We start from the raw sequence: 487,587 nt of genomic DNA, 5'->3' as shown, positions 1-487,587 counted from the left end.
AATGTTATCCAAAGGAGTCCAATGTGGACGCTGACTAGCAAGATGAAGAACTTTCTAGCAGCATCCCACCACACATGCGCTTGTGCCTTCCCTCCCAATGCGTGAGCGCAGGTCAGTCAGTCATTGTAAAATGCTAAAGAATACAACTCCAAGGGGAGGTGGGCGGGTATATACGAATACTTGGCCTGTTGTCCTCAGGGAACACCAACTACAGGAAAGTAACTTTGCTTTCTCAGAGGACAAGCAGGCCACTGTACTCTTACAGCTGGAAATCCTTAGCTACCAAGCTCACCGAAAAAAAACACAGCTAGGACAATAGGGACTCGAAACATCAAAGACTGTTAGTCAATTAACCTAAAACAATTTGCTTACTAGTTGTGGAGGTGCAGCCTAGGACAGAACAAATTCTGCAGGACTGCTTGCCGATCACAGCCAAATTAAACTCCTCAATTATGTAACTGAAAAAGGGGCTCCAGCCCAAAAAGGGTCTAGCAAAATGTGAATAATAAACATTAAGAGCCAAAAAAACCCCTAAAAGAATAAAGTAAATAAGTACTATTAGAAAGCACTGTGAGGACAACACAATGACATGTCCTCCCTGCTCCACGGAAAAACAAAAACTGAGGGACCCGCGCTCACATCAGGTGGGTAGGCACCAATGCATGCATGGTGGGATGCTCCTAGAAAGTTCTTCATCTCACTAGTCAACGTCTGCACCGGGCTCTGATGATGTCAGCCAGCTGTGAGAATACAACGGCCTGCTTGTCCACTGAGAATACTGGTGGATGCCTGGAATACCCTTTCAGGAGGGATGGTGGAGTAAATAAAACAGAGAGAATTAAAAAAAAAAAAATGCGTGGGATAAACTCAAAGGTTGCCTAAACAGAAGGATGGAAACAAAACATGTTATTGCAATATTATGTTAGACAAGAGTAGTTGGAAGCTAAGGCCAGAGTTGGATGGACTTCTACAGTCTGTGTCCCGCAAATGGCAAAAGACAGATGAAGATCTAGTCTGCATATTCCATATCAGTATTATCTGCTATGAGTGCGGGTGCTGTGCATCTCAAAGGGGAGGAGAAAGCATCTTAAGGTTGAGATTAGCAAGTTAAATACTATTAGCAATACCTTTGGTTATAAAAAAAAAAATTGTCCCAAGACTGCACCGTATTTGACTACCTACACGTGGATGGCATGATTGCAAATTGCCAACCAATGTTTAAGCATGAATGACTATAACCTGCACAGAGTGGCGGGTGCAGCTTTACCTTGTTGGGCACACTGGATTGACTGTGCAGGTCTTTATCTGCTGTGTTATACTCTATAATAGACTCGCGTTTTACTGCATTTGGTACATATGGATTATCCCCCTCCCCCACCACCATTAAAGTCAAATTAAATAAAGATCTTCTTACCTTCTCGAACTTCCATTTAATTATTCAGAGTATTGTTATTCTATGCTTCGATTACTATAATGGCCTACTTCTGGCCTTGCGTGGGAACTTTTTAAGCTGCCTTGCAGATTGCTCAAAACGCTGCAGCCAGAGTCTTTTATGGCTATTTCTGGTATACACGTCACTTCTATTTTAAAAACGCTACTCGTATTAGAGGATTACTTTTAAAACTTTAATATTAGAAGTGCGAAATAATCTGTTTTCTCCTGTTCTATCCTTTGTGAGTATACCGACCTGCAAGACCTTTAAGATCCTCTAATGCTAACTTTTGGAAATGCCATCTTTTCAGGTTATCAAGCTAGATGAACATCATAAGTTTTCTTTTAAAGTTGAGGGACCAAAATTGTGGAATGAGTTGTCTATGTACATAAGGTCTTTGAAGACCCTAGCTCAATTTAGGAGGGAGCTTAAAACATTTTCTTAGAAGCATTTGGCGACCAACAAATCTCTGATTAGTTATGAGTTATATCTGCTTTGGTAAACTAGTGAGTAATGTGTAGTTGATGTTAGTTTGCTTACTGTGTTAGAGTCGTATAGTACGTATGTGATGGTTATTTATTTTTTTATGATTTTGGCGACCAACAAGTCTCTGTTTAGTTGTGTGTCATATCTGCTTTGGTAAACTGGTGAGTAATGTGTAGTTGATGTTAGTTTGCCTACTGTATGTACAGTCCTTGTGTAGTACATATGTGATGGTTATTCTTTTATGATTTGCCATTTCAGCACTATGAATGTACTTACTGTAAACAGCCCAGAGCTCTATGGATTGTACAGGTTATAAATATTTTAAATAAATGCATAAACCATATTAGCAGCTATTGGTTTATCCAGTCATTCATAAACGCATTCTATTCCTTCCTGGTGACATTAGCTTGTTCAAAAAGTCCTTTGCTGCTTGATACAAAAATTATCTATTCTTTCAAATGAAATCTTCAGCCTTGGTGGGAAATGCAGGATGCTGTGAATATTTTTCTTGAATCAATTTGAACATATTGGGCCAAACTCCTTATACTGAAAGGCAGTAGCAATGTGATCCTGAAAATTAAAATAGGATACTGATATTTCAATTCACAGTTCTAGTGCTAATTTCAATTAATATTTGCAGTCTGTCTTTATTTGTATACTTCACTCCATTCTGAGCCCTAGGAGTAGCAGCCTAGTGGTTAGAACAGGCTGAGAACCAGGGAACCTGCACATTCAAATCTAGCAGCCATTTCTTGCTCACAGTCCAAACAGAGAGGCAAGGTCTTACACAGTTATGATAAAAAAAAAAAAAAACACCCCCCACCCCCCCCCCCCCAAAAAAAAAAAAAAAAAACCCCTAACTAACCCCAAGTCCTAAATTGAATAATTTATTAAAAAGACATTAAACCCAACATGGCCATGTTTCAGAGGCACATGGCCAACTTCAGGGGTTATATACAATGATGGTAAATGTCTTTTTCAATGAAAACATATGCTGGGACCAACTTCAAAATGATATGGTCCTAACCTCCCTTCAATACACAGTCCACGATAGCAGTGGGCCAAACAGTGCTGGAACGTCACAAAGTCTTATGTCCAAACAAAGAAAAGCTTTATGCATTAAGTTCTAAGTTATGCTGTTGTGTTCTCTAGAGTAATATACTGTCTTGGTTAGATGGAGAGAAACAGTATTCAGTATTCTAAATGGTGCTAAGTATAAAAAAGGGAAACTAAGCTCTGTGTATCCTTCGTACATAAGTATAATTTGTACATTAATTGCTTACTAGACCATTCATGCAGAATTAATCCTGAAATCCAAGTCACCATGCAAACTTAGCAGGAATTTGAGAAATTCCTATAAAGTTCATAAATATCTCGGTACTAGCTCCAATAACATCACTCATATGTTCAGTCACATCTTGAAGAAATGACACAATGTTGAAGGCAGAATCATTATTTAATGAGCAACTAATTGAAACACTTACCTCTGATTGTTTCTGCTGAATGGAATACAAGAACGGAATTGTTTAAAATTCAAAATTACATAAATGAGAATTGAAAAAGAAATGTCCATGCCCACCGCATATATACACACACACACACACACACACACACACACACACAAAATCACAAGGGCTACAACCAGATCTGGCTTTCAGGGTAAACAAAATATACAAAGTATCCCAATTTTTACACTACATCTATGTAACCCTATGAATATATTCTCCAGTTCTGTTTTGTTTTCTGAAAAATCAGGCACCCACCAAAGAGGAGCAGGACTGCACAAACTCACCTACCTCTGCTGGGAGACTGAGAAATACTGAGGTCAGGGTTGCACAGTCCCTTATACAGGTGTCACTAGTCAGAAGTTCTCAGTCTCCCTCTGCTGGTAGGCTTGCACTTAACCCATTCGTCGGGAACGGTCTGGAGCAGATAATAAGTAAGAAAACTTTACCTACTTTTTCAAGTTTCAAGAACTTTATGTATTGACTTGCTATTTCTTGAAAGTTTTGTTGATTCTGATTTGCTATTTCTTGAAAGTATTGATTCTGACTAGTCCATTTGGGAAAATTTTATTCTTGTTAATAGAAGCTGCTGTTCAAGAAACCAAATTATGTACAATGTTAAAAATGTGTAGAAGCAAAAATCACTAAACATGAGATAATTTTGGTAACAGCAGATGCCAAGCAGCAAATGAATGGTAACAAGAAATAAGTGACTTATAAAACCTATAAGAAAAAAAAAAAGTCCATTCACCAGTAGTTTCCAGATCTGTCTGCGCCATCTACACAGTTTTAAGAAACAAGGAACAGTCTCGCTCATACACATACATAAATATACATACACACGTATAGATATCCAAAATCAAACATTTAAAAGCTCATATTCCAAATTTAAGGAGACATAAATCATACGAACAAGGGACTCAGTTCATGAAAACATAATTTGCAGGAAGCCTGCATAGTTCACAGGGAGTGTTCCAGTGAAAACTGCTTGAATCAACTCAACATGGATGTATTCACCAAAACCTCAAATAGAGGGATGAGCAGCTGGATTGTATCACAGGAGATTATAACTCTCAGTACCAACTCAGACTGTGCTCTTTATTTTACCATTAGAGACAGACCATCACAAAATCCAAGGTGTTCAAATTAACTCCATTATTTCCTTCAAGGAATTCAGTGTGCCATGGTCCTTAGACTCTCTTGTACAAAGTTTTATGATGAGTCTGTGGTCTCCACTGCCTTGATTAAATGATCAGGTTTGTTGCCAGTAGAATAGCATTCCCACATCTGATGATAAAGCTGCTCCAGATCCATGGTATACTGCTTGGTATTGAAGAGAGAGCTAGATATGCGTTGCTTCCAGACTTTTGCTCGAATCATCTTCAGGCTTTAAAAAAAAACAAACAAACCATGATCAGAATGGACAGACAAATTTTATTTAATGTCAGTACAGTGGTAAGAGTCCATGAAAAAGTGCTGTAAGGGACACTGGGAACATTAATACTTAATTCTGGACCCCATAATGCTTAAGATCTTTATAGAATGCTGGTAAATTGGGGGACTCAGTCCACAGACCCTTGCCCCAGGAGAAGGTCTTGGTCAATTAGGGGAATCAGTCTGCAGACACTGCCCTTGGAGCTTGACAGGGGATCCTTATTCAGCAGGGGAAGGTGACAGAGACCACAGTTCTGGGGCATAGTAATCCTGCTGCATCAGTTCACATGTCTACATCAGCTACTAGAGAAAATCTGAAGGGCAGAAGGCAGCACCAGCGCCTATTAGGCAAATGATGTCTGCTTTTCGCAATTTTTTCACCTGTCTCCATCTGCTGGCAGTGGAACATAACCCACTTGTTGGGACTTATCTGGCATAGACAATAAGGAATATTCATTACCATTCCTCCCTCGAACTAATCAAATCTCATTGCACATGGTTTTGATGCATGTCCTTCAGTTTGCTACATTTGATTACTTACTATTCCAAATCTGTTCCCAATTTCACAGCAACATCTTCATATTCCTGCCTAGTTTTAGCAATAAGTTCAGGACACCCAAGGCAGGTCAGCTGGGAGGCAGCAACTCGAGAAGCAAGTGTTTCTCCTAAAAGCATAAGATGAAAAGTATTAGCAGTAAAAACGTTTGTGACAGAACTAAAGAACAAAGCTAATTATCTCAAAAAAGGTAAATTACTATATAAAGCACAAATATGTAGATATGTGAACAATTAAATGACTTAAGTACCAATTATAGGCTAGTGGGCTAAAATTCCAGTAGGCACAAAATAGTTTATTACTCTTCAAAATGATTTTGAGGGATTCACCCCTTCCCGTGCACTCCGCTCCATGGATAAATCCTTCTTATCTGTTCCCTTCTCCACTACTGCCAACTCCAGACTTTGCGCCTTCTGTCTCGCTGCACCCTACGCCTGGAATAAACTTCCTGAGCCCCTACGTCTTGCCCCATCCTTGGCCACCTTTAAATCTAGACTGAAAGCCCACCTCTTTAACATTGCTTTTGACTCGTAACCACTTGTAAACACTCGCCTCCACCTACCCTCCTCTCTTCCTTCCCGTCCACATTAATTGATTTGATTACTTTATTTATTTTTTGTCTATTAGATTGTAAGCTCTTTGAGCAGGGACTGTCTTTCTTCTATGTTTGTGCAGCGCTGCGTACGCCTTGTAGCGCTATAGAAATGCTAAATAGTAGTAGTAGTAGGATGTGACCTGTTGCTCACCTGTAGTAAAGCTTCCCAAATGACAGGAGTCTATAGTTTAGGACTTAACTTGCAAGGTTCAGAAGCAACTGCCAACTGCTCATTGTCAGCATTTGTTAACTTATTTTGCAATTAAAGGGTAACTGGTAATTCTTGCTCAACAGCAGACAAATAAGACAGATACTGGATTTCAGACTTGATTCTTGGATAAAATCTCACATCTGCACGTGGCCCCTTGGCTACATAGTAAGATATTTACTTGTGTGGTAAGAACAGCAATAGCATATCTATGTTATTACAATGTGCTAATGTCTGCTTATTAGGTGTTCTACTGGTATTATGCAGACATCATACTGTATTATACGTTATTTCATGCTATTATCATTTATCATATTTCTGCTATGATTGTTCTGCAGTGCTGTTAAATGTATTTCTGATAATGTTTCATGTTACTCCTATACAGAAACAAAAAGAAAGCAACACTGGGCCTTCAGGACTGAGATAATCAAAGTCCTTCTTTATTATGCAATGGACCCGACATGGGCCGTGTTTTGGCGCACAAGCGCCTGCATCAGGGATCTGACATAAAAACACAGAAATCAGAAATTATTCATATAATCTGGCTAGCGATGCACTTGTAAAAACAAATAGAAAGTTACTAGACATAAATACATAAGATGATCATATTCCAAAAAAGCGATAAAAGAATAAGTACTTAAATAAAAACATTCAATATCAAAAAAATCATCAAGTCATACAAAAAGGACCAAAATTATTATACAAACAAAAGATACATTCATGAGACAACCTTACCAAAACGTTTTGTGTCCTACAGGTCTGCTTGTGGACATAAAGGGTATAGATAAACAATACGAGAAATATTTCCTAAGAATGGAGAAAAACAAGGGAGGTGGTGGAGATGAAAATGGTAATGGAATTCAAACATGCGTGGGATAAACACAAAGGAATCCTGTTTAGAAGGAATGGATCCATGGAATCTTAGCGGAGATTAGGTGGCGATGCCGGTAACTGAGAAGCAAAATCAGTTTGGGTACACTTCTACGGTCTATGCCCTCTGATCGTGACTGAATAGATATGGATAGGCTTGAGTGTAAATTTTAAGGGACTTCGACATCAGCACTCTTCTTGTACTAAATGTTCTGAAGCTAGGCAGACTACTACGGTTTGTGCCCTGAGAATGGCAAGGACAAATCAAACTCGGGTAGACATATAAAGTATCACATACCATGCAAAATGAGTTTATCTTGTTGGGCAGACTGGATGGACTGTACAGGTCTTTATCTGTCGTCATTTACTAAATCCTACCTGGGAAGATCAGGGAATATAGCTGCTCTGGTTATCAAATATAACTGTTCATAGGGCCTCAGCAAAGATATCTTTCTATCTCTTCTCCCAAACTGCAGAAAAAACCAGAACATTCTAGCTGAATTTTGAGCTCCTGGGCCAAATCAGAGACCAGAACAACAAGTTTTAAAAGTAACTGGCCACATCACTGCAGGTTACCTCTTATCTGTGTTAACTAAAGAAGGAACAATCAGTTCTCTGTAACAGCTTTAAACAAACATACACCACCTGCTGGCTAAACTAAACAAATACACTTCATAAAATTAATACAATTTTACAGGCTTAAAAACCCACTGTTTTGTTACATCCTATTAATAAGTTTCAATTTGCCATTTCCAAGTTTACCTCTGTTACTGTATTTATGCTTATATTTGGTCATTTTACTATTGTTATGCTGTTAACAAAATTGTTTGTTTTACTTTAAACTGCTGTACACTGCCTTGGGTGAATCTTCATAAATGCAGTTAACAGTATAAGAATATAAGAGTAACCATACTGGGTCAGACCAATGGTCCATCTAGCCCTGTATCCTGTTTCCAAACAGTGATCAAAGCCAGGTCAGAAGTACCTGGCAGAAGCCTACATCGTGGAAACATTTCATGTTACAAATCTCAGGGCAAGTAGTTGCTTCCCCATGTCTGTCTCAAAAGCAGACTATGAATTTTTCCTCTAAGAATTTGATCAAACCTTTCTAAAACCCAGATACGCTATCCACTGTTACCACATCCTCCAGTAAAGCGTTCCAGAGCTTAAATATTTGTGAAAAAATATTTCCTCCTATTTGTTTTTAAAGTATTTACATGTAACAATTTCTTGAGTGTCTCCAAGTCTTTGTACTTTTGAAACAAGTAAAAAAATCAATTCACTTCTACTCATTCTACATCAGTCAGGATTTTGTAGACCTCAATCATCTCTCTCCTCATCGTCTCTTTTCCAAGCTGAAGAGACCTAACTTGTTTAGCCTTTCCTCATACGAGAGGAGTTCCATCCCCTTTATCATTTTGGTCGCTCTTCTTTGAACCTTTTCTAATTCCTCTATGTCTTTTTTTAGATACGGCGACCAGAACTGAACGCAATACTCAAGGTGCGGACACACCATGGAGCAATACAAAGGCATTATAGTATTTTCGATCTTATTCACCAACCCTTTCCTAATAACTCCTAGCATCCTGTTTGCTTTTTTGGCCGCCACGGCACACTGAGAAATATATTTCAACGTACTATCTACAATGACAACTAGCTTGAGTGCTGACCCCTCAAGGTGGACTCTAGCATCAGGTAACTACAATTCGAATTATTCTTTCCAATGTGCATTACCTTGCATTTTCCACATTAAATTTCATCTGCCATTTCGATGCCCAGTCTTCCAATTTCCTAAGGTCTTCCTGTAATATTTCACAGTCCACAAGTGCTCTAACAACCTTGAATAGCTTTCTCTCATCTGCAAATTTAGTCATTTCACTCATCGTTCCGATTTCCATATCATTTATAAATTGTTAAATAGCACCGGTCCCAGTACTAATCCATGTGGCACGCCACTGTTTACCCTCCTCCATTGAGAGAAATGACCATTTAACCCTAGCTTCTGTTTTCTGTCTAATGACCAATTCCTAATTCACACCAGTACCTTGCTTCCTATCCCATGCCTTTTTAATTTCCTCGAGTCTCTCATGAGGAACTTTATCAAAATATTTCTGAAAATCATGATAAACTACATCAATAGCTCACTTTTATCCATATGTTTATTCACCCCTTCAAAGAAATGAAGCAAAATGGTGAGGCAAGACGTCCCTCGGTTGAACCCATGCTGACTCTGTCCCATTAAACCATGTTTGTCTATGTATTCGGTAATTTTATTCTTTACAACAGTTTCCACTATTTTGCCTGGCACTAACATCAGGCTTATTGGGCTGTAATTTCCCAGATCACCCCTGGAACCCCTTTTAAAAATCGGTGTCCAATCTTCAGGCAGTATGGTCAATTTTAAAAGACAGGCTACATATTACTAACAGCAGATCAGCAATTTCATGCTTGAGTTCTTTGAGTACCCTTGGATGTATACCATCTGGTTCAGGTGATTTACTACTCTTTAATTTATCAATTTGGCTCAGTACGTCTTCTAGATTCACCGAGATTTTGGCTCAGTACATCTTCCAGATTCACCGAGATTTTGGCTCAGTACATCTCCCAGATTCACCGAGATTTTTCAGTTCCTCCGCATCATTACCCTTGAAAACCATTTCCAGTACAGACAGATCTAGTATCTTTTCCCATATAGACTGAAGCAAAAAATTTATTCAGTTTTTCCACTATTTCCTTGTCCTCCCTGAGTACCCCTTTTGCTCCTTCATGACCTAAAGGTCCCAAGGATTCTCTCACACACTGCTTCTGATGTACCTGAAAAAGTTGCTACTGCGAGTTCTTTGATACCCTGGGCAGGCTGAAGTTATTACAGGCTGGGTTCTATAAGGGTTCCTGGTGCATAGCTCTCGGCATCAAGGCTCTTAGATTTGATTAACGCAAGTGGAAATGTGGGTCTATTATAAGAAGTTAAAAATCCCCAAATAATTTAACATGAAGGTTCATGGTACCAGAATCCTTGTACTTGTTTTGAATAAGGTAGGAGAGGAGAAGTCTGGGAAGTCATATTACAGGCCCCAAAATGTGCCCAGAGGCAGAAAAAAATCTTTATGGCTTCTGCCTTCTCAAACTGAGGTAAACCCACTCCAGTTCAGGAACCTTTACATGGCCCCAAATCAAGGAAACTTTTTTCACGTGATGAAAATGGATCTGAAATGGCAGAAATGAGAATTGTAAGACTTCCGCATAGAGGTGTGTGCCATAACAGACTCTCTTGCACATCAGGGAAGACGGGGATACCTATGTGGGAACTGAAGCAAAACATAAATCCAAATTCATATTCAGAAATTGTCAGGAGTCATACTGTCCCAAAATAAATATGAATGGATATGGGGCACAAAGTCATGGATAAGGTTAAGTCCTACAAAGCAGGATAAAGATTAGTTTGATCTCACAATTAGGTAAATGACAGTAAAGAAGATTCTGGTTTGGTTATGCATCCCATGTCAACAGTGACATGCCTTTTTGATATGCAGCTGAGGAATGCCCCCACCAGATTTAGTCCTCATAGTGTTAATGTACATCATAGTCATCATGGAATTACAGTGCCCTGTGACTGGACCCAGAGCTCACAGGAAGCCCTAGTACATGGCACCAAGCTGATAACTTTTGCTGCAATGACTATATTAAGTTGGCAGAGGAGTATATAATAGGAGAATTCCTGGCTAGCTCCAAATTAATGCTTATGGTGCCAGGTCCCAGCACTGGTTCCAATAACTTTGCTAATACATGAAATACAGTGGGGGAAATAAGTATTTGATCCCTTGCTGATTTTGTAAGTGTGCCCACTGACAAAGACATGAGCAGCCCATAATTGAAGGGTAGGTTATTGGTAACAGTGAGAGATAGCACATCACAAATTAAATCCGGAAAATCACATTGTGGAAAGTATATGAATTTATTTGCATTCTGCAGAGGGAAATAAGTATTTGATCCCTCTGGCAAACAAGACCTAATACTTGGTGGCAAAACCCTTGTTGGCAAGCACAGCGGTCAGACGTCTTCTGTAGTTGATGATGAGGTTTGCACACATGTCAGGAGGAATTTTGGTCCACTCCTCTTTGCAGATCATCTCTAAATCATTAAGAGTTCTGGGCTGTCGCTTGGCAACTCGCAGCTTCAGCTCCCTCCATAAGTTTTCAATGGGATTAAGGTCTGGTGACTGGCTAGGCCACTCCATGACCCTAATGTGCTTCTTCCTGAGCCACTCCTTTGTTGCCTTGGCTGTATGTTTTGGGTCATTGTCGTGCTGGAAGACCCAGCCACGACCCATTTTAAGGCCCTGGCGGAGGGAAGGAGGTTGTCACTCAGAATTGTACGGTACATGGCCCCATCCATTCTCCCATTGATGCGGTGAAGTAGTCCTGTGCCCTTAGCAGAGAAACACCCCCAAAACATAACATTTCCACCTCCATGCTTGACAGTGGGGACGGTGTTCTTTGGGTCATAGGCAGCATTTCTCTTCCTCCAAACACGGCGAGTTGAGTTCATGCCAAAGAGCTCAATTTTTGTCTCATCTGACCACAGCACCTTCTCCCAATCACTCTCGGCATCATCCAGGTGTTCACTGGCAAACTTCAGACGGGCCGTCACATGTGCCTTCCGGAGCAGGGGGACCTTGCGGGCACTGCAGGATTGCAATCCATTATGTCGTAATGTGTTACCAATGGTTTTCGTGGTGACAGTGGTCCCAGCTGCCTTGAGATCATTGACAAGTTCCCCCCTTGTAGTTGTAGGCTGATTTCTAACCTTCCTCATGATCAAGGATATCCCACGAGGTGAGATTTTGCGTGGAGCCCCAGATCTTTGTCGATTGACAGTCATTTTGTACTTCTTCCATTTTCTTACTATGGCACCAACAGTTGTCTCCTTCTCGCCCAGCGTCTTACTGATGGTTTTGTAGCCCATTCCAGCCTTGTGCAGGTGTATGATCTTGTCCCTGACATCCTTAGACAGCTCCTTGCTCTTGGCCATTTTGTAGAGGTTAGAGTCTGACTGATTCACTGAGTCTGTGGACAGGTGTCTTTCATACAGGTGACCATTGCCGACAGCTGTCTGTCATACAGGTAACGAGTTGATTTGGAGCATCTACCTGGTCTGTAGGGGCCAGATCTCTTACTGGTTGGTGGGGGATCAAATACTTATTTCCCTCTGCAGAATGCAAATAAATTCATATACTTTCCACAATGTGATTTTCCGGATTTAATTTGTGATGTGCTATCTCTCACTGTTACCAATAACCTACCCTTCAATTATGGGCTGCTCATGTCTTTGTCAGTGGGCACACTTACAAAATCAGCAAGGGATCAAATACTTATTTCCCCCACTGTACATCTAGTATGGGCTTCCACAATAGTATTTTTAAACAACACCCACGCCTGATTTAAAGTTCTAACCTTTGTGACCGACCCTTTCAGCTTCTTTTTAAACAGTGGAGGAGTGGCCTAGTGGTTAGAGCACCGGTCTTGCAATCCAGAGGTGGCTGATTCAAATCTTGTGCTACTTCTTGTGATCTTGGGCAAGTCACTTAACCCTCCATTACCTCACGTACAAACTTAGATTGTGAGCCCTCCTGGGACAGAGAAATATCCAGTGTACCTGAATGTAACTCACCTTGAGCTACTACTGAAAAAGGTGTGAGCAAAATCCAAATAAATAAATAATCTCTCTCATTTTGTCATGGCCACCCTTTGAAAATTGAACACTGCTACAGTAAACTTCACTTCAGATATCAGCTCAAATTTGATCATGTTATGATTACTGTCTCCCAGTGGATCCAACACAGTTACCTCTCATACCATGCCCTGCATTCCACTAAAAACTAGACCAAAAATAGCTCCAATTCTTGTTGGTTCTTGGACCAGTTACTCCAAGAAGCAGTCATTTATTACATCTAAGAATTTTACCTCCCTAGTGCTCCTTGGTATAGTATTTATCCAGTCAATATTGGGGTAACTGAAATCACCCATTATAATGTTGCCCAATTTGTCAGCTTTCCTAATTTCTGTAAACATTTGTTCATCTGTCTGTTCGCGTCCTGGCGGATGGTAGTGCAGCCCTACCAGTATACTCTTTCCCGTCACAAATGGAATTTCTATCCACAAAGATTCCACACTGCTGTTTCATGTAGGATAATTATTTTGTTTGACTCAATCCCCTCAAAAATATAACACAATCCTCCCCTCCAGTACGCTCCATTATCATTGCTATATAACTTATATAATAACACTGTGTCTCATTGATTGTCCTCCTTCCACCAGATCTCTGAGATGCCTAAAATGAGTTTATCTTGTTGGGCAGACTGGAAAGACCGTACAGGTGTTTACCTGCCGTCATTTATGTTACCTCTTCATTTAGTGCTATATACTCCAACTCTCCCATCTCAGTTTTTAAGCTTGTAGCATTTGTATATAGACACTTCCCAAATTGTGTTTTTCCCTAGACCTACAAGCTGCTTTGAAGACGGGGATAATTTGCATAATTTACTCTGTTCATTGGGGTTCCTTACATGCTCTGTTTCAATAGTATCCTTCGAGGATACTCCACACCGAACCATGCGCTCCTGGGCGACTGTCAGCTCCTCCCCCCCATTTTAGTTTAAAAGCTGCTCTCTCCTTTTTAAAAGTTAGCACCAGCAGCCCAATTCCATCCCGATTAAGGTGGCGTCCATCCTTTCAGGACAGGCTCTCCATTTCCCAGAATGTTGCTATGACCTCCTCAGCGGCATTTAATTTAGTGGACCATCAGCTTTTGTTAAACCACTTGTATGATATTGTTCTTTCTGCTAATATACTGCAATGGTTCTGATCCTATTTATCAGACCATTTCTATCAGGTTCTTTGGGGGTCTGAATATTCTCCAGTTTTTTACTGAAAGAAATCTGAAAAAGGTAAACTGGGTGGACAGCCACCTGGCTGGTGTTCCAGGAGGAAGAAATGATGGACCACGAGGTGTGGGAAAGAGACAGAACAACAATCATCAAGTGCAATTACATTTTTTAATCGCGATTAACGCTAGTCCCAACGTGTCCTTGGTGGTTAAGAAATGTCTTTTCAAATTTTGACAAATTTGATCAGTATAGCGGTTATTGGACAGGGGCACATTGTGAATTACTGTTCATGCCATAGTTCTCTCTCACAAACTATAACAATGCTTTGCTTAAGGGTCTCACTATCTTTCTACCCTCATCTCCCCTTACGTTCCCGCCCGTAACCTCCGTTCACAGGATAAATCCCTCCTCTCAGTACCCTTCTCCACCACCGCCAACTCCAGGCTCCACTCATTCTGCCTCGCCTCACCCTATGCTTGGAACAACCTTCCTGAGCCCTTACGCCAAGCCCCTCCCTGCCCGTCTTCCTTTGCTTAAAACCCACCTCTTCAATGCTGCGTTCGGCACCTAACCCTTACCGTTCAGTGAATCCAGACTGCCCCAATTTGACTGCCCCTATCGGACCGACCGTTCACTTGTCTATTAGATTGTAAGCTCTTTGAGCAGGGACTGTCTCTCTTTGTTAAATTGTATAGCGCTGCGTAACCCTAGTAGCGCTCTAGAAATGTTAAGTAGTAGTAGTAGTAGATGGTGTTCTGAGGGACTTGAAGGGAACCCAAAGAACAGGTCCTGGAAGAGCTGGAGTTTTGGGGTCCAGAAAAAAGGATAAGGGAGAAATGCAAAACCTGTGCCAGTTATAGAATGAAAACAGTTTTCCTGAGGCCAACAGTAACCTTGAAGGCTATGAACTGTGAATGCTTAGCCAATTAGTTTTTGAACCAAATGTTCTAGCAATAGGCCTTAAGACCTAGAAATGAAAGATGAGACAACTGTCAAGTAGAGTAGCCAAAGAAAAGATAGGGCAGAAAAGATATGATGTATCTATTGATGTATTAAGAAAGAGCCTGAGGAGGAAGAAAGTATTGTTGCCTGCCAATTATGTCACCATGCCAAAGAATGAACCTGTATCCAGAAAATTGCTAATAAAAAAACACAGCTTTGCTGGAAGGAAGAGCAGAGATTTGTTCAGATAATGCTACTGTAATTTGCAGCTGTAACAACCCTCTCCTAAAGAGGCTTTAACTAATTATTCACTTGCAATCTGTAATCTGTATTGTGTTTTATTTCCCAAACAGACCTTGGGCTCTGAAATCTAAGAGTCGAGGTAAGGGCAAGAAGTTCTCCAGGTTCTATAAGTCATCAATGGTTCATGAAGTTCTACAGATAGGTTGTGCATCATTTTTCAGGCAATTTTTAATACCTTACACCTTGACTCAGACTTTGATGTCTGCTCAATAATGTCAATTAGTTGTACCCTGGGTCTCCTTGAGTTCTCTGTGCAGCTCAAAGTTTAGCGTGGTGGGTCCCATGCTCTGGAACCAGCTACCTGGGTTTCTGCTGACAGAATTCAAGTGTTTGTTAAAGGCTCACTTCTTTTGTGAGGCTTTCAATATGGACATCTAGTTTTTTTTGTTTGTTTTTTTAATTGGGGCAAAATGGAGGTTTATTCAATAGGCTCTGGAAGAGTAGCACTCTCAGCAGTACTTTTACTTTTCTTTCTTTCCTTCCTTTTATTTACTAGTGTTCTTTTCAAACTTTCTGATCTTATGTATTTACTCCGCTTTAGTGGGTTCATCTTTTAAGTGGTTAATCAAAACCTGGTAACATAAAAAAAATTATTTTTGCCAATAAGAAGTCATGTATAGAAATGTTAGTGCTATCAGATTTTTTTTCACATTACTAATTCCTTTGTGCAAGGCATGCAGTGACTTCCATTCTTTTCAGTGAATGTCTCCCTGAGGAAACTAAGGAGAAACATGGACTGTGTTGAAATTGACTTTGAAGTTTGAGGAGTTCAGAGCTCATGAGAAACCTTTTTGGTTAACGTCTTTGGTGTGGAAAAACTCAAGAGTCTGGAATCTCTCGATAAATCATCCTGTCCTGATCCAATGAAAGAAAAATTGCCCTAAAGACAATAAAATGCACTAAATTAGTCTAATAAATCAAAACTTTGACCTTTATTTCTATGTATCCAAATACTCTAACTAGTAGCCACACTTTCATTCTATATACAAGACAGTAAGAATATGAGAAAAGGGATGTCAAATAACCTATAAAATTACTTGAAGCAAAACCCCTGTTGAACACAATTAAGTTTTCTATTGGTTGCTTACCTGGCATAGTGACCATAGGCGTTCCTGCCCAGAGCACATCCATGCCAGTGGTGTGTCCATTACAAAGGGGCGTATCCAGACATACATCTGCCAGTTGGCCTCTTCTAACATGCTCTTCTTTAGGAGCCACAGGAGAAAAGATGATGCGTGACTGTGCAAGTCCCATGTTCTGTGCATACTGCTGAATATTGGGCTCGCCCACTGCAGGAAACCTCAACAGCCATAGGACACTGTTTGGCACCCGCTTAAGAATCTGAAAGTAAACCAGTAAAACATAAGAAAAGCCATGCTGGATCAGACATAGTTCATCAGGCTCAGCATACTGTCTCCAACAGTGACTAATTCAAGTCAGGTGGAAGCACCTAGCAAATTCAAACAGGAAAGTATACATTTAGATTTAATTCATACCTTTTTATATTGGTAGCTTAAGATGACATTGCTCATGCCCACAGATGAAAGGTGGACACACAAAATCTAACTTGCCCATTTTTTTTACACTGATATACTAGATCTGACTCAATTTTCTGGAAACAAATTCTAAAGCAAAATTGTGCTTTGACTGAACAAAACATCTTTTTATTTTTTTTAATTTTCTACTAGATAGTACTAGGGGACAGTCAATAAAACTATTTGATTGTATTAAGTTAATGTTCCCTATTAAATTGAAAAAGAAGAAATTAGATCTTACCTGCTAATTTTCTTTCCTTTAGTCATACCAGACGAGTCCAGTCTGTAAGCTGCCTAGTTGGCATCGCTGACAGGTGAGATAGCAAGTACTCAAACTTGACTTGTGGGTTTATTTTTTTTATTACATTTGTATCCCACATTTTCTCACCTATTTGCAGGCTCAATGTGGCTTACATAGTACCGTAGAGGCGATCGCCAGTAAAGGTCTGAACAAATACAGACTGAGGTTGTGATAGAGTAAAGGTCAATGTGTGATAGACACATTGGGAATCGTAAGGAGGAAGAGTTAAATTATGTTCAGTTTTAGCTTTGGTTTCGACATGCTGCCAGGTTAATGCATTTAAGTTGGATCGTTAGGGTATGCCTTTTTGAACAAGTTAGTTTTTAGTAGTTTCCGGAAGTTTAGGTGGTCGTATGTTGTTTTCAAGGCGCTTGGTAGTGCGTTCCATAGTTGTGTGCTTATATAGGAGAAGCTGGACGCATAGGTTGATTTGTATTTGAGTCCTTTGCAGCTTGGGTGATGGAGATTTAGATATTATTATTATTAACATTTGTATAGCGCTACCAGACGCACGCAGCGCTGAACACCTGACACAGACAGTCCCTGCTCAATAGAGCTCACAATCTAAAGTAATACAGACAGACAAGACAATAAGAGCAAGTACTGGGTGAGAAGGAACAAGGGGAGGCAAATGAGTAGTGGCTAGGAGCCAAAAGCAGCAGTGAAAAGGTGGGTTTTCAGCACAGATTTGAAAATAGGTAGAGATGGAGCAAGACGTACAGGCTCAGGAAGTTTATTCCAGGCATAAGGTGCCGCGAGAGAAAAGGAACGAAGCCTGGAGTTAGCAGTGGAGGAGAAGGGGGACGACGAGAGAGACTTGTCCAGCGAGCGAAGATCACAGGGAGGAATGTAGGGAGAGATGAGAGTGGAGAGGTAGTGGGGGGCTGCAGAATGGATGCATTTAAAGGTCAGTAAGAGAAGTTTGAACTGTATACGGAAGCGGACAGGGAGCCAGTGAAGTGACTTGAGGAGTGGGCTAGTGTGGGTATAACGATTTTGGCGGAAAATAAGCCGTGCTGCAGAATTTTGGACAGATTGGAAAGGACAGAGATGACTGAGCGGAAGACCAGTAAGAAGTAAGATATGTTCTTGTTGATCTAAATGTGTTTCTGGTTGATAGGTCTATGAGGTTAGAAAGGTATCCGGGGGTTTCTACGTAGATGATTTTGTGAACCAGGGTGCAGATTTTGAACGCAATACGTTATTTGATTGGGAGCCAGTGTAGTTTTTCTCATAGTGGTTTGGCGCTTTCAAATCTCGCTTTTCCATATACAGTGGGGGAAATAAGTATTTGATCCCTTGCTGATTTTGTAAGTTTGCCCACTGACAAAGACATGAGCAGCCCATAATTGAAGGGTAGGTTATTGGTAACAGTGAGAGATAGCACATCACAAATTAAATCCGGAAAATCACATTGTGGAAAGTATATGAATTTATTTGCATTCTGCAGAGGGAAATAAGTATTTAATCCCTCTGGCAAACAAGACCTAATACTTGGTGGCAAAACCCTTGTTGGCAAGCACAGCGGTCAGACGTCTTCTGTAGTTGATGATGAGGTTTGCACACATGTCAGGAGGAATTTTGGTCCACTCCTCTTTGCAGATCATCTCTAAATCATTAAGAGTTCTGGGCTGTCGCTTGGCAACTCGCAGCTTCAGCTCCCTCCATAAGTTTTCAATGGGATTAAGGTCTGGTGACTGGCTAGGCCACTCCATGACCCTAATGTGCTTCTTCCTGAGCCACTCCTTTGTTGCCTTGGCTGTATGTTTTGGGTCATTGTCGTGCTGGAAGACCCAGCCACGACCCATTTTTAAGGCCCTGGCGGAGGGAAGGAGGTTGTCACTCAGAATTGTACGGTACATGGCCCCATCCATTCTCCCATTGATGCGGTGAAGTAGTCCTGTGCCCTTAGCAGAGAAACACCCCCAAAACATAACATTTCCACCTCCATGCTTGACAGTGGGGACGGTGTTCTTTGGGTCATAGGCAGCATTTCTCTTCCTCCAAACACGGCGAGTTGAGTTCATGCCAAAGAGCTCAATTTTTGTCTCATCTGACCACAGCACCTTCTCCCAATCACTCTCGGCATCATCCAGGTGTTCACTGGCAAACTTCAGACGGGCCGTCACATGTGCCTTCCGGAGCAGGGGGACCTTGCGGGCACTGCAGGATTGCAATCCGTTATGTCGTAATGTGTTACCAATGGTTTTCGTGGTGACAGTGGTCCCAGCTGCCTTGAGATCATTGACAAGTTCCCCCCTTGTAGTTGTAGGCTGATTTCTAACCTTCCTCATGATCAAGGATACCCCACGAGGTGAGATTTTGCGTGGAGCCCCAGATCTTTGTCGATTGACAGTCATTTTGTACTTCTTCCATTTTCTTACTATGGCACCAACAGTTGTCTCCTTCTCGCCCAGCGTCTTACTGATGGTTTTGTAGCCCATTCCAGCCTTGTGCAGGTGTATGATCTTGTCCCTGACATCCTTAGACAGCTCCTTGCTCTTGGCCATTTTGTAGAGGTTAGAGTCTGACTGATTCACTGAGTCTGTGGACAGGTGTCTTTCACACAGGTGACCATTGCCGACAGCTGTCTGTCATGCAGGTAACGAGTTGATTTGGAGCATCTACCTGGTCTGTAGGGGCCAGATCTCTTACTGGTTGGTGGGGGATCAAATACTTATTTCCCTCTGCAGAATGCAAATAAATTCATATACTTTCCACAATGTGATTTTCCGGATTTAATTTGTGATGTGCTATCTCTCACTGTTACCAATAACCTACCCTTCAATTATGGGCTGCTCATGTCTTTGTCAGTGGGCAAACTTACAAAATCAGCAAGGGATCAAATACTTATTTCCCCCACTGTATAAGCCTGGCTGCTGTGTTTTGTGCTGTCTGGAGTTTCTTTATGATTTATTCTTTGCATCCCGCATAGATTCCATTGCAGGTGATGACAGACCACCTTAATGTAGTCCTGTTTTACAGACCTACAGGAAATTGGCTGGATTGTCAAACACACTTTATGGACTTTATTTCAAACACATGTATTTCAACCTCCAACCTTATCATAGTAGGGGATATTAATCTCCACCTTGAAGACCCTAACTCTATCAATGTACGTGAATGCATGGATCTCTTCCTATTATGGGATCTTTACTGGCCAAATATGGAACTTAACCATATTAAAGGACACTCACTTGATACCATCACATATAAATTCTCATCAGACCTAAATCATTTATTAATATCTACAAAATGAACACCTGTACCATGGTCTGATCATTACAAATTAAATCTTCTCCTACAATGGAGAAAAATGACTTACAACATATTAAAGAATGCCTATCATATACCACAAGAGGTCAAAATAATCCGGTTATATTTTGGCAGGAATTTTATGATGATTGGTCAGCTCAAACGGATTCAATTAACTTTCTTCAAGAATGGGACAACAGGTGCAGAAGCATTTTAGACAACATAGCACCAGTACAAACTAGAACCTCCTGCAGAAAAAAACTCAATACCATGGTTTAATGAAGAACTGAAAAAACTAAAAACCCAAGTTAGGTGTGAACGAGCATGGAATAAAAAGAAAAAGATGACTCTACATTCAACGCTTGGAAATGTCTACAAAGGAAATAAATATACTAACAGACGAACCAAAAGAGCATATTACACAACTAAAATTGGGCCAGACTATAATGATACACATAAACTCTTCCAACTTGTGAGTAAACTACTAGATACCACGCCGATTACCTCTAATAGCACAGACATCCCTTCAGCAGATAGTCTTGCTAATTACTTCGAAGAGAAAATTATAAAGCTATGGCTCACGTTACCTATTAATTCCACAGACTACGTAAAATTTCTTGACTGTCTTGATCCACTACCCGGTGAACACCCAGCAGACAGAACCTGGACTAAGGTAAAATTATGTATCATACCTGATAATTTTCTTTCCCTTAATCATAGCCGATCAATCCATAGACTGGTGGGTTGTGTCCATCTACCAGCAGGTGGAGATAGAGAGCAATCTTTTGCCTCCATATATGTGGTCATGTGCTGCCGGAAACTCCTCAATATGTCGATATCAAAGCTCCATCCGCAAGACTCAGCACTTAGAGAATTACACCCACGAAGGGACACTCTGCCCAGCTCACCACCGCCGAAGCGGGGGAGGGGAAATATTCCAGCGCACCACCGCCGGGGCGGTGGGCAGGAAACCACACCTGCCGATTCAGGGGAACTGGCTTATCCTGGTACCGCAACCGCGGGAGGAGCTGGCTTACCCTAACACCGCCGAAGCGGGACGGATACAAAGCTACCCTACGGCCACACGAAGCGGGAGGGAGCGCCGGCATAATTTAGTTATCAATCCAGCCACCGCCGAAACGGGGGGAGAGGAAGCAGCAGCTTGCTATAACACAATGCTCCTATCTGCACTGGGCCATGGACCAGGTCCACGTCATTGGGTACGCGACCCTGGGGGGGGGGGGGGGGGGGCGGGGCGGGGGACGAACCTCCTGGACGGCGGTCCCTACGAAAGGAATGCTGCTTGGGGGAGAAGTTCCATTTGAAGGAAGTGGAGGCAGAGGAGGCCGACTTGCCTGGGCGATACTGACGGGCTTCCTGGAATCGGCCCTTAGAGGAACCAGGACGGGCACTGCTGGCCAGAGTCCTGACCTCCGGCAACCTCTTGCCCTTGGACGTGCCGAGCTCCGTCACGATCTTGTCCAGCTCGTCCCCAAAGAGCAGCTTGCCTTTAAAAGGCAGCTTGGCTAGGCAAGATTTAGAGGCATGGTCAGCAGACCAGTGCTTAAGCCAGAGCCACCGCCGTGCAGAGACTGTCTGAGCCATACCTTTGGCCGAGGCTCTCAAAACATCATACAGCAAGTCTGCCAAGTAGGCCAAACCCAACTCCAGGGTCGGCCACTCCGCCCTCCAGGAAGGGTCCGAGGGGGAAGCCCGCTGCAAAACAGTCAGACACGCCCTAGCCACATAGGAGCCGCAAACCGAGGCTTGCAAACTCAGAGCGGCCGCCCCAAAGGACAACTTTAAGGCCGCCTCCATTCTCCTGTCCTGGGCGTCCTTCAGGGCAGTGTCACCGTCCACCGGCAGCGCCGTTTTCTTAGTCACGGCAGTGATTAAGGAATCTACCGTGGGCTAGATAAAGGCTTCCCGTTCCCCCTAAGGTAAGGGGTACAGACGGGACATAGCCCTGGCTACTTTCAGGGTCGCCTCAGGGGCATCCCATTGCGCTAAAATTAAGGTCTGCATGGCTTCATGAACGTGGAAGGTGCTAGGCGGGGCGCTTTGTTCCCAGCATAATGGCGGAGCCAGTAGAGGCTGAGAGAGAGCCTTCCTCCAGACAGGCAATCTTCAAAATGCTCATGGCCTGCACAAGCAGGTTGGGCAAACCCTCTGAGCGAAAAAAGCCGCGCTGCAGAGGGGTCGTCCGCCTCCATCCGAGCGAGGATCAGTCTCTTCCATAGATTCCGCTAAGGATCTCTGGGAGAACTCAGACACGCTGCCGTCGTCCACATCAGAGGAGACCGAGTCCCCCGAGGGTGGAAGATCCACCTGAGGGCGCTTAAGCATAGAGGCCTCATCACCCCGATCAGAGAGGTGAGCAGGGGCAGTGTTCTGCATAAGAAAGGCCTGATGCAGCAGCAAAATGAACTCAGGGGAGAAACCCCCCAGTCTGTGCATTTCTGCAGCCTGTGCCGCGGCCCTAGAGGCGCCCTCCATCTGCGCTCCCAGTAGCGGGGGAGAGGCGTGTTGCGCATCCAAAATGGCGTCCGGCGCGAAACTCCGAGAAGGAGCCGCGCGGGAAGAAGGGCGTTTTAATTTCGCTGACTTCTTACTGTCACCCGATTCAAGGGCGACCAAGCTGTTAGCGTCTCCCATCTCGAGGGCGGCCCAAGAAGAAGTAGACCGAGCCGCGTGGCCAGTCACGACCGGGAGAGCGGCCAGCGGGGGATGGGCGCCTAAGGCGGGAAAGGCCGCCGCGCCGGAGGAAAAACCGGTGAACTCTACTGGCTCCAAAAGGGCGCCCAAAAAGGGCGACTCTACCTTCGAGCCCCCCGCTAGGCGCGCAAACGCGTTCCGGGGAGCGTCTTTTCACGCCCCTGCCATCCGAGGCCATAGCCATGTTGAGACCGTTCGTGGAACCCCCTGCCCGCTAGTAAAAGGTAAAAATTACCTGCTTCTTGTTCCGAGCAGCGACGACTTGTTCCAGTGAGCAGCTGCAAATGGACGTCCTTTTTGAACATTAAATTTTTTTTTTTTTTTTACGGAGCCAGCGGGAGGGGGGAGAAAAGGAGGGATCTGGCATCACCAGGTTTGCACTTGCTCACGAAGAGCCCTCAAGCCCAGGTACTCAACAAAACCTAAACAATTAGGCTTGGAGACCTAGCCAGAGCTGCTGCTGTGTGACCACACACCTGCTGAGATAGAGAACATACTGAGGAGTTTCCGGCAGCACATGACCACATATAGGGAGGCAAAAGATTGCTCTCTACCTCCACCTGCTGGTAGATGGACACAACCCACCAGTCTATGGATTGATCGGCTTGATGATAGGGAACTTTGATATACTCTTGGACGATTCTATCTTCCTAGCCCTTAATAAGTTTGCCAAGTCCCACTGTAAACTAGATATCTGCCTTAACTACCTTATCAAATCAGCTCCTCAACAATTTATATCTGACATCACCACACATTTGAATTACATGCTACAAAAAGGGACTATTCCCAAAGGGTAAAGGAAATATCTTACTCACCCCAATACTCAAGGATTCAAAGAAAGAAGCAAATGACAACCATTTATCGGCCAGTAGCGTCCATCCTCCTGATAACTAAATTAATGGAAGGTTTGGTGACCAAACAACTCACTAACTACTTAGATACATTTTCTATTCTTCATAACTCTCAATCAGGATTTAAATCTAACCATAGCACTGGAAACAGTATTAACTACTCTTCTTACTAAATTCAAACGAGCAACTGCAATTGGTAACAACATACTCCTCCTACAATTTGACATGTCCAGTGCATTTGATATGGTAAGCCATAAAATATTATTAAACATTCTGGAATACTTTGGAGTTGGAGGTAACGTTCTTAATTGGTTCAGAGGTTTTTTAAACTATAAGATCATACCAAGTGAAATCCAACTCGAATACGTCAGCTATATGGATACCGGAATGCGGAGTTCCCCAAGGATCTCCACTCTCCCCGACCCTCTTCAACCTAATGATGACACCCCTGGCCAAGATATTATCAATCAAGGCCTCAATCTGTATATATTTGCAGGATGATGTGACGATCTACATCCCGTTCAAATACAACCTAATGGAAATTATGGACGACATCAACCAAAGCTTCCAAATTATGCATTCATGGGCTAATACTTTTCAATTAAAACGTAACGTTTGAAAAAATGCAAAGCCTTATACTTACTTCTCAACATAACACAAGCAAATTCACTTCCATAACTACACCAAACTTTTTCCCTTCCTGTCTCGGACACCTTGAAGATCCTCGGAGTTACCATTGATCGAAATCTCACACTTGAAAACCATGAATACAACTAGGAAGATGTTTCAGTCTATGTGGAAACTCAGAAGACTAAAACCTTTCTTCCCAAGAGGCATTTTTCGCAACATGGTACAATCTATGGTGCTGAGTCATCTAGACTATTGCAAAGCGCTGTATGCCGGATGTAAAGAGCATATCATCAAGAAACTTCAGACAGCCCAGAATACCGCAGCTAGACATATTTGGAAAGACAAAATATGAAAGTGCAAAACCCCTTAGAGAGAAGCTTCATTGACTTCCAGTTAAGGAACGTACTATGTTCAAAGTTTGCACTTTGGTTCATAAAGTCATTCATGGAAATGCTCCGGCCTACATGTCAGACCTTATTGATTTGCCACCTAGGAACGCTATAAGATCAGCACACACATTCCTGGGACTTCATTTCCCTAGCTGTACATGCGTCCTGTTTTTCTTACATTGGCACTCAGCTGTGGAATGCATTACCACTTGATCTGAAAACTATTCACGACTTAATCAACTTTTGAAAAACACTAAAACCTCTCTCTTTAACAAGGCTTACCATAATAATCAATAATAGGAACTCCAATGTATCACTACTTACTTGATAATTTGACTGTTTTCTGATTTACTGAATTGATTATATCCATTATGTTACACATGTTTCTTTGTATGTAATGTGCTAGTTTGTATTTTATTCCTTTGCAGTTGGGGAAGTGTAGGTTAAGAAAGGTGCGGGAAGATCTCTTAGCATTTCTGGGTGGCAGGTCCACGAGGCCTAGCATGTAAGTCGGGGCCTCTCCGTAGATGATTTTATGAACCATCATACAGAGAGCGGAGGAGTGGCCTAGTGGTTAGGGTGGTGGACTTTGGTCCTGGGGAACTGAGGAACTGAGTTCGATTCCCAGCACAGGCAGCTCCTTGTGACTCTGGGCAAGTCACTTAACCTTCCATTGCTCCATGTAAGCCGCATTGAGCCTGCCATGAGTGGGAAAGTGCGGGGTACAAATGTAACAAAAAATAAAATAAAAAATTGTCTATCTACTCTTGATTGGTGTCTGCCATGATGTAATATTGTAAGCCACACTGAGTCTGCAAATAGGTGGGAAAATGTGGGATACAAATGCAGCAAATAAATAGAGAATACAGAATTGTGCTGTGCCTTAATAGAACCCTGTGCAGCTCAAACAAATCAGTATTAGATAAAGCAGCGGAAAACGATTGAACTAATGCAAAAACATTTGCTGAACAAGAGAAACAGCAAAAATAAAACTTTGGTTTAATGATATGGAGAAATAAATAACAGCAGATAGCTTGACTTGTCTGACGTGACAAAAGGAAAGATCTCAATTCTCCTTCCTTGTCATGCACACCTGACGAGTATAGGACTTTTGGATGTAAAAAAAAAAAAAGCAGTCCAAAATGGTAGCTGTCTCTGTTCTGAGAACTGAAGTTCCAAAGGCAGAATGCTCCTCAGTTGCCACATCCAAGTGATAGAGCTTTGTAAAAGCATGCAGAGAAAACTATTTTTCTGTTTTACAGATATCTGAAGACATTAATACACTGCTTCCAAGAAGCAGCTACCACTCTGAGTGTTCTCTCACGTTTGTAGCAATTTATTTATTTATTTAGTAGGATTTATTTACTGCCTTTTTGAAGGAATTCACTCAAGGCGGTGTACAGTAAGAATAGATCAAACATGAGCAATAGGCAATTACAGCAGTAAAATATTCAAAAACAATACAAAGTATGGCATGGTATACTACTTACAATACGTAATAGAACATTACAATTGATAATGAAGGGTAAAGCAAAGACGTAACATATAGATAGGTTAGAAAGTAGGAAACTTAGAAATAAGGTGATTGATTTGAAGAAAGTTGCACATGAGGTCAGAGAGATGGTTAAATATTATCTCAGTTAGGCTAGGAGTGGATAAACATGTCCTGCGGCAGTATATTTATTATGGCATTTATAGCCCACATTATTCCCACCCACGGGCAGGCTCAACGTGGCGTACAATAGTCTATTAAGCAGCAATAATACAAAATATAGTAATTAGGGTCGTAGGAGGGAAAGAGGAACAACAGGAGGGAGAGGGAGAGAGGAGAAGGTGACAATTAGTCACTATGGCAGCCATGGTTCAGAAGGATGCGACATCAGGAGGGCTCACGGCATATGCTCTACCGAAAGGAAGGTCTTGAGCCGCTTCTTAAAGGTCGGGTGATCTAAACATAGTAACATAGTAAATGACGGCAGAAAAAGACCTGCATGGTCCATCCAGTCTACCCAACAAGATAAACTCATATGTGCTACTTTTTGTGTATACCTTACTTGATTTGTACCTGTCCTTTTCAGGGCACAGACCGTGTAAGTCTGCCCAGCACTATCCCCGCCTCCCAACTACCAGCCCCGCCTCCCACCACCGGCTCTAGCACAGACCGTATAAGACTGCCCAGCACTATCCCTGCCTCCCGCCACCGGCTCTGCCACCCAATCTCGGCTAAGTTCCTTAGGATCCATTCCTTCTGAACAGGATTCCTTTATGTTTATCCCACGCGTGTTTGAATTCGGTTACCGTTTTCATTTCCACCACCTCCCGCGGGAGGGCATTCCAAGCATCCACTACTCTCTCCGTGAAAAAATACTTCCTGACATTTTTCTTGAATCTGCCCCCATTCAATCTCATTTCATGTCCTCTCGTTCTACCGCCTTCGCACCTCCGGAAAAGGTTCGTTTGCGGATTAATACTTTTCAAATATTTAAACGTCTGTATCATATCACCCGTTTCTCCTTTCTTCCAGAGTATACATGTTCAGGCCATCAAGTCTCTCCTCATACGTCTTGTAACGCAAATCCCTTACCATTCTCGTAGCTTTTCTTTGCACCGCTTCAGTTCTTTTTACATCCTTCGCAAGGTACGGCCTCCAAAACTGAACACAATACTCTAGGTGGGGCCTCACCAACGACTTATACAGGGGCATCAACACCTCCTTTCTTCTGCTGGTCACACCTCTCTCTATACAGCCTAACAACCTTCTAGCTATGGCCACTGCCTTGTCACACTGTTTCGTCGCCTTCAGATCCTCAGATACTATCACCCCAAGATCCCTCTTCTCCCCGTCCGTACCTATCAGAGTCTCCCTGCCTAACACATACGTCTCCCGAGGATTCTATTCCCTAAGTGTATCACTTTGCATTTCTTCGCATTGAATTTTAATTGCCAAACCATAGACCATTCTTCTAGCTTCCTCAGATCCTTTTTCATGTTTTCCACTCCCTCACGGGTGTCCACTCTTACAGATCTTAGTATCAACCGCAAATAGGCAAACTTTACCTTCTAACCCTTCGGTATTCCTCTCTGTGTTCCCCTTCTTGAGTTTTTCTGTATTTCATGAACGCCTACTCGTTAGACTTTATTTTCTCAGTCACTTGCTTGGAGAACCATATCAGTTTCCTTTTTCTCTTGCTTTTATTTACATAAAGTTTGTAGCCATATTTATTAGGATTTATTTACCGCCTTTTTGAAGGAATTCACTCAAGGCAGTGTACAGTAAGAATAGATCAAGCATGAGCAATAGACAATGACCACTTGGGGCAGCCCGTTCCAGAATTGGGTGCTAAGGTAAGAAAAAGAGGAAGCATAGGCCACTAAAAGCTGGATAGTAGGCAACGGACCGGAACGGACCGAAGTCGAAACCATAGACGTACCGAATCAGATCCGCAAAGCCCCCGGGGAACCGATTAGCGGACGCTTTCACCGGAGCATACACCTGGGCCCAGGTGTCCCTAAGAAACATCGGAGAAGCGGAAATCAACCGTTGCGAGGTACACCACCCGAATGGAGAGCAGCCCGGAAGGACCTGAATCGCCAACACGGCTGCTGGACGATCCTTCTAAACCGCCCAACATGCAATAATTTGTCCCTAACCAAAATCCATACATACCACCGTAAACGACACTGAACAAACCGCCTGACTGGCGAGCGAGACCAGCGCGCGAACCACGGAGACTGACTCCCGCCACCAACTGAAGCGGCGCTCAGATTGCTCCGACTGGCGAAACCAACAGAGATTATAGTGCGGAACTTGGGAAGACCAGCGGAGGCTGAATGCAGCAAGGAATCAGCTCATTTCAACGCTCCACCACACCAACCTCAGAAGAAGCGGCAGTAGACGAGCACCAATTGCAGAGGAGGCCGAATCGCGAGGAAATTGCCAGGCTTAACGCCTTGAAGGCCCAAGACCCAACTAAGGGAAGACCCACGTGGAAGCTCACGAACAATACGCACTACTTCCCAAAGAAGAACACAACAACCCAGCAAACAGAGGTTGCAGCACGGACTCTGAGCTGGTATTGTCTTTGCACAGCGCTGTGAATGCCATGCAGCGTTATTTTAATGATAAATAATAGTAGTCTTAAGCAGTCTTTGTACAGTGCTGTGTATGCCATGCAGCGCGATGAAACTGACAAATAGTAGCAGAACAGCTAGTATTGTTTTTGTATAGCACTGTGTATGCCATGCAGTGTTATAACGATAAGTAGTAGTAGTCCTAAATAGTCTTTGTACAGCGCTGTGTGCGCCATGCAGTGTGGTGGTACTGATAAATAGTAGTTGTCCTAAGTAGTCTATGTACAACATTGTATGTACCATGCAGCGTTGTGGTAATGATAAATAGTAGTTGTCCTAAGCTGTCTCTGTACAACGTTGTGTTTGCCATACAACGCTGTGGTAATGATAAATAGTAATAGTCTTAAGACCCGAATGTGGAATGCACAGAATCACCCACTGGACAAGGAACGGAAAAAGGAGGAGGAGGAATAGCTATAATATACAAATCCCAGTTCACTATCACAACCCACAGCCAAATCCATTCTTCCCCAACTTGAAATTGCCTCAGTTAGAATCAATCACCTAACTCTGCAGGAACACCTCAACGTAATCCTTTTATATAGACCACCAGGTAACTGGCAGGACTGCCAAACACACTTTATGGACTTTATAGCGAACACATGTGTATCCACCTCTAACCTTCTTATAATAGGGGATGTCAACTTACACCTTGAAGATCTCAACTCATCAAACACGCGTGAATGCAGACTTTTTTCAACTATGGGACCTCCACTGGCCAAACATGCAACCAACCCATATCAAAGGACACACATTACCACACACAAATTTTCCCGACTCAAATCTTATACGAACAGATACACAGTGGACAGCTACACCATGGTCCAACCACTATAAAGCAAACCTGTCCCTTCAATGGCGAATGAAAGTTCCACACCACAAACAAGAATGAACAAACTATACCACAAGAGGCAAAATAGATCCGTTAACATTCTGGGAACAATTCTACAATAATGGACAGCATTGACAGATTCAAGCCAATTTCTTCAAGATTGGGACAATAGATGCAGAAGCATACTAGACAACATAGCACCACTCCAAACCAGAACCTCACACAGAAAGAACTCAACACCATGGTTCAACGAGTAACTGAAAATACTAAAACACAAGTTAGAAGGCTAGAACGAACATGGAACAAAAAGAAAGACGACTCCGCACTCAATGCTTGGAAACAACTTCAAAGAAATACAAATACACCATTAAGCAAACTAAAAGATCATACTACAAAACTAAATTGGAACAGACTACAAGGACACCCACAAACTCTTCCAACTCGTGAACAAACTACTAGACACTACATCGGTGACTTCTAACAGCACAGACATACCAGCAGTCGACAACCTTGCGACATACTTCAAAGAGAAAATTATAAAGTTACGACTCATGAAACCTGCCAACACCACCGAATACGTTAAATCCCTCGACTGCCTAGACCCAAACCCTGGTGAACATCCAGCTGATAGAACCTGGACCAACTTCGACACATTATCGGACAACACTGTCTCCCAAACCCTTAAAAGGTTTGCAAAGTCATACTGCAAATTAGACATATGCCCCAACAACCTTATAAAACTCGCTCCTCAACAATTTATATCAAACCGTACGAAACACTTGAACTATGCTACAAATGGACTCTTCCCAAAGGACAAAGGAAACATTCTACTTACCCCTATACCCAAAGATGCTAAGGAAAGTACAAGTGACCTAACCAATTACCGGCCAGTAGCATCCATCCCTCTGATAACCAAACTAACAGAAGGGATGGTGACCAAACAACTCACCAACTACTTAAATAAATTTTCAATACTTCACGACTCCCAATCAGGTTTCCAATCTAACCACAGTACCTAAACAGTACTAGTCACTCTCCTGAATACATTTAAACAAGCTATAGCAACAGATAACATACTCCTCCTACAATTCGACATGTCCAGTGCCTTCGACATGGTTGATCATGGATTATTATTACACATCCTAGAATGTTTCGGAGTCGGAGGCAATGTTCTTCACTGGTTTAAAGGATTCCTCACCACAAGATCATACCAAGTAACATCAAACCTGACTACGTCAGCCCCATGGATACCTGAATGCGGAGTCCCTCAAGGATCTCCCCTCTCGTCAACCTTCTTAAACTTAATGACGACACCCTTGGCCAGGCTATTAGTGTGCTTTCCTATCTATTCGATGGAGTTCTTTTATGACTGTTTTTACCATGATTTTATACTACCATGTAAACCGTTTTTTTGTTTGCAACTACAATGTGAAATGGTATAGTAAGATGAATAAACGATAAACGATATTAGCCAACCAAAATCTTAACCCATACATATACGCAGATGATGTAACGATTTACATCCCATTCAAAAATGACTTAAAGGAAATTACAAATGACATCAACCAAAGCTTCCATATCATGAATACATGGGCGGACGCATTTCAGCTAAAACTCAACGCAGAAAAAACACAATGTCTCATACTCACCTTACAATACAACACTAACAAATTCACCACAATAAACACACCAGACCTGACCCTCCCTGTTTCTGATACCCTGAAAATCCTTGGAGTTACCATTGATCGAAACCTCACTCTTGAAAGTCATGTGAAAAATACAACCAAGAAGATGTTCCACTCAATGTGGAAACTTAAAAGAGTAAGACCTTTCTTCCCAAGGTCCATCTTTCGCGACCTAGTACAATGAATGGTGCTGAGCCACCTAGACTACTGCAACGCACTATACGCTGGCTGTAAAGAGCAAATCATCAAGAAACTTCAAACAACCCAGAATACTGCAGCCAGACTCATACTCGGTAAAACGAAATATGAAAGTGCTAAACCCTTAAGAGAAAAGCTACACTGGCTTCCACTCATAAGAACGTATTGCGTTCAAGGTATGCACTTTGACTCATAAAAATCATTCACGAAGATGCCCCAGCCTACATGCTAGACCTAGTAGACCTACCCCTCAGGAACGCTAAAAAATCATCCCGTACACTCCTGAACCTTCACTTCCCCAGCTGTAAAGGCCTAAAATACAGACTAACGCACGCGTCAAGTTTTTGCTACGTGAGTACGCAGCAATGGAACGCATTACCGCTTGAACTGAAAACTATTCACGAACTAACCAACTTTCGCAAATCTCTCAAGACCTACCTCTTTAACAAGGCATACCACAACAATCAATAATTGTAAATGTAACACTTCTCCACTTTACCTATATGTGGAACTACTTACCTCTTTTATTTGTTTGCTTAATCTTACCATGCCAGACATGCTTTCTTTGTAATACAATCTGATATCTAAACTGTTAAGGTGAATGCCATAACGATACACTGTAAGCCACATTGAGCCTGCAAATGTGTGGGAAAATGTGGGATACAAATGCAATAAATAAATTCATACATATCATGTAAAATGAGTATCTTGTTGGGAAGACTGGATGGACCGTTCACAGGTCTTTATCTGTCGTCATTTACTATGTTACTACTCAGGATTTTGTAGACCTCAATCATATCTATCCTCATCAAGCTGATGAGCCCTAAACTCCTCAGCCTTTCCTCATACGAGAGAAGTTCCATCCCCTTTATCATTTTGGTCGGTCTTCTTTGAACCTTTTTTTGAGATACTGTGACCAGAACTGAACACCATATTCAACGTGTGGTCGCACCATGGAGCAATACATAGTAACATAGTAGATGACGGCAGAAAAAGACCTGCACGGTCCATCCACTCTGCCCAACAAGATAACTCATATTTGCTGCTTTTTGTGTATACCCTACTTTGATTTGTACCTGTGCTCTTCAGGGCACAGACCGTATAAGTCTGCCCAGCACTATCCCCACCTCCCAACCACCAGCCCTTCCTCCCAACCACCGGCTCTGGCACAGACCGTACAAGTCTGTCCAGCACTATCCCTGCCTCCCAACCACCAGGCCCGCTTCCCACTACGGCTCTGGCACAGACCGTATAAGTCTGCCCAGCACTATCCCCGCCTCCCAACCACCAGCCCCGCCTCCCGATCTTGACTAAGCTCCTGAGGATCCATTCCTTCGGCACAGGATTCCTTTATGCTTATCCCACGCATGTTTGAATTCCGTTACCGTTTTCATTTCCACCACCTCCCGCGGGAGGGCATTCCAAGCATCCACTACACTCTCCGTGAAAAAATACTTCCTGACATTTTTCTTGAGTCTGCCCCCCTTCAATCTCATTTCATGTCCTCTCGTTCTACCATCTTCCCATCTCCGGAAAAGGTTCGTTTGCGGATTAATACCTTTCAAATATTTGAACGTCTGTATCATATCACTCCTGTTTCTCCTTTCCTCCAAAGTATACATGTTTAGTTCAGCAAGTCTCTCCTCATACGTCTTGTAACGCAAATCCCATACCATTCTCGTAGCTTTTCTTTGCACCGCTTCAATTCTTTTTACATCCTTAACAAGATACGGCCTCCAAAACTGAACAGGTGGGGCCTCACCAACGACTTATACAGGGGCATCAACACCCCCTTTCTTCTGCTGGTCACACCTCTCTCTATACAGCCTAGCAACCTTCTAGCTACGGCCACCGCCTTGTCACACTGTTTTGTCGCCTTCAAATCCTCAGATACTATCACCCCAAGATCCCTCTCTCCGCCCGTAACTATCAGACTCTCCACGCCTAACACATACGTCTACCGTGGATTTCTATTCCCTAAGGCATCACTTTGCATTTCTTCGCATTGAATTTTAATTGCCAAACCTTAGACCATTCTTCTAGCTTCCTCAGATCCTTTTTCATGTTTTCCACTCCCTCCCGGGTGTCCACTCTGTTACAGATCTTAGTATCATCCGCAAATAGGCAAACTTTACCTTCTAACCCTTCGGCAATGTCACTCACAAATATATTGAACAGAATCGGCCCCAGCACCGATCCCTGAGGCACTCCACTACTCACCTTTCCCTCCTCCGAGCGAATTCCATTCACCACCACCCTCTGGCGTCTGTCCGTCAACCAGTTCCTAATCCAGTTCACCACTTCAGGTCCTATCTTCAGCCCCTCCAGTTTATTTAAGAGCCTCATGTGGGGAACCGTGTCAAAAGCTTTGCTGAAATCTAAGTAGATTACGTCCATAGCTCGTCCCTGATTCAATTCTCCTGTCACCCAATCAAAGAACTCAATGAGATTCGTTTGGCACGATTTCCCTTTCGTAAAACCATGTTGTCTTGGATCTTGCAACTTATTGGCTTCCAGGAAATTCACTATCCTTTCCTTCAGCATCGCTTCCATTACTTTTCCAATAACCGAAGTGAGGCTTACCGGCCTGTAGTTTCCAGCTTCTTCCCTATCACCACTTTTGTGAAGAGGGACCACCTCTGCCGTTCTCCAATCCCTTGGAACCTTTCCCGTCTGCAAGGATATATTAAACAAATCTTTAAGAGGACCCGCCAAAACCTCTCTGAGCTCCCTCAATATCCTGGGGTGGATCCCGTCCGGTCCCATGGCTTTGTCCACCTTTAGCTTTTCAAGTTGTTGATACACACTTTCTTCCATGAATAATAGAGGCATTATAGTATTTTCTGTCTTATTCGCCATCCTTTTTCTAATAATTCCGAGGATTCTGTTTGGTTTTTTGGCCTCTGCCGCACACTGAGCAGATTTCAGCATCATATCTATAACGACACCTAGATCTTTTTCTTGAGTGCTGACCCCAAGGTGGACCCTAGCATCAGATAACTATGATTTGGATTATTCTTTCCAAAGTGCATCACCTTGCATGCACCAGAAATGTTGGGATCAGCTTATAAGATCTGCTGGAGTATTTCTGTAATGTTCGAGAAAGTTTAATTTTATGGTTCCAGACATCTAACTATTGCAATGTTTTGCCAATTACAAATCCCTCATATGAAGAAAAAAAAAAATCAAAAAGGGCCCATCTTTCTTTAGTTACTTACATTAGCCCACATCTTCAGGGTAGAGGGGTCAATCTTATACAGCTGGTTAAAATTACAGTACACAACAGCATCCTCCGGCAGTCCATACTGTGAGCGTGTGGTCACAATAATTGTTCGAGGCACTTCCTCTCCAGTTGCTGCTTTATTGTTGATCTATGGAAAATAAAAACAAGTGTTAGGAAATTTATTTTAATCCAGAAAAATTACCAACACTTGCTTTCTAAAAGTTCTCACAACTTAGTCACACCCAACATAATACATTTATGAAAAACTGATTATCCCCTTGATACTGTAGGAAGGTCATTTTTTTTTTAAACCTTCCAACTTACAATCTTCTCACAGATAAATTTAACACAAATTTGTTTGCTAGTCTGATGCACTCTCAGACTGACAGGATACAGAGAAATAGAACCAACTGGATTAATGAGAAATAAGAAACATAGCTAGAAAGTATTACGCTGCTTCGTATTTTTGATTTAATCTATTTATAAATTGCCCCTTTCTCAATGATGTAGACTAGTTGTAGACTAGTTGTAATCTATATTGTGACTTGCAAGATAAAGAAGACCAGTTGACATAAAGAAAAGATAGACTTGAAAGACTGCAAATCATCACTGTTAAGCAAGTTGTTAAAAGAAACAAAAGATTTGAAAACAGGTAGAGATGGAGCTAGACGTATAGGTTCAAGAAGTCTGATATGTCAAAGAGGGCCTTAAGTCAAACAGAATTAAAGTTTTGCAGGAAACAAAATAGACGTTGGAATCCTTATGGATAGAATGAAGAAGTGCTCCACATTTGCATTGATCCTGGACGCCATCAGGTCAAACCTTGGTGAGCCCCAGCGGTCTAGAATAAGTTGAAAGGCCTGATGCCCCAAGCTTCCACCCTCCTAGATTCAGAAGACAGCAACTGAGAAACTCACCTGTACATTTGTCCTTGCCCACAATGTGGACAGCTGAAGAGGCCTACAGAGGGTCTATACTTGCCAACAGAGACAAGCTGCTTCCACGACCACTACACAAACTCCTGGAGCCACCCTGCTTTATATGTACAAACCATGGCGTGACATTGTCTGACATCACCGACCGCTTTTCCCTTGAGGAGCAGCTGAAACCCCTACAGAGCTACTGCCTGGGTCTCCAGGTGACCGATGAAACCAGGACACCTTCTGGCTAGACCACGTGCGCCCTGTACCACTCAACCCCAGGAAGTGAGCTCCCTAATGGAGGCCACTTGCAATCTATGGTGACCATAACCCACTACAGAGGATTCAGAGAACTTCTTTCAGCAGGGGAATCGCACTGTCCCACCAGGCTTGATTGCTTTTGCCCTGGATGATAGAGGCAGAGGACAATGGAAGACCTGAAAGGCTGGAATCCAGCAGGACAACAGGACCCGATGCAGAGGCCTCATACAGCCTCATCCAAGGAACCACCTCCAATGTTATGGCTATGCAGCAAGTAGTCCAAATCCGTGGGCTCCGAGAGATTGCACAATCGGCACAGTTGGCCAGGGCTTCTCCACCCCGCTCTCCCAGAAGAAAAAAACACTCCACTAGACATGCTGAAGCATACCCTTAGGTACTCCAGGAACTGAGACACGACCAGTTCATTACCAGCTCAAGGATTCCAGGAGGGAAATGACCTGTTACCAGAATGGTCCCGAAACAGAGTTGGACCAAATCAGCCAGATGACCAAGGGGAAGAAGCCCGAATATCATGACAGCAGAGGTGCACAGCCATCACCAATCACCTCCAGATTCCACTGACCTGAGGTGAGACAGGCCCACTTGTTGCAGAAGAGATAGCCTGCCTCCCACTGGAAGCAACGAGAGACCATGTACGTCCTCAGTGGGCAGGATGAGGAAGAGTAATCTGCATCAGTCACCTAATGCTAGGGTTCACTTTGGGAGTCAGCACCCAAGAAAAAGATCTAGGTGTCAATGTAGACAATATGCTGAAATCTTCTATTCAGTGAGTAGTGGCAGCCAAAAAGCAAATAAGGTGCTAGGAATTATTAGGAACGGGATGGTAAATAAGACTGATAATACTATAATGCTTCTGTATCGCTCCATAGTGCGACCTCACCTCGAGTGTTATGTTCCAGTCTGGTTACCGTATCTAAAAAATATATATATATATATTTTTTTTGAGATATGGTAACCAGAATGGAACATAACACTCGAGGTGAGGTCGCACTATGGAGCGATACAGAAGCATATATGCATATATATATATATATACATATAGCGGAACTAGAAAAGGTTCAAAGAAGAGCGACCAAAATGATAAAGGGGATGGAACTCCTGAGGAAAGGCTGAGTTTAGGGCTCTTCAGCTTGGAAAAGAGACAGCTGAGGGCAGATATGATTGAGGTGTAAAACGAGTGGTTTAGAATAGTGCAACACTTCTCCACTTCCTCAGAGGTGACGAACCCTGGTACACCTCGGTGTTCCTCCGGGGACTTTCACTTTGCCATCATTATGTGTATGAAGGCCATATTGAGGGGTGGGGGTGGGGAAAGGGTTTTGGAGGACCTGCAAGCCCTCCATCAGCGAATCCCCTCAGGAGCATCCGATGCAGGAAATTTAAGCAAGGCTAGGACCCCTGAGACTTTCCCAAAAGGATGAGACAAGCTCCTCCTTCCAAAAAGACAGAACATGTGTGAGTGCTTTTCCTCATGTTCCCAAGGCGGGAATCAGATACCACGGGGGAACTGGGAACCCGAGGAAAGCCTCCAAGTCACTCCCATGCCTCTTCCGAGGTGACCAAAGGCTCTGGGACCCTGAAATCTGCTCTCTGCCACTTTGAACCAAGAATAGGGCCCCACCAACCAACTGAAGGACCTGCTTAACTGGCCTAAAGACCCAGGAGCACCATTAAGACCCCTGAGCCATTGGACCAAAAGTCTCCGACACATCCCCTTCTGAAGGGACCAGAGGCTCTGGGACCTTGTAAACCGGTCTAGTCGTGTACAACCTAGAACTCCTCCCCCCAACCCTGGAGAGAGGGGAACCCACCCCCCAACTGCAGAGCATGTTAATCTAACTGGGTAGGCCCCAAAGTCAAAGAGACCCAGAGGCCCCATTGAGATCTGGCTGGGTCTCTGCAATTCACCTTTGTTATTTCAAGCCACAGTGTTTTAAACTGGACCCAAAATAAGCTCACATGTTCAAGAAGAATTGGGGTAAATTTAATTTTGGAAAAGTACATCTGTGACGACCTGACATTAAATCCTTGAGCATACACATGCCTAAGGAAAGCAGCTCACAGTGACCCAGATAGGACAATGAGGTATGATGAGAGTTGGACAAATGGATCACCAGGGGGCTGTGTGATGGGGATACTAGCAAGGACCAATGGTGGAATGCCATGGTGCTTCCCAGCCCCTTAGTGCCCTGGGAGTTTTAGCTTCCTTGACTTATTTCAGATAAGAGTTTTTGGCTCTATATAAAGTGACTGTTGGGAAATTTATTTTTTGAATTTGGGCCACGCATTTATACATAACCTTTATTTATACGTAACCTGAAAACGATCTACGAATTAACCGACTTCCGCAAACGATTGAAGACTTATCTCTTCGAGAAAATCTACTGCAAGGATCAAAACACATGAAGCCCATACACACCAACAGAAATGAATCAATACACTCTCTTTGAATTCTCTCACCCCGCATTTCCACCACAATTAATACACCACCCACAAATAAAATTGTTATACCCTAAGGTTATTTGCTATTGTTCTATCGCCCCATCTTTTCCCCATTGTATCATTCCATTGTTCTACGCCCCAAAGATGTTCTGACTTGACTCTGTCTCTCATAACTCTTCACAATGTAACCATAATTGTATTCTAACATATTGTACTTCCATCACTCACAATGAATTGTAAGCCACACTGAGCCCGCAAATAGGTGGGAAAATGTGGGATACAAATGCAATAAATAAATAAATACATGCACACCTATGTTCATCATGAGGGTTTTACTGGTGAAGTTAAGTCCTGGGATGTGATAGTGCTTAGGGCACGGCAGTAATCTAATACAGCCTGGACAGAGGAGGCCATTTTAGGCTCCTCGCTGTTGGTAAGGATGGGCACTGGGAAATGTAGCTGCACTGATTACTGAGGACTGTACTCTCCATTTCACATTATTATAATAGTATATGGAGGCACAGGTTCCTTTTTTTAAATAACAGATATTTTTAGCTTGAAGAGTTTATTATGGAGAATTCAAAAGAAATGAAGGAAAATTGTTGAGGCAAGATTTTCCTTGGCTGAATCCATGTTAGATTTCCTCCATTAAAGCTTGTCTGATTATGTGTTAGTAATTTTATTCTTTATAATAGTTTCCATTATTGTGTCCACCACTTACACCAGGATTACCAGCCTAATTTCCTGGATCACTCCTGGAATCCTTTAAAAAATGGGCGCTAACATTAGCTACCCTTCAATCTTAGGTACTACAATTTTAATGACAGGTTATCTATAGAAATAAAATAAAACATAGAAAAGAAAATATGATACCTTTTTTATTGGACTAACCTAATATCTTTTTTGATTCGCTTTCGAAGGTAGCCCTCTCTCATCAGATCAGAAATAAGCAAATGTTGGTAAGTAACAGTATATATAAGTGAAACGTCAAAACATTTCAGTGACAGTCTCACAGGATGAGGGTGGGGTGGATTAGATGAGAGACAGGGGTAGCTGGGTGGATGAGGGATAGGGAGATATGCATGGTGATAAGAGGGTGACAAAGCAGAAGAATTGTATGATTTACAATGGGCTAGAAAACCCAGATCTTTGTTAAGTCCTGTCTGGTGGGTGTTAAAATATTTTAAACATTCTGACTTCAAAGGTCTTACGTTCCTGTATTGTCTAAAGTCTCCTTTTCGTAGTCTCACGATAAAATCATTGATACAGTGTTCTGGATTTCGTAAAAGTGCTTGTCCCACAGAGGTGACATCCTGGTTGGCATGGCATTTTTCATATGATTGTCTATGTAATTAATCTCTTCTTTAGCATCTAGCTTGTTTCTCCAATATAGCACCCTTCGTCACATTTTTTACATTGAATAATAATATACCAAATTGGAAGATAAGCATGTGAAGGATTCCTTCATGTTGAATATTTTTCCTTGTGAATGGCTGTGGGCTCCTGTGAAATGTTTTTGCATTCTTTGCAGCTGGATACATTGCAAAGATGTGTGCCACTCTCTTCTTTTTGAGTCTCTATTGGGAGCTTGCTTCTCAATAGCTTGTGTTTTAAGTTGGGTGGCTGTCGGAAGGCCAACACTGGTGGAGATGAGAATATCTCTTTCAGTAATTCATCCTCCTGGAGTAGTGGATGTAAATTTTTCATGATTTTTCTCTGTTTTTCTAGCTCTGGGTTGTATTTCATTACAAAGGGGATTCTGTCTGTGGCTTTCTTTTCCTTGTACTGAAACAGATTTTCCCTGGGTGTTCTGAGGGAGGAGGGCAACATTCTTGGAGATTATTTTAGGGTTGTATCCTTTTTGTTTGAAGGATTCAGTCAGGATTTTGAGGGGTCTATCTCTGTCCTGTGGGTCAGAGCAGATACGGTGGTATCTTGTGGCTTGGCTGTGAATAATGGATTTTTTTGTGTGTGTGAAGGGTGGAAGCTGGAGTTGTGAAGATAACTGCATTTGTCTGTGGGTTTCTTGTATATAGATGTTTGTATATAGCCATTGCTGATTGAAACTGTGGTGTCCAAAAAATTGACTTTTTCTGGGAAGTAGTCAATTTTGAATCTGATTGTAGGATGGTATGTATTGAAATAACTGTAAATTGTTTTAAGAGTTTCTTCCCCCTCAGAACAAATCATAAAAATGTCATCGATATACCTGTAGTATTTTAGAGGTGTGGTCTGATATGTATTCAAAAATATCTCTTCCAGTTCAGCCACAAAGAGATTAGCATACTGGGGTGCCGTCCTGGTGCCTATCACAGTGTCCATGATTTGTAGATACAGTGGTGGAAATAAGTATTTGATCCCTTGCTGATTTTGTAAGTTTGCCCACTGACAAAGACATGAGCAGCCCCTAATGAAGGGTAGGTTATTGGTAACAGTGAGAGATAGCACATCACAATTAAATCCGGAAAATCACATTGTGGAAAGTATATGAATTTATTTGCATTCTGCAGAGGGAAATAAGTATTTGATCCCCCACCAACCAGTAAGAGATCTGGCCCTACAGACCAGGTAGATTGCGTCAATCAACTCGTTACCTGCATGACAGACAGCTGTCGGCAATGGTCACCTGTATGAAAGACACCTGTCCACAGACTCAGTGAATCAGTCAGACTCTAACCTCTACAAAATGGCCAAGAGCAAGGAGCTGTCTAAGGATGTCAGGGACAAGATCCTACACCTGCACAAGGCTGGGAATGGGCTACAAAACATCAGTAAGACGCTGGGCGAGGAAGGAGACAACTGTTGGTGCCATAGTAAGAAAATGGAAGAAGTACAAAATGACTGTCAATCGACAAAGATCTGGGCTCCACGCAAAATCCTCACCTCGTGGGGTATCCTTGATCATGAGGAAGGTTAGAAATCAGCCTACAACTACAAAGGGGAACTTGTCAATGATCTCAAGGCAGCTGGGACCACTGTCACCACGAAAACATTGGTAACACATTACGACATAACGGATTGCCATCCTGCAGTGCCCGCAAGGTCCCCCTGCTCCGGAAGGAACATGTGACGGCCCGTCTGAAGTTTGCCACTGAACACTGGATGATGCCGAGAGTGATTGGGAGAAGGTGCTGTGGTCAGATGAGACAAAATTGAGCGCTTGGCATGAACTCAACTCGCCGTGTTGTGGAGGAAGAGAAATGCTTGCCTAGACCCAAAGCACACCGTCCCCACTGTCAAGCATGGAGGTGGAAATGTTATGTTTTGGGGTGTTCTCTGCTAAGGGCACAGGACTACTTCACCGCATCAATGGGAGAATGGCTGGGGCCATGTACCGTACAATTCTGAGTGACAACCTCCTTCCCTCCGCCAGGCCTTAAAATGGGTCGTGGCTGGGTCTTCCAGCACGACAATGACCCAAAACATACAGCCAAGGCAACAAAGGAGTGGCTCAGGACGAAGCACATTAGGGTCATGGAGTGGCCTAGCCAGCACCAGACCTTAATCCCATTGAAACTTATGGAGGGCGCTGAAGCTGCGAGTTGCCAAGCGACAGCCCAGAACTCTTAATGATTTTAGAGATGATCTGCAAAGAGGAGTGGACCAACATCCTCCTGACATGTGTGCTCAAACTCATCATCAATCCAGAAGACGTTCTGACCGCTGTGCTTGCCCACAAGGGTTTTGCCACCAAGTATTAGGTCTGTTTGCAGAGGGATTAAATACTTATTTCCCTATGCAGAATGCAAATAAATTCATATACTTTCCACAATGTGCTTTTCCGGATTTAATTTGTGATGTGCTATCTCTCACTGTTACCACTAACCTACCCTTCACTTATGGGCTGCTCATGTCTTTGTCAGTGGGCAAACTTACAAAATCAGCAAGGGATCAAATACTTATTTCCACCACTGTAGATATTAAACGTTTTGACACCAACCACACAAAGATCTGGGTTTTCTAGCCCATTATAAACCATAAATTCTATTGCTTTGTCACCCTCTTATCACCATGCATATCTCCCTGTCCCTCATTCCCCTGTCTCTCCCCGTCTCTCACCTAATCCACCCCACCCTCATCCTGCAAGGACTGTCACTGAAATGCCTTTGATGTTTCACTATATATTCTGTACTTATTAACATTTGCTTATTCTGATATGAGAAGGGCTACCTTCGCAAGCTAATCAACAAATGTATTGTTAGTCCAATAAAAAAAAGGTATCATCTTATTTTCTTTCTATGTTGTATTTTATTTTCTATTCATTACCTTTAAAAGTGGCCTAACACGGCTACCACAAATCTCCCTACTCAATGAAAGGTTACCAATCAGTAACAGATCAGCTATTTCAGGTTTGAGTTCTTTCGTATCCTTGGATGTATACATCCTGTCCAGATATTTACTAATCTTTACTTGTCAATTTGGCTCAGTATGACTCCCAGGTTCATTGAGATTTGTTTCAGTTCCTCCGTATCCTCACCCTTGAGAACCATTTCTGGCACAGTAAGATCTCTTATATCCTCTTTCAATTACAGACAAACAAAGAATGAGATAAATTTGCATGCAACACTTTCATTGAATGCAGATCTCTCTCATGCATATTTATTTGTGGATATCCTGAAAACCCGGCAGGCTGGGTGTGTCCTGAAGGCTGGGTTCAGAACTCCTGCTCTAGAAAAACATTACTGAAACTGAATGTTATATTCTCTATATTTGCAGTCAATATTCACTTACTAGTCCTTGCTATATCCAGCAAAAATGACATAACATCAGTCCAAGAAAGTGTCACAGCTGGGGAATACCGGGCCACTGAAAACCTGATGAAATTAAATATGGACAAAACTAAACTATTATTGTTAAGAAATCACAAGGTAGTCTCTAAACTTAGTTTTAGAGGACAAACTCTGAAAATCGACCTTCCAGAAATCAAGAGGCTAAAAAGGAGCTTTCATCAGCTGGGCAAGGACAACATTGAGGTCCCATGACGCAGGTGGAGGCTTGATAGGGGGCTTTGTCAAAAGCAAACCTTTCATGAAGCGAACAACTAGAGGCTATCCAGAGATGGTCTTACTTGCCACACGGTGATGGTTAAGCACTAACTGCACTGAGGTGAACCCTTACACAGTTGGGATTAAGACCAGACTCAGAAAGGTTTTCTTAGAAGGTATTCAAGCAGGGTCTGTGTAGAAGAAATAGGATCTAGAGCCTTGCCCTCACACCAGATGCAAACCACCTCTATTTGAAAGAATAACACTTCTTAGTGGAATCTTTCCTGGAAGCCAGGCAACACTTTGAAGCCAACCTCTGGTAGGTTCAATGAAATAAATTCTAAGCTCCTAAACATCCAGGCTCTGAGGGCCACAGACTGGTAGTTGGGAAGTAGAAGAGCCTCTCTTGTTCTGCATTATGAGGACCAATATGGGGCTATCAGAATCATGGTGGCTGAGCTTCAGCAAAGTCTTCCACACAAAGAGGAGGAGGGAGGATACGCTTACAGAAGGCCGTTACCCCAATGGAGTAAGGCATCCAACGCTAGTCTGTCGTGTGCCCTGAGCCTGGAATAGTAGCGAGGTATTTTCTGACTGTCAGGCATGGCAAAGAGGATTACCTAGGGGGTGGCTCACACTCAGAAACTTCTATGAGCAATGCCTTTGACACTATTCAGCTGAACAACCCTGCTCAGGTGATGCATGTGGGGAAAAAGAACCCGAATTATAGCTACGTCATGCAAGGTTCCACGTTAGGAGTTACGGACCAAGAAAGGGATCTGGGTGTCGTCGTCGATAATACACTGAAACCTTCTGCTCAGTGTGCTGCTGCGGCTCGGAAAGCGAATAGAATGTTGGGTATTATTAGGAAAGGTATGGGAAACAGGTGTGAGGATGTTATAATGCCGTTATATCGCTCCATGGTGCCTGCTTGTCCTTGGAAAAAAATTCTTATTCTTCAAATTTATAAGGTCCGATTGACTTTTATTAGATGTGGAAAACAAAGAAGTGTGACGTCTTCGACTGTTACACTCATACTGTGAATCTGCAATGAGCCAATAATTTGGTGTTTGCAATATATTAGTCTAAACAATACTGTGACATTAAAAAACCTCCAGCCTTTCAAAAAACAAACCAAACCAGATGATCTAATATGAATATAACCAGCAATTACATTATTTTCCTTTACCTGTGTAGTTGCCAAGCCATTGCTGATACTGAAGCCATTGATGGTTATTTGAATTTGTCCTCGATTTATCATTTCAATCACAGCTTCGGCTATGGTATTCATAGGAATGACAGGCATATTAAGTGCAGAGTTGCTGTCAGTACTGTCTCCGCTATCAGGGCATTTCATCTACGGAAATGTGATAAGAGATATCAGAAAAAATCCCTTTGTATTCCTCTCACAAGTCAGACACTGGTGCTATGGCATGACTGTTCTCACCTTGACCATCTTCACATCAGGTAAGCTGTCGAGGAAAGCTTTCAGATCAATGCCATTCAGAACAATACGGTTGTCATATATGTGTCCGTTAGATTTAAAATCTATCACAGCTTTTTTCTATAAAAGAAAACACACATAGATCACCTATTATCACTTGCTTTTATTTAAAGCTTTAACTGCTTCATGATGCATCTCCTTTATGCTCTGTACTCATACTCTATTCTCACTTCTTCATCCTTCTCTAAAACATACCTTCAGATGAGGAAACATGTTAGCATGGTCACCAATAAAGAATGTATTAGGCATATAGGCCAGTTTCTCAGAATACTGTTCAGTCCCTTTAATTGGAGAGGTTTCTTGATCTGAGATAATGTAATCCATAAATGGAGCACCACTGGTTCCTGGATATCCGAGCCACATAGCCTGTAGGTCAATCATGAGAAGAGAAAGCAGATGGTATAAGGAAATCAAATTACTAATGCATTCACCTACAAGGCTCATTCTATTGTCATACTCCCTTGTGTACATTATTTTATAGGCTTATGTGGTCTTTCCCACAAAACAGCAAAGAAACAGTTTAAAAATAAACAGCATGAAAAGCACATAAAATATCCTTTAAAAAGCACATAAAATATCCTATACCAAAGGCTTGCTCCATGGTGCGACCTCACCTTGAGTATTGTGTTCAATTCTGGTTGTCATATCTCAAAAAAGAATTTTGCAGAATTAGAAAAGGTTCAAAGAAGAGCGACCAAAATGATAAAGGGGATGGAACTCCTCTCGTACGAGGAAAGACTAAAGAGGTTAGGGCTCTTCAGCTTGGAAAAAGACAGCTGAGGGGGGATATGGTTGAGGTCTATAAAATGTGTAGAACAGGTAGAAGTGAATAGATTTTCCACTTTTTCAAAAAGTAAAAAAGACCAGAGGACGATCAATGAAATTACATTGAAATATTTTTTCCACTCCAAGAATAGTTAAAATCTAACTTGCTGCCAGAAGATATGGTAACCACGGTTAGCGTATCTGGAATTAAAAAGGTTTGGACAAGTTCGTGGAGGAAAAGTCTATAACTTGTTATTGAGATGGACATGGGGGACCCCACTGCTTGCCCTGGGAGCATGGAATGTTGCTACTAACTGGGTTTTGTAATGCTGCGTTTAGAGCTATTATCAGGAAGAATAAAGTCAGACAGAGACCAAAAGACAGGAAAAGGGAGGTTTTATTACTCACTACAACAGCTCGTAGAGTCAGTGAGCTCCAAGCCCTGGTAGTTCATGCACCTTATATCAAGTTTCATCATAATAGAGTAGTCCTCCGCACTCACCGTAAGTTCTTGCCGAAAGTGGTTTCGGAGTTCCATCTGAACCAGTCAATTGTCTTGCCAACATTTTTTCCCCGTCCATATGCCCGCCCTGGTGAAGACAAGTTGCACACCTTGGACTGTAAGAGAGCATTGGCCTTTTACATGGAGCAGACAAAAGCCCTACAGACAGTCCGCCCAATTATTTGTTTCTTTCGATCCAAACAGGCGGGGAGTCGCCATTGGAATACACACAATCACTAATTCCTCAGCAACCCTGCAGACCGGTCAAGACGCTTGGGTTATGTACGCCTACCAGCAGAGTACATAAGTAATGCCACACTGGGAAAAGACCAAGGGTCCATCGAGCCCAGCATCCTGTCCATGACAACGGCCAATCCAGAGGGAGACTGAGAACACTAACTTTTAACTGTGTACATATAACATAGTAACATAGTAGATGACGGCAAAAAAAGACCTGCACGGTCCATCCAGTCTGCCCAATAAGATAAACTCATATGTGCTACTTTTTGTGTATACCCTACTTTGATTTGTACCTGTCCTCTTCAGGGCACAGACCGTATAAGTCTGCCCAGCACTATCCCCGCCTCCCAACCACCACCAGCTCTGGCACAGACCGTATAAGTCTGCCCAGCACTATCCCTGCCTCCCAACACCGGCTCTGGCACAGACCGTATAAGTCTGCCCAGCACTATCCCCGCCTCCCAGCCACCAGCCCTGCCTCCCACCACCAGTTCTGGCACAGACCATATAAGTCTGACCAGCACTATCCCCGCCTCCCAGCCACCAGTCCCGCCTCCCACCACCGGCTCTGGCACAGACCGTATAAGTCTGCACAGCATCTATCCCCACCTCCCAACCACCAGCCCCGCCTCCCAACACTGGCTCTGCCACCCGATCTCGACTAAGCTCCTGAGGATCCATTCCATCTGCACAGGATTCCTTTATGTTTATCCCACGCATGTTTGTACATTTTGGGAAGCTTGCCAGGTGCCCTTGGCCTGGATTGGCCGCTGTCGTGGACAAGATGCTGGGCTCGATGGACCCTTGGTCTGTTCCCAGTGTGGCATTACTTATGGACTTATGACACCGAGGCAGACTGGCGAAGCAAGCCTTCCAGAAGCCCCGGAAGAAGGGCCCAGATGCGCTCGTCGAGAGCTGCCACTGGAAAAGGCTGTGGGCCTGGTGCAGGAGTCGGTGCCAGAATCTGAGGGGGCTCGAGAGCCAGTACCAGGCTGCCGGACGACCGACGCATTGGCACCTCCTGAATGGAGGGTGAGCAATCCTCCCAGCGCCGACGCTTCTCAGGTGCCTACTCCCTCGGCTCCCCGGAGCTCTCGGTACCGTGTCTGGCAGGAGATTGATGACAGTGCTTCTTCGCCTTTGCTCGACGCCCATCATCGAGACTCCTCTGTACCGAGGAGGATGTGGAATCCACACGCCTCCTCGGGGCCGGGTCTGACAAAGGTTGGTCCCGGGGGGCACAGACCAACTCGATGCCTCACTGCTCCCAGCTCAATGCAGTCTCTTGGCAGCCATTACCTTTGCTCCCGGTGTCGCTGCTTCCCTCGACGCCGATGCCCTCGGTGCCGATGTCGAAGGGACCGGACTGCTCAGAAAAAAGCTGTTCACACTGAGCCTCTCGAGCCACTTGGGTCCGCTTCTTCATCAACTTGCAGAGCTTACAAGAAGTTGGGAAGTGGTCGGGCACAAGTCACTGAAGACACCACGCGTGAGGGTCGGTGCTCGAGATGGTCCGGTTGCAGCGAGTACAATGCTTGAAGCGCTGGGAGTCTTCAATGACATGGGTGGGAAAATAGCGTCCGCGAAATTAAAGGGCTCAATTGTGCCACTTAAAAAAAGCACAAAAAGAGGGAAAAGACCCAGCCGGAGGGGCCTAAAGGACGGCCGCGACGTAAACTAAGGAAACTTAAAAAGATGAGAAAAAACTAAGAAAATCGATAGGAAACAAAAAAAATTGTTTTTTTTTTTAATTTACTGTAAGAGCAAAGAGAAAAATAAAGAAAAACAGCGGTAAACGCTGAAAATCCGTCTCTTGAACAGTAACTCTATACAGCTGTGAACAACCTGACTGTACAGACGCACGGAAAGAAAACTGATCTCTCCCAGTTTGTGTTGCGTCGGGAAGGTTTTGAGCTTTGAAGTTTCTTTTTTTTTTTTTCCCCTCTGAGAAACCCATAGGCTTAATGAGACCTACTGAAATGAAAGGGAGAGAGACTAGATAAAGGCCTGGCACAGTATTGGCAGGAGCTGCCCAGTTCCAGAGAAATTAGATTAATCTGTAATATAAAGAATGAGCACAGATGCTGAAACAGAGGAGAGCAAGCAAGCTTTAAAGACAACAGTATTCCATACCCCCCTAAATTTTTTTTTACCATTTATTTTATTATTTTTCATATATAAACATATCAAAACATAGAACAATTCTAATACAACCATATTGCTAGGCACATTGCTTGAAACTAATTCCCCATTTCTAGTTCCACTCATTTGGCTTCACAAAAACCCCTCCCACCCTTCCCCTCCCCCCCTCCTGCTTTATCCACTCATTAATGTCCTATATTTACTGTCCCGTATTGTCTCGGGAGGATAACCATTGTTCACAAAGCTTCCAAGTCTTTGATGTTGTACTAGATGACCATTCCGTAATGCTGTAAGTTTGGACATAAGGCAAATATAGTCTAATTTCTGCAGGACTTTCCGAAGGCCCGGCAGTGATGGTGTTTCCAAGCCGCTGCTAACACCAGCTTGCCTGCCACAAACAGCTGTCCAGCAAACTGATGTATTGGGTTTGGAACTCCTTAGGTTTAAAATGTAGCAGACAGTAATCCATCTTCATTGGGTAGGATATCCCCGTGACCTCAGACAGAAATTTCAAAAGCATGGTCCAGTATGTCTGGGCGTGTGTGCAGGCCCACCAGATGTGGGGACATGTCTCCTATACCATCGCACTGTCGCCAGCATGTGGCCTGAACTTCCTCTAAACATCTTTGCAATGCGATGTGGGGTGTAATACCAGCAATATAATATCTTATATCCATTCTCGATCATAGAGCTGGAAATCGAGACTTTAAGCAAAGATTTAATGTTAATTTCCATTGCTGAAAGGTATATGTTTCCCTCAAGGCTTCATTCCATATAGCTAAATAATGTTCTACTGGGTTAGAGTAGAAAAGCAACGCTTCATATAGTCTTGATATACTGCCCTTCTCCCCCTCTCATCATACTCATTTCTATCTTAGTTTCTGATAGACCAAGCTCATCCCTGCCCTTCGTTTTATAAAGTCCTGTACCTGATAATATTGGAAGCTTGCAAAGAGGATAGGACCATGTTCCCTGCAGAGCTCCTCAAACGTTATCGTCTTTACTCTCCTCCCACATTTGGCCTTAGCTGTACACAGACCCATATCTTCCCAGCTACAATAGGCTGTGGTATGCCTTCCTGGCGTAAAGTGCGGAGCAAATCTAAGGTAACATGTGCCGAAAGAACTTGCGCCCTGGGAAAAAACTGTTCTCGCACCCTACTCCAGGTGTGTAAGGGACCACTGCATCAGTGGCGGACATCCCTTGATGAGCTTCATCCAACTCCTGCTAGCCAGCCATGGAATAGCCCTACGTGGGAAGGGACCCACCCAACCCTGCTCCATCTTTATACTTAACTTCTCTGTGTCTGTGAACAAGCCGCTATTGTTCTAAGATGTGCCGCCTGGTAATACAAAGTGATAGAAGGGACCCCCCATCCCTCCCTGCTGTCTTGGCTGGTACATAACTTCTCTTCTAACTCGTGGTGGTCTTTTTTTCCAAATAAATGAGAAGATGTCCCTCTGGAGGCCTCGTAGGAAGCTGTCTGGGATGGAATCGGTAACGCCATAAAAAGATATAATATCCTTGGGAGTACTACCATTTTTACTGCACTTATCCTCCCAACCCAGGATAGCTGAAGACCCTCCCACCTCTGTAAATCTTGTAGCAACCGCTTCGCTATCTCGGGAAAATTAACCTGGAATAGCTCCTTAATATCTCTGGGAATATTAACCCCCAGATATCGGATGTATCGCGGTGCCCATCGGAACGGAGCTGCGTGCTGTAGACAAGATTTTTGTTCAGTAGGAATATTTATGTCAAGCGCTTCAGATTTGTCTAAATTAATCTTAAAACCCGAGACTTTCCCGTACGCATCTAACATCTCCAATATTCTCGGAAAGGAGGTCTCAGGGTCTTTCAGCATTAGCAAGACATCGTCTGCAAAGAGAAGAGTCCGCGTTTCGATTCTACCTAATCGTGGCCCCTTAACCTCTGGGTGTGTCCGAAGCCCAACCGCCAATGGCTCCATTACAATGGCAAAAAGCAGGGGGGATAATGCACATCCCTGCCTTGTTCCTCTATATAAATTAAAGGGCTCTGTCAGTCTGCCATTTATTCTAATGGAGGCCTGAGGAGTTCTATAAATTAGATGGAGCCAATGGAGGAAGCGCCCGGTGAATCCCATTTTATCTAGCACTCCAAACAGGAAGGACCAGCTCACTCTATCAAACGCCTTTTCGGCGTCTAGCGACAGAAGGCATAGTGGAGACTGTGTCCTGTGCATGGTATACCAAATGCAGGGCTCTACGTATGTTATCGAATGTTTGCCTCCCATGCACAAAGCCTGCCTGATCTTCATGGACCAGAAAGGGCAAATGTTTTTGTAGTCGTGTTGCCAGAATCTTTGTGAAGATCTTATAGTCTATCCCTAACAGTGAGATAGGTCTATAAGATCCACAGAGCTGTGGATCCTTCCCTGGTTTGTGGATGACCGTAATATTGGCCAGATTCCAGGTTGGCGGGAGCCCTGAGCTGGCCTCCAAGGAATTAAACACTTGCAATAATAATGGGGCTAGGAGCTTCCCAAATATTTTATAGAATTTGTTAGTGAAGCCATCGGGGCCTGGCGCCTTTCCTGCTGGGAGCTCCTTAATAATATGAATAACCTCTTCCAATTCAATGGGGTGTGATAGCATCTGAGTAGCACTAGTCGCCAGCCTTGGGAGCTCTAGCCCCTCTAGATAGTCTGTTATCTCTGTATGATCTGTCTCCTCGCCCCTAGTGTATAACTTCTCATAGAAGTCTTTAAATGCTAGCTCTATATAATCAGAGTCTGTATGGGTGCCCCCTCCCTCATCTCTTAGGCTCGCAATTATGTTGCAATTCGCTTGCTGTTTAAGCCTGTAAGCCAGAAGACGGCTGGCCTTATTGCCAAATTCGTAGTGGGTCTGTTGGGCCTTCTGAAGACCCTCTGAGATATCCGCCAGCTACAGATCACAAATTTGATTTCCGCAGCCGGCTAATACCATCCAAGCACGTCTGCATGTGTTCCGACCCACCACAATGAAGCTTGGCTTCTTCCTGTTCTAATTGTTTCCGGAGAGTCGCCTCCTTGGACATTCGCTGTTTCCTAATATGTGCCTTCAGCGCTATGAGGTGACCCCGCATGACTGCTTTAAATCCCTCCCAGACTATTATCGGTGAAACTGTCCCATTGTCGTTGAATTGGATATATTCTTTAATATTGTTTTCAATGCTAGCTAAATTAGCTGGATCCTGCAAAAGAGCATCATCTAGACGCCAGCTTTTCTGTCTCCCTCGCGTGCTAGGTAATGTCAACTGCAGCAGAACCGGGGAGTGGTCTGACCAGGTCTTAGGTAAGATCTGCTGTGTCCCCATCAACCCTGCTATCGCTGTTTCTCCTAGCCAGTAATCAATCCGGGAGGATGACTTGTGGACTGTAGAGTAGTATGTATAGCTACGCTCTGTTGGATGTACTTGTCGCCACAGATCTATTAGGTGCCAATGATTGACAAATTCGTGCAATCGTGCTCTATCTCTTCGGCCATACTGTATGCTGCTCGAGGAATTGTCTAAGTGGGACTGTAGGGTAAGGTTAAAGTCTCCCCCCACCATGAGGGAGCCCTCTACATGTTTCTGGAGTAGTAGGTCTATCTCAGAGAAAAAGCCCTCTTGCTGTGTATTCGGTCCATATACGTTTACTACAGTGAAGACCTGTCCCAGTAGTGAAAAAACCACCAGGAGATATCTTCCCCCTCTATCTCTAATCACTTTAAGAATGTTCCAGGGCTTATCCCCCACAAATGCCATCAGTACCCCCTTACTCTTCGTGTTGTCGCCATTGGACGCAAAATATACATTGGGATATTTCTTATGGTGACATAAGTATTCGTGTCTGGGTAATAAGTGGGTTTCCTGCACTAAAACCACATCTGCTCGCAAACGGAGCATTTCTCTACAGGAGTTGTCGCTTTCCTCGGGATATTCAACCCTCTGGCATTAATCAGTATAGGTTAATAGCTGCCATGCATTATCATAATAGGTTTCTCTATTGCCTGCTGGAGTCTGAGTTAGTGTGTTTCTTTGCCTTTTTTCCATTGGTTCCCTCTGATTGATCCTCCCCATAGCTTTCTGATAGGCCTCTTCCCTGTCCCTTTCCCCATGTTTCCCTCCCTTCCCCCCCCCCCCCCCCCTCATTTGAAAGCTGCCCCTGTATATCACTAAGGGCATCCTAGGAAAAAGTATAAGCTGTTCAGTCCATATTCCTGCGAATGCTCTTGTATATTTAAGCAAAGCCCTGTTTCTTTTCAAATTTAACCTTTCTATAAAACTGAGTGACAACTTGACAACATAACTGGTGTTTGCATAGTATTAACAGAACAAAATACATCACCCAATCACTTCTTAAGGTCCATCGTTTTGTATCATTGCCGCTGAGCGGATATATAGGTAGCTTCTGTCTTTTCGCTGATCAAGCAATTGCTCACAAACCGAGGTCTCCCCTTGAAGTGCTTCTCATTCAGGTCACTTTGGCTGCCGATTGTTGGCGTTTTAGACGTCTCTGACCATTGCCTGCTCGTTGCCACTTTGGTGGTATCACCCGGGATGGACCTCGCTTTGCCGCTGCCGTCGGAGTCGATGCCTCCATCTCGACTTCCTCTGGAAGGACTTCTTTCGCCTCTGAAAGTGTTCTTATTTGCTGCATTTTCCCTCTTTGTAAAAATTAATGCAAATGGGTGTCTCCATTTGTACAGGATCCCCAATTCTTGAAGTCGCCTAGTGACTGGTTTGAGTTCCGCTCTATGCTTTAACGTAGTGGCTGCCAAATCTTGATACACTTCAACTGTGTATGTATCCCATTTGAAATTTGGGGTCTGCCGTGCCGCTTTTGCCACCTGCTCCTTCATCTTGAAGTCCCTAAAGCACACTATTATGTCCTTAGGCAGATTGGCTCGTGGAGAGCTGAATGACCGATGGGCTCTCTCAATGAGGATCGAGGTTGGCTCTGTTGCAGTACCTCCAGCTGTTAGTAATTCACTCACTAGCCTTTGTATAGTATCCTCACAGTCTGTATAAGCAGGGGATTCTGGTAGTCCACGAAAACGCAAATTGCATCTGCGGCTACGGTTCTCCAGGTCTTCTATTTTATCAAGGACCTGTTGGTGGGCTAGCTGGCTTTCCGTGGTTTGCTGATCCAAGGCCTCGATTGCATCTGACTGGGCATCAAGCCGATTTTCTGCCTCCTCCAAGCGAGATCCCAGCTCTCTAATTTCACCTTTGAGGTCTGCTCCCATAGTCACCAGCTCGTTGCGCATCGCTTTCAAGTCTGCCCTTATCTCTTGTACCCATTTCTGCCACTCCGGGCCCATCTCTTCTTCAGGCCCCACCTGGTCTGCATTGGTGTTCGTCTCCGAAGGGGATGTTAATTCTGCAAGGTCCGCTGCCCGCGATCGCCCGTTCTGGGCGGTTCGATGGTGCGGCCGCCATTTTATTTTCTCCTCGTGCCAGCGATGTATATGCGAAGCGGGAGTTCACTCTCTCCGCCTCCGTCTGCATCGGGTGTTTATTCCCGCTATGTTGCACTTTCCTCCGCTCGCGGTGAGTAGTGATTTCGCCGCTTTAAACAGGCTTTTTAGCTAATTAATCTCCGCGGATTATACGGAGCTCAGCTAGCATGCAGCCATGCCGTGTCGTCACTTCCTCCCCGAGCTTTGAAGTTTCTTCCGTTTTCTGGGCCATCACGGACGACACTCACATGTAAGAATATTAGAGCCTGCTTGTCCTCGGAGAAACCGATGTTCCCAGAGAGTTGAGCCCCTGGGGTCGGGAAGCCAGCAGGACTTGGATGCACAGAGGGCGGCAGATAGTTCCATGTACAATCAGTGACGGGTCGAAAGACAGGCAAGGTAGTATCCGGGTCCAGGCAATGGTCACGTCAGGCGGCAGGCAAGGCAGTATCCGGGTCCAGGCAAAGGTCACGTCAGGCGGCAGGCAAGGCAGTATCCGGGTCCAGGCAAAGGTCACGTCAGGCGGCAGGCAAGGCAGTATCCGGGTCCAGGCAAAGGTCAGGTCAGGCAGCAGGCAAGGTCAGGCAGCAGGCAAGGCAGTCAGGAAACAAAGCACCAGCTAGGAGGAACAAGTCCAGGAACCTGTTGTTGAGGCAATGAGCATGAGAACAAGCTGACAATAAGTAATGCCTAGAAGACGGAGGGTTCCCCTGATTTTCCCTGGAAGTGCCAAGTGCAACCCCTTAAGGACTGCAAACATTCTTCCCCCATACCACCAGCAATGCAGCTGAAAACAAACGCTGCTCATCCCATGGTGAACGGAAACATCGCGGCTGCCTCAAATTACCCACAGTGCACTGGCAGACATGCCGCTGCCCCATGCCATCCCAACAGCACCCGCTCAAGTTGAGCCCTGGAGGTGAAGAGGAAGGTGAGGGAGGTGAGGCACAGCAGGAGCCATGACAATAGGTAATTGGCCTGTACCCTGATGCTGTGGCTGAAGATATTATTCTGGAGGCTTTCTCCAAAGTATGGCTCAAGGGAGATTGGGGTGACCCTGACCGAGGGCTCTTGTCATGGTTCCTACATTGTTGCATCATCTGAAGTAGGTCACAGGTATTTTCCTTCCAAAGTGCAAGCAGTAACAAAAATCAAGGTAAAGTTTATACGGTCTTGAAGCATTAGCATTGCAAATTTGTACTCTGGAGCACTGGAGACTGTTAGCCAAGTTCTGTAATGTATTAGTTATAGAGGCAGGAGACTCACCCCTACAAGATCACTTTATCTTTAATACACCAACTAATCAATGGTGTAAAAGGCATCTTACCTGAATAGGTGCTGCTCTCAAAGCAAAAAGCTCATTGCGGGCTCCTTTAGTGTAGCCATTCATGTTAACAAGGATGTGGACTCCATCCTGATGAATGCGATCCGCTGCTTTCCCATTACATGGAATCTGCAGTACAATATAGAAAATGGTTACACAATCTCATTGCCCCTTTAAAATTTAGCTTACAGCATACAACACCCAACTTTTGAATTATTCTCGCTTACAAACTTTTCAAATGTGGATGAGTTTCACTTTATCATTGGTTAACCACACTGAAATTAATAACTTTGTGCCACAGTGCATACCTAGGCACCACTGTAATGCAGGAATCTGATATTTCTTGCCAAGTGTATTCAAGCCACAAGTTTAAATTTAAACTAACCTGTTAATTCCCTTTCCTTTGGTCCTGCCAGTCCAGTCCAAACAACTGAGTTGTATACTAACTACCACCACATAAGACAAACAGAAAATAAAAACCTCAGAGCTGATTTTACTCCCCATATAGGGAGAGCTGGTGCTGCCTTCCTTATGTCAGTATTTTTTTTTCACTTTATTTTTAACCCTACATTAAACTCTCTTCAATATAAGTATTTCAAGGCTAAGAATCCAAGATTTAAAAAAAAAAAAAAAAACCCTCTCTCCTCACTAATGCAGAGATGAGATATGGACTCAAACCTAAAGTGAAAATCCCCAATAACTTCAGAATGGGTGGGTTCTGAACTGTACCAGTATGACTAAGGAAAGGAAATTATTTTAAATTTGCCTTACTTATCATTCATGCCAGACCAGTGAGAAATACCCACACCTCACCTAGAATAGGTGGACGGTAGGTCAGATAGCTCTCAGGATTCTTCTGTCCAAGGTAGACACCCTTCTGGTCTGAATACCCAGGCTTAGGTGCTTAGATTTGGATACTGTCATGCCAATTTTGTCTGAAAAGAGATTTTGGACTCTGCATCCTCAAGTGATTCACTGGAACAAATGGTCCATGGGCCGAGTCTACAGGTTATACTCTGCTCCAGATAGAAGCCTATGGCTTCCTTGCCGTCTAATGTATGAAGTACGCATTCACCAGGATGGGCATGTGGCTTCGAGAAAAATATTGGCAGAACAACTAACTGGTTAAGATGGAACTCTGACACTACCTTAGAACTTAAGGTGCATGCAGAGAGCTACTCTGCTGTGATGAAACAGTATAAGGTGGATTAGCTACCAGGTCTTGAAGCTCATCAACTCTGTGTAAGCTGAAGTGACTGCCACCAGAAACACCTCCTACACAGAAATGGTAAGCTCTAACTGCATTGAGATGAACCCTGACAGCTGGTTTTCAAACCAGACTGAGGGCCCGATGCACAAAAGCTTACCGTGCTGGCAAAGTTTGCTTTAAACTGCTTGAAGCCAGTCTAAAGCAAACATCATTTAGTGAGTTTGGAATAAAGTACCTTTTAAAGATATCACCAAAACAGGGAAGATAAGGTATCTGGACAGTACATAAGTACATAAGTAATGCCATACTGGGAAAAGACCAAGGGTCCATCGAGCCCAGCATCTTGTCCACGACAGCGGCCAATCCAGGCCAAGGGCACCTGGCAAGCTTCCCAAACGTACAAACATTCTATACATGTTATTCCTGGAATTTTGGATTTTTCCAAGTCCGTTTAGTAGCGGTTTATGGACTTGTCCTTTAGGAAACCGTCCAACCCCTTTTTAAACTCTGCTAAGCTAACCGCCTTCACCACATTTTCCGGCAATGAATTCCAGAGTTTAATTACACGTTGGGTGAAGAAAAATTTCTCCGATTTGTTTTAAACTTACTACACTGTAGTTTAATCGCATGCCCCCTAGTCCTAGTATTTTTGGAAAGCGTGAACAGACGCTTCACATCCACCTGTTCCACTCCACTCATTATTTTATATACCTCTATCATGTCTCCCCTCAGCCGTCTCTTCTCCAAGCTGAATAGCCCTAGCCTCCTTAGTCTTTCTTCATAGGGAAGTCGTCCATCCCCGCTATCATTTTAGTCGCCCTTCGCTGCATCTTTTCCAATTCTACTATATCTTTCTTGAGATGTGGCGACCAAAATTGAACACAATACTCAAGGTGCGGTCGCACCATGGAGCGATACAACGGCATTATAACATCCTCACACCTGTTTTCCATACCTTTCTTAATAATACCCAACATTCTATTCGCTTTCCTAGCCGCAGCAGCACACTGAGCAGAAGGTTTCAGTGTGTTATCGACGACGACACCCAGATCCCTTTCTTGGTCCGTAACTCCTAACGTGGAACCTTGCATGACGTAGCTATAATTCGGGTTCTTTTTTCCCACATGCATCACCTTGTACTTGCTCACATTAAACGTCACCTGCCATTTAGCCGCCCAGTCTCCCAGTCTCGTAAGGTCCTCTTGTAATTTTTCACAATCCTGTCGCGAGTTAACGACTTTGAATAACTTTGTGTCATCAGCAAATTTAATTACCTCGCTAGTTACTCCCGTCTCTAAATCATTTATAAATATATTAAAAAGCAGTGGTCCTAGCACAGACCCCTGAGGAACCCCACTAACTACCCTTCTCCATTGTGAATACTGCCCATTTAACCCCACTCTCTGTTTCCTATCCTTTAACCAGTTTTTAATCCACAATCGGACATTTCCTCCAGTGAGCATGCAAGAGACCGTAGTAGATCAGGCATCTCTGAGACCTGGTGGAAGGAGGATAAAAAGTGGGGCACTGTCATACCGGGGTGCAAATTATATCGTACTGATAGGGTGGATCAAATTGGTGGATGGGTACCACTGTATGTTAAGGAGGGCCTTGAATCAAATAGTTTGAAAATTCTGCAGGAAACAACACACTACCGTCCGCCTGGCTAGGATGAACAGACAGATGCAAAATGTTAAAGGAAATTAGGGACGCAAACAAACTGGGCAACACAACAACAATGGGTGATTTCAACTACCCCAGCACTGACTGGGTAAATGTAACATTGGGGCACGCTAGGGAGGTAAAATTCCTTGATGAAATCAAGGACTGCTTTATGGAACAGCTGGTACAGGAGCTGACGAGAGAAGGAAAAATTCTAGACCTAGTCCTTAATGGAGCGCATGATCTGGTGTGGGAGATAATGGTGCTGGGGCCGCTTGATAACAGTGATCATAATATGATCGGATTTGATATTAGCTTTGAAGTATACATAGGAAATCAAATACGTTAGCATTTAACTACCTTTTTGATGCAGCTTTTAACTCCTAACCCTTATCCACTTGTTCATATGCGCCCTGGCCCATGGTACAACCTCTATTGTCGCTGCCATGAGGCCCAGAACCCGAAGGTACATTCGAACCATCGGACTCAACGGACATTAACAGCTGAACCGGCTGCTGAAGAGAGACGATTCGAGAATCCGGCAGAAAAACACGACCCACTGCCGTGTCGAACCACACTCCCAAGTACTCCAGACTCTGCGATGGGATCAACTGACTTTTGACTACATTCACTACCCATCCGAGCGATTCCACAAACGCGACCACCTGAGCCGTCGCCGCCACACTGTGAGCCCGAGACTTCGCCCGGATCAACCAGTCGTCCAGATATGGATGCACCAGAATTCCCTGCCTCTGCAAAGCCGCTGCTACCACCACCATTATCTTGGAGAAGGTGCGTGGAGCCGTTGCCAGACCAAAAGGCAGGGCACAGAACTGAAAGTGCCTCCCTAAAACAGCAAAACGAAAGAAACGCTGATGAGCCTCTTGAATCGGCACGTGCAGATACGCTTCCGTGAGATCCAGTGATGTGAGAAATTCTCCCTGACGAACAGCCACTATGACCGAGCGCAGAGTCTCCATGCGGAAGGATGGCACCTTGAGCACCCCATTGACCCTCTTCAGATCTAAAATAGGTTGAAACTGGTCCTCCTTCGGCACCACAAAGTAAATGGAATAACAACCCATTCCCAGCTCGTGCCGAGGAACGGGTACCACAGCTCCCAATTGGATTAAGCGACCCAGAGTCTCTTGAATAGCCTTTAACTTGACTCGAGAGTGACCAGGAGAGGGAAGAAACAGATCCGGCAGCAGGTGCTCAAACTCAAGCGCATAACCGTCGCAAATGACCTCCAGCACCCACTGATCTGAAGTAATTTGGGTCCACCCCTGATAAAACAGACAAAGTCGCGCCCCGACCTTCACCAGAGGCTGGACCCGCACACCTTCATAAGGAGGACTTATTACCATTTCCGGCACCTTCGGAGGAGTCCCAACCTCCTCGACAACCCCCTCGAAAGGACTGCAACCGCTGGAAAAACCGGCTTTTAGAAGGAGACACAAATCTGCACGGCCTGTACCGCCTCGCGTCCTTAAACCAACCTCTAGCCGAACCACCTCGATTAGCCGCCTTAGGCCATAACTCCGGCAACCGTGAGACCTTGGTATCCCCAAGACCACTCATCAGCTTATCCAAGTCCTCTACAAACGACATAGAACCTTTGAAAGGTAGAGAACACAACTTTGCTTTAGAGGCCGCATCTGCCACCCAGCCCCTAAGCCAAAGAGCCCTGTGAGTCATCACCGCCAGAGCCATATTCTTAGTCGAAGGCCTTAGCAAATCATAAAGGGTGTCTGCCAAAAACGAAGACCCCATCTCAAATTTGGCCAGGTCCTGAACCAAACCAGTACCATCTAACGCAGGCTCATCCAAGAGCTTCTCCGCCCAACCGAAACAAGCTCTGGCTACCAAGCCCCCACACACAGAGGCTTGCAAGGCCAAAGCCGACAAATCAAAGCTGCGCTTCAGAAAGGACTCTAGCTTCCTATCCTGAGGATCCCGTAAGACTGTACCGCCATCCACCGGAATGGCCGTAGCCTTAGTAACCGCCGTAACCACCGCATCCACAGTATGTGGTTTCAGCAGGGCCAAATCTTCCGGAGGCAAGGGATACAGCCGCGCCATAGTCCTAGACACCTTACAAGCAGCCTCCACCACAGACCATTCCTGAAAAACCATGTCCCTAATGTCTGAATTCATGGGAAAGGAACGGGAGGCTCTCTGAATCCCCTTAACCAAGGGATCTACCTGGGGTCCCTCCGCAGAGGGATTGGCCGCCGGAGCAAACTTCAAAGTAGAGATCACCTGATCAATGAGCTGTAACAACTCCTCCTTATGAAAAATGCGAACCACTGAAGAATATTCCTCAGGCCTTAGCCCATCCTGATCCAGGGAAGGCTGGTTCCAGGGGTGGTTGTAGGCCACCTATATGGATCGTTGCCGTTGTCGGAGACCTCAAAGACAAGTAGGGTAAGATGGCCGACAAGTCAGGAGCTCCGGAACGAGCGAGCTCCGAGAGCCCGAGGAGGAGGGCCTGCCTGAGCCATCCAGGACCCCCCAGAATTGAACCGGAGCTAAAGGTGAGCCGAATGGAGAAACACCAATAGACCGGGAGGATCGCTGGGCTCGAGCCCGAGCGGGTGATCTAGGATGAGCCGTGGCCGTCGGCCTGCCTCGTGGTTGCGGCGAGTCTAAACCACGAGTGGCTTCTGCGGGTCAGGCCACCCTGGTCCAAGTCGAAGTGCTGAACCCGACGGGCAAGGAACCAGTGAACTGGGAGAATCTAGCTGAGACTCCAGCCCGAGAAATTTCGGAGAGCCGCAGCCGTCGGCCCATATGTGGATACGGCGGGCCCGATCGGGCGAGGCCTAGCCGTGCCGAGATTGACTGACCTTACCAAGCTAACGACCTCGCAGAAGTCCGCTGCGAGTCCGACCACTCGGATCCACGCCGGAGGGCTGGAAAGGGGCCCTTGGAGATTGCGCGCACCCGGAAGGAGCGCGACGTGAAGAGACGCCGAATTGAACCGAAGTGGAGGGAACGTTGCATGGTCGGCCACACAGGATCGCGGGCTCGAGACAGACGGGAACTGCCGGAGGACCACCCAGACGCGGCGCTCCAATACGGGAGAACTCGAGATAAGTGCTCTACCTAAACGGCTGCTGATGAGCGATAGACTGCTGCTGCCGCTGAAGATTGCTGCTGAAGAGACCCTACTCGGGCACTGCTTCAGAGACCTAGAGCACACTGCAGTCTGTCTGTTATATCTAGTTACCTGTTTGCATGCTCGCTCGGCCTGAATGCCATGTAGGATCACAATGATAGGTGAAGTCCACTTTCTTATTTATCTAATCTCTGACCAGTATCACAGCTCTGCTCTCTAATCGTAGGACACTGCTCTATTTTGTGGGGCACTACTGCAGTGACCCAGAGCACACTTGCAATTGATCTATCCATGTCTATATGACGTCTAGCATCCTTGCTCTGCCTGATCTAAACATCACTATATGTCCATTGCATGCCCATGCTGTACTAACTAGTGCTGCAGCAAAACAAGAACTAGCTTGATCTGCCTAAGGACATTGATCATAATACAAAAGACTGTTTGTTTAATCGCTAGATCTGCTTGCTACTCTGCCTGAGTGTAAAGTAAGCTCATATTGTTAGTCACTGTTCTATCTTTACATGTCTCAATTGCACTGCTTTAGCATCTACTTATAATTGTTTCTAAATGTATTGCCTTTATGCCTGATTATAACTGTCTCTAAGTGCATTGCATTATAAATATGAATACCAACAAACTACCTCATTACCATAATTTACCACGCATGGGCCACCCCCAACATCAACAACACCCAACCACAACTCACCAACTCTATGTACAACCCAACAATAACTCACCAGACCAAAAACACAATAACCAACCGAAAGGAAACCCCCCCCCCCCACATACGAACACCACCAACAGAAAGAGAAAAAAAGAAAAAAACAATAACGACAAATTCAACCGCCGAGAAAACAGACAATTATTAAAGATAAAAACATCTAACCTCCCTACAGAACCATACCACTCAATCCGAATAGGATACATCAACGCGAGATCAGCAGTAAGCAACTCCGTAGACATACTAGACTGGATCACCACAGATAATCTAGACCTTTTATTCATCACGGAAACATGGTTCCACAGCCCAACAGACCCCGCCATCATAGAGACATGCCCACCAGAATACAAAATCACCCACTGGACAAGAAATGGAAAAAGAGGTGGCGGAATAGCCATAATTTATAAATCCGAATTCACCATCACAACCACTGGCGAATCCACCTCACCACAACTCGAAATTGCATCGACAAAAATCAATCATCCAAACCTACAAGGACACCTCAGTGCAATCCTATTCTACAGACCACCAGGAAAATGGAAAGACTCCCAAACGCAACTCATGGACTTTATCTCGAGTACATGTGTCTCTGCATCAAACATCCTCATAATAGGAGATATCAACCTACACCTCGAAGACGACACCTCAACAGGCACACAAGAATGCAAAGAATTCTTAAAACTTTGGGATTTACACACACCCAATACTCAGCCAACGCACGCTAAGGGACACACACTAGATATCATCACACACAAATTCGACTCAGACTCAACTCTCCAACTTACAGACACAAGATGGACACCCGTACTATGGACAGACCACCACAAAGCACATGTCTCCCTCCACTGGCAAAAAATGCACAAAAACGCAATCAACAAACGAACAACATACACCACAAGAGAAAAAATAGACCCCACAACATTCTGGCAGCAGGTCTACCAAAATGAATGGTCAACAAATACAGACACCATCCAATTCCTCCAAGAATGGGACGACATATGCAAAACATTGGACACAATTGCCCCAATCCAAACTAGAACATCATGCAGGAAAAAATCAAATCCATGGTTCACCGAAGAGCTGAAAAAACTCAAAACACAAGTCAGACAGCTAGAACGCGCATGGAACATAAAGAAAGATGAACACACACTAAATGCCTGGAAATCACTTCGGAGGAAATACAAATATACCATAAAACAGACGAAAAGACTACACTACAAAACAATAATTGGATCAAACTATAAAGACACACACAAACTCTTCTACCTTGTAAATAAATTGCTAGACACCACACCAGTTACAAACAATAGTAAAGATACACCAGGGGACGACGACCTTGCGAAATACTTCAAGGAAAAAATTATACAATTACGACTCAAAATACCCACCAGCACTACTGAATACGCCACACTCGTAAACTGTCTAGACCCAAAAGACGGAATATACCCAGCAGACAGGATCTGGACTGAATTCGAACCACTGTCAGAGGACCTCATCTCTAAAACGCTCAAAAGATTCGCCAAATCCCATTGCAAACTAGATATCTGCCCAAACAACCTCATGAAATCAGCTCCTCAACAATTCATAATAGACCTAACGAACCATGTGAATTTCATGCTACAAAACGGACTTTTCCCAAAGGAAAAAGGAAAAATTTTACTCACCCCAATACCCAAAGACACAAAGAAAAACGCAAGCGAAATAACAAATTACAGACCAGTAGCATCTATTCCACTAATAACCAAAATAACCGAAGGGATGGTAACAAAACAACTCACAAATTATCTCAACAAGTTCTCAATATTGCATGATGCCCAATCAGGATTCCGGTCAAATCACAGCACAGAAACAGTACTAATCACCCTTATGAACAAATTCAAACAAATGATTGCTACAGGCACCAACATACTCCTCCTACAATTTGACATGTCAAGTGCCTTTGATATGGTTGACCACGGAATTCTATTACACATACTTGAATATTTTGGCATTGGAGGCAAGTCCTAAACTGGTTTAAGGGATTCCTAACCTTGCGCTCATACCAAGTCACATCAAATTCAACAACATCTACTGCATGGACACCGGAATGTGGAGTACCGCAGGGATCCCCCCCTCTCACCAACTATCTTCAACCTAATGATGATCCCCTTGGCAAAACTACTATCAAATCATAACCTTCACCCTTACATATACGCAGATGATGTAACGATATATATTCCTTTCAAACAAGACATTAACGAAATCTCCAACGAAACCAACCAAAGTCTACACATCATGAATACTTGGGCAGATGCATTCTGACTGAAACTGAATGCAGAAAAAACTCAATGCCTCATACTCGCCTCCCAATACAACACGAAAAAAAGTTACCGCTATCAGCACACCTAAACTACAACTGCCAATCTCCGAAACGTTAAAAATCCTTGGCGTCACTATCGACCACCACCTAACACTTGAGACTCATGCAAACAACACAACCAAAAAGATGTTCTACTCCATGTGGAAACTGAAAAGAATAAGACCATTCTTTCCAAGATCTGTCTTCTGCAACCTAGTGCAATCACTCGTACTCAGTCATCTAGACTACTGTAACTCACTATACGCAGGCTGCAAAGAACAAATACTGAGGAAACTTCAAACAGCTCAGAATACAGCAGCCAGACTCATCATCAGAAAACTAAAATACGAAAGTGCAAAACCCTTACGTGAGAAACTGCACTGGCTCCCACTCAAGGAACGTATCACCTTTAAAGTATGCACCTTAGTCCACAAAATCATCCACGGTGAAGCCCCTGCATACATGTCTGACTTAATAGACCTGCCACCCAGAAACGCTAAAAAATCATCCCGAACTTTCCTCAATCTCCACTTCCCTAACTGCAAAGGCATAAACTACAAAGTACTGCACTAGTCAACCTTCTCTTATATGAGAGCACGCAACTCTATAATACACTACCACGCAACCTGAAAACGATCTACGAACTAACGAACTTCCGCAAACGATTAAAGACTTATCTCTTCGAGAAAATTTACTGCAAGGATCAAAACATATGAAGTCCACACACACTAACAGAAATGCATCAACACACTCTCTTCTGAATTCTCCTACTCGTATCTTCACCACAATTAATACTCCACCCACTTATAAAATTGCTATACCTTAAGGTTGTCGTGCTATTGTTCTATCGCCCTATCCTTTCCCCATTGTAACATTCCACTGTTTATACGCTCTAAATGTTGTTTTGACTTGACTTTGTCTTCCCATAACTCCTCATAATGTAACCCATAATTGTACTGTAACACATTGTATTTCCATCATTCACAATGTATTGTAAGCCACACTGAGCCCGCAAATAGGTGGGAATATGTGGGATACAAATGCAATAAATAAATAAATAATCCTAAGACACATCTAAGAGATCCTCCTCTCCTGGGTCACTCCAAACGTCCGACCCAGGCAGAGAAAGTATCTCCATAGGCTCCAAAATATCCACCCGTGGGCGCTAACTCCCACTGAGCTAGCAGCCTCCAGGGAACAAACAGCCTGAGAGGGGCCAGTTCTCCAGGCATTATACAGAGACCAAACAAACTCAGGGGGGAAGCCAGACTCCCGACGCTGCTGAAGCACCAACAACACTTCCCGCAGTCTCCGCGATGGACCCCCCTCGCTCCCGAGGCGGCAGGTCCATCGCGTGATCCGTGGCTAAACTAGGCGCGCTTCCAGCCACACACGGGTCCCCCTGGCGCAAGTACGGAATGCTTCCCGCCAAAAACGTCTCCATCGAGGCCGACCCGGGACGCGCAGCACGGTGGCCCGGAATGTGCGGTCAAAACGCCGCCCAACACCTCCGCCAACTCAGGGGAAAGCACAGGGGGCAAGAGCGCTGACTAAGTAGGCTCCCCACAAAATTACATTGGCCACCTTTTACTTCAACGCCGTGCTTCGCGCAAAACCAACACCTCACCGGCTTAGACATAATGGCCGCGAACACAATAAAAACAAACAGTTGCTTTGTGCTCTGACAGACTACTAGGCAAAACTGCCTAAGGCAAGAACACCCTTGAAGACGTTTTATCTCTGGACTGTCACAAGAGAGCGGAGTGGCCTAGTGGTTAAGGTGGTGGACTTTGGGAACTGAGGAACTGAGTTTGATTCCCACTTCAGGCACAGGCAGCTCCTTGTGACTCTGGGCAAGTCACTTAACCCTCCATTGCCCCATGTAAGCCGCACTGAGCCTGCCATGAGTGAGAAAGCGCGGGGTACAAATGTAACAAAAATAAGAATGGCCAAAATAGCCGCCTTTTAAAAAAGTTTTTTTTAAACCTCGTTGCTGATGCCTACTACTACACGGCTCAAGGGTACAGAACGAGGTCTGTAGCCGAGGTCAAGCAGTCCTCCAGAGGAAGAGCACAGAGGGAGGGACCCGGCCACCCGGGTGTGACACCCCACAGGGAATAAGAAGCCCTTTAGGACTTACACCCTGTAATAGAGATCCAGTGTGGGTTCTCTAACATTTACAACCCAACCTAGAAACCCCAAACGGGCCTACCAGACTGAGTACACTGCACAGGCTGCACACATCTACCCTCTGCTGAGACTGAGAAAATACTGGGTTGTAGAAGGTCTGCACAGGCTACTTGTATAAGAAGTTTAGTGTTCTCAGTCTCCCTCTGCTGGTAGGAGTGCGTAACCCAAGTGTCTTGAATGGTATGCAGGATTGCTGAGGAACAAGAGTTTCAGCTGGCTGAGCCACAAAACGTTCTTTTCAATTAAAACAACAAAAAACAAAAAATCCCCACCTTACCTGAGACAAGTCAATGAAATGATTTGCTTCGCCCATAACCTTTACACGGAAGTTAGTTCCATCATCAGGACTGAGGGCATAACAGAAAACCTGGAACAAACAATAATGTATGAAAGGCTTCTAATTCTTCTGCAGTCACTTCAATATAACCAATACTTTCAAACAAGAAAAAAAATATATCTGTGTAACATGAAGTTAAAGCATTCTTCTGTCCCACCAAACAGATCTCTTTGGCTGGTGGGGTCTGGCGTCCCTGCCAGCCATTAAAGCATTGAGGGCCCGAGCTGAAGCTAAAAGAGCCCAGGCCCCTCAGTCCCCCCTTCCCAAGGCTACACCACTGCTGTAAAAAGCCCCCATTGATTGGGTTGAGGACTGGGGAGTGGGTTGAGAACCCCTGATAAGGAGTAAACATTTAGGGGTCAATATTCAAAGAAATTAACTGAGCAGGAGAGGTTCCTGCCTGGTTAAATCGTCTAGCAGGGCTATCCAGGGATGTACAAATAGGTACATAGAAAAGTGTGGCTGACCTAATCTTTACTTATTTCTGCAGAGGAGGAAACCAAAAGACTGGGGGGGGGGGGGGGGAGGGGGGGAGGGGGGGGACCCTCCGTGAAATCAAACTAGGTAAGACATATTTTCTATTAAACTGCTTCGTGATGAATATGAGCTGACAGAACTCCCAAAAGTATGAAGACTAGGGGACACCAAGGACGTTACATGGGAGTTACATGGGAATACTTTTTTTTTTTTAATGCTTGTGATTTTATTGAAATATAATGCAGTAGAATAATACAGCATCTGAACCAACCACAACTTAGGTTCACAATAATAAGCATAAAGATATCAACAGATAACTGACATTTCTTTTATCTCACATGCCCGTCCACCCCTCCCCCCCACCCACTCCTCCTCCTCCCCCCTCCCCTCTACATCTAGGATTTTTGCGGAGGCAGGGTCGGGGTGAGCATGACCAAGAGCATATGGGTCCCAAATGTGGTGATAGGCTAGTATACCTACCTGTACATAACGCTGTGAGTTTAGACATCAGCTGGATATACTCCAGCTTGCGTAATATCACAGATATGTCAGGTTAAGACTGTTGTTCCATGCTGCCGCCAATACTAATTTGCTAGCCACAAAACACCTGCGTAACCAATCGGTGTAGTGCTCAGGTCACACCCTGCGGTTTAACATGCAAAAGACAGTGTTCCATTTTCTTGGGATAACTGATCTCTGTCAAACTAAACAAAATTTCAACACTTTGGTCCAGAATTCCTGTGCAGTAGGGCAAGACCACCAAATGTGATACATATCTTCCTCCTCCCCACACTGGCGCCAACATAAGGATGATCCCACTTAAACATTTAACCAATCTTTTGGAAGTATAATACCAGCAATGAAGTATCTTATATCGCTCTCTACCATGGAGCGGACACCCGACACCTTAAGCCAGGATTTAAATATCCTTTCCACTCTGCGTATTCATAAGAGATCCCCAACGCCTCTTCCCACTTCTGTAAATAATAAATAAACAGGTTTAGTCTGTCAGAGCAGTGCCTTATAAATCCCTCGATATCCCCCCCTCTCCCCCCTCCACCGGCCATCGCCTGCTCCAGTTGATGTTTCCGTTAGACTTAACTCCCCCTTAGCTCGCCTAAGGATAAAAGTCTCGCAGTTGGTGATATTGAATGCATTGGATGAAGATACTCCCGAATTCTTCTGTACTGCCCCAAACGCTCAAGGGCCCCCGCCCCTCCCCACACTTGCCAAGCTCACATAGACCTAATGTTACCAATTGCCATAACAGGGATCGGATAACCCCAGGGAAAATCCTGGTGCCACAATCATATAGGCATATGAAGAAAGTGTGTGCACCCTGGAAAGAAGCGCCCTTTAATCGCATACCAGGTCTTAAGAGACAATTGAAGGAGTGGCGGGCTATTTTAACCACCCCTCTTAATAACCTCTCAGGTAATCAGGGGATAGCCCTCAGTGGGTAAAGATCAAACCAAGTTTGCTCCAGCACTGTCCAAATCTTTCTTTCCCCCTGAAGCCAATTAGCCAAATTCTAAGGTGAGCTGCCTGACAGTAAAGAAAGAACGAGGGGACTCCCATTCCCCCATGAGCTCGTGGTTGGCACATTACTGCTCGACGCACCAGTGGAGGTCCCCTTTTTTTCAAATGAAAGAGAACACTCTTCTATGCAAGCCTTGAAAGAATTTATCAGATAGAGAGATGGTAGTGCCATAAACAAGTATAGCAATTTAAGGAGCAAAATAATTTATACGTCCTATCCAAGAGATCGTCAATCCTTCCACCTTTCCAATTCTAAGAATAGCTCTCGCACTTTAGCAGGGAAGTCTGCCTCATAAAGATCCTCTAGGCGCTTAGTCAAGTTGACCCCCAAGTATCTAATGAATCGAGGCACCCTGCAAAAAGGAAAGCTGGATCTCAACCTTGTAAACTGATCATCATCTGGAACTGTGATGTTCAAGGCTTCAGACTTGTCCATATTTATCTTAAAGCCTGACAACCTGCCATAATCATAGTAACATAGTAGATGACGGCAGAAAAAAAAGCCTGCACAGTCCATCCAGTCTGCCCAACAAGATAAACTCATATGTGCAACCTTTTGTGTATACTTACCTTGATTTGTATCTGCCATTTTCAGGGCACAGACCGTAGAAGTCTGTCCAGCACTAGCCCCGCACCCAACCACCAGCCCCGCCTCCCACCACCAGCTCTGCCACCCAATCTCGGTTAAGCTTTAAAGACAAGACTGGAAAAGAGGTACCGGGATCAGTTAATGTAAGTAATATGTCATCTGCAAACAAAATGATTCTTGATTCAATCGTCCTCCGTCGCAAACCTTTGATATCTGGGTTGTGTGCGAATATAGATGGCTAGAGGCTCGATCACCATCGCGAAGAGGAGAGGAGACAAAGCGCAGCCCTGTCTTGCTCCCCGGAATAAGGAAACTGAGAGGTATGGCTACCATTTACCTCGCTCCGAAGCAGTGGGCCCCTATATAAAAGATGTAACCAATGAAAAAAAAAAAAAAAAAAAACAGCCCAATATTCCATTCTCTCCCCAACCGCAAACAAGAAGGGCCAGTGCACCCTATCGAACGCCTTCTCGGGTTAGAGTAGACACATGGGAACTTTCATGGAATGAGCACAGTAAATAAGGTGAAGCACACGGCGAATGTTATCAAAAGTTGGATGCACGTGAACAAACCCTGCCTGATCCTCCTGTACTAGAAGCAGAAGGTAATGTAAACGAGAGGCAATATCTTAGTGAAAATTTTATAGTCCACCCCTAGTAAAGAAATCGGCCTGTAGGAGCTACACAGTTGCGGATCTTTACCCGGTTTAGGTAAAACTGTAATAAGAGCCAAATTCCAAGTCTCCGGGAGTGTTTTGTACCTCCTGTAATGAGTTAACACCCTCAAAAGGAGAGAGGCCAAAAGCTTAACAAAAATCTTATAAAACTTACTTGTGAAGCCATCCAGCCCCGGGAGACTTGGTGGGGTCAAGGCCTGGATTGTTTCTAAAATCTCATCTAATTCAATAGCTCTAGATATCCTCTGCTGGGCCCCTTCCCCTAGAATCGGTAAGCAGATCTGGTCTAGAAAAGCAGACATATCCTCCTCCGAGGTATCAATATCAGAAGTGGTAAAGTTTCGCCAAAGAACTGTTGAAAACACAAGCTGTGACTCCACTAGATCTGAAGTCATCACCCCATTGCCATCCCTCAACTGTGAGATATTGGCTCGAATCGCCTGCTTTTTTTAACTTATGGGCCAAAAGTCTACTTGCCTTGTTCCCAAAATTCAAAATGCGTCTGTCGGACCCTTTGCCGGCTGCTCCGAAATATCAGCCAGTTGCAACTCATGTATCTCCTGACAAAGTTTATGTGTTTGATCTAATAAAGGTTTCCACCTCGGCCAAACGTTTCCACAAAGAATCCTCCGTCTGTCGACGCTCTTTTCGCACATGAGCCTTTAAGGCAATAAGGTGCCCTCACATGACCGCTTTGAACTCCTCCCATAACACCACAGACGAGACCTCCCCATTATCATATAGTTGAATATATTCTTTAATCAGACACTCCAGTTGAACATTAGTCACATCAGAAAGCAAGGCATCATCTAGGCACCAGTGTGGGGTAACTTACGGCGAATCCTGAGAACAAAAACACAGGACGGCGGCGACGGGCTATAGTCCGACCATGAACAGGGCACTATCCGGTGATCCTGAATACATGGAAGAATTGAAGCATTGCCTAACCAAAAATCAATACGAGAGTAAGATCGATGAACTGAGGAGGAACAACGTATATTCTCTCTGTACAGGGTTAGTGTGCCGCCAGAGATCCATCAATTGCCACCTATCAAGAAGTGCATGAAGCAATGAGTGGCTCTGCTGGGCGTATTGTATTGCCGGAGTCGAGTCAGCCTGGTGTTGAAGGTAATGTTACAGTCCCCCCCCCCCCCCCCCCAACTAACATACGTCAGTAATAACTGATCCAATTGGTGGAAATATTCCTTGTGGTCCGCATTAGGCCCATATACATTAACTATAGTGTATGTCTGAGTCCCCACTGAAAAGACTAACAGAAAACGCCCTCCCCCCCCCCCCCCCCCCCGCCCAAATAGTTTTTTCAATACACCGAGGGTGGGGAATCATTGAACGCTGTCAGAACCCCCCTTTGTCTTACCCTCCTCACGATTAGATGCAAAATACATAGGTGGGTAATTACGATGTCTACACAAATGTTCGTGTTGCGGCTTTAGATGCGTCTCCTGAATCAGGGCAATGTACACCTTTAAATGAACCAGCTCCCGAAACAGACGCTTCAGAGGCACATTCAGACCCCTGACATTCAGGAGCATTAACTTTACATCTGACATCCCAACAGTTTCATACCCCTACTCCGGCCATCAACAGCTCCTCCATTCACACCCCTCTCCCAACCATCACTCAACCTCCAAACCAATCCCCACCCCCACCCAGCCAGATCCCCTCCCCCCCTCCCATACCAAATTGAGATCCTCCCTCATACTAGAAGTATCTGTTAGAGAGAAGTGACCCACCCTACCGCTTATATACTTCCGCACCATTATAGATAAAGCATATCCTCCAATATTCCCCAGCACTCAAACAAGCTAACGATAAACTTTTAAACCTAACTTTTGTTTCTTCCTCCTCCCCACCTTACTATTCCGACCTGCATCCTCATGTCTCATAACCGATATCAATATTGCAGTTCAAGTATTATCCTGATGTATTCATCTATGCAATGACCACAGTCACGCGAGTCATCCCGATTGTTGGCGTTGCAGGCGCTTATGCCCCTTGCCACCCGCTGCCACTTAGTGTGTGCAGCTGATGAAGCAGGTGCTTTTGCTTTTCCAGGCGTCTCCAACGCCGCTAACTGATCCTCTGCAGGAAGGATCTCCCTGGCTTCCGATAGTGATCTAACCTGGTGCCGGCGACCATCTTTATAAAACACCAATGCAAGAGGATGTGCCCAGCGATAATGCAGGCCCCGCTCCCGAAGCCTTGCTGTAACCGGTTTTAAGTTACACACGCCACTTTAGGGTGGCTGCTGCCAAGTCTTGATAGATCTCTATATGGTATGAATCCCACTAAAAGTTGTTAAGCTACCAGCCTGCATGTAACACTCGCTCCTTGAGTTTGAAATCCTGAAAGCAGGCGATAATGTCCTTTGACAAGTTATTCCAGGCGGGGCCATATCCCTGTGGGATCAGGATATCAGTGGTATCCAAGGGGTTCCTGCTTCTGTCAGAACAGCGTTAGTCACCGTTTTACCACTAATTCACAGTCAATATATGCAGGTGTTTCTGGGAGTCCCCAAAATCTTAGATTATGTCTCCGGCTCCTATTCTCCAGATCTTCAATTTATCAGCTAATTGCTGGTAGCCCAAATGTACATCCGACACACCCTGCGATCCAGGGATTCCATCTCCTCCATTTGCTCCTCAACTCGGCTCTCCACGTCCTCCAGCCTATTACCCAGGTCCCGGATCTCACCTCTTAAGTCTGCCCCTAATGAGGCCAGCTCAGATCGAACGGCTTTCAGATCGGAGCGAATCTCCTGCAGCCAATCCTTTAGGTTGATCGAGGGAATCGTCCCTGCTAAGTCTTGGCCTTCCCCAGATGCAGATGGGTAAGAGTGAATAAACATGTCCCGTTGCAGTATGTGCAGCCTGAGTCACTCCTTGTGTGTGTGTGAGTGTGACTAACAAGTTAGTTACTTCTTCCGTTAAGGCTTGTTTGAAGAGCCAAGCTTTCACCTGCTTCCTGAAGTAGAGATAGTCTTGTGTTAAGCGTAGCCTTTCAGGCAGTGCATTCCAGAGTATGGTGTCTAATCCGGAGAAGACTCGCTTGCTGGTATCACATCATGTAATGTCTTTTGGAGAGGGTTGTGGTTAGTGAAAGTCCTTGGGAGGACCTTAGTGTCCTTGGCAGTGTGTGGAGGATCATCCTATTCTTCAGATACTCAGGGCCATTTCCTTTCAGGGCCTTGAAGATCAGACATAGAGTTTTAAATTTAGCCCTGTATTGTACTGGTAGCCAATGAAGCTTTTGCAAAAATGGTGTGATGTGGTCATGTTGCTTGCAACCTTCTGAGTCTTGCTGCTGTATTCTGAATCAACTGGAGCTAATGCAGGCCCTTTGTAGTCAGACCATTGTATAATGCATTGTAGTAATCCAGTCTTCTTGTTATCATGGCATGCACAACTGGGATAAGATTTACCTTCTCGATGTAAGGAGAGAGGCAGCGTAGCTGTTTGCAAATAGTAGAAGCAGCTCTTGAAGGTTGCTTGGATTAGAGAATCAGAGTAAGTGTTGAATCTAACTGTACTCCAAGGTTCCTGACTTGTGATCTGAGGGGGAGTTCATACTTCCCAAAAGGGATTTTGATGTCAGGTATGTATCCACTTGTGTTAGGGACCCAGAAAAGCTCGGTTTTACTTGGGTTCAGGCAAAGTTTGTTGTGTTTAGCCCATTCTTGAATTGATGTTAGACAAGTAATCAGTTTATTCAAGGCTGTAGGCAAGTCAGGTTCAATGGGTAGGAGTTGCTGCACATTGTCCGCATAGATATAGAACTGAGTGTCCATTGACCAAATCAGCTCAGTTAATAGCTTGAGCTAGATATTGAACAGAATAGCTGACAGTAACGCTCCTTATGGTACCCCACAGGTCAGTATCCATGGTAGTGATGGATTGTTTGCCTGTCTGATAGGATCTGAAACCAGGCAAGTACTGTTCCATTGATACCTGTTCTGTCAATCATTGCTAGCAAGGTATCATGATCCACAGAGTCAAAGTGCTGAGAAATCTAGCAGTACTAACATCGAGGCGAATCCCTTGTCTCGGTTTCTGTGAAGATTCATCTTAGAAGGGATACGAGGGCCATTTCTGTTCCATAACCGGGTCTGAATCCAGATTGACATGGATCTAGCCAGTTACTCTTTCTAGCCATTCATTAGGTTGAACACAGACTGTTTGTTCTAAGAGTTTCTCTAGAAACAAGATGTTGGATACTGGCCTGTAACTTTCAAGTTTGTCCTGGTCAAGGTTGTTTTTCTTCAGCAGAGGGTGAACCACTGCCCTTTTTTAATGCTGTTGGTAGTCGCCCATTAGAAAGAGAGTGTTTACAATTTTGTGGTGCCTTCTATGAGGCCCATACTTGCCTGCTGCACTATCTTTGATGGGCAGGGATCGAGGGAGCAGGTTAGTTGGTCGAAAGTCTCTTAGGATTTTGTCAAGGCTCTCCTCTGTCATTAGGTTAAAAGTGTTCATCTGTCCCTGTTAGGAGGGGGTGAGTTTGTGCACCCCTGGGTGACTGGTTGGAGACTGGGTGGGATTACCTGTAAATCCTGGTGGAGACTTTGTTGGCGGGGCAGAGGCATGGAGGGAAGGAGAGGTCTGCCCTGCTGCTGCTTGCTGCAAAGGTGAAAGGAGGCGTTTAAGGTTAGTTCCGGGAGCGACGGAGGGTGGGTGGCCCGGGGGCGGCCTTGTCTGGCTCTCGGCAGCCCTGCTTTCAAACAAAAATTTGCTAGGTCTTACTTTCGGGGGAGGCCTATATCTACCAATTCAGGAAAAACCTCTACTAGGTCTTATTTTCGGGGGATGTCTTACTTTCGGGGAAACAGGGTAGTATATTTCAGTGAGAGCAATTAACGCATCTGTTGCAATCAATATAAATCAAACATAATCAACAGTATATTGCAGTGGAGCTTAGTATAAGGCAGTAATAACTAATGGATTCAATGGTCGATGGTGGTATCAGGGGAGTTAGTGGAAGTCAATTATCAGTAAAACTGATCAGTAGTATAGATGAAAACTCAATCATCTGAGTATAGCAGTATGGCATTTAGAAGTCAACGACTATTCGGGTAATTTCCTCACATCAGATCACCAACTGGATCTCTGCTCCCATCAATTCTGGTCACACATCTAGTCGTTCAGCTTACACAGAACCGATATTGCAGTGGGTGGCATAGATTCACTGATCCCTCATGCACTGCCGCTCTCCCTTCTTCGCCTGTCCTTTTGTTGTCCCAATGGCTAAATTCTCTTTCAATTTTCAGCAACGATAGCTGACAACCCAGTAATGGAGTCCAAGGTGGACTCGGGGAGAAAACCAGTCACTCTTTCCTTCTTGCCTGTCACTTCGTATCTCAGCGGCTAGATCCTATTCAGTTTTCAGCGCCGACCAGCCGACAACCCGGGTAATGGAGTCCAAGGTAGACTCGGGGAGAAACCAGCAAGTCAGAAGATCACACCGGCTTTCATCCGTCGCATCACTTCCTCGCCACCAGTACCCCCTACGATCCTCAGCTCCGGCAACTGACAGCCGGCAACAAAACCCGGAGCGGGGGCCGAGAATGATCAGCTGTTCACGGTGGTTCCGGTGAACGGACGATGGTCAAACTAGGTGAAACTAGTCAATGTTTAGTGACTGTCGGCTTTAGAGGCACTTGAGATCCTCAGCTAAGTCGGGGGTAGGTGAAGTTAGGTAACCATGAGATGGACCGTTAGTGTGGTCGTGATCACGGGTACTCATGTGTAATAGGCCTGATGTAAGTCCGATAAGTTTTTCCGATGTTTCGGACAGTTGAACAGTCGACCAGGAGTAATACAGGTACTACAATTACAAACGGTGAGCTTCCCGATTAGATCAGGCTGAGTTATGCTCAATTGCGGTCAGATCTTACAATGGTTCACGGAGCCAATTAACTGACAGACATCATGCGGCGGCCATCATAGGTATATGTCCTCAATCTATAATGTCTCTAAATTATAGACTGGTGAGCCTGACATTGGTACTAGGAAAAACGGTTGAGACTTATAATAAAGAACAAAATGACAAAGAATATTCAAAAGCATGAATTAATGAGAACAAAGCCAACATGGATTTAGTGAAGGGAAATCTTGTCTCACCAATCTATTCCGTTTATTTGAAGGGCGTGAACAAACATGTGGATAAGGTGAGTCAGTCAATATTGTGTATCTGGATTTTCAAAAGGCATCTGATAAAAGTCCCTCATGAAAGACTCCAGAGGAAAATGAAGAGTCATGGATAGGAGATAGTGTTCTATTTTGGATTAAAAACTAGTTAAGATAGAAAACGGAAAGTAAGGTTAAATGATCAGTATTCTCAATGGAGGAAGGGTAGATAGTGGGGTTCCCTAGGGGTCTGTGATGGATTGCGCTTTTTAATATATTTATAAATGATCTACAGATGGAGTAACTAGTGAGGTAATTACATTTGCTGATGACACAAAGTTATTCAAAGCTGTTAAATCGCAAGAGGATTGTGAAAGTTACAAGAGGATCTGTCAAGACTGGGTATCCAAATGGCAGAAGATGTTTAATGTAAGCAAGTGCAAAGTGGGAAAGAAAACCCGAAATAGCTACATAATGCAATGTTCCACAATCGCCTTGTTTACAGCTACTAAGTAGTAAATTTAAAACAAATTAGAGAAAACATTTCTTCACTCAAAGTGTAATTAAACTCTGGAAACTCTTCGTCAGAGAATGTGGTAAAAGCAGTTAGCTAGTGGGGTTGGTTTGGATAATGTCCTAAAAGAAAAGTCCATAAGCCATTAATAAATGGACCAGGAAAATCCACTGCTTATTTCTAGGATAAGCAGCATAAAATGTACTGTTTTTGGGATCTTGCCAGGTACTTGTAACCTGGAGTGGCCCACTGTTGGAAACAGGCTGCTGGGCTTGATGGACCTCGGTGTGCCCCAGTATGGCAACGCTTATATTCTTATGGCAATTGGGCCTGGGGATGGGAATAGGTTCAAGTACTCCTGGACATATTGTCAGCCATAGAGGCTCATTTTCAAAGCACTAGACTTACAAAGTTCCATAGGTATTATGTAAACTTTGTAAGTCTAAGTAAGTCTAAGAACTCCACACCAAATACTAAAATCGGCAACCATCCGATCTAGAAGCCAGGAAGAAAAACGAGCGGACAGCGGACCGGAAAGGTCCGAAAGCGGTGCTGCAGTCGCCCCCCAAGTTGAGCCCGCAGAACCCTCAAGTTCAGACGCTCGAAGTCATGGTACACACTTGGGCCAGGACCCTAATGACCAGGGGTCAGGCCGACGGTCGCCAGGCTGAGAACAACCACCAGCGGTTGCGCACCGCCCGAGTGGAGAACGGCCTGGAAGAGGCCCAGGGTGATGCATGGTGGACTGGGGGGGAGGGGTGTCTATACATGCCTGGAGAATCCACGCTTGCCCAGACTCGCCGCCGATCAGAAGGACGTCCAGGTCAATCCCCACGTGAGGCCCGCGGGACGCTGTCCAGAAAAAGGCCAGACTGCGGCCCTAGCCGCCAGCAGCGCGACGAACCAGCGTGGACAAGGCTGCTGGAGGGGCTTCACCGGAGGGTGGAAACCGATCTTCCGGCCCGCCTCACTGACTCCGCCGCAGGCTCGACCTCCCCAACCTGCCGTTTGTGAAAACAAACATCCGGAGACCAGAGAGGCTTGGGAGCACAGAAGAGCGACCGGAGTATCCAGGGACGGGAGGCGATAGACGCGAGTCACAGCTGCGCTTCGCAATTTCGGGCGAAGCTTCAGCGACTACGCCAGCACTGGACAAGACACACTGACCAGGCCGGACCATGCGACAGCGGCGAGCCTGACTACACAACCGGCGGGAAAGCACCAACTGCATAACCGGAGGAACACAATCGTTCGCAACGCAAGCAGAAGACGACACTCACGCATACTTATGCCCTAGTGGACGAGAGATCTGCTGGCTAAGAAATCACGGGAGTGAATCACCCAGAGATTCAGGTTGGAGGTCGGCCAAAGGGCGAGGACTTTTAAATGTCTATAAATATCTGCTATGCATCTCACAGTTGCAACACTGTAGCAAGTAATTTGCTAAAAAGCTTTAAATGCTTACTCTCATCTAATAGCATTATACAGCATACAGTACTGTAATCTAAGTGCCTTTTTAAATGGTTGCTATATATTTCATAACATCATAGTGAAATAAGATCTGTAATATGCTAAATGCTTCTAACTGTATCTAGAACTGCAATTTAACTGCCTTGCAATGCTTGCTATACACTTCATAACACCATCCTGTAATATAATTGACTTTTAAATGGTTGCTATACTTTTCACAACATCTTAGTGAAATATGATCTGTAATCTGCGAAATGCCTTTTAACTGCTTCTAGTACTGTAAACTAATTGCCTTGCAATGCCTGCTATACACTTCATAACACCATACGGACACAAAACCTGCATCTGCTAATACCCTCCAAATCGCATACAATATCTCATAGCAGGACACCACTTCTAGCACTGCAACCTGTTAACCTGACACTAACCACCTCCTATGCTCCTCTATCTCTCTCACTGAACTATACAACTGAACTGCCTATAGTACGACCAACACGAACACTAACAAAGTACTCCTAATCATCTACTGTCTCTACCTAACTCACCAAGTACTAACTAAAACAAGCGCAGACAATACTCTTCCCACCACACACAATCCATGCCCACAACCCAAATACTACACACTAAACCAAAAGACTACGAAAGAGAATGGACAACATTCTACCCACGGAAATAACCAACAGAAAGGAAAGATGAGACAACTACACAATGACCAAGAAGACAGACAAACTAATAAAAATCGACCCACTACCGAACCCCATCGACTAATACAAATGGGTTATATAAATGCTAGATCTGCAGTTAATAAAACTACCACAATTACTGATTGGATCACAACAGACAATCTAGACCAGCGATGGCGAACAATGGCACGTGTGCCAGAGAGGGCACACAGAGGCACTCTGCTGGCACGCGCACCCAGTGCTCATCATCCTTCGTGAAGGAAAAAAAAAAAAAAAAAAACAATCGTGGCGGGCAGCCATCGCAGGGCTTCTATTTGTCCATTGTACTTTAGTTACCATGGTACTGCGTGAAACGGGACCAATCTGCGGCCACTGGAAAACAGACCAATTAGCAGTCCACATCCTTTTGAAATTTGCGCGCCAGCGGCTCTGGCCCATTTCACACAGTACCATGGTAACTAAAGTGCAATGGACAAATAGAAGCCCTGTGGAGGCGGGGCTCAGTTCTTTAAAATGCCTCGCCGCCCCCTCCCCCCAATCGGAGTCGCCGAGACGCCGTCACCGACCTCACCGGACTGGAGAGACCAGTACTTGGCCTTGTCCCTCACCGCCCGCCCGTCGAAACCGAGAAGGCAAAAAAAAAAAAAAACCTTGCAGCACTGGGTAAGGAACTTTAAACCCCCGCCGCCGCCCCGGACCCGGCTCCGAATCGCCTCGCCGTGGCTGGATCTTCCCAAATAAATTCCCCCGGCTCTCCTCCCTCCCTGTCCCTGCTGGCTCAGGCAGGCTAGAACGGGTCACAACCCTCGACCCCCCCCCCCCCCCCCCCATTGGCCGCGAACCAAGTAAACATCGCTGGACCCCCCCCCCCCTAGCCTCCCCTTCTCCCCCGGGCCCCCTTTAGTGAAGTCGCTGGACCCAAATGCCTGCAGTGCCAATAACTTTTTGTTTCTTGCCTCCTCCCCCCTCTCGCGTGAGTCTTGTACTTACTTTCTTCCGCCGCTACCTCCCATCCAAGGTCGGTCATTTTTAAAGTCCTGAGGCGTTCCGCTCTCCCTCCTCCGACACTGGCAATTCACATAGCCAGTCTTCTGCAAGCGTTGGGTCCTCTCCCTCAGATGCGTCCACTTCTGCCGAAGAAGGAAGTTGCAGAAGGCGGGGCGCGCCTGAGGATAGGCTCCGATGCTGGCAGGAAGGCTAGCTATGTGAATTGCCAGTGTCGGAGGAGGGAGAACAGAAGCCTCAGGACTTTAAAAATGACCGACCTGAGGATGGAAGGTAGCGGCGGAAGAAAGTACAAGACTCGCGCGAGAGGGGGGAGGAGGCAGCAGAGAGAGGGGGAAACAGAGGGTGCTGGAATTGGGGAGGGGGATTGATGGCAGGGGAAACAGAGGGTGCTGGACTTGGGGAGGGAGATTGATGGCAGTGGAGAGAGAAAGGGGAAACACAGAGGGTACTGGACTCGGAGAGGGGGATTGATGGCAGTGGAGAGAGAGAGGGGGGAACAGAGGGTGCTGGACTTGGGGAGGGGGATTGATGCAGGGGAAACAGAGTGTGCTGGACTTGGGGAGGGAGATTGATGGCAGTGGAGAAAGGGAAAAGAGGGTGCTGGATTTGGGGAGGGGGATTGATGGCAATGGAAGAGAGGGGAAACAGAGGGTGCTGGACTCGGAGAGGGGGATTGATGGCAGTGGAGAAAGAAAGGGGAAACAAAGGGTGCTGGACTTGGGGAGGGGGATGATGGCAGTGGTGAGAGAGAGGGGAACAGAGGGTGCTGGAATTGGGGAGGGGGATAGATGGCAGGGGAAACAGAGGGTGCTGGACTTGGGGAGGGGGGATTGATGGCACTGGAGAGAGAATCGCTAGTGTGGTTTAGTAAAAGAAGCATTAGTCAACTGCAAAAGTTAATAAAAGTAAAAAACAAAAAAACAACCACCTTTAAATGGAAACTTAGGTGATAATTTTTATTGAACCAACATAAAGCGAATGCTACATACCTGTAGAAGGTATTCTCCGAGGACAGCAGGCTGATTGTTCTCACTGATGGGTGACGTCCACGGCAGCCCCTCCAATCGGAATCTTCACTAGCAAAGTCCTTTGCTAGCCCTCGCGCGCCCGCGCGGCCGTCTTCCCGCCCGAAACCGGCTCGAGCCGGCCAGTCTCATATGTAGCCAAAAGAGATACAAGGGAAGACACAACTCCAAAGGGGAGGCGGGCGGGTTTGTGAGAACAATCAGCCTGCTGTCCTCGGAGAATACCTTCTACAGGTATGTAGCATTCGCTTTCTCCGAGGACAAGCAGGCTGCTTGTTCTCACTGATGGGGTATCCCTAGCCCCCAGGCTCACTCAAAACAACACCCACGGTCACTTGGGCCTCGCAACGGCGAGCACATAACTGAGATTGACCTAAAAAATTTACCAACTAACTGAGGAGTGCAGCCTGGAACAGAACAAACAGGGCCCTCGGGGGGTGGAGTGGATCCTAAAGCCCAAACAGGTTCTGAAGAACTGACTGCCCGAACCGACTGTCGGTCGGGTATCCTGCTGCAGGCAGTAATGAGATGTGAATGTGTGGACAGATGACCACGTCGCAGCTTTGCAAATTTCTTCAATGGAGGCTGACTTCAAGTGGGCTACCGACGCAGCCATGGCTCTAACATTATGAGCCGTGACATGACCCTCAAGAGCCAGCCCCGCCTGGGAGTAGTGAAGGAAATGCAATCTGCTAGCCAATGGATATGGTGCGTTTCCCCACAGCCACTCCCCTCCTGTTGGGATCAAAAGAAACAAACAATTGGGCGGACTGTCTGTTGGGCTGTGTCCGCTCCAGGTAGAAGGCAATGCTCTCTTGCAGTCCAATGTGTGCAGCTGACGTTCAGCAGGGCAGGAATGAGGACGGGGAAAGAATGTTGGCAAGACAATTGACTGGTTCAGATGGAACTCCGACACGACCTTTGGCAAGAACTTAGGGTGAGTGCGGAGGACTACTCTGTTATGATGAAATTTGGTGTAAGGGGCCTGGGCTACCAGGGCCTGAAGCTCACTGACTCTACGAGCTGAAGTAACTGCCACCAAGAAAATGACCTTCCAAGTCAAGTACTTCAGATGGCAGGAGTTCAGTGGCTCAAAAGGAGGTTTCATCAGCTGGGTGAGAACGACATTGAGATCCCATGACACTGTAGGAGGCTTGACAGGGGGCTTTGACAAAAGCAAACCTCTCATGAAGCGAACAACTAAAGGCTGTCCTGAGATCGGCTTACCTTCCACACGGTAATGGTATGCACTGATTGCGCTAAGGTGAACTCTTACAGAGTTGGTCTTGAGACCAGACTCAGACAAGTGCAGAAGGTATTCAAGCAGGGTCTGTGTAGGACAAGAGCGAGGATCTAGGGCCTTGCTGTCACACCAGACGGCAAACCTCCTCCATAGAAAGAAGTAACTCCTCTTAGTGGAATCTTTCCTGGAAGCAAGCAAGATGCGGGAGACACCCTCTGACAGACCCAAGAGGCAAAGTCTACGCTCTCAACATCCAGGCCGTGAGAGCCAGGGACCGGAGGCTGGGATGCAGAAGAGCCCCTTCGTCCTGCGTGATGAGGGTCGGAAAACACTCCAATCTCCACGGTTCTTCGGAGGATAACTCCAGAAGAAGAGGGAACCAGATCTGACGCGGCCAAAAAGGAGCAATCAGAATCATGGTGCCTCGGTCTTGCTTGAGTTTCAACAAAGTCTTCCCCACCAGAGGAATGGGAGGATAAGCATACAGCAGGCCCTCCCCCCAATCCAGGAGGAAGGCATCCGATGCCAGTCTGCCGGGGGCCTGAAGCCTGGAACAGAACTGAGGGACTTTGTGGTTCGCTCGAGATGCGAAGAGATCCACCAAGGGGGTGCCCCACGCTTGGAAGATCTGGCGCACCACTCGGGAGTTGAGCGACCACTCGTGAGGTTGCATGATCCTGCTCAGTCTGTCGGCCAGACTGTTTACGCCTGCCAGATATGTGGCTTGGAGCCCCATGCCGTGACGGCGAGCCCAGAGCCACATGCTGACGGCTTCCTGACACAGGGGGCAAGATCCGGTGCCCCCCTGCTTGTTGACATAGTACATGGCAACCTGGTTGTCTGTCTGAATTTGGATAATTTGGTGGGACAGCCGATCTCTGAAAGCCTTCAGAGCGTTCCAGATCGCTCGCAACTCCAGGAGATTGATCTGTAGACCGCGTTCCTGGAGGGACCAGCTTCCTTGGGTGTGAAGCCCATCGACATGAGCTCCCCATCCCAGGAGAGACGCATCCGTGGTCAGCACTTTTTGTGGCTGAGGAATTTGGAAAGGACGTCCCAGAGTCAAATTGGACCAAACCGTCCACCACTACAGGGATTCGAGAAACCTCGTGGACAGGTGGATCACGTCTTCTAGATCCCCAGCAGCCTGAAACCACTGAGAAGCTAGGGTCCATTGAGCAGATCTCATGTGAAGGCGGGCCATGGGAGTCACATGAACTGTGGAGGCCATGTGGCCCAGCAATCTCAACATCTGCCGAGCTGTGATCTGCTGGGACGCTCGCACCCGCGAGACGAGGGACAACAAGTTGTTGGCTCTCGTCTCTGGGAGATAGGCGCGAGCCGTCCGAGAATCCAGCAGAGCTCCTATGAATTCGAGTCTCTGTGCTGGGAGAAGAGGGGACTTTGGGTAATTTATCACAAACCCCAGTAGCTCCAGGAGGCGAATAGTCATCTGCATGGACTGCAGGGCTCCTGCCTCGGACGTGTTCTTCACCAGCCAATCGTCGAGAAATGGGAACACGTGCACCCCCAGCCTGCGAAGTGCTGCTGCTACTACAGCCAAGCACTTTGTGAACACCCTGGGCGCAGAGGCGAGCCCAAAGGGTAGCACACAGTACTGGAAGTGACGTGTGCCCAGCTGAAATCGCAGATACTGTCTGTGAGCTGGCAGTATCGGGATGTGTGTGTAGGCATCCTTCAAGTCCAGAGAGCATAGCTAATCGTTTTCCTGAATCATGGGAAGTAGGGTGCCCAGGGAAAGCATCCTGAACTTTTCTTTTACGAGATATTTGTTCAGGGCCCTTAGGTCTAGGATGGGACGCATCCCCCCTGTTTTCTTTTCCACAAGGAAGTACCTGTAATAGAATCCCAGCCCTTCTTGCCCGGATGGCACGGGCTCGACCGCATTGGCGCTGAGAAGGGCGGAGAGTTCCTCTGCAAGTACCTGCTTGTGCTGGAAGCTGTAAGACAGAGCTCCCGGTGGACAATTTGGAGGTTTTGAGGCCAAATTGAGGGTGTATCCTTGCCGGGACTATTTGCAGAACCCACTGGTCAGAGGTTATGAGAGGCCACCTTTGGTTGAAAAGCTTTCAACCTCCCCCCGACCGGCAGGTCGCCCGGCACTGACACTTGTATGTCGGCTATGCTCTGCTGGAGCCAGTCAAAAGCTCGCCCCTTGCTTTTGCTGGGGAGCCGCGGGGCCTTGCTGAGGCGCACGCTGCTGACGAGAGCGAGCGCGCTGGGGCTTAGCCTGGGCCGCAGTCTGTCGAGAAGGAGGATTATACCTACGCTTGCCAGAAGAGTAGGGAACAGTCCTTCTTCCCCCAAAAAATCTTCTACCTGTAGAGGTAGATGCTGAAGGCTGCCGGCGGGAGAACTTGTCGAATGCGGTATCCCGCTGGTGGAGATGCTCTACCACCTGTTCGACCTTCTCTCCAAAATATTGTCCGCACGGCAAGGCGAGTCCGCAATCCGCTGCTGGAGTCTATTCTCCAGGTCGGAGGCACGCAGCCATGAGAGCCTGCGCATCACCACACCTTGAGCAGCGGCCCTGGACGCAACATCAAAGGTGTCATCCACCCCTCTGGCCAGGAATTTTCTGCACGCCTTCAGCTGCCTGACCCCCTCCTGAAAGGCTTGGCTTGCTCAGGGGGGAGAGCATCAACCAAGCCCGCCAACTGCCGCACATTATTCCGCATGTGTATGCTCGTGTAGAGCTGGTAAGACTGGATTTTGGCCACGAGCATAGAGGAATGGTAGGCCTTCCTCCCAAAGGAGTCTAAGGTTCTAGAGTCTTTGCCCGGGGGCGCCGAAGCATGCTCCCTAGAACTCTTAGCCTTCTTTAGGGCCAGATCCACAACTCCAGAGTCGTGAGGCAACTGAGTGCGCATCAGCTCTGGGTCCCCATGGATCCGGTACTGGGACTCGATCTTCTTGGGGATGTGGGGATTAGTTAGTGGCTTGGTCCAGTTCGCAAGCAATGTCTTCTTCAGGACATGGTGCAAGGGAACAGTGGACGCTTCCTTAGGTGGAGAAGGATAGTCCAGGAGCTCAAACATTTCAGCCCTGGGCTCGTCCTCCACAACCACCGGGAAGGGGATGGCCGTAGACATCTCCCGGACAAAGGAAGCAAAAGACAGACTCTCGGGAGGAGAAAGCTGTCTCTCAGGAGAGGGAGTGGGATCAAAAGGAAGACCCTCAGACTCCTCGTCAGAGAAATATCTGGGGTCCTCCTCTTCCTCCCACGAGGCCTCACCCTCGGTGTCAGACACAAGTTCACGAACCTGTGTCTGCAACCTCGCCCTGCTCGACTCGGTGGAACCCCGTCCACGGTGGGGGCGTCGAGAGGTAGACTCCCTCGCCCGCATCAGCGAAGCTCCCTCCGCCGACGTAGTCGGGGAGCCTTCCTAGGAGGTGGCCGCTGTCGGCACCGCACGCGGTACCGACGTCGGGGACCTCAACCTGGGCGATGGGCAACAGCTCTCCCAGAATCTCTGGGAGAACGGCCCGGAGGCTCTCGTTCAGAGCGGCTGCAGAGAAAGGCATGGAGGCCGATGCAGGCGTCGACGTCAGAACCTGTTCCGGGCGTGGAGGCTGTTCCGGGCTGTCCAGAGTGGAGCGCATCGACACCTCCTGAACAGAGGGTGAGCGGTCCCGCTCGGTGCCGATGCCTGCTGGGTGCCGACTCCCTCGGCGACCCAGAGCTCTCGGTGCCGACGCGGGGAGGAGACCGGTGTCGATGCTTCTTCGACTTCTTCCGAAGCATGTCACCGGAGCTCCCCGGCACCGACGAGGAGGACGTAGAATCCATCCGTCGCTTCCTCGGGGCCGAGGTCGAAGCAGGTCGATCCCGGGGGGGCTGTACCGCAGGAGCCCTCAGGGTAGGGGGAGACCCACCCGAAGGCTCACCGCCACCAGCAGGGGAAAGGACAGCCCTCACCTGCACTCCTGACGATGCACCACCGTCCGACGACATCAGCAGACGAGGTCCCGGTACCACTGACGCCGATGCAGCTATCCGATGTCTCGGCGCCGATGCAGAGGGCCGATGCCTCGATGCACTGGCGGCAGAGAATGAAGGTCTGGACGCTGACGACGTCGATGCACTCGATGACCCCGGTGCAGATGCCGACGAAGAGCCCGAGAACAAAACGTTCCACTGGGCCAATCTCGCTACCTGAGTCCGCCTTTGTAACAGGGAACACAGGCTACAATTCTGAGGACGGTGCTCGGCCCCCAGACACTGAAGACACGAAGAGTGTCTATCAGTGAGCGAGATTACCCGGGCGCACTGGGTGCACTTCTTGAAGCCGCTGGAAGGCTTCGATGTCATGGGCGGAAAAATCACGCCGGCGAAATCAAAATCCGAAATGACAAATTTGAGCACCAAAACTTTGAGGGAGAAAAAATCTCGACCGAGGCCGAAAAGAGGCCTACCCCGACGACGAAAGAAAACTTACCGGGGCAAAGACTGGAAGTACGGGAAGGGGCAAACGAAACCCAAGGGGGTTTGCGGAGCACTTTCCGAACGAAGGTAAAACTTTTCCGAAGAAAAAACACGTCAATTTAAACAACGGACGCGTGAGGTCGACTCTCCGGGGCTCGACACGGCAAAAACACAGCCGTACCGAGTGCGGACGAAAGAAGACTGGCCGGCTCGAGCCGGTTTCAGGCGGGAAGACGGCCGCGCGGGCGCGCGAGGGCTAGCAAAGGACTTTGCTAGTGAAGATTCCAATTGGAGGGGCTGCCGTGGACGTCACCCATCAGTGAGAACAAGCAGCCTGCTTGTCCTCGGAGAATATATTTTTTGACCAGCTTCAGAGGCCAAAACCACCTTCTTCAGGTCAGGACAGTATACCACAAAAGCACTATACCACCCTGGCCTGAGGAAAGAAGTTTTGGTCTTTGAAAGCTAATCAAAAAAAATGTATTAAGTTAGTAGTGCAATGAAAATATCAACATTCTATTTTTTTGCTTTATTTGTGTTTGTTAATTTCTAATGTAGTGATCGGAATAGATCAGTTTTGAAATTTGCAGCTGCTATCTTTGTTTTGCACACATCACTGTTTCTTTTTTTCTGGTGTTGCTATGTATGCAATGTCTGGCTTCTTAGAGGTTCAGATTAATTTTTGTCTTATATATATTTTAGGTTATGGTTACTTGTTCTGTGTGTGTGGAGGAGGCTAGGTATTCTGTTAAGCACTGAATGTCTGTGTAGGATCAGTCTGTATTAATCTGGCTTGTTAATTTTTTTCAGTAGGTACACTGTACTGATATTCTAGTGCCCACTACAATATTGTTGCTGATTTTTCCTAGGTAGACCCTTGTTGTGAGATTCCTAGATGTTAGTGCTATTATAGTAGAGTTGCTCTACTGTTACCGAATGACTTTTGTAGGTTTTTATATTACTTCACAATATGCCTGGTATTGGATGTTTTGTTTGTATTTAGCTCATACCTCTCATAAGGTGAGATGCATTCATGTACAACAGGTATTTTCCTGTCCCTAGAGAGGTTTACAGTCGGTTTGTACAGGGGGCAATGCAGAGTTAAATAACTTGCCCAAGCTCTCAAGGAGCAGCAGTGGGATGTGATCCCTGGCTTCCCTGGTTCTCAGTCCACTTCTCTAACCCATTACATAACAGTTAATACAGATAATACTGGTGGATTTCTTTCTGGGTGAGCGGTGGGCTTAGTGCCCAGCTCAAAATATTTTTAAAAAATTGTTTTTAATGTTGGTGGGGATGATCTCTGCAATACCTGTGAGTTTCATATTATTTTTATTTTATTTTTTTGTAGACTCAGTCTTAAACACCCAAAAGAGTGCAAAAAAAGCAAAAACAGATAGTGGAAGATCATTCCAAGAGGTCTGGACAGAGTCATTTGGAGTTATTGAACGCAATGGAAAAGCGTTATGTATTCTGTGTAATGAAAGTGTTGTTTGTCGCACATCAAGTGTCAGACGTCACTTTGACACCAACCACAAAAATGTTACCAAACTAAGTGAAACTGAAAGAAAAGAGTTTATTGAAGGCAAATTGAGGAATTATAATTCCCACTCTTAGTTTTTCCAACTATCTTTCTAGAACAAATCATCTGACAAATGCCAGTTTTCAAATTTCACTGTGCATAGCAAAACATGGTAAACCCCTCTCTGATGGGGAGATTATCAAAGCGGCCATGTTGTCTGCCAGTAATTCTCTTTTTCATGATTTGCCAAACAAGGATAAAATTATTCAACGCATCTCTGAGATGCCACTTAGCAGAAATACTGTTAAAGATCGAGTCCAGCGCATGGCAAGTGATGTTAGTCAGCAGCTCACCACTGACTTACAAAAGGCAGCTTGTTATTCCATGTGCTTGGATGAAAGTACAGATGTAAATAATCACGCAAAACTAGCAGTAATTTTGCATTATGCTGTTGGTGACATCATGAAAGAAGAGCTGGTGAAACTGTTGTCTTTGCCTGAAAGAACACAAGGGATAGATATCTACAATGCTGTGATGGAGGCTTTTTTGTCACAAGACATAAAACAGAAAAAGTGGTTTCAATTACTAGCGATGGGGCACCTTCTATGGTGGGCACAACATCTGGTTTCATACGGTTCTTTGTTCAAGAAATAAAACATGAAGTCATTCAGTTCCATTGTATCATACATCAAGAAGCTCTCTGTGCCAGGGAAAGCAGCAAAAAATTTGAGGATGTCCTCAAAGATGGTTAATTATATCATAGCTCGTGCTCTGAATTTTTGACAATTTCAAGCACTTCTTGATGAGGTTCAGGCATAGTATAATTGTTTACTTATGTACAATAACGTCCGGTGGCTGAGCAGAGGACGAGTCCTGGAGAGATTTGTAGCTTGCTTGGATGAAATTAGGCTGTTTATGAATGAAAAAGGCAGGAATATCCACAGCTCACTGATATGGCATGGCTTACCAACCTCATGTTTTTTTTTTTTTACAGATTTTACACTACACTTCAATGTACTGAACAAACAACTACAAGGTGCAGCTGTAGGGAAAACAGCAGAAAGGATGTTTTGTGATATCAAAACATTTGAGAGAAAAACTTCAGGTTTTTGAAAGAGACCTTGAAAGTGGGCAGCTAAAATATTTTCCAAATCTAAAAATGCATTTAGAAAATTCTAAAACATTTGCAGACAGCCCTACAAGCCATCAGGAAATCTACAAGGAATTTTCTAGCGTTGTACTAGCTGCAAAGTTGAATGTTAGTAACAGATTTTTACAGTTCCGTAAAATGGAGACAACCCTGTGTTTTCTAACTTCTCCAGAGAGAGCCAAATTTGAAGAACTTGATCTTTCCTGCTTACAGTGGTTAGATTTAGGAAATCTGGAAATGGAGCTATTGGAATTTTAAGAAAGCTGTATCTGGAAAAATAAATTCTGTGACCTGCGTGTAACACTTGAGAAGATTGAATCGATGGCAAATGACAGCACAGTTAGTTCTGAAAATGAAATCCTTAAAGTGTGGAATTCTCTGCCAAATAATTTTAAGTCAATGAAAGCACCTGGGATTGCTTTACTTACTCTGTTTGGGTCATCATATTCTTGTGAGCAGCTGTTTTCAACTTTGAATTATATAAAATCTGACATCAGAAACAGACTAACAGATGACTTGAGTGCTGCATGTGTTGCTCTCAAATTTACAAAGTATGAGCCAAGATTAGACAAGTTATCAGCATGCATGCAACAGCAGAAATCACATTAATTATTCAAAAGCATGCCAAATGCTTTTAAAGTTCTGTTATTCAGGTTAAATTGCCCTGTTGGCACTTTGCGTTAAATAATTAGATTTTGGGTTGCTGTTTGGGAGGGGAGAGGAGGGTTGCTGCACATGGATGGAGAAAACAGCAAAAGCTGGATCCACATTATACCTCCTCCAGTCAATTCCAAAGAGGAGGACCCAGCTTTTACTTATGGAGGGCAAGAAAAGAAGAAGAAAGGAGAAAAGTAAAGAAATAAATGAAAAGGAAGCCCTGGAAATGGTGTTAAGAGAACAGACAGAGAGCAGCAGAATCAGAGACTGGGACCAATATCACCAGACAACAAACAACAAAGGTAGGAAAATCATTTTATTTTCATTTTACTGTTTGGAATATGTCCAATTTGAGAATTTACATCTGCTGTCTTAGTTTGCACTGGGTATACTGGAGCTGTAACAGCTAACAGAAATGATTTATAATGAAAACAAATCATGTTATTTTTTTTTCTCCTATACTAGTATAATGTTTTCAATGATGTCTGTTTATATGCACCATGGCTGGTGTAAGGGGTGTGGCTATCATAGGGGTGGAGTCATATGTGGTGACCCCACCCATAATGAGTACCAGCACTTTGCGATAAATAATTAGATTTTGGGTTGCTGTTTGGGCACTCGGTCTCTGAAAGGTTCGCCATCACTGATCTAGACTTTCTCTTTATAAACGAAACCTGGATCCACGATCTCAAAGACCCCATAATTCTAGAACTAAGCCCGCCAGGGTACAAAATCACCCACTGGACAAGGAACGGGAAAAGAGGAGGAGGATTAGCTATAATCTATAGATTCCAATTCACTGTCACAACAATAGCTGATTCCATAATTCCCAAACTAGAAACTGCCACAGTCAGAATCAATCATCCAACCCTACAGGACCACCTAAACCTTATCCTATTGTACAGACCACCAGGAAATTGGCAAGACTGCCAAACGCACTTTATGGACTTCATATCAAACACATGTATTTCAACCCATAATCTTCTCATAGTAGGCGATATCAACCTCCACCTAGAAGACACTAACCTAACAAATGTGAAGGAATGCAAAGACTTCCTTCAACTATGGGATCTCCGATGGCCAACCACACAACCCACCCATACTAAAGGACATACACTAGACTTAATCACATACAAATTCTCACATGAACTAAATCTCAAACTAAAAGATACAAAATGGACAGCCATACCATGATCGGATCACTACAAAGCGAACCTATCCATTCATTGGCGAACAAAACAATCACAACACAACAACAAACCTATACCACGAGAGGCAAAATAGACCCACTAATATTCTGGCAACAACTCTATGACGAAGAATGGATAACACCAACAGACTCACCACAATTCCTTCATGAATAGGACAACAGATGCAAAACCATATTAGACAACATAGCACCACTCCAAAACAGAACTTCACATAGGAAAAAATCAATACTGTGGTTTAAGAAGAGATAAAAAACCTAAAAACACAAGTCAGAAGACTAGAACGAGCATGGAATAAGAAAAAACGAAAACCTTGCACTCAATGAATGGAAACAACTACAAAATACAAATATACCATCAGACAGCCCAAAAGAGCATACTACAAAACCAAAATCGGACCAGGTTATAAGAATACACACAAACTTTTTCCAACTCGTAAATAATTTGCTAAACACTACACCGGTTACTTCTAAGAACAATAACACCCCATCAGCAAACAGCCTTGCAAATTACTTCAAAGAGAAAATCATAAAGCTACGAAATATGATACCCAACAATACAATTGAGTACGCAAACCTCCTTGACTGTCTAGACCCAATACATGGGGAATATCCAGCAGATCGATTATGGATCAACTTTGACCCATTATCGACCGAAAACATCTCTCAACTACTCAAAAGATACGCCAAATCGCAATGCAAACTTGACAGCTGTCCCAGTACTCTTATAACATGCGTCCCTCAACAATTCATAATGGACCTAACGGGATACCTAAACTACATGCTACAAAACGGTCTTTTCCCAAAAGATAAAGGAAATATACTACTCACTCCTATACCAAAAGACGCAAAGAAAAGTACAAATGACTTAACCAACTATCGCCCAGTAGCATCTATCCCGCTAATAACCAAACTTATGGAAGGCTTAGTGACGAAACAACTTATTAACCACCTAAATAAACATTCAATCTTACATGAAGCTCAATCAGGATTTCGATCGAATTACAGCACTGAAACAGTACTAATCACTTTAATGAACAAATTTAAACAAACAATTGCAACTGGGAATAACATACTTCTCCTACAATTTGATATGTCCAGTGCCTTCGACATGGAAACAATCTATGGCAAGAGCCAAAACACAGAGTCCACACTCACTGATCATCAATGCTCCATACATCCACTCCTAATCCTCATCCCCCGTAATTCCACATCACTCATACATTAACCCACAGGAATATGTACACCATATATCTCTGTGTCTTAACACTGCCCTTTAAGCTTCCCATTGTCTCTTTCCAACGTTTCAATGTTGATGTCCCATTGCTATATTCTTAATGATACTTCGATGGTTTCACAAAACTTGTACAATGTAACCTATAACCAAGTTGTAACAAATGTATTTCCATTATTCATATCTTATTGTAAGCCACAGAGCCCGCAAAGAGGTGGGAAAATGTGGGATACAAATGCAATAAATAAATAAATAAATAAATGGTCAACCACATCCTGGAATACTTCGGAGTTGGAGGTAATGTCATTAACTGGTTTAGAGGATTCCTAACAACAAGATCATACCAAGTAATAACTAACGCAGAGACATCGGCCCCATGGCTACCTGAATGCGGTGTTCCCCAAGGATCCCCTCTATCACCAACACTCTTTAACCTAATGACGACACCCCTAGCCAAGCTATTAGACAATCAAAAGCTCAACCCATACATATACGCAGACGATGTTACGATCTACATTCCATTCAAACATGAACTAAAGGAAATCACCAACGAAATCAACCAAAGCTTCCAAATCATGCACTCCTGGGCGGACACATTTCAACAAACAACGCTGAAAAAACAAAATGTCTCATAACCACCTCAACACAATACAAATAAATTCACCACCATAACCACCCCAAACATTGCCTCATAACCACCTCAACACAATACAAATAAATTCACCACCATAACCACCCCAAACATTTCTCTCCCTGTTTCAAACAACTTGAAAATTCTAGGAGTCACCATTGATCGAAACCTCACACTCGAAACTCACGTGAAAAACACAACTAAGAAAATGTTCCACTCCATGTGGAAGCTCAAAAGAGTAAAACCTTACTTCCCAAGGGCTATTTTTCGGAACCTGGTACAGTCAATGGTACTAAGCCACCTGGACTATTGCAACTCACTTTACACCGGCTGCAAAGAACAAACCTTCAAAAAACTTCAAACAGCCCAAAATACCGCAGCCAGACTCATATTTGGGAAAACAAAATATGAAAGTACAAAACCCCTAAAAGAATTTACACTGGCTACCACTTAAAAGAACGTACCACATTCAAGATTTGCATGATTGTTCATAAAATCATTTACGGAGATGCCCCGACCTACATGCTAGACCTCATTGACCTACCACCAAGAAATGCTAAGCAATCATCCCGCACCTATCTCAACCTACACTTCCCCAGCTGCACAGGTCTTAAATACAAATTAATTCACTCAACCCGCTTCTCCTATATGAGTACGCAGCTATGGAATTCACTCCAAATTCCCCTAAGATCAACGAATTAACTAACTTCCGCAAAGCCTTGAAGACTGCCCCTATCGGTCTGACTGTTCACGTGTCTTTTAGATTGTAAGCTCTTTGAGCAGGGATTGTCCTTCTATGTTAAATTGTACAGCGCTGCGTAACCCTAGTGGTGCTTTAGAAATGTTAAGTAGTAGTAGTAGTAAGACTTACCTCTTTAACAAAGCCTACCACCAGAACCCTTAACTAGCTATAATACAACACCTATCCAACTATAATACAACACCTTTACTCAGAATGTACTTTCCTACAAATGCTTGAACAAATCCTCTTGCCATCTTTAACTTCTTTGTAACACCAACTGTATGATGTAACCTGACATGGCTATGCCATGACAGTTCTCTGTAAGCCACATTGAGCCTGCAAATAGGTGGGAAAATGTGGGATACAAGTGCAATAAATAAATAAATAAAAGTGCTTTGAAAATACACTTCATGGTCTGATCCCTTACTGCCCCATAGGTCTACCACATTCTCAACTGAACCTCTTTCAGGATTGTGACCAGGCACTTCCACAATTTCCTTGGGTGGTTCAAAGAACAGAAGGATATCCAACATTTCTGCTTCATCTCTAACTTCAGTGAGACATTACACATCATCTCTATGACAAAAATCAATGAACAACAGTTCCTCGGGTAGGGATTTACATCTCTTGTGAAATGGCATCTGAAGTGACAGCTGAGAACCTCTCCTCTGAGAAGGCCTCTAGCACTTCTTCAGAGTCCCAGGAGTGTTGAGAGTCAGATTTATGTGGATTTAAGCTCAGACCTATTTTCAGCAGTAGCTCAAGGTGAATTACATTCAGGTACACTATGTTCATAAAAATATACTCTTAACATATATCAGGGTCGCTGCTTGTCTCACATTACTAACTACAGGGTCAGGCCTTGGTCAGGAGTATGGAGACATCAAGGACTTGATGCACTGGTGACGTTTCCTCCACAGATGAACTGAAAATTTACATTGGTGTGGCCAACATAGACTCTTAGCCCCTTTGAAGCCTTGGTGTTCTCTCCTGCAGGCAGTTCATGGGTCTCAAGGATCAGCTGGATCACTTCTGGTCTCAATACTTATGTCAAGGCCATAGCATCATGTTGCCTGAAGAATCATTCCATCCATTCCGTTAACTTTATTAGCTGTTCCTTGAAGGCTGCCATCCACAAAGGTGTGGGTATCACAACAGGAGTGGCCACATCCTCCTGAGTCATGGGGTATATCAAAACTGGTGTCTCAGATCTGTGGAAACTGTTGTACCCAATTCAATGCCATGGAGGATAAACTGTTCTCATGTTAAGGAAACTTAGAGAACACTGGTAACCTTGTTGCCATGTTTTGACAAGAGGCGATTTTGAGACATCCAAGTCTATGCAGAATGACAGGCATCGAGTCTCTCAGCAATGAGGTTGAGAACAAATTCTTCCTCCTCTTTGAGAAGGAACTGGACATAAACCTCTCTCTATGGATTCCTAGGATAACAGACATATTTGATGCCGATTTGTTTCCAGCTCCAGGACTCAGTAAGACCGATATTTCTGATCAAGATGTTAATGGACTTATCTGCACCAAAAAGCTAGATGCTGATGCATTTCCTAGCATTCAATGCAGCTTCTGGACCCATGGAAACTGATGTTTCCAATTCCAATGGACCAGTCACATCTCCAACAAGCTTTTCTCTACCAGGAATCCCTTTCTCTGACATCTGTTAACAGAGAATGCAGTGAGAAGGCTCATGGTTGGGGCCAAGTACTGCACGTACAATGCGGGTCTTCTTTAGGAACATGTCACGAAAAATAGGTACAGCAAAATCAAACATCTCAATGGTAACAAAGCCTCAGCTACAAGCTCAAGGCCTAACAGTAGTCCACACTGAGTAACATAGTAAACATAGTAGATGACAGCAGAAAAAGACCTGCACGGTCCATCCAGTCTGCCCAAGAAGATAAAAAAGTAGCACATATGAGTTTATTTGTACTGTCCTCTTCAGGGCACAGACCGTATAAGTCTGGCCAGCCCTATCCCCGCCTCCCAACCACCAACCCCGCCTCCCACCACCAGCTCTGGCATAGACTGTATAAGTCTGCCCAGCACTATCCTCGCCTCCCAACTACCAGTCCCGCCTCCCACCACCAGCTCTGGCACAGACCGTATAAGCCTGCCCAGCACTATCCCCGCCACCCAACCACCAGCCCCGGCTCAGACCGTATAAGTCTGCCCAGCACTAGTCCCGCCTCCCAACCACCAGCCCCGGCACAGACCATATAAGTCTGCCCAGCACTAGCCCCGCCTCCCAACCACCAGATCTGCCACCCATTCTAGGCTAAGCTCCTGAGGATCCCTTCCTTCTGCACAGGATTCCTTTATGTTTATTCCACGCATGTTTGAATTCCGTTACCGTTTTCATCTCCACCACCTCCCGCGGGAGGGCATTCCAAGCATCCACCACCCTCTCCGTGAAAAAATACTTCCTGACATTCTTCTTGAGTCTGCCCCCCTTCAATCTCATTTCATGCCCTCTTGTTCTACCGCCTTCCCATCTCCGGAAAAGGTTTGTTTGCGGATTAATACCTTTCAAATATTTGAACGTCTATCATATCACCCCTGTTCCTCCTTTCCTCCAGGGTATACATGTTCAGGTCCTCAAGTCTCTCCTCATACGTCTTGTAACGCAAATACCATACCATCCTCGTAGCTTTTCTTTGCACCGCTTCAATTCTTTTTACATCCTTAGCAAGATACGGCCTCCAAAACTGAACACAATACTCCAGGTGGGGCCTCACCAACGACTTGTACAGGGGCATCAACACCTCTTTTCTTCTGCTGGTCACACCTCTCTCTATACAGCCTAGTAACCTTCTAGCTACGGCCACCGCCTTGTCACACTGTTTCATCGCCTTCAGATCCTCAGAAACTATCACCCCAAGATCCCTCTCCCCATCTGTACCTAGCAGACTCTCACCACCTAACACATATGCCTCTCTTGGATTTCTACTCCCTAAGTGCATCACTTCGCATTTCTTCGCATTGAATTTTAATTGCCAAACCTTAGACCATTCTTCTAGCTTTTTCAGCTAGAAGACTGAGCTGACAAGAAAAAAAAAATAGCTTTACAATTTGCCGAAAAACCTGACTAAAGCTACCAAGTAATGGAAAAAAAAAAAAAAAAGACCACGTGACAACTACAGGACTTACTTTCAAGGAGAAATGAGTAATAAAACTTTTGGGTTGCTGAGATGGTTACAAAGGTAAACAGGTCTGAAAAGCTCTACAGAAAATGTCCTGAGGCGGTCTTTTAAGCGATAACAGGCATACATGTGTACCGAGACTACCCAAATGTTTCTGGAAAAAGTTGCTAGAGTACTGCTTCTCGTGCCAGGCTTCATAAGCGACATCACATATACATGAAGATTTTACAGTCCTGCTTGTTGATAGAGAAATAAAAGATAAAGAAAAAAAAAAAAAAAAGAAGCTATCCCACAGCAGAATCCAGTCCACTTCTGCCCAAATTATCTTAATTTTGCTTTGAAAGAACATATTTCTTCCCCAGGAAAACCATTCCAAGTGGCCTCTTGATGAAAAGATGCCTTTGAGAAACCTATGCTACAGCATTTTCTATAGTGGCATCCATTTTGTAGAACTCTCCCCCAGTCCGTCTTAGCTAAGAATTAAAACCTTTAAGGACAGGCTATTATTTTTATTTACAATATTTGTTAACCCGCACCATCCATCGAGTTCTTGGTGGCGTACAGTAAAAACCATACACAAAACTTTCAAAATATACAACAAAGGTAGCCAATGTAATCTCTAAACCAATGTAGGACTCCAATACATAGGACACGAAATCCACAACAAAGAAAATGTTCCATTCAATGTGGAAACTCAAACACATGAAACAATTCTTCCCGAGGGAAACATTTTGCAACCTGGTACAATCAATGGTAATGAGCCACGTCGACTACTGCAATGGAATCTATGCGGGATGCAAAGAACAAACCCTAAAGAAACTCCAGACCACTCAAAACACGGCAGCCAGACTTATATTTGGAAAAATGAGATTCGAAAGCGCAAAATCTCTCCATGAAAAACTACACTGGCTCCCAAAGATCACATTGCTTTCAAAATCTGTACCCTGGTTCACAAAATTATCTACGGTGAAGCCCCAGGATACAGTTATTTATTGCATTTGTACCCCACATTTTCCCACCTATTTGCAGGTTCAATGTGGCTTACATAGTACCGTCAAATGCGTTTGCCCAGTCGGTGGATAACAAATACAAAGCTGTATAGTGATCATATGAGGTATAAGTGGAGGGTCAGAATGGATGAAGATTGCGTGTTGTCCTGTTCGATCATAGTCATGCTGTGTTGGTAGGTGAAGAGGGTTACGTGGGGTCGTTGGGGTAGGCCTTTTTGGGGTAGGCAGAGCAGGTGGGGGGAAGAGGGGTTGGTGGTTGGGAGGCGAGGATAGGAGAGGGCAGACTTTTATACGGTCTGTGCCAGAGCCGGTGATGGAAGGCGGGACAGGTGGTTGGGAGGCAGGAAAAACTGCTGGGCAGACTTATACGGTCTGTGCCCTGAGAAAGACAGGTACAAATCAAGGTAAGGTATACACATGAGTTTATCTTGGGCAGACTGGATGGACCATGCAGGTCTTTTTCTGCCGTCATCTACTATGTTTCTATGTTTTGAAGAGGTTGGTTTTTAGTGATTTCCTGAAGTTCAAGTGGTCATGGATTTTTTTCACAGCTTTTGGGAGCCCATTCCATAGTTGTGTGCTTATGTAGGAGAAGCCGGCTGCGTAAGTTGTTTTGTATTTCAGTCCTTTGCAATTTGGGTAGTGTAGGTTTAGGTAGGATCTTGACGATCTGACTTTTGGTAAGTCTATAAGGTCTGTCATGTATCCTGGGACTACGCCGTATATGATTTTGTGGACTAAGGTGCAGATTTTGAAGATGATCCTTCTTTGATTGGGAGCCAATGCAACTTCTCGGAGGGGTTTGGCACTTCGCTGAATATATTTTGGGCGGTCTGGAGTTTTTTTATGAGTTCTTTGCAGCCCGCATAGATTTCGTTGCAATAATCTGAATGGCTTAGGGCCATTGATTGTATTAGGTATCGAAAAGTTGCTCTTGGGAAGAAATAGAACATTGAATAGAACATTTTCTTTGTTATAGAGTTTACTTGGCTCTCGAGGGTAAGGTTGCGATCGAGTGTGACACCGAGTATTTTCAAACTGTCCGAGGTAGGGAGGGTATGTCCTGGAGTATTTATGGTTGTGGGTTTGTATTTGTTATATGGAGAGGAGAGGATGAGGCAATGTGTTTTTTCAGTGTTCAGTTGGAATGAGTTTGCCCAGGAGTCCATGATGTTCAGAGTATCGTTGATTTTGTTGGTTATTTCTGTCAGATCATGTCTGAAGGGGATGTAAATTGTATCATCATCTGCGTAAATGAATGGGTTAAGGTCTCGGTTGGATAAGGACTGTGCCAGTGGAATCATCATCATGTTGAAGAGTATTGGTGATAATGGTGATCCTTGATGTACTCCGCAGACTGCTTTCCACGGTGGTGATGTGTTTGACTTTGGTTTTACTTAAGTTCTGGTGTTAGAAAGCCTTAAAACAACAAGGCAAACGATCTGCAAAATCCAATATGGAAAAAGAAGCCAGCAGATCAATATAACATCAGAAAGATTTTATTGAAGATACCGTATGTAAACAAATTGCCCGACACAGGCCGTGTTTCGCCCACCAAGGGCTGCGTCAGGGGCTACAATATTGTAGCCCGACGCAGCCCTTGGTGGGCGAAACACGGTTAGAAAGTCTTTACATAAGTACGTAAGTAATGCCAGACTGGGAAAAGACCAAGGGTCCATTGAGCCCAGCATCCTGTCCACAACAGCGGCCAATCCAGGCCAAGGGCACCTAGCAAGCTTCCCAAACGTACAAACATTCTATACATGTTATTCCCGGAATTGTGGATTTTTCCCAAGTCCATTCAGTAGTGATTTATGGACTTGTCCTTTAGGAAACCGTCTAACCCCCTTTTAAACTCGGCCAAACTAACTGCCTTCACCACGTTCTCCGGCAATGAATTCCAGAGTTTAATTACGCGTTGGGTGAAGAAAGGTTTTCTCCGAATTTACTAAACTGTAGTTTCATCGCATGCCCCCTAGTCCTAGTATTTTTGGAAAGCGTGAACAGACGCTTCACATCCACCTGTTCCACTCCACTCAATATTTTATATACCTCTATCATGTCTCCCCTCAGCCGTCTCTTCTCCAAGTTGAAAAGCCCTAGCCTCCTTAGTCTTTCTTCATAGGGAAGTTGTCCCATCCCCGCTATCATTTTAGTTGCTCTTTGCTGTACCTTTTCCAATTCCATTATATCTTTCTTGAGATGCGGCGACCAGAATTGAACACAATACTCAAGGTGCGGTCGCACCATGGAGCGATATAATGGCATTATAACATCCTCACACTTGTTTTCCATACCTTTCCTAATAATACCCAACATTCTATTTGCTTTCCGAGCCGCAGCAGCACACTGCACTTGCTCACATTACACGTCATCTGCCATTTAGCCGCCCAGTCTCCCAGTCTCGTAAGGTCCTTCTGTAATTTTTCACAATCCTGTCACGAGTTAACGACTTTGAATAACTGTGTCATCAGCAAATTTAAATTACCTCGCTAGTTACTCCCATCTCTAAATCATTTATAAATATATTAAAAAGCAGCAGTCCTAGCACAGACCCGTGATGAACCCCACTAACTACCCTTCTCCATTGTGAATACTGCCCACTTAAACCCCACTCTCTGTTTCCTATCCTTCAACCAGTTTTTAATCCACAATAGGACTTTTCCTCCTATCCCATGACCCTCCAATTTCCTCTGTAGCCTTTCATGCGGTACCTTGTCAAACGCCTTTTGAAAATCCAGATACACAATATCAACCGGCTCCCCTTTGTCCACATGTTTGTTTACTCCTTCAAAGAATTGAAGTAAATTGGACAGGCAACATTTCCCCACACAAAAGCCGTGCTGACTCGGTCTCAGTAATCCATGTCCTCGGATGTGCTCTGTAATTTTGTTTTTAATAATAGCCTCTACCATTTTCCCCGGCACCGACGTCAGACTCACCGGTCTATAAATTTCCTGGATCTCCCCTGGAACCTTTTTTAAAAATGGGCGTTACATTGGCTACCCTCCAATCTTCCGGTACCACGCTCGATTTTAAGGATAAATTGCATATCACTAGCAGTAGCTCCGCAAGCTCATTTTTCAGTTCTATCAGTACTCTAGGACGAATACCATCTGGTCCAGGAGATTTGCTACTCTTCAGTTTGCTGAACTGCCCCATTTGATCCAGTTAAGTACGTTTCCTTCAATCCTGAAGTGGCCTAGTATTCTTAGTAGTATGCTGTGGTTTACCATGTCGAATGCACTTGACATGTCGAACTGGAGGAGGAGTAGTATGCTTTTGCCTGTGGCAATCTCCTGCTTGAATTTGGCCAGGAGGGTGACTAGGACAGTTTCGGTGCTATGGTGGGATCGGAATCCTGATTGTGAATTATGTAGTATTGAGAACTTGTCCAGGTATTCCGTAAGCTGTTTAGTCATGAAGCTCTCCATCATTTTTACTACTAATGGGATAGATGCAACTGGGCAGTAATTGGTGATATCGTTTGTGTTTTTCTTGGCATCTTTTTGTATTGGGGTGAGTAGTGTGAACTGGTCACCCTTCCAAGACCTGGCCAGGGCTGACCCTGCTTAGCTTCTTTCACAAATGTTCACCAACACCAGGCTTCTTAGAACCAAAGGCTTTATTAGTTGTCAATAAACAATCTTCAAGGCTTATTTCTTCTTCAGCTTAAACACCTTCTTCAACTCAAACATAACAAAAAGGCAGTTATTCAGAGTCTTCTAATTAAACCCTTCTTTGCATCTTAACTCAGTTCCTCAAACTTTCATAGTTCAAACAGCCAAATAAAAGCATTACTTTTCATTTAAAGACTTTCTCAGCTGATACTGTAGCTATCACCTTTTCAGCAGAGAGTTTCAAAAGTCCACAGAGTTCAGCCAGCACTTTTCAGGGGATCTTCTTTCTCCAGCTGCCAGGTCCCAGCTTCTCCCTTCTCTTTCACTACCCAGGCAGGTATAAGGTGGTTAATTAGCCTCTCCACCCCTTCAGGCTCTTCCCTCTAATTCGAGGCAGGCTCCCATAACTACCTACACCTGTTTCTAGCCCAGGACTCCCCTTGGTCCTAGCAACCTCCAGCTGGACATTCCCCTACTGGCTCCCTCTAGTGACTCATCCTGGGCATTTTTCCCCCATTTCTAATGGGAACAGCGCATCTAGTGGCCTACCCAGGACAGGATAGCCCCTTATTCTTCACAGTAGGATGTTGCCATGTTCCTCAGGGAAGAGACCTTGTTGTAACATGAAGTTTAGATGGGATGTAAGGTCTGCTATGAAGCGGTCTGGGGCAGACTTGAGTAGATGACGGACATGTATCCAGTTTGGCGAACCTGTGAGTCGCTTGTGTAACTGATTCGGTGCTGAGAAGATTAAATGTTGTCCAAATGCGGTCAGCTGGCTATCCTTCGGAGGATGGGTCCAGATCGTTGAAGAAGATTTCGATGTCGGTATTGTAGCGAGGAAGTGTGCTGCATAGTTTTATTATTTTTTTCTTAAAGTAGTTAGCAAGTGTGTCTGCGGGTGGGATGTCTGTGTTGGTTGTGGTGATAGGGGTGGTGTCTAGTAACTTATTTACGAGTTGGAATAGTTTCTTCATATCTTTGTAGTCCGGTCCTAATTTGGTTTTGTAGTAGGACCTTTTGGTTTGTTTTATTGCGTATTTGTATTTTCTATGTATTTGTTTCCATGCGTTGAGTATGTGTCCATCTTTTGTCTTTCTTCATACTCGTCAAGTTTTCTAGACATGACAGACAGACTTAATCGACTTACCAACTAGAAACACATCAGAATCGACACGATCATACCTAAATCTGCACTACCCAAGCTGTAAAGGACTTAAATACAAATCAATCTACGCATCCAGTTTCTCCTACATAAGCATACAACTGTGAAACGCACTACCAAAATCCTTGAAAACGAAGTACGACCACCTATCCTTCCGGAAAATACTAAAAACCAACTTGTTTAAAAAGGCTTACCCTACCGACCCAACTTAAATACCTGATCTCAGCAACATAACATAACCAAAGTACGTAATGGACATAACACAACTCCTCCACTGTTCGATTCCTTAATGTGGCTGTGCCACATTAACTTTATCTTACCACTACATCACCTTGTATTTGTTAACACTGGAGTCTGCTAACACCTCGCCGGTATTATGTAAGCCACATTGAGCCTACAAATAGGTGGGAAAATGTGGGATACAAATAAATAAATAAATATTAACTTGATGTCTGTTTGTGTGATGAATACTAATTTGCTGTTACTAAATTGATCTTATGATGTATTCTATTTTATTCTATTATTTGCTTGGAATTAGCTTTTAAGGACAAGTGCACTGTAAATGTTTGATATAAAATTAACTAAAAAATAAAAGCTTCTTTCAACATTTGTGTACTTTTATATTTCTGCTGGTTTAGACAACATAATGTCAAAGACATTTGCTCTGATCATCAAGAGATTTAGTCTTGGATTGCTTAAACGTCCAGTCTAGAAACAGTGTGGAAGCCATGTTAGTCTACATGAATACACAGAAATAAGAGTAAATGATACAAGATGATACCTTTAAAAGATCATGAACACTGAAGAGATCTTTCCTATGAAAACCAGTGCCCTGTTGGCCTAATGAAATATGACTATTCCCTACCCTAGCAGGTTCAAACACAAAATGGTGTATGATCTTAATTCTAAACCTATTAGGTCATAAGAGGAGCCAAGGAACTTTTTACAACTGGTGATCCACTCCTATTCCTGCAATAAAGTGAATGATACATACCTGTAGCAGGTGTTCTCCGAGGACAGCAGGCTGATTGTTCTCACGACTGGGTGACGTCCGCGGCAGCCCCCACCAACCGGAAGAAGCTTCGCGGGCGGTCCCGCACGCAGGGCACGCCCACCGCGCATGCGCGGCCGTCTTCCCGCCCGTGCGTGACCGTTCCCGCCAGTTGAATGACAAGCAAAAATGATGGAACGCAACTCCAAAGGGGAGGAGGGAGGGTAGGTGAGAACAATCAGCCTGCTGTCCTCGGAGAACACCTGCTACAGGTATGTATCATTCACTTTCTCCGAGGGACAAGCAGGCTGCTTGTTCTCACGACTGGGGTATCCCTAGCTCTCAGGCTCACTCAAAACAAGAACCCAGGTCAATTGAACCTCGCAACGGCGAGGGTACAACAGAAATTGACCTACGAAGAACAACTAACTGAGAGTGCAGCCTGACCAGAATAAATTCGGGTCCTGGAGGGTGGAGTTGGATTTAAACCCCAAACAGATTCTGCAGCACCGACTGTCCGAACCGACTGTCGCGTCGGGTATCCTGCTGGAGGCAGTAATGTGATGTGAATGTGTGGACAGATGACCACGTCACAGCCTTGCAAATCTCTTCAATAGTGGCTGACTTCAAGTGGGCCACTAACGCTGCCATGGCTCTAACACTATGAGCCGTGACATGACCCTCAAGAGCCAGCCCAGCCTGGGCGTAAGTGAAGGAAATGCAATCTGCTAGCCAATTGGAGATGGTGCGTTTCCCGACAGCGACCCCTAGCCTGTTAGGGTCGAAAGAAACAAACAATTGGGCGGACTGTGGGGCTGTGTCCACTCCAAGTAGAAGGCCAATGCTCTCTTGCAGTCCAATGTGTGCAACTGACGTTCAGCAGGGCGGGGTACGTGGTCTGGGAAAGAATGTTGGCAAGACAATTGACTGGTTAAGATGGAACTCCGACACACCTTCGGCAGGAACTTTGGGTGGGTGCGGAGCACTACTCTGTTGTGATGAAATTTGGTATACGGAGCATGAGCTACCAGGGCTTGAAGCTCACTGACCCTACGAGCTGAAGTAACTGCCACCAAGAAAATGACCTTCCAGGTCAAGTACTTCAGATGGCAGGTATTCAGTGGCTCAAAAGGAGGTTTCATCAGCTGGGTGAGGACGACGTTGAGATCCCATGACACTGTAGGAGGCTTGATAGGGGGCTTTGACAAAAGCAAGCCTCTCATGAATCGAACGACTAAAGGCTCTCCAGAGATGGCTTTACCTTCCACACGATAATGGTAAGCACTAATCGCACTAAGGTGATTCCTTACTGAGTTGGTCTTGAGGCCAGACTCTGATAAGTGCAGAAGGTATTCAAGCAGGTTCTGTGCAGGGCAAAAACGAGGTTCTAGGGCCTTGCTCTCACACAAACGACAAACCTCCTCCACTTGAAAAGTAACTCTTTTTAGTGGAATCCTTCCTAGAGGCAAGCAAAGACATGGGAGACACCCTCAGACAGACCCAACGAAGCGAAGTCTACGCCCTCAACATCCAGGCTGTGAGAGCCAGAGACTGAAGGTTGGGGTGCAGAAGCGCTCTGTCGTTCTGCGAAATGAGAGTCGGAAAACACTCCAATCTCCACGGTTCTTCGGAGGACAACTCCAGAAGAAAAGGGAACCAGATCTGACGGGGCCAAAAGGGCGCGATCAGAATCATGGTGCCGCGGTCTTGCTTGAGCTTCAGTAAGGTCTTCCCCACCAAAGGTATGGGAGGATAAGCGTACAGGAGGCCGGTCCCCCCAATGGAGGAGAAAGGCATCCGACGCTAGTCTGCCATGTGCCTGTAGTCTGGAACAGAACAGAGGCAGCTTGTGGTTGGTCTGAGAGGCGAAAAGGTTCCACCGAGGGGGTGCCCCACTCTCGGAAGATCTTGCGTACCACTCTGGAATGGAGCGACCACTCGTGCGGTTGCATGACTCTGCTCAGTCTGTCGGCCAGACTGTTTACACCTGCCAGGTAGGTGGCTTGGAGGAGCATACCGAACTGGCAAGCCCAACGCCACATCCCGACGGCTTCCTGACACAGGGGGCGAGATCCGGTGCCCCCCTGCTGTTGGTGTAATACATTGCAACCTGATTGTCTGTCCGAATTTGAACAATTTGGCAGGACAGCCGATCTCTGAAAGCCTTCAGTGCGTTCCAGATCGCTCGGAGCAAGCCCAACGCCACATCCCGACGGCTTCCTGACACAGGGGGCGAGATCCGGTGCCCCCCTGCTTGTTGGTGTAATACATTGCAACCTGATTGTCTGTCCGAATTTGAACAATTTGGCAGGACAGCCGATCTCTGAAAGCCTTCAGTGCGTTCCAGATCGCTCGGAGCTCCAGGAGGTTGATCTGCAGATCTTTCTCCTGGAGGGACCACAGGACCCTGGGTGTGAAGCCCATCGACATGAGCTCCCCACCCCAGCGAGATGCATCCGTCGTCAGCACTTTCGTGGGCTGCGGAATTTGGAATGGACGTCCCAGGGTCAAATTGTGTCCGAACGGTCCACCAGAGCAGTGAAGTGCGGCAACTGGTGGAGAGGCGGATGACATCTTCTAGATTCCCGGTGGCTTGGAACCACTGGGAAGCTAGGGTCCATTGAGCAGATCTCATGTGAAGACGAGCCATGGGAGTCACATGAACTGTGGAGGCCATATGACCCAGAAGTCTCAACATCTGCCGAGCTGTGACCTGCTGAGACGCTCTGGTCTGCGAAGCCAGGGACAGGAGGTTGTTGGCCCTCGCTTCGGGAAGGAAGGCCCGAGCCGTCTGGGTATTCAGCAGAGCTCCTATGAATTCCAGAGACTGTGTTGGCTGGAGATGGGACTTTGGGTAATTTATCACAAACCCCAGCAGCTCCAGGAGTTGAATAGTGCACTGCATAGACCGGAGGGCTCCCGCCTCCGAGGTGTTCTTGACCAGCCAATCGTCGAGATATGGGAACACGTGCACTCCCAGCTTGCGTAGATACGCCGTTACCACCATGAGGCACTTTGTAAACACTCATGGGGCAGAGGCGAGCCCAAAGGGCAGCACACAATACTGAAAGTGCCGTGCGCCCAGGCGGAATCTGAGATACTGTCTGTGAGCTGGCAGTATCGGAATGTGAGTGTATGCATCCTTTAAATCCAGGGAACATAGCCAATCGTTTTTCTGAATCATTGGCAGAAGGGTGCCCAAGGAAAGCATCCTGAACTTTCTTTGACCAGGAATTTGTTCAGGCCTCTCAGGTCTAGGATGGGACGCATCCCCCCTGTTTTCTTTTCCACAAGGAAGTACCTGGAATAGAATCCCAGCCCTTCTTGCCCGGGTGGTACAGGCTCGACCGCATTGGCGCTGAGAAGGGCGGAGAGTTCCTCTGCAAGTACCTGCTTGTGATGGGAGCTGAAGGATTGAGCTCCCGGAGGACAATTTGGTGGAAGGGAGGCCAAATTCAGGGCGTATCCACACCGCACTATTTGGAGAACCCACTGGTCGGAGGTTATGAGAGGCCACCTTTGGTGAAAACATTTTAACCTCCCTCCGACCGGCAGATCGTCCGGTACGGACACTTTGAGGGCGGCTATGTTTCCCGTGGATCCAGTCAAAAGCCCGTCCCCTGCTTTTGCTGTGGAGGCGCAGGGGGCTGCTTAGGCGCACGCTGTTGACGAGAAACGAGCGCGCTGGGGCTGTCCCTGTGCCTGACGAGGCCTTCGGGCCGGCTGGGTGTACCTACGCTTGGCAAAAGAATAGGGCACAGCCTGCCGGGCCCGGGAAAACGTCCACCTGCTGAGGTGGATGCTGAAGGCGCCCGGTGGGAGAGCTTGTCGAGGGCGGTTTCCCGCTGATGCAGTTGGGTCCACCAGCTGCTCGACCTTCTCACCAAAAATATTATCCCCCCGGCAAGGGACGTCGGCCAGTCTCTGCTGGGTGCGGTTGTCCAGGTCAGAGGCACGCAGCCATGAGAGCCTGCGCATCACTATACCTTGGGCCGCAGCACGAGATGCCACGTCACAGGTGTCATAGATACCCCTGGACAGGAACTTTCTGCACGCCTTCAGCTGCCTGACCACCTCCTGATAAGGCCTGGACTGCTCCGGCGGGAGCTTGTCAACCAGGTCCGCCAGTTGCTTCACATTGTTCCGCATGTGCATGCTCGTGTAGAGCTGGTAGATTGGATGCGGGTCACGAGCATGGAAGATTGGTAGGCCTTCCTCCCAAACGAGTCCAGAGTGCGAGACTCCCGCCCCGGGGGCGCCGAGGCGGTATCCCTCGAACTCCGTGCCCTCTTGAGAGCAGAATCCACGACCGCCGAGTCATGAGGCAATTAGGACCGCATTAACTCTGGGTCCGAGTGAATTCTGTACTGGGACTCTGCTTTCTTGGGAATGGTGGGATTGGACAATGGTCGCATCCAGTTCCGAAGGTGTGTCTCCTTAAGGACATTGTGCAACGGCACCGTGGAGGACTCTCTAGGTGGAGATGGATAGTAGAGGACCTCGAGCATCTCAGCCCTCGGCTCATCCACAGAGACCACGGGGAAGGGAATGCATATAGACATATCCCTGACAAAGGAGGCAAAGGAGAGGCTCTCAGGAGGCGAGAGCTTCCTCTCTGGTGAAGGCGTGGGGTCACAGGGAAGGCCCACAGACTCCTCTGAGGAGAAATATCTGGGGTCCTCCTCTTCCCCCCACGAGGCCTCTTCCTCGGTATCGGACATAAGCTCATGCAGCTGAGTCCTCAACCGGGCCCGGCTCGACGTCGAGGCACCGAGGCCTCGGTGTCGTCGAGCGGTGGACTCCCGCGCCGGCGAGGACGAAGCTCCCTCCCCTCCATCGACGGGGACTCCACCTGCGTGGCGGTCGAGACCGGCGCCGCAAGCGGCGGCGGTGTCGAAGGCCTCGGCACCGGGCTGGAGCTCGCCGGCGCCACAGTCAACGGCACCGAGGGCGCAAGCACCCCCGGCGCCAGCACAGCCTGGCGCATCAGCCCTTCCAGGATCCCCGGAAGGATGGCTCGGAGGCACTCGACCAGGCCCGCTGTCGGGAAAGACGGGGGGGCCGGTAGAGGCGTCAGTGCCGGAAGCTGCTCGGGTCCAGGAGACTGCACCGAAGTGCTGGGACCCTGACGCGTCGGTACCTCCACTACCGAGGGGACCTTTCCTCCCGACGTGGACGCTTCAGCGTCGACTCCCCTCCGGCACCGAGGGCCGGGCGCACCGATGGGGACCGATGACGGTGCTTCTTCTGTTTCTTGCGATGCCCGTCATCGGCACCAGGTGGAACGGAGGAGGTCGATCCCCCTCCATCTCGAGGAGCCGAGTCAGACAGGGTTCGGTCCCGAGGGCCATGAGCAGAGGGAGTGACTGGGGCCGATTGCCCACGTGGCCTCTCACCCCTACCGTCACCGGAGGACCGGCGGGCCGATGGGACCTGTACTCCTGGGGTCGATGCCATCGGTGCCGATTTTGCGGACATCGATACCGGTACCGAAGAACCGGCCGTCGATACCGATGCCGTCGAGGTCGACATCGAGGGGCCGGCGCAAGTTCCAAACAAACGGTCCCGAAGAACTTGCCTCGCAACCTGAGTCCGTTTCCGGAGACCAAGACACAAAGAACACGACTTGATATCGTGCTCCGGCCCGAGGCACCAAGCGTGGGTGTCGGTCTGCGAGATAGGCCGGCCGCACCGACCACACTTCTTAAATCCACTCGGGACCTTCAAGGACATCGACGGAAAAAATCGCGTCGGCGAAGTTAAAGTCGTCGATGGTGGCGGTAAATCACACCTCGAAAAATAAATCGACCGCGTGGCCACAAGGCCGCAACGCGACGCCCCCGCTAGAAAACGAGGAAAAATTCAGCACGTTCTCTTTTTTTTTTTTTTTTTTAATTTTGGAGGCGCGCGACAACAAAAAACAGAAAATAAGCGAAAATTCGCGGACAACGCGACGGTTTTCCGGGGCTGACTGAGAGCGGCGACGCACGACTCTCTCCAGGCGCGGAAAAGAAAAGACTGGCGGGAACGGTCACGCCACGGGCGGGAAGACGGCCGCGCATGCGCGGTGGGCGTTCCCTGCGTGCGGACCGCCCGCAAAGCTTCTTCGGTTGGTGGGGCTGCTGCGGACGTCACCCAGTCGTGAGAACAAGCAGCCTGCTTGTCCTCGGAGAAGGAAACTTACAAAATAATAGGAGTATCACAGAATGAACTATGTTCAGTTATGCTGGGTGCACTTTGATCATTATTGTATTTGTACAAACCATTCTTACCTCAAATTTGTCTGGATTGTGCATGCCAGGTATAGACTGCATGAGATGAGAGGTTGGATGATTTCCAAAGTCAGAACTAACATATCCCACACGCAGCCGCCCCTCACTAGCCTTCAGGTCCTTTGGATGTTCATATGGTGGCTTGTGAAGAACATTAATCTGCCAACAACCAAAAAAGTAACTGAAGTGATTCATATGCAAAAGTTTAAAGCAATCCTCACCTAATTGCCTTAAAAAAAATTATTTAAATTAAGAACTACAGAAAACTTGATAAATTGTTCAAATAACCATCATCTCTGGCTCATATAGTCAAACTATTCACATATCAATCTGGCTTGCTTTCAAGAGTCTGAAGTACTTGAAAATTTCATTCATGCTGTCATGAATATCTTCATGTCATACTATTAACAGATAACTAGATTGTAAGCTCCTTGAGCAGGGACTGTCTTTTCGTGTATGGTGTACAGCACTGTGTATGCCTTGTAGCGCTATAGAAGTGATAAGTAGTAGTAGTAATAATTACCAACTAGCCTAGCTCAAATGGTTAGCTGTCTTCCTCTTCAGTTCCTTTCTACTGTTTGGATAAGCATACAAAAATTCTCATACCCAAACATTTCTTTCCTTACTCATGTCTTTTACCTAACCTTTTAAATCCTGTTCCTACCACTGCCCTTTATACCTTCCCCAAGTACCTAAATTCTGTTACACTGACAGCCTAAATTCTTATTTATATTTCTTCTGATAATTTTTTCTAGCGATTAGAATGTTCCACATTGCTCTTATCTGTAAGAAGTTTCTGATGAAGTCTCTCTTGAGACGACCATACACCCTGTGTGTGAAGCCCATTTACATGAGCTCCCCAGCCCAGCTTGGACACATCTTTCATTAGCTTCCTGAGTTGGAGAAATTTGGAAAGGGATTCTTTTTTGCCAAATTGGATTGGTTCATCTACCAGTGAAGAGTCCCATGGAAGACTGGTGACAGCCATGATGTCCTGAAGTTCCCTGTAGCTAAGTCCACTGGGTATATAAGGTTCAATGAGCTTACCACATGTCAAGGAAACAATATGAATGTTGAAAGTGATATGGCTCAACATTTGGCTAGCTGAAACTTGCTGATTCTGTCAATTTCCTCCACAAGGGAAATGAGGAAGGTTATTCTTTGCTCTGGAAGAAAATCTCCTATGGATTCCAGTTTTTGTGTTAGCTTTACATGGGACTTGGGATAAGAGTGGAGGAGTGGCCTAGTGGTTAGGGTGGTGAACTTTGGTCCTGGGGAACTGAGTTAAATTCCCACTTCAGGCACAGGCAGCTCCTTGTGACTCTGGGCAAGTCACTTAACCCTCCATTGCCCCAAGTACAAATAAGTACCTGTATACAATATGTAAGCCGCATTGAGCCTGCCATGAGTGGGAAAGCACGGGGTACAAATGTAACAAAAATAAAAAAAATAAAAATTTATGATGAACCCTAGTAATTCTAGAACCTAAATTGTTGAATAGATCCTTTTTCCTGAGTTGCATGCTTGGCCAGCCAATTGTCCAGCAAGGAAAACATGTGCACCCCCCAGCCTTTATTGTAATAACCACTATATATTTTGTATGCTCACGTGAGGCCAAACAGCACCATGCAGTACTGATAGTGGTGTTTCCCTATAATAAATTGCAGATATTGGCTGTGGCCAAGATGTATCTGTATGTCAGGGTACATGTCCTTTATAGCCTGTCCCCTTTTCTACAAAGTGGAATGAGAGAGCTTAAGGAAACCATCCTGAACTATTGCTTTGTAAAATATTTGTTTAGGGTCCTCCAGTCTAGGATCAAGCAGCAACCTCCCACCTTGTGTGACCAGAAAAAACTAGGAGTGGAGGAGTGGCCTAGTGGTTAGGGTGGTGGACTTTGGTCCTGGGGAACTGAGGAACTGAGTTCGATTCCCACTTCAGGCACAGGCAGCTCCTTGTGACTCTGGGCAAGTCACTTAACCCTCCATTGCCCCAGGTACAAATGGTACCTGTATACAATATGTAAGCCGCATTGAGCCTGCCATAAATGGGAAAGCACAGGGTACAAATGTAACAAACAAAAAAATAAATAAAATCATAAGTACATAAGTATTGCCACACTGAGACAGACCAAAGATTCATCAAGCCCAGCATCCTCTTACAAATACCTAGCAAGATCCCAAAAAGACTCAATACACTTTGTGCTGCTTATCACAGAAATAAGCAGTAGATATTCCCCAAGTCAATTTATATTTAAATCATCTTTATTAAGCCATGCATCCAATCACAAATCACAGTAGCAGTTTGTATTGAAGTATTTAAAGTTTGTCTGCAGATGGGATGTCTGTATTGGTTGTAGTGACCAAGGTGATGTCTAGTAGTTTGTTCACGAGTTGGTATAGTTTCTTCGTGTCTTTGTAATCTGGCCCTATTTTAGCTTAACAGTATGACCTTTTGGTCTGTCTTATTGCGTATTTGTAGTTTCTTTGTATTTGTTTGATGTGTTGAGTGTATGTTCATCTTTAGTTTTTTTTCCATGCTTGTTCGAGATTCCTGGATTGTGTTTTTAGTTTTTTTCAGTTCATCGTTGAACCATGGTATCGAGTTATGCCTACCTGAGGTTCTTGTTCGTAAGGGTGCTATTTTGTCTAGTATGCTTCTGCATCTTTTATCCCATTCTAGGAGGTAGTATATGGAGTCCGTTTGTGCTGTCCATTCGTTATTGTATATCTGTTGCCAGAATGTTTTCGAGCCTATTTGGCCTCTAGTGCTGTACGCTGTGTGTTCTTGTATACGGTATGAACCCTTCTTTCGCCATTTTAGGGATAGGTTTAGTTTGTAGTGATTGGTCCATGGTGTTTCTGTCCATTTAATATATGTTATTATTATGTTCTGGTCTGTTGACAGTTTGTGAGAGATGAGTGTGTGCCCTTTGACATGGGCACACACTTAAATCTCCTCCCTCCCAGTCCCGTCCTATCTTATCTAATTTATCTAGGAATCTTCATGATATTGACCCTTCATCTCTATCCTCCCATATTTCAAACCTCCTCTCTACTGTGGCACCATCCACGTCTGTCAATGAGGCTGTTTCTTCTTACAACAATACTCTATCCTCTGCCTTAGACACTCTTGCACCTTTGATGACCCGCCCTGTAAGGCGTACAAAACCCCAACCTTGGCTGACTTCTAATATCCGCTACCTGCGTTCCTATACCCACTCCGCCGAACGCCTCTGGCAGAAATCTCGGGCCCTTGCTGATTTCTTACACTTTAAGTTCATGCTGACCTCCTTCCAATCTGCTCTTTTATGTGCCAAACAGGATTATTATATCCAACTGACCAACTCTCTTGGCTCTAATCCTCGACTTCTCTTCACCACATTGAACTCTCTCCTCAAGGTGCCCCCTCCTCCAATTCCCCCTTCATTATCTCCTCAGACCCTTGCTGAATTCTTTCACAACAAGGTTCAAAAGATAAACCTTGCTTTCTCTACCTCACCACCTCTTCCTCCACTAGTCCGTTCCCCTCTCTCTCCTTTTCCTCATTCCCTTTCCTCCTTTCCTGAAGTTACTATTGAGGAAACTACACTTCTCCTTTCTTCCTCAAAATGTACCACCTGTTCCTCTGATCCCATTCCCACCCACCTTCTTAATGCCATCTCTCCTGCTCTTATTCCTTTTATCTGTCACATTCTCAACCTCTCACTTTCCACTGCGACTGTCCCTGCTGCCTTTAAACATGCTGTGGTCACACCTCTCCTTAAGAAGCCTTCACTCGACCCTACTTGTCCCTCTAATTACCGACCCATCTCCCTCCTTCCTTTTCTCTCCAAATTACTTGAGTGTGCTGTTCACCGCCGCTGCCTTGATTTTCTTTCCTCACATGCTATTCTTGACCCACTACAATCTGGTTTTCGCCCTCTCCACTCAACCGAAACTGCGCTTACTAAAGTCTCCAATGACCTATTACTGACTAAATCCAGAGGTCAATAGTCCATCCTCATTCTTCTTGATCTTTCCGCTGCTTTTGACACTGTCGATCACAGCATACTTCTCGATACCCTGTCCTCACTTGGATTCCAGGGCTCTGTCCTTTCCTGGTTCTCTTCCTACCTCTCCCCTCCGCACCTTTAGTGTTCACTCTGGTGGCTCCTCTTCTACTGCTATCCCTCTGCCTGTCGGCGTACCTCAGGGTTCTGTTCTTGGTCCCCTCCTCTTTTCTATCTACACTTCTTCCCTTGGCTCATTAATCTCATCCCATGGCTTTTCCTACCATCTCTATGCTGATGACTCCCAAATCTACCTTTGTACCCCTGATATCTCACCTTGCATCCAACCAAAGTTTCAGCGTGCTTGTCTGACATTGCTGTCTGGATGTCTCAACGCCACCTGAAATTAAATATGACCAAAACCGAGCTTCTCATTTCCACCCCCCCCCCCCCAAACCCACCTCCCCGCTCCCCCGTTTTCTATTTCTGTTGATGGCTCTCTCATTCTCCCGTCTCCTCAGCTCGAAACCTTGGGGTCATCTTTGACTCTTCTCTCTCCTTCTCTGCTCATATCCAGCAGATTGCCAAGACCTGTCGTTTCTTTCTTTTACAACATCCGTAAAATCCCGCCCCTAAAGGTGCGGAGGGAGAGGTAGAAGAGACCAGGAAAGTACAGAGCCCTGGAATCCAAGTGAGGACAGGGTATCGAGAAGTATGCTGTGATCGACAGTGTCAAAAGCAGCGGAAAGATCTGGATTTAGCCAGTAATAGGTCATTGGAGACTTTAGTAAGCGCAGTTTCGGTTGAGTGGAGAGGATCGAAAACCAGATTGTAGTGGGTCAAGAATAGCATGTGAGGAAAGAAAATCAAGGCAGCGGCGGTGAACAGCACGCTCAAGTAATTTGGAGAGAAATGGAAGGAGGGAGATGGGTCGGTAATTAGAGGGACAAGTAGGGTCGAGTGAAGGCTTCTTAAGGAGAGGTGTGACCACAGCATGTTTAAAGGCAGCAGAGACAGTCGCAGTGGAAAGTGAGAGGTTGAGAATGTGACAGATAAAAGGAATAAGAGCAGGAGAGAAGCATTAAGAAGGTGGGTGGGAATGGGATCAGAGGAACAGGTGGTACACATTTTGAGGAAGAAAGGAGAAGTGTAGTTTCCTCAATAGTAACGTCAGGAAAGGAGAGAGAGAAGAACGGACTAGTGGAGGGAGAGGTGGTGAGGTAGAGAAAGCAAGGTTTATCTTTTGAACCTTGTTGTGAAAGAATTCAGCAAGGGTCTGAGGAGATAATGAAGGGGGAGTTGGGGAAGGGGGCACCTTGAGGAGAGAGTTCAATGTGGTGAAGAGAAGTCGAGGGTTAGAGCCAAGAGAGTTGATCAGTTGGATATAATAATCCTGTTTGGCACGTAAAAGAGCAGATTGGAAGAAGGTCAGCATGAACTTAAAGTGTAAGAAATCAGCAAGGGCTCGAGATTTCCACCAGAGGCGTTCGGCGGAGCGGGTACAGGAACATAGGTAGCGGATATTAGAGGTCAGCCAAGGTTGGGGTTTTGTACACCTTATAGGGCGGGTCATCAAAGGTGCAAGAGTGTCTAAGGCAGAGGATAGAGTATTGCTGTAAGAAGAAACAGCCTTGTTGACAGACGTGGATGGTGCCACAGTAGAGAGGAGGTTTGACACATGGGAGGATAGAGATGAAGGGTCAATATCGTGAAGATTCCTGGATAAATTAGATAAGATAGGACGGAACTGGGAGGGAGGAGATTTATTTATTTCAAAATTTGTTTATTGGAAGTTATCATTCCTTTACATATATTCTCAGGTGATTTACATGTTACTTATGCATTGTTACTTTGTACCAACGTATACACTCACACATTACTTATTCTACTACTGATCTCCTCTACTTGTACTAAACAGCAAAATTTCTAGGAAACATGCCAACTTGTCTAACCTTATCATCACCTACTAAGTTAAACTGAATAACTTTTAATCAAATCAAACTCTTTCTATTTCCTCCCCTATTTCTAACCCCTTCCCTCCCCCCCAAAAGCCAACCCCGGGAGGATGCTTAGATTAACTTTTGTCATAGTCTCTTGTCATCAGTCATTAGAGGTTGAGAATTCGAGTCCTGCCCCCCTTAGGTATTGTCTGCCAGAATGGATGCCAAATTCTGAAGAAATCTTTCTCTGTAAAACTGGAGTCGTGATGAAGTTCTGCCATTCGTCGTTCAAATTTCATAAAGTCCATCATGCTGCCACGCCACTGTTGTAAAGTTGGTGCTTTATTTGTAATCCATTCTCGGAGGATAATTTTCTTCGCCACTACTGTGGCTCTGTGTGTAAAACTCTTAAATCCTGCTGGATAGGGTCTAATCGCTGTAACTTGTCCAAACAACAGTCTAGCTTCCCTCCGCCATGTCGCCCCCCACATTGCTGTTATGGCTTGCTGTAGTGTTTTCCAAAATTGTTGAATTGGTGGGCAGGACCAAAACATATGGCCCAAGAGTGCTCCAGGAGCTGCGCATTTGGGGCATGCCCCGTCAGGGGAGACCCCCATATGGAATGCCCTCCTTGGTGGAATATGTGTTCGTAACGCAAACTTGTATTCCATTTCGCTATAGGTTAGCAATTTTGAAGATCTCTGAATCGAATATATATAATCCTTGAGTATTTGTGGTGTTATCTCAATTGATAAATCCAAACTCCACGCCTTGGCCAGTGATTGATAGTCTATTTCCATAATCATGTCTCTTATATGCCTATGATGCATTTTCATTGGCACTTTAGTTTGTGCCTGCTATGAATAAGCCGATGAAAGTTCTTCTTGCACATCCTCCGTGAGGTGTTCCCTAGGCAGGCTGTTTATGTAATGACTGAGCTGTATATAATGGAAATAGTCTCCATTTGGTAAGGCATGCTGGCTTTGAAGATCTTTAAAGGATTTCACCCGACCCTCTTCCGTTAGGACCTGTAAGATATATACCAAGCCTTTGCTTTGCCAACTCCGAAATGCACGGTGTAGTTCCCCCGGAGGGAATTGTGGATTTCCACATGTGGACAGGAAGGGAGTGATGTTGCTTGAAAAATGGTGGTATCTGCAAGTCCACTTCCACACCGCTTTTGCGGTGGGAAGTATATGCGACCGTTGTAAAACATCTAAGTGTTCCCCACCTTTTCCATGTAGTAGGCTACTAAAATGCACTCCATTCGTTAAGGAGATTTCTAGCTCTGTGTCTGAGAACTCGGAGGAGGTCCTGTACCAGTCTGAGATATGTCTCATGCCGCTGGCCACCGAGAGATGGCGTATACTCAATAGCCCGAGTCCTCCAAATTCACGTGGAATCTGCAAAGTTGAAATCGCTATGCGTGGTTTCCTTCCTCTCCAGAGGAACCGCTGGATCCTCTTGTTCAGTGATTTTTCATCTTCTCTGCGTAGGTATAGTGGTAGGGTCTGGAAAATATACAGCCATTTCGGCACTATCATCATGTTGTATAGTGAGATGCGACCCATAAGTGACAGAGGTAGGGTTTCCCACTGGCTAAGCTTCAAACTCGTGATAGCCAGCAGCGGTGTAATGTTCTCTTGGTATAGTTTCGATAGATCTTGAGTTATATAAGTGCCTAAGTATTTGATCTTGTTTCCCGCCCAGGTCAGAGAAAATGTTGAGGCATCTGGTTTATTTTGCGCAGGGTATACCTCCAAAGCCAAGGACTTCTGTGCATTTAAAGTAAAGCCAGAGAGGTGGCCAAAGTTCTGCATTATCTCCAGCATCCTGGACAAGGCTCTATATGGGTGTGTTGTGATTACCATTAAGTCGTCTGCAAAGGCGAATGTTTTGACTACCTTCCCCCCTACCTGCACTCCTGGTACTCCATCCATATTCTTTAATGCTCTCAGTAGTGGCTCCAGTGATAGTATAAATAGCGCTGGGGAGAGTGGGCAGCCCTGTCTTGTCCCCCTTAGGATCTTGAATGGGTTTGCTTTGATACCATTCACCAGTATGGAGGCCCTGGGTTCTGCGTAAAGCGTCTGCACTGCCCTGTAAAACCAGCCATTAAACCCCATATATTGAAGGACTGTAAAGAGGTATTTCCACCCCACCTGATCGAATGCCTTTTCTGCATCGATTGAATAAAGATTTGTTGGGGTCTCTGTCAATTGGCCTGTAGCCATTGCCAACAGGAGTCTGCGTACGTTTTTTGCTGCCTGCCTGGACCTAATGAATCCTACTTGTTCCTCCCCCACTAACCTTGGTAAAATCTCAGCCTATCGGTTAGCTAAAACCTTCGCCAAAATCTTTTGATCTAAATTTAAAAGGGAGATAGGTCTATAGGACCCCGCTTGGTCCTCTGGGCGTCCCGGTTTCAATATCAATGTGATCAGGGCAGAGTTTGCATGCAGTGGGAACCTCCCCTCACCGACAGCCTGGTCTAAATACTCGCATAGTGGAAGGTAAGATGAGCTAGGCAGCATTTTATAAAATTCCCCTGAATACCCGTCCGGTCCCGGGGCAGACCCTGTTGGTAGGGATTTAATTACTGCCTGTATCTCTTTGATATCTAGTGGAGCTGCCAAAGCCTCTATCTCTGCCTTGGTTAGTTTTGGTATATCTGCCCTATCCAAAAAATTTCGAATAGCCTCGTCCTCTGGATCCTGGGAGGCTGTGTAAAGGGAAGCGAAGTAGTTGGTCAGGATTTCTGCTATTTTTTCACTTTTATTGTGTACAATTCCTTTGTCATCTTTAAGGGTAATTATGGGTCTACGGGGTCCCCAAGCCGTTACCAGCCTCGCCAACATTGCCCCTGTCCTATTGCCATACCTATTCAGTTTGAATTTTTGCCAAGCTAATGCTCTACTACTGCGCTCGTGGAGTAAGGTATTTAAGGTTATTTGTATGGCTTGTACCTGCTCTTTTGCTTTAGTGGACGGGTGTTTGATAAGCTGTGACTTGGCTTTCTTTAGACTATGCTCTAGCCTCAAGATCGCTATGGAGTGTTTCTTCCTTCTCGCATAGGCAAATGCGATTATTTCGCCCCGCAATACCACCTTTGCGGCCTCCCAGAAGATCCCAGGTTTATCCTTATATTCTTTGTTATAGAGAGCGTAATCTTCCCATTTCTTTTGTATAAATTCTTTAAATTCTCTGTCTCGGCTCAAATATGCTGGAAATCGCCAACCCCTTTGTTGTTGATAGAAATTTGGGGCCTCTATATCAATCCACACTATTGCGTGGTCCGATACCTCTTCCGGGCCTATTTCCGCGTTAACCACCCAGGGAAATAGAGTTTTGGGCCACTAATATGTAGTCTATTCTTGAGAGTGTCCCGTGGGCTCTAGATAGGTGTGTGTAATCACGCTCTTCCGGGTGTAGGCTTGCGCCAGGCGTCCACCAGGTACAGTGAGCGTTGAAAAGCTGACAAAGCATGTGCTCTTGGCCCTCCTCTATGTGCCCCTCTAGGATTTGAGCAGTCCCTAGCGGGGTCTGCCACTAGGTTAAAATCACCTAGTACTATCAACTGTGTAGTTGTGTATGGGAGGCATAGCTGGATTAGCTTCATGTAGAACTTAGCATCATATGTATTTGGGCCGTATAAGCCTAAAACCAAATACTCTCTCTGCTGTAGCCATAACCGTATTACCACATATCGACCCTGCTTGTCAGCCTCTATTAATTCGGATTTGGCAGCCAGTCCCTTTCTGATTAATATTGCTACGCCACTTTTCCTGTCCCCGGAGGATGCTGCGTGAACTTCTCCCACCCATCGTCTTTTTAGTTTGCTATGTTCCAGTGTTGTTAGTTTTGTCTCCTGCAGGCAGCATATATCTGCTTGTGCCTCTGAAGGGCTGATAATATTTTGCCCGTTTGACAGGTGTAGATATCCCACCCACGTTCCATGTGGCGAAACGTGTAGCTTTAACTATTGCTCTGTTCTATTTTTATTGAACTACGCGGTTCTGAAAATACCGGGTGCCTCAGGTGCCCAACCTCACCCATGGCGCGCAAGCAAATGTTTATAGGGACTCTCAAGGGGTCTACAATGTATTCTCCCTCCTCCAACTGTCGTGTTCTATTATTACCTATCAAGTCTTGTTCCTGCCTTCCTCCCTTCCCCCCTTGCCTCCCATCCCTCCCTTCCCACCCCCCTCTATCCCTTAACCCATCCCATTCCCTTATCTCCATCCCCTCTTCCAACCCCTTCCCAATACTAATACCGGAAAGGGAGAGAAAGGATCAATGATGTGTAGCCCCCCCCCCCCCCCTCCCCATCCACTCTCACCGTCCCGGGGAATTATCCGGCCTTGTAAATTCTTTATCAAGACTCCAACACCTGGGCTTGCATATTGTTCTGCTTATGTCCATCTGTGTTCTATCAGGCTTTGTCATCAAGGCTTTAGGCTTTGGTAATCTGTCAGCCAATCTTGTGCCTCTTTTGCGGTTTTGAATGAGTGCCATTTGTCCTGGTGTTGAACCCGCAGTGTGGCTGGATATACCAGCATAAATTTCTTGTTTGCTTCAGCCAGTGTTTTGCATATTGGTCCATATTTTCGTCTCTTCTCCTGCAAAGACATCGAGAAATCCTGAAAGATTTTAACCGGAGAATTTTCAAAAGTCAATTTGTCTCTCTTGAGCCGCGCCCCTCTGAGAATTTCTACTTTATGGATGAAATTGTGCACCTTAATCATGACTACTCGGGGCCTCTGTGTGCTGTCCGGCTTTCTGCCCACGCGATGTGCCCGCTCTAAGCACAAGGGCCCCGCTCCATCTGATAGAGCGAATTCCTCCTGCAGCCATTTCTCTAAGATGCTGGGCAGTAGGTGTTCTGAGACGGACTCTGGGATGCCCAGGATCCGTAGGTTCTCTCTTCGTGACCTGTTTTCGAGGTCATCAATCTGCAGGGCCTGTTTTTTTCACCAATTCGCGTAGTTCTTTTATTTCAGCTGTTGCTCCGGTCCCCTCATCCTCCGCAGCCGATACGCGCTGCTCTAGTTCTCCGGTGCGTCGCGTGGTATCCTCTAGCTTTGACTCCACTGCCGTGAGATGACTTGATAATTGTTGGAACTGCGGGGCTAGCGCCTGCTGCACCGCCTCGGTTAGTTGTTGTAGCTGCGGCGCAGTAAACTTTATCTCGGGAGTCTCTGGTGTGGGGCTGGCGGCCATCTTTGACTCCGCCGCGCGGGGCTATTCTGTTTCTTTCCGCGCTGTTTTCACCGGCATTATTTGTTCCCCGCGCGTTACAAAGTTGTCCATACACTCCCTCCGGTTCCCGCTTCGATTTTATTTCGCTCTGGTCAGGATTTCAGTTGCTGGTGGAGTGGGGGGGAAGGACGGGGCCTAAGAGGAGAGCTTCCTGCTGCCGCCCTCCTCAGCACATCACGTGATCTCCGGAGGGAGGAGATTTAAGTGTGAAAGTTATAAGATTGTGATCAGAGAAGGGAAGATCAGAGGCAAGGAAACTAGAGGGTGAACAGTTGGAGGAGAAGATGAGATCAAGACAGTGACCATTTTGATGAGTGGGGGAGGTGGAGCATAGTTGGAGATTAAAGGAGGACGTTAAAGCGAGTAACTTGGAAATATAAGAGTTGGAAGGATCATTAGCAGGAATATTAAAGTCACCAAGGATGAGAGAGGGGGAGGAAGGATTATGGAAAAAGGCAAGCCAGGCGTCAAAGTCACTGAGAAAGGATGAAAGGGACTTATCAGGGGGACAATAAATGACCGCTATTCGAAGAGGCAGAGGAGAGAAAAGGCAGATAGAGTGGCCTTCAAAGGAGGAAAAACAGTGAGATTGAGGTGGAAGAAGGGGTTGAAATCTGGAGGAGGAAGAGAGAAGTAGTCCAACACCGCCCCCGCGACTAGCAGGGCGAGGAGTATGTGAAAATAGATAACTGCCATGGCACAGGGCTGCGACTTGAAGCAGAGTCAATCAGGGCAGAGCCAGGTTTCTGTTATGGCGAGCAGATGGAGGTGACGCGGAGATAAAGAGGTCCTGAATATAGGCGAGGTTTGTTACAGATAGAGCGGGCATTCCATAGGGCGCAAGAGAAAGGCAGAGAAGAGGAGGTGAGTAGAGAAATAGAGATGAGGTTAGAGAGGTCGCAGTGAGATCTGTAGAGTTGGGATAATAGTTGGTGAGGGGGGGCCAGGATTGGGATTGAGTCACCGGCTGAGAGTAGAGAAGGAGGTAAAACGAGAGCGGAGGAGAGTAGGACAGGTGTGGCCACGAAGGCGTCGAAGGCGAGAGGTATTTAGGTGGAATGGGGAAGGCAAAATGGAGGGAAGAAAGAGGAGGAGATTAAAAGCCAAGAGGGAGGAAGAGGGTAGGAGAGAAGGTGAGGTGATGAAGTTGATGGATGGGCAGTGAGTTCCTGTAGCGGAGAGAGGTAGGGGGTGAGGGAAAAGATTGGGAAGGGACAGGGCTAGAAAGAGAATGTGAATAGGGGCCATAAATGACAGGTACTTTAGCAACTGGGAAGAAGATTAGATGTAAAGAGAAAAATGCCCCGCACGCCGTTAGCTGCGGCACCTAGAGCGGAGGTCCTGAGTGGATCGGAGTGGACCTGGGTGTCACCCCGGAGAAGGCTGTAAGGATAAGTAGATGAACTGCAAGTCCTCCACAGCACCTGAAAGGCAGCCAGTGGTAGAGCTGGGCACCTCTCAGCTGAGGAAAGGCTTACCAGGGGTTAGGCCGAAGCCAGCATTCCTCCCCCTGAGGGTCGCCTGATCCATAAAATCATCCATGGCGACACCCCAGCCTACATGTCAGACCTAATAGAACTACCACCAAGAAATGCAAAAAACTCCTCCCGCACATTCCTCAACCTTCACCCTCCCTATTGTAAAGGCGTGAAATACAAATCAATGCATACACCAACCTTCTCTTATACAAGCACACAGCTCTGGAACACACTGCCACGAAATGACCAATTTCCACAAACTCCTGAAAACCTCTCTCTTCGACAAAATATATCACAATGGACAACACGCGTAACACTACATTCTTTAAGAGATCCAGGAACGTTCTTTAATGCCTTTTGCTCTCACTATCATGTACCTAATGCCCATAACTTAAACACTATCAAGTATCTCACCATCATACACACAAAACCTCTGCTAACACATATGTCTATTCTTTTCTACTTCCATTACCATGTATCTCTCCAGCATGCACCAATACCTGTTGTAAAACCAAATGTAAATTCTTTTCTATGTTCAGCATCCACGATGAATTGTAAGCCACATTGAGCCTGCAAAAAGGTGGGATAATGTGGGATACAAATGCTATAAATAAATAAAAATAAAAGTGCATCAAACATGCTCCCACAGGCACTAGAGGATGGGCCTGGACACCTTCATTGTGAGGGACGAGAAGGATTGGAAATAACTCCCCAAGTCTCTGCCCCCTCTGCGAGCTCCCCAAAAAGGACTGGGATCTCTGAGTATAAGCCTGTTTATTCACCCGAAAGCAATGAAATTCACGACCCCGACCAGAAAACAAGCTGTGCCCAGTGGACTTAGGCCTATCTTCGGGAAGTCTAAGGACCTTAGTTTCCCCCAAACTACAAACCAACTTATGCAGGTCCTCCACGAACAACAAGGAGCCCTGAAAGGGAAACTTACTGAGCTTAGACTTCAAGGCCGCATCCGCCATCCAGCCTCGAAGTCAAAGACTCCTCCACGCAGTTACTTCCAGGGCCATTAGACTTGGCAGAAGCCCGCAAGAAATCATACAAAGCATCGGCCAGAAAACCTGAACCCATCTTGAGTTTAGCCACCTCAGCATCAATGGCCAATAAATCATTCAAGACCTATCAAGGATCCTTTCTAACCACTGAAAGCACGCTCTGGCCACTAGGGAACCGCAGATGGCCACCTGCACAACTAAGGTCGACACATCGAAGCTACTCTTCAGCAACACCTCCATACAGCGGTCTTGCACGTTCTTCAGCGCCGTCCCCCATCAACAGGCAGAGTATTCCACTTGGTGACCGCTGAAACCACTGTATCCACTATGGGCAGTTTTAAGAGAGATTTGTCCGCCTCGGAGAGCCTGGCTTACAGACCACTTTGATTAATGAAGCCCACCATGCGTGGCTCTGAAGCAGGAGCATCTTAATCCTCAAAACGCAAGATGAAGGAAACCAAAGAAATTAACTCCTGCAAGTCCTCTTTGTGAAAGATCCTAAGAACAGAAGGATCCTCACCAAGAATAAAGGGATCAGCTTCTGAATCCCCCGGACCAGGATCCTCATCCAAAATTGCCTGCCTGAGAGAAATCCTGGTCCTCTAATGCTGGCATGTCCAAGTCCGGGTCAGACCCTAGGTGGTCCTCCAGAGCCCATGTGTCTCTGGCTCGCTTAGCAGCTACCAACTGACCCTCTGAGGGTCTCTTTCCTGAAGTCCCAGGAGAAGGGGAAGCCTGCTGCAGCATAAAGGCTTTGTACATTTGTAGGACAAATTCTGGGTGAAAGCCACCCTCTAACCTGGGAATTACCCTCCGAAAGAACTTGGGGAGCAAGAACTGGAAAAGGAACAGGCTGCTCTGCCTGCCCGGCAGGGGCCGACAAAATGGTGACCGTCCCCACCGAAATCGGGACTGTTGACCTCTTTCAACGCCTCATTGCCTGCTGCTGAGTGCACTTGTGAAGGACCTAACTCCGGGGTTCCATCGACAGCAGTGCAGAATTTACAAGTGCCACTTGAGCCCAAACCACGGCACTGACAAACTAAGCAGCGCCAGAGCTTCTCAGCCATGATGAAGCCGCGGTGTGCTTTTTTCTTTTGTAACTAGGTACTCTGGCAGGAAAGAACAGACAGCAGCCGAAAAACAAGCACAGAGCCAGTATGCCTGTAAACACTTAAAAGGTCAATTCCCCAAGATGCAACTTTTTTTTTTTTTTTAAAGAAACTTTGTTGACATTTAGTTAGCTTTTCTACCAAGAGAAGTGGCTGCCTCTCCCTGCCTAGACATTCTTCCCCTGAAGAAGCTAAGGCTCAATAAACAGCAATGAAGACGGTGAAAAGTAGGATTTGGTGGGGGGGGGGGGGGGGGGGGGGGAGAGAAGGACCCAGCCATCTGGGTGTAACACCCCCAAAGCTGAAATAGGTCCCCACTGGCCTCAGCCTCCAGATAACAAGTTAATCTATACAGCCCAGGAGCACAGAAGTAAGGAAAAAATAAAAGGACTCACCAAAGCGAAGGGAAAAAAAAAAAAGGGAAATTCAGAGACTGAAGGATTCCCCACCTTCCAACTGCTGGAGACTGAGATTACTGGATCTTTCTCTACCTAGCGAAGGCTCTTATTGGCTCACTCTGTTCAGTCAGAATTCTCAGTCTCCACCTGCTGGAAGGCTTGCACAATCCATCAGTCACAATCTGGGCCGGTCCGGAGGGACGCTAAGGAAAAGCAACACGAGGAAAATAAAAATCAATAAGATCAGTTTGTTTTCATATCCACTCATCAGAAATGGAAAAACCAAAACAGAGGAACCGAGTAGAATACAGAATGAGAGAAGGGTTGTGCATTCTCAAAACCTTACACTACTGTACATGTCAACCACTTGTTTGACAAAAAACTAAATATGTACTGGTACCCTAGTAATTGAAAATGACAAGTACTCAATGACCATCTCCATTAAAGTAATAAAGATATAAAACTTTACAAACTTCACCAAACACTTACCTTGTCCAGACAAAGGTTTCCATGCCTTTCAGCAATAGCTTTTCGGAAGGCGTGAGAAAGGGGATACAACATGCTATGGTGAGGATGGACAGAAGGCAGCCTATTCTTCTCCAACTGATCAGCCACAATACTGACCAGTTTCTTCATTCGTTCATCATAGTCTGTCCAATCACATACAATCTGAGGTGAAAAATAAAGAAACAATATCAATTTATTTTTTTTATTTATACATTTATAAACCAAAGTAGTATAATTCAAATAGCATCTCATCCCTACTTGTTAACACACTATGGACTAAGTAAACTTCAGAGAGAGCTTATAGCTTCTGGCAAAACCCATAACAAAATGATATCTTAGCTATGGGGGCACTGAACAAGTAGCTTCTTAAGAGAATTTTTCAAGTAAAGACTAGAAAGCACTCCTTCTAAAGCAGCAATCTGGGAAAAGCATTCTGTTTCTGGGTTGGAGATGTGGTCTTTGGACATTCATGGTTCTTGATCTACCACCAATACAGGAGGCTGGTGTTACCAAATGTGATCAGAAAAAGACAACAGGTCAAAAGGGATAACAAAAAGCACCTGTATGGCAAAAGACAACTTTATCGATATGAGATGCTCTATGCCAGAACCAGGCACGGCCATATTTCCACTAGCATTAGCATTCCACTCAGGATTTTGTAGACCCTTCCCCTCAGCCATCTCTTCTCCAAACTGAAGAGCCATAACCTCATTAGCCTTTTCTCATACAAGAGGAGTTCCATTCTATTAATCATTTTGGTTGCCCTTCCTTGAACCTTTTCTAATTCCACTACACCTTTTTTTAAGAGATACAGTGACCGGAATTGCATACTATACTCAAGTACATAAGTACATAAGTAATGCCACACTGGGAAAAGACCAAGGGTCCATCGAGCCCAGCATCCTGTCCACGACAGCAGCCAATCCAGGCCAAGGGCACCTGGCAAGCTTCCCAAATGTACAAACATTCTATACATGTTATTCCTGGAATTGTGGATTTTTCCGAAGTCCATTCAGTAGTGGTCACAGAGAAAAACAGAGCCTTGTAATATTATTTGCTCTTTTCTATTCCTTTTCTAATAATTCCTAGGATTATTTGCTTTTTTGGCTACCACTTTTGCACACTGAGCAAATGTCAACATGTTGTCCATGACAACACCCAGGTCTTTTTCTTGTGGGAGTTGTTTAAGCAGAAGAAGCAGCTTACAACTTGTTTCTGAAATTTGGGGGAGGGGGAAACTATGGTTCTGGTCATAGTTATCACAGAGATGAACAGCTCGGGAAGGTTTTGGAAATGAGGAGCAGCTATGGCCATGCAGAGCAGCACTGCTTTTTAATAGGATATTCTCTCAATATACAAGATGCTCATCAAGGTTAAAAGTCATTTTAATTCTACATCTTCCCTCATTTAAAACTGTATGATTTACAAGAATTTTTGAACAATCTTTTTCCTATCAAGTTATCCTGATATGGAATGCATTACCCCCCTCTATAGACAAAGCATCTTGATATTCTACATTCCGTAAAAACTTATTTCAAAAATATCTATGTTTTATTATCTGCCTATTCATTGCGGTTTTCTTTTTTAATCTTATTGTAAACTACTTTGGACCAATTGCTGGGATTAAGCAGTCTATAAGAGATAAGATTTAAATCCATAGTGCTGGAAACCCATACAGTTTTAGCATTCAGTCTGCTGGGCTTTTTTTTTTTTAAGTTGCCGCCAAAAGTTTTATTCCTGCGAGTGCTGGTGTTGAGCCCATTGGGAGAATGGAAGGCTGGGAGCTGTGAGGCTGGGAATGCATACCTCACCGAGTCGCAGAGGAGTTTCTGAATTAGGCAACCTTACTTGGGATTGTGTTGCTCCCTTTCTCCAGTTTCTTTTATTCCCGTTATTTTGCTGGCTTTGAGAGCCAAGAGGAAGAGCTTGTTGCCATTTGCAGGAGAGGAGGAGAACCGAGGTTATCACAGGAATTCCACAAAGTGATACCTGCCAGCAAGCTTTCTCAGGAGTAGCTCCCACATTTCGGATCTCTCTCCGATAGGGACTATGTTTAACTCAAGACTACCAGTACTTCAAGTAGCTTAGCTCTTCTCCTAAGCCTTTAATAAATGTGGCAAGTGACTAACCATTCACTCTGCAGCTGGACTAGTTTGCTGCACACCCTATAACTAAAACTAGTTCCTCATACTATACATATAATTTGCCTTCAATTTAGCCATCTATTTATCCCAATGATTTTGTCCTACTCATCTTGTTCGTTTGTGTGTCTCAACTGTACTTGCCCACTTGGCTGTTTATTAAGGTGTTTTCAATGTACCATATTTACATTTTCAGCATTATATCTGTGTTATTTGATTGTTCTAAAATGTGCCTAGTAAATTGTATTTTACTAACATCGTGTTCATCATACTTGTACTCTGCAGGTATTTATCATTTCAATATGACTGTTCTGCTCAGCTTTTTAATGTATTTATTTCTGATACTGCATCACGTTACTCCTATTTTACCTTTTGCATCTAGCATTCGTTTCCATATTATATTGTAATACACAATTCTCATTTACTTTATTTTTTTTTTTAATTAAATCTGTTTATTAGCACAACATTGAGCATACATAAATATCAAAGCCAACGGACTGATTACAGAACTCAAACATTCACAGTTCTGGGATAAAGGAATGCCAAACGTACATATTTTAATTTTAACCTCCCTCCATATCCTCCCCTCTCCCCATTAACCCTAATCTCCCCTCCCTCAACAATTCAATATTCTACTTTTTGCAATGGGAGTGAGCGTGTCCCAGAACGGCGACCAGATTTTACAAAACCGATCTCCTCTGGTGGAAGCCAAATCACTGATCCCTCGTCTCTCATTTACTTTATTACTACTTAATGTATACTATCCCACATCACTTTTTGTACTATTACAATAAGTTTCTAGCCACATTGAACTTGATCTACTGGGATAATGTGGGCTATAAATGAAATATTCAGTTTGCTATCTCCAAGTTTATCTTACTGACTGTACTTATGTTCCCGTTTGATCATTTCACTATTGTTATGCAGTTAAAATTGTAACTTTCATTTTAAACTGTAAACCACCTTGGGTAAATCTCTTCATAAAGGTGTGGAGTAGTACTGGTGGTATTACACCCCAGATAGACTGCAAAAGATATATCCAGGAACCTCAGGACAATGTTGGCGAAAGTGTGGCCTTCGGGGCACATTTTACCATATATGGTGGGAATGTGAGAAAGTAAAAACGGTTCTGGGAAGAGGTGATGAAGTTGGTAAATAATGTACAACAACCACCATACCCGAAAAGGGTAGAACATTGCCTTCTCCATTTTAGGCCCAGATCAATCCCTAGCGGACAACACAGACTGGCCACTCAATATTTTGAAGCGGCTAAGATAGCACTAGCACAGGCCTGGAAGCAAGCTGAAACACCAACATTGCACAAGGTGACTCAAAAAGTAGACTCTCTTTACCAGATGTCAAAACTGACGGCCAAGCGGAAAAGCTCCATGACGACTTTCACAAGAATATGGTCATTGTATGAACAATTCCAAGAGCAAGAGCCAACACCACTGGACTGAGGGGGGAGGGAGGGAGGATAGGGTAAGGGAACAAGGAGTAGGTATTGGTTGAGGATCTATGTAATTGGCTTGATATGTTTGTATATTGTTACATTATTAATAAAATACTTTAAAAATAAATAAAGGTGTGCAGTAGCCTAGTGGTTAGAGCACCGGGCTTGACATCCAGGTATGCCCAGTTCAAATCCCACGGCTGCTCTTTATGATCTTGGGCAAATCACTTAACCCTCCATTGCAGAAGTGAAAAAAAGCCAGCTTATATTCTTTAATGCACTCATTTGCAATGGTTTAATATTGCTTAGCACCAAGGTTGTTTGAACATAAATCTCTTGATCAAACTGTTGCATGTTTTTCACCATTGAAGGGAATAGAAAAATCCATGTCTGGCAAGACAGCATTTAAGTCAGTGAGAGTCTGATAGGTACTGAGGGGGAGAGGGATCTTGGGGTGATAGTATCCGAGGATCTGAAGGCGACAAAACAGTGTGACAAGGCGGTGGCCGTAGCGAGAAGGTTGCTAGGCTGTATAGAGAGAGGTGTGATCAGCAGAAGAAAGGAAGTGTTGATGCCCCTGTACAAGTCCTTGGTGAGGCCCCACCTGGAGTATTGTGTTCAGTTTTGGAGGCCGTACCTTGCTAAGGATGTTAAAAAAACGGAAGCGGTGCAAAGAAATCTACGAGAATGGTATGGGATTTGTGTTCCAAGATGTATGACCAAAGACTTGCTGACCTGAACATGTATACCCTGGAGGAAAGGAGGAACAGGGGTGATATGATACAGACGTTCAAATACTTGAAAGGTATTAATCCGCAAAAAAATCTTTTAAGGAGATGGGAAGGCGGTAGAACGAGAGGACATGAAATGAGATTGAAGGGGGGCAGACTCAAAAAAGATGTCAGGAAGTATTTTTTCACGGAGAGGGTGGTGGAAGCTTGGAATGCCCTCCCGCGGGAGGTGGTAGAGATGAAAATGGTAACGGAATTCAAACATGCGTGGGATATGCATAAAGGAATCCTGTGTAGCAGGAATGGATCCTCAAAAGCTTAGCCGAAATTGGGTGGCGGAGCAGGTGGGGGAAGAGAGGTTGGTGGTTGGGAGGCGAGGATAGTGGAGGGCAGACTTATACGGTCCGTGCCAGAGCCGGTGATGGAAGGCGGGACTGGTGGTTGGGAGGCGGGAAATACTGCTGGGCAGACTTGTACGGTCTGTGCCCTGAAAAAGGCAAGTACAAATCAAGGTAAGGTATACACATGAGTTTATCTTGTTGGGCAGACTGGATGGACCATGCAGGTCTTTTTCTGCCGTCATCTACTATGTTACTATGTATGTAAGTCAACTAGTCCCTGTGGAACATTTGCACCCATTGAAGCCGACACATGCAGAGGCAAACATATGGTGTTACATAAAAACTGTCATATGGCCAAGCAATACCATAAGGTAGTGAGCTGAAGGACTTGCTGTTTATGAGACTACAGGTATGCCAAAGTGTCCACTTTGATCTGGCAGGAAATACTTTTTTTGGCTTGGATATCTATTAGAATGTCTCAGACTGTAGCCTGTGATGTTAACAAATTAAACCAGATTTGAAGACTGCGCAAAGTTCATGTCTGGAAACCTTAAGACTTAAATATAAGCCACTTAATTATTAGGGCTCTACTATACTGGAATTGTTGCAACAGTTTAAAGGTACTGTTTAAGGTATGTTGATTATAGCCCTCCTTTTAATAACAGTAAGATAGTGATGTATTAGTGGAGATAATAAACAAAGAAGCTAAGTGGGCTGTACATATATTAACAACAGGGAATGGCATTATATTAAAAAAAAGTATTTATTTATTTTATTTTTATTTTATTGCATTTGTATCCCACATTTTCCCACCTCTTTGCGGGCTCAGTGTGGCTTACAATATAAGATGAATGGTGGAAATACAATTCGTTACAACTTGGTTATGGATTACATTGTGAAGAATTATGCGAGACAATCAAAGTGTCGTTAAGGAATATAGCAATGGAACAAAACTTTGAAACATAGGAAGGAGACAAAGGAAAGCTAACAGGGCAGTATTAAGATACGAAGACATATGGTAGTTATGTGAGTCAAGGAATGAGTGAGGTGAGGTTACGGGGGATGAGAGATTAGGAGTGGATGTATTGATGCATTAATGGACATTGGGTGTGGATTTTATGTGTTTCGGTTCTTTCCGTAAGTTTTTTCAAAAAGATGGGTCTTCAATAATTTGCGGAAGGATGCTTGCTCATAGATCGTTCTCAGGTTGCGCGGCAGTGTATTCCAGAACTGCGTGCTCATGTGAGAAAAGGTTGACGCGTGTAGCGTCTTGTATTTCAAGCCCTTGCAATTAGGAAGTGGAGGTTGAGGAAAGATCGGGATGATCTTTTGGCGTGTCTGGGTGGTAAGTCTATTAACTCAGACATGTAGGCTGGGGCTTCGCCATGAATGATTGTGTGGACTAATGTGCATACTTTAAAGTAATGCGTTCCTTGAGTGGAAGCCAGTGTAGCTTCTCTCTTAGGGGTTTTGCACTTTCATATTTTGGTTTTCCGAAGATGAGTCTGGCTGCTGTATTCTGGGCTGTTTGAAGTTTCCTCAGTATTTGCTCTTTGCAACCTGCGTATAATGAGTTGCAGTAATCCAGATGGCTGAGTACGAGGTATGCACTAGGCTGCGAAAGACGGATCTTGGGAAGAATGGTCTATTCTTTTCAGTTTTCCACATGCAGTGGAACATCTTTTTGGTTGTGTTGTTTGCGTGAGTTTCAAGTGTTAGGTGGCGGTCGATAGTGACTCCAAGGATTTTTAGCGTTTCTGAGATTGGCAAGTTTAGTTTTGGTGTGTTTATAGTGGTAAATTCATTCGTGTTGTATTGGGAGGTGAGTATCAGGCATTGAGTTTTTTTCTGCATTTAATTTCAAACGAAATGCATCTGCCCATGTGTTCATGTGTAGACTTTGATTGATTTCATTAAATATTTCTTTGATGTCTTGTTTGAATGGGATGTATATTGTCACATCATCGGCATATAATATGGGTTGAGGTTATGGTTTGATAGGAGTTTTGCCAAAGGGATCATCATTAGGTTGAAGATGGTTGGTGAGAGGGGTGATCCTTGTGGTACTCCACATTCAGGTGTCCATGCATTAGACGTGGTTGAATTTGATGTAACTTGATACGAGCTCTGTGTTAGGAATCCCTTTAACCAGTTCAGGACATTTCCTCCGATGCCAAAATATGCAAGTATGTGCAATAGGATTCCGTGGTCCACCATATCGAAGGCACTTGACATGTCGAATTGTAGGAGGAGTATATTGTTGCCAGTTGCAATTATTTGTTTAAATTTAGTCATTAGGGTGACTGGTACTGTTTCTGTGCTATGATTCGATTGGAATCCTGATTGGGCATCATGCAGTATTGAACGTTTGTTTAGATAGTTTGTAAATTGTTTAGTTACCATTCCTTCGGTTACTTTGGTTATTAGTGGTATGGATGCTTCTGGCCTGTAATTGGTTATTTCGCTCGTGCTTTTCTTTGTATCTTTTGGAATTGGGGTGAGTAAGATTTTTCCTTTTGAGAAAAGTCCGTTTTGTAGCATGAAGTTTACGTGATTCGTTAGGTCAATTATGAATTGTTCAGGAGCAGATTTCATGAGGTTATTTGGGCATATGTCTAGCTTGCAGTGGGATTTTGCAAATCTTTTAAGTGTTTCAGAGATGAGGTCTTCTGATAGTAGTTCGAATTCGGTCCAGGCTCTGTCTGCTGGGTATGTTCCTTCTTCTGGATCTAGACAATCTAGAAGTGTGGCGTATTCAGTAGGGCTAGCAGGTATTTTGCGTCGTAATTGTATAATTTTCTCCTTGAAGTATTTCGCAAGGTTGTCAACATCTGGTATATCTTTGCCGTTGTTTGTGACTGGTGTGGTGTCTAACAGTTTGTTCACAAGGTTGAAGAGTTTATGTGTGTCTTTGTAGTTTGGTCCTATTATTGTTTTATAGTGTAGTCTTTTAGTCTGTTTTATGGTATATTTATATTTTCTCCGAAGTAATTTCCAGGCGTTTAGTGTTTGTTCGTCTCTCTTTTTGTTCCATACGCGTTCTAGTTTCCTGACTTGTGTTTTGAGTTTTTTCAGCTCTTCGATGAACCATGGGTTTTGATTTTTTCCTGTGTGATGTTCTGGTTTGGATTGGGGCGATTTTGTCTAGTGTTGTTATACATAAATTGTCCCATTCTTGGAGGAATTCGATGGTGTCAGCAGTTGTTGGCCATTCGTTCTGGTAGATCTGTTGCCAGAATGTTGTGGGGTCTATTTTTCCTCTCGTTGTGTATGTTTTTCGTTCATGTTTATTGATTGTGTTTATGTGTGTTTTTTGCCAGCAGAGAGAGACATTTGCTTTATGGTGGTCTGACCATAGTGTAGGTGTCCATCTTGTGTCAGTAATTATGAAAGTTGAGTCTGGTTCGAATTTGTTTGTTATGAAATCTAGTGTGTGTCCTTTTTTGTGTGTTGGTTGCGTGTTGGGTGCTTGCAGATCCCAGAGTTTTAAGAATTATTTGCATTCTCGTGTGCTTGCTGAGGTATCATCTTCTAGGTGTAGGTTGATGTCTCCTAATATAAGGATGTTTGAGGTAGATATACAGGAGTTCGAGATGAAGTCCATGAGTTGTGTTTGGGAGTCTTGCCATTTTCCTGGTGGCCTGTAGAATAGGATTGTGTTAAGGTGTCCTATTAGGTTTGGATGGTTAATTCTTGTCGATGCAATTTCAAGTTGTGGTGAGGTAGATTCACCCGTGATAGTGATGGTGAATTCGGGTTTGTAAATTATGGCTATTCCGCCTCCTCTTTTTCCATTTCTTGTCCAGTGGTTGATTTTGTATTCTGGTGGGCATGTTTCTAAGATGGCGGGGTCTGTGGGGCTATGGAACCAGGTTTCTGTGATAAATAGGAGGTCTAGATGATCTGTGGTGATCCAGTCTAGTATGTCTACTGAGTTGCTTACAGCTGATCTTGCACTGATGTATCCTAGTTGGATTGAGTGGTATGGTTCCGTGGGGGGGTTCGATGTGTTTATTTTTATTAGTTGTCTGTTTCTTCGGTGGTTGAATTTGTTGTTGCTGTTGTTTTCCTCTTTTTGTTGGTGGTGTTCATATCCGGAGATTTTTCCTTTTGGTTGGTTATTGTGTCTTTGGTTTAGTAGGTTGCTGATAGGTTGTGCATAAGGTTGGTGTGTTGTGGGTGAGTTGTTATGGGTGTTCTTTAGAGTGGACATTGTGTGTGTGTGAGTGCTGTGTGATATGTGAGTTATGGGGGTGTTATCAGGGTTGTGGGTTGTGTTTGCGTGTAAGAGTAGGGTGAGATAATGGATGATTAGGTGTTTTACTAGTATTCATATCTGTGTCTAAGGCGCTGTGAACATTCTGCTGGTTTAAATTCAAGACGGAGCAAAGCTTACATTTGCATTTAGTTTGGCAATTCAAAGCGAGGCAAAGTTTACATTTGCATTTAAGCGAGGCAAAGCTTACATTGCATTTAAGCTTAGCAACAATTCAATGCTTGGTAATGATACAAAGCGAGGCAGGCTTACATTTGTATTTAAACTTGGCAACAGTTCCTATTGATTATGCTAGTTTATGATCAGAGCAAAGCAAGCCTGTATTTACACTTGGAGCATAATAGTGAGTGTTACCTATTAATCTAATTATCTTACTACACAAGGTGGCTCATTTGTCTGGAATTCGGAGCAAGCTAGATAAATACATTTAAATTAAGCTGTTAGCAATGCAAGTAAGATTGCCTTCTGTTTAACGCCAGTAAAGCAGAGTATTAACTTTTAATCCAAGTTTAAAGCGGTGCATGCATTTAGCCTTCTATTTAAGCAAGCAAGGCAAAGCAAATTATAAACTTTTAAATCAAGCTGAAAGCAGTGCATGCAGTTAAGCAAAGCAGACAGTTAATTTTATTTATACTGTTGTGTTGTCCTTGTTCCGTGGTCGGGATGCTCTTCTGTCCAGCAGAAGTCGGCTCCTTTGTTGTTGGGTTTCAGAAGCATAAATGGTATAGAGTATGAAAATTTGAGCTTAACTGTCTAGATTGTGTGAGGTACTCTCTGTTGTATTATAGCTCCCGGTGGAATTGGGCTCGTCCGATCAGGACCCGTCGTGGCTATTCCGATGGCCGCTGTCTATTCCGGGTCGCTCGCTTGTTCGCGCTGGGGCTCAGCGCTGGAGGTCACGCTGGAGCTCGGTAAGGTCCTTCCGGTCCTTATTGTTTCCGTTGGCTCCCTGCTTCTTCACGTGGGGCTCCGACGGCTGGAACAGCTCCGCAAGCTCAGTGGAGGGGAGTCAGCTGTGCGTCGGCCTTCTGTCGCTCCTTGCCTCCCGTCTGATTCGCAGGGACTTAATTTAAATCAGTCTATTTGGACCAAGACATAATTACAGGAAACCACCAAGAGGAAGGGAAAAGATAGAAAGGCGTAACGGGGATAACTCAAGCCCACTGACATCAAGAAACAGATAACAGAAGTACGAGACCAATGGGAATGGGCTTAGTGAACTAGAAGGGGAAAAGAACAGTCTAAAGGTTGATTTTAGAGAACAGATAAAATCTAGCGGCCCAATTGTATGAAGAAACTGCTTGGCCTCTTTGGGAGCACAGACCTCAAAAACGCCAACTTTCTAGGTATGAAAGGATTAAAATTCTCTTTTTAAACAAAGAAAAGCAGCCCACTACTGATAATTACTGGGTGAAGGCTTTTAGGGCTACAAGAGTCAGAAAAGTAGGGCAAGTACAACAGTACACTTCCTGTGCAATCAAGTGGAGATATTTCCTGCGCATACAGCAAATTAGAATGTAAGCACATAGATTCTTGAAATCTAAGGAACATAACCCAGTCCCATCTGGTGGGGAGGGAATTGTTTAGTGCATACTTATTTTTAGTGCAAGCTAAAAACACTAGTGCACCCCTAAATGACTGAATAGTAATAGGGGCTGAGTGCTACTAATGAACAGCTATGAACAAGCCAAGCAGACACAACTTAAGAATGCATTTTCAGAAAAATCTACCATTATCATGATTTGTGGGGTTTGGTTTTTTTGGGTTTTTTTTTTTTACCTGGAGGCAGTGAGCCAAGTTGCAATAAGCATCAGGGAAATCTGGCTTCAATTTCAGAGCAGTACGGTAAGAAGCAATAGCTTCTGGTATATTCCCTGAATCCTGGAGAAAAAAAACACCACACAAAAAAAATTGTCAAAAAACACTGAAAACAAGCAACATAATGCAATGTATACCTTTACTAAAAAAACTTAAGCAACATGTTATGGAAATTAAATTGGGTTATATTAAAGTCCCTTAGAGACTACCCTTCCAATAAATTATTTTCTATTTCAGCTAAGCAAGGCAGAACTAGTCAAGCTAGGGCAGAAGAGAGGGCTGATGGTGGAGCTGTTTCTTTTTTTTTTAAACATAAGTGCAATTCTGGAGACTTCTTTGGAAGAAATCACCAAATTAGGGACTTTATTTATTTGTTGCATTTGTATCCCACCTTATCCCACCTCTTTGCAGGCTCAAAGTGGCTTACAATATTTTACTTATGCTTTGGAGCTGGATAACAATTGGACAATTAAGTTCTTTAAATGTCAGGATACCAATTTTTTGGTCACACACTTACTCTCTTTCCTGGTATTTGTAAGGCTTCTCAAGTTGAAAACTTTCTTTCAAAGACACAGGAATAATCTCTTTGGGGGCCACTTTCCATCTAAGATTCCTTATTTCTCTAAAATTGTTTACAAAGGGAATGTTTACATATTCTATGACCCCTTTCAGTTGACTCGTTTCTTTCAAATTAAAGGCTCGATGCACAAAGCTTACCGTGCCATTTAGCGAAAGCTACATACCTGTAAAAGGTATTCTCCGAGGACAGCAAGCTGATTGTTCTCACTGGTGGGGGACGTCCGAGGCAGCCCCTCCAATCGGAGATCTTCCCTAGCAAAGACGTTTGCTAGGCCACGCGCACGCAAACCGCGCATGCGCAACCGTCTTCCCGCCCGAACTCGCTCGTGTTCGTCAGCCCAGTAAATAGCAAAACAAAGACAAGGGAAGACAACTCCAAAGAGGAGGCGGGCGGGTTTGTGAGAACAATCAGCCTGCTGTCCTCGGAGAATACCTTCTACAGATATGTAGCTTTCGCTTTCTCTGACGACAAGCAGGCTGCTTGTTCTCACTGATGGGGTATCCCTAGCCCCCAGGCTCACTCAAAACAACAAACACGGTCAATTGGGCCTCGCAACGGCGAGAACATAACTGAGATTGACCTAACTTCAACTAACAGAATGCAGCCTGGAACAGAATAAAACTGGGCCTGGGGGGGGGGGGGGGGGGGGAGTTGGATTCTAAACCCCGAACAGATTCTGCAGCACCGTCTGCCCGAACCGACTGTCGCGTCGGGTATCCTGCTGTAGGCAGTAATGCGATGTGAATGTGTGGACAGATGACCACGTCGCAGCCTTGCAAATCTCTTCGATAGTGGCTGACTTCAAGTGGGCTACTGACGCTGCCATGGTTTTAACACTATGAGCCGTGACATGACCCTCAAGAGTCAGCCCAGACTGGGCGTAAGAAGGAGATGCAATCTGCTAGCCAATTAGAAATGGTGCGTTTCCCGACAGCCACTCTCCTCCTGTTGGGATCAAAAGAAACAAACAATTGGGCGGACTGTCTGTGGGGCAGATAGAAGGCCAATGCTCTCTTATAGTCCAATGTGTGCCGTTGACGTTCAGCAGGGCGGGTATGCGGACGGGGGAAGAATGTTGGCAAGACAATTGACTGGTTCAGATGGAACTCCGACACCACCTTCGGCAAGAACTTAGGGTGAGTGCGGAGGACTACTCTATTATGATGAAATTTAGTATAAAGAGCATGAGCTACTAGAGCTTGAAGCTCACTGACTCTACGAGCTGAAGTGACTGCCACCAAGGAAAATGACCTTCCACCAGGTCAAGTACTTCAGATGGCAGGAATCCAGTGGCTCGAAAGGGGGTTTCATCAGCTGGGTGAGAACGACATTGAGATCCCATGACACTGTAGGAGGTTTGACTGGGGGCTTTGACAAAAGCAAACCTCTCATGAATCGAACAACTAAAGGCTGTCCAGCGATCGGCTTACCTTCCACACGGTAATGGTATGCACTAATCGCACTTACAGAGTTGGTCTTAAGACCAGACTAGGACAAATGCAGAAGGTATTCAAGCAGGGTCTGTGTAGGAAAAGAGCGAGGATCTAGGGCCTGCTGTCACACCAGACGGCAAACCTCCGCCATAGAAAGAAGTAACTCTTCTTAGTGGAATCTTTCCTGGAAGCAAGCAAGACTCTGGAGACACCCTCTGAAAGACCCAAGGAGGCAAAACCTACGCTCTCAAACATCCAGGCCATGAGAGCCAGGGACCGGAGGTTGGGATGCAGAAGCGCCCCCTCGTTCTGAGTAATGAGGGTCGGAAAACACTCCAATCTCCAAAGCTCTTCGGAAGACAATTCCAGAAGAAGAGGGAACCATATCAGCGCGGCCAAAAGGGAGCAATCAAGATCATGGTGCCTCGATCTTGCTTGAGTTTCAGCAAAGTCTTCCCCACCAAAGGTATGGGAGGATAGGCATACAGGAGGCCCTCCCCCCAATGCAGGAGGAAGGCATCCAACGCTAGTCTGCCGTGGGCCTGAAGTCTGGAACAGAATTGAGGGACCTTGTGATTGACTTGAGCGGCGAAGAGATCCACTAAGGGGGTGCCCCACACTTGAAAGATCTCGCGTATCACTCTGGAACTGAGTGACCACTCGTGAGGTTGCATGATCCTGCTCAGTCGGCCAGACTGTTGTTTACGCCTGCCAGATACGTGGCTTGAAGAAACATGCTGTTCCGGCGAGCCCAAAGCCACATTCTGACGGCCTCCTGACACAGGGGTCGAGATCCGGTGCCCCCCTGCTTGTTGATGTAGTACAAGGCAACCTGATTGTCCGTCTGAATTTGAATAATTTGATGAGACAGCCGATCTCTGAAGGCCTTTAGAGCGTTCCAGACCGCTCGTAACTCCAGGAGGTTGATCTGTAGACCTTGTTCCTGGAAGGACCAACTCCCTTGGGTGTGAAGCCCATCGACATGAGCTCCCCACCCCAGGAGAGACACATCCGTTGTCAGCACCTTTTGTGGCTGAGGAATTTGGAAAGGACGTCCCAAAGTCAAATTGGACCGAATTGTCCACCAATGGAGGGACTAAAGAAAACTCGTGGACAGGAAGATTACGTCCTCTAGGTCCCCAGCAGCTTGGTACCACTGAGACGCTAGGGTCCATTGAGCTGATCTCATGTGGAGGCGGGCCATGGGAGTCACATGCACTGTGGAGGCCATGTGGCCGAGTAATCTCAACATCTGCCTAGCTGTGATCTGCTGAGACACTCATACCCAAGAAACAAGGGACAGAAGATTGTCGGTCCTCGTTTCCGGAAGATAGGCACGAGCTGTCTGAGAATCCAGCAGAGCCCCTATGAATTCGAGTTTCTGAACAGGAAGAAGGTGGGACTTTGGATAATTTATCACAAACCCCAGTAGCTCCAGGAGTCGAATAGTCATCTGCATGGACTGTAGAGCTCCTGCCTCGGAGGTGTTCTTCACCAGCCAATCGTCGAGATAAGAGAACACGTGCACTCCCAGTCTGCATAGAGACGCCGCTACCACAGCCAGGCACTTTGTGAACACCCTGGGCGCAGAGGCGAGACCAAAGGGTAGCACACAATGCTGAAAGTGCCATGTTCCCAGACGAAATCGGAGATACTGTCTGTGAGCTGGCAGTATCGGGATGTGGGTATAAGCATCCTTTAAGTCCAGAGAGCATAGCCAATCGTTTTCCTGAATCATGGGAAGAAGGGTGCCCAGGGAAAGCATCCTGAACTTTTCTCGGACCAGCTATTTATTCAGGGCCCTTAGGTCTAGGACGGGACGCATCCCCCCTGTTTTCTTTTCCACAAGGAAGTACCTGGAATAGAATCCCAGCCCTTCTTGCCCGGGTGGCACGGGCTCGACCGCATTGGCGCTGAGAAGGGCGGAGAGTTCCTCTGCAAGTACCTGCTTGTGCTGGAAGCTGAAGGATTGAGCTCCCGGTGGGCAATTTGGAGGCTTTGAAACCAAATTGAGGGAGTATCCTAGCCGGACTATTTGGAGAACCCACTGATTGGAGGTTATAAAGAGATCACCTTTGGTGAAAAAATTTTAACCTCCCCCCGACCGGCAGATCGTCCGGCACAGACACTTTTCGGCTATGCTCTGCTGGAGCCCGTCAAAAGCTCGTCCCTTGCTTTTGCTAGGGAGCCGCAGGGGCTTGCTGAGTCGCACGCTGCTGACAAGAGCGAGCGTGCTGGGGCTTGGCCTGGGCAGCAGGCTGGCGAGAGGGAGGATTGTACCTACGCCTATGTCGCGTTCTCGAGGGTCTTTGCATTCTGTCAGGTCCTCGAGGCAGAACCGGGAATCGTGAGCCCTTGGACCCCTGCCGATCGGCAGAGGCAGGCAAGACCACCCTGGAACTGGACATACAGAAGGACAGGACTGGAACTATGGATTGGAAGTAGGCAACTGGAACCGGCAGAACAGGAACCGCTTCACCTGCACTTAGCCACCGTTCCACTAGGGTTGAGCTCCAGCGTGCGGGTGGCCGGTAGGGCTTGCAAGGACAAGGCCAAAATGGAGATCCAAAGGACCCACCCTGGGTCTAGGAAATACGAGGAAGCAATACTAAATACTAGACTGCACTGAGCGCTGCACGCAGCCGCTAAGCCAGAAACACAAGACAGACTATGAAGACAAGACGTACAAGAGCTTAGCAGGAGCAAGGACTAGGGCAACATGCAAGCTAGGCATAAGGGGGTTCAGGGAATACTCACAGGGTAGACCCACTAGCTAGGTAGAGGCAGGATACAGGATAATCACCCAGGAAATTAGCTAGACAGAGGCAGGATTCAGGATATACACTCAGGATATACAAGCAGGGTTCAGGATATACGTTAGCTAGGCAGAGTAGGAAACCGGATAGCACTAGCTAGGCAGAAACAGGATTCAGGATATACACTCAGGACATACAAGCAGGGTTCAGGATATACACTCAGGATATATGCTAGCTAGGCAGCGCGGGAAACCGGATAACACTAGCTAAGCAGAAATAGGCTTCAGGATAGACACACAAGCTGGGCAAAGCAGGGCTCAGGGTAAACACAGAAGCTGGGCAAAGTAGGCTCAGGGTTAACATAAAAGCTGGGCAAAGCAGGGCTCAGGGTAAGAGAGAAAACCAGGAAGAACAGGCCAAGGGTCTTGGGCTGAAGCTACAGAAGCTCCACACACAGCCAGAGAAATAAACCCAGGCTGTAGCTGAGTATCTCCAAAGCCAGGCTGAGAACAAAGACTGAGGCTACAAACACTGAGGAAACACTAGAAAGACTAGCAGTCCCCAGACACTCAGAGAGGCAGAGCCCACCCGGAAGGACTAGCAGTCCACAGGTACAGAAAGCAGATGGGTAGGAACCAAGAGACAGGCTTAGTAGCAGTGCAACAGAACTCTCACTAACCTGCTGACCTTTAGGCATGACACCATGCAAAGGCCCTGACTACAAGCACAGCACTTCCTTCTGAAGGCTCTCACTGATGAGACATCAGCAGCAGGACAGAAGCAGGAAGTACAATGACCCCAAAGAGAGGCTTGACACAAGAAAGACAAGCAGGAGCCATCTTGGAAGCTGGCATAGAGCCGGTGGCAGCCATCTTAGTTGCTGGCTCCCTAGAGAGGCAGAGCCCACACAGGTGATTTCTAGTGGAATAATCAGCACACAAAGCCAGAGCTAACACTAACACCAAGACAGACAGAAGCCAGCAGAGCTGCTGACCCCCAGAAAGAAGGTAAGGCTGAGGGTGGTCACGGCCCACAAACGTGACAGCCTATTAGAAGGATAGGTAACAGTCCTTCTTCTGCCATAAAAACGGTTCTACCAGTTGAGGTAGATGCTGAAGGCGCCCGGCGGGAGAATTTGTCGAAAGCGGTGTCCCGCTGGTGGAGCTGCTCTACCACCTGTTCGACCTTTTCACCAAAAATATTATCCCCCCGGCAAGGAGAATTTGCAATCCGCTGCTGGATCCTATTTTCCAGGTCGGAGGCACGCAACCATGAGAGCCTGTGCATCACCACACCTTGAGCAGTGGCCCTGGACGCGACATCAAAAGTGTCAAACACCCCCTGGCCAGGAATTTATGACACACCTTGAGCTGCTCTGACCACCTGCTGAAAAGGCTTGGCTTGCTCAGAAGGGAGCTTATCCACCAAGTCCGCCAACTGCCGCACATTGTTCTGCATATGAATGCTCGTGTAGAGCTGGTAAGACTGGATTTTGGCTACGAGCATTGAAGAATGGTAGGCCTTCCTCCCAAAAGAATCCAAGGTTTTAGAGTCTCTGCCTGGGGGCGCCGAAGCATACTCTCTAGAACTCTTGACCTTCTTAAGGGCCAGAACCACAACCCCAGAGTCGTGAGGCAACTGAGCCCGCATCAACTCAGGGTCCCCATAGATCCGATACTGGGATTCAATCTTCTTGGGGATGTGGGGATTAGTTAGTGGCTTCGCCAAGTTCTCCAGCAGTGTCTTCTTGAAGACATGATGCATAGGTACTGTGGACGATTCCTTAGGTGGCGAAGGATAGTCTCAGGAGGAGAAAGCTGTCTTTCAGGGGAGGGAGTGGGATCAGAAGGAAGATCGTCAGACTCCTCATCTGAGAAATACCTGATGTCTTCCTCTGCCTCCCACGAGGCCTCACCATCAGTGTCGGACACTAGCTCATGAACCTCTGTCCGAAGCCGTGCCCGCCTCGACTCAGTCGACACATGGCCATGGTGGGAAACGTCGAAAAGTAGACTCTCGCATCGGTGGCGATGAAGCTTCCTCCATCGATGTCGTCGGAGAGTCTGCTTGGGAGGCAGCCGATGCGGGCACCGCAAGCTGGTACCAGCACCGGAGTCCTCACAACAGGCAAAGGGCCAGTCGTGCCTCACTCGACAACACTGGCGGCGCAAGCACCCCCGGTACCAGAGGAGAAGGGTTGCAACAGCTCTTCCAGGATCCCTGGAAGGATGGCCCTGAGGCTCTCGCTTAGAGCGGCCTGTCGAGGAAGGCTGGGAGTCCGGTGCAGGCAACGAGCTGAGAACCTGCTCAGGGCACGGAGGTGGTACCGGGCTGTCCAGGGTAGAGCGCATCGACACCTCCTGAATAGAGGGTGGGCGGTCCTCCCAGCGTCGATGCCTAGCGGGTGCCGATGCGCTCGGCGACCCAGAGCTCTCGGTACCACGACAGGAAGGTGACCGGTGTCGATGCTTCTTTGCCTTCACACGAAGCATGTCACCGGAACCTCCCGGTACCGAGGACGTCGAATCCAAGCGTCTCTTCCTCAGGGCCGTGTCCGAAGAAGGTCGATCCCGGGGGGTGGGGGGGGGGGGCGGCTGTACTGCAGGAGCCCTCGAGGCAGGGAGAGACCTACTCGAGGGCTCACTGCCACCAGCAGGGGAATGCACAGCCCTCACCTGCACTCCGAAGAAGCACCCTCCGACGACATCAGTACCAACGATGACCTCGGTACCGCCGACGTCGATGCACCGGCCGATGGCCTTGATACCGAGACCGTCGAAGCACCGGGCGAGGCCCTGAACAGAACATTCCACTGGGCCAATCTCGCCGCCTGAGTTCTCTTTTTTAACAAACAACAGAGAGTACAGGCCTGAGGACGGTGCCCAGCCCCCAGACACGGAAGTCACGAAGCGTGCATAGCCCGGTTCCACTGGGTGCACTTCTTGAAGCCGCTGGGAGGCTTCGATAACATGGGCAGGAAAATCACGCCGGTGAAATCAAATTCACGATGACGGTAAAGGCACCAAAAATAAAGGGAGAAAAACCTGTCGGGCGGCCAACAGGGCCGCTATCGAAAGCGGAAAGGAAACTTACAAGGGAAAAAGAATGCGAAATAAAGGAAAAACATTTTTTTTTTTTAAGAACACGCAAAGTAGATACAAGACGACGACTTCAGAAACGGAAGGGTGCACGAAAAGCACGAGGGTCTCCTCAGGGCACAGAACGATGGAAAACACAGCCGTCCCAAGCGCCGGAAAAAAAGAAGACTGACGAACACGAGCGAGTTTGGGCGGGAAGACAGCTCGCACAGCCTGTGGTCTGCGTGCGCGAGGCCTATCAAACGTCTTTGCTAGGGAAGATCTCCGATTGTAGGGGCTGCCACGGACGTCACCCATCAGTGAGAACAAGCAGCCTGCTTGTCCTCGGAGAAAGTTTGTTTTAGACTAGATATAGCCAGTTTACAGTTTACAAGGAGATCGTTAGTATTAAAATGAGCACCCCAAGCAATGCACAGAAAATTCTGTGCATGGCACTTCTACCTTTGTGCAAATTTTTACGGCAGAACTGGACCTGCCGTTATGGGCAGTAGTCTGTTTGCACTGTGTAGTAGTACAAGCAGACCACCTCCATTACTACTACTACTACTATTTAGCATTTCTATAGCGCTACAAAGCATATGCAGCGCTGCACAAACATAGAAGAAAGACAGTCCCTGCTCAAAGAGCTTACAATCTAGTAGACAAAAATAAAGCAAACAATCAATAATGTGTAGAGGAAAGAAGAGAGGAGGGTAGGTGGAGGTGAGTGGATACAAGTGGTTACGAGTCAAAAGCAATGTTAAAGAGGTGGGCTTTCAATCTAGATTTAAAGATGCTCAAGGATGGGGCAAGACGTAGGGGCTCAGGAAGTCTATTCCAGGAATAGGGCGCAGCAAGACAGAAGGAGTGAAGTCTGGAGTTGGCAGTAGCGGAGAAGGGAACAGATGGTGAAATTAGATCTTACCTGCTGATTTTCTTTCCTCTAGACCCTCCAGACCGGTCAAGACGCGTGGGTTATGTCCTCCTACCAGCGGAGGGAGACTGAGAAACACTGAGCTTTTGAATACGTATATATAACTGTGCAGTACATCCACTAGCCAGTATAACCTGACAAAGCAGAGAAAACAAAAACACCAACTACAACGAACAAACCCTGTACGTGGTCACTGCCAACTGGACACTCTTCATTTCTTTCACTGTGTCCCTTTTATTGTGTGTGCTTCCACAGGTGGACTATCAAACACGGTCACACCTGACCAGACCCATACCAACAAAACTGGTAAAACCAGAGTCTGAAACCATAGAAACCACACTCAACAGCTGCCAATAGAGAACAACCGACAAAACAGACCCAAACAGACCTCCGGGCCTGAAGTACAGACGGGCAGGCCTTGACCGGTCTGGAGGGTCTAGAGGAAAGAAAATTAGCAGGTAAGATCTAATTTCACCTTCCTCCACGACCCTCCAGACCAGTCAAGACGCGTGGGACGTACCAAAGCAGTAAAAGATCCTAAGGGGGGGGGAAGTGACGTCACCGAGCCAAGATGGCTGCTTGAGCAAAGAGCTCTGGCTGTCCCACGAAGAAAAGTGGAAATACAAGCAGTTAGCGCGAAGCTACAATAAAATCAGCGATCGCGGATAACAGCGGAATATCAGGTGATCGAAAAACGCATGGCAGCTCGAATAAAGCACTCGCTGGCGGGTTTCGCATATACGGGATCCAGCACGTCGACACAGCAGGCCGCGGTACAAAAAAAGAAAAACAGGCGGAAGGCCCAGCGGAGGAGCGGCCGGTTCAACAAGAACAGATACCGCAGGAATCCCAGATCCTCTTTACACAAGAGGAATCGCTAACGGATGAAAATGAACCAATTCTAGAGATTAGAGACTGGCTAAAAGAAATAACAGGAGAACTGAAAGCCCTCCGCTCTGATTTAATCACTCTAGGTGCGGATCTCAGAGGTGATATCGCTGCATTAGGAACTCGAGTAGCAGAAACGGAAGAGCGCTTAGATGATCAAAGCGAACTGCTGCAATCTGTAATGGAGCAACAAGCGAAGGAAAGGAAAAACATCCAACAAATATGGGACAAAATGGAGGATATAGAAAACCGCAGTAGACGTCATAACATCAGAATCCGAGGTATTCCAGAGACTCCCCTATATGCGGATTGTGAACATACAGTGCAGCAAATAGCAAGCGCCATCCTAAAGGAAATACAAATAGATAAAGACCCCTCGGAGATACAAATCGAGAGGGCACACCGAGCGCTATGGAGCACCCAGAAACAACCAGCCGAAAGATATGATAGCCTGCTTTGTGGACTATAAGCTGAAAGAGAAAATAATGCAGGCAGCACGAGAAAAGCCGAATTTCAAATGGGATACACACCAGATTCAACTTTATCAAGATCTGGCGGCATCTACGCTGCGATGACAGGCAGAACTACGCCTGATCACTCAATACTTACGCACGCAGAACATTCAATATAGATGGAGTCACCCCTTCGCCCTGCGCTTCTATAAAGAAGAAAAATTACACCAAATCAGAGAGGTGGCAGAAGCGGCATTGATATTTCCAGACAAAGAGCTGCACTCCACGATGGCGCCAAGGCGGGAAACGGGGACAATGCGTAGAGAGAGACCCAGATGGCAGAGAGTGACAAAAGGAAAAGGACGGCTACAACGTCAGCAATCGGATACTACACTGAGAAGTGGAGGTCGGGTGACTACTTGAATTTAAATCGATAACACAGAATCAATCGGCCAGGAGGCATTGCAATGGAAGATGCACGATGGCGCACACAGAATAGCTACTATTAAGGACTGAGAGGTAGTAAGTGAACTGAAATGCCACTGTTAAGTTAAAGCAGGAATATAAAGGTTAATATGTTAATGTTGCACCAGAGGAGAGTTTAAAATGTTCAACTATGTTTAAACACATACTGGGCTAACAGTACACGAAATAGCTAACCGATAAGCAGAGGGACACGGGACGGTCACATTTTACCCCAACACACCTGATCCAAATATGACAGGTGATAACGGTCATGGGAGAGGGATACATGGGGATAGAGGGGGGAAATATTCACTGATACTGCTGCACCAAGATAGATGTGGTCTTTTGAGGCAGAGGGGTTGCGAGAGTACCAGGGAAGGAGAGGATATGGCAGAAACTAACAAAGAAGGACATGATGGGCACCATTGACTTACTCACTATCAATGTGAAGGGCTTAAACTCCCTGGCAAAACGCCAACTCCTTTTTAAGGAGGCAATGCGTCTCAGGGCAGATATAATTTTTGCGCAAGAAACGCATTTGCTACCAAACATGAAAAGCTATGTAAACATGGACGATATAAGGATATATATTTTGCATCTAGTCACATAGAGAACAAAAAAAAGGGGGTACTGATAGCACTGACACATAGATATATATGGCAGGTGCGGAGAGTGGTGAGAGATAGAGATGGCCGATATATATTACTGATAATAAGCTTGGGGACAGAGGTCTTTACCCTGTTAAACATCTATGCCCCAAATGAGCATCAGGGCTCCATCTATGAGGAACTATCGGAACTTATAGCAAAACACATAGAGGGAGAATTACTGATGGGAGGGGACTTTAACCTAATGCCCCACCCATCAATGGATAATGCCACACAGGGGATACGCTATGCACGAACAGATCAAGCTAAACTACATACGTTTTTATCCAAATGGCAGATGATAGATATATGGAGGCATTATAACCCCACATCTCGCAGCTACACATATTACTCAGCAGTACATGCATCATACTCCAGAATAGATTTATGGCTAGGAGGGCGAGCTGTACTGCAACAGGTGCAAACAATTCAAATACAGAATAAAACGTGGTCGGATCACGCCCCGCTTACCCTACAACTAAAAAGTGCAACTAATAGACTGCCCCCCCCCCCCCCCGACATGGCGCATGGATGATAGTATGTTAGCAGATCAAAATGTTATAAAACAATTAGAAGAAGATATAAAACACTACATTAGCGAAAATGATACGGGGGAAGTAGGAGATGAGGTAGTATGGGAGGGCCTAAAAGCAGTCCTAAGAGGCCAAATTATATCACTGCAGGCCCATAGGAACTGACAGAAGCAAGCAAAAACACAACAATTATATGTAGAGCTAGAAACACTGCAAACAACAATGGCCAATGGAAATCCGCCAACTAACGCAGCGGAGAGATGCCACCAGGTACAAATGGAACTTAGGGAACTCCAGTTAGCAGAAGTGGCAGAAACCCTGCAAAAAACTCAACAATGCCATTTTGAATTTGGTAATAAAGCGTCCCGATTATTAGCATATAAACTGAAGCAGCATAAAAGCAAAAATTATATCCATACAATAGAAGAAAACACAGGGCAAAGATCAACCACAACTAAGGAAATTAGCCGGGCCTTTATGGATGTCTATAAATACTTGTATAGAGACGAGATTCACACAGACCCTCAAACAACACAGACCTACCTGGAAAAGGTAGAGCTCCCCCAAATCAGCCCAGACCAAAATGCCATACTCTTGGCGCCGATAGAACTAAAAGAGATAGAGTGGGCCATTAGTAACCTACCAAATGGAAAAGCGCCAGGGCCAGACGGGTTTACGAATAAATTTTATAAGAGCTTTAGAAATCTATTAGCCCCCTTACTGACCCGAGTTTTAAATGGGATTGAGCATCAGGAAGAACTGCCCTACTCGTGGAGGCTGGCACATATAATCATACTGCTAAAGCCGGGGAAAGACCCGAAACACTGCGGTTCATACCGCCCAATATCGTTATTAAACACAGACTACAAAATCTTTACGAAGATTCTGGCTAAGCGCTTACAAATGTTTATGCCGCAACTAGTACGAGATGACCAAACGGGGTTTATAGAGGGTAGACAGACATTTGATAACATAAGAAGAGCTATACATCTCATACAGGAAATCAATAGCACGCAGCAACCAGCGGTACTTCTGTCACTTGACGCCGAAAAAGCGTTCGATAGAGTTCACTGGCCCTACATGTTTGAAGTACTAAAGAAAATGGGGATAACAGGCAGCTTTATAGCATGGATAAGACAACTATATAAACAACCACTAGCGGCTCTGATTATTAATGGGGAATGCTCTGAAACCTTTACACTGGAGAGAGGGACACGACAGGGATGCGCCCTGTCACCTCTGCTTTTTGCCCTAACATTAGAACCTCTAGTCCAGGATATTCGATTACACCCCAATATACAAGGAGTCCGTATCGGACAATAGACACATAAAATCATGTTATTCGCAGATGATATCTTGCTCACGGTGACAAATCCCCAGGGCTCCATGGAGGGCATAACACAAATTCTGCAGCAATTTGGGAAAATAGCAGGGTTTAAAATAAATATGACTAAATCAGAACTAATGGGCCTGAACCTGTCCGGAGAAACCACCAAGGCCATAAACAGCAATACCCATTGCGATGGGCAACTCGCTCATTGCGATATCTGGGAGTCAATCTTACACCCAATTTATCAGATATATATGAAGCAAACTTTCCCCCCAAAATGCGGGAGCTATTCAAAGACCTAGATCGATGGGAGGGATTGGAGCTATCATGGATAGGCAGAATACAAGCGATAAAAATGATGATCTTACCCAAGATATTATATCTCTTCATAGCACTGCCACTACCGATCCCCAATAAATTTTTCCGACAACTAAAGCGTAAAACATTTGCATATATATGGAAACATAAACCGCCGCGAGTTCGAGCGGAAATGCTCTATCAATCAAAAAAAAAAGGGGGTATGGGAGTACCACATTATTATCGATATTATCAAGCAGCACAGTTGAGGATACTGGTAACTTGAGTTAACGCTGAAACAAAACCATGGCTTCAGATAGAAAAACAATGGGTGGGTATGCATCAACCAGCCATGCTGCTATGGCAACCTAGAAAGCGAATCAGAGCAATGGCGGCACTTTTGCCAATAGCAATTCAATTACCACCTGACCTGGAACACGATACGTCAGCAGTTTTGCCCAAATAGAACATATTTCCGAAAGATGCACATTAGGGGAGCACCAGGTTTGCATGGGAAGAGGGAGATACAGTGTATAAACAATGGGAACAGAGAGGGCTAAAACAGCTAGGACAAATATGGGAAGAGGGGTTAGTACATTCCTATGATGAGCTGCAGGAGGAATATGACCTTCAACCACAGCATTTAATTTACTACTCCAGAATTAGAAACTACATCCTTCGAAAAGCGAGGGCAGAGTTGCAGGGTGAGGAAACAGAGTTGGAACGGGCAATGGGAGGGAGTAGCACCAAGGGATGTATAACACGAATATATGCAGCATTATTAGCACATAGAACCCCCATATTGAAATACACACAGAGATGGGAACAAGACACAGATACTAGACATGATATACACAGCTGGGAGAAGGCATGGGGCTTCTTGTTAAGTAGCTCTGTGAGTAGTGCCATCATAGAGAATGGATATAAGATACTATATCGCTGGTACTACACCCCGGACAGACTAGCCAAAATGATACCAGAAGCGTCGAATCAATGCTGGAGGGGATGTACAGTGAAGGGAGACATGCTACACATCTGGTGGACGTGCCCAAAAATACAAAGATACTGGAGAGAACTATTAGGCATACTTAAAACAAATACTGGGCAAAGAGTATCCACTGACAATGGACCATTGCATACTACACTTTCGACCCACAGGACTTTCGAAACCTCTACATCAATTGGCCTCCATGTTTTTGGCAGCGAGCAAGATTGCGGTGGCATCCGCATGGAAGCAACAATCGACTCCCCCAGCAGTGAAAGTGATATATAAAATGGACTACTTCTACCAAATGTCTAAATTGACGGCGATAAAGAATGGACAATTAGCCCAGTTCTTAAAAATCTGGGATAATTACAAAGAATGGAGGCATCGGGCCGGGATCGACCTTGATGCGCCCCAGCTGATGACACCACGGCTCTGAACGCCATTGAACGTGCAAGGACCGAAATACATCATAAATTTAACCACGGGGGCAGCAGTGTCGGGACTATTGCAGAATGAAAATAGAAGAGACATACGGGCAGGGAGTTGGGGAAGGGAGGGAGGGGGGAGGGGATATGGGATTGTTCATATGTAAATTACAGCAATATACTTTGAAGTGTATGTTAAACTATATAAATAAACATTAAAAAAAAAAAAAAAGATCCTAAGGGCGGGATCCACGAAGGCCAGAGGTCAACACTGCAGCCCCAAAACCTGCCTCTTCCTTGGCATGCACATCAATCCTAGTGTTTAACAAAGGAATGCAATGACGACCAAACCGCCGCTCGACAAATATCTAACGGAGGAATCATACTACTCTCCGCCCAAGAGGTCGCCACTCCCCTGGTACAATGAGCCGAAAATTCCTTAGGGACCACGCGACCCTTCAGCAAATAAGCAGAAGCAATCGATTCCTTCAACCATCTAGCTATCGTAGCTTTGGAAGCTGCTGCGCCCTTTCTTGCCCCACCATGAAGAACAAACGGTCAGAAAGTCTATAGTGCCGAGTTCTGGAAATATAACAGCGCAGGACTCTTCGCACATCTAACTTGGCCAGTAGACGCTGTTCCGCATCCCCCGCAAAGTCCCTCAAAACTGGCAAGGAAATAACTTGATTTACATGGAACTCTGAAACCACCTTGGGCAAAAAGGACGGCACCGGGCGCAACGAAACCTTCTCTTTGTAAAAAGACAAAAAGGGGTCTCTACAACACAATGCCTGAAGTTCCGACACCCTCCGAGCTGAAGCAATGGCCACCAAGAACACCGTCTTTAGGGAAAGATCCTTATCAGAAACAGAAACCAAGGGCCCAAACGGCGGCCTCACCAAAGCATCCAAAACGAGATTCAAATCCCACGGAGGCACCATCCGTCGCCGGGGCAGTCGTAGTAACTTAACACCCTTCAAAAACCGAACAACATCAGAACTAGAAGCCGACGACTTCCCCAGGATCTTCCCACGAAAACACGACAAAGCCGCCACCTGTACCTTCAAGGAAGACAAGGCCAGACTCCTGTCCATACCATCCTGCAAAAACTCCAATACATCCGTCATCGACGCTCGAAAGGGCAGAACCTGTCTACCTGCACACCAATGCTCAAAAACTCTCCAGACCCGGACATACGCCAACGAAGTGGACTGCCTACGCGAACTCAACATCGTATCGATAACTCTGGCCGAAAAACCTTTCTTCCTTAACCTGTGCCTCTCAAGAGCCAGGCCGTAAGCGAGAACCGATCCTGATCTGGCATAACTATCGGTCCCTGACACACCACCACTGCATCTGACAACGGAAGAGGATCCACTACTGCTAACCGAACCAGATCGCCGTACCACGGCTGACGCGGCCAATTTGGGGCTATCAAAATCACTTGTCCGGGATGCCAAGCTATGCGCTGAACCACGCGACCGACTAACGGCCATGGAGGAAAAACATACAGCAACTCCAGAGGCCAAGGCATCAGGAGCACATCTATGCCTTCCGCTCGAGGATCCCTCCGACGACTGAAAAACCTCTGAACCTGAGCATTGCGGGCTGTTGCCATGAGATCCATCACGGGAATTCCCCAGACCGACACAATGCGATTGAACACCGACCGATGCAGACCACTCTCCGGGGTCTAGCGAATGCCTGCTTAGGTAATCTGCCTCCACGTTGTCTACTCCAGCCACATGTGCCGCGGATAGCGCTAGAAGATGAACCTCCGCCCATTGGCACAACAGTGCCGCCTCCTCCGCGACCGCCTGACTCTTTGTGCCCCCCTGACGGTTGACATAAGCCACGGCGGTGGCGTTGTCGCAGAACACCCGAACCGCTTTCCGCACCAATAGACTCTGAAACATCTGTAGCGCTAACCGAATGGCCTGAGTTTCTAAACTACTGATGGACCACTGCGCTTCCGTCCGAGACCAGCGACCTTGAGCTACCTGCCCGAGACAATGAGCTCCCCAGCCCTGAAGACTGGCGCCTGTGACAAGAACCACCCACTGCGGGGCCTCCAACGGCATTCCCTTTTCCAGATTGCATGGATCTAACCACCACCGGAGGCTGAGGCGCGGGATTACCGACAGCTGAAGGCGCATGTCCAACTCCTGAGACAGAGGTGACCATCGACTGAGAAGAGCTGACTGCAACTGCCGCATATGCGCCCAGGCCCATGGCACTACCTCTATGGTGGCCGCTATCAACCCCAGGACTTGTAGATACTCCCGTGCCTTCGGAGCCGATTCCGCCAGAAATCGACGAATCTGACCCTGCAACTTGTGAATCCGAGAGCCCGGCAGGAAGACTCGACCGTTCCTGGTGTCGAAACGAACCCCCAGATACTCCAGCGACTGCGATGGCCCCAGGTGACTCTTGCCGAAGTTCACTACCCAGCCCAGAGACTGAAGAAACTGAACCACTCGAGCAGTGGCCACCTCGCTCTCCGACTGGGACTTGGCCCGGATCAACCAATCGTCCAGATACGGGTGCACCAGAATACCCTGCTTCCGCAAGGCCGCCGCCACTACAACCATGATCTTGGAAAATGTTCGAGGAGCCGTTGCTAATCCGAAAGGCAGAGCACAAAACTGAAAATGCTTCCCTAACACTGCAAAGCGCAGAAAATGCTGATGAGCGGCCCGAATGGGGATGTGCAGATAAGCCTCCGTCAAATCCAAAGACGTGAGAAACTCCCCTTCCTGCACCGCGACAATGACCGACCTCAACGTCTCCATGCGAAAAGAGGGGATTCAGATCTGCATTGACTGCCTTCAGATCTAAGATAGGCCGAAAGGCATCCTCCTTCTTTGGGATCACAAAATAGATTGAATAGCAGCCCAAGTGGCGCTGAGTGGCGGGAACAGGTACCACCACCCCCAGACTGATCAGGTGAGCCAGAGTGTCCCGCACTGCTGCCCGCTTGAGCCTCGAATGACAAGGGGACTCCAGGAACCTTTCGGGAGGCGAGCTGTCGAACTCCAGAGCGTATCCGTCTCGCACCACCTCGAGAATCCACTGATCCGATGTGATTTGGGCCCAGTCCTGGTAAAACAGACTCAGCCGAGCCCCTACCCGAACCAGATCCTGGGCCCGCACACCTTCATTGCGAATTATGCCGCGAAACCTGTCTTCCTGCGGAAAAATCACGCCCTCCGCGCCGATTCCCACGAAAGGACTGAGTGCGCTGGAAGAACCGACCTCTAAAGGACCCACTAGTCCTCCCGGGCCTATACCGGCGAGCCTCCTTAAACCGACCTCGGGCGGAAGTACCCCTGGAAGCCGCCTTGGGACGAAAATTCGGAAGACGAGGGGCCTTGGCATCGCTGAGACCGCGCACCAACTTATCCAAATCCTCACCAAAAAGCATGGACCCCTTAAAAGAAAGCGAACAAAGCTTGGCTTTAGAGGCTGCGTCCGCGACCCAACCTCGCAACCAAAGGGCCCTACGTGCCCCCACCAGCATAGCCATATTCTTGGCCAAGGCACGGAGCAAATCAAAGCGCACCAGACAAAAAAGACGATCCCATCTCCAATTTGGCTAACTCCTGCACCCCCGAGGTCCCAATCTCCACCGAATCATCAAGAAGCTTCTCGGCCCATCGGAAACACGCCCGCGCAACCAGCCCCCCACAAACCGAGGCCTGCAGGGCCAGGGCCGACAAATCGAAACTCCGCTTGAGGAAGGACTCAAGCCTCCTATCCTGGGGTTCACGGAGAGCGGTCTCCCCGTCCACCGGAATAGCCGTGACTTTTGTAACTGCTGTCACCACAGCATCTACTGTGGGTGCCTTAAAGGAATCTCTATCTTCCTGTGGGAGCGGATAAAGTCTAGACATCGCTTTAGACACTTTACAGGGAGAATCCGGCGAATGCCACTCTTGAAACACCATATCCCGGAGATCCTTATTCATGGGAAAGGACCTAGCCTGCCGCTGAATCCCCTTAACCAAGGGATCTACCTGTCTAGCCTATCTAAAGCCGCCTCTGGCTGTTCAAACTTAAGGGTGGAAGAGACCTGCTCAATGAGCTCCGCAAGCTCCTCCCTGTGAAAAATCCTCACTACAGATGGATCCTCCCCAGGAACCACCAACTCCGGATCCTGAGAGCCCTCAAACCCCTCAGGATCCCCTATATCACTAAAAGCACCTTCGGATCCTAGAGGAGAGAATCCCTCCTCGTCGTCCCACTCAAACAGAGGCCTCTTAGCCAGTGCCGAACTAGTCCCCTCCCCTAAAGGTGGGGGTCCCGACTTCCAGGCTTGATAGAGGGTCCAAACAAAATCCGGAGGAAAACCAACGCCTCCTGTACCCTCAGGCACCACCTTCGGAGCCGACCCAGGAGCAGCAGGGCCAAAAACAGCTGATTCCGTGGGACGCACGGTATCCAAAATGGCGGACGTTCCCTCCAAAACTAAATTTGCTGACGCCGTCCCTGCCGGCGCTCCCGCCGCCCCCGAAATAGCTGGAACCTCCGCAACCAACACCGGGGGCGCCGCCATCGGCGAGGCCTGCTTCGGTTCGCCTCACAACTGTCACTGACCTCCCGGAGATTCTACTCCTCGACGCGAACACGCGCGACACCAGAGGAGTTTGCCTGCCATAACTCCAAATCTCACAACACGCTGTGCGAAGCGCCGCAAAACCTCTCACTCACCGCTTCCCTACAACAATCACTCGCACTGCTCTCTCTCGCTACCAACAGGAATCGAACCTGCCGTCCGTTCCTAGATAGATATAGCCTCAGATAGCTCTTAAAGAGACATCAACCCAATTTGGCAGCTGAGAAATGGGAGGCACTCAAGGCTACAATATTATAAAAGCAGCCGAGGCACAAAGCTGCCAGAATCTCCATAGAGAGCAGCACAGGGGGAGGGACCTGAACACAGGTGTAACACCCCAGGGGGGGAAAACTGGGCCCCACCGGACCCAGGGCCCCGAAGCACTTTTTTTTTTTTTTTTTTTAAACACACGTACAGGGAATAGTCAAATCCAATAAATTTGGCAATAAGAGAAAATCCCCTTAACCGAATAATTAAACTACCTCACCAAACTATTGAAGACTGCACAGGCTGTCCATCTACCTCTGCTGAGACTGAGAAAATACTGGCTAGTGGATGTACTGCACAGGTTATATATACAGTATTCAAAAGCTCAGTGTTTCTCAGTCTCCCTCTGCTGGTAGGAGGACATAACCCACGCGTCTTGACCGGTCTGGAGGGTCGTGGAGGAAAGGTGAAATTAGGTCTTACCTGCTAATTTTCTTTCCTCTAGACCCTCCAGACCGGTCAAGACGCGTGGGTTATGTCCTCCTACCAGCAGAGGGAGACTGAGAAACACTGAGCTTTTGAATACTGTATATATAACCTGTGCAGTACATCCACTAGCCAGTATAACCCTGACAAAGCAGAGAAAACCAAAACACCAACTACAACTAACTACCCTGTACGTGGTCACTGCCAACTGGACACTTTCTTCATCTCTTTCATTGTGCCCTTTTTATTGTGTGTGCTTCCACAGGTGGACTCTCAAACACGGTCACACCTAACCAGACTCATAACAACAAAAGTCTGAAACCATAGAAATCACACTCAACAGCTGCCAAGATAGAACAGAAAGACCAGACTAAAACAAACCTCCTGGCCTAAAGTACAGACAGGGCGGGCCTTGACCGGTCTGGAGGGTCTAGAGGAAAGAAAATTAGCAGGTAAGACCTAATTTCACCTTCCTCCACGACCCTCCAGACCGGTCAAGACGCGTGGGAAGTACCAAAGCAGTAACATCCTAAGGGCGGGATCCACAAAGGCCAGAGGTCAACACTGCAGCCCCAAAGCCTGCCTCGTCCTTGGCATGTACATCAATCCTGTAATGCTTAACAAACGAATGCAAAGACGACCAAACCGCCGCTCGACAAATATCTAACGGAGGAATCATACTACTCTCCGCCCAAGAGGTCGCCATTCCCCTGGTAGAATGAGCCGAAAATTCCTTAGGAACCACGCGACCCTTCAGCAAATATGCCGACGCAATTGACTCCTTCAACCATCTAGCTATAGTAGCTTTGGACGCTGCCGCGCCCTTTCTTGCACCACCATGGAGAACGAACAAGCGATCCGACAGTCTATAGTGCCGAGTTCTGGAAATGTAACAGCGCAAGACTCCTCGCACATCTAACTTGGCCAGTCGCCGCTGCTCCGCATCCCCCGCCAAATCACCCAAAACTGGCAAGGAAATAACTTGATTCACATGAAACTCTGACACCACCTTGGGCACAAAGGACGGCACCGGGCGCAACGAAACCTTCTCCTTGGAAAAGGACAAAAAGGGTTCTCTACAAGACAAAGCCTGAAGTTCCGACACCCGCCGGGCTGAAGTAATAGCCACCAAGAACACAGTCTTTAGGGACAGATCCTTATCCGAAACCAAGGGCTCAAACGGCGGTCTCACCAAAGCCTCCAGCACGAGATTCAAATCCCACGGAGGTACCATCCGCCGCCGTGGCGGACGCAGTAACTTAACACCCTTCAAAAACCGCACCACATCCGGACTAGAAGCTAACGACTTCCCCTGGATCTTCCCACGAAAACACGACAAAGCTGCCACCTGCACCTTCAAAGAAGACAGGGCCAGACCCCTGTCCATACCATCCTGCAAAAACTCCAAGACATCTGTTACCGACGCTTGAAAGGGAAGAACTTGTCTACCTACACACCAATGCTCAAATACTCTCCAGACCCGGACATACGCCAACGAAGTGGACTGCCTACGCGAACTCAACATCGTATCGATAACTCTGGACGAAAAACCTTTCTTCCTTAACCTGTGCCTCTCAAGAGCCAGGCCGTAAGCGAGAACCGATCCGGATCCGGCATAACTATCGGTCCCTGACACAACACCCCTGCCTCTGACAACGGCAGAGGATCCGCTACTGCCAACCGAACCAGATCTCCGTACCACGGCCGACGCGGCCAATTCGGGGCTACCAAAATCACTTGACCGGGGTGCCGAGCAATGCGCTGAATCACTCGACCGACCAACGGCCATGGCGGAAACACATACAGCAACTCCTGCGGCCAAGGCATCAGGAGCGCGTCTATGCCCTCCGTTCGAGGATCCCTCCGCCGACTGAAAAACCTCTGAACCTGAGAATTGTGGGCTGTTGCCATGAGATCCATCACGGGAAGTCCCCAGACCGACACAATGCGATTGAACACTGCCCGCTGAAGCGCCCATTCTCCTGGGTCCAGAGAATGCCTGCTTAGGTAGTCTGCCTTCACGTTGTCCACTCCAGCCACATGTGCCGCGGAGAGCGCTAGAAGATGAACCTCCGCCCATTGACACAACAGCGCCGCCTCCTCCGCGACCGCCTGACTCTTTGTGCCCCCCTGACGGTTGACATAAGCCACGGCGGTGGCGTTGTCGCAGAACACCCGGACTGCCTTCCGCACCAGCAGACTCTGAAACGCCAGCAGCGCCAGCCGAATGGCCCGAGTTTCCAAACGATTGATGGACCACTGAGCTTCTACCTGAGACCAACGACCTTGAGCTACCTGACCGAGACAATGAGCTCCCCAGCCCTGAAGAATGGCGTCTGTGACGAGGACCACCCACTGTGGAGCCTCCAACGGCATTCCCTTGTCCAGATTTCCTGGGTTTAGCCACCACCGGAGACTGAGGCGTGGGCTTATCGGCAGCTGAAGACACACGTCCAACCCCTGCGACAGGGGTGACCACCGACTGAGAAGAGCTGACTGCAACTGCCGCATATGCGCCCGGGCCCACGGAACTACTTCTATGGTGGCCGCCATCAACCCCAGAACTTGCAGATACTCCCGGGCCGTCGGAGCCGCCTCCGACAGGAACAGACGAATCTGATCCTGCAACTTGCGAATCCGAGGGCCCGGCAGGAAGACTCTACCGTTCCTGGTGTCGAAAAGCACCCCCAGATATTCCAGCGACTGTGACGGCACCAGGTGACTCTTGGCGAAGTTCACTACCCAGCCCAGAGACTGAAGAAACTGCACCACCCGAGCAGTAGACACCTCGCTCTCCGACTGGGACTTGGCCCGAATCAACCAATCGTCCAGGTACGGGTGTACCAGAATACCCTGCTTCCGCAAGGCCGCCGCCACTACAACCATGATCTTGGAAAATGTTCGAGGGGCCGTTGCTAATCCGAAAGGCAGAGCACAAAACTGAAAATGCTTTCCTAAAACCGCAAAAATCGCTGATGAGCGGCCCGAATGGGAATGTGCAGATAAGCCTCCGTCAAATCCAAAGACGTGAGAAACTCCCCTTCCTGCACCGCGACAATGACCGACCTCAATGTCTCCATGCGAAAAGAGGGGACTCTTAGAGCTGCATTGACCGCCTTCAGATCTAGGATAGGCCGAAAGGCGTCCTCCTTCTTTGGGACCACAAAATAAATTGAATAGCAGCCCAAGCGACGCTGAGCGGGGGGAACAGGGACCACCGCCCCCAGACTGATCAAACGAGCCAGAGTGTCCCGTACCGCTTTTCGCTTGAGCCTCGAATGACAAGGAGACTCCAGAAACCTTTTGGGAGGCGAGCCGACGAACTCTAGAGCGTATCCGTCTCGCACCACCTCGAGAACCCATTGATCCGCAGTGATTTGGACCCAGTCCTGGTAAAACAGACTCAGCCGAGCCCCTACCTGAACCAGAGCCTGGGCCCGCACACCTTCATTGCGAACTACGCCCCGACACCTGTCCTCCTGCGGGAAAATCACGCCCGCCGCGCCGATTGCCCCGAAAGGACTGAGTGCGCTGAAAGAACCGACCTCTAAAGGAGCCACTAGTCCTCCCGGGCCTATACCGGCGAGCCTCCTTAAACAGACCTCGGGAGGAAATACCCCTGGAAGCCGCCTTAGGACGAAAATCTGGAAGACGAGGGGCCTTGGCATCACTGAGTCCGCGCACCAACTTATCCAAATCCTCACCAAAAAGCATGGACCCCTTAAAAGGAAGCGAACAAAGCTTGGCTTTGGAAGCCGCATCTGCGACCCAACCTCGCAACCACAGTGCCCTACGTGCCCCCACCAGCATAGCCATATTCTTGGCCGAGGCACGGAGCAAATCATAAAGCGCATCCGACAAAAAGGACGATCCCATTTCCAATTTGGCTAATTCCTGTACCCCGGAGGTCCCAACCTCCACCGAATCATCAAGCAGCTTCTCGGCCCAGCGGAAACACGCCCGCGCAACCAGCCCCCCACAAACCGAGGCCTGCAGGGCCAGGGCCGACAAATCGAAACTCCGCTTGAGGAAGGCCTCAAGCCTCCTATCCTGGGGATCCCGGAGAGCAGTCCCCCCGTCCACCGGAATAGCCGTGGCTTTTGTAACTGCTGTCACCACCGCATCTACTGTGGGTGCCTTAAAGGAATCTCTATCTTCCTGTGGGAGCGGATACAATCTAGACATTGCTTTAGACACTTTACAGGGAGAATCCGGCGAATGCCACTCTTGAAACACCATATCCCGGATGTCCTTATTCATGGGAAAAGACTTAGCCTGCCGCTGAATCCCCTTAACCAAGGGGTCCACCTGTCTAGCCTCCCCCAAAGACGCCTCCGGCTGCTCAAACTTAAGGGTAGAAGAGACCTGCTCAATGAGCTCCGCAAGCTCCTCCCTGTGAAAAATCCGCACTACGGAGGGGTCCTCCCCAGGGACCACCAACTCCGGATCCTGAGAACCCTCAAATCCCTCAGGGTCCCCTACATCACTAAAAGCACCTTCGGATCCTACAGGAGAGAATCCCTCCTCTTCGTCCCACTCAAAACGAGGCCTCTTAGGCACTGCCGCACTAGGCCCCTCCCCTAAAGGTGTGGGTCCTGCTTTCCAAGCTTGATAGAGGGTCCATACAAAATCCGGAGGAAAACAAACGCCTCCTGTACCCTCAGGCACCCCCTTTTCTGTACCGATCCGGGAGCAGCAGGGCCAAAAACAGCTGATTCCGCGGGACGCGCGGAATCCAAAATGGCGGACGTTCCCGCCAAAACTAAATTCGCCAAAATCGTCCCTGCCGATGCTCCTGCCACCCCCGACACCCCCGCACTCGCTGGGACTTCCGCACTCAATACCGGGGGTGCCGCCATCGGCGAGGCCTGCTTCGGGTCGCCGCACAACCGGCACTGACCCCCCGGAGCTTCTACTCCTCGGCACGACAGCGAAGGAGTTTGCCTGCCATGACCCCGAAGCTCCCAACACGCTGTGCAAAGCGGCGCCAAAAGAAATCTCTCACTCACCGCTTCCCCAGCACAGGCACTCGCACTGCTCTCACTCGCTACTAACAGTGAACGAACCTGCCGTCCGTTCCTATGAAGGAAAAGCTTCAGATAGCTCTTAAAGAGACATCACCCAAATTTTTGGCAGCTGAGGAGTGAGGGGCTCTCAAGGCTACAATATTAGAAAAGCAGCCGAGGCACAAAGCTGCCAGAATCTCCAAAGAGAGCAGCACAGGGGGGAGGGAAAAAACTGGGCCCCACCGGACCCAGGGCCCCGAAGCACTTAATTTTTTTTTTTTTTTTTTAAACCACGTACAGGGAATAGTCAGAACACATTAAATTTGGCAATCAGAGAATAAATCCCCTAACCGTATAATCCAGCTACCTCACCGGACTATTGAAGACTGCACAGGCTGTCCATCTACCTCTGCTGAGACTGAGAAAATACTGGCTAGTGGATGTACTGCACAGGTTATATATACAGTATTCAAAAGCTCAGTGTTTCTCAGTCTCCCTCTGCTGGTAGGAGGACATAACCCACGTGTCTTGACCGGTCTGGAGGGTCGTGGAGGAAAGAAGGATTTATCCAGGGAACGGAGTGCATGGGAAGGGGTGTAGGGAAGGATGACTGTGGAGAGATACTGGAGAGCAGCAGAACTTTCTGGTATCCCTGGTGGTCCAGTGGTCTAGACCCCCCCCCCCCCATGCCTTAGTACAAACGCTCCAGCTGGTCCAGTGGACCCCAATCCCCTCTGCACTCCCTCCCAGATCACCTACCCACAAAAATATTCATGGTGGTCCAGTGGACTCCGACACCCTGACCCCCCCCCCCTTTTACTACTACTACTACTACTATTTAGCATTTCTATAGCGCTACAAGGCATACGCAGTATGCTCCAGTACACCCCTTCTCAAGCAAAAATCACCCTGGTGGTCTACTGACTCCCTCCCCATCCATACCTTGAAAATGATGAGGCAGGAGCTACACCACCTCTCCCTCCTGCCTCTGGGCCCACCCTATACAAAACAGTGGTGCCCAGTCCTGCTCGATGCACTTTGGGATGCATTGAGTGGGGTTAAGCACTATATAAAGTTTCCTTATATGATGCTTAGCTCCACCCAGTGCATCCCAGAATACACCTGGCAGGGCTGTACGCTGCCATTTTGTGCAAGGCAGATCCAGAGGCAGGAGGGGGGAACTAGACCACCATGGCACTTCTTGCTTTTGGGGGGAGGGGTGTGTGTGTCGGGTGTTAAGGTCCACTGGACCACCAGGGTTTGTTTTTTTTAGCAAGGGAGGGATGTTTGAGGTCCATTGGATCATCAGGGGCTTTTGTGCTGGGGGTTAGGAGGTGGTCCACTGGACCACCAGGAATTTGGAGGAAGCTGTCAAATGCATTTGGACGTGATCCCCTTTGTGCATTGTTCTCTGTTTGCAAACTGGCAATTTTTCCAGTACACCTGTAGTTACCAGGTGCTGCTGTGAAATCGGCCCCCAAGTCTTCTCCCAGTGTCGACTGCTCCATTAGAACCAGTCCAATGATGACTGGGAAGATCTTCTCACTCTGGCTATCTTATTTTCCTTAATTATTAAGCTATGTTTGTGAGAAAAGCTTCTCTCCTCTTTTGAGATCTTTTAAAATTAAAATGTGTTTTTGTGTTTTACTATCTTATCACTTTCCTACCGATTTACTTCAATACATGTACCTACTTAAGGTTAGCCTTGTATACATTTGAAAATTTAGTTAATATAAAAATAATTCCAGTACCTTATGAATAGAAGCCAAGTTACTGTGGGCATCAGCAAATGCAGGGTTTATCTGAATGGCTCGTGTATAGCACTGTAATGCTCCTTGCACATCTTGCATTTCCTTTAAAGTATTTCCCATGTTGGAATAAGCATCTGCAAATGTAGGGCTGATCCTAAATTAAAAGAAAATAATCATGTACAATACAATGATCCCTACAAAGGAACACTTGCTACACAATGGATATAATTACCATATAAATATGTGCTTTAGTGGCCTTGGAGTGTGGCCAGCAGCTCATGCTGGTAGCCACACTGACATGTTTCCTAAAATACCTGCAACTTTAGCCAACTCTTTCATCCATGTTGCTGGTCACATTTTGAAAACATCATTCTAGACAATTTAGTTAGGGGGATGCTTTCCAGCCTTATTCCCTCACCTATATCCTATGTCAAACTCCCATCTCCCAGAGAATATGCATGTCTATTGTATCTGCAAGGAGGCATCCCTTCATCTTTGGCCAAAGAAATAAATTAAAGGGGACAGATTATTTGCCAAAGAAAGAGATCCTAGACATCAGTGGAGTAGCAGTCCAGTGGTTAGAACAGAGGGTAGTGAATCAGGGAAGCCAAAGACCAAACCTCAGTGATGTTCCTTGTAACTTTGGTGAAGTCACTTATCCCTCTACTGGCTCAGGTACAAATGTATACTTTAAATCCTCTGGGAACATGGAAGCACCTACTGAATCCGAATATAAACCACCTGGACGTAGACCAAACTTGAGAAAAACCTCATTACCTGATTGCTTCCTTGTAATGCATCAGTGCTTCTTGTAGCTTTCCCTGTTGCTGTAGAACACTAGCTAGATTAGAATGAGCAGCAGCAAATTCTGGAAACACCTGTAAAATCCAAGGTACAACTTTATTTAATATACCACAAATCAAATAATAGCTAACTGGTTTACAAAATGCAAAATATAATGGAGAGAAAGGAGAAAAGAAAATAAAGAATATAAGGATAAAATTAGGTTACAACAATCAAATGCAAATAACGGCAGGGAACAGTGACAACTCTAAGAAACTAAAGGAGGGAAAAGAGTGTCAAAAGAAGGTAAGACAATAAGTGAAGTGTCTTTTCTGTGGTGCAAATGAGAAGAAAGTCCCTAAGATTCAGGGCAGATCAAAGCAGGGATCAGCCAGGCGATCCAAATATCTTCTTAAAGAAGTAGGCTTTCAAAGCTGCCTTGAAATTCTTAATTGAGGGTTCAAGTCGGAGTTCAAGGGATAAAGTGTTCCAATGAGTAGAGGAAGTAACAGCAAAACAGGTAGTCTTAGCACAATGTGAAAATATTTGAAGATGTGTTGAAGAACATAAAGGTGCAGGAATACATGGGAGAAGCAATCTAAAGAGAAACTGAGGGACTCCAGAGTGAAAAATGTAATGTGTCAAGACCAGAAGCCAGTGTTCAAATTTCGGAAGTGGTGCAACACAGAGAAATGTTAAAAATGATACTTGACAGGGAGAGTAAGTCTGCTCAGAGGAGTTTCTCTTGGATTGGCAGACAATATATTTCTACAATAAAAGCCACAGTATATTGCTATTTTTTTCTACACCAATGCTGAAGCAATGAACTCACTGAATTGGAGTTTCCTCTACTCAAAAAGGAAGAGACAGGTTTCAGAGCACTGCACAGTTTAGTTAAGTTATATTCTGCTTTCGAAAGGCTAAAGGCGGTTATAGCTCTTCAGCTTGGAAAAAGAGACGGCTGATGGGAAATATGACTGAGGTCTACAAAATCCTGTGGTATAGAATGGGTAAAAGTTGTTCTATTTTTAATTCTTTCAAAAAGTAGAAAGACTAGGAGACACTCAACTATTAGTACAGTGAAAAAGTATTTTATTTGTTTTAAAAGTATTTCCATGCAACTTTAAGATCTGGAACTCTTTGCTGGAGGATGCAGTTAACAGAAGTCAGCTATCTGGATTAAAAAAAAAAGTTTGGATAAATTTCTGGAGGAAAAGTCAATAGCCTACTATTGAGACGGACATGGGGAAACCACTGCTTGCCTGGAATTGGTAGCATGGAATGTTGCTACTATTTGGGTTTCTGCCAGGTACTTGTGACCTGGATTGGCCAATGTTGGCAGCAGGATATTGGGCTAGATGGACCATTGGTCTGACCCAGTATTCTTATGTTAACTAGGTCATTTCGGATCAATATTAGCCAACTACTTTTCAAGTAAGCTCGATCTTGTGCATTAGGTTGTAGTGACCGAGAAAGAAGTATCTAGGCTGGGAGACAGTGTGTGAATCCCATCTAACAAACAGGTTTTTGGTATATTGGCAGTTGATTCCTATTTCCTTAGCATAAGAACATAAGATTAGTCATACTGGGTCAGGGCAAGCAGCGGCTTTCCATATGTTAATCTCAATAACAGACTACAGACTTTTCCTCAACAAAATTGTCCAAACCTTTTTAAAACTCAGATGCACTAACCACCATTACTACATCCTCTGGCAACAAGTTCCAGAGCTTAACTATTCGTTGTGTGAATAAACATTTTTTCCTATTTGTTTTAAAAGTATTTCTTTCTAATTTCAATTAATGTCCCCTGGTGTCTGTACTTTTTGAAAGAGTGATAATTCAATTCATTTTTACCCGTTCTACATCACCCAGGATTTTATAGAACTCAATCACAACCCCCCCCCCCACCCATCCTTTTTCTAAGCTGAACAGCCTAACCTCTGTAGCCTTTCCTCATATGAGAGGAATTCCATACATTTCTTCATTAGCTTTCAAAGGTTGCCCTTCGTCAGATCGGAAATAAGCAAATGTGGTAGCAGATAGTATATATAAGTGAAACATCCAAGCATTACTTTGACAGTCTAACAGGGTGGGAAGTGGGGGTGGGTAGGAGGTATGCACAGGGACATCAAAGCATTTCACTGATATTCTAACAGGATGGGTGTGAGTAGGTGAGAGGGGGGTGATAAACAGAGAAATACAATTTTATGGTTTATAATGGGCTAGAAAACCCAGATCCTTGTTAAGTCCTGTCTGTTGGGTGTCAAAATATTCAATCATTCTGACTTCAAAGGTCTTACGTTCCTGTATTGTTTTAAAGTTACCTTTCAGGATCCTTACTATGAAATCACTGGTGCAGTGTCCTGGTCTTGTAAAATGCTGGCCCACCGGGGTGGGAACCTGACTGGCACCGGCTATCTTCATGTGATGTCTGTGCAGATTAAATCTTGTTTTAAGCATCTGGCCTGTTTCTCCAGTATAGCATCCTTCGTTACATTTTTTACACTGAATGATATATATCACATTGGAAGATAAGCATGTGAAAGATTCCTTTGTGTTGAATATTTTTCCTTTGTGAATTACTGTGGGGTCCTGTGAAATGTTTTGGAATAGCTTGCAGCTGGATATATTACAGGGAAATGTGCCCATCTTTTCCATTTCAGTCTGTGTTGGGAGTTTACTTCTGATTAGCTTGTGTTTTAAGTTGGGAATATCTCTTTCAGTAATTCATCTTCCTGGAGTAGAGGCTGTTGCTGTATAGTGATTCTTATCTCCTGGCTGAAGGAAACTCACACAGCTAAGACTTCCCCTGAAGCAGCCCTGCTGGGCGAAACAAGGCCTGTGTCAGCTGTACTGTATATGAGGAACACCGACCAGGAACTAGAGAAGAAGTCCGTGGACCCAAAGACGGCGAGCAAAGAAAGAACAAATATTCACAGTAAGCGGGGAGCTTCTGACTGCCCACAACCCAGCCAACCAACAAAGAGCAGACTCGACAGATCATCCAACCGGAGATCAACAGACCCAGCCAGCTATATACTAACTCGAACCCGAATGCCGTCGAAACGCTCTACAGCTCCACAGCTCAGACGCCAACGGACCGAGCAGAGACCCAGCAGAAAGCAGGGATAGAGAAGCGGACGACCAACCGGAGCTGAGCCTGCCGAAAAGCGAGGCACACATCTAGGCCAGATGTCCCGACCCAACAGAGCAACAGAAACTGATCGTGAGAAACAAATAATCTGAATGCTATATACCGAACTTCTGAGTTGTAGCATGTGGAAAGACTTCCTGTAAATATTCCCTTTAAATGATTTCACTGCTTTACCTGCGTCCTCACTAGTAGCATGCTGAAGGACTTCCTTTAACCGCCTCAAATGCTCCCTTAAATGCTGTATTTGCTTAGCAACATTGTAGCATGCTCCCTTTAAAAGCTTTACTTGCTTAGCAACATTGTAGCATGCTCCCTTTAAATGCTCTATTTGCTTAGCAAAGTTGTAGCACACTCCCTTTACATGATGTATTCGCTTAGCAACGTTGTAGCATGCTCCTTTTAAGTGCTTTATTTGCTTAGCAAAGTTGTAGCATTCTCCCTTAAATGCTTTTCCTGCCTAGCAACGTTGTAGTATGCTAAAAGACTTCCTTTAAATGCTTTAAATGATCTATCCACTTAAAAAACCTCCTTGCTTTGAAGGAATATCTGAATATTAAACCTCCTTGCAGCAGCTCCCACAGCAACACATAGGTTCACATGTTTTGTCCCGAATGCACTGGATGACAGCTGCTTAGGGGTAGTGGAAACAGAGATTGACCAAATCGCCATCACGGCCCACAGAGGACTAGATAGGCTCACTTCCACTCCTATCAAACCCCGCATGCTGGCATACAACAAGAAATTAAATCTAAATGAATACCATTAACTTGATCTTACTAATTCATTCCTTAACATTAACTTTCACAACTCCATCCACTCCATTCACTGAAAACAACATAATACCCATATTACACACACACCACAGATTGAATGAACACAAAACACCTTATCAAATGGATCAGAATCCAAACAACGAAAAAGCACCAACATACGGACAATCACAACAGAAGAAAAACAAAGGTCACACTAAAACAAAGGAACAACAACTAATAAAAATCAGCACATCATCAAACACGAATCCATACCAACAAATTCTAGCGGTATACACAAACACTACATCAGTAGTCAATAAAACAATAACTATAACAGACTGGATCACAGCAGAAAATCTCGACCTACTAATCAGTGAAACCTGGATCCATGATCACAAAGATCCAATAATCTTGGATCTCTGCCCCCCAGGCTACAAAATCACAAACTGGACAAGGAAAGAAAAAAAGAGGAGGAGGCATAGCATTAATATACAGATCTCACTTTACCATAACAACAACTGCTGAGTCTAAACTTGAAATCGCTTCAGTTAGAATCAGCCATACCACCTTACTTGATAACTTAAACGTTGTCTTGTTTTACAAACCACCAGGTAACTGGCAAGAATGCCAAATACAGTTCATGGATTTCATTTCGAACACCTGTGTATCTAACTCCAATATACTCATAATCGGGGATATAAACATACACCTAGAAGACAACAATGCAACCACTGTATGTGAATGCAAAGACTTCCTCCAGCTATGGGACCTTAGTTGGCCTAACATGCAAGCCACCCACGCCAAAGGACACATGATTGACCTCATCACACACAAGCTATCCGCAGACCTAAACCTTATACTAACAGAAACTAACTGGACAGAGATACCATGGTCAGATCACTATAAACTAAACCTCACCTTGCAGTGGCGGAAAAAAGTTACGCACATCAGGCAGGAACCAACAACCTACACTACGAGAGGCCAAATTGACCCTATAACATTCTGGCAACAGTTATACAATAATGAATGGACAGCAAAACGGAGTCCAAACACTATCTGCTAGACTGGGACGACAGATGAAGGAATACACTAGACAAAATTGCACCACTACAAAAAAAGGACTACACGAAGACAAAAAACTCAATGCCTTGGTTTAATGACGCATTGAAATCACTAAAAACACAGGTCAGGAGACTTGAGCGAGCATGGAGAAAAGCGAAAGACAAACATACACTTAATGCATGGAAACAAATACAAAGAAAATACAAATATTCAATAAGACAAACAAAAAAAAAAACATACTACAACACCAAAATAGGACCAGACTACAAAGATACACATAAACTCTACCAACTCGTGAATAAACTAATTGATACCACACCGGTCACCACAGACAGCACAGACACCCCATCGGCAGATGAACTTGCCAAATACTTCAACGAGAAAATCATAAAACTTCAATCCACGTTACCACTCAATTCCACTGATCATGAAAAATTTATGAACTGCCTAGACCCAACTCCCGGGGAACACCCAGCAGAGCAAACCTAGAACAACTTCGATCTACTAACCGAGGAAACCATCACTCAAGCAATCAACAAATTCTCCAAAAAACACTCCAACCTGGATATCTGCCCCCAACCTAATAAGGACCGCCCCCACACAGACCTTACGCTACACCTGAACTACATGCTACAACACGGACTCTTGCCCAAAGACAAAGGAAATATACTACTTACACCTACACCCAATGACTTAAAGAAAAAATTAAATGACACATCCAACTATCGACCAGTAGCATCCATCCACATAATAGTAAAGCTAATGGGAAGCATGGTAACCAAACAACTTACTAACTACATAAACAAATTCACAATACTACATGAATCACAGTCAGGATTTCGATCCAACCACAGCACTGAAACAGTGATAATCACCCTCATAACCAAATTCAAACAACTGATTGCAAACAGGAACAATGTACTGCTTCTACAATTTGACATGTCCAGCGCGTTCGAGATGGTTAGCCACCAGATACTCACAAAAATCCTACACTACTTCGGGATTGGAGGTAACGTACTAAGATGGTTTAAAGGCTTCCTAACAGCAAGAACATATCAAGTGACTGCAAACTCAAAAACGTCAACACCATGGAAACCTGAATGCGGAGTACCACAAGGATCACCGCTCTCACCAACCCTTTTTAACTTAATGGTAACTTAAAAAGGGTAACTTAATGATGACACCTTTAGCCAAATCGCTATCTAACCAAGGACTTAACCCATACATCTATGCAGACGATGTCACGATATACATTCCGTTCAAACAAGACATAACTGAAATCGCAAATGAAATTGAACACAGCCTACAAATAATGAACTCATGGGCGGATGCATTCCAACTAAAGCTAAACGCAGAAAAGACTCAATGTCTCATCTTATCATCACAATACAACACAAACAAACCCAATACGATAAACACCCCAGACTACACCCTTCCGGTATCAGACAAACTGAAAATTTAGGGAGTCACAATTGACCGAAATCTCACATTTGAAGAACATATGGAAAATACAGCAAAGAAAATGTTCTACTCAATGTGGAAACTTAAAAGTATCAAACCTTTCTTCCCAAAGGAAGTATTCCGAAGCCTAGTACAATCAATGGTACTAAGCCATCTAGACTATTGTAATGCCATCTATGCCGGATGCAAAGAACAAATCATCAAGAAGCTTCAAACCGCTCAAAATACAGCAGCCAGATTCATATTCGGGAAAACTAGATATGAAAGCGCCAAACCCCTAAGAGAAAAACTGCACTGGCTCCCATTAAAAGAACGCATTGCGTTCAAAGTTTGCACCCTGGTCCACAAAATCATTCATGGGGAAGCACCGGCCTATATGTCAGATCTTATAGACTTGCCTACTAGGAATGCAAAAAGATCAGCACGCTCATTCCTCAATCTCCACTATCACAACTGTAAGGGATTAAAATATAAATCCACATACGCAACCAGTTTCTCCTACGTTTGCACGCAGCTTTAGAACGCACTACCGAAGGCCATAAAAATGCAAGACTTAACCATCTTCAGAAGGTTACTGAAAACTGATCTATTCAAGAAAGCATACCATTAACATTCATCCTCAACACTAAATAATAAAACTACACATGATCTAGAAAAATCAAACTCATATCACATGATCGACTAACCTCTTTCACTTTAACCCTATGTTGAATATGGCTTCTCTACAGCCGATGATCTAAAGTGAATGCTACATATCTGTAGAAGGTATTCTCCGAGGACAGCAGGCTGATTGTTCTCACTGATGGGTGACGTCCACGGCAGCCCCTCCAATCGGAACACTTTCCATGCCGGCCAGTCTCATATGTAGCAAGACAAAGAGAAGGGAAGACGACTCCAAAGGGGAGGCGGGCGGGTTTGTGATAATCAGCCTGCTGTCCTCGGAGAATACCTTCTACAGGTATGTAGCATTCGCTTTCTCCGAGGACAAGCAGGCTGCTTGTTCTCACTGATGGGGTATCCCTAGCCCCCAGGCTCACTCAAAACAACCACCATGGTCAATTGGGCCTCGCAACGGCGAGGACATAACTGAGATTGACCTAAAAAATTTACCAACTAACAGAGTGCAGCCTGGAACAGTACAAACATGGGCCTAGGGGGGTGGAGTTGGATTCTAAACCCCGAACAGATTCTGAAGCACTGACTGCCCGAACCGACTGTCGCGTCGGGTATCCTGCTGCAGGCAGTAATGAGATGTGAATGTGTGGACAGATGACCACGTCGCAGCTTTGCAAATCTCTTCAATAGTGGCTGACTTCAAGTGGGCTACCAACGCTGCCATGGCTCTAACATTATGAGCCGTGACATGACCCTCAAGAGCCAGCCCAGCCTGGGCGTAAGTGAAGGAAATGCAATCTGCTAGCCAATTGGATATGGTGCGTTTTCCCACAGCCACTCCCCTCCTGTTGGGATCAAAAGAAACAAACAATTGGGCGGACTGTCTGTTGGGCTGTGTCCGCTCCAGATAGAAGGCCAATGCTCTCTTGCAGTCCAATGTGTGCAGCTGACGTTCAGCAGGGCAGGAATGAGGACGGGGAAATAATGTTGGCAAGACAATTGACTGGTTCAGATGGAACTCCGACACAACCTTTGGCAAAAACTTACGGTGAGTGCGGATGACTACTCTGTTATGATGAAATCTGGTGTAGGGAGCCTGGGCCACCAGGGCCTGAAGCTCACTGACTCTACGAGCTGAAGTAACTGCCACCAAGAAAATGACCTTCCAGGTCAAGTACTTCAGATGGCAGGAATTCAGTGGCTCAAAAGGAGGTTTCATCAGCTGGGTGAGAACGACATTGAGATCCCATGACACTGTCGGAGGCTTGACAGGGGGCTTTGACAAAAGCAAACCTCTCATGAAGCGAACAACTAAAGGCTATCCTGAGATCGGCTTACCTTCCACACGGTAATGGTATGCACTGATTGCACTAAGGTGAACCCTTACAGAATTGGTCTTGAGACCAGACTCAGACAGGTGCAGAAGGTATTCAAGCAGGGTCTGTGTAGGACAAGAGCGAGGATCTAGGGCCTTGCTGTCACACCAGACGGCAAACCTCCTCCACAGAAAGAAGTAACTCCTCTTAGTGGAATCTTTCCTGGAAGCAAGCAAGATGCGGGAGACACCCTCTGACAGACCCAAAGAGGCAAAGTCTACGCTCTCAACATCCAGGCCGTGGGAGCCAGGGACCGGAGGTTGGGATGCAGAAGCGCCCCTTCGTCCTGCGTGATGAGGGTCGGAAAACACTCCAATCTCCACGATTCTTCGGAGGACAACTCCAGAAGAAGAGGGAACCAGATCTGACGCGGCCAAAAAGGAGCAATCAGAATCATGGTGCCTCGGTCTTGCTTGAGTTTCAACAAAGTCTTCCCCACCAGAGGTATGGGAGGATAAGCATACAGCAGACCCTCCCCCCAGTCCAGGAGGAAGGCATCCGATGCCAGTCTGCCGTGGGCCTGAAGCCTGGAACAGAACTGAGGGACTTTGTGGTTCGCTCGAGATGCGAAGAGATCTACCAAGGGGGTGCCCCACACCTGGAAGATCTGTCGCACTACACGGGAATTGAGCGACCACTCGTGAGGTTGCATAATCCTGCTCAACCTGTCGGCCAGACTGTTGTTTACGCCTGCCAGATATGTGGCTTGGAGCACCATGCCGTGACGGCGAGTCCAGAGCCACATGCTGACGGCTTCCTGACACAGGGGGCGAGATCCGGTGCCCCCCTGCTTGTTGATGTAATACATGGCAACCTGGCTGTCTGTCTGAATTTGGATAATTTGGTGGGACAGCCGATCTCTGAAAGCCTTCAGAGCGTTCCAGACCGCTCGTAACTCCAGGAGATTGATCTGTAGATCGCGTTCCTGGAGGGACCAGCTTCCTTGGGTGTGAAGCCCATCGACATGAGCTCCCCACCCCAGGAGAGACGCATCCATGGTCAGCACTTTTTGTGGCTGAGGAATTTGGAAAGGACGTCCCAGAGTCAAATTGGACCAAATCGTCCACCAATACAGGGATTTGAGAAAACTCGTGAACAGGTGGGATCACGTCTTCTAGATCCCCAGCGGCCTGAAACCACTGGGAAGCTAGGGTCCATTGGGCAGATCTCATGTGAAGGCGGGCCATGGGAGTCACATGAACTGTGGAGGCCATGTGGCCCAGCAATCTCAACATCTGCCAAGCTGTGATCTGCTGGGACGCTCGCACCCGCGAGAAGAGGGACAACAAGTTGTTGGCTCTCGTCTCTGGGAGATAGGCGCGAGCCGTCCGAGAATCCAGCAGAGCTCCTATGAATTCGAGTCTCTGAACTGGGAGAAGATGAGACTTTGGATAATTTATCACAAACCCCAGTAGCTCCAGGAGGCGAATAGTCATCTGCATGGACTGCAGGGCTCCTGCCTCGGATGTGTTCTTCACCAGCCAATCGTCGAGATATGGGAACACGTGTACCCCCAGTCTGCGAAGTGCCGCTGCTACTACAGCCAAGCACTTCGTGAACACTCCGTCGCAGAGGCGAGCCCAAAGGGTAGTACACAGTACTGGAAGTGACGTGTGCCCAGCTGAAATCGCGGTGTCCCGCTGGTGGAGCTGCTCTACCACCTGCTCGACTTTTTCTCCAAAAATATTATCCGCACGGCAAGGCGAGTCCGCAATCTGCTGCTGGATTCTATTCTCCAGGTCGGAGGCACGCAGCCATGAGAGTCTGCGCATCACCACACCTTGAGCAGCTGCCCTGGACGCAACATCAAAGGTGTCATACACCCCTCTGGCCAGGAATTTTCTGCACGCCTTCAGCTGCCTGACCACCTCCTGAAATGGCTTGGCTTGCTCAGGGGGAAGCTTGTCCACCAAGCCCGCCAACTGCCGCACATTGTTCCGCATGTGTATGCTCGTGTAGAGCTGGTAGGACTGAATCTTGGCCACGAGCATAGAAGAATGGTAGGCCTTCCTCCCAAAGGAGTCCAAGGTTCTAGAGTACTTGCCCGGGGGCGCCGAAGCATGCTCCCTAGAACTCTTGGCCTTCTTTAGGGCCAAATCCACAACTCCAGAGTCATGAGGCAACTTGAGTGCGCATCAGCTCTGGGTCCCCATGGATCCGGTACTGGGACTCGATCTTCTTGGGAATGGAGAAATTAGACCTTACCTGCTAATTTGCTTTCCTTTAGTCCCTCCGGACCGGCCCAGGATTGGACTGATGGGTTGTGCACGCCTACCAGCAGGTGGAGACTGAGAAAAAAACTCTGACTCTAGAGAGCCAATGAGAGCCCTGGTCATGTGACCCTAGCCTCAGTATTTGAATAACCAAGCAGAAAGGAAAAGAAGGACCTATATTCTGTGCCCTGAGGAATTTAAGCAGCCAGGCAGCACGAGAGAAACCAACGTGCTTAAACTACGGCCTTGCCGTAACACTGGGCGCACCAACAACTCGGTTCAGAGCCGTGGCATGGCCAATTATGTACAGAAATGTGTATCCCATAAACTGTGCAAGTTGTATAATATTATGAACTGAATAACCAGAGAACTTGCAAAACATTTAACTTGTAGAACATAATGTATTTCTTATAGACCATAATGTATCTCCTTTAACTGTCTAACTAGCAGAACAGCTCTGTAGACGACAGTTGCATCTCTGTACACAGTAAAATTGAGAACCATAGAACACGGGAGGGACCTGGGCCGGTCCGGAGGGACTAAAGGAAAGCAAATTAGCAGGTAAGGTCTAATTTCTCCTTCCTTAGCGTCCCTCCGGACCGGCCCAGGATTGGACTGATGGGACGTAACAAAGCAGTAGTCCTAAGGGAGGGACCCCAGCAAACCCGCTGTGAGTACGCGAGATGCAAAGACGGTCTCCTGACGACACTGTACATCTAGCCTGTAATGCTTAGAGAAAGAATGAAGTGACGACCAAGTCGCCGCTTTACAGATCTCCGCTGGAGGCACCAAGGAACACTCCGCCCACGAGGCTGCCTGCCCCCGGGTAGAATGAGCTTTAAGCGCTGCTGGAACTGGTCTGTCTGCCAAGAGATAAGCAGACGCTATCATTTCTTTGATCCACCGAGACAAAGTAGGCTTAGAAGCTGCAAGGCCCTTGCGGTGACCAGCAAACAGCAGAAAGAGGCGGTCCGATCGACGGAAGTCCTTCGTAACCGCAAGATACCGTTTAAGTACTCTCCTAACATCCAGAGTATGCAACTTCCGCTGCTCCTGCGTTCCGGAGGAGGATCCCAGAATAGGAAGAAAAACCGACTGGGACATATGAAACCGAGATAGTACCTTGGGCAAAAAGGAAGGAACCGGCCGAAGGACCACTCGCTCTTTAGAAAATTCCAGAAATGGAGATCTACAGGAAAAAGCTTGCAACTCTGAGACTCTTCTAGCTGACGCGATAGCCAACAAAAACACCGTCTTAAGCGTTAAATCCTTCAGAGAACATGTTTGTAAAGGCTCAAAAGGAGTCTTTGTCAGAGACGAAAGCACCAGATTAAGGTCCCAAGATGGAAAAACCGATCTGACCGGAGGACGAAGAAGGCTGACCCCCTTCAAAAAACGAGCCACCTCGGGAAGACTAGCCAAAGACTTACCCCTTATTCTACCTCTGAAACAGGACAGAGCTGCCGCCTGCACCTTCAGCGACGAAAGAGAGAGCCCCTTATCAAAACCTCGCTGCAAAAAGTCTAACATCTGAGGTACTGACGCCTGAAAAGGAACAATGTCAGCTTCTGCACACCAATCCTCAAAAATTCTCCACGTGCGAATATAGTTTAAAGAGGTGGAACGGCGACGAGACTGCAGCATGGTAGAAATCACTGGCGTTGAAAATCCTCGCTTAGTTAAACGAGCTCGTTCAAGAGCCAAGCCGTAAGACAAAATCGAGCTGGATCTGGATGCGGAACTGGTCCTTGAACCAGCAAAGCCTTGTGTGCCGGAAGACGAAGAGGAGACGCCACGGACAGACGCTGGAGATCCGCGTACCAGGGACGCCGAGGCCAGTCCGGTGCCACCAAAATGATCGGCCCCCTGTGGTCTTCGATCTTCTGAAGGAGACGACCTATTAGTGGCCATGGAGGAAATGCGTAAAGAAGGCCGGAGGGCCATTGCTGCAAGAGGGCGTCTACCCCTGCCGCCCTTACATCTTTTCGGCGACTGAAGAAGCGAGGAACTTTGGAGTTGAGCCTGGAGGCGAAGAGATCTAGTACTGGAAGACGCCAGCGCTGTACTATCAACTGAAACGCCCAATCGCTCAGAGCCCATTCCCCGGGATCGAGAGTGTGACGACTGAGGAAGTCTGCTTGCACGTTATCCACTCCTGCCACATGCGAGGCTGAGATGGCCGTGAGGTGAATCTCCGCCCACGCCAGGAGACTCTCCGCTTCCCGACACAGGAGACGGCACCTCGTACCTCCCTGGCGGTTGATGTAGGCTACTGCCGAGGCGTTGTCCGAGAGAACTCGCACAGCTGTGCCCTCCAGAAGAGAACCGAAGTGCAGCAGAGCTAACCGAATCGCCCTGGTCTCCAGAAAGTTGATGGATTGAACTGCTTCCAGCGGCGACCAGAGGCCCTGGGCCCACTTGTCCAGGCAATGAGCCCCCCAGCCCCGGAGACTGGCATCTGTTGTTAGAGGTATCCACCGCGGAGGCTCCAACGGCATCCCCACAGTGAGATTCTGTATCCGTAGCCACCAAAACAGAGAGATTCGCTCCCGGAGCCTCAAAGGCAGTCTCATCAGAAGGGAATCTGTCTGAGCAGACCACCGGGTCAGAAGAGACCACTGAAGAGATCTCATGTGAGCTCTGGCCCAGGGAACTACTTCTATCGAGGCAGCCATGGAACCGAGAACCTGAAGATAGTCTCGAGCACACAGTACTTTCCGATGCATCAAATTCAGAACCTGAGACCGGAGCTTTAGGATTCTGCCCTGTGGAAGAAAAACTCGACCCCTCGCAGTATCGAAGGTGACCCCCAAATACTCTAGAGACTGAGAGGGAACCAAACGGCTCTTGGCTATGTTCACCACCCAACCTAGGGACTGCAGGAACGTTACTACTAGCTCCGTGACCTGACAACTTTCTTGATAAGACTTTGCCCTTATCAACCAGTCGTCCAGGTAGGGATGAACCAAAATCCCTTCCTTCCTGAGAGCCGCTGCAACCACGACCATCACTTTGGTAAATGTGCGCGGCGCCGTCGCCAGGCCGAAAGGCAGAGCGCGAAACTGATAATGCCGGCCTAGAATTGCAAAACGCAAAAACTTGTGGTGAGCAGGACGAATGGGAATATGCAAATAGGCCTCTGTCAGGTCCAAGGCTGTTAAATACTCTCCCTTGCGCACTGCTACTATGACTGACCGAAGGGTCTCCATCCAGAAACTGGTGACCTTGAGAGCGCGATTGACAGCTTTGAGGTCGAGAATAGGACGATGGGAGTCCTCCTTTTTGGGCACCACAAAGTAAATGGAATACCGACCTTGCTTGTACTCGGCAGGAGGAACTGGATAAATCGCCTGAAGATCTAAGAGCCTCTGCAGAGTCTCCCGAACCGCACGCGCTTTGAGGGGAGAACGACAGGGAGACTCTAGAAAGGCGTCTGAAATAGGCCTTGCAAATTCTAAGGCATATCCGTCTCGAACCACCTCCAAGACCCACTGATCTGATGTAATGTGGGCCCACCTCTGATAAAACTGAGAAAGCCGAGCTCCGACAGGTACCAGAGAAGGGGCCCTCGCACCTTCATTGGGAAGTACGCGCAGGGGAGCGAAAATTGCCGCTTGAGAATCTGCCTCCTCTGCGGTAGCCTCGAAAGAACTGGTTCCTGGTAAAGAAACGCGATCTCTGAGGCTGCAAAGGTTTATCAGGCTGAAATCTACGGAAAGACCTTAGCCTACCACGTCCAAACAAGGCACCCCGACCGGAAAGGCAAGGCCGATCTTCAGGGAGACGAGGCACCTTAGAGTCTCCTAGGGAGTGAACCAATTTGTCCAAATCCTCTCCAAACAAAAATGAACCCCTAAAGGGAAATTTACTTAACTTAGATTTGGAGGCCGCATCTGCCGACCAACCTTTCAACCAAAGAGAGCGGCGAGCTGCAACTCCCAGGGCCAAAGATTTAGAAGATGCCCTCAACAGGTCATATAGGGCATCGGCTAAAAAAGCAGAGCCCGTTTCAATCTTTGCCACCTCAACATCTATAGCTGCAAGATCATTCGAAGATCTATCCAGGACTCTCTCGGCCCAACGAAAACAGGCCCTGGCCACTAAAGATCCGCAAATGGCCGCCTGCACTGCCAGAGAGGAAACCTCAAAATTATGCTTCAAAAGAGAATCCAAACGCCTGTCTTGAGTATCTTTAAGCGCCGTTCCTCCATCTACTGGGACTGTGTTGCGTTTAGTAACCGCAGAGACCACAGCATCAACCACTGGGAGCTTAAGAAGTGCTTTATCAGCTTCGGGCACTGGATATAAACGAGACATAGATCTAGTAGGCCGAAAAGCCGCATCCGGAACCTCCCACTGTGCTTTAATGACATCCCAAATGTCCTCATGCATAGGGAAGGTCTTGCTGGAAGCCCTAGAGCCCTTAACCAACAAATCAACCTTACGGACTTGTGAAGCTGGAGGCTGATCATCAAAATTTAAAGTAGTAGCCACCATAGCAATAAGATCCTGTAAATCTTCCTTATGAAACACTCTAGCCACCGAGGGATCTTCCCCCTGGCCCAAAGGAACAGTGTCAGGATCTAAAGAGGAAGGATCCTCCCAAGCCAGCTCATTAAGTGCCGGTCCTAAGTCTTCCTCTTCCTCCAAAAAAGGCATGTCTGAACTATGCTCTGGTACCAGATCTGAAGGAAACTCACATGTCCTAGGCTTAGCTGCAGTAGGAACCGAACTGCCCATAGCCCCTGACAGCCCCGCTGTAGCCCCTGCCAGCCCCGCTGCTGGCCCCTCTCGCTGCATCAGGAAGGCCTGGTACATCTGAATAACAAACTCAGGGGGAAAACCTCCTCCCTGAGTGGCTGTCGAATGTACCAGGACCTCCGTATTGAGATCTCCCAAAATCGCGGAGTTTAAAGGGCCAGACGCGGCACCCAACGTTGAAGGAGCAGGAGACAAAATGGCCGCCGTTCACGCCACTTTCGCCGCGGGCGCTTCAAGAACTAAGCCAGAGGCCTCCGAACTAGGAGCGAGGGAGCGCGACGGCGAAATCGAAACCCCCGACGGAACCGAAGACAAAACCGGCGGAGGAAGAGAAACGGCGGGCATGTCAAGCACCGTACAAAATTTACAGGTGCCGGCGGCATTAACTCCCCGACGCTGACACACTGCACATCTTTTCAACTTTTCCGCCATAGCGGCAACAAGCGACCACTCGCGAGAAAGCGGCAACGCGGTTCGCGCCTTTTTAAACAGCCTATTTAGCAGCTAAAAACCCGAGGGCTGACAGGAGCAATAAAACACTAAAAGGGCACTGGCTTGCCTTAGTTCGCTTCCCCTATCTCGTAGCTCTTTTTTTTTTTTTTTTTTAAACAGGTGCTGAAACCCACACAGAGTTGAAAAGACAGAGCTGCCTGACAGAGCTACCTGCTCGTTAAGTCAGCGGGGAACAGATAGCTTACTCAGCTGTTCAGTTCTTTTTTTTTTTTTTTTTTTTTTAAAGTACTGGCTGCCTCTCCCAAAGGCAATACTCCTTTACAATGAAAGGGTAGCCCTTCCCTTAGTTTTTAATAAAGCTGTGTGAGGATACACCAGAAGGGAGATGGGGAGGAAATAGGGGGGAGGGACTCGGGGCACCCGAGTTTAACACCCCCGAGGCTGAACACTAAGGCACTTAGTATCAGGAATGACCTCAATAAAATTCCTGGGCACAGAAGAACCAATAAAGAAAATATCTACAAATACCAAAAAGAGAGACTAATAGGCTCACGTCCTACCTGCTGGGAGACTGAGAAAATACTGAGGCTAGGGTCACATGACCAGGGCTCTCATTGGCTCTCTAGAGTCAGAGTTTTTTTCTCAGTCTCCACCTGCTGGTAGGCGTGCACAACCCATCAGTCCAATCCTGGGCCGGTCCGGAGGGACGCTAAGGAAGTGGGGATTACTTAGAGGCTTGGTCCAGTTCGCCAGCAATGTCTTTTTGAGGACATGATGCATGGGTACTGTGGACGCTTCCTTAGGTGGAGAAGGATAGTCCAGGAGCTCAAACATTTCAGCCCTGGGCTCGTCCTCCACAACCACCGGGAAGGGGATGGCCGTAGACATCTCCCGGACAAAGGAAGCGAAAGACAGGCTCTCAGGAGGAGAAAGCTGCCTTTCAGGAGAGGGAGTGGGATCAGAAGGAAGACCCTCAGACTCCTCATCAGAGAAATATCTGATGTCCTCTTCCTCTTACCACGAGGCCTCATCATCGGTGTCAGACACAAGTTCACGGACCTGTGTCTGCAACCGTGCCCGGCTCGACTCCGTGGAACCACGGCCACGGTGGGAGCGTCGAGAGGTAGACTCCCTCGCCCGCACCGGCGAAGCTCCCTCCGCCGACGTAGTCGGGGAGCCTTCCTGGGAGGCTACCGCACTCGGTACCGCAAGCGGCACCGATGTCGGAGACCTCACCCCGGACAATGGGCCAGCCGGCGCCTCGCTCGACGGTACCGGTGGCGCAAGCACCCCCGGTACCGGAGGGGTAGGGCGCAACAGCTCTCCCAGGATCTCTGGGAGAACGGCCCGGAGACTCTCGTTCAGAGCGGCTGTGGAAAAAGACATGGAAGCCGATGCAGGAGTCGATGTCAGAACCTGTTCCGGGCGTGGAGGCTGTTCCGGGCTGTCCAAAGGGGAGCGCATCGACACCTCTTGAACAGAGGGCGAGCGGTCCTCTCGGTGCCGATGCTTACTGGGTGCCGACTCCCTCGGCGACCCAGAGCTCTCGGTGCCGACACGGGAAGGGGACCGGTGACGATGCTTCTTCGATTTTTTGGAACGAAGCACGTCACCGGAGCTTCCCGGCACCGACGAGGAGGACGTAGAATCCAGCCGTCCCTTCCTCGGGGCCGAGGCCGAAGAAGGTCGGTCTCAGGGGGGGCTGTACCGTAGGAGCCCTCAGGGTAGGGGGAGACCCACCCGAAGGCTCACCGCCACCAGCAGGGGAATGGACAGCCCTCACCTGCACTCCAGACGAAGCACCACCGTCCGACATCAGCAGACGAGGAGGTCTCGATAACACCGACGCCGACACAGCCCTCCGATGTCGTCCCGATGCAGAGGGCCGATGCCTCGATGCAATCGGGGACGAGGATGAAGGTCCGGGCGCCGACGACGTCGAAGCAGTCGATACTCCCGGTGCCGATGCCGACGAAGAGCCCGAGAACAAAACGTTCCACTGGGCTAATCTCGCTACCTGAGTCCGCTTTTGCAAAAGAGAACACAGACTACAGGCCTGAGGGCGGTGCCCAGCCTCCAGACACTGAAGACACGACGCGTGCCTGTCAGTGAGCGAGATTACCCGGGCGCACTGGGTGCACTTCTTGAAGCCGCTGGAAGACTTCGATGTCATGGGCGGAAAAATCGCGCCGGCGAGATCAAAACTCAAAATGGCGATAATGGCACCACAAAAATAGGGGGAAGAAAAACTTCGACCGAGGCCTAAATAGGGCCTACCCCGACGACGAAAGAAAACTTACCGGGGCAAAACTAGAAGTACAGGAAGGGAGAAAACCATAAAGGTCTCCTTCTGACACCTTTTTTTTTTTTTTGTAGAACTAAGTCGATAAACAACGCGCGAGGTCAACTTTGGGACGCGAACGGCGAAACACGACCGTACCGAGCGCGGACAAAAAAATACTGGCCGGCACGAGCCGGTTCGGGCGGGAAGACGGCCGCGCGTGCGCGGTGCACATCGGCGCGCGAGGACTAGCAAAGGACTTTGCTAGAAAGTGTTCCGATTGGAGGGGCTGCCGTGGACGTCACCCATCAGTGAGAACAAGCAGCCTGCTTGTCCTCGGAGAATGTTGAGTTATATTCTACTAATTCCAATATTTATATTGGTAAAATGAAATCACCATTATAGTGTTGCCCAATTTGCCAGCTTTCCTAATTTCTGTAAACATTTCTTCATCTGTCTGCTCCTTCTGTCCTGGCAGACAGTAGTACAGCCCTACAAGAATATTCATTCCTTTCACACATGGAATTTTCTAACCATGATACTGCTACCTGTTTCATGTGGAATGTTTAATTTATTTGACTCAATTCCCTCAAACATATAATGCAACCCCCCACCTCCAATTTGATATCATCATTGCAATACAATTTGCACCCTGTTAACACAGTGTCCCACTGAATGTCCTTTCCACCAGGTCTCAGATGCCTATTAGAGCTACCTCATCATTTAGTGCTATATACTCTCCCATCTTATTTTTTAGACTTTTAACATTTGTATACAGGCACTTCGAATTCTTTGTTTTTTCCTTGCATCTACAAGCTGCTTAGAAGTTGAAGGGGGTACTGGTAGCGCTATAGAAATGATTTGTAGTAGTAGTAGTAATGTGCATCCTTTAACCTGCTCTCTTATTAAGCACACCTGACTTTCTTTCAGCATTGTTGAAATCTCTCTAATGTGACTCTAAATGTCCTGTTTCAATAGTATCCTTCAAGGATACGCCACACTGAACCAAGCGTTCCTGGGCAACTGTTTGCTCCCCATCCCCACCCCCACCAATTCTAGTTTAAAAGCTGCTCTCTCTCCTTTTTAAATGTTAGCACCAGCAGCCTGGTTCCATCCCTGCCACTGTCAAGGCCTTTAAAGCTTAATATGTGTGAAGCTTTAATATCCAGGAAGTATAACCTCAGCACATCAGCATACACCTGAAGCCTCTATTTTCTGAAATTTACTTTATTGAATATAGTTTACTCCCAGCAGTAGATCATCAGAAGTATTGCCCCAAAGCAAGACACACTAATTCTGAGCGTTGTATCAGTGGCTGGAGATAGAAATCTGAAGAGAAGGAGCTTTATTGCAGAGGTGGGAGAATGGTTAAACAGATGCAAGCAGTTCAGAGCTGGGTGGCTGGGACTGGGCAGTGTTATGAGAAATCAGGTGCTCAACATTCAGAGTTTCTATCTATTTACTTATTTATGACATTTAAATCCTACATTAAACATAAATTAGGTTGAAACTTGGGAGCATTTAAAAAAAAATTTTCCCTATGCCTACATCAAAAGAAAAAGATGGCATGTGGGAACTTGCTCCTTTTGATTTGTGGATTGCAGTGGTATATTATAAAAATGCACTTGCCTTTATTACTACTTTTTCAAAGAGAGGTATTTTACAATTAGGGAAGGGATTCGTTCATGCATTAAATGTGCCAACATTGGCCAGTTCAGCACACTATTAGTCGCCAAGGCCATACAAAGTTAATCATGTTCAGTAGAAAATAAATCTGTTGCCTCAGGCTGGCTTGCTATGTGAATCTCCAAACTATATGATAAATCTGGTCGACCTTCCAGCAAGAAACATGTCTGTATCCTCACAAAAGTACCTCAACCTGCACTATCCCAGCTGTAAAGGTCTCAAGTACAAAACTTATTATGGATCCAATTTCTCCTTCCTGGGAAGCCGTCTATGGAACGCTCTCCCTAGACCTATCCGAGAAATCCATGACCACCTACATAAGTACATAAGTAGTGCCATACTGGGAAAGACCAAAGGTCCATCTAGCCCAGCATCCTGTCACCGACAGTGGCCAATCCAGGTCAAGGGCACCTGGCACGCTCCCCAAACGTAAAAACATTCCAGACAAGTTATACCTAAAAATGCGGAATTTTTCCAAGTCCATTTAATAGCGGTCTATGGACTTGTCCTTTAGGAATCTATCTAACCCCTTTTTAAACTCCGTCAAGCTAACCGCCCGTACCACGTTCTCCGGCAATGAATTCCAGAGTCTAATTACACGTTGGGTGAAGAAAGATTTTCTCCGATTCGTTTTAAATTTACCACACTGTAGCTTCAACTCATGCCCTCTAGTCCTAGTATTTTTGGATAGCGTGAACAGTCGCTTCACATCCACCCGATCCATTCCACTCATTATTTTATACACTTCTATCATATCTCCCCTCAGCCGTCTCTTCTCCAAGCTGAAAAGCCCTAGCCTTCTCAGCCTCTCTTCATAGGAAAGTCGTCCCATCCCCACTATCATTTTCGTCGCCCTTCGCTGTACCTTTTCCAATTCTACTATATCTTTTTTGAGATACGGAGACCAGTACCATTCAGAAAAGCACTAAAAACCCATCTATTCAAACAAGCCTACCCAAAAGACCCAGATTAATCTCATGAACCCACCTACCTTACATATACTGAAGAGAAAACGACATTGACCCAGAATCTATCTCCCACCGTACCCTCCTCTATCACCTGTCTCTACCTACCTACCAATCCATTTACTCCCATCCATCCTTCTACTATGTTATACTTAATTTCCAACATAACAAAATTCTGTGTTACCTATTACTATGTAAGCCGCATTGAGCCTGCTTTTAGTGGGAAAGTGAGGGATACAAATATAATAAATAAATAAATAAATATTCCATCACTGTTTCATTACTGCTACCAAGTATTACATATTAAAGGCATTTGCTTTAAACTTTGTTTTAATTCATTTATCCAATCCTTACATGCACGTGGTTTTGCCTTTTAAACCGAAAGGTTAATCCTAAGGGTGGCTGAACAATTAGGTATAAACTGTGTTGTTTCTGACTTTACTTGTTTTGGAATTTGGACTGCTTTGGTCCCTGTGCTGATCTGTATATCTGCTGTCTTAGTAGAGTATAGAAGAAAATGAATTATGCTACTTTCACTAGTATTTTTACTGCTTATGCAATCTGGCTTCCTTGGGGGAAGGGGGTATCAAGGTGACTGCGGCACAGCAAGGGCGGGCCAGGAGCTGGGATGGAGGAGATTACTTGCAGCAGGGACGGTTTAATTCCCGCAGAGGAAGGCAAAAACAGGTTAGATTTCTGTCCCTTATGCAACTCTAGTTTGCACCAGGCTCCATCAAATGACATCACCCATCTGTGAGAAGACAAACAGCCTGCTTGTCCTTAGTGTTAATAATAATGAACATGCTGCATAAATATAATGAGAAACTATTGAACAGTATAAAGTTCCTATGGTCAGTGAAGTGCAAGTATTAAGGCAAAAGACCTATGAGTCACAAACCTGTGAAAACAATGAGGGAGTCATAGAATCAACCTTGAGCAGCCTGGTGTGAAGCAGAGACAGGAGGCTGTGTAAGGGGGGGGGGGGGGGGGGGGGGAGAAAGTCCGTGCAAGGTAGCAGAAGGAATGTTGCTTGCAGACATTTGTAGATAAGGAATATGAGAACAAGCTTCAAAGAAAAAGGGTTGCTGACGTGCACACATTGGGTGCAGTATGAATGTAAGTGTATTTAAACTGAGGAGAAGATAGGTATCTTAAGCAAAGCAAAGCAAAGCTGAGCAAGCATATATCTCTGTATTACTGCTGAGCAAATATATATCTCTGTATTATTGCTAAAAATATATTGTGTAAGCAGACTTTGCTTCCAGTGTGGTGTTCCCACACTGCCTCTGTCCGACGGAGGACAGTTGAAAAAATAAAAATATTCTGATTATTCTTCTTTATAATAGGTGTCAGTTTCTTTGTTTACACACATATAAGGTGTAAATAAACATTAGAGAACAAGATAAAGCCAAGTTATAGTATATGTAAGTGCTACAAACATTTTTGGGTCCATTAAATACTATCCCACTTTGTAGATTCCAGTGTTTTCCAGCACCAAAGTATCTACTGGAAATGCACTACCCTTGCATACCTCAAGAGCTTTCCGGTACAGACGAACAGCTTCCTCTATGTTTCCCTGCTCCCGTTTGATGTTTGCAAGATTATTCAGGGAGTCCGCATGAGTAGGACAAAGACGAAGAGCTGTATTATAACATTCTTCTGCTTCAGTAACCTAAGTGCCATGCAAAGGAAAAAAACAAAACAAAATCAAAATATAGATAAATAGGAAGAAATCTGCAGAACTATCAAGGAGAATAAATAAGTTGTATAACTGTTATACAGTAACATAGCAACTGATGGCAGATAAAGATCTGTATGGTCCATCTAGTCTGTTGAACAAGGCATAAGAACATAAGCATTGCATATTGGGACAGACTGAAGGTCCATTAAGCCCAGCATCCTGTTTCCAACAGTGCCCAATCCAGGTCACAAGTACCTGGCAAGATACCAAAAGGGTTAAATGATTTTGTACTGCTTATCCTAGAAATAAGCAGTGAATTTTCCTAAGTTCAAATAAAATTGAGAGACCCTCCCTGAAGGTCCAGAATAAATGATGCACCTATTTAACACATTTATACCCCACATTTTCCCACTCAGTTGCAGGCTCAATGTGGCTTACACAATACCGTAGAGACAGGCTCCGGTTAGGTAAAATACAAATACACAATACAGTAGTGAACATATAAGCAGCATGAATAAAAGCAACAAAGATATAATAAGAGTCCAGTACGGTCCAAAGTTTCGCTGTATCGCAGAAAGAAGAAAATTAAGTCAGGTCTGGGGAATAGGCCTTCTTAAACAAGGTGGTTTTCAGTATCTTCCTGAAGTTGAGAGGGTTCTGAATTGATTTTACGGTTTTAGGCAATGCATTCCATAGTTTTGTACTTATGTAAGAGAAGCAGGATGCATAATTAGATTTGTACCTAAGACCATTACAAATCCACTAATAGCAAGTAAAATTCTCTGTTAAGTGTCTTAAATAAATAAAGGCACTATACCCATTAGAGATTGAGGTTTTTTGACGTGAGGATACTCGCCAGCAGTTTTACTCATAGGAAAAAAAACAAAAAAACAAAAATCTTTTCAAGGTAAATGCTGAGCAACCCGGTTCAAGTGAAAGTTATATCCACTAGAGCCGAGTATCTGAAGTCTTTTCCTCATTTAAAGTAAGACACTTAGAGAATTTTACTTGCTATTAGTGGATCTTTATTGAATATTCTGTTAGCACGCACCAGGTATAACATTAATTATCTAAGACCATTGCAATCTGTTTGTGCAGCGCTGCGTATGCCTTGTAGCACTATAGAAATGCTAAATAGTAGTAGTAGTAGTAATAATGTAAATTTAAATAAGTTCTGGATAAACTGGTACTATTTCTAGGTGGCAGATTTATTAGGTTCAACATGTATTCAGGGACTTCGCCGTAGATGATCCTGTGTACCAGAGTGCAAACTTTGAAGGCAATGCTTCCTTGGTGGGAAGCCAATGTAATTTTTCACGAAGGGGTTTGGGACTTTCAAATTTTGACTTTCCAAAGATCAATCTAGCTGCTGTATTCTGGGCAGTCTGAAGTTTTTTAGTTAGTAGTTCTTTACAAACTGCATAGATTCCGTTACAGTAGTCTAGATGGCTTAGTACCATTGATTGTATTAGGTTGCGAAATACATCTCATGGGAAGAAAGGTTTTATGCATTTAAGTTTCCACATTGAATGAAACATTTTCTTTATAGTGGAGTTTAAGTACATAAGTATTGCCACCTAAGGTCCATCAAGTCCAGCATTCTGTTTCCAACAGTGGCCAATCCAGGTCACAAATACCTGGAAAGATCCCCCAAAAAGTACAAAACATTTTATACTGCTTACCCAAGAAAAAGTGGATTTTCCCCAAGTCCATTTAATAATGGTCTATGGCCTTTTCCTTTAGGAAGCCGTCCAAACCTTTTTAAAACTCCGCTAAGCTAACCGCCTTTACCACATTCTCTGGCAACGAATTCCAGAGTTTAATTACACGTTGAGTGAAGAAAAATTTTCTCCAATTCGTTTTAAATTTACTACATTGTAGCTTCATCGCAAGTCCCCTAGTCCTAGTATTTTTGAAAAACGTAAACGGACACTTCACATCTACCCGTTCAACTCCACTCATTATTTTATAGACCTCTATCATATCTCCCCTCAGCTGCCTTTTCTCCAAGCTGAAAAGCCCTAGCCGCTTTAGCCTTTCCTCATAGGAAAGTCGTCCCTTCCACTTTATCATTTTCGTCGCCCTTCTCTGCACCTTTTCTAATTCCACTATATCTTTTTTGAGATGCGGTGACCAGAATTGCACAATATTTGAGGTGCGGTCGCACCATGGAGCAATACAAAGGCATTATAACATCTTCATTTTTGTTTTCCATTCCTTTCCTAATAATACCTTCTATTTGTTTTCTTAACCGCAGCAGCACACTGAGCAGAAAGTTTCAATGTATCATCAACGATGACACCTAGATCCCTTTCTTGGTCCATGACTCCTAACGTGGAACATTGCATGGCTTTCAAGTGTCAGGTTTCGATCAATTATGACACCAACTAGTTTTAGGCTATCCGAAATCGGGAGGGAGTGGTTTGGGATATTTAAGGTTGCAGGTTTATACCTATTGTGTTGAGATGAAAGGATGAGGCAATGAGTCTTTTCAGTGTTAAGTTTCAATTGGAATGAGTTTGTCCATGCGTCCATTGTGTTCAGGCCAATCTTAATTGTATTGGTAATTTCTGTCAGGTCATGTCTAAAAGGTATATAGACTAACATCATCAGCATATATAAACGGGTTAAGAACTAAATTGGATAAGGATTTAGCCAATGGGATCATCATTATGTTGAAGAGTGTTGGTGATAATAGTGAACCCTGGGGAACTCCGCATACTGCTTTCCACGTTGATATTTTTGCATTCGATTTCACTTGGTAAGATCTGGAGGATAAAAAAACCTTTAATCCATCTAAGTATATTTCCGCCAATTCCAAAGTGCTCAAGAAGATTTAATAGAATGTTATGGTTGACCATATCAAATGCACTGGACATATCAAATTGAAGTATAATTTTGCCTGCAGCTATTTCTTGCTTAAATTTGGCCAAAAGAGTAACTAATACAGTTTCCGTACTATGGAGGGGGCGAAATCCTGATTGCGAATCATGTAGTATTGAAAATTTGTCCAGGTAGTTCATAAGTTGTTTACTCACCATGCTTTCCATTAATTTAACTACCAGTGAAATAGAAGCAACTGGACGGTAGTTGGTAATATCATTGGTCTTTTTCTTAGTGTCCTTTGGTATTGGAGTAAGAAGGATGTTGCCATGATCCTCAGGGAAGAAACCTTGTTGAAGCATGAAATTTAGATGGAGAGTCCACCTTTGTTGTGACCCAAATAAAGCAGGTTGTGTGATCTCATTTGGGGTACAAACCCCCGGTTTGGGAAGCTCTGCACTAGGTGCTCCAGACTAGCCCAAACTGCAGGATTATGCACTCCTACAGTAGGTGAAGACAGAGCTACTGAATACTGTATGAGCCTATAGCTGTGCAGTCCTCCAGTGATTCAGTATTACTGTATCAAAGCAGAAAACAAAAAGGTCCCAACTTTCCTTCTCAATGCTCCTCTCATCATCCTTTACTTTGAGCCATGCTTATGCTGTCATCAGCCAAATGTAGCAATATCCAGAATTGCAAATGCTTGAATATTTCTGTTCTCTTTCTTTCTTAAAAACAAAAGCAGCAAACCAATGCCTCACAGCACTGCTCACAAAATATACATCACCAATTATTAAAAGACTAAAAGGTTCCAAGGGAACTGCAAAGTATAGTTATAGACTAACATAGTTCTCAGTCTCTACTTACTGGTAGGTGTGCAAAACCCAGCAATCTGGGTCGGTCTAGAGGGATGATAAGGGATACAACAATACCACTAATTTCAACCCTGCCTCCTCCTCCCTCCACGCTAACTAGCAACATTTATTTGCTATTATCAACCTTATGATGTCCTCTCCTCCACAGAGATGGAAAAATTAATTACCTGATAATTCTCTTTCCTTTAGTCCCAACGATCAGTACAGAAAAATGGTTTGTGACCATCCGCAAGCAGGTGGAGATAGAGAACTCTAATGAGTTGTGCCTCATAAGCTTCTGCGCTTAGCAACCAAGCCAGTATTCGATAACAAAGCAGTGAAAGTGTGTGACTTTCAGAGAGAGAAAAAAACCATACAGCCTCTAGATAGAAAAAGAACTATAAAATAAAGGGCAAAACTCATGCCTTAGAAATAAAAAAAACCAGAACAATACAGACACCCGAAACACGAAATTACATAGAACCGGAAAAATCAAAATCATCACAGAAGAGCAGGCTCTGGCCTGACCCTTTGGGACTAAAGGAAAGAAACTATCAGGTAATTAAATAATTTCTCCTTCCATTATGTCCCAAGGTCAGTCCAGTCAAATGGGATGTACAAAATCAATCCTCAAGAGGGGAGGTACTGTGATATCCCTGCAGCAAGAACTGTGGCCCCGAAGGAAGCATCTGTTCGAGCAGACACATCCAAATGGTAATGCTTAAAGAAATGACAAGATGACCATGTCACTGACTGATAGATCTCTGCCAACAAAACTGCTCTAGACTCTGCCAAAGTTACCAAAGACCTGGTAGAATGAGCCTTGATATGCATGGGAGCAGATCTACTCCTCAGAATGTAAACTAAAGATAGCCTCCTTATGCCATTGAGCCACTGTCGTTTTAGAGACCAGAAAACCCTTCTTGGGTCCTGCAGAGAGAACAAAAAAATGATCAGACCACCTGAAATCATTGATAGCGTTAAGATAGTGAATAAGGACGTGCTTCACAACCAACAGTCGCAGAGGAGCGTACTCTTCAAAATAAACCTCCCTGAAAAAAGAAGGAAGAAAACACAGGCTGACACAATCTTCAACAAAAAAGGACGGAACTGTCCGCATGGAAACTCCTAAGTTAGAAAAGCGGAGAAAGATCGCTGCGAGACAGCTTGAGGCTCTGAAAATCTCTGTGCAGTCGAAATGGCAACTACAAATAGTGCCGTTAAAGTAAGATCTTTGATAGTTGACGAACAAACCAGCTAAAAATGGGGCTGACTGAAGAGCCTTAACCCCTTGAAGACTCCACTGAGGACAAATAATGCAGAGAGGGGGGCGCAGATGAGAGACTCCCTTGAGGAATCGCACTATATCAGAGTGAGCAGCCAATGAGGAATTCTGTATCTTGCCTCTATGATATGCCAACACTGCCGCCTGAACCTTGAATGAATTCAGAGCCAAGCCTTTTTTGAATCCCTCCTGAAAGGAGGATAAAGTTTGAGACAAGGAAGCATGAAACGGAGAAACACCTTCTGTGAGGACCAGCTCTCAAAAGTTCTAAGCACTCCAGCATAAGAATTGGACTTCTACTGGCCTTGCAACAAGGTAGAAATAACATCATCTGTGGCTTCTTCCTCAATCACGCCTTCTCAAGAGCCAGGCCATAATACCAATGCAGGAATGATCCTCCATAAGTACTGGACCATGGTGCAATAAGCCCGTCGGAGGGGGGAGAGTCAACAGAGGACTGATTTGAAGATGGAGGTCTTAATACCAAGAACATCTGGGCCAGTCCAGAGCTACAAGAGCAACCTTCCCGGGATGATGCACAATCCTGTGCAACGTCCTTCCCACAAGAGGCCACGGAGGAAATACGTAAAAGGAGACAGTCCAATGGCCAAGTCAGTATCAGTGTATCCATTCCTAGGGAGTGGATCCCTGAAGCAGCTGTAGAACCTGTGTACTTGAGCACTAAGTCCGGATGCCAAGAGGTCCAGAACCGAACATCCCACTGTGTGAAAATGAGGCGAAATGCAGACTTTGACAGTTGCCATTCCCCTGGGTCCAGACACACTCTGCTGAGGAAATCCGCTTGCGAGTTCAGTGAACCTGCTACTTAAGATGCAGAAATCATTGGAATGTTCAAGTCCGCCCACTAAAAAAAAGAAAACATGCCTCATGGACTTGAAATACATCAACAGATGAGAAGTAACAGAGTGTAAGGCACGGCTGTGACATCGTCCAAGAGCACACGCATCAGCCTTCCACGAAGAGAAGGCGCAAAAGCTAGCAGACTTTTCCAGACAGCTCGAAGTTCCAATCTGTTGATGGACCAGGAAGCCTCCACTCTTGACCAGTGGCCCTGTGCAGAGTGGTGGAGATAATGGGCTCCCCATCCGAAGAGGCTAGCATCAGAGATGAGAACACTCCAACCAGAAGTCTGTAAGGGCAACCTTACCTGAGCGTTCGCAGGGAGAAGCCACCAAGTCAGACTCCATGTGACTTGAGGCATCCATGGCACAAGCTGGTCCTAAGCCCCCAAGACCACCAGGTCAACAGGGATGACTAGGGGCTGCATGTGGAATTTCACCCAAGGGAGAACATCCCAAGTTGCTGCCATAGAACTGAGAACCTGAGCATAATCCCATGACTGCAGGCAGGGAAGAGAGAGAGAAGCCTGAGAATTTGCTGCTTGGGCTTCAGCTAACAATGCTGAAGCATGAAAACCACCTCCGTGTGGATACTGAAGCACACTCCCAGAAACTCCATGGTCTGGGTGGGGGCGAGATAACTCTTGCTGTAATTCACCACCCAACCCAGCGCAGAAAGAAGAGATGGGACAGTCTGTGTACTGCGAAGGCTCTCTTGAGAAGGCAGCGCCCGAATTAGCCAATCGTCCAGGTAAGGATGTAGCTGGATCCTTTGCCAATGAAGAAAGGCTGCCATCATCACAACTTTTGAAAATGTGCAAGGTGCAGTAGAAAGGCCAAAAGTCATGAAATTGAGTATGACCTCCTAGGATCGCAAAGCAGAGAAATTTCCTGTGAGGAAGGCAAATTGAGATATGAAAATAAACCTCCTTGAGGTCCTTGAGGTCCAATGACATGAGAAACTCACCTGGCTGGACCGAGGCTATGACAGAACCAAGTCTCCATGCCGAACCACAGCACTCAGAGACCTGTTCCCCCTGTAAGATCAGAAACAGGCGAAAAGTGTCTTCTTTCTTTGGGATGACAAAATAGGTGGAATATCGACCAATGCTCCTCTCTGCAGGAGAAACGGGCTGAATGGCCCCCAGTTACCTTAAAGAGGCTAAGATAGTTAGCACTTCCATACTCTTTGCAAAGCTGTTGCAAGGGGACAGCATGAAAAGATCTGCAAGTGGGTTTGAAAATTCTAGTAGCCATGGTTAATAATATCGAGGACCCACTGGTCTGCAGTAATGGAGATCCACTCCTTGTGAAAGTGAGAAAAACACTCACCTATGTCTATACAAAAGGAGTAAAACTCGGATCCCATCACTACGAGGGCTGTGAAGAGGAAGATGTTCTTGAGGAAGCAGAAAAGGGCTTCTTGCCTCCTTGAAAGGAAGACTAAGTCTGAAAAAAGCAAGGTTTGTGAGCAAAAGCACTAGCCTTCCCTGGTCTATACCCTCGCGCTTCTCAAAAACTGGACTTAGCTGCCAGGAGATGAGGCTTAGGCTTGTCCTTAGCTAGCCGCTGGACCCTGGAATCTCCCAGGTCTAACAATCTTCTCCAAATCCACACCAAAGAGTAGTACCCCTGAAGAGGAGAGTTCAATGTGGACAAATGTTGAAGCCACAATAAAGAAGCTCTGGATACTAGAGAATGACACAAATGGGGATCCCCCAGGGGCCTGTGCTGGGACCGCTGCTTTTCAACATATTTATAAATGATCTAGAGATTAACTAGTGAGGTAATTAAATTTGCTGACAACACAAAGTTATCCAAAGTTGTTAAATTGCAAGAGGATTGTGAAAAATTACAACAGGACCTTACGAGACTGGGCGTCTAAATGGCAGATGACGTTTAATGTGAGCAAGTGCAAAGTGATGCATATGGGAAAGAGGAACCAAAAACTATAGCTACGTAGCGCTGAATACCTGATACAAAGAGACAGTCCCTGCTCAAAAGAGCTTACAATCTAAATAATACAGACACACAAGACAGTTACGGGTGAGGGAAGTAATGGGAGCTAAAAAGCAGCAGTGAAAAGGTGGGTAATGAAAGGTTCCACGTTAGCAGTCACCGACTAAGAAAGGAATCTCGGCGTTGTTGAAGATACATTGAAATGCTCTGCTCAGTGTGCTGCGGCGACTAAGAAAGCAAATAGAATGTTATATTAGGAAAGGAATGGATAACAACAGTAAAGATGCTATAATGTCTTTGTATCGGTCCATGGTGCGACCGCAACTCGAATATTGTGTTCAATTCTGGTTACCACATCTCAAAAAAGATATAGTGGAATTAGAAAAGGTACAGAGAAGGGCGACGAAAATGATAAAGTGGATGGGACGACTTCCCTATGAGGAAAGGCTGAGGGGAGGTATGCTAGAGGTCTATAAAATAATGAATGGAGTGGAAAGGGTAGACGTGAATCATTTGTTTACTCTTTCCAAAAATTCTAGGACTTGGGGAGGGGGGGGGGGGGGGGATGTGATGAAGCTACAAAGTAGTAAATTTAAAATGAATCGGAGAAAATGTTTCTTCACTCAACGTGTAATCTCTGGAATTCGTTGCCAGAGAATGTGGTGAAGGTGGTTAGCTTAGCAGGGTTTTAAAAAGGGTCTGGGCAGCTTCCTAAAGGAAAAGTCCATAGTCCATTATTAAATTGATTTGGGAAAACCACTGCTTATTTCTGTGATAAGTATCATAAAATATATTAAGCTTTTGGGGGATCTTGCCAGGTATTTGTGACCTGGATTGGCCACAGTTGGAAACAGGATACTGGGCTTGATGGACGTTTGGTCTGTTCCAGTGTGGCAATACATATGTACTTATGGAAGAAATAGTGAGCGAACTCAACAAATTAAAAAGAGTAGTAAATCAACTGGACTGGGTTGCATACATCCGAGGGTATACAAAGAACTCAAGCACCAAATTGCTGATCTGCTGTTAGTAATATGTAATCTGTCGTTAAAAGTCAACTTTACTACCCGAAGACTGGAGGGTGGCCAATGTGACACCGATTTTTTAAAAGGGTTCCTGGGGTAATCTGGGAAATTAAAGACCAGTAAGCCTGACGTCAGTGCAGGGCAAAACAGTGGAAACTATTATAAAGAATAAAATTATGGAACATAAATGAATATGGTTTAATGGGACAGTCAGAATGGGTTCTACCAAGGGAAATCTTGCCTCACCAATCTGCTTCATTTCTTTGAAGGCGTGAATAAACATGTGGATAAAGGTGAGCCGGTAGATGTAGTTTACCTATATTTTCAGACAGCTTCTGACTAAATTTATCATGAGAGACTCTTGAGAAAATTAAAGAGTAATGGGATAGGAGGCAAGGTTCTGGTATGGATTAGGAATTGATTATTGGACAGCAAACAGAAAGTAGGGTTAAATGGTCGTTAATGGAGGATGGTGAATAAGTGGAGTGCCGCAGGGATCAGTACTGGGACTGGTGCTATTTAACATATTTATAAGTGATATAGAAATCGGAACATGTACCTCAAAGATGAAAATGTTCAAGGTTGTTAAACACGTGCAAACTGAAAAATTGCAGGAAGACCTTAGGAAACTGTAAAGCTGGGCATCCAACTGGCAGATAAAATTTAATGTTAACAAATACAAAGTGATACATATTGGAAAGAATAATTCAAATCAGTTACCTAGAATCACCTTGGGGGTCAGCACCCAAGAAACAAATCTAGGTGTTGTAGATAATATGCTGAAATCTTCTGCTCAGCTTGTGGCAGTGGCCAAAACAGCAAACAGGATGCTAGGAATTCTTAGGAAAGGGATGTTATATAAAATCGAAAATACTACAATGTCTCTGAATCGCTCCATGGTGCAACCTCACTGAGTACTGCATTCAGTTCTGGTCCCTATATCTCAAAAAAAGATGTAGTGGAATTAGAAAAGGTTCAAAGAACAGCGACAAAACTGATAAAAAGGGATGGAACTCCTCTCATATAAGGAAAGGCAAAAGAGGTTAGGGCCCTTAAACTTGGAAAAAAGAAGGATGAGGGGAGATATGACTGAGGTCGACAAAACCCTGAGTGATGTAAAACGAGTAGAAGTGAAACAAATTTTTACTCCTTCCAAAAGTACAAAGACTAAGGGACACTCAAGGAAAGTTACATAGAAGTACTTAAAACAAATACCCTGTTTCCCCGAAAATAAGACAGTGTCTTATATTAATTTTTGCTCCCAAAGATGCCCTAGGTCATATTTTCAGGGGAGGTCTTATTTTTCCATGAAGAATTCACATTTATTGTTGAACAAAAAAAAAATGTAACATTATATACTGTACAGTAGTTGTCATCACAAACCAGCATAACCAAACTGTGAATCCTATCAAGAATTTCTTGTTACTACCATTATTTTCCGTGTACAACAATCTATGGTACATTTACCGATCCCGATATTTATGAACACAAAGCAAGATTTATTCAATGACAGTCAAGTCATCATCTTCTGGAATATCATAACAACACTCCAAACCCTGAATTTCCTGGTGAATTTCTTGAGACTCCATTTCTTTCAGAATCATTGGCCCAAATCTCTCATGTCTAGCAATAGCACTGTCCTTTAATGAGTACTTCTTGTCAAGGTAGCCTGCTCGTAGTGCATTTGCAATGCAACTGTCAGTGATTTTCTCCCATGAATTCTTCACCCAAGTCACAACCTCTTGCAGTTTAGGCTTCACAAAGCTCCCACGCTGATTTCTCTCCATTCTATTTTCAATGTAGTCATTAATTTCCATGCGCAAATTGTCCTTGAATGGCTTGTTTATTGCAATATCAAGAGTCTGGAGATAGGCCGTCTTTCCTATGGGAATCATTATTTGATCTATTTTTCTTTCGTGAAGAAATTTCTTCATGTCTTTAGCGCGGTGTGTATTGGCTGAATCCCAGACTAGCAGACCTCAATGGCTCCCTCGCATAACAAGCGGCAGCATTAAATCGACACACTTCCTTATAACTGCTTGTGTGGCCCAGGCTTTTTCAGTTTCAAGAATAAAAATGCCTGAAACACGTTCAATCTTGTCCTTCTTGCCCTTAGAAATTATTAAAGGTGGGACTTTAGTGCCATCCAGGCGAATTGCCAAAATACAGGTAACACGTGCACTTTCGTAAGCAGTGGACGGAATGTACACTGAGGAGGCACCCCGCTGTTCAATTGTTGTTTGAGATGCTTGGCCCATAAACATTGCAGTTTCATCCATAGCAATCATATTGGAAAGATTGTATTTAGAGAAGTCAGCGTCATCAATAAAGGACTTGAATGCAAATGCACGTTTAGTAATTATAGCATCTTCCAGCCTATACAGTGTTGTGGATCTTCTTAAAGACAGTTCACTTCGCTGAAGTAAACTATCCAGCCAGTGTTGTGATGCTTTGAATTCTTTGGGGGCTATTTCGAACTGTGGTGCCATTGCAAGAGCAAATTCTTGAATCAGAGCCCTATTCACAACCAAAGCCTTTGCTCTCCTGTCAACAACCCATTCACAGATCAGGTCTTCCAGCTCGAAAAATAATGGTTGCCGACCTGATCCACACTTGCGCTTTTTAGCATTTCCGCTGTCCACTTGGTGACTGAGGTTACCATAATCTGCTCGCCATTTTCAGACCAATCGGATACTCAACATCTTCTCTTTGCAGAAAGCAGTAAGATTTTTACCCCGAGAGTCTTCCACGATTCCTTTCTTGTACTCGACAGAATAGCTTTCTTTTTGCACTCATGTCTAGGTAGGGGTAAAAATATACCAGCACTGTATATTTCTTGTACTTTAGACCCTTCTGCAGAAAAGCAGACACCCCCTAAAGAATCAAAGTGACACACTGGTTGCCTGACACACACAGGGCCACAAAAAACAAGGGCTGTAAAGTACTTGGCTCCCACACACAGTCTGGAGACTGTAACGATCTCCCACAGCAGTTCCTGGACCACTTGTACAGCAGGGACGGTATTGCAGCTTCCGGCCACCAGGGGGAGCTCATCACAGCAGATTCGTACAGCAGGGACAGCGTACGGTATGGTGGCAGGCGACGGGATAACGGCAGACTGTGTGCAGTTCTACATCTGGCGGTAGGGGACAACGGGGATGGCGGCAAGCGACGGGCCTCTTGATGCCTTGCCTGCACATTTACAAGTGACGGCCGCGGAAGGGAACATCGGGGATGGCGGCAGGTGACGGTCTTCATGTCCTGCATGCAGCTGCTCTGTAACGGACGGTGAAGGTAGGGGACAACTGGGGCGGGCTAAAAAGAATCACAGCTGCATGCTCTGGTGTTCTGTTCGGCGGGCATGCTTCCAAACACAAACTTTGCTAGGTCTTACTTTCGGGGGAGGCCTTGTATTTAGCAATTCAGCAAAACCTCTACTAGGTCTTATTTTCAGGGAATGTCTTATTTTTGGGGAAACACGATAGGAGGAACTATTTTTTCACTCAATGAATAGTTAAGCTGTGGAACTCTTTGCCAGAGGATGTAGTAACAAAAGTTATGACATCTGCATTAAAAAAAAAAAAGATTTGGAGAAGTTCCTGGAGGAAAAGTCCATAGTCTGCTATTGAGACAGACATGGGGAAGCTACTGTTTGCCCTGGGATTGGTAGCATGGAATGTTGCCACTATTTGAGTTTCAGCCAGGTACGTGTGACCTGGCTTGGCCACTGATGGAAACAAGATACTGGGCTAAATGGACCATTGGTCTTGACCCAGTATGGCTATTCTTTTCTAGCTTCTCTTCCTGGAAGAGCAGAAACGAGATCTTGCACTGCGAGTGCACTTTAAAGCAGATTCTACAACAAGTGAATGGTGGGGTAGTTGTGTTTTCTGAATTTCAGTGGATTTGTATCCTAAACATTGTATCAATTTTCTTTGGGGCTACCTGAACTGTCAGTGGTGTCTTCCAGTTTTTGAGTATTTTTAATAATGATATGAATTAGAACAGCAATTCTTTCTCTAGAAGGAGAGTCATAATCCAGAAGCTCAAAGAGCTCTGAACAAGGTTCTGTAACTATTTCTAAATTTCAAAGGTATGGCTTAAGCCATTTCACAGACGAAACCAGGGAAGGATATATTCTTTCTGGGAGAGACCTATCAGGCGTATTTTCAAAGCACTTAGACTTACAAAGTTCCATAGGTTATTATGGAACTTTGTAAGTCTAAGTGCTTTGAAAATGAGCCCATATGTCTCTCAGGTGGTGAAGGATCAGATGGAATGCCATAGGACTCCTCAGTTGAGAGGTTCTGTACGTCCTGATCAGTCTCCTAGGAGAAGTCCGAGTGTGACTCTGCATTGAGGTGCATCAAGGCAGATGAGCCTCCGAGGTTGGGGAAAGTTCCTCTGCCGATGCATGTGTTTGGTCTGTTCGTGCTACCCCAGACGGTCTACATCAAAGCAGTGTGTGGGACCTGTCTCTCTGATTTATTGACAGGCTGGGCTGAGGCTGGCACAAGCACCCTGTAAGCCTGTATAGACTGCGAATGCAGTAGCCCTGAAAACTCCTCCTTGAGCACAGCCCAGATTTCTTCATGTACAGAAGGCGCAGTACCGGTTCAGAAAGTGGTGTGGACGCAGCCCAAGTAATAGCCTGTGCAGGCATAGGTGATCTTGAAGACCTCAAAGTCTCTCAATGAGAAATACGTTGGAGAGGAGGAGAGTGGTCACTGAGGCATGGATATTTCCCTTGTATTGAGGATGTCGATGAAGGGGAGGTGTTGGCAGAATGCCTGGAAGGAGAATGATGGCGATGCTTCTTAGGTCTTTTTTTAAGCTGCAGGTCCCTCAATGCACGTAGCACCAATGAAGAGAACGTAGAGTCCTTATGCTGCCATGGTACCAAGTCTGACTTTGGACCCTCTCAATGTTACATCAGTGAACCCAGTGTTGCTGCATGTTTCACGTTGAGGGCGAAATCCCCTGCCATACTCTATGCAGCTGTCGATGCAAAACCAAAAGGTTTTCACATTGGACTGCAGGTTTTAAAGGTCCTCACTCGTAGGAACTCAGATTACGAAGCTCCTAGAATTTTTCTAGCCTTTTGTGTACTTATTTGTGGAATATATGGATTCTCCCCAAATATCCAACCCCTCATAATGCTTGTGGATCCCTCAAATATCCAGAAAATAAGGTATAATAGTATAATATACCAAAAAAAAAAAAAGGCACTATTTCACATGTACATTCCCCCCTCCCCCCCCCCCCCACCATTTTGATACCCTTATGCATTTTATTTCCCATTCAAAAAATTTCCTGCACCAAAGCAGGTGCCAATGACTATGGGTATTCTATATCTGTGGCAATTTTCAACATGAGTGCACAAGTTCACTTTTATTCTGAAACCCGAGACAAAACAGAGAGTAAAAAGTACCCTAGATTTTGTCCTAATGTTAACATTTTGAAAAATGCCCCAGCTTTACGTAAAAATTAAAAAAAAATAAAAAAAAAAATTAACAAGGTACCTAGACAGGAAAGGCAGAGGCATGTGAATATAACCTTTTAAAATTAGAATCAGGTCTATTCACGTTAGTTAAGTTAGTTTCCTTCTTTCTTCAAACCAAGGTTAGTTTCTTCTACTAAGAGACGTTTTATTTTTGCTGTACCATACATACTCAAATATAAGCCTATCCGAGTATAAGCAGAGTTAAAGTTTTCCCCCTTTTCTCAGTAGAAAACTCGAGTATAAGCTGGGGGGAGGGGGGAATAGTGCTGGGAATACTGTCAGGACAACATGCCCCCCCTTCACCAAGATTCTTACATACCCCCCTCCCCAGCCTATAGTATACTGCAAACACTTACATACTCCGCAGGCACCACCCAATTAGCATATACCACATCTAGACTTTCTATCTGCACACTTCTCTTAACCTCACAAACCATTGCCCAAAGCTTCTGTCCAATTTGTAAGTATGGATTTCTTGACACTGCTCATAGCCAGCTTCACCCAGTTATCTTGCACTACATGGGGCTTCACGCCTCAGTAAAAACTTAACCATCTCAGGCACGCAGACACCTGTACACTTTCTCCGTTTCTTGGGCATCATCCCCAAATAACTTCAATTCAACACATACTACCATACCTCACAAAACTATGAATAAATGTCCCACCTCATTCTTACACCACACAATCTACAGACTCCACCAGCCCCATCTTAAATCTTTTTTCCCTGTAGCTTTTAAATAGCATTTTGTGAAGACCTGCATCTACTGTCTCTTTCCCCACTACTTGGAGTCACTCGCTAATATCTTTCTCCAAAACCTCCTAGTTCAATACCATTCTTCAGTACCATGTCAAATTCTGTATCACCATTCTTTACAACCCTTTGTTCCTGTCCAATTCCATACTACTGCCTTATAGAATTTCCCACAAATATTGCTTCAGCTGTACTGCCCCTGCTGATTCCCGCTGCAGTTCTCACTTTTTCAGCACTCACCCACATTCCCTCATACCCCCTCTTTCCGCAGACTTCACCCAGGCCCAGATGCACAAAACCTAACGATGCAGCAATGTGGTTTTAAATCGGTTATAGGAGGCTCAACAAGCACAGAGCTCAGCGAGACATGCATGAAGGGGTTCTGTGCGCTGTTTTCCTGTCACGGTAGAAGCTAATGGTAATTGCATGTAAAGATACTATTTATCATTTAAATGTGCATGCAAAGCGATGCACAGAAGCAGCCCCTACCTTTACCGTGGTAAATTTAATTGGGGGGGGGGGGGGTCAGGAGCTGCTGGTACTGCCTGGAATGACAGCTGAAACAGTGGAGGGAAGAATGAGCACCAATCTGTACTCTCGCGGAGCAGCTTTTTGTTTTCCCACTTCCTCAACATGACGGAAGCTGAAAATAGTTGTGTACCTTCCACTATTCCCAAACCAAACAAAGCAAGGTGGAGCTACAAAGCTGTTTCCAGTCTCCACATTGCTTCTCCAGTATTCCTATGTGCCTCCCAATCCCCGCACTTAAACTTCCCAGCGGGTGGGTGACCTGTGCTCCAGCATTGCTCTCTCCCCCCTCCCTGAATGGCTGCCTGCTTCTTTTGCTGCCCATTCACTTAAAAATCCCAGATCAAAGTTTTGGCATGTTCAACCAGATAAGAAGCACTCCTTGCATTATGGCATTTTGCAGGCAGCCAGTTTACAGTATGCTTGATGTGTTCTTTTAAGCTGATTTGTGCAAACACACCCTTTAGTTCACAAACACATTACACAATGCTGCTGAAACCACATGAATTTATCAGCCATACCACCAGCTCTCGTGGCAGACCAGGCACATCAGCTTCTCTCTCTTCATGATCTAGGTACAACACCTCCATGCTCCGATCCCTTGAAAACATCTACTCTCTGGACCATCCAGTGTTCCCTGATGCACAAGGTCATAAGAAGATCAGCTTCCTGAGGAAATGCTTCCAGGCAGCTTGAGCTGCAGAGAATGGGGTTACAGAGACATTACACGAAGTGACATACTACCTCCCTTATCAACCCAGGGCTTTCATACTTGTCTGCATGTATGAAAGCCATCTGTAGCATGAGCAGAGGAGCCGCGCGTAGCTGCTCTGCACATGTTCAGCTGACCAACTGGCTTCCCTTCTCTCAAAATGCAAACGAGCCTGTTCATAAAAGCAGAAAGCAACTCATTTGCATGCGATTTGCTTTGGGAATCGCTCTGTATTTCCAAATCAGTCATTTTTACCAGGGTGGAAATACAGACGGGTTCTTTATGGGGACCATTGTGCATCTGGGCCCCAGTTTCCCTTCCCCTCCCCCTTCGTTTACCTCCTCAGCAGAGCTCAGGGGCTCAATTTTTTCTCCTTCCTCAATGCGTTGTCAAAGTCATCATCTTCTCTGCAGATGCTTAAGCTGCACAGTGCAGGAAGCTGGGGAAGTCTCATGGGACTTGAAACCACAATACTTCCCCGACTTTGTGCACTGTGTGGAAGTATCTGCAGAGTTTGGCCGTGCAGGGAAAGACAAGGACTGATGCTATGTGCATTGGGGGGGGGGGGGGGGGGGGGGGGTTCTGCATAAAAAAAAACAACCAAAACATTCGGTGGCATTCTCTCTCTCTCTCTGTGTATATCTATATCTATATATACGTTTATTAATTCTCCACTTTAACTGGAAATGGGTTTTTTTTTCCCCCTTAGGAACGAAAGGATGTACATTCATAATGAAATGTAGAAAGCCTGGCTACCATTTCCTACGTCAAACTAGAACTGAGTACTTCTTAACTATCCATATCAACGAAACAGTAAAAGCGTTGGTTATACTCTTCATTGCAAAGGGAATATGGTAAAATTATGTCTTACCTGATAATTTTCTTTCCTTTAACGCAGATGAATACAGGAACTAGTGGGTTAAGTCCGCCTACCAGCAGGTGGAGATAGAGATAACAAACTAAAGGCAGTGATGTCAGACGGCCAGCTCCTTCCTCAGTTAGTATGTCAATCGTAAGCATTTGCCAAGGCCAAAAATATGAAACCAATAACAACCAGAAACCATCTTCACTATGAAAAACAGAGAACCAAATAACTTCAAAATAACTGCAACTTGATCTAGAAATCTGAATCCTTTCCGTGTTCCCATATCTGTCTGAACACTTCAAAAGAAAACCCGAAAGGAAAAAATAGCCACACTGCGCGGAAAATGAAAAAAAAAAAGTCGGCTGAACTAGGGAGGGATCCTGGATTCATCTGCTGCGTTAAAGGAAAGAAAATTATCAGGTAAGACATAATTTTAACTTCTTTGTCACTTGCAGCAGATGAATCCAGGAACTAGAGGGATGTACGAAAATATTCATTAAGTAGGGTGGGAAGCCGACGCTCCCCGCGCCAACACTCCCACCCCAAAACTCGCATCCTGCCGAGCAGACATGTCTAGCCTGTAATGCTTCGCAAAAGTATGATGGGACGCCCAAGTTGCCACCCGACAAACCTCTTCCAGAGATAAGGCCGACGCCTCCGCCCAAGAAGCTGCCTGTGCCCGAGTAGAATGCGCCTTCATGGCCACTGGAGACGCCTGCCCTTGTAGCAGATACGCCACTCCTAATCCAGCGAGCAATGGACGCCTTAGAAGCCGCCTCACCTCTTTTCGATCCCGACAAGAGCACAAAGAGATGATCCGAGCATCGAAACTCGTTAAGATATCTGCAAGTACCGAAACTAGGCTCTCCTCAAATCCAGGAAACGTAGCGAGACAAACTCCCCCGGATAATCCTCTCTTCGAAAAGACGGAAGGTAACCACCTGATTGACATGAAAAGCTGAAACCACTTTAGGTAAAAACGACAGCACCATCCGGATCGACACCCCTGCTTCAGAAAACTGCAAAAAAGGATCTCTGTAAGACAACGCCTGAATTTCAGAAATCCTCCTAGCCGAAGCAATGGTCACCAAAAATACTGTCTTAAGTGTTATATCCTTCTCAGAAACCTTATTGTAAGAAATATAATGTGAAAAGAGTTGAATCACAGCAGCAGGAAGTGCTGACAGTGATTAATGCAAACTCCCCCCCCCCCCCATGTCTTGAGAGAGAGTGCTGCAAAATGGGCAAGGCGCCTGAGTGTCTGAAAGAAAAGAAAAGGGACCAATAATGGGAACCAGATGCAGCATATGCTTTACATAAAGGATTTGTGGTATGGTACGGTACAGCCTGCCTGCATACAGCATGCACGTGATGCCAGGATTCATAAGCAAGGTAGAACAAAGAAGCATAAGCATTTTGAATTTGTCTTTGTCTGTATATAGATTTCTCTCTCTGCATATAGCATTCTGATTTCTTTGCTTTACATTGCTTTGTTTTAATCATTCATTCTGGCTTGTATATTGCTTATCAAGAAATGCTTCCTGCACTAGCCCATTGAGTTATGCAGAAAAATTGTAAATACACTGTTTATATTAAATATTAAATATCGTCTAGCCTTCTCTACAAAAGTGGCGGCATCCTTTTCTTCAAAGTGGCGAGCCAGCCAGGAGTAGGCCGCAAACGGAAAAGAGAAGGCGAGACGAAGAACAAATTAAGTGTGTGTTGTTAATGAAGTTTTTTACAGGATTTTGAGAGAGCAAGCGTTGTTTACGCCTGATTACTGTGTACCACTGAAGTGGACGTGATCAACCTACTGACGGGAACATACAGGCTACGACTCCTGAGCTTGCTAAAGAGAAATAAGAAGACGCGTGAGTAAGCTTACATTGTGGACTTATGTATATTTGTTTAGCTTTGTAGTTTTCTGTTTTGTATATTTTCTTGGTTTAGGTGCAGTAGTATATTTTTGTAGATTGTGGCTTTATAGGAGAAATTGTAATAGTCAGAATACAATGAAAGGGAAAGGGGCAGATAAGAAAGAAAAGCCTCCTGTATATGCTATGTATTTAGATTTAGATAGTTCAAAAAAATGCTCCCCTTTGCAGCATGTCATAGAATTATTCCCATTAGAAAAAAAACAGATTGAAAAAATACATGAGAAATGGTATGATGCAAAAGATTCTTTTTTGAGCTGGTCTCAGTATGGATCGTTTGAAAAAATACAGCAAGAGCGGGAAAAGCAACCTTTTGTTCAGCCTGAAGGTTGAGGAATGTCATCTGTTTTTGATTTCTCGGTGTCTGGCTGTTGCTAAGCTAACGGTTAGAAAGGTCTGAAAGAACTGAAATTTTTTTTTTGTTCCTTTTAAAAGATTGTTTTAGATTAGATTTAAATAAGTTCTTTGTCTTATAGGGAATTCTGATCTCTGTTTATTTTAAAATATGTGTTATTCTGTTTCTAGTTCTCTATGTGGAATGTCTTTGCAATTTAACTTTGTTTGACTCTTTTTTAAGTGAGATTCCTGCAGTGTTAAAAGATCATCTGTCTTGAATTAGTCACAGTCCTAGCTAGTTCTGTGTGTAGGTTTAATAGAAGAGGTGATTTAAAATCTTTAATAACATCTGAACAATATGATTTGTCAGCAATTTGGTCACTATGCTTCAGAATGTTATCAGAATGCAGGAATGCCCCAAGTACAAATGCAGACGCAGCAAGGATTGATGCCACAAGTAGTAGGGATGCCTGTGAGTGCCCCGCAGACTGCAATACAGCAGCCGGCGATGCAATCACAGGGACCAGGGGCTGCAGTACAGAGACAAGGCACTGTAAATGCTTTTCCAACTTGGCAGACAGACCAATGCTATTGACTGGAAGCAAACCCGTGTCAGGAAGAGGGAATGATTTTCAGGTTAGACACAAGGGAACCCTTTATTACATTGACAATTGGCAAATATGGAACTCCTGTGAGATTTTTGATAGATACAGGGGCGAGTACCTCTGTGTTGTGTGTAAAACCACTGGGAGTTAAGCTTTCAAATCAGTATAGAACAACAGTGGGATTTACGGGGATAGAACAAAGAAAAAGGCTAACAGAACCCACTCTGGTGCGCTTGGAATGCCAACCGCACGGTTCAAGGGAGGCTGTGGTACCCTTTTTAGTGGCACCTGATTGCCCAGTAAATTTGTGTGGTAGAGACTTATTGTCTCAATTAGGATTGTGTTTAGATTTTGGAAATAAAGAAATACCAAGTTTGCTCACCATGGTTCAACAGTTGAATAATGAAAATAAAGTAAGGGTTATGGAAGAATTACCACAACATATTTGGAGTACAAGTGATTCACCATATGGACTAGCCATAAATGCAAAACCCCATAAGATAGAATTAATAGAAGGGGCAAAGGGGCCGAAGCAAGACCCTTACCCCATACGACCTAAATTAGTATCCAAAACCCTGGAGCACATTGATAAATTATTGAAATGTGGTATTATTGAACCTTCAGTATCCCCGTACAATACCCCATTGTTTCCTGTCCCAAAAGGGGAAAACAATGTAAGGATAGTACATGATTTAAGAGAGCTAAATGAGGTTACAAAAAATCAATTTCCGATTTGTGCAAATCCTGCTACTCTTTTGCATACCCAGAATATATATGCATATAACACTGTTATTGACTTGTCTAATGCATTCTTTTCAATACCTCTTCATCCAGAGTCTAGGGATTTGACGTCATTTATAGTACAGAATGAGGCATACAGGTGGACTAGGATGCCTCAAGGCTTTACTGATAGTCCATCGGTATTCTCAAAACAACTAATGATGGATTTAAAGGATTTCAGGAGTCACTTGCCTGACACGGTGTCATTGTTTGTCTATGTAGATGATATTCTACTGTCTGCTGAGACTGAAGCAGAATGCCTAGAGTGGACTAGAAAATTATTTTTGTTATTAGGAGAGTTAGGATATAAATGTAACAGGGAAAAATGTGTTATAGCTCAGTCTACTGTCACCTTTTTAGGACAAAATGTTTCAGCAGAACATAAGGTCATTATACCGGAAGTTATATCTATTTTAAATGAAACTCCGGTACCGCAAACAGTTACCCAGTTACGTGCTGTTTTGGGAATGTTAAATTACTGCAGACAATGGATACCAAATTATACACAAAAAGTAATGAGACTGTATAAACATTTGAAACTGCCCGCAGCTACACCAAAGAATACACTCATTGTATTGGAAGAGCAGGATAAGATGGTACTGGCTAAGATTGTGAGGGATTTATTATCTCCAGGACCGTTAGCAGTAATAGATATCCAATCACCTGTGCATTTGTGGGTAAAAGACATGGGAAATAGTTGGGCAGCTATGATTAATCAAAACAATGAAGTAAATGCACCAGTAGCTTTTTTGTCAGGCTCTTTTAATCATGTGGAAAAAGGAATGAAAGAAATACCAAAGTTACTGACAGCTATAGTGGCTGCAGTAGGCAAGTGGAGAGCACAAATGCCTTTTGTTCCTATTGTAATACATACCAACCACACGATTAAAACGCTGTTGAGCCCTAGCCAAACAGCATTGACAGCCACTAGATTTGGAAAATATCAAGCAGTACTTTTAGGACAAGATATAAGAATAATACCATTAACTAAAGAACAGAGAAATAAGATAGATCTGCTTTTTCCTGTTGATCAAGAGATTGAGATTGATACTATAGAAATCCCTACATTTCACTGTCTTACTTTTGAACCCTTATCTGATGGATTAATATGGTTTACAGATGGAGCTTGTGAAAGGACTGTTGCAGGCTTTGCCTGCGTGCAGGTAGATGAGAATCTAAGAAAGATAATGCAAGTACAATATAAAACCCCTCCTAACCAGACTGCACAGCATGCTGAACTTTTAGCCGTTATTACGGCCTTACAACACACTGATATGACTCAAAATGTCACTATATATACTGATAGTGGTTACGTTGCAAGTTCACTACAGTATCATATATTAAAATGGCAGCGTAGGGGGATGATAACCAGTGCAGGTAAAAATCTACAACATTACACATATTGGAAATTGCTGTTTGAAATTTTGGCAAGAAGGGAACGTGAAGGTAGAAAAACTGCAGTTGTGTGGACCCCGGCCCACACTGAAAAGCCAACCTTTGAAGCACTAGGTAATGCAATGGCTGATGCAGCAGCAACGGAGGTGGTTAAGCAAAGTGAAAAGATTTTGTATAATACTAGACAGACACAGGAAGGGCCACTTACGAATGTAGATAAGATTGAAATGTGGCAGCCAGAGGGACAGGAAAGTGAAAAATGGTTGAAGAGAGGATGTATGAAATTGGGAAGTGAATGGTTTAATGCAGAAGAAGGATTACCTTGTATGCCAATGAGCCAGGCGATTAAGGTATTGGCTGGTTGGCATGCAACCATGCATTGGAATAAGGAAACAATGAGGCAACAATTTGAGCAAAGATTTTGGACTTTAAAAATTGATAACCTGATTCAACAGATTGTGCGTCTTATTAAAATCTCTCAATAAAGAAATGGTGGGAAAATTATATACATGGCTTGATGTATTGCCATTAGCATTAATGACAATACGGGCCCAACCTAATGGGCGTACAAAATTGTCCCCATTCCAAATTCAGACAGGACGTCATTTCTTCCCGATGCAGACAGCAAGTACTGATAGCACAGCTCAGTACTGGCAAAAGCTACAACCTATGTTAAACCTGACAAGTGATATGATCCGAACAAATGTAGTATCACAGGCAGGAACTACTAATGATGTTTGTGCTTTTAAAGTAGGTGACCTAGTGCTACGAAAGAACTTTACACATAAAACATGGAAGGATCCTGTGTATGTAGGGCCTTTTGCTATCACGGCCCTTACTCAGACCGCTGCCTATCTGGAAGGTCATACTTCTTGGATACACTTATCAGATATTCGACGAACTAATAATATTGAAATGGACAAAGAATAAACAAACATGTCCCGAAACATGATGGTATTGGACTGTTGTTGTTTGTTAATGGACAATGAACACATATGAGAATAGACTTGTTACAGTGGCCAAGATGTTGAATTTGACTGATTGTATCATATGTGCCCACTGACTGACATCATCCTTGTCCTTGCCAGCTATGATATATGGGACTACAATGATAAAATCATGTCTGTTATCCCAATAATACCTGTGTAAGGGACTTCATTGGACAAATGAGACTATTTATAAGCAAGCCTTGCTTATGGACAAGTACCCACAGACATCATGTTGGTGTCTGATTAATAGTATGACAACTGAACACATTCCCCTGATAAAGTGCACTTACATGCAGAATGTTGTAACAACTGATTCAATGAATGTTATGCTTTTAATTTGTGTAATTTTTAATGCCACATTAATTAATGCAATTGGGCATTATCCTTATAATTGTTCTTATATGAAACATAAGAATGACAGTGTACTTCCCTTTGATGAAACTCACTGTCTGTATTCAAAAGGAAATATAAATTTTGTACCCTAGTACAATTGAATCTGTTTAATGTGTAACATGTGTATTAGCATGTTTGCAAAGATGTGCCAGGATGCTTTTAAAATGATAATGGTAACTGAAATCCAGAATGAATAGAACTTTAATATGTCAACAGAAATATTGAAAGATGTATGATAAAGATGATGAAAAGACAGAGCTTGCAGGCATAGCATACCACAAATAATGAGGGGGTGGATTAGAGGAGGTGTGTATATGAATGTCCTATTTTCTAATCTCGCAGACAAAAGGAAGCCAGTACCAGACCCAAAAGAATACTGCACGCACATAAGAAAGTGTGAGACCTGACAAGTCAGATCTCCCAAGGGAGGATTGTAAGAAATATAATGTGAAAAGAGTTGAATCACAGCAGCAGGAAGTGCTGACAGTGATTAATGCAACCTCCCCCCCCCCCCCCCCCATGTCTTGAGAGTGAGTGCTGCAAAATGGGCAAGGCGCCTGAGTGTCTGAAAGAAAAGAAAAGGGACCAATAATGGGAACCAGATGCAGCATATGCTTTACATAAAGGATTTGTGGTATGGTATGGTACAGCCTGCCTGCATACAGCATGCACGTGATGCCAGGATTCATAAAACTATATAAGCAAGGTAGAACAAAGAAGCATAAGCATTTTGAATTTGTCTTTGTCTGTATATAGATTTCTCTCTCTGCATATAGCATTCTGATTTCTTTGCTTTACATTGCTTTGTTTTAATCATTCATTCTGGCTTGTATATTGCTTATCAAGAAATGCTTCCTGCACTAGCCCATTGAGTTATGCAGAAAAATTGTAAATACACTGTTTATATTAAATATTAAATATCGTCTAGCCTTCTCTACAAAAGTGGCGGCATCCTTTTCTTCATTATTCAACGGCTCAAATGGTGGGGCCTGGACAGCTCGAAGTACCACATTCAAATGCCAACGCCGGGTACAGCTGCCGCAGAGGAGGCTGAAGCCGAACAGCCCCGCGTAGGAAACGGACCACATCAGAGCTGCTAAAGAGGAGCCGTCCAGTCTGCACCTAAAACAAGCTAGTGCGGCCACCTGCACTAGAAGGGAATTATATGCCAATCCCTTTTGAAGACCATGCTGAAGGAACTCCAGAATAACTGGAATGTCCGCCCAAAAAGGCGATTCAGCACGGAAAGCACACCACACCGAGAAAGCTTTCCACACTCGCATGTACGCTGCTGAAGTAGACTGCTTCCATGCCCCCAAAAGAGTGGCAATGACTGGTCCTGAAAATCCCTTCTTCAACTGCCGCCTCTCAATAGCCAGGCCGTAAGACCAAAGCAGGAGGGATTTTCCATCTGAACTGGCCCTTGATGCAGCAGATCGGGAGTCACTGGAAGTCGCAATGGTGGCTCTGAAAGTGCTCGAATGAAATCCGCATATCACAGCCGTCGGGGCCAGTCTGGGGTCACTAGAACAACTGGCCCCTGATGCCGCCCTATGGGGCAAAGAACTCTCCCTATCAGAGGCCACAGAGGAAAAGTAGCTGTTGTTCCGGCCATGGCTGGAGGAGCGTCCAATTCTGCGGATCCTGGCTGCCATTTGCAGCTGAAGAACCAGGGAACTTTGGCATTGCAAGCCATGGTCATGAGACCCATTACTGGTCTTCCCCAACGTTGACAGATCAGCCGAAAAGCCGAGTCCGACAGCGTCCATTCCGCTGCGTCCAAAAGAGTCCGGCTGAGAAAATCCACTTGAACATTGTCTTGACCCACAACGTGCGCTGCCGACAGACTCTGAACATGAGCTTCTGCCCATACTAGAAGATGAGACGCTTTCACTAACAAGGGAAGACTGCAAGTGCCCCTCTGCCGATTGATGTAGGTCACCGTCGTGTTGTCCGAGAATACACGAACCGCCTGCCCCTGCAGAAGGTCCTGAAAACTCCGCAGCGCATTCACGACTGCTCGCAACTTCAGACGATTTATCGGCCAAGTCGCTTCGAGAGGGGTCCACGATCCCTGGGCTACTCGATGAAGACAATGGGCTCCCCTAGCCTGCAAGATTGGCATCTGTCACAACTACCACCCAGTTGGGAGACACCAGAGAAACACCGTTCTGCAAATTGGCTGACCGGAGCCACCACGCAAGACTGTCCGTGGACCAGCTCGACCAAGGAAGGTGTAGTTGATAATCCAGTGGCGTCAGCGACCATCTGCTCAAAAGGAAATTCTGAAGAGGCCACATGGGAGCCCTTGCCCATGGGAATGACCTCCAAGGTTGCCGTCATGGAACCGAGGAGCTGAACATAGTCCCACACTCGGGGAGCGCAACAACTTAATAAGGTCCGTACCTGAGAAAGCAGTTTGATCCTTCACCCCTCGGGGAGAAACACCTTCCCCCACTTCGTATCGAACTGCTCTCCAAGATACTCCAAACTGAGTAGGAATCAGATGACTCTTGTCCATATTGACCACCCAACCTAAGGATTGCAACACCACAATCACTCGGTCGGTGACCACTTGACTCTCCTCTGCTGTTGTCACCCGAATCAGCCAGTCATCGAGATATGGATGCACTCGAATCCCCTCCTTCCGCAGGAACGCTGCCGCCACCACCACGACCTTGGAAAAAGTGCGTGGCGCAGAGGCCATTCCGAAAGGAAGGGCCCGAAACTGGAAGTGCTAACCCAGCACTGCAAATCTGAGAAATCTCTGATGGGGCTTCCAAATGGGAATGTGCAGGTAAACTTCCCTCAAATTGAGAGCCATCAAAAACTCGCCTGGTTGAACAGCAGCAATAACCGCCCTTAATGTCTCCATGAGGAACTGACAAACCCGCAAAAACTGGTTTACTTTTCCAAGATCGAGAATAGGCCGAAAAGCCCCTCCCTCCTTTGGAACCACAAAGATGATGGAGTACCGACCTGTGCGCCTTTCGAGAGGAGAAACAGGCACGATAGCCCCTATCCTTAGCAGGTCTCGCAAACACTGCAGAACCGCTGTCCTCTTGGCCCGCAATACACAGCAGGACTCGAGAACCCTACTGGTCCGAAGTAATTCTGGCCCACTGTGGAAGAAACAGAGAAAGCCGACCACCGATCTGCTCTCCTCCCAAGTGGAACTGCGCCCCATCATTGGGAGGCCCAAGAAGGAGCCCCCTGACGAGAGGGGGGTCCAGCCGGACGCCTCTCATTGCGAAAGAAAGAATCCTGCCCAAAACGAGGACACTGAAAGGCTGTGTTGGACCGCCCCGAGCAATACCATCGTGTCTCTCTGAAATGTGACCTCGAGGCTCCTTGCCTGGAAGAAGACTTGACTCTATCCTCCGGAAGATGCTGAGATTTGGAATCCCCCAAATCTTTAACAATCTTTTCTAGGTCTTCCCCAAAAAGCAATTTCCCTCGGAAAGGCAATTTTATGAGCCATTGCTTAGAGGCCGTATCTGCGGCCCAATGACGGAGCCACCGAAGACGCCGAGAGGAAAACAGTCAAGGTCATGAGTTTGGCCAAAGCATGGACCAAATCATACAAGGCATCCGCCAAGTACACCAGCCCAATATCCATCAGCGACATCTGAGGAGTTCCCAGCATATCAGAGTCCGAAATCGAATCCATGGCAGAATGTAGCCAACTGAGACAAGCTCTAGCCGCATAAGAACTACAAACAGAAGCTTGAAGTGTCAAAGCGGCCACCTCAAAGGCACGTGTTAGAGAGGCCTCTAGCCGTCTGTCTTGCATATCCATAAGTGCCACACCACCTTCCACTGGAAAAGTAGTCTTCTTAGTGACCGCCGTCACCAGGGCATCCACCCTAGGTAGAGCAAACTGCTTTAAACGGTCCGCTGAAACTGGATACAGCCTGGCCATAGCCCGGGCTACTTTCAGCCCCCCATCCGGATCCACCCACTGGGCCGAAATCAACTCTTCAATAGCTTCATGTACCGCCTTAGAAGGTAGTCTGGAACTAGCCATCTTGGGGTTGACCGCCTGAGAACCGCAACCTCAGGGTCCTCTATATTCAGGGCTTCCAGCGCCTGAGAGATAAAGGAGAACTCCTCCTCCTTATGGAAAATCCTCACGGAGGAAGAGTCCTCCGGTTGGTTAGTGAGGACACCGTCCTCCACCCGTCTGCTCCGAGAGTGCCACCACGGAGGGAGTTGCAGGTGACTGTATGCAGGACTACTACTACTTAACATTTCTAAAGCGCTACTAGGGTTACGCAGCGCTGTACAGTTTAACAAAGAAGGACAGTCCCTGCTCAAAGGAGCTTATAATCTAAAAGACAACATGTGCAGTCAGCTTACAATCTAATGGACAGCATGTACAGACAGTCAATTGGGGCAATCTAGATTTCCTGGATAGAGGTAAAATGATTAGGTGCCGAAGGTGACATTGAAGACATGGGCTTTGAGTAAGGATTTGAAGATGGGCAGGGAGGGGGCTCTGCGTATGGGCTCAGGGAGTTTGTTCCAAGCATAGGGAGAGGCAAGGCAGAAAGGGAGGAGCCTGGAGTTGGCAATGGTGGAGAAGGGAGCAGAGAGGAGGGATTTGTCCTGTGAGCGGAGCTTTCGGGTAGGAGCGTAGGGGGAGATAAAGGTAGAGAGGTAGTGGGGGGCTGCAGATTGAGTGCATTTGTAGATTAATAGGAGAAGTTTGAACTGTATGCGGTACCTGATTGGAAGCCAGTGAAGTGACTTGAGGAGAGGGGTGATATGAGCATATCGGTCCAGGCGGAAGATAAGACTTGCAGCAGAGTTCTGAATGGATTGAAGGGGGGATAGGTGGCTAAGTGGGAGGCCAGTGAGGAGTAGGTTGCAATAGTCAAGGCGAGAGGTAATAAGAGAGTGGACGAGCATTCGGGTGGTGTGCTCAGAGAGGAAAGGGCGAAGTTTGCTGATGTTGTAGAGAAAGAAGCGACAGGTCTTGGCTATCTGCTGGATATGCGCGGAGAAGGAAAGGGATGAGTCGAAGATGACTCCGAGGTTGCGGGCAGATGAGACGGGGAGGATGAGAGTGCCATCGACTGAGATAGAAAGTGGGGGGAGAGGAGATGTGGGTTTGGGTGGAAAAATAATAAGCTCTGTCTTGGACATGTTCAGTTTCAGGTGGAGGTTGGACATCCAGGCAGCAATGTCAAATAAGCAGGCCGATACTTTGGCCTGGGTTTCCGCAGTGATGTCTGGTGTGGAGAGATAAAGCTGGGTGTCGTCGGCATAGAGATGATATTGGAAGCTATGAGATAAGATCAGCGAGCCCAGGGAAGAGGTGTAGATTGAAAAAAGAAGGGGTCCAAGGACAGATCCCTGAGGAACTCCTACAGAGAGCGGGATGGGGGTGGAGGAAGATCCATGAGAATGTACTCTGAAGGTACGGTGGGAGAGATAAGAGTAGAACCAGGAGAGGACAGAGCCCTGGAACACAAATGAAGATAGTGTGGCAAGGAGTAAATTGTGATTGACAGTGTCAACTGCGGCAGATAGATCGAGGAGGATGGAGTAATGACCTTTGGATTTGGCAAGGAACAGGTCATTACAGACTTTGCTGAGTGCCGTTTCTGTCAAGTGTAAAGGGCGAAAACCAGATTGAAGCAGATCGAGGATGGCATGAGAGGAGAGAAAATCAAGGCAGCAGCTGTGAACGGCACTCAAGTATCTTGGAGAGGAAGGGTAGGAGGGAGATGGGGCGATAGTAGGAGGGGCAGGTAGGGTCAAGTGAAGGTTTTTTGAGGAGAGGTGCGACTACAGCATGCTTGAAGGTGTCCGGGACGGTTGCAGTGGAGAGAGAGACGATGAGGATATGACAGATGGAGAGGGTGACAGTAGGAGAGATAGTGTTAAGGAAGTTGGTGGGGATCAGGTCAGAGGAACAGGTGGTGCATTTTGAGGTGGAAAGAAGGTGGGCGGTTTCCTCGTCGGTGGTATCAGGGAAAGAGGAAAAGGAGGCCTGGGTTGGTTGGTTGAGGGAATGGGTTAGAGGGTGAGGAGGAGGAGGAGGTGATTTGGTAGTAAATTCGAGGTTGATCTTTTGTACCTTATCGCGGAAGTAGTCAGCCAGAGTTTGAGAAGAGAGTGGGGGGGGGGGGGGGGGGGGGGAACGGAGGGCCTAGGCTTTTTAAGGGAGGAGAAATCCTCAGGGGAAAAACCTCAAATCTCTTGGTTACCCCCAGACCCCCTGAGAGGATCAAAGGCCGAAGCTGTCACAGCCGCGTGAGGGGGGGGGGACAAGGCCCTTTTCAACAAAAACGCCTGATGAAGTAGAAAAATAAACTCTGACGAAAACCCCTCCCCCGCAAGAGGAGGTCGCAGCCATGGCACCTGCACCACCGCCCCCAGTGCCTGACGCCCTCCCCCCACCCCACCCCCGACTCCCCTATCAGTGGAGAAGCTTTGCCCAAAACTGGTACCGGAGCCAGCTCCGCGACCGATCGCAAAATGGGGCGGGAAAGCACGCTCCGTTGAGTCCCACAAAATCAGCGCACCCTGTGCTGCAAAGGCCCACCGCCGAACGCCATTTCCCGCATAGGGAACAGCGTTTTACCGCCTCCGCTGCCATTGCCCGCCCTTGAACAGGAACCCAGCAGGACTTACCTGGACCAGGAAAGCGCGGGAACTGACTACTGGGCCGAAGAGAAAAAAAAAAAAAAAACAACTCTCTGACTCCACTTTGAGGCACGCTTAGACAAGCAGGCAACAGAAAACAGGACTCGGACAACAGTAACACAAACCTGCTCAGCAAAAACACACTTCCCTGTGCTTCTCTGTTTCTCTTTTAAATAAATTCTATGGTTCTCTTTTTTTTTTTTTTTTTAGTGAGGAGGCAGAAAAACAGGGAAGGAAAGGAACAGCAAAAGCCTGTTCAGAGAGAATTTGAGGTGCAGCAGGGACCCAACAACTGAGTATGCTGCCAAAGGGGACACTACCAGTCCGCCACCCCCGGCTCAATCTGGCCACCGCCCAGGAGCTGGAGAAAAGCCGTCCACCACCTGCTGAGATAGAGACATACTAACTGAGGAAGGAGCTGGCCGTCTGGCATCACTGCCTTTAGTTTATCTTTATCTCCACCTACTGGTAGGCGGACTTAACCCACTAGTTCCTGGATTCATCTGCTGCAAGTGACAAGGAAATAACCATTCCTCTACCAGTTATACGCTATTCCTTACCCCTCATGAATGTAAATTCTTGAAAATAATCATACTTACACTGCCTTTTTCCTTAAGTGCGTTAGCAAGATTACAGTATGCATCAGGAAAATGTGGCTGTAGCTCAATGGCGCGTCTATAGGTATCAATAGCCAGATCTATCAATCCTTGTTCATAGTACACACAGGCTAGGTTTCCATGTACCACAGCATGGTTCGGACTCAGGCTCAGGGCACGCAAATAAGCTGCTACAGCTCTGCAACAGGTGAACAGGAATAATACAGTCAGTCAATCTAAATCATATTTTCAGCATCAAGCTATGAACACTAGGAAAAACTATATGAGAAACCCAAGATTCCTAAAACAGCTGTTGAACTTTTTCCAAACCTATTTACTTAGGTATATAAGCACTACCAGACTGGGACAGATCAAAGGTCCATCAAGCCTAGTATTCTGTTTCCAACAGTGGCCAATCAAAAGCATAATCTGGCAGGTTCCCAAAAGAATAAAATAGATTTCATGTTGCTTATCCCAGGATTAAGAAGGGAAAATTAGGTTCTTACCTTGGTAATTTTCTTTCCTTTAGTCATAGCAGATGAAGCCATTACGTATGGGTTATGTCCATCAACCAGCAGGGGAGATAGCACTCAAACTTTCACAATGCCCTCTTGGCCAGCTAGCTCCACTGCCTCTTCAGTATTTGAAGCTTCCAAAGCAGTATGACAAACCGCAATGGGAATCACAAGAGCTTTCCTCACAGCGAACGATGGCCCATCACAAGGGCATGAACTCATAAAGGAGGGAATGCACATCCTCCTGGAGGAAATAAACTCATCCTCCTTATTGTATAAGTGGAGGGGAACACACGCGCCTCCTGGAGGGAATCACACATCCTCCCAACACACTGGAGGGAATGAACTCATCCTCCTATTTATAGAGCTGGAGGGGAACACACGCGCCTCCTGGGGAGAATCAACACATCCTCCAAAAACATGCTGGAGGGAATAAACACATCCTCCTAAATTTAAACTGAACATGAATCCTGAAGATTGTTTTCCAACTTTCTCCCAAGGAAGGAACTTCAGGAAATTAGAACAGAACCTGAAAAACAGATTCACAGCATACAGACAATCATACAGGGAGGGCTCATGGCTTCATCTGCTATGACTAAAGGAAAGAAAATTACCAAGGTAAGAACCTAATTTTCCCTTCCTTGTCATCAAGCAGATTAAGCCATTACGTATGGGATGTAACAAAGCAATCCCTAGATAGGGTGGGAACAAGCCACACCACGCTTGCACTTGTGCACCAAAACGCGCATCCCTCCTGGCAGCCACATCCAGCCTGTAATGTCGGGCAAAGGAGAGCTTAGAAGCCCATGTTGCTGCACTGCATATCTCTTGAAAAGAGAGTGCTCCAGTTTCAGCCCAAGAGGAAGAAATCGCTCTAGTAGAATGTGCCTTAAAGGCGGAACCCTGCCGGCCAGCAGATAAGCTGAAAAGATAGTTTCTTTGAGCCAGCGGGCAATAGTGGCTTTAGACGCTGGAGACCCTCTGCGAGAACCGGATAGCAAAACAAACAGATGATCAGAAGTCCTGAAAGAGTTAGTAACTCGCAGATATTGCAGCAGAGTCCTGCGCACATCCAAAAGGTGCAGCTGCCCAAAAGATTCTGGAAACTCTTCCTCTGAAAAAGAGGGCAAGAAAATAGGCTGGTTTAGGTGAAAGGCTGAAACCACCTTAGGCATAAAGGAAGGCACGGTCCGAACCGTGACTCCGGACTCTGAAAATTGCAGAAATGGGTCTCTACAGGACAGCGCCTGGAGCTCTGACACCCGTCTCGCCGAGGTAATGGCCACCAGAAAAAACGGCCTTCAGTGTCAAATCTTTCTCCGATGCTCGCCGAAGCGGCTCAAAAGGAGATGCCTGCAGGGTTTTCAAAACTAGCCCCAGGTTCCAAGCTGGACAGGGTGCTCGCACTAGAGGTCGGAGCCGAAGCACCCCTCTAAGAAACCGTGCCACATCTGGGTGAGCAGCCAAAGACACGCCTTCCACCTTACCACGAAGGGAGGCCAACGCTGCCACCTGCACCCGCAGGGAATTATAGGCCAAGCCTTTTTGTACACCTTCCTGCAAAAAGTCCAGAATCGGCGAGACAGGAGCCCGCATGGAGCAATGGCTCTGGAAGCACACCAAGACTCAAACAGGCACCAAATCCTGGCATAAGCCACGGAAGTGGACCGCTTGCGGGCTTGCAGGAGAGTGGAAATAACTTTATTGGAATAACCTTTATCCCTCAATTGCGCCCTCTCAATAGCCATGCCGTAAGACCAAAGCGGCCGGCGTCCTCCATGGCTACCGGTCCCTGAGTCAACAGGTTCGGTACCAGAGGTAACGGCAGAGGAGCCTCCAGGAGCATCTGTCGGAGGTCTGCATACCAAGGTCTCCTTGGCCAATCTGGGGCGAAGAGGACCACTTCTCCTGGGTGCAGCCGAATCCGCAAGAGCAGGCGCCCTATCAAGGGCCATGGGGGAAACACATAAAGTAGACCCGGAGGCCAGGGTTGAGCCAAGGCATCCAACCCCGTCGAGCGAGGATCTCTCCGTCTGCTGAAGAAGCACGGGACTTTGGTATTGGCACTTGTCGCCATTAGATCCATCACGGGCTTGCCCCATTTGGCACAGATCTGCAGGAATACTTCGTCTGCCAGCTTCCATTCTGCTGGATTGATCTGATGCCTGCTCAGATAATCGGCCTGCACATTGCTCTGACCTGCAATATGAGCTGCCGACAGACACTGAAGATGCAGCTCGGCCCAGTGGCAAATCAGTTCGGCCTGCGCGGCTAGTGCTCTGCACCTTGTTCCGCTTTGTTGATTTATATAGGCCACCGTTGTCGTGTTGTCCGACATCACTCTGACAGCCAATCCTTCCAGGGTCACTTGAAAGGCCAGAAGCGCCTGAAACACCGCTTTCAACTCTAGGCGGTTGATGGACCACTCCGACTCCTCGGGTGTCCATAGACCCTGGGCATGCTTCCCCTTGCAATGTGCGCCGAAGCCCTTCAGGCTGGCATCTGTTACCACTAGGCACCAAACGGGGAGCGTCAGCGGCATTCCTTGCCGCAGCGTGCTGTCCAAGAGCCACCACTCCATGGTGAGTCGGGCCGCAGGGAGCCAAGTAAGTCTGCATTGGTAATCTTGAGAAATAGGAGACCATCTCTGGAGTAGGGAATACTGTAGAGGTCTCAGGTGCGCTCTCGCCCAGGGTATCACTTCCATCGTGGCTGTCATCGATCCCAGCAGCTGGACAATGTCCCAAGCTCGCGGGCGGGGCATCCTCAGGAGCAGACGGACCTGATTCTGAAGCTTGCACTGCCTTAGCTCGGGTAGGAACACATAGCCCGAGACTGTGTCGAACCTGGCCCCCAAAAACTCTAGAGATTGTGAAGGGGTCAGGTGACTTTTGGCCATATTGACGATCCAGCCTAGAGATTCAAGTACTGAGACCACTCTGGCTGTAGCTTGTAAGCTCTCTGTTGCAGAGTCTGCTCGGATGAGCCAGTCGTCTAGGTACGGGTGAACCCTGATACCTTCTCGCCTGAGAAAAGCAGCTACTACCACCAGTACCTTCGAAAAGGTTCGGGGAGCTGTGGCGAGGCCAAAAGGCAAGGCCCTGAACTGGAAATGTTTTACCAACACCACAAACCTCAGAAACTTCTGGTGCGGGGGCCAAATCGGTATTTGCAAGTAAGCCTCTTTCAGGTCTAGAGACGTGAGAAACTCTCCTGGCTGTACCGCCGCAATGACAGAGCGCAGGGATTCCATGTGGAAATGCCGCACTCTCAGGGACTTGTTCACTTCTTTAAGTCCAGAATAGGGCGAAAGGACCCACCTTTTCGCGGCACCACAAAGTAGATGGAGTATCGGCCGCAGCCTTGCTCGGCGGGAGGCACCGGGGTCACTGCCCCTAACTGAATCAGACCTTGAAAAGTCTCCTCCACCGCCGCCCGTTTGACGGCAGAACCGCATCGGGACCCCACAAACACGTCTCTTACTGGGGCGTTGAATTCTATTCTGTATCCATCTCTGATCAGGTCCAGAACCCACTGATCTGAGGAAATCTTGGCCCACTCCTCGACAAAGAGGGAAAGCCGTCCTCCGATGACAGGCATCGAGGAGAGGGCCGGCGCACCATCATTGAGAGGGTCGCCCCTGAACTCCTGGTCTTGAGCCACCGGCTGTGGAACGCTTGTCCGAGCGAAAGGAGTTCCTCTGCTGACCACGGGCACGCGAAGTGAACCCAGCAGAACGCCCCGGGCGGTACCTTCTAGCTTCACGGAAGCAAGGTCTGTACGAGGAGTGGACCGCCTAGCCCTTAGAGGAAGGCCTCTGCCTATCTTCGGGCAGGGGTTTTGGATCACCCAGGCCTTTCACAATTTCTCCAACTCCTCACCAAATAGGAGAAGTCCTTGAAAAGGCAATTTCACCAACCTTTGCTTAGAGGCCATGTCCGCTGCCCAGTGTCGTAGCCACAGACGACGGCGAGCCGCCACTGCTACTGCCATTTGTTTAGCCGAAGCTCTGACAAGGTCATAAAGGGCATCAGCCAGAAAGGACAAGGCCACCTCCATCCGCGGAGCCACATCCAAGAAGGGCTCCGCTCCATCTCCGGGCTGAGCCACAGCCTGTTGCAGCCAAGCTAGGCAGGCTCTAACAGCATAACAGCTGCATGCAGACGCCCGAACGGTGAGACCTGCAATTTCAAAGGACCGTTTCAATGCTGTTTCCAGCCTACGGTCTTGAACATCCTTCAGGGCAACACCTCCTTCAACAGGGAGGGTAGTTCTCTTTGTCACCACAGTGACTAGGGCATCCACTGTAGGCATTTGAAAACGAGCCATATGTCCCTCACGCAGAGGGTATAACTGCCCCATAGCCCTGGAAACTCTCAAAGGTCCCTCGGGGTCAGCCCACTGAGCCAAAACAAGCTCTAGGATGGAGTCATGCAAAGGAAAAGGCCCGAGCAGCTTTCTTGGTACTAGCCCATCCTGGGATTACCTGAGGAGGCCATGCCACTGTCAGGATCTTCAATCGAGAGGGCCTGCAGGGTATCTGAAATAAGCGCTGGCAGCTCATCATGGTGGAAAATCCTCACCGCGGAGGGATCATCCAGATCCTGTGGTAAATCCGCACCCGACTCTGGTTCCTCAGACCAAGAACGTCTGTCAGAGTTCTCCGAATCCTCACACCCCGACCACCGGGGGGGGGGGGGGGAAGGTGCACCACAATCTGAAGGGGAATTAACCCTTCTGCGCTTATCTTTAGGCCAAGCATCCGGGGAAAAAAGCCTCACTGGGCAGTCCCAGGCCAGAATCCATCGGGGGGGGGGGGGGGGGGGGGGCAATCAGAGGAGCCTCAGGCGACCCCTGAGGAAGGGCTCTTTTCATCATGTATGCTTTATGCAGCAAAAGCACAAAATCCGGGGAGAAAATCTCACCCTGGGCACCCAAATCCTGTCCGGTGCCAGCCACTCCTGAAATAAACTGATCTCGAGGTGCCCCACCCGGCTCAGGACTCTCCGTGTCCACGGAGGCCGCGCCATGCAGTGTAAGCAAAATGGCGCCCGCTGCCAGCTCAGAGCGGGAAGAAACATCGCTCGCCATGCTCGGGCCGGCTCCTACGCCAGTACAGCACGATTTACAGAGCCCTGCTGCTGATTTGCGCTTGCCACAAGTGGAACAGCACTTTACATTGTCCGCAGCCATCGCCGAAAAACGGCGGTAAAATCCAAAATGGCGGTTTCGCGCCAAAATCGCCCCGATCGCGGGCCCACCCCGGAGAAGTTGGAAACCCCTCTTACCTCAAAGGAAGGGTATGATACATACCTGTAGCAGTTGTTCTCCGAGGACAGCAGGCTGATTGTTCTCACGACTGGGTGACGTCCGCGGCAGCCCCCACCAACCGGAAAGAAGCTTCGCGGGACGGTCGGCACGCAGGGCACGCCCACCGCGCATGCGCGGCCGTCTTCCCGCCCGTGCGCGACCGCTCCCGCCAGTTGAATGACTAGCAAAAGATGAAACACACAACTCCAAAGGGGAGGAGGGAGGGTAGGTGAGAACAATCAGCCTGCTGTCCTCGGAGAACAACTGCTACAGGTATGTATCATACCCTTTCTCCGAGGACCAAGCAGGCTGCTTGTTCTCACGACTGGGGTATCCCTAGCTCTCAGGCTCACTCAAAACAATAACCCAGGTCAATTGAACCTCGCAACGGCGAGGGTACAACAGAAATTGACCTACGAAGAACAACTAACTGAGAGTGCAGCCTGACCAGAATAAATTCGGGTCCTGGAGGGTGGAGTTGGATTTACACCCCAAACAGATTCTGCAGCACCGACTGCCCGAACCGACTGTCGCGTCGGGTATCCTGCTGGAGGCAGTAATGAGATGTGAATGTGTGGACAGATGACCACGTCACAGCCTTGCAGATCTCTTCAATAGTGGCTGACTTCAAGTGGGCCACCGACGCTGCCATGGCTCTGACACTATGAGCCGTGACATGACCCTCAAGAGTCAGCCCAGCCTGGGCGTAAGTGAAGGAAATGCAATCTGCTAGCCAATTGGAGATGGTGCGTTTCCCGACAGCGACCCCTAGCCTGTTAGGGTCGAAAGAAATAAACAATTGGGCGGACTGTCTGTTGGGCTGTGTCCGCTCCAGATAGAAGGCCAATGCTCTCTTGCAGTCCAATGTGTGCAACTGACGTTCAGCAGGGCGGGTATGCGGCCTGGGAAGAATGTTGGCAAGACAATTGACTGGTTAGATGGAACTCCGACACCACCTTCGGCAGGAACTGTGGGTGGGTGCGGAGCACTACTCTGTTGTGATGAAATTTGGTATATGGAGCATGAGCTACTAGGGCTTGAAGCTCACTGACCCTACGAGCTGAAGTAACTGCCACCAAGAAAATGACCTTCCAGGTCAAGTACTTCAGATGGCAGGTATTCAGTGGCTCAAAAGGAGGTTTCATCAGCTGGGTGAGGACGACGTTGAGATCCCATGACACAGTAGGAGGCTTGATAGGGGGCTTGACAAAAGCAAGCCTCTCATGAATCGAACGACTAAAGGCTCTCCAGAGATGGCTTTACCTTCCACACGATAATGGTAAGCACTAATCGCACTAAGGTGATTCCTTACTGAGTTGGTCTTGAGGCCAGACTCTGATAAGTGCAGAAGGTATTCAAGCAGGTTCTGTGCAGGGCAAGAGCGAGGTTCTAGGGCCTTGCTCTCACACCAAACGACAAACCTCCTCCACTTGAAAAAGTAACTCTTTTTAGTGGAATCCTTCCTAGAGGCAAGCAAGACCCGGGAGGACACCCTCAGACAGACCCAACGCAGCGAAGTCTACGACCTCAACATCCAGGCCGTGAGAGCCAGAGATTGAAGGTTGGGGTGCAGCAACGCTCCGTCGTTCTGCGAAATGAGAGTCGGAAAACACTCCAATCTCCACGGTTCTTCTGAGGACAACTCCAGAAGAAGAGGGAACCAGATCTGACGGGGCCAAAAGGGCGCTATCAGAATCATGGTGCCGCGGTCTTGCTTGAGCTTCAGTAAGGTCTTCCCCACCAAAGGTATGGGAGGATAAGCATACATGAGGCCGGTCCCTCAATGAAGGAGAAAGGCATCTGACGCTAGCCTGCCGTGTGTCCGAAGTCTGGAACAGAACAGAGGCAGCTTGTGGTTGGTCTGAGAGGCAAAAAGATCCACCGAGGGGGTGCCCCACTCTCGGAAGATCTTGCGTACCACTCTGGAATGGAGCGACCACTCGTGCGGTTGCATGACTCTGCTCAGTCTGTCGGCCAGACTGTTGTTTACGCCTGCCAGGTATGTGGCTTGGAGGAGCATGCCGAACCGGCACGCCCAACGCCACATCCCGACGGCTTCCTGACACAGGGGGCGAGATCCGGTGCCCCCCTGCTTGTTGAGTAATACATTGCAACCTGATTGTCTGTCCGAATTTGGATAATTGGTAGGACAGCGATCTCTGAAAGCCTTCAGTGCGTTCCAGATCGCTCGGAGCTCCCGGAGGTTGATCTGTAGATCCTTTTCCTGGAGGGACCACAGACCCTTGGTGTGAAGCCCATCGACGTGAGCTCCCCACCCCAGGCGAGATGCATCCGTCGTCAGCACTTTCGAAGGCTGCGGAATTTGGAATGGACGTCCCAGGGGTCAAATTGGTCCGGATGGTCCACCAGAGCAGTGAAGTGCGGCCAACTGGTGGAGAGGCGGATGACATCTTCTAGATTCCCGGTGGCTTGGAACCACTGGGAAGCTAGGGTCCATTGAGCAGATCTCATGTGAAGACGAGCCATGGGAGTCACATGAACTGTGGAGGCCATATGACCCAGAAGTCTCAACATCTGCCGAGCTGTGACCTGCTGAGACGCTCTGGTCTGCGAAGCCAGGGCCAGGAGATGGTGGCCCGCGCTTCGGGAAGGTAGGCCTGAGCCGTCTGGGTATTCAGCAGCGCTCCTATGAATTCCAGAGACTGGGATGGCTGGAGATGGGACTTTGGGTAATTTATCACAAACCCCAGCAGCTCCAGAAGTTGAATAGTGCACTGCATGGACCGAAGGGCTCCTGCCTCCGAGGTGTTCTTGACCAGCCAATCGTCGAGATATGGGAACACGTGCACTCCCAGCCTGCGTAGGTACGCCGCCACCACCACGAGGCACTTTGTAAACACTCGTGGGGCGGAGGCGAGCCCAAAGGGCAGCACACAATACTGAAAGTGCCGTGCGCCCAGGCGGAATCTGAGATACTGTCTGTGAGCTGGCAGTATCGGGATGTGAGTATATGCATCCTTTAAATCCAGGGAACATAGCCAATCGTTTTTCTGAATCATTGGCAGAAGGGTGCCCAAGGAAAGCATCCTGAACTTTTCTTTGACCAGGAATTTGTTCAGGCCTCTCAGGTCTAGGATGGGACGCATCCCCCCTGTTTTCTTTTCCACAAGGAAGTACCTGGAATAGAATCCCTGCCCTTCCTGCCCGGGTGGTACGGGCTCGACCGCATTGGCGCTGAGAAGGGCGGAGAGTTCCTCTGCAAGTACCTGCTTGTGATGGGAGCTGAAGGATTGAGCTCCCGGAGGACAATTTGGAGGCAGGGAGGCCAAATTCAGGGCGTATCCGCACCGCACTATTTGGAGAACCCACTGGTCGGAGGTTATGAGAGGCCACCTTTGGTGAAAAAATTTTAACCTCCCCCCGACCGGCAGATCGTCCGGTACGGACACTTTGAGGGCGGCTATGTTCCCGTGGATCCAGTCAAAAGCCCGTCCCTGGCTTTTGCTGTGGAGGCGCAGGGGGCTGCTTAGGCGCACGCTGTTGACGGGAACGAGCGCGCTGGGGCTGTCCCTGTGCCTGACGAGGCCTTCGGGCCGGCTGGTTTGTACCTACGCTTTGCAAAAGAATAGGGTGCAGCCTGCCGGGCCCGGAAAAACGTCCACCTGCTGAGGTGGATGCTGAAGGCGCCCGGTGGGAGAGCTTGTCGAGAGCGGTTTCCCGCTGATGCAGTTGGTCCACCATCTGCTCGACCTTCTCACCAAAAATGTTATCCCCCCGGCAAGGGACGTCAGCCAGTCTCTGCTGGGTGCGGTTGTCCAGGTCAGAGGCACGCAGCCATGAGAGCCTGCGCATCACTATACCTTGGGCCGCAGCACGAGATGCCACGTCACAGGTGTCAAAAATACCCCTGGACAGGAACTTTCTGTACGCCTTCAGCTGCCTGACCACCTCCTGATAAGGCCTGGACTGCTCCGGCGGGAGCTTCTCGACCAGGTCCGCCAGTTGTTGCACATAGGTCCGCATGTGAATGCTCATATAGAGCAGGTATGACTGGATGCGGGTCACGAGCATGGAGGATTGGTAGGCCTTCCTCCCAAACGAGTCCAGAGTGCGAGACTCCCGCCCCGGGGGCGCCGAGGCGGTATCCCTCGAACTCCGTGCCCTCTTGAGAGCAGAATCCACGACCGCTGAGTCATGGGGCAATTGGGGCCGCATGAGCTCTGGGTCAGAGTGGATCCTGTACTGGGACTCTGCTTTCTTGGGAATGGTGGGGTTAGTTAATGGTCGCCACCCAGTTCCGGAGCAGCGTCTCCTTCAGGACATTGTGCAGCGGCACCGTGGAGGGACTCTCTAGTGGTGATGGATAGTCGAGGACCTCGAGCATCTCGGCCCTCGGCTCTTCCACAGAGACCACGGGGAAGGGAATGCTGATAGACATATCCCGCACAAAGGAGGCAAAGGAGAGACTCTCAGGAGGTGAGAGCTTCCTCTCCGGTGAAGGCGTGGGGTCCGAGGGAAGGCCCGTAGACTCCTCTGAGGAGAAATATCTAGGGTCCTCCTCTTCCCCCCACGAGTCCTCATCCTCGGTATCGGACATTAGCTCATGTAGCTGAGTCCTGTACCGGGCCCGGCTCGACGTCGAGGCACCGAGGTCTCGGTGTCGTCGAGCGGTGGACTCCCGCGCCGGCGGGGACGGAGCTCCCTCCATCGACGTCGACGGGGACTCCACCTGCGTGGCAGTCGAGACCGTCCCGCGAAGCTTCTTTCCGGTTGGTGGGGGCTGCCGCGGACGTCACCCAGTCGTGAGAACAAGCAGCCTGCTTGTCCTCGGAGAATCTAGTGTACAACTACGATCCTGCTGAAAATCAGGTCAAAAACCTCTGTTCTTTTTTTTATTTTTATTTTTTAAAGCTGTCAGGAAAGCAGAGGTATTGAAGACTCCGGAGGCTCAAATGAGTGGGAAAGGCAGGGAAAGGGTGAACCTATATGCCTGCATCCACTGTTGGTGGGAAAGGACAGGGAAAGCAAGGCAATATGTCCACATCCACAGAGGTATGGGTAAGGCAGGGAAAGGGCTAACCTATGTGCCTTTAAAGTGAAGCTGCTATAGCCTCCAACACCCTGGTTAACAACTGGCAAGCCAGGAACCACCTCCCGGCAGATTTTTCTGGAGCTCGAACAAGCTGCAGCCACCCTGCTGGGGAGATAGAGAATACTGAAGAGGCAGTGGAGCTAGCTGGCCAAGAGGGCACTGTGAAAGTTTGAGTGCTATCTCCCCTGCTGGTTGATGGACATAACCCATACGTAATGGCTTCATCTGCTTGATGACAAGGAAGTGGATGTTTAAGACAATCTTAATAAAGGTGTACAGACTTTTCTTCCAGGAATTTATCCAAAAATACTTTTTTTAAAAGCTTGTCACACTAACTGCTTTTACCATATTCTGTGGCATCAAATTCCTTGGGTTAATTACATGTTGAGTGGAAAAAAATTTTATTTCATTTGTTATAAATGTATTAACTCCTTTGCAATTCCCCTAGTCCTTGTATTTTTGGAAAAATTACACAAGTGATTCACGTCTGTTGCCATTCCACTTATTTTATAGACCTCCAACATAATCTCTCATCAGCTATTCTCTAAGCTGAAGAGCTACAGCCTCTTTAGCCTTTCCTGATAGGAAAGTTACTCCATCCCCTTTATCATTTTACTCAACCCTCTCTGTACCTTTTCTAATTCAGCTACATCTTCTTCGAAATACATGACCAGAACTCCAAACAATATTTAAAGGTGTGGTTGCACCATGGAGCGATACAAAGGCATTATAAATATTCTCTGTTGTGTTTTCCACTCCTTTCCTAATATTCTATTTGTGTTCCTGATCACCCATGCACCCTGAACAGTCTTCGGGGGGAGGGAGGCGAGGGAGAAAAATAAGTACTATTAACTAGTTTCCACTGTGTACAATCCTTTTCCTATAGTTTTAAACAACCTTTTTCTAGAGGTACATACTATTCCCACTGTTTTAAACAAACTTTTTTCTAGAGGTACAAACTTAACAGCCAAAGAACATTAAAAAGGATAATAGAAAGGCTCAAATTTTATTCTAAAAGACAGTTATTTTCTGTTCTTTGGCTGATAGAGAGGTAGCACAGCTACTGACCTGAATTAGGTGTTAATTAAAATGTGAGGAAGTAGAATATTTGCAAAAATTACTAAGGGCAACCTGATTACTGATTTAGCTTTAACTTTTTGCCACAGCCTACAACATTAAAAGATAGCTTCTAGAAGGCACAGAAAGACCTAGTCTCCAAGATCTTCTGCCCAGGAGGGAAAGGTTAGGACAGCTGTTGTAGTCGGTGATTCGATTATTAGGAATATAGATAGCTGGGTGGCTGGTGGACTTGAGGATCACCTTGTCACTTGTCTGCCTGGTGCAAAGGTGGCGAACCTCACACGTCACCTAGACAGGATCTTAGATAGTGGAGGGAGGAGCCGGCTGTCTTGGTGAGACAAAGTCAATGTGGATTTAGTCAGGGGAAATCTTGCCTCACCAATCTACTACACTTCTTTGAAGGGGTGAACAAACGTGGATAAAGATGATCCGGTTGATGTTGTGTATCTGGATTTTCAGAAGGCATCTGACAAAGTACCTCATGAAAGACTCCAGAGGAAATTGGAGAGTCATGGGATAGGAGGTACTATCCTACTGTGGATTAAAAACTGGTTAAATGGTCAGTATTCTTAATGGAGAAGGGTAGTTACTGGGGTTCCCCAGGGGTCTGTGCTGGGTCCACTGCTTTTTAACATAATGTATAAATGACCTAGAGATGGGAGTAACTAGTGAGGTAATTAAATTTGGTGACGACACAACGTTATTCAACGTTGTTAAATCACGGGAGGATTGTGAAAAATTACAAGAAGACCTTACAAGGCTGGATGACTGGGCATCTAAATGGCAGATGACGTTTAATGTGAGCAAGTGCAAAGTGATGCATTTGGGAAAGAGGAACCCGAATTACAGCAACGTCATGCAAGGTTCCACATTAGATCCGTTTCTTGGTCAGTGACTCCTAGGTGTCATCGTTGATACGTTGAAACCTTCTGTTTAGTGTGCTGCGGCGGCTAAGAAAGCAAATAGAATGTTTGGTATTAGGAAAGGAATGGAAAACAAAAATGAGGACATTATAATGCTTTTGTATCACTCCATGGCATGACCGCACCTCAAATATTGTGTTCAATTCTGATCACCGCAGCTCAAAAAAAGATATAGTGGTATTAGAAAAAGTGTAGAGAAGGACAATGAAAGTTATAAAGGGAATGGGACGACTTCCCAATGAGGAAAGTCTAAAGCGGCTAGGGCTCTTCAGTTTGCAGAAAAGACAGCTGAGGGGAGATATGACAGAGGTCTATAAAATAATGAGTGGAGTGGAATGGGTAGACGTGAAGCGTCTGTTTATGCTTTTCAAAAATACTAGGATTAGGGGGCATGCGATGAAGTTACAAAGTGGTAAATTTAAAACGAATCGTAGAAAATATTTCTTCACTCAACGTGTAATTGAACTCTGGAATTTGTTGCCAGAGAATGTGTTAAAGGCAGTTAGCATAGCACAGTTTTAATAAAAGGTTTGGCCGGCTTCCAAAAGGAGAAGTCCACAGACCATTATTAAATTGGACTTGGGGAAAATCCACTATTTCTGGGATAAGCAGCATAACATGTTTTGTACTTTTTGGGGATCTTGTCAGGTATTTGTGACCTGCATTGGTCACTGTTGGAAACAGGATGGTGGGCTTGATGGACCTTTGGTCTGTCCCGGTATGTCAATACTTACATACTAAATATTTGAACGCCTGTATCATATCACCCCTGTTTCTCCTTTCCTCCAGGGTATACATGTTCAGGTCAGTAAGTCTTTCCTTGTACATCTTATAAAATTCAATCACCATACCATTTTTGTAGCTTCTCTTTGAACGGCTTCACATCTTTTTATATCCTTAGCGACATACGACCTCCAAAACTGAACACAATACTCCAGGTGGGGCCTGACCATCGACTTGTACAGGGGCATCAACACCTCCTTTCTTCTGCTGGTTACACCCCTCTCTATATAGCCTAGCATCTTTCTGGCTACAGCCATCGTCTTGTCATACTGTTTCGTTGCCTTCAGCTCCTCAGATACTATCACCCCAACAGCCCTCTCCTATGGATTTCTACTCCCTAAGTGCATCACTTTGCACTGAATTTTAATTGTCAAACATTAGACCATTTTTCTAGCTTCTGCAGATCCTTTTTTATGTTTTCCACTCCCTCCTAGGTGTCTACTCCGTTACAAAGCTTGGTATCATGCGCAAAAAGGTAAACTTTACCTTCTAACCCTTCGGCAACGTCACTCACAAATATACTGAACAGAATCGGCCTCAGCACCGACCCTCGAGGCACTCCACTCACTTTTACTACTACAAATCATTTCTATAGCGCTACCAGTCGTACGCAGCACTTCACAATTGAACATGAAAAAGAGACAGTCCCTGCTCAAGAGAGCTTACAATCTAAATCAGGACAGACAGGACAAATAAGGGACAAGGGTAGGACCAACAGACACATAGGGATAAGGGGCTATTGAAGAGAAAGATAAGATAAAGGTTACGAACAAGTGAAAAAGTTAGGAGTCAAACGCAGCATTAAACAGGTGGGCCTTAAGCACGGATTTGAAGGCGGGCAGAGATGGAGCTTGACATAGCGGCTCAGGAAGTCTATTCCAGGCATAGAGTGCGGCAAGATAAAAGGAACGGAGTCTGGAGTTAGCAGTAGAGGAGAAGGGTGTAGTTAGGAGAGATTTACCTAGTGAACGGAGTTTCCCTCCTCAGAGTGAATTCCATTAACCACTACCCTCTGAAGTCTGTCCGTCAACCAGTTCACCACATTGGGTCCTATCTTCAGCCTGTCAAGTTTATTCAAGAGCCTCCTGTGTGGATCCGTGTCAAAGGCTTTGCTGAAATCCCAAGTATATTACATCTATCACACATCCTTGATTCAATTTTCTGGTCACCCAGTCAAAGAATTCAATGAGATTTGTTTGGCATGATTTACCTTTGGTTAAACCATGTTGTCTTGGATCTTAGAACTTATTGGATTCCAGGAAATTAACTATCCTTTCCATCAACATCGCTTCCATTACTTTTCCAATAGCCGAAGTGAGGCTTACCGGCCTGTAGTTTCCAGCTTCTTCTCCGTCACCACTTTTGTGAAGAGGGACCTCATCTGCTCTTCTCCAATCCCAAGGAACCTCCCATCTCCAAAGACTTATTAAACATATCTTTAAGAGGACCCACCAGAACCTCTCTGAGCTCCCTCAATATCCTGGGATGGATACCGTCCGGTCCCATGGCTTTGTCCACCTTTAGATTTTCAAGTTGTACATAAACACTCTCTTCCGTAAACGGTGCTATATCCACTCCATTCTCGTATGTACTTTTGCCAGTCAATCATGGTCCTTCTCCAGGATTTTCTTCCTGAAAACAGAAGTACTTGTCTAGTACACTTGCTTTTTCATCATCAATTTCCACATAGTGGATCGCAGCATCTTTCAGTCTCACAATACCATTTTTAGACTTCCTCCTTTCACTAATAAACCTAAAGAAATTTTTGTCATTCCCCCCCCCTTTACATTTCTAGCCATTTGTTCTTCCACTTCGCCAGAGGTATCTCTCTCTCTCGGCTTCTTTCAGTTTCATTCGGTATTCCTCTCTGTGTTACTCTTCTTGAGTTTTTCTGTATGTCATAAATGCCAACTCTTCAGCCTTTATTTTCTCAGCTGCTTGCTTGGAGAACCGTATCAGTTTCCTTTTTCTCTTGCTTTTATTTACTCTCCTTATATAAAGGTTTGTAGCTATATTTACAGCTCCTTTCATCCTGGGCCACTGCCCTTCTACTTCTCATATGTCCTCCCAAGCCCATCAGCTCCTTCCTCAGGTATTCTCCCATTTTACTAAATTCAGCATGCTAGAAGTCCAGGACTTCGAGTGGCTGCCCTCTATGTCAGCTGTTATATCAAACCAAACTGTTTGATGGTCACTGCTGCCCAGGTGGGTGCCCACTCGGACATTTGACACACCTTCCCCATTTGTGAGCACCAGATCCGGCGTCACTCCCTCCCTCGTGGGTTCCATCACCATTTGTCTGAGCAGAGCACTTTGAAAAACATCCACAATCTCTCTACTTCTTTCCAATTCCACATATGGAACTTTCCAATCCACAGCACCTCTCTTTACTTTCCCAGCTTTTGGATATCTGTAACCAAATCTTTATCTAGTCTCTCCGATTGTGTCAGAGGTCTGTAGACAACACCCATGTGGATAAAGGTTACATCATCTTTTTAAGATGATCCATATCGCTTCATTCTTTCCCCAGGCCCCTGTCATTTCAGTCGCTGTGATATCATTTCTCACATAGAGCCACTACTCCACCTTTACAACCATCTCTATCCTTCTTAAATAGAATATAACCTGGTATGTTTGCATACCATTCATGGGAATCATAGAGCCATGTCTCCATGATTGCAACAATGTCTAAGTCTAAGTCTGACTCTAACATCAGAGTTTGCAGAACATGAACTTTGTTGCTTACATTGCAAGCATTTGTGGTCATCGCTTTCCATCTATATTTCAGTGGCATTTTTGTCTTCTGTTTACACCATCCTGGAGAGGCCCTTCTCCTCCTGCAGCTGGGTCCAAAATGGTAGTGTTACCCACCAAAACTAGATTCCCCTTCGGTATCAGGTTCGCTGTTCCAGCTGGCCCCCCAATCCCCTCTGTGCCACACGCTACCTCTACAACCTCACAACCACCCACTGACTTACTGCGCTGTCCTGAAAAGATCCTGCCTTATGTGTGGCAAACTCCTTTCACCAGTGCCCCAGAACAGCCACAGCCTGCACATTAGCGACTGTGCTACCCCTGAGCTGCTGTGCAATCGCAGTTCTCCTCACTGGCTGAAATTGGCTCGAGTGTGTTACTATTTATTGAGTGAAAAAATATTCCCTCCTGTTTGTTTTAAGAGTATTTCCATGTAACGTCCTCGAATGTCCCCTGGTCTTTGTACTTTTGAAATGAGTAAAAAATTTGAGAGTGGGAGACTCACCCAGAGGCAGTTGGGACCCTGTCAGTGAGAGAAGGGTGCTAGTGTAGAGCACAAGCAGCAGGTGGAGGTGGACCTGAGCTGTGCTGGGAATAGACCCTCTAAGTGGCCGCAGATTTAGCCCCAGGTAGGTGGCTAGATGTTTCGTCACAGCAGAAGTACACATTACTTATTTTCTACTAATTGGGTTTCTGCCAGGTACTTGTGACCTGGCTTGGCCACTGTTGAAAACAGTATACTGGCAAGATGGACCATTGGTCTGACCCAGTAGGTTTATTCTTATGTAGCTATAAATGCTTTACTGGCTGCATTTCTGATTTCTAACACATAGCAAGTAGAAATGGGATAGCATAGAGCAGTGTGGAGTGCAATTGTAATCTACTCTGAGTGTACTTAATTATTTCTATTTCACTTCCAACTTTCTTCTACGTGTCATTTTTTGTTCACCTTACTGTATATGTATTTACTGATCTTATAATGTGCTTTCAGCTTATATGATAGAAAACCAAATTAATAAAGAAAAAAGTATTCCTAAAACTCAGACTTAAATATTATAGTTTTGATTACATTCTAAGCCAAGGTAAACCCTTTTATTAATAGGCCAACACTGCTTGGAGTTGAGGCAGAGTAGACTACAATAAAGACCCAAATGATCTACTTACCTATCAAAAATGCGTGCCTCCTTCAGCACATTTCCCAGATTGATATAGGCATCCAGGAAATTAGGGTCCAGAGTGACAGCCTGAAAGCAGCGAAAAACACTCATCACAAACATGTATTTACTAAGAGGCTGAAAATATACAGTTCTTGTAATTTGCATGTTTGGCCTAACTTCCAGAGTATATTAACTACTACTTTCTTGCAATCGGATGGACACAATTGTTTAATACACAAACATGAGAGAACAAAGGGAAGACAGTTCTTATAAATTTAGCTCTGTTCTTTCCAAGTCAGAAATAATTTTCTTAAGAGGCAAGCCTCTCTACCCATCACTTTCACAAGCAACATTTTCAAAAGCCTTTAAAAGTTTTACCTTCTCAAAATGATGAATTGCAAGCCATATCTCGCCTTGTGCATTAAACACACAACCCAGGTTACTCCAGGCTACTGCAAAATTAGGTTGCGTTTCAATCGCTTTCAGGTAACAAGCCTTAGAACAGATAAAGAAAAAAGGATGCAGAGGGTGGGGGAAGGAAGAAGAGAGAAGGAAAGGAGAATTTTAAAAGCAAGAGAGGAATGAAAAGATATGTTTAAAAAATGTCAGTATTCATTCTCTGACCAGCCAAAAGTGAGCCTGCAGCATAGGCTCGCTTGCGCTACAACTAATGCGCTGCAACAGCCGACGGATCCTATGCCTGCGCAAACCAAAACCCAAATGCAAGCTGCCATTTTTCAGTTATATTAACCTCTTCAAAAGAGCTATGAACTTTACGTGAAGAAAGGAAAAAATTAGCTGGCAGTAAACATAACTGCTGTTTTTTCAGCCATTTTAAATTCTTCACCCGCTTCTTACACACACATCACATAGGGAGACTCAAGACAGAGCACCACTTTATCATTGTATAATGTATAAAGATTCAAAGAAGCCATGACACTCCCAATTGTGTCAAAAGATAAAACTTAATAGGGGCAGACAATACAGCCCGACTGTGGTCCCTTCCATTCAGGCCACAAAACAGATTTCCCATATTCCCTTTCATAAACTTTAATTCACTAAGGAGCCCGACAACCTCAAATGACAGGACATGAAGGTCAAGGTCCCTGTAATGCAAGCGCAGAAAGCGCAGGCGCCTCTTGCCAGAGTACAGCGCAACGCTATCGCTGTGCAACGCAGCGCTACCAAATAATGTAAATGGCCAACCAGATCAATTAACCCCAGTAGACAGGCAGCTAGAACAAAAAAATTCTGCAGAAATATAAACCCTCAGTACCACATGCCAATTTCATATACAAAAAGGCCAGTCAATTAGAAGTTAATCAGCCAGTTGACCGTTCACAAATGTCACCTCAGTGCAATGCGCATTCCCGCCGCGCAGCCTCTGCGCTACTGCAGGCTCACAGCGCATCAGAAGAGCAAACGCTGCAATCCAAACAAAGAAGAAAAAGGAAAAAAAATGAACCACCAGAAGAGTTAGAAGCTTTTACTAGTAAACTATCTCTGGGTTTTTTTCCAACTAGCTAAATTTACTTTACTGAACTTTTTGAAAGAATTGTGGCTAAAGGTATAAGACCTTCTCTTGTGTTACTAGCTTGTAAATAAAATAATTTAAGCTGCTTCTGAAGCCACAAGACAGAAGATTCAGGTATGGAGCAAATGGTTTTGTTGTGGCAGTTACAAACCGGTTACCATATTTCTCATGTGACTTTTCGGTGCGTTCCTTGCTGGAAGAGGAGGAGGTGCATGTCTGCCCTAGATCCAGGCCTCGAGCTCCCTTCAGCGAGGCACCTTACGCATGGAATAGCAGGTTTCACCCACCTGAAACCTTCTAAATACAATATCAATGGTGAAAGACCAAAAACAAGAGAGAAAACAAGATTAGTAAAAAAGTTCTCAACAAAGCAAATGAATTTTTTTGGATATGATCTACAACACACATCGGAATGAGGACGGTCGCAAGGTATGTCATGCAGAAGAATGAGACGTTTGGATATGTAGAAGGGGATAACTGGAAGAAAGGCTTTAAAATTTACATAACAGTATAATTCAATTTACTGCAGACTGAAAGGATTTGGCTGACTGATCATTTTAAATGCACTGATTACAAAAGAAATCAAATCAGGGAAAAGTTCTTGTTCAATAAAATCCTCAGAAGATACAATATTGGTTCAAAATAGGTGCCTCCAGAGCTCTGTAATAAAGAAGTCAACAACCTAAGCAGGCGCAATGTCTTATCTTATGCCGTTCACACTGAAGCTTTAGTGAAGTGCAATTAATGTTAGCTGTCCGCTTAAAGAAATGACAATGAGATCCAGCATAAATGATACTCAAGATTGCAAAAACTCATGACCAACTGTAAAATCTTTAGATTTCAGAAACCCAGAACTACAAAAAAAGGGAGAACCCTCCCCCCACCCCCAAAAAAACCCATAACCCCTCCCAATAAGCTGGTTGGTAATGAAAATCACTCTCCCAAATGTTGCTGCAGCAAACGGACAGCTACCCTGCGCTTACACTCCACAAACCAGCATGCGCGTGGGGCTTAGAGTGACAGAGAGGCATTTCAGGAAAGTCCTCGGCATTTACCACTCCTCACCCCGGCAGCGCAGACGCATAAGGTGGCTTGTAACAAGTCAGTTTAATTTTTCAAATCAAGATTTACATGAGCAAAAAACTGCAAGTGTTAATATTTTAGATCATTTCAAATTTTAATGGTTTTTAAAATGGAAACTGCTAAAAGCCACCTTTCATTTCAGCAATTTTCTTTCAATCAGTCCATTTTTTCAAAACAAACCAGCCTCATCCTTCTATTCACTTGTGTGTGGAAGGAGAAGGCAGAAAAGGAGGAGATGTGATGATATCGTTTCTGACTTGGGTATAATTTACCAGCCTTTCTTCCACCATGACAGTGTCTGAAGATGAAGGCAAGATGCTGATATTAGAGGGCAGCAACTGGATCAAATTATTCATTCATCTGAGCTTAAAGATCATAAAGGGCTTCAAAAGGCCTCACATATGGGAGGTCAGAGCCAAAGTTCTAGTACTATGCTCAACCAAGCAGCCAAGCAAACATCAGAATTTTATATATTGGTAGATGAGCACAATAATGAAAGACCATCCCAATCATCAGATAGTCTAAAACAGCACAGTGCCTTACAAAGTACTGTGTTTCAAACAGAGGTGGTGAATTTATAAACCATGCGCTTGGCACTTCTGTTTTCTTTAGAATGTCTCCGACTGTAGACTGTGATGCTGACAAATCAAACCAACTTTGAAGACTGTGCAAAGGTTGTGTCTGGAAAACCTTAAGACTTAATTATAACCCACTGAACACGTACCTTTGCTTCTTCTAAGCGACCCAGGGCTTTGAGCAGGTTACCCAGGTCACTTCGGACACAGTACAAGTCCTGTAAATATGAGAAAAAAAATTTCACTAGCCAGATGGTACAAACCCATGTTCTCAACCCTATGAGAAAAGAGACAAAACAACTGTACAGTGAATAATTTCACTTCAAAATATAGGACATCCACTTTATCACAACTATGAACAAAAACCAAAAAGGATGCCAATAGTACATAAGGATTTAATGGAAGAGCTACCATAATGGGTGACATTAAACATCCATCAAGCCCAGTATCTTGTTTCCAGTAGGGGCCAATCCGCATCATAAGTTCCTGGCAGAATTCCAAATAAAAAGACATATTCCATACTGCTTTTCCCGATGTCTACTTTAACAGATTGACGACTTTTCCCTCAAACCAGTCCAAACCATTTTTAAAGCTAATTATAACAACTGGTGGTCCAGGCCTTCATTTTTTTTTTTTTTTTTAATGTACAAGTCAGCGGCCAGTAACTTTAGCCTGCCCCTCCTCCCGTTCAGGTCATTTCCACTGAAGACAAAGCAGGTGGTGGAGGTTGGGTAGAGAGATCTCCTCAAATGTCTACAGCTGTTCCTTTCAGGCCTGATTTACTGAAGATGTTTAGTCATCTCAAGTCCAATTAAAAAAAAAAAAAAACAGTTTAATATATTAGGCCCTCTATACACAGCTGCAGGCCACTGGCAGAAATACAGCCCCCCTATCTGTTCAGTCTGTCTCCCCCCCCCCCCCCCCCACTCCATTTATCCCTCTCTTCCAAATAATTTTTCCTCCCCTATCTCACCATCTTCCTCCTTCATCAAGGTGAAATTAGACCTTACCTGCTAATTTTCTTTCCTCTAGACCCTCCAGACAGGTCAAGACGCTTGGGTTATGCTTGCCTACCAGCAGAGGGAGACTGAGAACACTAACTTCAAACTATGTACATATAACCTGTGCATAGCCATCTGTCGTCAGTATACACTTAGCAAAGCAGAAACCAAAAACCTGAAAACGAGAAAAAAAAAAAACCCTGTACCTGGAAAACCAATAGTCAAACACCAACAGTGTGCCTCCACAGACGGAACATCAAAACGTCCCGCTCTGTACTGTCTTAGAGTCAAAGAAATTCTCTCCGACCACACTAAACTTGAAAGAATAGTCATAGCAGAACACGGCTCAAAATCACTTCTGATAATACACAGGGCGGGCTCTTGACCGGTCTGGAGGGTCTAGAGGAAAGAAAATTAGCAGGTAAGGCCTAATTTCACTTTCCTCCTCAACCCTCCGGACCAGTCAAGACGCTTGTGAAGTACCAAAGCAGTAGAAACTTAAGGGTGGGACCCTCGAAAAGGAGAAGACAACACAGCCGCTCCAAACCAAGCATCCTCTTTTGCCTGATCAAGTCTGTAATGCTTCACAAAGGAATGGATGGATGACCACGCCGCTGCCTTACAAATATCCTGCGGAGGAATAAAACTACTTTCCGCCCAAGAAGCAGCTACCCCCCCCCCCCCCCGAGTAGAATGAGCCTTAAGTAACGAGGGCACGGCACGGCGCTTCAACAAGTAAGCCGAAGCAATAGTCTCCTTCAACCACCTAGCCAGAGTAGCCTTGGAAGCTGCTGCCCCTTTTTTTGGACCTCCAAACAACACGAACAAACTACCCGATGCTCGAAAATCCTGCGTTCTGCGCAAATAAGACCGTAAAATGCGCCGTACATCCAATTTAGCCAGCCGACGTTGCGTAAGATCCCCAGCGCGATCACCCAACACAGACAATGAAATCACCTGGTTGACATGAAAAGCAGACACCACCTTAGGTACAAAAGAAGGAACTGTCCATAAAGTCACTTTCTCCTTAGCAAACGACAGAAAAGGCTCCCTGCAAGACAGAGCCTGAAGCTCTGAAATCCTATGCACCGAAGAAATGGCCACCAGAAAAACTGCCTTCAAAGTAAGATCCTTACATGTAATGGCTGCCAAGGGTTCAAACGGAGGTGCCACCAGAGCCTCCAGGACCAAATTTAAATCCCAAGGTGGAACCATCGGACGACGAGGCGGCCTAATCAACTTCACTGCCTTCAGGAACCACCCCACATCAGGAGAAGCCGCCAAGGAAACTCCCCGAATCTTACCTCTAAAACAAGACAAGGCAGACACCTGCACTTTCAGGGAAGAGAGCGACAGCCCCCTCTCCAAGCCATCCTGCAGAAAATCCAAAACTTCCACCACCGAAGCACGCAAAGGGACATAGTCCCGCTCTTGACACCAATTCTTGAAGGTGCGCCACACCCGCACATACGCCAAAGAAGTAGACCTCTTGCGAGACCTCAACATCGTATCAATCACCCTGGGCCTTTCAAGAGCCAAGCCGTAAGCAAGAACGGAGAGGGATCTGCCATCTCGATCGGCCCCTGAACCAGTCGCACCCGAGGCCCCAAGGGAATCGGATCCTGCACCAGCAACCGCATCAGATCTCTGTACCACGGACGATGAGGCCAATTGGGTGCTATCAGAACCACTAACCCCGAGTGACGACCGATCCGCTGCACTACGCGGCCCACCAGCGGCCACGACGGAAACACGTAGAGCAACTGCTGAGTTGGCCACAGAAGCACCAACGCGTCGAAGACCTCGGCTCGAGCATCCCTTCGACGACTGAAGAACCGAGAGACCTGCGCATTGTCGGCCGACGCCATAAGATCCAACACTGGCCGACCCCACTGCAACACTATCCGCTTGAACACGGAGGGATGGAGAGCCCACTCTCCGGGATCCAACGTGTGCCTGCTCAGATAATCCGCGCTCACGTTGTCCACCCTTGCCACGTGTCCCGCCGATAGACTCTGCAGATGAACTTCTGCCCATGACAGCAACTCCGTCGCCTGTACAGCTAACCCAGGACTCTTCGTTCCACCCTGTCGGTTTACATAAGCGACGGCCGTGGCATTGTCTGAAAGAACCCTGACTGCCTTGCTGTCTAGAAGACTCTGAAAGGCCCGAAGAGCCAACCGAATAGCTCTCGTCTCCAGGCGATTGATGGACCAACTCGCCTCCTCCAACGTCCTTGGGCCACCTGACCCAGACAATGTGCCCCCCATCCTGACTCGCATCCGTGGTCAGCACCACCCAATCTGGAGTGTCCAGCAGCATGCCCTTCGCTAGATTCGGAGAGTGGAGCCAACAGCGAAGACTGCACCGAGCCACCTCCGGCAGCGAGAGCCTCTCCTCCAAACTCTGAAACTGAGGAGACCAGCGAGACAACGCTACCTGCAAAGGTCTCATGTGGGCCCTGGTCCAGGGCACCACCTCTATAGATGTCGCCATCAGACCCAGCACCTGAAGATACTCCCGCGCCGACGGCACCCTCTGAGCTTGGAACTGCTGAATCTGAGACTGTAGCTTGGAAATGCGAGGAGCTGTCAAAAACACACGGCCTCTCTTCGGGTCAAAACGGACTCCCAAATACTCTAGGGACTGCGACGGAACGAGGTGACTCTTGGCCAGATTGACAACCCATCCGAGAGACTGCAGAAAGGACACCACCCGGCCGATGACCTCCTCGCTCTCTGACTTTGATTTGGCCCGAATCAACCAGTCGTCTAGGTACGGATGGACCAAAATGCCCTGCAAACGCAGCGCAGCCGCCACCACTACCATGACCTTGGAAAAAGTGCGAGGCGCTGTTGCCAGGCCGAATGGAAGAGCACAAAACTGAAAATGTCTCTCCAACACCACAAAGCGAATAAAACGCTGGTGTGCCTCTAGGATGGGAATGTGCAAGTAAGCCTCCGTCAGATCTAAAGACGTCAAACTCTCCTTCCTGAACCGCTACAATGACCGAGCGTAACGTCTCCATTCGAAAGGAAGGAAGCCGCATTGACCTTCTTGAGGTCCAAAATGGGCCGAAAGGAATCCTCCTTTTTGGGGACTACGAAGTAAATGGAATAACAACCCGTTCCGTGCTCTCTTGGAGGAACCGGAACTACTGCTTCTAAATCGACCAGACGCGACAGAGTCTCTCGCACTGCTCTCGCCTTGCGCCTGGAATGACAAGGAGACACGAGAAAGAAATCGGGCAGAGGACCGTCGAACTCTAACGCGTAGCCGTCTCGCACAATCTGTAGCACCCACTGATCTGACGTGACCTGGACCCACCTCTGGTAAAATAAGCGCAAACGAGCCCCCACGCGAACCAGAAGTTGGGTCCTCAAACCATCATTGCGAAAGACGGGACGCACCGGTCGTTCCAGAAGAGGAACCTCGCCCTCCACGGCGACCACCTAGAAAGGACTGAGTTCTCTGGAAAAAACGGCCCCTAGTCCCACCAGAGGACCTGCCAGGTCGATATCGCCGAGCTTCCTGAAACTGGCCGCGCACCGCGGACCCCCTTGCAGCCTTAGGACGAAGCTCCGGAAGACGAGGAACCTTAGCATCACCAAGACCCCTCACCAACTTATCCAACTCTTCCCCAAAAAGCAAAGAACCTTTAAACGGAAGCGAACACAGCTTTGCCTTAGAAGCAGAATCAGCCACCCAGCCCCGCAACCACAGGGCCCGACAAGCAGCCACCGCCAGGGTCATGTTCTTAGCCAAAGCCCGTAAGAAATCGTACAGTGCATCAGCCATGAAGGATGATCCCATCTCCAACTTTGCCAAATCTTGAACTAAAGAAGCCCTATCAGCCGGCGGGCTATCCAGCAGCCACTCAGCCCAGCGGAAACATGCCTGGGCCACCAGACCTCCACAAACCGACGCCTGCAGCGCCAAGGCAGACAAATCAAAACTCCGCTTGAGAAACGTCTCCAATTTCCTGTCCTGCGGGTCCCGCAGCGCGGCCCCCCCATCCACAGGAATAGCCGTAGCCTTAGTGACAACCGTCACCACGGCATCCACGGTTGGAGGCCGGAGGGAATCTCTATCCTCCTGCGGAAGCGGGTACAGCTTAGCCATGGCTCGAGCCACTTTACACTGATCTTCTGACGAACGCCAAACCTGGGTAATCATTTCTCTCAGATCCGTGTTCATAGGGAAAGTACGAGATACCTGCCGAATCCCCTTAACCAATGGATCCTGCATCCCGGCTGCCACCGGAGCTGATGCCTCAAACTTGAGAGTCGACGACACCTGCTCAATAAGTTCCGCCAACTCATCCCAGTGAAAAATGCGGACCACCGAAGGGTCCTCCCCAGGCACAGCAAGCTCCTTATCATAACCAGCCAACGTCACCTGATCCTCCTCCAGGGGACTAAAATCGCCCTCTGACTCCGGAGGGGAAAAACTTTCCAAGTCCTCAGACCACTCCACACGTGGTCTCTTAACACTATCCCCCCAACCCTCAAAGACTCGGGGGCTCCGCTCGCGTCGGCTCCGCCTGCCAGGCCTGGAATAAACTCCAAATAAAATCCGGCGGGAAACCCATCCGACCAGGCACGTCCCCCCCAGCAAAACCCGAGAACGGACTGCCTATAGGTCCTCCGACCAACTCCGGGCCTTGCGGTGCTGAGCGGGAACCGCCGCCACGCTGCTAGACTGAGGCTCTGCCGGCTCTGGAGGGCCAGACGCGGGTACCTCCGCCGCTAACACCGGCAGAGCGGAGGTAGAACACTTCGGTTCACCACAAAAACGGCAGGAATCGCCAACTGCGTCAACCCCCCGGCGCGAACAAGATCTGCATCGTAGCGGCTTTCCTGACATCACGCGCCTAAACGAACAGCTGACAGCCCGAAACTCACTCACCCGTAGCCTGCAAAAGCAGCGCCCCAAAAACGCTAAACAGCTCCGGAACCCCAGAGTGCAGCTCACTCAGCTCTCAACACCGTCTGGGCCTTCGATCTCAGGGAGACTTAGATTCTTTTTTTTTTTTTTTTCCAAACTTTATTGCAGCCTGAAATTGAGCCCTGCTGCTGCTAAAACTACACGGCACTCAAGGCTGCAGCACAGAACTGCAGCCGAGGCACAAAGCTGCCCAAACGGGAGAGCCAGTTAGGGGGAAGGACCCGGCCACCCGGGTGACACCCCAAAGGGGACAATGGCAGGCCCCACCGGACCCACCAACCCCCAGCACACTAAAGTCTTCCAGGCACAGGGATAAGAGCTAAAAACAGACCAAAAAAAATAAGCTCCTAAATAATCTCTGAATCCTACCCGACCGGACAAGCTGCACAGGTTGCCTGTCTACCCTCTGCTGAGACTGAGAAAATACTGACGACAGATGGCTAGGCACAGGTTATATGTACATAGTTTGAAGTTAGTGTTCTCAGTCTCCCTCTGCTGGTAGGCGAGCATAACCCAAGCGTCTTGACCGGTCTGGAGGGTTGAGGAGGAAACTAGCATTATAATTCAGGAAGAGAGTCAGCCCTCACCAACCCCCACCTAGCTATGTTCTGCTTCTCAGCTAGCTAGAAAGCCAACGACCCCCCTCCCCCACCGACCTCCTTGCCTTTGACTTCGTCTTAACCTACATCATTGCCACTGGTCTGCAAGTCTGAGTCGACAGTACAGGAATTCATGCACTGATATTGTGAGATATAAGACCCTGAGATCCTTGCACAGGAGATCCTGAACTGCATAGCTCAAATCTGCAAAGAGGCACACAATGCAGCTCCTGTATTGGTAGTGGCCAGCAGCAGGGGGTGGGGGGGGAGGAAAAAACAGATGCTTTAGTTAGGATGAATGTGGAAATTGGATCAAAGGGGGACCAAATTGAGAAATTAAACAGTAGTAAATCACCTGGACCAGATGGCATACATCCAAGAGTACTGAAAGAACTCAAGCATGAAATTGCTGATCTGCTGTTAGTAATATGTAACCCGTCGTTAAAACTCATCCGTAGTATCTGAAGATTGGAAGGTGGCCAACGTGACGCAGATTTTTAAAAAGGATTCTAGTGGTGATCCGGGAAATTACAGACTGGTAAGCACGACATTGGTGCCGGACAAAAAAAATATAGCGGAATTAGAAAAGTTTCAAAGAGCGACTAAAATGATAAAAAGGAGTTGAACTCCTTTCGTATGAAGAAAGGCTAAAGAGGTTAGGGCTCTTTAGCTTGGAAAGAGAAAGATGAGGGGAGATATGATTGAAGTCTACAAACTCCGGAGTGGTTTAGAATGAGTAGACGTAAATAGATTTTTTTACTCGTTCCAAAAATACAAAGACTAGGGGACACTCGAGGAAGTTACATGGAAATACTTTTAAAACAAATAGGAGGAAATATTTTTCACTCAACGAACAGTAAGCTCTGGAACTCTTTGCCGGAGGTGGTAACAGCGGTTAGCGTATCTGGGTTTAAAAAAGTTTTGGACAAGTCCATAGTCTGCTATTGAGACAGACACAGGAAGCAACTGCTTGCCCTGGGATTTGTAGTATGAAGTGTTGCCACGATTTGAATTTCTGCCAGGTACTTGTTACCTGCCTTGGCCACTGTTTGGAAAACAGGATACTGGGCTAGATGGACCATTGGTCTGACCCAGTATGGCTACTGTTATGTTCAGCTTGGAGATGGACGACTGAGGGGAGATATAACAGAGGTCTATAAAACAAACCTCAATCATATGCTAGGGAGAGGTAAATCGCTGGTTTACGGTTTCCAAAAATACTAGGAGGTACGCAATTAAGCTACTAAACAGTAAATTTAAAACAAACTGGAGAAACTATTCTGATATGAAGCAATATGAAGGCAGAAAACTATAGACCTCAAGAAGTCAGACTCTGCCATGTCCAACACTGAAATGCAAGATACTGTATTAAAAATGAACATGTTCCTATATACTGACGGCTGGGTGCCTTGGTTGAGAACTGAGGGCTCCTGCATTCTCACTAAATTTACTGATTTCGTTACGTATTTGTTCTGAGTTATTACGGAAGCTTGTTTTACACTCACCTCTTTTCACTAGTAAAGTATAGGGGAACTATTAGTTTAGACATTTGCCAAAGCTGACAAATTCCACAAACTGAAAGCTTTTTTTGTTTGTTTTTTTCCAGAAAATTGTTTTATGATGATAGTAAATAATTTATATGCCACTTTTAGGTAGGAGTTGCTTCTATTCTTCTGGATATCTTGAAGCTGTAGAGTTTTTGTGTGTTCTTATGACATTTATTCAGAGCCCCAATGAACTGAAGTAATTTTGGAAAACGTGGGATAGAAAGTGTTGAAAGTAAATTTTTCTACCTTTGTTGTCTAAGCATTTTATTTTTCCCCATTTGCTTTGGTCCCAGTGTCTCTTTTGCTTTTCTCCCCAATTCTCATCCCAGTGACTCCTGTCTATTTTGACATTTCTTCTCTCTCCAGCTCCACCATTTCCCGCTGCATACCTAATCCATCTTGTCCAGTATCTTGGCTTTATGTCTATCCTCCCTTCATGCCCAGCAGCTTCTCTTTTCTGCCCTCTCATCCTGCCTCCCAGAGTCCACCCCTTTCAAACCCCCCCTTACCGGGGTCCACCCCTTTCACCCCCCCCCCCTTCCCGGGGTCCACCATCTCTCTAAATCCCCCCCCCCCCCCCAATGCTGAGTCAGTCACTGGCAGCACCAATCAAGCCACGCCTCTTCCAGCCAGCCTCAACCCCATTCCGTCTGTCGCACCCACCCACTGGAAGCTGCATCAGAGCAGCAGGTCAAAGAAGAAAGAAGACTCAAGGTTGGCGGGAAGCAGCATGTCTTGATCGCTGCCAATGCCAGCAACTCACTATTTGGAAGACTGCAAGGGGGGGGGGGGAGAGACGTCACAGTTGCTGGATCGTAGGGGCAGGGATCAAGGAGCCTGATGCTGCAAAAAAAAAAAAAAAAAAGTGTTTTTTCTATTCCCCATAGCTGGCCTGGCCAATGAAAACCCAGCCATTTGGCAACTCTGTTTGTGTCCAAGGCAGCAAAATAAGACAGATTGTAAACCAGATTAACAAAACCCCTAGAATATCAGCTTTAACTCTAACCTTCTTACTCCTTTCTGACTGTAACCACTAACTGACTGGGCTAGTAACTGCTTTCCACCTTTACATCACTATTCTCACCCCTCCACGGCCTGGCTGATGGTTGCTATTATTACACTTGGTGGCAGTGAGAAACAACCACAAGCACCATGACTGTTGGCAATGAGCAAACCTCAGGTAAGGGAAGAGGAAGGGTTTGTTAGGGTTAAAGATGATGGTCTTTGTACTGCCTTCTGGCCTCATTTATTTCTTGCATAGAATTTAATTCTGTAGTAACAAAAATTTTCTCCCCCCCCCTCCAAAAAATAAGTACCAAACAGCCATCAGCTGATGGCCTACTCTCCATATCTCTTGTCACCGTAGACCACTCAAATCTGTTCTCCCCTTCATTTGGCTTTACCACATCTGACAAGTGCAGGTTTCATTTATTTTTTTTGGGTTGCTACTACTTCAACTGGTAGACAATTACCAATATCTGCTACTTTCTCAGTAACAAAATACTCTCGATTACTGCTGAGTTGCCCTTGCTTCTGATAACATGATGCCTTCTCCGTAAGTTACTATCAAACTGCACCCTTTGGCTCATTGTCCAACTGCTCTGCCTACAATCCACTGCAAGGTGTATGATATTAGAACTTGGCCCATAGACCATATTTAACATTATTGCGCTGTACAAAGATTGACATTAAAAAAAAAAAAAACTTACAGGATTGTACTGAAGGGCAGAAACATAGGCTTGCACGGCTCCCTCCATATCACCTGCAGCTACCAATGCTGCAGCCAGATTAATATACCCATCGATGAAGTCTGGTTTGAGGCGCAAAGCATGCCGATAATGCTCAATGGCTTCCTGTAACTGTCCTCGCTCCTTGTACACATTCCCCAGATTTGAGTAGGCTTCTGCAAGAAGTGGGTTCTGTTTAATAGCCAATGTGCTGAAGTGAGCAGACCTGAAGGAAGAGTAGAGTAAAAGGTATGTCATTAGCAGAACAGGACCAAAAAAAAAAAAAAAAGGCAAGCTATTATGGTTAACTACAAGTCAGGACACAGGACCAAAACATCTTGAAGGTCACTCGCTCCAATGCCATGTGATCACATCAGTGTATGGAAATAAAGACTTAACATGTTCAGATAATCTTTCTCCTACCATCCTGTTAGCCCTTGGACAGTAAGAGGTTCTCTTATTATCAATAAGTTCAGTTTTAAAGACATTGTGGGGAAGGGAGGGAATTCTGTAAAAGAAACACAGTGGCCTGCCTTGATGCCGTTTAAGTTGCTTCTACAAGATTTTAAAGGTCATCTACTGAAGGTAGCTCCAACAGGTTTAAACAAGGAAAACATATGCTTTTAACCAAAATGTTTTCTATTATAATAATTACCATGGATCATCAAGCAGCAAACAAGGACATACTTTGTTATGCAAATACAAATATTGAATTATAGTACAAAGGATGCTTCCCTCCACCCCACTTGAAGTCATGCAGAGTCCCACAGGTCCTACCTGTCTAGCCTGCGACACTGGAAATGAATGGAAGAGAGTAGCAAGAGAACACCAGTGTTATCAGGCTCTTGCCTCCAGAGCTGCATACAGTGTCTCTCAGCTGCCTCAAAGTCTCCTGCCTGATATTCCCGGTGAGCCAACTCCGCTAACCCTTGGAAGGAAAGCATACGTTTCGTTGGTTCTGGAGAATCACCAAAACATTCAGGGGAAAACAAGAAATTAGAAAATGGAAACAAAAAAAATATATAATGAAAACAAAAAAAATATGATGAACAAAATGAAAAAAAAAAAAAAATGAAAAACCTTGAAACAATGTAAAAGCACCAGTGTCATTTTTATCCATAGTATCCCAAAAAATTGAGACTCATTAGGTCACGTCAAGCTGAATAATTTGTTAATTTCTCTTCAATGTCTACAGCTGGCTCACAAAGTAGATGGAAAAAGGATTTTTCTTTCTTTACCTGCTTATTTCTAGAATTATTTCCTTGATGAAATGAAATTGATTAGTAACTATTTAAAATTTTATAAACTGGTAAAACATTTTACATGTTTTTAATAAATCGAGTTTTTAGTCCTTTTTTTGTTCTTTAATCATATTGTCAACATTTTTGTTGTAATGTTTTATTATGCCGAATTTGCTCTTAATTTTGCATTGTATTATGTTTACTCTAAGTCACCTTGAGCTACATATATTTGGCATTCCTAATTTGCTCAACTATGGTCTTTTTTTTAAACAAAGCATGGACTAGAAGACTTGGAAGTTTACAGCAGCAACACAAAATTTGCCTTTTCTTGATGCTACTGCCTTGTTAGTTACTATGTCTAGGCTTCAAGACTGGCAAAATTGTCCATGGAAAAGTACTACAACTTATTCAGCAAAAGACAGCAGCTGGACCAGCTCTCTAAGTAAAAGGGGAACTGACTGCTGCTTTAAAACACTGAAAAGAGTGGTATAAGAATGCAACAAACTGCTGAATAGAGATAAGTAAAGAAGTGCTTTACTTATTCATCTAGATAAATAGTATAGTTTGTCATGCTAGTTCACTGAACTCTTAATAATGGGTCAGGAAGTATTCCAATATGAAAGTATCACCTGAAATCCAACTCTTTACATTTGAGACTAGCTTTCCAAGACGAGAAAACTTAACATTATCAACCTGAAAGTGGGAAGGTTAGCCCTCATGAGTTAGAAAACCTTTCTGCAACCGGATCTGAAATTCTGATTATTAAAGCTGAACAAAAATTAACCTGAATTTTGTTGTTGTTGTTGTTTATGTACACTGAGATCTTGTGTTTTCCTATAAAGGCTTCCTTTCTCTGGTAATCCTTTAAATGCTGGGTAGAGAGCAGCCATAAGCTAGCCTGTATGTAGTGTTTCAAGGGACAGAATACCAATTCGAAGCACTGGTGCTAACTACGTGGGCACAGTGGGTATTCAGTGCCCCCAATATTCAAAACTTGCTCAGTGTCCAGGGAGGGGTATTCAGCACTACCAATCATATCAAAAAATTGGCTCATGTAACTCTGAGGCTATCACAGCATGTTTCCCAGGATACTATTGGACCATTAGATCTTTGTGAAGCTAGAGTAGGGAGAAAAAGCTCATAGCACGAGAGTAAATTAATTCCTTGCTTTGATCATTACAGAGAAGATAAAAAGGAGTTACTCATGCCAGAAATGGTACTGAAACGTAACAATACAGAAGAGCTTAAACAACTCTCGGTGAACCTGGAAGACATAACCGGCTATCATCTAAACTGATGGTAAACACCCCAGAATACTGAAAGAACTAAAAAACCTAATCTTCTATTAGTACTCTCTTATTGCGGTGAGCAAGGAAGTAGGTCTCAGGAAACTCAGCTGGTTCACAAATGATTAGGTCCTATTCAGCACAGATCACATAGAACGGGGAAATGCAGGCACGTCCTTAGGAAGGGAGCCGGCCCATATCTGCATCCGTCTGTTCGTCCTGGCCAGGCGGACGGTAGTACACTCCTATCACTATCCTTTTCCCCTTTGCACATGGAATTTCAATCCACAGTGATTCCAAGGAGTGTTTTGTTTCCTGCAGAAGTTTCAATCTATTTGATTCAAGGCTCTCGTTAATATACAATGCTACCCCTCCACCAATCCGATTCACCCTATCACTACGATATAATTTGTACCCCGGTATGACAGTGTCCCACTGGTTATCCTCCTTCCACCAGGTCTCAGAGATGCCTATTATATCTAATTTTTCATTTAGTGCAATATATTCCAACTCCCCCATCTTATTTCTTAGGCTCCTGGCATTCGCATATAGACATTTCAAACTATGTTTGTTGTTCCTAAGTACATCATGCTTAGTACTTGACAGTATTAATTGGCAATCTTTTGTCTGATTTTTATTGTTATTTAAAGATACCCGATCTACTACAATCTCTTTTGCAACCTCACTATCAGGATACTCTATCTTCCCTGTTATGGTGATATCTTTGAAAGATACCTTATCCCGAACCATGCTCTTTTGAGCGACTGTCGGCCTTCCCCCCATTTCTAGTTTAAAAGCTGCTCTATCTCCTTCTTAAACGCCGATGCCAGAGTCCTAAGTTTGGGGTGAGTCCCTTTTACCGCCAATGGATACAGGCATTTTATACGTCTCCGAAAGCTTGTGTTTATATTAATGGGGAGAATTCTGCTTTGTTCCCTCTTTCTTGTGGTATGCGTCAGTGGTGCCCCTCTTTCTCCGCTTTTGTTTGCTCTGGTTATGGAGCCATTTACAGCGACTGTTCAAGCGAATACGGATATAGTTGGGGTGGTGCAGGGTGACAAGTGGGGAATGTATAATTATGGTACAGCCAGAGACCCCCCCACTGGAATGGGGGCGGGCCCAGTCATAGAGCTCAGGCCATTACAGACCTTGGCTGAGTCAGAAATCTGATGGCTGACATAACTAGGAGCTTACTGGAAAAGTATGGCCTAGTTTATAGCCCGGATTGAGGCCTAAATAAGCTAAATTAGGAAAAGTTAGGTCAATAGATATGGAAACAAAATGGAGGATTTCAGCACAAGATGGAAGCCGTATCTGTTACAAAGTGGAATTTTCTCTAATGTAAGTTAGGAAAACAAGTTGAGAAATGAGTGAGTCATGCCAGGTGCAAAGAAAATAGGGAACTAGCTGTCCAAGAGGGGAGGGAGACTTTCCTGTGAGCAGGATTGTGGTCAGCCATGGAGTGAGAAAGGAAAGGTGTAGCTGGATGCAGGGTCTTGCTTAAGATTTATGGTCAAGCGAGCTAAAGACAAAACCATGTTAGCAAGATAAAAGCTACTCATTAGCATGAGCCAATCAGTGGTAACCATGACATTAGCATAGATCCAATCAGGTATATCTACTGTCATATTATCCATATCCTGAGGGCACCTATAAAAATCAGGGTATTTCCTGGTTTAAGTTAGAGAGAAGGGTTGCCACTCTCTCTCTCTCCAAGGGAAACCAATGTGTCCAGCAGAATTGACAAATTACCTAATTGCTTTCCCTTGTAAAACCTTTAATTGGTAAGAGAAATTATAAAAGATTAGGAACTAATTAACACCTGTTTGCAGCTGGATTATTATATTCCTATAATTGATTGTACATGCCTGTTGTCAATCACTGATTTGACTTGTACATTGGCAAATAAACTCCTCATTCCAAATGATGATTTGTGGGCTTCACTTAATGATGAAAGGCTGTAAGTATAAATGCTTTTGCTGTATCAGGCTATCTTTCGCTGCATGGTATAACTTGTAATCTAAATCCAGTTTGTCATAAGGCTGGTATCTTTTCCTTAGACCTAACATCTCTCTCAGTGGCAATTCCTTTTAGAACTTCACAACTCCTTGATTACCCCAGTACTAGTGCTATTTAGAGATGGAGTCAGATTTAAGGTCACTCCAGCCTTCTTGGGGGTTCCTGAACCCTAAATTTAAACATTTCCTAATTAAGTTACTAATGGAATATGAATATAGAAACTAATCTCCCCTAAGAGTTCTAGTTATATGCTAATATTTAGTTTTATTATTATTTTAATGCTGTTAGTAGGTAGCCCTCTATGGATCTAAGTAGACAGTTTCTAAGCGCTAATTACTGGCAGATAAAGATGCCCTAATTAAATAAGTAGCCTGCTAACTGGCATCTTGCACAACTACTACTATTACAAATCACTTTTATAGTGCTACCAGTCGTATGCAGCGCTTTACAATTGAACATGAAGAATGATGGGAGATGGGAAGTACGATCCATCCTGCACTTGCAATCCCGCAGCCTGGAGAGTCAACTTGTGGAGTAGTGAGTGAGCAATCTCTATATGAACATGATTCTTTTGAGCTTGAGGTGAAATCCCTCATTTTTAACGTCGACTCCCTCTGAACTGACTTTAGATTTGGTAAATAGGGCTCGAGTGGACACTGGAAAAATGATGGTACAACAAAAGGTAAAATTATGTATCATACCTGATAATTTTCTTTCCATTAATCATAGCTGATCAATCCATAGACTGGTGGGTTGTGTCCATCTACCAGCAGGTGGAGATAGAGAGCAATCCTTTTGCCTCCCTATATGTGGTCATGTGCTGCCGGAAACTCCTCAGTATGTCGATATCAAAGCTCCATCCGCAGGACTCAGCACTTAGAGAATTACACCCACAAAGGGACATTCTGCCCAGTTCACCACCGCCGAAACAGGGGAGGGGAATTAACCCAGCTCATCCCCACACAAGTGGGGGAGGGGAATCCGTCCAGCTCATCCCCGCGGAGCGGGGGAGGGACACCACCCCGCCAATGCGGGGGGATCTGGCTTATCCTGCAACCGCAACCGCGGGAGGAGCTGACTGACCCTAACACCGCCGAAGCGGGAGGGGTACAAAGCTGCCCTACAGCCGCACGAAGCGGGAGGGAGCGCCGGCAGAATTTATGTCTCAATCCAGCCCCGTAAAACGGAGGGGAGAGGAATGCAGCAGCTCACTGTAACACAAACTCGTCTCAACTCTTGAAGAATCCAATTGAAAAAACTTGAACACGAAGTCCTCCTGAACAGGAACTGAAGACTAAACTTGAATCTGAAATGCAACCAGAATATAAACAGTACAGATATCTGGGAGGGGCTATGGATTGATCAGCTATGATTAATGGAAAGAAAATTATCAGGTATGATACATAATTTTACCTTCCATATCATCATGCTGATCAATCCATAGACTGGTGGGATGTACCGAAGCAGTACTCACCCAGAGCGGGATCTTGAAATCCCTGACCGCAACACTGAAGCTCCAAACCGGGCCTCCGCCCGAGCATCCACAGCCCTGTGAAGCCAGGGAAGCACCCTTCAGGCGGCCCCTGAAACAAGCCAGAGCCGCTACCTGGACTTTAAGGGAACTGAGCGACAGGCCTTTCTCCAGACCTTCTTGCAGGAACGCCAGCACTGAAGAAATTGGAGCAGTGAAGGGAGAAAGTGAGCCTGCTTCACACCACGCTGCAAAGGTACGCCAAACCCTGGCGTAAGCAGTAGAAGTAGAGCGCTTCCTCGCTCTCAGCATAGTGGCGATGACCTTGTCTGAGAAGCCCTTCTTCCTCAGACGCTGCCGCTCAATAGCCAGGCCGTAAGACCAAAGGGGGAGGGATCCTCCATCACCACGGGACCCTGATGCAACAGGCCCTGCTCCACTGGCAGCCGCAGAGGGTCGTCCACTGATAGCCTTATCAAGTCCGCATCCAAGGGACGTCTGGGCCAGTCCGGACCAACCAGGATTATTCGGCCCGGATGCTTTGCCACCCGGTCTAGTACCCTGCCCAACATGGGCCAGGGCGGGAACACATAGAGAAGCTCCTGTGTCGGCCACTGTTGGAGAAGAGCATCTACTTCCAGAGATCGAGGGTCCCGTTCTCTGCTGAAAAAGCGCGGCACTTGGCAATTGGCCGATGACGCCATCAGATCTAGGCTCGGCTGGCCCCAGCGCTTCGTGATGTCCAAGAACGCCTGAGCCGATAACTGCCACTCTCCGGGATCCAAGGTATGGCGACTGAGAAAGTCCACCTTGACATTCATGACTCCGGCAATGTAGGCCGCTGATAGCTGTTCCAGGTTCGCTTCCGCCCACTGGCATAGATTCATGGCTTCCTTGGCAAGAGGGGCGCTCTTGGTACCTCCCTGGCGGTTGACATAGGCCACAGCCGTGGCACTGTCCGACAGGACCCATACTGGCTTCAACGCCAGTACCGGGAGGAACTCCAAAAGCGCCAACCGAATGGCTCTGAGTTCCAGGAGGTTGATAGACCACTTTGCCTCTGCAGGAGACCAGAGCCCCTGCGCTGTCCTTCCCAAGCAGTGGGCTCCCAAGCCCGTCAAAGAGGCGTCCGTCGTGACGACAATCCACTCCGGGGTCACAAGAGGCATCCCTGCAGACTTGTCTGTCTTCAGCCACCAGCTCAGCGCCTTGCGCACTGCTGGATCCAAGGGAAGGTGCACAGCATAATCCTCCGACACCGGAGTCCAGCGCTGCAGCAGAGAGTGTTGTAGTGGCCTCATATGAGCCCTGGCCCAGGGCACTACTTCCATCGTGGCCGTCATAGAGCCCAACAGCTGCACATAGTCCCAAGCCCGAAGCGGAGAGGCTACTAGGAACTGGTCCACCTGAGCCTGAAGTTTGACAATCCGATTGTCCGGCAGGAACACTCTGCCCACTTGGGGGTCGAATCGAACTCCCAGATACTCCAGGGACTGAGTCGGGCGCAGCTGGCTTTTCTCCCAGTTGATGATCCACCCCAGGGAGCTCAAAAGAGCAATCACCCGGTCCACAGCTTTGCCGCACTCTGCATAAGAGGGGGCTCGGATCAACCAGTCGTCCAGATAAGGATGGACTTGTACTCCTTCCTTTCGCAGAAAGGCCGCGATGACCACCATTACTTTGGAGAAGGTCCGCAGAGCAGTAGCCAACCCGAACGGGAGGGCTCTGAACTGGAAGTGTCGGCCCAGGACTGCAAAACGCAGAAAGCGTTGATGAGGAGGCCAGATGGGAATATGCAAGTACGCTTCCTTGATGTCCAAGGATGCCAGGAACTCCCCTGCCTTTACTGCCGCTATAACAGAGCGGAGAGTCTCCATGCGAAAGTGCCGAACTTTCAAGGCCCGATTGACCCCTTTGAGGTCGAGGATAGGCCGTACAGAACCTCCTTTCTTTGGTACCACAAAGAAATGGAGTAACGTCCCTTGCCAAGCTGATTTTCTGGCACCGGAACGACCGCACCCAGGCGGATCAGATTGTCCAAGGTCTGCTGCACTGCCACAGCTTTGACCGGAGACTTGCAGGGAGAGAGTACAAACCCGTCTCTTAAGGGTCGGCAGAACTCTAGCTTGTAGCCGTCTCTGATGACTTCCAGCACCCAAGCGTCTGAAGTTACCCTGGTCCACTCGCCCAGAAACGAGGACAGGCGTCCTCCAATCTGCACTGGGCCATGGACCAGGACCCCGTCATTGGGTACGAGACCCTGGGGGAGGACCGGAGGGCGCACCTCAGGGACGGCGGTCTCTGCGAAAGGAATGCTGCTTGGGGGAGAAGTTCCTCTTGAAGGAAGAGGGGGCAGAGGAGCCCGACTTGCCCGGGCGGTACCGACGGGCTTCCTGAAACCGTCCTCTGGAGATACCGGGGCGAGCACTGGCCCGAGCCCTGACCTCTGCTAACCTCTTGCCCTTAGATGTGCCGAGATCGGTCACAATTTTGTCCAGCTCAACCCCCAAGAGCAGCTTGCCTTTAAAAGGCAACTTAGCCAGGCGGGACTTAGAGGCGTGGTCAGCAGACCAATGTTTCAGCCAAAGCCAGCGCCGCGCACAGACTGTCTGAGCCATACCTTTAGCCGAGGCTTTCAAGACATCATACAGTAAGTCTGCCAAATAAGCCAAGCCCGATTCCAGGGCCGGCCAATCAGCCCTCAAGGAAGGATCCGAGGGGGAAGCCCGCTGCACAATCGTCAGGCACGCCCTGGCCACATAGGAGCCGCAAACTGAGGCCTGCAAACTTAAGGCAGCCGCCTCGAAGGACGACCTTAAGGCCGCCTCCAATCTTCTGTCTTGGGCGTCCTTTAGGGCCGTGCCACCTTCCACCGGCAACGCCGTTTTCTTAGTCACCGCAGTGATTAAAGAATCCACGGTAGGCCAAACAAAGGCCTCCCGTTCACTTTCAGGCAAAGGATAGAGGCAGGACATAGCCCTAGCCACTTTGAGGCTCGCTTCCGGGATATCCCATTGAGCCGAAATTAAGGTGTGCATGGCATCATGCACGTGGAAGGTTCTAGGCGGGCGCTTCGTCCCCAGCATAATGGCGGAGCCAACAGGGGCTGAGGGAGAGATGTCCTCCGGAGAGGAAATCTTCAAAATGCTCATGGCCTGCACTAACAGGTTGGGCAAATCCTCTGAGCGAAAGATCCGCGCTGCAGAGGGGTCATCTGCTCCATCCGAGCGGGAATCCGTCTCCTCCAAGGAATCCCCAAAGGACCGCTGGGAGAACTCAGATACGCTGCCCTCATCTACATCAGAGGAAACAGAGTCCTCTAAGGCCTGGGAATCCACCAGAGGGCGTTTACTTCCGGGGGCCTCAACCCCTTTATCGGACAAGGGAGAAGGGGCAGCGTTTTGCATAAGGAAGGCCTGATGCAGCAGCAAAATAAACTCGGGGGAGAAACCCCCCAGACTGTGCACTTCAGCAGCCTGGGCCACAGCCCTAGACGCACCCTCAACCGGCGCTCGCAAGAGCGGGGGAGAAACATGCTGCGCATCCAAGATGGCGTTTGGCGCGACACTCCGCGAAGGAGTCGCGCGGGAAGAACGGCGCTTAACTTTAGCCGCTTTTTTGCCGTCGCCCAAATCAAGGGCGGCCATGGCATTAACGTCTCCCAGCTCAAGGGCGGCCCAAGAAGAAGCCGTCCGAGCAGAGTGGCCAGCCAAGATGGCGGAGGCGTGCAGCGGGGGATGGGCGTTTATGCCGGGAAAAACCGCCGCACCGGAGGAAGACCCGGGACACTGACCGGCCTCCGAACTGACACCCAACAAGGGCGAATCAGACTTTAAGACCCCCGCATCCCCGCTAGAAGTGCACACGCGGTCCGGGGAGCGATTCTTCGCGCCCTCGCCCTCCGACGCCATAGGCCACGTGGAGATCGATCGGGGAACCCCCTGCCCGCTATAAAAAGGTAAAAATTACCTGCTTCTCGCTCCGAGCTGTAACGACCTGGTGCCCCAGTGAGTAGCTGTAATAAACGTTTAAATAAACGTCGAAATAAACGCCTTTAAGGACGTCCAAAAAAAATTTTTTTTTTTTTTAACGGAGCCAGCGGGAGGGGGGAGAAAAGGAGTGACCTGGCGCCACCAGGTTTGCACTTGCTCAAGAAGAGCCCTCAACCCCAGGTACTCAACAAAACCTAAAAATTAGGCTTGGAGACCTAGCCAGAGCTGCTGCTGTGTGTGACCACCACCTGCTGAGATAGAGAACATACTGAGGAGTTTCCGGCAGCACATGACCACATATAGGGAGGCAAAAGGATTGCTCTCTATCTCCACCTGCTGGTAGATGGACACAACCCACCAGTCTATGGATTGATCAGCATGATGATATGGAATAATAATTTACAACAGCGTGTGGTATAACTGGAGAGACAAGGTGATAAAGATAGGGTAGATAATCAAAGCCTGGAAAAGAGGATTGTTGATAATGAAAAGGATATTAAACATTTGAAAGCAGCCCAGGCTACTTTTATTATGGATATAACTAATTTATGTAGAAGAAACTAAGTATTGGAGAATCATGCCAGAAGTGATAATTTACAATTTTTGAACTTTCCATGTTCTACCTTGCTTACACTTACAGAAATGTAAAAAATATATAAAGAAAGTTTTACATGTGCCAGAGGACAAGATTCCACCATTTGCTCAGGTTAATTATCTGCCCGTCTTAAAATCCTCTGAGAAGACAGTTGATGCCCCTTTGGATGTCTCTGCAATACTGGAGACATCGGATAGTGAATATTTTGTAAGTTCTACTATTGCCATACTTAGTATTGTTTGAATATTTTTACTGCTGAAATTGTCCATTGCTTATATTTGACTTATTCTTCCTGTAGATTGCCTTGAGTGAATTCCTTCAAAAAGGTGGTAAATAAATCCTAATATAAAAATAATTGCTACAGTAGCTTTATCTCCTGAAAAGGCTTAGATTAAGCACAGAGATTAACTTTTTCATGGACAAAACATTAGAATTTTTCCTGATATCTCTCAGGAAACTCAAGAGACGTAGAAGGCAGTTTTTGTTGAAACCTGGAGTGACTCAGTTGGGAGCCAATTTTTTCCTAAAGTATCCCTGTAACTGTATATATGCATTTTTTTTTAGCCTGCTCAGATCACTACTTTTTTTTTTTTACTGAACAGGTTGCTGCTTTGCTTTCTGCTGAAAGAGAACATAAATGTAGCTCGGAAAATTTTTCCGTCTTTGACAGTCTATTTTTCCTATAGGTATTATTGTAGATTTTACTACCTCTGTTTTGGAGTCTTGGATTCTTTAAGTTCTGGACTTGAGTAATTACATGCCTGTTTTATATTTCTTGTTTTGTATATTGCTTGTTTATATTACTTTCTGTACAAGTGTTTATGGCTTGGTTTATGATATATAATCTTAAAAATAAATATATGAAAACTGGGGGCCTCCAGCTGAGTGCAGAGAAGAATGGATAGAGAATTATGAAACTGGACTCTATAAAGATCCAAAAACATTAAAAAAAAAAAAAAACCTTTAAATTATTGTAAACTGCTCAAAATTGGTACCAAAATATCATGATGTATGAGGACACACACAGGAGAGGTCAAATTGAAGGACGTCTGAATGTTAACCCCTACTCAAACAGAAGCACCCCTTCAGCCAAGAAAATCTCCAAAGTTATTTCATTACTATAATATCCCCAAAATCCGGATTGTAACTCATGTAGCAAATTGTACTTACCTAAGTTTGGCAAGCTGAACAAACACCAGACAGGACTTAAGAAAAGTCTGTTTTGATTGTATAACATTACATACCATACAATATATTGCTTTATCATTCATCTTTCCCCGTTTCTCACACTCACCCACCTCCCTCTACCTTTCCCAGCGAGACTACTTGTAGAATGTTTTTATATATTCTGTCATATTTTGCTCATTTCTGACCCAAAGAAGATATTACCATCGAAAGCTTGTGAAAACACGTATTTAGTCCAGTAAGAGAAAAACATTTTTTTTTGTTTTATTTCTAATTATTACAAGAAGAACAAACGGATGCACAGAATCGATTCCCAGGCACCCAAGGCAGAAACAGCTTCAGGTGCAACAGGAAAGGCCGAGGCAGCCGACTAGGCCCTCCCGTCTCTACTGCCTTTCCAGCATATCTTTTCCCTACACACATATTATGTTTCTCTTCCCCAAGAACTGAATACTTATAACTTACCAGTACTATCTGCCACGTTACCAACGGATGACGCCATTTCAGACCCTGTTTACAGAGCTTTGGCTTCTCCTTCCTAATGTTCAGCTCCTGTGGATAAAATGATAAGAAGAATAGACGGCTAATAAGGGATCAAGCAAATGCGGCAGGACCGGAGCGCCTCGCTGTCCTCTTCCGTTACAACCTAAAGCCCACTCCGAAAAAGGCTCCTATACTCGAACACCCTGGAGCCCCCACAAAACGCTCGATCTGGGCTACTGCAATTACAAAATGGCGACCGCGCACGCAACAGGCCTCAGCAGCAGCCGGCCGGAACTACCTCCAAAGAAATTAATCCCAGGAGCGCTTTAAAACAACTCTGTAAGGCTGGGTTAAGAAAGAACAGCTAAAAGTAGGATTTCTTTCTCTTTCAAGTGACACTGATAGTGCTCAAAGTCTTATCTTCCGCATAATGTTGTGAAAAACATCGCATGTTCAGTGCTCACTGATTCCTTCGCAACGTTTATGTGTAATAGGTATAGAGAAATCAACATAACTAGTTAACAAATGAAGGAGGAGCAAGGGGGAAAAACGGATGAAAATCTGGTCTTGGTTTTTTTTTACCCAGGCCCAATGAAAGAGGCAAAAACAACATTTTTTTTTTAATTTGGAGGATTCGCTTCTTCGCGATATCAAACTCTGCTAAAACAACCAAATTTTAATTGCTACTTATAAGACAAAGGATTAAAAAAGTAGTTACCGAGATGTATCTAATAAAAAATCTGCGGGATAAATCACAATAGTTGTTCTTAGGGTGGAGGAAAGAGCAGGGCGGAAGTGTCGCGCGCCGCCCGCCAATATTTAAACGCGGCGCAGTAGCAGCTCCTCAGTCGTCGTAGACCAAGTCTGTCCCGTACTTATAATGCTTGTGATTACGGGTCGCATGTCATGGAGTAGTCGCAGTGTACTTGATCACGGCCTGGTTTAGCTGGTTGCGATCGTTTCATTATGGATACAGAAACTAAAAGTTTGTTTGATCGTATTTCCTATCGTCTGGGTTGGGACCAGAGCGGGGATCAGGTAAGACCCGGCACAGAGCTGATGCAGTGGCAGGTGGTATAACTACTGCTACTACTACTACTATAAATCATTTCTACAGCGCTTCACAACTGAACATGAAGAAAAGACAGTCCCTGCTCACAAGAGCTTACAATATAAATCAGGACAGACAGGACCAACAAGGGATAAGGGTAGGACAGACAGAAGGACACATAGGGAAAGGGACTCTTGAAGAAAGGAAGACAAGGAGGCATATTTTTAAAGCACTTTGGGAGGCTAAATTCCACAGGTTTCTATGGAACTTTGGGAGGCTAAGTGCTTTGAAAATGAGCCCCAAGGTTACCAGCAAGTGACAAGTTAGGCCTCAAAAGCAGCAGCAAACAGAATATGAATATAGACCATAGATTAGGGGGAAAGGCCTTTCCAATATTTTTGGAGTCTAGCACAAAATGTAAAAGGGGACCCCAGAGGCTCTGCCCTGCCACCCCAAGCAACTGTGTGGTTCCCTATAGCATGGAGGCCCAGGGTAACTACTCTGTTTCCACCCCCACTAATGTCACCTGCTTTTATAAACTCAAATAGTAAAAAAAAAAAAAAAAGGTTGTAAGGAGATGCATCTTGTTTTCATCTAGGGTTGGAAAGACCCACGAAGACCCTCTGTGGTGGGTTGGCAACAAGCCATTCACCGGAGAGGTTCCTCACAAGGCTGCCATCTATGAAGTGCCTCTGGAGGGTTAATCAAGGATTTGTGAATTTTTGGGAGTATATACATGGTTGGGATGCGTGGGTGTTCTACTGTAAGAAAAATACCCATGCATCCCAACCATGTATATACTCCCAAAAATTCACAAATCCTTGATTAACCCTCCAGGGAGACCTATTGTGTCAGGCATAGGTTCTCTTTTGGAACCACTTTCCAAATTTACTGATGTATTTTTAAGACCTCTCGTTCCATCCATCCCCTCATATATTAGAGACTCAGCACACATCATTAACATATTAGAACATCTACAAATTAAAAATAAAGATATAATTCTTGTTACATTTGATGTGGAGTCTCTCTACACTAATATCCCCCAGGATGAAGCTCTAGATGTGATTAGGAAAGCATTATCAAATAGATGTGTGTTTAGAAGGATACCCACTGAGTTTATCATGGAACTTATCACTATAGCATTGAAAGAAAACTATTTCTTTTTTGAAGGTACTTTTTACAAACAAATAAAAGGTACCGCCATGGGTGCAATGGTAGCACCATCATTAGCTAATCTGTTTATGGCATGTTTTGAAGAGAAATTCTTGCAGAATAATAATTTCACAGAGAATATTATGCTTTGGCGAAGATACATTGATGATATTTTTGTGGTCTTGGCTGGTAGTGAATCACAGTTGATGGATTTTTTCAAATGGCTTAATACAAGAGATAGCAATTTGAAATTTCAGATTAATTTCAGTAGAAAGGAAATTTCATTTTTAGATATTAAAATTCAGTTGGAATCCGGTAGATTTATTACTTCACTATATAGAAAACCTACTGATAAGAACAAATTCCTACATTTTGATAGCTGTCATAGTCATGCCTTAAAGTGTAATCTTCCTTACAGCTAATTTTTAAGAGTAAAAAAATTATGTTCAGAGGATCGTGATTGTAAAGGGCAAATAGGAGAAATGGCTTATAGATTCACGCAAAGAGGCTATCCTGTAAAATATATTGAAAAGGGTATAGGAAGAGCAAAACAGGTCCATAGAAAAGACCTTTTGCAGAATAAGGAAAAGAAACATAATGACCAAAAGGTTATTTGCACTTTATATTATGATTATCTATCTTCTGATATCATTAAAATGTTAAGATCTCATTGGCCATTGATCCAGAACATTCCATCTTTTGCAAATAAAGAATTGATGATTGCATACAAAAGAAATAAGAATTTGAAGGATTTTTTGTCACCATCAGCATTACCAGTCCCACTTCATAAGGTTAGAGTAAGGGGTCATTACCCATGCTTAAATTGTTCCGTTTGTCCAGTCAATTTGAAAACAAAATGTTTTGAACACCCTGTTACAGGAGAAATATATCGGTTAAAACATTACTCAAATTGTAAGACTTCACAAGTAATATATGCAGCAATTTGCCCATGCGGGCTTATTTACATTGGTAAAACTATAAGAGCATTTAATAAGCGCATCTTGGAACATAAAAGCTCAATAAAGAGAGAGGTATTAGATAAACCTTTAGTGGCACACATGTGAATTTAAACATGATTTTAACCAGTTAAGATTTTTAGTTCTCTTAAGAATATATTCAAATTGGAGAGGTGGAGATGTGAACAAATTGCTATTGCAAGCTGAACAACGTTTGATTTATAGATTTAAGACTGTTAAACCTTTTGGGTTGAATCAAGAAACTGATCTCTCAGTGTTTTTATAGTACTACCAGCAGATTACCATTATGTACTGCTCAATCCAATGTTTGACTAAATCAGCCACCTGGTGGTCAGTATATGTTACTACATGTCTCCAATGCTTGTTCCATATCCTTTGCCTGGAAATGTCACATGACAGATTTTTTTAAAATAATTATCTCTGTTTCTTAAAGTTTTTTTTTGTTTTTTCCATTTTTACTTTTACTTATCTGTTTTTGAGATGTCCATGGTATTTTATATACACTTTTATTTGGATTAGTGGGTTCTTGTTCTAGCATTTTCTTTGACCTTTGAACTCTCAAAGGGGATATTTAAAGGACTAATCAGAGTGTTTGTTATAATGCTGCCAGTCAACATAGCATTGTGAAGTTTGCTGAGTAAGCTTGGGAAGCACTTATGTAAGGTAAGATATAAGATACTCCATATGGAATTTAGATGGTGGTGTGTATTGTTTAAACAGCTTGGCTTGCTTTAAATATGTTTTGTCAGTGCAAATTCTAAGTCAGTTATTTTTTCTAAGCCAGTTGCTTGTTGCTCCATGTCTGTTTGATTGAAGTTTGTGTAATCTGATCAGCTTAGTGCTGTTAGCTTCAATACTTAGAGGGGGTTTAGGATGTTGCCACAGTTATGATTGAAACAGATGATTGTATATCTACCTATTCAAGTATCAGTAAAGAGCACTGCATTACATGCCAGTTGTGCTGAGTGGGATTGCTAAATTCTTTCTAATGATAAAATCATTAGGGTTTATGTATGGATAGCCACCCATTTAAATAGCAACATAAAGCACTGGATTGCCTGTGAGTTTGGCTGAGCGCCTCTGAATCAGTATTGCTACATCCATTACAAAGTTTTTTTCTAATGACACAAGTATCAGGGTAAGTACGTTTGGTGCGTTGCAACAGCACAATTTCAATGGATGTTTGTAAGTTCAAACAACAGCAATGAGTGCTGGATTGCCTGTGAGTTGTAATCAGTTTTTTTCATGGCCACTGTGGAGTTATTTTGAATGATATCAGGATACATGTGATTGTCATAGAACAGTATGATGTTTTTAGGTACTTTGTATCAATTTCTATTGATTTGAGTTGTTATCTATTAGAACATGGAAACCCACTGATTCTCACTTTTTAACAAAGTGAATATTAATTTCAATATTTTTAGATCATTGTGCATAAAAGACGGCAATTGAGGCCAAGCATTGTGAGATTTTATTTTGTATTTTTTAGGTGGTTGTATGACTACTTTTAGGGGTTCACTTTGCTTTTTACCCCTATTAGGTAGGTGATATTTAGTATGTATGGTCATTCAGTTATTTTAGTGTTGTATATCTCCACCTATCTGTCCGATGCAGTTCTATTGATATACATTTAGTGTTGATATTATTATATTTTGTGTTGATATAATGTCTTGTATTAAAATTATTTTATTGCATGCATATTTAATCTGAATGTTTTTAACTGATATTGATTTGATATTATATTTTATTGTATTATGTTTTTAGATTTGATCTGTTTTTATTTTATATGATGTGATAGTGTTTTTAGATATGTTTTATTATCAAATATACAATGGTGAAGTTTGTTTTACTCATTATGTATTTTTATTTTGTAGTTTTTTTTACCCCTGACGCAGCCTGAGGGCGAAACGTGGCCACATCGGGTAACTTGTAATAAACCACTTCTTCTGTTACCCTCCTGTTCTATTTTTTTGTCTTTTTTGATCTGCTTTTTTTCTTTTGATTTGCCATTTCTGTGGCAGATCTTTGCCTTTTTCTAGATATTCTATAGAAAGGAGTGAGAAGGAAAGGTATAGGGATAATTACCTTTATTATAGCTTACCACAACAGTACAGCAAGATCAGGAATACAAGCAGATGGGTGGACAGTACTTTGTGTAGCGAGTCAAAAGGTCTTCTGACACGCCCTAATTCCTCTTGCCTTATATGTTCTCCTATCTCCATTCTAAGTAAAGGGGCCCATAAGCTACAGTGTTAAACTTGTTTATCCCAAACTAGCTGACCACAATCTTGCTTAATTGGAAAGTTGACACCCCCTTTTTCTCAATCATTTCCTTACACCTGGCATGACGCACTTGTTTCTCAACTTGTTTTTCTAACTTAGATAAGAGAAAATTCCATTTTGTAACTGATATTAAAGTTTCCATTTTGTGTTCATATTTTAAATCTTCCATTTTTTTTTTCATATTCCTTGACCTAACTTTTCCAGCTAAGGCCATTCTGGTCTTAGTCTAGGCAACTAAGCCATGCTTTTCCAGCAAGCTTCTAGTTATGTCAAGCATACCAGTTTTTCTTGAGAAATCCATCTTTTTTACAGATTAACTGGCTGTGCTGCAGCTCTGTCTGTACATTTTAGACTTAGCAGCTCTGTCTCTGAATCTCCCCCACAAATTCAAACTTAGTGGGTGTGACCTGATTCTCTGTTAGAGGGGCAGCCTTCTATACCAGTTTTTCTTGAGAATCCACCTTTTTTACAGATTAACTGGCTGTGCTGCAGCTCTGTCTGTACATTTTAGACTTAGCAGCTCTGTCTCTGAATCTCCCCCACAAATTCAAACTTAGTGGGTGTGACCTGATTCTCTGTTAGAGGGGCAGCCTTCTATACCAGTTTTTCTTGAGAAATCCATCTTTTTTACAGATTAACTGGCTGTGCTGCAGCTCTGTCTGTACATTTTAGACTTAGCAGCTCTGTCTCTGAATCTCCCCCACAAATTCAACTTAGTGGGTGTGACCTGATTCTCTGTTAGAGGGGCAGCCTTCTATACCAGTTTTTCTTGAGAAATCCATCTTTTTTACAGATTAACTGGCTGTGCTGCAGCTCTGTCTGTACATTTTAGACTTAGATCCCTGCCACCCACCCCTCTACCCACCCACCCCTAGGGTGATAGTTCTTATATACCCTCCCAAGCAACCTAATCTGCCTGCAGATAACTGCTCTGTCTCTGTGTTCAGGCTCTTCACCTCCTTTCCTCCCACATTTTTCAAACATAGTGGGTGTGACTTGTTCTTACTGGGCAGTGCCTACCTGCCTGCTGCCTACCATTCCAGTTTTAAGCCTCTAATCCAGCTCTGCCGTTCTATCTATCGCTTAACACCTCAGTCACTACATATATACCCATAACACCTCTGACTTGGCCTATGTCCCTAGTAGCCTGAGCTCTATGGCTCTGCACTCCACCATTCCAGTGGGGGGTCTCTGGCTATATTATATCTTATCATCTGAATTTTGGAGGAAAAGTTAATAAATAAACTGCTCCAAGAGGCCTGATGACAACGTAGAAGACTGGAAACAAAGACTAACCAAAGTCTAAGCACCCAGGCCGACTTAAGACCCTAACGCTTGAACAGCTTAGGTTACGAACCTCTAATTCCCGTATTGCGTATCAGAATATTTTTTACTGTATTGCACTAAACTATCCTGACACCTGAACTGTATTTTTAATTGTAATTGTAACACTACATCTCATAATATTTTTTACTGTACTGCACTACCAAACTATCCTGATACTTGAATTGTATTATTACTTGTAATCATAACACTGAATCATCCTGAACTGTCATATTAACTTATACCTTAACTTATAGCGATCTCTTCTAACCAACGAACACTCTAAAAACACCATACCACACTGCTGACCGTAAAACTTCGTCAACTACTACTACTACTACTTAACATTTCTAAAGCGCTACTAGGGTTACGCAGCGCTGTACAATTTAACATGGAAAGACAGTCCCCGCTTGAAGAGCTTACAATCTAAAAGACAAATGTACAGTTAATCTGATAGGTCAGACAGATTGGGACAACCTACTGTATATGTTCAAAAGGTTAGGTTCCGAATGCAGCATTGAAGAGGTGAGCTTTAAGCAAGGATTTGAAGATGGGTAGGGAGGGGGCTTGGCGTAGGGATTCAGGAAGATTGTTCCAGGCATAGGGTGAGGCAAGGCAAAATGAGCGGAGCCTGGAGTTGGCAATGGTGGAGAAGGGTACTGAGAGGAGGGATTTGTCATGTGAGCGGAGGTTACGGGCAGGAACGTAGGGGGAGATGAGAGTAGAGAGGTAGTGAGGAGCAGCAGAGTGAGTGCATTTGTAAGTAAGGAGGATATCAATAGAAATCAAACAAAATAAAACATGGAAAAGAAAATAAGATGATACCTTTTTTTATTGGACATAACTTAATACATTTCTTGATTAGCTTTCAAAGGTTGCCCTTCTTCCTCAGATCGGAAATAAGCAAATGTGCTAGCTGACAGTGTATATAAGTGAAAACATTCAAGCATTACTATGACAGGGTGGGAGGAGGGGGGTGGGTAGGAAGTATGCATGGGGTCATCAAAGCATATCATTGATATTCTAACAGGGTGGGTGTGGATAGGTGAGGGGAGGGTGATCAACAGAGACGTACAGCTTTATGGTTTATAATGGGCTAGGAACCCCAGATCCTTGTTAAGTCCTTTCTGTTGGGTGTTAAAATATTCAATCATTCTGACTTCAAAGGTCTTACGTTCTTGTATGGTTTTAAAGTTACCTTTGAGGATTCTACCCACCCCCCTCCTCCCACCCTGTCAGACTGTCATAGTAATGCTTGAATGTTTTCACTTATATACACTGTCAGCTAGCACATTTGCTTATTTCCGATCTGAGGAAGAAGGGCAACCTTCGAAAGCTAATCAAGAAATGTATTAAGTTATGTCCAATAAAAAAGGAATCATATTATTTTCTTTTCCATGTTTTATTTTGTTTGTTTTCTATTGATAACCTTAAGAGTGGACTAACACGGCTACCACACTCCTCTACTTAAGGAGGAGAAGCTGGTCGGCCGTCGCGCTCCCCGGCAGGAATTGCCTGGGACCGTGTTGGCCGAGAGTTCCGGGTGACCCAGGTAGAGTCGGAGGGAGTTCGCCTGTGGTCCCGGGCCCAGCAGCCCGACGCCCACGCTGTCCTTCCCGCCGCGTGGCGCGGTCTGCCTGCACCACGGGTCCTCCGGACTGGAGCAGTTGGGGTGGCGTACAGCGAGGCGGTCTTCCCCAGGCGGCCTGGTTGCTCTGCTGCATTGAGGACAGCCCTGCTCGGTCACTCTGAGACCAGCCCAGCTGCTCCAGCTTTCCCGAGCCAGCTTCTCTCTGCCTGCTTGCTTGCTCGCCCCAGACCAGCCCTGCTTGTTCTGGTTCATCTGCTCCAGCCTGCTTGTTCCCAGCTGAGCCCAGCTGCTCCAGCTCTCCCGAGCCAGCTTCTCTCTGCCTGCTTGCTTGCTTGCTCCAGACCGGCGGCTCCAGCTTCCCCCCCAGTTATTCCGGTTCATCTGCTCCAGCCTGCTTGTTCCAGTCCAGATGCCCCAGCTTGTTCCAGTCTGCCTGATCCCAGCTTGTTCCGGTCTGCCTGATCCCAGCTTCCCCCTTGCTCATTCCAGTCCGTCTGCGCCAGCCTGCTTGTTCTGGTCCAAATGCTCTAGTGTGTTCCAATCTGCCTGATCCGCCTGCTCCAAGCTCGTTCCAGTCTGCATGATCCAGCTTCCCCTTGCTTGCTCCAGCCTGCTTGTTCCGGTCCAAATGCTCTAGTGTGTTCCAATCTGCCTGATCCGCCTGCTCCAAGCTCGTTCCAGTCTGCATGATCCAGCTTCCCCTTGCTTGCTCCAGCCTGCTTGTTCCGGTCCAAATGCTCTAGTGTGTTCCAATCTGCCTGATCCGCCTGCTCCAAGCTCGTTGCGGTCCAAATGCTCTAGTGTGTTCCAATCTGCCTGATCCGCCTGCTCCAAGCTCGTTCCGGTCCAAATGCTCTAGTGTGTTCCAATCTGCCTGATCCGCCTGCTCCAAGCTCGTTCCGGTCCAAATGCTCTAGTGTGTTCCAATCTGCCTGATCCGCCTGCTCCAAGCTCGTTCCAGTCTGCATGATCCACCTTCCCCTTGCTTGCTCCAGCCTGCTTGTTCCGGTCCAAATGCTCTAGTGTGTTCCAGTCCGCCTGATCCGCCTGCTCCAAGCTCGTTCCGGTCCAAATGCTCTAGTGTGTTCCAATCTGCCTGATCCGCCTGCTCCAAGCTCGTTCCAGTCTGCATGATCCACCTTCCCCTTGCTTGCTCCAGCCTGCTTGTTCCGGTCCAAATCCTCTAGTGTGTTCCAGTCCGCCTGATCCGCCTGCTCCAAGCTCGTCCCAGTCCGCCCGATCCCAGCTTGTTCCAGTCCACCGATCCAGCTTCCCATGCTTGCTCCAGTGTTCCAGTCCACCTGTTCCAGCTTCTCCCTGTTTGTTCCAGTCCATCTGCTCCAGCCTACTTGCTCCAGTACACCTGCCCAGCCTGCCTGCTCCAGTACATCTGCTCCAGCGTGCTTCAGTCCGCCTGATCCGCTGCAAGCCTCTCAGCCATTGACTTACCTGCCTGCCTGCTGCTACCTTGTCAACCATTGACTTACCTGCTCGCCTGCCTGCGAGCCTCTCATCCATTGACTTACCTGCCTGCCTGCTGCTAGCTTGTCAACTATTAACTTACCAGTCCATCAATTCCAAACCTCCAACCCAGCTCTCCATTCTATCTATCTGCTTAACACCTTAGTCACCACACAGTCACCTGCTACACCTCAGTCACTACGTATGGCTCCTATCCACGTGCTCTTCCTTGCCCTGTCCCTTCCTAATCTCTTCTCCTCCCCACCCCCACTGTCCACCATTAGAACTCGTTGCCCTCCCGCCTGGCCCGCCATGGCAATACCCTTTTCACCCCCATCCCTCACCACCTCACCATCCCTCTTGTCCCCCTCCTCCATCCTAGCTCTCAACCTTCAACACTTCCTTCCTGCTATTAATCCATCCCCATTCCTCCTAAGTGCACCCCGCCTTCGTCGCCCGTCCTCCCCCTCCCTCCTCCGCTCTCTCTTGCTCCTCCTCCTACTATCTGCAGGAGACATTAACCCTAATCTGTCCCCGTCCTATCCACGCGGACGATCCCGGGACGTCTCCAATCTCGTCTCTATTCCCGTCCTCCCCCTTCTCTTGCGCCTTGTGGAATGCCCACTCAGTCTGCAACAAACTGCCCTTCACCCACGATCTCTTCATCTGCCAATCCCTTCAACTGCTCGCCCTAACCAAAACCTGGATCTCCCCGGACGACTCTGCCTCAGTCGCAGCCCTTTGCCATGGTGGTTACCTCTTCTCACACACTCCCCGCCCAGTTGGCCACGGTGGAGGCATTGGGTTACTACTCTTGCCCTCCTGTAGTTTCCAACCCCTCCTCCTACCGCAGTCTCACTGTTTCTTATCCTTTGAAGCCCACTCCATCCGGCTATTCAACCCGCTACCACTCAGAGTGGCAGTCATCTACAGCCCCCCTGATAAATCCTTCTCTTCCTTCCTTACGGACTTCGATGCCTGGCTCTCTGTTTTTCTTGAGCCCTCATCTCCGTCTCTCATTCTCGGAGACTTTAATATACATGCTGATGACCCATCCGACCCTCACGCTTCTAAGTTCCTCACCCTAACTTCCTCCTTCAACCTCCAGCTGTGCTCTACCACCCCTACTCACCGTGACGGCCATTGTCTTGACCTCGTCCTTTCCTCATCCGGCTCACCCTCCAATTTCCAAGCTTCAGCTCTTCCTCTCTCCGATCACCACCTGATCACATTCACACTTCACCCCCCCCCCGCCCCGCCCAACCTTAACCACCACCTCCAGGAATCTCCAGGCCATTGACCCCCTCACCTTATCCGCTAGTATCTCTAATCTCCTCCCATCCATCATGTCCTCTGAGACTGTCGACAAAGCGGTCTCCGCTTACAATGCCGCTCTCTCCTCTGCTCTGGACACCCTCGCACCATCCACCTCCTGTCCCACAAAGCGTACTGATCCCCAGCATTGGCTGACCCCTTGCATCCGTTACCTTCGCTCCTGCGCACGATCTGCCGAATGCCTCTGGAGGAAATCTCGTACTCATTCAGACTTCCTTCACTATAAATTCATACTATCCTCCTTCCACTCCTCCCTATTCCTTGCAAAACAGGACTATTACACTCTACCAATTCTCTCAGCTCCAACCCTAGTCATCTCTTCGCCACCCTTAACTCTCTCCTCAAGGTGCCCCCGCTCCCACTCCCCCCTCACTCTCTCCTCAATCACTGGCTGATTACTTCCATGACAAAGTGCAAAAGATCAACCTTGAGTACACTACCAAGCCATCACCCCCCCCCCCCCCTCTTCACCCATTAACCCTCTCCCTCAACCAACCAACCCAGGCCTCCTTCTCCTCCTTTCCTGAGATCACCGAGGATGAAACCTCCCGCCTTCTTTCCTCCTCGAAATGCACCACCTGTTCCTCTGATCCCATCCCCACCAACCTACTTAACACCATCGCCCATACTGTCAACCCCTTCATCTGTCACATCCTTAACCTCTCTCTCTCCACTGCAACTGTCCCTGACACCTTCAAGCACGCCGTAGTCACACCTCTCCTTAAAAAACCATCACTTGACCCTACCTGCCCCATCTCTCTCCTACCCTTCCTCTCCAAAATACTTGAGCGCGCCGTTCACAGCTGCTGTCTTGATTTTCTCTCCTCTCATGCCATCCTCGACCCACTCCAGTCCGGTTTCCGCCCTCTCCACTCGACAGAAACAGCACTCTCTAAAGTCTGCAGTGACCTGCTCCTGGCCAAATCCAGAGGCCACTACTCCATCCTCATCCTCCTCGATCTTTCTGCTGCTTTTGACACTGTCAATCACGATTTACTTCTCGCCACACTGGCCTCGTTTGGGTTCCAGGGCTCTGTCCTCTCCTGGTTCTCCTCCTATCTCTCCCACCGCACATTCAGGGTGCACTCTCATGGATCTTCCTCCACTCCCATCCCACTATCTGTTGGAGTTCCCCAGGGATCTGTTCTTGGACCCCTTCTCTTCTCTATCTATACCTCTTCCCTAGGCTCACTGATCTCATCTCATGGCTTCCAGTATCATCTTTACGCTGATGACACCCAGCTCTATCTCTCCACACCAGACATCACCGCAGAGACCCAGGCCAAGGTATCGGCCTGCCTATCCGACATTGCTGCCTGGATGTCCAACCGCCACCTGAAGCTGAACATGTCCAAGACCGAGCTCCTCGTCTTTCCACCTAAGCCCCCACTCTCTATCTCAGTTGATGGCACCCTCATCCTCCCCGTCTCATCTGCCCGCAACCTTGGGGTCATCTTCGACTCCTCCCTCTCCTTCTCTGCGCATATCCAGCAGACTGCCAAAACCTGTCGCTTCTTCCTTTTCAACATCAACAAAATTCACCCTTCCCTCACTGAGCACACCACCCGAACTCTCGTCCAAGCTCTCATTACCTCTCGCCTCGACTACTGCAACTTGCTCCTCAGTGGCCTCCCACTCAGCCATCTATCCCCCCTTCAATCCATTCAGAACTCTGCCGCATGTCTTATATTCCGCCAGAACCGATATACTCATATCATCCCTCTCCTCAAGTCGCTTCACTGGCTTCCGATCAGATACCGCATCCAATTCAAGCTTCTCCTCCTTACTTACACCCCCGGCCAACACTTTTAATTAGATTACTATACTACGCTAACCAACGCCAATATGAACATTAACAAGCTGCTTTTAATAATCTATTTTTTTTCACTAATCTACTATGCATGGACAACCCCCCACATGGACAACAATCTACCCACAGCACACAAACCCTACAGACAACTACCGTACAACAGGACAAAAGAATAACGACCAATTAAAAGGAAAAGCAAATATGAACGGAAACAACCAACAGAAAGGGAAGAAAGGACACAACAAAACCAAATACCAAGAAACCACACAACTAATAAAAAATCAATACATCCCCGTCACAAACCGACTGCTATCAAGCAATCCAGCTAGGATACGTAAACGCTAGATCAGTAGTTAACAAAACAACATCAATAACAGACTGGATCACAACAGACAAACTTGACCTCTTATTCATTACTGAAACCTGGATTCACGACCTCAAAGACCCCACAATTTTAGACTTGTGTCCCCCAGGTTATAAAATCACCCACTGGACAAGAAATGGTAAAAGAGGAGGAGGAATAGCCATAATCTACAGATCCCAGTTCACCATTACAACCATAGCCGAATCCATTCTGCCCCAACTCGAAATTGCCTCAGTAAGAATCAATCACCCAAACCTAATGGAACACCTTAACGTAGTCCTGCTCTACAGACCGCCAGGTAATTGGCAAGATTGCCAAACACACTTTATGGACTTCATATCGAACACATGTGTCTCTACTTCAAACTTACTTATAGTAGGGGATATTAACCTACACCTTGAAGATCCTACCTCAACAAGCGCCCAAGAATATGAAGAATTCCTTCAACTATGGGACTTTCATAGGCCAACTATGCAACAAACCCATACTAGATATCATTACACATAAATTTGCCCCTGACCTAAATTTGGCACTAACTGATATAAAATGGACACCTATACCATGGTCCAATCACTATATAGCAAACTTCTCCCTCCTTTGGCGAATGAAAGAATCACCCCACAAACAAGAATGAACAACTTACACCACAAGAGGAAAAATAGATCCTCTAACATTCTGGCAACAGTTCTATGGTATTGGATGGTCTATAAAGACGGATACAAACCAATTTCTCCAAGAATGGGACAATAGATGCAAAAACATATTAGACAACATAGCACCACTCCAAACCAGAACTTCACACAGAAAGAACTCAATATCATGGTATAACGAAGAACTGAAACAGCTAAAAACACAAATTAGAAGGCTAAAACAAGCATGGAACAAAAAGAAAGACGACTCCACATTCCCGCTTGGAAGCAACTACAAAGAAAATATAAATACACCATAAGACAAACTAAAAGACTATACTATAAAACTAAAATTGGACCAGGCTACAAGGACACACACAAACTCTTCCAACTCGTGAACAAATTACTAGACACCACACCGGTAACTTCTTACAGCACAGACAAACCAGCAGCAGACAACCTCGCAAAATACTTCAATGAGAAAATCACAAAATTACGCCTCTTGACACCTGTCAATACCACAGACTACGCAGAACTCCTTGATTGTCGAGACCCAAACCCTGGCGAATACCCGGCGGACAGAACCTGGACCAACTTTGAGAAGCTGTCGGAGGACAACATCTCCCAAAAGCTCAAAAGGTTCGCCAAGTCTCACTGCAAATTAGACATATGCCCTAACAACCTAATAAAGTCTGGCCCTCAACAATTCATAGCAGACCTCACGGAACACCTGAACTATATGCTACAAAACGGGCTTTTCCCAAAGGATAAAGGAAATATCTTACCCCAATACCCAAAGATGCAAAGAAAAGCACAAATGATCTAACCAACTACCGCCCAGTAGCATCCATTCCTCTGATAGGTCACCATTCCTTCCGTTAATTTGGCTATCAACTCGCCAACTACTTAAATAAGTTCTCCATACTACACAACTCCCAATCAGGATTCCGGGCTAACCACAGCACCGAAACAGTATTAGTAACTTTCATAACTAAATTTAAACAATTGATAACATACTTCTTCTACAATTCGACATGTCCAGTGCTTTCGATATGGTTGATGTGGAATATTACTGCACATCCTTGAATACTTCGGAATTGGAGGCAACGTACTCAAGTGGTTCAAAGGCTTCCTAACCACACGATCCTACCAAGTGATATCTAACTCGACCACCTCAGACATGGACACCTGAATGTGGAGTTCCCCAGGGATCCCCCCTCTCACCGACTCTCTTCAACCTAATGATGACACCCTTGGCTAAATTATTATCCAATCAAAACCTCAATCCATACATATACGCTGATGACGTAACGATCTACATCCCGTTTAAACATGATTTAATGGAAATAACCAACGACATCAATCAAGGTTTCCATACCATGCATTCATTGGCGGAAGCATTTCAGCTGAAACTTAACGCAGAAAAAACGCAATGCCTCATACTTAGCTCACAACATAAGACGAGCAAATTCACCACCATAAACACACCAAAACTATCCCCTCCCGTATCGGACACCCTAAAAATTCTTGGAGTCACCATCGATCGACATCTTATATTTTTAAAGTCACGTGAAAAATACAACAAAAAAGTTGTTCTATTCAATGTGGAAACTAAAAAGGATAATAAGACCTTTCTTCCCAAGGACTATCTTTCGTAACCTAGTGCAATCATTAGTGCTTAGCCACCTAGATTACTGCAATGCACTCTACGCTGGTTGTAAAGAGCAAATCATCAAGAAACTGCAAACCCCCCTGAACACCGCAGCTAGACACATATACGGAAAAACAAAATATGAAAGTGCCAAACCCCTAAGGGAAAAATTACACTGGCTCCCACTTAAAGAACGTATAGCTTTCAAGGTATGTTCTCTAGTTCATAAAATCATTCACGGGAATGCCCCAGCTGTCTTGTCTTCTTGTTGGTGAGCCCTTAGGTTCCCTAAGGCCCCGAAAGACCTCAAAGGACAGCCGTGCAACCCCGAATCTTCACCCGCGGCAGCCGCCGTTCACCAAGGGTTGAGCCCTCAGCTGCAGGCGGCCAGCAGGACTGCTGGAACCGCGGGGTTGACGGTTGGCCTGGCTGGCAGTCAGCAAACACAGTCAATGGGTAATGGCTAGCAAGGCGGCTCGCACTCCGTGGATAGAAACAATATAGTCTCTGGATAATGGCTAGCAAGGGCGGCTAGCACTCCGTGGATAGAATCAATATAGTCTCTGGATAGTGGCTAGCAAGGGCGGCTAGCACTCCGTGGAAGAATCAGTATAGTCTCTGGATCGTAGCTAGCAAGGGCGGCTAGCACTCCGTGGAAGAATCCGTATAGTCTTTGGATAGTGACTAGCAAGGGCGGCTAGCACTCCATGGAAGAATCCGTATAGTCTCTGGATCGTGGCTAGCAAGGGCGGCTAGCACTCCGTGGAAGAATCCGTATAGTCTCTGGATCGTGGCTAGCAAGGGCGGCTAGCACTTCGTGGAAGAATCCGTATAGTCTTTGGATAGTGACTAGCAAGGGCGGCTAGCACTCCGTGGAAGAATCCGTATAGTCTCTGGATCGTGGCTAGCAAGGGCGGCTAGCACTTCGTGGAAGAATCCGTATAGTCTTTGGATAGTGACTAGCAAGGGCGGCTAGCACTCCGTGGAAGAATCAGTTTAGTCTCTGGATACCGGCTAGCAAGGGCGGCTAGCAATCCGGGACACGAAAGCACTGGACCTGCTTCAGGAACAGGACCGGAAGCAGCGATGTCTCAGGCTCCTAGGTTTAAATACCGCGGCCTCCCGCCCCCCGGGAAGAAACCCACCACTCCGGCCCCGGGGAGTCGGCAGAGCTCCTGGATTGGCTCTGCCCGAACTCCGGGCGGAGTCATCGCTCGGGTTCACCAATCCGGGGCGAGGTGGGAGGAGCTTCGGAACCCTTCAGCTCCAACGCACAAGAGACGTCGGCCCGGCGCCGCCATCTTGGCTGGCGCGACCCTCCTGCCGACCTTCCCTTCCCCCGAGGCTGGCGTTCGTTCCCGCGGGGCGCCGGTCTCGGCCTGACCCGCGGCCACGCCGGCGCCTCCGTGGGCCTACTCCCGCCGTCCGTGGTTGCCGCTGACTCCCGCTGCCCACAGCGGAAGAGCAGGTAAGGTCACGGGACGTGACACCAGCCTACATGTCAGACTTGGTAGACCTGCCACCCAGGAACGCTAAAATATCATCCCGCACATTCCTTAATCTTCACTTCCCCAGTTGTAAAGGCCTAAAATACAAACTAACGCATGCGTCAAACTTTTCTTACCCGAGTACACAGTTATGGAACGCATTGCCGCTCAACATAAAAACTACTTATGAACTAACTAGCTTCCGCAAATCCCTGAAGACCCACCTATTCAACAAGGCATACCAATAAGATCAGCAACTATAATGTAATATTTTATCTATTTCAGCACTATTTTTGCTTATATGTGCTTGTTTGAATCTCGATTACGCTATTTGCTATGACAGCCCCACCTTACCTACTATATCAGTATTATATTCTACTCATATCTAATGCCTACATTTCCATTATGATATCCTCTATGCAACACTAACTGTTTCTCCCAACCTATCTTCCGATAACTATACATTGTAAGCCACATTGTGCCTGCAAAAAGGTGGGAAAATGTGGGATATAAATAAATGAACAAAAAGGTGTACAAAGCTTACTGCAACTTTGCAAAAGAAGGTGAACTAACAAAGGGGTTCCTTACTAAGCTGTGAAACAAAATGGCCTTAGTGCGCCCATGTGTAGATTTTTCACCTGTGTTTAAGCCCCTTTTAATAGTAGTAGTTGGCCAATTTTTCTAGTTTTTGTATCAATTACTATGCACTCATGTTGCCTTTAGTATGTGGCCATTAAAAAAAAAAAAAAAAAGCATATATGCACTTTCCAGTATCTATTTTGTAGGTGGTCAGTGCTAATCCTGTGCTACAGAAGACAAATGGTGGGAATGACCAAAAGGAAAATAGACTACGATGATGAACCAGTGCCTTTATTCAAAATGGTGGATAACTAGTGTAGAATAAGCAAATATTATGGACTTAATGCACTGTGTTTTGGCAATGAGGCCTTCCTCAAGGGTCCTCATATGAGTAACAACTTGACAGGTTGAACTTAGGACCCAGAGTGGTGAAGTGGATTGGGAAACTGGTTGACAGATGCCAGAGTGTGGTGATCAATGGAATTCACTTGGAGGAAGGAACAGTGAGTAGTGGAGTGCCTCAAGGGTCTGTGCTGGAGTCGATTCTGTTCTATATATTTGTCAGCAACATTGCTCTCTCTGTTTGAATTCTGTGTTAGTTATTATTACTTGATGTTATTGATTGATAAATTGGTTGTCTTTTTCTAAAACCAATAAAATTCTTGGATTTAAAAAAGAAATAAATAAAAGGTAAGGTTTGCTTTTTTTGTGGCTGATGCCAAGATTTGTAATAGAGTGGACACCCCGAAGGGAGTGGAAAGCATGAAAAAAGAATTGGAAAAGGTACAGAGAAAGGTGACAAAAATGATAAAGGGGATGGGACAACGTCCCTATGAGGAAAGACTGAAGCGGCTAGGGTTCTTCAGCATGGAGGAAAAGATGGCTGAGGAGAGAGATGACAAAGTTATGTAAAATAATGAGTGAAGTGGAACAGGTAGATATGAATCATTTGTTTACTCTTTCCAAAAGTACTAGAACTGGTGGGGGGGGGGTATGCAGTGAAGCTACAAAGTAGTAAATTTAAAATGAATCTGAGAAAAAATTTCTTCACTCAACGTGTACTTAAGCTATGGAATTCGTTGCCAGAGAATGTGGTAAAGGCGGTTAGCTTAGCGGGGGCTTTAAAAAGGGTTGGACGGCTTCCTACAGGAAAATGCTATAGACCATTATCAAAATGATTTGGGGAAAATCCACTGCTTATTTCTGGGATAAGCAGCATAAGATATATTGAACTTTTTTTTGTTGTTTGGGGGGGGGGGGTTGTGGCATCTTGGCAGGTATTTGTGACCTGGATTTGGCCACTGTTGGAAACAGGATGCTGGGCTTGATGGACGTTTGGTCTGTCCCAGTGTGGCAATACTTATGTACTTATTGGTCTAATGTTTGGCAGTTAAAATTTAATGCAAAGAAGTGCAGAGTGATGTATTTGGGGAGTAGAAACCCAAGGGGGCTCTATGTCCCAGGAAGTGGGAGGCTAATATGCACAGAGAGGGAGAGTGTAAGAAAAAGCAGTTGGGTTATTGGTGCAATATGCAGACAGTTTTGAGCCTTTGTCTTGTCAGAAAATGCATAGATTAGTCACCTCAGTAACCTTGTCATGCTGCATATTAAGAGCCAATTAATAATATGCTGCTTGTGCCTGCAAAACTCATACAACCCTATATATTGTAAGTCTTAAATTTGTTTTATAAGTTTTATAAAGATGAGGTTTTAACTTGGACTCAACATGTTGAGAATCACTCATATTTTGAAGTCGTGTTTTCTTTTTTTTTTGGGGGGGGGGGGGGGGAGAATGTTCCAAACATCATTTTATCAGCTTTTGCGTTAGTATTTTACTGCCCTCTGTAAAGTTGTTTCTTGGTTTGTTTGTTTTTTAATTTAGAAAAGGCTGAAATACAAAATTTACCTGTCAGGGCTTAGTTTGCTCAGCACAAAAAACGCCATTAGCAGTCCTTGTTTTGAAAATCTGAAATGCCTTGCTGAACATTCTGGTTTTAAGATCACTGTGTTACGGTAGATAAGTTTGTGAGATCTTGCAGATTATATTAGTGATCTGTGGATCACAATGGAAAGCTTCTTAATGTTGCCTCTGAATAACAGTAATGTTACGAGAGATAAATAATGCCTCTCTAGGAAAACAGGGATAAATCTGCAGAGATTTATTTGAGGAACTTCATTTATAAGAATACTAGTTGGTAGCTGAGGATTTTTGTCTGCTCAGTGCTTTCCCAGATAAATGTAACTATTGCTTAAATTTTAAGAACTGGTTGTGTTGAGATCAGAATCCTGGTTTTTCTCCTCTGTCTTAAATAGTATCTGCTAGGGCTGTACCAAATATTCATATTCGATTTGGTTCCAACTAGTGCCCCGAATATATTCCACATTCCATCCAACTACTCTCACCACTCCTGATATCACAATTCCTATAGCCAACAATCTGAAAATCCTTGGAGTTACATTGGATAAATACTTAGCCCTTGAAGACCATGCAACGTTCATCACCAAGAAAATGTTCAACATGATGTGGATGTTGAAACGTGTGAAACCTTACCTCCCCTTGAGTACAATCCACGGTACTCACCCACGCTGATTACTGTAATAGTATTTTCGTTGGATGTAAGGCTCAAATCATGAAGAAACTTCAAACTGCCCAGAACACGGCAGCTAGATTTGAAAGTGCAACACCCCTCCATATGAAACTTCATTGGCTCCCTATTAGAGAATGAGTCAACTTTAACACCATCACACTAATCCACAAGATCATCCATGGAGTATCACCAAGTTACATGGTCAATCTATTAGATCTTCCATCCAGAAACAGGTCAACATCTTCACGAACATACCTCAACCTGCACCTTCCCAATTGCAAAGGACTAAAGTATAAAACGTATCATGCATCTAACTTCCCTACCTGGAATCCCAACTCTGGAATGCTCTACCCAGATACATTCAATCAACTAGTGAATACCTTCCCTTTAGGAAACTAATGAAAACCCATCTATTCAAACAGATTTACCCGAACGACTTGACCTACCAAAATCAAACATAAGCAACCCATCCATTTACTGGTTCATCTAATCATTAACAACAATGACTCAGAAATTACCTCCTACCAATCTTCTTACCCTCCGTGCTCTTCCCCTACCTCTTCTTCATCGCTCCACTTCCTTACCTATCCCTATCCTTACTCTCATACCTCTTTTTATCCCATTTACCCCTTGTTCATTTGTCCTACCACATATCTCCTTTGTTGATTCTGATACTACAGATTGTATTCTCTTGTACTATGTAGGCCGCATTGAGGCTGCGATGAGTGGGAAAGCGTGGGATACAAATGTAATAAATAATTTTAAAAATATTATTATTCGTATTTGGGTGAATAGTGATTTAAATTTGATTCCTTATCTTCAGCAGCAGATGCATCCAGGAACTAGTGGATTGTATCAATCTACCAGCAGATGGCTATAGAGAACACTAAAAACAGGCATTGACCCTTTGTGTACTATCCTCCCTTTAGTATATCTCTATCTCCAGTAGGTGGTGGATGGAGCTTGTCAGCTTCTGGATTCTCTGCTTTGGGGAGCTCATGGGTTTAGGAGTAGCCTAGTGGCTAGTGCAGTTGACTTTGATCCTGGGGAACTGAGTGTGTCCCACTGCAGCTCTTTGTGACTCTGGGCAAGTCACTTAACCCTCCATTGCCCCTGGTACAAAATAAGTACCTGAATGTATGTAAACCGCTTTGAATGTACTACTACTACTACTACTTAACATTTCTAAAGCGCTACTAGGGTTACGCAGCGCTGTACAATTTAATAAAGAAGGACAATCCCTGCTCAAAGGAGCTTACAGTCTAAAGGACACAAAAGAATGTAGTTGCAAAAACCTCAGAAAGGCAAGATATCAAGTCCCATTTCCCTTTCCAGTTGAGCTGGGGTGTGTGGCTGGTGGTGCCCACTTTAGAGGCATACTTGTGTTCAGGTCCCTGCCTTACCCTAGATTCCCCTGCTCCCAGTCTGCGTCTGGTGCTGTGGCTTTTGTGTCTTTCTTCTTTACTTGGCTCACAGTAAAAAAAAAAAAAAAAAAAAGCACAGAGACAGGCAGCACGTTCCCAGACCCGAGCTCTGTCTGACGGGGTGGACGCCGTTTGCAGCTCCTCGGGAGACGGGCTCCACTTCCCTTATTGGTAGGGTGAGTGCTGTTTCTTTTCTGTGCCTGATCCCGTGTCGCCCCGTTCTTTTGTTCTAAACGCTGCCGATTATGGCAGCTGAGACTGCCAAGTGCTGCCCTTGCTACGGGAAGCGGCGCAGCGCAGGCTGCTTGGAGGAGTTGGGTTTGGTGAGCCTGTTGGCGGCCTCAGATGGGGTTTCCCATGCTCCGCAGCTCGTGATCCATTTTGGATTCATCAGGGGGTGCTTCCAGCGCGGTTCCGGAGGCGGAGGAGCGTACTGAGCTAGCGAAGAGGCTAGCGGAGGGCATGACAGCCAGTTGTCATATGAGTCTCAAGGGTGGGGTCGTAGCAATGGAGACTGTGGCAGCTCAGGGGCAGGGAGACCCGTTTTCCCCTGTGTTCATTTTGCTTATGCATCAGGTATTCTTGTTGAAGGGCCTCTCCGGGTGCCCTGCCGCTCCCTCTGTAACCGTCGCTCCCTTCAGAGCAGCTGAACTCTGAGCTGGGAGCAGGCACTTCCCCCTCTGTCCCTGTGGACCCGCTGTTGCTGAAACGCAGGAGGGTTCCATGTCAGAAACTGGTTCTGTTGCTTCCTTTGTGCCACAGCCTTCCCTGTTTAAGGGGTCCGGAGGGTCCTCCCGAGGGACACAGAACTCGGGGATCTTGAAGAGGTAGAACTTGTCCAGGAGGAACAAGATGACACTAAGGCAGTTCGAATTTTTCATACACGAACTGCCTTCTCTCATTTCATAGTCCTTACAGGCGCTAAATATTGAAGCTGTTGCTGCGGCGGCAGCAGTGAATGTTAAGATGGCTAGCACCAGGAAGCTGGCCTGAGCTTTTCCAGTCCATGAAGCTATTCAGGACCTCATTTCGGACCAGTGGTCGGAACCTATGGGGAACCTGAAGGTGGCTAACACTATGGCCCATCTTTATCTGGTGGGAGAGCCTCACCTGAGTCTTTTCACCTTTCACTAAAAAGACCACCCTTCCAGTTGAGGGGGGTGTGGTCCTCAATGTCACGTCTCTCACAGAAACACTAGGTTTGTGAACCCTTGGACCACTGCCGAGGAGCAGCAGTGGCAGGCAAAACCACCCCCAACCCAGAGACAGGGTAGAACAGGAGTGGAAGCTCGGACTGGGGTTGCAGCAGAGGCAAACAAGCTGGAACAGGCAGAGCAGGAAACAGCTAGGCTTCACCTGCATTTGACCACCATTCTCCAGGAGTTGAGCCCCTGGGTGCTGGTGGCCGGCAGGACTTTGCAGGACAGAAGCTAGATACACACAACAGAATCAGGACTAAAAGCTGCCAGGCAGCCACTAAGAAAGAAACACAGACAGATGAGACAGGACTGAAAACTGCCAAGCAGCCACTGAGAAAGAAACAGAGAACCAAAAACTAGACACAGAATACAGACTAGGAACTAAACAATAAAACTAAAGCTAACTGCACACCCACAAACCAGGGACCTTAGATGATGCAAAGGTAGAGAGAAAGTTACTAGGTGGTATTTTTGAACAGCGTCCACGCCTGTTGTACAGTTTTTACTCTCTCAGTTGCCCCCCTAAGTTTTTTTTTTTTTTTTTTTTTTTTTTTTTACCGTTCTTAATGCTTAACTGTATTTTTGAGTGTTTTGCGTTTATAGGAAATTGAAAATAATGAGTAAATCATCTTCAGTGCTGCAACTGTTCTCTGTACATTGGAGAATGGTGTACTCGGCATGCTTTTTTTTTTTTTAAGCTAAAAACTATTTAAATAATGAGTTATACCAGTGGTTCTAAATCAGTGTTTTGGGTTGTCAGCTGGTCCCTCATCCAAGGTCTGTTCCTTGTCATCAAGCAGATGAATCCATTACGAGTGGGTTGTGTCCATCAACCAGCAGGGGGAGATAAAGAGCACTGAAAAACCATAGTGCCTCATGGCCAGCTAGCTCCATCTGCCTCTTCAGTATTCTCTATCTCCCCAGCAGGGTGGTTGCAACTTGTTCAAGCTCCTTCAGAAAATCTGCCTGGGGTGGCTCCTGTGCTTTTGCCAGTTCTAGCAGGGATGTTGTGGCTTATGATGCCCACTTTAAAGGCACATAGGTTCGCCCTTTCCCTGCCTTACCTGGCCCCCGATGTGGATGTAGACACATAGGTAAGCCCTGTCTTTGCCCACGCTGTGGATGCAGGCACATAGGTTCGCCCTTTCACTGCCTTTCCCACGCTACTAATCCTCCGGAGTTGAAAATTTGCCTCTTTCGCTGTTGCCTCACACTTTCCTCACAACGTTAAAAAAAAAAAAAAAGTTGTGTCGCTCTTTGGCACTGCGATCCCAGAAAAGAGGTTTTCATCTGATTGTGCAGCGTGACCGGAGCTCGGAGACTCGGTCTGGTGAGATAAGAGCATTATGTAGCTCCCCCGGGGAGGGCCCGCGTTCGGGACGATTTTGGCACGAATCCGCCATTTTGAATTTTCTGCCATTTTCGGTGATGGCTGCTGAGATTGTGAAGTACTGTTCCGGGTATGGCAAGCGCAAAACTGCAGCGGGGCTCTGTAATGCGTGCTTTTCAGACGGTAGAGCCAGCATGAGCATGGCGAGCGATGTTTCTTCCCGCTCCGTAGAGCTGGCAGCGGGCACCATTTTGGAACAGCATGGTGCGACCCCCGCTGAGGCGGAGGGGTTTGAGCCTGGAGGGGCGCCTCGTGTGGAGGCTAATAAAAGAGCTGTTTCCCCCGGACTGGATCCGGGAGGCCAGGGTGAGGCATTTTCCCCTGAGTTTGTTTTATTGCTGCATAAGGCATATATGTTAAAAAGAGCTCTTCCGCAGGGGTCTCATGCGGCCCTGCTTTCTGCTTCCTCTCCAGTAGAGCCCAGCCTTGGATTGCCATCAGGCGCGTTTTCCCCTGACAGATGGCCGCAGGACAAGCGCAGAAGCCCGGCCTTGGATTACCGTCAGGCGCATTTTCCCCTGACAGATGGCCGCAGGACAAGCGCAGAAGGGTGGATACCCCTTCAGAGAGTGGCGCACCCCACTTTCCCCCCCTGTGGTCGGGATGTGAGGATTCTGAGGGGTCTGGCAGGCCTTCGTGGTCTGGAGAGCCAGAAGAAGGTGCAGGGTTGCCACCAGATCCAGTTGATAACCTCTGCGGTGAGGATTTTCCACCGCGATGAGCTGCCAGCGCTTATTTCTGATGCCTTACAGGCCCTCTCTATTGAAGATCCTGTGATGGGCGCAGCTTCCTCTAGTAATCAGAGGATGGCAAGTACTAAGAAGCCTGCTCGAGCATTTCCTTTGCATGACTCCATCCAAGAGCAGGTCTCGGCTCAATGGGCTGACCCCGAGGGGCCTTTGAAAGTTACCAGGGCTATGGGGCAATTATACCCTCTAAGTGAGGAGCATTTGGCGCGCCTAGCAGTGCCTAAAGTGAATGCCCTAGTCACGGCTCTGACAAAGAGAATTACCCTCCCGGTGGAAGGAGGAGTTGCCCTGAAGGACATGCAGGACCGCTGCCGAGAACGGCTATGAAGCAGTCTTTTGAAATTTCAGGCCTATCCTTACGGGCGTCTGCATGCAGCTGTTACGCTGCCCGAGCCTGCTTCGCTTGGTTACAACAGGCAGTGGAACAGCCCGGAGATGGAGCGGAGTCCCTTTCTGAGGTGGCACCGCGGATGGAGTCGGCCTTGTCTAACTTGGCTGATGCCCTTCATGATCTGGTAAGAGCTTTGGCTAAACAGATGGCTGTAGCAGTGGCGGATCGACGTCTTCTGTGGCTACGACATTGGGCAGCTGACATGGCCTCTAAGCAAAGGTTGGTGAAGTTGCCCTTTCAAGGCCTTCTATTTGGTGAGGAGTTGGAGAAAATTATGAAAGGCCTGGGGGATGCTAAACCCCAGCGCTTACCCGAGGATAGGCCATGGCCTTCTTCCAAGGGTCAGGTGGTTCCCTCCTCTTACAGACCTCACTTCCGTGAAGCTCAAAGGTACCACCCGGGGCGTTCTGCTGGGTTCACTTCACCTGCCCATTTTCAGCAGAGGAACTCCTTTCGCTCAGACGAACGTTCCGCAGCAGGTGGCTCAAGGCCCGGAGTTCAAAGGCGACCCTCTCAATGGTGGTGCACCGGTCCCCTCCTCAGTTCCGGTCAAAGGAGGACGACTTTCCCTCTTTCTTGAAGAGTGGGTCAAGATTTCCTCAGTGGGTTTTGGACCTGATCATTGATGGCTACCGAATAGAATTCAATGCCCCGGTGAGAGACGTGTTGGTGGAGTCCCGATGCGGTTCTGCCGTAAAAAGGGCGGCGGTAGAGGAGACCTTACAAGGCTGGCTTCACCTAGGGGCGGTGTCCCCGGTGCCTACCGCCGAACACGGCTCCGTCCATATACTTTGTGGTGCCGCGAAAAGGAGGGTCTTTTCGGCCCATCCTAGACTTAAAAGAAGTCAACAAGTCTCTGAGAGTGCGGCATTTCACATGGAAACCCTGTGCTCCGTCGTTGCGGCGGTACAGCCAGGAGAGTTTCTCACGTCTCTGGACCTGAAAGAAGCTTATTTGCACATTCCAATTTGGCCCCCGCACCAGAGGTTTCTGCGGTTTGTGGTGATGGGAAAACATTTCCAGTTTCGGGCCTTGCCTTTTGGCCTTGCCACAGCTCCCTGAGCCTTTTCAAAGGTAATGGTGGTAGTAGCTGCCTTTCTCAGGCGAGAGGGTATTCGGGTTCTCCCGTACCTAGACGACTGGCTCATCAGAGCAGACTCTGCACAAGAGAGTCATCAAGTCACAGCCAGAGTGGTCTCAGTTCTTCAATCTCTGGGCTGGGTTGTCAATATGGCAAAAGTCACCTGACCCCCTCTCAATCTCTAGAATATTTGGGGGTCCGGTTCGACACAGAATCGGGGTATGTGTTTCTACCCGAGCAAAGGCGGTGCAAGCTTCAGAACCAGGTCTGTTTGCTCCTGAGGATGCCTCACCTGCGAGCTTGGGACATAGTCCAGCTGTTGGGGTCGATGATGGGCACTTTGGAAGTGGTGCCATGGGCGAGAGCGCACGTGAGGCCTCTGCAGTGTTCCATGCTTCAACGATTGTCTCCAATATCTCAAGATTATCAATGCAGACTCACGTGGCTCCCTGCGGCCCAGCTCAGTATGGACTGGTGGCTCTCAGACAGCATGCTGCAGCGAGAAATGCCGCTAGCGTTCCCCGATTGGTGCCTGGTGGTAACAGATGCCAGCCTGAAGGACTGAGGTTCACATTGCCGGGGAAGGCATGCCCAGAGTCTCTGGACACCCGAGGAGTCGGAGTGGTCCATCAATCGCTTGGAGTTGAAAGCGATCTTTCAGGCGCTTCTGGCCTTTCAATTGACCCTGGAAGGATTGGCTGTCAGAGTTCTGTTGGACAACACGACAGCAGTGGCCTATATAAATCGACAAGGAGGCACTCGGTGCATTGCACTAGCTGCGCAGGCCGCGCAGATTTGCCACTGGGCTGAGCTGCAGTTTCTGTCAGCAGCTCATATTGCAGGTCAGAGCAATGTGCAAGCCGATTATCTGAGCAGGAATCAAAATCGACCCAGCGCAGTGTGAACTTGCAGACGAAGTATTCCTGCAGATCTGTGCCAAATGGGGGACGCCTGTAGCGGATCTTATGGCCTAAAGCGCAAATGCCAAAGTCCCGTGCTTTTACAGCAGACGGAGAGATCCTCGCTCGGCGGGGTTGGATGCCTTGGCTCAACCCTGGCCTCCTGTATGTGTTCCCTCCGTGGCCCTTAATCGGGCGAGTTCTCCTGCGGATTTGGCTACTTCAAGGAGAGGGGGTTCTCATTGCCCCGGATTGGCCCAGGAGGCCGTGATATGCGGACCTTCGGCGGATGCTGGTGGAGGCTCCCCTGCTGTTACCTCTGGTACCGAACCTGTTGTCACAGGGCCTGGTGACCATGGAGGACGCCTGCCAGCTTTTGGTCTTACGGCATGGCTATTGAGAGGGCGCAATTGAGAGACAAGGATTATTCCAGTAAAGTCATTTCCACTCTCCTTCAGGCCCGCAAGCGTTCCACTTCCATGGCTTATGCCAGGATTTGGCGCCAATTTGAGGCTTGGTGTGCTTCTAAAGTGATCACACCCATGCGGGCTACTGTCTTGCCGATAATTGACTTTTTGCAGGATGGTGTACAAAAAGGCTTGGCCTTTAATTCCCTGCGTGTTCAAGTAGCAGCCTTAGCATGTTTTCGAGGGAAGCTCGCTGGCCTCTCTCTGGCTGCTTGCCCGCAGGTGACACGGTTTCTTAGAGGGGTGCTTCGGCTCCATCCTCCCGTGCGGGCTCCGTGTCCGGCCTGGAACCTGGGGTTAGTTTTAAAGGCCCTTCAGTGTTCACCCTTCAAGCCGCTTAGGTGAGCTCGGAAGAAGGATGTGACCTTAAAAACGGTCTTTTTGCTGGCCGTGAAATCGGCGAGACGGATATCTGAGCTCCAGGCGCTGTCCTTTCGAGACCCATTTCTGAAATTCTCAGAGTCCGGAGTAATGGTACGTACGGTGCCTTCCTTCATGCGTAAGGTGGTTTCAGCGTTTCATCTAAACCAGCCTATTTTCCTGCCCTAAAGAGGAGTTTCCAGACGCCTACGGGCAGTTGCACCTTCTAGATGTGCGAAGGGCTCTGTTGCAATACCTGCGCATGTCAAATGCCTTCAGGACCTTTTGTTCTTTTGTCAGGTCCACGCAGAGGGTCTCCAGCGTCTAAGGCTACTATAGCCCGTTGGCTCAAAGAAGCTATCTTTTCAGCATATCTGCTATCTGGCCGGCCTCCGCCTGAAGCCTTTAAGGCACATTCCACAAGAGTGATTTCCTCTTCTTGGGCTGAAACTGGAGCACTCTCTCTTCAAGAGATATGTGGTGCAGCTACTTGGGCTTCTAAGCTCTCTTTTGCCCGACATTACAGGCTGGATGTGGCTGCCAGGAGAGATGCGCATTTTGGAGCACCAGTGCTGGCGCGTGGTGTGGCTTGTTCCCACCCTATCTAGGGATTGCTTTGATACATCCCACTCGTAATGGATTCATCTGCTTGATGACAAGGAAGGGAAAATTAGGTTCTTACCTTGGTAATTTTCTTTCCTTTAGTCTTAGCAGATGAATCCATGAGCCCTCCCTCAGTGGTTCATTGTATGATTCATGTTGACTTTATGTTCAGTTTTTCCTGTAGATATGTGCCCTCATTGGGAGAAGTTGGAAAACAGTCTTCAGGATTTAAACTCTGTTATGTTACAGGAGGACGAGTTCATTCCCTCCTTTGAATTACTTCTCCTGTTCTGGGGCGTTCATCGGCTGTGAGGAAAGTTCATGTTATTATGCTTTGCGGTGCTTTCCTCCTCGAAATGCATGACCTGTTCCTCTGATCCCATCCCCACCAACTTACTAAACACCATCTCTCCTGCTGTCACCCCTCCCATCTGTCATATCCTCAACCTCTCTCTCTCCACTGCAACTGTCCCTGACACCTTCAAACATGCTGTAGTCACGCCACTCCTCAAAAAACCATCACTAGACCCTACCTGTCCTTCCAACTACTGCCCCATCTCCCTCCTACCCTTCCTCTCCAAGATTCTTTAACGCGCCGTTCACAGCCGCTGCCTATCCCAAATTTCCTGGTAAATTGGAAGTCTCTCAAATCAGAGAGTGGACGAGAGTTCGGGTGGTGTGCTCAGAGAGGAAAGGGCGAATTTTGCTGATGTTATAGAGAAAGAAGCGACAGTTCTTGGCTATCTGCTGGATATGCACAGAGAAGGAGAGGGAGGAGTCGAAGATGACTCCGAGGTTGCGGGCAGATGAGACTGGGAGGATGAGGGTGCCATCGACTGAGATAGAGAGTGGAGGGAGAGGAGAAGTGGGTTTGAGCGGAAAGACAATAAGCTCGGTCTTGGCCATGTTCAGTTTCAGGTGGCGGTTGGACATCCAGGCAGCAATGTCGGATAAGCAGGCCGATACTTTGGCCTGGGTTTCCACAGTGATGTCTGGTGTGGAGAGAGAAAGCTGGGTGTCAGCATAAAGATGATATTGGAAACCATGAGGTAAGATCAGCGAGCCCAGGGAAGAGGTGTAGATTGAAAAAAGAAGGGGTCTAAGGACAGATCCCTGAGGAACTCCAACAGAGAGTGGGATGGGGGTGGTGGAAAATCCATGAGAATGTACTCTGAAGGTACGGTGGGAGAGATAAGAGGAGAACCAGGAGAGGACAGAGCCCTGGAACCCAAATGAGGACAGTGCGGCAAGAAGTAAATTATGATTGACAGTGTCGAAAGCGGCGGATAGGTCAAGGAGGATGAGAATGGAGTAGTGACCTTTGGATTTGGCAAGGAACAGGTCATTACAGACTTTAGTGAGTGCCGTTTCTGTCGAGTGTAGAGGGCGAAAACCGGATTGAAGCGGATCGAGGATGGCATTAGAGGAGAGAAAATCAAGGCAGCGGCTGTGAACGGCGTGTTCAAGTATCTTGGAGAGGAAGGGTAGGAGGGAAATGGGACGGTAGTTGGAGGGACAGGTAGGGTCATGTGATGGCTTTTTGAGGAGGGGTGTGACTACGGCATGCTTGAAGGTGTCAGGGACATCCTTTGTTAATAGGGCTATTGTTGTGCCTCAACAGGTTATTCTGACAGAGTGGCTGACGTATAAGTACCCATCGTTGCAACAGTGGTGTGCACGTATGCTATATTTGCTGGGTATTGAACATACGGGAATCACTGACTTGAATTCCAAAGCTGGAGATAATCTACAACGGACTTGGAGCCCCTTTTGGAATACTTTGTCGCCTTTAGCCAGGGGTCACTTGTTGAACTTTTAGGTCCCTTAGCAAGGTTCTATGGGTTGGGGAGGGGAGAGTAGAATTGGGAAAGGGATGAGAGGAGTTGGGGCTGGAAGTGGTGAAAATGGGTGTTTTGTAAAGTTCTACTTGCTGTTCTTTAATGTGATCTGAATAAAAAAGATTAACACACAAATTTAGGACTCACATTTATCTAGTTTTAAGAGCCTAATTTATAAGCCTAGTGCTAAAAATTGGTGCTAAGCTCCTAATTTCTTTACCCCACAATACCACCCACTTTTTATGCTAATAAATTTGTATAGTGAGTGAGTATAAACGTATGAGTCCTAATACATTTTTAGAGGTGAATTTATGATATAACTCTGTTAGTTTGAATAATGTGATGGGTAATATTTAGAAAATCTGTTTCTGTCATTTCAGATCTTATCTTTTTTTTTTCTTTTCTCTCCCCACCCCCTCCCCAGTTAAAACATGTTATAAAAAAGACATTACTGAAGTCCGATTTGGATACCATAGATGGTGCAGTGTTTGAATCCCGTTTCCAGCGGCTGAGCCTATCTGATTCAGACTGTGATGTCTTAAGGAGGAATAGTATAGAAAATGTTCAGCAGAAACAGCAGTGGACCATGCCTAAAACACCAAATTCAAGTGAACAGAAAAGTTTTGGTGTGACCTTGATCCCCAAAGAAGCAACTGAGAAGGGTAAGTGACCTTGATTGTAGGAGGCACAAGGGCTCATTTTCAAAGCACTTAGACTTACAAAGTTCCATAGGTGTCTATGGAACTTTGTAAGTCTATGTGCTTTGAAAATACACCTCACAGTCTACTTAAGTTAGCCATATTAATGTAGATATGAGGTGCAGAAACGCCTGGAAAAAAAGTTTGGAAGACTGCCTCTTGGGGTTTCTCTGTAAGAGTGTATTTTCACAATAAGATTTTGGGATATTGTTACCATAATTCCTAGTGAAGAGTCTTAGTGGCATTCTTTTTTGCTAGGTGATGTGCACCAAAGACTAGTTTGTGATTGTGTTCAAAAGGGGTGCGTTCAGTAGCAAAGTAGAACCCTGGCTTGGGCTCTTGAGAGAGAGGGGATTTTCCCTTCATAGCCCAAGTTATATATTTGCCCACAAAGACTATCCACACAGTGTTTCAAAACTAAACTTGTTTACTGTAAAACTTTAATACATGCCTTCTACATACCCTGTTTCCCCGAGAATAAGACAGTGTCTTATATTAATTTTTTGCTCCCAAAGATGCGCTAGGTCATATTTTCAGGGGATGTCTTATTTTTCCATGAAGAAGAATTCACATTTATTGTTGAACAAAAAAAATGGACATGTATTATATACTGTACAGTAGTTGTCATCACAAACCAGCATAACCAGACAAACTGTGAATCCTATCAAGAATTTCTTGTTACTACCATTATTTCCATGTACAACAATCTATGGTACATTTACCGATCCTGATATTTATAAACACAAAGCAAGATTTATTCAATGACAGTCATGTCATCATCTTCTGGAACATCATCATAACAATCCAAACCCTGAATTTCTTGTGACTCCATTTCTTTCAGAATCATTGGCCCAAATCTCTCATGTCTAGCAATAGTACTGTCCTTAAATGAGTACTTCTTGTCAAGGTAGCCTGCTCGTAGTGCATTTGCAATGCAACTGTCAGTGATTTTCTCCCATGAATTCTTCACCCAAGTCACAACCTCTTGCAGTTTAGGCTTCACAAAGTTCCCACGCTGATTTCTCTCCATTCTATTTTCAATGTAGTCATTAATTTCCATGCGCAAATTGTCCTTGAATGGCTTGTTTATTGCAATCCAATTCAAAACTGCATAGAGCAATGCAATATCAGAAACTTAAACTCACTCTAATTGCTCCAAATCAACAGTATATAGATGAGACAATGAACTGCTATACTATCATTTAATAATATATAGCCTCAAGATTACATTAAAGAAGCATATCGCCAGTTGTTAGATGAAGAGACCTATTGTAAACTGCAAAAAGATCCTACCGAGGATCTGTTATTTAAGATACGAAGGACCATTGAAGAAGCATGGCAGTATGGCTTTTTGTCTAAAAATGAAAAGACCTATTTATATCATATTAATGCAAAAATACCTATTTTTTATTTGCTTCCTAAAGTGCACAAGTCCCTCACACAAACTCCAGGTAGACCAATGGTAGTGGCGCGTGATTCTCTTTTAGAGCGGGTGTTTAAATATCTGGATGGTTTTTAGTTCCAGATATAGCTTCGTATGTTAAAGACACTACACTTCTTGAATAAAATGGAAGATCTATCAAAGGGAAAGGTTTCAGGCATTCTTGTAACATTGGATGTGCAGTCGCTATATACGGCTATTCCTCAACAGGAGGCTGTGGAAGCCATAGAATTAGCCCTGGAAAGTAGACCTAGACCAGTTACGGTTCCCACCAAATTTTTGATGCAGTTGTTTGAACTTGCTCTGCATAATAATTATTTCATCTTTAATGGAGAACTGTTTCTACAGCTTACGGGCTTAGCTATGGGTGCTGCATTCGCCCCTGCGGTGGCTAATATTTTTATGGATAATTTGGAGAAATATTTTATCTACAAATTACCCTTGTTTAAATATGCATCCTGTTGGTGGAGGTTTATAGACGACGGTTTTATGATCTGGGAAGCTGATGAAACGCTGCTGGAAAAGTTTATTTTTGATTTAAATGTGTGTCATCCAACTACTAAGTTTCAATACACAGCACACAGGACTGAAATTCATTTTTTAGATGTAAAGATCACAAATGTGGGAGGCAAATTGGAATCTGACATCTTTACTAAACCCACAGATCGGAATTCTTTATTGAAATATGACAGTATGCACCCGATCCACATCCGTAATAATCTCCTGTTTGCTCAGTTTTTGCGCTATAGGCGTATATGTGATTCTTCAGAGAAATATAAAAAATCGGCTATTCAATTAAAAGAGAAACTATATGAGAGAGGTTATCCGAAACGCATAGTTAAACATGCATATAAGAGAGCCCTCTTTAATCACAGAGAATTTTTGCTGGAATCTAAGCAACAAAAAGCAGAAAAACGGAATACTCCCTGTATCATGCAGTATACATCTCTATCTCCGAAAATCTCCAATATTATCTATAAACATTGGAACATCTTAACTACACACAATATTTTTGCAGAACAAAAATGTATGGTGTCATACTCGAGAAGGGCTAATTTTGCTGATATTTTATGCCATTCGGACATCTGGACAAACAGAAAGTCTGTCCTTGTAGGTCACTTTAAATGTAAGAAGTGTATTATGTGTGATGTTATGGAGGAGGTGGATCAATTTTGGGATCCTATTAGAGATCAATGGATTCCATTGAAGAACTTTACAGATTGCACTTCAAAAGGAGTGATTTACATGATTACATGCCCTTGTGGCTATAGATATATTGGTCAGACAAAGCGCATGTTCAAAATTCGTCTGAGTGAACATAAGTATAGTATTCAAGCCGGTAAAATCCATATGCCTCTAGCCAAACATTGTAATGAGATGAAACATTCTTTTGAGCAACTTAAATGTATGATCATTGAGCAAGTTATCAATAATGGTAGACGGGGTGATATTTCAAGAGTATTACATCAAAAAGAGCAGAGGTGGATCTATCGATTGCAAACTGTCAGCCCTAACGGGCTGAATGGCCCGATGGAATGGGCTGCCTTTTACTGATTGGTTTATGATTGAGGAAGTATTGAATGACGTCCGTGAGAGGAGGAGCCCCCCTCTGGGCGTTCTATATAAACATTCGCCATTTTGTGTCCGTATGGATTGAAGAGAAATGTATGATGCTTTCTTATTTTTTCTCCTGATGAAGAGAACGAAACAGTGGGAGTCCTAATCCTGTCGAGGAATAAGAAAGAGTGGGAGTAAAACGTGGACTTTAAGAAGTCACAGCCATGGATATTAAAAGAGAATTAAACAGCGATTGAGCTTTTTGGAATAAGGCAAAGCTAAGTGTACACATAGAACTGTTTAACCTGGCTGTTGTTTTTGTATTTTTCATTATTGATTACATTTTTTCTTCTTTTTTAGACCCTTTATATAGTTTTTTTTTTGGGTCATATTTAGGATTTGATGAGCATTTGAACTGGAGGTTTATTAAATTGATTTTCCCATATGCCTAAGCACTGCAGATTTTTCTCTCATGATTAGATGTAAATAGGAGAGTTTTTCTCTGCAGTGTAAGGTAGGTGGTGGTAGCCGATGATGAATGTCAGTCAGTGGTGTCCTAATTTATATAAAGGTACCCTGGACGTATGAGGCTATATATTATTAAATGATAGTATAGCAGTTCATTGTCTCATCTATATCCTGTTGATTTGGAGCAATTAGAGTGAGTTTAAGTTTTTGTTTATTGCAATATCAAGAGTCTGGAGATAGGCCGTCATTCCTGCGGGAGTCATTATTTGATCTATTTTTCTTTCGTGAAGAATCAAAGTGACACACTGGTTGCCTGACTCACACACAGGGCCACAAAAAATCAAGGGCTGTAAAGTACCTGGCTCCCACACACTGTCTGGAGACTGTAACAATCTCCCACAGCAGTTCCTGGACCACTTGTACAGCAGGGATGGTATTGCAGCTTCCGGCCACCAGGGGGAGCTCATCACAGCAGACTCGCACAGCAGGGACAGCGTACGGTATGGCGGCAGGCGACAGGATAATGGCAGACTGTGTGTAGTTCTACATCTGGCGGTAGGGGACAACGAGGATGGCAGCAGGCAACGGGCCTCTTGATGCCTTGCCTGCACATTTACAAGTGATGACCGCGGAAGGGAACATCGGGGTTGGCGGCAGGTGACGGTCTTCATGTCCTGCATGCAGCTGCTCTGCAACGGTCAGTGAAGGTAGGGGACAACGGCGGCGGGCTAAAAAGAATCACAGCTGCATGCTCTGGTGTTCTGTTCGGCGGGCATGCTTCCAAACAAAAACTTTGGTAGGTCTTACTTTCGGGGGAAGGCCTTGTATTTAGCAATTCAGCAAAACCTCTACTAGGTCTTATTTTCAGGGGATGTCTTATTTTCGGGGAAGCACGTAGTATATTTTCTCCTTGTTGCATCTATAAGCTACAGTTAGAATAGTTACGGAGTTTCTGATCCTCTTTACCCTCTCATGGAATCTGGGTTCACATAAGCTAGAGGGCAAGGTATTGTAAAGAGGTTGAGCTAGTTTTGAGAGTATAGCCTCAAGAATGCCATTGGTCTGAAGTGATATATCTCGATTTTTTTTTTATTTATTTTTTAACCAAACTCCAACCTACAAGCTGCTCCAGAGCATGGACCCCCAGATCCTCATTATGATCTATGGGAACTTCCTGGTCCCTGAAGCACCTTTGATCTCCTTTTATGCATCTTTGAAAGGACTGGTCCCTGAAGCACCTTTGATCTCCTTTTAGGCATCTTTGAAAGGACTGATCCCTGGTGAGCATACAAATAGCCATTCTGGGTCAGACCAATGGTCCTTCTAGCCCAATATCGTTCTTCCAGCAGCTGCCAATCCAAGTCACAAGTACTTGGCAGAAGCCTAATTAGTAGCAACATTCCATGCTACCAATCCCAGGACAAGCAGTGGCTTCCCCCATTTCTGTCTCAATAGCAGACTATGGACTTTTCCTCCAGAAACTTGTCCAAACCTTTTTTAAACCCAGATACACTGTTACTACATCTTAGTTCCAGAGCTTAACTATTCATTGAACGAAAATATTTCTTCCTATTTGTTTTAAAAGTATGCTATGTAATTTCATTGAGTGTCTCCTAGTCTTTGTATTTTTTGAAAGAGTAAAAAAATAGATTCACTTATATTCATTCTTCACCACTCAGGATTTTGTAGACCTCAATCATATCTCCTCTCAGCAATCTCTCTTCCAAGCTGAAGAGCCCTAACCTCTTTAGTCTTTCCTCGTACATCGACCAGAACTGATTGCAATACTCAAGGTGAGACATTATAGTATTCTCATTCTTATTTACTGTTCCTTTCCTAATAATTCCTAGCATCCGGTTTGCTTTTTTGGCCATTGTCACACGCTGGGCAGAAGATTTCGGTATATTATTTTCAAAAACACTATAAGCTATGGTTCCCAGATGTTAAATGTGCCCTTTGACCTTCATCTGGCTCTGATTTCCTTTCTTTGATCGGAGTCCACTTCCCAGGGGCAGTGGGTTTTTGTAACACAATAATATAGCACACAGGTGTGGCTTGGGACAGAGTATTTTATATAGAAATAGACTTATAGTACTTAGGGCTGAAAGGTATTGCAGCACTGCTTCATTGTGTCTGTTTGCCTGTCCCTCTGATTCTGCGTGTGTCTGGCCTTGTGTGGGCTGAGGGTTGTGTGTAAGTTCTGGCTGAAGCTATTTGAAGGTTCGAGGTGTGTGTGTGTGTGCTTCCAAGTGTAGGAGTGTTTCCAGTGTGCGAATGCCTGGGTTTAAATATCTGCATTCTCCCTTTTCCCAGCCTATTCCTGTGTATAACATGGTTTGTTTGATTTGATATAGCCTGATTACCAAAGAGGTGTGAATTCCTTTGAAGGCCCAGTGGTCTGGCTTCTATTGTTCTCCCTGGACAGATTCTATCTTGCAGCCACACAAGTGAAGTGACTGTCCTGTGACGTCACTGACCTGGACTTGTTGCAAAGCATAAATTAAAAGTTATTTACATATGTGCCCCGTGCAGGTTCCCGCTCCCTGGGACAGTATAAATGCACAGTAACACCGCCCCCTTATCAGGTTTTTTTTCTTTCCGCGTGACGGTTAGACCCGCGATCTCGTATACTATCTGTGCAGTTTCTCTTCAATAGTTTTATTTCTTTAACGAGTGTACGTTTGTTAGCATAATTCTCTTACTCAAATAATTTAATTTAGCAGCGATTTTCTTCCCTGCCATGCCACCGAAGAAATGGCTTTAAGCGCTGTTTGGCTTGCAACGGAAAGATGTCTAATTCAGACCCACACAACCAATGTGTGCTGTGCTTAGGGAAGGCACACTGTAAAAACAGTGCCAGCATGCTCCCTAGAACAAGAAAGATCAGAGAGCTTAAAATGAGAGCAGTTCTTGACTTACCTCAGCGCTCACCTCCCCATCAGCTGGGTAAGAAATCTGTCCTCAGTCTCTGCCACCACAAATCACTGATTCAGTTGTCGGTGCCGAGACTCAGCTTCAGCATACGCCCCCTGGATCATCAGGGCTGGCTCTATCTCCTCCCAAGAGAGCAAAGCTGAGCATGGATCCACAGACTGGCACTGAACTCGCCCCTCTGCACCAGTACAGAGCTCATTCTCGTAGGCACCATCATTCTCGGCACCGAAGGAGCTCTTGTCCCTCCCATCGGCACCGACATAGCTCCTCTCATTCTCATCATAGAGTTGGCCCCTCCCCTTCTCATAGAAACCGATACAGCTCCTCCTCCTCTCACCAGCACAATGCTTCTTACCAGCAACTTTCTGCTTCTTCTCCATCACAGGATCACTCCATTCCAAAACGGATTCCCTCTCTCTCCACAAGGAATGCAAGATGTAGTGCACCAGGGTATGTCTCCAAGGCATCCCTCAGATTTGCTGGCCAATATGCCTCATGACAATCCCTCTTCTGCCTTTCAAGTCTCTCATTCCAATCAGGATATTCTCCAGCTGCTTAGGGATTTTCTCTTTAAAAATCAAAGCCAGCAGCCCGCTGACACTCAGCTGCCATCGGAAGCGCAAGCTCCACTCTCACGCGCTGGCCACAGCAAGCGTTCTTCCTCAGTCTGTACCTCTGAATCCATGGTAGCAGAAATTTTTTCCAATTATGAATCCTCTCCTCTGCACCCTCAGACCCAATCCAGAGCTTCCTCTCCGGATTATCATTCTGACCAGGAGGTGGACACGCCGGGCTTGCTTTTGGATCCCTCTCCTACACAACCATCTAAGTCTTCTCAACCTGAGGAGGTTTCATACCCCAAATTCCGTCGCAAGCTGGCGTCAGCCATTACACATTCACTCAACATCCCAACCGGATCCCAGATCAAAAAAGCTACAGGCTCTTCGCTAGAAAGAGGCACCTAAATAATAGCCCTTCCATTACATGATGTCCTTGCGGACCAACATACATTTATCTGGGCTACTCCTTTCTCATCACCACCTACAAAAAAGAGTTTAGACACAAAATACAAGGTCCAGGATTCCTGGGGATTTGGAAACCCCCAATTATCTCATCAGTCTATAGTAGTTCATTCAGCCATGCGCAAGCATAAGAGTTCACGCGACCATTCTAATTTTCCACCCACTAAGGACATGAAGCTCATCATAGAGGACTTATTGGGCAAAAGGATGTATCAAAGTGCTATGCTCAATGCCCGCATAGGACTTCATATCTTTCATTACATGGACTACCAATTCACCATCCTAGAGGCTTTGTCGACAGTGGTGGATTCTCTGCCGGCCACGACACAAAAATTCAGCTACGCCCGGCCCTTCAGAATCTGGACTAGTGTGCAACCAATCTAATAAGAGCTGCTCATGATTCCTATGACACTTCAGTGAGAGGTGCAGCCGTGGGCATTTCGGCCCGACGACTGGCGTGGTTGAAGGCTTCAGGTCTCCGCGAGGATGTGCACAACAGAGTAGCTGACGCCCCTTGTACAGGAGACAACCTCTTTGGTGACAAGGTAAAGGACATTATTGATAACATAAAACAGAATTTTACAACCTTAGATACTTTAGAGGATGACAACCTCAATCAGTCCAGATCTTCTTTTCAACGCTCATCATTTGCTTCATCAAAGAGGAGATATAACTCTCGCAAGACATACTCTTTCAACAGATACAACTCTTACAAATACAACAATAAAAATGAATAGATCTCAGCAATCTAAAAAATCTTTCAGAGGGCGGAGAACTCCTAAGCCAGCGACCCCATGGCACCGAAATCCTTATCGTCCTTTTGACCAGATCCCAGAAGATGTTCCAGTCGGGGGCCGTCTTAAATATTTTGCTCCAGAGTGGTCCCTCATCACATCCGACAAGTAGGTCCTGTCCATTGTGCAACAAGGATACCGTCTTCATTTTGCAAACCAGCCGCCTCACACGCACATTGTCACCTCTCACATTCCCCCCTCCCACCATCAGGCCTTTCAGGGGGAAATCTCTAGTCTCTTGCAGATCAGGGCAATCGAACCGGTGCCAGGGTTTTATTCCAGATTTTTTTCTTATTCCGAAAAAGAACGGAGGTCTACACTCTATTCTGGACTTAAGATCCCTAAACAAACATCTAAAAAAAGAAAAGTTCAGAATGACAACTCTCCAGATGATCCTCCCACTACTACACCAACATGCCTGGATGGTATCTCTTGATCTTCAGGATGCATACCTGCACATACCTATCCACAGTTCGTCCAGAAGGTATCTCCGTTTCCAAGTGGATTCCCCACACTACCAGTTTCCAGTTCTACCCTTTGGCCTCTCCTCTGCACCAAGAGTCTTTACCAAATGTGTGATTACAATCATAGCATACAGTGGTGGAAATAAGTATTTGATCCCTTGCTGATTTTGTAAGTTTGCCCACTGACAAAGACATGAGCAGCCCATAATTGAAGGGTAGGTTATTGGTAACAGTGAGAGATAGCACATCACAAATTAAATCCGGAAAATCACATTGTGGAAAGTATATGAATTTATTTGCATTCTGCAGAGGGAAATAAGTATTTGATCCCCCACCAACCAGTAAGAGATCTGGCCCCTACAGACCAGGTAGATGCTCCAAATCAACTCGTTACCTGCATGACAGACAGCTGTCGGCAATGGTCACCTGTATGAAAGACACCTGTCCACAGACTCAGTGAATCAGTCAGACTCTAACCTCTACAAAATGGCCAAGAGCAAGGAGCTGTCTAAGGATGTCAGGGACAAGATCATACACCTGCACAAGGCTGGAATGGGCTACAAAACCATCAGTAAGACGCTGGGCGAGAAGGAGACAACTGTTGGTGCCATAGTAAGAAAATGGAAGAAGTACAAAATGACTGTCAATCGACAAAGATCTGGGGCTCCACGCAAAATCTCACCTCGTGGGGTATCCTTGATCATGAGGAAGGTTAGAAATCAGCCTACAACTACAAGGGGGGAACTTGTCAATGATCTCAAGGCAGCTGGGACCACTGTCACCACGAAAACCATTGGTAACACATTACGACATAACGGATTGCAATCCTGCAGTGCCCGCAAGGTCCCCCTGCTCCGGAAGGCACATGTGACGGCCCGTCTGAAGTTTGCCAGTGAACACCTGGATGATGCCGAGAGTGATTGGGAGAAGGTGCTGTGGTCAGATGAGACAAAAATTGAGCTCTTTGGCATGAACTCAACTCGCCGTGTTTGGAGGAAGAGAAATGCTGCCTATGACCCAAAGAACACCGTCCCCACTGTCAAGCATGGAGGTGGAAATGTTATGTTTTGGGGGTGTTTCTCTGCTAAGGGCACAGGACTACTTCACCGCATCAATGGGAGAATGGATGGGGCCATGTACCGTACAATTCTGAGTGACAACCTCCTTCCCTCCGCCAGGGCCTTAAAAATGGGTCGTGGCTGGGTCTTCCAGCACGACAATGACCCAAAACATATATCGATTAACAGGGAAGATAGAGTATCCTGATAGTGAGGTTGCAAAAGAGATTGTAGTAGATCGGGTATCTTTAAATAACAATAAAAATCAGACAAAAGATTGCCAATTAATACTGTCAAGTACTAAGCATGATGTACTTAGGAACAACAAACATAGTTTGAAATGTCTATATGCGAATGCCAGGAGCCTAAGAAATAAGATGGGGGAGTTGGAATATATTGCACTAAATGAAAAATTAGATATAATAGGCATCTCTGAGACCTGGTGGAAGGAGGATAACCAGTGGGACACTCATACCGGGGTACAAATTATATCGTAGTGATAGGGTGAATCGGATTGGTGGAGGGGTAGCATTGTATATTAACGAGAGCCTTGAATCAAATAGATTGAAAATTCTGCAGGAAACAAAACACTCCTTGGAATCACTGTGGATTGAAATTCCATGTGCAAAGGGGAAAAGGATAGTGATAGGAGTGTACTACCGTCCGCCTGGCCAGGACGAACAGACGGATGCGGAAATGTTAAAGGAAATCAGGGACGCAAACAAACTGGGCAACACAATAATAATGGGGGATTTCAATTACCCGCATATAGACTGGGTTAATGTAACATCTGTACACGCAAGGGACATAAGATTTTTTGATGAAATCAAGGACAGCTTCATGGAACAGCTAGTTCAGGAGCCGACAAGAGAAGAAAAATACTAGACTTAGTCCTTAGTGGTGCTCATGATCTAGTGCAGGGGGTAACGATACGAGGGCCGCTTGATAACAGTGATCATAATATGATCGGTTTTGATATTGGCATTGAAGGAAGTGAAACTAGGAAATCAAGTACGCTAGCGTTTAACTATAGAAAAGGTGATTACGACAAAATGAGAAAAATGGTGAAAAAAAGACTGAAAGGAGCAGCTCGCAGAGTAAAAAACTTGCATCAGGCGTGGATGCTGTTTAAAAACACCATCCTGGAGGTTCAGGACAAATATATTCCACGTATTAGAAAAAGGGAAAAAAGACTAAACGTCAGCCGGCGTGGCTAAACAGTAAGATAAAGGAAATCATTAGAGCCAAAAACAATCCTTCAGAAAGTGGAGAAGAGAACCAACTGAAAGTAACAGGATAGATCATAAGGAATGCCAAGCCAAATGCAAAGCGGAGATAAGGAGGGCAAAAAAGGACTTTGAGAAGAAATTAGCGTTGGAAGCAAAAATACATAGTAAAAATTTTTTTAGATACATTAAAAGCAGGAAACCGGCCAAAGAGTCGGTTGGGCCGCTGGACGAAAATGGTGTTAAAGGGGCGATCAAGGAGGACAAAGCCGTAGCGGAGAAATTAAATGAATTCTTTGCTTCGGTCTTCACCGAGGAGGATTTGGGGGGGACACCGGTGCCGGAAAGAATATTTGAAGCGGGGGAGTCGGAGAAACTAAACAAATTCTCTGTAACCTTGGAGGATGTAATGGGTCAGTTCAGCAAGCTGAAGAGTAGTAAATCACCGGGACCTAATGGTATTCATCCCAGAGTATTAATAGAACTAAAAAATGAACTTGCGGAGCTACTGTTAGAAATATGCAATCTGTCCCTAAAATCGAGTGTAGTACCGGAAGACTGGAGGGTAGCCATGTTACTCCGATTTTTAAGAAGGGTTCCAGAGGAGATCCGGGAAATTATAGACCGGTGAGTCTGACGTCGGTGCCGGGCAAGATGGTGGAGGCTATTATTAAGAATAAAATTGCAGAGCATATACAAAAACATGGACTGATGAGACAAAGTCAGCACGGATTTAGTGAAGGGAAGTCTTGCCTCACCAATCTAATGCATTTTTTGAGGGGGTAAGCAAACATGTGGACAATGGGGAGCCGGTTGATATTGTATATCTGGATTTTCAGAAGGCATTTGACAAAGTGCCGCACGAAAGACTCCTGAAGAAATTGCAGAGTCATGGAATCGGAGGTAGGGTATTATTATGGATTAAGAACTGGTTGAAAGATAGGAAGCAGAGAGTAGGATTGCGTGGCCAGTATTCTCAGTGGAGGAGGGTAGTTAGTGGGGTCCCGCAGGGGTCTGTGCTGGGTCCGTTGCTTTTTAATGTATTTATAAATGACCTAGAGATGGGAATAACTAGTGAGGTAATTAAATTCGCCGATGACACAAAATTATTCAGGGTCGTCAAGTCGCAGGAGGAATGTGAACGATTACAGGAGGACCTTGCGAGACTGGGAGAATGGGCGTGCAAGTGGCAGATGAAGTTCAATGTTGACAAGTGCAAAGTGATGCATGTGGGTAAGAGGAACCCGAATTATAGCTACGTCTTGCAAGGTTCCGCGTTAGGAGTTACGGATCAAGAAAGGGATCTGGGTGTCGTCGTCGATGATACGCTGAAACCTTCTGCTCAGTGTGCTGCTGCGGCTAGGAAAGCGAATAGAATGTTGGGTGTTATTAGGAAGGGTATGGAGTCCAGGTGTGCGGATGTTATAATGCCGTTGTATCGCTCCATGGTGCGACCACACCTGGAGTATTGTTTTCAGTACTGGTCTCCGTATCTCAAAAAAGATATAGTAGAATTGGAAAAGGTACAGCGAAGGGCGACGAAAATGATAGTGGGGATGGGACGACTTTCCTATGAAGAGAGGCTGAGAAGGCTAGGGCTTTTCAGCTTGGAGAAGAGACGGCTGAGGGGAGATATGATAGAAGTGTATAAAATAATGAGTGGAATGGATCGGGTGGATGTGAAGCGACTGTTCACGCTATCCAAAAATACTAGGACTAGAGGGCATGAGTTGAAGCTACAGTGTGGTAAATTTAAAACGAATCGGAGAAAATTTTTCTTCACCCAACGTGTAATTAGACTCTGGAATTCGTTGCCGGAGAACGTGGTACGGGCGGTTAGCTTGACGGAGTTTAAAAAGGGGTTAGATAGATTCCTAAAGGACAAGTCCATAGACCGCTATTAAATGGACTTGGAAAAATTCCGCATTTTTAGGTATAACTTGTCTGGAATGTTTTTACGTTTGGGGAGCGTGCCAGGTGCCCTTGACCTGGATTGGCCACTGTCGGTGACAGGATGCTGGGCTAGATGGACCTTTGGTCTTTCCCAGTATGGCACTACTTATGTACTTATGTACTTATGTATACAACCAAGGCAACAAAGGAGTGGCTCAGGAAGAAGCACATTAGGGTCATGGAGTGGCCTAGCCAGTCACCAGACCTTAATCCCATTGAAAACTTATGGAGGGAGCTGAAGCTGCGAGTTGCCAAGCGACAGCCCAGAACTCTTAATGATTTAGAGATGATCTGCAAAGAGGAGTGGACCAAAATTCCTCCTGACATGTGTGCAAACCTCATCATCAACTACAGAAGACGTCTGACCGCTGTGCTTGCCAACAAGGGTTTTGCCACCAAGTATTAGGTCTTGTTTGCCAGAGGGATTAAATACTTATTTCCCTCTGCAGAATGCAAATAAATTCATATACTTTCCACAATGTGATTTTCCGGATTTAATTTGTGATGTGCTATCTCTCACTGTTACCAATAACCTACCCTTCAATTATGGGCTGCTCATGTCTTTGTCAGTGGGCAAACTTACAAAATCAGCAAGGGATCAAATACTTATTTCCACCACTGTATCTCCGTCAGCAGAGAATAACAATCTTTCCTTATCTGGACGACTGGCTTAGCTCCTCGCCCACAGCCCACGAAGCGCTCCAGGCACTACAGAGGACCACTTCCCTCCTAAACCTTCTGGGATTCCTCATCAATTCAACAAAGTCTCAATTTCGTCCAGTCCAAAACATCCAGTTCATAGGAGCAGTATTGCATACACCGCGAATGCTGGCGTACTTGCCTCTCAGCAGAACCTTACAACTTCGGCTGCTCCCTGTGGCCTCTTTCAACCTCTGACAAGTGGGTTCTTCAAATAGTCCAGTTAGGATACACACTCAATCTGGCATCCAAGCCTCCAAATTGTCCATCGGGAGCTCAATCCTTCAGCTCCCAGCACAAGCAAGTACATGCAGAGGAACTGTCCGCCCTTCTTCTAAGGGCCAATGTGGTTGAAACCGTTCCACCAGGGGAAGAAGGACTGGGATTCTATTTCAGGTACTTCCTTGTGCAAAAGAAAACCGTGGCGATGCGTCCCATCCTAGACCTAAGGGCCCTGAACAAATTCCTAGTCCGAGAAAAGTTCAGGATGGTTTTCCTGGGCACCCTTCTTCCCATGATTCAGGAAAATGATTGGTTATGCTCTCTGGACTTTAAGGATGCCTATACACACATCTCAGTGCTCCCAACTTACAGAGAGTACCTTTGATTTCGACTGGGAACTCAGCACTTTCAGTACTGTATACTGCCCTTTGGCCTAGCATCTGCGCCCAGGGTCTTCACAAAGTGCTTGGCAGTTGTCGCAGCATCACTACGCAGACTGGGAGTGCATGTGTTTCCTTATCTCGATGATTTGCTGGTGAAGAACACTTTGGAAGCAGGGGCTCTACGGAGATGACTGTTCAACTGCTGGAGCTGCTGGGGTTTGTAATAAATTATCCCAAGTCCCATCTTGTTCCAGTGCAAAAATTGGAGTTCATTGGCGCTCTGTTGGACACACGGACGTCTCGAGCTTATCTTCCCCAGGCAAGGGCAGAAAATCTTCTGGCCCTAGTGTTGTTGACTCCGGCGTCTCAACAGATGTTGAGACTCTTAAGGCACATGGCCTCCACAGTTCATATGAGTCCCATGGCACGCCTACATATGAGATCAGCTCAATGGACCCTAGCTTCCCAGTGGTGTCAGGCCACAGGGGATCTAGAGGATGTCATCCATCTTTCCACCGACTTTTGCAGTTCCCTTCAGTGGTGGACCATTCAATCCAATTTGACCTTGGCACGTCCATTCCAAATTCCTCAGCCACTAAAAGTGCTGATGACTGATCCATCCCTCCTTGTGTGGGGAGCTCATGTAGATGGACTTCACACTCAGGGAGCCTGGTCCTTTCAGGAGAAGGATCTTCAGATCAACTTCCTGGAATTATGAGCGATCTGGAACGCTCTCAAGCCTTTCAGAGATTGGCTGTCAAATCAAATCATTCTCATTCAGACAGACAATGAGGTTGCTATGTATTACACCAACAAACAGGGGGGCACCGGATCTCGCCCTCTGTGTCGGGAAGCCGTCAGGATGTGGCTTTGGGGAAGCCGTCAGGATGTGGCTTTGGGCTCACCACCACGGCATGTTTCTCCAGGCCATGTATCTGGCAGGCGTAAACAACAGTCTGGCCGACAAGTTGAGCAGGATCATGCAATCTCATGAGTGGTCTCTCAACATGGATGTTGTTCGCAAGATCTTTCGAGCATGGGGCACCCCCTCGGTGGGTCTTTTTGCCACTCAGCTCTATCACAAAGTCCCTCAATTCTGTTCCAGACTTCAGGCCTACGACAGACTAGTGTCAGATGCTTTTCTCCTACATTGGGGGACAGGCCTTTTGTATGTGTATCCTCCCATACCTCTAGTAGGAAAGACTCTGCTGAAACTCAAGCAAGACCGTGGAACTATGATTCTGATTGTGCCCTTTTGGCTCCATCAGATCTGGTTCCCTCTTCTTCTGGAGTTGTCCTTCGAAGAACTGTGGAGATTGGAGTGTTTTCCAACCCCCTTCACCCAGAACGAGGGGTCGCTTCTACATCCCAACCTCCAGTCTCTGGCTCTCACAGCCTGGATATTGAGAACTTAGAGGTTGCCTCCTTAGGCCTTTCAGAGGGTGTATCCCGAGTCTTACTTGCTTCCAGAAAAGATTCCACAAAAAAGTGTTACTCTTTTAAATGGAGGAGGTTTGCCGTCTGGTGTGACAGCAAGGCCCTAGATCCTTTCTCTTGTCCTACACGGACCCTACTTGAATACCTTCTAGACTTATCAGAGTCTGGTCTCAAGACCAACTCAGTAAGGGTTCATCTTAGTGCAATTAGTGCTTATCAACGTGTAGAAGGTAAGCATCTGATATGGTTCCCTCTTCTTCTGGAATTGTCTTCCGAAGAGCCGTGGAGATTGGAGTGTTTTCCGACCCTCATTACTCAGAATGAGGGGGCGCTTCTGCATCCCAACCTCCGGTCCCTGGCTCTCATGGCCTGGATGTTGAGAGCGTAGGTTTTGTCTCCTTGGGTCTTTCAGAGGGTGTCTCCAGAGTCTTGATTGCTTCCAGGAAAGATTCCACTAAGAAGAGTTACTTCTTTCTATGGCGGAGGTTTGCCGTCTGGTGTGACAGCAAGGCCCTAGATCCTCGCTCTTGTCCTACACAGACCCTGCTTGAATACCTTCTGCATTTGTCCTAGTCTGGTCTTAAGACCAACTCTGTAAGAGTTCATCTTAGTGCGATTAGTGCATACCATTACCGTGTGGAAGGTAAGCCGATCGCCAGACAGCCTTTAGTTGTTTGCTTCATGAGAGGTTTGCTTTTGTCAAAGCCCCCAGTCAAACCTCCACCAGTGTCATGGGATCTCAACGTCGTTCTCACCCAGCTGATGAAAGCTCCTTTTGAGCCACTGAATTCCTGCCATCTGAAGTATTTGACCTGGAAGGTCATTTTCTTGATGGCTGTTACTTCACCTCGTAGAGTCAGTGAGCTCCAAGCCTTAGTAGTCCATGCTCCTTATATTAAATTTCACCATAACAGAGTACTCCTCCGCACCCACCTAAGTTCTTGCCGACGGTGGTGTCTGAGTTCCATCTGAACCAGTCAATTGTCTTGCCAACATTTTTCCCCGTCCACATAACCACCCTGGTGTGAGGCAAGTTGCACACCTTGGACTGTAAGAGAGCATTGACCTTTTACAAGGAGCGGACAAAGCCCTATCGACAGTCCGCCCAGCTGTTTGCTTCTTTTAGTCCCAATAGGATGGGATTGGCCATCAAAAAATGCACTATCTCCAATTGGCTAGCAGATTGCATTTCCTTCACTTATGCCTAAACTGGGCTGAATTTAGAGGGCCATGTCACGGCTCATATTGTTAGAGCTATGGCTGCATCAGTGGCTCACTTAGTCAGCCTCCATTGAAGAAATTTGCAAGGCTTCAACATGGTCATCGGTCCACACATCCACATCTCACTACTGCCTTCAGTAGGATACCCAACGCGACAGTCGGTTTGGGCAGTCGGTGCTGCAGAATCTGGGGTTTAGAATCCAACTCCACCCTCCTAGGCCCATATCTGTTTTTTTCCATGCTGCACTCTCACCTAGTTGCTTTTGTTTTCAGATCAATCCATGTTATGTCCTCGCAGTTGCGAGGCCCAATTGACCAATGTTCTTTGTTTTGAGTGAGCCTGGAGGGCTAGGGATACCCCACAAGTAAGAATTTGAGCCTGCTTGTCCTCTGAGAAAATGAAGATGCATGCCTGTAGCCAGTGGCGTAGGAAGGGGGGCAGGAGGGGCGGTCCGCCCCGGGTGCACGAGCTCGGGGGGGTGCCGGCCCCGCTGGTTCCCTGCTCTCTCTGCCCCGGAACAGGTTACTTCCTGTTCCAGGGCAGAGAGAGCAGGGAACCAGCGGGGCCGACACAGCTCCGAGTGACGTGCACTCGGGGCGGATCGGCCCTCCCGCAGGTAAGAATGCGGTCCGGGGGGGTGCGCCGCAGAGGGGGGGGTTGCGCCGTGCTGCACCCGGGGGGGGGTGCGCAGCGGCGACCTGCCCCGGGTGCCATTAGCCCTCGCTACGGCACTGCCTGTAGCAGGTATTCTCAGAGAACAGCAGACTCAATATTCTTACAACCCTCCCTCCTCCCCGTTGGAGTTGTTCCACTTATATTGTTTTTGCTTTTTATCTAACTAGTTAGGTCACGCTCACGTTGCGGGCAGGAAGCCACTTGCGCATGCACGGTGCACTTGGCCCACGCAACGGAGCATTCTACAAACTTCTAGTTTTTTCTCAAAAGTTTCGGTCTCCTGGGGCCATCGCGGAGGACGACCCACAAGTAAGAATATTGAGCCTCCTGTACTCGGAGAATACCTGCTTACAGGTATGTATCTTCATTATATAGCATGTTGCTATACCTAGATGTGCATCAAATTCTTTTGCATTATCTCAAGATCACTAATGAATTCCGGCAAACAGATGTATATCATAAAGGCCATGAAAAGGTGCAAACCATACATATTTCTAGTTTTTATTTTAATATAAGCTATTTTGCTTTTCTTGAGCTGGGAGCAGACTTAAGAGTTGCAAGAGGATTATAAATGTGCTTTTTCTGAAAAATAGCTTTCTAAGGCTGTGGTCTGACATTTCGCCTGTGCTAACTTGTGTTAAGTTGCTGGTCAGCAACTAAGAGCCAGAGACTCCTGTGACTAAGGACACCTGCTGTATCCAGATAATAAGAAGAAGTAAGTGGGTGTGGGTAAAAGCTATGGGCTAAGCAAGAGGGTGGAGGGGGCTAGTATGATTACTGTGCATACCAAGGGCATAGGTCAACCTTTATCAAATGAAAACTTATGCTGATGTGCATGAGAGGCCTTAACTGCCAATATAATAAGGGAATAAATGATAGCATTTGATGGAACATGATTCATAACAGGAAACAGAATATTCTGGAAAGATGCATATTCATTAGGTAGGAAGGGTGATTATAATTAAGATAATGAAGAAAGGAAAAATTATTTAAGAGGAAACAGAACTGAGGATGGTGAGCTTCAATGCACCTACACTAGCAGGTGGACATATTGACATCTCCCAGTGAAAACTGTTTTTATTTGCTACATATTATACTGTATTGGAAGTTTATTTGTTACTATTTCAATAATTACTGATTGGCTTCTTTGATAGTTTGAATAAACATTTGTCTAATACTTATTTAGTAGCCAGAGTTTTTCTTGCCTGGAATTCTGCATGGGGGAGTAAAAATTTACTCGAGGCCAGGAGATCTCCAGAAGGTTACTTCTGTCTCAGAGGCAAGACAGAAAGTGAACACAGACTACCTTTTTGTCCTATTTTCTAGTCTGAATAGAGGTGATTCAGCTTCTGAGGCTACTATAGCACGTTGGGTTATGGAGGACTTTTCTTCAGCATACGTTGTCTGCTAGGCCGGATCCACTGTCGGTGAAGGCTCATTCTACTGGAGCACTTTCCATGTCCTGGGCAGAGTCTTGCAGTTTTTCTCTTAATAAGATCTGTTGGTTGGCTACCTGGTCCTCCTGACACACATTTTCCAGGCATTATCAGGTGGATGTCTCTGCTAGATCAGAAGTGACCTTTGGTACATTGGTTCTCGTAGGGGCTGTCTCGGTTTCCCACCCAAAGTAAGAACTGCTTTGTTAATCCCATAACTTTTTGGATTCATCTACTCTGATAAGAAAGGAAAAACTATGCCTTGCCTGATTTTCTTTCCTTTAGTTATAGTTATCAATAGAAATCAAACAAAATAAAATTTTGTTTGCTTTCTATTGATAACCTTAAGAGTGGACTAACACGGCTACCACACTCCTCTACTTTAGTTATAGCAAATGAATCCAGAGCCCCTGCCTCAGTGCTGTCCTGTTGCCTTATTTCTGTGTTTAGGTTCTTGCATTGCTTTCTTGTTTCTGCAGGTTATATTTCTTAATAAGTTATTGCTGTTCTTTGTAGAGAAGGAGAAGTTTGTTTACATTCTGTTGATGCTTTCTTTCTGCTTTGTTATAAGCTGGCTGACCAGAATGCATTCTGTCCTATATAGCACAGTTCAGTTGTGTTCTCTATCTCCAACTGCTGGTAGACAAGCATAACCCACAAGTTTCTGGATTCATCTGCTATGAAAGAAAATTATCAGGTAAGACACTTTTCCATCTGGCTCCTGCTCAGTGGTGGCAGCAGTCACTGTTGATTGAGTCAGCTGCCTTTTAGGGGGTGCTTGCTGTTTGGTGATGACTTGGAGAAGTTGGTGAAGTATATGGGGGAAGTGTGGCTCTGTCTTCCTGAATTCTTGGCTTTGAGCATCAGTGCCCTCAAATCCCCGGGGATTGCGCAGAGTAGGTCTTTCAAACAGGGGACCCGTCCGTCTGCGCCCCCCCCCCCCCCCCCCCCATGTTGGTTCTGATCACCATGAGTGCAAGTCTTGGTTGGGGAGCTCACTGTCTGGGCTTGAGGGGGGGGGGGGCACAGGGCACTTGGTTGAGCCAGGAGGGTCCTGCTCCTTCAGTCTTCTGGAGTTCCGGGCGGTCTACCTAGCTCTTCTGGAGTTTTGACTGCTCTTTGAGGGTGAAAACATTTAGAGTGATGTCAGACACTGCCACGGCAGTGACATATATACACAAACAGGACGGCGCAAGGAGTCGGGCCTTAGCCCTGGAGGCAGTATGTCTGTTGGTGGGCAAAGACCTACCTGCAGGCCCTTTCAGTAGGCCCCATCACAGGCAAGAACAAGGTACAGGCCGACGTTCTCAATTGCTTCCTCATGGATCCAGGAGGGTGGGAACTGAGGCCACAGGCCTATAAACTTATTCTGGATTGCCAGAGCCCTATATAGTTCAACTCTATGGCGTCCAGGATCAGTGTAAATTTGGAGTGCAGCTTCAGTTGGTGGAAGGAGCCAGAATCCCAGGTGTTAGACACTCTGGTTCAACCGTGGCTGTTGAAGCCCCTCTGCTTCTTCCCTCCATGGCTTCTGATAGGCCGTCAATTGCGCGTCATCCTCATCTGGTCCTACTGATGGCACCAGACTGGCCTCGTAGTATGTGGTTCTCCGGCACCTTCTGGTGGAGGATCCTATTTCACTGCCCAGGGGTTGGAGTCTGCTCCAGCAAGGGCAGGTGGCCATGGAAGATCCGTATTCCTTCTGGCTTACAGTTTGGGCGTTGGGGGAAGACATTTGGAGAAATGTGGGTTCTTCTACATCTCTGCTTCAGAAAGACTCTAGGTTCCTGGTTTACATCCGGTTCAGGTGAGTTCTTGAATCCTGGTGCGGGGAGCAGTCCCTGTCTCCCTAGAGGGCTCAGATTCCTGATTTTTATTTTGGGGTTTCTGTAGCTACACCTGGATCAGGGGCTGGTACTGAGCTCCAAGATTCAGGTGGCTGCTCTGGCCAGTTTCTTGGGAAGGTAAAGGGTAACTCTTTTTTTCATTGGAGCCTCTGCTCTCTGTTTCCACCATGGACCTTACTATCAGGGCAGTGTTTCTGATAGCTATCACCTCTGCTCATAGAATCTTTGAGCTGCAGGCACTGTTTTGCTGGGACCTGTATCTGTCCTTCACGGAGGACTCAAGGTCCCTGTATATGGTCCATCCTTTTCTGCTGAAAGTGGTGTCTGTCTATTCTAGGTTAATCAAGTATGCTGTAATGGCAGTTGAGACCCTATATTCCATTCTCATTGCATATTGCAAATCCTGCTTATTTCCTTCTTTATCGTTTATTTATTTACTATACCGTTTCAAATTGCATTCACAAAACAGAACGGTTTATATCATAATATAAGATCTCATATTAAAAAACATATAAGAAATCCATCAGTTAATAGGAAAGCATAGCAAAAACTAAAAGAACATTCTAAAAAATAATATCATTGAGCAAGGACAACCATTCATAAGACAACATAAGCAGACATATTATTATGTTACTGTATACTCAATCATTCTGCATATTTTCTCACTTTTAACTCAGATTATTTTCAAATGTATTCTGAAACATATGTTTTCAGAAGTTTACGAAAACGAACATAGGACTCTTCTAATCTTATGATCTTAGGGAGACAATTCCAATGAGAGGGGGCTAGAAAAAAGAAAGCTGAATTTCTAGTTGATTCCCATCTAGCCTTTTGTGGTGGTGGGATTACTAATCTATTGTCTGTAAGTGAACGAAGTGTTCATATAGGTGAGTACAGCAAGGTAAGATTTGCTAAATACGATGGAATCAATAAATGTAAAGCTTTACCGTTCTCAACTAAAGAGTCGCGTATGGGTAAATAGCTACGGTCAAAATTATTGAAAAGACACATAACAAAAGTGATTTTTATTTATGAAAACGTGATTGTCATTGCATTTTTGAATTTTAGATGAAATATACAGAGGAAAAGGAAATGTGAGAGGACTGACATGGGCACAGAAATATAAACAAAGGTAAGAAAACAGATTATCTCTCTAATACACTAGACTTGGATAAGTAGTCAAACTTTATAAACAATTGAGCTCCTATAGTTCACAGCTAGGATATGTTGGACTTTGCAGGCTTGGATTTACCAATGCGCACACTAGGCTTTGCCTAGTATAGCAAGAATAATGGTGCAGCAGATCTGCTAAAGACTGGCTGCCTCCCAGTTTCCCAAGTCTTGCTCAGCAAAGAAAAGTTTTTATGTTGCCCTCTGATGCTCTTTCCACTGCTAGTTTCACCTCTTCCTTCCATGACAACAAACGTTTGTCCTCTGACACTCTTCTGCTGGTAGCTGTGCCTTTGGACCCCCTCAGTGCCAAAACCTTTCATATGATATGCTATGAGTTCAGGTGTTCTGTATCTCAATGTGTATGGAGAGCAAGAGACATCTTATTTTGAAATTAAGAGTAAATTGTTGGTTTAATCATGTGATTGCCAATATGTAGTTGGCATGGTCTACCAGGTTTGTAAAGCCAGTGTTCTATCATGAAGGTATGACTGGCCACCTCTGTGGGTCTGTATCTGTCCATCATAAGTACATAAGTAATGCCATACTGGGAAAAGACCAAGGGTCCATCGAGCCAAGCATCCTGTCCACGACAGCGGCCAATCCAGGCCAAGGGCACCTGGCAAGCTTCCCAAACGTACAAACATTCTATACATGTTCCTGGAATTTTGGAGTTTTCCAAGTCCGTTTAGTAGCGGTTTATGGACTTGTCCTTTAGGAAACCGTCCAACCCCTTTTTAAACTCTGCTAAGCTAACCGCCTTCACCACTTTCTCCGGCAACGAATTCCAGAGTTCAATTACACGTTGGGTGAAGAAAAATTTTCTCCGATTTGTTTTAAATTTACTACACTGTAGTTTCATCGCGTGCCCCCTAGTCCTAGTATTTTTGGAAAGCGTGAACAGACGCTTTACATCCACCTGTTCCACTCCACTCATTATTTTATATACCTCTATCATGTCTCCCCTCAGCCGTCTCTTCTCCAAGCTGTATAGCCCTAGCCTCCTTAGTCTTTCTTCATAGGGAAGTCGTCCCATCCCCGCTATCATTTTAGTCGCCCTTCGCTGCACCTTTTCCAATTCTACTATATCTTTCTTGAGATGCGGCGACCAGAATTGAACACAATACTCAAGGTGCGTCGCACCATGGAGCGATACAACGGCATTATAACATCCTCACACCTGTTTTCCATACCTTTCCTGATAATACCCAACATTCTATTCGCTTTCTTAGCCGCAGCAGCACACTGAGCAGAAGGTTTCAGTGTGTTATCGACGACGACACCCAGATCCCTTTCTTGGTCCGTAACTCCTAACGTGGAACCTTGCATGACGTAGCTATAATTCGGGTTCTTTTTTCCCACATGCATCACCTTGCACTTGCTCACATTAAACATCATCTGCCATTTAGCCGCCCAGTCTCCCAGTCTTGTAAGGTCCTCTTGTAATTTTTCACAATCCTGTCGCGATTTAACGACTTTGAATAACTTTGTGTCATCAGCAAATTTAATTACCTCGCTAGTTACTCCCATCTCTAAATCATTTATAAATATATTAAAAAGCAGCGGTCCTAGCACGGACCCCTGAGGAACCCCACTAACTACCCTTCTCCATTGTGAATACTGCCCATTTAACCCCACTCTCTGTTTCCTATCCTTCAACCAGTTTTTAATCCACAATAGGACATTTCCTCCTATCCCATGACCCTCCAATTTCCTCTGTAGCCTTTCATGAGGTACCTTGTCAAACGCCTTTTGAAAATCCAGATACACAATATCAACCGACTCCCCTTTGTCCACATGTTTGTTCACTCCTTCAAAGAATTGAAGTAAATTGGTCAGGCAAGATTTCCCCATACAAAAGCCATGCTGACTTGGTCTCAGTAATCCATGTCCTCGGATGTGCTCTGTAATTTTGTTTTTGATAATAACCTCTACCATTTTCCCCGGCACCGACGTCAGACTCACCGGTCTATAATTTCCCGGATCTCCCCTGGAGCCTTTTTTAAAAATGGGCGTTACATTGGCCACCCTCCAATCTTCCGGTACCACGCTCGATTTTAAGGATAAGTTGCATATCACTAGCAGTAGCTCCGCAAGCTCGTTTTTCAGTTCTATCAGTACTCTAGGATGAATACCATCCGGTCCAGGAGATTTGCTACTCTTCAGTTTGCCGAACTGCCCCATTACGTCCTCCAGGTTTACCTTGAAGTCAGTAAGTTTCTCCGACTCGTCCACTTGAAATACCATTTCCGACACCGGTATCCCACCCAAATCTTCCTCGGTGAAGACCGAAGCAAAGAATTCATTCAGTCTCTCCGCTACGTCTTTTTCTTCCTTGATCGCCCCTTTTACCCCTCGGTCATCCAGCGGCCCAACCGATTCTTTTGCCGGCTTCCTGCTTTTAATATACCAAAAAAAAATTTTACTATTTTTTTTGCCTCTAATGCTATCTTTTTTTTTCATACTCCCTCTTGGCCTTCTTAATCTGCGCCTTGCATTTGCTTTGACACTCCTTATGCTGTTTGTTATTTTCAGACGGTTCCTTCTTCCATTTTCTGAAGGCGTTTCTTTTAGCCCTAATAGCTTCCTTCACCTCACTTTTCAACCAGGCCAGGTGTCTTTTGGACTTCCGTCTTTCTTTTCTAATTCACGGAATATGTATGGCCTGGGCCTCCAGGATGGTATTTACTATGCTACTCTGAAAGCCCTCTGTTTCCAGCTTCAGCCATCCTCTTTCAAACAGCCTTCAGTGAAAGGGAAGGGGGCCTGGCAGGAATACACAGCAGAACAAATCGAAGAAAGTGCCATTTTGATTTCTAATAGTGCTCCTTTCTTCCACTGCTGTCCTTTTTATGGGAGTTCTGGTGGGGTGGTGTTTGGCGGGGGCCAAGAGCCCTGAGCCATGTTGCCCCATCCCCTTCAATGTGTTTGCTATACATTTTGAGGGCAGAAGGATCGCAGACTTGTGTGTTTTGATGGGATTGTTCTTAGACATGGAACTTATGATTGATTTAAAATCTCAGGGAAGGACCTATGTCCCAAGCCTTTAGTACCTATTAAGGCTGCCTGCCCTGCTCCTTCCAATGTTAGTCATTGGAACCAAAGCCCATGCAACCCTATTCCTTTCTTTTTTTTGTGACCCTTGGATACCAAAGGCCTTGATCAACAAAAGTAATAATCTGGATTAACCTTTTCCTCCTAGCAGTCTCTATTGCCTCTGTTGATCCAGTTTGACAGGAGGAGGTAGCTGACACAATTCTCTTAATTGTCAGTTGGCAAACCGCATGTGACAAAGTCTTCTGTCTAGCAACTTTGTGAATCTTGTTGGTGCTGTCCTGTTGATTATTGGCGCTCCTTTCCTTATTCTTTAATTTGTACACCACTTTGATTTGTTTGGAAAGGTGGTATATCAAGCAACTGAATAAACATAAACAAATGTTACCTAGAAAGACAACACAAGGTATTCCTGCCCTTAGTGACCTGGACAAACCTGTGGGAGACGAATGTCAAGCAATAAAAAAGGCACAGAAGCCAAGCCTCCCCAGACCATTTATAGTTTTTCCGTTACCAGTGCCATGTGCGGGTATCTGTCTAAACTCTGGAAACAGTCTCTATGGTTGGCTGGAGTTGAGGTCACTGATTTTGCAGAATCGCACTCGCAATTGTGTTGACAGATGGAATGCAAAAGTCTCAAAGTTGGATGGAAATAAATAAAACTTTGGACTCCTGAATTTCTTATGAGATCTCCTGTCTGACATCCAAGACATAATAAGATGTGGCTTTTTATGCAGTCTTTTAACATAGCGTCCAGAGCTCCCTGTTGTTCGTTTTTTTTTTTCTAGGACTAGGGGGCATGCAATGAAGCTACAATGTAGTAAATTTAAAACGAATTGGAGAAAATATTTCTTCACTCAATGTGTAATTAAACTTTCCATATCATCAAGCTGATCAATCCATAGACTGGTGGGTTGTGTCCATCTACCAGCAGGTGGAGATAGAGAGCAAACTTTTGCCTCCCTATATGTGGTCATGTGCTGCCGGAAACTCCTCAGTATGTTCTCTATCTCAGCAGGTGGTGGTCACACACAGCAGCAGCTCTGGCTAGGCCTCCAAGCCTAATTTTTAGGTTTTGTTGAGTGCCTGGGGTTGAGGGCTCTTTTGAGCAAGTGCAAACCTGGTGGTGCCAGGTCCCTCCTTTTCTCCCCCCTCCCGCTGGCTCCGTTAAAAAAAAAAAAAAAAAAAAAAAAATTTTAAACGTCTTTAAAGGCGTTTATTTCGACGTTTATTTAAGCGTCTATTGCAGCTACTCACTGGGACACCAGGTCGTTACAACTCGGAGCGGACAGCAGGTAATTTTACCTTTTATAGCGGGCGGGGGTTCCCCGATTCTTCTCCTCGTGGCACATGGCGTTGGAGGGCGAGGGCGCAAAGGGTCGCTCCCCGGGTCGCTTGAGCGCTTCTAGAGGGGATGCGGGGGTCTTAAAGCCTGATTCGCCCTTGTTGGGTGGCAGTTTCGTGACCGATAAATGTCCCGGTCCTTCCTCCGGCGTGGCGGTTTTTCCCGCCATAAACGCCCATCCCCCGCTCCTCGCCTCCGCCATTTTGGCCGGCCACGCGGCTCGGACGGCTTCTTCTTGGGCCGCCCTTGAGGTTGGAGACATTAATGCCATGAACGCCCTTAATTTGGGCGACGGCACAGAAGCGGCTAAAGTTAAGAGCCGTTCTTCCCGCGCGGCTCCTTCGCGGAGTTTCGCGCCGGACGCCATTTTGGATGCGCAGCAGGCCTCTCCCCCGCTGTTGCGAGCGCCGGTTGAGAGTGCGCCTAGGGCTGTTGCCCAGGCTGCGGAAGTGCACAGTCTGGGGGGTTTCTCCCCCGAGTTTGTTTTGCTGCTGCATCAGGCCTTCCTCATGCACAACGCTGCCCCCGCTCCCTCGTCTGGTAAAGAGGTTGAGGTTCCCAGAGGTAAACGCCCTCGGGTTGATTCCCAGGCCTTGGAGGAATTTGTCTCCTCCGATGTAGATGAGGGCAGCGTGTCTGAGGTCTCCCAACGGTCCTTTGCGGATTCCTTGGAGGAGACGGATCCCCGCTCGGATGGAGCGGATGACCCCTCTGCAGCGCGGCTTTTTCGCCCAGAGGATTTGCCCAACCTGTTGTTACAGGCCATGGACACTTTGAAGATTTCCTCTCCGGAGGACGTCTCTCCCTCAGCCCCTGTTGGCTCTGCCATTATGCTGGGGACGAAGCGCCCGCCTAGAACCTTCCACGTGCATGATGCCATGCACACCTTAATTTCGGCTCAATGGGATGTCCCAGAAGCGAGCCTTAAAGTGGCTAGGGCTATGTCCCGCCTCTATCCTTTGGCTGTGAGTGAACGTGAGGCCTATCTGTGGCCTACCGTGGATTCTTTAATCACTGCGGTGACTAAGAAAACGGCATTGCCGGTGGAAGGTGGCACGGCCCTAAAGGACGCCCAAGACAGGAGATTGGAGGCGGCCTTAAGGTCGTCCTTTGAGGCGGCTGCTTTAAGTTTGCAGGCCTCAGTTTGCGGCTCCTATGTGGCCAGGGCGTGCCTGACTATGGTGCAGCGGGCTTCCCCCTCGGATCATTCCTTGAGGGATGATTGGCCAGCCCTGGAATCGGGCTTAGCCTATTTGGCAGACTTGCTGTATGATGTCTTGAGAGCCTCAGCTAAAGGCATGGCTCAGACAGTCTCTGCGCGGCGGTGGCTTTGGCTGAAACATTGGTCTGCTGACCACGCCTCTAAATCCCGCCTGGCTAGGTTGCCTTTTAAAGGCAAGCTGCTCTTTGGGGTCGAGCTGGACAAAATCGTGACCGATCTCGGCACGTCTAAGGGCAAGAAGTTACCAGAGGTCAGGGCTCGGGCTAGTGCTCGTCCCGGTACCTCCAGAGGCCGGTTTCAGGAAGCCCGTCGGTACCGCCCCGGGCAGGTCGGGTTCTTCTGCCCCCTCTTCCTTTAAGAGGCATTTCTCCCCCAAGCAGCGTTCCTTTCGCAGAGACCGCCGTCCCGGAGGTGCTCCCTCCGGTCCTCCCCCAGGGTCTCGTACCCAATGACGGGGTCTTGGTCCACGCCCCAGTGCAGATTGGAGGACGGCTGTCCTCGTTTCTGGGCGAGTGGACCACAATAACTTCAGACGCTTGGGTGCTGGAAGTCATCAGAGACGGCTACAAGCTAGAGTTCTGCCGACCCTTAAAAGACGGGTTCGTACTCTCTCCCTGCAAGTCTCCAGTCAAAGCTGTGGCAGTGCAGCAGACTTTGGACAATCTGATCCGCCTGGGTGCGGTCGTTCCGGTGCCAGAAAGTCAGCTTGGCAAGGGGCGTTACTCCATTTACTTTGTGGTACCAAAGAAAGGAGGTTCTGTCCGGCCTATCCTCGACCTCAAAGGGGTCAATCGGGCCTTGAAAGTGCGGCACTTTCGCATGGAGACTCTCCGCTCTGTTATAGCGGCAGTGAAGGCAGGGGAGTACCTGGCTTCCTTGGACATCAAGGAAGCGTACCTGCATATTCCCATCTGGCCTCCTCATCAACGCTTTCTGCGTTTTGCAGTCCTGGGCCGACACTTCCAGTTCAGAGCCCTCCCGTTCGGGTTGGCTACTGCTCCGCGGACCTTTTCCAAAGTAATGGTGGTCATAGCGGCCTTCCTGCGAAAGGAAGGAGTACAAGTCCATCCTTATCTGGACGACTGGTTGATCCGAGCCCCCTCTTATGCAGAGTGCGGCAAAGCTGTGGACCGGGTAGTTGCTCTTTTGAGCTCCCTGGGATGGATCATCAACTGGGAGAAGAGCCAGCTGCGCCCGACTCAGTCCCTGGAGTATCTGGGAGTTCGATTCGACACCCAAGTGGGCAGAGTGTTCCTGCCAGACAATCGGATTGTCAAGCTTCAGGCTCAGGTGGACCAGTTCCTGGTAGCCTCTCCTCTTCGGGCTTGGGACTATGTGCAGCTGTTGGGCTCTATGACGGCCACGATGGAAGTAGTGCCCTGGGCCAGGGCTCATATGAGACCACTACAACACTCTCTGCTGCAGCGCTGGACTCCGATGTCGGAGGATTATGCGGTGCGTCTTCCCTTGGATCCAGCAGTGCGCAAGGCGCTGAGCTGGTGGATGCAGACAGACAAGTTGTCTGCAGGAATGCCTCTGGTGACCCCAGAGTGGATTGTCGTCACGACGGACGCCTCATTGTCGGGCTGGGGAGCCCACTGCTTGGGAAGGACAGCGCAGGGGCTCTGGTCTCCTGCAGAGGCGAAGTGGTCTATCAACCTCCTGGAACTCAGAGCCATTCGGTTGGCGCTTTTGGAGTTCATCCCGGTACTGGTGCTGAAGCCTGTACGGGTACTGTCGGACAATGCCACGGCTGTGGCCTATGTCAACCGCCAGGGAGGTACCAAGAGCGCCCCTCTAGCCAAGGAGGCTATGAGTCTATGCCAGTGGGCGGAAGCGAACCTGGAACAGCTGTCAGCGGCCCACATTGCCGGAGTCATGAATGTCAAGGCGGACTTTCTCAGTCGCCATACCTTGGAGCCCGGAGAGTGGCAGCTATCTGCTCAGGCGTTCTTGGACATCACGAAGCGCTGGGGCCAGCCGAGCCTAGATCTGATGGCGTCATCGGCCAATTGCCAAGTGCCGCGCTTCTTCAGCAGAGGACGGGACCCTCGATCCCTGGGAGTAGATGCTCTTCTCCAACAATGGCCGACACAAGAGCTTCTCTATGTGTTCCCACCCTGGCCCATGTTGGGCAGGGTCCTAGACCGGGTGGCAAGACATCCCGGCAGGATAATCCTGGTGGGTCCGGATTGGCCCAGGCGTCCCTGGTATGCGGACTTGATCAGGCTCTCAATCGACGATCCTCTGCGGCTGCCAGTGGAGCGGGGCCTGTTACATCAGGGTCCCGTGGTGATGGAGGATCCCTCCCCCTTTGGTCTTACGGCCTGGCTATTGAGCGGCAGCGTCTGAGGAAGAAGGGCTTCTCAGACAAGGTCATCGCCACTATGCTGAGAGCGAGGAAACGCTCTACTTCTACTGCTTACGCCAGGGTTTGGCGTATCTTTGCAGCGTGGTGTGAAGCAGGCTCACTTTCTCCCTTCACTGCTCCAATTTCTTCAGTGCTGGCGTTCCTGCAAGAAGGTCTGGACAAAGGCCTGTCGCTCAGTTCCCTTAAGGTCCAGGTAGCGGCTCTGGCTTGCTTCAGGGGCCGCCTGAAGGGTGCTTCCCTGGCTTCCCAGCCAGATGTGGTGCGCTTTCTCAAGGGAGTTAATCACCTGCGCCCTCCTCTGCACTCAGTGGTGCCTGCGTGGAATCTCAACCTGGTGCTAAGAGCATTGCAGAAGCCGCCGTTTGAACCCTTGTCGAGGGCATCTCTGAAAGACCTGACGTTGAAAGCAGTCTTTTTGGTGGCTATCACTTCAGCCAGAAGAGTTTCCGAGCTCCAGGCGCTCTCATGTCGAGAGCCTTTTCTGCAGTTCACTGAGGCAGGAGTGACTATTCGCACAGTGCCTTCCTTTCTGCCCAAGATTGTTTCTCGCTTCCATGTGAATCAGCAGCTCTGTCTCCCTTCCTTTCGTAGGGAGGACTACCCAGAGGAGTACTCTGCTCTTAAATATCTGGATGTGAGACGAGTCATCATCAGATACTTGGAAGTGACCAATGATTTCCGGAAATCGGATCATCTGTTTGTCCTGTTTGCAGGTCCTCGTAGGGGTCTGCAGGCTGCTAAGCCTACAGTGGCAAGATGGGTCAAGGAAGCCATTGCAGCGGCTTATGTGGCCGCAGGGAAGGTGCCGCCTATCCAGCTGAAGGCTCACTCCACAAGAGCTCAGGCGGCCTCGATGGCAGAGGCCGGTTCCGTCTCCTTGGAAGAGATATGCAAGGCGGCAACTTGGGCTTCGGCCCATACATTCTCCAAGCATTACCGCTTGACTGTGGCTGCTCGGGCGGAGGCCCGGTTTGGAGCTTCAGTGTTGCGGTCAGGGATTTCTATGTCCCGCCCTGGGTGAGTACTGCTTCGGTACATCCCACCAGTCTATGGATTGATCAGCTTGATGATATGGAAGGTAAAATTATGTATAATCATACCTGATAATTTTCTTTCCATTAATCATAGCTGATCAATCCATAGCCCCTCCCAGATATCTGTATTGTTTTATTCTGGTTGCATTTCAGGTTCAAGTTTACTCTTCAGTTACTTCAGAAAGACTTCGTGTTCAAGTTTTTTCACTTGGATTCTTCAAGAGTTAAGACGAGTTTGTGTTACAGTGAGCTGCTGCATTCCTCTCCCCTCCGTTTTACGGGGCTGGATTGAGACTTATAATTCTGCCGGCACTCCCTCCCGCTTCGTGCGGCTGTAGGGCAGTTTTGTACCCCTCCCGCTTCGGCGGTGTTCGGGTCAGTCAGCTCCTCCCGCGGTTGCGGTTGCAGGATAAGCCAGATCCCCCCGCATCGGCGGGTGTGGTGTCCCTCCCCCGCTCCGCGGGGATGAGCTGGACGGATTCCCCTCCCCCGTTTCGGCGGTGGTGAGCTGGGCAGAGTGTCCCTTCGTGGGTGTAATTCTCTAAGTGCTGAGTCCTGCGGATGGAGCTTTGATATCGACATACTGAGGAGTTTCCGGCAGCACATGACCACATATAGGGAGGCAAAAGTTTGCTCTCTATCTCCACCTGCTGGTAGATGGACACAACCCACCAGTCTATGGATTGATCAGCTATGATTAATGGAAAGAAAATTATCAGGTATGATTATACATAATTTTACCCTGGAATTCGTTGCCAGAGAATGTGGTAAAGGCGGTTAGCTTAGCTGAGTTTTAAAAAGGTTTGGACAGCTTCCTAAAGGAAAAGTCCATAGACCATTATTAAATGGACTTGGGAAAAAATCCACTATTTCTGGAATAAGCAGTATAAAATGTTTTGTACTTTTTTGGGGATCTTACCAGGTATATGTGACCTGGATTGGCCACTGTTGGAAACAGGATGCTGCTGATGGACCTTCGGTCTGTCCCAGTATGGCAAAACTTATGTAAGTAAAAATAAAATAAGTGGAAAAGGAGTCTTCTCGACTTCTGTGAAAGAAAATTGAGATGTAGTACAGAACCAGTCATTGATATGGCGCATTGAACAGGCATGTGCAAACAATTGAATATAATAGACATAGTCCACTCTTAGATTTGGGAAGAGCAACTTTGCTATAAGACAAATGAGAGGCTTTTTTGTCCTGTCACAGAAAGCTATTTACCAACATTTTCAAGTTTTTGAGTGACTGAGGAGAGTCGCAGTGGTAACATCTGGAAAACCTAGAGCCACTGTGGCAGGACAAACGTTATTAAGCAACTCTTCCATTAGAGATACAGGATATGTCTTCCACACAAGTAGCCTCTAAGCCGTGGAGGACAATAAGAGGGACATACTAAGATAATATAATTCTGTCAGGTCTCAAGGTAGTCTAATTTCTAAGCATTTGATATTAGTATCCTCCCAAAGAAAGGGAAAGGGGCCCACTCAGTTCCGCTTTTCATAATTGCAAGGGCATCACCACAGGCTTTTGCTTGTTAAGAACAAAACCTGAGTAGTAACCAAATTCTTCCACACTTGTAGTAAGGAGCGCAGAGGCTGTTTTAATACCAACAAAACATTTATCCGTAAATGCCAGCACCTTGACAGTGGCAGAACCCAAGTTCACCCCATGAACGTCTGGATCTCTCCAAAAGTTATGCAATAATGTTTCTAAGTAGAGAAAAAAGGGAGCAATCCTGCTTAGTGCCATAACAGATAAGAAGAACAGTAGGGGTACCATTCACTAAGATCCTAGCAGTGGTATTAATAGAGTCTTCAGGGCCTGCAAATACCAGCCATCCAATGCCATATAATTTAAGGCCTGAAGCAGATAGGGCAAGTGAACTTCGTCAAATGCCTTTTCGGCATCTAAGCTCACTAAGACTGCTAGGGTTATAGTAACATAGTAGATGACAGCAGATAAAGACCTGTATGGTCCATCCAATCTCATATGTGCTACTTTATATGTATACCTGACCTTGATTTATCCTTGCCATTTTCAGGGCATAGACCGTAGAAGTCTGCCCAGTACTTGCCCCGCCTCCCAACCTCCGGTGCTGTCACCCAATCTCTGCTAAACTTCTGAGGATCCATTCCTTCTGAACGGGATTCCTTTGTTTATCCCATGTGTGGATATACTCTGGGACATGTCCAATAAGGCTTTGTGGACGTTAAGGACAGACTGTCTCCCAGAGACAAACTCCACCTGTTCTTAGGAAGATGAGCAGCTAGGCGATATGCCAGTAACCAAGAAAATATTTTTATATCAACATTCATTAGAGAGAGAGGACGATAGGATTCTGGAACATTGTTGGGTTTATCATAGTAACATAGTAGATGACGACAGAAAAAGACCTGCATGGTCCATCCAGTCTGCCCAACAAGATAAACTCATATGTGCTACTTTTTGTGTATACCTTACCTTGATTTGTACCTGTCCTTTTCAGGGCACAGACCGTGTAAGTCTGCCCAACACTATCCCCGCCTCCCAACCACCAGCCCCACCACCGGCTCTGGCACAGACCATACAAGTCTGCCCAGCACTATCCCCGCCTCCTGCCACCGGCTCTGCCACCCAATCTCGGCTAAGCTCCTTAGGATCCATTACTTCTGAACAGGATTCCTTTATGTTTGTCCCACGCGTGTTTGAATTTCGTTACCGTAATGTGTGCAAGTAGCACAACATTTGAATCCTGTCTTTTGCTTAGACATAGCAAATAAAATATCTGCTAAATTAAATTCGCGAATTTTGACTGAAAATAAAGTAAACTCGGGTTGTTCCGTCTCCGCGGACAAAATAAAACTCAGGTTTGTGATATGTCACTTTTATTTATTTATATATATATATATATATATATATTATTTATATATATATATATACACACACACACGAAGAAGCCATGCTCATTTGCTTTTGCCATTGTGGCTGCCTCCTCAAAATGCTGCTGCACCCTCTAGCAGTAGCCTTGAGGTCCTTTGTCAGAGGTCAAAGCCATTTTGAACAGGCAGATGTGAAGGGCAGAAGCAAATGGGCATTCCTCCTGCTAGTCCACCAGGGATCAGGCAGGTAGGCCTGAAAGGGTTTGCTCAGATTTGGGAGGGGGGGGGGTGGAAAGGGGCATCAGAAAGGGCTGACATGTTTGGGGGTGGTGGGAAGGGGCATCATGTTCGGGTATGTGGGCTTGGGTATCAACATTATTTCTCCAAAGACAAGCAGGCTGATATTCTCACAAGTGGGTGACGCCACGTCGGCCCCGGAGGATTTTAAAGCAAAATCTCAAAATCTCTTTACGGCGTTCCGTCGCACGAGCGATCGTACTGCGCATGTGCGCACACCTATTCCCGCTCGCCGAGCGGACACGCCCCTCAGTTTTTCTTTTTCCGCGTCTGAGGAGACACGGAGTTCGTTAGGGCTTCGTGTTTTCTTCAGGTCTTCGGAGTAAATCTCTTTTTTATTTTTTCATTTTTATGGCAGGCTCATTGTGGCTTATATATACAGGTATTTTTTGTACCTGAGGCAAGAAAAAATTTAAGTAATTGCCAGAGTCACAAGGGGCTGTGCCTCAACGAAGCATATAAGCTTCTCTTTTTCTTTTTTCTTCAAAAGTGCTGGTATATTGTTATCTGTGGGCTAGCCAGCAAATAAAACAAGCCCACATTTTTTGATCCATTTATTAAAACTTAAACAAATTGCTCTCGAGAGCTGTGAGAGCCTGCTTCAGCACACTACTGTCTTTGAGCCTCACAAGTGGTGAAGGTGTATGTCACAGGAAAAACCAGGAACCTAAGCAGGTACATCCCTGGTTAGCCACTGAATGGGCAGCCTGGTGACACAATATCAGTGGTGTAACCTTTGAAGTGAGTCTCCACCCGTCTCGGCGTCTCCTGCTCTGCAGGTCATTCGGACGCATCAGCGGAAGTGTCTTGGGCCGGATCATCTCCCTGTGAAGCGCAAGTAGTGTCTCAAAGACGAGACTTATGCTACTTGTCAGGGATGCCCAAAGGAGTTTCTGGAGTCCGACAGAGACCGATGCACGCTGGGTATAGTTATGCATCGAGTAGGTCTCCACCTGCCTCGGCGCCTCCTGCTTGGCAGGTCATTCGGGCGCATCAGCGGGTGTCGGTACCATCGGTGCCCAGAGCTTTGCTCCCTCTGTTATGGAGGTATTCGGGCTTCAGACATCAGTCGGTGCCGAGAGCGTTGCTCCCTCTATTATGGAGGTATCCTGGCATTGGACGTCGATACACCGCATCGCGGGTGTCATGGGTACCGTCGGTACCGAGTATCATCGGTACCGGGTGTCATGGGTACCGTCGGTGCCGAGTATCATCGGTACCGGGTGTCATGGGTACCGTCGGTACCGAGTATCATCGGTACCATGGGTGCCGTCGGTACCGAGTATCATCGGTACCATGGGTGCCGTCGGTGCCGAATGTCACCGGTGCGTCGGTACCGAGGAGTATCGGTACCGGGAACATTGGTACCATGGTCGGTGCCATGGGTCCCGTCGGTACCGGTACCATCGGTACCATGGATTCCGTCGGCACCGGGTATCATCGGTACCATGGGTACCATCGGTGCCGAGTGTCTTCGGTGCATGGGCACTGTCGGCACCACGTATCACCATCGGCATCAGATATCATGGGCACCATCGATCACAGGTATCATCGCCCATCGGTACCGAGTATCACGAGTACCATCGGTATCGGGTATCGTCGGTACCATGGATAGGTATCATGGATACCGTCGGTACATGAGTACCGTCGATACAAAATATCATGACCAGGTACCATCGGTACCATGGGTGCCATTGGTACCAGGTGTCTTGAGCACCGTCGATACCATGTGTACCATAGGTACCGTCGGTGCTGTTGGTGCCGAATATCATCGGTACCACATGTCAAGGGTCCCTTCGGTACTAGGGTATCATGGGTACCATCGATACCAGATATCATGACTATCATCGGTACCAAGTACCATGGGTTCCATTGGTACCGGGGGTCATCGGTCCATGTGTATCATCGGCACCGTCGGTGCCATGAGTACTATCAGTACCATCGGTCACATCTCTGTTATGGAAGTCATCTGGCAGTCTGGTTTCGATTCCCTTGCATTGCCAGATGTTGTCCTTGGCTTCGAGACCATGGGTACCATTGGATGCCATGGATGCTACCGCCTCCCGCGGCATCTAGCTTTTCAACTGGTCTCCTTCACCGATGCTGCCTCTGGTATGGGTGTTCGCTCGTAGAACTTACCGCGCCTCCATACCTTGGCTTCCAGGCCCAGAAATGCATGTTAAGAACAGCCATTTTGCTACAGGAGAACATATTTTTCCATAGCTGTTCTGTAGAATTGTATGTATGACAGTTGCTCTATACTGGTCAATGTTTGCATCTGAGCTGCTCTGTTTGAGTAGTTGGCTCAGTTCAATGATGGTTCATCTGATGAACATGAAGGTCATGGGGTTTTCTCTGCTGAGAATCCTCTAGATCCTCTATTTGTCTTGACACATTACAATGGAGATTGTCAATCAGCCCAATGCCAGATGCTCGAGGTCCTGGACTACCATCTTCAACTCAGAACTGATAGCAGTTCTAAGAACTTGCTTCGGCGCCCCCGAGGCCAGAGCATACATCCTTAGCCTCCTTTGGAGAATGGCGTACCAGGCTGGCATGATCGCGTCCAAGACCAAGTCCTGCCAGATCTTTATGAACATTCCCACCGGAGTAGGCTACATTTTTTTTTTTTCCAAGTGTCGCAAGTTCCTGTCCAATGACGTTTTCATCACTTGTATTGTAACACCTAGATTTCTGCTCTAGGTATGGTGATGCGCAGACTCTCATGACTGTGTGCCTCTCACCTGGAGGAGAAGACTCAGCAGAAAATTGTTGATATGCTGTGCATACACTTCCTCATCTCGGAACTTCTTTAAAGAGATCAGCACGCTCGTTCTAGTCAGCGGCGTGCACCTAATCAGGCTCCTGCAGCTATTCCGCAGGAACCAGAGAGGGGTTTTGGAGTGGCTCCAATTCAGCATAGCCACTATATAAAAAAAAAAAAACAACAAATGTCCGTACCGGCCAATCTGCCTGTCGGGGGGAAGTTCAAATATTCTCCACCATAGGTGACTTCTATATCCTCCAACCGGGGGGTTTTTTCAAATAGTCCGGTTAGGATACATTCTCAATCTGGAATCAAACCCTCCACATTGTTCATTGGAAGTTTAATCCTTTAGCTTCCATCAACAGTGAGTACTTGCAGAGGAACACTCTGCCTTTCTCAGTACCTATGCAGTCGAGCCTGTTCCACAAGGGTAAGAAGGATTGAGTTTCTATCCCAGGTCCTTCCTTGTGGGTTCCGTCCCATCATAGACATAAGGGGCCTCAACAGATTTCGTTCAGGATGATTTCCCTGGGCATCCTTCTTCCCATACTTCAGGAAAACGAATGATTATGCTCTCTGGGCTTACAAGATACTTCTACTCACTTTGCGTCCAGAGTATGTTTTTCCTAGTGCCTAGCTGTTGTTGCAGCGTATCTTCATGGACTGGGAGTGCAAGTGTTCCCTTAACACGTTGATTGCCCGTCTCAACAGATTACAGCACAGTAATATTGAGACTTCTAGACACATGGCTTCCACAGTTCACGTCACTCCCTTGACACTTTTGCACATCTAGAGGATGTAACCCAACTGTTCGCCAGTCTTCGGAATTCCCCTCAGAGGTGGTTAATTCTCTCCATTTTGATTCTCAGGTGTCCAGTCCACCTTACTCAGTCAAACGCTGCTGACGAAGGTTGCATCCCTCCTGGCTATCCAACCTAATTATTTTAATCAACCACACAATCGGGTTGTGATGTACTCGATAACAAAGGAGTACTGGATCTTGTCCTCTGCGTCAAGATGCCATGCAGATGTAGCGGTGGGCTCGCCAACGCGGCTTGTTTTCTCCAAGCCATTTATCTAATTGGCGTAAACAGCAGTCTGGCCGACAGGCTGAGCAACTTAGTTCAATCACAAAGTCCCTCAGTTCTGTTCCAGGCTGCAGGTTCACGGCAGACTACCATCGGATGCCTTTCTCCTTCTTTGGGGGACAAGTTTTCTGTATGCGTATCCTACCATACATCTGGTGGAAAAGACTTGCTGATTCTCAAGCAAGATTGTGGAGCCATGATTCTCATTGCTCCTTTCTAGCTACGTCAGATATGATTCCCTCTTCTTCTGGAGTTGGAATGTTTTCCAGCTCTCATTACGCAGAACGAGGGGGCACTTCTACATCCCAACCTCCAATCTATGGCTCACACGGTCTGGATGTTGAGAGTGTAGGTTTCGTTGACTTTTCCAGAAGAGTGTCTCCCGACTCTTGCCTGCTTCCAGAAAAAGATTTCACAAAGAGGTGTTATTCTTTTCATGGAAGAGGTTTGCCGTCTGGTGTGACAGCGAGACCCTAGATCCTGCCTCTAGTCTTATACAGACCTTGCTTGAGTTCTTTCTACACCTGTCTGAATCTGGTCTCAAGACCAACTCGGTCAGTATTCATCTTCGTGCAATAAGAGCTTATCATCAACGTGTAAAAGGTCAGCCTTTAGCTGTCCACTTCATGACGTTTACTTCTCCCACAGTATTGAGAGAATTCCTTGTATGTGTCTAAGGGGGATTATTTCTGTTGGGCTTAGCACCCCCAATAATTTTTACAGTTGGCTCTTATGCTTCGGTCAGAGCCCCTATCACTCCTTATTCAGTATCTTGGGGTCTCAATGTCGTTTTCATCCAGCTGCTGCAAGCTCAATTCGGGCCACTGGATTCCTGTCATCTGAAGTATTGGACCTGGAAGGTCATTTTCCTTGGTGGCTGTTCCTTCAACTCGAAAGGTCGGTGAGCTTCAGACTCTAGTAGCTCAAGCTCCTCACCTTACTTCTCATCTTAACAGAGTAGTTCTTCGCATGCAGCCAAGGTTCTTACGGGCGCTGGTATCAGAGTACCATCTGATCCAGTCAATTGTCTTGCCAACATGCTTTCTCCCTCATCTTACAAGCCCTGGCGAAAGCAAGCTGCGCACTTTTTGCGTGGAGCAGACGAGCTCCCTCGCAAGGTCCGCCCAGTTGTTTATTTCTTTTAATGCCAGTTGCTGTCGGAAACCGCATCATTTCTTCTTAACTGGCAGATTGCATCTCCTTCATTTTTGTCCAAGCTGGACTGACTCTAGAGGGCCATGTCACGGCTCACAAAATTAGAGCCATGGCTGAATCGGTGACTAATCTAAAATCAGTCACTATTGAAGGGATCTGCAAAGCTGCGGCGTGGTCATCAGTCCACACATTCACATCTCACTACTGCCTTCAGCAGAATAGCCGACGCGTCAGTCGGTTTTGGGCAGTCGGGGCTGCAGAACTTCTTTGGGGTTTAGAATCCAACTCCAACCCTCCTAAGCCCATGTTTGTTCTGTTCCAGGCTACACTCATTTAGATGTTTCTTCTTTTCAGGTCAATTTTTATTCTGGCCTCGCCGTTGCGAGACTCTATTGACCACTGTTTGTTGTGTAAGCCTGAAAGCTTGGGATACCCCACTTGTGAGAATATCAGCCTGCTTGTCTTTGGAGAAAGAGTAGTTACTTACCTGTAACAGGTGTTCTCCGAAGACAGCAGGCTGCATATTCTCACAAACCCTCCCACCTTCCCCTTTTGGAGTTGTCTCCTCCATCTTTTGGATATAACTGAGGGGCGTGTCCGCTCGGCGAGCGGGAATAGGTGTGCGCACATGCGCAGTACGATCGCTCGCGCGACGGAACGCCGTAAAGAGATTTTGAGATTTTGCTTTAAAATCCTCCGGGGCCGACGTGGCGTCACCCACTTGTGAGAATATGCAGCCTGCTGTCTTCGGAGAACACCTGTTACAGGTAAGTAACTACTCTAAATGCTATGTTGGCATATAAGGGTAGAACACCTGCTGAGATTGAGGTATTATAATATGAAAGCAAGTGGCCACAGGCCTGTGCCTTCATGAGTTGGTAAAATTCAGATGTGTAGCCATCTGGTCTGGGAGCTGTAGAATTCTTAAGGGCTTCAACAGTGTTTTGGTATTCACTGGTCTGAATAGGAGAGTTAAGATGTGTAATCATCTCTTAATTAAATCTAGGCATCCCTGATTTCTCCAAGTAGTCAATAACGTTGGAGCCCTCTTCCAGGTTTAAGAGTGTTGTACATGTGACTGAAATAATCATAAAAGATTTTTGCTATGTCTTGCGTGTGGTGGATTAGAAGGCCAGCGTGGTCTTAAGGGTGGCGACATAACTAGTTCCTTGCCAAGTTCTATTAACATGTGCAAGCAATTTCCCCAGCCGGTCTTCATATCTAAAAAATGTATATTTACGGAAAAAACAGCATTTTTTTCGTACGTTCATGGAACAAAGAGCTTAGTGCCATCTGAGTAGATAAGGGGATATGTTTAGTGGCCAATGAAGGCTGTGCTAGATAAGCACACTTAGCCTTAGCGTACTGCTTTTCCAAATGAATAATGCCCTGTAAAATTTGGCTGGCTCAGGCCATGGTGTAAGAAATAATATCCCTATGCAGTACTGTTTTTCTGTTGTAGGGTTTTTTTTTTTTTAAGAACTTTCTAGTACAACTATGGGTTTGAGACATGTTGGGCATTGAAGGTAGCGTATTGTTCCCATTTGATCAATAGATAGTCATGGAAATGTTTGTCCTGAAATAGATAAGCAGGGAATCACCATTTTTATCTCATTTTATTTGTCAGTGCAAGACACTTACTTCCATTTTGTCAGTTTTACTATTAAGATGATTTTTACATTAAACATTTTACCTTTACTTTTTTTTCTTTGTTTTTGTCCAATGTTAGATCTGATTTTTGTAATTTTATCTTTGCAGATCCACAATTTCAATCTCGGATTCTAGTGATGAGGAATTTGAAACATGTAAGTAAATCAACTAGTAAAAGCATTACTGCGTAAGTGAGTGAAATTTGACTTTTGATTTGAGCTGAACCTTTTCTTCATAAATGGTTCATTTGAAGCATTCTGCGTTCTCCATCTTCCTCTTGACTAACATTGCTAGTGGTTCAAAAGTGCTTTATGTCATCTATCACATTTTTCAAGCATGCATAACAAATAAGTAGAGCTTCAGGAGAGAAGGAATCAGAGTGGAGTTACATTTTGGAAAGAGTATGGGCTTGGAAGGCAACCTTCCACCACATCGTGAAGACCTAGAAAAGGAAAAAGCAGAGTAGTTAGAGGGGTAAGCATTGATAGAGGAAGGCTGGAGCTGTATCTGTTTGACAGTCGATGGAAGATGGTATGCAGTGTAAATGGTCAAAAATAGCATGGGTTTTTGATTTGAGAGACTTCCAATTTACCAGGAAAGTTGGGATACGCAGTTGGGGTGGAGAGGCAGCCGCCAACTTTAGCAAAGGGGGAGATCCTTCATAAATTAATTGGCTGGGTTCAGATATAGCAGGCAGTATCCTCTGTCTACAAGCTACCGAAAAGTAACATCTATGGACCCATATATCTATCTTATGTCATGTACTGAGGTGGATTACAACTGAACTTACATAACTTGTATAATAGTTAACTGACAGTACTTAAATACAAACAGAATCAAATGACTTAAACATGTAGACAAAATGAGGTGTCCATCATGCCAGAAGCCACTGTCATAATATACATTCTTAAAGTTCGTGCCCCTCCCCCCCCCCCCCCCCCCCGAGATCACATGATGCACTGAGAGCAACGGCTGCGTCGTAGTTGTGCTCCGGGACCCCCGCTCCTTTCTTTCATAATTACGGCAAGAATCGCCTTCTGAAAAAAGATCGCGGAACATAACCTGGTCTCAATGCCGGCAGGAAGCTCAAGAAAAGGCGTAAAAGTGGGGAAAAAGGGAAAATCTCGCCGACAGGCGTGGAACCAAAGAGGGCGGACGCCATGTCGGGGCCTCAATCTGAGTTTTCCGAAAAACAGTTGGCGCAGATCTCCGCAGCAGTAGGATCGGCACTTGAACTGAGGTTCGATGCACTGGCAGGCCAGCTGGGAAAAATTGACTCAGTTTTAACAGTTATCGAAGCGCACACTTGAACTGGAGAAGCGAGTGTCTGACATGGAGGACACGTGGAACCATAATGAACCCGAACAACCAAAATATCTCACCAACATGCTCCTCCTAAACATACTCATCATCATCCACTCATTCATGTTCATCCACGCAACATTCACTACCCCCCCCCCCCCATCGGAACTCAATGTCATTCTCCGCCACCACAAAAGAACAACCAAACTAATCACACTCCCGCGAGCCGACAACAAGCAAACAAACCCACCATCACGCAGACAACCATCACTAAAAACAATCTCACCTAAACCCAAGACAGCTATAACAAGGCAGCTCACCAATATCCACCCATCAACTCCAATTGATGAACCATCTGAGTGGGTTACACCAATGCAAGATCAGCAGTAAACAAAACTAAAATCCTCACAGACTGGATTACTTCAGACAATCTTGACCTCTTATTAATCACAGAAACCTGGGTTCTCGACCCAAAAGACCCTATCATACTCGATCTATGCCCCCCTGGCTATAAAATCTCACACTGGACCAGAAAAGAAAAAAGAGACGGAGGCATATAGCGCTCGTCTACAAATCAAGCTTCTCCGCTGAACCCATTTCTGAAACCATTACACCAGAACTTGAAATTGCTTCAATCAGACTTCACAGCCTCGCACTCTGTGACCATCTAACCTGTATCCTATTCTATAGACCTCCCACTAACTGGAACAACAACCAGTCCACCTTCATGGATTTATCAAACGCATGCATCAATAATTCCAATGTTCTATTAATTGGGGGCTTAAACCTACATTTAGAGGATCCCAACTCTGCTGACACCCGCGAATGTAAGGACCTCCTTCATCTTTGTAACCTTGACCTCCCTCCTATACAACCTACCCACAGCAAAGGTCACTCACTCGACATCATCTCTTACATGTTCTCTACAGACCAAAACATCTACCTATCCTATATCAACTGGTCTGCCACCCCCTGGTCGGATCATCATAAATCAACGCTATCCCTACACTGGCGAAAAAAAAGACAGCCTAAAATACAAGAACCTGCAAAAATCATCACTAGAGGACAGATTGACTAAGAAAGATTCTGGCAACAAATCTACAACAACAACTGGTCTACACAACCAAACTCAAATTACTTCCTTACAGAATGGGACAATAGGTGCAAACTTTGGAAGAAATAGCTCCACTACACACAAAACTTCTACGTAGGTGCAACCCGTCATCATGGTTTAATGACCTACTAAAAAACCTAAAATCGCAAACCAGGAAACTAGAAAAAACATGGTGTAAATAAAAAAAACATCACCTACAACGCATGGAAGCAGTCTCTCAGGAGCTACAAAAACACCATTAAGCGAGCCAAAAGATCCTACTACACACAAACAATTACAACCAGCGGCACAGACATAAAAAAACAATATCAACTTAAAAAGAATCTTAACACCAACCCAATCACATCCTCCCCTCAAACTACCCATCTGCTAACCAACTGGCCAAATACTTCAACGACAAAATTACCAATATTTGCAGCACGATTCCCCAGGACTGTACAAATATGGATACCTTTCTTGACTAACTGGACCCCTACAAAGACAAAATTCCAGCCGACCGCTCATGGACAAATTTCAACATCCTCACCACTAAAGAAGTTTCTATGGCGGTCTCCAAATCTCACTGCCACCTTGACCCATGTCCCAACTACCTAATGAAAGATGCCCCAGAATGCTTTATCACAGATCTCACCTTTCACCTAAACTTCCTGCTACAACAAGGTTCATTCCCTACTGGACATGGCAATATACTACTCACACCAATACCTAAAAACCCCAAGAAACCAGCGAGTGATGTCACCAACTACTGCCCTGTCGCCTCCATCCCGTTACTAATTAAATTGATGGAAAACAGGGTAACCTCTCAAATCAATGACTACCTACAAAAATTCTCCATTCTACATGAATCGCAATCAGGTTTTCATCCAGCCCACAGTACAGAAACCGTCCTACTCACTCTAATATCCAAATTTAAACAGGAAATCTCATTTGGAAACAACATCCTCCTTCTACAATTCGACTTATCCAGTGCATTTGACATGATAAATCATAATATCCTAACCAAACTACTAGATAAACTTGGAATCGGCGGTAATATCATTAATTGGATAAAAGGCTTCATTACCTCAAGATCTTATCAAGTTAAATCAACCTCAACTGTCTCATCTCCCTGGACACCAAACTGCGGTGTACCTCAAGGATCCCCTTTATCACCGATCCTCTTCAATCTTATGATGATCCCCCTAGCCAAAGCTCTATCCAGGCATGGTGTCAACCCTTTCATCTATGCCACCGACGTCACCATATTCATCTCCTTCAAATCTAACCTAATAGAAATCACCGACAAAATATCCTTGGGCATGAACGTCCTAACCTCTTGGGCCAACGCCTTTATGATGAAATTGAACAAAGAGAAAACACAATGCTTAATCCTCTCATCTCAACACTCCACGCGCCTCCCAACTAATCTTAACACCTGTAACATCACAATCCCCATATCTGACAACCTGAAAATCCTTGGGGTGACATTAGACAACCATCTCTCGCTTGGAAATCACGCAAAATCCACTACAAAGAAAATGTTCAACATGATGTGGATATTGAGACGCATAAAACCATATCTCCCCCTGAAAACATTCTGGAACTTGGTACAATCCACGGTACTCACCCACGTCGACTACTGTAATAGTATCTTCTTAGGCTGCAAGACCCATATCTTGCAAAAACTTCAGACTGCCCAAAGTACAGCAGCAAGACTCATCTTTTCAAACCACAATTTGAATTCGCAACTCCTCTTCGTATAAAACTTCAACTAGCTCCGTATCCCAGAATGAATCAACTTCAAGGTCCACACATTAATCCACAAAATTATTCATGGCGAATCCCCGGGCTATATGCTCAATCTGATTGACCTCCCTACCAGAAACAAGTCTGAAACTTCACGAACTTACCTAGACCTACATTACCCCAATTGCAAAGGACTCAAGTACAAAACCTATCATGGATCCAACTTCTTCTTAGGCAGCCAAGTCTAGAATGCCCTCCCCAGACCTATCCGTTCAATCAGTGAATATCTCCCCTTCTGGAAATCACTAAAAACTCACCTGTTCAAACAAGCCTACCCAAATATTAACCCTATGAACCCATCTCTCTAACACATATCCAGGAGACAAAAACAGCGAACCAGACTACACCTCCCACCAAAATTCCCTATGTTTATCCCGTATCCCATCTCCCTTCTCTCTCATTATTCTAATATACTTCACGTATATTTTCTTTAGCAACACTCTGTAACCCCTATTACTATGTAAGCCGCATTGAGCCTGCTTTGAGTGGGAAAGCGTGGGGTACAAATGTAATAAATAAATAAATACCTCCACACTTAAGGAGGTGGCGCTAAAATTAAAATTACAAAGTGAAAAAATCGAAGATTTGGAAAATAGAGCACGTCGCTCAAATATAAGGATTGTGGGCTTTCCTGAATCTGTTGCGGAGAGAAGTTTGGGGCCACTGCTGGAAAAATGGCTGCAAAAAGAATTTGCTCTATCAGACAGCAATGGGGCGCTCTGTATAGAACGGGCACATAGGAACGGGAGACTACAACCTGAAAAGAATAAGCCAAAAGTGATGATAATCTAAATTCATAACTGTATTCATAAAGAAGAAATCATGCAAGGCTACAAGGTAAAGAGAGGCTCATTAACATATGAAGGCAATAAAATCTTGTTTTTTTTCCGGATTATTCAGCGGGAGTGCAGGAGAGAAGGCGTTTCCATCCGCTGTGTGTACCACGCTGGCTGAGCAGAAGATTCGCTTCATATTAACTTATCCAGTGGTACTAAAGATTCAGAAGGATGGAAAATGGAATGCTTTTGACTCAGCCAATCTGGCCACGGATTTTGTCAATCAAGAACTAGGAGGGCAGACTGGACCCCCCCCCCCCCCCCCGATAAGTTTTTGCTTTTCTGGAACTTTGGTGGTATGAACTTAATGTAGAGGTGGCTAGTCTGCAAATTTAAGAAAAGATGGTGGCAAATACCAAGTGAGATGGCTTACATTATATTGTGAAATGTTTAAGGGGAGCGGGGGCTCTAGCATGCAAGTGATCTCTCAAGATGAGCGCAGGCTCGTTGTGTATCTATGTATCCTTAGCGGGGAGGGGGGAGTAGTAAGGCTCGGGGGGGTCGAGGGCATGGGGTGGAAGGGGAGGTTCAGGGGGGGAAGTTGGAAGGTATATGCTACATTGCTAACAGTTTGGGGAGAGGGGGGGGTTATGGGTAGGGTAGTTGGGAAGGGAGATGTTGGGGCAGGGCTGGCAAGATGTGGAACTCTGAATTTGGATGTGAATATTTCTCCAGTTCCTTATCTCTTAGGTTGTACGTTAGTAGCTTTCAGGCCACTAGGAGACGGGGAGCAGCTGTGGGGCGAGTCTGGGGAAGGGCTGGGCCTCAGGCTTCGTTATACAAATAATATCCTATGCTGAATGTTTTTAAATAATGAGACATCTCAATGTAAAATTGTAACATGGAATGTGGGAGGGATCTCCTCCCCGATAAAACGTAAAAAAATATTGACACATATATTAAGGTGTTGCTTTCTGACACAGTTGTTAAGCATTGTTACCAATAAAAATGATGTAAACATAAAGTTCGTGCCCCCCACCTCTAAATCCAGAAACACAATTGAATATCATCTAGTGTTCCCACTCTAGTCATTAGTCCCAAACACAACTAATTTTGTATTTTTTTTTTTTAAAGGAGGCAGTTTCACCCTGCATTGATGGGTCATCTTCAATTTATCTCCATCCAAGGGGTTTAAGAAAATAACATAAGAACATAATTGCCATACTGGGTCAGACCAAAGGTCATCTAGTCTTGAGTAGTAACTCTTTGAGCAGGGACTGTCTCTCTCTGTTAAATTGTACAGCGCTGCGTAACCCTAGTAGCGCTCTAGAAATGTTAGTAGTAGTAGTACCTCCAACAGCAGCCAAAAAGTTCACAAGTATTCAAACTGTTTATTCCAGGCTACCAAATGGGGTTGTTCTTGAAGAAGATAAACAGTAAATGATATTGTCTGCTATATCTGACCCCGTCCATTTAATTTATGAAGGTTCCAAGAGAGTCTTCTAATTTTTGGAGATATCAGGGAAGGCATTTGTGGAAATATGTTCTAATTCAAAATTACTGAAATGGCATGTCCAGTGGCATAGTGGAAAACACAAGGGTCAGCTTTGATGGAGCCTATAATTTGGTTGTTGGGGTAAGGTAGGGACTCTGAAGGATATCAGTTTTGGATCATTTGTTGATGGTTGCCTGATTGTTGGTGGCTAAGATCTGGAAAGAAGATAATAGGGCCTTCAGTTGGGATTGGGTTCTCAAAGTGCTAACATGACGGCTGAGGGGAGATATGATAGAGGTCTATAAAATGAGTGGAGTGGGTAGACGTGAATCATCTGCTTACTGTTTCCAAAAATACTAGGACTAGGGGGCATGTGAAGAAGCTACAAAGTAGTACATTTAATACGAATCGGAGAAAATTTTTCTTCACTCAACGTGTAATTCAACTCTTGAATTCATTACCAGGGGTTGGGTCTAGACAGTCAAGGAGTTTTACGTAATCAGTGGTATTGACAGGTATCATCTCTCTATATAAAAGGCAACCCCCAACGTTCTGAAGCCTCCACGGAAGTTGAGGGGCCCGAGATATCCGGTGTGTCCTGGAGTGTCTGCACCGCCCTCGCGTCAAAACGTCATGACGTTGAGGGCGGAGCTATGACACTCGAGGGCAGAAACGGAAATGCCACAGGCACGGCCACGGAGGCGCAGCAAAAAAATTTTTAAAAAACCCTCCCCACACACAGCGACGCGAACCACGAACAAGGCAAGTAGCTTGGAGGGAGGGGGCCCCTTGCTAGCGCCCGTTTCATTGTGCTCAAACGGGCATTTTTTCCTAGTGAGTCATAATTTTACAATTTTCTCTTTGAAGTATTTCGCAAGATTGTGTGCTGCTGGTATGTCTGTGCTGTTAGAAGTCACCAGTGTAGTATCTAGTAATTTGTTCACAAGTTGGAAAAGTTTGTGTGTATCCTTGTGGTCTGGTCCAATTTTAGATTTGTAGTATGATCTTTTAGTTTGTTTAATGGTGTATTTGTATTTTCTTTGTAGTTGCTTCCAAGCATTGAGTGCGGAGTCGTCTTTCTTTTTATTCCATGCTTGTTCTAATCTTCTGACCTGTGTTTTTAGTTTTTTCAGTTCTTCGTTGAACCATGGTATTGAGTTCTTTCTATATTAGGTTCTGGTTTGAAGTGGTGCTATGTTGTCTAATATGCTTCTGCATCTATTGTCCCATTCTTGGAGAAATTGGTTTGAGTCTGTCAGGTTAGTCCATTCAATGTTGTAGAATTGTTGCCAGAATGTTAACGGATCTATTTGGCCTCTCGTGGTATAGGTTATTCGTTCTTGTTTGTGGTGTAAGTCTTTCATTCGCCATTGAATGGAAAGGTTTGCTTTATAGTGGTCGGACCGTGGTGTAGTTGTCCACTTTGTAGCTGTTAGTACAAAATTTAAATCAGGGGGGAATTTGTGTGCATTGATGTCTAGTGTGTGTCCTTTAATATGGGTTGGCTGCGTATTTAGCCAATGAAGATCCCATAGTTGGAGGAAGTCTTTGCATTCACGCGTGTTTATTGAATTAGGATCTTCAAGGTGCAGGTTGATATCCCCTACTATAAGAAGGTTGGAGGTAAAAACACATGTGTTCGATATAAAGTCCATAAAGTGTGTTTGACAGTCCTGCCAGTTACCTGGCGGTCTATAGAGCAGGACTGCGTTAAGGTGTTCCTGCAGGTTTGGATGATTGATTCTAACTGAGGCAATTTCAAGTTGGGGGAGAATGGATTCGGCTATGGTTGTGATGGTGAACTGGGTTCTGTAGATTATAGCTATTCCTCCTCCTCTTTTTCCAGTCCTTGTCCAATGGGTAATTCTGTAGCCTGGGGGGCATAGATCTAAGATTATGGGGTCTTTAAGGTCATGAATCCAGGTTTCACTTATGAATAATAGATCAAGATTATCTGTTGTGATCCAGTCTGTTATTGTTGTTGTTTTGTTAACTACTGGTCTGGCATTTACATAACCCAGTTGGATTGTTTGGTAGGGTTCGGTTGGGGTCGAAGATGTATTAATTTTTATTAGTTATCTGTCCTTTTGGTATCTGGGTTTGTTGTGTCCTTTCTTCCCTTTTTGTTGGTTGTGCCCTTGTGTAGTAGATTTTCCTTTCAGTTGGTTGTTATTCTTTTGGCCTGGTGTATTGTATTTGAGTTGTCTGCAGGGTTTGTGTGCTGTGGGTAGATTATTGTCTGAGAGAGGGGTAGTCCATGCGTGGTAGATTAGAGTATAGACCTCAACATGTATACGCTGGAAGGGAGGTGGGAGAGAGGAGATCTGATAAAGACATTTAAATACCATACTGAGAAAAGACCAAGGGTCCATCAAGCCCAGCATCCTATCTCTGACAGCAGCCAATCCAGGCTTCAAGATTGGCTGCTGTCAGAGACAGGATGCTGGGCTTGATGGACCCTTGGTCTTTTCCCAGTATGGCGGTACTTATGTAGAACCATGAGGCAGATAAGGGCCAAATGGCCCATCCATTCTGCCCTTCCTCAGTAACCACTAGCGCCTCCTTTTCCTAAGGGATCCCACGTGTCTGTCCCACACTTTCTTAAATTCTGACACAGTCCTCATCTCCAACTCGAGGCCATTCCACGCATCCACCACCCTTTTTGTGAAATAGTATTTTCTCAGATTCCTCCTAATCCTATTTCCTCTTAACTTCATGCTATGCTCTCTTATTCCAGTTTTCCTTCATTTGAAAAAGGCTCACTTCCTATACATTAACACTTTCTCCCTAGCTGAGTACTTCCACGATAAGATCCACAAGATTAAACTTGAATTCTCAACCAGTTCACCCCCACCTCTCCCTCCCTTAGTCCATTCTCTCAACCCCCAACCCCGCCTCCTTTTCTTCCTTTCCAGAAATCAAACTACACTCCTTCTCTCCTCCTCAAAACTAACCACCTGCTTCTCTGACCCTATTCCCACTCATCTACTCAACACTATCTCACCCACTGTCATCCCTTTCATCTGTCATATCCTCAATCTTTCACTTTCCACTGCGACTGTTCCTGATGCCTTCAAACATGCCGTAGTAACACCACTCCTAAAGAAACCCTCATTGGACCCTACCTGTCCCTCCAACTATCGCCCCATCTCCCTCCTCCCTTTCCTATCCAAGATGCTTGAACGTGCTGTTCACCATCGTTGCCTTGACTTCCTTTCATCTAAAGCAATTCTTGATCCACTTCAATCTGGCTTCTTCATTCAACTGAAAGTCTCCAACGACCTGCTCCAGGCCAGATCCAAAGGTCTCTATTCTAGCCTCATCCTCCTTGATCTCTCTGCTGCTTTTGACACAGTCGATCACCGCTCTGTTCTTTCCTGGTTTTCTTCTTATCTCTCCCAACGTACTTTTAGCGTACACTCTGGTCGATCCTCCTCTTCTATCCTGCTGTCAATGGATGTACCTCAGGGATCCGTCCTGGGACCTCTACTCTTCTCTATCTATAATTTTTCGCTTGGTACTCTGATCTCATCCCATGGTTTTCAGTATCATCTTTACGCCGATGACTCTCAGATCTACCTCTCAACACCAGAAATCTCAGCAAGCGTCCAGGCCAAAGTTTCAGCCTCCCTGTCCGACATTGCTGCCTGGATGTCTCACCGCCATCTGAAGCTAAACATGACCAAGACTGAGCTTCTTATCTTTCCACCTGAACCAACCTCTACTTGCCCCCCATTTTCTATTTCTGTGGATAATACACTCATCCTTCCCGTCTCATCAGCACGTAACCTTGGGGTCATCTTTGACTCCTCCCTCTCCTTCTCTTCACATATTCAACAGACTGCTAAAACCTGTCGTTTCTTCCTCTATAACATCACCAAAATTCGCCCTTTCCTTCCTGAGTACACAACTAGAACACTCATCCACACTCTTATCACCTCCCGCTTAGACTACTGCAACTTGCTTCTCGCAGGTCTCCCACTGAGCCATCTCTCTTCTCTTCAATCTGTTCAAAATTTGGCTGCATGCCTAATATTCCGCCAAAGTCGTTATGCTCATATTAGCCCTCTCCTCAAGTCACTTCATTGGCTCCCTATCCATTTCCGCATACAGGTCAAACTCCTCTTACTGACTTACAAATGCATTCACTCTGCAGCTCCTCAGTTCCTCTCCACTGTCATCTCTCCCTACACTTCTCCCCGGGAACTCCGCTCGCTGGGAAAATCTCTCTTGTCTGCACCCTTCTCCTCCACCGCTAACTCCAGACTCCGTTCCTTCTATCTTGCCGCACCGTATGCCTGGAATAGACTTCCTGAGCCGGTACGTCAAGCCTCATCTCTGGCCGTCTTCAAATCTAAGCTAAAAACCCACCTTTTCGATACTGCTTTTAACTCCTAACCCCTACTCACCTTTCAGAACCCTCACCTTTTCATCGTCCCTTCAACTGTCCCTTATCCCTGATATGTCCTGTCTGTCCTAACCCTTATCCCTCACTTGTCCTGTCTGTCTGTCCTAATTAGATTGTAAGCTCTATCGAGCAGGGACTGTCTCTCTATGTTCTAGTGTAAAGCGCTGCGTACGTCCGGTAGCGCTATAGAAACGATTAGTAGTAGTAAATGTCTTTATCAGATCTCCTCTCTCCCGCCTCTCTTCCAGCGTATACATGTTGAGGTTCATATTCCTGTTCCTATATGTTTTATGAGAGACCATTTACCAATTTAGTAGTTGCCCTCTGGACAGACTCCATGGGTTTATATTTTTCTATGTTTCTAATGTTCAGAGACTTATTTTTAAATGCTGGCTGCTGCATTTACATAGTAGCATAGTAGATGACGACAGAAAAAGACCTGCATGGTCCATCCAGTCTGCCCAACAAGACAAGCTCATATGTGAAACTTTTTCTGTATACCCTACCTCGACCTGTACCTGTCCTCTTCAAGGCACAGACCGTATGTCTGCCCAGCACTATCCCCGCCTCCCAACCACCAGTCCCGCCTCCCACCACCGGCTCTGGCACAAACCGTATAAGTCTGCCCAGCACTATCCCCGCCTTCCAACCACCAGCCCCGCCTCCCACCACCGGCTCTGCCACCCAATCTTGGCTAAGCTCCTGAGGATCTATTCCTTCTGAACAGGATTCCTTTGTTTATCCCACGCATGTTTGAATTCCGTTACCGTTTTCATTTCCACCACCTCCCGCGGGAGGGCATTCCAAGCATCCACTACTCTCTCTTGTCTGGCACTTAATATCCAACTAGTGTCTTTTACTATCCTAAATTTATTGGGATAGTTGTTGGGGAATTTTGTGCAATATCAAGAGGTACCAGCAAGAAATTACAAACTGGCAAAAGGTATGTGCTATAAATTGGTTATGGTAAGCATAATTCTACTTTACTCTCATGTAACTGCTTCTAAACAGTTTATACAGACACAAAAGAGAGGGTAAAACAGCATACAAAATAATACAGCCAAGTTGGAAAAGAAGACAGGAGGTTTTATAACCTCTCCAAGGAAGAAAACAAGGCACTCAAGAATCTAAGAGACAACTTCGAGATCACCATCAAACCTGCGGACAAGGGTGGAGGAATTGTAATTATGAACACCATTGATTACATTGCGGAGATCAATAGACAGCTGTCCAATGAGGAATTTTACCAACTATTGGAGAATGACCCCACGGAGGAATTGAGGAAGGAGATTAACTTTTGGGTCAATTTTGGCTTCGATGCAGGATTTCTTACACTGAAAGAAAAGGACTTCCTCACAGTTAAGCATCCTGTTATTCCAGTCATCTATATTTTACCCAAGATTCACACGACGCTAATGAATCCTCCAGGAAGACCTATAGTATCGGGAATAGGTTCTATTCTCGAACCACTCTCCATGTTTGTGGACTCCTTCTTGAGACCAATGATTCCACAGGTCAAATTATATATCAGGGACTCAGCACATCCAATTAACTTGCTGCAGGAATTTGATGGAGATTTGACTGATATCATTCTTGTTACTTTTGACCTTGAATCGTTATACACTAACATTCCTCAACCACAAGCTCTTCAAATCATCACTGATGTCCTTAATGATAAGAGACCAGAACAACAGAGTTCCCGCCACTTTTATAGTCCAGCTGGCTTCTATAGCATTACAGGAGAACTACTTCAGCTTTCAAGGAAAATTCTTCATACAAATTAAAGGCACTGCGATGGGGGCAAGTATGGCCCCCGATATTGCTATTCTATATGTGGCCTTTTTTGAGTATCTACATCTGGAAACGCATCCATACCAAGATGAAGTGCGACTTTGGAAAAGATATATTGACGACATCCTTGTGTTATGGAAAGGTACCATCGAGAGATTGGAGGAATTCCATGATTGGATCAATAGACTAGATCCAAATCTCAAATTTACCATGCATCATAACTCTAATGAGATCCCGTTTTTGGACATACTTATCAAGAAAGGTACTTATAGGTTTAACACCACCATTTACAAAAAACCAACTGATAAGAATCACTATCTTCATTTTCAGTCATCACAATAGACATCTCAAGGAAAACCTCCCAGCATCCCAATTTTTGAGACTAAGAAAATTATGCAGTGATTACACTGATTTTGAAAATCAAGTGGCACCCATGGCCCAAAGATTTCGTGAGAGGGTACCCCGAGAAATGTATACACAAAGGAGTCAGAAGAGCAATGATCGTCAATAGGGATGACCTACTAACAAGAAATGAAGAAAGAAGAAGGCCGGATATTGTATGCAGTATGAGATTTTCTCATCTTTCAAAGGATATCAAAAAGATTCTACACAGACATTGGCACATTCTGGAGGGGCATCAATGTTTTGAGGGTCTATCCGTCAATTAATAAACAAGAAACTTTGATCATCTCAATCCTGAAGGCCCAGTGTTGCTTTTTTGTTTCTCTAAACAGTTTATGCCAGTTTAGTGAACTTCTAATAACCTTTGTAACAAATCAATTATACTGCTGCACATGTATGTTATGTCACTTTTCAAATGTATTATTTGTTATACCACAGATCAATAAAAAAGAAATGTCTAAGCAGTTTACAAAAATATATAATCAAATCTGAGGAGGTAAGTAAAGCAGACAACCAATATAAGGACGAGATAAAAACAAAAAAAAAAAAACCATCACTTTCAGGTAAGTAGTACAGCTTTGATTCCTAGGGAAACATGAGGGTACTGGACTGTGTATGCTCACTGTATGATCAGCCTGGGTCCATTGATGGAAAAGTTTGAGAAAAGTAAGTCTAGAGGGTGCCCTTACATTTCTGAAAGGACGGCTCGGACAAAAACTGGGTGACATGGTCATATCTTTTCTTAGTAAATAGAAGCTTAATTGCTGCATTTTGCACTTCTGAGCAAACATTACTTGTGCACGTGAAGATAATTAGGAATTACTGATGTGCCACACTCCTGCATAGCTAATATTTATCTGAAAAACATTCCATGTATTTAGTTCCATTTCATAGATATATAACATTTCCTGTAAGGTAGGTAGTGTAGTAAGCATCTATTATTTTTTTTCTGTATGTGCTTGAGTAGCAAAGAATTTGTATGGTTATTTGTCTCAGTGCTGAGAAATTTTTGCTAAAGAAATCTTTCTGTAGCAGTTTATGGCTGAATAGAAGTGAATTTTTCTCTGACATCGATATCCGGTTAGCAGACTGAATATTGACACGAACCAGATAACTCTGGGGACTGCCTCGCTCTACTTGCAGACCATTCTGACACTGTCAGGTAATGCTGATGTGATCTGTATGGAAATTTAGCAGCATTGTCCCTATAGTGCCGCTGACTCTCCCGATCCAGTACTGCTAACCAATTAAGGGCTTCTTTTAACAAACCATGCTAGCAATTCCTGGTGCAGTAATGCCGACAGTCTATGGGCTTCGTCAGCATTGCCACACGGGAATCACTAGCGTGGTTTGGTGAAAGAGGCAGTAAGTGCTGCTGAATACTAGCAGTGTATATTTAGTTGGAATTTATATGTTTGTGTGTTGTAGCCTTATACTAGGTTCCAGGTATAGTTTTAGTAATGCAACATTTATCTCCTTACTTTGTTTCTCTTCTGTTCTAGTTTTATCCCAGTTGAAGCTTCCTAAGACTACAGCAGTTCCACTTCAGACACAACAAAATAACAGGTGGGTTAAAAATAAAAAAAACAAGAGATTTAAATAATACAAGATAGTATAGACCCAAGTGTCTTATTAAATTTTAACACTAATGGTTCATAACCTAAAGAGATTTAGTTAAATGATGAATTTACAGAATCATTACTATATGAAATAATTTTGAAATAAATGGTTGTGAATTGCAGCCAGTTAGAATTTTCCATGGATAATTGGGAGTCCTCACAAATATAGTGACATTATTATCCAAAGGAGATATGACCACAGCAGTGTAAGCAAAACTCAAGAACTTTCCAGAATGCTGTACCAAACCACTTGGCAATAGTTATCGTAATATGATCACATTTGACTTAAAACTGAAGTGACAACATTAAGGAAATCTACTGTCGGCATTTAACTTTTTAGAAAGAGCACGTGAAGGAGTGGGTGGTACATGGCTTGGTTTCCATAGGTTCATTCTCTCACCAAAGCTGAAATTGGACCACCTTACAGCAGGTGGCCCTACGCTACTGAGTCAGAGGGTGGGGTTTGTACTACCTGCATATAATTGCTATTCTCTGAACATAGAAAAAAAATATAGACTTAGGAAACGAAAAAGAATCTTTCTCCGAGGACAAGCAGGCTGCTTGTTCTCGCATGTGGGTTGACGTCCGCGTCGGCCCAGGAATCGGCATTTTTCGAGCAAAATATAAAAAAAAGTTTTGCCAGAGTCTTCTGGCAAGTATGCAGCGCACATGCATGGACCAATTTTCCCTACCCGTCGCGTGAGCACATTCCCTCAGTTTTCTTTTTTCCGCGTTGAGGTGCAGTAGGTTTTGATCTCCGCTCCTTTCCAGCCCAGGAAAAGAGTCTTCAAAATTTTTTGCTTGTGTTGCTAATAATTTCTTTATTTTACTAACAATTATCAGTTTAAAAAAAAAGTTCCCGTAGTGTCTTTTAGATTTGTTCTCCTTTTCAATTTTCCTTTGTTTTTCGACGCCAGCTTATCCCCTTTCTTTTTTGTGCCCTTTTTTCGGTTAACGAGGCACAATCGTGTCTTTTGATTTCGCCAAAGCCGTTTTACCTTCCATGTCATCAAAGACACCCAGCAGCTTCAAACTTTGTACTATGTGCAACCGGACCATTTCAGGTACCGATACCCACGCCTGGTGTATCCAGTGCCATGGGCCCGACCATAGCCCAGCTGCTTGTAGTCTGTGTCTTCGAATGAAGAAACGGACCCAAGCGTCTTGAAGTCCAACGAGAAAAGCTTTTTGGGGCTCGGTCCGGTCCTTTGACATTGGTACCGAGGTCAGCGGTGTCGACATCGAGGGAAGCATCGACATCTGGAGCGGAGGTAATGGCTGCTGAAAGACCAATTCCATATCATCAAGCTGATCAATCCATAGACTGGTGGGTTGTGTCCATCTACCAGCAGGTGGAGATAGAGAGCAAACTTTTGCCTCCCTATATGTGGTCATGTGCTGCCGGAAACTCCTCAGTATGTTCTCTATCTCAGCAGGTGGTGGTCACACACAGCAGCAGCTCTGGCTAGGCCTCCAAGCCTAATCCTTAGGTTTTGTTGAGGCCTGGGGTTGAGGGCTCTTTTGAGCAAGTGCAAACCTGGTGGTGCCAGGTCCCTCCTTTTCCCCCCCCCTCCCGCTGGCTCCGTTTAAAAAAAAAAAAAAAAAAATATTTTTAAACGTCTTTAAAGGCGTTTAATTCGACGTTTCTTTAAACGTTCATTGCAGCTACTCACTGGGACACCAGTTCGTTACAGCTCGGAGCGGCAAGCAGGTAATTTTACCTTTTTATAGCGGGCAGGGGGTTCCCCGATTCTTCTCCTCGTGGCAATGGCGTCGGAGGGCGAGGGCGCAAAGGGTCGCTCCCCGGATCGCTGGAGCGCTTCTAGAGGGGATGCGGGGGTTTTACAACCTGATTCGCCCTTGATGGGTGATAGTTTAGTGACCGATGAATGTCCCGGTCGTTCCTCCGGCGTGGCGGTTTTTTTCCCGCCATAAACGCCCATCCCCCGCTCCTCGCCTCCGCCATCTTGGCCGGCCACGCGGCTCGGACGGCTTCTTCGGGGCCGCCCTTGAGGTTGGAGACATTAATGCCATGAACGCCCTTAATTTGGGCGACGGCACAAAAGCGGCTAAAGTTAAGCGCCGTTCTTCCCGCGCGGCTCCTTCACGGAGTTTCGCGCCGGACGCCATTTTGGATGCGCAGCATGTCTCTCCCCCGCTATTGCGAGCGCCGGTTGAGAGTGCGTCTAGGGCTGTTGCCCAGGCTGCGGAAGTGCACAGTCTGGGGGGTTTCTCCCCCGAGTTTGTTTTGCTGCTGCATCAGGCTTTCCTCATGCAAAACGCTGCCCCTGCTCCCTCTTCTGATAAAGAGGTTGAGGTTCCCAGAGGTAAACGCCCTCGGGTTGATTTCCAGGCCTTGGAGGACTTTTGTCTCCTCCGATGTAGATGAGGGCAGCGTGTCTGAGGTCTCCCAACGATCCTTTGCGGATTCCTTGGAGGAGATAGATCCCCGCTCGGCTGGAGCGGATGACCCCTCTGCAGCGCGGCTTTTTAGCCCAGAGGATTTGCCCAACCTGTTGTTACAGGCCATGGACACTTTGAAGATTTCCTCTCCGGAGGACGTCTCTCCCTCAGCCCCTGTTGGCTCTGCCATTATGCTGGGGACGAAGCGCCCGCCTAGAACCTTCCACGTGCATGATGCCATGCACACCTTAACTGCGGCTCAATGGGATGTCCCGGAAACGAGCCTTAAAGTGGCTAGGGCTATGTCCCGCCTCTATCCTTTGGCTGTGAGTGAACGTGAGGCCTATCTGTGGCCTACCGTGGATTCTTTCATCACTGCGGTGACTAAGAAAACGGCGTTGCCGGTGGAAGGTGGCACGGCCCTAAAGGACGCCCAAGACAGAAGATTGGAGGCGGCCTTAAGGTCGTCCTTGGAGGCAGCTGCTTTAAGTTTGCAGGCCTCAGTTTGCGGCTCCTATGTGGCCAGGGCGTGCCGGACTATGGTGCAGCGGGCTTCCCCCTCGGATCATTCCTTGAGGGCTGATTGGCCGGCCCTGGAATCGGGCTTAGCCTATTTGGCAGACTTGCTGTATGATGTCTGGAGAGCCTCAGCTAAAGGCATGGCTCAGACAGTCTCTGCGCGGCGGTGGCTTTGGCTGAAACATTGGTCTGCTGACCACGCCTCTAAATCCCGCCTGGCTAGATTGCCTTTTAAAGGCAAGCTGCTCTTTGGGGTCGAGCTGGACAAAATCGTGACCGATCTCGGCACGTCTAAGGGCAAGAAATTACCAGAGGTCAGGGCTCGGGTTAGTACTCGTCCCCATACCTCCATACCGCCCGGGCAAGTCGGGTTCCTCTGCCCCCTCTTCCTTCAAGAGGAATTTCTCCCCCAAGCAGCATTCCTTTCGCAGAGACCGCCGTCCCGGAGGTGCTCCCTCCGGTCCTCCCCCAGGGTCTCGTACCCAATGACGGGGCCTTGGTCCACGCCCCAGTGCAGATTGGAGGACGGCTGTCCTCGTTTCTGGGCGAGTGGATCACTATAACTTCAGACGCGTGGGTGCTGGAAGTCATCAGAGACGGCTACAAGCTAGAGTTCTGCCAACCCTTAAGAGACGGGTTTGTACTCTCTCCCTGCAAGTCTCCGGTCAAGCTGTGGTAGTGCAGCAGACCTTGGACAACCTGATCCGCCTGGGTGCGGTCGTTCCGATGCCAAAAAATCAGATTGGCAAGGGACGTTACTCCATTTACTTTGTGGTTCCAAAGAAAGGAGGTTCTGTCCGGCCTATCCTCGACCTCAAAGGGGTCAATCGGGCCTGGAAAGTGAGGCACTTTCGCATGGAGACTCTCCGCTCTGTTATAGCGGCAGTGAAGGCAGGAGAGTTCTTGGCTTCCTTGGACATCAAGGAAGCGTACCTGCATATTCCCATCTGGCCTCCTCTCCAACGCTTTCTGCGTTTTACAGTCCTGAGACGACACTTCCAGTTCAGAGCCCTCCCTTTCGGGTTGGCTACTGTTCCGCGGACCTTTTCCAAAGTAATGGGGGTCATAGCGGCCTTCCTGCTAAAGGAAGGAGTACAAGTCCATCCTTATCTGGACGACTGGTTGATCCGAGCCCCCTCTTATGCAGAGTGCGGCAAAGCTATGGACCGGGTAGTTGCTCTTTTGAGCTCCCTGGGATGGATCATCAACTGGAAGAAGAGCCAGCTGCGCCCGACTCAGTCCCTGGTGTATCTGGGAGTTCGATTCGACACCCAAGTGGGCAGAGTGTTCCTGCCAGACAATCGGATTGTCAAGCTTCAGGCTCAGGTGGACTAGTTCCTAGTAGCCTCTCCTATTCGGGCTTGGGACTACGTGCAGCTGTTGGGCTCTATGACGGCCACGATGGAAGTAGTGCCCTGGGCCAGGGCTCATATGAGACCACTACAGCTATCTCTGCTGCTGCGCTGGACTCCGATGTCGGAGGATTATGCTGTGCGCCTTCCCGTGGACCCAGCAGTGCGCAAGGCGCTGAGCTGGTGGACGCAGACAGACAAGTTGTCTGCAGGATTGCCTCTGGTGACCCCGGAGTGGATTGTCGTCACGACAGACGCCTCTTTGATGGGCTGGGGAGCCCACTGCTTGGGAAGGACAGCGCAGGGGCTCTAGTCTCCTGCAGAGGCAAGTGGTCTATCAACCTCCTGGAACTCAGAGCCATTCGCTTGGTGTTATTGGAGTTCATCCCGGTACTCGTGTTGAAGCCTGTACGGGTCCTGTCGGACAATGCCACGGCTGTGGCCTATATCAACCGCCAGGAGGTACCAGAGCGCCCCTCTAGCCAAGGAGGCTATGAGTGTTTGCCAGTGGGCGGAAGCGAACCTGGAGCAGCTTTCAGCGGCCCACATTGCCGGAGTCATGAATGTCAAGGCGGACTTTCTCAGTCGCCATACCTTGGAGCCCGGAGAGTGGCAACTATCTGCTCAGGCGTTCTTGGACATCACGAAGCGCTGGGGCCAGCCGAGCCTAGATCTGATGGCGTCATCGGCCAATGGCCAAGTGCCGCGCTTTTTTCAGCAGAGGACGGGACCCTCGATCCCTGGGAGTAGATGCTCTTCTCCAACAGTGGCCGACACAAGAGCTCCTCTATGTGTTCCCGCCCTGGCTCATGTTGGGCAGGGTGCTAGACGGGTGGCAAAGCATCCCGGCAGGGTAATCCTGGTGGGTCCGGATTGGCCCAGACGTCCCTGGTATGCGGACTTGTTCAGGCTCTCAGTCGACGATCCTCTGCGGCTGTCAGTGGAGCAGGGCCTGTTACATCAGGGTCCCGTGATGATGGAGGATCCCTCTCCCTTTGGTCTTACGGCCTGGCTATTGAGCGGCAGCGTCTGAGGAAGAAGGGATTCTCAGACAAGGTCATCGCCACTATGCGGAGAGCGAGGAAGCGCTCTACTTCTACTGCTTACGCCAGGGTTTGGCGTATCTTTGCAGCATGGTGTGAAGCAGGCTCACTTTCTCCCTTCACTGCTCCAATTTCTTCAGTGTTGGCGTTCCTGCAAGAAGGCCTGTCGCTCAGTTCCCTTAAAGTCCAGGTAGCGGCTCTGGCTTGCTTCAGGGGCCGCCTGAAGGGTGCTTCCCTGGCTTCGCAGCCAGATGTGGTGCGCTTTCTCAAGGGAGTTAATCACCTGCGCCCTCCTCTGCACTCAGTGGTGCCTGCGTGGAATCTCAACCTGGTGCTAAGAGCATTGCAGAAGCCGCCTTTGGAACCCTTGTCGAGGGCATCTCTGAAAGACCTGACGTTGAAAGCAGTCTTTTTGGTGGCTATCACTTCAGACAGAAGAGTTTCCGAGCTCCAGGCGCTCTCATGTCGAGAGCCTTTCTGCAGTGCACTGAGGCAGGAGTGACTATTCGCACAGTGCCTTCCTTCCTGCCCAAGATTGGTTCTCGCTTCCATGTGAATCAGCAGCTCTGTCTCCCTTCCTTTCGTAGGGAGGACTACCCAGAGGAGTACTCCGCTCTTGAATATCTGGATGTGAGACGAGTCATCATCAGTTACTTGGAAGTGACCAATGATTTCCGGAAATCGGATCATCTGTTTGTCCTGTTTGCAGGTCCTCGTAAGGGTCTGCAGGCTGCTAAGCCTACAGTGGCAAGATGGGTCCAGGAAGCCATTGCAGCGGCTTATGTGGCCGCGGGGAAGGTGCCGCCTATCCAGCTGAAGGCTCACTCCACGAGAGCTCAGGCGGCCTCGATGGCAGAGGCCGGATCCGTCTCCTTGGAAGAGATATGCAAGGCGGCAACGTGGGCTTCGGCTCATACATTCTCCAAGCATTACCGTTTGACTGTGGCTGCACGGGCGGAGGCCCGGTTTGGAGCTTCAGTGTTGAGGTCAGGGATTTCTATGTCCCGCCCTGGGTGAGTACTGCTTCGGTACATCCCACCAGTCTATGGATTGATCAGCTTGATGATATGGAAGGTAAAATTATGTATAATCATACCTGATAATTTTCTTTCCATTAATCATAGCTGATCAATCCATAGCCCCTCCCAGATATCTGTACTGTTTATATTCTGGTTGAATTTTAGGTTCAAGTTTAGCCTTCAGTTACTTCAGGAGGACTTCGTGTTCAAGTTCTTCTTTCACTTGGATTCTTCAAGAGTTGAGACGACTTTGTGTTACAGTGAGCTGCTGCATTCCTCTCCCCTCCGTTTTACGGGGCTGGATTGAGACATAAATTCTGCCGGCACTCCCTCCCGCTTCGTGCGGCTGTAGGGCAGCTTTGTACCCCTCCCGCTTCAGCGGTGTTAGGGTCAGTCAGCTCCTCCCGCGGTTGCGGTTGCAGGATAAGCCAGATCCCCCCGCATCGGCGGGTGTGGTGTCCCTCCCCCGCTCCGCGGGGATGAGCTGGACGGATTCCCCTCCCCCACTTGTGTGGGGATGAGCTGGGTTAATTCCCCTCCCCCGTTTCGGCGGTGGTGAGCTGGGCAGAGTGTCCCTTCGTGGGTGTAATTCTCTAAGTGCTGAGTCCTGCGGATGGAGCTTTGATATCGACATACTGAGGAGTTTCCGGCAGCACATGACCACATATAGGGAGGCAAAGTTTGCTCTCTATCTCCACCTGCTGGTAGATGGACACAACCCACCAGTCTATGGATTGATCAGCTATGATTAATGGAAAGAAAATTATCAGGTATGATTATACATAATTTTACCTTTGTGCTGGGAGCAGTGAGGCATCGAGTGGGTCTCCACCTGCCTTGAGGCCTCCTGCTATGCAGGCCACCCCGGCCCCAAGGAGGCGTGAGGATTCCACATCCTCATCGGTACCGAGGAGTCTCAATGACGGGTGTCGAGCGAAGTCGAAGAAGCACCGTCATCGTTCTCCTTCGACACACAGTGCCGGGAGTTCCGGGGCATCAAGGGAATCGGCAGCGGAGAAGCATCAGCACCGATAGGATCACTCCCCATCTATTCAGGAGATGCCGATGTGTCGGACTTCTGGCAGTCCGGTACCTGCTCCTGAGCCTCGACAGATTCTGCCAGTGGCTCCTTTACCGACCCCGCAGCCTTGTCTGACAGTGGCTCTTGACGAGCGCATCAGGGCGCTGCTTCCAGAACTTCTGGAAGGATTGCTGTGCCAGTCTGCTTTGGTGTTGGGCGTGCTTGCGCCTTCCATACCATCTGCTGCAGCAGCATCTGGCCCTTCGCCTGTGGTGAGGTCCCCGACCTCGGTGCCGCCTGCCACCCAGGTTGACTCCCCTTCGATGTCGGTGGAGGAAGCTTCACCGCAGTCCAGGCGGGTGTCGACTTCTCGGCACCGCCGTCGAGATCGTCACTCCTCTGCATTGAGGCAGGCTCGGTTTCGGACTGCTCTGATGGATGTCTTGTCCGATACTGAAGAGGAGCGTTCGTGGGAGGAAGAGGAAGATCCCAGGTACTTTTCTTCTGACGAGTCCTATGGGATTCCTTCTGAGCCTTCCCAGCCACCAGAAAGGAGACTTTCTCCACCGAAGAGTCTATCCTTTACCTTCTTTGATCGGGAAATGGCTGCAGCTATTCCCTTCCCTATGGAGGTTGAGGATGAGCCCAGGGCTAAGATGCTCGAGCTCCTGGATTATCCTTCTCCACCTGGAGAGGCTGCAATGGCTCCTTTGCATAATGTACTGAGGGAAGTCCTTATGTGAAACTGGTCGTTCCCTCTGTCTAATCCCATGATCCTGAAAAAGGCTGAATCCCAATATCAGATCCACGGTGAACCTGGTTTGATGAGGTCTCAGCTACCTCACAAATTCCATGGTGATGGACTCCGCCCTCAAAGAGCCAAGAGCACTAGGGACTATGCCTCGGCGCCCCCCAGGTAGAGAATCCAGAACCTTGGACTCTTTGGGAGGAAGATGTATCAGGCCGCTACGCTCACTGCCAAGATCCAGACTTACCAGCTCTTCACGAGCGTCCACTTGCGGAACTCAGTGAGGCAACTGTCCAGCTTGGTTGATGCACTCCCTCCGGAGCAGGCTGAGTCTTTTTGCCAGGTGGTCAGGCAGCAGAAGGTGTGTCAAATTCCTGGCCAGTGGTACCTTTGACACTTTTGATGTAGCATTCAGGATCGCTGCCCAAGGTATAGTGATGTGCAGACTCTCATGGCTGCGTGTCTCTGACCTGGATCATTCGGTCCAGCAGCGGATGGCGGATGTTCCTTGCCGGGGGAATAACCTTTTTTGTGAGAAAGAAGAGGATCTAGTTGGCCAGATCAAGAAGCACAATGATGGTATGCATTCTCTCTCCTGACGGGCGTCTTCTGCTACAACCTCCTCATCTAGGAGGTTTTTTGGAGGGAAGAGGAGTGCTCCCTATTCCTTGCTAGGCGTAGGTACACTCCTGCTTCTCGGCAGCCTGCCCAGGCTCAGTCCCAGCGTGCTCGTTCTCGTCAACAGCATGTGCCTAAGGCCACTGTGGCTCCCCTGCAAAAGCAAGAGATGGGCTTTGACTGGCTCCAGTTCAGCATAGCCTCTGTAAACATATCCGTACCGGACAACTTGCCGGTTGGGGGGAAGTTAATGTTTTTTCACCAAAGGTGGCCTTTTATACCTCTGACCAGTGGGTTCTTCAAATTGTCCGGTTAGGATACACCCTCATTCTGGAATCCAAGCCTCCAAATTGCCCACCCGGAGCTCAGTCCTGCAGCTCCCAGCACAAGCAGGTACTTGCAGAGGAACTCTCCGCCCTTCTACAGGCCCAAGCGGTCGAACCCGTCCCACCAATGGAAGAAGGGCTGGGATTCTATTCCAGGTTACATAAGTACATAAGTAGTGCCATACTGGGAAAGACCCAAAGGTCCATCTAGCCCAGCATCCTGTCACCGACAGTGGCCAATCCAGGTCAAGGGCACCTGGCACGCTCCCCAAACGTAAAACATTCCAGACAAGTATACCTAAAAATGCGGAATTTTTCCATTTAATAGCGGTCTATGGACTTGTCCTTTAGGAATCTATCTAACCCCTTTTTAAACTCCGTCAAGCTAACCGCCCGTACCACGTTCTCCGGCAACGAATTCCAGAGTCTAATTACACGTTGGGTGAAGAAAAATTTTCTCCGATTCGTTTTAAATTTACCACACTGTAGCTTCAACTCATGCCCTCTAGTCCTAGTATTTTTGGATAGCGTGAACAGTCGCTTCACATCCACCCGATCCATTCCACTCATTATTTTATACACTTCTATCATATCTCCCCTCAGCCGTCTCTTCTCCAAGCTGAAAAGCCCTAGCCTTCTCAGCCTCTCTTCATAGGAAAGTCGTCCCATCCCCACTATCATTTTCGTCGCCCTTCGCTGTACCTTTTCCAATTCTACTATATCTTTTTGAGATACGGAGACAGTACTGAACACAATACTCCAGGTGCGGTCGCACCATGGAGCGATACAACGGCATTATAACATCCGCACACCTGGACTCCATACCCTTCCTAATAACAGCCCAACATTCTATTCGCTTTCCTAGCCGCAAGCAGCACACTGAGCAGAAGGTTTCAGCGTATCATCGACGACGACACCCAGATCCCTTTCTTGATCCGTAACTCCTAACGCGGAACCTTGCACGACGTAGCTATAATTCGGGTTCCTCTACCCACATGCATCACTTTGCACTTGTCAACATTGAACTTCATCTGCCACTTGCACGCCCATTCTCCAGTCTCGCAAGGTCCTCCTGTATCGTTCACATTCCTCCTGCGACTTGACGACCCTGAATAATTTTGTGCAAAAGAAAACAGGTGGGATGCATCCATCCTAGACCTAAGAGCCCTGAACAAATTTCTTATCCGAGAAAAGTTCAGGATGGTTTCCCTAGGCACCCTTCTTCCCATGATTTAGGAAAACGATTGGCTATGCTCTCTGGACTTAAAGGATGCTTACACACACATCTTGATACTTCCAGCTCACAGGAAGTTTCTTCTTCGATTTTGGCTCGGAACACAGCACTTTCAGTACCGTTGTACTGCTTTTTGGCCTGGCGTCTGCGCCCACAGTGTTTACAAAATGCCTAGCTGTAGTCGCAGCGTCTCTACGCAGACTGGGAGTGAATGGACTCAAATATAAATCTACCTACGCATCCAGCTTTTCTTATATCGGCGCACAACTATGGAACACACTGCAAAAGCCCTGAAAACCACGTACGATCACATTAAACTTCAGAAAAACACTAAAAACTCACTTGTTTAAAAAAGCATATTTTATTTTTTATTTTTGTTACATTTGTACCCCGCGCTTTTTCCACTCATAGCAGGTTCAATGTGGCTTACATATTATATACAGGTACTTATTTGTACCTGGGGCAATGGAGGGTTAAGTGACTTGCCCAGAGTCACAAGGAGCTGCTGTGCCTGCAGTGGGAATTGAACTCAGTTCCCCAGGACCAAAGTCCACCACACTACACTAGGCCACTCCTCCATATCCTACCGATCCAACTAATTGTCGGAACCCTGCGACACAACACCACCAAAGACCGAAATGGATACTACACAACGCTTCTGCTGAGCAAATCTTTTATGTGGACCTTCCACATGATCCTATCAGCCTTCCTGTCTGACATTGCTGCCTGGATGTCTCAGCGCCATCTGAAACTAAACATGACCAAGACTGAGCTTCTTATCTTTCTCACTCAACCAACCTCTCCTCTTCCCCCATTCTCTATTTCTATGGATAACACTCTCGTCCTTCCTGTCTCATCAGCTCGGAACCTTGGGGTCATCTTCGACTCCTCCCTCTCCTTCTCTGCACATATTCAACAGACTGCTAAAACCTGTCGTTTCTTTCTCTATAATATCAGCAAAATTCTCCCTTTTCCTTTCTGGCACACTACCAGAACCCCTCATCCACGCTCTTATCACCTCTCGCTTAAGACTATTGCAACTTGCTTCTTACAGGTCTCCCACTTAGCCATCTCTCTCCTCTTCAATCTGTTCAAAATTCTGCTGCACGACTAATATTCCGCCAGTGTCGTTATGCTCATATTAGCCCTCTCCTCAAGTCACTTCACTGGCTTCCTATCCATTCAAACTCCTCTTATTGACCTATAAGTGTATTCACTCTGCAGCTCCTCAGTACCTCTTCACTCTCATCTCTCCCTACATTCCTCCCCGGGAACTCCGTTCACTGGGTAAATCTCTCTTATCTGCACCCTTCTCCTCCACTGCTAACTCCAGACTCCATTCCTTTTATCTTGCTGCACCATGTGCCTGGAATAGACTTCCTGAGCCGGTACATCAAGCTCCATCTCTGGCCGTCTTCAAATCTAAGCTAAAAGCCCACCTTTTTGATGCGTTCTTTTAACTCCTAACCCTTATTCACTTGTTCAGAACCCTTATTTTATCATCCTCACTTTAATATTTACTTATCTCTTGTTTGTTCTGTCTGTCCTAATTAGATTGTAAGCTCTATAGAGCAGGGACTATCTCTTCATGTTCAAGTGTACAGCGCTGCGTATGTCTAGTAGCGCTTGTTGGTGGAGGTGTGCTTATGAAGGCCTAGACCAAGCAGTTTTAGTACTGCTAAATATCTAATATCTAAGAATTAATATTTTATTTTTATTTTATTTGCTACATTTGTATCCCACCTTTTCCCACTTATTAGTAGGCTCAAAGTGGCTTACATAGTTCCGGAGAGGTGGTTACAGACTCCGGTGTGAACAAATACAGTATAGGGGTACTATTACAGTGACAAGTACAGTACTACTACTACTACTACTACTACTTAACATTTCTAGAGCGCTACTAGGGTTACGCAGCGCTGTACAAATTAACAATTAAGGACGGTCCCTGCTCGGAAGAGCTTACAATCTAAAGGACGAAATGTCAAGTTGGGTAGATAAGTTTCATGAGAAGAGGTGAAGTGGTTAGGTGCCGAAGGCGATATTGAAGAGGTGGGCTTTGAGCATTGATTTGAAGATGGGTAGGGAGGGGGCACGGCGTATGGGCTCAGGGAGTTTGTTCCAGGCGTGGGGTGAGGCGAGACAGAAGGGGCGGAGCCTGGAGTTGGAGGTGGTGGAGAAGGGTACTGAAAGGAGGGATTTGTCTTGAGAGCGGAGGTTACGGGTAGGGACGTAAGGGGAGATGAGGGTAGAGAGGTACGGAGGGGCCGCAGATCGAGTGCATTTGTAGGTGAGTAAGAGAAGCTTGAACGTATGCGGTATCCGATTGGGAGCCGTGAAGTGACTTGAGGAGAGGGGTGACATGAGTATATCTGTTAAGGCGGAAGATAAGACGTGCGGCAGAGTTCTGGATGGACTGAAGGGGAGATAGATGGCTACGTGGGAGGCCGGTCAGTAAAGTAGTATCGGTAAATAGATTAGGGTGATTCAAACAAAATGTTAGGGTGTGATCATGCGTTGGGGTTGAAAACTGTCTGTTTCCTGATTAAAATACCATATTTCATTATTCGGTGTTTGTCAGATACTGTGGGGTATGCCTTCTCTAATAGGTGAGTTTTTAGGTTTTTTTCGGAATTCTAGATGATTAATCATAGATTTCAGGTGTTTTGGTAGAGAATTCCAGAGCTGTGTGCATATGTAAGAGAAACCTGATGCGTATATTGATTTATACTTCAGGCTTTTACAACTTGGGAAGTGAAGAGTTAAGAATAATCTCTCTTGCACAACCTTGCCCTTTCAATAGCCATGCTGAAAGGCAAATTGAGTTGCACCCTGCATCAGAATCAAGCCTCAAACTAAAAGAAGTCCCCTGTTGAAAAGCAGAAAAAGAACACTCTACCAACAGTCTCCACACCATGGTCTCTTTGGGCCACTCTAGAGCTACCAAGCACCACTAAAAGCTGATAACTCTCTAGTTTCGGACTAACCCTGCCCAACAAGGGCCATGGGAGGAAGAAATATAGGAGATCTAGCCTGGGCCACGGTTGAACCAGTGAATCTATCCCCTCCCAATGCCACTTCCTCCTGCAGTTGAAAAACCTGGGCACTTTTGAGTTCTAGAAGGCCAACATTGCACTGTGCTGTCAAACACTTCCTCAGTCAGACTCCATTTGCCCAAATCCAGGGCACTTCCATTGAGAAATTCCCACTTTTAACGGTTTTCCACTCCTGTTAAATGAGATGCTGACAGGATGAGAAGTTGACATCCCACCCCACACATTACCATGTCAATCTCTTGGCTACTTGTTGGCTTCTTGCTCCTCTTTGATGACCGACATATGCCACCACTGTTGCATTGTCTGATAGAATCGCATCACCTTGCCCAGAGAAAGAGACTGACACATCAGCAATGCTAGATGAATGGTTTTCACTTTGAGGTGACCAGGTTGTTTCCACTGTCAATCACTGTCCCTGGGCAATTCACCTTGACAATGTACTCCCCGCCCACTCTGAGAATGTCATCCATGTTCATTATCGTCCATTCTAGGGACTTAATTCCATTCTTCATTTCAAGCTGAAGGTGCACAATTAGTGTTTTTGCTTTCAGGGTGAGTGGCAATATCGGTGACAAGTTATGAGACCAAGATTACCAGTGGAGCTATGGCACTAACTCCAGCATTGTCACCATGGAACCCAGCACCTGAAAGTAGTTCCAAGCAGTCAGCTTTGAACTGCTACTGAAGTCTGACTTGTTGTAGCTTCTTGACTTGGTCTTCCAGCAGAAATATTTTCCCCTGTCTGGTGTTGAAATTGCTCCCAGAGAGTCCAGGAGTTAGAAATCAAGTACTTATATGTTTGTTCTTTGGAACTGAACCACTTATAAACTGCTTTAATTAGTTTACTTTACTAGAATAGTGGTATATCAAAAATTGTAAATAACTTACTTTTGGCCACGTTGATTACCCAACCAAGTTCCTGGAGAACCTGAATCACCTGATTTGTGGCTTCTCACTCTCCTTGAATGATTTTGCTCAAATAAGCCAGTTGTGCGTCAATATTCCTTCCACATGTAATGCTGTTGTGACAATTACCATCATCTTGGAAAATGTCCTTGGAGTTGTGGCAAATCTGGACAAGGACCAAAGTTAAAATGCTGTCCCAGTAATGCAAATCTGAGAGAACAACGTTCTTTCCTTATGTAAATATGTAATTAGACCTCCATCAGATCTAGGGATGTTAAAAATTCTCCCTGCCGAACTGCCACTGTTATGGATTTCAGAGTCTCCATATGAAAATTCTGGACCTGTAGGGCTTGATTCACCCCTTTGAGATTGAGAATGGGGTGAAAAGAACCTTTCTTGAGGACCATGAAATAGATGAAATTCCTTGGAGCAGAGGGGAACAGGAAGGTACTTGTATGACCACCTGCAGGCTTATTAGTCTGTCCAAGGTGCTCTGAATTGCTGCCACTTCAGAATGACAGGTACATATCGGAGAGAGGGTGGGCAAACTCAAAAGGCATAACTGTCACAAACAAATTCAAGGACCCACCTATGGGAATAACCAAAGAGTGAGCCTCCAAGGCCTCACATCCACAAGGAGCTCTTGCCCCCCCCCCCCCCCCCCCCCCCCCCCAACTCCTGAATCTTGGTCACCTCTGCAGCCACCACAAAAGGACTGATTTCTCCCACCAAAACCCAATCTCTCAGTGGCACTCATTCACCCTGGACTATACCACCTGAGTTTCTTTAAGTGCTCTTCCCCCTAAGAAGACCCACCCAGGACAGATACTAATACATGGTCTCCTTAGAGCTTTGGCATATACAGATAAGTGGAAACTTCTTTTTTTCTGTAGATTTCAATGATATTGAGCAGGCCAGGTGTGGAGCAAGTACCCCACCTCCTCTCTACTTTCCTTTGAGCAGGCAAGACAATGAACCCTTGCCATTCACTGTTTACATGAGTGTGTTTATTAGCCTCTGGAGACTTTTAGGTGACAGAATTACTTCCATGTTTCAGGGGGCGGAGTACATGGCAGAGCAGAGAGAAACAGAAAATCCTGCAATTCAGGACAGGATTGGAGAATGGCATAATTGCAGTAGGGTCGTGGGAAAGAATTCTGAATCCTTTGAAGTGAGATACAGATTGCTTTTATTTGAGGATGTGCTGGAGATGTAAACTTTTAAGGAAATGCAATATATATTTTTATGTGCCTTTTGGGCAATTGTAAGAACAAATGGCATATCCTGTATGATGTGTTCCTGAGAACCAGTTCTTTGTACTACTACTACTACTACTACTTAACATTTCTAGAGTGCTACTAGGGTTACGCAGCGCTGTACAATTTAACAAAGAGAGACAGTCCCTGCTCAAAGAGCTTACAATGTAATAGACAAGTGAACGGTCGGTCCGATAGGGGCAGTCAAATTGGGGCAGTCTGGATTCACTGAACGGTAAGGGTTAGGTGCCGAACGCAGCATTGAAGAGGTGGGCTTTAAGCAAAGACTACAGCCTATATTACTGCCTGGTCTGGAAGACAAAGGGTGTTGATGAAAATCTTCCTCAGTCTATCTCAATAGACTAAGGAATATGCAACCATTTCCATGGCTTCCCCTTTTTTTGTTATGTTCCCTCACTACTACTACTATTTAACATTTCTAAAGCGCTACCAGGGTTGCGCAGTGCTGTACAATTAACAAAGAAGGACAGTCCCTTCTCAAAGGAGCTTACAATCTAAAGGATAAAAAGTGCAGTCAATCAAGATTGAGGCAGTCTAGATTTCCTGGATAGAGGTACAATGGTTAGGTGCCGAAAGCGACATTGAAGAGGTGGGCTTTGAGCAAGGATTTGAAGATGGGTAGGGAGGGGGCTTGGCGTATGGGCTCAGGGAGTTTATTCCAAGCATAGGGTGAGGCGAGGCAGAAAGGGCGGAATCTGGAGTTGGCGGTGGTGGAGAAGGGTACTGAGAGGAGGGATTTGTCCTGTGAGCAGAGGTTACGGGTAGGAGCGTAAGGGGAGATGAGGGTAGAGAGGTAGTGAGGGGCTGCAGATTGAGTGCATTTGTAAGTTAGTAGGAGAAGCTTGAACTGTATGCGGTACCTGATCGGAAGCCAGTGAAGTGACTTGAGGAGAGGGGTAATATGAGCATATCGGTCTAGGCGGAAGATAAGACGCTCAGCAGAGTTCTGAACGGATTGAAGGGGGGGATAGACAGGGCCGGTCTTAGCAAGTGCGGGGCCCTATGCAGACCAATTTGATGGGGCCCCACCCCTAGCCCCGCCCCCTAGCTCCGCCCCCTCCCTAGCTCCAGGGCCGGCCACCCCTCCCTCCAAGCTCCCAGACCGCTCCCTCCAAGCTCCAAGGCCCCCAGCTCCAGGGCCTCCCTCCCTCCCAGCTCCAAGGCCCCCCTCCCTCCCTCCCAGTCATTTTTTAACATCCCCTCCAAAATCCAGTACTAGGTATGCCGAGAATACAAAACACTCAGGACCTATAGAGCAATTCTACCATACCATAAGCAGTCATTTCTACTAAATCACACAAGAAAAGGAAAACATCTTAAAACACTACAGTGAGCACTAGAGCATCAATTCACCTATTGTAAAATGAAACCAGACAGAATAGTACAGATCGTCGTCGATCCTGCACAGTCAATGCCAAGTGAAAGCCATGTCTTTTTCACAAACACAGATACACCCTAATCCACTATAGAATAAGTAGTAATATTAAAACTTTCTATTTAGACAAAATTAAACTGAACCCCCAAGATGCCAGACTCTGCATACAATGCAACACCACAGAAACAGAAAATGTCCCCTAGTACTGTGCAAAATATAAAGACAGCAGATGTAAATTTGAAAAAAAACCTAACAAATACCAATCACCACTTTACAAATTAACAAATAGAAATAAAACAAATATAGAAAATAAAATAATACCATTTTATTGGACTAATAGACTTAGCTTTCAGAGGCCAAAACATCCTTCCTCAGGTCAATATAGTATAGTACTGTTACAGTATCCTATCCTGACCTGAGGAAGGGGGTTTTGTTCTCCAAAAGTTAGACAAAATGTATTAAATTAGTCCAATCAAAAGATTACCTTGTTTACATGTTCTATATTATAAACATTTATTAACACATCTACAATACTACTTTATCCTAAAGCAAAAAAATAAAAAAAATATATTTTATTTACAGTTTGTTGTCTCAGGTTTCTCCTTTCCTCATCTTCTTTTCACTGTCTTCCTTCCATCCAGCACCTGTCTTCGGTCTCTCTCTGCCATCCAGTGTCTGCCCTCTCTGCTGTCCCCTCCATCCAATGTCTGCCCTCTCTCCCTGTGCCTTTCATCCACATCTGCCCTCTATCTCTGCCCCTTCCATGATCCATCCACCATCTGCCCCTGTCTGCCCTCTCTCTCCCCTTTCTATCCCTTCCATCCACTGTCTGCCCTCTCTCTCTCTGCCCCTTCAATCCACCATTTGCCCTCCCTTTGCCATCCATCCAGGGTTTGCCCTCCCTCTCGCTCCCCCATCCAGGATCTGCCCCTCTCTCCGCCCCTTTTTTCAGCCCCCCAGTTCCAGCCCCACTATCCCACCAGTCCCGAGCTTCAGCCCCCCAGCCACTTCTCCCTGTCCCCTTTTCAGCCCCCGTCCCCAGTTCCAGCCCCCTTCATCCACATGCCTTGTATTAGGGCCCCCTTTTCAGAACCATTCTCCCACCTGACCCACGCATGCCCCATTTTCCAACCAGCCCCAGGCCCCATATGGCCCCTTCTCAGACCCCAGTGACAGTCCCCTTCTCCCATCCAAGAACCCCAGTCCCCTCCCCTCCCCACCCGTCCCCTTCAACCATCCAAGAACCCCCTCCCCGCCCCCTTCTCCCATCCATGAATACCCCTTCCACCTCAGTCCCTTTATCCCATTCAAGAACCCAGTCCCCTCCCCACCTGTCCTCTTCTCCCATCCGAGAATCCCCTCCCCAACCCCAGTCCCCTTCAACCATCCAATAACCCCCTCCCCACCCCCTTCTCCCAGCCGTGAATACCCCTCCCACCTCAGTCCCCTTATCCCATTCAAGAACCCCAGTCCCCTCCCCACCTGTCCTCTTCTCCCATCCGAGAATCCCCTCCCCAACCCCACCCCCCTTCTCCCATCCGTGATCCCCCTCTCCACCTCCCCATTTGAGAACCCCCACCCTTCTCACATCTGAGTCCCTCTCCGCCTTTAAAAAAACAATTTGGAAGCGTCGGAGAGACAGTGACAGGCAGCACTTCGGTCTGCCCTGCTACTAAAAATCTCTCCGATGTTGTTCGGGCCTTCCCCACATTGAGTCCCGCTCGCCCTCGCGGTAATTGGAAGTTACCTCAGAGGAGGGCGGGACTCAATGTGGGAGGCCCAATGACGTCCAACAGATTTTAGTAGGAGGGCGGGCAGACGCGAGGCACTGCCTGTCACTGTCTTCGGCGCTGCCAAATTGCGTTTTTAAAGGCAGGAGTGACAGGAGCACCCCCCCCCCCCCCCCCGCTGACATTGGGGGGGGCGGACCGCCCCCACCACGCCGCTGTCGCCGCCACCGCCGCGCATCGGATTCGTTGGGAGGGAGGGAGGACGGAAGGACGGACTGGAGCTCAGGCGAGCGGGGCGACCTGAGGCGCGCGGGGCCCTATGCAGCCGCCTCGGTCGCCTCACCTTAAGACCGGCCCTGGGGATAGATGGTTAAGTGGGAGGCCAGTGAGGAGTAGGTTGCAGTAGTCAAGGTGAGAGGTAATGAGAGAGTGGATGAGAGTTTGGGTGGTGTGCTCAGAGAGGAAAGGGTGAATTTTGCTGATGTTACAGAGAAAGAAGCGACAGGTCTTGGCTGTCTGCTGGATATGGGCAGAGAAGGAGCAGGAGGAGTCAAAGATGACTCCGAGGTTGCAGGCAGATGAGATGGGGAGGGTGACTGTGTTATCGACTGAAATAGAGAGTGGAAGGAGAGGAGAAGTAGGTTTGGGTGGAAAGACAATGAGCTCGGTCTTGCCATGTTCAGTTTCAGGTGGCGATTGGACATCCAGGCAGCAATGTCAGATAAGCAGGCCGATACTTTGGCCTGGGATTCCGCAGTGATGTCTGGTGTGGGGAGAGAAAGCTGGGTGTCGTTAGCATAAAGATGATATTGGAAACCATGAGATGAGATCAGCGAGCCCAGCGAAGAGGTGTTTCTTATGTGCTACTCCTAACTTTCTATTATTTCTTATTTTTCATGTTCTTGGGTAAGAATAAAAATGTTGGTAAATGTGGAAAGCTTCTCTTGTATAGTTGTTTTTTGGTACTTATCAAGTCGGAGGGTCTAAGAAACCAGTTGAGGGAATTTTTATGGGAAGAGTGCCGGGTTGCTGGCCCAAACACGCTTTAGAAATGATAAGTAGTAGTAGTACCACAACGTCTCTTTGTATTTGTTTACCCCGGAGCCTGTAAACATCTCTCCGGTGCTATGTAAGCCACATTGAGCCTGCAAATAGGAGGGAAAATGTGGGATACAAATGTAACAAAAATAAATGTGTTTCCTTATCTCGACGATTGGCTGGTGAAGAGCACCTCAAAGGAAGGTGCTCTGGAGTCCATGTGAATGACTATTCAGGTGCTGGAGCTACTGGGGTTCATCATAAATTATCCCAAGTCCCATCTCACCCCAGTCCAAAATTGGAATTCATTGGAGCTCTGCTGAACACTCAGACAGCTTGAGCTTATCTCCCTGAAGCAGGGCAGTCAACCTTCTGTCCATGGTTCGGCAGGTCACAGCTCGGCAGATGTTGTGACTTCAGGGGCACATGGCCTCCACAGTTCATGTAACGCCCATGGCACGTCTACATATGAGATCAGCTCAATGGACCCTAGCTTCCCAGTAGTTTCAAGCTGCGGGCGATCTAGAGAATGTAATCCAGCTGTCCACCGCTTTTTTTCGGAATTCTCTTCAGTGGCGGACGATTCAATCCAATTTGATGTTGGGGCGACCATTCCAAGTTCCTGAGCCATGAAAAGTGCTGACGATGGATGCATCTCTCCTGGGTTGGGGAGCTCATGTAGATGGGCTCCACACTCAGGGAGCCTGGTCCTTTCAGGAAAAAGGTCTACAGATCAACCTCCTGGAATTAAGAGCGATCTGGAACGCTTTAAAGGCTTTTGGGAATCGGCTGTCCAACCGAGTAATCTTAGTTCAGACAGACAATCAGGTTTCCATGTTTTATACCAACAAGCAGGGGGGACACTGGATCTCGCCCTCTGTGTCGGGAAGCCGACCAGATGTGGCATTGGGCTCGCAATCACGGCATGTTTCTCGAAGCCACTTATCTGGCAGGAGTAAACAACAGTCTGGCCGACAGGTTGAGCAGGAAAAAAAGCAACCTCACGAGTGGTCACTGAACATGGGCGTAGTCCGCAAGATCTTTCGAGAGTGGGGCACCCCCTCGGTGGATCTTTTTGCCACTCAGATCAATCACAAGGTCCCTCAGTTCTGTTCCAGGCTTCAGGCCCACAACAGACTAGCGTCAGATGCTTTTGTCCTACATTGGGGGACAGGCCTTCTGTATGCGTATCCTCCCATATCTCTAGTAGGAAAGACTTTACTGTAACTCAAGCAAGACCGCGGAACAATGATCCTGACTGCACCCTTCTGGCCGCGTCAGATTTGATTCTCTCTTCTTCTGAAGTTGTCCTCCGAAGAACCATGGAGATTGGAGTGTTTTCCGACCCTCATCACCCAGAATGAGGGGTCGCTTCTACATCCCAACCTCCAGTCTCTGGCTCTCATGGCCTGGATGTTGAGAGCTTAGAAACTGCCTTCTTGGGTCTTTCAGAGGGTGTCTCCCAAGTCTTGCTTGCTTCAAGGAAAGATTCCACGAAGAGGTGTTACTCTTTCAAATGGAGGAAGTTTGCTGTCTGGTGTGACAGCAAGGCCCTAGATCCTTTTTCTTGTCCTACACAGACCCTGCTTGAATATCTTCTACACTTATCAGAGTCTGGTCTCAAGACCAACTCTGTAAGAGTTCACCTTAGTGCAATTAGTGCTTATCAAAGTCTGGTCTCAAGACCAACTCCGTAACAGTTCACCTTAGTGCGATTAGTGCTTATCATTGCCGTGTAGAAGGTAAGCCTATCTCTGGACAGCCTTTAGTTGTTCGCTTCATGAGAGGTTTGCTTTTGTCAAAGCCCCCTGTCAAACCTCTACCAGTGTCATGGGATCTCAACGTCATTCTCACCCAGCTGATGAAAGCTCCTTTTGAGCCACTGAATTCCTGCCATCTGAAGTACTTGACCTGGAAGGTCATTTTCTTGGTGGCTGTTACTTCAGCTCGTAGGGTCAGTGAGCTTCAGGCCTTGGTAGTACATGCTTCTTATATCAAATTTCATCACAACAGAGTAGTCCTCCGCACGCACCCTAAGTTCCTGCCAAAGGTGTTGTCGGAATTCCATCTGAACCAGTCAATTGTCTTGCCAACGTTCTTTCCCCGTCCACATACCCGCCCTGGTGAGGACATGTTGCACACCTTGGACTGTAAGAGAGCATTGGCCTTTTACATGGCCCGGACAAAGCCCTATCGACAGTTCGCCCAGCTGTTTGCTTCTTTTAATCCCAATAGGATGGGATTGGCCATCAGAAAACGCACCATCTCCAGTTGGCTAGCAGATTGCATGTCCTTCACTTATGCCCAAGCTGGGCTGACTGGAGGGCCATGTCACGGTTCATAATGTTAGAGCCATGGCTGCGTCAGTGGCTCACTTAGTCATCCACCATTGAAGAGATTTGCAAGGCTGCAATGTGGTCATCAGTCCACACATTCACATCTCACTACTGCCTTCAGCAGGATACCCGACGCGACAGTCGGTTTGGGCAGTCAGTGCTGCAGAATATGTTCGGGGTTTAGAATCCAACTCCACCCCCCTAGACCCATTTTTGTTCTGTTCCAGGCTACACTCTGTTAGTTGTTTATGGTTTCAGGTCAATCTATGTTATGTCCTCGCCGTTGCGAGGCCCAATTGACCAATGTTCATTGTTTTGAGTGAGCCTGGGTGCTAGGGGTACCCCACATGTGAGAACAAGCAGCCTGCTTGTCCTCGGAGACAGCGAAGATACTTGCCTGTAGCAGGTATTCTCCAAGGACTGCAAGCTGATTGTTCTCACAAACCCGCCCACCTCCCCTTTGGAGTTGTTGTTTGCTTCTTTTTATGCTTTTTGATTTAACTGAGGGAACGTGCTCACGTGATGGGTGGGAAATCAGTGTGCGAGCACCAGAAGACTCTGGCAAAACTTTTTTTATATTTTGCTTGCAAAATGCTGATTCCTGGGCCGACGCTGACTTCGACCCACATGTGAGAACAATCAGCCTGCTGTCCTTGGAGAATACCTGCTACAGGTAAGTATTTTAGCTTTTTTTCTCACTGCAACAGCACAAGAAGCCTTCTCTCTGTGTCCTGCCCTCCTCTGACGTTATTTCCTCTTTCTGCGAGGGCGGGACACTAAGAGGGAAGGCTGGAGGCGAGCCAATTACGTATACCTCATTTGCATACGGTTACGAACCCAGCCAGCCATCCAGGGACGCAAATTGCTGAATTATTATATAGGAGATAATGAACTCACCAGTAATAGTGACAACCTAATAATCTCATGAGAATTTGTGAGAAAAAAATCATAATGAGGACAAGGGCACTGTCCCAAAGGAAGTACACTGCAGGACATAAGTAATATGTATTTCAAAGAAGAAGTCTTAACAATAGAGTTCAGAATTCTGATTGTTTTATAACTGTAAAAGTTGATTGCTGTGAAATAGAAGTGAATTTGCAGTCTCTGAACATAAAACAGGGCAACTTAAATAAAAGAATGTGGCCAAAATGACTGGCAGCTGAAATTCCTCTGAAGGAAAAAAAGTTTACGGCCACACATTTCAAAGGAACGCAGTGTCTGCTTAAAATCCAGACAATCTCTGCCAAGAAGCAAGAAAAAAAGGTGAAAAATAAACTACTTTTTTTATTCCCAGATCAACTGCAAAAAAGTACACAAAGCAGCTCTCTCTCTTATCAAGTAACTAAAAACAGGGCAATCCACAAAATAATTTTTTGCTGAAATAAACAGGCTATGAAATACACCTCTGCAAAACAGAACAGCCGTAAATCATGTGTGCCAAGGCGATGCTTGTAAAGGAGAAGAAAAGAGAGAATGTCTCTGATCAAAAGGTTCTCTCATTCTCAGTTATAAAAACTGTAACAATCACAATACTTTAAACATGGATACAGACTGCTTATGATTTAAAAAAAAAATCCCTATTTACACTGCAAAATTAAGCTTCAAGAAACCTGGACAATTGGTCTCTCTCTCCATTCAGTAAACCCTCCAGGACTCTCTCACTTTATTCCAAAGTTCAAACAGTAATGAATGCTGTGCCGAGCTTTTAGTCCTCTCAAAATTCTCCAAGGCTCTCAGCAAGCCTAGCAAACAATGGGAGGGGAAAGATCACTCCTTGGACCAGGGAAAGAACGAGTTAGACTTTGAAAGTTTATTACATTTTATATTTTTCAGTGGAATATCCTGAACCATTAAGAGAAAAACAATACATACACAAACTACAGGCACTGACTTCTTATCATGCTCCCTCTTCCAAAAATCATTTTATTTCAAATGTTACTAGTGCACACAATTTTCAATACACTATCCATTTCCTACTTTCAATGAAATTAGTTGAGAATTAAAAATTAACTCCCCCCACCCACATCAAAATCTAAATAAAAATCATAGCAATATTTACAGCAGCTGGCTTCAAACTTATGTACATGTACACTTTCTCACCATATTTATACCGGTGGACTGCACCATACCACACCCTGTGGTCTTCTCCTTGCAACGTGCAGGAGGCTCAACTCATCTCCGGAGGCAAATACAAATACTTACAAATCCACTCTCATTCAGCTTAGACATGGATCATCAGCTGGCGCCTCTCAGTAGTGTCTGTCTCCTTACACTGGACTGTCTGCATTCACGGTAGTATGCACATCTTTCTTCAGTGCTGCAAGCATCAGCCAGTTAAGGACTGCTCGGGACATTCTATTCCATGTCCACCACAGAATCAAAGGTCTACAACCTGGGGCAATATCCCCTATCCCAATTGCTCCTCACACGGGGCACCAAAATGTATTAACAACTACTAACTAACTAACTACTAACATTTCTAAAGCGCTACTAGGGTTACGCAGCGCTGTACAATTTAAACATAGAAGGACAGTCCCTGCTCAAAGAGCTTACAATCTAAAAGACAAGAGAACAATCTAAAGACAAGTGTACAATCTAGAGGACAAGTGAACAGTTAATCTGATAGAGTGGATAGATTGGGGCATTCTATATTTCTCAAGCGGTTAGGCGCCGAAGGCAGCATTGAAGAACAACAACCCTCTTGCCTCTAAAGGGAAGCTAAACAAAACAGAAGACTGAAAGAAAGCCCTTCTGGCAAAGGAAACACTCTTCGAGATTAGTTTTTCTCTTTTATAATAATGCTAAAATGTATAAGTTCTTTTATCCCAGTATTACAGAAAATTGAATTCTTATTTATATCAGTCCAAATTCCAGTATAAGGAAAATAAAATCTCTCTCTCTCTCTCTCTCTCGAAGCTTAACAAAATCTGACTGCCACAAAATGTGCTTGTCAGATTACTGAAGCCCAATTTTGTCCAATCACTTAATGCCTTATATTTTCTCTTTTACTTATCTGGGATCTCTAAGGTCACCTTCACATAATTCTGCTTTTTTTTTTGTATTTTCCCAATTATCCATAATTTGCCCTTTGTAACCTCCCTCCCTCGAATACTTATCACTCATACTTGTCCTTCACTGAAAATGTCTGTGTTAATTCAGAGTCTGTTTGAAATAAACAGAGGTTTTAAAGTTTATGGCCTAATATTTTAGGCCAAGCACATCTGTCCGTTAACTTGGCCCTGAGAAAGCCAAAAGACACAGGCTATAGATCATAGGTAAGGGAATTAGTTATATATACAAAGCTGGCTGATCTGCAAAATCCACACAGCTTTATACCAAACAAGTGTGGCAAAGAGATGTCTTGTGTTTGAGCTGAGAGAGTTTGTCAACTGGATGTAGTAGTACTGTTTGGCAACTGAAAGAGCAGACTGGAAGGAGGTCAGCATGGGCACGGGATTTCAGCCAAAGGCGTTCAGCAGATCGGGCACAGGAACGTAGGTAGCAGATACTAGAAGTCAGCTAAGGCTGGGGTTTGGTGCATCTTACAGAAAGGGGAATGGGAGGCGCGACAGTATCCAGAGTAGAGGAGAGAATAGTGTTATAGGAATTGACAGCCTTATTAATTTTCTTGGATAACATAGTAGTAGAGAAGAGGTTTGAAACTAGAGGTCTGCACGGGAACGGGGTTTGCGGGAATCCTGTGGAGTCCGCGGGAATCCCCTCCTGGTCAGCAGGAGTGCCACGGGGATGGAAACAAACATGCGGGATTCCCATGGGGACGGAGAATGTTCTGGCTAGATTCTCTTGGGGACGTGCGCACATACCTTTGTTTTAGTGGGCGGAAACCATGCTCTCCTCCAATACGAAAAGGACACCCTCAACTGCCCTGTCGCAGAGACAGCCAAATACCAAGGGGTTGTTGGGCAGAGCAAAGGCATGGATGTCCTTCTCGGAAAAACGTCCATTTTGGGCGTCCTTAACTGCTCTATCGCAGGGACGGCCAAATTTCAAGGGGGTTGTCGGGCAGAGCAAAGGCGTGGATGTCCTTCTCTGAGAAACGTCCATTTTGGGCGTCAACTGCTCTATCGCAGAGACGGCCAAATTTCAAGGGGGTTGTCGGGCACAGCAAAGGCGTGGATGTCCTTCTCGGAGTAACGTCCATTTTGGGCGTCCTTAAGTGCTCCATCGCAGGAAAGGCCAAATTCTAAGGGGGTGTTGGAGACATAGCGAAGGTGGGACTTGAGCGCCTAACATTTAGACGTCCATCATCCATAACCTAAAAAAAAAAGGACATCCCTGACGATCACTTGCACATTTTCACCCGGGTCTCTCTCTGTCTCAACTCAATTTCAACACGTGCAGGAGATTTGCTCAAGTTGTATGTAGTGAGTCTTCCAGGCACTACCAGACCTCGGTACCCACAGAAGAGAACTGCACATAGGTGAGCTCAGCTGACTACTTTTATTTTTTATATGTGTATAGGCAGTTTATTTCTCTCATGGTGAGAACTGGCTGTTTGTGAGCTGTTTTACTGCAGCTAAAGCATTAGCATACCCACTTGTTTCTTTTGTTGAGGGCATTGTGCTGTTTGGGTGACCAATAATTCTCTCTATTTTAGTGTGGAAAAAACTTCAGTTTATTTTATGTATTTATTGCCCTTTTTCTAAGATTGTGTATTAATGGGTGAAGAAATATTTTCTCTGATTCGTTTTAAATGTATTACTCTGCATTGTGTGCCCCCTGTCCACTCCACTCAGTACTTTATACTTCCTTTTTTTATGGGGACAGGCGGGGATGGAGGAGATCACTCACGGGGACGGAGGAGGTTACTCACGGGGACGGGTTAGATTCTTTTTTTTTTTTTTTTTCCATATTTTTATTAAAGGTTTTTCAGAACATAAGACAGAAAAGTAAACACAAAAGCAAACAAAAACAATACTCCATGGTAAATAAGCATAAATAAAGTTCCAGGACAACACCTTTAGATAAACATTCGAGATACATAAATCAAGTAGTGCTATGCGGTTCTTGACAAAAGATGTCTAAACGAGCCCAAGTCCTTGAGACAGACTTAACTCTATGAAGCCTATGGGCCAGGATTGTCTCATATCTCCGTATCACACAAATGTAACTCCACCACTCATTATAATTGAGATGCACATTATTTTTCCAGTTTGATACAATTAAGTGTAAAGCAACTGCTAACAGGATATTAAACAACTTCTTATCTGACTCTAGAAGAGAGATAGCAGGACAAGAGGCTCGCAGAATCACAACCTCATATGAGAGCGTGACAGATGCAGGCAAGTGAAAAATGAGACACATTTTTGTCCAAATAAGGCTCCAGTACACTCCGACGTTTTTACAGAAGAAGACCATATGTGCTAGGGATCCATCTCTTTCCTGACATGACCAGCATTTGATGTGGAGATTCTTAGTGATTCTTGCTACTCGAGCAGGGGTCCAGTAGGCTCTGTGGAAGATAAAGTATGAGGATTGGGATATTGCTGCTGACTTAGTGGGGCGCATGGAGTCAACCCAGAAGGTGGACCAATCAAAGTCAGATGCATCAAAACTGGAGAGTGAGCAGTTGGAGAAGAAGATGAGGTCAAGACAGTGACCATCCTGGTGAGTAGGGGTAGTGGAGCACAGTTGAAGATGGAGAGAGAGAATGTTAAAGTGAGAAACTGAGAAGCATGAGTCAGAAGGATCATTAACATGAATGCTAAAATCCCCAAGAATAAAGGAAAAAGATGAAGATTCAAGAAAGAAGGAAAGCCAGGAGTCAAAGTCTGTGAAAAAGGAATAAAGGGACTTATCAGGGGGTCGATAAATGACTGCTACTCAGAGAGGTAGAGCAGTGAATAGACGGATGGCGTGGACTTCAAAGGAAGAAATGTATTGAGACTGGTGAAAGAAGAGATTGAAGTCTAAAGACAGTGAAAGTAGTAGCTCTACACCACCTCTGTGGCCAACCGAGCGAGGAGTATGGGAGAAAAGGTAACCTCCATGACACAGGACGGCTGCTGAAGCCAAGTCTCAGGATAAGCAGGTGGAGCGTATGAGAGGTACAGAGGTTGTGAATGTAGGAAAGTTTTGTTGCAGACAGAGTGGGCATTCCACAGAGCACAAGAGGAGAGGAGCTGAATATTGTATTGGAGACATTGCGGTGTGACCTGCAGGAATAGGAAGAGAGCTGATATCTAGGACAAGGGATTGGGATTGATATCCCCAGCGGAGAGCAGTTGAAGGAGTAAGAGAGTACAGAGAAGAATAGGAGCGGCATGACAGCGATGAAGGCGAGATGTACTTGAATAGAATGGAGATGGTTAAAGGTTGAGAGCAGAGAAGACGGGAGAAAACAAAAGGGATGATGAAAACAGAAGGTGAACAATGTGTTCCTGAGGTATACAGTGGTTTCAGATAGAGAAAGAGATTGGGAAGAGAGAGTACCAAGAAAATAAATTGTACTGGAGCCATTGGGGTAGCAGAGAGAAAATGTTTTGGAGCACGTCACCTGGAGTGGAGGCCCTGGGTGGACTTGGGAGTCCACTGTCAGTTGGTGTACCTCAGGGATCTGTCCTGAGACCTCTTCTTTTCTCCATCTATACTTCTTCCCTTGGTACTCTGATCTCATCCCATGGTTTTCAGTATCATCTTTAAGCTGATGACTCCCAGATCTACCTCTCCACACCAGAAATCTCAGCCAAAATCCAGGCCAAGGTATCAGCCTGCCTGTCTGACATTGCTGCCTGGATGACTCCGCGCCATCTGAAACTAAACATGGCCAAGACTGAGCTTCTTAACTTGACCCCTAAACCAACCTCTCCTCTTCCCCCATTCTCTATTTCTGTGGATAACTCTCATCCTTCCTGTCTCATCAGCTCATAACCTTGGGGTCATCTTTGACTCCTCCCTCTCCTTCTCTGCACATATTCAGCAGACTACTAAAACCTGTCGTTTCTTTCTCTATAATATCACCAAGATTTGCCCTTTCCTTTCTGAGCACACTACCAGAACCCTCATCCACACTCTTATCACCTCTCGCTTAGACTATTGCAACTTGCTTCTCACAGGTCTCCTAGCCATCTCTCTCCAATTCATTCTGTTCAAAATTCTGCTGCACGACTAATATTCTGCCAATGTCGTTATGCTCATATTAGCCCTCTCCTCAAGTCACTTCATTGGCTTCCTATCCGTTTCCACATACAGTTCAAACTCCTCTTATTGACCTATAAGTGCATTCACTCTGCAGCTGCTCAGTACCTCTCCACTCTCATCTCCCTACATTCCTTCCCGGGAACTCCATTCACTGGGTAAATCTCTTATCTGTACCCTTCTCCTCCACTGCTAACTCCAGACTCAGTTCCTTTTATCTTGCTGCACCATATGCCTAAAATAGACTTCCTGAGCCGGTACGTCAAGCTCTATCTCTGGCCATCTTCAAATCTAAACTAAAAGCCCACCTTTTTTGATGCTTCTTTTAACGCCTAACCCTTTTTTTATCATCCTCACTTTAATATTCCCTTATCTCTTGTTTGTCCTGTTTGTCTGTCCTAATTAGATTGTAAGCTCTGTCGAGCAAGGACTGTCTGTTCATGTTCAAATGTACAGCGCTGCGTACGTCTAGTAGCGCTATGGAAATAAGTAGTAGTAGTAATCCTGAGCATGCTGGGAGGTTATGCAGATGGACTTCAAGTCCTCCACAGTACCTGGAAAGCAGCCAGTGGAAGCGTTAGGCACCTGGAGCGGAGGCCATGGGTGGATCGGGGTGGACCTGAGAGTCACCCCGGAGAAAGCTGGGAGGATATGCAGATGGACTGCCATTGTTTGACCATGTCAGCAAAAGGCTCAAACTGCAGCTGAAACCGTGCAGTTTCCATGTATAGCGCATGCGTAAACCAAGGTTTTCCCTTTTATTGTCAGTGCATGTTTTTACAGATCAAATGATCCATTCCACTTCTTTATTAAGGCCAGCTGGGGAAACTAGTCCACATAAAGATAAAACACTGCTCCTTTTGAATCGATAGAAACATCACTCCCTCTATTCGTAACAAAACCACAAGCAGACATCATTGATAGAATGTCTATATTGTTCCCACTGTTGAGTTAAAGGATCATCTTGTTTGTGTTCGTATACTACTATTAAATGATCATATTTCCCAAAAGAGATTTTGATGTCGGGTATGTGCCCACTTATGTTGATGTTCTCTGATCAGGTTAGTGTGGTAGTGAAGACCATTTTTTTTCTGTTTAAGTAAACTTTGGTACTTCCTAGATTTTTTTCTGTACGCATGTATGTCGCAAATTCAATACTGTAACGCAATGTATGCAGGTATTTCTAAGTGTAATCTTAAATGTCTTCAATCATTACAGAACTGCAACTTTTTTAAATCTAAATTTTCTTTTGATTTGATATTATGTTTACTTTCCATTTTGTTTGGTTTTAAGAACATAAAAATAGTCATACTGGGTCAGACCAATGGTCCATCTAGCCCAGTATCCTGCTTCCAACAATGGCCTTCAGGTCACAAGTACCCGTAGGATCAATCATGTTACCACCCCCTTACTTCAGAAGTATCAATGGCTTCCAGTCAAACATGTTATTTTCAAGCTCCTCACTTTGACTTTCAAGGCTTTTATGGTGGGTGTCCTCACTTATTGAATCTCACAACTCCCTATTCCCCAGCTCGTTTACTCTGCTCTTAATGATTTCCGGTTCATGCTCCCCAGTCCTAGAAATGGACAACTTGAATCAACCAGGCACTGTTCTTTCTATTTTGTCTCCCTTCATTATGGAACTCCCTTCCTCTCCCTATTCTGTCTGAGCAATCTTTTAAAACATTTAAACTTTTTTATTGAATACTTGGCTCTTTAAAAAGGCCTTTTCTTTAAATTAGGTTGGAGTGGCTGTTTCCTGTTGCCCTTATGGGTTGTTCCTTTTTTCTTTCCTTACCATGGCTTGCTTTTCCTTGGCCTTTTCCAAAGTTTACTGTTAGGTATGTAAGAGTATGATATGACTTGTGTATTCTTTCCTGTCACAATTTGTAGTTCCTTTCTGATTATCTTTTATTTTTAATTTTGTAAACCGCTGTGATCTACCAGTTAGGAATGGAGGTATATCGAGCACAAATAAACCAGTAGTGTTCTATTGTGGATTAAAAACTGGTTAAAAGATAGAAAACAGAGAGTAGGGTTAAATGGTCAGTATTCTCAACGGAGAAGGGTAGAGATGGGAGTAACTAGTGAGGTAATTAAATTTGTTGGACACAAAGTTATTCAAAGTTGTTAAATCACGGGAGGATTGTGAAAAATTACAAGCTGACCTTACAAGACTGGGAGACTGGACGTCTGTCTAAATGGCACATGACGTTGAATGTGAGTAAGTGCAAAGTGATGCATGTGGGAAAGAGGAACCCGAATTATAGCTATGTCATGCAAGGTTCCACGTTAGGAGTTACAGATCAAGAAAGGGATCTAGGTGTCATCGTTGATACGTTGAAACCTTCTGCTCAGTGTGCTGCTGCGGCTAAGAAAGCAAATATAATGTTAGGTATTATTAGTGTAAACCCCCCACTATGATGTCATGCGTGCTCACTTGAAGGAACAGGCCCTGAAAATGTCACAGTGCTTTTCCCCACACAAAAAAAACTACCTGAGCCTTTGTCAAATTAAAGTAAATATTACAAATTTCTAGTTTCAGTTCCAATGTTCATGTAAAAATGCCCCCAATACTGACATTTGCGTTTAAAAATAAAAACTGAGTTTGCACACACAAAAAAAATATGTATTAAAAGAACAACTTCACCGGCTCCGTCGCTTTCTTGTGGTGGGTACCTTAGGTTCTCAGCAGCTGGTTCAGTCTCCGGATCCCCTCCTTGGATCTTTAGGGTGTTCAGAACCTACTAACCTTCTCAAATAAATCAAAGAAGGAAGACCCTGACTCCCTGTGTGTGCAGCTGAATCAGTGTCTTCTTTGGCAGAAAAGCCGTGTATGCTAACTAATTCTGAAAACAAAATATAATTATTTGTCCCTGTGCTAATGTCCCCAAAACCCCATAAGGTCTTTTAATGTACACTACACTCTCAACAATGCTCCACACCACAATGCAGCACCCAAACCTTTCTCACTGTAGAACTCATAAATTCTACAGCATGTCAAGTCTCAGATTTTGCCAGTCACTAAGCAGCTTCCAGCACTGCTCCCTATGCAAACCCCAACATTGTAAAGCTGCCTCAAGCTTAAGGTCACTTCAGCTTCAATACAGCACTGGGCATTTTAAACTGTTTTTCAGCCCTGCCTTTCTCTTTCTCGCCAGCAAACTCAGGAAAGAAATCAGAAATTACTAAACAAAAACCCACAGTATTCCCTGAAGTTACTCTTCCCTGAATCTGTTTTTTTAAAAAGCTTTTTTCCTTTAAAACCAGCCTCTCAAAACACCAGTTCCCTTTTATAATGAAACTATGAAATTAATAACTTTCTCTTTTAATCCTATGTCATATCCCTTCAGAGAAATAAGTACCTGTATATAATATGTAAGCCGCATTGAGCCTGCCATGAGTGGGAAAGCGCGGGGTACAAATGTAATAAAATAAAAAAAAAAACATTGTTTCTCTGAAATCACAAGCTCCTCAAACTCTTTTCAGAGCTCTGACATCAACTAAAATAAGTTTCTGGTTTCCAATGTGTTTCTCATCCCCTGTAAACAGAAGTTTTCTTTCCCCTTTCCCCCTGAAACAGTACCCTTTTCCTCCCAGACTACTAAAAAATCCTGAAACTAGATAACCTTTTTTTATCTCTAAACTCTGCCTAAAACTGAGACTGCAGTCACACTTGCCTCTGTCTCTCCAGGTTTTCCAACTGCCTCATACAACTGAACTTTCCTGATGACATCACTCATTATACCAGGCACATGCCACAACTCACTGCACAAACAAACTCTATCTCCTCTTAAAGGCAGACACAGTTTCCTCGTCCTTTCTCCAAGCCACAGCAGTCACTCTGCCTAGCAGTATTTATTAATTTTACTGAGTTTACATTAGGAAAGGAATGGAAAACAAAAATGGTCTGAAAATAACAAGAAGCAGCATAAGGAGTGTCAAAACAAATGCAAGGCGCAGATAAAGAAGGCTAAGAGAGATTACGAAAAAAGATAGCATTAGAGGCAAAAAACAGCAAAAAGTTTTTTCAGTATATTAAAAGCAGGAAGCCAGCAAAAGAATCGGTTGGGCCACTGGATGACCGAGGGGTAAAAGGGGCGATCAAGGAAGAAAAAGACGTCGCGGAGAGATTGAATGAATTCTTTGCTTTGGTCTTCACCGAGGAAGATTTGGGTGGGATACCAGTGTCGGAAATGATATTTCAAGCGGATGAGTCGGAGAAACTTACTGACCTCACGGTAAACCTGGAGGACGTAATGGGGCAGTTCAGCAAACTGAAGAGTAGCAAATCTCCTGGACCGGATGGTATTCATCCTAGAGTGCTGACAGAACTGAAAAATGAGCTTGCGGAACTACTGCTAGTGATATTGACCCATTACAATCTGGTTTTCGCCCTCTCCACTCAACTGAAACTGCGCTTACTAAAGTCTCCAATGACCTATTACTGGCTAAATCCAGAGGTCAATATTCCATCCTCATTCTTCTTGATCTTTCCGCTGCTTTTGACACTGTCGATCACAGCATACTTCTCGATACCCTGTCCTCACTTGGATTCCAGGGCTCTGTCCTTTCCTGGTTCTCTTCCTACCTCTCCCTCCGCACCTTTAGTGTTCACTCTGGTGGATCCTCTTCTACTTCTATCCCTCTGCCTGTCGGTGTACCTCAGGGTTCTGTTCTTGGTCCCCTCCTCTTTTCTATCTACACTTCTTCCCTTGGTTCATTAATCTCATCCCATGGCTTTTCCTACCACCTCTATGCTGATGACTCCCAAATCTACCTTTCTACCCCTGATATCTCACCTTGCATCCAAACCAAAGTTTCAGCGTGCTTGTCTGACATTGCTGCCTGGATGTCTCAACGCCACCTGAAATTAAATATGACCAAAACCGAGCTTCTCATTTTCCCCCCCAAACCCACCTCCCCGCCCCCCCCGTTTTCTATTTCTGTTGATGGCTCTCTCATTCTCCCTGTCTCCTCAGCTCGAAACCTTGGGGTCATCTTTGACTCTTCTCTCTCCTTCTCTGCTCATATCCAGCAGACCGCCAAGACCTGTCGTTTCTTTCTTTACAACATCCGTAAAATCCGCCCCTTTCTTTCCGAGCACTCTACCAAAACCCTTATCCACACCCTTGTCACCTCTCGTTTAGACTACTGCAATCTGCTTCTTGCTGGCCTCCCACTTAGTCACCTCTCCCCTCTCCAGTCGGTTCAAAACTCTGCTGCCCGTCTCATCTTCCGCCAGGGTCGCTTTACTCATACTACCCCTCTCCTCAAGACCCTTCACTGGCTCCCTATCCGTTTTCGCATCCTGTTCAAACTTCTTCTACTAACCTATAAATGTATTCACTCTGCTGCTCCCCAGTATCTCTCCACACTCGTCCTTCCCTACACCCCTTCCCGTGCACTCCGCTCCATGGATAAATCCTTCTTATCGGTTCCCTTCTCCACTACTGCCAACTCCAGACTTCGCGCCTTCTATCTCGCTGCACCCTACGCCTGGAATAAACTTCCTGAGCCCCTACGTCTTGCCCCATCCTTGGCCACCTTTAAATCTAGACTGAAAACCCACCTCTTTAACATTGCTTTTGACTCGTAACCACTTGTAACCACTCGCCTCCACCTACCCTCCTCTCTTCCTTCCTGTTCACATTAATTGATTTGATTTGCTTACTTTATTTATTTTTTGTCTATTAGATTGTAAGCTCTTTGAGCAGGGACTGTCTTTCTTCTATGTTTGTACAGCGCTGCGTATGCCTTGTAGCGCTATAGAAATGCTAAATAGTAGTAGTATAGTAGTAGTAGTGATATGCAATTTATCCTTAAAATCGAGCGTGGTACCGGAAGATTAGAGGGTGGCCAATGTAACGCCAATTTTTAAAAAAGGTTCCAGGGGCGATCCGGGAAATTATAGACCGGTGAGTCTGACGTCGATGCCGGGGAAAATGGTAGAGGCTATTATCAAAAACAAAATTATAGAGCACATCCAAGAACTGAGACCAAGTCAGCACGGCTTTTGTGTGGGGAAATCTTGCCTGACCAATTTACTTCAATTCTTTGAAGGAGTAAACAAACATGTGAACAAAGGGGAACCGGTTGATATTGTGTATCTGGATTTTCAAAAGGCGTTTGACAAGCTACCTCATGAAAGGCTACAGAGGAAATTGGAGAGTCATGGGATAGGAGGAAATGTCCTATTGTGGATTAAAAATTGGTTGAAGGATAGGAAACAGAGAGTGGGGTTAAATGGGCAGTATTCACAATGGAGAAGGGTAGTTAGTGGGGTTCCTCAGGGGTCTGTGCTAGGACCGCTGCTTTTTAATATATTTATAAATGATTTAAAGATGGGAGTAACTAGCGAGGTAATTAAATTTGCTGATGACACTAAGTTATTCAAAGTCGTTAACTCACGACAGGATTGTGAAAAATTACAAGAGGACCTTACGAGACTGGGCGGCTAATTGGCAGATGACATTTATGTGAGAAAGTGCAAGGTGATGCATGTGGGGAAAAAAGAACCTGAATTATAGCTACGTCATGCAAGGTTCCACGTTAGGAGTTACGGACCAAGAAAGGGATCTGGGTGTCGTCGTCGATAATACACTGAAACCATCTGCTCAGTGTGCTGCTGTGGCTAGGAAAGCGAATAAAATGTTGGGTATTATTTTTTATTTTTGTTACATTTGTACCCCGCACTTTCCCACTCATGGCAGGTTCAATGCGGCTTACATATTACATACAGGTACTTATTTGTACCTGGGGCAATGGAGGGTTAAGTGACTTGCCCAGAGTCACAAGGAGCTGCCTGTGCCTGAAGTGGGAATCGAACCCTGTTCCCCAGGACCAAAGTCAACCACGCTAACCACTAGGCCACTCCTCCACTTAGGAAAGGTATGGAAAACAGGTGTGAGGATGTTATAATGCCGTTGTATCGCTCCATGGTGCGACCACACCTTGAGTATTGTGTTCAATTCTGGTCGCCGCATCTCAAGAAAGATATAGTAGAATTAGAAAAGGTGCAGCGAATGGCGACTAAAATGATAGCGGGGATGGGATGACTTCTCTATGAAGAAAGACTAAGGAGGCTAGGGCTTTTCAGCTTGGAGAAGAGACGGCTAAGGGGAGACATGATAAGAGGTATATAAAATGAGTGGAATGGAACAGGTGGATGTGAAGCATCTGTTCATGCTTTCCAAAAATACTAGGACTAGGGGGCATGCGGTGAAACTACAGTGTAGTAAATTTAAAACAAATCGGAGAAAATATTTCTTCACCCAACGCATAATTAAACTCTGGAATTCGTTGCCGGAGAACGTGGTGAAGGCGTTTAGCTTAGCAGAGTTTAAAAAGGGGTTAGACAGTTTCCTAAAGGACAAGTCCATGGACCACTACTGAATGGACTTGGGAAAAATCCACAATTCCAGGAATAACATGTATAGAGTGTTTGTACTTTTGGGAAGCTTGCCAGGTGCCCTTGGCCTGGATTGGCTGCTGTCATGGACAGAATGCTGTGCTCGATGAACCCTTGGTCTTTTCCCAGTGTGGCAGTACTTATGTTATAATGCCTTTGTATCGCTCCATGGTGCGACCGCACCTCAAATATTGTATTCAATTCTGGTCGCCGCATCTCAAAAAAGATATAATGGAATTAGAAAAGGTGCAGAGAAGGGCGACGAAAATGATAAAGGGGATGGGACGACTTCCCTATGAGGAAAGGCTAAAGTGGCTGGGGTCTTCAGCTTGGAGAAAAGGTGGCTGAGGGGGAGATATGATAGAGGTCTATAAAATAATGAGTGGAGTTGAACGGGTAGATGTGAAGCGTCTGTTCACGCTTTCCAAAAATACTAGGACTAGGGGCATTTGATGAAGCTACAATGTAGTAAATTTTAAACGAATCGGAGAAATTTTTCTTCACTCAACGTGTAATTAAATTCTGGAATTCATTGCTAGAGAATGTGGTAAAGGCGGTTAGCTTAGCGGAGTTTAAAAAAGGTTTGGACGGCTTCCTAAAGGAAAAGGCCATAGACTGTTGTTATTAAATGGACTTGGAGAAAATCCACTATTTCTGGGATAAGCAGTATAAAATGTTTTGTACATTTTGGGGATCTTGCCGGGTATTTGTGACCTGGATTGGCCACTGTTGGAAACAGGATGCTGGGCTCGATGGACCTTTGGTCTTTCCCAGTATGGCAATACTTCTGTACTTATAAACCTGAAAGAATCCCAAATACTAGCAAGATTCAATGCTACCAATCCCAGGGCAAACAGTGACTTCCCCCATTTTTATCTCAATAACAGACTATGGACTTCTCCTCCAGGAACTTGTCCAAACCCTTTTTAAATGTAGATATGCTAACCACTGATACCACATCCTCCGGCAACGCTTTCCAGAGCTTAACTATTCATTGAGTGAAAATATATTTCCTTCTATTTGTTTTACAGGTATTGTCATGTAACTTCATTGAGTGTTCCTTAAGCTTTGTATTTTTTTATCTTGAAAGAGTAAAAAATAGGTTCATTTTTACACGTAGTAAACCACTCAGGATTTTGTAGACCTCTATCGTATCCCCCCCTTCAGCTGTCTCTTTTCCAAGCTGAAGAGCCCCAACCTCTTTAGCCTTTCCTCATATAAGAGGAGTTCCATCTCCTTTATCGTTTGGTTCACTGTTCTTTGACCTTTTCTAATTTATATCTTTTTTTTCTTTTTTTTTTTTTTTTTTTTTTTAATTTAAGATGTAACTAGAATTACATCCTATTCTCAAGGTGAGTATTTAAATTAAAGATTTAATGGACGCGAGTATCTATGTTTTGGATTATCTCCTGGAATCACAGGAGTTATTGACCAATGTGCTGAGGATTGTTATCAGATCATCTCTTGATATGGTTAGAAGTTGCAGGTAGGGATAGCCCTTTGAAAGGACAAGGTGACAGTTCCCATAACATTTTTATACTGTTGACAAGTTTAGGGCTTTTTTCTTTTTTAAGCAACCAGCTGATCTTATGCAAGAATAGCACGGCAAAACACAAATTTTGAAAATTGTTTTTGTCAGCGTTTGTGAATAAATGCATTTTGGGAGGAGAGTATTCATGTACTACATGTGGCATACACACATGATGGCTTTGGAGACCTGGTTTTAGACGGTAAATAAGTTGAATGGAGATGTGTCGACCACAACACTAAAGCACAAGAACAGACAAGCTGAAGGTACTTTCAGTGCAGCAATATTTAACACTAGAGAAAAATAATTGACAAGAGTGAACAAATTTGAATTTGGGGTTACTTAGGTAGTGTGTTTGGTTTTTGATTGGCTGTATCATCTTTACTTTTTTCTGGTTTCATGTTTGTTTTGTGTAGCTTACAAGACTTCATTGTTGATCTGGAGGAGGAATGTATCGTTTCTTCTTTCAACAGAAATGAAAACTGGATAGGAAGTAAGAAAGGTAATTAGTTACAAGTAGAAAAAGTAGGTTTGGTAACAAATTTAAATCCAGTGAATAAAATCTATTACTCCCATTTCTTGTTAAATTTGTAATAAGTTTACTTGGTTACTGTTGCTGCTGTTCTTCTATGTTTATATCTGTTTAGCATGTACCCTATGCTTTAAGTATTATTGTAGTAAAACGGAATTTTCCTGTTTTTTATGATGTGCATTTCCCTTGTTTGGCCAGCAGATGGTGTCCTTTGTTTGTAAAGTTGTTACAGAAGTGATCGTTTATTTCTTCTCACATAAATTGAGGAGAAAGTAACCTGCGCTGCTGTTGGTCAGAAGCCCCTCAGTGTTTATGCTCTGGGCTCTGAATGAGTCTGCTGGAAAGCTTTAATCTCGGAGTGGGAGTGTGGAAGATACAGAGCTCTATACTGAGACCCTGTTCAAAGACTCTGAGCAATTAATTTTCCTGAATTCCCCAGGTACTACTCAGTGAATAAATGTTTAGTTAATATAATATTGATTCCTGTTTAATGTCTACTAATTACACCCTATTCATCCATTAACTGTTCTAACTTGTTATGATGATAAATCAATTTGTTAGCTCTGTCCTGAACTGACTAAGAATCCTGGTGGTTTGTGCTTTGGTTTAGGAACTGTGGGACCCCTGGAAGTGTGGCCCCAGTGTCCTTAGAAACCACTGGGGAGTTAAGTTGCAGATGGGAGATTCACCCAGAGGCAAGCGTAACCCAGCAGGTGGGAGGACGGGTATGCCAGAGTAGAGCATGTGCACAGGTGATAGTGGGCCTGAGCAGTGCTGGGACAGACTCTTTAGGTGGCCGCAGGGTTAGCCCCAGATGGGTGGGTGGGTGCTAGGCGTTCTGTGACAATTATATATTAAAGTTTCAAACCAGTAACAAGACAAAACTCAGAAAACCACAGTATTTGAGGCAAAATACAAACCAGATGAACAGAGAGCAAAGGGTCTTGAATCTTATAGCCCTTCACTAAGACACCACACCTCTCAACCAAAACCACTCTATACCCCTTCCTGAACCTCCCCCCCCCCCCCCCTTTAAAAGAGAAGAAAAACCCATTAGGACAGCCATACCCCGTCTACACATTACAATGTATTCAAATCAAGCCACAAGTCCATGGGGAAAGGGAAGTGAGATGGGGATCCCAAATAGACAGAAATTGCATCTTTCGTTTAATAGAGATTCCAACCTTTCCATTAACATAACATGATGTAGTGTACTGTGCCATCCCTAATAAGAAAGTGAAGTAGACACAATCCAAACCTTCAAAATAGATTTCTTATCCAGAAGAGCTGCCCTGCGTATAAACTGACGGCTACCCCTACTCTGCAAAAAACACGCTTCATGTTTATCCAGTGGAAAGCCTTCAGCAGAAACTAGGACAACCGACCCTAAAAGGTGCTCGAATCACCTTTAACGAAAAATAAAAAATTTGGGGGTGTTCCCAAAAAGCATAGAAAAATTTAATGGGTTGTATTTGTGGGTATTATAAGTACGATGTAATACTCGGAACTGGCATGCCTTGAGCTCTGCAGCTATAGTCAAGGTAGGAATTGCAGCAATCAGTTGGTGAAATCCGAAAGAAAGCAGGTGATCCCCATATAATTGATAGGGCTGACAAAAGTCGGGGCAAATCCTAAAATAGCCTTATGAAGCACAGATACTGAGAGTCGATCTCTATCCTGCAAAGCCAAAATAAGCATAGATACTGAAAGACGATCTCTTTCCTGCAAAACCAAAAGTGTCAAGTCAAGCCCTATGTGGAGCAGATAACACACTTCTGTCCAGGGTAGAAACATGATGGCACAATTGACTGAAAGCAAATACATCCACTAATTGCACTAAAGCCTGCAAAGGCAACAAAGCTCCATTTGGAAGCAGCACATATTCCAACAAGATCCCCAAGCCCTCTCAGTGCCCAAAAGTCCCATTCTCAATTCCAGGGAAAAAATATACATTCCCCCTAATAGGGCGGAGTGCAGAGGTATGGGAAAGCAGGCCCTAGTAACCCGTGAGATCCTGCTACGGTTTCCTTAAGGGGCTGAGAAAAACACTAGCATGCAAGCCTGAGAGTAAGGCCTTCCATGGTAGGTGTAACAAAGATGTAAAGTGCCAATGAAAAAAACAGCTCCCTTTCGACCGAGGTAGGTGTATAATCTTCCATCCCAGTCCCCTAACCCATGTTAGTCAGGCTTGATTATATTTATACAGATCTGGAAAACCCAAACCTCCAGGTTGCTAAAGCCTTCGAGCGCGCAGGTGCGTGGCCATTTTCCTGCCCATCGCGCGAGAGTCCCGCTTCAGTCTTCTTTCTTCCGCGGTCAAGAGCGGCTGTTTACGGCAGTTCTGTGCCCCAGAAAAGAAGAGCCTTCGTTTTTAGTCTGCTTTTCGCCGGTTTTTTCTTCTTCGTCGTGCTCATGCACGAGATGTTTAGTTTTTCTTTAAAAAAAAAAAAAAAAAAGAGTTTTTCCCTTAGTTTCTTTAGTTTTGCCCTCAAGTTTCTTTTTGGTTTTCTGCCTTTTTTTGTGCCCTTCCTTTGGCACCATCGCAAATTTTACAGAAGTACATAAGCACTGCCATGTTGGGAAAAGACCAAAGGTCCATCAAGCCCAGCACTCTCTCCGACAGCGGCCAATCCATGCCCCAAGAACCTGGCAAAACCCCCAAATTTAATAACGATCAATGGACTTTTTCTTCAGGAATCTGTCCAGACCCCCTTTAAACTCAGCAAGGCCAGCTGCCATCACTACCTTCTCCGACAATGAGTTCCAGAGTCTAATCACGCGCTGAGTAAAGAAAAACTTTCGCTGCCGCTATATTTCCATCGATGACATCGAGGCTCGCCAGCGGCTTCAAGAAGTGCAACCGGGCAATCTCAGGCACCAACCCTCACGCGTGATGTATCCAGTGCCTTGGGCCCGACCATCGCCCAGACGCATGTAAATTGTGTCTTAGCCTTAAAAAGCAGACACAAGCGTCGAGACAAGCTCAACGGAAATGCCTGTTTGGAGCTTTGCCCGGTACTGCGGTGTCGATGTCTGCATCAGAGAGTGCATCGACCTCGGGAGCGCAGGTAATGGCTATCCAGAGACCATCACATGCTGGCAGCAGTGAACCATCGAGTGGGTCTCCACCTGCTTCGAGGGCTCCTGCGGTACAGGCCCCTCTGGACCAACCCCGAGGAAACGTGTGGATTCCACGTCCTCCTCGTCGGTACTGAAGGGAACCAGTGAAATGCCTCGAGCGAAGGCAAAGAAGCACCGTCATCGGTCCCCTTCTCGTCCCAGTATGGAGAGCTCCGGGGCGTCGAGGGAATCAGCCCCCGTGAAGCGTCGACGCCGGGAGGACCGCTTACCCTCTGTACAAGAGGTGTCTGTGCCAGTCTCCGGACAGCCCGGTACCACCTCCTCCTCCTCGGCAGATTCTAGCCTCGACTCCTGTACCGACGCCACAGCTTTTCTCGACAGACACTCTTGATGAGCGCCTCAATGCCATTCTTCAGGGATCCTTGAAAGGCTGCTGCGATCGTCTGTTCCGGTACCGGAGGTGCTTGTGCCGATGGTACCATCAATTGAAGTAGCGGCTTTCTCCCCGCCTGTGGTGAGGCCCTCGACGTCGGTGCCGCCTGCAGTATCTGCCTCGGCTGCCCCCCGGGTTGACTCGACGTCGATGGAGGGAGCTTCATCGCCACCGACACGGGAGTCAACCTCTCGGCATCACCATCGAGGACGTGGCTCCTCGGCGTCAAGAAGGGCTCGGTTTCGGACTGCAGTCGGAGAACTCCTGTCCGATACCAAAGGGGAGACCTCATGGGAGGCAGAGAAGGACCCAAGAGATTTCTTTTCTGAGGAGTCTTGTGGCCTTGCCTCTGATCCTACTCCTTCGCCAGAGAGAAAGCTTTCTCCTCCTTTGACCGAGAAATGTCTACGGCCATTCCCTTCCCGGTGGTAACTACTACTACTACTATTTAGCATTTCTATAGCGCTACAAGGCATACGCAGCTCTGCACAAACATAGAAGAAAGACAGTCCCTGCTCAAAGAGCTTACAATCTAATAGACAAAAATAAATAAAGTAAGCAAATCAAATCAATTAATGTGAACGGGAAGGAAGAGAGGAGGGTAGGTGGAGGCGAGTGGTTACAAGTGGTTACGAGTCAAAAGCAATGTTAAAGAGGTGGGCTTTCAGTCTAGATTTAAAGGTGGCCAAGGATGGGGCAAGACGTAGGGGCTCAGGAAGTTTATTCCAGGCGTAGGGTGCAGCGAGACAGAAGGCGCGAAGTCTGGAGTTGGCAGTAGTGGAGAAGGGAACAGATAAGAAGGATTTATCCATGGAGCGGAGTGCACGGGAAGGGGTGTAGGGAAGGACGAGTGTGGAGAGATACTGGGGAGCAGCAGAGTGAGTACATTTATATGTTAGTAGAAGAAGTTTGAACAGGATGCGAAAACGGATAGGGAGCCAGTGAAGGGTCTTGAGGAGAGGGGTAGTATGAGTAAAGCGACCCTGGCGGAAGATGAGACGGGCAGCAGAGTTTTGAACCGACTGGAGAGGGGAGAGGTGACTAAGTGGGAGGCCAGCAAGAAGCAGATTGCAGTAGTCTAAACGAGAGGTGACAAGGGTGTAGATGAGGGTTTTTGTAGAGTGCTCGGAAAGAAAGGGGCGGATTTTACGGATGTTGTAAAGAAAGAAACGACAGGTTTTGGCAGTCTGCTGGATATGAGCAGAGAAGGAGAGATGAGCCCAGGGCTGAGATGTTCGAGGTCATGGACTATCCTTCGCCACCTAAGGAGTCATACACTGTTCCTATACATAATGTCCTTAAGCAGACACTGTTGAGGAACTGGACGAAACCACTATCTAACCGCACCATTCCTAAGAAGGTTGAGTCCCAGTATAGGATTCACGGGGACCCGGAGTTGATGAAGGCCCAGTTGCCTCATGACTCGGGGGTTGTGGATTCTGCTCTCAAGAGAGCCAAAAGTACGAGAGATGTTGCCTCGGCGCCCCCAGGACGGGAAGCTCAGACTTTGGACTCTTTTGGGAGGAAGGCCTACCAGTCAGCTATGCTAATCTCAAAAATCTAGTCCTACGAGCTCTACACGAGCATTCACTTGCGGAATAATGTGAAGCAACTGGCGGACCTGGTCGATCAGCTCCCAACGGAGCAGGCTAGGCCTTTTCAGGAGGTGGTCAGGCAGCTGAAGGTGTGTTGTAAATTCCTGTCCAGGGGTACTTACGATTCTTTTTATGTAGCATCCAGAGCTGCTGCTCAGGGTATAGTGATGCGCAGACTCTCATGGCTGCGTGCCTCTGACCTGGACAATAGAGTCCAGCAGCGACTTGCGGATGCTCTCTGCCGGGGGGATAATATTTTTGGCGAGAAAGTCGAACAGGTGGTAGAGCAGCTCCACCAGCGGGACATTGCTTTCGACAAACTCTCCCGCCGGGCGCCTTCAGCATCTACCTCATCAGGTAGACATTTTTACGGGGGTAGGAGGAATGCTCCCTATGCTTACAATAAGCATAGGTACAATCCACCTTCCTGCCAGCCTGCTCAGGCTCAACCCCAGCGGGCTCGTTCATGTCAACAGCGTGCACCTCGTCAGGCCCCTGCAGCACCCCAGCAAAAGCAAGGGACGGGCTTTTGACTGGCTCCAGGCGAGCATAGCCACAATAAAAGTGTCCGTGCTGGATGATCTACCGGTCGTGGGGAGGTTAAAATTTTTTCACCAAAGGTGGCCTCTTGCAACCTCCGATCGGTGGGTTCTCCAAATAGTCTGGCGGGGATACTCCGTCAATTTGATCTCCAAATTGCCTACCGGGAGCTCAGTCCTTCAGCTTCCAACACAGGCAGGTTCTTGTAGAGGAGCTCTCCGCTCTTCTCAGCGCCAATGCGGTTGAGCCTGTACCACCGGGGCACGAAGGGCTGGGATTCTATTCCAGGTACTTCCTTGTGCAAAAGAAAACAGGGGGGATGCATCCCATCCTAGACCTAAGGGCTCTGAACAAATATCTGATTTGAGAAATGTTCAGGATGCTTTCCCTGGGCACCCTTCTTCCCATGATTCAGAAAAACGATTGGCTATGCTCCCTGGACTTGAAGGATGCTTATACTCACATCCCGATACTGCCAGCTCACAGGCAGTATCTTCGATTCCGTCTGGGAACGCAGCACTTTCAGTATTGTGTGCTGCCCTTTGGGCTCGCCTCTGTGCCCCAGGTGTTCACCAAATGCCTGGCGGTCGTTGCAGCGTCGCTACCCAGGCTGGGAGTGCATGTGTTCCCTTATCTCAACGATTGGCTGGTGGTGAACACCTCGGAGGCAGGAGCTCTACAGTCCATGCAGATGACTATTCAACTCCTGGAGCTACTGGGGTTTGTCATAAATTACCCAAAGTCCCATCTCCTTCCAGTTCAACAACTAGAATTCATAGGAGCTCTGCTGGACTCTCAAACAGCTCGGGCCTATCTTCCTGAGACGAGGGCGGACAACCTTCTGTCCCTGGCTTCCTTGGCCAGAGCGTCTCAGCAGATCACAGCTCGGCAGATGTTGAGACTTCTGGGCCGTATGGCCTTCACAGTTCATGTGACTCCCATGGCACGCCTTCACATGAGATCTGCTCAGTGGACTCTAGCTTCCCAGTGGTATCAAGTTACAGGAGTTTTAGAAGATGCAATCCGGTCGTCCACCGCCTTTCACAACTCCCTAATATGGTGGACAATTCGCTCCAATTTGACCTTGGGACGTCCCTTCCAAATTCCTCAGCCTCAAAAAGTGCTGACTACGGATGCATCTCTCCTAGGGTGGGGAGCTCATGTAGATGGGCTCCACACTCAGGGAGCTTGGTCCCTTCAGGAATCAGGTCTTCAGATCAATCTCCTGGAGCTGCGAGCCATCTGGAACGCTCTAAAGGCTTTCAGACATTGGCTATCCAATCAAGTCATCCAAATTCAGACAGACAACCAGGTTGCCATGTACTATGTCAACAAGCAGGGGGGCACCGGATCTCGCCCCCTGTGTCGGGAAGCTGTCCAGATGTGGCTTTGGGCCTGCCGTCACGGCATGTTTCTCCAGGCCACGTATCTGGCAGGCGTAAACAACAGTCTGGCCAACAGGTTGAGCAGGATAATGCAACCTCACAAGTGGTCTCTCAACAGGTCAGTTGTCCGCAAGATCTTCTGAGCATGGGGCACCCCCTCGGTGGATCTTTTTGCCACTCAGACCAATCACAAGGTCCCTCAGTTATGTTCCAGAGTTCTGGCTTACGACAGACTGGCCTCAGATGCCTTTCTCCTACATTGGGGGTCAGGCCTTCTGTATGCATATCCTCCCATACCTCTGGTGGGGAAGACTTTGCTGAAACTGCAGCAAGACCGCGGAACCATGATTCTGATTGCTCCCTTTTGACCGCATCAGATTTGGTTCCCTCTTCTTCTGGAGTTGTCCTCCGAAGAACCGTGGAGATTGGAGTGTTTTCCAACCCTCATCTGTCAGAACAAGGGGGGCATTTCTGCATCCCAACCTCCAGTCTCTGGCTCTCTCTGCCTGGATGTTGAGGGTGTAGATTTCACGTCCTTGGGTCTTTCTGAGGGTGTCTCCTGCATCTTGCTTGCTTCCAGGAAAGATTCCACGAAGAGGTGTTATCTTTTAAATGGAGGAGGTTTGCCGTCTGGTGTGATAGCAAGGCCCTAGATCCTCGCTCTTGTCCTACACAGACCCTGCTTGAATACCTTCTGCACTTGTCAGAGTCTGGTCTTAAGACCAACTCCGTAAGAGTTCATCTTAGTGCTATTAGTGCTTATCATTATCGTGTGGAAGGTAAGCCTATCTCTGGACAGCCTTTAGTTGTTTGATTCATGAGAGGTTTGCTTTTGTCATGGGATCTCAACATCGTTCTCACCCAGCTAATGAAACCTCCTTTTGAGCCACTGGATTCCTGCCATCTGAAGTATTTGACCTTGAAGGTCATTTTCTTGGTGGCTGTTACTTCAGCTCGTAGAGTCAGTGAGCTTCAAGCCTTGGTAGTCCATGGCTCCCTATATTAAATTTCATCATAACAGAGTAGTCCTCCGCACTTACCCTATGTTCTTGCTGAAGGTGGTGTCAGAGTTCCATCTGAACCAGTCAGTTGTCTTGCCAACTTTCTTTCCCCGTCCTCATACCCGCCCTGCTGAACGTCAGTTACATACATTGGACTGCAAGAGAGCATTGGCCTTCTATGTGGAGCGGACAAGCCCCTTCAGACAGTCCGCCCAAATGTTTGTTTCTTTTGACCCCAACAGAAGGGGACTGGCTGTTGGGAAACGCACCATTTCCAATTGGCTAGCAGATTGCATTTCCTTCACTTACGCCCAAGCTGGGCTGACTCTTGAGGGTCATGTCACGACTCACTGTTAGAGCCATGGCAGCGTCAGTGGCCCACTTGAAGTCAGCCACTATTGAAGAGATTTACAAGGCTGCGACTTGATCATCAGTCCACATATTCACATCTGATTACTGCCTTCAGCAGGATAGCCGACGCAACAGTCGGTTTGGGCAGTCGGTGCTGCAGAATCTGTTCTTGGTTTAGAATCCAACTCCACCCCCCTAGGCCCATTTTTATTCTGTTCCAGGCTGCATTCTCAGCTAGATGTTTCTTCGTAGGTTAATTTATGTTATGTCCTCGCCGATGCGAGGCCCAATTGACCTTGTTGTTTTGAGTAAGCCTGGGGGCTAGGGATACCCAAATGTGAGGAGAAGCAGCCTGGTTGTCCTCGGAGAAAGCGAAGTTACTTACCTGTAGCAGGTATTCTTCAAGGACAGCAGGCTGATTGTTCTCACAAACCCGCCCGCCTCCCCTTTGGAGTTGTTCCTTTTCTTTGGTTTTGCTTCATAAGTTGACTGAAGCGTCCGGGACTCTCGCGCGATGGGCAGGAAGATGGCTGTGCATGCGCGCTCGAAGGCTCTAGAAAGCTTTGTTGCTAGGAAGATTTTCTGGACCTGGGGCTGCCGTGGACGTCACCCCATATGTGAGAACAATCAGCCTGCTGTCCTCGGAGAATACCTGCTACAGGTAAGTAACTTCGCTTTTTTGTCTTTTAGTGACATAACCATACTTACCCTTGACTTCCATTTATGATGAGCCTTCTCAGTTGCATTTTAACAAAGTTTATTGTAAATTAATTTGTTCAGATGTTATAACAAAATTTTCTAATTTTACCATCAAGCACAAACATGTAAATAGTACTAGCTACTTCCCATTAACATTATGCAACAGTCCTCATTAGTGTGCTCAGCTGGAGAGAGCTTACTTAGGGCAGATTTGCCAATGGTGATTTTCTTTTTTTTTTATTATTTTTTTTTAAGAATTTAATATGGATTATTTATGTGCTGTTAGTAAGCATGTTAATCCTTCTAGCAGGATTTACAATATAAAGAATTCTTTTAATACTGTAAAACAATCTAAACTATATTTTTTTAAATTAATCACGATCATTGAAAATCCCACAAAAAAAAAAAAAAAATGTTCAGTGTAGTGATGACCATGACTTTCTCCCCAGGCCAGGCTCATCTCTGTCCTGACTCGTAAATCTTAGCCACCTTATTTGTTATAAAGATTCAACTAACATTGTAAAGAATTGTAACCAACAGCCATGCGTAACCTATTTGTCAAAGCCGCCTAGTTCATCCATCACCATTTTACCCTGTTCCTCTGATGTAATCATGTTCTCATCTTCCTCAGTACAAATTCTGTATCTGTCCACCTTAATACACTTCGTCCTTACTGCTACTGAACCAATGTATAATCGCATTTCCCTCATCTCTGGCAATAGGAGAATTTCATCTTGTCAGCAACCTCACTCCTCAGATCCTTTTGAACAGCCATCTACTCCAGTCACATCCCAGCCCTGCCTCAACAAGCATTATCATCATACCATCATTCCGCTTGTGAGGTCAAAACCATTGCAATTCCATTCATTCCGAGTCGGCTATATCAATGCAAGATCCGTAGTGAACAAACCTGAGCTAATTTCTGACTGGATCACTTCTGAAAAACTTGACATGTTGTTAATTACCAAAACCTGGATTAGAACACACAAAGACCCCATTGTACTAGATCTCTGCCCAAAAGGCTACAAGATCCTCCACTGGGACAGGAAAGATAAAAGAGGTGGCGGCTTAGAACTTACTTATCGCTCCTATCTCACGATAGATTCAAGTTCAGAGCTTATATTTGCCTCACTGGAAATTGCTGCAGTTAACATTCATCACTCTTCTCTTCATGGCCAACTAGTCTGTGTGCTGTTCTACAGACCACCAGTTAATTGGTCAAGCAGTCAATCCGATCTACTGGACTTTATCTCACACATCTGTTTGGCTAATTCGAACATTATCCTACTAGGTGATCTTAATCTCCACTTAGATCACTCTACTTCGCCGGATACTATTCAATTCTTAGAGTTTCTTCGACTTTGGGACATAAACTGCCCTAACACTAGCCCATCTCACAACAAAGGGCATTCCTTGGACCCTTCTCTCTGTTAAATTTATCGATATTACCACTTTTCTGCTGCATGACATTAGATGGTTCGAAACTTCCTGGTCTGATCACTACAAATTACATTTCACCTTACATTGGCCAACCTCACGACTCCGCCAGCCTCGCAAGATTAGCACGTATTACTCTAAGGTATCATTGACCCCCGTCTATTCTGGAAGCATAAGATGTTTCCTTACCAGAGAGCTGTTCCGTACCCTTGTGCATTGGTTAGTCCTATCCCACCTGGATTATTGCAGCGGGATTTATGCGGGCTGTAAGGTCTCTTTATTGAGAAAGTTTCAGACTGATTCTGGGCAAACAACGATTTGCACATGCTCAGCCTCGGCGCTACAACTTACATTGGTTACCTGTTAAGGAACGTATTATGTTTAAAATCTGCTCTTTAACCCACAAAATCATCTATGGCCTTGCTCTGGACTATATGCTCAACTTGATTGATCTTCCACCTAGGAATGCTACGCCTGCAGCACGGTCATATCTCCAACTGTACTTCCCAAATTGCAAGGGCGTCAAATATAAACTGATTTTCACCTCTTCCTTTCGTTACTGGAGTCCCAAATACTGGAATGCTGTTCCGCAGCACCTCAAAATGCAAATGGACCACATCCTCTTCAAACAATTACTAAAAACTTACTTCTTTGTAAAAACGTATTCCCCTAGTTACTCTGCTGATTAATATTCCCTTCACACTCCTCCACCCTGTTTAGTTCCCCATTGTTAGCTACTGCTTCCCTGGACTTTATTTTTTTTTTTATTTTAGTTACATTTGTACCCCGCGCTTTCCCACTCATGGCAGGCTCAATGCGGCTTACATATACAGGTACCTATTTGTACCTGGGGCAATGGAGTGTTAAGTGACTTGCCCAGAGTCACGAGGAGCTGTGCCTGAAGTGGGAATCGAACTCAGTTCCCCAGGACCAGAGTCCACCATCCTAACCACTAAGCCACTCCTCCACTTTCCGTTGTCTACTTTACCTGTATTCTCCTATCTGTAATTTTTCCTAATTTTCTGCAAGCCACATTGTGCCTGCATGTGTGGGAAAATGTGAGATACAAATGAACTATAAATAAATAAATTATTAGCACTCCTGAAAGACTTCAAAGACATTTACAGTGTGGACTCAGTTGTAAACAATAACTTGCATAAAGGAGATTTACTTGAATAAGACCAAATAAATAGCCTAATCCCTACTAGACGTTCAAATATTTGAAAGGTATTAATCTGCAAACGAACCTTTTCCGGAGATAGGAAGGCGGTAGAACGAGAGGGCATGAAATGAGATTGAAGGGGGGCAGACTTAAGAAAAATGTCAGGAAGTATTTTTTCACGGAGAGGATGGTGGATGCTTGGAATGCCCTCCCGCGGGAGGTGGTGGAGAGGAAAACTGTAACGGAATTCAAACATGCGTGGGATAAACATAAAGGAATCCTGTTCAGAAGGAAGGGATCCTCAGGAGCTTAGCCTTGAATGGGTGGCAGAGACGGTTGGGAGGCGGGGCTAGTGCTGGGCAAACTTAAACGGTCTGTGCCAGGGCTGGTGGTTGGGAGGCGGGGATAGTACTGGGTAGACTTATACGGTCTGTGCCAGAGCTGGTGGTGGGAGGCGGGGCTGGTGGTTGGGAGGCGGGGATAGTACTGGGCGGACTTATACGGTCTGTGCCCTGAAAAAGACAGGTACAAATCAAGGTAAGGTATACACAAAAAACTAGCACATATGAGTTTATCTTGTTGGGCAGACTGGATGGACTGTGCAGGTCTTTTTCTGCCGTCATCTACTATGTTACTAGCCTTTGAAGCCCATGTACCAATATTAAATCTATCAAACTAAAGTTCTTTGACAATAAATCCTTGTGACCAATATATCAGTGACCTAATGGCCTTATGACAAATAGTAGGTGTGCATTTATACTATGGCCAAATAAGTATGACCACTTATCCTATGATAAATAGTCCATACAGTAGGTATATCTCTGTTTTTGAGGACTCATGATTTAAATGTAAAAAGTTGGAGTGGAATTTGAACCTGGGTCCCCTGGTTTACAATACACTGCACTGACCCCTAGGCTACCATTCAGACCTGCTTACAGCTGTGTGCTGATGTTATCAGGGAGCCTAGTTTCCCTTTCTGGGTTGAGGAAGGCGGACAGTAACCAATGGGGGATTAAGGAGGGACCCCTCCTTAATCCCTCCAGTGGTGAACTACTCAGTCAGGGCACCTTTTTGTTACCCTGGACGTGATTGAAACAGGTCTAACAGGATGCCCTTCTTTTTTGACTTGGACGTTTCTTCCTGTTTCACTGTTGGATGTCCTAATTTTGGGCCCTCCCTAGTCCTGCCCACAACACACCCCTTGCTATTTGGACGAACTACAGTATAGGATGTCCAAATTCTGCCTTTTGAAAATTGCAATTTGGACATTTTTGGCAAATGAACTTGTTTTGGGGGCATTTTGAGATATCTATCTGCTTTGAAAATGAGCACCTTAGTCTAGTAGCAAAGTGTATTTTTTTAGCTTCAGGGTTACTACTAACCCTGATAGTTATATAATGTTTATAAAGTGGGTGAATATGTGGATGACTTCCTTATTAGTAATGACCATAGGAAAAGATATTGTAGTGTTGGTGATGTCGAGCAAGAATGTAAAAGTCCTGGTTTGGAAGAAAAATGTTTTACCTCTCTACCACCCTGGGGCAGGCTGATAGTTTAGCAGTCTGGTTTCTCAGCTCTTGTGTGGGTTGGGCCCTGAACTATCAAACTGGCCTAAGGGTAAAGGTAAAAAAAACTTATCAGCACTCAGGGTCAGAGTAGCTGTATTACCCAGATGAAGATACTGCCAGGTAAGTGTCATGCAGAACTAAGGAAGCTAGATGATCCAGATCCATCAAAGTAATAGTTAGGTAGTCTCCCAGCTTCTTTCTTGACTAAGAAAGCTACCTATCAAGATGTCCACTTTGGGGCTTAAGGAATGTGTGAAGAAAATGCAAATGCTGGCTGCTGTGTAAAGTGACCAGTGAACATACAGGATTCATTTCAGGCCCCTTTTACCACATCTTCAAGACCCAGGAGGTGATTTCCCTCTTCCATACTGTTGTATTCTATAAGTAAGGAAAGATCCTGAAGAGTCAGCTACAGAAATTGCTTAGAGGAGAGGTTCAAAAAACAGTCCTATTTTTTTTTTCCTTTGAATTGTTACTCTGCTACTAAAACTCAGCCTATAATACAATGCTGTGTAACTTAAATTGGCATGAACTTTTGCTGTTTTGCAAAATCTGTTCAGGCAATAATAGCAAGTGAACATGTACAATAACCTTCCTTTATACAGTATAACATTTTTTTTTGTTGATACCTTTGATCTGCTTTGGATTTCAGGAATTAAAGGTTCCCTAAGTCAGGAGACCTCTACAACTACTGGGAAAAATAAGAGGTTACCAGAAGACTGTACTGATGAGGATTTCATTGTAAAAAGTTATTTATATGAAAGTTGCAAAGATAAACCAAAAAGACAGCAGGAGAACACCTGCTCTATTACAGCAGAAAAGCAGAGAGACTGTACCCACCTGGACTGGGAGAAGGATTTTAAGGAGCCTACAATATGCAGTACTACAAACTTAATGCTTCAAAACGATGCACTTAAAGTATCAGAAAGTTCTGATGAAGAGTTTGAGATTTTAATGAAAAAAGTAAAGAACAGAACAAAGCCTCAGACTCCAAGGTCAACAGCAAAGAAGATTCTTCAACCTAGGCTAACTAGCAAAGGTAAGGAGATCATTTGGGGTTTTTTTTTACAAAGCTGCACTAACGATTCCCATGCAGCAAATGAGAGGAAGCCCATAGGAATTGAATGGGCTGCTTCTTATTTACCGCACAGGAATCACTAGCGTGTCTTTGTAAAAGAAGCTCTTTATTCCTTATTCTGTAAGAACTGGATAAGTATGTATTCTCCAAGGACAAGCAGGCCTATTTATTCTTACAAGTGGGTAATGTGGCACCACATTGCCCGATCTGGAGCTTATAACAAGCTCAAAACAGAGCGTTCTAGAGCGCGAGACATGCTCTACCACGCATGCGCGAGGGCCTTCCTGCCTTTCGTGAGGACACATCTCCCGCAGTTCTTTTTTTTTTTTTTACCACAGTGAAGAGAGGCTGTGGGGTTTTTTTCTGGTGTCTCTTCACATACCTGGTCAAAGAGCTTTTTAGGTGCCTTACGTCTTTTTTCGGGAAGATATTTTTTTCTTCTGCCCATCATTGGGTCCCTTTTTCCCTCTTCCTTTATATATTTCTTTTAGTAATTTTGCCTTTTTTGAAGTTTCCTTTATTTTCTGGGTACTAGGCCACATTTAGGCCTTGACTTTGGTCGGGTTTTTCCCATCTTTTTTTTTTTTTTTTTTTTCTCGGTGTCTTGCCCCTTTTCCGGCACCATCAAGCCATTTGATTTCACTGCAGAAGGTTTTCCGTCCATGTCATCTAAAGTGCCCTTGGCCTGGATTGGCTGCTGTTGTGGACAGAATGCTGGGCTCGATGGACCCTTGGTCTTTTCCCAGTGTGGCATTACTTATGTACTTTTGTAAAAAGGTTTTATTTATTTTGGGGCGGCTAGGTCCACCAAACCACCTGGCCCTAACGTCTTTGGGGATTGGGGTCCACTGGACCACCAGGCCCTCACTTTCTTTGTGGGGGTGGGATTCGAGGGTCCACCGGACCACCAGGTCCAGTGAAAGACAGAGTCCTGGGCATGCGCAGAAAGGCTGTGCTTAATGTAGAGCTTTTGAACAAAACATTGCTCTATATCTTCCTGTCTAGAAACCACATCTCCTGCCTTAATTTTAAGGGATGAAATGGGGTTTCATTTCATACTTTAAAGTCTCGTTTGGAAAAGATGGGGGAGAGGTACAAGCATCATAAATTCTCTTCCTTACAGATTTGTGATCACTCAGTTAATGTTATATTTCTGAGGTCCACATCAACATCATTGCATGGTTTTTGTTTTCACTTATACATCTAGGAAGTTTTATCTCTTCTTCTGAAGATGTCAATTGCAGTTTTGAAGAAACAAAGAAGCCATGTATGCCAAAACCCAAATCTCTTACAAAGACAGGTATAACATCCCATCAGCCACTTCCTGAATGGAATCCTAAGATCAGATCTGTCAGCTGCTCAGAACAGATTATTTCTTCTAACCAGTGGTATGTTTTCTTTATTCATTTGTGATTTGCATGCTCTGGTTACAAGCAATTTGTACATAGTTTAATTTTCGTCCTGCTTTGCAGCATGTGTAATTTAACTTCTTTGCTGTCAAAGTATTTGATACTCAGAGAGCATTTATCCCCTTTCTTTTCACTAGAGCAGTGTTCAGCTGCTGCATATAAAGATAAGCAGATAAAAAGAAAACTTATCTTTATGCCCATTGTTCAGTTATCCTATTGGTTTAAGTAAGAGCTGAATATACAGTCCTAAACATAAACAGAAAGTTATCTGTTTTAAGTTATGATCGCTGTTTGTGTGGTCCTACTAAATGGATAAAGTTGTCCAGATGACACTGAATAGTCCAGATGCCTCACGGAAACAGGAAATGCATCATCGCAGGAAGGCGGGACACAGTGAGGGAAGGGAGAAGCTGGAGGCATGCCCGCTGTTCTCTCTTCTTCACTGCCGTCGCTGCGACTGAAAATAAAAGGTTTAAACACGGGTGGGGGGGAGGAAGGAACGGAGAGGAGGGCTATCGGAGAGCTGAGAGCGGGAAGGAGGAACTGAGAGTTGCCTGCAGCGTTGCGCCAGCCCTGCTTTTGGGGGAGAAATGCCCCCCCCCCCCCCCAAAAAAAAAAAAATAAAAAACTACACCTATGTCCTGGAAATGTACGATTGTTTTAAAAACAAGTAGAGGAGTGTGGTAGCCGTGTTAGTCCACTCTTAAGGTTATCAATAGAAATCAAACAAAATAAAACATGGAAAAGAAAATAAGATACCTTTTTTATTGGACATAACTTAATACGTTTCTTGATTAGCTTTCGAAGGTTGCCCTTCTTCCTCAGATCGGAAATAAGCAAATGTGCTAGCTGACAGTGTATATAAGTGAAAACATTCAAGCATTACTATGACAGTCTGACAGGGTGGGAGGAGGGGGGTGGGTAGGAAGTATGCATGGGGACATCAAAGCATATCATTGATATTCTAACAGGGTGGGTGTGGATAGGTGAGGGGAGGGTGATCAACAGAGACATACAGCTTTATGGTTTATAATGGGCTAGGAACCCCAGATCCTTGTTAAGTCCTTTCTGTTGGATGTTAAAATATTCAATCATTCTGACTTCAAAGGTCTTACATTCTTGTATGGTTTTAAAGTTACCTTTGAGGATTCTCACTGTGAAATCACTGGTACAGTGTCCTGGTCCTGTAAAATGTTGACCAACAGGCGTGGGAACCCTGCTGGCACCAGTATTGTTCATATGATGTCTATGTAAATTGAATCTTGTCTTAAGCATCTGGCCTGTTTCTCCAATATAGCATCCTTCGTTACATTTTTTACACTGAATGATATATACCACATTGGAAGATGAGCAAGTGAAAGATCCCTTTATGTTGAATATCTTTCCTTTGTGGATGACTTTGGGGTCCTGTGAAATATTTTGGCATAGTTTGCAACTGGATAAATTACAGGGAAGTGTGCCCTTCTGTTCCTTTTCAGTCTGTGAAGGAAGTCTGATTAGCTTGTGTTTTAAATTGGGTGGCTGTCGGAAGGCCAGTACTGGTGGGGATGGGAATATCTCTTTCAGTAATTCATCCTCCTGGAGTATAGGTTGTAGATCTCTTATGATTTTCCTCAGTTTTTCCAGCTCTGGATTCAATTTACATAGACATCATATGAACAATACTGGTGCCAGCAGGGTTCCCACGCCTGTTGGTCAACATTTTACAGGACCAGGACACTGTACCAGTGATTTCACAGTGAGAATCCTCAAAGGTAACTTTAAAACCATACAAGAATGTAAGACCTTTGAAGTCAGAATGATTGAATATTTTAACATCCAACAGAAAGGACTTAACAAGGATCTGGGGTTCCTAGCCCATTATAAACCATAAAGCTGTATGTCTCTGTTGATCACCCTCCCCTCACCTATCCACACCCACCCTGTTAGAATATCAATGATATGCTTTGATGTCCCCATGCATACTTCCTACCCACCCCCCTCCTCCCACCCTGTCAGACTGTCATAGTAATGCTTGAATGTTTTCACTTATATACACTGTCAGCTAGCACATTTGCTTATTTCCGATCTGAGGAAGAAGGGCAACCTTCGAAAGTTAATCAAGAAATGTATTAAGTTATGTCCAATAAAAAAGGTATCATCTTATTTTCTTTTCCATGTTTTATTTTGTTTGATTTCTATTGATAATTTTAAAAACAAGAAACTTGTAGTGGCATACACTAGAGAAAAACCGGTATCCTCCACGCTTCTAGAAATAAGTGAACCAACGAACATCTCATTGGGATATCTGAAATGTGGACACTGTAGCGTTATATCTGTCTTCATGCATCCACCACAGAAAAAAGTATATCAATTTACAACACACATCCAACTGCAGTGCTTCAAATCATTAGCTTTTAATAGATGATTGACTTCACGTGTGACTGGATTCAACACTTCCAGGTTAGTAACATAGTAGATGACGGCAGAAAAAGACCTGCATGGTCCATCCAGTCTGCCCAACAAGATACTCATATGTGCTACTTTTTGTGTATACCTTACCTTGATTTGTACCTGTCCTTTTCAGGGCACAGACCGTGTAAGTCTGCCCAGCACTATCCCCGCCTCCTGCCACCGGCTCTGCCACCCAATCTCGGCTAAGCTCCTTTGGATCCATTCCTTCTGAACAGGATTCCTTTATGTTTGTCCCACGCGTGTTTGAATTCTGTTACCGTTTTCATTTCCACCACCTCCTGCGGGAGGGCATGCCAAGCATCCACTACTCTCTCTGTGAAAAAATACTTCCTGACATTTTTCTTGAGTGCTAATTATAGCGCTTTAAGGTATAAAAAACATCACATAACCAATAAAGTTCAAGAAAAAGGTTTATTTCAACTGTCCTCCCTTGGACAGAGGCTATATAAGAACATTATACAGGAAGCAAAAATACTTACTACAGCAGTTGCAGACATACAGGATAGATCAAGTTTTGCTTGGTTACATTTGAGTATCACTCTTTTTATATACATTTTACACAATGGTTAGCCTTGTGTATGTCAAAGCTAATCTATAAATTTATTTTGCAAATGTCAGCAGATTCCGTTCCCATGCTTTTTCTCTGTTAATCTCCAACCGCCCTCTCCTTCACCCTGCTTATCTTTACTGCCTCACATACTTCCCCTGAGTTATAGGCATCTGGCATATGTTTAAAAACACTTCACTACAGTTCCTTGCATTTCTTTATCTTTACTTCTGCACATACATTATATACATGAGTCTGCCCCCCTTCAATCTCATTTCATGTCCTCTCGTTCTACCTCCTTCGCATCTCCGGAAAAGGTTAGTTTGTGGATTAATACTTTTCAAATATTTGAACATCTGTATCATATCACTCCTGTTTCTCCTTTCTTCCAGAGTATACATGTTCAGGTCATCAAGTCTCTCCTCATATGTCTTGTAACGCAAATCCTTTACCATTCTCGTAGCTTTTCTTTGCACCGCTTCAATTCTTATTACATCCTTCGCAAGGTACGGCCTCCAAAACTGAACACAATACTCTAGGTGGAGCCTCACCAACGACTTATACAGGGGCATCAACACCCCCTTTCTTCTGCTGGTCACACCTCTCTCTATACAGCCTAACAACCTTCTAGCTACGGCCACCGCCTTGTCACACTGTTTCGTCGCCTTCAGATCCTCAGATACTATCACCCCAAGATCCCTCTCCCCGTCCGTACCTATCAGAGTCTCCCCGCCCTAACACATACGTCTCCCGAAGATTTCTATTCCCTAAGTGCATCACTTTGCATTTCTTCGCATTGAATTTTAATTGCCAAACCTTAGACCATTCTTCTAGCTTCCTCAGATCCTTTTTCATGTTTTCCACTCCCTCCCGGGTGTCCACTCTGTTACAGATCTTAGTGTCATCCGCAAATAGGCAAACTTTACCTTCTAACCCTTCGGCAATGTCACTCACAAATATATTGAACAGAATCGGTCCCAGCACCGATCCTTGAGGCACTCCACTACTCACCTTCCCCTCCGAGCGAATTCCATTCACCACCACCCTCTGGCTTCTGTCCATCAACCAGTTCCTAATCCAATTCACCACTTCGGGTCCTATCTTCAGCCCAACCAGTTTATTTAAGAGCCTCCTATGAGGAACCGTGTCAAAAGCTTTGCTGAAATCTAAGTAGATTACGTCTATAGCTCGTCCCTGATTCAATTCTCCTGTCACCCAATCAAAGAATTCAATGAGGTTCGTTTGGCACGATTTCCCTTTGGTAAAACCATGTTGTCTTGGATATTGCAACTTATTGGCTTCCAGGAAATTCACTATCCTTTCCTTCAGCATGGCTTCCATTACTTTTCCAATAATCGAAGTGAGGCTTACCGGCCTGTAGTTTCCAGCTTCTTCCCTATCACCACTCTTGTGAAGAGGGACCACCTCTACCGTTCTCCAATCCCTCGGAACCTCTCCCGTCTGCAAGGATATATTAAACAAATCTTTAAGAGGACCCGCCAGAACCTCTCTGAGCTCCCTCAATATCCTGGGGTGGATCCCATCCGGTCCCATGGCTTTGTCCACCTTTAGCTTTTCAAGCTGTTCATACACACTCTCTTCCGTGAACAGTGCTCTATCCACTTCAATCTCATTTGTACTTTTTGCAGTCCATCGCGGTCCTTCTCCAAGATTTTCTTCTGTGAAAACAGAACAAAAGTATCTATTTAGTAAATTTGCTTTTTCTTCATCATTATCCACATAGCGGTTCGCAGTATGTTTTAGTCTCACAATTCCCTTTTTAGTCATTCTCCTTTCACTTATATACCTGAAGAAATTTTTGTCACCCCTCCTTACATTTCTAGCCATTTGTTCTTCCTCTTGCGCTTTCACCAGACGTCTCTCTCTCTTGGCTTCTTTCAGTTTCATCCTGTATTCCTCCTTGCGTTCCTTTTCTTGAGTTTTTTTTGTATTTCTGGAACGCCAGCTCTTTAGCCTTTATTTTCTCAGCCACTTGCTTGGAGAACCATATCGGTTTCCTTTACTTTCCTTACATAAAGGTTCGTGGCCCTATTTATAGCTTCTTTCAGCCTGGAGCACTGCCTTCCACTTCTTGTATTTCCTCCCAGCCCATCATCTCCTTCCTCAGGTATTCCCCCATTTTGCTAAAATCAGCACGCTTGAAATCCAGAACTTTGAGTTTTGAATGGCCGCTCTCCACTTTAGCTGTAATATCAAACCAAACCGTTTGATGGTCACTGCTGCCCAGGTGGGCACCCACTCGGATATTTGACACGCTATCCCCATTTGTGAGCACCAGATCCAGCGTCGCTCCCTCCCTCGTGGGTTCCTTCACCATTTGTCTGAGCAAACCGCTTTGTAAAGCATCCACGATCTCTCTACTTCTTTGCGATTCCGCAGACGGAACCTTCCAATCTACATCCGGCAGATTGAAATCTCCCAGTAACAGCACCTCTCTCTTGTTTCCCAACTTTTGAATATCTGCGATCAGGTCTTTATCTAATTCCTCCAATTGTTTCGGAAGTCTGTAGACAACACCCACGTGTATAGAGGTTCTATACACTTCCAGGTTAGTAATACAAGAAGCCAGTTATGCGCATGAGTGAGCGTCCTTTTGGCCGTTTTTCACCTGCACATCACTGAAGTATTTAAACCCCTGGGATCCTGTAGCTAGCTAAGTGCATGAGTGAGCGTCCGAGTGACGTTTTCACTTTGACATCGCTGGAATTGAGCACCCAGCCACCTGCAGGAGCTGGTAAGGTAGATTTGAATTAGTTTTTCAAAGAATTTGAATGAAAGTTGTGGGTAGTTTGTATGGTATAATTCATTGTCATTTTGTTTAGAAGTGTTGAATCCAGTCACATGTGAAGTCCAATCATCTATTAAAAGCTAATGATTTGAAGCACATTCAACTTCATCAACTTTAAGAGAGAACATCTGTGTTAAACTCCCACAAGAACGGGAGAGTTTACAGATACGGATTAGATTTTCATTGTGAAAAAGATTTATATATTTGGATGAATAATCAACAGCCACAATAAGTACATAATAAGATCCTTGAAGATCGGTGAAGTTATAAAGGAATGGAAGCGATGATAAAGACTTGGACTAGATTCTCATTGAGAAAAAGATCCAAGTACTAGGACGAGCAATCAACGGTGGTGTAAGCCCGTTGTGAATCACAAGCCCTTGTTTAGTAACAGTCAGATCTTAATTGTATTAGGTAGCAAATGGTTGTAGTAAATGATGTGCAAATGATAAGTGTGGATGAGAGAGAATGATAGAGTATGGGTGTGAGTAGGAAATGTTAATGACTATGAGCTAAGATTTTTCTAAATAAAGATTAAAGAGTTTTTTAGCATTTTCAACGGTTGTTGTTATAAATATACTCATATGTCTTATGGCGTAAGTCCTATGTCATTTTTGTCGCCTTCCTCTGGACCGCTTCTTGTCTTTTTACATCCTTAGCAAGATACAGCCTCCAAAACTGAACTCCAGATGGGGCCTTAGCAGTGACTTGTACAGGAGCAGCAACACCTCCTTTCTTCTGCTGGTTACTCCTCTCTCAATGCAGCCTAGCATCCTTCTGGCTACTGCTACCGCTTTGTCAAACTTTTTTTTTTTTTTTTTTTTTTTTTTTACTTAAGGACCTTGCACACCATCACCCCAAGGTCCCTCTCCCCCATATAAGCCTCTCACCTCCTAGGACGTACAACTCCCTTGGGTTTCTACTCCCCAAATGCATCACTTTCACTTTTTTTGCATTAAATTTTAATTGCCAAATATTAGACCATTCGTCTAACTTTTCCAGATCCCTTTTCATGATTTCTACTCCCTCCGGGGGCAGGATGTGGGGGAAACAGGGATGGGCTAAAAGAGGGTTTCCTGAGTTGGAGAAGAATTTGTGGGATTGCATTGTACTGTTATTATCCTGGTATTTCTATTGAATGTTTGTTTATGGTGAGAACAACCCCTTGACATATTTTTGACATGAAAATTTTGTTTAGTAAAAATGTGGGGGGGGGGGTTAAAAGTCTCTGCCGTGTGCATGAATTTGCATGCGCACACACACACACACTCACTCACATGCAAATGGAGTGGAAAGCATTTCATGAACCAAGCTCTGCATGCTTTCCCCACTTGTTTTAAAATTGTTTTATCTATTTTCTCTGCAGGAGTGTTTCCTGTCAGGTACCTGGCTGTTTTTTGCAGGAACTCTCAAACCCAGCATCAGCATTTGTGAAGAATTTCAAGCAAAAGAAGGAGGAGCTCACTCGTAAACTATACATGCTTTATAATAGCAGTATATTTAATCAAGAAGTGAGTTTTATATAATCAGAATGATTAAATGCTTGGGTTTGCACCCTTTTATTCTGCTTTATTATCATTCAATCTGATAAACTGTGCTAAGCTTGGCACAGTGGTTTAATAATGGTTGAATACTAACTGTTTTTGTGCACCAAGATTATTTCCTTTTTAGCAAGGGCTGGTTGGTGTTAGACATTTAGGGACCCAAAGCAGAAATTGGGGAGTGGGCCCCAAAGCTGGTCTTCAGCCTATGCCTTCTTCAGCTTGAGGCAGGTTTGGAGGACCCCTTGTAAGTATCAGGGCCCAGGGTAATTGCCCTGTTTGACACCCCCTAACAGCAGCCCTGGTTTTAGTGAATTAAAAAAAAAATAACTCTAACCAGGAGTGGAGGAGTGGCCTAGTGATTGACTTTGGTCCTGGGGAACTGGGGACCAGGGTTCAATTCCCACTGCAGGCACAGGCAGCTCCTTGTGACTCTGGGCAAGTCACTTAACCCTTCATTGCCCCAGGTACAAATAAGTACCTGTATATAATATGTAAGCTGCATTGAGCCTGCTATGAGTGGGAAAGTGCGGGATACAAATGTAATAAAAATAAACCCACTGTACTAAATTCAGTGCAGTTAGCATGGAAATGTAATAAGTGTTTACAACAGTGTTTTTTACTTAATAACTTGTGTTGACTCTTTGCTTCATTTCCAGAAAATTAAATTTTTAATTTCTTATTGATTTTAATGGTGGTCAATAAAGTAAAAAAAAAAAAAAAAGAAGTCAGCCAAGTGAGATCTCAGATCCCCAAGGTGGGGACTCATGGAGTTAGGATTTTTAATTTGGAGATACAGGCCCAAGATCTCCTGACCCAAAGTTGTCAGGATACTGTGGCCTAGGCCCCCTGAATAAGGAGTGTCCTGAGACTAGATACAGTAGTCTCCAATTCCACCCACCCACTCACTAACAAACCCTCCCTGTGAGGCTAACACAATTACCTTACCCTAGGTAGAGGGCAATGGGGGAATGTATAAAAATTGACAAAGTAGCACTCTGGCATTTAGATTGGTCACAAACGTCTGTCCAAGTACATATCCAAATTCATTGCAGCCTAGAATAATCACTAGAAAGATACAAGGCTCAGATGTTATAGAAATGTGTATGTACTCTAAAGCCAATATCAAATCTGATCAAGCAGCCCATTACCTCATGCACCAAAGCATGCGCTCCACTAAGGACTAGATCTAGACTTTTTCCTCCTCTTGTTGGCTCCAATTTGCCCTCCAAAAGCATGTTCTTTCAGGTCTCAGCACAAATAAGTCCTTGCAGAGGAACTCTCCACCTTTCTGAAGTTCCATGCGGTTGAGCCTGCTCACCAGGGTAGGAAGGGTAGAGATTCTATTCCAGGTACTTTCTTGTCCCAAAGAAAATGGGGGGGGGGGGGGGGGGTTGTCCCATCCTAGACCTAAGGACCCTGAACAAATTCCTGGTCAAAGAAATGTTATAGCTTTCCTGGGCACCCTTCACCCAATGATCAGGAAAAAGATGCCTACATTCACATCCCAATAGTTCCAGGCCACAGGAAGTATCTCAGATTTCGTGTGGGATCACGTCACTTCCAGTACTGCATGTTGCTGTTTCACCTCGTATCTGCTCCCAGGGTTTTCATCAAGTGTTTAATGGTAGTCGTAGCGTCGCTATGCGGACTGGGAGTTCATGTGTTCCCCTACCTGTACGATTGGCTGGTGAAAAACACATTGAAGGACGTGCTCAGTAGTCCATGTGGAGAACTATTCAGGTGCTAGAGCTACTAGGGTTCGTTTTAAACTACCCCTAAATCTTATCTGCTCCCAGTTCAGCAGTTGGAGTTCATTGGAACCCTGCTACACACACAGCAGACACAAGCCTATCTTCCTGTGCCAAGGGCGGATGCGACTGCACTTTGAATATTGTGTTCAATTCTGGTCGCCACATCTCAAAAAAGATGTAGTGGAATTAGAAAAGGTACAGAGAAGGGCGACAAAAATAATAAAGGGGATGGGATGACCTGCCTATGAGGAAAGGCTGAAGCGGCTATGGCTCTTCAGCTTGGAGAAAAGACGGCTGAGGGGAGATATGATAGAGGTCTGTAAAATAATGAGTGGAGTGGAACAGGATGACGTGAATCATCTCACTTTCCACTGCGACTGTCCCTGCTGCCTTTAAACATGCTGTGGTCACACCTCTCCTTAAGAAGCTTTCACTCGACCCTACTTGTCCCTCTAATTACCGACCCATCTCCCTCCTTCCTTTTCTCTCCAAATTACTTGAGCGTGCTATTCACCGCCGCTGCCTTGATTTTTCTCTCCTCACATGCTATTCTTGACCCACTACAATCTGGTTTTTGCCCTCTCCACTCAACCGAAACTGCGCTTACTAAAGTCTCCAATGACCTATTACTGGCTAAATCCAGAGGTCAATATTCCATCCTCATTCTTCTTGATCTTTCCGCTGCTTTTGACACTGTCGATCACAGCATACTTCTCGATACCCTGTCCTCACTTGGATTCCAGGGCTCTGTCCTTTCCTGGTTCTCTTCCTACCTCTCCCTCCGCACCTTTAGTGTTCACTCTGGTGGATCCTCTTCTACTTCTATCCCTCTGCCTGTCGGCGTACCTCAGGGTTCTGTTCTCGGTCCCCTCTTTTCTATCTACACTTCTTCCCTTGGTTCATTAATCTCATCCCATGGCTTTTCCTACCATCTCTATGCTGATGACTCCCAAATCTACCTTTCTACCCCTGATATCTCACCTTGCATCCAAACCAAAGTTTCAGCGTGCTTGTCTGACATTGCTGTCTGGATGTCTCAACGCCACCTGAAATTAAATATGACCAAAACCGAGCTTCTCATTTTCCCCCGCAAACCCACCTCCCCGCTCCCCCCGTTTTCTATTTCTGTTGATGGCTCTCTCATTCTCCCTGTCTCCTCAGCTCGAAACCTTGGGGTCATCTTTGACTCTTCTCTCTCCTTCTCTGCTCATATCCAGCAGATTGCCAAGACCTGTCGTTTCTTTCTTTACAACATCCGTAAATCTGCCCCTTTCTTTCCGAGCACTCTACCAAAACCCTCATCCACACCCTTGTCACCTCTCGTTTAGACTACTGCAATCTGCTTTTTGCTGGCCTCCCACTTAGTCACCTCTCCAGTCGGTTCAAAACTGCTGCCCGTCTCATCTTCCGCCAGGGTCGCTTTACTCATACTACCCCTCTCCTCAAGACCCTTCACTGGCTCCCTATCCGTTTTCGCATCCTGTTCAAACTTCTTCTACTAACCTATAAATGTACTCACTCTGCTGCTCCCCAGTATCTCTCCACACTCGTCCTTCCCTACACCCCTTCCCGTGCACTCCGCTCCATGGATAAATCCTTCTTATCTGTTCCCTTCTCCACTACTGCCAACTCCAGACTTCGCGCCTTCTGTCTCGCTGCACCCTACTCCTGGAATAAACTTCCTGAGCCCCTACGTCTTGCCCCATCCTTGGCCACCTTTAAATCTAGACTGAAAGCCCACCTCTTTAACATTGCTTTTGACTCGTAACCACTCGCCTCCACCTACCCTCCTCTCTTCCTTCCCGTTCACATTAATTGATTTGATTTGCTTACTTTATTTTTTGTCTATTAGATTGTAAGCTCTTTGAGCAGGGACTGTCTTTCTTCTATGTTTGTGCAGCGCTGCGTATGCCTTGTAGCGCTATAGAAATGCTAAATAGTAGTAGTAGTAATCATTTATTTACTCTTTCCAAAAATACTAGGACTGGGGGCATGCGATGAAGCTACAAAGTTATAAATTTAAAACAAATCTGAGAAGTTTTATTCACTCAACGTGTAATTAAGCTCTGGAATTCATTGCCAGAGAATGTGGTAAAGGCAGTTAGCTTAGCGGGGCTTAAAAAAGGTCTGGACGACTTCATAAAGGAAAAGTCCATAGACCATTATTAAAGTGACTTGGGGAAAATCCGTTGCTTATTTCTTGGATAAGCAGCATAAACTGAATTGAACATTTTTTGGGATCTTGCCAGGTATTTGTGACCTGGATTGGCCACTGTTGGAAACAGGATACTGAGCTTGATGGACCTTTGATCTGTCCCAGTGTGGCAATACTTATGTACTAATGACTCCTACTCTTTAATAGAATAGGTGCCTAACTAATAGGTGTGCTGTTACAGAATTGCCCTCCATGTGACTGGTGATTCAAGGTCTAAAGTGAATTTTATAACAGAATTTTATGCAGGATATGAAATTCCCAACCATAAGAACATAAGAGTAGCCATACTGGGTCAGACCAATTGTCCATCTAGCCCAGCATTCCAAACAGTGGCCAAGGCAGGTCACAAGTACTTGGCAGAAACCCAAATCGTGGCTACACTCCATATTACAAATCCCAGGGCATGCAGTTGCTTCCCATGTCTGTCTCAATAGCAGACTATGGAATTTTCCTGCAGGAATTTGTCCCAAACCTTTTTTAAACCCAGATACGCTAATCACTGTTATCGCTTCCTCCGGCAAAGAGTTCCAGAGATTAACTATTCGTTGAATGAAAACATATTTCCTCCTATTTGTTTTTAAAATATTTCCATGTAACTTCAAGTGTCCCCTAGTCTTTGTACTTTTGGAATGAGTAAAAAATGGATTTTACTTTTTCCCGTTCTATACCACTCAAGATTTCGTAGACCTCAATCATAAGTGTATAACATAAGTATTGCCATACTGGGAAAGACCAAAGGTCCACCGTGCAGACAACATTTTTGGAGAGAAAGTCGAACAGGTGGTAGAGCAGCTCCACCAGCGGGACACCGCATTCGACAAGTTCTCCCGCCGGCAGCCTTCAGCCTCTACCTCTACAGGTAGAAGATTTTTTGGGGGAAGGAAGACTGTTCCCTACTCTTCTGGCAAGCGTAGGTACAATCCTCCTTCTCGACAGCCTGCGGCACAGGCTAAGCCCCAGCGCGCTCACTCTCGTCAGCAGCGTGCGCCTCAGCAGGGCCCCTCGGCTCCCCAGCAAAAGCAAGGGACGAGGTTTTGACTGGCTCCAGCAGAGCATAGCCGACATCCAAGTGTCAGTGCCGGGCGACCTGCCAGTCGGAGGGTGGTTGAAAGCTTTTCACCAAAGGTGGCCTCTCATAACCTCCGATCAGTGGGTTCTCCAAATAGTCCGGCAAGGATACACCCTCAATTTGGCCTCAAAACCTCCAAATTGTCCACCAGGAGCTCAGTCTTACAGCTTCCAGCACAAGCAGGTACTTGCAGAGGAACTCTCCGCCCTTCTCAGCGCCAATGCGGTCGAGCCCGTGCCATCCGGGCAAGAAGGGCTGGGATTCTATTCCAGGTACTTCCTTGTGGAAAAGAAAACAGGGGGGATGCGTCCCATCCTAGACCTAAGGGCCCTGAACAAATATCTGGTCAAAGAAAAGTTCAGGATGCTTTCCCTGGGCACCCTCCTTCCCATGATTCAGGAAAACGATTGGCTATGCTCTCTGGACTTGAAGGATGCCTACACACACATCCCGATACTGCCAGCTCACAGACAGTATCTGCGATTTCAGCTGGGCACACGTCACTTCCAGTACTGTGTGCTACCCTTTGGGCTCGCCTCTGCGCCCAGGGTGTTCACGAAGTGCTTGGCTGTAGTAGCAGCGGCACTTCGCAGGCTGGGGGTGCACGTGTTCCCATATCTCGACGATTGGCTGGTGAAGAACACATCCGAGGCAGGAGCCCTGCAGTCCATGCAGATGACTATTCGCCTCCTGGAGCTACTGGGGTTTGTGATAAATTATCCAAAGTCCCATCTTCTCCCAGTGCAGAGACTCTAATTCATAGGAGCTCTGCTGGATTCTCGGACGGCTCGCGCCTATCTCCCAGAGACGAGAGCCAACAACTTGTTGTCCCTCGTCTCGCGGGTGCGAGCGTCCCAGCAGATCACAGCTCGGCAGATGTTGAGATTGCTAGGCCACATGGCCTCCACAGTCCATGTGACTCCCATGGCCCGCTTTCACATGAGATCTGCTCAATGGACCCTAGCTTCCCAGTGGTTCCAGGCTGCTGGGTATCTAGAAGACGTAATCCACCTGTCCACGAGTTTTCTCGAATCCCTGTATTGGTGGACGATTTGGTCCAATCTGACTCTGGGACGTCCCTTCCAAATTCCTCAGCCTCAAAAAGTGCTGACCACAGATGCGTCTCTCCTGGGGTGGGGAGCTCATGTCGATGGGCTTCACACCCAAGGAAGTTGGTCCCTCCAGGAACGCGATCTGCAGATCAATCTTCTGGAGTTGCGAGCGATCTGGAACGCTCTGAAGGCTTTCAGAGATCGGCTGTCCCACCAAATTATCCAAATTCAGACAGACAACCAGGTTGCCATGTACTACGTCAACAAGCAGGGGGGCACCGGATATCGCCCCCTGTGTCAGGAAGCCGTCAGCATGTGGCTCTGGGCTCGCCGTCACGGCATGGTGCTCCAAGCCACATATCTGGCAGGCGTAAACAACAGTCTGGCCGACAGGTTGAGCAGGATAATGCAACCTCACGAGTGGTCGCTCAATTCCCGTGTTGTGCGACAGATCTTCCAGGTGTGGGGCACCCCCTTGGTAGACCTCTTCGCATCTCGAGCCAACCACAAAGTCCCTCAGTTCTGTTCCAGGCTTCAGGCCCACGGCAGATAGGCATCGGATGCCTTCCTCCTGGACTGGGGGGAGGGTCTGCTGTATGCTTATCCTCCCATACCTCTGGTGGGGAAGACTTTGTTGAAACTCAAGCACGATCGAGGCACCATGATTCTGATTGCTCCTTTTTGGCCGCGTCAGATCTGGTTCCCTCTTCTTCTGGAGTTGTCCTCCGAAGAACCGTGGAGATTGGAGTGTTTTCCGACCCTCATCACACAGGACGAAGGGGCGCTTCTGCATCCCAACCTCCGGTCCCTGGCTCTCACGGCCTGGATGTTGAGAGCGTAGACTTTGCCTCTTTGGGTCTGTCAGAGGGTGTCTCCCGCATCTTGCTTGCTTCCAGGAAAGATTCCACCAAGAGGAGTTACTTCTTTCTATGGAGGAGGTTTGCCGTCTGGTGTGACAGCAAGGCCCTAGATCCTCGCTCTTGTCCTACACAGACCCTGCTTGAATACCTTCTGCACTTGTCTGAGTCTGGTCTCAAGACCAACTCTGTAAGGGTTCACCTTAGTGCAATCAGTGCATACCATTACCGTGTGGAAGGTAAGCCGATCTCAGGACAGCCTTTAGTTGTTCGCTTCATGAGAGGTTTGCTGTTGTCAAAGCCCCCTGTCAAGCCTCCTACAGTGTCATGGGATCTCAATGTCGTTCTCACCCAGCTGATGAAACCTCCTTTTGAGCCACTGAATTCCTGCCATCTGAAGTACTTGACCTGGAAGGTCATTTTCTTGGTGGCAGTTACTTCAGCTCGTAGAGTCAGTGAGCTTCAGGCCATGGTAGCCCAGGCCCCTTACACCAAATTTCATCACAACAGAGTAGTCCTCCGCACTCACCCTAAGTTCTTGCCAAAGGTCGTGTCGGAGTTCCATCTGAACCAGTCAATTGTCTTGCCAACATTCTTTCCCCGTCCTCATTCCTGCCCTGCTGAACGTCAGCTGCACACATTGGACTGCAAGAGAGCATTGGCCTTCTATTTGGAGCGGACACAGCCCAACAGACAGTCCGCCCAATTGTTTGTTTCTTTTGATCCCAACAGGAGGGGAGTGGCTGTGGGGAAACGCACCATTTCCAATTGGCTAGCAGATTGCATTTCCTTCACTTACGCCCAGGCTGGGCTGGCTCTTGAGGGTCATGTCACGGCTCATAATGTTAGAGCCATGGCTGCGTCGGTAGCCCACTTGAAGTCAGCCTCTAGTGAAGAAATTTGCAAAGCTGCGACGTGGTCATCTGTCCACACATTCACATCTCATTACTGCCTGCAGCAGGATACCCGACGCGACAGTCGGTTCGGGCAGTCAGTTCTTCAGAACCTGTTTGGGCTTTAGGATCCAACTCCACCCCCCGAGGGCCCTGTTTGTTCTGTTCCAGGCTGCACTCTCAGTTAGTTGGTAAATTTTTTAGGTCAATCTCAGTTATGTCCTCGCCGTTGCGAGGCCCAATTGACCATGGTTGTTGTTTTGAGTGAGCCTGGGGGCTAGGGATACCCCATCAGTGAGAACAAGCAGCCTGCTTGTCCTCGGAGAAAGCGAATGCTACATACCTGTAGAAGGTATTCTCCGAGGACAGCAGGCTGATTGTTCTCACAAACCCGCCCACCTCCCCTTTGGAGTTGTGTCTTCCCTTGATTTGTTTTGCTACATATGGGACTGACGAACACGAGCCGGTTCGGGCGGGAAGACGGCCGCGCATGCACGGTGCGCATGAGCGCGCGAGGCCTTTGCTAGTGAAGTTTCCGATTGGAGGGGCTGCCGTGGACGTCACCCATCAGTGAGAACAATCAGCCTGCTGTCCTCGGAGAATACCTTCTACAGGTATGTAGCATTCGCTTTGCGGGCGGTCCCGCACACAGGGCACGCCCACTGCGCATGCACGGCCGTCTTCCCGCCCGTGCGCGACCGTTCCCGCTCAGTTTTTTCTATTCCGCACTGGAGAGAGACGTGTTATCGTCTTTCTCTCTGTCAGCCTCGGAAACCAGATTGCGGCCTAGCCGCGGCTTTTTTTATATTCGCGTACGCGTTCGCCTATTTTTTCTATTGCTTTTTTAAAAAAAGTTTCCTCGTCGTTCTTAGCCGCGAGGGCGCTTCGTTGTGGCCGCGCGGTCGTTTTCTTTTCGGGTGTGCTTTTCACTGCCACCATCGACGACTTTGACTTCGCCGTCGCGATTTTTCCGTCGATGTCCTCGAAGGTCCCGAGCGGATTCAAAAAGTGTGGTCGGTGCTGCCGGCAGATCTCGCAAACCGATACCCACGCTTGGTGCCTTCAGTGCCTCGGCCCAGAGAATAATACCAAGACGTGCACCTCGTGTCTCGGCTTAAGGAAGCGGACACAGGTGGCGAGGCAAGTTCTTCGGGACCGTCTTTTCGGAACTTGCGCTGGCCCTTCGACGTCGACTTTGACGGCATCGGTGTCGACGGCCGGATCTTCGGTACCGATGTCGAAATCGGCGCCGACTCTGGCACCGACCCCAGGAGTACAGGTACCGTTGGCCCGCCGGCCTGCCGGTGATGGCGGGGGTGAGCGGCCGCGTGGGCAGTCGGCCCCGGCCACTCCTTCTACCCAGGGCCATCGGGACCGAACCCTGTTGGATCCGATTCCTTGAGGCTGGGGGGGTTCTACCTCCTCTTCGTCTCTGCCGCCGAGCGCCGATGACGGGCATCGAAAGAAAGTGAAGAAACACAGTCATCGGTAGCCCACGGCGCACAGGACTGCTAGCTCCTCAGAGGAGTCTGTGGGCCTTCCCTCCAACCCTACTCCTTCACCGGAGAGGAAGCTCTCGCCCTCTGAGAGTCTCTCCTTTGCCTCCTTTGTCAGGGATATATTTGCATTCCCTTTCCCGTGGTCACTGTGGATGAGCCGAGGGCTGAGATGCTCGAAGTCCTCGACTATCCATCACCACCTAGAGAGTCTTCCACGGTGCTGTTGCACAATGTCCTCAAAGAGACACTGCTTCGGAACTGGATGAAGCCATTATCTAATCCCACCATCCCCAAGAAAGCGGAGTCCCAATACAGGATCCATTCTGACCCAGAGTTGATGCGGCCTCAATTGCCTCATGACTCGGCAGTCGTGGACTCTGCTCTCAAGAGAGCACGGAGTTTCAGGGATACCGCCTCGGCGCCCCCGGGGCAGGAGTCTCGCACTCTGGACTCGTTTGGGAGGAAGGCCTACCAATCGTCCATGCTCGTGACCCGCATCCAGTCATACCAGCTCTACACGAGCATTCACATGCGGAACAATGTGAGGCAACTGGCGGACCTGGTCGACAAGCTCCCCCCGGAGCAGTCCAGGCCTTTTCAGGAGGTGGTCAGGCAGCTGAAGGCGTGCAGAAAGTTCCTGTCCAAGGGTATCTGACACCTGTGATGTGGCATCTCGAGCTGCGGCCCAAGGTATAGTGATGCGCAGACTCTCCTGGCTGCGTGCCTCTGACCTGGACAACCGCACCCAGCAGCGGCTGGCGGATGTCCCTTGCCGGGGGGATAACATTTTTGGCGAGAAGGTCCAGCAGTTGGTGGACCAACTACACCAGCGGGAAACCGCTCTCGACAAGCGCTCCCACCGGGCGCCTTCAGCATCCACCTCTGCAGGTGGACGTTTTTCCCAGGCCCGGCAGGCTGCACCCTACGCCTACAGCAAACGTAGGTACACCCAGCTCGCCCGAAGGCCTCCTCAGGCACAGGGACAGTCCCAGCGCGCTCGTTCCCGTCAACAGCATGCGCCTAAGCAGCCCCCTGCAAAAGCAGGGGACGGGCTTTTGACTGGATCCATGGGAACATAGCCGCCATCAAAGTGTTTGTGCCGGACGACCTGCCGGTCGGGGGGGAGGTTGAAAGCTTTTCACCAAAGGTGGCCTCTTATAACCTCCGACCAGCGGGTTCTCCAAATAGTGCGGTGCAGATACACCCTGAATTTGGTCTCCACCCCACAATTGCCCACCGGGAGCCCAATCCTTCAGCTCCCATCACAAGCAGGTACTTGCAGAGGAACTCTCCGCCCTTCTCAGCGCCAATGCGGTCGAGCCCGTGCCACCCGGGCAAGAAGGGCAGGGATTCTATTCCAGGTACTTCCTTGTGGAAAAGAAAACAGGGGGGATGCGCCCCATCCTAGACCTGAGAGGCCTGAACAAATATCTGGTCAAAGAAAAGTTCAGGATGCTTTCCTTGGGCACCCTTCTACCCATGATTCAGAAAGACGATTGGCAATGTTCCCTGGATTTAAAGGACGCTTATACTCACATCCCGATACTGCCAGCTCACAGACAGTATCTCCGATTCCGTCTGAGGACACGGCACTTTCAGTATTGTGTGCTGCCCTTTGGGCTCGCCTGTGCACCACTGGTGTTCACGAAGTGTCTCGTGGTGGTTGCGGCGTATCTACGCAAGCTGGGGGTGCACGTGTTCCCGTATCTCGACGATTAGCTGGTCAAGAGCACCTCAGAGGCAGGAGCTCTTCGGTCCATGCAGTGCACTATTCACCTTCTGGAGCTGCTGGGGTTTGTGATAAATTACCCGAAGTCCCATCTCCAGCCAGTCCAATCTCTGGAATTCATAGGAGCTCTGCTGAATTCTCAGACTGCTCAGGCCTTTCTTCCCGAAGCAAGGGCGCAGAATCTTCTGTCCCTCGCTTCCCAGACCAGAGCATCTCAGCAGGTCACAGCTCGGCAGATGTTGAGACTCCTGGGTCATATGGCCTCCATGGTTCATGTGACTCCCATTGCTCGCCTTCACATGAGATCTGCTGAATGGACCCTAGCTTCCCAGTGATGCCAAGCTACCGGGAATCTAGAAGATGTCATCCGCATGTCTGCCAGTTGCCGCAATTCGCTGCACTGGTGGACGATTCAGACCAATTTGACCCTGGGACGTCCATTCCAAATTCCGCAGCCCACGAAGGTGCTGACGACGGATGCATCTCGCCTGGGGTGGGGAGCTCATGTCGATGGGCTCCACACCCAGGGACTGTGGTCCCTCCAGGAACAAGATCTTTAGATCAACCTCCTGGAGCTCCGAGCGGTCTGGAACGCACTGAAGGCCTTCAGAGATCGGCTGTCCTACCAAATTATCCAAATTCGGACAGACAATCAGGTTGCAATTGAAGAAAAGGCTAGACGAATTTCATATTCCATATAAAAAGTTTATTTACAATTGTACTGGATACCTTCAATGAGGTATTCAGGAAGCATGTTCAGACAAAGCAGTCAGAATGCTTACTACTTCTTTGTTCCACCCTCCTTATATACTGTTTTATGAATAATCTTCTCTTTACATTACGTGCAGGCTGTATGCAAGCTATCGCAAAAAAGGTCCAAAAATTTCCACAAAAATCCAACACAGAAAAGAAACAGGTGGAAAAAACAACTTCAAGAGATCAATCCAAGGCAAGAGGTGAGATGCTCCAGAAAAACTTTATTAAGGACCCAGGGTCCTTAATAAAGTTTTTCTGGAGCATCTCACCTCTTGCCTTGGATTGATCTCTTGAAGTTGTATGCAAGCTATACCATACCATAAATCCTTAATTTAAAGCAGAACATATGCTACATCTGTTTCCCATTATTGCTCTTTTTTCTTTTCTTACAGTCAGGCACCTTGCCCATACTTCAGCACATTCTTTCTCTCTCAAAACATGGGGGAGGTTGCATTAATCACTGTCAGCACTTCCTGCTGCTGTGAACTTTTCAACGCTTTCCACTTTATATTTCTTACAATCCTCCCTTGAGATCTGACCTGTCAGGTCTCACACTTTCTTATGTGCGTGCAAGTATTCTTTTGGGTCTGGTACTGGCTTCCTTTTGTCTGCGAGATTAGAAAATAAGACATTCATATACACACCTCTTCTAATCCACCCCCTCATTATTTATGGTATGCTATGCCTGCAAGCTCTGTCTTTCCATCATCTTTATCATACTTCTTTCAATATTTTCTTCTGACATATTAAAGTTTTGTTCATTCTTGATTTCAATTACCATTGTCATTTTAAAAGCATCCTGGCACATCTTTGCAAACATGCTAATACATGTTACACAGCATTAAACAGATTCAATTGTACTAGGGTACAAAATTTATATCTCTTGAGGTATATAATTTATAGGACAGTGAGCTTCATCAAAGGGGAATACACTGTCATTCATTCTTACTTTTCATTAGCTGATGTGGCATTAAAAATTACACAAATTAAAAGCATATTCCAAGGTTATTAACATTCATTGAATCAGTTGTTACATACCATTGAGTTAAAGTCTTATTGCAGCTTGTTTTATTGCCACATTTTTCTCTGGTGGCTGTGACATTTACAATCACTGTACTTCCTTCTATAGACCAATTACCTGTTACAACATTGTGCGTATAATTGCACTTTATCGGGGGAATGTTTCCAGTTGCCGTATTATTAATCAGACACCAAAATGATGTCTGTGGATACTACTTGTCCGTAAGCAAGGCTTGCTTATAAATAGTCTCATTTGTCCAATGAAGGTTTCCATCATCCCTTACACAGGTATTATTGGGATAACAGACATGATTTTATCATTGTAGTCCCAAACATCATAGCTGGCAAGGACAAGGATGATGTCAGTCTGTGTGCGCATATAATACAGTCAATTAAATTCAACATTTTTGCTGCCGTTACAAGCCTGTTCTCATACGTATTCATTGTCCATCCTATTGGAAAACTAAACAGCAACAACAACGCAATATCAATATGTTCAGGGACATGTTGTCTATCTATTCCTTGTCCACTTCAGTATTATTGATTCGTCGAATATCTGATAAATGTATCCAAGAAGTATGACCTTCCAGACGGGCAGCGGTCTGAGTAAGGGCCGTGATAGCAAAAGGTCCTACATACACAGGATCCTTCCATGTTTTATGTGTAAAGTTCTTTCGTAGTACTAGATCACCTACTTTAAAAGCACAAACATCATTAGTAGTCCCTGCCTGTGATGCTACATTTGTTCGGATCATATCACTCGTCAGGTTCAACATTGGTTGTAGCTTTTGCCAGTACTGAGTTGTATTATCAGTACTTGCTGTCTGCATTGGGAAGAAATGACGTCCTGTCTGAATTTGGAATGGGGACAATTTAGTACGCCCATTAGGTTGGGCCCTTATTGTCATTAATGCTAATGGCAATACATCAAGCCATGTATATAATTTTCCCACCATTTCTTTATTGAGAGATTTTAGTAAGACTCTCAATTTTGTTTTTAAAATGCCATTGTAGCGCTCCACCAAACCATTGGAGGTGGGGCGATACACTGATACTTTCCTGTGTGTTAAACCCATAATCGTTTCCATTTCTTTCAAAACACTGTTATTGAAATGTGTCCCGTTATCAGAAATTATTCTAGACGGACACCCATGTCTTGGCATAATGTGAGTTACCAGGCATTGTATCACCTCATGTGCTGTCTCCCTTTTACATGGAAATGCTTCTATCCACCTTGAGAAAGCATCCACCCAAACTAACAAATATCTTTTTCCCTGCACTGGAACAATCATATCAGTAAAATCAATATACCATTCTTTTGCTGGGCCTTCTGGTATTGGAAGTGTCCCAGGCGATATTTTAGGACCTCTTTTAGGTATGTTAATATTACATACCATGCAATTCTGCACAACCTGTTGAATCAGGTTATCAATTTTTAAAGTCCAAAATCTTTGCTCAAATTGTTGTTTCATTGTTTCCTTATTCCAATGCATGGTTGCATGCCACTCAGTTAATACCTTAATCACCTGACTCATTGGCATACAAGGTAATCCTTCTTCTGCATTAAACCATTCATTTCCCAATTTCATACATCCTGTCTTCAACCATTTTTCACTTTCCTGTCCCTCTGGCTGCCACATTTCAATCTTATCTACATTCGTATGTGGCCCTTCCTGTGTCTGTCTAGTATTATACAAAATCTTTTCACTTTGCTTAACCACCTCCGTTGCTGCTGCATCAGCCATTGCATTACCTTGTGCCTCAAAGGTTGGCCTTTCAGTGTGGGCCGGGGTCCACACAACTGCAGTTTTTCTACCTTCACGTTCCCTTCTTGCCAAAATTTCAAACAGCAATTTCCAATATGTGTAATGTTGTAGATTTTTACCTGCACTGGTTATCATCCCCCTACGCTGCCATTTTAATATATGATACTGTAGTGAACTTGCAACGTAACCACTATCAGTATATATAGTGACATTTTGAGTCATATCAGTGTGTTGTAAGGCCGTAATAACGGCCAAAAGTTCAGCATGCTGTGCAGTATGGTCAGGAGGGGTTTTATATTGTACTTGCATTATCTTTCTTAGATTCTCATCCACCTGCACGCAGGCAAAGCCTGCAACAGTCCTTTCACAAGCTCCATCTGTAAACCATATCAACCCATCAGATAAGGGTTCAAAAGTAAGACAGTGAAATGTAGGGATTTCTATAGTATCGATCTCACCCTCTTGATCGACAGGAAAAAGCAGATCTATCTTATTTCTCTGTTCTTTAGTTAATGGTATTATTCTTATATCTTGTCCTAAAAGTACTGCTTGATATTTTCCAAATCTAGTGGCTGTCAATGCCGTCTGGCTAGGGCTCAACAGCGTTTTAATCATGTGGTTGGTATGTATTACAATAGGCACAAAAGGCATTTGTGCTCTCCATTTGCCTACTGCTGCCACAATAGCTGTCAATAACTTTGGTATTTCTTTCATTCCCTTTTCCACATGATTAAAAGAGCCTGATAAAAAAGCTACTGGTGTATTTACTTCATTATTTTGATTAATCATAGCTGCCCAACTGTTTCCCATGTCTTTTACCCACAAATGCACAGGTGATTGTATATCTATTACTGCTAAGGGTCCTGGGGATAACAGATCCCTCACAATCTTAGCCAGTACCATCTTATCCTGCTCTTCCAACACAATTAGTGTATTCTTTGGTGTGGCTGCGGGCAGTTTCAAATGTTTATAAAGTCTCATTACTTTTTGTGTATAATTTGGTATCCATTGTCTGCAATAATTTAACATTCCCAAAACAGCACGTAACTGGGTAACTGTTTGCGGTACCGGAGTCTCATTTAAAATAGATATAACTTCCGGTGTAATGACCTTATGTTCTGCTGACACATTTTGTCCTAAAAAGGTGACAGTAGACTGAGCTACAACACATTTCTCCTTGTTACATTTATATCCTAACTCTCCTAATAACAAAAATAATTTTCTAGTCCATTCTAGGCATTCTGCTTCAGTCTCAGCAGACAATAGAATATCATCTACATAGACAAACAATGACACCGTGTCAGGCAAGTGACTCCTGAAATCCTTTAAATCCATCATTAGTTGTTTTGAGAATACCGATGGACTATCAGTAAAGCCTTGCAGCATCCTAGTCCACCGATATGCCTCATTCTGTACTATAAATGACGTCAAATCCCTAGACTCTGGATGAAGAGGTATTGAAAAGAATGCATTAGACAAGTCAATGACAGTATTGTACGCATATATATTCTGGGTATGCAAAAGTGTAGCAGGATTCGCACAAATCGGAAATTGATTTCTTGTAACCTCATTTAGCGCTCTTAAATCATGTACTATCCTTACATTGTTTTCCCCTTTCGGGACCGGAAACAATGGGGTATTGTACGGGGATACTGAAGGTTCAATAATACCACATTTCAATAATTTACCAATGTGTTCCAGGGTTTTGGATACTAATTTAGGTCGTATGGGGTAAGGGTCTTGCTTCGGCCCCTGTGCCCCTTCTATTAATTCTATCTTATGGGGTTTTGCATTTACGGCTAGTCCATATGGTGACTCACTTGTACTCCAAATATGTTGTGGTAATTCTTCCATAACCCTTACTTTATTTTCATTATTCAACTGTTGGACCATAGTGAGCAAACTTGGTATTTCTTTATTTCCAAAATCTAAACACAGTCCTAATTGAGACAACAAGTCTCTACCACACAAATTTACTGGGCAATCAGGTGCCACTAAGAAGGGTACCACAGCCTCCCATGAACCGTGCGGTTGGCATTCCAGTCGCACCAGAGTCGGTTCTGTTAGCCTTTTTCTTTGTTCTATCCCCATAAATCCCACTGTTGTTCTATACTGATTTGAAAGCTTAACTCCCTGTGGTTTTGCACATAACACAGAAGTACTCGCCCCTGTATCTATCAAAAATCTCACAGGAGTTCCATATTTTCCAATTGTCAATGTAATAAAGGGCTCCCTTGTGTCTAACCTGAAAATCATTCCCTCTTCCTGACACGGGTCTGCTTCCAGTCAATAGCATTGGTCTGGAATATTCTGCCAAGTTGGAAAGGCATTTACAGTGCCCAGTCTCTGTACTGCCGCTCCTGGTCCCTGTGATTGCGTCGCCGGCTGCTGTATTGCAGTCTGCGGTGCACTCGCAGGTATCCCTACTACTTGTGGCATTAATCCTTGCTGCGTCTGCATTTGTACTTGGGGCATTCCTGCATTCTGATAACATTCTGAAGCATAGTGACCAAATTGATTACAGCCCCAACATTGTACATGCGTCCTTCTATTAGGTGATGGTCCTGATCCTTGCATCCCTTGACCTCTACCCCTTCCTCTAACCATGCCTCGTCCCCTTGGTTGGTATGGCCGGCTATATCCCGGTTGTACATAGTAAATGACCTGTGGAGGTACAATTGTTTCCTGTTTTTTGTTTCTATCCTGTGCCTTATTTTCCAAATCTTTTAACTGCATAGTCATTAACTTAGAAGTTAATTTGGCCTGTTCTTTCTGTGGGGTCTCTATCAGTTTACGATGCACATTACTAAAATGCATCAATGTCTCTCTTATTTCTGGCCATGGCTTTGAGGACAGGGCAATGACAGCGTCTAAATTCTTACGCATATTATCAGGCAGTGTGGACATGAATAGGTGTAAAAATACTGCTACATTATGGTCCACATCTGCATCTTGCCCTGTTTGAGCCTTACACAAATTTATACATTTTGTCAAATGTGCCGAAAAATCAGTTTTAGGGTCCCATTTATTTGCCGTAATGGCTGAAAAATCAATCGGGGTTGGATACATCACATGCAGAGCTGCAGAAAGAGCAGCCTTAATATTCCCTACATATACATCCCCATCTGCAGTATGTGACGGCAGACGCTGATATCCACACTGCACTGCCAGTTGAGAAATACTAATACCTGACGCTGCACACAGGGCTTTAAAATCTCCAATAGTCAATTGAGTCCCTGCAGTTGCCTGTTCTATCCCATCTAACCACATACGAGCTCCTTTCACTATACTGGGAATTTTTGCAACTAAAGTTGTAACATCTACGGGGGTGTATGGTTTGTAATGGCGTACTCGATTGCCAGCTGCGTCTAAGCGCGTCATAACTGGCATATGTAAAGCACTACTATCTAAAGCGCCGCAAATCTCCTGTTTACCTTCCTCTTCCACCTCTTCTTCAGCCTGTTTTATTTTGTAAAACCAATTGTCCCAGTACTCCAGCCCTGCTTTAATAAAGTCCAGGCTTCCCGCCTTGGGGCAATATTTATTTATTACTTTTGTCAAATTCTGTACGTCCTCATGTGAGGTAGGTCTTCCCTTATCACAGGGGAAAAGGAGGTTTTTAACTTCCAACAGGTTCTTAGTAACTCCCCACCATTCTTCCCCATATTTAGTTTTATCCAATCTCACAAGTTCTGCAGCTACATGGGTTTCCTTAAAAATTGCCTTTGACGGTCTGGGTGTCAATTTGGGTGGTGTTTCCCTGATTTTAGACGTGGGTGTCTGAGGATCCCTTTTAAGGGAAGGTTCAGGGGGTGGCTCAGTACATAGCCGAAGCCGTCCCTCAATTTCAAATTGAGTTGCCAGGTCATATTGTTCTGATGTAATTAGGGTTTTCAAATCAGGGTAAGTGCCTGATTCTGCACTAGATTTTCCTTTTTCTTTCTGTCTCACCCGTTTTTCCTCCTTTTTTTGTTCCCTAGTCCCCACATCACTGTCCTCATTATCCCCTCCCTTTGAACCATCTTCATCACTGGAGGGGTCGTCTAAAGCAGAAAATCTCTCACACGGTTTAGGGCGCTTCTGCTCTCCTTTCAATCCTTTGTCCCTTATTGTGCAAAGGGTTTCTCGTGTAATTCCACCTGACTCATAAGGAGGTGGCCGTTTTTTATAATTTTCCTGTTCTTGCTGTATTTTTTCTACATCTGCATGGAATAAATCAGACGCAACTGAAAATAAATTCCAAATAGTAAGATGCTTTTCTTCTTTTTCTTATTTTCTTGTATGTATGTCAGGAGAGATAATAATTTTGGACGATCAAACGATCCATACGGAGACCAGTTTGCATCATATTTGACCCATTTCTCATGTATTTTTTCAATCTGTTTTTTTTCTAACGGGAATAATTCTAGGACATGCTGCAAAGGGGTGCATTTTTTTGAACTATCTAAATCTAAATACAAAGCATATACAGGAGGCTTTTCTTTCTTATCTGCCCCTTTCCCTTCCATTTTATTCTGACTATTACAATTTCTCCTATAGAGCCACAACCTACAAAAATATACTAATGCACTTAAACAAAGAAAATATACAAAAAAGAAAACTACAAAGCTAAACAAATATACTACTAATAAGTCCACAATGTAAGCTTACTCGCGCGTCTTCTTATTCTCTTTTTAGCAAGCCCAGGAGTCGTCACCCGTATGTCCACTTCAGTAGGTTGATCACTCCTACCTCCGTGGTGCACAGAAATCAGGCTTAAACAACGCTTGCTCTCACAATCCTGTAAAAACTTTGTTAACAACAAACACTTAATTTGTCATTCGTCTCGCCTTCTCTTTTCCGTGTGCGGCATAAATCTTCTCTCCTGGCTGGCTCGCCACTTTGAAGAAAAGGCTAGACGAATTTCATATTCCATATAAAAAGTTTATTTACAATTGTACTGGATACCTTCAATGAGGTATTCAGGAAGCATGTTCAGACAAAGCAGTCAGAATGCTTACTACTTCTTTGTTCCACCCTCCTTATATACTGTTTTATGAATAATCTTCTCTTTACATTACGTGCAGGCTGTATGCAAGCTATACCATACCGTAAATCCTTAATTTAAAGCAGAACATATGCTACATCTGTTTCCCATTATTGCTCTTTTTTCTTTTCTTACAGACAGTCAGGCACCTTGCCCATACTTCAGCACATTCTTTCTCTCTCAAAACATGGGGGAGGTTGCATTAATCACTGTCAGCACTTCCTGCTGCTGTGAACTTTTCAACTCTTTCCACTTTATATTTCTTACACAATGTATTATATCAACAAGCAGGGGGGGCACCGGATCTCGCCCCCTGTGTCAGGAAGCCGTCGGGATGTGGAGTTGGGCTTGCCAGTTCGGCATGCTGCTCCAAGCCACATACCTGGCAGGCGTAAACAACAATCTGGCCGACAGGCTGAGCAGAGACATGCAACTGCACGAGTGGTTGCTCCATTCCAGAGTGGTACGCAAGATCTTCTGAGAGTGGGGCACCCCCTCGGTGGACCTTTTCGCCTCTCAGACCAACCACAAGCTGCCTCTGTTCTGTTCCAGACTACAGGCGCATGGCAGACTGGCGTCAGATGCCTTTCTCCTTCATTGGGGGAATGGCCTCCTGTATGCTTATCCTCCCATACCTTTGGTGGGGAAGACCTTGCTGAAGCTCAAGCAAGACCACGGCACCATGATTCTGATAGCGCCTTTTTTGCCCCGTCAGATCTGGTTCCCTCTACTTCTGGAGTTGTCCTCCGAAGAACCGTGGAGATTGGAGTGTTTTCCTACTCTCATTTTGCAGAACGACGGAGCACTTCTGCACCCCAACCTTCAGTCTCTGGCTCTCACGGCCTGGATGTTGAGGGCGTAGAGTTTGCTTCGTTGGGTTTGTCTGAGGGTGTCTCCCGCGTCTTGCTTGCCTCTAGAAAGGATTCCACTAAAAAGAGTTACTTTTTCAAGTGGAGGAGGTTTGTCGTTTGGAGTGAGAGCAAGGCCCTAGAACCTCGTTCTTGTCCTGCACAGAACCTGCTTGAATACCTTCTGCACTTATCAGAGTCTGGTCTCAAGACCAACTCAGTAAGGAATCACCTCAGTGCGATTAGTGCTATTAGTGCTTACCATCATCGTGTAGAGGGTAAAGCCATCTCTGGAGAGCCTTTAGTCGTTCGATTTATGAGAGGCTTGCTTTTGTCAAGGCCTCCTGTCAAGCCTCCTGCAGTGTCATGGGATCTCAACGTCGTCCTCACCCAGCTGATGAAACCTCCTTTTGAGCCACTGAATTCTTGCCATCTGAAGTACTTGACCTGGAAGGTCATTTTCTTGGTGGCAGTTACTTCAGCTCGTAGAGTCAGTGAGCTTCAAGCCCTGGTAGCTCATGCTCCTTATACCAAATTTCATCATAACAGAGTAGTACTCCGCACTCACCCTAAGTTCCTGCCAAAGGTGGTGTCGGAGTTCCATCTTAACCAGTCAATTGTCTTGCCAACATTCTTTCCCAGACCGCATACCCGCCCTGCTGAACGTCAGTTGCACACATTGGACTGCAAGCGAGCGTTGGCCTTCTATCTGGAGCGGACACAGCCCCACAGACAGTCCGCCCAATTGTTTATTTCTTTCGACCCCAATAGGAAGGGGGTCGCTGTCGGGAAACGCACCATCTCCAATTGACTAGCAGATTGCATTTCCTTCACTTACGCCCAGGCTGGGCTGGCTCTTGAGGGTCATTTCACGGCTCATAGTGTTAGAGCCATGGCAGCGTCAGTGGCCCACTTGAAGTCAGCCACTATTGAAGAGATTTGCAAGGCTGCGACGTGATCATCTGTCTACACATTCACATCACATTACTGCCTCCAGCAGGATACCCGACGCGACAGTCGGTTCGGGCAGTCGGTGCTGCAGAATCTGTTTGGGGTTTGAATCCAACTCCACCCTCCAGGACCCGATTTTATTCTGTTCAGGCTGCACTCTCAGTTAGTTGTTCTTCGTAGGTCAATTTCTGTTATGCCCTCGCCGTTGCGAGGTTCAATTGACCTGGGTTCTTGTTTTGAGTGAGCCTGAGAGCTAGGGATACCCCAGTCGTGAGAACAAGCAGCCTGCTTGTCCTCGGAGAAAGCGAATGATACATACCTGTAGCAGGTGTTCTCAGAGGACAGCAGGCTGATTGTTCTCACCTACCCTCCCTCCTCCCCTTTGGAGTTACGTTTTGCTCATTCCTTTGCTTGTCATTCAACTGAGCGGGAACGGTCGCGCACGGGCGGGAAGACGGCCGCGCATGCGCGGTGGGTGTGCCCTGCGTGCGGAACCGCCCGCGAAGTTTTCTTCCGGTTGGTGGGGGCTGCTGTGGACGTCAACCCCAGTCGTGAGAACAATCAGCCTGCTGTCCTCGGAGAACATCTGCTACAGGTATGTATCATTCGCTATACTGCTAATCCCAGAAATAGTGGATTCTCCCCAAGTCCATTTAATAATGGTCTATGGGGGTCACGTGATGTCGTGCTGAGAGAGCATAAGGAAGTGGAAGAAGCTCCCGGCTCAGATCACCAAAACCCACCCTTCTAGACTACATTGAAAGGACCAAAAATAGGGATCGTACGGCACACCCTTTTCGGAACGTTTTGTAGAAGCAGTGAAGTTGTTTGCCAGCATTTATGACTACAAAAACGGCGTGCAGGGAGAAGAAGCTAGCGAGGTGCGACTCCAAGATGGCGGAGGGAGGCCCCTCAGTCAACTCCGCGTGAGTGTCCGAAATTGACACAGAAGTAACACAAGCCATCGATGCCTCATTTGACGACAAAATTCAAGTAGTGTCTGCCAAATTGGACAGTGTCGATGGGAACTTGGAAGCTCTAAAAGGGGAGTTCTCGACTTACTGCCAGCGTGTCTGTGACCTGGAAGATCGGGTGCAGCAGTTAACAACAACAAAGTGAAATCTCTTGAGGACAAGTCAGATGATATGGAAAATCGCTTTCGAAGGGGGAATCTACAGCTCATTGGCCTCCCTGAGTCTATCCCAGAGGCAGAGCTGAGAAAGTTCCTGGAATCATGGATGATGTCTGCTTTGAGGCTGCAGCCGGTAACGGGACCCCTGCGCATAGAATGGGCGCTGAGAAAGTTCCTGGAATCATGGATGATATCTGCTTTGAGGCTGCAGCCGGTAATGGGACCCCTGCGCATAGAATGGGCGCATAGGCTGGGGCCTAAAAGATCAGCAGAGGAACGTCCACAGGTGGTAATATTCAAGATCCTGAATTATGCGGATAAGTTGGAGATTTTGAAAGAGATAAGAGCGAAAGGCCCTTACGAGAATAAAACAGTTTTGTGCTTTCAGGATTTCTCGGCCCGGGTCTCGAGCTTAAGAAAGGCATATGCACCAGTCTGCACGGAACTTCACCGTCATCATTTACAATTTGCCTTGCTTTATCTGGTGTGTCTCAAGGTTTTCCTTATATTGGATTAAATTATATGAAGGGGTTAAATTGATACCTTGGAATGTTAATGGTGTATCTTCACCTATTAAGAGACAAAAAATCCTGCAAACTCTAAATCGTCATAGGGCTGATATTGTATTCCTGCAGGAAACTCACCTTTCAGCTGTTGAGCATTTGAAGTTTAAACGCTGGTGGGTGGGTCAGATTGCAGAATCGCCAGCTTTGAATCGTAAATATGGACTCCTGGTGCTTGTTCAGAGGGGACTGGATTTAGTTATACATTAGACCTGGAGGGATCCTCAGGGCAGATTTTTGATACTCAAAGCGTCCCTGAACAAAAAGCATTTATTAAGTAATGTATATGGGCCCAACGTATATGATCATAGATGGGTACGGGGATTGATACGCAAGGTAGCAGACATGATGGACTTGCCAATTGTTATGGGGGGTGACTTTAATATGGTTCATGAGCCCTCTCTGGATAGATCTAGAGAGGTAGCAAGGGGTGATGGTTTATCAGATAAGGGTATCCCATTGTTATGTTCGGGGTTGGAGCTTCTGGATATTTGGCGAGCTTTACATCCTTCAGATCAAGACTACACTCATCTTTCAAGGGCCCATGGTTCGCAGTCTAGAATTGATTATTGGCTTCTTTCCACTGGGTTGTTTTCACAGGTATTAGAGGCGGGGATAGGCCCTTATGGTGTATCAGATCATGCCTTTGTGTGGTATTCCTTGGAATATGGAGATTCTGGAGATCAACAATTTGTTTGGCATTTCCCCCAGAAGTTATATTGGGATCCCCTGTTTAAAGAACAATTACGGAAGAAATGGACGGAATATCAGTTTCATGGATGGAATATCAGTTTCATAATGAGGCATTTAAGCAGCAGCCAATTTTGTATTGGGAGGCTGCTAAAGCTGTACTGTGTGGGGAGATTTTGGCGTACTCTTCCTTTAAGAAGAAATCTAGAGATAGGGAGATTTTACGGTTAGAGAAACAGCTAAAGTTAGAGTTTGGTATGGAAGGAGTCCGACAGCCCAGGTCCATGGCTCTTTGTGCTTCAGACAACTCTGAATGAACTCCTGCATGAAAGGGCAATGAAATCAGTGAAGTATTATAAATATCAGCTCTTCTTACATGGATACAAATCTGGGAAGCCATGTCTAATTTGATAAAGCAATCAGGGGGAGTCAACGTATTATTGCTTAAAAGGAGGATGGTTTATTAGTATGCACTGATCGGGAAATAGCAGTCTTTTGTCAATATTACCAACAGTTGTATGGACGCCCGCAGGAGCTGCCTATGGACGGAGATTTATATTTAGAGAACTTGGACTTGCCAGAGTTGAATGAGAGGAAAGTTAGCAAACTTAACATGCCCATAACGGCAGAGGAGGTGGCTCTAGTAATTCAGCAGAGTGCATTATTTAAAGCTCCAGGTCCAGATGGCTTTAGAGATGAACTTTATAAGCTATTATCCCCTTCAGTTCTCTCAACCTTGCAATCTTATTTTACGCAGTTTGTGGTGGGGGGAACCCTTCCACAGTCACTCCAATTGGCTCAAATAGTGTTGTTGCTGAAGCCCAGGAGGGACCCAGGAAAACCTTCCTCGTATAGGCCTATCTCCCTTTTGAATATGGAAACCAAATTATTCACGAAAATCCTGGCCAATCGGTTGGCTAAAGTGCTCCCAAAGTTGATCTCGGAGCAGCAAGTAGGGTTTGTTGCTGGGTGCACAGTAACACATAACATGCGAAAACTCCTGATTTCCATGGACCATGTGGAGAAGGTAGCTGCACCATCCTTGTTAGTTAGCTTTGATGCAGAGAAGGCATTTGATCGGGTGTACTGGGAGTTTCTTTTTACGGTTCTGCAAAGATATGGGTTTTCAGGTTTCTTTTTGGAGGCGCTTCATGCGCTTTATAGTTCCCCTCGTGCAAGGATCCAGGTAAATGCTGTTCTTTCCTCGGTGTTCGAGATACATTGAGGCACTAGGCAGGGTTGCCCTTTGTCGCCCATGCTTTTTGTATTATCTGTGGACCCCTTGATCAGGGATGTTATGGGGAACCCTAACATCAAGGGTGTAAGAATAGGTTCCCATGTATTTAAGATATCGGCGTTCGTGGATGATTTATTGGTGCATATTATGGATCCTCATGTTTCTTTAGAAACGTTAATGGAGTATTTTGTAGAGTGCAGCGACTTTTCGGGTTTCAGTCTGAATGTAGATAAATCCACAGCGATGCCCACTGGGTCAGCAGTTCGAGATAATTGGGTGGGCCCTTTTCTGTTACAATGGGAATCCACTTAATTTCGGTACCTAGATATTCAGTTGCCTCGCAGCACGGGGATGCTTTATAACATAAATATAACAGTTTTGTTGGATCACTGCAAGACCGTGCTATCTAAATGGCAGCAATTCCCTCTTTCGACTCATGGTAGAATTCAGTTGTTCACTATGGTGTTATTCCCAAAATGCCTATATATACTCTAAATACTACCAATTAAGTTATTAAAACATGGTCTTAGGGCCCTGCAGAGGATGCTGTCTTATTTCTGCTGGGGAGGCCAGAAACCGAGGATGCCTTTTAAGCAGTTAATTGGTTCTTGGAAATATGGTTGGTTTGGGTCTCCCCGATTTATCCTTGTATAATTATGCATGTTTGCTTCGTCATTTGGGGGATTGGATTTTGGAAGAACAGGGCTATACTCCAAGAGAATATGAGGCGGCGTTTCACTCTCCTTGGCATGTTAATTTTCTGTTGCATTGTTCACAAGATTCCCTCCCAAGGTAGTTGCGGAAGAGTATGGTACTCCGATCGCTGTGCCTGACTTGGCGGTTTATGATACTGCAATTAGGAGGCCGGGCTAACATTTCGGACCAACTTTCGATTGGAGGAAATGTGCAGTTTTCTCCAGGGAGGGAGAATGCTAGCTTCACTCGTTGGGCGACTAGGGGAGTTTCCATGTTACAGCATGTTTTAGACTCTGAGGGTAGGCTGATTTCTTGGGAGGTTTTATTAGCGAAAGGGATAGCAGAGCTGCAGGACTTGTTGGCTTATCTTCAATTACGTCATTATGTATTTTCATTGGACCAGGGGGCTCTTGTACCGTCCTTGGGTGTGGGATTGCAGGCCTTCTTTGATAAATTTCGGGGGGGGGGGGGGGGGGGGTCTTTCGGTTTCTGGATTGCCTAAAGCATTGCAGCTGAATTCCCAATCTAGGACATATGATCTTAGAGCAAGGTAGGATCAGGATTTAGGGAGGTTAGGTATTATTATAGAGCCTCAAAAGCTTATCAAGCAGATTACGGAGATCTTGGTGAGCGTTGAGTTGAGGGAGTGTCAATTTCGAACTCTACATAGGGCATACTTTACCCAAGATCGAATGTTTAAGATAGGGGCAGTAGAGACCCTGGTGTGTCAGAAATGTAAGCAAGGGTCTTTTTTCATTCCTTTTGGGAATGCCGGAGGGTGAAGGTTTTCTGGAGAGCTGTTTTAAATTATCTGGGGAAATTGTTGGGTTGTGACATACCGCTTTCTCCGGCAGCTGTATTGTTGGATAATTATGAAATCTTTTGCATTCGCAATTGTCACATATTTTGTTTCTTAGGAAGGCTGAGGTTCTGGGCAAGAAAGTGATCTTGGGGGTTTGGGTTAGGGAGGAAGCGCCATCCTTTTGGACAAGGAGAAATCGATTACATGCCCTGATGCTTCTAGAGCACGAGTACGCTAGACAAACCCCTAAGAGATTTTTTTAAAAATCATGCAGTATGGGATGTGTACGTTGAGTCCCTTACGCAGCGTTCCAGGAGTCTGCTTCTGAACTCTCTCTAGTCTGATGGTTGAGAGGGCAGGGTTGAGATGTTCGATTATAGTCAGAATGGTAAGGTGTTTGAGTGGGGAGATTGTAGTTGCAAGGATCCTGCCCTGGTTGGGTCCCTTCTTATTTTTATTTATTTATTTATTTTCTCATTTCTGGGAAGTTGAAGTAGGGTTTGGGAGGTTTGTAATTGTTTGTGTTAAAAACCTTTGATGACAGCTATCAGATGGTAATATCCGCAATAGTTTGCCAAATGGACTGTATGTATTCAAACGCTACGCTATTTGCTGTATGGTGTATATTGCATATGTAACAGAGAGAGGGAACCAGGGGCGTATCTGTAATGGGGCCACGGAGGCCAGGGCCCCTGTAGATTTGGCCCTGGACCCCCCATACCGACGGCCCTCGCAACCCCCCCCTCCCGCCGCCAACCTGCCGTCGCCTACCTTTGCTGGCGGGGAACCCCAACCCCCGCCAGCCAAAGCCGTGTTCCTTCGTTGTTTGATTCTGCTTTCTGAGTCTGACTCTGACGTCCTGCACATTGTGTACGTGCAGGACGTCAGAGTCAGACTCAGAAAGAAGAAACAATGAAGGAAGATGGCTTCGGCTGGCGGAGGTTGGGGTCCCATGCCAGCAAAGGTAGGCGACAGCGGGCGGAGGGTCGGCGGCGGCCTCCCCTCCCCTCCCCCACAACCTTCAAACTTCCTGGCGGCGCCAGATGCTTAAGACAAGATTCAATCTACACAGACATCACATGAAAATAGCCGGTGCCAGTCAGGCCCCCACCCCTGTGGGCCAACACTTCACAAGACCAGAACACTGCACCAGTGATTTCACAGTAAGAATACTGAAAGGTAATTTTAAAACAATACAGGAACGTAAGACTTTTGAAATAAGAATGATTGAATATTTTGACACCCAACAAACAGGACTTAATAAGGATCTGGGTTTTCTAACTCATTATAAAACATAAAGCTGTATTTCTCTGTTTATTACCCTCCTCTCACCTACCCACACCCATTCTGTTAGAATATCAATGAAATGCTTTGATGTCCCCATGCATACCCCCACCCTCCCACTCTGTCAGACAGTCAAAGTAATGCTTTGATGTTTCTCTCATATATACTATCTGCTACCTCATTTGCTTATTTCCGATCTGAGGAAGAAGGGCAACCTTCGAAAGCTAATCAAGAAATGTATTAAGTTATGTCCAATAAAAAGGTATCATCTTATTTTCTTTTCCATGTTTTATTTTGATTTCTATTGATAACCTTTAAGAGTGGACTAACACGGCTACCACACCCGATTACTTAAACAAATTCTCTATACTACACGAATCACAATCAGGATTTCACTCCAACCACAGCACCGAAACAGTACTAGTAACTCTCCTAACCAAATTCAAACAAGAAATTGCAAAAGGCAAAAGCATACTTCTCCTACAATTCGACATGTCTAGTGCGTTCGACATGGTAAACAATAAAATACTACTATACATCCTAGAGTACTTCGGGATTGGTGGAAATGTACTTAGCTGGATTAAGAGTTTCTTAACCACTAGAACATATCAAGTGAAATCACACTCGAACATATCATCACCATGGAAATCAGACTGTGGAGTACCCCAAGGATCACCACTATTGCCGATCCTTTTCAACCTAATGATGACCCCACTAGCCAAATCCCTAGCCAACCAAGGCCTCAACCCATACATCTACGCAGACGATGTCACAATATACATCCCTTACAAACATGATCTAACAGAAATCACTAATGAAATCAAACAGCCTGAAAATCATGAATTCATGGGCGGATGCATTCCAACTAAAACTTAACGCAGATAAAACACACTCATCCTCTCATCCCAATACAACATGAACAAACCGAACTATATAAACATCCCAGACTACACCTTTCTTGTATCAGACAGCCTGAAAATTCTCAGAGTTATAATCGACCGAAACCTCACGCTAGAAAGCCAAGCGAAATCTACAACAAAGAAAATGTTCCACTCAATGTGGAAACTCAAAAGAAAAAAACCTTTCTTCCCGAGGGAAATATTCCGCAACTTGGTACAATCTATGGTACTAAGCCACCTAGACTACTGTAATGGAATCTACGCAGGATGCAAAGAACTAATCATAAAGAAACTCCAAACAGCTCAAAACACCGCAGCCAGGCTTATATTCGGAAAAATTAGATTCGAAAGCGCCAAACCCCTACGAGAAAAACTGCACTGGCTCCCAATCAAAGAACGTATTGCTTTCAAAATCTGCACCTTAGTTCATAAAATTATCTATGGCAATTGACCTCATTGACTTACCAACCAGAAACACAACGAGATCAACACACACATACCTAAATCTCCACTACCCAAGTTGCAAAGGACTCAAATACAAGTCAACCTATGCATCCAGCTTCTCCTGTATAAGCAACTATGGAACGCACTACCAAACGCTGTGAAAACAACGCAAGACCTATCAAACTTCCGGAAGTCACTGAAAACTTACTTGTTCAAAAAGGCATATCTGAATGATCTAACAAATGCCTAAACCCTGCAACACAACAAATCTAACACTCGAATTGGACATAACATATCTCTTCTCCTTTCCTATTCCATAATGTGTCTGTCACACATGATCTCTTCCATGATATCACTATGTACTTGTCATACCGGAACTGGCAATCGCCAGCACAGTGCTATGTAAGCCACATTGAGCCTGCAAATAGATGGGAAAATGTGGAATACAAATGCAATAAATAAATAAATATAAAAAATGTCTTAGTTTATATAGTACTAGTAAAAAAAGGCTCGTTTCTCACACAAATGAAACTGGCGCTAGCAAGGTTATCATGTAATGGCGATTGTTTTTAAGGGAACCGTTAGGAGAAATGTTCTGTCATAAGTAATAATTGGGAACAGGGCCGTGCCTAGGGTCTCCGGCGCCCCCCTGCAGATGGCCCAGATCCTTTTCCTTTTTTTTTTGTTTAAATTTACTTCTGTCCGGTGGCAGCGTAGCATTAGTGAGAAGGAGGTGGCGCTCCGCCGCCCCGACGTGTCAGTCTTCCCTTCTCTGTGTCCCGCCTTCTTCTGACGTCATTTCTGATGTCAGAAGAAGGCGGAAAATGAACTAAGGGAAGACTAACACATTGGGGCGGGGGAGCGCCGCCTCCTTCTCAATAACGCTACGCTGCCGCCAGACAGAGGTAAATTTAAACAAAAAAAAAAGGAAAAGGATCTGGGGAGAAGAGGGTGAGGTAAGCATGGTGCGGCGGGGCGCCCCCCAGAGGATGGCGCCCTCCTGCCATGCTTACCTCGCTTACCGTGTTGGCACGGCCCTGATTGGGAAGGGTGTATAATGAGTAATATGCTCCAAGAGTATGAGATACAGATTGTTTTATCTATGTTTTTTTTTTTTTTTTTAATCTTTTTTTTTGTGATTTTTATTTATAGTATTTTTTAAAAGATAAGGAGTACACAGACTCCATCCATGTCCATCATTTCTCCTCTTTTCCCTCCCCTCCATCCATGTGCATCTCCTTCCTGACTTGCCTCCCCTCCAGCCATCCATGTCCAGCAACTCTCCATCCACCCATATCCAGCAAATTTCCTCTCTCCCCTGCCCCCTCCATTCATCCATCCACGTTCAGCAATTCTCCTCTCTCCCCTCCTCTCCATCTACATCCAGCAACTCTCCATTCTCCCCTGCCCTCTCCTCCATCCACCCATATCCAGCAAATTTCCTCTCTCCCCTGCCCCCTCCATTCATCCATCCACGTTCAGCAATTCTCCTCTCTCCCCTCCTCTCCATATACGTCTAGCAACTCTCCATTCTCCCCTGCCCTCCCCTCCATCCATCCATATCCAGCAATTCTCCTCTCTCCCCTGCCCTCCCCTCCATCCATCCATGTCCAGCAAATTTGCTGTCTCCCCTTCCCCCTCCATCCATCCATGTCCAGCAAATTTGCTCTCTCTCCCCTGCCCTCCTGTCCAGCGATCTCTTCTCTCCCCCTGCCCTCCCATCCATGTCCAGCGATTCTCCCTGCCCTCCCTCAGCTCCCTGACAGCCCTCCTCTCCGTTCCCCCCCCCCCCCCCCGCGCGTTTAACCCTTTTACTTTCAGGCGTAGCGACGGCAATGAAGAGGACAACACAGCAGGCATCCAGATGTAGAATGCTGGAGGTGCAAATTATTATATAGGATATTGTATGATTTATTTAGTGTTTCCTTCTTAGATGTTAATGAAATGTATTTAAAACTCTTTAAATCATATCATCTCCGAGGAGTTCCATCACCTTTATCATTTTAGTCACTCTTCTTTGAACCTTTTCTAATTCCGTTATATCTTTTTTGAGATACAGCGACCAGAACTGAATGCAATACTCAAGGTGTGGACGCAGCATGGAGCGATACAAAGGCATTATAGAGTGTTATCTTTTCTTGAATACATTTTTTCCCCACAACAGATGGAACAGGGCTTCCCAAACCTGTCCTGAGGACCCACAGCCAGTTAGGTTTTCAGAATATCAACAGTGACTATGCATGAGATCAATTGTATATACTGAATCTGTAGTACATACAAAATAATAATAATAAAACTTTATTTATAACCCGCTATATCTTTAAAAGTCTAAGCAGGGAGCAAATTATATACAAAATATTTTTAAAAAACCAAAACAATAAAAATTATTTTTTTATACAGCAAACTATACAAAAAAATTACAATTCAAACATACAGCAGATTAAAATTTATATGGTATTAAAATAATTTATACATCAGAGGAACCAAAAGCCTGAAGAAATAAATGAGTTTTCAATGCTTTTTTAACTGGTCCATATTTTGTATTGAATGAAGTTCAATGGGCAAAGCATTCCATGGTTTTGGACCTTTGATGTAGAAAATAGATGATCTCCATTGTTCTAAATAAACCTGATGATATGAAGGCATGTCAAGTAGCTGTTTCTGAGATGATCTCAGAGAGTGAGTAGGTTGATAACATCTTAGAGTGGTACTAAGAGTTGGTGAAATATTACTATTCAATATTTTGAAAACTAGCAATAAAATTTTTAATTCAATGCGAAAGTTTACAGGGAGCCAATGCAGTGATTTCAAAATTGGACTTGTATGTATTCATTGTGGATATTCTGGTTTGCATATAGTGAGTCTCCAGCACGTACAAAATGATCTTGTCCCTGTTGATTTTATATATGTTCTTCAGCTCTTCATCTTGCCTTGGTCTCTGAATGCTCATTATTTAATGTAAACAGAAAAAAGTGGGTGATGGAGCATGGTTTCCAGAGATGAAATACACAATCTTGAGATAAAAAAATCATTATTCGGGAAAATATTGGACACAACTCTGTGTTTCGGCTCTGAGGCCTGCTTCAGGAGTCTCTATTTTTTAAGTTAATAAAGTTCAGAAATTCGGATGTGCAGTACTTTCTGGTAAATCGGGTGAAATGGTTTTGAAAAAGATCTTTTATAGTAACACTGATTACTATCAAAGGTCTTTGTCAAGACCATTTCACTTGATTTACCAGAAAGTACTGCACATCCAGATTTCTGAAGTTTATTAATTTTAAAAGTTTGAAAATTACAAAAAAAAATGTGAAGAAAAAAAAAGATAATGTTAGTTTATCAATTTTTGCATTATTTTGCTTCTCAGCTCCCAGAGAAAATGGAAATAATTTGGAATAAAAATATGCGAAAAACTGCAGGATACTGTGTAACAGGACAGCAAAAAGAACGAGGAATGTTGCGTTATGCTAAGATTGAACTGTCAGAGAAAGTGTGCGATTCTGCAGGTAAGAGCGACCTAATATTTTTGCACAGCATAGAAAGGTATTAAACTTGCTATATTACATGCTTGTTATAATCAATATGAAGCATTTGAAATAGAAGCCACATTGAGCCTGCAAATAGGTGGGAAAATGTGGGATACAAATGCAAAAGTAACAAAAAACAATGGGAACAAAAGCTCCACTCGCTTTGATAATCTTCCAACATTATGGTTATTATTTGTTGTTGGAGGATACAAATGCAACAAATAATAATAATTTAGGGTTTTGCGTTTGAAGGGGGGGGGGACGTTTAACATCAACATAAACTCAGTACAAAGAGATGACATTACCTCCATGAAGTCCATCCAATCCCACCCTACTAACAGTAGAAAACCAAATCCCTGAGAAAACCATACATAAATCTTACATTCCTCCTTAGCCACTATGAACTGTAAAAGCTGTTTAGGGTCAAAGAAATTTGTTACACTAGTGATTCCCAAACTTTTTCAGTTCACGGCACCCTTCGTGTCCAAGCAATTTTTCATGGCATCCCCCTGGCCACACCGAACTTCGCCCCCCACCACCCCGGTCTCCATATAACCAGCCCCTACAAATGACACACGATATATAACAAATTACTACTCTATCTGTGAAAATGTATTCCATTATTATACTTCATTTGTGTACATCTGTATGCTACAGAAGCTGGCATGTTTGAAAATACAAGTGAGAGTAAATAAAAGTGCTACCAGCAATAAAGAACGACAACGTGGATGCAGCAGCTCATAGGTTGGTTTGCTAGGTTTGCTTGCTTTGTTTTGAATGGGAAGGGGAAACAGAGACTGACCTATTGGCTTCAACTTTTTTACTTCATCCTGTCTCCTGTTTTCATCCAACCTCCTAGGCAGCAAAAGCGAGTCCCAAAGGCCGTCTGGTCTGTGTCCCCAGTGGCCACGACAAAAAAAAAACCCAAAAAGCAAGTGTGGGGCCGCAGAAGCCTTCAGGCATGCGCTGTCAGATCTGCTGGTCCTCTGCCCCATCAGCTGTGCTGGTCTTTTGCCCCCACTGATGTCAACTTGCAGACGACTGGCAAAACTGACAGCACATGCTTGAAGGCTGCTGCAGCCCTGTGCTTGCTTTTTTTCTTGTTTTGCTGCTGCTGCTGTCTGCAGTAGCAGTTTGGGTGGTGAACCTTATCATGAAAGAATTCAGCCAGAGTGGGGGGGGGGGGGAGTGAAGGGGGGGTTGGAGGTGAAGGCACTTTGAGGAGAGAGTTCAGTGTGGCAAAGAGAAGACGAGGGTCAACTGGATGTAATAGTCCTGTTTGGCAAGTAAAAGAGCAGACTGGAAGGAGGTCAGCAAGAATTTGAAATGTATGAAATCAGCATGGGCACGGGATTTCAGCCAAAGGCATTCGGCAGAGCGGGCACAGGAACATAGGTAGCGGATTCTAGAGGTCAGCCAAGGTTGGGGTTTGGTACGTTTTACAGAACGGGGAATGAGAGGAGTGAGAGTATCCAGAGCAGAGGAGAGAATAGTATTATAGGAAGAGAGAGCCTCATTGACAGACTTGGATAACATAGTGGTAGAGAAGAGATTTGAAACATTGGAGGACAGAGTAGAAGGGTGAATAGCCTGAAGATTCCTAAATGTATTGATTTAGATTGGACAGGACTGGGGAGGAGGGTGTTTAAGCGTGAAAGTTATCAGATGATGGTCAGAGAGGGGAAGAGTTGAGGCACAGAAACTGGAGAGTGAGCAGCTTGAGGAGAGGATAAGATCAAGACAGTGGCCGTTCTGGTGAGTGGGGGCAGTGGAGCACAGTTGAAGACCTGTCGCTTCTTCCTCTTTAACATCAGCAAAATTTGCCCTTTCCTCTCTGAACACACCACCCGAACTCTTGTCCACGCTCTCATTACCTCTCGCCTGGACTACTGCAACTTACTCCTCACCGGCCTCCCACTTAGCCATCTATCCCCCCTTCAATCTGTTCAGAACTCTGCCGCACGTCTCATATTCCGCCAGAACCGATATACTCATATCACCCCTCTCCTCAAGTTACTTCACTGGCTTCCGATCAGATACCGCATTCAATTCAAGCTTCTCCTTCCTACCTACAAATGCACTCAGTCTGCTGCCCCTCACTATCTTTCTACCCTCATCTCCCCTTACGTTCCCGCCCGTAACCTCCGTTTACAGGATAAATCCCTCCTCTCAGTACCCTTCTCCACCACTGCCAACTCCAGGCTCTGCTCATTCTGCCTTGCCTCACCCTATGCTTGGAACAACCTTCCTGAGCCCTTACGCCAAGCCTCCTCCCTGCCCGTCTTCGTCTTTGCTTAAAGCCCACCTCTTCAATGCTGCGTTCAGCACCTAACCCTTACCGTTCAGTGAATCCAGACTGCCCCAATTTCACTGCCCCTATCGGACCGACCGTTCACTTGTCTATTATATTGTAAGCTCTTTGAGCAGGGACTGTCTCTCTTTGTTAAATTGTACAGCGCTGTGTAACCCTAGTAGCGCTCTAGAAATGTTAAGTAGTAGTAGTAAGATTGAAAGAGGATGTTAAAGCAAGAAACTGTGAAGCATAAGAGTCAGAGGGATCATTAGCATGAATGTTAAAATCCCCAAGAATGAGGGAAGGAGATGAAGGTTCAAGAAAGAAGGAAAGCCAGGCATCAAAGTCAGTGAGAAAGGAAGAAAGGGACTTATCAGGGGGTCGATAAATGACTGCTACTCGGAGAGGCAGAGGAGCAAATAGACGGATGGAGTGGACATTGAAGGAAGAAAAACAGTGAGACTGAGGTAGAAGAAGAGGTTGAAATCTACAAGAGGGTGAAAGTAGTAGCCCGACACCACCTCTGCGGCCAACCGGACGAGGAGTATGGGAGAAAAGATAACCTCCATGGCATAGGGCCGCAACTGAAGCAGAGTCTTCAGGGTAAAGCCAAGTTTCAGTTAGGGCAAGCAGATGGAGAGTACGAGAGATAAAGAGGTCATGGATGTAGGAAAGTTTGTTACAGACAGAGCGGGCATTCCACAGAGCGCAAGAGAAAGGCAGGGAAGGAGGGGGGAGGAGAGGAACAGAAATTAGATTGGAGATATCATGGTGTGACCTGCACAAATAGGATGAGAGCTGATGTGGAGGACCAGGATTGGGATTAATGTCTCCAGCGGAGAGAAGGAGTAGGAGAGGTACGACGACAGTGACGAAGGCGAGATGTACTCAGATAGAAAGGAGATGGATGAATAGAAGGAAGGAAATGTTTAAGGTTGAGAGCTGAGAAACAGGAAGAGGAAAAAAGAGATGGTGAGATGATGAATACAGATGGACAAATGTGTTCCTGCAGTGTACAGTGGTTTAAGATGGAGAAACAAATTAGGAAGGGACAGTGGCAAGAAGAAAAAGTGTACTGGAGCCATAAGTAGTAACTGGGAGAAAAGTAGATGTAAAGAGAAAAATGGCCGAGCACCTAGAGCGGAGGCCCTGAGTGGATCGGAGTGGACCTGGGAGTCATCCCGGAGAAGGCTGTAAAGGATATGCAGATGAGCTGCAAGTCCTCCACAGCACCTGAAAGGCAGCCGGTGGTAGAGCTGGGCACCTCTCAGCTGAGGAAAGGCTTACCAGGGGTTAGGCCGAAGCCAGCATTCCTCCCCCTGAGGGTCGCCTGATCCTAGCCAAAAAGCACCTGGAAACCCTTTCACTTGGAGCGAGGGCCCTGGGAAGATTGGGGTGGACCTGGCAGTCACCCCGGATACAGCTGTGAGGAAATGCAGAAGGGCTGCAAGTCCTCCACAGCACCTGGTGGGAGCGCTGGGCACCTAGATCCTGGGTTGGCAAGGTCTCAATTACCCCAAACCTCCATGGTGGTGGATGCCACTCTCAAGAGAGCCAAGAGTACTAGAGTCTATGCCTTGGCTCTCCCAGGCAGAGAAGCTAGAACCTTGGACTCTTTTGGAAGGAAAATGTATCAGGCCGCTATGCTCATTGCCCGTATTTAATCCTACCAGCTCTTCACAAGCTTCTACTTGCGAAACTCAGTGAGGCAGCTGTATAGTTTGGTTGACGCAGTCCCTCCGAAGCATGCCAAGCCTTTTCACCAGCTGGTCAAGCAGCAGAAGGCATGTCACAACTTCTTGGCCAGGGGCACTTACGACACTTTTGACGTGGCATCCAGAATCCCTGCCCAAGGTATAGCGTTTTGCAGACTCTCATGGCTGCGTGTTTCTGACCTGGACCATTCAGTCCAGCAGAGAATGGCGGATGCTCCTTGCCGGCTGGATAATCTTTTTGGAGAGAAGGTCAAAGAACTGGTTGACTAGATCAAGAAGGATACTGATGCTATGTCTTATCTCTCCCGCCGGATGTCTTCTGCAAACACCTCCTCATCTAGGAGGTATTTTGGTGGGTCACAGAGTGCTTCCTATTCTAGGCATAGGTACACTTCTGCGGCTCGCCAGCCACCTCAGGCTCAACCCCAGCATGCTCGTTCTCATCAACAGCGTGCGCCCAAGGACCCTGCTGCTCCCCAGCAAAAGCAAAGGACGAGGTTTTGACTGGCTCCAGCAGAGCATAGCTGCCATTAAAGTGTCCATGCCGGACGATTTGCCGGTTGGGGGGAGGTTAACATTTTTTCACCAAAGGTGGCCTCTCATAACCGCTGACCGGTGGGTTCTTCAAATAGTCCGGTTAGGATACACCCTCAGTCTGATATCAAAACCTCCAGATTGTCCGAGAGCTCTTTCATTATCCTCTCAGTACTTGCAGAGGAACTCTCCACCCTTCTAAAGGCCCATGCGGTTGAACCTGTTCCACCAGGGGAAGAAGGGCAGGGATTCTATTCCAGGTACTTCCTTGTGCAGAAAAAGACAGGGGTTATGTGTCCTATCCTAGACCTAAGGGCCCTGAACAAATTCCTAGTTTGAGAAAAGTTCAGGATTGTTTCCCTGGGCACCCTTCTTCCTATGATTCAGAAAAATGATTGGCTATGCTTTCTGGACTTAAAGGATGCATATACACGCATCCCGATACTTCCAGCTCACAGGAAATATCTTCGATTTCGGCTGGGAACACATCATTTTCAGTACCGCATATTGCCTTTTGGCCTCACGTCAGCTCCCAGGGTATTCATCAAATGTCAAGCGGTAGTTGCAACATCGCTATGCAGACTGGGAGTGCATGTGTTCCTTTATATCGATGATTGGGTGGTGAAGAGCACCTCGGAGGGAGGTGCTTGAGAGTCCATGCGGAAGACTATTCAGGTGCTGGAGCTGCTAGGGTTCATAAACTACCCCAAGTCCCATCTGCATCCTGTCCAACAATTGGAATTCAAAGGCTCGATACACAGACTGTCTGAGCCTATCTTCCAGAGACATGTGCAGACAACCTTCAGATATTGCAGTAGGTCACAGCTCGGCAGATGTTGAGGTTGTTGGGCCACATGGCTTCCACAGTACATGTTACACCCATGGCACGTCTTCACATGAGATCTGCTCAATGGACCCTGGCTTCTCAGTGGCATCAAGCCACGGGAAGTCTGGAAGATGTCATCCAAGTGTCTCCCGAGCTTGTAAGCTCACTGCAGTGGTGGACAATTCGATCCAATCTGATTTTGGGACTTCCAAATCAAATTCCTCAACCGCAAAAGTGCTGATGACGGATGCATCACTCCTGGGGTGGGGGGCTCATGTAGATGGACTTCACACTCAAGGAGCCTGGTCCCTCCAGAAAACGAATCTTCAGATCAATCTTCTGGAGCGCCGAGCAATCTGGAGCACTCTAAAGGTGCCACGTTTGTGACTGCTTTCCATGTGGGTGCTCTCCTTGCCCTCTGGTGGCCAGAACTGGTGGCTGCTATGGACTGTTTTCTGCTGTCTTCCATGTTCCAGACTTCAGTGAGTCCGGTCCGGATTTTCCAGGTTGCTAGCCTTGCTCTGCTGGGTTGTTCTGGAACAGCACCCTTACTTGGCTGGTGATTTACTGCAGCTGTGGGTCAGCTGCTGAGGGGCTTATTAGCTTCTGTGAGCCTTGCTTGCCTGGCCTTGGTATCAAAGGTCATCCATGAGTTCCTGGTGGTTTGTTGGAGTTCCTCTGAAAGTTTCCTTTGTGTTGGACCCTGCCTGTTCCTGGACTTTGACTTTGCTTGCTTCCTGTGCCTGTGACCCTTGGCCTGGACCTGGACCTGGACTTTGCTTTCCGCCTGCCTATAGACTCTGGTTAGTTTATGGATTACCCGTGTTTGCTGCCAGCCCCTTTGACCTTGATGTGCTACTGGATAATGTTTACTGTCTACTATGAAAGCCTCTTCTAGTTATATTCTGTGGTTCCTGCCTGTTGTGTTCAGCACTGCTTTCTGCTTGGGTGATTTGCCTGCCGCTCCTCGACAGTGGTCCAAGGGTTCACAAACCTAGTTCCTGCTTTGAGAACGTGACAAAAGGCTTTCAGAGATCGGCTGTCCAACCAAATTATCTTGGTTCAAACAGACAATCAGGTTGTGATGTATTACACCAACAAGCAGGGGGGCACCGGATCTCGCCCTCTGTGCCAGGAGGCCATCCAGATGTGGCTCTGGGCACATCACGGCATGTTTCTCCAAGCCACTTATCTGGCAGGCATAAACAATGGCCTGGCCAACAGACTGAGCAGGATAATGCAACCTCGCAAGTGGTTTCTAAAGATGGGCGTAGTCCGCAAGATCTTCTGAGCTTGGGGCACCCCCTTGGTGGATGTTTTTGCCACTCGATTCAATCACAAGGTCCCTACTACTACTACTACTCATCATTTGTATAGCGCTACTAGACATGCACAGCGCTATACACCTGAACACGAAGAGACAGTCCCTGCTCGACAGAGCTTACAATCTAATTAGGACAGACAAACAGGACAAACAAGAGATAAGGGAATATTAAAATGAGGATGATAAAATAAGGGTTCTCAACAAGTGAAAAAGGGTTAGGAGTTAAAAGCAGCATCAAAAAGGTGGGCTTTTAGCTTAGATTTGAAGACGGCCAGAGATGGAGCTTAACGTACCAGCTCAGGAAGTCTATTCCAGGCATATGGTGCAGCAAGATAAAAGAAACAGAGTCTGGAATTAGCAGTGGAGGAGAAGGGTGCAGATAAGAGAGATTTACCCAGTGAATGGCGTTCCCGGGGAGGAATGTAGGGAGAGATGAGAGTGGAGGTACTGAGGAGCTGCAGAATGAATGCACTTATAGGTCAATAAGAGGAGTTTGAACTGTATGCGGAAACGGATAGGAAGCCAGTGAAGTGACTTGAGGAGAGGGCTAATATGAGCATAATGACACTGGCGGAATATTAGTCGCGCAGCAGAATTTTGAACAGATTGAAGAGGAGAGAGATGGCTAAGTGTCAGACCTGTGAGAAGCAAGTTGCAATAGTCTAAGCGAGAGGTGATAAGAGTGTGGATGAGGGTTCTGGTAGTGTGCTCAGAAAGGAAAGGGCGAATTTTGCTGATATTAGAGAGAGAAACATTTAACACATCATATACAGAATCTGCTCCAATATGTCATACTTTTAAAAAGGCGCACTGAAAAATGGGCTGTGGTAGTGTAGGCACTTGTTTTGGGTTCTGTTCCGGGCTTCAGGCCCACGACAGACTAGCATCAGATGCCTTTCTCCTTCACCGGGGGACTAGCCTTCTGTATGCGTATTCTTTGATACCTCTAGTGGGAAAGACTTTGTTGAAACTCTAGCAAAACCCCAAAACCATCATTCTGATCGAACCCTTCTGGCCGTGACAGATTTGGTTCCCCCTTCTTCTGGAATTGTCCTCCAAAGAACTGTGGAGATTGGAGTGTTTTCTGACCCTCAGAATGAGGGGTCACTTCTACATCCTAAACTCCAATCTCTGGCTCTCACAGCCTGGATGTTGAGAGCCTAGAATTTGCTTCCTTGGGTCTTTCGGAAGGTGTCTCCCGGGTCTTGCTGGCTTCCAGGAAAGATTCCACTAAGAGGTGTTACTGTTTTAAATGGAGGAAGTTTGCCATCTGGTATGACAGCAAGGCCATAGATCACCTTTCTTGTCCTACACAGACCCTGCTTGAATGCCTTCTACACTTATCAGAGTCTAGTCTTAAGATCAACTCTGTAAGGGTTCACCTTAGTGCAATTAGTGCTTATCACTAGCGTGTAGAAGGTAAGCCTATCTCTGGACAACCTTGAGTTGTTTGCTTCATGAGAGGTTTGCTTTTGTCAAAGCCCCCTGTCAAACCTCCACTAGTGTCATGGGATCTCAACGTTGTTCTCACCCAGCTTATGAAAGCTCCTTTTGGGCCACTAAATTCCTGCCATCTGAAGTACTTGACCTGGAAGGTTATTTTCTTGGTGGCTGTTACTTCAGCTTGTAGGGTCAGTGAGCTTCAGGCCTTAGTAGTGGATGCACCTTATACTAAGTTTCATCACAACAGAGTAGTTCTCTGCACTCACTCTGTTCCTGCCGAAGTTGGTGTCGGAGTTCCATCTGAACCAGTCGATTGTCTTGCCAACACTTTTTCCCCGACCCCATGCCCACCCTGGCGAAAGCAGCTTGCACACCTTGGACTGCAGGAGAGTATTGGCCTTTTACATGGAGCGGACGAAGCCCTTCAGACAAGTCCGCCCACTTGTTTGTTTTGTTTTGATCCCAACAGGATTCGAATCACCATCTCCAATTGACTAGCAGATTGCATTGCCTTCACCTATGCCCAAGCTGGGCTGGCTTTTGAGGGTCATGTCACAGCTCATAATGTTAGAGCCGTGGCTGCGTTAGTGGCCCACTTAGTCTGCCTCCATTGAAGAGATTTGCAAGGCTGCAACGTAGTCTTCAGTCCACACATTCACATCTTGCTACTGCCTTGAGTAGGATACATGACGCGACAGTTGATTTGGGCAATCAGTGTTGCAGAATCTGGGGTATAGAATCCAATTCCACCCTCCTAGGCCCGTTTTGGTCTGTTCCAGGCTGCACTGTCAGCTAGTTTGTATATAGTTTCAGGTTAATCTGTTATGTACTTGCTGTTGCGAGGCCCAGTTGACCACTGTTTGAGCCTAGATGCTAGGGATTCCCCACTTGTGATTATAATTAAGCCTGCTTGTCCTCGGAGAAAGCGAAGATACTTACCTGTAGCAGGTATTCTCTGAGGACAGCAGGCTTATTATTCTCACAATCCCGCTCACCTCCCCTTGGAGTTGTTTCATTCTTACATTTTTCTTATGCTATTGAATTAAACCGAGGAGCGTGGTCGCGCAACAGGCGGGAAAGCACTCCGTGCATTTGCGGTGGGACGCAACAGCAGGCCGTGGCAAATTTTTTACTATCGTGCCAGTTCCCCGGTTGATACAGATCGTCGACCCACTTATGAGAATAATAAGCCTGCTGTGCTTGGAGAATACCTGCTACAGGTAAGTATCTTCGCTTGATATTATCCTGAGGACCTAAGAGCTGTTCTCACCGATGTCTGCTCTCTAACTTGACATCACATCACCCCTCCCCCCCCCAACAAAAAAAATATCATTTAATTAATTAACAAATGGTTTATCAATAAACCCACAATCTCTCTTCTGTCTCTTGTCTTCTGGGCAAGCTTTTAAGTACCAAATTTCCCAGGAAAGCAATGTTCAAAGGCAGCTTGTGCTCCTCAGTGTGCTCTCAGGAAAGCCCCTCTGTGAATGAAGAGGCAATACATTTCTGGTTCAAGTGCATTATACATTTCTTCACAATGAACAAATAATATTTGTCACACTTCAGAGAAAATCAGAGTTGCTATGTTTTATTACTTATTCCTTGTTTACATTCCATATACTAAATTGGGGGGGGGGGGGGGGGGTTGGAATTAACATAAGAGCAGCCATACTGGGTCAGACCAATGGTCCATCTAGCCCAGTATCCTGTTTTCCAAACAGTAGCCAAGTCACAAGTACCTGGTGTCGCGTGCTCGAGGACCTTGGAAACTGTCAGGCTTCTTCCCTGGGAGCACTGGGTTTGTAAGTCCGTGGGCCACTACCGTGGAGCGGCAGTGGCAGGCGAGATCACCTCCAAGGTAGAGATGAGACAAAACTGGATCGGAACCCCGGACTGGAGTTCTACACAGGAATACTTGGAACTGGAACGCACCGGAAGGGTGCGCACTGGAGTGGAGCCCGCTGGACTGGAACACACTGGAGGACCCCACTGGACTGGAACATACAGGAGTGAAACCCGCTGGACTGGAACACACTGGACCGGAACCCACGGGACCGGAACCCGCTGGACTGGAACACACTGGACCTAGGCTTCACCTATGCTTAACCACCTTTCCCCGAGGGTTGAGCCCTCAGGTTCTGGCAGCCGGTAGGACTTACAGGAAAACCCGGAACTGGAACTTGCAAGCAGGAACAGCAGGAATGAGGATCCAGGAGTGCCCCCAGGCACCTAGGCGAAGGCAGGGCAGACCGGCAGGGAATGTCCGGGTTCCGGCAGCAGGCAGGTTCAGAGCACTGGTCAAGTCAAGGAACAAAGGCTGAAGCTCCAGAAGCAAAAGAAACATACACGGAACACCAGCAGGCAAACACCAGAAGACTAGTCAACTATACATAAGCTAGTAGGAAAGCTATGCCCAAGCAAACCAGTCATACACAAGGAACATACACTAAGCAACTCAGGAGACTAGTAAAGCTATACACCAGCTACCAACAAAGCTGTGCCCAAGCTAACAAGTCATACACTGGAAACAAACACAGAGCACTAGCAAAGCTATACACAGGCTAACAAGCCAAGCGGTGCCTAAGCTGGCTAGACTAACACTAGGAACAAACACAGAGAACTAGCAAAGCTATACACAGGCTAACAAGCCACACGGTGCCTAAGCTGGCTAGTCTAACACTAGGAACAAACACAGAGAACTAGCAAAGCTATACACAGGCTAACAAGCCACACGGTGCCTAAGCTGGCTAGACAAACATAGAAACTCACACAGAGCAAACAATGTAGCAGTGAACAGAGCACTCTACATACCAGGGCCCTTAGACGAAATGCAAAGGCCGGGGCTGTAGTCTCTAAGTGATTAATAAAGCCCTTCAACACCAGAGGCACAGCTGCAGCAATCACCTTGCATCCAAACAGAGGGTTGACACACAGAGAAGGCAGCCCATAGGAAGGAACAGCGGGAGCCATCTTGGATACTGGCAAAGAGGAGGAGGCGGCAGCCATCTTGGAAGAGGCATAGCCCACACAGGTGAGGTTCAGTAGGGCAATCAGCACACAGAGCCAGAGAGAAACTAAGACAGAGACAGACACAGAGACAAGCAGAAGCCAGCACAGCCACTGACTCCCAGAAACAGGGTAAGTCTGAGGGTTGTCACGGCCACAGACGGGACACCTGGCAGAAACCCAAATCATGGCAACACTCCATACTACAAATGTCAGGGCAAGCAGTTGCTTCCCATGTCTGTCTCTATAGTAGTATGCACAACATACTGCAAGGGACATTGCAAATATGTAACATAACTGTAGTAATATTTAATCTATGTTCTCTCCCTTTCCATAAAATATAGGTACTAACCATCTCTTCTTTCCCAGAATGCAGTAACCCCAATTGAATTGAATTTGAACTGACACAAGCACACGGAATCTTCACTTGTTTAAAATGTCTTCAGCAATTTTGATTGGCTAACAAATGAATCTGTGTGGAAATTTTATTTTCTGCTTTTTTTTTTTTTTTTTTTGGTGGGGGAGTTTATATGGGACATGCAGGTCATGAACCATAAAATAACTTTACAGCAGTAACTGAGATTTATGAGCAAGGCTAGGCCTCTGTGAACGTGCTATGAACAGGTTAAAAGTCACTGAGAAGCTAAATAATAAGAATTACACAGAATGTGAATCTCATGTCAACTTGCCCTTCTGTTGGAGAAACAGGCAGATATGGAGTCATAACAGAGATATGTGTAGCAGGAGAATACTGTACATGAATATAGTAATGTAAGGGGAAATTTGCTGCTGACCATGAAAGCAGAGACACTTTGTTTGCTGGGAAGATGGTTTTTGCAAAGTAGGATAACCTTACTGACCTTACTTATGATAAGCAAATATGTTATGAAGAAGTTTGCTTCTGTAAAATAGAATTTACTACAATATGCTGGAATATGTAAGAAAATGCTGACGTTGTACTTCCAATACTAGTCTATGGGAGAAAAGAGTATAAAAGGAGAATCCTGGACAGAGGCAATCAGAGTGCTAATGTCAGAGGTCACGTTTGTGTCCCGGTTGCTGTCCACACTATCCAATATGCAAATATCCCCCCTCTGTCTGGCAATGTCTGGAAAGAGCAAGACAGAGATATTGTTATAGATATTATCCAACTGGTGTAAGTGAATCGAGCTACTACTGAAAAAGGTGTGAGCAAAATGCAAATAAATACATAATAAATAAAATATGAATGAGTTAATATGGTTCTCTTTTATTTTTTTGTGTTTTGGGTATTTTTAGGGGAAGGCAGTATATCAAATAAATAAACATATTAACAACTGATTAATTCTGGTGTGGTTTTCCTTCCAGATCGGCTCCGAGATACTCTGATTCATGAGATATGCCATGCAGCCACCTGGTTAATCAATGGTGTCAGAGATGGTCATGGACAATTCTGGAAATTCTATGCTAAAAAATCAACAGTAGTTCATCCTGAACTGCCAGTGGTCACTCGATGCCACAGCTATGAGATAAACTACAAATTTAGATATAAATGTTCTCACTGTGGGACTACGTAAGTAAAAATTACACACGTCTTCAGTGGTAAACAAGTTATTTTGGTGCATACCTTCTGTGAGTAACAGTAGGACATACATACAGTTTCAGGATACCCTTCATGAATATCCACATGGATTTCTTATGTGTATTTATCAAGTATATTCTGAAAACACAGGATTGGTAAATCTGTGTCCACTAGGACTGAAGTTTGCCTGCTCCTGTCAGAACCTGTGGCAGGCTTTGTGTATGGTTTTGATGTCACTTACATCTAGGTGAATGGTAATGTCTCTTCCTTTTGCCCATAAGTACTGTCAAATGCACACATCCCTTTCACACAAACAAGCTGTAGCATGTACCCTTCTTCTCACACTATAGTGGAAAGTCACACGTTCTGTACCACTAAAGTTAACAAGTTCCACATTCTCACTTTGTCTCTCTCACATGATGACATACATGCCTTTTATTTCTCCTTTCACCTGATGCCCTTCCCTTCTAATTAAATTTTCTCTCTTTAGGATTGGACGTCATTCTAAGTCACTAGACATACAGCAGTTTGTTTGTGCATTATGTCAGGGAAAACTAGTTCTCCTTCAATCCACCCATAAAGATGGAACACCAACTAAGACCCGGTTAACACCATTTGCAACGTCGATTAAAGAAAATTATGAATCTTCTAGGAAAGAAGTATCAGACCTAAGACATAGCAAACTCATGAGGAAACTGAGTACTGAATTTGCTGCCAGTATATACTCTCCTGATTCTTGATTTTTTTTTTTTTTCATTCCAGCTGTATTCTGGGAGTTGTAGTCCTGTAACTTTTAGTGAGTAACTAGGATAGCTCACCTCTCACCTTGGAGAACTGTGGTTTAAGTTGAAAAGGAATGAATGAAAAATGCCCATTCCTTTTTAACTTTTTTTCTCATTCATGGTGAATTTGACTCTGTGACACCAGAGACACGTACTCTGCTTTTGTGCTGTTTGCAATAAGGCTAACAATATGTAAAAAAATATCTTTCATACTGAACAACCAGAAGTGAGTATGTCTCGGATTTTTGGAAATCTACTGTGTGAATCAGTTTTTGGAAGCTTGCTAGTGTAGCACTGCTCTTCAAGGGTTCTTTTCCCCATATAGACAATAAAAATATCATGAATATGACTTTTTGGACTGAGGTTTTTTTGATTTGTAGTGACATGGTGATGTACTGTATTCTCCTAAAGTGTGCTATCTGGTTTATACAACTTATTAACTGTGGTCACTATAAATGCTAAACTTTCAGAGCAGCAAAGATACAAAAGTACAATTCTTTTTTATAATCATGTAAACTCAATATTTTGTTTTTAGAAATAGTTGCAATATGTTTCTGTATTTGCATGCCTGTATATTTGTTTTTGCAATATGTTATTAATAAAATATACTTTTGTGCAATATACTCGGGTTAAATGTGGTCGTCTTGCTCTTGCAATACATGGTAAAAATCAGAAATTCAAATTAAAAAGACGTTTATATTCCAGTTCTGCCTCAGACAGGTTCAAGACAGGATGCAATTACTTAAATAAAATACTTCAGTTATGATATAAATGCCTAACAGTTTTTCCTGTCTGACATAAAAAAAGTATATTTTTCATTAATCATAAACCATAATTATATATTCAGTTACCCCATTGTGATAAACATTTATAGTTTTTTAGGCAGTGTATTCCATTCCTGCAGGGCCACACCCTGATTTTTGTTTATTTTTTTTTACTTAGGCCTTCCCAGACTGTGAGTCACAACCCCAATAGGGGGTCACAGAAAACTTGTTTGAGGTCACAAGCTGTTGGTCCAGCACAGCCAACCACAACCTTCCCCCTCTTTCCTGCTACCAAGCACTGCTCTGCCCTGTGTCTTCCAGGTTCATCAGCAATGGCAGCTGCAGTAGTTAAAAAAAAAAAAAAAAAAAAAAAAAAAGCATCAGCAAGCTGCACAGGTTTATCTCCTTGCATACAACTCCCTCTGCTATAAGTTTTGTTTTGAAGGGGCAGGTAGGGCCCGCAGAATGAGCACAGTTGCATGCAGGGAAATGGATCCATGTGGCTTGCTGATATTTTTACCGCCACTGCCAACAAGCCAGAAAGACAGCAAAGAGGAGGGATGGGGGACAGAGAGAGACTGTCTCCCTGCTCATGCAGCTTCTTTTCTAACTAAAGACTGTCATTTAAAATGTAATGTGAAGAAGTGCAGAGTGATGCACTTAGTATGCAGAAATCCAAAGGAGACCCTCCAGATTGGAGGAAAGAGACTAAGCACAGCTCAGAAGAGACCCCTTGGGGTGATAGTGTCTGAGGATCTCAAAGTGGCAGCACAGTGTGACAAGGCAGTGGTCATAGCCAGAAGGAAGCTAGGTTGCGTAGAAAGAGATAAAACCAGCAGAAGAAAAGAGGTGTTGATGCCCTTCTACAAGTCTTGGTGAGGCCCCACTTGATTGTTTAGCTTTGGAGGCTGTATCTCACTAAGGACATAAGACTTGAAGTGATTCAAAGAAAAGTGACAAAAATGCTACGAGTTTGAACGAAAGACATATGAGAAGAAACTTGAGGACCTGAATATGTAAACTGTAAAAGAAAGGAAGGATACAGGTAATATAGTACAGAAGTTTAAATATTTGAAAGGTATTAATATGCAAAAAAAATCTTTTCCAGAGAAGGAGAAGCAGTAGAACTATAGGACATGAATTAAGGTTGTAGGAATGTCACAAAGCACTTTTTCACGGAGAGGGTGATGAATGCCCTTCCATGAGAGGTAGTGGAGATGAACATAGCAATGGAATTCAATAGAATTAAATCAAAACAAAGCTTAGCAGTGGTTAGGTTGTAACTCCAGTTATTGGAAAGTAAGCCCAGTGCCAGGCAGACTTCTATGGTCTGTACCCTGAAAATGGCAAGGACAGATCAAGTCCTTAGTGGAGTGCATGATCTGGTGCAGGAGGTAATGGTGCTGTGGCCGTCTGATAACAGTGATTATAACATGATCAGATTGATATAAGCTCTGGAGTAAGTACACACAGGAAATCCAATACGGTAGCTTTAACTTTCAAAATAGAACCTATGATAAAATAAGAATGATGACAACTGGGGGATTGGGCGTCCAAATGGCAGATGAAGTTCAACGTTGACAAGTGCAAAGTGATGCATGTGGGAAGGAGGAACCCAAATTACAGCTATGTTATGCAAGGTTCCCCTTTAGGAGTTACGGACCAAGAAAAGGATCTGGGAGTCATCGTAGATAGGACGTTGAAATCTTCAGCTCAGTGTGTTGCGGCGGCTAAGAAAGCAAACAATGTTGAGTATTATTAGAAAAGGGATGGAAAACAAACATGAGGATGTTATAATGCCATTATATCGCTCCATGGTGCGACCGCACCTGGAGTATTGTGTTCGGTTCTGGTCACCTCATCTCAAAAAAGATATAAAGGAATTGGAGAAGGTGCAGAGAAGGGTGACAAAAATGATAAAAGGGATGGGACAACTACCCTATGAGGAGAGGTTAAGACAGCTAGGACTCTTTAGCTGGAGAAAAGGTGGCTGAGGAGTGATATGATAGAGGTGTACAAAATAATGAGTGGGATAGAGCGGACTGATGTGGAGCGTTTGTTTACACTTTCAAACAATAATAGAACCAGGGGACACAAGATGAAATTAGAATGTGGTAGGTTTAAAACAAATCGGAGAAAGTTTTTCTTTACTCAGCGCGTAGTTAGACTCTGGAACTCATTGCCGGAGAAGGTAGTGACGGCAGCTGGCCTTGCTGAGTTTAAAGGGGGTCTGGATAAGTCCATTGATCGTTATTAAATTTGGGGTTTTTGCAGGTTCTTGGGGCCTGGATTGGCTGCTGTCGGAGACGGAGTGCTGGGCTTGATGGACCTTTGGTCTTTTCCCAGCGTGGTGGTGCTTATGTGCTAAATTTAAGAGGAGCTGCTGAAAATGTCAAAATTACATCGGGTGTTGATGCTGTTCAAAAATACACTCCTGGAAGCCCAGACCAAATATATTCAAAAGCATGGATTAATGAGACAAAGCCAACATGGATTTAATGAAGGGAAATCTTCCCTCATCAATCTACAACATTTCTTTGTAGGGGTGAACAAACGTGGATAAAGATGAGCCCATCAGTATTTTATATCTGGATTTTAAAAAGGCATTTGGCAAAGTACCTCATGAAAGACTCCAGAGGAAATTGGAGAGTCATGGGATAGTAGGTAATGTTCTATTGTGGATTAAAAACTGGTTAAAAATTATTTATTTCATTTAGCAACATCACTCTGTATTTGTTTTCTTAACTGAGGAGGCTTTATTGTGGTCGAATAAGGTTCATGTGTTATAGACACATTGAGGAATCGTACAGAGGAAGATTAATGCAATGACTGTTAACAGGTATAGATTTTGTTGTGTTGCAAGGTATTTTTTTTATTTTATTTTTGTTACATTTGTACCCCGCGCTTTCCCACTCATGGCAGGCTCAATGCGGCTTTCATGGGGCAATGGAGGGTTAAGTGACTTGACCAGAGTCACAAAGAGCTGCCTGTGCCTGAAGTAGGAATCGAACTCAGTTCCTCAGTTCCCCAAGACCAGAGTCCACCACCCTAACCACTAGGCCACTCCTCCACTCATTCTGGTATAGGCAATTAGGTTGGGTTGATGGGGTATGTCTTTTTGAACAGGTTGGTTTTTAGTGGTTTCCGGAAGTTTAGGTGGTTGTACAAATCAAATCAATTGTAGTTCACACTGGAGTCTGTAACCACCCTCCAGTACTATGTAAGTCACATTGAGCCTGCAAATAGGTGGGAAAATGTGGGGTAACAAATAAAACAGAGAGTAGGGTTAAATGGTCAATATTCTCAATAGAGAAGGGTTGACAGTGAGGTTCCACAGGAGTCTGTGCTGAGACCACTGCTTGTTAACATATTTATAAATTATCTAGATATGGGAATAGCTAGTGAAGTAATTAGATTTGCTGATGAAACAGTTATTCAAAGTTAAATCGCAAGAGGATTGTGAAAAATTGCAAGAGGACCTTATGAGACTGGCCATCCAAATTACAGTGCAAAGTGATGCATGTGGGAAATAGGAACCCGAAATATAGCTACGTGATGCAAGATTCTACATTAGGAGTCCCCGACCAGGAAAAGAATCTAGATATCATCATTGATGATACTCTGAAACCCCCTGCTCAGTGCGTAGTGGCAGCTAAGAAAGCAAATAGAATGTTAAGTATTAGGAATGGAAAACAAAAATGAGGATGTTATAATGCCTTAATATCACTCCATGGTGCGACTGCACATTGAATACTATGTGCAATTCTGGTGGTCACATATCAAGAAAGATATAGTGGAATTAGAAAAGGTACAGAGAAGGGTGACGAAAATGATAAAGGGGATGAGATGACTTCTCTATGAGGAAAGGCTAAAGTGGCTAGGGCTCTTCAGCTTGAAGAAAAGACGGCTGAGGGGGAGATATGATAGAGGTCTATAAAATAATGAATGGAGTAGAATGGGTAGATGTGAATTGCTTGTTTACTCTTTCCAAAAATACTAGGGCTAGGGGGCACGCAATTAAGCTACAAAGTAGTAAATTTAAAACAAATCTGAGAAAATATTTCTTCATTCAATGTGTAATTAAACTTTGGATTTTGTTGCCAGAGAATGTGGTAAAAGTGGTTAGGTTAGTGGAGTTTAAAAAAAGGTTTGGATATCTTCCTAAAAGAAAAGTCCATAAGCCATTTTTAAGATGGACTTGGGGAACATCCACTGCTTATTTCTAGGATAAGCAATGTAAAATGTATTGTACTGTTTTGGGTGCTTGCCAGTTACTTGTGACCTGGATTGGCCACTGTAGGAAACGGAATACTGGGCTTGATGGACCTTTGGTCTGTCCCAATATGACAATGGTTACTATGGAATTTTTTAAGTGCTTTGAAAATATACCTCCACGTAAGAAGATGTATGAGGAGGGGGACAGAGAAAAAAAGAAAGCGGTTCAGTTTGGATGGGATGACATGTAGGCATTACTAGAGACAGGTAATCGCTCATAGAAACATGACGGCAGATAAGGGCCAAATGGCCCATCCAGTCAACCACTAACTCCTCCTTTTCCTAAGGGATCCCACATGCCTGTCCCATGCTTCAGATAGCAATTACTCTGGACACAGCTAGAGATATGAGAGTACCTAGATGTTGGCCCTTTGTCTTTAGCTAGGCTGTCCACAAATGGAATAATGCCAAGGTGTAAATACATATTAAAAAATAGCAATATGGCAAAAAGCAATATACAAAAATATACTGATTGCACCAATAGATATATATCACAATATATATATAAAATATTCAAATACAGTGACTGCCAGATGGCGCTCTCCCCCTGAAAGCAGGGAAAATGCCCATTCTGGCCACTAGAGGGAGCCCCCAGGTGATAGCTGGGTATTGACCTGAAGGGGCCAGTAGAGGGAGCTCCAGGGAGAGAGCTGGGTAGGGATAGAGAATTCTAGACCCAGATCTTTCTGGAACCAGAGGGGCGAGGTCTAAAGGGGTGGGGAGGTTTATTGGCCACCTCATAAATAGCTTCCTCCCAGTAGAGGAAGAGGAGATGAGATGGTAACCTGGAGAGCCTGAAGCTTACTGGAGGAGAAGATGGAGGGACCTGGACTAACTGAAGCCAGCAGGGGAAAGTGAAGGTACTTACCTGTTTATGGACATGTGGTTATTGATGGAACTGTGATTATTTAAAATGGACTAACAGCTGTGGGGTGGAGGATAGGACTGTAAAGTTGTGGTGAATGAAGAAAGTCCTTTCCAGGGGTGGAGGCTGTTTAAACTGAGACCCAGGTCCCAAAAGTACAAGGGGCTCAGTGAAGAAGAAACTTGTAAGGGAGTACTACTTGTAAAGAGATGGTTCCCACAAGACTGAACGGTACTAATAAAGTATTTGCATATACTGAGCTAATTTGCATATTAATGAAAGCAGAGGAATCCTGGCTATATTCCAAAGAAGGGTGACCAGGGGCCCCCACCAGAAAAACTGGTAAGGGGGTCTGTTACCAGGAGATACAGCGGGGAGGTGGGTCCATGACTGGATGTTAATGTAGAGGTCACCCTGAGGGAAAGAGGAGCCCCAAACATAGAGACCAGATTCACAGGAGTCACAGAGGAGTCTTTTTTTCAAGGCTGTTCCTTGAAGCCAAGTGCTGGTGAGACCAGGCCAGGAGCACATGAGGCTGGACAGTAGCTACAAGGGGGTGCTGAACACACATGAGCACTCCTGGGGGTTTACTATATATATGTGATTATACAACTGTAATATGTCCTGAGAAGAGATTATCAATTTGGCAGCTAAATTAGTCTAGACTGAGAAATAACCAACCGATCTACCGCTACCAAAGTCACAGATCTCTAACTAACGTTTCCTGACTGTAGAAGGAATTCCCTTTTCTCTCACCCTCAGTGGTCTGCAGTGACAGCTCCAGATGGGATGTAGAGTTGGTTCCTCTTTAGGGCTCCAGCTAGCTACTTGCAATGAGCCCCTGTAATCTGGTCTTAGATGTGATCCTGTCCATCACAGGTAATATATATTCAGTCTTTGGGAAGTCACAGAACCGCTTCTGAACTTGACCTTGTGCTGCACTTAGCACAAGGAATTACAGTTGACGTGTTTGGGCAATTGATTCTCCCTCCTCTGAGACATATGCATACATCATGAGATCATCCTCTCTTCTCCTTTGTATCTTTCTTTCCTTCTCCCATGTCCAGCATTGGCCCTGTCCTCCGGGTCCAGGTGACAATCAGGGACTAATCACAAACTATCTCTGTCATGCAGGAGCAAGGTGGGGGGGGGGGCACATTTTAGCCCGCTGACCACCACCACCACCACTTTTGACTGCCGGCAACCTACCCCTGCCACTTTTTACACCCCCCTGCTGCAAGGTACCTTTGGTGCTTCTGATTATGTGAGAGGGTGCAGGCGATCTGGGAAGGAGTAGCTGGGTGCTGGGACTTATGAGTCTTAGGTTGGAGAGGGGATTAAGGAAAATAAAAAGCTATAGCAGAGGTTGAGAGGAGACAGTGGAGGAAAAGAAAGGAGAAGGGAGCTTACACCCAAATTCACTAAATTACACACTTGTTCATACAGAGCACATGCCTCTACCAACCCCACCTAAGTGTTGTATAATTGGTTTAATAAGTGCCACACCTACTTTTATCTCAAAGCAGTCCCAAAACTAAAGAGTAATAGAAACACACACCCACTTTACATCAAATCCACAATATCAGTATAAGTGGCAACAATATCAATTAAAATGCAAGCAAGTGCTTGAGTTGATTTTGACCTGTGAGGAAGATGTAAACCTTAGTTTTGGGGATCTCAATAAATTGAGTAGAGACATTCTGGAAGCAGGCATAAGGAGGTGCCAAAACACTATGAAGGCCGGGTTGCCTTAATTTGCCTTTGTGTTAGTGGGCATTGAGTGGGATATGTTTGAGACATTAGCTGAAAATTGTTTTGTGGGAATTAATAATAAGTTAAAGCGGAACTTGAAAAGAGGTGTAAATCATGATTTGGAGAGTAAATGATTGAGGAACTGTGTCCTTAGGTTGAGGGCTTGGAATGGGATGTTCTATAAGAGGCCCAATAACCTGTAGTTAGACTCTAATACTCTTGATACTTTTTAAGACTTGCTAGCATTTTAATTTCCAATAAAAAAATAGCATTTGATATTATTGCCACCCATACTGATATTGCAAACATGTTTTATAGCAACACACACACTGAGAGATAAGGATTCCCTCTCCACACAAATTCATAACAAAATATCTTTTTACCTTGTTCCAAAGGGGCCCTAATGAATGAGAGTTTTGTAGAGGGGCCTGTCTGCTTACAATCTAAAGGACGAAATGTCAAGTTGGGGCAGTCAAGATTTCCTGAATAGGGGGGTCTGGTGACGTCACGCATCAAGATGGCTGCCTGAGTGAAGAGCTCCGGCGGTCCCACCATTAAAAGCAAGAAATACAGCATCTAACTCACGATTACAGCATAAGGCAAGAGAGGAAACAGCGGCGGAAAGTCGCGAGAACCAGCTGAATATGACCGCTCGAACGTCCAAACAATCATTAGCGGGATTTGCATACACGGGCCCAAACACGGCGCCATCACAGACCGCCCCGAAGGGGAACAGCATGGCGGAGGAGCGAACATTCGAGAACTCGACGCAAAAAGCAATGCAAAGTTCGCAATCGCTCTTCACGCCGGATGAAGCGCTAGTGGAAGAGACGGAACCGCTGGTAGAGATACGTGAATGGCTGAAAGAAATTACAGGGGAACTTAAAGCAATGCGAACGGACCTGAACACGCTAGGAGAGGATCTCCGCGGTGAGATTACAGCTTTGGGGCAGCGGGTGGCTGAAACGGAAGATCGTCTAGATGAACAAATGGACTTGATTCAAAATTTGACGGAGCAGAAAGAAGAAGATAAGAAAACATCTCAGCAATTGTGGGATAAGCTGGAAGATATTGAGAATCGGAGCCGACGGTATAATATCAGGTTCCGCGGTATCCCAGAAAGCCCACAGTATTCAAACTGTGAATTAACAGTCCAACAAGTGGCAAGCAAGCTACTGAAAGAAGCACAAACCACAATAGAACCAGCAGACATTACAATAGAGCGGGCCCATAGGTCCCTGGGAACAACCAGGAATAATCAACCAAGAGACATAATAGCATGTTTCGTGGATTATAAAATCAAGGAGAAAGTCATGCAAACAGCAAGGGAGCACCCAGAATTTGTATGGGACACACATCGCGTTCAACTCTACCAAGACCTGGCAAGTATCACGCTCCGCCGGAGGGCAGAACTGCGGCCCATCACACAATACCTCCGTTCCCAAAATATCAAATACAGATGGAGTTACCCCTTCGCGTTGCGGTTTTACAAAGAGGGTAAACTCCACCAGATAAGAGGAACAGAAGAAGCAGCAGCCATCTTCCCTGACCAAGAATGGAGCACCACGATCAAGAGCAGACAAAAAGCAAGACCGGGGCAAATGGACAGACCTAGATGGCAAAGAACATCGGCAGGGAAAGGCAGGCTGCAGCGTCAGCGATCTGAAACAGCATTGAGGCGAGGAGAACAGATAGTAACTTGAGAATGGACTTAAAGGTCCAGAGAAAGAAGACATAATCTCTTGAATAGAGCTCAACACTGAAGAGTGAATGAGGACTCCTGTAACCTCACAGTTATGATCTAAAGGTTGGCAAACAGCATGTGTACCTACAAGTAAAGTTTAAAATGTTAATTGTTAAGCTAAAGTAAATGGTTTGAGTAAAACTAGATGCAATGTTAAAATCAATGTTTGAATAGAGTATAGAAGTATGTTAGATGATAAAAGAAAGGAGTTGGGGGTGGGATGCGGGGATGTGGCCGGACTCCTGAAACACCTGACCTAGTCATGGAAGGTGTAGTTTGGTTAGGGGAAGGGATGTTGGGGGGGAGGGGGAATATAAAGCGTACAATAACCTCAATAGAGATAAGATCTCATGGTAGTCAGCATAGTGGAATGAGTAGCCACAGAATGGGAGTGATATCTGCTCTTTCATTTGTTGTTAATTAGGAATAATGGGAACAATAGAATTAATGACTATTAACGTGAAAGGCCTTAATTCACCAGCAAAGCGGCAACTCCTCTTTAAAGAGGCACTCAGATTAAAAGCAGATATGATATTTGCCCAAGAGACACACTTATTACCTATGCATGAGAAACTATGTATACACGGAGGGTACAGGGAAATATATTTTGCATCGAATTATATGGAAAAGAAAAAAAAGGGAGTCATGATAGCCCTAGCGAGGAGGTTGCCCTGGCAGGTACAACGGGTAGTGAGAGATAAAGGGGGGCGATATATTTTGCTAAACATACGATTGGGGGCGGAAACTTTCACCCTACTGAATATCTATGCCCCAAATGAGAAACAAGGCTCTTTTTATGGAGAGCTATCGGACGTATTGGCAAAATATGTGGATGGGGAACTGATAATAGGAGGAGACTTTAATTTTACTATGCATCCAGTTATGGATAACTCAAATGTGGGGGTGCGATATGCCCGAACTGATAGAGCAAAACTACACAAATTTATAAATTATTGGCAGATGACAGACATATGGCGACATTATAACCCGATGTCACGTAGCTACACGTATTATTCGGCGGTGCATGCATCGTGCTCCCGAATAGATATGTGGATGGGAGGACAAAGTTTGATACAGAGGGTGCAAGGGGTACAAATACAGAGCAGGACATGGTCTGATCATTCACCCCTGACGCTAACATTAAGGTGCACAATAAATAGAGTAACCAAACCACGCTGGCGAATGGATGATAGTATGTTAGCAGACCCCAATGTGATCAAGCAATTAGAAAGCCATATCCAAACCTATATTGCACATAATGACACGGGGGAAGTGAGTGATGACATATTATGGGAAGGGCTTAAAGCAGTCCTTAGAGGACAAATAATATCATTACAATCGTATAGATGGAGGCAGAAACAACATAAAATACAACACCTACATATAGAGCTTGAACACCTACAGCATACTATAGATAAAGGGAAACATACAACGAGCGTAGTTCAACGATGTCAACAAGTACAATTAGAACTTCGGGACCTACAGTTAGCAGAGGTGGCGGAAACACTTCAAAGAACACAACAGCAATATTATGAGTTTGGTAATAAAGCCTCCCGGCTATTAGCATATAAATTAAAAAAACAAAAGCTGAAAAACCATATACATGCAATAGAGGATAGCACAGGGCAGCGACAGACTGCAACTGAGGATATTAAGCGGGCTTTCCATGCTTTTTATAAACAATTGTATACAGATGATATACAGTCAGAACCACAAACAATTCAAGATTACTTAGAAGGGATAGAGCTCCCTCAAATAGGCTCAAATCAAAATGAGGAACTGTCGACACCCATAACACTGGAGGAGGTGCAATGGGCAATACATAACTTGCCTAACGGCAAGGCTCCAGGGCCTGATGGATACACGAATAAATTTTATAAATGTTTTGGGAAAATATTGGCACCGTTGTTGGTTCGGGTTTTGAATGAGATAGAACATAAAAAAGAACTGCCTCACTCGTGGCGATTAGCACATATTAGTATTCTCCTAAAACCTGGGAAAAACCCGCTGCAATGTGGATCATATCGACCCATATCACTCTTAGATACAGACTATAAAATATTCACGAAAATTTTAGCCAGGCGATTACAGAGGCTTATGCCGGCATTGGTACAGAATGATCAGACGGGGTTTGTAGAAGGAAGACAAACATTTGATAATATCAGACGGGCACTGCATCTAATACAAGAGGCAAATAACACACAACAACCAACAATCTTACTTTCTCTCGACGCTGAGAAAGCGTTCGATCGAGTACACTGGCCCTATATGTTTAAGGTTCTGCATAAAATGGGAATGACGGGCCGATATATAAAATGGTTACAACGTCTTTATGAGCAACCACTAGCAGAATTGATTATAAATGGGGAATGCTCAACCACTTTTAAATTAAATAGGGGGACACGGCAGGGATGTGCACTTTCTCCCTTGCTTTTTGCCATCACAATGGAGCCATTAGCCCAGATAATTAGAGCAAATGAGGCCATTCAAGGGATCCAAATTGGTCATAAGATGCATAAAATTATGCTGTTTGCAGATGATATCCTTTTGACTCTAACAAACCCTCATAGATCATTACAGACTATTGAACAAACATTGGGGCAATTTGGGCAAATAGCAGGATTCAAAATAAATATGACAAAATCAGAGATATTGGGCTTAAATATAAATGCAGAGGACAGAGATAAATTACAAGAGCGACACCCGTATAGATGGACAAAGCGCTCCATTCGGTATCTGGGAGTCAATTTGACACCCAGTCTAAAAACTCTTTTCGAGGCAAACTTCCCAGGTAAATTGCGAGAAATGCTACAGGAATTAGAGAGATGGGAAGGACTGGAATTGTCCTGGTTAGGCCGGATACAAGCAATAAAAATGATATTGCTGCCCAAAATTTTATATCTCTTCATAGCATTACCAATCCAAATCCCCAAAAAATTCTTCAGACAACTAAAGAAAAAAACCTTTGCGTACATTTGGAACCATAAGCCGCCTAGAGTACAAGCAGAAATGCTATACCAACCCAAAAAAAAGGGGGGAATGGGAGTGCCGGACTTTTTTAAATACTTTCAAGCAGCACAGCTAAAAATATTAGCAGCATGGATTACTGAGGAAGACAAGCCATGGTTACAAATCGAAAAACACTGGATAGGACTTAATCACCCAGCAGCATTATTATGGCTCCCCAGTAAACGGGTTAGGGCAATGGCAACATTACTACCCCCAACAGTGGCATACCCATTAATGACATGGAATACAGTACGCCAACAATTCTGCCCACAGAGAACCTATTTCCGTAAAATGCATATACAAGGGGCACCGGGATTTTCATGGGAAGAGGGAGATACAATATATAAGCAATGGAGACAGAGAGGGTTGAAACAATTGGACCAAATATGGGAAGAGGGGGCAATACGTTCATATAGTGAGCTGCAAGATGAATTTAATCTCCCAACACATCACCTGCTATACTACACTAGAATTAGAGATTATATTCTTCGAAAAGCCAAAGGGGAACTACAAAAGGAGGAAACAGAACTAGAGCGGGCTATGGGAGGGAATAGTCGTAAAAGATGTGTGTCAAGAATATACGGGGCACTACTCTCATATAAAAACCCAATCCAGCAGTACATACAGAAATGGGAACAAGATATAGGGGCCACACATGAACTGAAGAGTTGGGAAAAGGCGATGGGCGTTTTATTAAAGGGATCAGTAAGTAGTTCCATGATAGAAAACGGATATAAGATCCTGTACCGATGGTATTATACCCCTCATAAAGTAGCGAAAATGTTTCCAGGCTCTTCAAATCAATGTTGGAGGGGATGTCAAATGAGGGGGGATATGAAGCATATATGGTGGTCATGTCCAAAGATACAATTGTATTGGCAGGAATGTCTTAAGCTATTGAAACAGATATTGGGTAAAGAGTATCCACAAACAATAGAGTACTGCTTGTTGCAATTTCGCCCTCCTGGACTTCTGACACCTCTCCACCGCTTGGCTTCCATGTTTCTGGGAGCGGCAAAGATAGCACTGGCGGCTGCCTGGAAGCAATCGTTGGCTCCACCAATTGTCCAAGTTTTACATAAAATGGACTACATGTATCAAATGGCAAAGCTTACAGGGATGAAAAACAATCAACTGCTCCAGTTTACCAAAATCTGGGACAAATATAAGCTTTGGAGATGCCAAGCAGGAATTGACTTAGATGCTCCGCAATTGATAATACCACGGAGGTGAAACCACTGGACAAATGAGGTCATCTTTGGGGGCCAGAAGTACTAAATATAACAGCAGAGACACCACAGAGATCCATAGAACTATGAAGAGACTGGGGGGGGGGGGAGGGGAGGAGGGAAGGGAAAGGGAATATTTCTAGGATGTATAAAATGATGTCAAAGATTGTATTCCGAAGTTGGTTATACTTTAAAATAAAATTTGGAAAAAAAAAAAAAAAAAGATTTCCTGAATAGAGGTGTAGTGGTTAGATGCCGAAGGCGACATTGAAGAGGTGGGCTTTGAGCAAGGATTTGAAGATGGGCAGGGAGGGGGCATGGCGTATGGGCACAGGGAGTTTATTCCAAGCATGGGGTGAGGCGAGGCAGAAAGGGCAGAGCCTGGAGTTGGCGGTGGAGGAGAAGGGTACTGAAAGGAGGGATTTGTCTTGAGAGCGGAGGTTGCGGGTAGGAACGTAAGGGGAGATGAGGGTAGGGAGGGGCTGCAGATCAAGTGCATATGAAGATTAGTAGGAGAAGCTTGAACTGTATGCGGTACCTGATCGGAAGCCAGTGAAGTGACGAGTAGAGGGGTGATATGAGTATATCGGTCCAGGCGGAAGATAAGATGTGCAGCAGAGTTCTGAACGGACTGGAGGGGGGATAGATGGCTAAGTGGGAGGCCAGTAAGGAGTAGGTTTCAGTAGTGAAGGTGAGAGTGGATGAGAGAATTCTTATTAACCGCAATAACCCAGAGGGTTCAGCACGGTTCACAAAAAAAAGAAAAAAAAGAACCCTGCGAGCTAACAAATACAAGTTTAGAAGATACAGAATTTCTTTAAAAGGGAAGTTTTTAAAGCTTTCCTAAAAATGGCAAAATGTTACATTTTCCTAATGGCTAAAGAGAGAGAATTCCATATGGCTGGTGCTTGATAAAAGAGACTAGCTGAAACTAATGGTTTATGGACTTTTCTTTCATTACTTTATTTTATTGGATTTATACCCCCCCCCCCCCCCCCACACACATTAATCTGAGTCGAGGACTCAGTTCTATGCAGCTTTTGCAACTTACATGAAGGGGAAAGCAAGCCAGCAGGTAATATAAGTTGTGAATTAGCTTCAGAGATTCATCTACATATCCTCTAATCCATAGAGTTGCAATGACTATTTATTTATTTTTCAAAATGTATAGCCTGCTTTAAATCAAAGCGGGTTACAATCAAACATAGAAAATACCCAGTGTACCTGAATGTAACTCACCTTGAGTTACTACTGGAAAGATGTAAGCAAAATCCAAATAAATAAATAAATAAAATACTTAAACAAAAACACATCAAACATATCAATCCCCTTCCAACCTTGAACTACGCATCCACTGATACAATTGTTGGTTTTTAGCTGAAAATATGTATTTGATTATGCAGTGTAAAAACTACAACAAAAATTAATAAGAAAAATAAAACCTTCATCAGAAATTCTTGAAGTGCAGATATTGTGCATTGGTGAACATGAGGCAGTGGACAAAGAAATGATATTAAAAGTCTGGTGTTTAAAAAGTTCAATTTTTTACTCTGCAAGTAAAGAGAAGGAATGCCAGATGGTTCAGATTATTTTGAAAGTCTAGCTTGCCGAGCTAAAGGTTAGAAAGGTCAGTGAGAAATGAAACTCTGTCCCTTGTGATTGATGGATTGCTAATGCAAACACATATGTATCCTATTATGAACAAGGTATATTGCAGGCAATTTAAAAGGATTAGGCTGAAATGCTGTTTAGTTAGATTCTAAATAATTCTAGATATAAATGAGTTAGATTTTAGAAGTTCTTAATATGTAGATATGGCTTATAAGGAATACTGATTCTGTTTATTTTAGAATATGTTTTTCTGTGTAATTAATATGTAGAATATCCTTTCAATCCAGTGTTACATATTTAAAGTGAGCCTTTGTCTGCTGTTTAAGAGGTCAAGCATGTGGTTTGACTTATCTGCAGTTCTGGCTGATTTGATGTATGGAGCTGATAGGTGAAAAGAGGTCAGGACTAGTCAGCTCTCTTCTCCTTGATTAATTATAGGTAAAATGTAGGAATGGTCCTGGAAGTAATAACAAGCTATGCCATTAAGTAAGACTGGCCCTTGACCCCTTTAATGAATGCCAGAGTTTAGTTAGCAGTTAGTACTAGGAATATGAGAAATTAATCATAATAACATGTAGGAGTTCTGGAGCCCAATTGTCTAGCTTGAGGGGCCCCCAGGTCATAGGTCAGTTTGAGAAATATCAAACCTATGTAACTGATATTTGTATAGAGCTGATTGGTTGAGGCAAGGTAATCAATCTATTCCTTAACCAATTGGAGAGTAAGGGGGGCTAGGCTAGGCTAGATAGAATTGTATTTAAGTGGGAGCAGAAGCAGCTTACGTCAGAAAGAAGGACAGAAGGAACAGACAGAAGAAGGAGCTGAGAAGAGAAGAGAGCTGAGAGAAGGACACAGAGAGCTGAGAAAGAGAAGAAGAGACTTAATGCTGATGTTCTACTTTGTTTGCTGGAAAATAAAGAAGATTTCTCTCTCATTCTGGTGTGCTGTTTGACTTCTGAAGTACCACAAATTCATGCATCCATTCCTGCAACAATTCTTGGTGGCAGCGGTGGGATCCTGAATCCTGCATTAATCCCAGCACCCAACTGACTGGAGAACATTCGCCGGGTATGTATTTTGTATTCTGTATTGTAGTCCTAGCTAGGAAATTGTAAACCAGCCCCTCAAAAATTGTGGGAAGCAGAGTCTGATCAACTCTCAGCGAAGGCCCTAGTACCTTCTAGTCTAGTGGAGATTAGAAGCGAAACCGCTTAAGCTTATCTGTATCTGAGAAATCTGAAATTGTTGGGTGGGATTTTCTGTACTGAATGAATGTGTGATGCGTGAATGTTAAATGAGTGCGGACTTCTTATAACTGCGTTTCCAATTAACGCGAGTTCAATTGGCCAGTGACCGAAGGAAGCGATTGTTGTCTGTCTACCTTGTGTCTCGGATCTGTGGACCCCTTACCACAAATCCAAAAACTCCTTCCCTTTTGTGTGTTGTAACTGTAAGCATTATGGGAGGGAAATCGTCTAGACAAATTGATACTCCCCTAGACTGTATGCTTAAGAACTTCAAAAAAGGCTTTTTAATTAATGATTATGGACAGACTTTAAGCTCAAGTACTCTAAGAACCTTGTGTGAAGTTGAGTGGCCATCTATGGGAGTGGGGTGGCCCCCTAGTGGCAGCTTAGATATTGAAGTAATCCGGAAGGTCTACAGCATAATTGTAGGAGAACCAGAATATTCTGAACAACTCCCCTATATAGATTCCTGGGACAGCCTTGTGACTGACCCTCCCTCTTGGTTGAAAACTTATATGGGATCCCCAGTAAAATTCATGTTAGGCCATGCTCAAAGAAAGATTAGAAAATCTAAACTAGAAGAGGGAAAGAGCCCTAGGAAGCCTACCACCCAATCGGTGGCTTCCGCCCCTACCCTGCCTGAGAAACCCATACTCTCTGATGACCCCTCAGATCTTGAGCCACCACCTTATGGCCCATTGTTGGGGTTCCGTGCCGCCCCTAGAGATCCACGCCGCCCAGCCCAAGCTTCTCCAGCACAGGCTTCTCCGGATAGCTCCTCTTCTGTGCAAAACCCGTCACATCCTAGGTTGGACTTTTCAGCCAGTCTCTACCCTCCTTTGCCACATCCTTCCCTGTTAACCTCCGAAGACCCGCTTTGGGCTCCACTCCCTGACTCCTCAACTCCCGACAGCCCAGCCTTTCCCTCTAGTACCCCTACCCACTCATCAGGGGCCCGGCATCCCTTTCAATGGACTGAATCACCTGTGACCACTTCTCAGTCTATGAGTACCCCTCCCCATCCCTCAGGGGTTCAACATACCTCCCCTGAATGGGTTAGACCCGCTGCAATCACTTTTGAGCATGATAGGAGGGTAGCTCCTAGCTCTACCTCAGATTCCATTCCCACTTCCTCGAGAGTTCTGCCACTCCGACAGGTAACCATCACTCAACCGGATCCTAATAATGAGGGTCAGGTTATACAGGCACAGGCCTACCAGTATGTACCCTTCACAACCACCGATCTCCTGAATTGGAAGACGCATTACCCCTCTTATACTGAAAAGCCTCAGGCAGAGGTGGACCTAGTGGCTAGCATTATGGCCACCCATAACCCAACCTGGACTGATTGTCAACAACTTCTCCTGACCCTCTTCACAACTGAGGAGAGGCGGAAGATTTTGCAAAATGCTGAGGCCATCACGCGAGAGCGTGTCCCCGGGGGGGACACAGGACCCAGAGGGATGGGTTAGAGCTCGGTTTCCTCGCGCAGCTCCAGTTTGGGATCCAAATGATGGGCAGCACTATGAACTGTTGTCTGGCTATTGCCGGGACTTGCTGGAAGGTATGAGGAAAGGCATAAAGAGGCCCATTAATCTGGCAAAGGTCTCTGAAATTCTCCAAGGGGCAACTGAATCCCCTGGGGCCTTTTTAGAGCGACTAATTGAAGCCTACAGAACATACACCCCATTTGACCCTGAAGCCCTAGAAAACCAGAGAATGGTGAATAGTGCATTGGTGGCCCAGAGTATGCCAGATATCCGGAAGAAGTTGCAGCGTCAGGAGGGATTCGCAGGGATGAATACCACCCAGCTAATTGAGATCGCAACCAAGGTTTTCATTAATAGAGATCAGGAGGTGCGCCGAGAGGCTGACCGGAAGATGCAGAAGAAGGCCGACCTTTTAGCGGCAGCCATTACTAATTCCACCCTTAACCGAGGTCGACCTCTAGCTAATGGGAAGCCAAAGTGGGACCCCGGACCACCAGCCAGGCCCCGAGATTCCTTCAATCAATCCCGGCCAAGGGGGGAGAATCCCAGACCAAGATTGGAGAGGGATCAGTGTGCCTATTGTAAGGAAAGAGGGCACTGGAAAGATGAATGCCCCCAGAGGCGCCAGGGACTGAGAAGGGGACCAGGAGATCGAGGAAGCCGAGGCCGAGTTCGAGAGGGAAGATATGAGCCTCCTGAATCTGACATCATCGGGATAGCCGAAATGGCAGAATGGGACGAATAGGACAGACCGGGTTCCTACAAACTGGGCTCCCAGGAACCTATGGTCAAGTTAACTATAGGGAGCCGCTCAATTCCATTCATGATTGATACAGGAGCTGAACATTCTGTTGTGACGGAGCGATTAGCGCCTGTGTCTGGAAAAACTGTCCGAGTGGTGGGAGCCACGGGGGTGCAGAACCGGAGGCCCTTTCTGAAAACCCGTAGATGCCAATTAGGCTCACACACAGTCACTCATGAATTCCTGTATATGCCAGACTGTCCAATCCCTTTGTTAGGTCGAGACCTGCTGTCCAAGCTTAGGGCCCAAATTTCCTTTGACTCTGGCCAGACTTCAGTCTCCTTTCGGCCCCCGACATCTAGCCCTAAGGGTATATTGAGTTTCTGCTGCCCTCTTGAAGAAGAATGGCGGCTGCATCAGTCGCAGGGCCAAGTTGACCTACCCCTGGCGGACAGCTTTCAGGTCAGTGGGGTATGGGCAGAAGATAATCCCCCAGGGTTGGCCCGAAATATTCCTCCTGTCCATGTAGACTTACTTCCAAGTGCCCGGCCAATCCATCTTCGCCAATACCCAATTCCCAGAAAGGCTCTGGAAGGGATTCAAGCACATTTGAATCGTCTGTTATCCCATGGAATTATTCGTCCTTGCCAGTCTCCATGGAATACGCCACTATTGCCAGTTCAGAAGCCAGGGACTGAGGACTACCGGCCAGTCCAAGACTTACGAGTGGTCAACAAATCCACTATTTCATTACACCCTGTAGTGCCTAATCCATATGTTTTGCTAGGATTGATACCTTCTGGAGCTACCCATTTCACGACACTTGATTTAAAAGATGCCTTCTTTTGTATTCGGGTGGCCCCCGCCAGTCAACTGCTTTTCGCCTTTCAATGGGAAAACCCAGTAACAGGAAGGAAGCTTCAGTATACATGGACCCGCCTGCCACAGGGGTTCAAGAACTCCCCCACCATTTTTGGGACAGCCCTAGGGCAAGACCTTAAGACTTTTAAATCTGAGCCTTCCAGGCGAGTTTTACTCCAGTATGTAGATGACCTCCTGATTGCAGCAGTGACTCAGGAAGAGTGTTTTGAGGCTACCAGAGAATTGCTGGAGCTACTCTTGGATGCAGGCTATAAGGTCTCACGCTCAAAGGCCCAACTCTGTCAGTCAGAAGTGAAGTATCTGGGCTTTTGCATTTCCCAGGGAAGTCGGAGACTGGATGTCAGTAGGAAGCAAGCAGTTGCTGCAATTCCCCAACCCAAGTCCAGAAGGGAAGTTAGGGAATTTCTGGGAGCAGCCGGATTCTGCAGAATTTGGATTCCAAATTTTGCATTGATGGCGAAACCCCTTTACCAGGCCACAAAGGGGGGTGAAAAGGAACCATTTGAATGGGGACCTACTGCTCAACAATCCTTCATTGCCATAAAGAAAGCCCTACTCCAAGCCCCTGCGTTAGGCCTTCCTGATGTGGAGAAACCTTTCTCACTGTATGTCCATGAGCGACAGGGGGTTGCTCTGGGTGTGCTGACCCAGATGATGGGATCCTGGCAGAGGCCTGTTGCATACCTGTCTAAACAGCTGGATGGAGTGGCTAAAGGATGGCCAGCCTGCATGAGGGCCATTGCAGCAACAGCCTTACTGGTCCAGGAAGCTGATAAGCTGACCTTGGGGCAAGAACTGGTTGTTAAAGTCCCCCACGCAGTTCTTACCCTCATGGAATATAAGGGCAACCACTGGTTTACAAATAACCGTATGGTTAAGTACCAAGCCAGCTTGTGTGAGAATCCACGGATACACCTGGAAACAGTGGCTACATTCAATCCCGCCACTCTTTTGCCAGCATCTGAGGGACCACCGGATCATGACTGTATCCAAACCATGGATGAAGTGTACTCCAGTCGACCAGATCTTAAAGATGTTCCTTGGAGGGACCCAGATGTAATTTATTTCACAGACGGAAGCAGTTATGTGGAGAACTCCAAGCGATTGGCAGGCTATGCTGTGGTGACAGAGGACAAGGTGATAGAAGCAAGAGCCCTGCCCCAAGGAACTTCAGCCCAGAAAGCAGAACTTGTGGCCCTCATACGAGCTCTGGAGTTAGCAGCAGGACTGGTGACCAACATTTATACTGATTCCAAGTATGCCTTCACAACTCTACATGCTCATGGAGCTTTGTATAAGGAAAAGGGACTCATAAATGCTGCAGGCCAACCTGTTAAGTATGGACCTGAAATACTTCAGCTGCTAGAGGCTGTTTGGGTACCTAAGAAGGTAGCTGTCATTCACTGCAGGGGACACCAAAGGATAGATACTCCAGTGGCCCGAGGGAACCGCCATGCTGATCGGGTGGCCAAGGAAGCTGCTCGAGGACCCCCAGCAAGTACTGTGACTCCCCTGTTCCAAATTCGACTGCAATAATGGACGCCTATGTATACCCAAATGGAAGAGAAATGGGCTCAAGAGGAAGGTGCTGTAAGGAGATCTGATGGCTGGTTACATCTCCCTGATACCAGAGTTCTGGTGCCACGCCACCTAGCTTGGCCTGTAGTGTCTCAAGCTCATGACCTATCACACTTAGGGAAAACAGCACTAGCCCGCCTACTCAGTCGAGTAGTGGTGCTGGAAGGATTGGATAGTCTGGTTGCCACTGCTTCTGCCCGATGTACTCTCTGTGCCCAGAATAATGCTCGTCAGGGACCCCGTATTCCACCAGGAGTTCAGTCTAGAGGACTAACACCCTTTGAGTCTCTAGTTATAGACTTCACAGAAATGCCCAGGAGCGGTAGGCTCCGATACCTCTTGGTCATGGTCTGTACCTTTTCTGGGTGGGTGGAAGCATATCCTACAGTTACTGAGAAAGCCACAGAAGTAGCTCGAGCCCTCCTTAGGGATGTCATCCCCAGGTATGGATTGCCCCTTGCCATAGGTTCAGATAATGGTCCCGCCTTTGTTGAAGCCACACTTCAGGCCCTGTCCCGCGCATTGCGCATTACCTGGAAATTGCATTGTGCCTATCGTCCCCAGAGTTCAGGGCAGGTTGAGCGGGCAAACAGAACCATGAAAAATAGCCTAGCAAAGATTTGTCAGGAAACCCAACTGAAATGGCCACAGGCACTGCCACTAGCCCTCTTCCGCCTCCGATGCACCCCAACTAAAGGAACAGCCCTCTCTCCCTTTGAAATTGTGTATGGGAAGCCCCCAGCCATTTTGCAGGGAATTAAGGGAGACATAGGGATTTTAGGGTCTGCCCAGGTGCAGGAGCAGGTAGCCCTCTTGGGCAGGATAATTTCTGAGCTTCAGTCTTATGTGAGAGAAATAAACCCTGTCCCCTTCCAGGCTCAGGTACATTCCTTCCTGCCAGGGGATAGAGTTTGGGTGAAAGACTGGAGGCTCCAGCCTCTGGGGCCCCGATGGAAAGGACCTTTGACTGTTTTGCTTTCTACCCCTACAGCTGTGAAGGTCGCAGGGATAACTCCATGGGTCCATTGGTCTCGAATTAAGTCTGCTGATCAGACTGAGCCCAGCACGGATCAGACGGAGCCTAAACAGTGGAGAGCAGAAAGAGATCCTGCGGAGCCATTGAAGTTGCGCTTGACCCGAACCAAAGAATCTACTAGCTGAAAAGAAGGGTCAACTGCATACTGCAGGAGCTGCTGAACTTCGGCTTCACACTGAGACTCTTTCTTGTCCTGATTCTGGCTTTCTTGGAATTTGAAAGCTTGATCCTTGTCAGTTGAGGGTCTATCCCAACTGGCATAAGAACTCAAAGACTGAGAACACTATATTAGAGTAATCTGTGATTAGCACAGACTGTTGAAATATTATTGCTTAATTAGTTTGCTGTATTTGTTTTAGATTAGGAAGAAAGAAAATGTTAGTAGTTTGGATGCTTTTGTTGTTTTCTACTCCTTGCCTCCTTGTTCCTAAAACCCCAACTCGCTCCAACCTTTGGTTACACTCTGTCCAGGAACTAATTAGCCAGGCAAAGATTACTTCCCCTTGTATTGTGTGTTCCCGATTTTCTCCTTATACTACAGATGTCCCAGCTGTTCCTGTCCCTGTGCAGCTCCCAGCTCTTATACCTCCCTACTTTTCGAGTTCAGGCCCTTGGAGCCAGGATTATACTTGGTGGTCCTTTTATAATGCTACTTCCCCCTCTGAATCTTCTCTAAGGCCAGTTTTTACGTCTCCCTATCCAGCTTCTGGAGTGTTTTGTTTAACAAGAGACATCTCAACTGTTCTTCCCATTCCCTGTAACTATACTAATGTTCTTCCAGAGAAGGAGGAACCTGTGTGGGTAGTTTCTCCAGGTACTCCTATGTGCCCTACTACCGTACCTGCAGATTATGACCAAGGTGATTATCTGGCTCCTAACTATACTACTGAGAAGACTATAGTGTCCCATCCTATTTTCTACTTTCATAAGTCCCCGGGGTATGAAGGGGTTGCATCATATGAGCGGTCTGTTACAATTGGGGATTGGCACCTATGGTGTACAAAGTCTCCATTTCTTCTTCGTTCCCCCTGGGATAGGGGCTCGCATTATGGGCATCCTAATCTCCATCCTGTGCCTACATTTATTGGGAACTTTCGTCGCCCTCTCCTTGGTCATTACTGGCTCTGTGATAATGTCCTCCACATGATTCTTCCCCCCACATATGATTTTTGTGTATTGGTAACCTTGAATTATTTTCCTAAAGTTATTCCTCTTCTCAAACCACCATCCCCGCACCGCTCTAAGCGAGAGGCCTTGTCCTTACCTTCCTCCGTTGCCACAGAGGATGAGGCGATTGAATTAGCCCTCCAGTATATTAACTCTACTTATCCTCTGACTAAAAAGAGACTTGTAGCCCTTTCTGCTACGGCCTGGATTCCAATTGGGGGCCCGGTAGCGGGTATTACTGAACTAGGTATGGCTACCCAGAGACTTCAGTCTCTACTCCATGTTTTAGTTCATGAGCTGAATGTGGTAGTCAATGCATTGCAGGATCAAATTAATGAATTAAGTATAGTTTCTCGGTATAACCGTATGGGTCTTGACTATCTCTTTGCAGCCCAGGGTGGCCTCTGCACAGTGCTAAATTCTTCAGAGTGCTGTACTATTGTCATAAATAGGACGCATGTAGTTAGGCATGCCATGGATAAAGTCCTACAGTTGGCCAGTCTTAATGTGGAGGATTACCGAGGAGGATTAGACCTTACCTCCTGGTGGTGGTCATTGACTTCCTGGATACGTCCCTTGTTCATTTCCCTAATAGTCTTAGTTTTAGCAGGGTTGTTGTTTTGTTTCCTGGCCTCATGTGCTTCGGCAGTATGCCGTCGGACCTTAACAAGTAGGGTAATGGTGGTTCATAAGTCTATTCCCAGTTAGGATCACTATAATCCCCAGAGTTTGAGTAGTGAGACTTATCTCTGCATAAGCTGATTTTAGTCTCAAAGGGGGGAATGAGGCAGTGGACAAAGAAATGATATTAAAAGTCTGGTGTTTAAAAAGTTCAATTTTTTACTCTGCAAGTAAAGAGAAGGAATGCCAGATGGTTCAGATTATTTTGAAAGTCTAGCTTGCCGAGCTAAAGGTTAGAAAGGTCAGTGAGAAATGAAACTCTGTCCCTTGTGATTGATGGATTGCTAATGCAAACACATATGTATCCTATTATGAACAAGGTATATTGCAGGCAATTTAAAAGGATTAGGCTGAAATGCTGTTTAGTTAGATTCTAAATAATTCTAGATATAAATGAGTTAGATTTTAGAAGTTCTTAATATGTAGATATGGCTTATAAGGAATACTGATTCTGTTTATTTTAGAATATGTTTTTCTGTGTAATTAATATGTAGAATATCCTTTCAATCCAGTGTTACATATTTAAAGTGAGCCTTTGTCTGCTGTTTAAGAGGTCAAGCATGTGGTTTGACTTATCTGCAGTTCTGGCTGATTTGATGTATGGAGCTGATAGGTGAAAAGAGGTCAGGACTAGTCAGCTCTCTTCTCCTTGATTAATTATAGGTAAAATGTAGGAATGGTCCTGGAAGTAATAACAAGCTATGCCATTAAGTAAGACTGGCCCTTGACCCCTTTAATGAATGCCAGAGTTTAGTTAGCAGTTAGTACTAGGAATATGAGAAATTAATCATAATAACATGTAGGAGTTCTGGAGCCCAATTGTCTAGCTTGAGGGGCCCCCAGGTCATAGGTCAGTTTGAGAAATATCAAACCTATGTAACTGATATTTGTATAGAGCTGATTGGTTGAGGCAAGGTAATCAATCTATTCCTTAACCAATTGGAGAGTAAGGGGGGCTAGGCTAGGCTAGATAGAATTGTATTTAAGTGGGAGCAGAAGCAGCTTACGTCAGAAAGAAGGACAGAAGGAACAGACAGAAGAAGGAGCTGAGAAGAGAAGAGAAGAGAAGAGAGCTGAGAGAATGTCACAGAGAGCTGAGAAAGAGAAGAAGAGACTTAATGCTGATGTTCTACTTTGTTTGCTGGAAAATAAAGAAGATTTCTCTCTCATTCTGGTGTGCTGTTTGACTTCTGAAGTACCACAAATTCATGCATCCATTCCTGCAACAAACAGAGATATGTTTTCCTATGAGGTAAGCTGCCTCGTCAGAGAAGATATTTATTTGTTTATGGTGTGAAGGTGAATGCAATTTTTCCCTACATTTTGGTTTGCCAGCATGCCATTTATTGCCTTCTCTTTTGGGTAGACAAACATGAATATCCCACTTTTTTTTTTTTTTTTAAGCAAGCAATAAAGTAGTATCTGGTTACTGTAACTTGGACTGGAATATTTTTCTGAGGTAGCTCTGTGGGGGGTTTTTTCTCCATGCTGGACTTTTTAGAGTCAAGCAACCCTTGATTGGAGAGAGAAAAAAAACCTAAGCAGAACCCCCCCCCCTGTTAAAGAGAGATAAAACTTGGAGCATGCTCAGTATCCTCATGAAGTGAAGGATGCTGGGAGCTCCAGCAGAGTATAAAAGCCCTGAGCTTAGATCTTTAGTCTATGTTTAAATAAAAACCTCAGAAACCATTAGTTCCTGTTTTTACTTATTTTACACTGCTTTTGGTCCTGCTGGTCTGTACATCTGCTGTGTGGAATTTTGCAAGATGGAAATAAAAATTACATTTTGAATGTGCTCTGTGGAAGTTAACTTTTTCAATGTGATGGATGCCTGTTCTGGTGTGTGCTACCTATACTTATGGCTATGATTTCTGAATATGTGGTATAAACTTTTAAATGCCCAGCTAGGTATATATGCTAATCTCAACTTTATTAAATGTTACAGACATATCCATCTATTTGCTCCCATTATTCTTTCTCACTGTATTGTCAAATATAAGCCACATTGAAACTGAGTTTGCTTGGGCTAAAGTGAGATAAAATATAAAACAAACTTTTATCCTACACCTTTTCAGGCACTGCCTATCCAGCTGGATGGTGATAGCACAATTGAAAACAAGTTTGGTCGCATGAAGACTAACTCAAAATAACCTGTTCCTTAGCTGGGCCCTAGTATTAACATTTTCAAAATGTGATCATACCTTGCATCTGTGGTTATGTTCCAATAATTTGTTCAACGATCAACTGGCTATCTTGAAAGGATTATATAACCTTTGGATGCATGACTAGGGACACACACATACACTTACTTATTCAATATCACAATTCCTCCTGTACAGCCACATAACAACCTTTTAGGGTGGATAGTGTTCACAATTATCGAACAGATAGAGATAAGAGATTTCTGTTTTGGCACAGTATAAGTCATGACAAGAACAGAACATAAGAAAACTTATGGACTGCATTAGGGGCTTCTAGCTCATTTAGTTATGCTTAAGCAAAAGAGATCTGCATGAAATAAAATATTTATTTTTCTTTTGAGTTATAAAACCACGTCCCTGAAATATGCCTAAAAATAGAATAATCCATTTGTATAACTAAAATGTCAACATCTACGTGACAGATGAGATGAAGATGTGATTGTGCCCTAATTAAAGGAGAGTTGTTTTTTTTTATTCCATCTTTAAAACACCAGGCTTCCCAAGGCAGATTCCAACAACAGTTAAGATAAACCAATCAAGCAACAGGAGCTGTATGAAATTTGGCCATCTGTATCAGGTTTAGACTATACAGATGGGCCACGCATAACCAGTCCGTTATTTCTAAGCTAAAATTATGTATCATACCTGATAATTTTCTTTCCATTAATCATAGCTGATCAATCAATAGACTGGTGGGTTGTGTCCATCTACCAGCAGGTGGAGACAGAGAGCAATCCTTTTGCCTCCCTATATGTGGTCATGTGCTGCCGGAAACTCCTCAGTATGTCGATATCAAAGCTCCATCCGCAGGACTCAGCACTTAGAGAATTACACCCACAAAGGGACACTCTGCCCAGCTCACCACCGCCGAAATGGGGGAGGGGAATCAACCCAGCTCATCCCCACACAAGTGGGGGAGGGGAATCCTTCCAGCTCATTCCCGCGGAGCGGGGGAGGGACACCACACCCGCCGATGCGGGGGGATCTGGCTTATCCTGCAACCGCGGGAGGAGCTGACTGACCCTAACACCGCTGAAGCGGGAGGGGTACAAAGCTGCCCTACAGCCGCACGAAGCGGGAGGGAGCGCCGGCAGAATTTAGGTCTCAATCCAGCCCCGTAAAACGGAAGGGAGAGGAATGCAGCAGCTCACTGTAACACAAAATCGTCTCAACTCCTGAAGAATCCAATTGAAAAAACTTGAACACGAAGTCCTCCTGAACAGGAACTGAAGACTAAACCTGACCCTGAAATGCAACCAGGATAAAAACAGTACAGATATCCGAGAGGGGCTATGGATTGATCAGCTATGATTAATGGAAAGAAAATTATCAGGTATGATACATAATTTTACCTTCCATATCATCATGCTGATCAATCCATAGACTGGTGGGATGTACCGAAGCAGTACTCACCCAGGGCGGGACACAGAAATCCCTGACCGCAACACTGAAGCTCCAAACCGGACCTCCGCCCGAGCAGCCACAGTCAAGCGGTAATGTCTGGAGAAGGTATGAGCCGATGCCCAAGTTGCCGCCCTACAAATCTCTTCCAAGGAGACGGACCCGGCCTCTGCCATCGAGGCCACCTGTGCTCTAGTGGAGTGAGCCTTCAGCTGGATAGGCGGCACCTTCCCTGCGGCCACATGAGCCGCTGCAATGGGTTCCTTAACCAATCATGCCACTGTAGGCTTGGCAGCCTGCAGACCCTTACGAGGACCTGCGAACAGCACAAACAGATGATCCGACTTCCGGAATCATTGGTCACTTCCAAGCATCTGATGATGACTCGTCTCGCATCCAGATATTTGAGAGCAGAGTACTCCTCTGGGTAGTCCTCCCTACGAAAGGAGGGTAGACAGAGCTGCTGATTCCCATGAAAGCGAGGACCAATCTTGGGCAGGAAGGAAGGCACTGTGCGAATAGACACTCCTGCCTCAGTGAACTGCAGAAAGGGCTCTCGACATGATAGCGCCTGGAGCTCGGAAACTCTTCTGGCTGAAGTGATAGCCACCAAAAGACTGCTTTCAATGTCAATTCTTTCAGAGATGCCCTCGACAAGGGTTCACAAGGCGGCTTCTGCAAGGCTCTTAGCACCAGATTGAGATTCCACGCAGGTACCACTGCGTGCAGAGGAGGGCGCAGGTGAATAACTCTCTTGAGAAATCGCACCACATCTGGCTGCAATGCCAGGGAAACACCCTTCAGGTGACCCCTGAAGCAAGCAAGAGCTGCTACCTGGACCTTAAGGGAACTGAGTGACAGGCTTTTTTCCAGACCTTCTTGCAGGAACGCCAACACTGATGAAATTGGAGCAGTGAAGGGAGAAAGTGAGCCTGCCTCACACCACGATGCAAAGGTACGCCAAACCCTGGCGTAATCAGTAGAAGTAGAGCGCTTCCTCGCTCTCAGCATAGTGGCGATGACCTTGTCTGAGAAGCTCTGCTTGCTCCGACGCTGCCGCTCAATAGCCAGGCCGTAAGACCAAAGGGGAAGGGATCCTCCATCACCACGGGACCCTGATGCAACAGGCCCCGCTCCGCTGGCATCTGCAGAGGTCTGTCCACTGAGAGCCTGATCAAGTCCGCATACCAGGGACGTCTGGGCCAATCCGGACTCACCAGGATTATCCGGCCCGGATGCTTTGCCACCCGGCCTAGCACCATGCCCAACATGGGCCAGGGCGGGAACACAAAGAAGAGCTACTGTGTCGGCCACTGTGGGAGAAGAGCATCTACTCCCAGAGATCGAGGGTCCCATCCTCTGCTGAAAAAGCGCGGCAATTGGCTGAAGACGCCATCAGATCTAGGCTCGGCTGGCCCCAGCTTTTCGTGATGTCCAAGAACGCCTGAGCAATATTCATGACTCCGGCAATGTGGGCCGCCGACAGCTGTTCCAGGTTTGCTTCCGCCCACAGGCATAGCTTCATGGCCTCCTTGGCTAGAGGGGCGCTCTTAGTACCTTCCCGGCGATTGACATAGGCCACAGCCGTGGCATTGTCCGACAGGACCCGTACTGGCTTCAGCACCAGGCCCGGGAGGAACTCCAAAGGTGCCAACCGAATGGCTCTGAGTTCCGGGAGGTTGATAGACCACTCTGCCTCTGCAGGGGACCAGAGCCCCTGCGCTGTCCTTCCCAAGCAGTAGGCTCCCCAGCCCCACAAAGAGGCGTCCACCGTGACGAAAACCCACTCCGGGGTCACAAGAGGCATTCCTGCGGACGGCTTGTCTGGCCTCAGCCACCAGCTCAGCGCCTTGCGCACCGCTGGATCCAAGGGAAGGTGCACAGCATAATCCTCCGAAGCTGGAGTCCATCGCTGCAGCAGAGAGAGCTGTATAGGTCTCATGTGGGCCATGACCCAGGGCACTACTTCCATCGTGGCCGTCATAGAGCCCAACAGCTGCCCATAGTCCCGAGCCCGAAGAGAAGAGGCTGCTAGGAACTTGTCCACCTGAGCCTGAAGCTTGACAATCCGATTGTCTGGCAGGAACACTCTGCCCACTTGGGGGTCGAATCAAACTCCCAGATACTCCAGGGACTGAGTCGGGCGCAGCTGGCTTTTCTCCCAGTTGATGATCCACCTCAGGGAGCTCAAAAGAGCAATCACCCGATCTGAAGCTCTGCCGCACTCTGCATAAGAGGGGGCTCGGATCAACCAGTCGTCCAGATAAGGATGGACTTGTACTCCTTCCTTGCATAGGAAGGCCGCGATGACCACCATTACTTTGGAGAAGGTCCGCGGAGCAGTAGCCAACTCGAACGGGAGGGCTCTGAACTGGAAGTGTCGGCCCAGGACTGCAAAACGCAGAAAGCGTTGATGAGGAGGCCAGATGGGAATATGCAAGTAAGCTTCCTTGATGTCCAAGGATGCCAGGAACTCCCCTGCCTTCACTGCCGCTATAACAGAGCGGAGAGTCTCCATTCGGAAGTGTCGAACTTTCAAGGCCCGATTGACCCCTTTGAGGTCGAGGATAGGCCGCACAGAACCTCCTTTCTTTGGTACCACAAAGTAAATGGAGTAACGTCCCTTGCCAGGGTGATCTTCTGGCCCCGGAACGACCGCACCCAGGCGGATCAGATTGTCCAAAGTCTGCTGCACTACCACAGCTTGACCGGAGACTTGCATGGAGAGTGCACAAACCCAATTCTTAAGGGTCGGCAGAACTCTAGCTTGTAGCCGTCTCTGATGACTTCCAGCACTCAAACATCTGAAGTTAACCTGGTCCACTCGCCCAGAAACGAGGATAGGCGTCCTCCAATCTGCTCTGGGCCATGGACCAGCGCCCCGTCATTGGGTACGAGACTCTGGGGGAGGACCGGAGGAGGCACCTCCGGGACGGCGGTCTCTGCGAAAGGAATGCTGCTTGGGGGAGAAATTTATTTTGATTGGAGAGGGGGCAGAGGAGCTCGACTTGCCCGGGCAATACAGACGGGCTTCCTGAAACCGTCCTTTGGAGGAACCGGGGCGGGCACCATTGGCCCGTGCCCTGACCTCTGGCAACCTCTTGCCCTTAGACGTGCCGAGATTGGTCACAATCTTGTCCAGCTCGACCCCAAAGAGCAGCTTGCCTTTAAAAGGCAACTTAGCCAGGCGCGACTTAGAGGCGTGGTCAGCAGACCAATGCTTCAGCCAAAGTCACCGCCGTGCAGAGACTGTCTAAGCCATACCTTTAGCCGAGGCTCTCAAGACATCATACAGCCAGCCTGCCAAGGGGAAGCCCACTGCGCGTCAGGCACACCCTGGCCACATAAGAGCCACAAATTGAGGCCTGTAAACTTACAGCAGCCGCCTCGAAGGACGACTGTAAAGCCGCCTCCAATCTCCTTGTCCTGGGCGTCCTTTAGGTCTGTGCCACCTTCCACCGGCAACGCCGTTTACTTAGTCACCGCAGTGATTAAAGAATTCACGGTAGGCCCAAGAAAGGCCTCCCGTTCACCTTCAGGTAGCGGATAGAGGCGGGACATAGCCCTAGCCACTTTAAGGCTCGCTTCTGGGAAATCTAATTGAGCCGAAATCAAGGTGTGCATTCATGCACGTGGAAGGTTCTAGGTGGGCGCGTAGTCCCCCGCATAATGGCAGAGCCAACAGCGGCTGAGGGAGAGACGTCCTCCGGAGAAGAACTCTTCAAAATGCTCATGGCCTGCACTAACAGGTTGGGCAAATCCTCTGAGCGAAAGATCCGTGCTGCAGAGGGGCCATCCGCTCCATCTGAGCGGGAATCCGTCTCCTCCAAGGAATCCCCAAAGGACGGATGGGAGAACTCATATACGCTGCCCTCATCTACATCAGAGGAGACCGAGTCCTCTAGGGCCTGGAAGTCCTCCCGTGGGCGTTTGCTTCCGAAGGCCTCAGCCCCTTGATCAGAGGGGGGAGCCGGGGCAGCGTTTATCATAAGCAAAGCCTGATGCAGCAGCAAAATGAACTCAGGGGAGACACCCCCTAGACTGTGCACTTCTGCCGCCTGGGCCACGGCCCTAGACGCACCCTCAACCAGCGCTCGCAAGAGTGGGGGAGAAACATGCTGCGCATCCAAAATGGCGTCCGGCGCGAAACTCCTAGAAGGAGCCGCGTGGGAAGAACGGCGCTTAACTTTGGCCGCTTTCTTGCCATCGCCCGAATCAAGGGCGACCATAGCATTAACGTCTCCCAGCTCAAGGGCGGCCCAAGAAGAAGCCATCCGAGCAGAGTGGCCGGCCAACATGGAGTGGGCAAGCAGCGGGGGATCGGCGCTTATGGCGGGAAAAAATCGCCGCACCGGAGGAAGAACCGGGACACTGACCGGACTCCAAACTGATGCTCAACAAAGGCGATTCAGGCTTTGAAAACCACCGCATCCCTGCTAGATGCACACACGCGGTCTGGGGAGCGAATCTTCGCGCCCTTGCCCTCCGATGCCATAAGCCACGTGGAGACCGAACGGGGAACCCCC

General features: G+C 45.9%; 2 protein-coding genes across 6 annotated transcripts; one reads left to right on the top strand and one right to left on the bottom strand.

Annotated features, from left to right (window-relative positions):
• Positions 1 to 3,353: 3,353 nt before the first annotated feature.
• OGT (O-linked N-acetylglucosamine (GlcNAc) transferase) lies at positions 3,354 to 260,812 on the bottom strand. 4 transcript variants are annotated; one of them, XM_030208828.1, is made up of 22 exons: positions 260,542 to 260,812; positions 249,065 to 249,245; positions 248,270 to 248,513; positions 238,616 to 238,684; positions 235,653 to 235,769; positions 235,282 to 235,361; positions 217,703 to 217,898; positions 186,703 to 186,843; positions 164,387 to 164,487; positions 163,610 to 163,763; positions 136,701 to 136,802; positions 125,962 to 126,141; positions 110,288 to 110,446; positions 67,056 to 67,145; positions 55,540 to 55,665; positions 45,291 to 45,461; positions 45,039 to 45,155; positions 44,781 to 44,948; positions 34,958 to 35,110; positions 16,306 to 16,558; positions 5,399 to 5,522; positions 3,354 to 4,810 (listed from the first exon to the last, which is right to left on the bottom strand). In XM_030208828.1, the coding sequence occupies exons 1-22, from the start codon at positions 260,576 to 260,578 to the stop codon at positions 4,636 to 4,638; spliced, it is 3,138 nt and encodes a 1,045-aa protein (XP_030064688.1). In that variant the 5' UTR covers positions 260,579 to 260,812; the 3' UTR covers positions 3,354 to 4,635. The 4 variants fall into 4 exon arrangements, with proteins under 4 accessions (XP_030064688.1, XP_030064689.1, XP_030064690.1 ...); XM_030208829.1 differs by having other exon boundaries at positions 249,065 to 249,215; positions 260,542 to 260,811; XM_030208830.1 differs by lacking the exons at positions 238,616 to 238,684; positions 248,270 to 248,513; positions 249,065 to 249,245; positions 260,542 to 260,812 and adding exons at positions 236,626 to 236,699; positions 236,967 to 238,586.
• Positions 260,813 to 261,421: 609 nt separating this feature from the next.
• On the top strand, positions 261,422 to 456,008 carry GCNA (germ cell nuclear acidic peptidase). Of its 2 annotated transcripts, none has more exons than XM_030208832.1 (12): positions 261,422 to 261,597; positions 291,666 to 291,903; positions 313,846 to 313,909; positions 332,897 to 332,943; positions 347,364 to 347,427; positions 385,992 to 386,077; positions 400,012 to 400,398; positions 401,645 to 401,825; positions 409,023 to 409,167; positions 441,744 to 441,882; positions 454,392 to 454,596; positions 455,096 to 456,008. In XM_030208832.1, exons 1-12 carry the CDS (start codon positions 261,526 to 261,528, stop codon positions 455,343 to 455,345), a joined length of 1,878 nt encoding a protein of 625 aa, XP_030064692.1. In that variant the 5' UTR covers positions 261,422 to 261,525; the 3' UTR covers positions 455,346 to 456,008. The 2 variants fall into 2 exon arrangements, with proteins under 2 accessions (XP_030064692.1, XP_030064693.1); XM_030208833.1 differs by lacking the exon at positions 261,422 to 261,597 and adding an exon at positions 264,368 to 264,402.
• Positions 456,009 to 487,587: the final 31,579 nt, after the last annotated feature.

Source organism: Microcaecilia unicolor, chromosome 7 (genome assembly GCF_901765095.1).
Source record: "Microcaecilia unicolor chromosome 7, aMicUni1.1, whole genome shotgun sequence".
Classification (NCBI taxonomy): Eukaryota; Metazoa; Chordata; class Amphibia; order Gymnophiona; family Siphonopidae; genus Microcaecilia; species Microcaecilia unicolor.
Note: the sequence above shows the minus strand (reverse complement) of the source record. Positions and strands in the feature narration are given on the sequence as shown.

Excerpts from the sequence above, each read along its gene's own strand:
- OGT (XM_030208828.1), bottom strand. The coding sequence starts at position 260,578 with ATGGCGTCATCCGTTGGTAACGTGGCAGATAGTACTG. Across the intron at positions 186,844-217,702 it reads CACTTAAGGAAAAAGGCAGT|GTTACTGAAGCAGAAGAATG; the intron begins GTAAGTATGATT and ends CATGGCACTTAG. Across the intron at positions 163,764-164,386 it reads CATTACAAGGAAGCAATCAG|GATCAGCCCTACATTTGCAG; the intron begins GTAATGAGGTTT and ends CTTTTAATTTAG.
- GCNA (XM_030208832.1), top strand. The coding sequence starts at position 261,526 with ATGGATACAGAAACTAAAAGTTTGTTTGATCGTATTTCCTATCGTCTG. Across the intron at positions 291,904-313,845 it reads CAAAGAAGCAACTGAGAAGG|ATGAAATATACAGAGGAAAA; the intron begins GTAAGTGACCTT and ends TTTGAATTTTAG. Across the intron at positions 454,597-455,095 it reads TGTTCTCACTGTGGGACTAC|GATTGGACGTCATTCTAAGT; the intron begins GTAAGTAAAAAT and ends TTCTCTCTTTAG.